General features: G+C 40.4%; 1 protein-coding gene across 1 annotated transcript; it reads right to left on the reverse strand.

The window, feature by feature from the left end:
• Positions 1-2525: 2525 nt before the first annotated feature.
• LOC140123961 (transmembrane protein 132D-like) lies at positions 2526-473391 on the reverse strand. The gene is made up of 9 exons (XM_072144372.1): positions 473024-473391; positions 337605-338484; positions 251932-252075; positions 138188-138371; positions 85710-85853; positions 25209-25414; positions 16453-16723; positions 15478-15669; positions 2526-11622 (listed from the first exon to the last, which is right to left on the reverse strand). Exons 1-9 carry the CDS (start codon positions 473103-473105, stop codon positions 10447-10449), a joined length of 3279 nt encoding a protein of 1092 aa, XP_072000473.1. The 5' UTR covers positions 473106-473391; the 3' UTR covers positions 2526-10446.
• Between the last annotated feature and the right edge of the window lie 103325 nt (positions 473392-576716).

The raw sequence follows: 576716 nt of genomic DNA on the forward strand, positions 1-576716 counted from the left end.
CAAAAGCCAATATAATGTATTAAAATAACTCAAGCTGCGTCTGTAAAGAATTTAGCCAATGAATAGAAATTCACTCGCCCAGGTTTCAAATATCAGATTTAAAGAAAAAAATAATAATAATAATTAAAAAAAAATAAATAAATAAAAAAAAATATATATATATATGTCCATATATGTTTTTTTAAATGCTAGATGGTAACATAATATAGTCTACTTATCCCCCCCCCCAATGTTCTAGTGCTACACCTCTCATACTGCTCTGTTATCTCTGTTGTGTTGAGGCCAGCATGTGACCATGGCAGCCAATCAGTGGCTGAGTGTTTAGAAGCTGTATACCGGGCAGCCATTTATCCAGTATATAGAATGCCACCACTCAGAGATAATTGGCATGCGGCCAATGGTCACAGCATGACAGCGATCAGGATAGGTGAGAGGAGCAGCACGGGAGCGCTGGGGGATAAAGATGTATCTATTATGATACTATCTAGCATTTGGGAGCCAAATGGAAAATGAATATTATCTGGACAACCCCTTTAACCCCTTAAGGACGCAGGGTATTTTCGCTGATTTCTCGCTCTCCATCTTCAAAAATCCATAACTTTTTCATTTTTCCGTGTACAGAGCTGTGTGAGGGCTTATTTTGTGCGTAACAAATTTTACTTTCCCATGATGTTATTTATTATTCCATGCCATGTAGTGGGAAGCCGCAAAAAAATTCCAAATGTGGAAAAATTGAAAAAAACTGCATGTGCGTCATGTTCTTGTGGGCTCAGTTTTTACGACTTTCACTCTGCGCTCCAAATAACATGCCTACTTTATTCTTTGGTTCGGTACGATCGCGGTGATACCAAATTTATATAGGTTTTATTGCGTTTTAATAAATTTTCAAAAATTAAACGAATGTGTACAAAAAAGAAAAATTTTTTTTGCCATCTTCTGACGCTAATAACTTTTTCATACTTTGGCGCACGGAAATGTGTGAGGGGTCATTTTTTGCGAAATGAGCCGACGTTCTCATTGCTACCATTTTGAGGACTGTGCGACATTTGGATCATTTTTTATTACATTTTTTATGTCATCTAAAAAGGTGTAAAAGTCGCATTTTGGACATTTGGGCGCCATTTGCCGTTCCGGAGGTCACCGCCGCCCGTAACCGTTTTTATATTTAGATAGATCGGGCATTTTGGGACGCGGCGATACCTAATGTGTCTGTGATTTTTACTATTTATTATATTTTTTATCAGTTCTAGGGAAAGGGGGGTGATTTGAACTTTTAATATTTTATTATTTTTTTACATTTTTTAAACTTTTTTTTTTCTCTTTTTTTCCACTGTTTCTTAGACCCTCTAGGGTACATTAACCCAAGATGGTCTGATCGCTCCTGCCATATACTGCAATACTACTGTATCGCAGTATATGGCATTTCTGCACACTATACATTACAATGAGCCACAGGCTCATTGTAATGCATGTGCAGAAGCCATGTATCCTCGGGTCAAACGAAGACCCGAGGCTACCATGGCAACCGATCGCCGCCCCCCGATGACGTTCGGGGGAGCGGCGATCGGAGGTAAGATGGCGGCGCCCACGCGCCGCCAAATTTAAAGTGCCGCCGGCGACTTTGCCGGCGGCAAAGAAGAGGTTAACACCCGCGATCGGTGCAAGCACCGACCGCGGGTGATAGCGATGGGTCTTTGCTGCGATATGCAGCAAAGCCCATCACTGTATGAAGAAGGCTCAGCCCGTGAGCCTTCTTCATACAACCTTCACAGCTCCGTGGCGGATATATCCGTCACGGAGCGTGAAGGGGTTAAAAACAGAAATATCTTCAGCAATGCTAAAGTCCAATATAAAATGGAGAATGCATAGAAAAAGTTTTGAGAATTTATTAGAATGCAACTCCCTGTCTGATGTATTTCAGGCATATTCTGGACATTGTATTCCTTAATTAATCTGATAAATATCAGAATATCTAAGTGTCTAAAGTCTAACTATTAATAAACTGTGGAATATAAATTGCAAATGTTCTCTGTTTCATAGGAAGTCTGTAAATAGGGAAAATGAGATTCATGTTGCCACTTTCCTCTAGAACACATACGTTATGAGGTTTTAAATGTGTTAATGACCCAACATTTCTGAAAAAAAAATTGTAATTTAACCATAACAAAGGAGTAATCAATGAGCAGACTACAACTGTTCTATTTGTGAACATTGATTCAGCTCAGGAATCGGATGTGTAACTTTATGTTGTACAAGCCAAGACATTTGTGCAACACAAAACTAATTCTGAACAATTCACATACAAATGTGGAAACATTTAGACAGAGGAACAGTAGTCCTGCAATATATTCTATTTCCAGATGTTTAGATTATGATACATTTCATCATAAAGCAGGTGAACCCTTTTCCTATTTTATTTCCTGACTTTCACTTCCAAATAACTTTAACTTTATTTGGAAGTGAAAGTTAGGAAATAAAATAGGAAAAGGGTTCACCTGCTTTATGATGAAATGTATCATAATCTGAACATCTGGAAATAGAATATATTACAGGACTACTGTTCCTCTGTCTAAATGTTTCTGAAACACATTATAAACTGCTGGACAAAAGTAATTAAATTACAGTACTTTTTTACTTTTGTGAAATCCAAAGAAGAACCCTTACTACTGACAGTGATGATAAAAAGAATCTAAGCACCCTCTCTGCTTAGGTTGCCAAGCAACAATCATCTGAGAACAATGAAGAAATAAAATAGAACAAAGTGAAATATTATAAACAAGAAACATAATCAGAAAAGAAGATATTATTATCAGACCAGGGTTACTATTAATGGAATTATACCGGCTTTTTATAATAATGTAACACAGAAAAAAAGTTATCAAATTACAGATGCAAAAATTTTACTTATATTATATAAGCAAAGCCACATGTTCTGGGCCATTCAACATTTTAGTACAACTAAGCGGTAATGTGGAAGAATGTGTAGACAAAAACAAAGACAAACTTCAAACCCACAGGGCGCAAGCCATATAGGACACAGATATATCACATAGTGGATACCCAATATAAAAATTGTAGTTTATTTCTACAGGTTTAAACTATACAGAAGGAAAACATCTTTGAGATGGTTTGAATGGCTCAAGTTTTGTCATAAAGACTCAAGCTCAAAAATGTTTCTGTTTTATAGTTTTATCTGATAAAATAAACTACAACATTTTAATTGGGCCCCCACTTTGCTGTATTTTCTACATTTTTTCTGGTACATAATATAGAATCTTTCGGAACCTATGGTGTCTTGCAGCACCTTTATAAACCAACTTTTTTAAGGGGTTGGCCACTATTTTACTTAAGTTGTCCCTGTGCCTTTACTGCCTTAATAATAATCCCTGAATGTTCATCAAGAGATTTAGCAGTCCTGCCGCTTACTTTAGCATTGTCCATGGGTCTGTATTTATATGTCTAAGCTCTGATGAATAGGAGGGGCTGCAGAAGGAGATTATGGGGCACATTTACTTACCCATTCCTTGGAGTTCACAGAAAGTGCATTGTCTGACGATAATGCACTCTGCCGCGATTCACTAAGATTGTGCGCCCGATGTCCTGCAAGTGTCACTTCCCTGCTAAGATCTGCCAGAGTTCACCTTCTTCTTCCCGATGCATGTAAATGCATTGTCTAGCAATATAATTTGAAATCCTGCACTCAGTCCGAATCAGCCAGATTGTCCGACGGCACGTCCCCTGATTTCTGTTGCATAAAAGCCAGCTCAGCTGCACCACAATCCGATTACTTGTGACACAATCCTAATGCAAACTTCTGTTAAATACTTGTCAAAACTGCGCAAATCCCAAAAACAACAAACAGTCCGAGGAAAGTGCATGTGCGGACCCTTAGTAAATAAGTCCATTTGACTCATCCTGTTTTCCCTTCTCCCCTCTCCCTCTGTCAGTGAGATGGACAGTGAGAGAAAGTGGCACAATGGGAGATGCCATCAGGAGGGACTGAAGGAGTGAGAAACAGGAAATTGTGTATATATGCAGAGGCCAGCATGGTGAGAACATGGAAAGGCTGGAGCTCTCAAAGGAGGCAAATGTATAGGTACATTTTCCATTTTCTAATGGAACCGAATTATTGAAAAGTGGCCAACGCCTTTAAACATAGTGGTGCACAGTGTTTTTCCTTTTAGATTTTGTGTTTTTAAAAAATTCGGTAATAATTAGATATTCAATCCCAGAACCCCTTAGCATTATGCAGTAGCACATGAGCTTTCTGTTTCTCGTTTGAAAGATACCTATACTATGTAATCTGTTGCCCTATAGTTTCTTCTAATGTGGCAGGCTTGTGTTGGCAATCCTTCTGCTCCAGAACTTCCTGCATGTGAATAGTTTAAGAAGTAAACCAGAAATTACATTGTTTACACTGATTCTATTGGAGACAACTAATGTCATTTTACTGCCACTGTTGGTGGGAGATAGTCAACCAGAATCCGTTTTCTCCAAAAAGTCTGTATCCATTTTCGTATACTAGCGCCTTTTAAAGAGATCCTTGATGTGCCGTGTACAAGGGGATATAAAAGAAAATCATTGAATAGGATATTACATTTACAACACATCACTGAAGGAGGCTGTACATGGGTTGGCGGTAATGTGCATGGATTATTATGGCTGTAAATCCTGTCTGACTTTATAGTCCAGGTCATGCAACCTGTGCTCGGCATTTGTACTCATAATCAAATTCATAATGTGCAATAACTATTGCCATCCTACTATGGTCGTCTTGATACAAAATTGTATTGAAATGCAGACAAACTACAACACAGGTTTTCAGAAATCTGATTTCTTTAGAGATAGGAAACAGTGTACCTCATTCATCAAACCGCTCTAACCAAATTAAACTGGGGAAAAGTGCATTAAAATGTATCCATATATGGTAGGCTTCTACTTCAACAAAATACAACTAATGTTACTTGTGGAAAACCAAATAAAGAACATTTTAGTAATTGTGTTAGATATAGAAAAACCCATTCAGATGTCCTGAAACAACTGTGGCACAGTCAGATACATGTCAGGCCTGTAATGGGCACCAGAAATAAGAGCAAAAAGCTAACATGCTGTACAGTATATGTATTCTATACTAACAATGGTGTCCAGCAAGGTTACCAGGAAAATGCTATTAAATATAGGATAGCTTATTGGCGTCGAATAAAAAAATGCACTTATGGCACGTCAGAGAAACCGATGTATATGCTTAATTTAAAACTAAAAACCAAAGGTAACAGTAGGTTGTGTAGTTTTAAGGTATTTATTATAGCTATTATTGTGTTTAACCTGCTTTTTTGATAAATTGACTATTCTGAATACGAATGTGACTGCATACAGGACGTAATCATGTCAGGCTTCAGGAACCCAATAAGGCCCAAACGTTGTTACTTCCCCCTACAGTTTTAGTACTGACTGTTACCTAATGTGTATTTATTTATTTATTTATTTAACTTGCAAAATAGGCAGTCTCCTTTATTACCTAACACTATCGACTTATCATGTGTGATTAAAGAGTTAAAGGAAGTGTGCAAGCTCCAAAATCGCCCTCCCACAAGTAAGACTAGCATTGTGTATGGGACTGTTTAGGATTTCAAGACAACCTCTCCTGTTTCCCTCTGAACTGACATTTTAGAGAATTAACAAAGATTTTATTTTTGTGCTAATTAGCTTTTGCGTGTGCAGCAATGTTTGCTAGAGCACTGTTAACTTTTCTTTTTTGCCCAAAACATTGCAATGCTCTTTACATAGCTATTAACATCCCTTAAAGGAAAAAATTCTATACTCTATAAGTTATACATTTGATATTCTATTTTGGCAAAACCGCTCTAAGGAGAACTCTTACTTACTGACCCTAGTCAATAGCCTCTCACTCAGCCAAACCAGTTTCCTACACTGTACTGAAGAGACCCAACCAGTGTGAAACAGTGCTGTCTACAGGTCCTTCAGGAATAGATATACTGGTTTGGCTTTAATCCCACATCATGTCATTAGGCTTCTTCAAAGTCATGCTTAATGGTAATGGTGCTGCTTTACAAGATAGCAAAAAGAGGCTTTGTTTTCCTTGGCCCATCCTGGAAATTGTATTTGCATCTTATAGAAAGAAGGCACTCAAAGGCGTAAACAGCTATGGCCCCACCCCTTGGTGCACCACAAAACTGATTTGTATAAAAATAAAAGCAGATTCTCTCTAAAATGAAGCTTGTGATGCATCTGTATACAGAGACCATGGCTATAAACTTTATAGTTGGGTGAAGGCCTGCAGCTATACAGCCAAACAGGCTATAATTCTCTTTATTTCTCTGAAGGAATGATTGATATTCTGAGATTTCTCCAAGATAATGCCAACCTAGTATATATTATAAAAAATTATTATATGTCACCATTTTCAAAATTCAGTCCATTTTCATTTAATGCATAGATTGGTAATACTGTTGCCCATTGTCTACTTTATTTCTTTAACAGTCATTGGAAAAGGGGCACTATCTTTCCCATGTCAATAGGCTCAGTTACCCTGTGTCTTGAACTATACAGACTCCTTGTGGAAATATGATTCTGCAGTCTATCATTCTGCAATCTTCTGGGCCTCCAACTTGTTTCTTACATTAGACCACAGTACACTATGGCAATACTATTTATTTTCTATCTATCCTCTATCTATATTACAGGGGAACAGGGTTGTAGTCTGTAGTCAGACCAGTCTCCAATATTTTAAACCCCATTCCATGTCAAAGAGGACTTGTCATGACTACTGTACAATCTGGGCTACAACTTTGTCTCATGTCAGTCCATTATAACCAATAAAACCATTACACTCGCTTTCCAATCAAGTCGTGCCGTAAAGCAGCTCTTAAAAGTTGTTAGTATGTGTACCACAATATTGGATGATATTTTCACCCTCCTATGACCTCATTGGGGTAGTGATCTGTCATAAGAAAAAAACATCAGGCCAAAAAATAAATAAAAAAAGTAAAAAATTCAAAAAAAGAAAATCCTATAATGCAAAAAAACAAAAAATCATAACGATCATAAATATGTTGCATCTTAAAATATCTGATCTATCAAAATATAAAAATGGTTATCATGATGAAAAAAAGAAAGAAAATATCGAAATGTCTGAATTATGCAGAATTTTTTTTTTTATACAAAATTGATCAAAAAGGTTGGAGATTACACAAACTGGTATGAGAATGAGTATGAGTTTATACAGCTCCATACTTCATCATATAAAAATTGTGGGAATATGGCATTCATATGGAATATGGATTTTTTATTTTTCAAAATTTTTCCTAGATGTGTTATTTGGACCACATAGTGGTAACCATAAAAACAGAGGGCCACATTTACTTAAACAACATCTACCACCAGGATTAACACCTATGGAGCTTGGAGCCTCTCAGGCTCATTTGCGTAGAAACCTTCATCCTGGTGGTAGATGCCCTTTAAAACAGTGCAAATTGCACTTTATGCAGTTTGCCTGTGTAGTGTGCAGTGGGCAATAGATTCCGGATTTCTGGCGCATGTTTATTATGAATCTGGTGCTTCCTGAACTGCTCCGACAAAGTGCACCAACGTTTATTTTGAGCACCTTAAACATAGGGAGTGCGACACACTTCTATCTGACTTTTCATGATAAATCTGGTGCATGTCTAACTGCACCAGAACCCCCCTTCAGTGCAGAATTTTATGTTGCATTGGGAATAGTGCAGCTGCGACACAATTGAGTGGGGTGCCATACATATGTGGCGTGGACACTTCTTAAAGTCTGACAAAAAACTAGCGCTGGGGCTTTAGAAAATCTGGCCAAGAGTCCATATGAAACACACCAGATCATGCCTACGATAGAGGTATATGTAAAGCCACAATAGAGGTCTATGGCACCCGATTATGGTGCAGTGAGAACACTTTGTTGTCTCATCGGACCTTGCCTGAGCCACGAGTCTCCCCATCCCTCCCCTCTTCTACATCCAGCCAAAATCTGTCCCGGGAGAACATGTACCTAAAAGTGATAATCTGCTCAGAATCCCAAAGTAATCATCTTCAGATGCAATTTTTTACTTATTTTTACAGGTCATGAATTACAAAGGACTCACTTTTAGAATTAGGATAATGCATTGTTTACTTCCATATTCTGCAGCTTGACCACTTATTGCATTCCTCCTCTTTATCATCTAAAATACCATTATGTAATGAAGTATCCTTTCTTTTAGCTACACACTGCTTGCATATAGAGTGCAAAAAGCACAAAACTAGTGCAAATATGTCATTAATAATGATATACAAGAATATAATTATTTATAAACAATTTAATATCGGATAGTAAATTCAAACTAGGCCTCATTTTAGATCTGATTATTATTATTTAATCTACCATACAAGTACCAAATAACATTACACATTGGCCCACATTTACTGAAAACAGTGTAGTCTGTGTAGAGTGCACCGACTTTATTTTTGGTGCACATTTAACATGGGGTGTGCAGCACACTTCTGTCGGACTTAGCATGATAAATGTGGTGCACGGCCAATGTTAATTATTCAAAATTCACATGTAAAAACTCTTGTAAAGTAGCACTGACTCCATATTAATATTTTATGAATAGCCGGCTTCATAATACTGTATAACTGTAGTTTAATATTTTTTTTAATATCATGTGCTTACTATATGTATATTTAATGCATTGGGGCCATATTGCCAATGGAAAATCATGGCAGTGTCAAAGTCTATGCCTGATCTTTAACTTTTTTCCACAGCTTCACTTTCAATTGGACGTGAAATATTGCAAAATGTGAATCACAATGAATGTGCCCTTTAGTAGAGCCATTTTCACAATTACACAAGGAATAAAAAATTATTTCTTTTCTCTACTAGGTTGGTATTTTTCCTTACATATTTCAATCGACTATCATTAGTCATATAATATATATATATTTTAAATAAAATACACATTTTTTGAGAAAAAATATTTGCTATCCATGGCCTCTCCTACCTCCCTCCCCTCGGAACTTCCCCCTCCCTCTGCCCACACAGTAGGGAAGGGGGAGTTTTCCTGAGAAGCTGCAGCACAGAGGTTCACTGGTGACACCCTCCAGAGGCCTTCTGGATCATTACCATAATTAAGTTGATTTTAAATGGAAGGAGGCCATGGATCCAGGCACTAATCACGATGCCTGGGTGAGTAAGTGTTCCTGGTTTATCATGCTTGATTTATTTGGTAGGTTTCTTTTAAAAGCATCACTTTCTTTGTGCTGTAAGTATATATTGATTTCAATAGAACATGTTCATGTAATGCATACTGTAGTAGTTCAGCCTGTGTGGTGCAATTAAAAGTCTTTCATTTAATCTAATATGTGAGTCCCACAATAGGAGCAACATCTAATGAAACTAGGGATGGAGAAACCATTACATACCTGTACATTAGGTCTTGGGAAATATATTCTATCTAATGCATAGTTCTTACTAACTTAGAACTGTTATCTTATTACAGGTTATATTTACATGTAATACATATGATCTTTATAAATTACATTTTTGGCCAAGACAAAAACACTTACTATATATCGTAAAAAAACAAAGAAAACTACTGATTCTTCCAGTATATGGCCACCAAAGACCAGCAACACCGACAGCAACACATTCTATGTAAACAGGTAATTCCACATCTGCATTAAGGACATAGGGATGATTTACTGGGGGGGGGGGGGGGATATAGTGGCATTTTGAATGCCAGTCAGTCTTAATATCCCCCCCCCCCAGCTGGTGTACAGTTTGCCATATATAATAAATATGGATAGAATAACTCTCCACCTGTTCAAGTCTGATTTGGCAGAGACTTCAGTTTTGGTTTTCTGGCAGAGACTAAAGTATAAACGATGGGCAAGGGCCTTCATGTCTCTGCTCAACCCACTCTTCAAAAAATCTTCAAAAGCAAAGGAGATGGGGCATTATACATCCATTCCGTGCCAGAAAATCGGCATAGTATTTCTACCCCACTCTATGAAGAATAGTGCAAAATAAAAGTGAAAAATCCCCTAAACCAACAAACAATTGCATCTTTCATTTTCAATTAAAAAAAAAACAGGATTCTGAATCTTATGGCTGGTTCTGAGTTGTGTTCTGCTTTGGTTGCCTGAATTATAATGTAAAAACAGGTTGCCCTTATAATCATATTCCACTATATGCACTTTGCATGGTGCATTATACACTATATATACAGCTTTGCATTTGGACCAGACTTAGCATTACATTGGTTGTGTTCTACCCTGTAAAAGTCTGCATAAAAAGATTTTTGTGCATTCACTGATTAGTTTATCTTGTATAGTAGGTGACATCCAGGGGAGAAATATATTGAATTTACAGCTAGCTTGTCCTGGGTAAGAACGGCTAAACACCATCACGAAGATTTCTCTTCACACATTTTCATGTAACCTTTCCATATAGTTTCTGAGTTCTTTGCAATCTCCCATGTCTAGGTCTTGGCAAACCCACTTAATGTCTTCTTCATTGTTCACTAAAAAGGGGTTAATATTAGGACAACCATCCTCAGAAGGGATGGTTGTAAAAGTAGTGAATTTTACACGTTTTCTTTTGGAGGTAGGAGAGGTTGCAGGCTCTCCCTTCTGTTCCTTCCCTTCATTGAAGGAAGTCTCTGCAGACCTATATGCCTGTCCATTTACAGTTTTTGAAGGATTTGTACTGATCAGATATTTACTTTCTGCAATATTTACTCCCCTGTCTACCGCTGTTATGTTTTCTTCTTGCTGCAAAGGAAAGTTGATGTTATTTTCTAATATTTCTGTTCGATTTGTAAGTCCAACCCAGTCGTGTGAATGTGTTACGGTCTCCTGTTCATCCACTGGGATCTGTTTGTGTCTATACTTCAGAGCAAATGTCACACAGTTTATAAGAAATACAAGTATGGCCAGGCAGAAGACTCCTAGTAAAGCATACATTCCAATTTCCAAGTCACTTAATCCTCTTGAATTTTGGACTAGATCATTTTCTTCAGTGTCACCATTATTATCCGGTAAATCAACCTGTGCAGGAAAACTTGTAAAATCCATAGGGATGTTTGGCAGATCAGAGTCATCATCTAAAAGGCTTTCTCTCTCCCTTGTCTTACTCAATTGGGCTCGGTCAGTAGTAGCTCTGTTCATATTCTGGATATCTCTCTCCATAGAAGGAGTACCAAAGTAAGTAATATCAGGTCTTGATCGTTCAAAAGGGATCTTCTGTCTTCTGCCAGTAGAACGGTTTTCAAAATGATCCCTGTTATTCACATTTCTGTTATTACTTCCATTGTTGTGCCCAAATTTAACACTTATGTGCCCAATGCCGACAGTAAGCACACTCTTGCGCTTAGACTTCTGACATAACTCGCTTATCATGAGTTCTACTTTGACCAGAGCACCTTGTCCTTCTGTGATGGCTGAAAAAACTGGCCATTTGGATTTAGAGTCTTGAGACACACGAAAGATCTTCTCATCCAATGATGTGACACTCATTGAAAAATCTTTTGGGTCATAGATATCCAGGGGAGCCACTGTACCATCGCTAAACTGGATCCAACAACTGATCTCTACTTCCTGTGTGCAAAGGCAGAAAACAGAAATTTCAGCAAACAACAGATAGAAGATAGAAAACATTATTTTCATAAAAAACATTTTATATCCTAATAAATTGTAAACTACTAGGAGGTGAAGGGCACAAATTTATTTCTCAGACATAAAAACACTAGTTTAAATTTCTTAGCAATAAAATGTGTTTTTTTTCTTACTGGTTCTAAAAAGACAATGAGTCCCTGGGGCGATATGGATTCGACTTTAACAGCGGAATAATAAAGTGACTGTCAGAAGACATTATTATATGCTGACTAAATTATTGCAGTTGTGTGTTTAAATGAAAAAGAATTGCATATTCTGAAAATGTATTCATTTAAAGTTTTCTCTGATTACTTGTATGGAATGTTCAAGTGCCATATGTAACCTTCAGAAAATTACCATTTCCAATTACAACTGTTCTGTTTCAGTTCCATAAACTATTTTAGATTCTATTTTTGAAATTTTGATAAAAATGGTTAATTCCTCAGAGATTTTTGGAACTGAGCTCACTTTATTGTTTCATAAAATACTTAAACAATGATTCATGTTTAGGCACATAAAATAACAAATGAAAACTATTTACAATTTATGAGACATAAAACATTTTCTTCCCTACATTTAGTTGAGTTTAGAATTTAAAATAAAGGTATTTTCTAGATTCTTCATGATGAAACTATATCCTTAATTTTCATTACGCCATACCATTCAGGCATTTAACAACCAATCCTCATGCCATGAAACAGCATCTTACATACATCTTATCCAGTGGGGTAGCAAAATGAAAATTGTCTACAGGTTAGACAGTGCCAAATTAGACTACAGATTCTTGTCATTAATTTACTTTCCAACACGACAAGTCCCATTTCTTACAAATCATAAACAATGTCTCAAACCTTTGAAAGATGTGGCTTTGTGTAAGTCTGTGGCACTGCTAGCACTTGCTACTATGTCTAGCCTCGGACCACAGGCTGTCAACAAAAAAATAAGTTAAAGCTACTGGGCCAAAATTTTGAGCCACCGATTTTTTGCTTTAAGCCCCAAATGCTTCTCATTTCTTAGTGTTGATTGTTGTAATAGGCAGGGCAGGGGAGAGATCTGACTGCAACCACAATCCCCTCCTCAGGACCCAATTCAATGTAAGGTTTTGGCAGAGTGAAGAGCAACAGACTCCCAACTTTGGGCTTTGGGCACTTATAAGGAGTTCAGGGAGACACTTAAATGATAAGTGGGTACTAATTATTGTAACAGGGCAGTGCGTATCAATTTCTAATTAGGGCCTAATAGCTATAAGGGGAGACACTCAGATGATAATGGGTCCTTATTATTAAAGTATGGTGTGTATTTGAATTGTATGTGCACCCTAATTTAAGGTTTTAAGGGGAGCAGAGAGGCATATAAATTATAAGAGTGTATACATTTTTATAAGAGGGCACTAAAATTTTATCCGAGGATGGGACAATAAAAGGATTAAGTAGAAATTACAAACTTAAAAAGGATGGATTAGGTTTATCAAACAGAACATTACTAGAAACATATAATGAAAGCTTATTTATGAAGTGGGCACTATTATAGGCAGAGAAATGGGCATTTCTATCCTTAAGTGTGGAATATTAATGGAATAATAATAATTATCCCCACAACTATTGGGCATGCCTGAGAGAATTTGTCATGGTGGTCTAAATAAAACTGAAAACACGAGAAAAGTGGTCACATCATATAATTTTGCCTTTTGTGCAGAAGTGGCTTTTAACACCGTATTGTCATTGTACAGTGTTATCATTGATCTTTGTATGGTGGTTTTCATTAGGTTTCATTATGGCAGTATTATTTAGTCATTTGGTTACAAAAATGAAAACTGACCATGGTGTTGTCACGGGTGCCCCCGGAGCTCCGCACTACTTACCATCCCTGGCTCCAGTGGCGGCCTCTCATACTCCCGTGGCTTGGCGTGAGCGTCCCCGTCTTCTAGGGCGCGTGCACGCCAGCTCGCAAAAATGTAAAATGCCAGCGTGCCAATAATTGGCGCTGGCCTGCTACAAGTGCCTGCCCATGCCTACAGTTTAAGCATTGGAAACAGGAAAATATGTAACTCATAAATAGCGATAAGCTGGCACTTTCAGCTTCAGGTTTGCTGAGTTCATCAGAATTCAATCCTGAAAGTTGGCTACCTGAACCTGAACACTAAAATCCACTGATAACATCCAAGATTGGTGCCTTTTAAACAATGCTGACAGAGCCACTGAAAGCATATACATATCGTCGGAGCATTTGCGACACCAAATTCCTTGCTCCCATGACAGTTGGGGAGAGTCAATCCTAGAAAAAATGCCAATACTGATCACAGGTGTTACCTGTGGAAGTTTTAGCCTGAACACAGACTTCTTGCTAAAGTCCGGATAAGGGTCTGCTCATTCCCTCTGGTTAACTTTGGAACCTTGGGCACTTCATTTATGTTATTTTGACAAATACCACCTACCAAAAACAGAATTGCATACTAAATACATGCATTCATGACAAAGAAGTTCTCTCTTTCAGCATAGCAGTACTCCCTGTTGTATTGTTAATATTGCAATTTTCAAGGAGCATGAGAACAAATTCAAGGTGTGGCGTGGCCTCTAAATTCCCCAAATCTCTACCTACTCTTGCATCTGTGATATTTATTATAAAGTTTATGTATTGTGGGACGTGCTCAGAAATCTAGTCCAATATGTGAAGACAGCATCATAAAGGTTTTCAATATGCAAAAACAGGAAATGTGTTGACTTCATGTTATGACGGGTCATAGCTGACCTGGTAGTACACATGAGACTCTTAACATACAGTAATGAGGGGGGTTCAATGTGATAGACCATTATATTATATAGAAATACAGAAAATTCCACCACACAGAGGATGTAAGAGATCTATATGATGAAACCTATAAGGCCATGCATGGATTAATGGATAGGTTATTGATGTTTGCCTTTACATCCTGAAGAGACATGAAATTGTGCTTATCTGGAGAACAGTATACTATCTGTCAATAGTTTAAATATGAATGTCCTTTGCATTTGACTACACCATATCATTTTCCTTAGATAACTATTGCATTTTAGGTATATGAGGCTTCTTAGTACTCCCATACCAAACAGCCCCCTCATGGTTTTTTATATAAGCCCTCCTCACACCCTAAGGATTCATTAGATGTAGCCACAACTCCTCCATTGATTCCTTATGTAAAGCCTTATGTGGGCCCCCCAGAAGCTCTGGGCCCCGGAAATTGCCCAGTGCTGGCGCAGGCCCTGATAAAACCAAACCAGCTATGGGTAATTTTATGTAATTCATAGTAAAGAATTTCTATCTATACTTTTCATTTATAAGTGTCCATATTCAGCAGTTCCATGAAAGAAAAAAAATATATGTCAATTTGCCATTTTTATCAACATTGAAATTAGAATTATTTATTTCAAGTAGTTTTGGTAAATGTTAACAGCACAGTATAGACATCTCTTTCAAATTCTTTTTCTTTCAAAGTTTTTCTAAATTTGTATGTAAACTGCAGGTTTCCTTCCAGCTGTGTGCTCTACAACATAATGTGCCCTGTGAGATTCACAGGTTGCGACAAACAGCAGATGTTCTGCAGTACATTGTGGTGGTGTTTTTTTCTCAACAATATTAATTTTTAGACTGAAAAAAAGGATTTTTTCACATGAAATTGAATTCTGTATTTTATCCTTACACATATTATGCACTATATAACCTAGAGGAATGTTTAGTTACAGAAACTCTTCCTACACGTTAAAGAGAAAAACTTAAATGTAAGCAATAAATAATAAAACTAATAAACCATAGATATAATACCTGTTTTGGAGAGCTAAAATGCTCCTGAGCTGTTGTGGTTGCATAGATCGCCCTGTTACTTCCAGGACTAAGTTGAAGAGAAAGCGACAAGCCAGTCACCACCTGGATTCCAAGGTCTGCAATAGTCACTTTATCATCTACAACCATCACAGTCTTCTCTGCCAGGATGGCATCAGAAAGTGGGGAAAGTATCTAAAATAAGAGGTAAGGTTAGCATTTTTTACAGTATCAAATGTAAAACCTAAAAGTCACTCAGAGTATTTTGGAACGATATCAGGTAGAAATCCATTTATAAGATGATAAATGTACAGTAACTCAAAATTAGAAGTCATTCACTAGTGAAAATCACATTTGCAAGCTTTACAGTATAAGTGATATAGGCTATCTGAATTAGACATGGACAAACGTAAAAAAGAATGCCTATGGAGACTAGACTGTCCATGAAGTGAAAAAATATTAATCAGGGTGCATATTAACCCCTTAAGGCTGCAGTCCTTTTTCTTTTTTGCATTTTCATTTTTCACTCACCACCTTCTGGAAACCATAACCTTTTTTATTTTTCCATTTACAGAGTTGTATATGGGGCCAAATGTACTTTCTAGTGCCAACATTTAATATTACATTCATTGTGTTGGGAAGCTGGAAAAAAAGTTCTAAAAGCTGTTCAAGTGAAAAAAACAAAACAAAAACACAAGTGTGCCAATTTCTTACAGGCTTTGAATTTAAGGCTTTCGACGTGAGGCCCAAATGGCACATCCCCTTTTATTTGGATCAGTATGATCAAGTAGATATCAAAATAATATAGTTGTTGTTAGGTTTTGATAAGTAAATCTTTTGAAACTTTTTTTTTTGCTATATTCTGGTCCCAAGGGGGCTGATACAATATCTATCTCATATTTATGTAATATTTAGAATATTCATTTTGGTCGAATTGCTTCAAGGATATTGTAGGCACAGCAAATGGTTAATTATTACCTGTAAAGTTGTCATACCAGCTTCTTGTCCAACCAGAATCTGTCCTTTAAGGCTCACAACTTTGGACTCATCCATTTGGATATATTCACTTATTATATCAGTGATGTCCACTTGCCAGTCAGGTCCAAGTAGATATACAGGTTGTCCAGGAGTTTCAGAGGACTCAGCAATGAACTGGGTAAGAACCCGTAGTATGGCATGTTGATACTGAAGGGCACAACCTCTTCCCTTTTTATCATCATCATCTTCATCATCACTGTCCCTAGCTGATCTATAAAAAAAAACATAATATCATTGTAAAGTTTACTTTGACATAATTTTCTAATTTTCTTTACTTGCTATAATTATTTTTTATAATAAGTGTATAATAACAATCTTTTTACAGAACTATGTTCATAGTTATGTGTGTAGGAGATGATTACAAAGTAAATATACCAGCAATAGTAACCTAGCTTGAAAATTAATCTAAGAACTTAAAATTTATAATTGCAAATATTTGGACATTGCTGAAAATACAGTTCATGGCTGTTTACACCTAAAACATATTTTATAATCACCAATAAACTATGTTACCTGAGATTTTATCTGATAAATAATGTCATCTCTGGTCCAAAAGTGTTAGGGCATGAGTGTTGCCCATTGAAATTTAATTTCGTATTTGCTGGGGCCCCGATCTTTCATAACCCTAGCAACGCCCCTGTTCTCAGGTACTGTACAAGAGACTTGCTAAACATTTTGCAGCTGGCATTGTCATTGAACAGGAAGGAACTGCTACCATAAGATGAAAATCTGGCAGCTCTGGTCTATATCTGGCAGATATACATTCTTGAGTCATTACATTCAAGTCACTAAAGCTGAAGCAAAATAACATCAATTATCTAACTAAAATGGCACCTGTCAAGGGGTGGGATAGTCCATACGTACAGTTTAAGCATTGGAAACGGGAAAATATGGAAGCATAAGGAACTCATTAAATAGGGATAAGTGGGCACTTTCAGCTTCAGGTTTGCTGAGTTTGACAGAATTCGATCCTGAAAGTTGGCTACCCGAACCTAAACAAATCCAATGATAACACCCACGATTGCTTCCTTTTAAACGCTGCTGTCAGTGCCACTGAATGCATTTACATAATGTCAGAGCATTTGCGACACTAAATTCTTTAGGATCCTTGCTCCTGTGATGGTTGGGGAGAGACAATCATGATTGCAGATTATTGCTGATATTAAGGCAGGTTCCTCTAATGTAGAGTAGTATAGCCTGTTTTAGGGCTAATTCGTTTGTGGCCCAAAACTTTTATACATTTTATTTCCCCTAATATGCAAATTTTCTAAAGAGGCTACTGGGGTGTGGAGCAGCCAGAGCTGAGGCTACACGGCCGCCAACTAATGCTTCTTCAGCGTGCAGCTCCTGGTAGCTGCGCACACTCAGCTACGCCGAGTTCCGGCTACTTTGGCCACAAACGAATTAGCCCTAAAAAGGGCTATATTACTCTACATTAGAAGAACCTGCCACCGGATCTACGTTAATAGGTAGATTGTGGTGGTAGGTTTCCTTGAATGAATTTATATGACATTAATATCAAATTGGTGGGGATACAACACCAAGACTGCATGCAGATCAGTTATTTCACATTTTGGTCCTGAAATCTGTAACAGAAGGGGCCCTCATCACTAAGATAATTCTAACTGCTTCTGTACCGGAATCAAGTAAAAAAAAAAAAATCCAGTAAATAACTATATTTCAAATACAATGTTATATTCAGTAATTGTGTTCCTGCTATCATCCTGTGGATTTTGTCTCACAAGTGCTCTATGTAATATATGCGGTTGGCACCAAATAGTCATGGGATACAAACAGAGAGACAGTGATGAGGGACAACGGGAGCACCAAAGAAGGTGCTTCAATAGAACAAATTGACCCATTTTCTGATGCAATGATCCAGTAAAAACTTCCATGTTTATTGACAAAAATTGTTAAAAACATGTACATAAATAGAACGTGATCATGGAAGACATAGGTCTGCAGGCAAAGCCTGAGAAGGTGAGGATACGTTTTTTAAGTTCTTATAACTATGTTCAGGAGAACTACGCAGTAGATTGCGTAAGGTAATGGTTTTCAATATTTCTTCTTCAGATTTGTAAAATGTGTTTTGCTATTTTAGTCAGCGGTTTTCCACTGCTAATGTTTCCTCTGAAAGCTTTATATAACTATAAAGTGGATGAGAGGGAGGACTCATAGCATGCTCTCCATCGACGATTATTCTTCATTAAAGATTTTTACCCAACTTTATACCAAATGGACCAAATGTTCTTATGATTCCTTTTTTTTAGTATCATCTTTATTTCTTATAAAGCTCTTGTAATTTCAAAGCTATAACATGATTGTTTACTTTGGCATTTTTAAGGCAGTTTTTGTATCTCTGACATAATGGAGGACATTTATCAGAACTGGTGTTTTGAACCCTGCACATGTCCTGTTAGGCCAAGGACTTTAGCAGGCTCTACATCTTTTTTGAAACCATGCATGTAAGTCATCATATATGTGAGAAAACTGGTGGTGAATGTTCCATATTACCAATTGCCTTACTCTACTACTGCTTGTAAACTACGTGTTACTATGTGTTATTATTGTGCAGGGGTAAAGGAGCCTCTTACTGAATGTATCTGTTCATAAAATAGTTTTATTTTGGGGCCCTACTTTTAGTTTTGCCCAGGGCCCCACTTTGTCTAAAACCGTCCCCGACGGTACAAAATGATTGATAAAATATACAAAAATAAACAAGATGATACAAGATGATGCTTGGTAATTTGTTGCCTGAACCATTTAAACAGTACACACACTTTGTATAATTATACTCAGGAGAACTATGCAGGAGAATTTCTGAGCTAATAGCTTCCAAATATTCTTCTTCAGATTTGTAAACTGTGTGTTTTGCTATTTTAATCAGCAGTTTTCCGATGCTTTTGTTCCTCTGACACATCTATATAACTATAATGTTAAGTGGATGACAGGGAGGACTCATTCTGGTTGTATAGCATGCTCTACAGAGAAGATTACTCTTCATAAAAGATTTTTTTTCACCACTTTATACCAAATAGACTTTTTTGTTTTTGCATCAGCTTTATTTCTTATAATACTCTTAAAAGTTAAAAGCTGCAATGGGATTGGTTACTTTGTGATAATGGGGAACATTTATAAATATTGTTTTTGTTTCAAGCTATCAAGAAACGATAACATGGCACACAATCAGAGAATGTGCATACAAATTAACAGAAGAAAACACAGTAAACAAAGTTAAACAGAATCACAGGATTTCTAGTTATTGGCAGAATGGCATGTAAGGCCCATGGGAGGAAGGGGTGGTGGCTGATATGAGAGTGCAATAGCACAGGGTAGGAAAGCAAGGGTTGCCAAATCTGTAAATGTAAATGTCATTTTAAGAAGCCTTATGCCAAAGCTTTTTTTTCAATTAAATATCAAGTTGATTTCAGAGGTCAAGTCTTCTTTAGAGGTGGTAAGAGAGGTCTTCCAGCTAAATTTCTGCAATAGCCAAGATCTAAAGGGGAGGCATGTCAATCAGTATATGTAGTAGGACACCCTTGGCTCCACAACCTTTCTAGCACAAATGGGACATTTCTGGATACATATGGCTAAGATAGTCATGGGTGAGATGCCCATGTAGAATAGTTTTAATAGATACCTCGATGTTTGAGCAGCCCTTGAGCGAACTATGGTTGAAAGTTAACCCCTAGGCGCACCAGGACGTTATAGTACGTCCCCGGGGCTAGATGCTTAGCGCACGGGGACGTTCTATAACGTCCTGCTTCTGGCACCGGCTCACGAACGGAGCCGGTACCAGAAACAGCGGCTGTCAGCTGTCTAGTACAGCTGACAGCCTGCGCTAACACCCGCGATCGGAGCCGGCTCCGATCGCGGGTGTTAACCCCTTACGCGCCGCGGTCAAACAAGGGTGTTTGCGCTGTGGATCGGATCCCCCGTGCCGCTTACCGGGGGATCCGATCCACTTCTGCCCCGGAGCTGCCCGGTCTCCATGGCAGCCAGACCCCTTCCGGGTCTGACTGTAAACTGTCTGAGCATGCGCAAGCTTGCTCAGACAGTTTACACTGCTCTACAATAAAATAGTATTGTAGAGCAGTGTATTGAACTTAAACCAGTGATCAGAGCATCAGTTCAAGTATGTATAAGTAAAAATATGCAAAAACACTGAACACTACACATTATAATAAATAAAAAATAAATACATAAAAATATAAGCCCCTAAAATGTCACTTTCCCATAAAAACACTTAATAAAGTATAAAAAACACAAAAACATAAAAAAACCCGCATATTTGGTATTGCCGCGTCCGTAACAATCTGTATAATAAAACAGAATCGTTACTGGACCCGCACGGTACACGCCGTAGAAAAAAAAATGCAAAAACGTTCCGAAAAAAGATAATTTTTAATTAATACCCTATAAAAAAATGCTCTAAAAAGTAATTTAAAAAATGTTATGCACTCCAAAATAAGCCCACTAAAAAGAACAACTCTTCTCGCAAAAAATAAGCCCCTAACTAGATTTGTCAGCCGAAAAATAAAAAAGTTATGCATATGAAAAGATGATGATGCTAAAATGAACAAGATTTTCTCCAAATTGGTTTTTATTCAGTACAATTGAATAAAATACACAAACCCCCCACATATTTGGTATCCCTGCGTCCGTAACAATCTGCATAATAAAACAGAATTGTTATTAGATCCGCAAAGTTAACCCCGTAAAAAACAAAACAAAAAAAAGCTCCAGAAAAAAGATCATTTTCAATTAATACCCTATAAAAATGCTCTAAAAAGGGATTTAAAAAATGTTATGCACTCTAAAATAAGACCACTAAAAAGAACAATCCTTCTCGCAAAAAATAAGCCCTTAAACAGATTTGTGAGGCGAAAAATAAAAAAGTTATGCATATGAAAGACGGTGATGCTAAAAGTAACAACATTTTTGCCAAATTACTTTTTATGCACTAAAAATGGGAAAAAAAAATAAAAAATCTATATAAATGAGGTCTTTTTGTAATCGTGGCGACCCATAGAATAAAAATAATATACTATTTTTATGGTATGGTAAACAGCCAAAAAAAAAACCCCATAAAAATCTTCCTGAAAAGTGATGATTTTCATTTCCTCCACCAACAAAGAGTTAATAAAATCTCACCAATTAGCCCATAGATTCCCCCAAATTACGTACCAGAAAAGTGCATCTCATGTGGCAAAAGAAATAAGCCCCTATAGGTCCACATTAAAAAAAGAAAAAAATTATAGCCTGTACAATGTGACATAGCAAATCTGATCTGGATGGCGCCTCCTTCCCTTCTATGCCCGGCCGTGCGCCCATACAGCAGGTTACCACCACATATGGGGTATCCGTGTACTCGGGAGAAATTGGGTAACAAACTTTGTGGAGCCTTTATTCATTTAATCCATTGTAAATGTTTAATTTTCCACCCAAAATGAGTGTATTGTGAAAAAATATTACAATTTGCAGACTGCACCTCCATTTTGTTTTAACCCCTATAAAACACGTAAAGCGTTAACAAACTTCTTAAAAGTGGTTTTTCATACGTTGAGGTGTGTAGTTTTCACAATGGGGTAATTTATGAGTCTCGCTATTATTTAGGCCTCTCAGTGTCAATTAGAAGTTGAGCAGGTCCATCTAAATACAGGTTTTGGTGATTTTACAAAAAATTTGAAAAATGATACCTAAATTCTGAGCCTCATAACATTCTAGTAAAATATGTGGAATCTTAAAAAACCATGCCAACATAAAGCAGACATTTGGGAAATGTAAGTTATGAATTTATTTGGGTGCTTTGACTATCTGCATCAAAAGTAGAGAATTTAGAATGTTGAAAATAAAGAATTTTTCCAAATTTTTTGCCAAATTTAGTTTTTTTTCATAACTAAACACAAAAAATATCATCCAAATTTTTAAACTAATTTGAAGTACAATGTGTCACGAGAAAACAATCTCAAAATCCCCTGGATATCTCATAGCGTTCCAAAACTATAACCTCTTATAGTGACACAGGTCAGATTTGAAGAATGGGGCCGCGTCCTTAAAGGAAACCTACCACTTCATAAGGTAGGTATGAGATACAAACACCGGGCACCAGCTCAGGGTGAGCTGGTGCCGGTGCTTAGTCTCGTTAGTGTTAAAACCGCGGTATCGCGGTTTTAACACTTTTGAAACTTTCTAGCAGGCACTGCTTCGGCGCTGCGCGCGACCGTGCGCGCGCAACGCCTGCGGCGTTTCCAATGTAGGCGCGCGCACGATCGTGTGCACGAAGCGCCGAAGCAGTGCCTGCTAGAAAGTTTCAAAAGTGTTAAAACCGCGATACCGCGGTTTTAACACTAACGAGACTAAGCACCGGCACCAGCTCACCCTGAGCTGGTGCCCGGTGTTTGTATCTCATACCTACCTTATGAAGTGGTAGGTTTCCTTTAAGGCCAAAATAGGCTGTGTCCCCTAGGGGTTAAAGCCTGCATAGATTTTGTTGAGAAAAAAGCAAACACACGGAAAAAAACATGGAAAAGCAATGTCTTGTTGACATGGAGGTCAGCATCAGAGAGGATTTCTAACTTTTCCCAAACAGTTAATTAGAGGCAGAGTACACCATGTGTAATGAGTGGAATGAGAAAGTCCATCAAAGGAAGAGTATCAGTCGTAGTTGTAGAACAGTGGAAAGAGAATCAGAACTTCTACAGTAGAAAGTGGATGCCAACCACCCCCTAAACATTCCTCAATGTGCATCCATGGGGTATGACATGTGGTACTATGTCAAGACAAAAGGATCAAAAGGTACCTTATATACTCGAGTATAAGCCTAGTTTTTCAGCACAAAAAATGTGCTGAAAAACCCAAACTCGGCTTATACTCGAGTCAAAAAAATAAATATATCTAAACTCACCTTTCCGGCAACCCCTGTATATCTTCTGTGCGATCTGTCCGGCAGGGTCTGGCAGGCTACATACACTGGGGCAGGGTCTGGCAGGCTATATACACTGGGGCAGGGTCTGGCAGGCTATATACACTGGGGCAGGGTCTGGCAGGCTATATACACTGGGGCAGGGTCTGGCAGGCTATATACACTGGGGCAGAGTCTGGCAGGCTATATACACTGGGGCAGGGTCTGGCAGGCTATATACACTGGGACAAGGGCTGGCTGGCTATATACACTGGGGCAGGGGCTGGCTAGCTATATACTGGGGAGGCTGTGACCAATGCATTTCCCACCCTCGGCTTATACTCGAGTCAATAGGTTTTCCCAGTATTTTGTGGTAAAATTTGGGGCCTCGGCTTATACTTGGGTCGGCTTATACTCGAGTATATATGGTAATTATTTTACACGCCATTTTACTCGCCTACATTTTTTTTCTTGACAAAGGGGTTTTTAGCGAAGCCACACAGTTTAAAAACAGATCATTAAATTTGTTTGCAACTGCAATGCTACCATCCCAACTTCCTGACATTAGCAATGTGTGGCATCCCTCTGAGTGGTGCAGGACAGCTAAATGATTTTGATTTTCTATCAATCCCAACTGAATGAATATGCCACATGGACTTTTTGTGGTTCTTATGGATTCATCATCAATTTGACAGTTATAGAATGGTTTACATAAAGCTCACATGCATTTATATTGCAAGTTATATTCAATACAGATGAACAGGGCAAATGAGCCTTTAGCTATATTCTTGGTCAAAAGCAACTATAGATGGTCTATATCTGCATATGTATGAGTGAGTTAAAGGAAACTTGTCATCAGGAGCCCTTTTTCTGGCTACCCCGTGTCCCCACAGAGAATAGTGTACACATTGTCAATGAGTGTTTATAGTAAAACTGTTTTTTTCCAAAAAAGAGATTAGTTAGATCAAAGTTTTCCTTTTTTTCGGAAAAAGCCAGTTTTACTATATACACTCTTTGGCAATATGTATACTATTCTCTGTGTGGACATGGGAGCTCTAGAAAAATGGCTCCCAATGAAATGTTCCCTTTATACTACATGAAACAACAATTAGCAAGAACACAACCCAATGTATTTTAATGGGCTCATACATATAGCTGTGCTTTCTATGTGAACAGTCTGTCCGAGCTTCAAAACTCAGAGCAGGTTGTATTTCTGTTTTTGTGTGTTTGTAGCTCAGGTCTCCTTTTCTACTGTCATGGGCACTGAAGTAAACCTCACATGTAGATGACACATGAACCAAAACAATGGACCTAAGGTATTGCACACCTGTTTATTTGAAGGAAGCCAAAGTCTGTGGATGTTGATATGTCAAAAATAGCATTTGTAATATAGTTACGGGCCTTTAGCTTCCATCATCTAATTGCTCCTAAATTGAAAGCTCATTTTACAAGTTTTATTAAAACATATCAAAGAATGTGTAACTCACAGAAAGATTCATAAAGCATAGATTTTTCTGCTCATTTTAATAAAGGCAGCGTTAATAGTTTCATGTTTGTGCTGAAATTAAATGAATAAATTTGACATTTACTGTTCAGCAGAATTATGACAACCATGTATAACAGAAGTTGTTCTTACATTAGGATATATTATTAAACCTTAGGTAACACAATCATTAATAAGAACCCACTTAGCAGTCATATGTTCAGGCTTACGTTGAGCCCTGGATACCATTGATTCTTCTAATTAATGACTCGTGCATATTGATGTTAAGCAGAATCCTGCTGCACATACCTCTTGTTTCCCATTATTGGAACCCTCCAACCTTTGATCTGATTTAACTCAGTGTCAGACACATCTATCAGCAGAGGAAGCCGTGGGACCCACACTGTCATTTCTAGTGAGGGCTTGAAATGTTGATAGGAGAAATTCACAATGGCATTAACCTTTCCTTTAATTTCCTTTCCATTTACAAAGACATAGTCACACCGGTCTGAAACCTGTGGAAGAAAAATGGAACAAGTTCATTGGCTTCTAAACCTTTTGGGAAATGAATTATTTTCTTTAAAGGGAATGCATCACCAGAGAGTGACCAATTTCGTTTTACAGTATGTTAAGAACATTTAAGGTTTTCATTTTTTATATTCACCATCTATATTCAATAAAAAAAGGTATTTTTTGCTACAGTCACTTTACATCAGTGTCAAGACAGGGATTACAATAAAAAGGACCTCTTTAAATTCCACCAATGACCTATCATGCTTCCACTATTGACTATAGGTGGTCATAGGTTACCCACTCTCTCTCTCTAGAATAGTCTCCTAAAGACCCAGTGATGTAACTAGAAACGGCTGTGTCCCATTGCAAGATTGGGACTGAGTCAACTCTATTTAAGTTTAACACCAAAGGTTCCATGCATATTGTTTTCCTATATGCCTGAAGCTTAAGGATGCTCATACACTACCAGAAGTGGTAAAATATGTGAAATATCACTTATTACCAATACACCCTATTTAACACCTTCCTGTACCACAATGGAACTGTAGGTTGTTGTGTGGCTAGGGATGGATGGAAAGGATTCAGATCCAAACTCTCTCCACAGAGGACAGGTCTCTGCTGTATTTTTCAGTTGCCATCACTGATCAGTTGCCATCACAGCTAAGGGCCTTCCCTGGCAGTTGTAATCTAGTATATTATATTAACGATGAAACCCCCTTTCCCTAAAGTACTGATATAAATAAGCAAATAAATCATATATTACACATCCTCATATCCCAAAATGCCTGAACAGAACAAATAGACTGTGGAAGAAGCTTTGCATACATCACTTCTGTGCATTCTTTCCTCAGTACCATTGTGAGACAACTAAACTGTACTGCCTGGGCACCCTATCACTTTGCCCACCAAAAAAGTCATATTTAACACATTTAAAAAGATAGAGGAAAGGAAAAATGTAGAGACTTAGGACTTTAATTTTATTTAATTTCTAAAGACATTGGGCCAGAAGTGTGTGTCCCTTTTCATACTGTTGCACTGTTTTGCAGCAGTTTTGCGTCTAAACACCAAAATAACCACATAGCAAAAATAATCATGTTTTTCTCATTTATCCTACCAATCCAGGTGTTTTGCTGCGCCTAATAATCATTTATCATTAGCAACTCGTTCATTTAGGCGCAAAAGCACTCCAGCCTGGAGGGGTTTGAAATTTGAGAATTTTCTTTCATGGGCAAACCACTTTAACAGTTTTTCTTTCTATGTGGTTTAAAAGTCATAAAATTATATGCAGCAGTCTTCTAAGGATATTGGCTTTAGCTGACAGTGATGTGTGTCCCTAGATATTAATATAAACATGCTAAATATATCTTAAAATAAGTAATTTAAAGGTTTAAATGGCATGTTATGTTGACCTTAGCTAGAACTTTCATGATATCTGTAAATCTCTTGGCTGAATGCCATCAAAAGAGTACAGTGAAATTTGGATTAGACACACATTTAGTATCATTGGTGTTAAATAAAAAATGTGTATGCAGTGAAAAATAACTTGTAAAAAAGAATAATTTACCGTAATTGTGATTAATGTACCAGCACTAGGAGCTTCCAAGGCAACTTGGCATGTCAAAGATTGGCTTTGGGTTCAGGACAATGACAAGAGTCCAGCTTGGCTCTTGTGATACTTGAATTGATATCAGTGAGAAGCATTAACTTAGAATTGGGAGTTCTTTGAGTTCTTTGAAAGCAGTTCAGCTTTACAAGCAAGTGGGCGGAGGGAGGATTTAGGTAAAAGGGGAAGTTTTCTCTTTCATTTCACTAGCACACAGCTTTACTGCCAATTTTGCTGGTTTCTGATTAGAAATGCGAGTCCAGCAAAGCTTGTAGTTTTAATTATAGGATTTTTTTTTCTTTTTCAGATCTCAAATATTCTAACATACAAATTCTAGGGCCAGTATTTTTTAAATTCATTAGAAAAGATTTTTTAGGACAACTAAACTTACTTTGGATGATACTCTCGGATCTATAAATGACAATAAAGGAATTAAAATATTATGAGTCCCCTGACATTCCTCTACTTGTCACTAAGCCAGATTCAAATGCCAGGGTCATGTACAACAGGTTGTGTACAGTTTTGGGCACCAGCAGAGAAGAGCAACCAAGATTATTAGGGGAATGGGGGGATTAGAATACAATGACAGATTACAAAATTTCGGATTATTCAGTTTAGAAAATAGACGGCTGAGGGGAGACCTTATTGCAAGGTACAAATACCTGAACGGACAGTACAAGGATCTCTCCAAAGATATTTTCATACCTAGGCCTGTGACCAGGACAAGGGGCATCCTCTACCCCTAGAGGAGAGGTGATTCCACCATGAACATAGACAAAGGTTCTTTACTGTGCGAGCAGTGAGACTATGGAACTCTCTGCCGCAGGAGGTTGTTATGGCGGACTCTATGTACATGTTAAAGAGAGGCCTGGATGACTTTCTGGAGAGAAAACATTTAACGGGTTATGGGGATAAAACATTTATTTAATTCTTAAAGGTTGGACTTGATGGACTTGTGTCTTTTTCCGGCCTTATCTACTATGATACAAGCACCTCACAGGTGATGATAGTGGGGGGGGGGAGAGGGGGATTCCTACACAAATCCATGACATAGATCAAAAAAACTAGTGTCCGCTACAGGCTTGGTTACCTCTAGAAATCCCGATCTCACTATAAACATCAAAGAAATATGTGGTATAATATGTGGTATAATCAAATAGAAAGTTTTAACAAGCAGCACGGAGTGCGGGGACAAGACGTCCGGTGCTCCGGGATAGAAAATTATGCATGCCCTCGCCACTTTCCTGCCGCCTCTCATGTGACATCACCTACCACTCCTATGCTCCCAGAATAGAGAGGGAGTTGCGGGGGCGTGCATAATTAGCAGCCCAGAGTACCGAACATCTTGTCCTCATGCTCTGTGCTGTTTTTTATAACTTTCTTTTCTAGGCAATCCCTAGCATAGTGGGAGAAAAGCGCCGGGATCGGAATAAAGAAGAGCGCAGGTGGTTAAATGGTTGATTTCCTTTAAAACTTCACTTTGCCTTATATAATGAGTGGTAGCAAGTAGAGCTGTCAGAGGTTGGTGACCCAGCAGGCTACCATTCTGAACCTAAGGGCTCATTCAGATGAATGTAATGGGGACCGATATATCTGGCTGCACCATTGTGGCTAGATATCAATCTCCATTGATGCCTATGTTGCCTGTTCATGGTGCGGTAAGCACACATTGGGCCAGATTTACTCACCCGGTCCATTCGCGATCCAGCGGCGCGTTCTCTGCGGTGGATTCGGGTCTTCTAGCGATTCACTAAGGCAGTTCTTCCGACGTCCACCAGGTGTTGCTACTGCGCTGAAGTCCACCGAGGCCCGCTGGAGTGCACGATCGTATACTTGGTGAAGGTAAGTGCGTGTCCCGCAACACTTTTTTTTTTAAATGCGGCGGTTTCTCCGAATCCATCGGGTTATCATTCGGTCACGTGCACGCCGGCGTCGATGCGCCACAATCCGATCACATGCGTCAAAAATCCGGGGCAATACAGGGAAAATCGGCGGAAATCGGAAATATTCGGGTAACACGTCGGGAAAACGCAAATCGGGCCCTTAATAAATGACCCCCATTGTCTCATTGCACCATTACGGTGCAGATTTATAGGACATGTGATATATTTCACTGTGTTATAATGTGGGCCTGCTCGCTTCTCTCTAGAGCAGAGATGGGTGAGAAGCCCTTACTCACTCCTGCACGCTGCTGATACACACCCGCGCGGGCTGCAACCTGCGTGAATGCATCATAAGTCCGTGATCCTGACAGACCATATCTTCTTTCATCAGGGATTCAGATAAAGAAATAACTAACAGTCTTTATTAAACTGACAAATGACATCTGAAACTTTTTCTTTTTAGTTAAACTTCATAATGACGATATATTTTTACAATTATTTTACAAATAACAGTAACTTAACAGATAACAATAACAAATACAGTAACTTAACAAAACTGTTTGCATGCCATATAGTTTCTTATATCAATGCATCTGTTCCCGTTGCTGCAGTAGTCAGCAGTGTACTCTGTGTTTGTGATCTATGATAAACAGATGTTGGTGGTATCGATACAACGTTTAGTCTCAAATTTAAGGATGCTCTCCATGTCGCAGCCAGCAGCGGGGCTTGCCCCCTGTCATTAATCAGGCCAAGCACATGCCCGGCCTTCTCATTAGTGAGAGCATGCTCTGGAGCTGATTAACAATCTTTACAGGAAGAAAATGTTTATCACTCAGTAAATCTTCTGGCAGCCTCACTGATAGATACTTAATAATTGTCTGCTAGTAAAATGTGCATTCATCTGCTGGGAGGACTTAGGATTTACTGGGCCTTCAGGGATGTCTGATTATATGAAAAAATCTTCACACTGTTCCTCTTGATAGCTTGTGTTCTAGAAGATTTTATGCCTGGCATTTTAATCTTAATGCATGGTATGTAGGACAGTAATCCGCTTCCATACAAGCTTTATCTATAATGTATATTTCAAATGGGGCCTCACAGTCCTGGCAGGCTTGCAAGATATTTGCCAGCAGGTTTTCGCATTTTGGGGCAAATGCTTCTTTTAGCTTTATACATTAGCATGTTACTTAGCGGGAATAACAGCTACATTAATAGATCTGCCTGTAACACATTAGTGCGGGAGAGCACAGGAATACATTTTACAAGCTAAAACCTTGCATGAATGAAAGAATAATGCAAAAACGAAGTATTGTTCCATCTAAGATGCATTTACATGATCATAGCTCTCCAAAATTTGTCAGCATAAAATTCAACCCATTTACACAGCACATCAAACAGACATGTTGATGGATTTTATTCTTTGCCTTTTCATAAAGGAATCACGTTATTCATACTTGTCAACTCTCTGTGAGAAAATTGCAGCAATTGTAAAAGTATTTAGCAGCCTGTGGATTTATAGGTTGATACATTCCTGCTTCTATAGGCTACAAAATAATGCATTTGTACGAACATAGCAGGATGTTGTTAAGGTATTTATAACCGGATCTGAAGCTTAGATAGGAAAGGCACCACTATGTTACTGTTTATATAATGCTTCCTTATTTTGTCCTTTTTCAAATTGCGGAAGAAGATGGGAAAGGAAAGAGGACAATGAGAGTTTGAAGATGACTCTGAAATTTTAAAACAATATAATTAAAATAACAGCCTGAAAACGAATCTATCCTGAATTTCTTTCATAATATATGATTCATAAATATAGTCTTTTGTCCCTGATGGTTTGCCCTTGAAAAAAGCTCTCAAATCTCAAAGGTTAGAATTACATGGTATATTTTTGTTAATGAAATCAAATTACATGATGGGGCTTATTTACTAAGGGTCACACGCTGCACTTTCGTCGGACTGTTTGTGGTTTTTGGGATTTGCGCAGCTTTGACAGGTATGTAACGGGTTTGCACTGTGATTGTGTCGCAAGCAATCGATTTGCACTGGCTTTCATGCGACAGAAATAGGAGGGGGCTGGTTCGTCGGACGATCCCACTGATTCGGACTGAGCGCAGAATTTAAGATTCAAATTGTGTTGCAAGACAAAAGGTGAACTGAGCGGGTAAGCGACACATGCAGGATGTTGGGCGAACAATCTTAGGAAATCACACCAGCCTGCATTATCGTCGGACACTCCACACTTTGTGAACTACATGGGACCAAATAAGTAAATGTGCCCCAATATGTTATTTTGCCTTTATGAGTATTTTGAAGAATTTTACCTTTGTGGGATCCTACTCATAATAGACCTGAATTTATCTAGGACTCTCTGTTTTGTTGTCTCTGCAAATTCCTCCAATTCCATACCTACCACATCTCTAGCCTTCTTTATAACATGGTCGAGACTTTCAATATCCCTTTTACACATTCCCGACCCAAAACAGACTATTCCAAAAAACAGACTGCCAGCTACTGCAGCGTCATGAAACATCTTTAGTAGTTTTCTACTTACATTAAAAAAAGCTTACATAAAAAAAACAATCACAACTGGTATTTTGCATAAAGTTTTTCAGTGTTAAACTTCCAGTCAAGGTGCTTGTCCAGGTAAACGCACAGGTATTTATAGTATGGTACTTGTGCTACAAACAAGTCTCTGAACTTTATAGGAGATGGTGTATGCAAATTTTTGCTACTACTGACCACTATTTCCTTTGTTTTGGTCACTTTTAGATATAGGCCAGGATTTTAAACTTATTTAGGAGTCCAAAGATAAAAACTGTGAAGGCCTCATACACATAAAAATAGAATAGGGCCAGGTGCTATCCAATCCCATCTACTTCTATGGGCTCACGTAGATTCCATGTCCCCTTGCTGATTACCCGAACTGCAAATTTTACAGAAGGTCTAAATTACTTCCTAGGTTTGTGGCTCAGGCAGTCCACTTTTATATTTGTCAGTCATCAGCATTGGTCCTGTGGGCATCAATTACAGATGGGCCGCAAACAAAGAACCACAAAGCCAGATCACGGAACAAACTGGTGACACAGGTTGAGACAGTGGGCCCTAAGACTAAACTCAGGCTGATGCTTCCTAATTCCTTGTCATGTCCTAAGCAGTAGGCAGACAACTGTTTGAAATTATCTTCATGTGTGAAAGCGCAAAGACAGAGACAAAGACAAGACAATACAGACAAGGATAGAGGACAATGCGCTACAAATATCGCTAGACATATGGGTAGTCAAAGATACAAGCTTTTACCAAACCTAACATGAATAGCGTAGTCCTAGTCCATGCGGTGATTGGATCAGTTCTGTAACACCAGACAGAGTGGCAATGAGATAGGGGAAAGTTTCTGTCAATATCAGTGGGTTAACTATTAGTGAACTGGAGCAGATTTGCAGGAGACAGATGACTGTGTTGGTTGCCAATCAATCACAGCTCCCAGTAAAAGAAATACACCAGTGTTCAGACTAACAAAAGGCAGAATAATACAAATGGACACTATCAGCATATACTCAGTCCCAAATGTAACATTCTCACTAATTTTTATAATGGGCTTCTGCATATTTTATACTTAAACAGGATCTGCTACCATTGCTGACTACATTTTGAAGTTCCTTTGCAAAGTGGGTGTTACCAATTGGGGAATGTAGGAGTACCTATGCATTGTCTAACGCTGATTAAATAATATAAGAATATGTAGAAACCCTCCACCAAATTCCCCCCAAGCTAAGTACACATAAATTACTTGTATTAATAAAGGAACAGCAAACAATGGGGAACATTTACCTCACAAAGTATGGAGTGTCCGACTGCACTCTGGTGCAATTCACTAAGATTGTGCACCCGATATCCTGCTTGTGTGGCTTCCCCGCTCAGGTCCGCCGGAGTCTGCATTGCCTTGCAAGACAATTTGAATCTTAAATCCTGCACTCAGTCTGAATCTCTAGGACCGTTGACGCCCCGCCTCCCGATTTCTGTCACATGAAAGTCAGCGCTGCTGTGCCTGAATCTGATTACGTGCAACACAACCCCCAGTTAAATACCTGTCACAGCCACGATCCGCGGACCCTTAGGAAATAAGCCAATGTGACAGGTCCTCTGTGAGATAAAATTACCTGAAAAATATTTCTTACAATAGAAGACTTTATCTGGCAATTGATAAGAATAATGTCTTATTTGAGAGTCATCTTACTCATGATCCTGTGTTATCACAGATGTGTTATATGGAATTCATTACACTGGACAAAATAACTATAAGAAAATGAGTTTTTTAAAGTGTCTGAAAGCTGCTCATAAAGTGCATTTACATGAGAAGTGATAACAATCCTTTAATTAGTGTACAATGTATTATTTGTATTTCATTGACCAGCTATACCACCATGATAATGACCAACTACAAGTAAAACCTGAAAATTGGAGGGGGGTGGGGCAAAGCAAATATTTAAAGGAGTTCTGGACTCTGCCCCCAGCAGCTCTGCCAGTTTCCTATTACCAGAGAGCAGTGCATTGTGGGAGTTCAAATGAAAGTCATACACTTTAAAGTAAGCTGTTAGGTCACCTGTCTGGTAGTGGAGCAAAGATAAACCACTGTCTGTTTCCATGGCAACTATTGGATTTTTGAAAGAAGCTACCCACATGAATGGAGATAACATCATCAAACAACTCAAAAACAGCCACAAAAACTGTAATATCAAATATTGGCAAAGTTCCCAAAACTTTTAATGTAGATTTAAACAGTAAAATGGAAATATGCTTTGGGTTGTCATAGAGGTCGCTCCTAAATTTATCACAGTAGAGTAGGTCTGAAAATAGATTGGAGGTATAGTCTTTAGTCACTCTCCACTAAAAAACCTGTGGAGTGAATAGAGGTGCTCCAAAGAAGAGCATAGTAAAGTGCACCACACTGATCTTAAAATTACTGTCTAATGGAATACATTAGTTATTTTAGCTTACACCCGACTAATTCATCATAAAATGTTTTTTAAAGTATTTTGTTTATTAGAAAGTCATGTTATGAAGGCCATAATCTGGGAGCAGGTCCATACCTCTTATCTAGTGAAAGTAGCATATACCAGCCATGAATCTCTTGCTTCTACTTCCCATGGAGAATATATTGATTATGAAAACATTTCTTCCCATTCATTTGAAGGAAATTTTAACCTGCAGCCATTGGCAGTGTCAATACATTACTCTCTAAATGAAATATGAAACTTGAGAGAACTTCCGGTACTTGGCAAACAGCCCCTGAAAGAAAAATCCTTCATCTGGGTGAAAAATAGATGTTTAGCACACTGTACACTTGTACACCTAATGTGACTAAGTGAACTCAGCTTAATGCTACTGAACAATATATTTAGCTTTAGAGAAGTTTGATCCACTTTTTGATTTGACATATGGTTTGTTTTCTGCCCCCTGCATAACAATGCAGAAGTGCCATCACAAAGATTGAAAAGGGAACACATAGGCTCCTGAATGACAGCAGACATTAAGACCCATCTGTGTGGTGTCCTAGTATAACCCATGCATACTGATGAGCTGTCTGCTATAGAAAGCTCCCCAATACCCCCTCCCTATATCATGGGCACTTGGTGGATTAATGATCTTGATTCATGTGTTTGGTAAGAGATCAGAGCAGCGAACTCAGCTTAGAACACTGTAATGACGGAAACTAGAGAATAATTTATAATTAATCCCTGTTGCAGTGCCAGCATCTTGTTGCACTTTAACCCTTTCAAGGGAAGCAACCTAAGAAGCCATTAACCTTACACTTCACATAAAGGGGCCATGTAAGGTTTCTGCAGTCTGTAGAATAAGATATCAAATTTGCTGACTGCCCTTAGCATCAGACATCCAACTGCTCAGTGTACTGTTGTGTTGGCCCGGAGTTTACATGGATTGAAGCCCTTGAGCTTTCGTCTGTACGGATTGCTGGATTACATTTAATAGACAAAGCAGATCCATAAAGCAGCTTATTTTCACTGAGACAGATGCAGACAAATAACGATGATTTGGATTAATAGAAGCAATAGTATCCCCTGCCAGAATACTAAGAACACTTTAGCTTGTGAGCCTCAAGAGGGCAGAACACTATGTTTTCGGATACAGAAACAATAACCGCTAAACTTTCTGTAGAGGTTTTTCTTTTTATTGAGAGAGAAATAAGGATGCAATGTTGCTTTCTGCCAAATGTATGCTTCAAATTGTATAAATTAATAAATTAATATTTTATATTTTATTAAGTTTTACTTTAAAGTCCAATGAAAACCATGAGAAGCCATGGAAGACCCAATTCACCAGGACTAATATTCGTTGCAAATCTGTGATTTACATTTCATCAGTTCATCAAGAAAAGTAAAAAATGAATAATTCTTATAGACTTTCATTGTATCACATCTCTAGAAAAAACGAATATTGCAAATAATCAGTATTTTATTTTTACATTTATTTTTAAAGATCAGGTTCGTTGACAATAACAACCAAATCTCAAACTCAGCTTTCATCAGTGACAGATGTGTTTTTGCTTGGAATTGTACTTGATCATATATACAGCAGTTATTGCCCGACAATACTGTTGTGATTTCAGGTTACGGTAAAACAATATTCTGCTGGACCTCCTTCAATAGCTGTAATAACAAAGCATGCACGCTTCACACGTTCTCTCAGTATGTGACAGAAGAAAGAAACTGCCATTCAGCTGGATACTTAGCTATATTTCCTTTTTTGTCATGTTTTTATTGAATACCTCTTCCAGAAACATTGACGGTAGTCATCTAAGGACATCTGTTTAAGTGTCCTATCCTCAACAAGTATCACTTTTGGGAATTGTGTTGCTAATAAATAGGCACAAACATATGCCTATATAACCATGATGCATATAGAGATGCTATAGGGCAGTGATGGCGAACTTTTTAGAGCCTGAGTGCCCAAACTTCAACCAAAAGCCACTTATTTATTGCAAAGGGCCAGCACAGCAATTTATTTCTCCTCATTCTTTGACAACTTTCAATCGTTCAGCCTCCTAAAGACACCAACGCAGTTGAAAGGAGGAGGGCAAATTCACCTATCATTGTAGGAAGGTTCTGTAGGAAGACTCTTTGAGTCCTGTTTGGTGAACTTCATGCTGGGGTGATGGTCCTGGTGCCCACAGAAAGGGCTCCGAGTGCCACCTCTGGCACCAGTGCCATAGGTTCGCCACCACTGCTATAGGGTATTTGTCAAGTCCTTTTGCCCTACTGAATGACTTGCAGTGTTTGCTGGGATACATTAACATCTTCACACAAATGTAAATGAGACAGAATGTACCGATGCTTGGAACGAGCTCTGGGTCTTTTGTGTTTTCCTAGCTCACCTCTTCCTCTTTACTTTCATCAATAAAGGCTTTAATAATTCTGCCTTTTCTTGTATCTTGGCACTGCTGGCACTGTCAAAACTAGTTGGAGGATGTTAGTTATTGGTAAGTTACAGTACTGAACAATTAAAGAAAATCTACTATTTGTTTTGATGTATTGTGAACCAAACATACCTTGAGAATGCCGTAGCTTCACTTATACAGAAACATATCTTGTTAAATCCCTGAACTGAGTAGTTTTTCTGATAAAACAATTATAAAATTATGAAAATGAGGCTCTGTCTTACCCTAATTATGCACTGCTCCAGAGAATGCTTTATTCACTGTGTTGTCCCTGACAGGCAGAAGTAATCAATTGCTGGGCCATCCCCTAGTTGCTGTATATAAGTCATCCAGCTCAGGTTGATTAGTCCTGTCTAGACAGTTCAGAAAGCTCTGTATAATGTGTTTATGAATGGCAGCAGCATGCAATCTAGCTTTCTCAAGGCCCTGAAACATATAATTGTTTTTTAAGCAAAACCATTCGAATCAGGGATTGAACAAGATATGTTCCTGCATTGGTGTCACTACAGCATTCTCAAGGTATGTTTGGTTCACGATGCATAAAAAGAAACGGTAGATTTCCTTAAAGATCCTAGTGGTAGTATCAGAATTATAATTTAACTGTCCTACCAAAAGGTCTAAATAAAATAGTATTGTAGAGCAATGTATTGAAGTAAAAATATGCAAAAACACTTAACACTACACATTATAATAAATAAAAAATAAATACATAAAAATATAAGCCCCTAAAATGTCACTTTCCCATAAAAACACTTAATAAAGTATAAAAAACATAAAAACACAAAAAAACCCTGCATATTTGGTATTGCTGCGTCCGTAACAATCTGCATAATAAAACAGAATTGTTACTGGACCGCATCTTAAACGCCGGTGGAAAAAAATGCAAAAAACTTTCTGAAAAAAGATAATTTTTAATTAATACCCGATAAAAAATGCTCTAAAAAGCGATTAAAAAAATTTTATGCACTAAAATAAGCCCACTAAAAAGAACAACTGTTCTCGCAAAAAATAAGCCCCTAACCAGATTTGTCAGCCAAAAAGTAAAAAAGTTATGCATATGACAAGATGGTGATGCTAAAATGAATAAGATTTTCTCCAAATTAGTTTTTATTCAGTACAATTGAATAAAATATACAAAACCCCCACATATTTGGTATCCCTGGGTCCGTAACAATCTGCATAATAAAACAGAATCGTTATTAGATCCGCAAAGTGAACCCCGCAAAAAACAACCTCAAAAAACTCTCTCTGAAAAAAAGATGATTTTTTTTATTAATGTCCTTTAAAAATGCTCTAAAAAGTGATTTTAAAAAGTTACCACTAAAATAAGACCACTAAAAAGAACAATCATTCTCGCAAAAAATAAGCCCTTAAACAGATTTGTGAGGTAAAAAATAAAAAAAGTTATGCATAATAAAGCCGGTGATGCTAAAATTAACAACAATTTTGCCAAATTACTTTTTATTCAGTAAAAATGGGAAAAAATAAAAAATATATGTAAATGAGTATTTTCGTAATTGTGGCGACCCATAGAATAAAAATAATATACTATTTTTATGGTATGGTTAACGGCCAAAATAAAAACACATAAAAGTTTTCCTAAAAATTGATGATTTTCATTTCCTCCACCAACAGGGAGTTAATTAAATCTCACCAATTAGCTATAGATGACCCAAAATTACCTACTAGAAAAGTGCATCTCATGTGGCAAAAGAAATAAGCCCCTATAGGTCCACAATAAAAAAGAAAAAAATTATAGCCTGTAGAATCTGATCTGCATGGCGCCTCTTTCCCTTCTATGCCCGGCCATGTGCCCATACAGCAGGCTACCACCACATATGGGATATCGGTGTACTCGGGAGAAATTGGGTATCAAACTTTGTGGAGCATTTTTTCATTTAATCCATAGTAAATGTTTAATTTTCCACCCAAAATGAGTGTATTGTGAAAAAATATTACAATTTGCAGACTGCACCTCCATTTTGTTTTAACCGCTTTAAAACACGTAAAGGGTTAACAAACTTCTTAAAAGTGGTTTTTCATACTTTGAGGGGTGTAGTTTCCACAATGGGATAATTTATGAGTCTAGCTATTATTTAGGCCTCTCAGTGTCAATTAGAAGTTGAGCAGGTCCATCTAAATACGGGTTTTGGTGATTTTACAAAAAATGTGAAAAATGATACCTAAATTCTGAGCCTCATAACATTCTAGTAAAATATGTGGAATCTTAAAAAACCATCCAACATTAAGCAGACACTTGGGAAATGTAAGTTATGAATTTATTTGGGCGCTATGACTATCTGCATCAAAAGTAGAGAATTTAGAATGTTGAAAATAAAGAATTTTTCCAAATTTTTGCCAAATTTTGTTTTTTTTCATAACTAAACGCAAAAGATTTCATCCAAATTTTTTAACTAATTTGAAGTACTATGTGTCACGAGAAAACAATCTCATAGCGTTCCCACGCTATAACCACTTATAATGACACAGGCCAGATTTGAAAAATGGGGCCGCGTCCTTTAGGCCAAAAGAGGCTGAGTCCCGTAGGGGTTAAATGAGGTCATGGATATGCATGTCCTTAAGGGGTCAAACATTATTTTCATCCTCAAAATGTTAATAAAGTTAAGGTAAAGCAAGGAATAAAAAACTTAACTGTTCTTGGGGCCTCCTCAAATGCCAAATCTGCTGTTGTCTGTTAATAGTTTTCCAATATTGACTATAGAGCAGCAGGAGTAAAAAGATTGTTTCTCTACTGACCCTGCCCTTAGTTCACAATCTCTCCTCTTATTGTCCAGTAAGGACTATTGCACACTGGCGTTGGTGCTCAGCTTTAGTAGCACATCAGTTGCGTTATACCTATTTGTCTCTGTGTCCACAAAGGTTTAACATTGCTTTGAAAACATCACACCTGGCTTTTCAGCCTCATCGGTGAAAAAAATGTTTCATCTGTTTTCTCTTTGCGGAACCATAGATTTGCCTTCCGTAGTCTGCATCCTTGAAAAAAATATAGAAACTAGAAATACTGCATATCACTTTAAAAGAGATCAGAACAGTCTTTCCAAAATACTTTTGTTTTGGAAATGATAAATGGGATAAATAATTTCATCTGACAGCTTTTGAACATGATGTCTGATTTATCGATACTCAGTTTACACTAATAAGGCTTTGTGGCTATATTTTTGTGACTTTGTGAGTTATTGCAGAATTGTACCTTTCATGTGGAGGAAGTGTGGACACTGCAAAAGTTCTAAAATACCCATTTTTAATAATGCTACAAAATTCATCTGTCAAGATTCTGATGTAAGGATTACAATTAATTTTGCACTTTCAACTCAAGACTACAAAATTTGTCTTTTTATTTTGATTTTAAAGTAATTTCAGTCAATGATTAAAATCCTGTGTAGAACTGTACTTACTCTAATAAAGTTGAACAATTATTGCATTTGATGAAATAATAAGTAATATAACAGCAGAAATAATAAAACCTGATAAGCTGGCACAATGCAAATATCTCTCAAGTTGATGTTGGCAGTATAGGACTTCCAGCTTCATCTATACCATTTTTTGTGAAAGAGACAGCTGGTTTTGACAAATGGGGGGATTAGAAAATCCTGAAAAAAAATCTCTACCACAACCCTATATCAACATTAGCAGCTGGTTATAGGTTCAAAAAAAATAGTAAACATTAACAAATAAAGTGGATGGTAGAAATATTGTAGATTAAGAAAGGGTTGATAGTACAACATTGTTAAGGGGACATGGGAGGCCCCAATGGCTTAGCCCTTTCTTTACAAGGTGGGTGTCACTACATTATGCCCCCATAATTAACATGTGAATATATATTTTTTAATTGATCTCTACAAAATATTTGTTCAATACACATGACTCCCACTTATCATGATACATAAGAGTCCTAGCAATTAGTTGTCCACTATCTAAAACGTAAGTCTCAACTGTGGGTAGGGGATAGTTAGTATTTGTGCCAAAATCCTCTAAACCTTAGAAGTCTGCCATTAAAAAAGTTATGTGGTCTGTTACTTAATATTGCTGCCTAATTTTTTAAATATGTACAGCGCTGAGTATTAACTGCCTTCCACCTGCACGCTATATGCATTACATGGGGTAAGAGGGGATAAAGAGAGCTTTGTTATGAATTAACAAAATTATTTGTTCTAAATTGCTATTTAAATTATTTTCCATGAATGGTAGAAAATCAAATGTATTTTATTTAACATTTATAAGCATTTTTTACTGGGATTAGATTGGGAAATATTCAACTTTAAAAATAGGACTTGTTATAAATGAGTTAAGGCTACACCAGAAAAGCATTTAAAAAACAGTGATCTATCAGAAGTTTTATAGCTAAGGGTCTGTGAGCATTTATGACAAAACTAAGTGAGTGTGGCGGTCTCTTCTCTTCCCAAGGCCAATTTTATTGAAGCATAAAAGAGGCTTGCAAAATACACATTCTCTGTCAGTGGGTGAGCAGTGAAGTACAGATCAGCTGTTTGAAGCAAGGTTATGAGTAGCCCCCTCTTGATTTATTATTCTGAATATGAAATATCACCAGCATGTGCATCACCATGCATACAATTTAAAAACAGCAGAAGTATAGAATTACAAACTAAAACTCAGCAAAACTGCTGTTCCACAAAACCTATGAATTATTGGTTGGTTTATTAAGGTGATACAAGAATGCTATTTAAAAAAAAGGGTTTTGCTTTGTAATTAATAAAGGTAAACATGAATCCTGTGCAGCAAATACATATGAATTGGCAGTTTCAGCATCCACAATCCGGGAGACCGAACAAGCAGTGCTGTTCCCTCCTCAAGAAAATGTTCCAAGATGCTTGATTGGCTGCTACAGCTCCTTAGCAGCCATGGGAATGTCCTCTGTAAGCATGCCTGTGATTGGGCGGGATGGACATGTGACACTCCATTATAAGAGGAGTTAAGGGCTTTCTCAAAAACCAGCAATTGCCCTTTTCAGTCCACAAAAGGTATATAGAGGAGGCTGTTGTTATAAGGAACAGGTGAACATTTAAAATCACTGCCCTCATTAGGGTACTCTGAAGATCTGCATTAGGCTGCTCATAGGCTTTTATAGCACAAGGATATTCTTACTGATTAGATAAGATTAGAGCGCAATACTTGAAAAAAACCTGACAGGAACCATAGCTGATTTAATGAGCCATCCGCAGTTTCACCGTAAAAAATACTCCATCATTGAGAAAGATTAACTTAAATGTCAGAACGCGTCCATGATGACGTCATCAGCTGCAACACCGCCGCATCATAATGCGTGCCCGCCGGCAGATCGCATGGAAGCGATCTGCCGGCTACAGAAGAAAGAAGAGAGAAGATGAGCCGCCGGGACCCGCGCCTAAGATCTGGAGCCTCATGCTGAAGATCGGGACCCGCACCAACGATCCGGACACCGGAGGGTGAGTATTACCTTTTTTTATTTTTTATGCGCTTGGCAGGGTGCTGGCTGTATACTACGTGGGGGCTAGCTGCATAAACATGGGGGCTGGCTGTATACAACATGGGGGCTGGCTGTATACAACATGGGGGCTGATTGTATACTATTTGGGGCTGGCTGTATACTATATGGGGGCTGGCTGTATACTACTTGGGGCTGGCTCTATGCTACATGTGAGCTGGCTAGCTGTATGCTACACCCTCGGCTTATACTCAATAGGTTTTCCCAGTTTTTCACTATTCTTTGAAAACATTATTTCAAAGCTACCAATTTGATTCCTAATTTTATAATATAATACTTCATACTTCTTTAACATAACCATGTCTTTACAAGATTTTACATTTAGTGATGCAGACAATGTGGCAGTGATAAACATCTGGCAACAAAATGATATGTCACAGTCATCTCCTCACATCACAAACCTTATGTTTTCTGGCATCTTTCTTGGTCCATGCTGGGACATTGAGGAAATGCTGAAATGCTGATTTTCTCTGTGTCTAACTCTTTTTGATTGCACCACACCCGTCTCCTCTGCAGCTCAACTTTGGAACAGCAATAGTTAACCTGCTAATATTGACATAACTTTGCCATAATCATCTGGGGTAGAGGTTTTGTCCACAGTTTATTCAGTATATATTCCAGTATTCTGACCATGGCTTCCATTTTTGACTATTCACCTGTATCTCTCATTCTGTACTGCATCACTATCTCTGTTGGGACCTGGACTGTAGATTCTTATGTGTTATTTTGTTTGGCCTGTTTTGTGTTTTCACTTTGGCGCAAAGAGGACACCCAGTTACTGGCCATTGATTGATTGACTGACATTGTGCTAGAAGGAGAAGGTAGAAGAGGCCAGAGGTCAGATAGCCAGAGACCCGGTCCTATTCCCATGATTAGTTTGGGAGAAGGAGAAACTGCAGCAACATTAAGTGATGTCACTTCAGATTCTGGATCTTTCTTCAGTCTGTGATCTGAGAGGAATTAAAAACAAGATGAAATATATAATCTATTGATCAAATTTAATTGTACAGCTGGACGAGGACCTTTTACTTTTTCATTGGTAAAAACAAATACAAAAAGATGTTCAGCTCACCTCGAAAGGAAAATAGTACTATCAAGAGTCGATGCTCAGAAGTCTGTACTGGGGCCAGAAGTATAATTAAAAATGGAAAAATATTCCAGCATTTAACCATAGTGAAATTCAATTAAAATTCCCTTTTATTGAAAAAGAAAAGGTTAGAAAACGTCCCTGCAATGTCCCTGAAAGCCAAACAGTGCTGTTCAATATGACAACTGAATGTTGACTTCCGTGAAACTTGAACAACTTGTTCATTTTGTAATTTTTAATGGTTACTTAGAAATGAAGATAAAGGTTTAGCGGCAATAATAAACAGAGTAGTGGCGTTTTATAAATAGCGCCAAAGTATTGTATTTTGTTAAGTTATTTTTTTTGTGTTGTCAAGTAATGTATATTCTACATGTTGCTATCAAAGAGATTAATTTTAGCGAGAATCTGTTTTCTCTGTTGGGTTCCACTGGAGTGTTTCTTTCTTCCAACCCTTGAAAAGTTGAATAAAATGTATTGAATTCCAAGTGCCTCCATTATTTTACAGCCACTTTAACAATAACATTTAAAGAATTGAATCTGACAAAGTATGGTTCCCAGCAGGGAAATGGTGAGGGCTGCTGGTCTAAGTAGACATCTAAAATATGCAAGCCACAAGCCCTGGGGATAAGCAATGCAGTTTAGTTTCTCACTTTGCAATAAGCAAAATTCCCTTATGTATTATTCAATCCCTGTAAAAAAGAGGGACAATATAAAAGGTTTATGAGACTAATGCTAAATATATACGGGGGTTATAATTTTTTTGAGTTTCCCAAGATTAAGTTGTTCATAATCTTTACAAAGTAATAAAAAACATAAAATATGAAACCTGAAACCTGACTTATTATTTTGCTGCCTGTACATTTGATCCAATTATATGGAAACAGAACAAATATTCTAGTATTGCAAATGTTACTGTTAAAGTACAATTACCACCAGGATCAAGGTTTGTAAACCAAGCACACATACAAGCTGTTGTGTGTCCCCTCTGGCAGGATAAGTGGAATATGCTGTATCCAGGTTTAAGTGATTCATAGTTAAGAAAATGTAATGTCAGCAAATAATGCCATTACATTGTCATGTTTCATTGCCATCAATATTTTCATGCATCTGTCTTAATATGCTCTGTGCTGGTGCATGGCATGCCAGAACTACTAAAACATGAAATCTGTGACAGATCCTGCTTGTAGAAGATTTCAGCCCCGCCTTATGCCTGTCATGTGCCCGCCCCATGTCCTGTCATGCCTGCAAAAGTGGGGTAATGCCAGGAAGGAAAGGCTTTGTAAGTGTCCCCCCAAAATGTTTAGAAAAGAGTAGGCAATGGTGCAAAAAATACTATTATTTACAATGTAAATGCTCCACCAGTGAATTTTGCTAGCCCTTCAGTTATGACTCTGCATATATCCTTAATGTAATTGCTAAAGTAAATCACTAGACCCTGGGATGATGAACACGCTCAACAAATGACTGCTGAGGCCAGTGATTATCATACATGTGCAATACACATTATAATCACTGCAGGACTGGTGTGAGGAAATCTGGAATTCTGGCATCGCTGTGGAATTGCTGGGGAGGTTTTTTTTTAACTCTACTATTATCATTGTCCTTAAACCTGGTTGTAAATTATGATATCAAAATCAAGAAAAAATATGTATGCCTATTAGAAAGCACTATTAAGCTTAAAAGGCAATTGCTCTACAGGGACAGAAAATGGGCCTGCATTTTTCTATAACCAGCTATTAATTAACTACAACTGCCATCAAGTTCTCACAACTACAATGATGGAGTATTTTGACTTTTATAGCAGCTAATAAATTAACCATAGAAAACTGCCTATGTTATTGCACTTTGTCAAGATTATCTTTTTCCATTAAAAAAAAAAAAACAGAAGAAAGAAAGAAATAGAAATGAAACAATAGCCATAGACTTTAGGCATGAGCTCGCTGCAGGCTCTCCTGACAACAAAAGCCTCAGAAACTGAAGAGAAAAAAAATAACAACTGTTCTATAAGAACAATCTGAGAAGGAAGTGTAACTGTAAATTATTAAACACCTTATTCTTTAGCTGCCAAAAAATGTCCCTCAGCCCTATCACATATGCCAGAATTTATTTTATGAATTTATTTTGTATTGAAAGAATGTTTCCTGCTCTTTTCATTGGTATCCTAGTGGGGGATAAAACAATTTGGAAATAATCAATGTGATGTCTCTTCTTATGAATACACAATTGTTGGCTTCTGGGTTCAGTTCTGGATACTTTTCATTAATGGGTATAATTTTCCATTTCAAGACCTAGTGCCAAAGAAAGCATAATAACATAGCCTGCTGTTCAAGGGCAATGCATGGAAGATGTTCAAGGTGATAACACAGTCTTCCTGAAAATATCTTGCTAACATACCATTTGACAAGTATGCTACTGTAGCTGGAAACACCATTTAGCTGTATGAATGCTTCGTCCATAATCAGCACAACAAATTCAATTTAAGATATCTGAGATTTTATGTTCATGTATAACGATGTAAACGTATTATTACGTGCTATGTAATGTTAAAAACTTGACAAATGAAAAAGAATTGGAAAAGGGAACACTCAAATGACACATCTTAGATCAGCATGAATGAAATATCCTCATTGAATACTTTGTTTGCACAATGTGCTGACAACAAAATCACAAAAAATCAAATCAAATGTATTAACCAATGGAGGCCTGGATTTGGAGTCACCCACAAAATTAAAGTGGAAAAGCACACTACAGGCTGATCCAACTTTGACGTAATGTCCATAAAACAAGACAAGTCCATAAACAAAGAGTTTCAGTATTGTGTGTGGCCTCCACATGCCTGTATGACCTCCATACAACTTCTCAGCATGCTCCTGATGAGGAGTCTCAAGGAGGAGCCTGATGAGGAGCCTGGATTAACCTCCATTTGTCTTGTTTTTGGACATTACATCAACGTTAGATCAGTTGTGTATTTTTCCACTTTAATTTTGTGGGTTTTTAATTTTGTGACTTCAAATCCAGGCCTCCATTTGTTCCATTGATGATTTTTTTGTGATTTTGCTGTCGACACATTCAACTTTGTACAGAACAAAGTATTCAAAGAGAATATTTTATTTATTCAGATCTAGGATGTGTCATTTGAGTGTTCCCTTTATTTTTTTAACAGTGTATATTTTACTGTGCAGTATTTGCATTATAGTATCTGTGTTTTCTAGAATATACCCTCTGTGAAAGGACCAGGGGAGAAGTGTTAAATTGTGTGTATGTTTCCCCTAGGTTTCTGTCCTACACTTTCTAGGAAGGCAAAACCTGGTCTTGCATGCGTTCATCAAGAGGTTGATGTAGAAGTTGATGAACGCATGCAAGTTGATATAAGAGTGTTGCTAGGAGTTCATCTAGCAACACAGAGTTCTCCATAATAGTGATGCCCTTTGCTTCTGATGTGGCAAATCTGGTCATTTCATAGAATCCTGCCCAGACACCCAGAAGAAACATCAGCATTAGAGATGAGCGAGCACTAAAATGCTCGGGTACTCGTTATTCAAGACGAACTTTTCCCGATGCTCGAGTGCTCGTCTCGAATAACGAGCCCCATTGAAGTCAATTGGAGACTCGAGCATTTTTCAAGGGGACCAAGGCTCTGCACAGGGAAGCTTGGCCAAACACCTGGGAACCTCAGAAAAGGATGGAAACACCACGGAAATGGACAGGAAACAACAGGGGCAGCATGCATGGATGCCTCTGAGGCTGCTTAATCGCACCATTATGCCAAAACTATGGGCAACAGCATGGCCATGACAGAGTGACAGAATGAAGCTAGATAGCATCTAAAACATCCAATAATTGACCATGACACTATAGGGGACGGCATGCAGAGGCAGCGGCAGCAGCGGCAGGCTAGAGAGTGGCATGGCGACATACCCTAAATGGACTCAGGCTTCAAACCAATGGGTGGCAGAGAGGAACCAAAGGAGGTGGGCAAGAAGCGCTCAAATAATATCGGTACATGATAAAAGTTTGCCAGTATATTTTGTGGATTACACAGCAGGGTGGCGACAAAGTTAACATGGAAGCCATGAAAACAACCCAAAATTCTGCCTGACACAGCTCGTTTGATAAGGGGACCATGTATGGAGGCAGTGAACTAGTAGTAGATTAAAGGTGCTGCAGTTAAAACTATGTTAGTTGGATCTTGTCATGGAGCTGGCGCTCCGCTGCCAGGCGAGCTTTCGCCAATCCAAGCCCGTGTCTCTAGGCTACTCCCCAAACAGCACTTCTAAGAACCTTTTGTATAAGATCAAGTGTAGTAGCGTTCTTATAAGTTTAGGATATGGCGGGTGAGGGGAATGTAAACAGATGTGCAAGAAGCGCTGAAATAATATCGGTAAATGATAAAAGTTTGCCAGTATATTTTGTGGATAACACAGCTGGGTGGCGACAAAGTTAACAACTTTGATGTGGAATCCATGAAAACAACCCAAATTTCTGCCTGACACACCTCGTTTGATAAAGGGACGATGTATGGAGGCAGCTATATGGACGACTTTTGGAGGTAGCAATGGAGACAACGTGTGGAGGCTGCTATGGAGACAATTTAATTTGGATAGTGCCTGTATGTGGCAGTCCAAAAAAGTTTTCAAACCAGAGGAGCAGGTAGGTGGCCCTCCAGAAAAATGAAATAGATTGAGTGCCTGTATGTGGCAGTCCAAAAAAGTTTTCAAACCAGAGGAGCAGGTAGGTGGCCCTCCAGAAAAATTGAATAGATTGAGTGCCTGTATGTGGCACTCCCAAAAATTGTTTAAAACAGAGGACCGGGTCTGTGGCCCTCCAGAAAAATTAAATGCATAAAGTACTATAGCTAGAGCCAGTGGGCCCTGTCAAAAAATAGCCAGTTTCCTCTGCTTTACTGTACAAAGAGGAGGAGAAGGAGGAAAATGAGGAGGAGGAGGAGTGGATAAATTATTCAGGTTGAGCTTCCTTCACCTGGTGGAGATTGGAAATTATGAGAAATCCAGGCTTTATTCATCTTAATAAGCGTCAGCCTGTCAGCGCTGTCAGTCGACAGGCGTGTACGCTTATCGGTGATGATGCCACCAGCTGCACTGAAAACCCGCTCGGACAAGACGCTAGCGGCAGGGCAGGCAAGAACCTCCAAGGCGTACAGCGCCAGTTCGTGCCACATGTCCAGCTTTGAAACCCAGTAGTTGTAGGGAGCTGTGTGATCATTTAGGACGATGGTATGGTCAGCTACGTACTCCCTCACCATCTTTCTGTAAAGATCAGCCCTACTCTGCCGAGACTGGGGACAGGTGACAGTGTCTTGCTGGGGTGACATAAAGCTGGCAAAAGCCTTGTAAAGCGTACCCTTGCCAGTGCTGGACAAGCTGCCTGCTCGCCTACTCTCCCTCGCTACTTGTCCCGCAGAACTACGCACTCTGCCGCTAGCGCTGTCAGAAGGGAAATACTGTTTCAGCTTGTGCACCAGGGCCTGCTGGTATTCATGCATTCTCACACTCCTTTCCTCTCCAGGGATGAGAGTGGAAAGATTTTGCTTGTACCGTGGGTCCAGGAGAGTGAACACCCAGTAATCGGTGCTGGAATAAATTCTTTGAACGCGAGGGTCACGGGATAGGCAGCCTAGCATGAAATCTGCCATATGCGCCAGAGTACCAACGCGTAAGAATTCACTCCCCTCACTGGCCTGACTGTCCATTTCCTCCTCCTCCAACTCCTCTTCTTCTGCCCATACACGCTGAACAGTGAAGGACTCAACAATGGTCCCCTCTTGTGTCTCGCCAACATTCTCCTCCTCTTCCTCCTCATCCTCCTCCACCTCCACCTCCTCCGATATGCGCTGAGAAACAGACCTAAGGGTGATTTGGCTATCAACAAGGGAATCTTCTTCCCCCGTCTCTTGTGACGAGCGCAAAGCTTCCGACTTCATGCTGATCAGAGAGTTTTTCAACAGGCCAAGCAGCGGGATGGTGAGGCTGATGATGGCGGCATCGCCACTGACCATCTGTGTTGACTCCTCAAAGTTACTCAGCACCTGACAGATATCAGACATCCACGTCCACTCCTCATTGTAGACTTGAGGAAGCTGACTGACCTGACTACCAGTTCTGGTGGAAGTTGACATCTGGCAGTCTACAATCGCTCGGCGCTGCTGGTAAACTCTGGATAACATGGTCAGTGTTGAATTCCACCTCGTGGGCACGTCGCACAACAGTCGGTGAGCGGGCAGTTGGAGGCGGCGCTGCGCTGCCCTGAGAGTGGCAGCATCTGTGCTGGACTTCCTGAAATGTGCACAGATGCGGCGCACCTTCGTGAGCAAATCAGACAGATTGGGGTATGTCTTGAGGAAACGCTGAACTATCAGATTTAACACATGGGCCAGGCATGGCACATGTGTCAGTCTGCCGAGTTGCAGAGCCGCCACCAGGTTACGGCCGTTGTCACACACAACCATGCCTGGCTTCAGGTTCAGCGGTGCCAGCCACAGATCAGTCTGCGCCGTGATGCCCTGTAATAGTTCTTGGGCGGTGTGCCTTTTATCGCCTAGGCTCAGCAGTTTGAGCACCGCCTGCTGTCGCTTAGCGACGGCACTGCTGCTGTGCCTAGAGCTACCGACTGATGGCGCCATGCCCACGGATGGTAGTTCGGAGGAGATGGAGGAGGGGTGGGAGGAGGAGGAGGCATAGTAGGCCTGAAACACCTGGACCGAGGTAGGCCCCGCAATCCTCGGCGTCGGCAGTATATGACCAGCCGCAGGGTCAGACTCGGTCCCAGCCTCCACCAAGTTAACCCAATGTGCCGTCAGCAATATATAGTGGCCCTGCCCGGCAGCACTCGTCCACGTGTCCGTGGTCAGGTGGACCTTGTCAGAAACGGCGTTGGTCAGGGCACGGATGATGTTGTCTGACACGTGCTGGTGCAGGGCTGGGACGGCACATCGGGAAAAGTAGTGGCGGCTGGGGACCGAATACCGAGGGGCGGCCGCCGCCATGAGGTTGCGAAAGGCCTCGGTCTCTACTAGCCTATAGGGCAGCATCTCCAGGCTAAGCAATCTGGAGATGTGGACATTAAGGGCTTGGGCGTGCGGGTGGGTTGCACTATATTTGCGTTTCCGCTCCAGCGTCTGGGGTATGGAGAGCTGAACGCTGGTGGATGCTGTGGAGGATCGTGGAGGCGACGATGGGGTTTTTGTGGCAGGGTCCTGGGCAGGGGGCTGACTATCAGCTGACACAGGGGAAGGAGCAGTGGTGTGCACGGCCGGAGGTGAACGGGCTTGTTGCCACTGAGTGGGGTGTTTAGCATTCATATGCCTGCGCATACTGGTGGTAGTTAAGCTATTAGTGGTGGAACCCCTGCTGATCCTGGTTTGGCAAATGTTGCACACCACAGTCCGTCGGTCATCCGGCGTTTCCTTAAAGAACCTCCAGACTTCTGAAAATCTAGCCCTCGCCGCAGGAGCCCTCGCCACGGGAGCTTCACTAGTTGACACATTTGGCGCTGATGCACCAGCTCTGGCCCTGCCTCTCCGTCTGGCCCCACCACTGCCTCTTCCAACCTGTTCTGGTCGAGGACTCTCCTCCGTCTCAGAAGTACTGTGTTCACCCGGCCTATCAACCCAGCTTGGGTCTGTCACCTCATCATCCTCCGATCCCTCAGTCTGCTCCCCCCTCGGACTTCCTGCCCTGACAACAACTTCCCCACTGTCTGACAACCGTGTCTCTTCATCGTCGGACACCTCTTTACACACTTCTTCCACTACGTCAAGAAGGTCATCATCACCCACAGACTGTGACTGGTGGAAAACATGGGCATCGGAAAATTGCTCAGCAGCAACCGGACAAGTGGTTTGTGACTGTGGGAAGGGTCCAGAAAACAGTTCCTCAGAGTATGCCGGTTCAAATGCCAAATTTTCCTGGGAGGGGGCAGACTGGGGGGGAGGAGGCTGAGGTGCAGGAGCTGGAGGAGTGCCGATTTCGGTGACATGGGTGGACTGCGTGGAAGACTGACTGGTGGACAAATTGCTCGAAGCATTGTCGGCAATCCACGACATCACCTGTTCGCACTGTTCTGGCCTCAACAGTGCTCTACCACGAGTCCCAGTAACTTCAGACATGAATCTAGGGAGTGTAGCTCTGCGGCGTTCCCCTGCTCCCTCATAAGCAGGTGGTGTCTCACCCCGCCCAGGACCACGGCCTCTGACCCCTGCAGTAGTTGGACGCCCACGTCCCCGCCCTCGTCCTCTACCCCTAGCCCTCGGGTTAAACATTTTGAAAATGAGAGTTATAACTTTAATTTTTTTTTAACTTTTTTTTGTGTTTTTTGTTTTTTTTTGTGTTTTTTAGTTTTTAAAACCAAACGATGCTATCCTATTGCTATGGCTATTTTCTAGCCAAGTATGAAAGCACACTGCTATGCCAGATGAGATGACGTTGAGTTATTAAAAAAATAAACGCAAAATAAAAAAGGAAATGGCAGACTGTGCCTAATTGAAATCCAACCCCTAATAAATTTTCCCACTTCGGTCTTTGCGATGGATATGTGCGTCACTAAGCGCAAAACACAGCGGTCACAAGTCTCACTACAAATTGCTCACAATTTGCTAGTAGATGCACTGCAGCAAGGACAGCCACCAGCAGATCAACCAGAAATCAAATATATATAACGCTACTGTAGGCGTAAGTAAGCCGTTTGGATTCTCCGATGGCTATTTTCTAGCCAAGTATGAAAGCACACTGCTATGCCAGATGAGATGACGCTGAGTTATTAAAAAAATAAACGTAAAATAAAAAAGGAAATGGCAGACTGTGCCTAATTGAAATCCAACCCCTAATAAATTTTCCCACTTCGGTCTTTGCGATGGATATGTGCGTCACTAAGCGCAAAACACAGTGGTCGCAAGTCTCACTACAAATTGCTCACAATTTGCTAGTAGATGCACTGCAGCAAGGACAGCCACCAGCAGATCAACCAGAAATCAAATATATATAACGCTACTGTCGGCGTAAGTAAGCCGTTTGGATTCTCTGATGGCTATTTTCTAGCCAAGTATGAAAGCACACTGCTATGCCAGATGAGATGACGCTGAGTTATTAAAAAAATAAACGTAAAATAAAAAAGGAAATGGCAGACTGTGCCTAATTGAAATCCAACCCCTAATAAATTTTCCCACTTCGGTCTTTGCGATGGATATGTGCGTCACTAAGCGCAAAACACAGTGGTCGCAAGTCTCACTACAAATTGCTCACAATTTGCTAGTAGATGCACTGCAGCAAGGACAGCCACCAGCAGATCAACCAGAAATCAAATATATATAACGCTACTGTAGGCGTAAGTAAGCCGTTTGGATTCTCCGATGGCTATTTTCTAGCCAAGTATGAAAGCACACTGCTATGCCAGATGAGATGACGCTGAGTTATTAAAAAAATAAACGTAAAATAAAAAAGGAAATGGCAGACTGTGCCTAATTGAAATCCAACCCCTAATAAATTTTCCCACTTCGGTCTTTGCGATGGATATGTGCGTCACTAAGCGCAAAACACAGTGGTCGCAAGTCTCACTACAAATTGCTCACAATTTGCTAGTAGATGCACTGCAGCAAGTACAGCCACCAGCAGATCAACCTGAAATCAAATATATATAACGCTACTGTAGGCGTAAGTAAGCCGTTTGGATTCTCCTATGGCTATTTTCTAGCCAAGTATGAAAGCACACTGCTATGCCAGATGAGATGACACTGAGTTATTAAAAAAATAAACGTAAAATAAAAAGTAAATGGCAGACTGTGCCTAATTAAAATCAAACCCCCAATAAATTTTCCCACTTTGGTGTTTGAGGTGGATATGTGTGTCACTAAGAGCTAAACACAACGGTAGCAAGTCCCCCTGCAAATTCCTCACAATATGGTACTAGCTGCACTACTAGTGCCAGCAAGCCCAGCCACAAGCAAACAAAAAAAAAAAAGTATAACGTTATTGTAGCCCTAAGAAGGGCTGTTGGGTTCTTGTTGAATCACTCCTGCCTAACACTATTCTAATAGAACACCCTAACGCTTTCCCTGACCAGCAGCAGCTCTCTCCCTAGCGGCATCCAGACACAGAATGATCCGAGCAGCGCGGGCAGCGGCTAGTCTATCCCAGGGTCACCTGATCTGGCCAGCCAACCACTGCTATCGACGTGTAAGGGTACCACGTCATGCTGGGTGGAGTGCAGAGTCTCCTGGCTTGTGATTGGCTCTGTTTCTGGCCACCAAAAAGCAAAACGGCGGGAGCTGCCATTTTCTCGAGCGGGCGAAGTATTCGTCCGAGCAACGAGCAGTTTCGAGTACGCTAATGCTCGAACGAGCATCAAGCTCGGACGAGTATGTTCGCTCATCTCTAATCAGCATCTAAGTAAAATATGAGAAGGTCACTTAGGTGCCCACATATTTCATAAACCTCAGATGAGGCCATCAGTTGGTTTTTCATTGGATGAGAATAAGATGTCTTAGATGGTCATGGTCATTTTTGACTCAGCGACCAAAGAAACCAAATCCTTCAAATGTGGTTTCTGTGGTCATTTATTCTATGACTATTTTGCCACCTAAAGTTGTTTGGTCTACTAATGAGCCTAATTTGTCATCTGTAACAATCAACATTTGGCTTCTAACAACACCCCTATAAATAAATTATTTGTATCTTCTTAATACCAGGTTATAGATGAATGTAACAATAATTCACTTGCTGTGAAATCTGTAGTCATAGCTATCAGACCACTGGTCCCTCCTAAAAGGTTAGGGGTACATTCATCACTCTTTGAATGGGTTGTTGCTGTAGTGTTCTGAGCTTGATATCCACTCCCAGGGCTACTCTGCTTGAGACTGTAACTGACAGCTTGCCTGAGTTATTTTTGTTGAGCTGGGTGTATGTTATTTGGAAAGCTTGGCCATGTTGTTTTCATGTGTCAGGCGTTTTTGAGTGATGGATGGAATCAACCAGTGTCTCGGGCAACATCCAAAAACTCCTCCTAAAGCTGCTTATCACTTCACTGTGCACTTCTTTGACTGTGCTATTTCCATGTATGATGACCTTTGCTACGTTCTTGACTATTCTTTGTCTAAAGATTCTGTACCTTGCCACCATTTTGCTTTGACTTGGTTATCCTGACTTTGTTTTTGTCTATTTCTCTGTTTGTTTGTTATGAGGGAATGTCGACTAGTTGCTGCTTGTGGGTTAGTGCAGGACCTGGATAGTAGGAAAAGACAGAGGCTGTGGGTTCTTTGTATTGTTAATGCTTGTATTCCTAAGTTCACTAAAAAGAATACTCACTTACCAGAATACAAATGTGTACAGCAAGAATCACCATCATTTTTTAGGTAAACATCAAAAATCTAAGACCAAGCTGTGTTTTTAGCCCCAGCTATTTTATGATTGAGAACCCAATGTGGATTGGAGAAGGAAAACAAATGTCATGCACTTTTGTTTCTTCTCAATAAAAGCAAAAAAAAATCTTTGTAACATGTTATCCAATAGTTAAAAAGACAAATAGGCAAATAAACCTTAATAGTTTATACATTTTATTGGTTTATTAAAAAGGTTGATGACAATTGCACGCTTTCTAGACTACTCAAGTCTCTTCATGAGGCATGGTATAGGAGAACATCTGAATAAAACACATTTTACATGTAAACCATGTATCGAGGTGGGCTCCCCAGGATACAGTGAAGTCACAGACAAGGAAGGCAACTAAAACTCAGATTACAAAAGATTTTGCTTAAAGGGATTGGCCACTCTTTAACATAAATTGCCAATGTGCCTTTACTACCTTAATAATACTCCCTGAATGCTCACCAATATATTTATCATCCCTGTGCACTTTGCATAGACATTTAAACAAAGATCCTATACTGATAAATAGGAGGGACATGCAGCAGGAGATGATGAATTCTGCTGCTCCCCTCCCACCTTTCTGTGTGTGTCAGTGAAACAAAAAAAGTCACTGAAGGCTGTCATGACAGATGGACTGAAGCAGTGAGAAATAGGAAGTTGTGTGGAGAAGCAAAGTGTGAGGCTGAAGCACTCATAGGAAGCAAAGACACAGGTAAGTGTACATGCAGAGACCTGTCTAATGGAACAGATTTATTGAAAAGTGGCTAACCCCTTTAAGTTCTTAACACTCGTGAAAAGGAAATGCCCCAAAACATATGTACATACACTTAGCCAGGAAGCTGAGAGCCTTGTGTAACACAGGGAGGTGCCCTCTGGTGTGCACTGAAAATACTTCACATTGCAGGCAGCACTAACCCACCATTGTGCCTTTTAATAGCCTTATCCACTGGAACAATTCTGTGAGTGTAATATAGGGACAAGGGCTATATAACACAAAAGCTTACAAACTTAACAAATGAACTCTATTCCCCAGAGTATAATAGTTTATGTACACATATACACCAGTTTCGGTAGCAAGGTGGCCTATGAACTTGGAGTGTAATGCTGTGTCTGCACATCGGGCCTCAGTTCTCTCACTGATATGGGTCTGTTGAGTACATGAACCTTCAGAAATAGCTGGAAGAGGGATTCATTCAGCAAACACGCAGCCTCGCTAGCGCTGCCACCTGTTCCCTCAGCAGGGTTCCTGATGGCAATCCTCTCCTTCAGATCCGGAATACTGATACACCTCAAAAGTCTTTGACCTAGTTCTCCTTGCAGATCTTTTGAACTCTCTTTTGACTGGCAATGCTCTCACATATAGATGACACTGGATGGCACCACACTCCTAAGATGACTACCACACACTACTCCTGGCTGAAGCTCCACCTCTGAACAACAGGGTCTCTACATCACTGCCAAAGGGGTTTTGTATTTTCTTGGCATCTTGTGGCCAAACAACAAAATGTCAGTCATTAACTAAACCATTGTATAAAAACAGGTGCATTCACAAAATGGCAGCTGTTTCACCATCTTACATATACACAAATGGACAAAGTAATGGTATGGCTAATGAGACAAATGATAGGGAAGAGAACAATCCATAAAGAATAGAAACGGTGTACAGTGTACTCTCTGGTTGCTGTAGTGGTGGACTCTGCTCAGCCGTTTCTCCAGCTGCTCTTTATAACATGGTAAAACATAGACTTATATTATAGTGTATGCGATATCTCTCTACCAGCTGCAGCTCCCTACACCACCATAGCAATGATGCTGACAGTCAGTGTCCTTCATAAAAAACATCAACAATGACCACACTTTAATATAATGAATTACTGGACTATAGGTAAAGGAAACAAAGAAGAAAAACTTTAAGAAAACATGGTGACTTATTGATGGCTTATATATTTAAAAGTCAATATATAATAGAAATAATCACCACATAAACACCAAATGTCTACAACCTGGTAAGAATGTTGATCAATTTCACATACTTGTAATGATGAAGCGGGATAATAAACTTATTGTAAGATATCTCATTAATCAGAATTACCAGGCGCTTCTTATTGAAATAAGGACTTTGAAAGCAGATAATGACAGTGTAAAGTAATGTAGCATGAAACATATTGCTATTCTATACACCTCTTGAAATGATCTGGAAGTTAAATGCATCATTATATTGCAAACACAATATGATCATTTAGACAGAAATGTGCCTGTCCGCTGTCTTTAGTATTTCAATTTGTGATTGTCTCAAAATGAGTAATGTCTAATGATGTTTTGGCAGGGGCAGATTAAGACTTCCATGGGCCATGGTCTTTATGAATATTATAACCCCTACAAGTCTGGAATCACTTCCTACATATGTTAATAGAATCAAGCTTCTTGGGGAATGGAGGTTGTGTTCCTTCCGCCTTGCAATCTGTGGTTTCTCTTGTGTACATGTGTATTGAGAGCATGAACACATGTACACGGATTTCGTGGATGAAGGTCTTTCTTAGTATAAAACTTGGTAGGTGGTTTGGGTGGCCATAGGCCCCCTAGAAGGGTTGGGCCCAGGCTACCATCCAAACTACCTATATTATAACCTCTACTGTGTTTCAGCTAGTAAACAACTTTTATCAAATACATGTTCCACTGGTATTGGAGATTAACAGAATTTTTGAGTCAGGCAACTATGGGATTACAAGTCTGTGCCAAAGGAAGGTGCCTTCACAGACTCACTAGCCCATAATGGCAAATGTGTTTGATACCAACCAAAACATCACACTTTATGTACTGCCACAATAACATTTTTTCATAATAAGCATTAATCAATGGATAGCATGGAAATACATTCATACACATGGGGTAGAACACTCAACCCAACCTCCAAAGGAGTTTAAATTAAGATTTTTTGACGTTTTAATACCTAATTGTGCTCATGGCAGAAGAACTACAGTACACAAACATGTGTTCTGTGTATAAATATATTGTTTGTAATAAGTAACAAAGAAAAAAATGTTCCTGTTAGCTGAAAATTTCTATGTAAAAACAAACAAACAAAAGTTCTGTCACCGTAATCAATAATTGATTTCCTATAGATGTAGAATAAGAGCAAGAAGAATCGAAACACAGGAACAAGAAGTATACTTTTGTCTTAGGCAGCAAGAGGAAATAAACAATGATTTATTTGTGGTATAAGAAGTCAAATGCTGATATGGTGCACCAACATTTGTGTTAAAAGATAAATTTAGGAAGTATACCATTCTCCTTTATAGAAAAACTAGCCATAGATCCCAGGTTTTGCTTGGGAAAGTAAATAACTGTTCTTAGCTATAGCAAAATAGAATCGGTTAACAAAAATATTTTATATCTATCTATGTATCTATCTCTCCCTGCATGCCTTTCACTCTTCCTGCTTATATCTCTGTCTCTCACTCTCTCCCTGCCTGTCTCTCACTTATTTACTCACTCTCCCTGCCTGTCTCTCATACCAAAGATCGCTGCCTCCAGGATTTAATCCAGTGTGCCTTTAACTTTGTAGCCCAGATGTTTTTTCAACTTGTGAGTCTTTTGGCTCATAAATTGTCCCATTCTTGCACCTAGTAAGCACCATAAAAAGTCACAAAAGTGAGACTAAACAGGCAACTCATTACATGTATCAGAAAGGGGAAAAACTTAACATATATTGCAATGATTAAGTAGGCCAGCTCCAGGACACTTGAATAAGTGGCAGCCGAAAAACTATGATACATGTGCCTTGTTGAATTTTACTCTTATTGTCTCATACAGCAGTCTAAACTGGGCTCTATTAGCTGCTTGACCTGATATTGGCCATACCCCTCACTCTGCACTCTTCCTTTGCTTTGCAGGAGTTAAAGGGGTATTCTCGTCTGGGCATTCACATTCAGTTTCATTAACCTGCCATAGATACACATTTCTTCAATTGGATGTTATTAAAAAAAATGTTCCTGTGTGAAGAAAATTTCTCATAAACATAGCATGTTGTCCCTTAGAAACAAGATTGCTTCCTCAGTTACGACCACCACGTAACTGAGGTGGCCGGACATGCGCTATTGAGTCCTGCCAGACCCCCTGGAATCAGCAATCATTACCACAGGATGCTGTGGTACATGTAGTGACTCCCGGACATTTCATATACAAAAACTTTTTGTTTCTTTGTGCGATCCCTCCAGCAGTGGTGGCTGTATCCAGGGACACAGTCTTGTTTCTAAGGGACCAAATGACTCTATTTATGGGAAATTATCCTCACACAGGAACATTTTTTTAAAATAACATCTAATTGAAGAAATGTTTATGTATGGCAGATTAATGAAACTGTATGTGAATGCCCAGACCAGAATACCCCTTTAATTCTGCATGTCTGTGATTGCTTTTTCTTTCCACCTGCGAATGGGCTCAGCCTCCCTATAAGTATTCAGCACAAGCTACACTCCCTTACTGGTCAAACTCCTGTCAAGCCTTGTTCACAACTCCTCTGCTCGTATATTTGATATCCTGGAATATGATCTCCTGCCTGTACTTCTTACTTCTCCATTGGATTGCGATTTTGTCATTGAATGTGCGGTTTGCGAGGGATAGTCTCCTTGTTGTCTACCCCCTACGTGGGGAAGGGGGGGGGGGGGTTGTTCGGGCAGGGAATAGGAAGGAACAGGGTTTAGTCTTCTGTCTGTCCCTAGGGCTTGCCTTACAAATGTGGTCTGATGCATCATGTGATTTTGCTATGCTGCTCCATTTTACTTTGCAAAAACAAAAGATTGTTTCTGCCAAATAAAAGAGTGAACCTTCTGACTAAATAAAGAGTGAACTCTCTGACCAGAGTTATTTATTAATTAAGAGAAATAATAGTACTGTCTATGTAAAACTGTGTATGTAGAACCCCTAAGCCAGTGATGGGCAACCTTTTGAGCTTGGTGTGTCAAAATTCGCCAAAAAACCGAGCATAACTCGGGTGGTGTGTCACCTTTAGAAAAAAACCTTTGTGATATTTTGAGTTTAAATAACAAATACGTATAGTTATTTAACTTACCTGCTTAGTGACTTCTTTGTTAATCTGTCAGTTGGTTTCTTTTGTTGGTCTTGCTGTTATTTAACTTGTGTGGGGTGCCATGAACTAAGATAAGTGAGGGGGAGGGGGAATTCTTCCAGTGATGGCGAACCTGTGGCAGTCTAGCAACAGCTAGTTTTAAGGACATTTGTGTCCTGAGAAGTGCCCCCCAAAGGAGTATACATCACAGCCCAGCCGGCAGAGCTCAACTCAATAAATTAACATACCTAACTGGCACAGGCTCCAACAACACCACGAACCTCCATTACTCCTCTTCAGGCCACTTCAGCTCCCGCGCAGGCACAGCAAAGGTTGCGTCTTTGCAAGCTGGGGCTGCTCTGTTTCCACACTCCACTCTTGCGTCATTGCGCGGCCTCCGCAGAGCAGGACGGGAGGACAGGAGCAGCAGCTGCGATCTCTCTGACTGAGATGCAGCCGCTTGCTGCAGACCACATCACCGACTGAGCGCCCGACCGGCCCCAGACAACGGACAACTGCACTAGAGCAATTTTTCTCCAGCAGCCGCATGTCACTGAAAATGGCTACGCGTGTCAGTGCTGACACGCGTGTCATAGGTTGGCCATCACTGCCCTAAGCAATAAAATAAACATATTTTTATAACTAACTAGATGTGCATTCTATGTCTAACATAATTTTTTTTAACTATCAAATGAATGTTTAAGCAAAAAAATGAATGAATATTTTACATTATTTTCAAGATTTTTTATTTAATTTTTTACTTTTTGGACAAAATACCTACCTTATGCTATACCATGTTACTATACCAATTCAGAAACATCAGAAAAAAAAACTCTCATTTTTACTGCAGTTCATTTAAAAAGAAAAATTAATGGTCCAATTTTCTCTTAAAAAATATGTAATGCCTTAACTTTTTATGGATTGGTATGATTAGTATAATACTAAATTATATAGTTATTTATGTTTTAATACTTATAAGGAATAACATTTATAGGTTTATAATCTGCTTAATATAACAGGTCTTTATTTTCTTCTAGATTAAATCATTCTTGGTTTGGTTCTGATATGTGACGTACTATTATGTGTGTGGAGCTGAACCCTCTCCATACAAGGTGGGTGTTTGCTGCACACCAGGGCCGATTCTAGGGTATTTGCTGCCTAAGAAAAATTTAAATGATGCCCCATCCCCCCAACACACACACCACCCCCAACACCGGTGCATCCCTGCATTTAGGATATGTTCAGCCCACTGAATTTCCAAATTTTTAAAAAGCATTTACAACCTGATTGCTGACAACATAACTTAAAGAGGACCTGTCAACCTGTCATTTAATTTTGTTGGTGCTTTATTTCTATCTATTTTTCTTCCTGTCAATGGCATTCCTTAGACAGTTGTGTAATGGAGAACTGCTGGAGTTTCACAATTAACCTTCTGTAAAAAAATTAATGCTTAGTTGTTATGTTGTGCTACAAAAAACAGAAAAAAGGTAAAATCCTACCCCTGTGTAACACATGCAAACAAGTATTTACAAATCTGTGTGGGAGGATTCAACCTCTACTATATAGTGCTCACTTAGAGATAAGGATATAAACACCCAAGTACTTATTGTGGGTCCTAGTGACATCAAGCCAGAAACTCCCCAATAATGGACCCCAAAAAAGTTCAGAAACAGGCTAGTCCAACCAAATAAATTTTAGGAAGAATACACTATATTAGGAATAATACACTAGCAGCTAATGTATAAAAGTGGTTGTCAGTGATTGAGTCCTTGCCTACAGTACGGGATGGCACCTCCTGTCACTACCAGCCTCTGCCACAGCCTCATACAGACCACAGGGTGTCGTGGATGCACACTGTATGCGGTATGCTAACATCAATCCCAAACAACACTTATTAGTGAATTAACTTTATAATTAGAGATCATCGTACCCTAACTGCAAAGTTTGTACCAAGTTTAGTGGGTTCAGCACCCACAGACAAGTGCTAATGTTCAGAATCTGGGTCAATGATAAGGGAAAAGCACCAAGCTGCTTAGCAACCACAGGCATTTCATCTGTAGGCATTCCTGTGATTAGCTGGGCTGCAAATGCCCGAATGGCATTACACATAGGAAAGGAATTTTCCATTTCATGACACTTGTATATATAGAGCAGGCTGAGGTTATAAGGGACAGGTGGGAATCTGAAATCATTGCATTTCAGCAATGTTGAGTTTGGGACATCATCATCATTCTTCAGATCTTCCTCCACCAAACCCTCACCAACCTCTTTGTCAGTTGTTGGGCATTTGGGAATGCTATGTCTCCATCTGGGGCAGAGTCAAGTGGATTATTTATGGAATCCTAGCTAGAATAGTTATCATAGAGGATTAGTGAGTGCACTCTTTGCGATGTAATTGACCAATGCCTTCACCTGGCCCCTTCATTCTGGGAATAGACACGTAGTACTTGATACTCCCTTGAAGAAGCCAATTATTTAAAATTTCTAGCTGTCCGTCATTGTCATTCTAGCTGCCACCTTTTCAACAAACAATGTGGATTTAATTCACTCAACACTACCAATTCTGTCTTGTAGTGCAGTGAAATTATTATTTTTATTTATAATTTCTTTCTTTATTATGTTATGTATTTTTTTAACTACTTTCTCTATCCCATTGTGGGCAGGGGAACTGCCCTGTTATTCCCACCTTTTTCAGCCCTCTACCCCTTACAAGCCCAATTTTTGGGTGTTAAAATTTGGCTGCCGATTTACTTCAATGGGGTTCATATTCTTATCAAGTTCTACCTGAAGTCTGAAACACTAACCAAATTTTGCAAAGAAATTTGGGCGAAACCCTTCGTGCCCAAATTTTGACCAACCTGCTCATCTTTTGTTATAATAAAACTGATATTCGGATGGTGGTTTTTAAATAAAGTTCATTGCCATCTGTTATTAGTTAGTGATTCCTGAAGTGACAGCAAGAATATAACATATTCCTTACTTTATTCAAAGTCTTTTGCTGCACTGAATGGTCTGTTATATAAGCAATTAACAATGAATGGCAAAAAAGAATAAAGTATTTTGGTCAGGTATTATTGTGGACCTACACAACTGTTTAGCACCTGACCTGGTCTGCTACGATGTTTGGGTAGGTAGTACATGTAAGATACAGTGGGGCTCATTTACTAAGGGTACAAATCACGCATTTTCGTTGGGTTTCCCGAATATTTCTGATTTGCGCCGAATTGCCCTGGGATTTTGGCGCACATGATCGGATTGTGGCGCATCGGCGCCGGCTTTCACACGACAGAAATCAGGGGGGGCGTGGCCATCAAAAAAACCAGACGAATTCGGAAAAACCAGAGAATTTTAAAATAAATTGTGTCGCAAGAATAGCACTCACATACACCGGGACAAAGAAGGTGAACTCGGCAAGCTCCGAATCAACGTCAGACAATGCACCGCGAAATTGCGACTGGACCCTGTAAGTAAATGACCCCCAGTACGTGTTACAAGTACAATGACCAAGGTTTACCAAATGAACTTTTGGTTGCATTCTTCCTGTACTGTATTTTGTAGACATTACAACCCTAGATAACTAAATAATTCTGACCTTGTTTTTAATTTTCTTTATATACCAGTTCTCATGCTGATACGCCATAAGCAACTGGACTGTAGCTATGCAGCCAGGTAAACTGCAACATAGTATATGCTGTATGTCAGAACACCTTTCTGTGCTTTGACCCAGTCATCTAGCCATCAAAATATGTACCAAATTAAAATTACACCTGGACTTGCCATTAATTCTAGCACATCAACTTCTAGAACAAACTATTAACTTAACCCGTCACTGGATGAACTGCTCTGGCTGTTGGATAAATAGTATTATAACGCATTGAATGACTATAGATCTTTTCCACTTAATTTAAATGCAATGGTCCTACAAAGAATCTGATGGACATCCCGAATATCTCCCACAGTGCTATAATGGATCTATAACCATTTTGTCTGACTTTATAATGCAAATGTAAAGGCTTTGGCTTCTCAGCATTGGGCTTTTTCTTGAAGACAGCAGCTGGTAAATGTGTTTTCTATATTTACTGTGACATTGCACCACGCAGAGCAGATGATTTTGACTTCTGCTGAGAATCTCTTAGCAAATTCTTTGTCCTGGAAAAGTCAGATTTCTGTGATGGCTGCTCAGACTAATCAAATCAATTTACTGAAAGCCAAGCCAGCATCCAGTAAATGGCTTGAACTCAAGGTAGAAGGCAGAGTAATTGCATTCACACAAAAACAGATATTCATTTACATTTTTTGAAAGATTCTTAGAGGAACAAAAGCTACTAAGCAATTATAGAAAAAAGTTAGGATGGACATTAACTAGATAAGATTGTTGAGCAGACCTGAGCTTAGTACCAAACTTTGCGGGTTTAGGCACCATAGTCCTGAATTCTATAAATGTTGTGGGCAAGGTAGCCAGCACCATTTAAATTGGGCCATTGCCATGTACAGGCACTGACCTGGGGGCGTCAGTGGGTGCTCTCATTTTGGCGACAATCTTTGCTCCCTGAAAGACTGCGAAGCTCTACAGTGCCCACAATTAATAATACTGTAGTAATGTAAATGGTATAAGTAGCAGAAGACAACAAGCACAGTATGTGTATTCTGCTTGGTTTTATTCAGGTTGTGCAGTTGACATGATTAATATTTGCCAACTGAATGCTGAGATTCAGTGTGGGAAAGTAAGGGCTCCTTTACATTGTATTGTGGGCCTTTTAAAGTGCACATTTGGGACTATTTCCTATGTAGATTTACAGGTCACATATAAATTGAAGTACAAACAGTTATTTCTGAGTTTTGGACCCTGCTAATGTGATGTTACATGTATTTGATAAATAAAATCAGAAGAAAATTACATATGGCAAGTCACTTTTTTTAGTGCAAAATATTCATAGAAATGCACCCTGGGATTTCATAGCATTGGAAATTGAAAATAAAGTCGATCTTCATTTACATATTTTTATTACATCTACATAAAGTTACAAAGGAATCATCCAGTTAGTTTGTGTTCAATTCCATGGACACATTCCCAAAAAGATTACTCTGTGTAATTTAATCTATACTGTGATTTGACTCTGCATTAATGTGTCAAGTTTAAGGCCCAGGAGAGCAAAAACTCCAGCAATTTAAAAGCAGCTTATTATAAAGAATGTTCCCTCCTACACATGCTAAGGATAGATATGAAATAGAATTGCTGGTGGACATATGCAGGACATAAAACAAATGCAGTATAAATTAATGGGCATTATTTCATTATAACCTTATAACCTATCCTGCAAAAAAGCTGGCTTAACACCTTTAAGAACACCTGTCATCAGGTCTCTAGTCACTAGTCCTGTCACCTCTACCTATCAGAGCTCACAAGGATTCATCACAGCCTTATCTAGTCAATTCATATCATTATGAAATGCATCATTATTATGTAAATGAGGCTGGGCACATGGAGAGAGAAAGTGATGTCACCCCTGTTACCCCTCCCCTCTCCTCCCCCTGCTCATGTCTGTAGCAAAGCATTGCTAGTGCTTGTGCTTTACCTGCTGCCATGCTGTCCTCCCATATACATGTGTGAGACACAGATATCAGCTGCACAAGTACCTGACATGTTCTGCTGTACACACGGCTGCATCCGGAAGCAGTTGAATAAACACAGAGGCTTCAAGGGGTGTGGACACCTGAGCCAGGAAGTATAGAGAGAAGCTAGCACCAGGAGTGTCATATAATTATACAGGCTCTCAGTCAAGCACTGGCATAAACTGGACAACTGAATATGATAATGACTCATTAGACCTCTCACAGGTCATTTGCATACAGTAATGGGCCTGATTGTTTAAGTTTACAGGCATGTAGAGGGACAATGACTGGATATTGACAATGCTTTCTGATGGCAGTTTATAAAAATGTATTTAGTTTTGGGAGTTTATTTTCCTGACAGGTTCTCTTTAAGGAGATACCAAACATGTACAGGTTTTCTTATGTTTTACTAATTAAGCAAATAAAAACTCTTTTATAATGAGACCATATTGTCACGGGTGGTCCCGCGACCCATATCGTGGGTTGCGGGCTCACCCGTGCTTCTCTGCCCCCGCCAGCGCGTCGCCAGCGGTGCTTACCTCTCCTGGCTCGCTCCTTTCCGCCATGCGCACGCGGCCCCAAATGCTAGGGCGCGTGCGCGGCCACTTCTCAAAATTTAAAGGGCCAGCACGCCATTAATTGGTGCTGGCCATTTTGCTAAATCTATTTAAGCCTGCAAGCCCCTGCCGGATCTTTGTGCCTAACGCCCTAGAGAAAGCTTTTCTGATGCCTTGTGCTCTTCCTGTGAATTCCCGTTGTGACCCTGGTTCCGTTTCTGACATCGCTCCTTTGCCGCCTGCCCTGACCTTTTGCTACCTCTCTGATACTGTGCTGCCTGTCCTGACCTCCTGCCTGTCCCCGACTACGAGATTGCCTGCCTTTTCTGTACCTTGACCTTGGCTGCCACTGCGGACAAGTCACGCCTGTGGAACGACCCGGTGGTACCACACCACAGCTTGTCTAACCCGCTTTGTGGTGGGCTCTGGTGAAAACTGGGTACCACTTAGACTCCGTTCCCAGGTAGTGGCTTGTGCCATCGTCCGCAGTGGTTCAGAGGATCCACAACCTCTAAGCCATATTCTGAGATCTTATGAGAGGATTATGAGAGCTTTCTTATTGAGGGAAAAGGTAACGGTTAGATTGGTACCATTATAGGGTACATCTGAATTTTTGATCGCTTTCCATTAAATTGTTTTTGAGGCATGTGAACAACCAAGAAGAAAGAGAATGGATGCGTATGTTGGATTGAATAGTCACTTTTTCATGGTCTTGGTCGGTGTTAGCTGGGGAGTACTGGGTCACATCATGACCCAGGAGAGTTTGATACACGGTTCATGTGTATTTTTTAAGTGGTTTTATATTTTTGGTGTCTTGTCTTTTTCTTGTTGATGTAATAAAATAATTCTCACTATTCAATCCAACATACGCATCCATTCTCTTTCTTCTTGGTTGTTCACATGTTGTGCTAGGATGTGGGGATATTTCTCCACATGTTGTATGTACATTGGCAGTGCCTGTCCGTTGTTTTAGTATAGTTCAGGATTGTTTTTGAGGCAGGAAGCACTAAAAATTTAATTTTTAATTCCTTTTTATTTTTGTTTTATACCCTTCACAATACGAGTATAATAATGTTACATGTACTTATTAAGGTCATGATGGACGTGGTGGCACTCTGATCCCTTTCTGTTAGCACCCAGGCTGTTGCCCCGGAATAGATTCATCAGACAGGACTAGAATATTCCTGCAGTTTTCAGTTCTACTGCTGCTCTCAATGCTATTTTAAGGTGACACATCCTTGACTGATTGGAAATGCAGGAAGAGTGAGAAGGTCCAGATTATCTTTTGAGGTCCCCTAGCTGACTCCATGATTCTTCTTGTACAGAGAGACCCTGGAGAGAAGCTACAATGATGTCTGAATTTGTCCTCCTGCTTTCAACTATATTGATGGCCTTATTGGGCCAATAATTGAATGTTGTGGAAGAACAAGATTGACCGTATTAATGATTTACCCACCAAAATGCACCCCGTTCCCCCTTCCAAAAAACAAAACACAGCACAATTTTGGGATAAAAAACTGGGGGTCGGCCACAGCTTTATTATTTACAATAACAAATAAGCGACCTGTGGGGGGGAACCCGGACCCTTTCCCTAAACTTCACCTCGCATGCCTGGCCCCGCCTCCGCGGGGGCATGTCCTAGTTGTTCCGTCAGGTGATTTAACTACCAGCAAAGAGGGTCAAGATTCCACCAAAGGCCAAGCTGTGACTACCAACAACAACATGAACAATGCAATAACAAACAGCAAAAATAACATATTAACCCCTTAACGCTCTGCGCCGTAGCTCTACGGCGCAGAGGTATAAGGCGTGTGTGAAGAGGGCTCATTGGCTGAGTCCTCTTCATACAAAGGTGGGGGTTTTTGCATTTTGCAGAAAACCCCCACCGCTAATAACAAGCACTGACCGCAGCTATTAACCCTCTCAACGCCGCCGGCAAAGTCGCCGCCGGCGTTTAAAAGACGGCGGCGCACGGCCGGCGCCATCTTTATTACGATCGCCGCGCCCCCGAACGTCATCGGGGGGCGGGGATCGGTTGTCATGGTAGCCTCGGGTCTTCTTTTGACACGAGGCTACATGGCTTCTGGAGATTCGTTACAATGAGCCAGTGGCTCATTGTAATGAATGACCTGCAAAAATGCCATATATTGCAATACAGAAGTATTGCAGTATATGGTAGGAGCGATCTGACCATCTAGGGTTAATGTACCCTAGATGGTCTAAGAAATAGTGGAAAAAAAAGAAAAAAAAAGTTTAAAAAATAAAAAAAATTAATAAAATATTAAAAATTTAAATCACCCCCCTTTCCCTAGAACTGATATAAAACATAATAAACAGTAAAAATCACAAACATATTAGGTATCGCCGCGTCCCAAAATGCCCGATCTATCAAAATATAAAAACGGTTACGGCCGGCGGTGACCTCCGAGACGGTAAATGGCGCCCAAATGTCTGGAATGCGACTTTTACACCTTTTTACATCACATAAAAAATTAAATAAAAAATGATCAAAATGTTGCACAGACCTCAAAATGGTAGCAATGAAAACGTCGGCTCATTTCGCAAAAAAATGACACCTCAAACAGCTCCGTGCGCCAAAGTATGAAAAAGTTATTAGCTTCAGAAGATGACAAAAGTTTTTTTTTCTTTTTTGTACACATTCGTTTAATTTTTGAAAATGTATTAAAACACAATAAAACCTGTATAAATTTGGTATCACCGCGATCGCACTGAACCAATGAATAAAGTAGGCGTGTTATTTGGAGCGAAGAGTGAAAAAATTCTGTAAGGTGCATAGGTATTAAGGGAGAGTACTTGCTAGATGGAGATAAATATAGTAGAGGTGTACTGACCTATTATTCTGGAGACAAGTGGCTGGTGAGATGGAAAGGAAAATGTATCACCTGTATCCTGTCCTGTCTAATGAGCGGATGGGGAGAGAAGCGACTGGTGAGGATCGTGACCAGATGGAAGAGGTAATAGGAAGCAGGGGTGAAGTCTGGACTTATGTGACTGGGTGTATGCTCGGGCGCATGTGTACTGATAAATGGAGCCCGGCCACTCTACTAGAAACCCCAGCAGGTAATGCAGAAACATCAGCAACAAGAAGACGGGTATAAAACAATCAGACTGCATAGCACAGCGGTAGATAACTGACTAGTAAGGCCAAAGTACTCCTGTTCAAATCTTGACACCTTCCTCTGCACCTGACCTGAACCAAGTGTGGATTTGTGCCAACAAAGTTGCAATTGCTTGCTACTTAAGTGATACATAAGTGAAAATCTGAAAAATACAGGCAGTCCCCGGGTTACATACAAGATAGGGTCTGTAGGTTTGTTCTTAAGTTGAGTTTGTATGTAAGTCGGAACTGTATATTTTATCATTGTAATCCCAGCCAGAACTTTTTGGTCTCTGTGACAATTGCATTTTAAAAATGTTGGGTTGTCATAAGAACCAGGATTAACACTAAAGCTTCATTACAGACACCTTTGATAACTGTTACAGCTGATCATTGTAGCCTGGGACTAAAGTACAATAAATTACCAATATCCAGAGGTCCGTTTGTAACTAGGGGTCATATGTAAGTCGAGTGTTCTTAAGTAGATATGGCACATTGCACAAGGTACAGACCAAGGAGTACTTGAGAAACAACAGTAGAAGTGGCAGTAAAAAGTTGCAAAAGCACAAAAAGTTGTAAAAAAAGAAAGAAAAAAACAAGCAAAAGTAAAGATACATATCCCCCTCTGTATCAATTCCTCACTGTTTTCTAGATCTCTGCTTGCTTTCCTGCTATAAAAAGATTCTTTGTTTAATCTGTCCATGGTCACACAGGTGCACAGCTCATTAGTATCAGAGAATATGCAGAGCTGTATGATATAACGAGCCGTGCACCTATGTGACCATGGTCAGATTTCTGTCCACTGGAAGTAAACAATGAAGCTTTCTATAACAGGACAGCAAGCAGAGATCTAGAAAACAGTGAGGAATTGATACAGAACATATATTGGAAAATTGTATACCTTTTCATTATACTAAGAAGTATTTGCTGGATTGGGACAACTAACTTTAGTTTTTAGAAAATGTTTTGGAAAAAGTTTAGGGCCCTTGGCTCATAATAAGTTTATCCATTAATATTAAAGTCAGGTTGATTAAAACGATGGTAAGTATTATATAAGTTGCCTGCCAGAAAACCTTTCATATTTGCTCAATATTGATTTTGAGGCAATAACTGTTTCAGGTCTACTTAGAGATGTTTCTTTTCTTCAATGACTGCTTCATGCGTTAAAATCCTCTATATATAGAATTTAAAAGCTGACAGGGCAGCAGTTCACATTTTATACTTTGAGGAGCTGTTATCTGTCTAAAACGTGAGGATACAACTCCAGATTTCTGAGTTTGGTAAATGGACTTCTGCAATTTTATATTTACCAATTCAATTATTTTAACACCTTGCCGACCGAGGACGAACTATATCGTCCTCGGGCGGCAAGGGTGTATGGAGAGAGCTCACGAGCTGAGCTCTCAACATACACAGCGGGTAACGGCTGTATAATACAGCCAACACCCGTCTGTAACCTGTTAAGTGCCGTGGTCGAACCCAACCGCGCTACCTAACTTACCTTTACATGGGCGCCGCCATCTTGGATGCCCAATCGCTGCCCCCTGGAACGTCATCGGAGGGCGGCGATCGGTTGCTATGGCAGCCTAGAGTCTCATTGAGACTCGTAGGTTTCCAGGTGAAATGATTTCTAATAGCCACCAGTGGGCAGGCTATTAAAAATCATTGTAAAATAGCTATATACTGCAATACAGTAGTGTTGCAGTATATAGTATTAGCAATCAGACCCTGCAGGGTTAAATTACCCTGGAGGATCTAAAATAATGATAAATTTAAAAAAATAAAAATAAAAAAAAAATATGAAAAAATAGTAAAAAAAGTAAAAGTTTAAATCACCCCCTTTCCCTAGAACTGATATAAATATAAATAAACAGTAAAAATCATTAACACATTAGGTATCATCGCGTCCCAAAATGTCTGATCTATCAAAATATATTTGCGATTTTTCCCAGGGTTTAACCCCGTAATGGAAATTGGCGCCCAAAGTCGAAAATGCCACTTTTTTGCCATTTTGAAAAAATATAAAAAATTCTATCAAAAGCCCATACCATCCTAAAAATGAAAGCATTAAAAACGTCATCATAAGTCGTAAAAAATGAAACCATCCACAGCTCCGTACACTGAAGTATGAAAAAGTTATTAGTGACAGAACATGGCAAAATGAAGATTTTTTTTTTTTGTACAGAAGGTTTAAATTTTTTAAAATTTATGAAAATATTATAAAACCTGTACAAATTTGGTATCCTCGGGATCGTACCGAACCAAAGAATAAAATAGACATGTGATTTGGGGTGCTCGGTGAAAGCTGTAAAATCCAAGCCCACAAGAAAACGGCGCAAATGCGTTTTTTCATCATTTTCACTTCATTCTGAATTTTTTCCCGCTTCCCAGTATACAGCATGGAATAATAAATACCATCACTATGAAGTTCAATTTGTTACACAGAAAACAAGCCCAAACAGAGCTCTTTACATGGAAAAATAAAAAAGTTACAGATTTTTGAAGGTCGGGAGTGAAAAATGAAAATGCAAAAACGAAAAAGGGCCACGTCCCTAAGGGGTTAAAGAAAAATTCAGTAAATACTGTCTTTTAAAATGACATCTGCTAAATTCGTAACAATTAACTTAAAACTTTCTAGAATATGTGCCCAGTTTATAATAGAAATCATTTAAAATAACCAGTAATAAGTAAAATTTGCCAGTAACCCAGCTCAATTAAAAATACCAGGAAAAAGAGGTGAGCTTTGAATTGAGAGAACCTATGTTATATCCTGGTATTGTTGAGGAATAAAATGCACTGTATATTCAGGTCATCTGAAAAGGCTTTGGTTGACCCCATTATGGCCTGACCTAATCTATGTACAAACCCTGTACTAGCATAAATTCCCTGTGCCTCAGAGCTTATACCCTTTTCTAGAATTTAATTTTATCTGTATCCTTCTGATACTCAAGAGCCATCCTAAGCCAGAGGTATGGATAGAGCAAAGCAGAAGGTTGTAGGACAGAACCTTGTGAATACCAACAGAGAGGGGGTGAGGTGAAGAGATGTTGAGGGAAAGACACAGAAGGTGTCAGTGAAAAGACATGAGGAGATCCAGGAAAGGACAAGGTCAGTAGTGCTAAGGGAGTTTGTAACAGGAGACAATGGTCAACAATGTTAGTTGCAGAGGATAAATCAAGACGGAGCAGGGCAGAGTATTGTCATTTTGCCTTGGCAACAAAGTACTCAGATTGTAGCTTGTCAAAGAGTGAATTAGAGGAAAGGTGTGAGCATAGTTCCATGTGGAAATGTTCAAAGAACTTTTAGGATAGGTGAGAGAAAACAAAATATGATCCCAAACAGGACTTTGGAAATCATCATGGGACCAAGACTGGAGATCATTAGCTGCACTAAATTTGCACTGGGTATTTTATGGGCTGAACAACTTAACTGAAAGAAAGAGGTTGTGCTTCAATACAAATTTATCCAATATCAACAGAATCACTAAGAATTTCCTTCCAGAGATCGGGAGACTAAAATTACTGTAAAATGTAAATGCTTAACCTTGGCTTTGTTGACTTCTATTGGACTTCCGTAACAGTATGATGATCATGCAGACCTGCATTCCATTCCATCCACTCTAGCTAATTGGCTAAGATCCCACTAGTCGGACCCCCAGCAGTCAGACATTTTTCTTTGGGTCAGTATAGAATAGTGTCCAGTGGCACAACCCCGTTAAAGGCAATGTGGATTCTTTTGGGAGCGGTCAGACTCCGACCAATCAGACATTTATCCTCTATTTATAGAAGAGGGTATATGTGTGCATTATGACACAGTTTCTCTAAAGACCCTGAGGTCTTTAGCAACAGAATGTGCAGTCACTTGCAATCCACATAATCCAATTAGTAATTTGCAATCCACAGTTGATTATTTCTGAGGTATTTTGGGGCAAAGAAGAAGCTAAAAAAATTAGCTTGATGGTTTTAAAGGGGTTGTCTTTATGTTGCAAAAAATTAGGAGCCGGGTGGGATGGGCTTTTTAAAAAAATAAACCTCCTCTGTCACTCCCAATGTTCTGTGCTGTGGTCGATCTGATCCATGCCCCTGTTTGCTTTTTCTCGGCGAGCTTCACGTTGGCGGCCCACACTCACCCGTCCCTATTTCTCAGCACTCATCAGGTGCTGGGATATGGTGACAAGTGAGCATAGCCAGCCACCTAAGACAGCTGGAAGCTCCCCTACCAAAGCTTCCGTGCCCATGTTTATTTATGGACATGTTTTTCACACAGACTGCGGTGCAGAACATCGGGTGTGACAGAGGAGGTGAGTACACGTTTATATTTTTTAAAAAGGCCCCTAATTTTTTGCAACTCTCAGACAGCCCCTTTAATATTAAATCTGATCAGTGTACTTTTCAAAGTATACAATATATAACTAATAGATGCTATTATAAAGTGTTCACCATTAGGCTATGGATACAAGAGAACAGAAAGTTGTGTGTGAACTATAGACAGTTATTGATTCTACAGTCATGGCCATAAGTTTTGAGAATTATACAAACGGTAATTTTTACAAAGTCTAGTGGATCAGGTTTTATAATGGCAATTTACATATACTCCAGAATGTTATAAAGAGTGATCAGCTTAACAGCAATTAATTGCAAAGTCAATATTTGCCTAGAAAATGAACTTTTCAACTTCATTGCAGGCCTGCCTTAATAGGAGCAGCTAACATTGTTTCAGTGATTGCTCCATTAACACAGGTGTGGGTGTTGATGAGGACAGCTTCAGGATCGGGCTATAAGCAGTGCAGAGCTTGCTCAGGAATGGCAGCAAGCAGGTGTGAGTGCATCTGCACGCACTGTGAGGCAGAAACTCTTGGAGCAAGGCCTGGTGTCATGGAGGGCAGCAAAGAAGCCACTTCTCTCCAGAAAAAAAACACCAGGGACAGACTGATATTCTACAAAAGGTACAGGGAGTGTACTGCTGAGGACTGGGGTAAAGTCCTTTTCTCTGCTGAATCCCCTTTCCAATTGTTTGGAACATCTGAAAAACAGCTTGTTCGGAGAGGCGATAACTAAATGACTCAGGGAACAAAGCATAGAGATTTTGGGTCCATGGCCTCGAAATTCCCCAGATCTTAATCCCATTGAGAACTTGTGGTCAATCATCAAGAGACGGGTGCACAAACAAAAACCAACAAATTGTGACAAAATACAAGCATTGATTGTGCAAGAATGGACTGCTATCAGTCAGGATTTGGTCTAGAAGTTGATTGAGAGCTGCCAGGGAGAATTGCAGAGGTCCTGAAGAAGAAGGGTCAACACTGCAAATATTGACTTGCTGCATTAACTCATTCTTACTGTCAATAAAAGCTTTTGTTACTCATTATATGATTGCACTTGTATTTCTGTATGTGATAAAAACATTCGACAAACACACATAAAAACCAGAGGGCAACAGATCATGTGAAAATATAATATTTGTGTAATTCTCAAAACAAATGGCCATGACTGAACTTTTATCTCTATGGGTAAATATAGTAAAGAAGATTTCTTTGTGAGTATCACAACCTTTCCTCTGTGTCACTATGAGATTTATTGTAAGTTTTAACCAATATGGAACAGCCGTAACAACTATTGTTGAGCGGACCCAGACTGCAAAGTCACTCAGAATTTTGGGTTTGGACCCAGATTCAGCCCAACCACCTTGCCACTTACACTTATGAGTGATAATACCAGCGATTGGTGCCAGCAACAATAGCAAGTGTTACTAATGGGAGTTTGGGTCCGGACTCAGACTTTAACAGAAATGTGAATAGAATTTGCAAGTTCAGGTTGGTTCACTCATCCCTAAAAACAACATATCAAGACTTTGTTGCAAGTCTACCGCAACTCCCAGTTTTTTTATTTATAATAACGGACATTTCATACTGGAAGTAAATGTTCGAATGGTACTAGCAATACATTTACAAGATATTACAGGTCTCCTCTGGATACCGAATCTAGTTGCTGAATAACTTTTCTCTCGCATCACCATTCGTAACTCTATTTTTGTATATAAAGAAAACAAAGGTGGCAATTTTACTTGTGAGGAATAGAAGTTCAAATTTCCATGACAAAGAGACATTTCCACAGCTAATTGAGCAGAAGCATAAGAATACTGAATCACTTCTCCAATTCTTTATTGCCCAACATAACTGCACCATCTGCCACTGCTCCTCTCTCTCTTAATAGTCTTGTAAAGTTAAAGCCTTGACAGTTTGTAACAGTGACAGTGACATTCTGTTACCTACATTGCTCTTAAGAGGCTGCATCAAGGTTTATTACCTTGGTCCCAAACCATTGTGAAACAATACATTATCTGGTAATGCAACTTTCAACAAGGCTTATATCCAACACATGTGTAGAGCTTTTTACTATTACAAGTGAAATAATTATAAAGATCTGCAAAAGATTTTCAAACTGAAATTGAAACATGCAAGTGAATTATTGAAGAATGCGCAAGAAAAAAAAATACGTTTGATATGTGAAATAAAGACATGGAGGAATAAAGATTTTTATGCTGAAACTTTTTGGTAAAAAAAATTGTGTTTATTTAAAAAAAAAAGACAATAGTTATCCTCACAAGTTGAAACAAGCCAGATTTTTTAAATGTCTCAAAAGTGATAACAATCTGACACCTGTATGTTGGTGGCTCACAAGGTTCAGTAGCATCTCATGGTAAAAATGTTAGACTTGATGTTCCCCAGGGATTTTCCACAGGCCTAGGCCATGTGATGTCACACAGGTGCACAGCTCATTAGCAGCACACAGCTTTGATTACCCTGTGTGGTATTATGAGCTGTGCACCTATGTGACATCACATGACCATGTACCGATGTTTATCTAAAAGTAGTAAACAATGAAGCTCCCTGTTGCATGACAGCATGAAGACAAAAAACAAGAGATCTAGAAAACTGTAAACAATTGATACAGAAAGTATATTGGAAAATTGAATAACTTTTCATTACAGAATGTGCTTAAAGTGGATAACCTCTTTAACAATGCAGGATTTGTGCACTTGGAGGTTGTCTCATGTTGGTGAACTGGCCAAAGTCCTTTTTTCTCCTGCAAAATGCCACAATATTTTTTCATATTTTTCAAAGAGCTTGTCTCCTCCCATAAAAATAGTACTTACTAGAGGTATCATTTAATTTTCTTTGCAATATACTTGAAATCTAAACTAAAATTGTAAATGCAGCGAAACCTCTGAACAAATACATTTGCCACACTTGTTATGTGCTCAGATTTTACATTTTTCATTATGCTACCACATTTTATTTTAAAGTTTAATGTTACATTTTAAAACCTGTGAAAAAAAAGTAAACAATAATTTTCCTTATTGCCACATTTCAACTCCCTTATAACTTTTATACTTTAGTGTACATAACTGCACAAGTTGTCAGTTCTTGCGGGACAAGCTGACGTTTATTGCAGTGTGATATGCTGTTTACTTGGTCACAAAGGGAGGTGGAAGAAATGTTCTGTTGCTAATGGCTCTAGGCTTGAAAAGTTAGACAATTCATGTTGTGCAAATATATACATGTCGATGCTCTTTAAAATCTTAAACATGCTTATCCATTAAAATCAGTCTTTCTTTAGTAAGTTTTTGGGAGATTTGTAGCTTTTTTTGTGAAAAAATAGAAGAGTCCAGTATATTGGATATTTCTTAAAGGGATGACAAGTTTATTTCCCTATTTAAAACATATTCTAAAGTAAAGAGTCGTTACAATGAAAAAAACTGATGGAACCAGGATTCATCATGTTTTTACTAGTTCTTTAGGCCTTAACGTGTTTAAACCCTATGCAGGCCGATAAAAATGCACTCATAAAATGGATGGGAGCCTCAGAGAGTGTTTTAGACCTTGAAGATATCAGTACGGATAATAACCTCACCCAATATATGCATTTATTTACAGCGAAACACATTTTCCAGAGGAACCTAAACGATCAGCACCTGTGATCAGTGCCAGCACCACTGGTTTTTAGCCGCGTTTATCTGCTGTGTAATATAATCACCAGCTCTGTTACATACAGGGCTCCAGTGGCTCTGTAATATACTATTACTGAACTTGTCATTAAGATGTTAGGCTTTTCTTTTTTTTCTCTTGTATTTGTGGCCATTTTTGAAATGCTTGCATATTTGCAGTAAAATTTGCAACTTTCCACCTTGAAAAGTTACCTGTGCATACATTTTTCAGTGTTGAGCCTAATATAAAAAATAAAATTTTAGCAAAAATAAAATCCAATCCTGAGCAGGTGTAAGTAAAAGTTTACAAGGGGTTGAAGAAAAATTTTAAAAAAACACCCCAAAACAACAGACACATATGCCTGATAAACTGTGCAACAGCCAAGGACAGTGCTGACACATCTCAGGGCAACCCTCCATTAAGTCCTGCCATAGGCTTATACAATGTGATATTAACCCCTTACTGACACTGACCTAATAGTCAGCCCGTGAGCCCTCTCCATAGCCGGTAAGTCTTTGCTGCATACTGCAGCAAACACTTACAGGTAACAACCATGATTGGTGCTAGCACCGATCGCGGGTGTTAACCCATCCATGGCCACTGGCAAAGCTCCAAGCTATTGCAAAAAGACACTGTCACCTGGGCGCCACTATCTTGGTGAAGATCATTGCTCCCTGTGACATCAATGAGGGGCAGAGATCAGTTGCCACTAAAGCCTTGGGTCTGTGGAAGGCCCAAGGCTGTCTTGTTTTAAGTGTTATTCCCACATTGTAATGAATGAGGAGGAAATTCCTAGTATACTGCCATACGGTAGTATGGCAGTATATTCTAGGATCAATCAGACAACCTAGGGTAAAATTTAATACAAAGTGATCAAAAGACCATGTAGTCCTAAAAATAGCATTGAAAACATCATCAAAAGTAAAAAATGACACAACCCTCACCTCCGTATACCAAAGTATGAAAAAGTTATTAGCACAAGAAGATGGCAAAATTAAAAAAAAAAAATTGTACTGGAGGTTATAATACTTGTAAATGTATGAAAACAATATAAATCCTATACACATTTATAATGGTACTCCTGTGATCGTACTAACCCAAAGAATAAAGTAGGGGTGACAGTGCGGCACTAACAGTGTTGATATAACAGAGCTGACTCTGTGTGTGTTATATGTGAGATTGCAGAGCTGACTTTGTGTGTGCTATAGATGAGATAGCGGAGCTGGAGTGTGTCATTGTATCTTATATCCATGTCATGACTGTGATATCTCATCTATCTTTTTCTATGTGTCAGATACTAGTAGAATGTTCAGAAGCTAAATAAAAGTGTAGATAAACCCGCACCCTGATAATCTAAACACATTGTCAGCACACGGCATCTCATAGCACAGAGGAATCATGAAGTATCTGCTTAGAGAGTCCCTGTCCACACTCTGGAATTTTACACTGGTCATAGAGTTATAGAAGCTAAAACAGCAACAAACAGTAAAATGTAGAGTAAGTGGGTTAAACATGAATTAAACATAAATAGGGAAAAGGGGTTTAAAATTTGAGAACTTCCTTTCATGACCAAACCCCTTTAGGGAGTTATGTTCCATTTCACAATTCAATAATAATTCCAGTATTATAATTGTTAAAAAAAACATTTGAAACTATTAGCTTTTTATTATATGCAGAATGAGAACAATTAATAAAACTTCCAAATGACATTGAACGTACATTAATATGAAAAGTACATCAGATTATATTACCTTTATAGCTACAATAACTGCCCCTTGACACTGGGTTATCTAGTCAATGTAGAAGATAATGTGTGTAATACAATAGCTGATAATACCATTTATGTTCATTTATTCACTTTTGTATATCTACTACATGTTACTAGTGCTAAATGTATCTGAACTTTGTATAAACTTTTATAATTTGTCCTCCAAGTGAAGACTAAAAGGTAGAAATCTCATGAATACAAACCACAAGATGTTCCGCATTTATAAATTCATCACTTTTTATCAATCCATATAAGCGGTAATCAGCCATTACGCATCCCAATCATCACTTCTTATTCTACACAGCACTTTTTTACAGGCTGCTGATCAGTTGGCATACTTTCTAATCACACTTTCCACTTTTACTTTACAGATCCTCTTATCCAAATGACAGGGCACTTCAAAAAAGTCACATCAGAACTCATTGGTCAATTATTGTATACAATTTGAAAAATTAACTTTCTACACTAATTTCAACATTGCATCTTTGAAATGATGGCTGGTTGTGGAAGCAAGAGCTGTCTTTCCAACTAGCTTCCGTCCATGACCACGACCACTGTAGTTTGCTCCTTCCCATCTTCTGCACCAATTGGCAGTTCTCTCAATAGGAAGTTGCCAGTGTTAAAGGAATTCTATTATCAAAATCAAGCATGATAAACCTGAAGCATGCCCTACACTGATTGCTTACTTTCTATTACTTGCTGCATGGTCACTTCTTAACACGGGGTTATTAAGACATAGCTGTGAGCAATGACTACAGTTTATATTACAAAAAAATGGACCAATTGTCGCGGCAGGGGGTTTATTACACAGAAGGACGCAAAGCTGCCATTGGCAGAGAAAATACCCATATCCGGACAAAAAAAATGTAATGTCTTGTTGTAAAACGTCACTTTTATTAAACGTCAAATTAAAAAAAATGTTTGTGGAAGCATTACTCCAGAACGCTTTAGAGAATTGAAGTCAAAAACACAGTAGAGTAGGCTCAATGGGTCAATGAGGAGTATTCACTCACTACTAATGTATCACATTAACATCATGCATGCGATCTGAGATCTCTTGGGCATAGTTGTGGCGTGATGAGCAAAGTAGTAGACTCCGCTGGATCTCCAGCATACGGGGTTGCTTTTAGGTAGCTTGGTCTAGGGTATTGTGACAGATATTCGCCTGTCCACAATCCTTATAAAAAGTAATACTACATAAATTCCAATAGACGCCTCACTAGCATTAATGTATGAAAGTTAGAAGACTGCTGACCCCCTATAGGTGTATGTGGATTAGTCATATAAAATGAAAGTTAGAAGACTGCTGACCCCCTATAGGTGTATGTGGGTTAGTCATTTAAAATGACCAGAGCCCTACACAGCAGGAGTCTGTGAATGAATAGCGTTCTGCTAGCCACACTATGCTGTCACTGAGAGATGCAAGCTAGCTGGTTGTATACTGTGGATTTGACTCAGAGCCTAACTGTACTGCTAATTAAAAGGAATTAATTTGCACTTAAGCCCCCCCGACATGTTTCACCAGCAAGCTGGCTTCATCAGGGGTAGGGCTATTAGTGTCAGCGGCGAGACAACGTCGAACATTTAAAGATGAAACTCCTCCCACTTACCATTCCAAAAGCCAATAAAGGAGAAAGAATCAGAAAGACCTCCCAGAAACAGGTAGCTGATAGGTCCAATTGGTGGTGACGCCCCAAGGGGGTGGCGAACATGGACTTGGTGATGACGTCCCGATCGATGTATCGGGTCAGCTGATAATTTGACGTTTAATAAAAGTGACGTTTTACAACAAAACATTACATTTTTTTGTCCGGATATGGGTATTTTCTCTGCCAATGGCAGCTTTGGGTCCCTCAATGACTACAGTGTCACAGGGGGTGTGGAAAAATCTGAGACATGCTCATAATTTATCATTGGTTCATGCTGACCTGACCCTCCCACTACAGCTCCCCCTCCTTAGATTGGCTTTTGTGGACACCCAGAGATTTTATATAATTTGTTATAGATTCAACAAGTAGTACTAAAACTATGTTCCTGCTTTAAACATTTAATATAAAACTTGAATTGTCTGTTAAATCCCAGCAGTTAAAACGAATAAATTGAAAAAAATTGTAGTTTAAAAAGAGGACATTTCACTACCTCTACAGGTCCAGTTCTTTTCATCCACTAATAGGGCTTTTTTGTCTGCAGACCATACAATTACTAAGCAATTAGTCACACTAGTTACAGAAACCAAATATTAAGGCTCTCTATTGACAGGAGTGTTGTGGCAGGGCGCTGAGTCAACTCCCACTCCTTGTTTGCTGCAGTGGAACATGGAAACTGAAAGCTCTCATCCTGTCCCACAGGCTGCCAGCATGTGGCTTGTTTGATGGTGAATACTGTGTATGTAATTTGTGATGACATGTGATGTCAACACGCATCCCCTATGCTGTAGCTTCTGTATCAGGGCACAAGGAGAGGCACAAGGTAAGTATGTTGTTTATATACCATTGGCTAATAGGGGCATCACTGTGACTACTGGCTTCTTGGGGTATTATTATGGCTACCAAGGGCATCCCTGTGACTGCTGGCTACTTGGGTCATCCCTGTGGCTGCTTGCTATCGGGCCCATTACTGTGGCTACTGGGGGCATCACTATGATTAATAGCTACTGGCTATATCACTGTGACTACTGGCTACTTGGGAAAGTAACTGGGGCTACTGGGGCAAACACTGTAACTATTGGCTACTGTGGGGCAAGCACTGCATCTGTTGGCTACTGGGGACAGACACTGTCACTAATAGCTGCCAGGGCCTTCTGGTGTGATTATTGACTACTGCGGGCATGGTGGTGTGACTACTGGCTACTGTGGATGGCTGTGAATATTGGCTACGGTGTGCGGGCCATGTGAGTTTAAGCTTCTGAGAGGGGGCACTCTGAACCACTTGAGGGCACTCTGAACCATTTTAAGGCACTGTGACTACATTAGATACATTGGGTAGGCACTTTGACTATATTGACTACTGTGTACACAGTCACACAGTATACACATGAAATAGACTCCTTTCAGATGTCATTGGATTTTCAGTAAGTGCTGACACACATAAGCTAATAATTCTGCACTCAATAATCAGTATTTTTTAAACTGAGTTTGGTTCTATTTTTATGAACTCAGCTGAGTTCCAGTAGTGTTTGTATCTACTGAGGTTTCTGGTGCTGTATTTATTTACTGAACTTGGTTCAGTTCTGCGGCTGTTTTTATGTACTGAACTTGGTTCTGGTGTTGTATTTACTGTAAGTATTGGACTTGGTTCTGGTGCTATGTATGTGTAGAACTTATTATGATGTTAGCTCTGGTGCATGTGATGTACTATTAAGGGATAGTGTATTAATATAAAATGCATTTTAAATATTAGAATTGTTGATTAGAGTAGGTATAATTTTTTTGCCCACCGTGTAGTGGGACGGACTTATCACTCCCAAAGCAGAGAGCTTATTGTTAAAAATTTGAATCCCAACCCTGCCCAGAACTAGAAATCTGACTGTAAGGAGCCTAAATTAATATGCAGCTGATATGTAACTTGGGAACCATGGAGAAACAGCAAATTGGCCAAGGACTGTCGAATGGTAGACATTTTCTCATTTGTTCATTGTGTTTCTGAAACCCTTGCCATGTCTGTAAAAGGCAGATAAATAAGGACAGAAAGTGAACCCTTTGCATACCTAGAGACATTTTTACTTGACAATACATCTCTATAAGGAGCTAACACTATCCATTAACTGTTTGTACAGTATTTAGAAGCTATTTCTTAGTTAGCAGCAGTCAGTGTATGCAGAGAGAAATCTGATTTCTACACAATGCAAAGTGCAGAAAGAAAGAGAAACATTTGGATAAAATGAACCCAGTGCAGATGGTACCATGATTTAAACGATTTGGCTGAAAAGTTTAGTTGCGTCTCAATTCATAAAGAATCCAAACAGTGGAAAAAGTGTCCAATCCTCTATAGCTATTTAGTAACAAAGCCAAACTGAGGAAGCCATCAGGAGACACTTATTCTTGTGCCTGGATTGTTTTAAAACTTGCATTTACGTGTATCTGTTTTAATGAGGGAGCCTTGTGATATAGGACATCCTTAAAATCAGCTGGGTTTACCATACGAATATGGTGTTCAGTACTTAGTAGGTCTAGGTTTTGAGAACTGTCTGACAAATTAACTAAGTTTAATGCAATCACTGGATTTTTTTTATAATGGAGAGGTTTATGTGCAAGTTGGTTGCTGTGAAAAACAAGGAAACTCTTCTTGTAAGATTGACTTCAGAAATGAGTTCTAGTGATGTAACATCATCAGAATTCTATTACAATTCAAGAATGCCTGTATACTATTGATTGTGTCAGACATAGTCTTAGTTATAAAGAAATCAAAATATGAGCAAGGCTGCAAAAAACAATATACACTAAAATCTAATATGGAAGTTATTTCTATCTCAATAGTGAGTTTGTGTAATGTTAATGATGCAATACAGACGGACCCCCTACATAAGGACACTCAACTTACAGACGACCCCTAGTTACAGATGAACCCCTCTGCCCCCTGTGACCTCTGGTAACCATTTACCAATAAATGTTGAAACTCCAATTTCACTGGGGCAAAACATTTTTTGTCTAGAACTAAAATTATAAAATATGTAGTTCGACATACAAATTCAACCTAAGAACAACCTATGGCACCTATCTTGTACATAACCTGGGGACTGCCTGTACTAGTAATAAATGTGTAAATCTATTATGTTTTTACACCTTTTTCCATTCTTGCTACTTTTTTTATCAATATGATAGCTATAACATTTGCTTCGGCTACTTTAAATGGTTGTGATGACCTCAAGATGTGTATGAATTTACAATAAAGAGACCACACATTATATTGTGATCTATGAGACCATATTATTGATCTATGAGGCCAGTTCTTGTACTTGTGCTCGTTCTGCCTATCTATTGAATAAGGAAACCTAGAACCAGAAGTACCTTGCCTCTCCCTTGGTGGGATGAAATGACTATATAAAATTATGTTGGATACAACTTTTACTGATGGTTTCAGTAGTCTGATTCATTTTGTTAAATATACTTTAGCACCCAGAAATACACATCCATATGTTTTATCACTAATTAGACAAGTGAAGTTATTGCATTGCCGCATGCTATACAAACAGAAAAATGTACTTTTGCTTAAAATAGGCACACATAAAAAGCAATGCCTGCTATGATAGAAGTGGAAATTGCAGTTAAGGACATAGACTGTTAAATGAACAAATATAAAATCCAAAGAGGAACTGCAATATGCATAAACTGTATACATACAGTGTATAGGATATGTAAGGCCTTCCCAACTACAACATACCACACCAAAACTACTAAAGGTGAAACAATGCCAATGTACAAGATTCATAAAAGTGCCCCAATCTTTATTATTTATTCAGATAAAAATGAGGCACAATAATAACAAGATTCAAGCGCCAATATAGATAATTAAATTATCCTACATAGGATACTGCCCACAGCAGGTGAAGGGCCCCCCTGTTACATGCTTGCCAATATAAATAAAGAATATAAATTATGATACTTTTATGAATCTTGTAAATTGGTGTTTTTTCCCTTTAGTAGTTTTAGCTTAGTATGTTAAATGAGAAAAGAAGCCTGAAATTTTTAAAGAAGCACCAAATCAAAAGGTATATCGCATCATGCTTTGTCATCAGTTAATTTCATAATTCTCCTTAACTTTAGATTGTGCCACCACAATTCCATTACAAAAAGAGAACAGGTAGGTAAATAGGATATATAAAATTAGTTGCTTTCAATTTGAAGAAAATTCAAATTTTAAGGACACCATCATATTTGCTGCTAGGTATCAATAGAAGCAATTTTTCAATGTTAAAAAAGAATTTCAATGTTAAAAAGAAATGTTCTCACTTGGTTACAAGAACAACTGGACAGCAATTCTACACAGCTACAGGGAACTAAATCAAGTCAAACAGTAGGGGTCTATCTCCAAGGCAACAATATTTAGAATATGACACAGTATAGGAGATTTATCAGCGTCTTTTTTCTTGTGCTACTTTTTGAAAATTGTTTGTCGCATTTAAAAGCTTTGTGCTTTTTGGAGTCATCTTATTGGACTAATTTTCAAAGGAAATTTGATATTTGTTTTTTGGAGCATGGCTTTAGTCGTTTTCTGGCCAAAAGGCACAAAGCTGGTAAATGCAATATATAAGTTTCAAAATATATTACAAGACAACAATTTTGCCATTGTCTCTCCACTACACATTTCTAACATAGAAACCAAGATGTGATAGCAGGCGTAAAGCAGAATCGATGAGCACAAATTATATATATATATATATATATATATATATATATATATATATATATATATATTGTGGGAGATTTGGCCCAGTAGAGACCGTGGTAGCGGGGTTTTGTGATGCAGTTCAAGACAGTGACACCAAGGTACAGTCCAAAACAGGTCTCGTCTGCGTTTATTGCAGCAGCAAAATAAAACAGCCTTTACATTCAGGCATTAAACAAACAAAATCCTACCCGTCAGGGTGCTAACTAAACAGAGTTTCTCTAACTCACCACTAGTACATAAAATAAGTCGCTGCTCCAGGCACAGAGGTCAGGGCTGTGTGCTCTCCAGCCTCCTTTCAGAGAGACAACACTTTCAGCTCTGCTCAGTGGCTTTATGCAGACTGATTAGGCTGCTCCCATCACCTGTGTCCAAGGTGCTGGACAACACAACCTCAGCACTCAGGCTTCGCATAGTATGAAAACCGAGGGGAAACATACCGCCCATCCACAGTCAACCCCTTCAGTGTCTCACAATATATATATATATATATATATATATATATATATATATATATATATATATATATATATACTTTTTTTTTTTTATTTTATACTGAAATGTATTTATTACTGAACACATGGTTTAAGTTCATTTGAATAAAAAGGTGCCCTTTGCGAGAACTGGCCCAGGCGCTGCCCAACAAAAAGGCAGAAATTCTAAAAGTTTTCCACACAAATTTAAAGGGAAATTACAGAGGAATATCACAATGCTATATCGAAAGTACATTATAAACATTAGTTGAAGGGTTTTAGTTGACATTCTGGAGAGTGGTTGTTCTCAAATCCTGTTTTCCACGAATAAAAGCAGGGAAACACACTCACTTTTGATGTAATGCAATTTTTTTTCCATAAACAGAACCATTTAGTAATATCTAGAGAAACAGATGACATACCTTAAGAACATCTTCATCAGAAGATTTACAATCCACAAGTTCAGATAAATCAGTTACTGAGCCACTACTGTCTACAGCAACAGTCTTGACAGGAACCGCTACTGTTTTTCCCGTAAGAATGGCAGTGTTGAGGATCTCTGCTTCCTGAAATACAAAGCCATGTTTTCACAATTAGTTTGTTAACATAACAGTTCACAATTAACTGTTATTAAGATAGTCAGGCAGAGAAACTATTATAGTTATTCCAAAATGATGACAGTTGTAAAGAACACCCAACACATTACTAGTTTAGATGATAAAAGGGACCAAATAGCACTTAAGCTATCATGCAGCATGTAATAAGATTGGCACATCTTCTAACTGCTCCTATGCCATTAATGCTGTCCAATCATTAGCACCAGAGAAGCAGTTCATGCTTTACAGTTTATGACATTTTATGTAAGTCTCACTTGTAAAACGCTTGAATAGAGTGAAAAACATCTATGATCATGATCTTCAAATATCCTATTCCTGCAACATAATGTCAGGTTAGGCGCCACCAAACTCTCCTCAACTTTAAAACATAAAAAGTAACAAAACTGGTCAGTACTGTTACAGGCATACTGTTATTAGAACATAATAAACCAAAGTAAAATATGAATAAAAATGTAATTCTTGAACTTCTCCCCTCCCTACACAATGACTTATTGACCTTTACTTATATGAAAAGTTTGCTCACCTATTTCTGTCATAGTTGTTAATCAGTATTCTTACTCCCAGAATACTGTTTGATATGACTTTAGTTGATGTCTATAAATCTACTGTGTATAGACTGCTGTTCATTGATAAAGTAGTGATTCAGGCAAACGACTGCAATCTCAAAATGATAAAATATGTTTGTTGGAATTAATCACTGGCTGCTGACATTTCATGGAGACATTACAGCTGTTTTTTATCCATTTGAGTATTTGTTAGATCTAATGCAGGAATGCAGGATCATTACCGTAATTCCAGACTACTATATTTCTGTACATTCTGCAAAAATTGATTTTAACTGGATTTGCTGTTTTGTTTATAGGGCAATATATTAAATTAGTAAGACAAGAATTTGTGACCTTAGGTCAAAACACTAAAGTCATCTGCCAACACAAGGCTTTTCGTTGGCAAATAAACTGGATGTATGTAACACTGTTTTTCTATATCATGCCTGGTTTAAAGCAGCACTGCCGTTCTCTAAGCCCCTCTCCACTACATACATTAATATTAATACTAGTTACTTCTGTGATCACGACTTTGATATTTGCTGGATGTATGGTTATTCAAAAACTGCAGTAAATGTGCAATACAATTCAACATAATGTAATGATTTGCTGCCAACATTCTTATTTGCAAAGGAAATAAAGGAAAACTTCATATTTGTAAACAATGTAAAAGCCTTTGGCTTGGAAGCCGTGCACTCTATCATTAAAGGGGTTTTTACACTTTCACTGAAAACCATTAAAAAGCCAGGAAATACGATTATTTTCTTTACAGCACCTCAACGCCAAGTGTAGGTGGAGGAGTGTGAAGGTGGGCTGATGCACAGACACTCACACCTGCCCCTGCACACTAGCAATAGCCTGCGTCTGTTCAGCCATTCACTGAAGAAATCAGGAGACTGAAACCTTCTGATATTTCCGGGGTACAGGAGGGGCAGGGGGAATATTATACGTAAGCCCACCCTGCAATAGGGTATGATAAATAACTCTCCTAAATCAATACAATGTGTGCACCCTATGCCCAAAACATTTGGCTGAATTGTACAAGCATGTGGTTTGTGTTTGAATTTCCTGTAATTATTGAATAAGAAAGCGGCACTCACCAAAAAGTCCTCTCTACAGCCATGTAGCAAAGAGGATAAAAGCTGCACACCAACAAACAGCTAGGTCCATTTTGAGCAGTCCTGCAATTTGTGAAACCATGAATGGGAATCTGTATGTCAACAGAAGTTAAAGTATCCACTCCAAGACACTATTGTTCTCAATATGGATGGCGCAAAGTGGCTCATTGACATTTGTTGAGGGTTTTGAATCAGCTACCTGGCTGTAATCGTATAAAGAAGACATTTTTGGTGAGTGACACTTTTCTGTTTCTTTCTGTGTGTGTGTGGAATAAACCAACATGATTGTGACACTGCATTGCTGTATTGGTGTGGATTTTATTTTGTGTGATTATCCACAAGAAATATTTTAAACATTGCTGTTACCTACAGACAAGCAGAATAGCGCAACATATTAGCTTAGTGCTATATAACTTTTTCCACCATCTGTGGACTATGTCAGTGAATTCAGAACATGGCTCTTAGGATAGTAGGAATGATCATATATCCTATTCTAGATCACCACTGCAACATGTACAGACTACAATGTTTTCAAAATGTGTCCTCTGTCTTTCAGGAGAACAAGATCAAGACGCTCACCCTCTAACCAAACTCAACATCAAAAAAGTCATATAAAAACCATGTAAATCTGTGCCTTGTGCCCTGCATCGAAAACATGGAATGTACATTCTTTTGGCAATTATTTTTATTATGAAATCTCTGAACTACTTTCTTAGAAGCAAAGTAACAGCTCAGAAAAAACTGTGTCAGCTATGCATCTCTAAAGTTGTCTGTGTGTGCGTGTCAGAAGTGCCATTTTGAACCATTATTTACAGTCATTTTTGTTCTGCATTATTTAGCAGCATAACAGCCTATAATTAGAGATTGCAGAGGTACTGGGATAGCCCATCCGGTTCAATCGCATAGTTTTAATAGTTGATTTTGGATAAAAAATATGAGAAGATCACCACAGTCACAGTCCTTTGATCCATAAGTAAGTGTCCCTGGTTTATCCATGCTGGATTTTCATGGTAGATTTCCTAAGTTGAATTTGTATGTAAGTCAGAACAGGTATTTTTTGCAATCGTATGTCCAGCCAAATTTTTTTGTATTTCGAAAAATTTTGGATTGTCAATAGAACATGGATAAACAATAAAGCTTTATTGCAGACACCGATGACACCTATGATAAAAGTTTAGTAAATTACTAGCATCCAGAGGTCCAGAGGTCACATTGTAAGTCAGTGTTCTTAAGTCAGGGACTGCCTGTATAAGGAAATTCATTGGACTGACTGTGTGGATACATGTATCATCTTTTTATTTGTACTAATTTAATTCTACGATTAGGAATACATAGTCATGTACTGCCTTTTAACCTGCATTTACACAAATGTATCCCATTAAGATGTTTTATGTGTATATGCTACATACTTGTAAAAGTATTGACACCAGTTTCTGCTAGAATACCCCTTCAGACATACAGTGGCAAGTAAAAGTAATAAGTGCTTTCTCTATTTTATAGCAATCATAATTACCAAGCAGATGTAACACAAATTACTTTCCCAAAAATGCTTTTTAAGCATCTGTTTCCCTTTAAAATTGAAGAGCTGCTATGTGTTTGTAAAAAGCACTTGGAGCTTTTAGAGCTGAGCCGCCTTGGCATAGAATAAGTGTAATGTGCCAAATGGCATTATAAATTTTAGTACAATTGTAAAAGTTGCCTGGTTTTATTTATTGACATTGCAGACAGTGTTGCAGACATTGGTTTTTTTATGCATGATTATTTTAAGATACACACTTGTTTTTAAAAAAAAAACAAAAACATATGGGCAATAACATTATGCCATTCAAAAGCACTGCACAATCTGGCCACCAAAAGCTCATTTTTTTACTTCATGGCTAGAGGTTTCTGGGAACATAGAAGGTGACAGTATCACCTTCACCTCAACTCCTATGCAGCAGACACGTGTGACATTTGTAGCTGCAAGGAACACAATCGTTCTAGGCTCTAACACAGGAACTTGTCAAGTGCTTTGTGTTTGTTGACCTCTACACCAAATAATGTGGCATCTACAGCAGGCTTCTCAGCAGCTGCCTTAAAGGATTAACATCACTTGTACCCTGTGGCAACTGCTCTATTCTAAGCAAACACGGCTGTACCTACAAAGGGCTAATATAAAAGCCATGTAGAAGATATGATTCTTTCTGCTGGGAGCGTAATTGCTCTTATTGCTGTTTGTAAGAACTAGTTGGGAAGCAACCATGCAGAGCGTGGTCAACATAGATGTATTAGAACGGTACAGTGATGCTTATGTGAACCACTATGACTGGGATCATACATATTGGTCTAGTCTACCGGCAGTATTTCTTTATTGTCAAAATACACTTCTCAATCATGTAGCGTTAGATCACATGTGGAAGTTAATGTCTGTGAAAAAAACCACCAATCTTCAAACCAAAAATAGGGCTGTCAATCAGGTTTTTTTTCTGTACAATAAATTGATCTGCTTTATTACTTAAAGAGGACCTGTCACACCCAAAAAGACCCCCTTCTATATTCATTCTAAAATGGCAGATATAGAAAGGGACTGGGGAGAGGATTATAGGGGGCATATTTGTTGGGGATGTTTTTGGGGTGACAGGTCCTCTTTGAAGGGGTATTCTCATCTGGGCATTCACATTCAGTTTCTTTGAATCTTCCAGATAGATACATTTCTCCAATTAGATGTTATTACATTTTTTTTTTACCAGAATAAGGATAATTTCTCAGAAATGTAGTGATATGGTCCCTTATAAACAAGACTGTGTCCTTGGATACGGCCACCTCTGGGTTTTGTAAATATATGGAGTTACTGCAGATCCTACAGCCATCCTGTGGTAATGATTGCTGAAACCAAGTGGTCAGGCCGGACACGATAGCACAGGTCTGGCCACTGCTGCCAAAATGTGAGGTGGTTGTATCAGAGGAAGCCATCTCGTTTCTAGGGGAAAACAAGGCTACATTTATGAGAAATTATCTTCACACAGGAACATTTTTTAAATAACATCCAATTGAAGAAATGTTTACATATTACAAATGAATTAAATTAAATTTGAATGCCCAGATGGGAATACCCCTTTAACTTTTCAAGGAGTTAAACTGACTATAGCCAGATGCTTTGTCTGAACTAACATAGCACAAGTTCATGACACATTCCTGATCCATGCAGTATTACGATTTAGATTATTTGCAAGAGTGATAATGGAAACATTACATTTTTTAACAATATTTCCCAAAATGGCCAACTAAACCGGACATGCCATTGCAAACTATTTTTGCATCTATGATGCATTATCGTGACTACTATGCCAGTACAGAATTGAATCTAGTTTTAGTCTGTGCATTAATCATAGTATTAAATGCTTCCTACAGTGGAGATCAAATTAGAGAACAATGTATGATCACTTGTTTTTTTTTAGAAATAATGTAATCTTCATTGATCAACATTTAATGAATATTTTGTTAGAGGTACACCATGCCACTAGAACAGTGTTTTGCTTAATTACGAAGTATATCAACATAAAATCTTTATTTTGTCAAATATTAGAGATGAGCGAGCACTAAAATGCTCGGGTGCTCGTTACTCGAGCCGAACATTTCCAGATGTTCGAGTGCTCGTTTCGAGTAACGAGCCCCATTGAAGTCAATGGGAGACCCGAGCATTTTTCAAAGGGACCATGGTTCGGGAATAAAATGTGTTATTTAATTGAAAAAGAATGTCTTCTGATAAGTTAGCAGATGTATGCAAACATCTGCAATCTATTCTTCACTGTTCCGTGCGTATATTATCTCCCGACAAGTTAGCAGATGTGAAGAACAGTGAAGAATAGAATAAAAACAGTGAACACAGGATGATTTAAGTGAAAAACGCAGTGAAGAATAGATTGCAGATGTTCGGCACATCTGCTTACTTGTCGGGAGATACGCTGTCTCCGTGCCCCGCTGTCTCCATGCCCCGCTGTCTCCGTGCCCCGCTGTCTCCGTGCCCCACTGTCTCCGTGCCCCGCTGTCTCTGTGCCCCGCTGTCTCCGTGCCCAGCTGTTTCCGTGCCCAGCTGTTTCCGTGCCCCGCTCTCTCCGTGCCCCGCTCTCTCCGTGCCCCGCTCTCTCCGTGCCCCGCTCTCTCCGTGCCCCGCTGTCTCTGTGCCCCGCTGTCTCCGTGCCCAGCTGTTTCCGTGCCCCGCTGTCTCCGTGCCCAGCTGTTTCCGTGCCCAGCTCTCTCCGTGCCCCGCTCTCTCCGTGCCCCGCTCTCTCCGTGCCCCGCTCTCTCCGTGCCCCGCTGTCTCTGTGCCCCGCTGTCTCTGTGCCTAGCTGTTTCCGTGCCCAGCTCTCTCCGTGCCCCGCTCTCTCCGTGCCCCGCTCTCTCCGTGCCCCGCTCTCTCCGTGCCCCACTCTCTCCGTGCCCCGCTCTCTCCGTGCCCCGCTGTCTCTGTGCCCCGCTGTCTGTGCCCCGCTGTCTCCGTGCCCCGATGTCTCCGTGCCCCGATGTCTCCGTGCTGCTCCGTGCCGCTACCTGATGTCTCCGTGCTGCCGCTGCCCCATGTCTCCGTGCTGCCGCTGCCCCATGTCTTCGTGCTGCCGCTGCCCCATGTCTTCGTGCTGCCGCTGCCCCATGTCTTCGTGCTGCTCCCCGGTGTCTCTGTGCTGCTCCCCGGTGTCTCTGTGCTGCTCCTCGTTGTCTCTGTCCTGCTCACCGTGTTCTGCAATGTCTTCTTCACACATATATATTGTTCTTCACATACTATTTTGTTCGCACGGTTCCGCGCGTATCTCCCGACAAGTAAGCAGATGTGCCGAACATCTGTAATCTATTCTTCACTGTGTTCTTTACTGTGTTTTTCACTTAAATGATCCTGTGTTCACTGTGTTCACTGTTTTTATTCTATTCTTCATTGTTCTTCACTGTGTTTTTTTAATTAAATGCTCGATCTCGAGCAGGGGAAATACTCGTCCGAGCAACGAGCCGTCTCGAGTACCTTAATGCTCGAACGAGCATCAAGCTCGGACGAGCATGTTCGCTCATCTCTATCAAATATGTGAGAAAGATTAGAACTTCATTTTCTTAGTGTTACACCAGTCACCAATCAGTAGGAAGAGCACAGGCATGTGCTGTGAATGTCTTCGGTAAATCTGCAGCCACACCACATCTCTAGTCTTTCACACTGCTATGGTAGGATTTTGGTTTCCTTTGGTACCCTTGTTCTTGTGGATGATGTGGGTCATGGTGGTGGATCCCCTAGATCAGGCATTTTGGGGCAGATATATCAAGAGTCTGAAGTGCAGAATATTTCTAGTTGCCCATGGCAACCAATCACAGCTCAGCTTTCATTTTACCAGTGCTCATGAATATTTTAAAGGGGAGCTGTGATTGGTTGCCATGAGCGACTAGAAATATTCTGACTTTCAGACACTTGATAAATCTACCCCTTTGTGTTTTGTGTTTGGGTCGTAAATGTAAATTAAGCAATATCAAATCAATACAAAAGATAACATATATTACCCTTTCAATTCAACAAAGAGATACTAAAAAGGTAATGTATAGGTGACAGGATATTGGGTAATTTACTAATATACAAGCAGTCCAGGGTTACATACAAGATAGGTTCTGTAGGTTTGTTCTTAAGTTGAGTTTGTATGTAAGTCGGAACTATATACTTTATTATTGTAACCCCAGTCAAAATTTTTTTGGTCTCTGTGACAACTGGATTTTAAAAATGTTGGGTTGTTATAAGAACCAGGATAAACAATAAAGCTTAATTACAGGCACCTGTGATAACTGTTATATCTGTTTATTGTGGCCTAGGACTAAAGTACAGTAAATTACTAAAATCCAGAGGTCCGTTTGTAACTAGGGGTCGTATGTTAGTCAGGTGTTCTTAAGTAGGGGACCGCCTGTACATCTATTAAATGTTCTTTCATGCAATTTAAAGTCAACACTCCTGGTTCAGTAATGCCTTTCACCTAATCTGTCATTCCTGTTCATAAAATGACAGGAGATGGGCGGTCATGTGATCTGTAACTGTTCATGACCAATCAGTGCATTCTTTACCTTCCAGGACCTTATGATAGCATTAAGTCTTTTTACGGTCACTCCCTCTAGTGGAGAAAAGGGCATCTTGGGACTCAATCCACTTCGCTCTCAAGGGGAGTGACAGTAATGATACTGAATAATTTCATGAGGTTCTGGAAACAACAGCATACACATGCCCGTTTAGGATCACATGACCCTCAATCTCAAGGACAGGAATGGCAGCTGATGAGGTCAAAGACATTTCTGAACCAGGGGTTTAATTGTTAGTTGGACTTTAAGAGGTGCAGAACTTTTAATCGATATATATTGGTTAGTTACCTTCTATCCTACCACTCATACAAAACATTTTAAGTGGCCAACTCCTTGAACTTTTAATTTGAAATGATGTTTGACATTGATGGTGTTATGCAGTAAATATTATAAAAAATGTCAAAGGGAATATGTACTTGATGTGTTCTGTGATACAGCATTTCAAGGAAAAACATGAAGTGCTTCACAAGGACTATGTGAATATGTCCATATATTTCAATGAAATTCTACTCTTGTTGAACTATATTTGATAGAAAATATATAGGGGAGAATAAACTTGCCTAATAGGGGAACATTGGAGCATTGGAATCCTCTCACAATGAGATCACTTAGCCTTAGGATCCTTGGATATATGAAAAAACTAATTGCTCTAAGAAGAATGCAAAGCATCCACATCTAGAACTTTAGGTTCAAAGAATCAACCCAAGGAACAGATGCTGTAAATGTCTCCCCCTACTGCTAAGCCTTTCTATAACTGTGGAACGTGCAATAATACAGAACCCCTGGATCAAAGAGCACACTTTGTTCTATTAACGGAAGCAATCCTTTTCTCAAACCATCAAAGCAACACACTGTTTTTCTTGGAATATGAATCTCTGACTTTTGACAGCAATCTTGTGAGCTTTTTTTTATTCCACAGTTCTTTAGGGTAAATTTAAAAGATGTAAAAAAAAAGATTTTGTTCTGATGCTGTCTAAACCTCCATCATTGTTAAGAAAAAAGATAAATGACATAAAGCAAATGATACTCTGCACAGATGGTCTACAGGATGTCTCTATGGATCAGCAGAGCGTTCAAAATAGAACCTGTTCTTACTGCGGAGGAAAGTCTTTGATGTATCGCATAGGTTCTTTTTCATTTCAAGCATATTGCCCTTCATTTTCATATATATCAAACGTAAGACGACTGTACATAGCTATAAGACTTGCATGTTTGATCAATACCTTGTCTTGTGTTGGATCATTATTTTGTCTTGTTTTGAAAGAATAGTATATGTAGATAGGTGCTAACAACAACGCTCCAAACATTATTTGAAACTCCTAAATTAAACAAGGTCAGGGAGTATGTTGTTGTTTTTTAAAATATTTTTATGCCTTATCCAAGTCTATTTGAAGATTAATCATGTAAAAAGGAACTTGCATTCTATTGTAAGAAGTTACATGTCTGGGTGGGGCTGTGAGTATTGTCAAAGTGTGTGTGTGGGGGGGGGGCAAAAACACACACATACATTTCTTTGTGGATGCCCACATATAAATATCTCATGACTTTTTCCCTAATTCTTAAAATTTCATAGAGTCATACTTTTCTCAATATATTTTTTATATAAAATATATTGCTTGTCTTTGGTAGCATTGACTAATTGAATATGGAATTTTTCTAGGGTCTTTAACAAGTCTCAAAGACACTTTCTTTTACACTGGTGAATTCTGAAAGCAGACTGTAACAGAAGAACCCACATGTCAACATGTGAATCTGTGGAATAGCCTGCCTCAGGAGCTGGTCACAGTAGGGGCAGCAGAGAGCTTCAAGAAGGGTCTAGATGACTTTTTCATCAAAATAACATTGTTGGTTATAATATCATATTATTTTTTTCCACTTACATGCCTTCCTTTACTTCCTGGGAAACAATGGACATAAGTCTTTTATCAACCATATTAACTATGTAACCTTGACATAGGGGTCCACAAAGGACTCCGTGGGTTAGTCCTGGATGTTGATAGACATGCAATTTTTTGCACACAACCTTGTTCTGCACTATTTTCTATGGTAAGTACATATGGACCCCCTAAGAGCTGTCAGTTTTCCTTTAGTGGGGTGTAGAAATGCCAGAGGAAAACTTAGAGGAAATCTACCATTGAAATCAAGCATGATAAAGCAGGGGCACTATCTTATAGATACAGGCAATGTGACGGTGGTAATCTTCTTATATTACTCTTATGTTGTAGATATATATTGTCTCAACACAGGTACTACTACTGTAACATTTTCACTGAGTCACCAAAGTATTAAAAAGTTGCTTCCTGACTGAAGTCTAACCTATTAAATATTACTTGTCTGAATAATCCTTTAGTCTCCGGGAATTGTTCTGATATCTCTGTTGTCCAAATACCAGTCTCCTAATGCAGCTCACACTACAGAGATCTAATATTATATTTGTATACTTACCTGAAATGTACTTGAGTAGCACATCACATGTGAGGTCATCTACTGTAAATGACAGCAATTTAATTAGGTGCTTAAGCTGATCAGACAGTATTACTGGAACCTTGACAAGGAACTTTAAAATGCTCCGGAGAAACACAGGCAAAATTAGAGCTTCTCTATTTAGAAATGGTAAGCCTATAAAGCAATAAACTCTGCAGAGACTAATAAAGGTATGCACTAACGGAGAGGCTGTGGAAGGCACACCTAGAGTCTGGGACACCTCCTCAGTCTGTGTTCACTTTGTATGCAGAGTCTTCATTTAGATTTCTGTACCCTGAAAACTCCTCATGGACCCAACTGATATGCTGAAATTATACTTTTATTGGAGAAAAGGTGTTATTATTTCTGGAAGTATATCTCCAGCATACACTGCAGTATGAATATAACCTAGTATGAACATGTTTTTCATGATCTTGTGTTCAAGATTCTCTTTACACTTTGCAAAGTTCCCACCTAACCGGCACAAGAAACCTCCAAATCATCTCATTCTGTCAACTACTGGTCGAGTTTTATCGCTCCTTAAATTAGGATTTATCTGTGCAAAATGCTTTTCTTTTTCAAATAATTTTAAACAATAAGTGTTCTTCAGCCAATCTATAATTTTGTCTTTCATTGACCAGTCACAGATTTGGCTTTTTATCTATACTGATACTGTGCCTAGCAGGTTAGCTTTCCTAAGTCAGCTCTTCAAAATGTAAGATCATAGTCATGCTTTGCAGGTACTGTTTCCCAATCTACCGACTTTGATGTCTTTATCCTCCTGCACAGTTGTGCTCGATGGCTTCCCACTTCTATGTCTATTCTGGCTAGAGTCTGTTTTCTCTGATCTGTGCTGTTTTGTCAGATGACGTGACATTTTTCTTTCTGGTCATTTTAAGACAAAAAGTAACAAAGCCGTTTCCAGTGAAATCTTCCTTGTCTTTTGTGGTAGATTAACTAATAACTATGCAAGGCAGACCCCCGCAGTGTGATTACCATTTTATGTTTTTAGTAGCTGTGCTCCTTTACTTTTGTTTGAATATGGAGTTTAACATTTATTTAAATGAAGCCCAAGCCTTTCTCTAGCTTTTCTCCTCAGCAGTACTTGCTGCTTTTTCTACTGCCTCTCACCGCACAGCGGCTCATCATCATCCTCTTCCACGCCTTGCAATCCGTGTCTGAAGAAGGTCTATTGTAAAGACCGAAACGTTACATGAATTTGTATTGTCATACTTTGTACACCAGTAATGTGTGTTTTTGCATCATCAAATGGAGTGCCAATTGTTTTATTATTATTATACTAGAATTGGTTAGTACTTTGGAATACTTTGGAACAAGTATTCTCCATTTTTTGAAGTTTTACATTTTTTGCTTTCTAGGCATATAATCATACCACCCAAATAACTGAACAAACATTATCCAAATAGATGGTTTATGTTGCCATGGTTTTTTAACATTTTAATTTTAAAAATCACAAAATCTTGCGTTTTGAAGGCCGTGTTTAGCTTCCAAATGACTTTGAGAGGCATAAATAATAGTAAAACATCATAAATGAATCAATTCTAAACAATACACTGTAAAGTTTGAAAAGCAATTTCTCCTGAGTGAATGTGAATACCCCATACGTGGTCGTAAACTGCTGAATGGGCTCACAAAAAGGCATTGAAAGGAAAGAGGACCATTTAGAGCAGATTTGCTTTGTCAAATTGTACAGACAATACATTTATTATTTTTTTGTGGATGTATAAGATTGCAGAATGTGATGTACCGTATATAATCAAGTTTAAGCCAAACATTTGTGTTGAAAAACCTTAAAGGGAACCTGTCACCACTATTTTCCCAAATACAGGTAGTGGCAGGTTCCTATAGAGCTCTAGTAACTATCTGACACCCTGCTTGTAGCTAAAAGTAGTTTCCCTCAGATCCCCATAAAATCAGAGTTATAATCTTGCCTGGTATCTATGCAGCTTTAGAGCGAGTCCAGGGGGGGGGGGGGGGCTAATGTCAAGTGACCAGGGTAACATCATCAAAGATCCTTAAGCTACTTAATATGAAAACTATACCCCATGTACATATCTGACCACATAAAACAATCACAGCAGCCTCCATGGACTTCTACTCCTCTCCATGCAGGCTGCTGTGATTTCATGTGATAAAATATGCTGTGATTTCATGACATATATACTTAGTGCACAGTTCCTAATGCTACAAAGCTATAGGACCTGTGATGATGTCACCCTGGTCACTTGACATTATTACAGCATACAGCAATAGGGATGGAGAAAAGCTGCTGGACTCAGCCCGAGGAGGCCACGTCCACCTGGATTCGCTGTAGCCATGCTTAGTTACCAGGTAAAACTATAAAGTTGAATATATGGGAATCTCAGGGGAATAATTTTTAGCTACAAGCAGGGTGTCAGATAGTTACTAGAGCTCTATAGGAACCTGTCACTATCTTTATTTGTGAAAATAGTGGTGATGGGTTCCCTTTAACTCGGTTTATACTCAAGTCTAAAAAAATAAAAGAACAAAAAAGACCTCTTCGGGTCCCCTCGCAATGTCAGTGGCTCACAAACAATGATGTCGGCAAGCGGCTGACATCATTTTGTGTGGTGGCCAAGCGAAGACCCGAAGAGGAGCGGAGCATCCGGAAGAGGTGCCAAAGAAGAGAAAATAACCCAAGGACCAAAGGCGGCATCGAAAGCAGAAGAGGACCTAGGGGGGACATCGGAAAGGTGAGTACAGTGTGAATTTTTTTTTTACTACAGGGGCTGGCAGGCTGTATACTACAGGGGCTGGCAGGCTATATATTACAGGGGGCTGGCAGGCTGTATACTGCAGGGGCTGACTGGTTATATACTAGGGGCTGGCAAGCTACATAGTACAGGGGCTGTCAGGCTGTGTACTACAGGGGCTAGCAGGCTGTATATACAGGGGCTAGCAGGCTGTATACTACAGGGGCTGGCAGGCTGTTTACTACAGGGGCTGGCAGGCTATATATTACAGGGGGCTGGCAGGCTGTATACTGCAGGGGCTGACTGGTTATATACTAGGGGCTGGCAAGCTACATAGTACAGGGGCTGTCAGGCTGTATACTACAGGGGCTAGCAGGCTGTATATACAGGGGCTAGCAGGCTGTATACTACAGGGGCTGTCAGGTTGCATACTACAGAGGCTAGCAGGCTCTATACACAGGGGCTAGCAGGCTCTATACTACAGGGGCTGTGACCAATGCATTTCCCCTGCTCGGCTTATACTTGGGTCAATAGATTTTCCCAGTTTTTGTGTTAAAATTGGGTACCTCTGCTTATATTCGGATCAGCTAATACTCAAGTATAAAAAAAGGTACCCCTTTAAAGAGGGACAGGGAAAAAGGGGGAATGGAAGCACTATGAATAACCGGATTGAGTCTGAATAATTGTAGTAAAACAAATACTTTATTGATGAATATTTAAGACATGATAATAAAAGCTAAATGAAAATCCTCAGACAGATGCTGAGGGAGAATGACAGTGCAGGGCGGCGACACAGATGAGAAAGTCGTCACCCTGGGCAGAAATAGGAGGAATTACAAATGAACAAAGCATGCAAATGTAATGGGTAAGGACAGATAGTACGTATAGTAAATGCAAAGGGTGTATAGTAGCACACAATTGCTTTCATGCATAGACATAGGTAATGCACACAAAAAGGTAGAGATAATGCCTTACCAATAAACAGGGGGTGAAATTGAGTGGACCTCCACTGTCCGGGATGACGATATGCCTCATGCGTATTAACTGGCACTTCAGCCATAAATACAAGTTGTGATAATGTTTTAGAATCCTTTTAAAGTTCTTTGTATGCATGTTTTAACGTTATCATTGTAACATTAATGTAATTGGGCCAAGTTTTCTATGTATATTTACACATGCATTTTCGCAACTCTTTGTAACACATGAACTTGCATCAACATTTATGGTATTCAACTTACCGATTGCCCGACACAGTATATATGGATATGCGGTTTTCTTGCAGTTTCACGCTGTTGCACAATACCGTTACACCGATCACGTGACTGGTCACTATGCGACGCGGCCCATCACCAACCGGCCCCGCCACCCCCAGACGAAGGCTCTGTTACTAGACGAAACGCACGTGGGGATATCGTCATCCCGGACAGTGGAGGTCCACTCAATTTCACCCCCTGTTTATTGGTAAGGCATTATCTCTACCTTTTTGTGCGCATTACCTATGTCTATGCATGAAAGCAATTGTGTGCTACTATACACCCTTTGCATTTACTATACGTACCATCTGTCCTTACCCATTACATTTGCATGCTTTGTTCATTTGTAATTCCTCCTATTTCTGCCCGGGGTGACGACTTTCTCATCTGTGTCGCCGCCCTGCACTGTCATTCCCCCTCAGCATCTGTCTGAGGATTTTCATTTAGCTTTTATTATCATGTCTTAAATATTCATTAATAAAGTATTTGTTTTACTACAATTATTCAGACTCAATCCGGTTATTCATAGTGCTTCCATTCCCCCTTTTTCCCTGTCCCTCTTCAAAGGGGTAGCTTTTGTTTTTGTTCATGCTTATGGGAAGCATTTCTTTGGTGTGTTACTCACCATACCGGTCCGATCTGCACACCATTACGTACCACGTGGATCTGGACTTACTTGGTGTATAGGTTTGATACCTTTACTCCTCTTTTCTCTCCCTTCCTGATTCTCCTGTTGTTTTTTTTTTTTTTTTTTTTAATACTCGAGTATATACGGTACTTTACAAATACTTCATTTTTGGCCATCTGTAGATAATTGATGAGCTTTTATTAAATCTTTCTGTTTGGAGGAAAAGAAAATAATCAATTCTTGCTACAGGATATTTAGCTTCTTTTTGGCTGTTAACGTCAAAAGTTGTTCTTGGAGGTATTGGCAATTTTGCGGGGTATTTTTTTACAGCGTTCATTGTGCCGCTCCAGTAATGCTTCAGATACCAAATATTTGTTTTTAGGTGTGCTTACATGTTTTTATACTTATTTAGTTATTTATAAATAAATGTGGTGTTTTAAGGACTTCTTTTTTTAATTTAAATTTATTTAGTATTATAAAAATGTTAAAAAATTTTTTTTCTTGCTTTCTCAGACTTGGGCTGAAAGCGTTTGATCACTTGTTTAACCCACTGCATTGCAATACCAATTTATTGCAATGTAATGTTGCTGACGCATTCTCATTCAGTTAGATTCGAATCCTGATGGAGGATCAGTTTGATGGGCCCCTTACATGCCCCTTTATTTCTTGTTTCTATCATATTTAATCATGTATTTTGCAGATTTATAAGCACTTAAATTTTCCACTTCCCATACTTCTCGCTGTTGGTTGTCTTTTCATTCTGTTCAACTGAGGGTGTCAGTATTTTTTATTATACTTTGTATTTATGCTTAACCGGTTAAGGACGCGGGCCCTTTACTGTTTTTTCATGTCCATTTTTCACTCCCCACCTTCAAAAATCTATAACTTTTTTATTTTTACACGTAAAGAGCTGTCTGATGGCTTGTTTTCTGCGTAACAAATTGCACTTCATAGTGATGGTATTAAATATTCCATGCCATGTACTCGGAAGCAGGAAAAAAATTCCAAATGCAGTGAAAATGGTGAAAAAACGCATTTGTGCCATTTTCTTGTGGGCTTGGATATTACGTCTTTCACTGAGTGCCCCAAAAGACATGTCTACTTTATTCTTTGGGTTGGTACGATTACGGGGATACCAAATTTGTATAGGTTTTATAATGTTTTCATACATTTACAAAAATTAAAACCTCCTGTTATTTATTTTTTTGATTTTGCCAACTTCTGGCGCTAATAACTTTTTTATACTTTGGTGTACGGAGCTGTGGGTGGTGTCATTTTTTGCGAAATTTGATAATATTTTCAATGATATCAATTTTAGGACTGTATGACCTTTTGATCACTTTTTATAGATTTTCTTATATTTTTCAAAATGGCAAAAAAGTGCCATTTTCGACTTTGGGCGCTATTTTCCGTTACGGGGTTAAACACATTGAAAAACCGTTATCATATTTTGATAGATCGGGCATTTTTGGACACGTCGATACCTAATGTGTTTATGATTTTTACTGTTTATTTATATTTATGTTAGTTCTAGGGAAAGGGGTGTGATTTGAAATTTTAGGTTTTTTTATAATAATTTTTTTTTTTAACTTTTTTTTTTAATTTTTACTATTTTTCAGACTCCTTAGGGTACTTTAACCCTAGGTTGTCTGATCGATCCTATCATATACTGCCATACTACAGTATGGCAGTATATGGGGATTTTCATCCTCATTCATTACAATGAGCACATTGTAATGAAGGGGTTAAAACGAAATAGCCTCGGGTCTCCGGAAGACCCAAGGCTACCATGGAGACGGATCGATGACGTCACGGGGAGCGCCGATCCCAGGTAAGATGGCGGCGCCCATGCACCGCTATCTTTTTGAGGCTGCCGGCTGCAGCCATCACTGTGAAAACACCCGCGATCGGTGCGGAATACACGGCGGGCGGTCGCGAACTGGTTAAAAGCTTATTTGAGGAATGGTTGCTTTGTATAGGCTTTTAAATGAGCCATTGTATTTTTGTGTAAACACCTCATTCAAAGTCAGACTTTGTCCTTTATAATTTTATAATAGTCATTTACAACATTCAAAATATGTTAGCAGGTAACACAAAAACAAGGACATACATCAGTGAAGCTTAATTTCTAAAGAACTGTATTGTGTACGGTACATCATTTTCAAGGATCTTTTACATATTAGAGCAGAACACATGTACTAGAATAACGAACAATGGCAAGCAACCATTTACCCCTACCAAATACAATACTACTTCAAGCACTATTATTTATTGATGCTTGTAAATGCCGGATGATTGGGGTGCTCACCTTTTTAGGAATGCTCATTTATCGTGTCTTAGCAGCTTTTGCATCTCCTGTTTGTCCCAATAGTTGTCAACTGGTAGGCATCAGATATAGGAGAAAAACAACATTCACAGATAGATATGGAGAATATTTGGGCTTATTTACTTACCCAGTCACTGGAATTCACAGAAAGTGCATTGTCCTTTGCAGCCTGCGGCTATTCACTAAGATCGAGTGCCTGAAATCATGCATGTATGGCTTCCTCGCTCATATCTGACAGAGTTCACCATCTTTTCAGTGGTGCATCTTAGGGCTAGGGCTTGTGACACAATTTAAAAGTTAAATACCGCGCTTAGTCCAAATCAGTTGGACTGACCAATGGCACGCGGCCTAATTTGTGTTACATAGAAGGCAGTGCTACAAAAGGGCCACATGCACCACAATCCCAGAGCGCACACTTCAAGCCGTTTTAGCCCCGAAAAAGGTGAACAGTCCGACAAAAGTGCAGCTCGACCCTAAGTAAATGAGCCCCATTGTGTTATTTGGAAAACCCATGTCTGGATTGAAGCTCTCCCGTTCTGGCAGGGTCATAGGTAGTGTGCCCACTGAACCACCGCAAGTGATGATGTAAGCCAATACCTGGGAGCTGAGTCTAAGTGGCACCCAGTAGCAAATAAGTGAAAAGTAACTTTATTGAAGCTTGGACACAAGACAAACATAAACAGGACAAAAGTATCATAAAATCATTTAAAAAGGAATGCACCCTAGTGCACCCATACATACAAGATCCACTGGAGCCCGACAACTGATAATGTCGGGTTTAACCAGACCTGGGCCTCACAAAAACCATCCCACTGAAAAGTGAATGTATAAACCAAGCATGTGGGAAAAAAAGATGTTGGCGAAATGACTGTCAGACAGTCCAGCCCGAGGATGTGTGGGAATAAGAGCACGAAAGTGCATGTGAATCCTCTGCGCTGGAGTGGCTGAAAGTGAATGGCGTGCCCACTAGACACCCGTCTAGCCTGCAATATTTACCAGGGATGTGAGGTGGAGATGTGGACCCAGGACAAGTCGCCCCACGCGTTCCTCCGCGTATCGCGGCTTCCTCAGGGGTGCCCTGCTGACAGAGTACCCAAGTATATATACCTGTGCCAGATGCTGTTAATGTACGGCTGGTGTGTGTCGGGGCTGCGTCAGAATCAGCGTCACCAGAAACGGGGAGGAGCCCGCCACGGCGCGGCGTCACTTCCGCTAACGCGGCTCGCCAACTGCGCACGCGCACCTCCCGTATCCAGGCAACGCCGAGGACGCAGATGGAGAAACAATGGTGAGTACGAACATGTTTATCTAAGTGAAGGGAGCAAGGTGGATTGCCATCGATGAGTGAGCATGATAGGTGAGAGTGTGTACATAAGATAAAATGCAATGCAAATGCTATTATACGTGTTCAAAAAAATAATAATTATTATTATTATAGATAATATAGATAATATCATATCATAGATAATATCATAGATAATATCATAGATAATATTATAGATAATAATAACATATAGATAATAATAATAATAATAATAATAATAATACAAACAATAATAATAATTATTAAAGTGCAAAAGTGCATATGTGATTCATACAAAGTGCAGCGTGCACATAAATAAAGAACCAAATTTATCTAATTTTAATTAGTTCTTTATTTATGTGCACGCTGCACTTTGTATGAATCACATATGCACTTTTGCACTTTAATAATTATTATTATTGTTTGTATTATTATTATTATTATTATCTATATGTTATTATTATCTATAATATTATCTATGATATTATCTATGATATGATATTATCTATATTATCTATAATAATTAGTATTATTTTTTTTTTGGACACGTATAATAGCATTTGCATTGCATTTTATCTTATGTACACACTCTCACCTATCATGCTCACTCATCGATGGCAATCCACCTTGCTCCCTTCACTTAGATAAACATGTTCGTACTCACCATTGTTTCTCCATCTGCGTCCTCGGCGTTGCCTGGATACGGGAGGTGCGCGTGCGCGGTTAGCCCCGACACACACCGGCCGTACATTAACAGCATCTGGCACAGGTATATATACTTGGGTACTCTGTCAGCAGGACACCCCTGAGGAAGCCGCGATACGCGGCGGAACGCGTGGGGCGACTTGTCCTGGGTCCACATCTCCACCTCACATCCCTGGTAAATATTGCAGGCTAGACGGGTGTCTAGTGGGCACGCCGTTCACTTTCAGCCACTCCAGCGCAGAGGATTCACATGCACTTTCGTGCTCTTATTCCCACACATCCTCGGGCTGGACTGTCTGACAGTCATTTCGCCAACATCTTTTTTTCCCACAGACGCATGCTTGGTTTATACATTCACTTTTCAGTGGGATGGTTTTTGTGAGGCCCAGGTCTGGTTAAACCCGACATTATCAGGTGTCGGGCTCCAGTGGATCTTGTATGTATGGGTGCACTAGGGTGCATTCCTTTTTAAATGATTTTATAATACTTTTGTCCTGTTTATGTTTGTCTTGTGTCCAAGCTTCAATAAAGTTACTTTTCACTTATTTGCTACTTTACACATGTTGTTTTGTTCTTATTTAATGTAGCCCATTTTTGCATGTGTGTAGCCCATTGATTGGGTGTTTTCTAACAGTACAGATCCCAATTCTGTATATATAAGTGGCACCCAGTATTCACTAGAGCATGTCACAAAGCGGGTTGTACTTGCTGCAGCAGGATACCACCAGGTTGCTCCACACCAGAGCATGGAGTCCCTCACTGGAGCGAGAGAGAGGGTGCGTGAGGCTGCGACCGGGCTCCAGAGGAACATGAAGGCACAGGGCAAAGTTGCGCCTGGGTTGCAGGAGCACCCTTGACAGTACACCCCCCCCCCCTTTGCCTCCCCCTCTTCTTGGCCTGAAGGAACCTTTGCAGAACACTGCGGTCTAGGATGTTGTCTTCGGGCTCCCAAGACCTCTCCTCTGGTCCTAGCCCTTCCATTTAATGAGAAAGAACCACTTCCCTCTACCAGACATATCCAGGGCCTCTTTTACCGTAAAGATATTGGTGGAATCAGCCAGGAGCAGGTACTTGTCAGAAGAAGCAATTCAGGATGACAGGCTTCAGAAGGGAGACGTGGAAGGAGTTCGGGATCCGCATGGTGGGGGAAGACGAAGCTTTTAAGCCACAGGATTAATGCGCTTCATTACCTCCATTGGACCCAGGAAACTAAGACTAAGTTTGTAGCTGGGAATCTTCAGCCCGACATACCTGGAAGACAGCCACACTGTATCACCAGAAGAGAAAACCAGAGGGGACCTGCATTCTTCGTCGGCCTGGGTTTTGGTTCAGGCAGATGCCTGAAATAGAGAATGATGAGTGTGTTCCCAGATGGACTTGGGTTGAGTTGGTTCAAAATCTTAAGGCACAGAAAGTGGAAGAGGTGGGCGTGGATGTTGTCCATAAACAATGAAGAAGGGAACGGAGTCCAAGGAGTCCAAATGGAATTGTAATGCACCAGCCGAATTTCAGGAGTTTGTCAATTATACTTTCAGAGACTTGCTTTATACCTGTGTTGTGGTCTACCTGGATGATATTCTGGTGTTCTCTATGGACCTTGATTCCCATCAGGCCCATGTACGACAAGCTTTCTCCAAGCTGAAGTCTACCTTTGGCTCTGCACCGTCCTCACTCTGCCTGATACAGACAAGCCGTTCCTGCTAGAGGTTGATGCCTCCTCAGTTGGTGATGGATCCGTTCTCACCCAGAAAGGGCCCAAAGATTGAACTCTTACTTGCGGCTTCTTCTCAAAAACCTTCTCAGTCACAGTGAAGAATTACTCCATAGATGATTGGGAGCTCCCGGCCATAAAGCTTGCTTTGGAAGAGTGGCGTTATCTTCTGGAAGGAGCTCATAATCCAGTCTGTATCTACATAAATCTCAAGAATCTCCTGTATCTCCAGACCCTTCAGCATTTCAATCCATTGGTCCTGTCTCGCTTTAACTTCCTAATTCATTTCCATCCAGCAGAGAAGACTGTCAAGTCTGATCTCGTGCCTCCAATATAATTTGGAATGAACCAGATCCTTAAAATATTGTTCTTCCTGATTGGCTGGTTGTTGCCGTTCCTGTGGATCTGTGGCAGCTTCCTCCTGGCAAGACTTATGTCCGACCTGTTCTCCGGAAGAGGATACTAGCTTGGGGACATTGCTTTTGTGTGGCTGGGCACCCTGACGTGCAGAGATCTGTCGCTCTCATATCTTGTTTCTACTCATGGCCAGGTCTGGTCGAGGATGTACTAGACTATGTGAGTTCCTGTTCCCATAACAAGTCGGCACATATCAAGCCAGCAGGTCTGCTCCTGCCACTGCCTATACCCAGTTGCCCGTGGACTCACGTAGCCATGAACTTTGTTACAGACCTTCCACCATTTTCCGGTAATTCCGTCATCTTTGTGGTAACAGACCAGCTCTCTAAAATGTCCCATTTCATTCCTCTGCCTGGTATACCATCATCTCCGCGTTTTGCCAGATTTTTCTTCCTCCACATCTTCCGCCTTAATGGACTCCCTCTGCACATTGTCACGGACCGGGGAGTCTTGATATATGAGGGACGCCCTCTCTTTTAGACATACGCATGAAAAAATCTTGAGCATACAAAACACAATAACTTAACCAACTAACAAATGGGAACATTAGGTAATGCGTAGTCTTGCTTCTCTCACAGGCTGCTGGAGCTAGGAAAGGTGAGTGCGGACAGGTTCCAGAGGCACACAGAGGCACACGGGTGTGTCTGCGACCCAAGACATATGTTTTGCAGGAGCACCAATGACAACTTCATATTTAACACTTCATCAAAATATATCATTTTCCAATATTACATCTATTGAGATTCCACAAGATGTATGACTCCTCTCAGTATCACTCTGTGTTTTTCACCCCTAGCGGCCACGAATGCAGTGAGGCTTAGCCTCTAGTGGTAAATGTTGTGTGAGTTGACCCACCAAACTACTCATGGCTTTTCTTCTGGTGTTCCTATTTCATGGGTAACTTAAGACTAATTAACTTAACTTAAGACTGATTAATTGAATTTAAAATGTTTGGTAGAAAATATTGGCATTTAATGAAGTAATCAATTTAATTAAGAATGTCATTCATATCTAGAATTAAAGGGAACCTGTCAGCATAAATTGACCTAATAATCCATACCTGAACACCTTCCAGATCATGTTTCTTTCATGACCTAGCATGGTGGCATCATGCACAAAATTAACTTAAAAGTGAGTTGTAAATTGGTTCTATAAAGTCAAGGGGATGGAGATTTTAACAATAAAGCCTGATGCATGATGTCAATCACAGAGGAGGGGGCATTCAGAGATCCCCAGATTGACTTCAGTGTTTACTTTTTACAACCAATTTACATCTCACTTCAAAGTTGATTTTCTGGATGATGCCTGCACACTGGACCATGAAAGAAACAAAAACTAGAAGGTGTTACGCTGTTTGACAATAAACTGGTAGTGGTTTATTAGACCAATTGCTGATGACAGGTTCTCTTTAAGATACACTGGCATATTTTGGGGGACAAAGAGTGGACATTTAGTGATGGAAAACATGTGTTACAAGACTTCTAACAGTAATTTCTGTTATAACTCCATAGAACAATAGATGTAAAGAGAATAAAGTACAAGCAGGTAAAGTAATTAGTCTTCAAGCACTCGAAGCTATGTGGAGAGTATACGAGCAGCCGCCCTCTTGGATAGTGGTGCTCCAGTTGCGCACAAGCACAATCTTAGCTTGCTCGATCCACCTGGCACTGATACTCACCTGATGTGCCTTTTTTTATTTAATGACTCCACTGATAGATCCAGGCAAGATGTCTGTGGTAATATTTTCAATAGTAATGAGCCAGAAGGGCTCTGGGGGTGGAGTTATCAGAGCACCTCTCTATGACAGCTTCACAAGCTGTTACACTGTGCAGGGACATTTCTCCCCCTCCACCCTGCTTCCTCAGCACTTCCCACCTCCCTCTGCCAGCTGTAATCTTACAGAGATGTGAAGTGCTCCTGCAGGTACAGCCCTTCGGGCTCATTAGTATAATTTTCAAAGCTGATTTTTTTGAAGGAGCCCATGGATTACATATATAAGAAGATTTCCACAGTATTACCACAGAATTCACAAAGTTGAACTCTCTTTCATTTGGATGCTTGAGCCGTGCCTGGGGCCTGTTCCCTGCAGTTGTGGAGGCTTGGAGTTGTAAAAACAACAGCTGATGTAGCCATATATCAAGTTTCTCTTGAGTTTTTACTAGAATAAACCATGGACTTGTGACAATGCACACCATTCTTTACTCCCCCAGTTACTACAAATATGTAAGTGTTCTGCATCAAAATGCAATAGCCAGAGGGGTAAAATACCTCTGGCTATTAGAACCTCCAAAATACCACATCAATATAAAGGGCTGTAGTCAATGTATGAAACAAGAATAATATAGAAAAATATCACTGACATCCTGGGAGGTTTCACGCGTCGCCAAACATGTGAGTCATTCTTCTCTCAGTAAGTAACTTAGGTTATATTAATGAAAGTTATTTGGATCTGATTGAGCGTGTGATCATGTTATGTTTTTGAAATGGTTTATTATTTCACATGAGCTTAGCTATGAGTAAGGCACTTTTAAGTGCCAGAAAATGTATTGGCAGATTAACCTCTCCAAACATTTTTTATGGGAATTTGATTATTTTCCAAATAGTTTTATCACTTTTCATGTTTTCTTCATGCCTTTATAAACTTCTGAGCATCTAAATCTGTGCTAAACACAAGATGATACTGAGAGACATCATACATTTGTTGGGTCACATTTCCTTTTGGCCTTAAAACTTTTGATTTTCCCACCAAACAAGTAAGGCATCCTCTGTCAGTGGAGTGTGGTTAAGGAGGGACCAATATTGTCCCTTGCTAAGTTGTTTGAATTGTTTAGCACCACACATCTCTTTCCTGAAACTTGGCTCTAGATCATCTATAGTTAACTAGCTGTGACTGACATTTTCTCACACTACTCCTATGTTTTCCTTGCCCTTGTCTTGTGATTTTGTCCTCATTTGCTCCCTTTGTTGTGACTTTGCTCTGGCAACTCTTTGTATCTTTTTGTACCTGTCTTGTCTCCCTGTTGTTAAAGCCCACTGTCTTTATCTACCTTCCTTGGTTTTTCATTTTATACTAAAATGAATAATTGTAGCTAGCTTGTCATCAAATATTTATTTATTTATCAACTATGTATTTTTCAATGTATTTTCAATACAATTTTTTTTCTAGTCATTTGCTCAATAGCTGCACCTGCAATCCTACATATTTCACATCCTTTGATCCATAGTGGTGCATTTACCTGAGCACAGTCAATGCCTGATGTAGATCAGAACTATATTGACAGGAATGTCACTTACTTTTGTACTGTCATTAAAATTATCTGACCTAATATCTACAAAGATTTCTGAAGTTACGTTCCTGAATGTAGCTGACTTTGCCCAAAATGTTTGCATACAGATAATTAAACAGATAATAACTGTACAGGCGGTCCCTTACTTAAGGACACCCAACTTACAGACAACCCATAGTAACAGACAGACCCCTCTGACCTCTGGTGACCTCTCTGGATACATTACTATAGTCCCAGGCTGCAATAATCAGCTGTAAGGTGTCTGTAATGAAGCTTTATTGATAATCCTTGGTCCCATTACTACAAAAAATGTTTCAACTCCAATTGTCACTGGGGTCAAATTTTTTTTGTCTGGATCTACAATTATAAAATATACAGTTTCGACTTACATACAAATTCAACTTAAGAACAAACCTCCAGACCCTATCTTGTACGTAACCCGGGGACTGCCTGTATATTGTATTGGAAATGTGTACAAGAGTATTCGTTTATCAAAGCAATGTCATATCATGATATGGTGTCCCAAACCAATATGCTATATGGGGCACATCTACTAAGAGTAGCGCAAACAGCACGAAAAGTGGGTTTGCCTGTGTATAATGCTGAGTGCGCCAGATTCATGAAGAACGTCCACCAGAAATCATGAATCTGGCGCTTCCCTACACACGCCTGACTTCTGTCTGACTTGGCATGATAAATCTGGTGCATGGTCGGGATGAGCTCCGGAACGCCCCCTAATTTGTGTTGCATGATGTCTAGTGCACTGTGTGCCACAAAGTGTTGCGTGCACCACAGTTGAGTTGCATGCATCAGAAATGTGTTGCGCGCACAAGAAATGATTCTCAGACACTTCCTAAATACCAGTGCAAGCAGTTTACACTAGAAAGAATGTGGAAAATCTGACAGAAAACTGGCGCAAGGTCCTTAGTAAATGTGCCCCTATATGTGTTTATGTGTGGCTACTTAGTGGTGGTTGTATCACGGTTTGTAAACCTTTTGCTAGGAATCCCAGCATCATAGGAAGTTTGTTTCTTGAGAATTTGAAGTCTTCACACAAATTAGTGTTAAATTAGAGGCAAATAAATCTGTATAAATGGAACATGGAAAAATAATTTTGATTGCAGTAATAACAAAAGATAAGACAGTTGAGCGATAGGAAATAACCCTAGTGTACACAAGCAATTATAAGGTCTAAAATAATAAAGGTACCATAGGGTTAAGAAGAAATAGAATAGTTATGCAATCTTGATAAGATGAGCACCACCATCTTTCTGAGGATCGTTGCTTTCTGAAGACCCGAGGCATCTTCTGGCTAACCCATTCATTACAATGTGCTATCAGCACATTGTAATGAATGAGGAGGAAAATCCCCATGTACTGCTATACAATAGTATGGCAGTATATGATAGGATCGTACAGACAACCTAGGGTTAAAGTACCCTTTGGGGTCTGAAAGTAAAAATAAAAAAAGCTTAAAAAATTATTATAATAAAAAACATAAAACCTCAAATTTCCCTAGAACTGATATAAATATAAATAAACAGTAAAAATCATAAACACATTAGGTATCGCCGCGTCTGAAAATGCCAGATCTATCAATATATAATAATGGTTTTTCACTGCATTTAACCTCGTAATGGAAAAACTCGCCCAAAGTCAAAAATGGCAAAAATGTTTTGCTTTTTTAAAAAAATTAAAAAATTCTATAAAAAGTGATCAAAAGATCATACAGTCCTAAAAATGACAACCTCATCAAAAGCCGCAAAAAAACGATACCTCCCAAAGCTCCGTACACCAAAGTATAAAAAAGTTATTAGCGCCAGAAGACAGCAAAATCCAAACAAATTTTTTTGTACAGGAGGTTTTAATTTTTGTAAATATATGAAAACATTATAAAACCTATACAAATTTGGTATCCCCGTAATCGTACCAACCCAAAGAATAAAGTAGACATGTTATTTGGGGCATACAGTGAAATCCGTAAAATACAAGCCCACTAGATTACGGCACAAAGTGGGTTTTTTACCAATTTCACTGCATTTGGAATTTTTTTCCCGCTTCCCAGTACATGGCATGGAATATTAAATACCACCAATTTGAAGTGCAATTTGTTATGCAGAAAATAAGCCATAACACAGCTCTGCATATCGAAAAATAAAGAAGTTATAGATTTTTGAAGGCGGGGAGTGAAAAATGAAAACGCAAAAACGAAAAAGGACTGCGGCGTTAAGGGGTTAAAAACTCAATTTTATTCCATCCGAGGTAAGACATCGTCAGATGCGTTCTTCTGAAGTGACCTACACATCTCAAACGAACATATCTAGTTCTTACTCATGGTCTTATAGAATGCAGTCAACCCTAGTTAGCAAACAGTGTGAGTGCAGCGGTGCGCAAACAGAAAGACATTGCTGCCGAATGAGATAAGGTTACAGTATCTGAACAGGTTAGTGTTTGAGATCTGTGAGCTTCAGGTAGGTGTCATTGTTGCCAAGCATAATCATTTGTGGTATACTTTTAATAACTTCTAGATAAAGGAAAGATGATGTCTCTAATACATACAAAAATAACAGATAGTGGAGAAGGTAATTAAGCCAAGCTTGTTGCCATGGATATGGTCCCTTTTTAAGGTAGCAGGTGAGCTCATATGATATGTTGCCCTAAATAAAATGCATTGACACTTTAGTGCTTGATTTTAGATGAAACCGTTTTCACTCTATATTCTATGTCTATACCAACACCCTTCCTTTTAAGAACAGCTTTAAAAAAATTGCAGTTTGTAGTGAATTATCAGATGACCTAAATCCCAGCCACCGAAATCTGTCTGATAGATAAACTCGGGCTTTGCTTGATACATTTATCAGAGCCCAGTACATTCTGCTCTGTTTACAAAATAAATGTTTCAAGTCTTTTTCCAGCATCCAGGAAATGTGATGTACAAATGAATTACAACACAATTACAAAGACGGCTAAAGCTAATTACAGACCGCTTATTGTTTGCAAACACAATAACAGATTTCTTGCCTCTTGCTTACCCTCCAAGCATTAAAATACACTGGCACATGATTTATACGGTTAATCAAAAGAAGTGAGAATGATCTGGATCAGCCAAAATGATTTATGCATTTTACCTCCTGCAAATTGCTTGGTTACATAGACTGCACATTGTAATATAGTAATAAGATGTGTCAACGGAAAAAAAACAAGGAATAAACTCTGGCAGATCCATGGCAGCAATATTTCCTACTATATATTAACTTTCTAGAATGGTAATGCTTATCATATGCTTATCATATGCTTGGAGGGAGACAATGTCAGTGGTGAGCTGACACGTCATCATGGGGGTAGGTGTAGGACTCACTAGAGCAGTGTATATTTATACAGCAGATAGGAGCTGCCATTTTACATTTCTACTCTGGGGCTCACTAGCTGGGAGCCAGGTCCAGTTTCACATACTTGATTTCAAGCACCATATAATGCATACATTTCTTACAAACTTATTTGGCATCTACAGTACTTTGTCTCTGTGCCCTGTTAGAAATAGCACTTTGTTGACAGGTTCCCTTTAATCATTGTGACGTTAACCCCTTAACGACTTTGGCCTTTTTTAGTTTTTTCAATTCCATTTTTCATTCACCAACTTCAAAAATCTATAACTTTTTTATTTTTCCACATAAAGAGCTGTGTTATGGCTTATTTTCTGGGTAACAAATTGAACTTCATAGTGACGGTATTTAATATTCCATGGCGTGTACTGGGAAACAGGAAAAAAATTCCAAATGCAGTGAAAATGGTGAAAAACCACATTTTCAACGTTTTCTTGTGGGCTTGGATTTTACAGCTTTCACTCTGCGTCCCAACTGACATGTCTACTTTATTCTTTGGGTCGGTACGATCATGTGGATACCAAATTTGTATAGGTTTTATAGTGTTTTCATACATTTAAAAAAATTTAAACCTCCTGTACAAAATATATATTTTTTTATTTTCCCATCTTCTGGTGCCAATAACTTTTTCATTCTTTGGTGTACGGAGCTGATCACTTTTTATTAATTTTTTTATATTTTTCAAAATGGCAAAAAAATGCCATTTTCGACTTTGGATGCTATTTTCCGTTACGGGGTTAAACGCAGTGAAAAACCGTTATTATATTTTGATAGATCAGACATTTTTGGACACGGCGATACCTAATGTGTTTATGATTTTTACTGTTTATTTATATTTATATCAGTTCTAGGGAAAGGGGGGTGATTTCAATTTTTAGGTTTTTTTATTATCCTTTTTTTTTTAAACTTTTTGTTGTTAATCCTGGTTCTTATGACAACCCAACATTTTTAAAATCAAATTGTCACAAAAAAAAATTGAGACCAAAAAATTTTGTCTGGAGCTACAATTATAAAATACATAGTTCCAACTTACATACAAATTCAACTTAAGAACAAACCTACAGAACCTATCCTGTACCTAACCCGGCGACTGCCTGTATATGAAAGTGAATCAGGGTACTTGAAATAAGGAGATGTAGAAAGAAAGGTGTTTGCCCATCTTTCCTATGCTGTTCAATAAGTGCAACAATCAGTTGCAGAGAGGATACAATGATTTTTCTAATAGGAAAAAGAATTTATAGATCAAACCTAACAATTTGTACTTACTCTTCTAAAAGCCATGGAACAAATGCATTAACTACTATCGACTCATCCTAGAACATTCCATCTACAACTTGTGTTTCAGCTTAGATAACCTCCAGGCAGACTAAATATTGACATAAAGATGAATTCTTTAAGAAAAAGAACTGGTTGTATCAAATAAAAAATAATTATGAGAAATACCAATGACCAATCTGTACACATTATACCATTTTCCTGATTCATATACATTTTACAATGTTTTGTACTCAGCAATCACAACCTTATGTTAGATCTCAAAAATAACAACAGAAGTAGCAATATCTGTATGGTAATAGCTGAGGTGACCATCAGCATTAGAGATACAGTTTGGCTATCGTTACCTTTGTTAGCAAAATGTTTAGTTTTCAACAGCTGTATTTGCAGGTTCTGCACAAGATAGGTTCTTTAGGTTTATTGTTAAATAATAATTAAATTGTATGTAAGTCAGAACTAGTATATTTTGTAAGTGTAACTACAAATAAAGTATTTTATTCGTCTATTTCACAATAGCTTTTTAATAATTTTGGGAACAAAGATTAACAATAAAGCTTCATTGCAGATACCAGCGTCACCAGGGGTCATAGCGGGCAAAGACGCCCATTTTTACCTAGAGGCTGTCTCTAATTAGGGCGTTCTTAAAGAGGACATGTCACCTCATTTATCGGCACTAGGAGCTGCTTACTAAAGTAAGCAGCTCCTAGTGCTTGAACAAACGCCGCAGTGTTAAAGTGATAGCGTAACCGGAAACCTCTGGTAACGCTATCTAACACTGCGGCAGGGTATAGTGTAGTTGTCGGACAGCTCACAAAGCTGTCCGACGTATTCATGAGGGGGCGGGGTTGCGGCGTGACTAGGGGCGGTGACAGCCGCCTAGCGCGGTAGTGAATGCCGGCCTATGGAGCAAGCGGGGCGGTGCAGGGTAGAGGCAACGCCTCGGACCGCCCCCTCATAAATACATCAGACAGCTTTGCCAGCTGTCCGATGATTATACTATACCCCGCCGCAGTGTTAGATAGCGTTACCGGAGGTTTCTGGTAACGCTATCACTCTAACACTGCGGCGTTTGATCAAGCACTAGGAGCTGCTTACTTTAGTAAATCCTTTGAAGATAAGGATGGCCTCAAATATGAGATCAATGAACACATTACCTGCTCTACGCCTGCAGTGGTCTATGCCCTTCAGTGCCCATGTGGCCTGAGCTATGTAGGGAAAACCATCCGTGAGAATCAGAATAAGGGAACATCTTAGTTCCATCAGAAATTATGATAAAACACAGGCAGAAGCCTTGAAGCAGAATAAACCTTTTCAACCGACCCCGATCGCTGAGCACTTCAAGAAAGTCCATAACTGTAATCCCAGAGGTTTGAGAGGATGGGCCATCACCCATGTTACCCTAGGGATCAGAAGGGGTGATCTGGACACTCTGCTCCTTCAAACGGAGAGCCGTTGGATATACAGGATGGGGAGCCTTAAACCCAATGGCCTTAATGATAATTTTGGCTTTGGCTGTTTTTTGTAAAATGCCTCTCTTTCTCCACTGATATTTAAACTGATCTGCTTGTGGTACCCCACAATAAAAGTACATTAAATATCCACTTCAAGAATTATGGGCCGATTTTCCTTGGCTCTGTTCATGGGAATAATGCTTATAACAAGGCTACTATACTGTTAAACACAGTACATTTGTACATGTCAGTACAAGTACAGGCAGTCCCCGGGTTACATACAAGATAGGGTCTGTAGGTTTGTTCTTTTATCATAGGTTTGTTCGTTTATCATTGTAATCCCAGCCAGAACTTTTTTGGTCTCTGTGACAATTTAAAATGTTGGGTTGTCATAAGAATCAATATTAACACTAAAGCTTCATTACAGACACCTCTGATAACTGTTACAGCTAATCACGTTAGCCTAGGACTAAAGTACAATAAATTACCAATATCCAGAGGTCCGTTTGTAACTAGGGGTCGTATGTAAATCAAGTGTTCTTAAGTAGGGGACCGCCTGTACACTAAAAGCAGCCATGTGTGTTTTTTATTTTTAGCTTTAACATAATTGATGCGAGGATATATTACCTCGTATCCCATATTTGTTAGAAGATATGCAGTCGTTACACAATCCAGAACATGAATAAAAACATTCTAACATTTACAAAGCTCCTTAAACTCTGGTTTCATTGTTTACTATTACCATACCAATGGTGACTTCCGATTGGACAATTAACCTATCAAAAAAAAAAAAAAAATGACATCATAAAAGATGGCCGAACCCGTCCGTCCCTGCCCCTAGAAGAAGCCAGGGTGACCTGCAAGCTGCTGGCGCACTGTGTCTAGACACATGCGGCGCAGCGCATCGATACCAGCAAGGAATCTGACACAGCGCGGCACTGTGTCTGTATTCACACATTGACTCATTGTGCTCTCAGGCGGCCTGCAGATTATTAGCACCTGCCGCTAGATGATGCAAACAATATACCACTGTCTCCTCTTCTCCTCTTATAAAACTTATTAAGGGGACGTGACATTGGACTACAGGAGGACTGTTCAAACTAAGGGGACCTCCTCCTGTATTACTGTCCCAGGCTTACAGTATATAGCCACGGGGACATTGATTAAGTGTGGTTTGTATTGCCGCACAGAACCTCATGGTGTATGTAGAGTCTTGGTTATTTTAATATGAGAACAAATAAAAGTTACATTTTAATGTGATACACTCACAACGTTTCCCTCTTCCGCAAAAACCCCCCTTTCATATACACCTTACTTTAGTAAGCAGCTCCTAGTGGCGATAAATGGGGTGACATGTCCTCTTTAAGTCAGGGACTGTCTGTATTAACACAAACAGAGTTAATATAACATTGTATTTAGGTGCTACCTTAAAGGCTCTGCAGTATTTATTTTATTAAATATATTATCTTAGTAGATTTCAATCCAAATTTTCCTTTATTTGACGGATCTATACATCATGGAACCATTAAGCATGTATGAAGAAGGCTGATAGGCTAAGCCCTCTAGAAACATACCAGCGTAATGCAGCAAATACTCACCGGTAACACTAGAGATGGGTGCAATTGTTAAAATTTGTTCCGTCCCGATTCACAGAATTTTTTTTAAAAAATTTGATTTGGTCCGAATAGAATCATGACAAATAACATTAAAAAACTGGTATTTCCAGGCTGCAGAGAGCCTGTAGGGTGTTGTAGAACGTTGTGCCATGCTAAAATATGCATAGGGAGCATGGTTTGGTCTTCAAACCATGCTGTACTTTAGTATGACTTGCATAAGCAAGCCGCCACTCTTAAAACTGATTCACTCTTCACTTCCATGTGCACCTACATAGGCCAACTTCCCCAAATAAGCGAAGCGGGAACGCAGCCTGACAAGGTAACGTCTGTGCCAGCTCGAAAGGACCGAGCTGAAGGCCAAAATCCCACTATAGCATCAAAGAGTGCACTCTTTTTACACTGACATCAGATGATTCCACTGACAGAGATGAGCGAGCATACTCGTCCGAGCTTGATGCTTGTTTGAGTATTAGGATACTCGAAGCGGCTCGTTGCTTGGACAAGTATTTTGCCTGCTCGAGAACGAGCTTTCACTTAAGGAAACACAGTGAAGAACAGTGAAGAACACAGTTAACACAGGATCATGTAAACACATTGCAGATGTTTACATACATCTGCTAACTTATCAGCAGACACGAGTGCAGAAAGGTGTTCTTCACAATGTTATGTGAAGAACAATATGTGTGAAGAACACATTGCAGATGTTTAACACGGGTCATTCTCCTTTTTGAAGTTCCACGAATATTCCATTGAATAAAAAAAATGAAGAAACAGGACTGACTTCCTTATTTCTCAATAAAATGACACATTTTATCGGTCCCCTTGGTCCCCTTGAAAAATGCTCGAGTCTCCCATTGACTTCAATGGGGTTCGTTATTCGAAACGAGCACTCGAGCATCGGGAAAAGTTTGACTTGAGTAACGAGCACTCAAGCATTTTAGTGCTCGCTCATCTCTAGTTTTGACCCTTGCAATTTAAATTTATACTAATTAATAAAATGAGTTTTAACACAAGAATTTACTTATGAACAATTTGAATGTGTAATATATTCTGTCTATGTGTACAAATGCTGGGGCCAACACTCAAAGTTTTTAGACATAAGGAATATTTAAGTGACATTTTCAGTAATTTACTTATGTTTAAAAGTTTGTGCAGTTGCTCCAAAGTATTTTTCCGTGTAAGCACTACATACCACAATTCTAAGTTTTAGTCTGTCGGATGATAAATACCTATTTAATTGCCAGTTGAAAAGTTTCCAACAAACAGATGAGTCAATTTTATTTTTGCTGATTAAAATATAAACTCGTTTATAAAATATCGTCTTTGTAATGTTGCCTGATACCAGCAGAACAGAGATAAGTGACCAAAAGGAGTGATTGCTTTGGGCAATTTTGATAAAATACTGCAGCATTTCATCTCCTAACCCGTCATCTCTCTGTCAGAAATGGCTTTTCTATCACATTTCCTTCTATTTATGGGAATAATTATCAAGTAATTAATAAAGATATAGTGCAAACTGGAATGACTTCATGAAGCACACGTTAAGGAAAACATATCTTTAGATCATTTCATAGGATAGCAAATGCATTAATGGAGCTGAATTAATTTGCTGGGTGCTAGAGTGCAAATTGGGCCAATAAAAGTGACACATTGACTTTTTGCAGAGGATGCTGCTCAGTTTATGAAGAATGGCCGTATAAATGAAAATTAGCCTCTAGACAATGTTAATTACTCTATATCCATTAGTAGGAGGGTAATTGAACAACTCATTTTAACTGTAAGGAAACCCCTGCTGGATTCATAAAGGAAAGTATTTTAGATAAAGCCCTAATTAAAATATAACAGGCAGCAAGCAGGAGGAAGAGAAAAGAATGGGAAATAGTAAAAGCACAGACAAAAGTTTCTAAATGTCACCCGGTGGAGCAATAACCAGTCTTATACTGTCTATACATAAACAGATTAATTCATGATGTATCCACTTTTCTTAAATTATCCCACAGAACTAGACTGCAAAGGTATCCCTGGGTGCTGAGACAAGTTACCGTACCAATTATGAAAGCAGCATTGCTTGAAAGCACCTCTAATTGATAAAACACATATGAAATTGCTGGCACTATTGCAAAACTATCTGTAAAAAGCCATGTAAATGGTGATAGACTACTCAACTAGGAGACTAAACAGACATGACACATTTATGACCTGGACACATGAAATCATGTTCCTATGATTTGTTTCTACGCTGAACATGCATGCAATGCATTCAGATAACCCTTTAATATAAATCCATATTTTAAATAAGTGGAGTTTTACAGTCATGCTGATTTGCATAATCTTTTCTGACATATTTCAAAAGGCACAGTTTGTCCAATAGAGAATAATGCACTATATGGAGTAATTCAATTATAAATTCTGTGCTAACAATGTGTGGTTAAGTTTGCGTCCCGCACGAACTGGCATATTGCCAGATTGGTGGCCATGCAGGCAATCCAGCAAATTGATGCCCATAGCTACTAGCCATGGCTTACTAATTACAGCTATGGCTAGTAGCTAGGGTCTATAATTTGCCAGACTTGCTGCTTGGCCACCAATCTGGCAATATGCAGATGTCATGCAGAATGCACCCAAACTCCTGAGGAAGCAATAGGCGAAACGCGTGTCGGGACGAGGAGCAGATGGCAGCCGCAGCAGTAAGGTAAGAACCATCTAAATACTCATCTAAGATAAGGACCTAGTAGTGGACAAACATGATACAGGTGTCATTATAAATTAAGATCAGGAATAGAAGACTATTACCAATACTAAGTTTTTATTATATCGTTGATGAGTTCCCCTTCTTTGTAAGGTGTTACTGCTTAGTTGGCATCTGCACCACATTTATTATTGATATGCATCACAGTTCTGCAGCATTGAACACAATGCACCAAATAAAAAATGGTGCCCACTTTTCAAGCAGTGCAGGGGGCGCCAGATTCATGAAGACATTCTAGACTGCCATTCTAGTACAGACTGCAATAGTTTTGATACAAGTGGACCATTTATTGGAGGTCTCCTATGTGGCACAATAAAAGGAAGTTCCTCAATGATCTATGTAGCTGAAGGAGAAGAATTACCCAGAAATCTACACTTTCTGGTTTGGGTTTAGCAAATCAATGTCATATGTGACGTTGGGAATCTTGGAATGGATTATTGGTTTGTTTGCTTTTTTATATATATTTATTGTATATGATTAAGTTCTTTCATTTACATAAATGAATAGTTTAAACAAAATGATTATGAAAAGAAAAAAAAAGAAATCTGCAACTTAAACTTATGAATTAGTTCCTTCTTTTCCTCACTAGTTTGGTTTTGTTTCCATTTTAAATCGCTTTATGATGAAAGAACTTACTTTTCAAAAAATTAAAACAGCTTTCTTTATGCATCAGTTATAGCCAGATCCATTTAAATGTACTCTGGTAGGAAAGAAGTAATACGTTTAGTTGTGGTTTTTGAACTGATTTGGAGACTATTACTGTTCAGAAAAAGATTGCACACATATTTTTCTGTGCAGTTTTGGGAGATCAAACAAGTTTTGAGAAAACTGTCCCAATTAGAAAGAATGGATTTTTTAATGTAAAGAAAATCTACCATCAAAAGCTGAGGGCACTTACTCATAGATCCAGGCACAGTGACGGTCGTAATAATCAGTGTGATCCATGGTCAGCTTCCTTCTAAAATAAACATAAAAAATTATGCTAATACACCTGAAGGGCTCTGGGGATTGCCCCAGAGTCCCTCAGTGCTGCAGATTCTCAGGCTGTTACATGAGCAGAACATGTCACCCAACCCCCTGCTCTCTCCCTACTCCCTCGGCCTGTGTAATTAAGCAGCAGCAGGAAGTGCAGGAGGAGTGGAGACCTGCTCTGCTCATTGTAACAGCCTGTGGAGATACAGCACTGAAAGGCTCTGGAAATACCTATCAAAGCCCTTCAGACTCATTAGTATAATTATTTTTTTTTAGGAAGGAGGCCATCCATAACAAATATAAGAAAATTACCACAATGACTGTGCCTGGATTTATGAGTAAGTCTCCCTGGTTTATGCATGCTTGATTTGGGGTTTCCCTTTCTATCATGGCACCATCAGTGTCTATATTCTGCTATCCCCTTTACTTTTTTTTATTTCCCAAATGGGATACTTTTCTATTCCTCATATCCCTTGTCAAATGCTAAGCTTCATAACAGCTCTTTCCCCGGTATTGTAGTTACCCCTATGTAATGTATTCTTCATTTTATTGTATATGTTCTTCTTTACATTTCCTTAATTGCATTTATTTTTTATTTCATTATTTTTTAATCAAGGTATCTATCTGGCTGTCATATTCTAATGTTACATGGAATTGCATGCAAATTTAACTGTATCTTGCCACTTACAATCAAGAAATTATTTTCTATTAAATTGAAGGAAGAGTGGCTATTAAGGCAAACATCAAGGTGAGCTCTCTATGCAGCATGAAAAAATAGAATCCTCTACAGTAGACAATTCTAATAATGCACATTAAAATTACTCATTTTAACAACTGAAGTGCTGTTCATCATTTTCAACAAAGGATACTGTGATCTTAAAATATAGAACAAATGTCCCTTCTAAAAGTGGCTCTATTGTGAGAAAAGTCACTTTAAGTTACACAATATAATAATAATCTTTACATATTTAGCGCCTTCATATTCTGTAGCAGTTTAGAAATCAATTGGGACATACATATAAAATAAGACAATACAGAGTAAAAACATTTTCATATGGAACAATAGGGTTTTGATGCCCCTTCTCTTAAGAGCTGACAATCTATGAGGATGAAGGGGGTGACACAAGAGGTATAATGGTCCCGCTCTTGTTTAATGGTCCAGCCCTTCATTATAAGGGAAAAGTATAAAATAATTTAATAAATACAAATTCTGCTGCTTGAACCAGCCTTCAGCTGCCATATTATATACATGCCCAATGTGAAAGTGACTGCAGAAAGCCCTGGAGCTTGGTATTTTGGTGTCTACCAAATAACAGCTGGGAGGAGGGCACAGGGTGGGTTAGTAAAAGAGAGTTGAAAGTTTCATGCAGTTAGTGAATGTGCTCACTAATGTGAATGTGCTTGCCGCCGAAGCCACTCTTCCACTTCCTGACATGCCCCATTTTTTCAAATCTGAGATGTGCCACTTTAAGTGTTTATAGCTTTGGAATGCTATAACATATCCAGATCATCCTGACACATTGTACTTCATGTTAGTTGAAAAAGTTTAAAGATATGTTTTCCGTTTCTTTATGAAAAAAACTATATTTGACGAAAATTCTAACAATTCTTGATTTTTGAAATTCCAAATTTTCTTCTTTTTGACATATAGCCATAACACCCAAATAACTTGACAACTAACATTTGCCAAATGTCTGCTTTATGTTGACATGGTTTTTTTATGTGTCCGCTAATTTTGGTAGAAACTTATGAGGCTTAGAGCATTCGGGGGGTGATTTTTCCCTTTTTCATAAAAAATGCTAAATCATACTTTTGAGGGACCTGAACAGCTTTCAAGTCACTTTGAGAGGCCTAAATAATAGTAAAACCCCATAAATGACACAATTTGAGAAACTACACACTCAACGTATGTAAAACTTATGAAGTTTGTCAACCCCTTAATTTTTTGCATGCAGTTTTGAAATTTACAGGTTTTTTGGCTAAATGAATGTATTTTTCCAAAATGTTACACATTATCAGTGCATAAAATGCCAAAATTCATACCCAATTTCTCCCAATTCTAACCAGGAGCGCCGTTCAGAGCAGATTTCCTTTATGGATCCCAGAACTAAACTAAAAAAATCTTCCATGCATTTATAAGTTATATCATATCAATATATGTGTGTTACAAGGCGAACATGCACAAATTAGTACAAAAGACACAAAACTGTGAAAAAGTGGCATAAAATTAAGGATACCCTGCCAATGAGGAATCACAATTAGGGATCAACATACTTGTTAAGGTTTGTCAGAACTTGAACCTTAAAATTGTGTTCAGCTTCTGTAACCCCACTGGTAAAATCCAAGATTAGTTCTGGTGCTAACCTTTAAATGCCACTAGCAGCCATTTTCCAGAAGATCATTGATCTCTGTGATGTCATTGCATGTAAATGTGGCAATAAAAGATTCAGTGTGTGGTGGGAAGGGGGAGTTCGAATTAGAATCTCAAACCGGAACTCTAACTTCTGGCTAAAGTTTGGAGTTTAGGTCCCCTTATCAATACTCACAATCCATATGGGAGGGTAGGAGGAAACACAAAGCAGCAGAGAAGTGGGGGAATTGCGTGGTATTAGCTGGGCAGCAGAGTTAAACATGGATTGGAGAGATGTTAAAGGATAACAGACAAATAATGAGGGTAAGAATTAGCAATTTAGTAAATGTGAGGTAGGATTTGATGTGGCAGTTGTTTCTGAGGATAAGCAGGAGGATGTAGTAAGGATGTGAGGCTTATGACAAATATATTCAACCTAATTAGCGATGCCTTTCTGCATTTGGATGAGCAAACAGGCCCTAATGATCCTTCTGGCACTGCCAGTGTACCAGCACGATCAGCAATAGGAGAGATGAATTTTTACTCAAAAAGATGTTTTTATTTTCTAAATTAGTAAAACACGCAAATCTGTATATATTTGGTTTCTCCTTAATGACAATAATCTACATCCTTTTTAAGCATGATTTTATACTTAAAAACAAGTGGTGAAGTAGCCATTTTATTCTGCTCCATACAGGAAAGAGCAGAGGCATTTTTATCATTATGTTGTTTTTACCCTGAAAAAGGAACCCACTACAACAAAAAATAATCCCTGAGATAAAAAAATGAAAAAGTTGGAAAAAGCATGGTTAAGCATGCAAAAACTAAAAAGAAAGTGCTCTATCCTGAATAACGTTATAGGATGTGACCTTGAAAGGGCATTCCCCTTTTTGCAATGTTATGTGGCATCATCATCAACATCATGTCGGTAATTATATGGATGATGTTACTACACAGCCACCATTGCTGAAATAGAGCATCTCTGATTTCTAAAAAAGCATATGAATTTCTAATAAATCCAAATAAAGTATCAGAATCAAATGTCACACAATGGCATTCCTGGTAAGCAACTGTGTTGATAACCATTGGCTAATTGCAGCCTTTCAGAAGTTACATTTTCATATTAATTTGAATTGGTTTGATGAGAAATCAGAGTATTTAATCTTATTCTAGAAATGTTAAAGAGATATTAGCAACTGGAGGTTGACATTTATATTTTTCATGTGAAATGTCCTGGAGTTACTGCATGACCCAAAGTAATGAACACTGAATCCAGCTGGTCTGGCAGGCATGAATTGTGCTTACGTGGTCCCCATTACCAGAGTTCAGCGCAGGGCGTATCGAAGGACAACTATCTTTTTTCTAGGGGACAACATGGCTGCATTTATGAAAAAGTCTCCTCACAGCAATATGGCAGAATAATTACATAAAATTAAATGTGTACAGTATGGCTAGATGAGAATACCCCTTTAAGGATTGCACTGGGGTAATATGATTAAGTTAAAAAATGGTAAATTAAAATAATTTCACCTTTTTCTGATTTTTTTCTGAGTTTTATATGACATTATAAAGCAGATATATTACCTGTAAAATCATTAATTCTTAAAAAATTGATTTCAATACAATAATGTAGACCGTAGAATAATGTATAATCCATATTCGGCTTAAGTTCTCCTTCCTATAAAAGGTAACTTGTCACAAACTGTGGGAAAATTTATTTTTATGTTTTTCCAACTGTTCATATGATGCCTGATATGCTAAAAGGTTTGCGCCTCTTAGAGTGCTCCTGGACTACAAGTTTGTCTAGCTGTGAATACAAACCTTGATGAATAACCCTCACTATCTGCACCAGGCATTTTATGGCTTGGAAGGAACTGAATAGATTGATATGTTGCTATGTGGAAAAAGACTTTATATCAGGTGCATTGATGTAAAATTCCAACCACAGGACATACTGTACAATAGATAATTGTCAACTGCAGACTTGGACTGCCAACTGGATTTCAAAGATTAAAGCAAAGTATTAAATGTTACAAAACCTTAAACTGCAAAACTACTGCCTATCAGTAACTAATAAATAATCCTGCTTTCTATAGTTCCATCAAATTCCGTAGCGCTTTACAGAATGAGAGGGACATACACAAATTAAGTAAGAGATTATAGAGTAAAAACATTGTCATATGGAACAAAAGGAGTGAGAGCCCTGCTCACAAGAGCTTTCCGTCTATGAGGATGAGGGGGTGACACAAGAAATATAAGAGCTTGTATAATGATTCAGCAATTTTTATATGGGGATGGAATTAAAAATAATTGAAATAATTAATAATGCTCCTAGAACTAGTCGTCAGCCATCATGTTTTATACAGACTTCAACATTGGGACAGCAGAGAAGCCAGATTGGTATCTAGTGTTTGCTGGATGGAAGGAGGATACAGGATGGGATAGTAAAAAAGAGACGAAGTTTCATGTCATAGGCTTGCCTTAAGAGATAAGAGATAAGAGAAGAGAACTCTTGATGTGTTAGTGGTTGATTATTAGTTTGATAGTCCAATAGTCCCAGGCAGGCTATTCTGTGAATCTGTGCAGCTTGTGAGAAGTCCTATCAATATATCAGGCTCCTATTCATATATTGTTCTTCACATACTATTGTGAAGAACACCTTTCTACACTAATGTCTTCTAAAGTTAGCAGATGTATGGAAACATCTGCAATGTGTTCACTGTGTTCTTCACTGTGTTCTTCACTGTGTTCTTCACTTAAATGATCCTTAATGATCCTTAAATGATCCTGTGTTCACTGTGTTCTTCACTGTGTTCTTCACAGTGAAAGCTAATGCTCGAATGAGCATCAAGCTTGGACGGGTATGCTCGCTCATCTCTAATTGCTAACCATTTGAAGGGAGAAAATGGGGAACATTTATTTACCTGTCCGACGAAGTTCACAGAAAGTGGATTGTCCAACGATAATGCACTGTGCTGCAATTCCCAAAAATTGTGTGCCCAATATATGATGTACTTCAGGCACAGATGAGTGGTTTTAGTTCCTATTTTATTCTTATGCAGTGCAAATCGGACAGGTTTAAGAAAACATAAATACCAGCTGCTCTCAAGCAGTCAAATACTGTGAGGAAGGGTAGACCAAGTTAGGATTGTGTGTAAAAGTATTTTAGAAATGTAATAGGGGGAGAGGGGGTTATGTGTAATTAATGTTTCAATTGTTTGTATGTGGTTTTATGTGTTTTTTATCTTTGTTAATATTTTTTGTTTGGATTGTGTATTGGGGATGTGACACTTTAAGTTCCCTTTGAGATAATTAAGTTATTATAGTCCGACGGAGTTCACCTTCTTCGTGGTGCATGTAAGTGCATTGTCTTGCGACACATTTTGAAAGTTAAATCCAGTGCTCAGTCTGAATCAGCCGGATCGTCCGACTGCACACCCTCCCAAATTGTGTCACATGGAAGCCAGCGGAGCTGCGTCAAAAAACGATAGTGTGCAACACAATCCCAGCACATACACCTGTTAAATACCTGTCCAAGCCATGCAATCTCCGAAAACAGTGAACAGTGAGACAAAAGTGTGATCTGCGACCTTTAGTAAATGAGCCCCAATATATTACCACTCTTTCTAGTTGACATCAAATTCCTCCAGCAAACATTCCTTTCATTTTAAGGTAGTGTGAAAAATGTAATCATATTGTCTTTTTATTTTACAGTATTTGAAATTCCAACATTTCTTTAGAATGCCTCAAAGCACGGCCTTGAGTATAATATTCTTTTTAGATAACTATAATTCTAAGTATTGTATCGCTCAATGGATAATACTCTGAAAAATTGTACCAATATCTAAATGGATCAAAACATTTTCACAATATACAATGAGAAACAATCACTATCTTTGGAATGACTCAATAAAAAAAAATTTTTAAATGAAAAAAAAATAATTGAGCAAAATGTTAAAACAAACACACATTTGTCAGGAAGTCCTATTATAAAATAGTGTATAATTATAATGTATATTTAATGGCCTAAAAGCTAAAGGGATTGTCTACGTTCAGCAAATAATTGACATTGTTGGACTAATAAAAAGATGTACAATTTTTTTAATAGAATTCCCTGCATGAGTTTCTGACAGTTTTCTAGATCTCTGCTTCCTGTCAGCCTATATAAAGCTTCTATGTTTACTTGCTGTGACTAGAAATCTGTCCATGATCTTGTGATGTCAGGCGTACAGCTCGTAACACACAGCTCTACGTAATTCCTATCTGTGACGGCTTTTTACACTTTTTTGTTTTCACATCAGTGGCTTATGGCCTCATTTGGGCTAATGGACACATACAAACTTGTTTTCTCTTCCTGGCTTCAGTGATTTCTCACTGATGCTTTACTCAACCACCAGCCAGATTTTTCTCTACCTCTGGAGAAGTAACCTCTCCTCCTCCAGCTACATGAGGCCCTGCCCCAACATGGTCTTATGTCATGTCAGTGAGGGAGGAAGGAGTGAGGGAGGGAATGTGTTGTGATTAAAGGGGGAAGGGTTAAAATGCTATATAAACATCACTAGACATGTTAAATACGTCATGGGGAATTGATTATTTATTTTTGATATGCCAATTTTAGAAATACAATAAGGTGGTGAATTGCTGCAAAACAAAACAAAATAATCTCCCAACTACCAACGTGCTTGATAGCTAGAAAGAAATATTAGTTCTGACATGGTTTGTTTGGTTTTTGCCAAATTTGAGTTGGATTTGATGAATCTGTATCCTTTTACAGCCTTAACTAGTATGATAATCTGATACTACGGTTATTATGGCCAAACATCTCTACTTTTTCTTTTTTGTACAAAATGCACAGTGGGGGATGTATTATTGCAGGTACCTAAAATTTCTGTCATTATGATGAATCTGATGTGCAAAATACAATAAAGTAGCTCCGAAAACACTCAAAACAACTGAGAAATATGACCTCCTACTGATAAATCATCCAAAATGTACCAGAACTGCATGCAGCCATACTTTTTAGGGAGACAACGCTTTGTATTGGCAACACTTCCAAAAAAGTCACACTTGTTTTTAAACTTTACTGTTTTGAAATTGAACATGAAACAACCTTAAAGAGGACCTGTCACCCAATTTATCTGCACTAGGAGCTGCTTACTAAAGTAAGCATCTCCTAGTGCTCGATCAAACGCCCCAGTGTTAGAGTGATAGCTTACCGGAAACCTCTAACACTGTGGCGGGGTACAGTGTAATTGTTGGACAGCTCGCAAATCTGTCTGACGTATTCATGAGGGGGCGGGATTGAGGCGTGGCAGTCACCGCCGGCCTATGGAGCGAGCGGGGCGGTCCGGGGAAGAGCTTTGCGAGCTGCCCGATGATTACATTGTACTCCGTTGCAGTGTTTGATAGCATTACCGGAGGTTTGCTATCACTGTAACACTGCGGCGTTTGTTCAAGCACTAGGAGCTGCTTACTTTAGTAAGCAGCTCCTGGTGCCGAAAATTGAGGTGACAGGTCCTCTTTAAGGTTACATTCACGCGAACGTATGGGGGACGTATATACGGCCGACTTATATATAGCGTATATACGTCCCCCATACACTTCTATGGCCTCACAGTGCCGTACAGTGGGCATTCATTGTGTGAATGTAACCTAAGGTTTATTCACCCAATAGACAGCACATGGCAACACTCTGTGCAATAATTTTTAGTGAATGAATAAACCTGGCCATTAAAAAGTAGAGCATCTCCTCAGCTCATCCATTTTAACTGATCATGTAGACTATTTTATGAGGATCAGTGACAAAAAGTGATTCAACATGGATTGAACTGGGCCATGAAACACTGTTGCAAACTTCTGTGTATCACACATGATAGCTTAATTGTGTGAATATAGCTAAACTGAGGCCTGTAATTCTGAGATAAACATCTTGGGTTTTTTTTTCAATTTCTCTGACTTTGGGTGAGATTGTCCTCTGAAGGTCTTATGACCTTCTTATGACCATTACTCATTTTCATTTCTCTGTAATAGTACTGTTTTGCAATTGTCCATCAATAGGGCTGGAGGTACATAGATCTGTTTAATACAGAATCATACTATATATTTATTCTATATTATACATAGTTTTAGTAGAAGTCATTTTACACAGACAGCAAATGGTGAAAATTGTGGGAAGAAAAATGCTTCCACAGAAAATGAACTCTACTGCTCCATCACTTGTGTGCATCTTAATAGGCTTGAATGGAGAAAATGAGAAGAAGAAGCATAATATTTATGTCCTTGGTGCCATTGGCAAAAGAACATCACTAGCTGAACCAAGCAGTATTGCTGTGATCAACACCCTAAGTGCAACACATCTGGGATACGCTAATTATGAACTTTAGTTCTGATAGAAAGCAAATTTCCATTACACAATGACAATAAACTAGCTGTAAAGCTGGAGGCCATGTCATTTGTTCCAGCAGGGCTCTTCTGCTGCTGTGTGAGCAATTTTGGATAACAATTTTGGACTCATCTATAGAATGAGATGAGAATATCTTTGCCATGGAGTGAAAATGATAAATTAAACAGCAGTAATCATATTATCTTTATGAAATGACCTATTTACTTTACACTATGCTGTGTTCTTTTATGGAAACCTTTACATTTAGTAGTTTTATCTTGGAACATGTTTGTTAGTGATGTAAGAAAATACAAAATTTGAAAAAAATAAATGTGCCAGTGTGCACATACAGGAGAAATAGTTCACCAATTCAGGCATTGATGCAATGGGTCCTTCCTACTTGTTCTCTTGGCTTCAGAAAAGGTGATGGAGATTTATCATACGGGTATCAAGCTGATATTCTGCTCGGGTAGCTGTGCCAGCATACAAATCTATGCTGCACCCTCCTTTAATCGCAGCAAAAAATTACCAAACTTAAAAGAAAAAAGAAACTCCTAAGATAAATATTCCACTTTCTGTTCTGTTTCCTAACTGTAGTGTTGAAGCGAACCTGTCACCACACTAACCCCCCCCCCCCAACCCCATTAACAGTACCTTCTTCTGTAATATGTATGTCATCTGGAGGTGTTTTTAGTATATTTCTTCTATTCCTTTGTAGAAAGCAGTCAGGCACCCCCACTTCCTGTAGTCAAGTAACCCCGTCTCCTGCAGTAAGGTAACCCCGACTCCTGCAGTCAAGTTGCTCCGCCCACTCCAGGCATCTGCCTCCTTGATGTCCAGATAGTCGGAAAATAACATCACAATTAGTAGGCAGTGCTGGGGTAGCAGATGCATGGAGTGGGCAGAGCAGCTCGGGTTCAGGAGGTGGGGTTACCTGACTGCATGTTACAAAAGAATAAAAGATGAATTTCCATTCATGCTGCAACCCAGAAATATGCTAAAAACACCTCCAGGGGAATGCTCATATTACGGTTAGTGAGGTTGGGGAGGCTTAGTAGGGTGAGAGCTTCTCTTTAAGTGTGGAAACATATCTGTTTAAGCTGAAAAATGAAATATTATAATGAACTACTGACCTGAGCAAATATGTCACTAAAATACCAATCGAAAGTAGCAACCAGAACTTTTAACACTTGTACCATTAAGATCATGCATAGCATGTGCACCTAATACCTAAATGCAACTACAGAGAGGATGTCTACTAACAGTTTGCTAATACACATTTGTGTGAGGCTGCAGGTTCTACAAATGGAATATCTCTAAATGCTAATTTCCACAGATTTTTATGGCCTAGGTATGTAACAAATAAAGGTTAATTCAGGAAGGAAGCCTAAATCACAACCTCATAGCAAGTACTGGTTATTCAATTAAAACATAGGTACTTCTAATTGGATCATGTATTAAAAAAAAAGTATAATTGCACATTAGATATTAGCATACGGGTCTGTTGATTTTATATCATAAAATACAGTTGAATACTGCATATAACTATTTAATATAGTTGATGCCATTAATTACAACTTCCTCCTGTGATAAAATTTCACTTTTATCACAGTAATGTACTCAACAGATGCTACTGAGGAAAGAGAAGATTTCTCATATTATAATTTTATGCATTGGGAGATGCCGAAAGTTTGACATAATTCTTTGAGCCTCCCCGATCTGTCATCAAGTACAAGGCATGATAAATTTCCCCCAAGGAATCTGCAGACAGTTACCCTTAAAATTTTACTTAAGCAATGATGCTCTCAATAGGAATTTATATTATGGCTTTTGAGGGTAGCAGACCAAATCTTTCTTGTCTGTCTAGGGCACCAAACTGTCTTCTCCTGGCCACTGAGTGCGACAGAGAGGGTCATTTATCTTTTTTCTGTTTGTTTTGCCTTGTTTTTGCCTGTCTTTTTTTCCATCTACTATTTTGGTCATTTATCAATCTCACTTTTTCCCTGTGTTAAATGGGTTTTCTTTCAGATTTCTTTTTGAGACATTTGTTACAAATGTCCCAAAAATGACGCAAAAAATGTCTCAAGTCATTTCTTTTCATTTTTAAAGTTTTCCTTAAGTATGGTTTCATCTGGAGTTTTTTATGTCAAAAAATGTCTCAAATTTCAGACAGTTTTAAATGATAAATTTCATTTAACACATCTGGAATAGAAGATAAATGTGTCTTACTGACAAAAAAATAAATCCAGCGGACATTTCAAAATGTTCCCAAAAAGGTGTAAAAATTGAAAAGCGCCATAAAAGTCTCACAGAAAAAAACTGAAATAAAAAGATAAATGATCCCCATGTAGCAATTTTTGCAGTGGAATATTGTATAGGTAATGGTGACTATGGGGCACATTTACTTACCCGGCCCATTCGCGATCCAGCGGCGCGTTCTCTGCACAGGATTCGGGTCCGGCTGGGATTTAAGATGGTAGTTCCTCCGCCGTCCACCAGGTGGCGCTGCAGCGCCGAAAATAATCTTAACGCCCCGGAATGCACCATCCCATAGAAGGTGAAGGTGAGCGCTCCCCAAGCGACACATTTTCGGTTTTTAAATGCGGCGGTTTTTCCGAATACGTCGGGTTTTCGTTCGGCCACGCCCCCCCCGATTTCTGTCGCGCGCATGCCGGCCCCGATGCGCCACAATCCGATCGCGTGCGCCAAAAACCCGGGGCAATTCATGTACAAGCGGCGCAAATCGGAAATATTCGGGTAACACGTCGGGAAAACGCGAATCGGGCCCTTAGTAAATGACCCCCTTTGAGTTAAAAAAACAATCATAAACAGTGACTGATAGATAAAGAATGTAACGGTTACATTTGATGTAGTACGTATATACTTGTGTGTAAGTCAAGTTTTTCAGCACAAAAATTGTGCTGAAAAACTTCACCTCAGCTTATACACAAGTCACCACGATGCTCCAGTCACCACGGCTCCTCTTTTTTCTTCTATCCGCTGTAACAGCTGACAGAGCTGCACCCATGCGCTCTGCCGGCCTGCACACACTATCATGTGGCAGAGCGTCATAGTGTGTGCCGGCCTGCAGAATGCATGGTGACGGGAGCATCACAGAGAAGACAGAAAAGGAGCTACGCTAGACAAAGGAGGCTGGCTGGCTACTATAGGGGGCTGGCGGCTACTATAGGGGGCCGGCTACTAAAAGGGGCTGGCTGGCTACTAAAGGGGGCTGGCTGTATACTACAGGGTGCTGGCTATATACTACAGAGGGCTGGATGTATACTACTGGGAGGCTGTGACCAATGCATTTCCTACCCTTGGCTTATTCTCGAGTTGACTTATACTCGAGTATATACGGTAGTTATTTTTGTAGAAAAAATTTTGTTAGATTTAATATAAATGTGAAAAGTGTCACTTGGAGATTGAAATTCAGTGTAATTAGTTAGGACTACAAAGGGCACATTTATCATACACTGATACTAAGAGAGTTTCCAACTTAAGTTTCTTTTATCCTCTGACATGTAGATCATACTCATATCCAAGTCAATGCAGACTACATCCTGTGGAGGGTCAGACAGATCAAAGTATCATGAATCTACTCCAACAATGAAAGGGATTACTAAGGGGTACTAAGTGTGGCAGCGTATGATGGTGCCCCCGACACCCACAGCATCTATCAGGAGCCCTCCTGATAGATCCACTGGGCAGCAGCACTGTGCTGTGCCACACTGGTAGGACATTTCTAAACCAGATCTGACCAGTTACAGCTCCTCTTGGGGTTGAGGGGGCATAATGGTGGAAATAGGCACCATTCTTGGCCGTGCACCAGCAATTGCGCCTATTTCAGGGCCTGAACACCAGATTTCAGGTGCATGAGTTCTCATAAATGTGGCCCCAGGAGATTGTTTTTGCAATGGTAAGAATTCAAATGCAATTAAAAACATCTCCATTTCCATCACTAAAATGGTAAAAGAGTACGCTACGTTTACAAATGTAATATGCTGTATCTAATTGCAGTTAATTTAAAGTTATAGGAAAATCTATCCAGGTGCTATTGTATGATTATTCATAATCTGTATAGCTTTAGGAAATTCACTGTATTTGTAGTGTTAGATGTTATTATTCCTGTTATTAGAAATTAGTGCTATAGTTGGTACATAAAGTGTTCAGACACCTTTACATTTTCCGCTGTATGTTTAATTGCAGCCAATTAGCTGTGACATTCATATTTAACTCACATGCTTTCCATTCCTTCTTACCCTCCTTGAGAAGGTTCTACTCCTTCATTGGAGTCCAGCTGTGCTTAATTAACTGATTGAACTTGATAAGGAAAGACTTATGTGCCTGTCTATATAAGACCTCACAGCCCACAGTGCAAGTCAGAGCTCATGAGGTCTAAGGAACTGCCCAAGGACCTGAGAGATAGAATTGTGGCAAGGCACAGAGCTGGTCAAGGTTACAAAACAATTTGTGCAGCACTCTATAATCCTTAAATGGAAGAAATTTGGGACGACCACTGTTCTTCCTTAATCTGGCCGTCCAGCCAAACTAAGCAATCGTGGGAGAAGAGCCTTGGTGAGAGAGGTAAAGAACAACTCCAAAATCATTGTGGCTGAGCTTAAGAGATGCAGTAGGGAGATGGGAGAAAGTTACACCAAATCAATTATCGCTGCAGCCGTTCACCAGTAGGGTTTTTATGATAGTGTGCTGGCGGAGGCCGTTCCTAAGTGTAAGTGCAAAAAAAAATCACATGAAGGACTCCCCGACTCTCAGAAATAAGATTCCCTGGTCTGAGGAGATGAATATTGAACTTTTTGGTGTTAATTCTGGTATGTGTGGAGAAAACCAGGAACTGCTCATCCCCAAATACAATCCCAAAAGTGACATATGGTGGTGGCAGCATCATACTATCAGAACAGAACAACTGATTGTAATTGAAGAAAAGATGAATGCGGAATGTTCAGAAATATCCTGGATAAAAACCTCTTCCAGAATGCTCTGGGCTGAAGGTTCACCTATCCTGATGTTCTTTTACAAATAATTCCTAAGATTCCTAAGATTTTTCATGGCATATATCAATTTTATTTGGTTCTGCTGAATTACTATCTATAAGTTTCAACTGCTTTGAATAGATTCTATGTCAGTGAAATGCATTTATACTGCCATGTCTTCATTCAGAATCAGATCTCATAAGGCAGTGTGAATATTGTCTTAGATGGGATATGACATATAGCAGCCTTTGGATACCAACCCTAAAGAACTAAGACATATTCAATAAACACTTTATTGCCACAACTTCATTCGCTACTTGAATTTATAAAATAATTGCTTCCACTCCATTCTGCTACTTTATTAGTTATGGCGACAATTGCGTAAATATATCCTACTACTATTTAGTTCTCAGAAATTCTATAGAATTTCTATAAATAGAAATATGACAATATTTATACTCCATAAGCAAATAGTTTTTCCTTTCTCTATTTCTTGTCGCTGAACGTAGACATTGCTAGCTGGGCTACAGCAATTTCTTATACAACGTTAATGTCAAGTACATTACTGAGAGTGGCATGTACTCTAGTTTGACTCGTCGTTTCTATTGACACTCTACAGGGAAAAGAAAGCAAACAGCAGGTTCCAGCTACTGGAATAGCGGATGTTACAGAAAATAACAGAAAGACTGAAGCAGGTAAAGCTTTTGTAACTTTGGACTTAATACTTGAAGAAGTATTTGAAAACTGAACAAGACATTTTATCTCCTGATGGGTTCACACTACTGGATACAAAGTTCTAACATAGTTCCATAGTTTGTTCGGTTAAAAAAGACCCATGGCTATCAAGTTCAACCAAGGAAGAAAGGAAAGGGATGAGGAAGGGAACACAATTCTATAAAAAATATAACCATCAATGTTGTTTTCTGCAGTGACCAGCTCCTGGGCTTGGCTATTCTACAGATTTATAGTTTGTACAGTAAAGATGCCTTGTCTTCTCTAAGGATTAAACCTTGCTTTCTCCGGATGGGGACAGTGCCCCCTTGTCTTCATATTTCCAAATTCTACAAGTGATCTATTGAAAGCATAGCACAACAGAACCTAGTAGCAGAAGCAACATTAAGCAGCATACTCTATAGCAAAGCTCAAATGGGGAAATTAAATTATAAAGAAGAAGGATGGAAACTTTTGCTACAAATGTAAAAAATCATTCTATAATAGTTAAACTGCTAAAATTCTTCTAAAATGAGATATTATTAGCTGTTACTTGTTTCTTAAAACTGAAAAAGATTCAGGTAGCTTTGTTCCTGATGTCTTAGTAAATACTCAAATTAAACTAAAATATCTTCATTGTTTCACTCCCCCCTTATTCCTAATGCAAAAGCATTATTTTATAAAAAATTGTCTGTAACTCGATGCAGGTGTATCCCTACACTTACCCTCCAGTGCTGATTATGTTCACCTTGACAATAGGGAATTTTGGGACGCAGCAATACCTAAAATATTTACGATTATATTTTTTTAAATTTATTTTTATATCAGTTCTAGCAAAAGGGGATGAGCCTTTAGTTTTTAAATTTTTTAAAACTGTTTTTAAATTACATTTTTCAATGTATTTTTAGACCCCCATACTTGAAGCATTATTCAGCAAACACCTGGTGAGTATGAAGAGGGCTCAGCCCTAGAGCCCTCTTCACACTCCCCCGCCAGCAACAGGACATTCAGGAACATCTAAATGCGGGAAGGGGTTAATGAAAATTACAAGTATTTACTATAATACGTCAGGAGAGCCAATAACTCTTTTTTTTTCAAAAGGGAAGCAACAACAACAAACTATAGCATGTATTTATTCAGGTTCAGTTTTATGGTGGTTCTAATACTTTTTCCAATCAATGTTTATTACACAGTAAAATCATTTATTTTATATATGTAGCAGAAAATCACAAAAATATATGAAATTTAAATTCCAATAAAAAAGGATTATTAAAAATGTTGATGAATTAACCTGATGAATGTATCTCAGGGACAGGTAGAAGAATCTATCATGCTACTGATGCATTTTTTTGCAGGTGCTGATTGATTGTAAATGCCTGTCCACTACCTCATTCATTATTATCAGTCTTCTTTCCCAAGTGTATGTTGTGCACTTATCTAAACATGAACCCATTAAATTGATCTATAATTTTGGTAGGAAATTACACATTAGGCTATTAAAAGAGTAATTCCTTATGCAGTCCATTGCCAACAAAATAAAATTCAAGATACTTGTGCTGACGTTTACAACACTTTATGCCCTTGTTCTGTCCTATTGATCTAAGTGCTTAACCATTACATCTCAAAATGCAGTCTCACATCCTTGGGACATTACCAGCATCTCCTACCATATCATTATACATTCCATACGCTGCTGAGATACAAATGATGAAAGAAAGAAATGAGAAGAGAACTGCACAATATTTTATGTCGCTTCTTATCTTTAATTAACCACAAACTTATATTACAAATAAAAAAGAATTTGTCAGCATTAAATGAAAACTTCACTTACCATTGCCAGAGGTATTAAAGCCACAAAATCCTTTTCATTGACATATACTTTGGAGATACCAAGATCTGATACGGCTTGTCCAAAGTATTCAACTTGCCAGGTGATTATCTGTACTCCCGATGGGTCTGTTGAACTGCCAATTTTAAAATCTATCTGGAAAATTTCATAGTGGCTTTCTACAACACTAAAAGAAAAAAATGGTATTGCTGTTATTAAATCTGAGTTCTTCCAGAGAAGATAATAATACATTTTAAATTCTTTCACCTATCAGTCAAGATTAATCAAGATGGCTTCTTCCCTATAGTGTAGCTGTAACTAGAGTGATCCAAGAAAAATTCCTCCAGCAGAAACATAATATCAGCATTGGCCACAGAAGAGAACACAAAATCTAAGCTCCACTTTTAGGAAATGTGTCAAAAGTTTAAATGTTGGGACAAAAGTGTCCATGCCTCAAAATGCACAATTTTTATAATAAATTTTACGTTAGGTATGGCATAAAATACATGATAATCTCCTACCCACAATGGGGGGCATTTATTAATTTGGGTGCAGGGTGGCACTGGAAATGTGCTATATTTTTTGGTGGGATCTATGTTTGTTTTTGCAAGGGATTAATGTGCACGAACCAAAAAGTTAAAATCTGACTCTTTATTAAAGAAGGTGAAATAGCAACTTTTAGCTGCCAAAAACTGCACTACAAAACAAGTCAGAAAAATAGTGATAGTCAGAAAACCACCAAAATAGGGGCACAACACTTCATCAATAAGGCACAAGAGGCTCCGCAAGGGGAAAAAAATTTCAGCCAGTTTTCTAATAAATAGGAGATAATAAATCCACCCATTGTGTTTTAAACAACTTGATTTGCATAATTCATAAGATTATTAAACATTTTAATTTGTCTAACATTTCATATCTGTCTGAGAGTTATAGGGTTGTTCACATTTTTAGAAAATCTTATTACTTGTATGATGACAAGTTATTCAATTTTCCAAAATAATTTCTATATCAATTCACCAACATTTTGTAGATTTCTGCTTGCTTTTATTCTATTGGAAATGTCATTGTTTACTTCAAGTGGTCCATGGCCATGTGATGTGACACAGGTGCATGTCTCGTAGCATCACAGTAGTGGTTTATAATATAGGAGGTTTGGCCACCCCAACCACCCACCAAATTGTATACTGAGAAAGACCTTCACCCATGAAATCCCCAAAAATCTGTTCTTGCTCTTAATACAGATGTATGCATGAGCCATTTCAGGACCTTAGGGAGGGAGGGACCAATGCCCAGTTACTGCCCACCGCTTAGAATGGTAAGTAGGCAGATGACAGCTTGGAGGGCTCAGTTAAGGGCTCATTGTCCTGTCTGTCTTCCCCTGTGGTCCAAGACCTCCCCTCCTCACATATACAGGTCTTCCATTTAGGATTAGATTTATTATTTGATAGTTGCTGCACTGCAAAAAATGTGCTGAAAAACCCTAACTCGGCTTATATTCGAGTCAAGAAAAAAAAACAAAAAGTGTACTCACCTTACGAAGAGCTCCTTCCCCCCCCCCCCCCCCGGCAGCTTGTCTTCCATACATTACAGCTCTGGAATCGGCCCTGCCCTCCCAGCCTTCCACCCCTGCTTGCCCCCCATTCTCTACACAGTCACACCCAAAGTTTTGTGTAGGACAAAAAAAATATGAAAAGTGACACCTTTCACATTATTTTGGATAGTAAATCAAAGTAACAATGATAACCTATTTTAAACTCTATTCAAGTAAATTATTAGCTCTACTTATTGTTAGATATGGATAAAGCATTTTCAATATATGTTTTTAGAACAGTTTTTATTAAGGTCATGTTTTATCTTGCAACAAAATGAGCAAACAGTCCTGGATTGCATAATGACAATGAGACGTATTATCAATGTACTGCTCACATTGTAAACCAGGGTTATGAGGCAAAAGGTGCAAAAATAGTAAATCCCAAGGCTCTACGGATTTGTGGTTTTGAAGCTCTTTCACTGAAAGATTCCAAAGATAGATTCACTTCCACATCAAATGCAGGGGCTTAATTTCTAAATATTCCCTAAACCAGGAGGGAACTGGATTGAATTTGTATCTAAATTTTCAACTTTTTAGTAGAACTTCACAGATCTTCCCATTGCATTTGGATCACTTGATAAATCTGGCCTAATTAGGAGAAAAATGCACTGGGTTGCAAATTTTGATGGAAATCAATAGTTGAAAACCTGGTGAAACTACATTGATAAATTTCCCCTTAGACTCTTATGCAGATATTTTAGATTACAGAATAAATTTCTGACCTACATTCAAAAACATATAACATTCTAGTGAGATTTTTTTTTTTTTTTAAAAAAGGATAAAGTAAATAACATTAAAACAACAAAACTTTAGAATGTGTGCCACTTTTGGATGTGTACCTTTTTAAATTTGTACGGTATATCATTGATATTTCAATTTGTGTTTTGTGGAGTGAAACAAACCTAGCAACAAAGAGGTTCCCCAGATTATGGAAATCATTTTAATTGCTCAATTATACAAGTCCTGAAAACCTTCCTATGTGTTTTAGAAATAACTATGGAGAATGATAAAACCGGCGCACTAGTCTTTGAAATTTGATCACAGCAATAGCGTGGGCAGTAAAGGAAATAAAATGATCTACCTTTATGTGGTAAGCTGAAAATTATATGTTACAATCTCAGAATCATTATAAAACGAATGCCTAAAGTGATTATTAGCTAAAACACAGGGGAGCCCTTTCTAAAGACCACATCGTTATTTAATAGTTCAAAGCTTTTACGCTAAAATAAATGCTTTTATAGATAAGTACTCTTATGGTATAGAAGAAATTGTCAATGAAATATAGTATGGAAAGAATAACTTTGACATTAACCAAACATTTTTTTAAAGGTTAACGTAAACAACATGTAACAATAAAATTCCAAAACAATGAACATAGGGTAGAATAAAATATGTTTCTCAAAAGCAGAATTTTTTGCTTCAATGGTAATTCATCAATCTCACTTTTTCCTTGTGTTTAATGGGGGTTTTTTTCAGATCCCTTTTTGAGACATTTGCGACATTTAGCACATCTGGAATTGCACCTAAAAATGTCTCAATAAAGACAGAAAAAAACAGGAAGAAAAATAAAGATAAATGACCCCCTAGGAGTGAATAACTCAGTATCAATAATTGAGGGATCAAATGAAGGCACATAAAGGAGGGATTTATCAAAGCTTGTACATCAGTTTTCTGCACAGCCAGGAATTGAGACTAGTTATCCTGTACGCTGCCTTCATGCCAAGTGTGCATTCTTTCTCCATGCCTGCTCACTAACTATTGCTAATTGTCTGACTGCCCGCCGAATGTATCAGGAGGATGAAGTTTCAACATATATCTTTTACAGCAAGTGATAAATCCCACATAGTGTCTCTTTCTCCCTAATATTGGTTAGAAGGTACACAATCGGGGGCATTTATATTTTAAAACTCAGAAAATACGAAAGAAGTGATGTGAGACATTTATACGAAATTTTGCGACATTTGTAAAAAAAAAACAAAAACATTTAACACAAGGAAAAAGTGAGAATGATAAATTACCAAAGAAGCAGATAGTTAAAAAAGACAGGCAAAAACTATGAGAAATCCTCTAATTTATGAGCAATTTAAAATTTGCACATTTTTTTAAACTTTCGATTATTTGCACTTCAACTCATTGTGCAGGACTTGAGTTATTTATCTTTTTATCTAGATGTTTTGCAGCATGTTAGTCTATAGGATTTTAGGATTGTATAGGATTTTTAGAAGTAGCAAAAAATATGCAAACGATTGCCCAGTCTCAACTGGTGAACTTGGCTGCCAGGCAAACATGTTATACTAATAAACAAAGGTCCATTTTAACAAAAGGAAAAATTACCTTAAGTAAATCAGAATAAGAAACAAGCTAAAATAGAAACGAGACTGACAGGAAATCTAGAAAGAGAAAAGATAAACCTCATCCAATGTGCTACCATTTAAATGAGTATTCCCATCTTAACTGTTTATCTATTGCCATGCTGAGGTGGTTGGAGTGGCAGAAACAGAACTCTGAATCCATAACTTCAATTCACCTTTACTGGAGTTACAGAAATAACACAGAGCAGCCAAGGTAACCTGTTTCTGCAACTCTCAGCATGACTCTTTCATGTGCATAAGGTTTTAAAAATGCTTTTTGTACCTTACCTTGTTGTTCAAAAAATGTAAAAAAAAAAAAAAAAAAGAAATACAACATGTGATATTAACCATTAGTAACCTAAACTTTAAATATATCACATTAAAAGGCCATAAAAATTACCAAACAATGGGGGTCATTTATCTTATCTCTGTTTTGGTTAGTTTTTGCCTGTCGTTTTTCTATCTGTTTCTTTTGTAATTTATCAATCTCACTTTTTCCCTGTTTTAAATGGGGGATCATTTAAAGATCTTTTTTTTGAGACATTTGTTACAAATGTTGCAAAAATGTCACACAAATGCTTCAGGTCACTTCTTTCCATTTTCTAAGTTTCCCTTAAGTATGGTTTAGTCTGGAGTTTTTTGTGCCAAAACATGTCGCAAATTTGAGACAATTTTAAATTATAAATGTCATTTGTGTCATTTAGCACATTTGGAATAGAAGATAAATGTGTTTAACTGATGAAAAACAAATGTCCGAAGGACATTTCAAAATGTCCCCAAAAAGGCGCAAAAATTGCAATGCACCAAAAATGTCTCAAAAACAAAGATAAATGACCCCCAATGAATTCTAGAAGTGTGTGTTTTTGTCACCTCCTGAAAATGTTATATGTTCTGGATATGGCCACAAAGGCCATGGAAAAACTAATGTTATTTTCAAAATAAGTGTTCTCATTTATAACATTAGCTGGATCCTACTGACCCACAGGAAATATGTCTCAGTATTTATGCTGTAACATGAGTTTTATCCCCCAATTTGAATTTCTTGATACATTTAGATACATTTAAATAGTTACTAAAAGTATTATCAAAAAATACAACCCCTCTCACAAATAATAAAAACTCAACCATCAATATTGAACCAACGGAGAAGATTTATCAGTGTCGGTCAGTGGTCCAGTTTATTGTGCCAAAATTTGCCCCATTTCTAAAGGCAAGCCCCTCTTTTGTACTAGTCATAAAAGTGTCAACAAATGGTTTAAAAGTCATGATATAAATGGCACAAGGTATTCAGGATGCCAATTAAGTTAGTATAGTATTCTGTCTCAAGTAGATTAATAACAATCCCCATTGTGTCCGAAGTGGCTTTGTTCTGAAGGGGCTACACATACTGTAGATGAACCTTTGATGAAAAGTTTTACATGTTTATGGGTAAAAGTCTTAAACTATAACTTAACTATGGTGTAAACATAAATAACTTCCCCTACAAATACAGTAGGGGCATTTATTATTTTTGGCTCTAGGTGTTATTTTTTTAGTACCCAATTTTATCTGTGTTTTTCACTGTTGTTTGATATTGTGTTGCACCGAAGGAGAACATATGAGCATCAGAAATGTCAAACCACATTCAAGAAGGTTTAGAAGTTGATAGACTTGCAGCACAAATTTTGAAGAATATTAAGACCAACAAAAAGCAAAAGTGTTGGTATTAAAGAAACCACCCAAAGTGAGCGACAAAAAAAAAAGGTTGTGAGTGTCGGAAAAGAAGCTTAAATTCTGGAACTGACAAACAATAAATATGATGCACATGGCTCAGCAACAAAAAAAAAATTCAGCTAAAAAACTGGAGCAAAGCCAATAAAAAATGCCAGTGTGTGTCATTTCCAGAAAGAACAAATACAATAATATGTATTGTATATGTATGTTTATGCAACTACTTGCATGAGTCTTCTATCCGTATTGGACATTAAAAACTCATTTTGTACTGTGCTATAACATCAAGAAACAAAAAAAAATTGACTCATGTGGTATTGTAACCTGTAATGACTCAAACTCTTAAAATAACAGGCAAAAAAATAAACGAAAAATGTATTTTTGAAAAAGTACCTCAGAGTAACAATGAAAAGTAAGACTGAAATGAACTGTAACATAAATGGTTTAAATATAGATGTCTGCCTACAGATACAGTGTGTGTCATAGCCAGAAATAAGAAATGCAATTCTGTATGAAGAGAATGTATCAGTACTGTATTATCTGCAAGGTATGTTCTCTTTACTGCTGCTTCTAGAGATAATTAATGGGTGACAAGAAGTGACAACTATGATAGTGATGTTCTGCTGCTGACTGCACACACTGTAATATTGGCATGTGTAATTGTAATTGCACAAATAAGAAAAGATGTTCTGATTTTGTTTAATTCCTAGGAAACATAACCATCCACTAATGATCTATACTCCAAATAGTTAAAAAAAACACAATAAAGCTACTTTTCCAGTCATTGCAAAGTTTTGCCTCTGTAAGGACACATAAGCATTCCTAAATATTAATAGTTGCCAGGCTGCTCGGGGTATTCACATTGAGCTTCCTGGAGTTTAGTCTAAGTATGTGCAGCAGTCACTTCAATGGCCCAACCTGACAGCAAGAACATATATGAACTGTAGAGGAGTAGTTAATAAATACCCCCATGACACCTATGAATTGAGTTCTGACTGGGGTTGGTGTATGGCTCTAGGAAATTCTCCTCTCCTACTTAGGAACACCTGAGAATGTAAATCATTGTGATTATTTTGCTTAACCTCGTGCCATTGATGCTCTTTTCCGTTTACGTGTTTCTGTTTATTTTCTCCGATCTTACCAAAAGACTTTTTATGTTTGCAGAGACATTTGCAGTCTTGAGTTCTGCATAACAATTTCTACTTTCTATTAGTACTATTTAATATTCCATGCAATTTACCAAGAACCTGGAGAAAAATTCCAAATTCAATGAAATACAAAAAATTGTGCGGATAGTTTCACACGCTAGCTAAACTGTAACTTGTCGTTTCAGACACTGTCAAAATTGTAACCTGTGTGATGAGTTTGCTGTCTGGGTGTTTTTAGCTTCTTTCAGCACCTCTCCACACCATACACCATGTACATCCTCACGCTATGGACCCCCTCATTATTAGGAAGCACACTAGGACCCCGCTCATTAATATATGAGTAGCCCTGTATGCTTCAATAAATGATATATAAAACAAAACCCTCATTAATTACCGGAAATGTGACACAGAAACACCCATTAATTAATATTTAACAGAGAACCATCTCGCCTTATTAAGTAATAACTAGCACAGCATCCCCCATTGATTAAAACGTAGTATAACAGTATCGATACTAACTAATATTTAGCACAGCAACCATGTCAATAATTAATATGTAGAATATTATTTTCCTTACTAGAATAAAGCTCAGTAACCTCCACTTAATTAATGCTGAGTTCAGCAGCACCCTTATAAATGATATCAGCAGCACCCTTTTAAATGATATCAGCAGCACCCTTATGAATGAATGCAGAGTTCCCAGTCCAACCCCTTATTACTCAATACTGAGTACTGGCTGTAATATAATGACACTACTCTCTTCCAAAAATTAAAATTTCAATCCATAAATGTAAAAATATAGGGCATATACTTTCCCATGGAATGTCCATTCTTCTTGACTATAATATTTGTATATTGCCCTGGGGTACAGCATTATATTTTAATGTTTTTTTTTTTTTTTTAAACAACAATAAAACAAATAAACAGAAGGTATTTCCAGTAGTTGTATAACTCTAACCTCCTGGCATTGGATGCTGGATTTATAGTAATTATAGTAATTATATTGCACTTTACAATAACAATTGTTTCAGCTGATTTGTCTCCTGGCTTTTTTCTGCGGATAATTAAAGACAGGTTATTTCCACATTCTACGGTAGTTTACTTCAAAGCATTTGAACTTCCTTTGTTAAAATGTAAGAGCAGGGGGTCCCACAGATAACTTCTGTGCATGGTCTTTTAGTCCATCAATCCTTTGTTAAGGTTTAAAAATTGTCAAAACTGTATCATATTTATATTAAAAAAAAGAATAATGGATCTAAAACTAACTGGAGTTCCTAGCAGTTTATCACTTTGCTGTACTTACATAATGATGTTTTAGTAGCTCAGGAATTCATCACAGCTGCATTTTTCTTCTAAAGTAGTGTTCTATTTTACCATCTTATGGCACACACTATAAGTCTGTTACACCAAATACCTTTTGTGCAAGTCGAGTCCTCCAGAATCTTGTACAATGCCTACCCAGTATAGTGGAATTGGGGATTTAGAATGCGATGTTATAAAAGCTGATATAGGTATAACACCTTACCAACATGTGACATATCTGTATGCTGGCACCAGTGATTGGTGCTGGCACCAATCATGTGTATTAACCCCAAAGGTGCCACCAAACATGATGGCAGCGCTTAAGTGATGGCACCGAAAGGGCAGTGCCATCGCTGATCCAACCAGTGTTCCCAGTGACATTATTGGATGGCGTCAGCCAGTTGCTGTGTCCTAACTGAAGGATTCGTGGCTGCCATTGTAGCACCAGTGAAAGATCCTGCAATTATACACTCACCGGCCACTTTATTAGGTACACCATGCTAGTAACGGGTTGGACACCCTTTTGCCTTCAGAACTGCCTCAATTATTCGTGGCATAGATTCAACAAGGTGCTGGAAGCATTCCTCAGAGATTTTGGTCCATATTGACATGATGGCATCACACAGTTGCTGCAGATTTGTCGGCTGCACATCCATGATGCGAATCTCCCGTTCCACTACATCCCAAAGATGCTCTATAGGATTGAGATCTGGTGACTGTGGAGGCCATTTGAGTACAGTGAACTCATTGTCATGTTCAAGAAACCAGTCTGAGATGATTCCAGCTTTATGATATGGCGCATTATCCTGCTGAAAGTTGCCATCAGATGTTGGGTACATTGTGGTCATAAAGGGATGGACATGGTCAGCAACAATACTCAGGTAGGCTGTGGCGTTGCAACGATGCTCAATTGGTACCAAGGGGTCCAAAGAGTGCCAAGAAAATATTCCCCACACCATGACACCACCACCACCAGCCTGAACCGTTGATACAAGGCAGGATGGATCCATGCTTTCATGTTGTTGACACCAAATTCTGACCCTACCATCCGAATGTCGCAGCAGAAATCGAGACTCATCAGACCAGGCAACGTTTTTCCAATCTTCTACTGTCCAATTTCGATGAGCTTGTGCAAATTGTAGCCTCAGTTTCCTGTTCTTAGCTGAAAGGAGTGGCACCCGGTGTGGTCTTCTGCTGCTGTAGCCCATCTGCCTCAAAGTTCGACGTACTGTGCATTCAGAGATGCTCTTCTGCCTACCTTGGTTGTAACGGGTGGCGATTTGAGTCACTGTTGCCTTTCTATCAGCTCGAACCAGTCTGCCCATTCTCATCTGACCTCTGGCATCAACAATGCATTTCCGCCCACAGAACTACCGCTCACTGGATATTTTTTCTTTTTCGGACCATTCTCTGTAAATCCTAGAGATGGTTGTGCGTGAAAATCCCAGTAGATCAGCAGTTTCTGAAATACTCAGACCAGCCCTTCTGGCACCAATAACCATGCCACGTTCAAAGGCACTCAAATCACCTTTCTTCCCCATACTGATGCTCGGTTTGAACTGCAGGAGATTGTCTTGACCATGTCTACATGCCTAAATGCACTGAGTTGCCGCCATGTGATTGGCTGATTAGAAATTAAGTGTTAACGAGCAGTTGGACAGGTGTACCTAATAAAGTGGCCGGTGAGTGTATTGCATAAGTGATCAGACCACAGTTCAAATACCTAGAGAGTCTAGAAATACAGTAAGAAAAAATGTTGTTGCTGCTGTTCACTTCCAGGCGTATATTTGTGCCAATTTTTGTGACAACAGTCGCAACAGTCGCAAAAAATAAAGAAAAACCCAAGCCAAAAATTAAATACATGTGCGAATGTATCATTAAAGAAAAAACATTTAGGGGGTCATTTATCTTTAGTCAGGACATTTATGCATGCATTTTTTCAGTTATTCCAGGTTTTGGGTCTACTTGTTTTATCTTAGAGGTTGATATATCAGACAGCTGAACCTGTGGGGCTTTTACAACTATTTATTCAAAAATCACAAACTCCTCTGCAATCCCTCATAATCCCTCGTTCCCCCGCTATCCCCCTTGCAATACACCATGACAGCTCTGGCAGGTTAAAGAACACCCAAGCTAACAGGTAGGATCCTGATTCCGTATAGGGTAGACCTTAATTCAATTATGGGTTTAATGTTATGCCACTTTATGTTATTTTACCACTGCTACTGCCAATTAATTATATCTATTTGCACATGAATGTATTTACTCCACCAATGTATTTATTTATTTTTTACTCATTATATGTTTATTTATTTATTGATCCAATCTATTCCTTTGGCATTGTGTACCTGAATCCCATATTTCTTATGTAGACTTATATATCAATGTACAATTTAACCACTTGTTTATAGTCACATGGGTTACTTAGTTTATAGAGCCTATACAGGACATGAATATTACTGACTCTGCCATTTTTTTTACATAGGTCAAATATAAAACCGGCTTGAGATTGTGATACCTTTTAGTGGCTAACTGAAATAGAATATGCTATTTGTACTAGGGTTAATTTTTATTTGCCTTATCAATGTGATATACCATGAATGAAATAGTTTCATTTACCATAGTGTATGTCTGTTGAAAAATTCATGACCTTTCAGTACTAACACATTATCATAGATTATTTTCACCGAAAGGTCAATGACCTGCAGTAGCTTCTACAGAAAGTTACCAGTCGTCATTGTAACTCTTTCCCTATCTTTTCTCTTAGTCTGTATAAAGTGATGACCAGTTGTCATTATATCCCCACCCTCCATTGTCACATTTACATCTAAGCATCCTTCTGTGTATTTAGCCTCTCCGTGTATAATCAGTTACAGATCTTAGGTCTGAAAGCCCTGTCAGCTAAAAGTGGGGTATAAGAACCACCAAAGCTTCTCACATAAAATGATGACTGAAGATCTCTATGCCCAAGTTGATCCTTTGAGCTAGGCCACACAACTTTCTCTTGAGGTGCAGTGGGTGGAGCTATCTTAAGAAGCTGTGGAAGGGACTCTCTAGGATCTAAACTAATCAACTGAAGCTAAGTATAAATAAACATTGTTTCCTATTTTTTAACTAATTGTGTTAAGGTTTTCATTGTTATATATAAGCAGTTTCTGTAAAGTAACCCACTTTTTTACACAATTGAAAGGTTTTCCAATCTCAAGAAGGTTATTTTATTAAAAGCAACAGGAATTCTTCAACTAGCTAAGGCGGTAAAAACTTTTTTCTAGATTTACAATATATGTGTGTCTTAAATGCACCACAAAATAACCTATGTAACCTTCACTTTAGTTCTTATTCACAGCAGTATTTAAAGCAGTATAGGGGACAACATTTTTCTGGTAAATCTTAACTATACTAAAAACAATATCAGATTTTTTGATGCCTGTTTTCCTGCTTGATAAATACTTCCCAAATATTTGAAATGGAAGGGAAAAAAAAGATGGAACCTTTTGATTTCTTACATAAATGCTATTCAAGGCCACATATCTGCAATTATAAAACTTTTCTTTTTTTATCTTTTTGTGTCAACTTTTTCATTTACAAACTTTTCTAGTGACTGTGTGACATTTTGTAAATATGTTTATCCTGGCATTTTAAATGTCTTACATAAAGAGCTTTGTAAAGAAAAATAGAAGAAAAATACATAATGTCTAAGGCATAACAGTGGAGATAAACTAAACAAAAAACAACATTTTTTGATCCTTCTTAGATACTTTTATGGCATGTATGAAAAGGGAGCGGTGAGGTATGTATATTTCTGGTGCATTAAATTCTGTCACTAAATTGTTCCCCTGCATAAGTAGTAACTTCATTATCTCATTTTATACTTAACCCCTTAACGCTCTGCACCGTAGCTCTAAGGCACAGAGGTATAAGGGATGTATGAAGAGGGCTCACGGGCTGAGTCCTCTTCATACAGAGGTGGGGGTTGTTGCATATTGCAGCAAACCCCCACCGCTAATAACCGCGGTCGGTGCTTGCACCGATGGCGCCTACTAACCCTTTCAACGCCGCCGGCAAAGTCGCCGGCGGCGTCTAAAAGACGGCGGGGCGCACAGGTGCCGCCATCTTTATTACGATCGCCATGCCCCCGAACGTCATCGGGGGGCGGCGATCGGTTGCCATGGTAGCCTCGGGTCTTCGTTTGACCCGAGACTATCTGGCATCTGCAGATTCGTTACAATGAGCCAGCGGCTCATTGTAATGAATGTGTTGCAAAAATACCATATTTTGCAATACAGAAGTATTGCAGTATACGGTAGGAGCGATCTGACTATCTAGGGTTAATGTACCCTAGATGGTCTAAAAAATAGTGAAAAAAAAAAGAAAAAAAAGTTTAAAAAATAAAAAAAAATTTATAAAATATTAAAAATTCAAATCACCCCCCTTTCCCTAGAACGGATATAAAACATAATAAACAGTAAAAATCACAAACAATTTAGGTATCGCCGCGTCCCAAAATGCCCGATCTATCAAAATATAAAAACGGTTACGGGCGGCGGTGACCTCCGAGGCGGGAAATGGCACCCAAGTGTCCGAAATGCGACTTTTACACCTTTTTACATAACATAAAAAATGAAATAAAAAATTATCAAAATGTCGCACAGACCTCAAAATGGTAGCAATGAAAATCTCGCCTCATTTCTCAAAAAATGACCCCTCACACATCTCCGTGCGCCAAAGTATGAAAAAGTTATTAGCGTCAGAAGATGGCAAAAATTTTTTTTTTCTTTTTTGTACACATTCGTTTAATTTTTGAAAATGTATTAAAAAACAATAAAACCTATAGAAATTTGGTATCACCGCGATCGCACCGAACCGAAAAATAAAGTAGGTGTGTTATTTGGAGAGAAGAGTGAAAGTCGTAAAAACTGAGCCCACAAGAACGTGCACGTGCAATTTTTTTTCAATTTTTCCACATTTGGAATTTTTTTCAGCTTCGCAGTACACGGCATGTTAAAATAAATAACATTACGGGAAAGTAAAATTTGTTACGCACAAAATAAGCCCTCACACAGGTCTGTACACGTAAAAATGAAAAAGTTATGGATTTTTGAAGTTGGAGAGCGAGAAATGAGCCGAAAAACCCTGCGTCCTTAAGGGGTTAAAGAAAAGCAGCTCAATGATTTGCTTAAAATGTAAAAAAAAAAAATTACAGTGTTATACTGGCCTTGAAATTGTCTCTGAGTTTAAGAAAAATGTGCTAATTTTCCACTCCCTGTAAATTGTAAAACTAAGATGTCACTAAGGTGCATATCTCATTAGTAGCACTGAGAGAAATCAGAGCTGTGTGTTATAATGACCTGTGCACCTGTGTAACATCACTTGGCAATGAACCCACACAAAGTAAACAATAAACCTCCCTATAGAATGACAGCAAGCAGAGATCTAGAAAACAATGAGGAAATTATAAAGTATAATGGGAAATGTTATAATTTTTCATTAAACAAACAATATCAACTATTTGCTTAAAGTTGACAATCCGTTTAGAATCTATGGTGTATGAAATTTAAATAATTGTTGCTGTCATTTATTTTTTGTGGACGGATACCCGCTACTTACTTTGGTCAATAATACTAATAATAGTTTTCCTGGTACTAAAGTGATGATGCAGTATACATCATACTTACAAAGTCCAATGCAGCTGATCACTGACCACAGCACTGATAACGGCATGTACTGTAAGCTGGGTGGTCGCTGAGGCCACTGTTCAGCTGCAATGGACCTTTGCCACTATTTTCTTTTGTGTGAATGAGGATTATAAAAGCAAATAATTGAAGGTAACAATATTAAACAAAGAGATTACTTTACTTTAATGGATTTCTCTTATTTTCTTTTGCTAAGGCTACATTCACACTAACATACGCTGTTCACCCCCTCCTCTCTCAATATAGAAACATAGGGCACACCGCTGTATTCCAGGGGAAAGATAGGACATGTTTTATCTTTCTCCCGGCTAAGGAACAGTACGGTGCTGCACAGTACTGCTCCCATACAGAGCGTGCGGCCATTGCCGTCTATGGGGGACGTATATCTTATGTATATACGTCGGCCATATATACATCCCTCATATGGCTGTGTAAATGCACCCTAAGTAGGTGAATAATTGAATGTACTGAAGTCTCTTGTATAACTTGTTACTTACCTTAGCTGAATGTTTATTTCTCCAATATGAGAAATCTGGGATCCACCAATGTGAATCTGACAAATTGCGCATATAATTAGCTATTACTAATTAATATTCACTTATTAGCATAGGCTATTTTTGACCACATAAAATGAATATAACAATATTTCTTTAGCTACAGAAAATATAATAATGGATATAATTTTGTTGCAAATGATCACCTGCTGGTTTATAGTCTAATTAAAAGCTTATGTCACATTCAGGCATCACGGTTCTGAGTAATATGCTGTCACACAGGAGGAAATATAATCTGCTAAACAGGAGGATTTTCTTAGCAAGATTTAGGCTTATATTGCTTTTCATGCATTTATCTGCAAATGCATTCTAGGAATGTTACTAAGCAGTTATTAGTGAGAGTGATAAAATCCTATTCCCATGTCCTCATGCAGTGTGTTGCATAGCCACAATTTCCCACTTACATAATACAGAAAACATAACTTTGGGTAGAATACTGAAGATATAATTTTTGAAGATGAGCTGATGGCCTTTCTGATATCTCATGTTGCCTTTTGTCTGTCCTTTCAAAAATGTATGAATGAAATTTTAATAGGTTACATGACTCTATGGTGCACAAGTGGTTTTCTAGCCCAAGCTGGGACTATGTTTATTTCTTCCACTGAAATCATTTACTAGACTATACCTTCTGAAATGTAACTAAACTTTCCACGAAATCTTATAAATGAATAGTGCAGGTAAAAATAGAGCACATTATTAAAGAAATATATTCCTCTGTCCTTCATTTTCCTCTGCCTTTCTTACTTATTCAAGCAGTTTGTGTAACTCAACTTTCTGTCTTGTTTCCACTAACTTAAATCTGTAAAGACGGTCCCTGGATATTCTAATCTCATCACAGAGCTCAATTATTAAGGAAATATAGAAAGAGTTAATCATTAGCCTCCTTATTTGTCTGAATGGGATTGTCCTCTAAAGGCTTTCTGATTCCTCACTGCAGGAAGAAGAGTGAAAGTTGCTTTACAAAATGAAGTATATTACAAATATTATTATTTTCATCTCCACTATTCATTTCTAAACTAAAAAATTATTAGCTTCAAAGGGTTAGTTATGCAGTAAAGACTTTTCTCATCAATATTGTATATCCCCCCTACCATCATTGGGACCCATATTGATCTGAATAGTGGTTGTCCTTGTTCCCCAATCTGAAAGGAACAATGGTCAAAGTGACTCATTCTCTTCAGTCACCTCTTTGGGACTGGCAGAACTGCAATCTCCAGCATTCTTTGTATTAAAATGGTACCCTTATTAATGGACCCTCCTAGGAAACAATTTTATTAAACACTATGCGGGTCATTTACTAAGGGCCCGATTCGCGTTTTTCCCGACGTGTAACCCGAATATTTCCGATTTGCGCCGATTTCCCCTGATTTCATCCGGGAATTTGGCGCACGCGATCGGATTGTGGCGCATCGGCGCTGGCATGCACGCGATGGAAATTGGGGGGTGTGGCTGAACAAAAACCCGACGGATTCGGAAAAACCACCGCCCAAGTTTTATTTTACTGTAGTATTCTTTTGGCCATATTCATAGTTGGAGTGGTTGGAGTAAGAAGTGGGACAGGGAGTCGAGGGGTAAAGCGGGTTGTGTATTCCCCCTCCCACTGTATTAAATATAGTATCTGCAAGAGTACAGCTTGAAATCTCCACCAGTTCTATACAATATATAGCTGATTGGTAGGTTATTGATGATTTTGATGTAGGATATAAAAAAGTGGTAAAGTGTAAAGTTCAAGAATCTGAGCGGGACTCTCTAAGCAGAAACTTCATAATTCCTCTGTGCTTTGAGATTCTGTGTGCTGCCAATGTGCTTAGATTATCAGGGTACAGGGTTTATCTACACTTTTATTTCGTTTCTGAACATTATACTGGTACCAGACTCATAGAAAAAGACAAATGAGACATTGATAAAAAACAATGACACTCTCAGCTCTGCTAACTCACCGAATCAATAAAACACAAAATCATCGTCAGTATATTTAAAAATCTTGTCTTTGTGGGAATACACCTTCAAGGAATTCCATAATTTAGACTAGTTTTGTGCAATTGATTGTACTAAGAAATATATACCGGTATCTATTTTCATATCCCAGATTAACTGCACTTCATCATATGTTAATAATATAGCAGTGGGAAGCCTTCCATCCCTGAAACATACACAAAGAATTATGTCAGTAAAGGTAAATATCTGTCAAATCCACAGATTTTGACAGTTTCTTTGGAAAAGATTCTTAGTGTGTTTTCCAATGAAAATTCAGAATGCATCGAAAAAAAAAGATCACTAATCACTGATTCATTCTTTATAGTGACCTCCAATTAGCCTATGGCGTTTGTCAATATGTAAGAACTTTATTTTTAAATTACAGTATCACATTGTGCTCACTATATCATATGTAGCTGACAGCATTACAAGATTGTGCCCTCAAGGAAATCTTATTCCACTGCTTTCCAGATGTCATAGTAAGCCTTACTATTACAGTGTGCACTTTAAACAACTCCTGGAACCCATTAAATAAATTACTTAAATTACAGTTGCTTCTGATCAAAAACTCAGAACCCACCGGCTTAGGTGTAAGCATGAATAAATGGCAGCGCGCACGCATTGCCGGTGGTGGCTGTGCTGTTAGCATGGAGGGCAAAACCAAACTCTGCACCTGCACTGACTAAAGTTGCGTTTCAGGTTTGCTCATCGCATCTTTGCAGCTTAAACAAAGCATAATCAAGTGTTCAGATGTAATAGGCACCAAGGCATTACATATCATTGATTGCCTAACAATTAGGCAGGGACAGAGGTACTGTATTTTTTGGACTATAAGAAGCACTTTTAAGCAAGAAAACATGATATAGAGCTGCACCCGATCTCCCAGAGAGGAGAGGCTCTGTACTGCTCTCTCCCTCCTACAGGTAGAGGACCTGTGGTGAAGTCAGATTCATGTGACTGATCACATGCTTCTTACATCACCACAAGTCTGATACTGCTGAGAATGGGGACATGCTGGGCTGGGACATGGTAGGAAGAAGGGGAAAAGGGGAAGTGTGTGTGTATAGCTGTGCTGTGTGTGTGTGCATCTGTATGAATGATGCTGAGCTGAGTGTGTAAATGTATGGATGATGCAGAGCTGTGTGTGTAACTGTATGGATGCTGCATAGCTGTGTGTATATCTGTATGAATGATGCAGAGCTGTGTTTGTATCTGTATGGATGATGCAGAGCTGTGTATCTGTATGGATGATGCAGAGCTGTGTGTATATCTGTATGAATAATACTGAGGTGTGTGTATCTGTATGATTGATGCTGTGCTGTGTGTGTATCTGTATGGATGATGCATAGCTGTGTGTATATCTGTATGAATGATGCAGGGATGTGTGTGTAAATGTATAGATGTAGCAGGGCTGTCTGTGTATCTGTATGGATGATGCAGAGCTGTGTACGTAACTGTATGGATGGAGCAGGCTGTGTGTGCTGTGCTTTAGTGCAGCCAACGGATATTTTAATTGGTGTAAAATATATTTTTTCTTGGAAGCCTAAATCTGGGATGTGTCCTATAGTAAGAAACTTATTATAGTCCGAAAAATACGGTACTACATAAACTCAGGGCCTGCACCTCTTTCTCTGCCTTGACACTATGATTAAGGGGAATGACCTATGTGAAACCAATAAGTTCAAATGAACACATTTTGTTTTATGATTTTAACCAGCCCATGCGCTGAAATTGATTATTTGTAGGATCAATTGTATAGTGAGTGCTTTCTATTTGTGTATCTACTGTAAAATACACTTAAATTATGAGTGACATAAGTAGATTCATCTTGCAAAGCAGTATGCACAAAGCTTCAGATTTTAATTAAACAAGACAGAGTACCTGATTTACTTACGTCTTTGCCCACTGTGTGCAAGAGTTCAGACTGCACTAATAATAACATGGTTGGAAAACTGTCCAGATACCTCTTAATTATCTTTTAGCAGCTTTTTTGATCAATTAAAATAAAAGATATCTATGTAAAACCCAGGAAAAAACTGCTGCCAGCATAAACTGGGTGATTACTTTTGGCAAACATTTCAGACACACGACTGTATCATTATAACTTCATTATGAGATGAATTTGCAGAGCAAAGTCATTTTGAAGGTAACCATGAGTTTTGAGTAGATAGCACAAATAATTTCCATGAATTGTATGGGACTTACATCCAGAATAAAGCAATGTTGCTCGCATAAGGTTTCAAATGTTTGGCTGAAACAGCAAAACCAAGCACATAATTTAATTAGTGGTAACTGCAATCTGCCCCTGAAAATGATTGTATAAAAGAACCACAGGCAAATTTGGAAAATGCAAACAGTTTATTTATATTCATTTTTAGGAAACATAATCTGTACGTAAGTTAAGAAAAGCTATGATTCTCATGACACATCATCATAAGACATGAGAGTTAGAGCATGAGAATATAACTTGTATAGATCATACTCACTTACAATTAGCATCATTAGAAGTAGCGTTTGTTACTCTACAGGCAAACATAAAACACTGGAAACCCTAAGCACATGCAAGGTAGAACGTGTTGAAAACCTGTAGTTCAATGTTTCATCTCTTGCTAACCATTAAATGCAAGTGTACCTCAACCACCACCCTGACAAGCAGAGGTTTGACTTTGAAATAATTTTCCTTAAAATTAACATTCACTGATGTTTCTCTCTAATCTTTTGCTTTATGTTAAGAAGACGGAACAAATTATGTTCTGCTCATAAAAGGATACACTAGTTTATGCCCCAGTAAAAGAATATAAATAGCAGAGCTCTGTTTTTTCAAAGGAACTTCAAATTGAGCCGTTCATTCATTTTTATTTAATTTTACCTTCTAACTTTTTGATTTATGTGTTTTTATTGAAAGAACAGGGGGGAGTTTTGCCGCATGAGTTAATGAATTTGGATGTTTTTGAATTTTCCTATTCTGGAAGGCTGGTTAAAGGGACTCTGTGACTAGATTTTACCCCATTACCTGAGTCCCTCAGGATTGCCATTGAGAATAAATGTTGATAGATTGCACTATATATATATAAATATATTTTGTGTGTGGACTTGAAGAAACCTATTTTAATATAAACCAATTCAAAGATATATTTTAAACAGTACAAAAAATAACCTTGAAATATGATGTCCTGTTTGATGTTATATGGGATGTAATAGATTAATGAACTCCAATGGTCCTTATCAAGAAGTTTTAGGTCCCATAGGGTACTTAAAGGGAACCTGTGAGCAAAAATTGACCTAAAAATCCACTATCAGTATTTTGTCAAACAGTTGACCACCTTCCAGATCACGTTTCTTTCATGACCCAGTATGATAGAATCATTGAGGAAATATACTTTGAAGTGAGATGAAAATTGGTTGTATAAAGTCAAGGAGGCTGGGATTTTAACTGTGAAGTTAAGCTCTCTCCTCCTAAGAAAGTTCCCTTCACTGTAAATGATGGTCCTTGTTCCAAAGACATCCCTACCCTGATCTCCTGAAGTCCGATGCATGATGTCAATCACAGAGGAGGAGGCGTTCAGAGATCCCCACCTTGACTACATTGTTAAACACTCCTCTTCATTGACCTTACACAACCAATTTATATCTCACTTCAAAGATGTTTTTCTGGATGACCACACACCACACAGGACCATGAAAGAAACAATAACTATAAGATGCTGCACTGCTTGACAATATTCTGGTTGTGGTTTGTACGGTCAATTGCTGATGACAGGTATCATGCATTATGAGCCAAACATACCTTGAGAATGTTGTAGCTACACTGTTGTAGAATCATATCTTGTTTAATCCTAGTGCTAAGTGGTTTTGCTGAAAAAAACAATTATAAAATTCAGGACCTTAGAAAAGCTGGATCCACATTACACACTAGCTTTCCGAACAGCCAGGAAAGGACTAATCAACCTCAGCTGTTTCACCCATACACAGCAGCTAGGGAGGGTGCAGCAATTGATTATTCTGCCTTGCAGAGAGAACAGTGATTGCATCATTCTCTGGTGCAGTGCATAACTAATGTGAAAGGAAAAGCAAGCCCAGGCAGACAAGCGACAGAGCTTCATAATCATAATTCTTTAATAGTTTTTTCAGCAAAACCACTCAGCATAGTACTAAACAAGATCTGATTCTGCATCAGTGTAGCTGCAGCATTCTCAAGGTATGTTTGGTTCATGATGCATCAAATCAAATGGTAGGTTTCCTTTAAACTCTGTTTGTGAACCCTCTCCATAGGCCACTTCACCACTGGCTAGCGTATATATACTTATACTGTCATGAAAAGGCTCATCTATAGTGTGAATACAATGATTTACAGTATGAATTAAATCAAACAACAGCATGATGGGGGGGCGTGTCCTGCCATGCTAGGAGCTGCACGCACATAAAGTGAGCTCCGCTCCAGGCCAACGGAAAAGGGACGTCCAGCACCCAAATTAATGGGGAAACCGGACAGAAAGAGACCCCCAGAGAAGAAGGGACCTACCCGGAGCGCGGAGATACCGATCTCCAACTTCTTTACCCCGCTACAAGCCCGCTCTCCATCAACGGGCAGCGCTTCCCGCCGCCTCGGATCGCGGGCGCCGCCATCTTGCAGGGCACACCACGCGGCTGCTGTCTCGTCCCCGAGGCAGACAGGAGAGCAGGGGGATAAGGAGAACCGTGGACGGAGGGCGCGGACCGGGTCCAGGACCACAGGTACAGGCACCCTGCACCCCCGAAACTCCCTGGCAAGTAGCCAAACCTCAACACCAGTCCTCCCAGAGGAACCCAGGGATAGGGAGCAGACCTGCTCTGCTGATAGAGCCAATATGGCGCCCCCACTCAAACAGAGAGAAGCGCTAGCCCCACTGACTACACCCAAGGGAAAGGGGACAGATGAAAACAGAGAGGGGAATATCCCTAGCCCTCCCTCCAAGAGATCCCTATTCACACAGGACTCTCAACCTGATCCTCAAAACACCCCGTCTATCAATGGGACTAGCAGACCTGACCTTCCACATCCAGAGGAAGCTGCTAACACACTTAGAGCTTATCCAGAACTACAGGCACTCTTAGCTCTTTTACCATCCAAAAGAGATATGGACGTTCTAGCTACAGATCTTATGGGTGCATGGCGCCAAGATTTACAGCAAGTACACACTGAGATTTCCACATTAAAAGAGAGATTGAATGATCTTGAAGCCTTTAAGTCTGAAATGTCATCTACTATACAAATTGTCCAGAAGAGGGCGACAGAACACTCTATGTACCAACAGCAGTTGTCAATGCAGATCGATGATCTGGAAAACAGGAATAGGCGAAATAATATAAGGGTCAGGGGACTCCCCAAAGCCACACAGACGCCTGAACTAATACCAACTCTAACGGGTATCTTCAATATCCTATTGGGTCGACCAGTGGAGACACCCATAGAAATGGACCGTGCCCATAGAGCTTTACGTGCCAGGAGCTCTGACCCAGCCCGCCCTAGAGATGTAATATGTAGAATTCATCATTACGCTACCAAAGAAATGATAATGCAGAAGGCCAGAGCCAAAGGGGATTTGGATTTCGATGGAGCCACAATTACGTTGTTCCCCGACCTCTCCCGCCGAAACCTTCGCCAGAGAGCCATCCTTCGACCACTGTTATCCCTCCTACAAGAAAGGAACATTTCTTATCGTTGGGGCTTCCCATTTGCCCTTCATGCAAGAGCTGGAAGCAAGTCAGTGACTCTCTCTCGCTACGAAGATCTACAAGAATTTCTCCACTCACTAGATCTACCAGATGTCCGCATCCCGGACTGGAACGACCCACCGCTTTTTCAATCAGAACGTACGACCATCACCTCCAACCGGGGCCCCGACACATCTTCCATTAGCGGCACCCCACGTCCACAACGAAGAAGGTTTCGTGGAAACCCGCAACCAGATGGAGAACAGGAGGGCTGACAGATGACATCTGTTATCAGACTGAGTATAATTTGATTTAAAGCATTAGACATGTGTTTTGCTTATCATTTATAGATATCCTGGCAAGCCAGACAAATGGTTCTCATATGCCCTGGCGCGCGACCACATGACCCTGTTTCAGATGTAATGGTGGACGCTTGAGCCCTGTTGCTCACTACTCCACCATGTTGAGGGGTCATGAGCTTGCCTACCACGAAATATCCTGGTCTCCCTATGCACCGCATTAACAGCTCTACTGCTTTCGAATCCTCCCTGGGACGGGGTCATTCGTCAGCAGTCAGAGATCGGGATGTCTGTTAACTGACAAACGTTTTCAAATTGTAAATATTCTGTGTTAACATTCTTGAAATAGGCTTTGTTACAGCCAGATGGAGAACAGGAGGGCTGACAGATGACATCTGTTACCAGATCGAGTTTAATTCGATTTAAAGCATTAGACATGCGTCTTGCTTAACATCCATAGATATCTCGACAAGCCAGACAAATGTTTTTCATATGTCCTGGTGCGTGACCACATGATCCTGTTTCAGATATAATGGTGGTTGCTTGAGCCCTGTGGTTCATTACACCACCACATTGAGGGGTCATGAGCTTGCCTACCACGAAATATTCCTGATCTCCCTATGCACTGCATGGACAGTACTACTGCTTTCGAATCCTCCCTGTAACAGGCTCATTCGCCAGCAGTCATGACTGTTAACTGACAAATGCCTTCAGATTGTATATATTCTATGTTACCATTCTTGAAATAAGTTTAGTTATATACTCCTACATAACTATCTAAGCTAGAAAAATGTCCTATCCAGGACTTCAAGCACAATCACATAATCCCCTCACTACTCCTTAGAACGAGCGATTGTTCTTTAATCCTCCATATTGAGGATTCACAAGATTGCCTATTGCTAATTCCCCCGGTTCCCCTTTGCACTAATTACTCTTAAAAAAGTCCCGTAAATAAAACAATCCTACACATATACAGAAATACCGTTTGCCCGGTAGCGACGTCACGTTCCATCTGACACTAGACTCCTACATACACCTCGAGCATCTTTACCCGAGGTGGTGCCTATAGCCATATTTAGTTGAAGTTCCCACAGTTCCCCCAATAGGTTCAGCTGTGATACGGTATCACAGTTGGTACTTGCCTACAGGCATAATTTGTCATAGAAGAGACCTAAACAAGGACTCTTAACGTTTCTTCACAAGTCCATTTCCCCAAGGTCAGCGCAAGCCTTTTCTCCCCTCTTTTCCTCCTCCTATCTTTCCTGAACGTTACCCCTACCCCATCCACACCCCAGGTCAGGTCCGAGTCTTGACACATCAAAAAAAAAAAAAAAGGGAATTTACTTTGGTGTAACTTAACCAATATGTCTCAACTAAAGATTGTATCATATAATGCCAAAGGTTTAAACATTCCTGAAAAACGTTCCCAGACACTGTACTCCTTTCATAAACAAAGAGCGCATGTACTTTGCCTACAAGAGACGCACTTTAAAACTGGTCATGAACCCAAGATAAACAATAGATATTATCCCACGGTGTACCATAGTACAAACCCACAAAGTAAGTCAAAAGGAACATCCATTTTCATACATAAAGACGCTCAATGTGAAGTCCTGGAGGTGGAGAAAGACGAGAGAGGTAGATACATCTTCATTAGATGCAACATCCAGGGATCTATCTTTACCGTTGCAAATGTGTACGCTCCTAACACTGGTCAAACAAGCTTTCTAACAGGTGTTCTCTCCCGTCTAACCTCCTTCACTAGGGGATCCTTGATACTCTGCGGAGACCTTAATATGGTGATGAACCCTCTTATTGACTCTTCTGCGGGCAAATCCTCAGTACCATACAATAAGATCAACAGGTTTAGAAAGGACCTACATTCACTACAGCTCTGTGATGCATGGAGGATTCAGCACCCAGAAGTTAGAGACTACTCTTTCTTCTCTCCAGTGCACAACACATACAGCAGACTTGACCACATTCTCATTCAGCACAATCTCCTCTCAGTAGTAATTGACACAAGGATTGAAACAATGTTTATGTCAGATCATGCACCAGTCTCATGCACACTCTCAATATCTCCATCCCAGCGTAGGCCTTTCAATTGGAGATTGAATGAAACTCTTCTCCATGACTCCCTTTGTATAACTGAAATGAAGGACTATATCCAAAGCTATAGATTAAACCACTCTAGCGACTCCACTTCTGAAACAATTAAATGGGAAATGTTAAAAACCAACTTGAGAAGGATCCTCATGAAACATGGATCTAGACTGAAAAAAGAGGCTGGTTTCAAATTGCAATCCCTCTTCACAAAACTTCAAAACTTAGAGGCGCAGCACAAACAGACCCTCCAGGAATCTACCCTTAGACAACTGACCCAAACCCGGCAGGAAATTAATGCCCATCTAGAAGCCAAACAACAGAGACTCAAACTTCTATGCTCCCGTTCACTATACGAGTGGGGAAATAAGCCAGGCAGACTGTTAGCCAGGGCACTTAGAGATAGGAAAACCTCGACCTACATCCCCTCAATAAAAAACGCAATGGGTAAAACTGTCCACAAAACTGAGGATATAGCAGAGGCATTTACTAAATACTACCGTTCTCTATATAACCTCCCTCTACCCTCTCATTCCTTCCCCCCTCCGCAGCCCCAGCACTCACTCTCACAATACATACAGGAGACGGCGTTACCTATGCTTAAAGACAGTGACAAAATATTACTAGAGTCCCCTTTCACACCTGAAGAAATCCAGGAAACCATCAAGGCCCTCCCTGCAGGTAAAAGTCCTGGACCGGATGGCTACACGGCCGCTTTCTATAAATCTTTACTCCAGGATTTATCTCCTTCACTTACGGAGGTTTTTAACTCCATTTCAGCTGAAAGCCATTTTCATCACTCATTTTTACATGCCCACATAACTGTCATACCTAAAGAAGGGAAAGACCCCCAGCTCTGTCCTAGTTACAGACCTTTTTCACTCATTAACTCAGACGCCAAAATTTTCGCCAAATTGATAGCAGTTAGAATGGCTCGTGTGGTGGGCCCCCTTGTCCATCTCGATCAGGTCGGCTTCATCTCAACCAGAGAAGCGAGGGATAACACCCTCAAGACTTTTTCCCTAATACAGCATGCCTCGCAAGTATCCATGCCCTTCTTAGCGCTTTCCCTGGACGCCGAGAAGGCCTTTGATCGGGTGGACTGGGGGTTCCTCTGGGCAACCCTAAAGCAAATAGGGCTAGGACCACGCATGCTTTCCCGTATTCAAGCCCTCTATAAGGCACCTCAAGCCAACATAAGGATCAATGGAACCCTGTCGCCCTCTTTTACAATCAGTAATGGTACTAGGCAAGGGTGTCCCCTATCCCCACTACTCTATGCCCTAGTCATAGAACACTTACTAGTAGCAATCAGAAAACGTACAGACATTAAAGGAATACAAGTAGGCCCCATTGAATACAAATGTTCGGCCTTTGCGGATGATGTTCTCCTTTACTTAACAGACCCACAAACTTCCCTGCCGCCCCTAATGGAGACGCTCAACACATTTGGGCACTTTAGCAATCACAAAATAAATATGTCTAAAAGCGTAGCTATGGGAGTGCATCTGGGAGCTAAAATTGCCCAAACCCTCGCGGCTAATTACCCATTCACCTGGAAGACAGACGCCATTACTTACTTAGGAATTCGTATCCCTGCTGACCTAAGCAAGACATTTCAACTAAACTATACACCCCTACTAGAAAAACTTAAAGTAGACCTTACCAAATGGACCAGCAAAAAGATATCATGGTTGGGAAGGGTAGGATGTATAAAAATGACAATATTACCCAAACTACTCTACCTATTCCAAACCATCCCCCTCTCCATCCCGAAAGTATTTTTCAATAAACTCAACAGCCTCTTAAGCCGATTCTTGTGGGCACAGTCCCGACCCAGAGTTGCCAGACAGACTTTGATACGCAGAAAACTACAAGGTGGCCTGGGCTTGCCCGACTACAAGGGCTACTTCTTGGCAGCTACAGCGGCCAGAATTCTGGACTGGTTCCACCATGGCAAAAACAAACTCTGGGTGAGCTTAGAAGACCATCTATCACCTGTTCCCTTATCTGCCATACCTTGGCTAACCACGTTTAACACACACAATCATTCCTTACAAGCCCTTCCTTATACAGCGTCCCAAGTATTGAAGACGTTAAAAAGATTCACGGAGCAGACGACACTATTTACACCTGACGGCCCCCTTACCCCAGTGACAGGGAACCCGGACTTTCCCCCTGGAATCTCCAAAGATTTCTTGCGCCCTCTAAGAACATCAGTCCCACTTCGCTTTCAAAACCTCCTGGACTCTGAGTCACTTAAATCTCTAGAAACTATATCACCACAGATAGATCTCACCCCACGATTACAATGGGAGTACAAACAAGTAGATCACTTCTACCGTAGTATTAAAAACAAGACAAACTTGCACCGAAGCATAACACCTTTCGAGACCCTATGCACATCTAATACAGAGACTCCACATGCCATATCTGTGATATACAACCTCCTATTAGACAAGTGGGGTTCCTCTAGCCCACCCTTTATTGCGAACTGGGAAGGCGAATGCAGCAAGACATACACTACGGATGAGTGGCTCAAGGCATATGAGCTGTGCCACAAACTCTCTATTTCAAGTAAGGCGCAAGAAACCAACTACAAAGTGCTCTCAAGATGGTACTGGGTCCCCAGTAAATTACACAAGATATACCCATCCTGCCCAGATAGATGCTGGCGATGTCTCTCAGCCCCAGGTACCATGACTCATATATGGTGGGGGTGTCCTAAAATGCAACCTTTCTGGAAATTAGTGCGCAAACTAATCTTGGACCTGACAAATATTAACCTAGAAAACGAACCGGCAGTTCTCTTACTGTCAATTCTCCCTATCTCGGCGACTAAGGCTAAGAGATCACTTATGGGTTACATGCTAATAGCAGCACGTGCTCTCATTCCAAGATTATGGAAATCTACAAGTACCCCACGTGTATCTGATTGGTTTGGGGAAATTTCCCTACTACATAGTCTGGAAGAGGCCACAGCGGTATCTCACAACAAAGCCGCAGACCACTCATTAATATGGGCCCCATGGCTGACGTTCAAACACTCCCCCGAGTTTTTGACATACTCGTGACTCGTGCCTGACCTGCTCCTTTCCCTCCTTCTCCTCATATCCTATACCTCCCCTCCTTTCCCTTACCCTCCTACACACAGACCTATAGGTTTGCATTTATTTTACACTGACCAGTCCACATTTTCACCATATGTTTGAACTTTGTAGTAAATGTGTTTTAAATATGTTATCTACCCAGCACTGTTGCATGGGTACAAATAGACACGCTCAAACGATAACCTGCTTCAAGAATAATCTTTCGTTTTATTACATCTACCAGGCGATCTAATGTCAACAAATCCGATGAACCTGCATATGTAAAAAGATGTAATTATTCATGTTCAGAAATATACTGTGAACTCAACATATTATTTGATGGACCTGCGTGTCCTATACTATGTTAACTCTGTTTCTTTTTGGATTATAATAAAAAAGAATGATACAAAAAAAAACAACAGCATGATAAAAATTAAATAGACAATTGTTATTGAAAAACCAATACCAACATTATGTAAAGATATTAGGTACATTAATTAAACTGTCTGTGCCAGTTGTTTTGCCGTAGTTTGCACATAAATACATGTACAAAGTGCTTGCACATGCATTTATTAAGTGTTTGTGCCAGTTCTGTGTGATTTTTTAATAATTTTTACTGTTTTGACCAAATATTGTACACATATAGGGCCGGCTTGTAGGAATTGAGTTGTGGAATTGAGGGTAGCAGTTACATTTAGTCTTTCTGCATTTTAATATTTTTAACTCTGAAAACATTTAAACTTTTCTTTGTATCAATAAAGTCTGACTCTTAAAACATAAGTTTTAATTAGATATCCTTGGTCAGAGGTATAGATGCTGAAGAGTACGGGTCCCAGGGCAGAACCTTGAGGGATGCCAACATAGAGGGGAAAAGGTGAAGAGGTAGTATGAGCGTGATAGACTCTGAAAGTCCGGTTGGATAGGTGTAAGGAGACGGCCAGTTTAATGATGCCAAGAGAACATAGCATGTGCAGAAGGAGAGATTGGTCAACTGTGTCAAAGGCAGAGGACAGATCAAGAAGGAGAAGAACACAGTAGTGACGTTTTGCCATGGCTAACAGAAGGTCATTAGAGACTTCTGTCAGGGCAGTCTCAGTGGAGTGATTGGGCTGAAAACTAGATTGTAGTTTGTCAAGGAGCAAATCGGACAAAAGGTAGAAACATAGTTCCAGATGGACATGTTGTTCCAGGAGTTTTAAAGCAAATGGAAGTAGACAAAAAGGGTGATAGTTCAGCGTAGAAGATGGGTCCAGTGATGGCTTCTTTAGGATGTGTGTGACAGTTGCATTTTTATTCTCCGTTCTTCAGTACAGTGAACCTGTCACCAGATTTTGCTCCAGAATTTTCAAATAAAGTAGTAGCCTGAACTTTACGTTTGTTCTATTAACACCTTTTAGTGAAATCAGCTCATGGCGATAGCACTTTTTCTATGCAATGGAATTGCATTAGGCAACATTATTCGAATGACACCAAGAATCAAGATTCAAATACAGTATCTACTCTCTTTACATCCTAAGCCTTCTATACCTTAGCTGTTATTCAACAAATGTGAACCATTGAAAAACTTGAGTTTCACAATCCCTTAAAAAATGGATGAAAACTTTACACATACCGTATTTTTCGGCCTATAAGGCGCACCGGACTATAAGGCGCACCTCTAATAAATGCCTGCTAAGACATCTAGGATCAAATGCAGTACCTAAAAATGACCTGTGCACAGTTCAAGCCAGCTACACTTCCCGGGAAACTTGTCTTCAGCGTGTCAGAGAGCTCCGATCTCAGAGGTATGGCTGCTGGGGGTTAATGCAGGGTGATGCAGCAGGGGTTAAGCTGTCTCCCTCTGCCCCTTCTCCTTCCCTCATCAGCCAGGGTGTTATTCCTGTGGGTTTCCCTGTGGCTCCTTCTCTTTTCCCTGTTACAGGGCTGTCAGTTATGGGGGATTGTTTACCGAAGATGATGATGATTGCCTCGTGGTCGGCACTATGGCAGCTCCGATCTCTCCGTGCTAGGGGAGGACAGGATGGGCACAATGTTAGTTGCGGTGCCAGGGCACTTCAGGAGCTAAGGACCCTGTATACCGTTTGGGAAGGTGCAGGAAATTTCTGGGGATGGAGCACATCTTGTCTGTAGTACATTTCTGTATAAGTTCATATATAAGGCGCACTGGCCTAAAAATACGGTACTCTTAAAACCTCTTTTCTAATATGAACACAAATGCAGAAACAATACCTAGTGAAAATATAAACTCTGTAATGTCTAAATGGGGTTATATAGTATAATGTGACTTCAATATAATACCTTTCATTTCTTTCCACTAATGATGTTTACAATTCATTTAATGATTTTTTTTAAACTTTATCAACAAAAAACCCCAACAGAAAATTGAAAAGTTGTATTTATTCCATAACAATTTACAAATTGCAGAATATGGTATAATGGTACATTCTGCAGTCAACACAGTTGAATTAAGTCAACTCACAGCAAGCAAGTAGAAAGTGCTCAATTAATAAACAATGTGACAAATGATGAATGTGAGGAAAACATGCGCTAATAATCAGCTCGGTCTCTATGTGCTGTAGAATTAAAAAAATGAAATTTCATGTTGACATTGGTCGTTTTTTCCTGGGAACTCATTTCCTCTGAGACACTAAGCAGAAATCATGATGGATTGTACTTCTGTATTATCTATCTAACAAAGTTTACTGAATACCTAAGCGACCTTATTGAATTTTACCTGGAAATGATGCAGACTGGGAATCACTTTCAAGTTTCAGTACCCAGGTCAGCAGCCATGCAAGACTTTGAAGCAACCTTGATTAATTTCAACCCCGTATTAGACCATCGTGTACCATATAAAATAGCAATTACTATATTTCAACCATAAGTTCCTAACATTCAATTTCATACTGTCCCAGCAATATGATCCTGGGGCGCCATTCAATAGTTACGGCAGCCATGGGTCTGTAACTCAGTGACCTTCTACTGTGACCCATAATAGGAAAACACCACAGGAGCACAATACCAAAAATCAAGACATTAGATGTTCAAAGCTCTTCAAGAGAATAAAAAAATCTGTTTAATAAAGTATTTTAAAAACTCATGAATTAATGCAAAACAAAACTTATTCCTATATTAAATTATTAATAGATATCATCCTGACTAGGTTCACCACATCTGAAAAGCTCTACCAGAAAAATCATCTACATTGTAAATGCTGTAAATAAACATAATGCCAAAATTGCTAGGTTTTTGGTCATCAACCACATACAAAATGAAATGAAGCAATAAAATGTCTTATTCACATCAGAACAGGATAATTAAAATATATTATTGAGCACAAATGATAAAGTTAACAGGTTATCTTTAACATAGTTAACTCCTTAGCGACCTGGCCCTTTTTAGCTCTTTCACTCCTATTTTTCACATCTTTCTGAAGCAACATTGCTGGCGGCGAGCGACGCCATAGTACCTATGATCGGGTGTTGCCGGTAAGTCTTTCCTGCAATATGCAGCAAAGACTTACCGGCTATGGAGGGCACAGCCTGTGAGCCTTCTCCAAGCACCAGGACCCGACGCATGCCGTACTACTACGGCGCTCGTCGGTAAGGGGATAAAATGGTTTCAAATAAAACCTGAAATGTGGTAAAATATATTTTTTTCTCTTCAATTGCAACCAACAAATTATTTTATTGAGTTTCCCATACATTACAGTACATGAACCATTACAGGACATCTACCATCAGATTACCTAATGATAAATGACTTTTACATACCTCCCAGTCCTGTCCCCATGTGTCCCAAGCTTCATTACTTATATCTTTGCATGGCTGCATTTCTGTAAAAATTAAGTTTAGAAGACAAGCAAGTTACCCTGTGGTGCTCTGCAGAGCACCATTGGACTCCACCATAATATAATGCCAACTGCGTTCAGAGAGCCGGTGAGATTTGAAAAGAAAGCCGATAACATCACCAGCTACCAGAACATGGCTGGCATTACATTACAGTGCAATGCAGAGCACTACAGGCTAATTTGCTTATCTTCTAAACATATTTTACAGAAATGAGGGCATGCAAAGATATAAGAAATGAATCTTGGGACACATGGGGACTGGACAGAGAGGTACATAATAGTGATCTACCATCAGGTGATCTGATGGTAGATGTCCTGTAAATAATGATATTAAAGAGAACCTGTCATGCAAAATAACCCCCCTAAACTAAATATATTTTCATAAACTGCCATTAGAGAGCATTGTCCCTCTACATGTCTGTAGACCTAAGCAATGAGGTCCTAAAGCTGTATGCAAATGACCTGTGAAATGTCCAATGAAGCATTAGCATATTCAAGCTGTCCACTCTATTCATGAGTGGGAGGCACAGCCACACTCCCAGTGCATGACTGACATGCTGTATACTGATGTGAGGCTGTATAATGATGTGAGGCTGTATAATGATGTGCTTCCTGGTGCTGGTGGCCACGCCCCCTGCAGCCTGTGTGTGCATGTGTGTGTGTATAGGAGAGATACAGCAGCTTCAGGATGCAGCCATGTTACAGCAGAACATGTCAGATTCATGTGTAGCTGATGTCTGTGTCTCTCACCTGATATTAGGAGGATGCAGCATGTCAGCAGATGCAGCACAGATACCAGCAATACTTTACTATACATTACACACAGACATGAGCAAGGGGAGGAGAGGGGAGGGGTAACAGGGGTGACATCACTGCCTCTGACCATGTGAGCAGCCTCATTTACATAATAAAGAATAGATGATTTTACAATGATTAATATATGAAATAACTAGATAAAGGCTGGGATGGGATCCTTGTGAGCTGCTCCAACAGGTAGTAGTGACAGGACTAGTGACACAGACCTGATGACAGGTGTCCTTTAAAAAGTAAAACTTATCCTGGATAAAAGACCCTTTGGCCAACAATGACAGAAACAAAGTTACAGCTCTTGAAAGAAAAGAATGTAAAAAATAAAGTGGAAAACTACATTTGTTGGTATCCAACCAAAGGTATTGAATGTTAATCCTTTGTCAACCTGTACTATATATAATCTACTTACTGCTACAATAACATAGCACTTTGACCATTGAGCGTCCCACATCATAGTGGTGAATTTATAAAGAAAACTATTCTCTGGTGATTAGATGATTGCTGAAGATGTGGCTCTTGCAACATGTGACAATCTCTATTTATGGCTGCCATACCTTGACATGCTGACTAAGCTAAATTTACTTAAGAATAATTCCTTTATTTATAAAGCCCACACATATTGGGCAGCACTGCACAGAGCTTTCCAAATGAGTCCCTGTCCCCACAGGGCTCACATTCTAATCAACCCACCAGTATGTTTTGAAGTGTGGGAGGAAACCGGAGGACCGGGAGGAAACCCACATAAACATGGGGAGAACATACAAACTCTTTATGGATGTGGACCTCGATGGAACTTGAAATATAACTTATGGTTTAAAATACTAATATTCTTATATGGTAAAGGGACACCTCATGGTTCCCCTCAGCTTCTTGGTTCCGGTTGAGACAGCACCCTCTGCACCCCCTGATATTAAACCCCTGCCTTTTAATATGCCATCATAACTAAATCAGTGGTTCTAAAACTATTTGCTTATCTGATCCCTATTTTAATGGACAAACTGCAGAATCTTTAACCATATGCATTACATATACATTGGTGTGTTTACAGCCCTAGGACCTGGTACCATAAATATATGCTAATAGTTTAGGTTAAGAGAATGTGACAATTAGTACTTTATAATCTCATGCCTGATTTCTAGTAAGAAAATGTGTACCACTATGCAAAATCCATTAATCATCACCGATTTAGTAGCAGGACAGGATATGTAGATCAGTGAGTATCTATTCCTATTGAACAACAGGCTGCATTCATCTGTTGAATGTTACTCTATAAATGTCATTAAGGGATTATGTTTCCTTTACAGGATTTTCACTACCTGCCTTATATGTGTGCAAACAGAGTTAATGGAGCCTTATAAAGAAAAAAAAAACTGTTAGCGAAGGTAATTGACATTAATTATTGTGGATTTGATATAAGATTAGTTGTTGAGGGACTGACCTCCCATCAAGTAGTGATAGAAGAAGGAAATATATGCAGCAAAGAAAATAGGTTCATTACTTTCCATCCTACACAGATCCTTTCACATATGAATACAGTATGCCAGCTTCCTACATGCTTGGCAAAAGCTGACGATGACGAGTATATGGCCTTCTCCATGAGTTATTATTATTGAGAAATAGCAGTTATTTCTGCAGTCTTTCTGCGAGATCTTTAACACACATACATCTGCAATGAAATCTGCATTAATTGATTCAAGCTATCTGTCTGCTTAGAATGCTATTAACCTTACTATCCGAAGGGCTAGAACTGTAGGCCACCAAGCAATAAAATGTAACATTTTCATTATGCAATATATAATTTAAAATTGGATCTTTCAACATTTAAAGGAAGGTTAAAACCTGACAAAATATGCATTTATTAAAAAAAATAGATAAATTCATTAAAATTTGAATGTTTCATTTAGCGTTGACGTCTTAAATGTTATACTAGACAGAAGCCAAAAATTGATTTTTCTTTTTAAAGCTAGAAGTTCTAGAAACTAGAGTCCTTAAATAATGTAACGGTTAAGTAAGCTATTGGTAGCTCAGTATAGTAGGTGCTGTTACATAGTGTGGGCTTCCAGGTCATTTTCACTATAATGTGCAGTCTACCAGGACAATAGATGTAATACTCCCTTGGTCTAGAAGGTTAATTTCATCAACAATTGAAAAATTCCCTCGAGTGTGAGTAGTCCTGGGTTTCTTACTGGATTAGAGATTTATTTATTATCTATTTGATTATAAGAACTTAAAAGGAATGCAACTTGCACGAATCCTAATTGGTCTTGTGTCCAGAGGATGCTGTACTAGAAACTTTAAACAAAAACTTTTGTTTAGGACATAGCAGGTTCTAAACAGATTTGTTGAAGCATTTAAATTGACCATTAGAAGTTTAATCGGGTGTGGTCTGCAAAATTTTTATAATAGCAAAATTGTAAAATTTTAGTGGAAGAATTGAGGGTGGATTATGTGCAAAGTATTCTAAGTAATTTTTTTCTAAAGTCTACATTGTTATAATTTGCACCAAATGTAAGTTCCTAAACATCACCATTGCAAACTATTTCGTCTTTTGTGCCTATTGTACTAATAGGAATGTATTAAAAATCACCGACCCTTTATGCAGTTTTTTCATGGACGGTTATTTACATCTCAGCTCCCCTATTGATTCCTTAGTCATTGGGGGTCATTTATCTTAGGGTTGTATATTTGCCACTTTGTAGGGGTCATTTGAATATTTGCACCAATATTTGGATTTTTCTACTTGCTGAGCAAAGTTAGTTGCACGAGAATTAGATGTGGACATTTTAAGAAGTTATAATTTTGTTGCAAATCATGGTAGCCTGAAGCAATGTTGGTGAAAATAGACTCCAGTGGTAAGCAGGCATAGGCTTAAGTTTAGAAATGGGTTGCAGAATAGTTTATGGTGCAAAAACCATCAGACGCACATACCTGACACGTATAAATATCCTATTTAACATAAATGACCCCTATTTAACTTCTTTTCTCTTCTAATGCATGAGCCTCAACTATAAGCTCCAGCAATCCTGCAGCTGAGCCAAGCCAACTCCTCTCTCATCTCACAGCAGACAGCTCAGTCTAATTCAGCTCAATCTTGATGTCTCTCTAAGCCATGCTGCTTCATGTTTACCACTAACTCACTGCTCAGTATCAGTAGATAAAAGATACAATATATTAAAAATCGCCTTGCATTATTAATTGTTTTGTGAATGGAGAAGGGAGGGGATGTAGAGTGATCATCCATGTGAGATAGGGAGCCCGTGCAAGGGAAGGTACCACAGCCAGAATCTAAAATTTGAAAAAGTGTTATAAATGCGTTATAAGAGACCCTATGAAAAATAAAACAGATACATTTATTTATATTCCTGATTTTTCGGAAATCAATAGAACTGACTTTCCCCTTAACCCTACCGTCAAAGACATATACATTGTCCTTGTGGAAAAAACTGAAACAGCAGCATTTCAAAGTTTTGTTAATATATTATCGACTAGCTTAACCTCATTTCGGTGATCCAATTGCCATGCTATATATTCCTACTTTTGTCTCTTAAAATAATAATCACATATCAACATAATACATAAAAGGAAAAATATTGAATATGTCTTATGTGCTTTGTTTTAAAATGGTAAAAATCTATCATAAAATTCAGTAAAACATACAATAATTTAAATAACACTATAAAAAAAGATGACTATCCATTCAATTTTTCAAGTTTTAGCTACAACATACTGTTGGTAATATAAGAAGGAGTGGAAAAACAGCCCCAGGTCCAAAAATTACATTCACAATATGTTTTGCAAGGGTTAGTTAATAGACCAATATTGTTCATTATTTTTTATTACATGTACATTAGTGAAAGTGTCACCTCATATTCCAATTTAATGGAGACAGAAATGCAAAGAAGGCCATTCACGCCAGCTTGTTATTGTGATGCATCTGAACAGCTTAATATTCAGCTGTCACCTACACAGTACAAAATAAATCTATTAGTATGTCTTGTACTAAGTAATCAATGTTCTATTTATAGTGTGATAGCTCTAAGAGATCTCTCATAATTTTCCAGCTACATGGCTACACAAATGCTGGAATATAAAATAAAAATTCTTTTAGGTTTCCACATTTAAAGTATGGAAATAGTAAAATATTTTAACCCCTTAATGCCAAAGCCCTTTTTCATTTTTTTTTTGTTTCATTTTTCACTCCCCACCTTCAAAAATCTATAACTTTTTATTTTTTCATGTACAGAGCTGTGTGACAGCTTATTTTCTGTGTAACAAATTGCACTTCATAATGACGGTATTTAATATCCCATGCCCTGTACTGGGAAGAGGGAAAGAAATTCCAAATGCAGTAAAACACATTTGCACAGTTTTCGTGTTTTACAGCTTTCACTCTACACCCTAAATGACATGTCTCTTTATTATTTGGGTTATCAAATTTGTATAGGATTTATAATGTTTTCATACATTTACAAGAATGAAAACCTCCTGTAAAATTTTTTTTAAATTTTGCCTTCTTCTGGCGCTAATAATGTTTTCATATTTCAGTGTGCAGAGCTGTGGGTGGTGTTATTTTTGTGCGACTTTGATGCAGTTTTCAATACTACCATTTCTAGGACTGTATTGCCTTTTGATCACTTTTGATTGAATTTTTAATATTTTTCAAAATGGCAAAAAAGTGCTATTTTCGACTTTGTTTACAATTTTCCGTTACAGGGTTAAAGGCTTTGGAAAACCGTAATCATATTTTGATAGATTGGCCATATTTCTATGCATGATACTTAATGTGTTTATGTTTTTATTTCTAGGGAAAAGGGGGTTGATTTTAATTTTATTTTTTTAATAACATTTATTTGTACTTTTTCTTTCTTATACTATTTTTCAGACCCCCGAGGGTACTTTAACTCTAGGTTGTCTGATTTATCCTACCATATACTGCCATAATACTGTATGGCAGTATATGGGGATTTTTCTCCTCACTCATTACAATATGCAAATCACTCGGTTAAATCCATACAGACATAATAATATCAAACCGATTATTTGAAAAAAACAAACTGGTTTAAAATTAACTATGACGACACAAAGAGGAAAAATAGGTGGAATAGAGGTCCAATATTCCGTTTTGGTCTAGTGAAAACAATCTAAATGTTTTTTTTCCTCTGCAACCACGTCCTTCGGAAAGATTACAAATGCATAAGATAGTCAATGAAAACAGTACCTTTCCATTTCATAGATCCTGTACCAGTAGGGGTAAAAAAGCTCTCTGCGTGATCCCTCGGTGTAGTGTTGTAGTGGATAGATCCAGTTGTTAGACTCACAGCTTTCGGCGTGTAGCTGTGCAGGTCTCTGGTTTTCCGACTTGAAAACTCCACTGCTTCACTTTCGTTCCGCTTTGCTCCACAAGATACCGATATGGGAAGAACGCAAGAGATAGTGCAGCAGAGTTTTCTTACTGTTAAAAATCTTTCTTTAATAGTTATACTCACAAACTTTTTACTGAAAACAGGCCTTATATAAAAACTTAATTAGATAATTAATTATATAATTACATAATTAATCCATATATCATAATATCTGCCCATATTAAAGATTAAAAATGCATTACAAAAATAATAAAAGTTTGAGAAAATTAAAAACTCGAATAGGAGAACACTTTAGAAACATTAACAAAGGTAAAATGGATCACTCCCTATCTGCACATTTTGCCAAATGTCATGATAAGAACCCTAGAGGTACTCCTTTCCTCATTTTAGAACAAATATCTCCACATTGGAGAGGAGAGTATATAGGGAAAAAGATTAGTCAGCGAGAATCCTTCTGGATCTTCCAATTAAAAATGCTACTTCCACTTGGTCTGAATGCAGATTTTGAAATTAAATGTTTTTTTACTAAATTTCTATTACTTTTTAATGAGTACATGCAAGATGGAGAGTTGATATTAAATCAAAGTAGATGTTATTATGTATATGTAATTCTAGATGCCTCTTACAGATGTTTATGTTATTGTCTTTTATTATTTTGTAATGCATTTTTAATCTTCAATATGGGCAGATATTATGATGTATGGATTACTTATTTATTTATTTGATGTATTAAGTAATTACTTACCTTATGGAGCTATAAAAAGCAACAATGTATGCATGTCAGCCAGCACCGGAAGAAGCCGTCAGAGGCAAAACTCGGAGTCGGGCGAGTAACGCCGAACGTGCATAAGTTTTTATATAAGGCCTGTTTTAAATAAAAAGTTTGTGAGTATAACTATTAAAGAAAGATTTTCAACAGTAAGAAAACCCTACTTCACTCTTGTGTTCTGTGAATTTCCCCACTGTGGGACTAATAAAGGATTATCTTATCTTATCTTCCCATATCGGTGTCTTGTGGTGCAAAGCAGATCGAAAGTGGAGCAGTAGAGTTTCCAAGTCGGAAGACCGGAGACCTGCACAGCTACAAAACGAAAGGATCTATCCCCTACAATACTACACCGAGGGATCACGCAGAGAGCCCCTACTGGTACAGGATCTATGAAATGAAAAGGTACTGTTTTCATTGACTATCTTATGCATTTGTAATCTTTCCGAAGGACGGGGATGCGGAAGACATAATACTATGTCATGTGTTGGTAAGGGGTTAAAGATCCTGGGGGACATTTATTTTCAGTAAGGACATTTGTGTGTATGTGTCTTTTTAAAATTCTGCCATGTTTTGGACTTGTTCAATCTATCTTAGAGGGCAATACACTTGGCTAAGATAACTGACCACCAATGTATTTTATTAGGATTTGACATATATATTTATAGGATTGATTACAGGAGTCACCGCGTAATCACAACCAGACTTGGAACTAGCTGTCAGACTGGGTAAGTGGTGGCAATCTAGACCTGCAACATCCCTGTGGGCTATGCTCTGCAGAAAATAAAACCACCCTGACAACCCACTATCATGGACCTAACTAATGGACCTTGAAAGATCCTACAAGGTGATACAGAAGACTTACTTTATCTGGCAGCTGCTGGACGGTGTAGTGGACAGATAACATGAGTTCAAAGATAGTGATAGTGTTCACTCTTGTACACAGAAAAGTGTTGAGCCAGAAACAAAAAACAAGCCTGGGACAGGGAAAACAGGGTAACACCAGGAAATACTCTACACTGAGGGTCAAACAACAAATACAGACAGATAAGACTGACAAAACCGGGTCAAAACCAAGATGGTCGCGAAGGTTCAGAATTGTATAGCAATAGAATGGTCTGTAAATGTAGTAGAAGTCAAATACAAAGCAATAGCACTAGATACCAAAGAGAACACTGAAATAACCGGCACCTTCTGGAGGGACTGGGCAGAATATAATGGGAGAAATGGACACTGCATCCTGCACGGACTGGTCCAGCCATTCATCACTCTTACCACAACTGCAGACAAAACGAGCTCAAATGCGCAAACAGCTTTTCCTAAGGAAAAATCCAGAAAGAGAGTTGTTTTCAAGCACAGAAGCTTAAAGTCTGATCCCAGTAAGAGCAATTTGTGAGCTGTTGTCGTTTCAAGAGAATTAACCTTGATTTCTTCTGCTGTGCTCAAGTTATAGCTCGGAAAAAAAGGTTTTGGATGTATAGTACCTGGAACATTGATAAATATGGAGGTATTGGGGGTGTTAAGCATCATTATACAAAAGTGATAAAAGTAAAGATGCTCTTCTCATAGGCCAGTGAAGTCTACATGCCCAAACATTGATTGATAGTGTGTACTGTCTATGTTCAAAGGTAACTTGTAGCAAGGTAATACAAGTGTACAAGGCCTTGGGTGAGCTATATATAAACAGGTCCTCATAGAATGAGATTGCTCAGGGCCCCAGGATGAGTTGGATGTATAATCTTTAGCAAATGTGATATGTGGCAATTTTCAAACAGTGGTCATCTGACCTCTATTAGCTTCAGAGATGAGGGCTCCCAAGCTGAAAGCCACATCTTGGAATCAAGTTTGGCAGCTTTGTCTTTATTTCTAGTTTTAACCCATCTTTAGTACCTGATCTTTGTAGTACCTTCCATAAGGTCATTCTCTCTAATCTTACAGTGACACTCATTCCACACTGAAGCCTGTTCATCCATCAAAATAAAAAATTACAAAAGTAAGTGTTTATAAGCTGAAAACAAGCTGAAAAATACTAAGAATAGAAATAAAAGAGCATGCAGTATGTGCAAATACATCATATTAACTTTAATATCAGGAATATACAGTATGGACATCTACTATATAGCTAAAAGCCTTGTATTAAAATAAAAAAGCTATTTGTCGAACAATAAAATCAAACATCTCCAAGGAAATTGTCTGAAGTGCATCTGAAAAGGTAAATTATAGTTTGAAAATAAATGTTTGTGATAAATATCTATGAAAAAATTATTAGTTAAAATAAAACTAAAAAGGTTATGAAAAAAACATCTCACTTTAGTAGATCAAAGAATAACAGTTTTACTGTCATGTTATGAGTTAGGGCAGACCTGGACATTGTACGGCCTAAGGCTACATTCACCGTAGGCATACATTCACCGTAGCCAGGCATACATCGGCGCTGCGGAGAGGAGCAGGGGATGAGCGCAGCTCACCCCCGCCCCTCTCCATAGGAATATACAGCGCACATGTCCTATCTTTCTACAGGCTACGGAGCGGTATGGTGTCACATGTGTGCTGCACTGTACCGCACCAGTACAGGGCCGTGAGCAGATAGAAGTGTATGGGGGGCATATATATGCCGTATATATATATGCGTCCCACATACATTCGTGTGAATGTAGCCTTAGGTTCACATCCGGCCACTGTAATGTTTTTTTTTTATTTAGGGATAGGTTATATACTGAATACAGTATATAGGTATTGAATAGTAAAATATATTAGTCTGACCCTCTAAAACTATTCCAAATTCTGACGTAATTTTGTGATACACTTGAAACGCAGTTACAGACACCTATTTATATAATCCAGTTATCATGCAAAAACTTGTATCAAACTATATTCCCTTTTATGGAAGTTTTTAAATTCTTCAAGTGGTGATGAAGCAATGTCTTTTTTTCTTTTTATAGCAATTTTTCTGTATGCTGTTTTGGCACTACAAAGGTAGATCAGTAAACAGATGGTACCATCATGATTTTCTCTGCAAAATAAATCTTAAGACACATGGATAGACATTTAAAAAACTTCCAAGATTTATTTGATTCTCATTTTGATTAATCAATGGTGCAAAATTGTCCTAATAATTTATGCATGGCAGTCTGAGGTATCCTAGGAACATATTCAATTGATTTTAGGAACTTAAATGTTAATGCAGTATCAAGAAGTGTCAAAGTAACATAAACATAAATAGCTATAACTAAATGGTTGATAATTTGTGGCAGCAATCATCTTCTATATTGACTGTTTCTTAGTGCACCAATCTTAATAATTTTCCACTTCACGCTGGATTTACAACGAGGCTCCCACCCGTATGTTTACCCCTTCCCGACACACGCTGTACTAGGCCCGAGCCTTCTACATAGCTGGTAAGTCTTTGCTGCATATTGCAACAAAGGCTTACCGGTAACACCCTCCATCAGTGCTAGCACCGATCGCGGGTGCTTTCATGTCGATCGCCACCGGCAATGCTGCCGGTGGCTTCAAAAAGATGGCGGCGCATGGCCATCTTGACGCGGATCTTCGCTCCACGATGACGTCACGGGGAGCGGCGATGACAGCTTCAGGTTGCCATGACAGCTTCAGGTCTCCCGAAGGCCTGAAGCTGTCTTGTTGTAACCCATTCATTACAATGTGCTATCAGCACATTGTAATGAATGAGGAATAAAATCCCCATATACTGCCATATTACAATATGGCATTATATGGTGGGATCGATCAGACAACCTAGGGTTAAAGTATCCTAGGGAGTCTGAAAAATAGTAAAGGTAAAAATAAAAAAAAGTAAAAAAAAAATTATAATAAAAAAACCTCCCCAAATCACCCCCCTTTCCCTAAAACTGATAAAAATATTAATAAACAGTAAAAATCATAAACACATTAGGTATTGCCGCATCTGAAATATAATAACGTTTTTTCACTGCGTTTAACCCCGTAATGGAAAATAGCATCCAAAGTCAAAAATGACATTTTTTTGCCATTTTGAAAAATATAAAAAAATGTATAAAAAGTGATCAAAAGGTCGCACAGTCCTAAAAATTATAGCAATGAAAACGCCATCAAAATTCGCAAAAAATGACACACCCCACAGCTCCATACTCTGTACTGCCGTCTTTTTGAAGCTTTTGATTGCTCTGCCGGCAATGATGGACAGGTTAACACCCAGCATTATGCAGCAACACTTATGGGCTATGGAGAGGGCTCAGCCCGTGAGACCTCTCAATTCACCCGCAGCCGACGCGTGATGTATTATGTCGGTCAGGGGTTAAACGTGTTGGTAGATTTCCTTTATTTCAGCAGCTAAGCGGTGTCTGATGTGAACAAAGAGTATGTGGCTTGCTAACGATGTAAAAAATGTTTTAAAATTTCATTTAACATATAAAAAGCAATACTAACTTCAAAACAACGATTTCGAAACCATTTAACAGTTGTTCCATGCTATGCAATGTACTAAAATCCATAGATTCATTATCGCATCCAATCCAGAAAACTACTTCATTAACTTTTACCTGAAGAACTCTTTGTAATATTCCCTTCAGGAAAAAATTTAAAGTATTTACAGCCAAAATAATATTTTATACAAGCGACAATATTTCTCCATTACTTAAATGTTCCCTGCCTGTGCTGTACACTGCAGAGATTGCAATTCCTTCTAGTAATGGCAAGTAATATAATCAACATCTTTTCCTAGCTACAGTCTTAAAATTAATTAAAGCAGCGGTTTTCTAAAGCTCAGACTTAGACAAGAATTCATTCAAGTTCTTATACTGAAAAGCAGTCATAGTAATGTTTTTGCTGCTGTAGAAAATTGGATTGTGTGAAAGTTATGGATGTATTAATAATAGAATTGCCAGAGGCTTGTCTAGGCCGTAAGAATCCCTAAAAGTATCCTTCTAATTATTTAACAAATATAATAGCCTCCAGTATCCTAACAGAAGTCCAAGGACTTTTTGTCTTCTAGGCATCTTTTATTTGCTAGAGTTGTAGACAGTACACTGTGTTGTCACATTCTGAAGGTCCCTTTGGAAACAAAAAATGCAAACTGCTTTTATATTAATTAATGGTGATCCTTGGCAGATTAGATATTCAGTCATGTAAATGCAATGAATTAATAAATCTGACTTTGTTAGGTAGTACTAAGATAGCAAGAGATGAATAGATACAAAACAAAGACAAGGGTGCTAAGCCATATGTTTCTTGGTCTGAATCATAAGTATCTTAGTCCACAGAGAAGGCAATTCATAAATAAAATGAAAAAAATGGAGAAGTTTATTCTCCAGCTAGTTATAGCAAATATAATTCTAATTTATTATATATGCATAAACTTTACTAGATATGTAAATTTCCACATTGAGTAACCTCTTGAGGACACAGTCCATTTCAGTGTGGCATTTTCATTTTTCATTCCAAAAGCCATGTCTTTTTTTCATTTACAGAGCCACATGAGGGCTGGTGTGGGACAAAATGGGGCACATTTACTAAGGGTCCGGACAGCGCATTTTCATCGGGTTTCCCGACTTTTTACCGTTTTGCCCTGAATTGCCACAGGTTTTTGGCACACGTGATAAGATTGTGGTGCATCAGTGCCGGCTAGCATGTAACACAAATCGGGGGCATGGACGTCGGACAACCCGACTGATTCGGACAAACCAGGGAATTTAAATTCGAAATTGTGTCGCAAGATCAGCACTCACATGCACCGGGAAGAAGAAGATGAACTCCGGCGGACCTCAGTGGGGGCAACGGGCACACGAGCTATGTGAAGATCGGAATCCTCGTCGGACAGCGCACAGCGGGGATCGCGACGGAACGGGTAAGTAAATGTGCCACAGTGTACTTTTTAATGACATCATTTAATATTCTGTGTAGTGTACTGGAAATCTGGAAAAAAATTAAAAATGTTTTGTATTTAGAGATTAGGAGATGCTTGTGTTGCGGTTTCCGGTTTGGCCACACAACCAGGCCTGGCCAGGCCTGGCTGACTTACCCGGGCAAATGCCAGGGCCCCGGGGTGCTGGAGGGGCCCACTTGAGCGTCGAAAATTTTTACCATTGTATCATCGGTAGTGCAGCATAGAGGCAGAATCCAAAACTCACATTTCCTTGTTCCCCCGAAATGGCGCTCCACACTGCACACCAAAGCTCTGAAGCCAGCGCACATCATGATGTCATCAGATCACGTGTGCAGGCTCCAGAGCTAGCGCATACAATGGGCACATGCTGAAGAAAGAAGGTAGCCGCTGCTCCATGGGAGCAAGGAAAGGTGAGAGTTTTTTTCTTTCCCAGAGGGGGGGGGGCAGTGTGGCTACAGGGGGAGGGGCAATGTGACTTATGGGAGGGTGGGGGGGACAGTGTGCCTTATGGGTGGGGGGGCCGTGTGGCTAATGGGGGGGAGCAGTGTGTCTTATGGGTGGGGGGGGGCAGTGTGGCCATGTAGGGGGCAACATTGTGGCTATGCAGAGATGGGACAGTTTGTAGGGGGGAACAGTATGACTACCCAGGAGGTGGGCAGCGTGGCTTATGGAATGTGGCTTATGGGGGGACAGTGTGGCACGTAGGGGGAGGCAGTGTGGCTTATGGGTAGTTTGACAGTGTGACTATATAGGCGGGACAGTGTGGCTATATATGGGGGGGACAATGTGGTGATGTAGGAGGGACAGTGTGGCTAATGGAATGTGGCTTTTAGAGGGACAGTGTGGGTACGTAGGGGAGATAGTGTGGATATGTAGGCGGGAAAGTGTGGTTATTGCAGGTTGGGTGTACTACAGTCTTTCTACTGGGGGGAGGCCCACTAAGGGACCCCCTTAGGCTCTGTTGCCGGCCCTGCACATAACCCATACATATTGCCGGATTGGTGGCTGAATAGCCAGTCCAGAAAATGTATGCCTCTAGTGACTCGCTATATATTTTATTGGCCATGGGTCTCTTCCTATGATTCGCTAAGGGTTTCCCAGTGGACAATCATGGTCATGGCTAGTTAATAGGGGAATAAATTTGCGGTAATATGTCCAGTTCACGTAGGTGAAACTGCACCATGAACCCAAGTGTAAACATCAGGCCTGCCCATTGCTACCTGTATTTAATGAAATAACAAATTTGTACCATGTTCTGGCTGACTCTTTACCGCTTTAATTATGCAGTCCAGATTATACATTTGCTTTATTTAGTCCAGTCCAGTCGAGTCACAGAAATAACAAATGTACATAGTTTTGCAATATATAAGAATTCACCCTTTTATGGACTAGCCATAGTACACAATTTTCCTCAAGCAGTTAAGACTGTCCAAAGAAAGTTCACAGGCTTAGCAGCCGCATCCATATAGGGCAAGTATCTGCTGTATTATTGATGCAGTTGTGGCAGTTAACCTGTTATTTAATGTGGTCAAAGCCGATCATTTCACATCAGCTTCACATGGGCACAGCCATATTGCTGGCAATTGAAAACCCCTACTACATCTGATTGGTTGCCATGGCAGTTGGGAGGCAACTTGGAGGCACAAGTGGATGCCAATTAACATGTTTATCCCAACCTGTGGGAGTCAGGTTGTAATATAAGAGCTGTATATTCACAATATACTGAAACACACTTGCATTGCCAAATACTGCATGAGCGATCAATCCCCTAGTGTTTAACCCCTTAAGGACGGAGGGTTTTTCGCCTCATTTCTCGCTCTCCAACTTCAAAAATCCCTAACTTTTTCATTTTTCCGTGTACAGACCTGTGTGAGGGCTTATTTTGTGCGTAACGAATTTTACTTTCCCGCAATGTTATTTATTTTAACATGCCGTGTACTGCGAAGCTGAAAAAAAATTCCAAATGTGGAAAAATTGAAAAAAAACCGCACGTGCGTCACGTTCTTGTGGGCTCAGTTTTTACGACTTTCACTCTTCGCTCCAAATAACATGCCTACTTTATTCTTTGGTTCGGTGCGATCGCGGTGATACCAAATTTATATAGGTTTTATTGTGTTTTAATACATTTTCAAAAATTAAACGAATGTGTACAAAAAAGAAAAAAATTTTTTTGCCATCTTCTGACGCTAATAACTTTTTCATACTTTGGCGCACGGAGATGTGTGAGGGGTCATTTTTTGCGAAATGAGGCGACGTTTTCATTGCTACCATTTTGAGGTCTGTGCGACATTTTGATCATTTTTTATTTCATTTTTTATGTTATGTAAAAAGGTGTAAAAGTCGCATTTCGGACATTTGGGCGCCATTTCCCGCCTCGGAGGTCACCGCCGGCCGTAACCGTTTTTATATTTTGATAGATCGGGCATTTTGGGACGCGGCGATACCTAATATGTTTGTGATTTTTACTGTTTGTTATGTTTTATATCCGTTCTAGGGAAAGGGGGGTGATTTGAACTTTTAATATTTTATTGATTTTTTTTATTTTTTAAACTTTTTTTTTTCTTTTTTTTTCCACTATCTTTTAGACCATCTAGGGTACATTAACCCTAGATGGTCAGATCGCTGCTACCATATACTGCAATACTACAGTATTGCAATATATGGCATTTTTGCAGCACATTCATTACAATGAGCCACTGGCTCATTGTAACGAATATGCAGCTGCCAGATAGCCTCGTGTCAAAAGAAGACCCGAGGCTACCATGGCAACCGATCGCCGCCCCCCGATGACGTTCGGGGGCGTGGCGATCGAAAAAAAGATGGCGGCGCCCGCGCGCCGCCGTCTTTTAAACGCCGCCGGCGACTTTGCCGGCGGCGTTTAGGGGGTTAATAGCCGCGATCGGTGCAGGTACCGACCGCGGTTATTAGCGGTGGGGGTTTTGTGCAAAATGCAAAAACCCCCACCTCTGTATGAAGAGGACTCAGCCCGTGAGCCCTCTTCATACATCCCTTATACCTCTGCGCCGTAGAGCTACGGCGCAGAGCGTTAAGGGGTTAAACACCGTAGGGAACCTAGTAATATAGTAAATTAAAAAAATGATTAAGAAATTTAATAAGTATTAAAAAAGAAAAATTCTAATCTCCCCCTTTTCCTAAATAACATATAAAAATAAATAAAATCATAAAAATCATAAACATGTCTGGTACCGCCGCATCCCAAAAAGTACACATTTATCAGAATATATAAAATGGTTATTCCCATTAGTACCCAAATTTCTGAATTGCAACTTTTTCACTATTTTACTACATATTAAATTTAAAATAAACAGTGATCAAAAAGTCATCCAGTTCCCAAAACATCATCTTGCCTCTCAAACAATTATCCTTAGACAGCTGCGTACACCAATGTATGAAAAAGTATTTGGCCCCAGAATAGGGCAAAATGAAGAATAATTTTTTCTAAAATCTATTAAAATGTAATAAGACCAATATAAATTTGTTATCGTGATCGTAATGATAGAAGGAATAAAAGAGAGGTGTCATTTGGAGTGGACAGTAAAAGCCAGGAAAATGGCTCAAATATGTTTTTTTATAGACAGAATATGAAATACAGTCACTTTGAAGGAAAATGTATTAAAGGTGTATAACCATTTATAACCATAAAAGGGTATAACCATTGCTATTGTTTAAATAATAAAATCTTATACAAATTTCCAATATATTTTCTGTATCAATTTCTCACGGTTTTCTAGATCTCTGCTTCCTGTTATTCTATTGAAAACTTCTATGTTTACTCCAGTGGACAGAAATCTGACCAAGGTCACACAGGTGCACAGCCTCCACAAGTCTACCCTACATGTGACTAATACACATGTAGCACACTTTTATAGAGACCGGCTTAAAGGGAACCTGTCATCAGGAAGGTAATTTTTACATGATGACAGGTTTCAATAGCTTATGGCAAGTTTATTTAAAAAATACTTTTATTGTGCATATGAATATTTATACAGCTTTTCAACTGTTTCCTTTACATTATCTTGCTCTGTGCCAGAAGCATCTGGTGAGTCCAGTGGCAGGGGACAGTTGACATGAGAATTGCTTGTGGCAGTGAGTTGACATAAGCAGTGGGAGGTTGAAGCCGAGAGGTTGGCTGAGAGGGCTAGCATTCAGTGAGGATGACGGGAGGAAATAATTAAAAATCACTGGTATTATTCAGGTATTTATTTGAAATGAACATGCCAGAGGCTATTAAAACCTGTCATTATTAGAGATGAGCGAACATACTCGTCCGAGCTTGATGCTCGATCGAGCATTAGTGTACTCGTAACTGCTCGTTGCTCGGACGAGTATTTCGCCCGCTCGAGAAAATGGCAGCTCTCGCCGTTTTGCTTTTTGGCGGCCAGAAACAGAGCCAATCACAAGCCAGGAGACTCTGCACTCCACCCAGCATGACGTGGTACCCTTACACGTAGATAGCAGTGGTTGGCTGGCCAGATCAGGTGACCCTGGGATAGACTAGCCGCTGCCCGCGCTGCTCGGATCATTCTCTGTCTGGATGCCGCTAGGGAGAGAGCTGCTGCTGGTCAGGGAAAGCGTTAGGCTGTTCTATTAGCTTACTGTTAGGCAGGAGTGATTCTCCAACAAGAACCCAACAGCCCTTCTTAGGGCTACAATAACGTTATACATTTTTTTTTTTTTTATTTGCAGCTAGTACCATATTGTGAGGAATTAGCAGGGAAACTTGCTACCGTTGTGTTTAGCTCTTAGTGACACACATATCCACCTCAAACACCAAAGTGGGAAAATTTATTAGGGGTTTGATTTCAATTAGGCACAGTCTGCCAGTTTCTTTTTATTTTAGGTTTATTTTTTTAATAACTCAGTGTCATCTCATCTAGCATAGTAGTGTGCATTCATACTTGGCTAGAAAATAGCCATAGGAGAATCCAAACGTCTTACTTACGCCTACAGTAGCGTTATATATATTTGATTTCTGGTTGATCTGCTGGTGGCTGTAGTTGCTGCAGTGCATCTACTAGCAAATTGTGAGCAATTTGTAGTGAGACTTGCGACCACTGTGTTTTGCGCTTAGTGACGCACATATCCATCGCAAAGACAGAAGTGGGAAAATTTATTAGGGCCCGGGGTTGTATTTCAATTAGGCACAGTCTGCCATTTCCTTTTTTATTTTACGTTTATTTTTTTCATTACTCAGCGTCATCTCATCTGGCATAGTAGTGTGCTTTAATACTTGGCTAGAAAATAGCCATAGGAGAATCCAAACGTCTTACTGACGCCTACAGTAGCGTTATATATATTTGATTTCTGGTTGATCTGCTGGTGGCTGTAGTTGCTGCAGTGCATCTACTAGCAAATTGTGAGCAATTTGTAGTGAGACTTGCGACCACTGTGTTTTGCGCTTAGTGACGCACATATCCATCGCAAAGACCGAAGTGGGAAAATTTATTAGGGCCCGGGGTTGTATTTCAATTAGGCACAGTCTGCCATTTCCTTTTTTATTTTACCTTTATTTTTTTCATTACTCAGCGTCATCTCATCTGGCATAGTAGTGTGCTTTAATACTTGGCTAGAAAATAGCCATAGGAGAATCCAAACGTCTTACTTACGCCTACAGTAGAGTTATATATATTTGATTTCTGGTTGATCTGCTGGTGGCTGTAGTTGCTGCAGTGCATCTACTAGCAAATTGTGAGCAATTTGTAGTGAGACTTGCGACCACTGTGTTTTGCGCTTAGTGACGCACATATCCATCGCAAAGACCGAAGTGGGAAAATTTATTAGGGCCCGGGGTTGTATTTCAATTAGGCACAGTCTGCCATTTCCTTTTTTATTTTACCTTTATTTTTTTCATTACTCAGCGTCATCTCATCTGGCATAGTAGTGTGCTTTAATACTTGGCTAGAAAATAGCCATAGGAGAATCCAAACGTCTTACTTACGCCTACAGTAGCGTTATATATATTTGATTTCTGGTTGATCTGCTGGTGGCTGTAGTTGCTGCAGTGCATCTACTAGCAAATTGTGAGCAATTTGTAGTGAGACTTGCGACCACTGTGTTTTGCGCTTAGTGACGCACATATCCATCGCAAAGACCGAAGTGGGAAAATTTATTAGGGCCCAGGGTTGTATTTCAATTAGGCACAGTCTGCCATTTCCTTTTTTATTTTACCTTTATTTTTTTCATTACTCAGCGTCATCTCATCTGGCATAGCAGTGTGCTTTCATACTTGGCTAGAAAATAGCCATAGGAGAATCCAAACGTCTTACTTACGCCTACAGTAGCGTTATATATATTTGATTTCTGGTTGATCTGCTGGTGGCTGTCCTTGCTGCAGTGCATCTACTAGCAAATTGTGAGCAATTTGTAGTGAGACTTGCGACCACTGTGTTTTGCGCTTAGTGACGCACATATCCATCGCAAAGACCGAAGTGGGAAAATTTATTAGGGCCCGGGGTTGTATTTCAATTAGGCACAGTCTGCCATTTCCTTTTTTATTTTACCTTTATTTTTTTCATTACTCAGCGTCATCTCATCTGGCATAGCAGTGTGCTTTCATACTTGGCTAGAAAATAGCCATAGCAATAGGATAGCATCGTTTGGTTTTAAAAACTAAAAAACACAAAAAAACAAAAAAAAACAAAAAAAAGTTTAAAAAAAAAAAAAAAAAGTTATAACTCTCATTTTCAAAATGTTTAACCCGAGGGCTAGGGGTAGAGGACGAGGGCGGGGACGTGGGCGTCCAACTACTGCAGGGGTCAGAGGCCGTGGTCCTGGGCGGGGTGAGACACCACCTGCTGATGAGGGAGCAGGGGAACGCCGCAGAGCTACACTCCCTAGGTTCATGTCTGAAGTTACTGGGACTCGTGGTAGAGCACTGTTGAGGCCAGAACAGTGCGAACAGGTGATGTCGTGGATTGCCGACAATGCTTCGAGCAATTTGTCCCCCAGTCAGTCTTCCACGCAGTCCACCCATGTCACCGAAATCGGCACTCCTCCAGCTCCTGCACCTCAGCCTCCTCCCCCCCAGTCTGCCCCCTCCCAGCAAAATTTGCCATTTGAACCGGCATACTCTGAGGAACTGTTTTCTGGACCCTTCCCACAGTCACAAACCACTTGTCCGGTTGCTGATGAGCAATTTTCCGATGCCCAGGTTTTCCACCAGTCGCAGTCTGTGGGTGATGATGACCTTGTTGACGTACTGGAAGAAGTGTGTAAAGAGGTGTCCGACGATGAGGAGACACGGTTGTCAGACAGTGGGGAAGTTGTTGTCAGGGCAGGAAGTCCGAGGGGGGAGCAGACTGAGGGATCGGAGGATGATGAGGTGACAGACCCAAGCTGGGTTGAGAGGCCGGGTGAACACAGTGCTTCTGAGACGGAGGAGAGTCCTCGACCAGAACAGGTTGGAAGAGGCAGTGGTGGGGCCAGATGGAGAGGCAGGGCCAGAGCTGGTGCATCAGCGCCAAATGTGTCAACTAGTGAAGCTCCCGTGGCGAGGGCTCCTGCGGCGAGGGCTAGATTTTCAGAAGTCTGGAGGTTCTTTAAGGAAACACCGGATGACCGACGGACTGTGGTGTGCCACATTTGCCAAACCAGGATCAGCAGGGGTTCCACCACTAATAGCTTAACTACCACCAGTATGCGCAGGCATATGAATACTAAACACCCCACTCAGTGGCAACAAGCGCGTTCACCTCCGGCCGTGCACACCACTGCTCCTTCCCCTGTGTCAGCTGATAGTCAGCCCCCTGCCCAGGACCCTGCCACAAAAACCCCATCGTCGCCTCCACGATCCTCCACAGCATCCACCAGCGTTCAGCTCTCCATACCCCAGACGCTGGAGCGGAAACGCAAATATAGTGCAACCCACCCGCACGCCCAAGCCCTTAATGTGCACATCTCCAGATTGCTAAGCCTGGAGATGCTGCCCTATAGGCTAGTAGAGACCGAGGCCTTTCGCAGCCTCATGGCGGCGGCCGCCCCTCGGTATTCGGTCCCCAGCCGCCACTACTTTTCCCGATGTGCCGTCCCAGCCCTGCACCAGCACGTGTCAGACAACATAATCCGTGCCCTGACCAACGCCGTTTCTGACAAGGTCCACCTGACCACGGACACGTGGACGAGTGCTGCCGGGCAGGGCCACTATATATCGCTGACGGCACATTGGGTTAACTTGGTGGAGGCTGGGACCGAGTCTGACCCTGCGGCTGGTCATATACTGCCGACGCCGAGGATTGCGGGGCCTACCTCGGTCCAGGTGTTTCAGGCCTACTATGCCTCCTCCTCCTCCCACCCCTCCTCCACCTCCTCCTCCGAACGACCATCCGTGGGCATGGCGCCATCAGTCGGTAGCTCTAGGCACAGCAGCAGTGCCGTCGCTAAGCAACAGCAGGCGGTGCTCAAACTGCTGAGCCTAGGCGATAAAAGGCACACCGCCCAAGAACTATTACAGGGCATCACGGCGCAGACTGATCTGTGGCTGGCACCGCTGAACCTGAAGCCAGGCATGGTTGTGTGTGACAACGGCCGTAACCTGGTGGCGGCTCTGCAACTCGGCAGACTGACACATGGGCCAGGCATGATAGTTCAGCGTTTCCTCAAGACATACCCCAATCTGTCTGATTTGCTCACGAAGGTGCGCCGCATCTGTGCGCATTTCAGGAAGTCCAGCACAGATGCTGCCACTCTCAGGGCAGCGCAGCGCCGCCTCCAACTGCCCGCTCACCGACTGTTGTGCGACGTGCCCACGAGGTGGAATTCAACACTGACCATGTTATCCAGAGTTTACCAGCAGCGCCGAGCGATTGTAGACTGCCAGATGTCAACTTCCACCAGAACTGGTAGTCAGGTCAGTCAGCTTCCTCAAGTCTACAATGAGGAGTGGACATGGATGTCTGATATCTGTCAGGTGCTGAGTAACTTTGAGGAGTCAACACAGATGGTCAGTGGCGATGCCGCCATCATCAGCCTCACCATCCCGCTGCTTGGCCTGTTGAAAAACTCTCTGGTCAGCATGAAGTCGGAAGCTTTGCGCTCCTCACAAGAGACGGGGGAAGAAGATTCCCTTGTTGATAGCCAAAGCACCCTTAGGTCTGTTTCTCAGCGCATATCGGAGGAGGTGGAGGTGGAGGAGGATGAAGAGGAGGAGAATGTTGGCGAGACACAAGAGGGGACCATTGTTTAGTCCTTCACTGTTGAGCGTGTATGGGCAGAAGAAGAGGAATTGGAGGAGTTGGAGGAGGAGGAAATGGACAGTCAGGCCAGTGAGGGGAGCGAATTCTTACGCGTTGGTACTCTGGCGCATATGGCAGATTTCATGCTAGGCTGCCTATCCCGTGACCCTAGCGTTCAAAGAATTTATTCCAGCACCGATTACTGGGTGTTCACTCTCCTGGACCCACGGTACAAGCAAAATCTTTCCACTCTCATCCCTGGAGAGGAAAGGAGTGTGAGAATGCATGAATACCAGCAGGCCCTGGTGCACAAGCTGAAACAGTATTTCCCTTCTGACAGCGCTAGCGGCAGAGTGCGTAGTTCTGCGGGACAAGTAGCGAGGGAGAGTAGGCGAGCAGGCAGCTTGTCCAGCACTGGCAAGGGTACGCTTTACAAGGCTTTTGCCAGCTTTATGTCACCCCAGCAAGACACTGTCACCTGTCCCCAGTCTCGGCAGAGTAGGGCTGATCTTTACAGAAAGATGGTGAGGGAGTACGTAGCTGACCATACCATCGTCCTAAATGATCACACAGCTCCCTACAACTACTGGGTTTCAAAGCTGGACATGTGGCACGAACTGGCGCTGTACGCCTTGGAGGTTCTTGCCTGCCCTGCCGCTAGCGTCTTGTCCGAGCGGGTTTTCAGTGCAGCTGGTGGCATCATCACCGATAAGCGTACACGCCTGTCGACTGACAGCGCTGACAGGCTGACGCTTATCAAGATGAATAAAGCATGGATTTCTCCTAATTTCCAATCTCCAGCAGGTGAAGGAAGCTCAACCTGAATAATTTATCCACTCCTCCTCCTCCTCCTCATTTTCCTCCTTCTCCTGCTCTTTGTACAGTAAAGCAGAGGAAACTGGCTATTTTTTGACAGGGCCCACTGGCTCTAGCTATAGTACTTTATGCATTTAATTTTTCTGGAGGGCCACCGACCCGGTCCTCTGTTTTAAACAATTTTTGGGAGTGCCACATACAGGCACTCAATCTATTCAATTTTTCTGGAGCTCCACCTACCTGCTCCTCTGGTTTGAACAATTTTTTGGACTGCCACATACAGGCACTCAATCTATTCCATTTTTCTGGAGGGCCACCTACCTGCTCCTCTGGTTTGAAAACTTTTTTGGACTGCCACATACAGGCACTCAATCTATTCAATTTTTCTGGAGGGCCACCTACCTGCTCCTCTGGTTTAAAAACTTTTTTGGACTGCCACATACAGGCACTCAATCTATTCCATTTTTCTGGAGGGCCACCTACCTGCTCCTCTGGTTTAAAAACTTTTTTGGACTGCCACATACAGGCACTCAATCTATTCCATTTTTCTGGAGGGCCACCTACCTGCTCCTCTGGTTTAAAAACTTTTTTGGACTGCCACATACAGGCACTCAATCTATTCCATTTTTCTGGAGGGCCACCTACCTGCTCCTCTGGTTTGAAAAATTTTTTGGACTGCCACATACAGGCACTATCCAAATTGAATTGTCTCCATAGCAGCCTCCACACGTTGTCTCCATTGCTACCTCCAAAAGTCGTCCATATAGCTGCCTCCATACATCGTCCCTTTATCAAACGAGGTTTGTCAGGCCGAAATTTGGGTTGTTTTCATGGATTCCACATCAAAGTTGTTAACTTTGTCGCCACCCTGCTGTGTTATCCACAAAATACACTGGCAAACTTTTACCATTTACGGATATTATTTCAGCGCTTCTTGCGCATCTGTTTACATTCCCCTCACCCGCCATATCCCAAACTTATAAGAACGCTACTACACTTGATCTTATACAAAAGGTTCTTAGAAGTGCTGTTTGGGGAGTAGCCTAGAGACAGGGGCTTGGATTGGCGAAAGCTCGCCTGGCAGCGGAGCGCCAGCTCCATGCCAAGAACCAACTAACAGTTTTAACTGCAGCACCTTTAATCTACTACTAGTTCACTGCCTCCATACATGCCCGCCTTATCAAACGTGCTGTGTCAGGCAGAATTTTGGGTTGTTTTCATGGCTTCCACAACAAACTTGTTAACTTTGTCGCCACCCTGCTGTGTAATTCACAAAATATACTGGCAAACTTTTACCATTTACGGATATTATTTCAGCGCTTCTTGCGCATCTGTTTACATTCCCCTCACCCGCCATATCCCAAACTTATAAGAACGCTACTACACTTAACTTGGTGCAGGCTGGGACCGAGTCTGACCCTGGGGCTGGTCATATACTGCCGACGCAGAGGATTGCGGGGCCTACCTCGGTCCAGGTCTCAAAGGCCTACTATACCTCCAAATCCTCCCACCCCTCCTACACCTCCTCCTCCTCCGAATTACCATCCGTGGGCATGGCGCCATCAGTCGGTAGCTCTAGGCACAACAGCAGTGCCGTCGCTAAGCGACAGCAGGCGGTGCTCAAACTGCTGAGCCTAGGTGATAAAAGGCACACCGCCCAAGAGCTATTGCAGGGCATTCCACATCAAACTTGTTAACTTTGTCGCCACCCTGCTGTGTAAGCCACAAAATATACTGGAAAACTTTTTTCATTTACGGATATTATTTCAGCGCTTCTTGCGCAGATGTTTACATTCCCCCCATATCCCAAACGTATAAGAACGCTACTACACTTGATCTTATCCGAAAGGTTCTTAGAAGTGCTGTTTGGGGAGTAGCCTAGAGACAGGGGCTTGGATTGGCGAAAGCTCGCCTGGCAGCGGAGCGCCAGCTCCATGCCAAGAAACAACTAACATAGTTTTAACTGCAGCACCTTTAATCTACTACTAGTTCACTGCCTCCATACATCGTCCCCTTATCAAACGAGCTGTGTCAGGCAGAATTTTGGATTGTTTTCATGGCTTCCATGTTAACTTTGTCGCCACCCTGCTGTGTAATCCACAAAATATACTGGCAAACTTTTATCATGTACCGATATTATTTGAGCGCTTCTTGCTCACCTCCTTTGGTTCCTCTCTTCTACCCATTGGTTTGAAGCCTGAGTCCATTTAGGGTATGTCGCCATGCCACTCTCTAGCCTTCCGCTGCTGCCGCTGCCTCTGCATGCCGTCCCCTATAGTGTCAGGGTCAATTATTGGATGTTTTAGATGCTATCTAGCTTCATTCTGTCACTCTGTCATGGCCATGCTGTTGCCCATAATTTTGGCATAATGGTGCATTTAAGCAGCCTCAGAGGCATCCATGCATGCTGCCCCTGCTGTTTCCTGTCCATTTCCGTGGTGTTTCCATCCTTTTCTGAGGTTCCCAGGTGTTTGGCCAAGCTTCCCTGTGCAGAGCCTTGGTCCCCTTGAAAAATGCTCGAGTCTCCCATTGACTTCAATGGGGCTCGTTACTCAAAACGAGCACTCGAGCATCGGGAAAAGTTCGTCTCGAATAACGAGTACCCGAGCATTTTAGTGCTCGCTCATCTCTAGTCATTATGTAAAAATTACCTTCCTGATGAAAGGTTCCCTTTAAACTGGACATGATAACTCATTCTGTTCCGTTAAGTAATACAGGAGACATCTTCTTTTGTGTGCTAACTTAATAGGTTAATGCACCAAGGGTCAAGGATTACATCTGTATTTAATAAAAATCTTTTAAACAAAGTAGAAGCGTGCATACTAGAGAGACTGTCACACCACATTTAACAAGCTTAGGAAAAGCAATGAATAAATGCAGCTTGATTAATTTAAAGTAATGACAAGAATTATTCCAAAAGCTGTCAGCCAATTGTTCCTTAGACTTCATATTTGATTGTGCTCTACATGCACTGTAAAAAAAACTATACGTAGGAATCGCTGTGGTTTCTTGTCTATTGAAAAAGTAACATTCAATACCATTAACTTTAAGATATTTAAAGAAAACCTGACATAAGCAATTGGCCTAACAAATCACTACCAGTATATTGTCAACCAGCATAATACCTTCTAGTTTGTATTTTTTCACGGTTCAGTGACGGCAAACAGTGATCTAAAAACCATGAGGAGTTGATGCAGTACATTGGATAATTGTATAATTTTTCATTATTCAAACAATCATCTTAATTTGCTTAAATGGGGATACCCCTTTAAGTACTACAAGGATATGTAATTTTAAACTTCAATAAAAACAAAGGTGTTTTATAGAGTGCTGTGATTCCCTATTTATATGCAACGGGATACCCCTGGAGGTACAACAGGATTTCCTGCTGCACCTTTGGGACTTTGGGATTTATACAGTACTGCTAAACCTCAGAATACTGCAGAGGTGAGCTGTATATTTTTTTTAGATGCTTCCAATGTTATGTCTTCTCTCCATGTCCCCAAATGATATTTTTCCTCCTGTTACTGTGTCAAATCCTGTCCTGTCAAGGTAATTTAAATCTTTCATGTCTGCTATTCTTTTCTAGTTCTCACATCAGTTTTCTGATGATGTTTGTTTGAATATTTTCTTCTGTGGACTGTTGACCTTTTGCAAGTTTTCAGGATTATTTTTACCTGCTAAATTGGATTTTCCCATAATATTCATTCAAATCCACTGAATGTTTCTTGACTTTGATAATGCCCTGTCTGTTCTGCCTCTGGACTGTCCCTGGCCATTATATTGCCACTGAAGACTTTACACTGTTGGAGGGGGGATTATTCACTGCTTTTACTTTTGTATTCTAAATATATATTTTGTGTTAAACTTGATGGATATATTTCAGGAGACTGGAGCCTTTTGATATATCAGATGCTTGAGTAGCAAGCGCTGGCGCAGAGAGCATAGGGCTTTATAAATCTGCCCCTTTCACTTTATAAACTATGACAGAATCCCTTTGTAAACTAATTTCTAGATATACCGTACCACAATAAATGCTAGTGTTATAGTATACATAGAGAGGAAAATGAAGGGCAATCACCCATTGATGTCTTTTTAAAGGTCCTTTTTATTTTTTTACTTACAAACAGAGAACAATTAGATGTAGGGAGGATAATAAGGGTATCCTATTGTGGCAATTGCCATTTTACACCTAATGCAGTTCTTATGGCCTCATCCTTATCATCATAATCATCATTATTGTGGCCTTGTCTTAAATGCTCCTCTTTGGTGAACGCCCAAGTATTTAAAGAACGTTATTGGTAAATAAGTATGTCAATCAGAACTAAGTAGCTTACTGATTGGTGCTTATGGTTCTACAAGAAACCTTTTTTCAAAAGACAAAGTGACTGCGATGAATACGAAGAGCTGATCAAGGCGCCGGCATGGCGGCCATGCCATGTTGGCCTCACACACCCCTTGGCCTTCTCATACGCCAGCCACAAATTGGTGCTGGGCTGCATGTGATTGCATTGTGTGTAAAGAAAAAACATTAAACAATCATTTTATATTGTGTATTAAACCAATATAAATGGATCTGGATAGCTGAAAAAGTTATAATGATTTGTGCTATTTAACGTTAATTATTAAAGTTACATCAGGACTCTGTTTTTATGTCAGAAAACTGGCATACAAGGTGCAATAAATAAGCCCACTGGCCCACATGGTTTTTTTAAACTAAATATTGCTCATTATGATCTCCTATCGATGTCATCTCAATCAAGGTCTTTGCCTCTAAGGGATATGCTACTGTAATAAAAGATTATTTCCTGGCATAGTCAACAGCATGTATTTGTTCTTGGGTACATAGAAGTAGCACAGCTTTAGGTTGAAATATATGAATTCCTAATTTTTACTTTTTCAAGATTTGTGCATTCAATCTATGCATTAAAGGGATCGCCCACTTCCAGAAAATACTTGAGATGGTTTGTGTAGTAAAAAGTTTTATCGTTTTCCAATATACTTTCTGAATCAATTCCTCACTGTTTTATAGATTTTGCATTCAACAGGAAACATCAGGGTTTACTTCTTGTGGATAATAATTTGTCCATGCCCATGTCACAGAAGGTAATACTTGTTGACATTATAGAAAGTAATCAGAGATGTGTGTTCTAACGAGCTGTGCGTCTGTTTGACATCACATGACCATGGACTTTTTATATTCGCAGGAAGTAAACAATGAAGCTTCAGCAAGTAGAAATCTAGAAGCAATTGATATAAAAAGTACCATATATACTCGTGTATAAGCCAAGTTTTTCAGCACAAAAAATGTGCTGAAAAACATAATCTCGGCTTATACACGAGTCAATAATAATAAAAAAAATAATAATACTCACCCTCCGGCTCTCGGATTCTCGGCGCGGGCTCACGGTCCTCGGCGGCGGCTCCTGGTCCTCAGCGGCAGCTCCCGATCCTCTGCGGCGGCCCCGCTTCTCTCTTCTATCTTCACTTGCCGGCAGTCGCGTCTATGCGATCTGCCGGGGGGCGCACAATATGATGCAGCGGTGTCGCCGCTGATGACGTCATCAGCGGCAACACCGCTGCATCGCAGTGTGCGTCCGCCGGCAGGTCGCGTGCACCCGACTGCCGGCTAGTGAAGAAAGAAAAGAGAAGCCGCCGCTGAGGACCAGGAGCCGCCGCCGCTGCCGAGGACCAGGAGCCGCCAAGGACCAGGAGCCGCCGAGGACCGTGAGCCGCCGCCGCGGAGGGTGAGTATTAAGTTTCTTTTTTTATTATTCGCTAGGCATACTGAGGGCAGGCTGTATACTTTTTGGGGCAGGCTGTATACTTTTTGGGGCAGGCTGTATAATACATGGGGGCAGGCTGTATACTTCATGGGGGTAGGCTGATTGTATACTACTTGGGACAGGCTGTATGCTACAGGGGCAGGCTGGTTGTATACTACAGGGGGCTAGCTGGCTGTATACTACACCCTCGGCTTATACTCGAGTCAATAAGTTTTCCCAGTTTTTGGTGGTAAAATTAGGGGTCTCGGCTTATACTCGAGTATATACGGTATATTGGAAAATTATATGACTTTTCATTCAATAAACAAAATCCATTATTTGCAGAAAGAGGACAACCCCTTTAATAATAAAAGACCATAAGAATAGACAATGAGGAATGAGATTAAAAACATCTAGATCAGGGGTCAGGAACCTTTTTGCCTGAGAGAGCCGTTAACACACATATTTGAAAATATAATTCTGTGAGAGCCATACAATATGCACATGGCCCCCCAGTAGATAGGTAGCAACAGGACTTCCCCTCTCGTAGATATGTAGTCCCAGTATATGGCCCCCAGTAAATAGGTATTCACAGCACATGCTTCCAGTGGATAGGTAACCCCAGTACATGCACCTAGTAGATAGGTAACAACAACACATGAGCCCCAGTAATAGGTAGCCACAGCACATGCCCCCAGTAAATAGGCAGCCCCAGCACATGTCCCCAGTAGATAGGTAGTCCCAGCACATGCCCCCCAGTACATATGTAGCCACAGCACATGCACCCAAATAGACAGCTAGCCCCAGCACATGCCCCCAAGTGGATAGGCTGCCACAGCACATGCCTCTCAATATATTGATAATCACGGCACATGCCCCCCCCCAGCAGATAAGTAGCCCCAGCACATGCCCCCAGTAGAAAGGTAGCCCCAGCACATGCCCCCAGTAGAAAGGTAGCCCCAGCACATGCCCTCAGTAGATAGGTAGCCACAGCACATGCACCCAGTAGATAGGTAGCCACAGCACATGCACCCAGTAGATAGGTAGCCACAGCACATGCACCCAGTAGATAGGTAGCCACAGCACATGCACCCAGTAGATAGGTAGCCACAGCACATGCACCCAGTAGATAGGTAGCCACAGCACATGCACCCAGTAGATAGGTAGCCACAGCACATGCACCCAGTAGACAGGTAGCCCCATCACATGCCCCCAGGCCCCAGTAGATAGGTAGTCACAGCAAAACAAAAAAGGGAATATTCACCTACCTGCTCTCCCTTCAACGGCTTCTCATCACTCCCGCGCTCTTCTCTGTGACCCAGGCACTGCTGCCATCGTTGCTTTGGTGCCTGGGTCATAGAGAGGAATGGATGCTGCTCTACTCTATGACACAGGACCGTTCACCTTAAAGGGGTATTCTTGTCTGGGCATTCACATTCTGTTTTATTAATCTGCCATATATAAACATTTCTTCAATTAGATGTTATTAAAAAAAAGTTAATTTCTCATAAATGTAGTCATATGGTTCCTTAGAAACAAAACTATATCCTTGGATACGGCCACCTCTGCTGGAGGTATTGCACAAAGACACAAAGGATGTTTGTATATGAAATGTCCAGGAGTTATTGTATGTCCTACAGCCGTCCTGTGGTAATGATCGTTGAATCCAGGTGCTCAGGCAGGACTCAATAGCACATGTCTGGCCACCTCTGCCAAAATGAGAGGTGGTCGTATCCGAGGAAGCTATCTCGTTTCTAAGGGACAACATTGCTTTATGATAAAATTATCTTCACACAGAAGATAAAAACATTTTTTTTTAACATCCAATTGAAGAAATGTTTACATATGGCAAATGAATTAAATTATATGTAAATGCCCAGATGGGAATACCCCTTTAAGCAATGGTGTAGCGATGGTACCTTGGTCACACAAAGGATGCAGGTAGCGGTAACATCCCTCCCTGCATCTAGTGATCATCGCCGTGTGTGCCTTTATATGTACACACTGTCCATGGCTATTAATCAATGATTTGTCTGAGAGCCAGATGCAGCCATAAAAAGAGCCACATATGGCTCCCGAGCCATAGGTTCCCTACCCCTGATCTAGATTAATATTTACAGTTTTCCATAGGAAGGGAAACACGCCTGTCTCACGGAAACGTTTGTATATAGTCTCTTACTATAATTCATAAGAGATTAAGAAAGTTGCATTGGAGTGACCTGTTTATATTTAATGTAAATAAATATGCTGCCCATTTAAAATTATATTAATAAAAACCTCTAAAAGTATTAAAGCATCTGCAGTGTTCTCATATCTGTTGAAAGCCTGGTGGCACAAAAAAAAATCACAGTTTATTTCTCAATTAAAAGCCTCACTTTGCTGAAATGAATGTTTTCCTGACTGTTCTGCTGATTTTAAAGCAATTAAAGTAAACATTCATTTTGACGAATAAATTAACATTTTTGAGCCCTGGTGTTTTAAAAGGGTTTTCATCTTTCAAACAGTTTTAAAAGCCAAACCTATAATTTAATTTAAAGAACGACTATTGTTTTAATAAAAGGCAAATATGTGACATTCCTTTAGGATGTTAGTAATTCCAGTGCAACAAATGCATAAAATTACAATTTCACTGGTTATACTTGAAGAAAAGTATTTAAATCAACAATAAAAATCCCTACATAAAGAGAACTGCAAGCAAATGATCTTAAAGAGAAACTGCCATGCAAATTAACTCACCCAAAATAAATACTTAATTAAAAACTTATGAATAAAAAGCATAACCCATATCCCTAAATGGTTCCTTTCAATGGCTGGAATTAAAAAAAAAAACAGTTTGTAAACTTATATGCAAATCACCTGATGTGACTCCAATGCCACTAAGTGGGTCCAGTGAAGCGTTGCATTTGTAAAGTGCATCTCATGTCGCAAAAAATAAGCCCTTATATGTCCAAATTGCCAAAAAAATAAAGATTGTATAGCCAATAAAAAGTGACAATGCATAATCTGCTCTGAATGGCGCAGCTTCCCTTCGATGCCCTGGCGTGTGCCCATACAGAGGGTTACCACCACATATGGGGAATTGTTGTACGCGGGAGGGATTGGGTATCACATTTTGTGGAGCGTTTTTGCATTTTATCCACTGAGAATTTGTACATTTTATGAAAGACACATTTATTCAGCCAAAAAAATATATAATTTTGAAGTTGCATCTGATTTTGTTTTAACCCCTGTAAAACAATTAAAGGGTTAACAAACTTCATAAAGTTGTTTTACGTTCAAAGTTACTTCAAACCTGAGCAGGTCCCTCAACAGCAGTATTTTGCTTTTTTTATGAAAATGTGCCGGCACCGATCGCGGGTGTTTTACCGCTGATTGCCGCCGGCAAAGGTTCTGGCGGCTCCAAAAAGCGCGGGCGCCGCCATCTTTCCGTGGATCGTCACTCCCCGTGACGTCATCGGGGAACGGCGATCCGTCGCCATGGTAGCTTCAGGTCTCACGAAGACCCGAAGCTACTTCGGGTTAACCCATTCATTACCATGTGCTTTCAGCACATGGTAATGTATGAGTAGTAAAATCCCCATATACTGCCATACTGTAGTATGGCAGTATATGATAGGATCATACAGATACCCTAGGGTTAAAGTACCCTAGGGAGTCTGAAAAATAGTAAAAATAAAAATTAAAAAAAAGTTCAAATTAAAAAATTATAATAAAAAAACCTAAAAATTCAAATCACCCCCCTTTCCCTAGAATAGTAAAATTGTAAAAATCATAAACACATTAGGTATTGCCGCGTCCGAAAAAACCCAATCTATCAAATGGTTTTTCACTGCGTTTAACCCCGTAATGGAAAATTGCGCCCAAAGTCGAAAATGGCACTTTTTTGCCATTTAAAAAAATTTTTTAAATTCTATAAAAAGTGATCAAAAGGTCATACAGTCCTAAAAATGATAACATTGTAAACGTCATAAAATCCGCAAAAGACAACACCACCCACAGCTCCATAAACTAAAGTAAGAAAAAGTTATTAGCCCCAGAAGATGGCAAAATCCCCCCCAAAAAATGTGTACAGGAGGTTTTAATTTTTTTAAATGTATGAAAACATTATAAAACCTATACAAATTTGGTATCCCCATAATCGTACCGACCCAAAGAATAAAGTAGGCATGTCATTTGGGGTGCACAATGAAATCCGTAAAATCCAAGCCCACAAGAATACGGCACAAATGCGTTTTTTTTACCAATTTCACTGCATTTGGAATTTTTTTCCCGCTTCCCGGTACACGGCATGGAATATTAAATACCACCATTTTGAAGTGTAATTTGTTACGCAGAAAACAAGCCATCACACAGCTCTGTACATGGAAAAATAAAAAAGTTACAGATTTTTGAATGTGGGGAGTGAAAAATGAAAACGCAAAATCGAAAAAGGGCCGCGGCGGGAAGGGGTTAACTAACATGAAGTACAAAGTGTCACTAGAAAATTTCAAATTCACTTGGATATGTTAAAGCATTCCAAAGTTATAACCACTTAAAGTGACACAGGGCAGATTTGAAAAAAAGGGCTGTGTCAGGAAGGTGAAACGTGGTTTTGGCGTTAAGGGGTTAAAGCAGGAAAGAGAGGATAATAGAAGTCACAGTAAGTGAAGAAATGCATTTTCTCTGATAAGATATCTTACAAAGGATCCTGTACTCGCTTGCACTATAGATTGAATGCAAATTTTGTTACAAAAAATAGTGACCATAGTGCTTCCATTAAGTTATTTTGTATTAGTATAATAATGTGTTTTTGATATTAAAACTGTTTGTTTATAGAATGTTAGTATAAAGTAGTACCAAAAATATGCATTTAATGTAATGAAAATTGTTATTTAAATAAATAATTGTTGTTAAAAAAAAGTAAACCATACACAGAACTTCATTATAAAGATAAATGTAATCTTACTGTGGCTGATAGCTGGCTCAGTGAATATAGCTATCATTTCCTGCATACAGCTGCAATGAAGAATATAAGCGGAATAAGCGGGTCATTGTAAGTCCTCGGGAAAAAACTACATTACAAAATCCAACCAATAAATTATAAATGGAACAAAACAGTAATACAATGACGTCTAGATCTCCAGAGCATTTTCTGGATTAGCCTCAGCAGAAATTTAAACTGCTATTGGCAGAATTTCAACAAGTCCCAAACCTTCTTTTTCTATGCAGTTTATCTCAGAATTTCAGGCAGTTACAGTGGTCAGGCACTTCTCCCCTAAACTATTAGGATGTGAAAATTAGGATATAACTGTGTATAGTTCAGCTCCACAAAACAATGCGGCACAGGGTAATGTATAGCAGATGGAAGGTTATTTACAAGGTGTCATTTCATTCACTATCTCACCAAGGCAATCTCTTCAAGCATGTTGCACAGAAAAGGTCAGCCACAAAACACAAGCGGCAATTGCTTTGCTTACAGCCACTGTGGTTAGGAAGATTGAATCATTAATTACATTCTGCTCCCAAACAAAACCTACAGCTGTAGAAATATAGCAGACAAGATGGGATGAAGGATTTAGAATAATTTAACATATTGTAGGTTTCCCAAACTAAGATTAGCAATAAGAACATTGAAAAACCGGGTGTACATTAAAAAAAAAAAACTGAATGAGGAATTGGGATCGTTAACTGTGCAAATATGCCATTATTTTTATTTCACAGTTCATTACTAGATCATGATGGAAACACCATTTTGTTTATCAGTGTAAACATGTTAATGGGGAAACAAATCCAAGGCAGGCTTACCGGCCCTATCATCGTAATTCTTCTGCAACTGCTTGCAAAGTCTCATTCATCTCATATACATTAATAGAAGTAAACTAAATGACTGTCTGTCTAAATGTATGTTTAACCCACTAGGTTCAGAATTTTTTTCTGGATATATACAGACGAGTTATAGAGATATTGGTATAAATGGGATATATCAGTTATGTTACTATATGTTGCAATCAGGCTGATTCTTTCTTAATTTTTTTTATAGCCTTAATATAATCTTCCAAAAACACTGCACAGTAGCCTGTTTCTCTACTGTAGATGTTTCTTCTCGCAGTCACTACAGGCGGCTATCTCCTTAAAGAGGACCTGTCACCTAAATTTTTGGCACTAGGAGCTGCTTACTAAAGTAAGCAGCTCCTAGTGCTTGATCAAACGCCGCCGTGTTAGAAGGATAGCGTTACTGGAAACCTCCGGTAACGCTATCAAACACTGCGGCGGGGTACAATGTAATCATGGGACCGATGTGTTAATAAGGGGGGCGGTCCGAGGCACTGTCTCTTCCCCGGACCGCCCAGCTCGCTCCATAGGCTGGCAGGGACTGCCGCGCGCTATCCACACCCACACCCCGCCCCCTCATGAATAAGTCGGACAGCTTTGCGAGCTGTCCGACAATTACACTGTACCTGGCCGCAGTGTTTGATAGCGTTACCGGAGGTTTCCGTTAATGCTATCACTATAACATTGCGGCGTTTGATCAAGCACTGGAGCACTAAAGTAAGCAGCTCCTAGTGCCGATAAATTGGGTGACAGGTCTTCTTTAAAAAAGAAGACACTGTATTGGCAGATAGAGAGAAATCTATTCAGTAGATACATTTCACCATGTACCAGCACATTTGGATAATGATTAGCCATACTTCTATTAACCGGTTCGCGACCGCCCGCCGTGTATTCACGGCGGCGGTCGCGTCGCGCTGCATGGAGAGGGCTCACGGGCTGAGCCCTCTCCATAGCCGGTAAGTCTTTGCTGCATATTGCAGCAAAGGCTTACCGGTAACATCCGCGATCGGTGCTAGCACCGATCGCGGGTGTTTTTGCAGCGTGGGCTGCCGGCAAAGCTGCTGGCAGCCTCAAACAGTAGCGGCGCATGGGCGCCGCCATCTTACCTGGGATCGCCGCTCCCCGTGATGTCATCCGGGGGGCGGCGATCCGTCTCCATGGTAGCCTCGGGTCTTCCGAAGACCCGTGGCTATTTTGTTTTAACCCCTTCATTACAATGTGCTGATAGCACATTGTAATGAATGAGGAAGAGAATCCCCATATACTGCCATACTGTAGTATGGCAGTATATGATAGGATCGATCAGACAACCTAGGGTTAAAGTACCCTAGGGAGTCTGAAAAATAGTATAAATAAAAATAAAAAAAAGTTAAAAAAAAAAAATTATAATAAAAAAACCTAAAATTTCAAATCACCCCCCTTTCCCTAGAACTGACATAAATATAAATAAACAGTAAAAATCATAAACACATCAGGTATCAACGCGTCCGAAAATGCCCGATCTATCAAAATATGATAACGGTTTTTCAATGCGTTTAACCCCGTAACGGAACAAAGCGCCCAAAGTCGAAAATGGCACTTTTTTGCCATTTTGAAAAATCTAAAAAAATCTATAAAAAGTGATCAAAAGGTCGTACAGTCCTAAAAATGATATCATTGAAAATATTATCAAATTTGGCAAAAAATGACACCACCCACAGCTCCGTACACCAAAGTATAAAAAGGTTATTAGCACCAGAAGTTGGCAAAATCAAAAAAATTATTTTTGTACAGGAGGTTTTAATTTTTGTAAATGTATGAAAACATTATAAAACCTATACAAATTTGGTATCCCCTTAATCGTACCGACCCAAAGAATAAAGTAGACATGTCATTTGGGGCGCTCAGTGAAAGACGTAATATCCAAGCCCACAAGAATATGGCGCAAATGCGTTTTTTCACCATTTTCATTGCATTTGGAATTTTTTTCCCGCTTCCGAGTACATGGCATGGAATATTTAATACCATCATTATGAAGTGCAATTTGTTACGCAGAAAACAAGCCATCAGACAGCTCTTTACGTGTAAAAATAAAAAAGTTATAGATTTTTGAAGGTGGGGAATGAAAAATGGACATGAAAAAACAGGAAAGGGCCCGGTCCTTAACCGGTTAAAGCTCTTAGGGAAACCCCTCATTCTCATTTTTTCTTTTTATTAAAAATATAATTAATTCAATTGTAGTTGATTTTTAAAAATGTATACAAGGCAATATGTTATAAATCTGATATTGCCATAACCAGGAAAACCTATTAAATACAGACGGTCCCCGGATTACATACAGGATTATTTTTGGTCTCTGTGACAATTGGATTTTAAAACTTTTGGGTTTCCATAAGAACCAAGATTAACAATAAAGCTTAAATGCAGACTCCTTTGATAACTTTTACAGCTGGTGTTTGTAACCTAGGGCTAAAGTACAATTACCAACATACAGAGGTTCGTTTGTAACTAGGGGTCATATGTAAGTTGGGTGTTCTTAAGTCATGGACTGCCTGTACCGTAAACAGAATATTTGCCAAAAAGAAAAGGTCATATAAAGTAAAGGCCATCTTCTAAACACTAACTGCATGTATAACCCCTTATAAGTTTTCTTTTAGTGCAAAGTATTATTTTGGTATTAAAAATTATTATATTACACAAATGATCAACATCAAATTCCAAACCCTGTACTGGTAACAATTGAAGCAGTGGGTTACAGTTTGGGTCCACTGGTTATGTAAAGAGTTTAACATCACTGTCCTAGGCTTTTCAAAGGAGTTGAGGAATAAGTAATTACACCAGTAAACAGACAGTCATTACAGCTGTAGTCCAGTTTCTCTCAAATACATTGGAGGACCTGCCTGGTGGACCTATATTATAGCTGATTATCCTGATGTCTAATGACTTGAAGTGACAGGCTCATTGAGATATACGAAGCTTTTACTCTGGATCATTCCAAAATGCACCAAAAACTGAAAACTCATTTATGCAATAAATTAACAAAATTCTAATCCTTTTATTCTAGCATAAAGTATAAATATATGGAAATTGTTTGTGACTCTGGGATGCATAACAATCTGTGTATGTAGGATTAAGCTGTTTAAAACTGGGGCATGCTACTGTTAAAAAATCTCATTATGATTTATCACACTTCAAACATAAGAGGCTTGTTTCTTGTTTGAGTCTTTTGTTCCTTAGGGTCTGTCTCCCGCAAGACACCTCACGAGCATTATGATTAGGCCAACAGGACATCCAAAATTTAAAATGTCCTGGTTTAAACACAACAAAGAAAACATTGTAATAAAAAGGGAATATTAACCAGAATATATCCACTTGAGAGAGACAATCCACAAGGTTCCAAGTCTATAAGATATGAAACATTCAAAGTAGATTATAGTCACATTAACCTGCTAAAATATCATTTTAATGCATCGTGTCCATGGTCTTTAAGGTAAAATGTTAATTTTGTGTCAAAATCTTCTGTAAGATTTCATGGGTCCCTGTAGGACTATTATGTGTAACCATTCTGCCTAATTTCCAAAATTTGAAATGTCATCTTATTTTGAAATGAATGAATTATGTATTTCCTGAGATATTTCCTTTACACCATGTCTAAACAACAAACACTTTCAAGATTAGTGGATTTGGACTTATTTCTTTCTGGTATCAAACTGAATATGACATTTGGGGGGAGTTTTGAGAGGTCGTATCAGTCGTCTAATATCTTCTTATTAGATGTACAGAGGATAATTTCCACAAGATGCTATATTTGCAGTACCCACTGAGCTTTTTTATGCTTTAAATTGCTTTAAATGTGTTATCATTTTGTTTAAGATTCCTTAAATGGGTTCAGTGAACCCAAGACCATATTAAGGTTAGAAGAGAATTATAGGCTCTTTCAACTGATCCAAATACAAATGCATAAGCAAAACTTAAAATGTATTTAAAACTTAGAACATAATGACCCACTCCCTACACTAAAATGTATTCATTAAATTAAAACTAGAGGCCTGTCAGCAGGTTAATGACATGGCATCTAGGGCTATAATAGTCCAAGGCAAAGAGTAGAGAGAAAGCTATGGGTCAGGAATTAGGAATTTTGCAAATAGATGTCCAGTAATACTTGCATGCACAGTAACAAGAATGCACAAGTGGCAGTGCATTGCTCTGCTCCTACTCCACCTGATCGGCTGCTGTTTTTTATAAAGGACATTTGAATAAAGATTATGGACTTATAATTGGTGAATGTCACAGTCTTTATGCTTCATACACCATGCCTTTCTATGGAGCGGGTAGGGCTGAGAAGCACATTAAGGTGCGTTAACTAATTTAGTTAATACCGAAAAGGGGCAATATTACCTAACATTAAAGAATGACTTTTCAGGTCTGTTCAACCTATTTGACCAGTGCTACATTTGTATAGAGTAAATATATTGTACAAGTATGCATGCTTGGAATAGCCATGCAGACAATATACCATTGTATACCATGCTTTCTTATCTTAGAGCTCACAACTGCCACTGGGAAAACAATGCAAGGTAAATAATAACAGTGCATCAAGAGTTATGTTAAGCTTCATTTTTCTTTTTGTATTTAGCGTTGGACTGGCCCACCGAATTACCAGAGAAACAAATGGTCATATGACCGGTAGGTCACTGGTCATTCACGGCAGAGGCCTAGCCTTTGCTCTGAGTCATGGTCTGTTTGACAGCACTCATGTGCAACACCCTCGCCGATGCAATGGCGAGGTAGTGCTTGCGAATACGTCCCACCTGTAGGTAACACCACATTACACTACATGGTCCTTATGGGATCAAGGGGAAATTGCAGTGGTTAATCCTGCCTGGCAAGGCAGAGGTTAAGTATTTTGTATAATGCAAGATGCTATTGACCAATGTCTGTGTTACATCCTGTCACTGTGCACTGAGAGGTAATTGGAGGAGCAGCCACCACCTGACCAAAGGGAGGTAATAAAACCCCCTAGCCCAGAATGTTCTAGAGGAGACTCTCCCCAGAGGAGAAAGAGAGAAATCTCTCGCAGGAGAGAGACCGGTCCTTTAGTCAGGCCCTCTGGGTCTGCAGGACACAAGCAGAGAGTAGTTAGCTGAGCAGTAGCTCAGAATCTCTAGCACACCAGACCAGTGCAGGAAGAGCCTAGCCCCTGCCTGAAGTGGAGCAATAAGACTAGAGTTAGTGTAGTGAGGAAAGGGGTATCATCCTACCTTCAAGGGTGATACCTGAAGAGATCCAGGACCGAGCTGAAGCCTCCTCTAAGGACCCAGCTGCCTCCCAGCCTGCTCTATACATCCAGGCTGGTGAACTACATCCTGTGGCTCCCTCCAAATACCTCTCCAGTGCTCCACCTGTTAAAGACACGTTTTCCGCAGTTCCTGCCGGTTGCAATAAACGAACTGTAAGTTGTTTTCTTCAACCTCTGTCTCCGTCTGGTCCCTGCTACTACAACTACCCTCATCACCGGCACCCTGTCCATCACCCAGAGACTCACACTCGGGACATTAAGGGGTTGCCCCAGGGAGATCCGCTATAGCAGCCGCTCCCTCATCTTTTCTTGCCAACACCACCCTGCTGGAGACCTGCCAGGCTGTAGGACAGCCCTCCGGTTCCCCCGTACCAAGCACCGTGACAATAGCGTGCTTAGGCCGCAACCGCCAGCCACTCCGGTACCGCGGGCCCCGGCTGTCTCCAGGCCTCACCTCAAGGGCTAGGCCCCGGTGGGGGATGTTGCAAGTGGCGTCACGAACAGGATATTTACTTCTGTGCCTTATTACGGCATTAAAGACTTTCCTTTATTAAAAAGACTGTGCTGCCTAACCCTGCTGCCATCCGGGTTTAGGCCTAAGGACTTGTGCGTTTCTGGAATGAACCGTGTTATACTGCTGCCACGTGCGGTCGAGCGCCGCTCCCGCACTCCAGAGGTTAATCCTGGCAAGAACTGTACCAGCTCTGCTACATCCGGCGCTGCCGCGCCCGAAGATTTTTACCTCAGGAACTGTGGCGCAGCAAATAATTCAAGCCCGCCAAAACCTTCACTGGCGGGAAACCCAGATGACGCATCAAGCTCCACCCACGCGCGAAGGGCGCGAACCCCGCCTCCTGTGGCGCAGGAAAAATTAGAGCCTGCCACAGCTCTTGGCGGGAAGGACTTGGACTCCTCCCACTGGCTCGAGGCGGACTTCCTGCCCTGCCTCAGAGAAGCGCCAGAACTGGAGTGGACTTTGGACAGAGAGGACAACGCCATGTGGGGTCCTCCGCCTTTCCCTCCTGTGGAGCGTCCGGAGTTTTATGAGGTCTTAGAGACTATGGTGGTGGTCTCTGCGCAGCCTGTCCGAAGACCCTCCGCTGGACATCGGCTGCACCGAGGAGTGACTCGGGCCTTCGTCACCAGGACATGCTACCAAACGGTGACGCAGTATCAAATTCCACCCGGGCGGTTCCTCGTCCCCATCCCGGCTACCATCCCGGTACCGCGGGTCCACGTGGAGGCGCCACGTGGGGAGGCCCCGACTCCTGCTGAGCCAACGCCTGGTCCTAGTGTTGCCGCTCCACCTGCTCCGAGGCCTACTACTCCTGCTGCGCGGCCTGCTAGCCCCGATGTGGTGGTTCCTGACCCTCCGGTGGTTCCTGCTCCTGTTCCGGCACCTACCTGTCGCCCAAGGAGATCCGAGCCTGCACCGGAGCCACGAGCCCCAGCACCGGCACCTCCTCAGCCTCAAGGCCGAGGTGAGGCCGCCCGCCGGCGACTCCGAGACGCTGTCTCGGACCAGCGACGCAGAGAGAAGGAGGCCCAGCGGTACATGGCCGGCCGATCTACAGCTGGAGCTTGGGTCGAGAAGAATCGCACCGCCGGCATGGTCCGGTTCTTCGACAAGCGGAAGGGCTATGGCTTCGCTACCCAGGACTACACCGGACGGGAAGTATTTATACCCCGCCGGTCCGTCAAGAGGCCTGATCTGCCGGAGAGCCTGCACAACCTCAAGCCAGGCGAGTGTATCGAGTTCTCCCTGCAGGAAGGACCCCGAGGACCCTGGGCGGCTGGTGTGATCCGGATCCCCGACTCCGATGAGGACCGTTACTTCCCGCAGGATGACTGGTATGAGGACGACGAGTGGCCGGAGTCTCCGAACACCTCTTCTTCCTCGGCTGCAAGTCCCCGGGCGGTGACCCACGTGAATGCCCCATCCACAGTAATTGTGAGTACGGGTCCCATTGCCATCCATGGGCCGGGCATGATACAGGGCGCCACCCCCACCGGCTCCCCTGCCGGGAGCATTGCCAGGTCCCGCGGCTCTTCTGTGGGAGAAGACATCCCGGCTAGTGAACCTTGTCCGGAGGTTCCATCTAGGCCCGCATCTCCCCTTGCCGGTTACCAATGGGGTGATGACCCGGCCCCGGAAGAACCGGTGCTGGAAGGAGCCGCGGCGCGGCCGCTGGACTCCGTTTATTTTTTCCTGGACCCCTCTGTGGTCCCTGGCTCAGTTGAGCCCCCGGCTGGAACAGCCGACACCCCGGGCGACAGCGCTCCTCCCCCTGAAGGTCCGGAGGATGTTGCTGCACCTGCAGTACCCACTACTGCCACCGGGTGTCCCCAGCCGGCACCTACTCCCGTTGAGGATGTACAGGATTCCCTGCAGGAGCTGGATCCTGTCTTTGCTGAACCCAGCGATACTGACTAATCCCTGAAGGGCTGTCGCCCTCTCCAGGTACTATGTCCATTGTAAATATTGTATTTATCTCCATTTTCCCCAAAGAGCCAGAGACTGTCCTGAGACTCTTACCCTTATTTATCTCAGTCAAGAGATTATACACTGTCATGTGCTATGATAGCACCCTTCCTCTGCCACAGCAGAGATTTCTTCAAAGGACTCTGTCCCTCTCCAAATAGAGGAGACCCTTTGTTTCTTCATTGCACTTTTCCCCACATCAAGGGCTGTACCCAGAAGATGGACTTTGTCAGTAGAGACCTTCTGAGAGACTTTTGCCAACCTCCAGGAAAAGTTGCAATGTAATTTATTATCATTTTGCACTTAATGCCTTCCTTTTTAGGTATGGACATTATGCATGCACTTTTATGCCTTTCCTTTTTAGGTAAAGAGACATTTGCTACCGTGCTACTCTGAGTAGCCTATCTATCTGTAACGTTATGTTATAAGATGTGTACCCATTGGGCTGCTAAGCCAATGTGAGTTTACAAAAATATTTGCACACTGTCAATATATGCCAGAAGTATGCATTAACCCTTTCATAGGCTTTTCAGGTTGTAGTGTGGCTGTGTCGGACCGTCTTTTATGTAAAACACTGACCGCTACCTGATCCCTCAAACCGAGGTTTGCACATGGGGGTAGTCCGTAAACTGCGGGTCTTTAGGGGACCGGGGGTGTTACACAGCTAGCACCTGGATGCCACTCATACATGGGTAAGGTTGTCAGTCAGGAGGTACTCGTGTCGCATATGCTCATGCAATGCAGATAGACACCATATAATTGCCGCCAGGGAAGAAGCGTTGATCAAACAAATATACAGGCCTTGGTGCAAGGAGTGGATTACAGGACATGACACCACACCTTTCCTACTGTACAGTTCGGTTTAATGGCGTCAGCGACCAACTGTCATACAGTTCTTACATATTTTTGTCTTAGTCCGACACCAACCCAGGTGCCTGTCTCCAGGACCATGGGCGGTTTGTCCCTACACCTCACATAGCCTGCACTTCCCAGAAGTGCCTTAGCCCCCTCTGTGCCCCAAAACATCTGTAGTCGAGCCGAGGGCGGCTCTTTCAATTGCCCCCGGGGTATGCAACACCCTCGCCGATGCAATGGCGAGGTAGTGCTTGCGAATACGTCCCACCTGTAGGTAACACCACATTACACTACATGGTCCTTATGGGATCAAGGGGAAATTGCAGTGGTTAATCCTGCCTGGCAAGGCAGAGGTTAAGTATTTTGTATAATGCAAGATGCTATTGACCAATGTCTGTGTTACATCCTGTCACTGTGCACTGAGAGGTAATTGGAGGAGCAGCCACCACCTGACCAAAGGGAGGTAATAAAACCCCCTAGCCCAGAATGTTCTAGAGGAGACTCTCCCCAGAGGAGAAAGAGAGAAATCTCTCGCAGGAGAGAGACCGGTCCTTTAGTCAGGCCCTCTGGGTCTGCAGGACACAAGCAGAGAGTAGTTAGCTGAGCAGTAGCTCAGAATCTCTAGCACACCAGACCAGTGCAGGAAGAGCCTAGCCCCTGCCTGAAGTGGAGCAATAAGACTAGAGTTAGTGTAGTGAGGAAAGGGGTATCATCCTACCTTCAAGGGTGATACCTGAAGAGATCCAGGACCGAGCTGAAGCCTCCTCTAAGGACCCAGCTGCCTCCCAGCCTGCTCTATACATCCAGGCTGGTGAACTACATCCTGTGGCTCCCTCCAAATACCTCTCCAGTACTCCACCTGTTAAAGACACGTTTTCCGCAGTTCCTGCCGGTTGCAATAAACGAACTGTAAGTTGTTTTCTTCAACCTCTGTCTCCGTCTGGTCCCTGCTACTACAACTACCCTCATCACCGGCACCCTGTCCATCACCCAGAGACTCACACTCGGGACATTAAGGGGTTGCCCCAGGGAGATCCGCTATAGCAGCCGCTCCCTCATCTTTTCTTGCCAACACCACCCTGCTGGAGACCTGCCAGGCTGTAGGACAGCCCTCCGGTTCCCCCGTACCAAGCACCGTGACAATAGCGTGCTTAGGCCGCAACCGCCAGCCACTCCGGTACCGCGGGCCCCGGCTGTCTCCAGGCCTCACCTCAAGGGCTAGGCCCCGGTGGGGGATGTTGCACATGCATCACTGTTTTCCAACTCTGAGTATCAGCACTGATACAGCAGTGTATTCTGGCACCAGCACTAATGCTGTCACTTGTGCCTGCTCGCAAAGTTACAGAAACTCAAAGAGGAGGCCTAGAAATACTGTAGACAGTAACTGGAGCAGTAAATAGAGGTAAATATTATCTTCTCTTTTCTTGTCTACTATGGGGGCTCTGTGTTGTATTGACTTCTGTGGGGGCCCTGTACTATATTGACTTTTATGGGGGGCCTGTACTTTATCTGATCACTATTTATTTCATTTTTAAGTCCATCCCTCACTTTAACAGGTTTGCTCTGTCTTTATATAGTTAGCTTGGTTCTTGTGCTGTATTTATGTACCACAGATAAGCCTTAGGTGTTGTTTTTTGTGCTAAAACACTGTCTTAGATTGTGATTGGTACACAACAGGGGCAATCTGTAAGTTATACCAAAAGTGGTAAAAAATCTGGCATATTTTCTGCCACTAAAAGGAGTTGCAAAGTACAAGTAGACAGTCTTATACTATGTCAGATTTATCTGGTACAGCTGAGACTGTTTGTCTAACTGTGCAATGGTGTTAGATGATTTACCTTATTGAATTTTTATTATACTGTGCAACATTATTTGCATATTTTACAGTTTAATTAGATGTAGTCTGGTATTCTAAGTGAAGGTGGGCCCAAAAAAGCCCATGTACTAGAACCAATAAAGTGTACATTTTAATACATCATATGTGATTATATGCTGTAAGAAATAATTAGACAGATCTTAATAAAAAAAAAATCATATATTTTGACTAGCTTCCATCCAGATCAGATGGAGTTTCCCATGGCAAAAAACAGACAAGTCCCAATACCTACAATTTCAGAAATGCAAAAGGATAACGTATGGATTTGCACTCTTGAAATTCCTCAAAAATACCTCAAAAGGATTTTGAAACAACTCCTTCAGTTTCCAAAGTAAATAAGACACAATACAGACTGGTCTGTTTATATTCTAAGCACCCATCCAACTTTAGCCTTCAACCAAAATCTGGAATGTGCAATCTTGGAATAAATAAATACAATACATAGTGCAGACCAATAGGCAACACAATTATTATTCAATACTTTTATTCCAAATACTTAAAAAAATTGTAAAACAAAGCAAGCATTTTGATAAACAGTTCAAAACAGAACCATAAATGGCCTGACCCAGCATTATACCAACATGTGTTCCAGATTTTGGGGGAAAATTTAAGACAGATGGTTGCTAAGAATATATGGGGTTATGAACAGACCAACAGAAAGGGGCTTATTTATTAAGGGTTCGTGGATCACTCTTTTGAAAAATTTTCGAATTTTTTGCCGTTTGCGCCGCTGTGACAGGTATTTAACTGGGGATTGTGTCGCGCGCGATCGGATTGAGGCGCAGCTGGGCTGGCTTTCATGCAACAGAAATCTGGGGGCGTGCCATCGGATGATCCAACTGATTCGAACTGAGTGCGGGATTTAAGATTCAAATTGTGTTGCACGACAATGCTCTTATATGCACCAGAAAGAAGAAGGTGAACTCCGGTGGACCTAAGCAGGGAAGCGACACATGCACGATATCGGGCGCACAATCTTAGTGAATTGCGGCAGAGTGCATTCCGGTCGGACAATGTACTTTTGAGGATAGCGACAGGAGAGATAAGTAAATGTGCCCCATAGTGTGTCTTGTTTGCTTTGGTGTTTTAAGCTATTCTTTTAAAGTATTTGCCTGATACTGATATTCCAAGGGTGCAGATCTGTTGTTTGCTTTATCAATTTACATTTGACATATCTTAGTATTGACTTCTAATAACTTTGAAACTAACTTTAATTAAAAAAAAAGAAGTTTTGGTATCCGTGTTTTGCAATTAATGTAATCTCAGTTAATGGCAGGAAAATGTGATGTGTTTTCAACACTATAGGCAAAGATCATATTCAGTGACATCACAAGGCTGAACATATGGGGACACTGCAGGTAATAAGAGCTCTGGACTTAACAGCAAGAAATATAACATCCTGAGGGTGAAAGAGGAAAATACTGTCACAAATATTTCATTGCAGCATCTGCATTAAAATACATTGATCCATATGTCACCAAATGAACAGAGACATCACTGATTCACATAAAAATGACACAAACCCCAACTATAGTATTTTTTACATTATTATAGTCTTCATAAATGAGAGTTAGAAGTTTAACAAATGAGCACAGGTCAAAGTGAGTCTATTAAAATATTGTGGCCAATGAATTGTAGGGACAATCCTTTAAGGAAGTACAATAACTGTGAACGACGTTGATTTAACCCACCTTGGGCGTTAAACTATTCGTAAGTAAACATTGAAATCTAAAATGTGACTGGTGATGGCTTTTGCAAAGAGTTTAGCCTCTGGACATTTAATGCATAAGCCTCACTGTCATGAACAGATCTATGGATGATAAAGCAATTGCAAAATCGATGCACTTATGAATGACTTGATAAAGTCTAATGCGAGCTAATTGCTGCCGCCACAGACTGTTATAAATGTGATGCCTATGGCAGCGAATAATGGTGAGAGCACACAGACAAATGACAAACAGAACATCTTGTTTCCACATGGCTGAATGTGAAGCCCACTCTGCACTCTCCCTGACAGTAGATAAGGCAATTTTGTAATAAAAGCCTGAGCTCCGATCTATTCTTTGGAGATCTAACAGTGAAAGAAATCGAAAGTCGCTTCTTGTTATGAGCCAGGTCTGGTCTGATAGAAGCCAGAGATATAAAGTCCAAATCATTTATGTTTGTAAGACCAACGAAAGGTCACTAAGAAATGAGGGTCCAAAAGGTTAAAGCTGTTACGAGCAAGTTAACCTATTCATTGTTCTAGGCCATTTGTGTGCCATCTTTGCAGTAACATACCCATAACTGCATATAATGTTACATCTAATATGTACATTCATAGAGCACTAGCAGCAGAAATCTATAAAGCTGCAAGTCATTAATAATACAGTGGAGATCGTTAGAATTTCAGTCACCATTTTTTCATATTTTTAGAATACGTATAATTGGTTATTCCATATATTATATCTGTGTTTAAAAAGGACTAATAACAGGTAAAGTTTATTAATTCATTTTTTGGCTCTAGTGAATAAAATGTATCTATTTTTAATATCAAATATAAAGAAACCAAAAAAAAAGTTGCTAATTTTTTATGCAAATTAGGAATATGGTTATTGGAATGGTGACAATAACTTTAAAATTGCAGTATATATAAGGTTGAAGGACACTGTTTCACTATTGTCAATTCAAATTATAAAGTATAAATTACACAATCTGCTCAGTTATTTCTGCCGCACATCAAATTGGACGTGATAAGCTTCAAATCAACTTTATATGGTTTTGTCTTATGTTGGACCTTTGAATCCTACTGTTATGTTAGAGATTTGATCCAAAAAAGGGTTTACTAGTAGTCTAGGAGAAAAGCCTGAACTTGGACAGAACTCCAAGGGTTGGACTAAGGTCTGTTTCAATTGTAGGCTAGCATTACCTGATTCTTTGCCTGTACTATTGACTATACTTTTGCCTTCTGATTTTGTATTTCGCCATGTGTGTATAGTTTGTTTTCATTAATCTTAAACTTTACACCGATCTAGATTAGGGACTGTCACCCAGTTGTTGCTTGTGGCTTCTCGCAAGATTGGCAAGTTAGAAGGAAGCTGTGAGAGAAATCAGGGCGGACTCTTCATCCCTGTCATAACACGAGTGGTCTTAGAAGGACATTTAGAGTACATCCATTTCTTCATGCAACATTTGATAAATTTGTGCAAATTACAGCTCTGATACGCAGTTCTTGTTCATCAGTCATCTTAGACATAGTTATAGTAGTAAGAACCTGTTAATGTATTTTTAAAAAACTTTTCCCTACTAAAATCCTTAGTGTAATATGTAGCTTGTTTATTAGAAATTTGGTATTACTTCCCTGCAAAAGCATTGGTCCCTTGTACCATATCTTTCACATATGCAGATTGTTCTTTAATGGGCTTTTGTAAGTTGAAATCACATTTAATTGTTGTGGTATTATTACTTAGTATTACTTAGTGGCTTTCTGGCCAATTACTTCCTGAATGTTGCCCATGCATATAAATACACTTTCACTCCAATTTATTAATGTTATGTAAAGCAAGGGCACCTACAGAATATGGAAATTTGCTATTTAGATGATAGACTGTATATTATAAGCAGAAATGTAAACATTATGTGCTATAAATCTGATGCTAATGCATTCCTCAAATGGCTTAAAAATCTTATTGTGGATAAAAATATAGTCCTGATTTTCCATAAAGAGACCGTGAAAAGAAATGGATATCCAAAAACGACTCTTATATTTTTAACCTCTTTTGCTGTGACATATTAAAGTAGTTTTCCATTAAAAGCCAAGGAAGGCATATATTATGGAATTGCTATCTTTCTAGTGTCGACTTAGAAAAAAATTGCTGGATTTTTTGTGCCATATCTCAGACATCTAAATTGCAGCAATTTCTACTTGTGTGGTCATTACCTGTTTGAAAGATTTTCTTCCAGCAGTAATGGGGCAATTCAAGTCACCTTAGAAACATCCCTGGATCAACATGTAGTTATTGCCAGCCATTAAAGTTAAGAGCATTTGTAGCTGGTGATGATGCCAGCTCTCTCCAACAAAGTTAATGACACTTAGGTCACTCTTTAGGGTTTGGATGGTATTGGACTACTGCTCTCATTATTCATGGTTTAGTAGCAGCATCTGGATGTCAAGATGAGCAGAAAAAAGCAGATTCATTAGAAGGAAACAATAGAGATGGACAAATATGTAAAAAATTTGATAAGCCGAGTTCGCCAAATTTTCCATCAAAATTTGTTTTGACTCAAATCAAATCTAGTCGAATCACGTTAAAAACCAGGTATTTCCTGGCTGCAGAGAGCCTGTAGGGCAGTGATGGCAAACCTTTTAGTGCCCGAGTGCCCAAACTTCAACTAAAAGCCACTTATTTATTGCAAAGTGCCAGCACAGCAACTTAAGCAGTAATTTATTTCTCCTTATTCTTTGAAAACTTTAAATCATGCAGCCTCCTAAAGACCCCAACGCAGTTGAAAGGAGGAGGGCAAATTTGCCTATCATTGTAGGAAGATTCTTTGAGTACTGTCTGGTGAACTTCGGCCTGGGTGCCCACAGAGAGGGCTCCGAGTGCCGCCTCTGGCACCAGTGCAATATGTTCGCCACCACTGCTGTAGGGTGTTGTATAACGTTGTGCCATGCTCAAATATGCATAGGGAGCGCGGTTTGGTCTTCAAATCATGCTGTGTTTTAGTATGACACGCACATGACAGCCGCAGCTCTTAGAATCGCTTCACTCTTCAATTCCATTGGCACTTACAGGGGCAAAGTTGACCAAATAAGTGAAGCAGGAACGCCTGATAAGGTAACATCTGTGCCACCTGGAAAGGACTGAGCTGAGGGCCAAAATCCCACTATAACATCAAAGAGTGCACTCTTTTTACACTGACATCAGATGATTCCATAGATTACAACAAAACCTGTGCTGTTAAATGCTGATACATGTAGAAACCCCCCAAAAGAGTGGAAAAGGTGTCGGCAGTAATTTTGCGCTTCTTTTCATCTGTCAGTGTCCGCTTTCAATCGGTCAATAATCCATCAGTATTGCTAAAGCCAAAAATAAACAGGAGTTGATCCAAAACAGAGATGACCAGTAAATGGGATATTTGCATGTCCTCTGTCTTCTGTATCCACTCCTCCTTTTGGCTATCAATCCTGAATCCTGAAATGAAGGGGAAAACCAAACAAAGTGGCAACATTATAGAGTGGTGAAAACAGCATTATGGAAATCACAGGGTGTTCCAGGGAGACAATTGTCAGTTTGCAGCAGCATGAGTAGGCCGCAGAGTGGCACAATGACAAATTCTGGAGGTGGCAGCCACATAGTAGGCCACAGTGTGGCACAATGACTGAGTGTGGAGGTGGCGGCAGCAGTATCATGAGGTCAGAGAGTGGCACAATGACAAATTCTGGAGGTGGCAGCAACATAGTAGGCCGCAGTGTGGCAAAATGACAGAGTGTAGATGTGGTGGTAGCAGTAACGGCAGGAGGTCAGAGAGTGGCACAATGACAAATTCTGGATGTGGCAGCAACATGGTAGGCCACAGAGTGGCACACTGACAAATTGTGGAGGTGGAAACAATATGGTAGGCCACAAAGCAGCACAATGACAAAGTGTGGAGGTAGCAGCAGCAGCAGGAGGTCAGAGAGTGGCACAATGACAGTGTGTGTAGGTGGGCGGCAGCAATAGTTGCAGCATGACAACAGAGAGTGGCACAATGAAAAATTCTGGTGGTGGCAGCAACATGGTAGGCCACAGTGTGGCACAATGACAGAGTGTGGAGGTGCCAGCAGCAGCAGGAGGTCAGAAAGTGGCACAATGATAGAGTTTGGAGGTGGGGGACAATTTACCAGTCCCTGGTAAAGATGGTGGGAGTCAGATAGAGCAACTGGCAGCAGATGTGTGGCATCAGGTGGGTGGCAGCATCAGAATAGTGGCTGAGGCAGGTAGTTCAAATCAGGACTCATTTTTGATCTGATGCATTGGTGTCTTGAACTCCTTGCCGATCCATGCCTGATTAATCTTGACATAGGTCAGTCTCTCCACATTATGGGTGGACAAGCAGGTTCTCCTTGGGGTAACGATGGCACTCGTCACACTGAACACCCGCTCTGATGCCACACTACTGGCCGGGCAGGACAGCTTCTCTACTGCAAACTCCGCAAGTTGCGGCCACGCATCAAGCTTGGCTGCCTAGTAGTCCATGGGATGCTCTACCTGGGGTGATATAGTGCTGTCCAAGTAGGCCACCACCTGTTGGTGCAGGGTCTGCTCCATGTCCTGCTAGTGCTGATGGCGGCTACCCTCCTCACTAGGCGGGCGAAGGAAGCTGCTCATTAAGGATTCCAGACTTAAGCTGCTGCTGATGGAGCTGCTACTGCTCCTAACCCCCCCCCCCAACAGAGCCGAGGAATGATAATGGTGCATATAGGCAGCAGACATCTATCTGCACAGTATTTCTCTATAGTATGCCAGTTGTTCCTATTTCTTTTTTCTCCTCTTCTGTCACTAAAAAAACACTATCTTGCCATCTTCCGGCGCCAATAACTTTTTCATACTTTGAGCTGTTGGTGGTATCATTTTTTACGACCTGTGATAGCGTTTTCATTGCTATAATTTTTAGGATTGTGTGATCTTTTGAACACTTTTTATTGATATTTTTCAAAAAGGTGCCATTTTCGACGTTGGGTGCTATTTGCCACTAAGGGGTTAAACACAGTGAAAAACTGTTTTTATACTTTGATAGATCGGGCATCTTTGGACGCGGCGATACCTAATGTGTTTATGATTTTTACTGTTTATTAATATTTATACAGTTCTAGGGAAATGGGGTGATTTGAATTTTTAGGTTTTTTTATTATAATCTTTTTTAAACTTTTTTTATTTTTACTTTTTACTATTTTTCAGACTCCCTAGGGTACTTTAACCCTAGGTTGTCTGATCCTATCATATACTGTCATACTACAGTATGGCAGTATATGGGGATTTTCCTCCTCATAAATTACAATGTATAATGAATGGGTTAAAACGCTTACTGGATATAAAGTAATAAATAATTTAAGGGAGGTATGAGTTTTTGGGGATAGTGGGGCCCAGGCCTCGCTATGGTCACGGAATTTCTAGAAACGCCCAAAAGATGAAACCTCTCTAGTAGATTAGGTGAGATAGTATCCCTAAGTGATGTGATCCTACTAGAGCGCTTTTTGGCGCTGCCTACCTATTTTGAGTTAACTAAGGCTAAGAGAGGTAAAAGGGTTTGTGGTTTTTTTTATATTTTTTTTCTCTTTTTTCACCCCCCCCTTCATTGGCCTCCCCCTCTTATTTACAGAAACTACCTCGATTTATCTGCTGGACTCCTTTTTGAATTTAATAAAGACCCTGTGTGGACATGGACCAGTTACACGTAGTATCTTTAAACGCGAAGAGCCTAAACATACCTGAAAAAAGAATCTCACTGTTACGCCTACTTAAAAAACAAAAAGTCTCTATAGAATTTATACAGGAAACACATTTTCGGACTGATAAAATCCCTAGGCTCTTTGATCGGAATTTTCCATCTGTATTACATAGCTCCTCCCCAGATTCTAAAACAAAAGGTACTTCTATTATCTTTGCTAAAAACACCCCGTGGGAACTGTTAGACAGAAAGGTAGATGAAGATGGGCGGTTCATCTTTGTTAAAGGCAAAATTGCCTCTGCCTTGTATACACTAGGGTCAATATATCTACCAAACAAGGGCCAAGCCAATGCCCTTGAAAGGATTCTCCAAGAAATGGAAGAATTTATTGAAGGAACACTTATTTTGGGGGTGATATGAACCTGGTCTTAGACCCAAATTTAGATACGTCTAGCGGTAACTCACCAATTTCCCAGGGAACAATAAGATCGGTACAAAGGATGTTACATGCTTTTCAATTGATGGATACGTGGAGATTTCTCCATCCAATTGAAAAAGATTATACCTTTTTTTCGCATGCTCATAACGTATATTCTAGAATTGATTATATCTTTATGTCCCACGCCGCACTAACACATCTTTATTTATCCAATCTCTTTTTCGGATCATGCCCTGATCTCTATCTCCTTGCCCCCCCCCCTCTCATGCGAGGAGATGGGACTGGAAATTAAAAGAAAGTTTATTGGAAGATAATACAATAATCCAGGAAATCTCAGTAAAAATAAATAATTTTTTTGAACAAAACGATATGCCCAATATCTCTAAACAGTGGCTATGGGAGGCACACAAAAATCATATTAGGGGCATGTTAGTGGAAATAGGATCACAAATTAAGAAAAAACATAATGCTCAGGTTGAAGGCCTATTAAAACAAGTACAACAGATAGAGAAAGCACATAAAAGGACAACTCAACAGAACTTGTCATCTGTGTCAACTTAGAGAACAATACAAATAATTGATTTTTAATAAAGCAAAGGCAATATTACAGAAGTGTCGGCGACACTTTTATGAGTTTGGAAATAAGCTGGGGAAGACTTTAGCTAGAGCCCTGAGAGAGCAGCGAAGTAGGACATATATTTCAAAGAAAATACTCATAATCAGCCGGTTACACTACCCTCTCAAATTTTGGAAGTTTTCCATAAATACTACTCTGATTTGTACAATATTAAGGAGAGTGAAAACACCGGGGTCTCAAAGACAGCAATACAAAAATACCTGGAAGAGTTGGGGATGCCTAGGATCCCAAGAGGGGCAATGGAGGAATTAGATAGACCCATAACAGCACAGGAATTCCAGGATGCCATTTTAACAACAACACCAGGAAAAGCCCCGGGCCCCGACGGGTTCACAATAAAATACTATAAGGTCTTTTCAACACAGCTTCAGGCTAGATTTTTGGAGACAGTTAATACAATACAAGCAAATGAGCCGCTCCCACCTGGGCTTTTGAGAGCACATATTTCTGTGATTCAAAAGGAGGGTAAAGACCCTAATTTCTGTGCGAGTTACAGACCAATCTCGCTCTTGAATTCTGACTTGAAGCTGTCTGCTTAGATTTTGGCATCCCGTATTGCTGCATCTGGCGAAGGTGGTGCATCGAGATCAAATTGGATTTATGCCCACCCGAGAGTCAAGAGATGGGACAACCAGGGCAATCAATGTGATTCATGAGATCCGGAGAAGGAACACCCCTGCTGTACTTCTATCTGCTGATGCAGAAAAAGCATTTGATAGAATACAATGGGAGTTTATTAAGAGCTCCCTGAGCTATGGAGCTATGTGGGTTTGGGAACAGGAATGCAAACCTGCATTGGAGCACTATATGGTAATCCAACGGCTGTGGTTAAAATTAAATGGCAAAACATCTAATTATTTTACCATATCAAATGGAACCAGGCAGGGGTGACCTCTGTCCCCTCTTATTTTTGCCCTGGTTATGGAACCCCTCTTGTGTACCATCAGGGCAAATGTGGACATAAAGTGTATTGAAATCGGTCAGAGGATCCATAAAGTGGTCGCTTATGCGGACGATTTGTTATTTTTTATGGCCAGACCAAACATTTCTTTACCTAACCTAATGGCAGAATTACAAAATTATTCTAAACTATCCTTGTATAAAATCAACCTGAATAAATCTGAGATATTAAATATCTCTATTCCCAGTAGAGAGGCAGCCATTTTGAAGGAGAAATTCCCCTTTAAATGGAAAATGGACGAGATTAGATATTTAGGAATTGCTCTAACGGACAATTTAAACAGACTATTTAGGAAAAACGTTTTGCCTCTATTAAGACGGGTGGAGAGGGACCTGGAGAAGTGGGGCAAGGGGACTTTTTCCTGGCTGGGCAGGTGCTCTATAATAAAAATGAATTTACTACCAAGAATTCTGTACCTTCTACAGGCAATCCCAATCACTATCCCAAATTCCTTTTTTTCCAAAATGACCTCATGTATTTTCGATTTTATTTGGAAAGGGAAAAAAGCTAGAATCTCAAGAGAGATTCTATACTGGCCAAAACATAGAGGAGGTTTGGGAGTTCCTAATATACTAAAATATTACATAGCTGCACACCTTTCAAGAGTAATAGACTGGCATAGGCATAGAGATCTAAAACTATGGGTAGAAATGGAGGAGAGTGTCTCTCCGATCTCTCTTACATGTGCCCTGTGGATTCCATATCCTTCTCTACCTGATTTCAAGCACCCAACTATATCCCCCACTTTAAAGATCTGTAATAAATACCTACAGAGCAGTTCAAGGAGTGGGCACAGTATGGGAGTATAAACACTAGGGATTATATAAAGGAGAAAGAGAATGAATGGTGGACGCTGGTGGATTTAATTGCACAGGAGATCCCTGGGCATTTGGGATATTGGAGGGCAATCCAATACATAATTTCCTGAAAACTCTACTACCAGCCAGCTCCTTTTGCCGAGAATTAACCCCTTTTGAGGAAAGATGCTTGGGCGTAGGTCATATTGCACACTCGCTCTCAGTAATATATACTCAGTTAAGAGATGAAGAGAGTAGAGGTAGACTAAATCTTATAGAGAAGTGGGAAAGAGATCTCAGACTTAATATAACAGAACAACAAGAAAATCAGATTTATAGCCTGATACATCGTTCTTCAATTGCCTCTAATATTCAAGAGTTAGGGTTTAAAATACTATCAAGGTGTTATAGAGTCCCAGTCATATTAACCCCTTAAGGACGCAGCCTGTTTGCAGGTTAAGGCTCGCAACTTTTTTTTGAAATTTGACCAGTGTCTCTTCCTGTGGTAATAACTTTTGAACACTGTTACTTATCAAAGCGATTCTGAGACTGTTTTTTCCCCACATGTTGTACTTCATTTTAGTGGTAAATTTTGGCTGATACGTTTTGCGTTTATTTACAAAAAAAAGAAAAAAATGATGAATTTTTAGAAAAATTTGCCATTTTCGAAATTCAAAATCACCGCGTTTTCAGGCAGATAGATTTACCACCTAAATAACTTGCAGAATAACATTTCCCATTTGTCTACTTTACATTTTCATAATTTTTGAAATGTTTGGATAATTTATTTTGACGTCACGCGGCCTACAAATCGAATAGCGATTTTCCGTATTTTCGGAATTGACTATTTTGGGGATAAATACTGTTTGAAATCAAATTTTACATATTTAGCAACAAAACCCCCTATATAACCAACCCATTTTCAAATCTGCACCCCTCAAGCTATCAGAAACAGCATTTACAAAGATTGTTAACCCCTTGAGATCTTCATAGTAATTGAATCAAAATGGCGGTGAAATTTAGAATGGTCAAATTTTGTCGGTTATACGTTCATTTAGCCCTAAAATTTACACATTTCCAAAAGATAAAAAGAGAAAACTCACCATAAAATTTGTTCCACAATTTCTCCTGAGTGCAGCGACCCCCCACACGTGGACATTACTTGTGTTATGGGGGCACAGCGAGGCACAGAAGGGAAGGAGCACCCTGCAGCTGCCAGGATTTTACTTTTCTGGTTGCCCCCTTTTGAAGGCTATAAAATTTTCGCTTTTCCGTTATTGGGGTCATGTGATGGCATTTTTTTTGCGGGACGAGATGCTTTTTCCAGTGTTACCATTTTGGGGCTGGTATCACCTATTGTTGAAAATTTTGGAACTTTTTTTGAGGTCATGAGTAGAAAAGCATCAATTCTGTACTGGATTTTTTACTTTTTTTTTTTTTCGTGTTCACCGTATAGCCTAATAATCATGTTATCTTTATTCTATGGGTCGATACGATTACGGGGATACCAGACATGAATATTTTTTCTTATGTTTTACTAAATTTGCCAAATAAAACCCTAATGTGGGGAAAAATCTATAATTTTTGCATCGCCGTCTTCCAAGTGGCATAACATTGTTACGTTTTTGGCTACAGAGCTGGTTGATGGCTTGTTTTTTGCGGGACATGTTGTTCTTTACAACAATATCATTCTGGAGTACATATGTTTTGTTGATCACTTTTTATTGCATTTTTAGTGGGATATAATAGGTAAAAATCATAATTTTTGGCGGGTTTTTGGCGTTTTTTTTTTAACGGCGTTCATCATATGGGTTCAATAGTTATTCAGTTTTATTCTATGGATTGTTACGGACGCGGTGATACTATATATGTGGGGTTTGTGTTATGATTTAGACATTTTTGAGCGTTATATGTCTCTTTATATGTTTTGGGGCTTATGGGCATTTTTAGTGATTTATAAAGTAATTTTTTATTGAAAAACATTATTTTGTACATTTTTTACATGATCCACCATGGGATATGAACAAGCAATCATCTGATTGCTTGTTCTTGATAATACTCTGCAATACTAATGTATTGCAGGGTATTATCAGTGCCAGCCTATGCAGATGCATAGGCTGACACTTTGCCTTTAAGATGACGTCACAGACGCCATCTTAAAGGTAAACCCTCCAGGCTTTTCTGGGGTCCCGATCGGACCCCAGAGGAGCCAAAACAGCGATCGCCCCCCCCCGAAAACGGTGCGGGGGGGCCGATCGTGGGGTAAAGACCCCCAGAAGGCAGGTTAAATGCCGCGGTCGCGTTGACCGCGGCATTTAACGGGTTAAACACCCGCGATCGGAGCCCACTCCGACCGCGGGTGTTAGCTGGGGATGTCAGCGGTAAATTACCGCTGAAATCCCGCGGCTAACGATGCCGGTTCGGCTGCTATACAGCGCTGAACCGGCATCGGCTCTGCGCAGTAGCTGTACTGCGCTGAGCGCTAATCGCGGGACTCAGCGCAGTACAGCTACGGCGCAGAGCGCTAAGGTGTTAAATAAAATGCATTCATCAATCTCACCAATGTGTTAGAGATGTGAGGGGGAGATATCTTTTACATATTTTTTGGGAATGCCCTGGTATTCGTCCTTTCTGGGAACAGGTTGGACGGGTAGCCAGACAATTAGGTGAACATGAAATAGAACTGGATTCATCTCTTTGCTTACTACATCTGCCCAAAACTTCACCAGAGAAATATAGATCCTCAATTGTAGCTTCCTTGATTAATGCCGCAAGGGCTTGTATAACATCAAATTGGAGAAATAAAAGTATGCCATCATATAAGGAATGGATACAGAGAGTTGAAGAGATTAGGAGGATGGAGGAGTTATACCAAAGGAAAATCTGTAAAACATCTTATGATATGGGGAAAATGGATGGAGTATCAGAATACAGCAGACTATGAGAGACTATTTGAAGGATGATGCTCTTTAGGAGATGGGGGAGTCATTGGTTGGGGCTGGGGGCGTGGGTGGGAGAGAGGGGATCTCCCTCTCCGTTTTCTCCCTTTTTTTTCTTTCCTCCCCAACCCCCTCTTTTTCTTTTTTCCTTTTCTGTTTTGTTTTGTTCTGTTTAGTTTTGTTTTGTCTTGTCTTGAGTCAGTTTTGTGTCTAGATAGGTCTTAGACCTTAGTTCGGTAAAAGGGAGAATAAAGGTCACTGTAATTTTCATGGAAAATAATTGCATCTTTTTGTGGGATGGTAAGGGGTGGGTGGTAGATTAAATATTTATGCATATGGATTGTGTTTGTGATTGAATAGCATATGTGTATATTTTCAAAAATGTATAAATAAAGAATTAAAAAAACAAACAAACGAAGTCTTCTGAAGACCCGAGGCTGATATGGCGATGAATCACCGCTCCTCGATGATGTCACGGGGAGCGACAATCCGCGGCAAGATTGTGCCAATCTTTTTGATCATCAGGAAAGCACCCGCGATCGGTGCTAGCACCACTCGCGGGTGTTACTGGTAAACCTTTGCTACAATGGAGAGGGACCCGCGAGCCCTCTCCATAAACCAGGACCCGGCTTGCGCCGTACTAGTACGCAGCAAGTCAAGAAGGGGTTAAAGGGCCTAAGCAAATGGCAGGTGTCATGCATGAGCTGCCAGTGGCTGACATCAAAGTTACACAGGGGAGTACTCCTGTCTGCTTGCATCATCAAAAAATCATTAATGGCTTTTCTCTGTTCATACAGGCAGTCTAGCATATGGAAGCTGGAACGGGTGGAACCAGCACATATCAGACTATGTTTGGGGAAGCCGTTCTCGAGGAGGGTGTGCTTGATTTTGTAAGAACGGATGAAGTTCATTCAGTTTCCTGGCCATTTTTAGAATGTCTTGGAGATGGGTGAAAGACTTTAGGAACCTTTTGACAACCAGATTGAAATTAAGACAAATCTGAGAAAAAGAGGGGAAATGTATCTAAGTGGCTAATATTACACAATTGAAAATAGAAAAATAGTACTTTTTATTAAAGATGAAATATCACACTGAACAGACATTTAAAAAACACTTAAAAGGCACATAAAGTATGTGCAGTGACCATTGCATGAACAGTTAAAGAATGTCTGCAGTTCATGCACTGTGACTACCTACCCCCATAGCGGCGGAACGCGTGTGGAGTTGGGCTCCTATCCCCCCTACTGGATCTGGTGATATCCTACCTTTATATTCTTTTGGATTATTCTGATAATGCTTGCTGCTGGTTCTGTCTTTGAGGCATAGAACACTTTTTCTTTTCATACTCATGTCATACAACTTTCACATGATTTGCATCATACAGCACGCACAGCTCACCAGTACCAATAGACATATTAGGGGGTAAGTAGTCACAGTGCATGAACTGCAGACGTTCTTTAACTGTTCATGCAATGGTCACTGCACGTACTTTATGTGCCTTTTAAGTGTTTTTAAATGTCTGTTCAGTGTGATATTTCATCTTTAATAAAAAGTACTATTTTTCTATTTACAATCTTAGATTGTGTATTATTAGCCACTTAGATACATTTCCCCTCTTTTTCTCAGATTTGTCTTAATTTCAATACAGGGATTTGTGGCTAGAATAGTCTACATTCATACTATAAACAACCAGATTGAACACGTGCGCCATGCAGGGTGCATGGACAATCCCTCTTTGGTGCAGCGCGGACACCATGTCCCTCCCATTTACTGTCACCATAGTTCCGATTTGCAGTTGTCGCAGAGAAAACCACATATTGAATTCTTCTTGCATGACGCGGAAGAGTTCCTCCCCTCTGTGACTTCATTCACCCAGGCGAATCAGGTGTAGAGCTTTGTGACACCGCTGTGCCCTGCACATGTGGTATGGTGGAGCAGAACTTAGACTTGTGGAGGCTGAGGTGGTGGTGGAGAAGGAGGAGACGGACATTGGCGCAGGAGCAGCAGTTTGACAACATGGAGGAGAAAGTGGCATCTCCTCTTCAAGTTGTTGGTGTGGCGGGGCGGGAAGCACATTTACCTAGTGGGTCGTAAAGGACATGTCCTGGCCCTGACAGTAGTTATAGCTCCACACGAACTGCTCTACACCACCTTCTGCTCTACATATTTGTGAAGGAGTGGTACTGCCTTTTTGGAAAAGAAATTTCAGATTGGAACTCTCCACCTTGGTTAAGCCATTAGTTCTCTGAAGGGTGCAGAGTCCACGACTTGGAAAGGGAGGGACTGCAGTAACAACATCTTGGACAGGAGCACAGCCAGCTTCTGCACCTTAGGAAGGCTGAACACATACAGTTGTCTCTTTGTAATTGCGTCATTCAACTACTGCTGGCGCCATGTGTAGCGAGGAGCAGGAGCATCTGGACCAGGAGATGATGTCAAAGACAAACAGCTCCTTTTGGCAGAGGTGCTGGAGCCTTCGCTGGCTGAAATGGCATGTGTGCTACTAGGTGCTGCTGCTGTTTCTGTGGCAGCAGGATGGACCACCACATCTGTTCCACGTTTCTCCCAGGCCATTGGATGGTGACGTTGCATGTGTTGATGCAGGGCCGTGGTGCCAATGTTAGCTCCTGGCCATGCTTCACTTTCTGCCTGCAGATTCTACATATACACACATTCGGCTCCTCTGGTATCTTAACAAAAAACTGCCACACCACCGAGTAGGTGATTTTACTGCCAACACTCAGCACTGAATGACTACTAACGCGCTGAGCCTAGACCGTCTAGTAGATCTCTGGCTGAGGGAAATGAACAGGACAGAGGCTGGTTGAGGACAGGTGAGGGCCGTTGACCTGCTCCTGAGCCATGCCAACTAAGGGTTGTATCTGACGAACCCACGGACTCTTGGCTGGGGTTGTTAGATGTCATTTGAGAGGAAGTGGATCACCTAGTCGAAAACCTTTGAGTTGTTGATCAACACACTGCTGCTAGATGACGCAGGCAGTTCTGGCCTCACAGAGTCACCCCTGCTGCAACATACTATGCTGTGACCTTTGCCTGCTCCACCTGCCCCCGCTCTGTCTCACATATTAGTTAATCAACTATATTGATTTGACACAGATTTCTTTAATACTTTTATTAATTACCTCATAGAGCATTTAAACAATAACATTTTGATATCTGCAGATGATATTTAATATTAATATTAGTAATTAATATAGAAGATAATAGTATGAAAATACAAAGCGATTTGTGGAATCAAGTAGCTTGGGCAAAGTAACAGCTAATAGTTTAATGTAGATAAATGTGAATTAATGGACTTGGGTCAAGGAAACAAAAACTACAATTATGTTCACCACTGTGAATCACTTGGTAAAGCAGCTGTACAAAAAATCTTTGGGGTGTTGGTAAACAATAGACTTTTTAGTGCCTGTCAGCTGCTACAATGGCAAATAACATTACAGGATGTATCAAAAAAGTCATATATTCTCATAAGGACACAGTTTTGCCATTATACAAATAGCTGGTCAGACAAACCATGGAATATTGTGTACAATTTTGGGCACCAGTGTATATAATCAATATATCCAAGCTGGAAATGGTGCAGAAGAGAGCAACAAAGCTTATAAATGGTATTAGTGGACTAGAATAAAATGACTGATTACTAAGCTTGTGGCTATTATGATTAAAAAAAAACTGCTAAGCGGAGACCTCATTATATTGTACAAATAGTTACTGAGCAGTACAGAGAACTTTTCATGTATTGCAAGATTATGCTCAACAACCTCCTTACCTCAGTAAGAGCATTGAAGATGGGTTTAGGCTGTGTGTTCCAGAATGACATTGACCCAAAACACACATCCAGGGCAACTATAGTGCGGCTTCATAAGAAGCATTTCAAGGTCATGGAGTGACCTAAGCCAGTCTCCAGACCTGAACCCAATCAAAAAGGAGCAGAATTGTTGCCCTGACAAATGAATGATCAGGAGAAGATCTGTATAGTGGAGTGAGCCAAAATCTCTGCTGCAATGTTCAAACATGGTGAAAAGCTACAGGAAACATCTGACATCTGGAATTGAAAACAAATGCTTCTATACCAAATATTAAGTTTGGTTTTACTATTCTATCAGATCCTTATTCTATACAATGAACTGCTAATTCATTTGATTAAACTGCTAGTTCACATAATTAAAAACCATACAATGTGGTTTTCTGGATTTTATTTTATTTTTTAGTTTATGTCTCAGAGTTTACCTATGATAAAAGTACCTCTCTATTCTTTGTAGGTGGGAAAACTTGTAAAATAGGCTGTGTATAAAATAATTCATTTTTCTGGTGTTTACTAAAATATTCTACTTAACTAAAATGTTTTTATTTAATAGATAATGATCTATGAATTATGCATTTCCTATTATCTTATGTCATAGACTATTATCTCCATAATTATGCATTTTTAGATGAATATTATCAATGTAATTATAATGAAATGGCATCTGAAATGACATCAGTGATTAGTGTATCTATAAATGCTCAACCAACATGTTTAGCTGCAGGAACAGTGTCAACCAGAGCTCAGAACAAAGGGCCAAACCAATGCACATACAGTTATAAATATGCCTTTTATTTCGTTAAAACAAATATTTGAACATAAATTGCAAATCAAGGATAGATATAGCACCATAAAGTTAGCCATAAAGTAAACACTAAGATGTATTTCTAGAAAAACAAAAATCCTTCTGAATCTTGAGGACAAAATATTCTATAGAAGCTTATAAATGTAGATTCACTGAGCAATAAAGTTACTACCAGCTGATCCCACCAAAATTGAGAAGTAACTGAACAGAGAAAAAAAACTGTGCTACAGAGTATGGAGCTGTCTTCCCTGTCCTGGAATCATAGGATGGTACAATTTAATTTTGTTCATCAATTATATTATTCTCCCAAGGGTCTATTTAAAATGAAACTTAAAGCTGATTCTAGATTTCTAGATGTCAGAGATGTCTCCTGTAAAATGCGGACTTTCCCCATGTCACTTTTGGATGTCAAAAATTAAATAACTACTGGAGTAAGATATTTGATTATATAGAAGCCACCTTTAAGGTAAGAATGACCTATTCCATCCAGGCTGCACTTCTCAGCCTTTATGATATAAGAAAAGGAGAGGGGGGGGGAGCTTGTTGTTTATAAAGTCCTTTTCTTAGCCAGGCTGATTATAGCACGCAAGTGGGGTAGTCCGGAGGCCCTGTCCTGGGAAGAATTTTTGGCAGAAGTGCAGAGATGTAAAAACTTTGAGAAACTGATGGAGGGCAGGGGTGGGGGGTGGTTCCAAAGAAATGGAAAACAATTTGGTGTGTTGGTTCTGTTTAAGTGGTAGGATTAAATAGGGTTCTCGTCTGTTATATTTTTTATGCGTACAGGGAGTCCCCGGGTTATGTAAAAGATAGGGTCCGGAGGTTTGTTCTTAAGTTGAATTTGTATGTCGAAACTGTATATTTTATAATTGTAGATCCAGACAAAAAATTTTTTGGCCCCAGTGACAATTGGAGTTTAAACATTTTTTGCTGTAATGGGACCAAGGATTATCAATAAATCTTCATTACAGACACCTTACACCTGATTATTGCAATCTGGGACTATAGTAAAGCATTCAGAAAGCTTCCCCAGAGGTCAGAGGGGTCTGTCTGTAACTATGGGTTGTCTGTAAGTTGGGTGTCCTTAAGTAGGGGACCGCCTGTATTTATGTTTCTTTGTTTTTTTCTCCTTCTCTCTCTGCAGTCTTGCTCTTTTCACTCCCACCCCTTCCGTAAGGGTGGGTTGGGGAGTGGAGGAGATTGGGGGAGGGGGGTTCCAGGTGTATTATATTTGTATATTGGGATTGTATCTAAGTATTTCAGATATTTATATACTCTTTTGTAAGGAATTAGTATTGATTTTTGTATAAATATGTTTTTTTTTTATTTGATGAAATTAATAAAGCTTACCATCAGATGTAGATCTGACGGAAGATTGCTACTGCCTGCATCTGCTCTAATCTGTAATTTAATAATCCTGGAACCTAATTTAATTTATCAAAAACTTTATTTTTGCAATATAAAAATTAGAGCCTTAGCAGTGCCGCCTCCTGATGTGTCCTCGGAGCACTCCTCTTCATCCTCACACTTGCGCACAAGCACCAGAAGCGCCACCAGCTTGTATGGAGCTTCTGCACAAGTGCAGAAGCTTTGGCTCTCATGCCGGTATTCATAGTAGCTCCTGTACAATGACAAGTACAGGAAACTGTGTCTGGACCTACTGAAGGACAAAACTGGGTACGAAGAGTTGAAGGGTAACCCCACAAGGGAGTATAGGAGGGAGTTAGATCAAATACTCAAAGAGGGGTGTATAAAAAACCTCATCTCTGAATTAGAGTATAAATTTCTCCTACCTGACCACACCACCTTAGCCCCGTTTTATGCCCTGCCGAAAGTCCATAATGGGTTCAGTCCCCTCAAAGGTAGGCCAATTGTATCGGGGGTCAATTCGTTATCCCAAAACGTGGGAGTCTATATAGATGAAATCTTGAGACCCTTTGTCTTGTCATTACCCTCTTATATTAAAGACACCACGGACCTACTTAAACACATTGAGGGTGTACAGGTGGACATGGACGTGCATCTGGGGAGTATAGACGTAGAGGCCCTATACTCCTCTATCCCACATGATAAGGGGATACACAACTTATTACCTTTAAAAACACAACCCATCTTGGCATAGCATTTCCTTTTCTGTTACTAGTCTTAAAATTGTCTGAAATGATCTAAAACACTTGATAAATGTGACATAGACAGTATTTGGTGGAGCGTATGGCTGACATTTGCAGTTCTTGACCAGAGACTGACCACAAAGTTATTTGTAGCTATAAGCTGCAATCATTGGGGAATTCTTGCAGAGAGGGTACGATTACTTTTACTGATTCTCACTGTGGTCAAAAGATGTGAATCCAGAGCAATGTCATTCTCTAGCTCTGAAAACTTGATTAATAAATAGGCTTTCTGAAGTGGATAATCCCATAAAAGGTCCGTTTTTTTTTGGAAATTGGTAGACTAGCTATTTGTTGGTCTATTTGTGGTCTTAATAAAATGAAAGTCCAGGTAAAGTATTGGAAAGAAAAAGCTGCACCCAAATTATGATACAAGTCATGAGTTTTGGAAAAAGAGGAAATGTGTGCTACCCACACATAATAAATTGGTTGAAGGCGGCACACCAGCTAAAACAAAACAGGCAAAGCTGCATAATAAATGTACCCCAATGTATTTGGATGATTTACTGTAGTAGAAGCCAATAAGTCATCTCCAGTATATAGTAAATAGAGTATAGAGTATTGGGTTAAGTTAAGCTTTGCTATTTCATAACCATGGGAACTGAAAAAGGAATAGTCTGTCAAAAAAGATAATCAGTGAATGCTTTAATGCGAAATGGAAAATTACTGATAATTTCACTACAGATGACACCCATTAATGTGCCAATGCTTTATCTTCTGTTAAAGGTATAAAAGGTATTTAGAAAAAAAGGATCAAAGAATAGTGTATGAACTATTGATATGTTGTTAGGGTACAGTTTCTATCAGCAACCTTTTTTTTCAGTAAACAAACATAAAATAATACAATAAGTGTACCAACCTTGCCAACCTTGACTTAATAACATGAAAGCAGCACAGATTTACTTTTTCTGATGCACCTTGTATACAGAGGCCAGTAGTGATGCAGGACGGCAACTGCACATCTGCTACAGCAGGAGTTTCAAGTTGTAGCAGGAGTCATCTGATGGGGCTTAAAGGGAGCAGCTTAATAGGAGTGATAAAGAAGCTGGGTATGAAGTTGATCAAGGGTCTATATAGCAGCAATTCACTTTGTACAAACAACACTGTGGTATGGAGCCTGAGGGATTCCCTGGATACTCGCTAAATGTAGGCTGATTTCCTGATTGTAGTCCCAGAATAGTCAGAATAAGCAGCTGAATACAGTGTTGAGAATGGGACAGGTACACGACCAGTAGCACAAAAATTTAAATAAATAAACAGAAGCTGGAGCCAGAAATGTGGACAATGGGGTTGAGTAGGACAGAAACAGCAGAGGAATTATTCTCCTAATATAATATTATTGATGTATGTCCTCTATTTGCATTATCCCAAAAGGGAAATTGTAGTTACAAAAACATAATCATAAAACAATAGGACAACACTTATTTACATATTAATAAAAAATAATATAAACTATTTCTAAAAGTCATGAATAAAACAACATGCTAGGATGCACTTCATCGCCTAGATCTAAAACGAGGAAATTCTTGGTTATATAGGGTTATGGCAGTTGGAAGAAAAGACCTGCAATAATGTTCCCTACACACCTTCACATGGACAAATCTATCACTAAAAATATTCTGTTGCTGGACAATCTCCTGATGTAATGGATAAAATTTATTGCCCCAAATACACTTGAAAGTAGCTAAAATTCTTTACTCAACAACTAGTAAATATAAATATATATATATATATATATATATATATATACATATATATATAAAGTCCACAGCAGCACAATGTCCAAAGTTTATTCCAAAACTGGCGACGTTTTTGTGTGTTAGGCTTGAGAAAGGTGGTAACACACCCAAACGTCGCCAGTTTTGGAATAAACTCTTCTTCACTTTTACATGCTTCGATTTGGACTTCATTTTTTGGAATATATATATATATATATATATATATATACACTCACCGGCCACTTTATTAGGTACACCAAGCTAGTAACGGGTTGGACCCCCTTTTGCCTTCAGAACTGCCTCAATTCTTCGTGGCATAGATTCAACAAGGTGCTGGAAGCATTCCTCAGAGATTTTGGTCCATATTGACATGATGGCATCACACAGTTGCCGTAGATTTGTCGGCTGCACATCCATGATGCGAATCTCCCGTTCCACCACATCCCAAAGATGCTCTATTGGATTGAGATCTGGTGACTGTGGAGACCATTTGAGTACAGTGAACTCATTGTCATGTTCAAGAAACCAGTCTGAGATGATTCCAGCTTTATGACATGGCGCATTATCCTGCTGAAAGTAGCCATCAGATGTTGGGTACATTGTGGTCATAAAGGGATGGACATGGTCAGCAACAATACTCAGGTAGGCTGTGGCGTTGCAACGATGCTCAATTGATACCAAGGGGCCCAAAGAGTGCCAAGAAAATATTCCCCACACCATGACACCACCACCACCAGCCTGGACCGTTGATACAAGGCAGGATGGATCCATGCTTTCATGTTGTTGACGCCAGATTCTGACCCTACCATCCGAATGTCGCAGAAGAAATCGAGACTCATCAGACCAGGCAACATTTTTCCAATCTTCTACTGTCCAATTTCGATGAGCTTGTGCAAATTGTAGCCTCAGTTTCCTGTTCTTATCTGAAAGGAGTGGCACCCGGTGTGGTCTTCTGCTGCTGTAGCCCAACTGCCTCAAAGTTCGACATACTGTGCGTTCAGGGATGCTCTTCTGCTTACCTTGGTTGTAATGGGTGGCGATTTGAGTCACTGTTGCCTTTCTATCAGCTCGAACCAGTCTGCCCATTCTCCTCTGACCTCTGTCATCAACAAGGCATTTCCGCCCACAGAACTGCCGCTCACTGGATGTTTTTTCTTTTTCGGACCATTCTCTGTAAACCCTAGAGATGGTTGTGTGTGAAAATCCCAGTAGATCAGCAGTTTCTGAAATACTCAGACCAGCCCTTCTCCCACCAACAACCATGCCACGTTCAAAGGCACTCAAATCACCTTTCTTCCCCATACTGATGCTCGGTTTGAACTGCAGGAGATTGCCTTGACCATGTCTACATGCCTAAATGCACTGAGTTGCCGCCATGTGATTGGCTGATTAGAAATTAAGTGTTAACGAGCAGTTGGACAGGTGTACCTAATAAAGTGGCCGGTGAGTGTATATATATACATATACACTCACCAGCCACTTTATTAGGTGCACCATGCTAGTAACGGGTTGGACCCCCTTTTGCCTTCAGAACTGCCTCAATTCTTCGTGGCATAGATTCAACAAGGTGCTGGAAGCATTCCTCAGAGATTTTGGTCTATATTGACATGATGGCATCACACAGTTGCCGCAGATTTGTCGGCTGCACATCCATGATGCGAATCTCCCGTTCCACCACATCCCAAAGATGCTCTATTGGATTGAGATCTGGTGACGGTGGAGGCCATTTGAGTACAGTGAACTCATTGTCATGTTCAAGAAACCAGTCTGAGATGATTCCAGCTTTATGACATGGCGCATTATCCTGCTGAAAGTAGCCATCAGATGTTGGGTACATTGTGGTCATAAAGGGATGGACATGTCAGCAACAATACTCAGGTAGGCTGTGGCGTTGCAACGATGCTCAATTGGTACCAAGGGGTCCAAAGAGTGCCTAGAAAATATTCCCCACACCATGACACCACCACCACCAGCCTGAACCGTTGATACAAGGCAGGATGTTTTTTCTTTTTCGGACCATTCTCTGTAAACCCTAGAGATGGTTGTGCGTGAAAATCCCAGTAGATCAGCAGTTTCTGAAATACTCAGACCAGCCCTTCTGGCACCAACAACCATGCCACGTTCAAAGGCACTCAAATCACCTTTCTTCCCCCTACTGATGCTCGGTTTGAACTGCAGGAGATTGTCTTGACCATGTCTACATGCCTAAATGCACTGAGTTTCCGCCATGTGATTGGCTGATTAGAAATTAAGTGTTAACAAGCAGTTGGACAGGTGTACCTAATAAAGTGGCCGGTGAGTGTATATATATATATATATATATATATATATATATATAAATATATCATATATACTGGAGTATAAGCCGACCGAAGTATACGCCGAGACGCCTCATTTTACAACAAAAACCTGTTAAAACCTGTATTTTTTTAACTCAAGTATAAGCCAAGATTTGGTTTTCAGCACAATTTTTTGTGTAGAAAAACTAGGCTTTTACTCGAATATATAAACACCCAGAGTTGTATATAATATATACCCATATATTTGCACCCAGAGTTGGATTAACACTGTACAAATATTGGTTGGACTTGATGGACTTGTGCCTATTTTGAAGATTACTAGCCGTATAACGGACTAGAAGTTGGCATTGAACATAGTCAATAGTTGATATAAGGAGAGTTTCTCAGGAACAAACTGTAGCAATAAAACCAGGATAATAATCTAGAATACCTCCATCTGTTGACTGTGGAAAAAACAGCTATGTGTATATACAATGTGCACACAGTGATGACACCACTAAGAATTTAAACAGCTCTGTAAAGGGAAAAATAAAAAAAGTTATGGCTTTTGAAATGTAGAGTAGGAAGTAATAAATGGAAATGCAAAACCAGAAAAGGGTTGCATTCACTAGGGATCAATGTCCTTACTAGCCAGATGAGCAGCCCAACATAATGAGAAGTAGATGGGAACCTATCACCAGATTTTCAATAATAAACTTAATGATAGGTTTCCATAGCACTCTGCTAGCTAAACAAAGGGGGTCATTTACTAAGGGCCCGATTCGCGTTTTCCCGATGTGTTACCTGAATATTTCCGATTTGCGACGATTTTCTCTGTATTGCCCCGGGATTTTGGTGCACGCGATCGGATTGTGGCGCATGCACGCAACAGAAATCAGGGTGCGTGGCCGAACGAAAACCCGACGGATTCGGAAAAACCGCCGCATTTAAAAAAAATAATTTCGCTGGACTCGCGCTTACCTTCACCCACAATGACTCGGTGAACTCCAGTGCATTCCGATGCTCTTCAGCGCAGCAGCAACACCTGGTGGACGTCAGAGGAACTACCTGGCCGGACCCGAATCCACCACAGAGAACGCGCCGCTGGATCGCGAATGGACCGGGTAAGTAAATCTGCCCCAATGCATTTGTTTTATCCCCTGAAAATAAACTTTGTAAGCCTACCTGGCACTCTGCCAGAAGAATCAGTATGGTCACAGGGGCGTGTGTTATTCATGCATGTCACTAAGTGACATGTGTCTGGCAATTTCCTCATTCCTCCATCCTTCAGCTGATGTCATATTCTTCTCTACTCTGACAAATGGAAGGGGGATAAGATGCCCGAGACAAGGGCTGAGTCACTTAGCAACAGGCATGAATAACAAATACCGCTTGTGACTCATTTCTGCTTCAGGGTACCAGATAGGCTTACAAAGTTCCTTTTCTTGGGTTACAAAGTGTGCATTTCTTAGCTAAAAACAGTGTGGACAATAGTTAGCATAGTGCTATGGGTACCTGCCATTAGGTTTATTAGTGAAAATCTGGAATAGGTTCTCTTTATAGGAACAAGATTTGAAAAGAGTGGAATGAGTGGAAGCAAAGCAACAAAATAAAAGTGTAAAGATGATTTAAACTATACCAGGAAAAACATATTCAAAATGAAAATATGTTAATTGCATTACAATGAGTTTTCCAAGTGAAAAATGCATTTAGATGGCTGTGTTTATGTATCTTATTTTCAGTAGAGAGTCCCGTGAGTGCCTCCTCACTGCAGAAAATTACAATTTTCACACTAAGTTAGTTTTATTAATAATATTTTCTGATCCATGTTAAACCATCAAGAAGGGAATCTCAAATTGCTTAACAAATTTACCTTTAGCATTCATGTGATGAATTTTAGTTTAAGAGTAATTAAACAATATGCAAATGGTCCATAAATAACTTGAAAAATAATAAACTGGAAGCACATGATTCTGGGAAGTAATCATACATACATATATATTCTCTGCATATTTATTCCATAAGATAATGTAGCTTTCAAAAATATGATGGAATGTGTTGAGATAAAATATGATTTTATGACAGTGGTATCAAAATGTATTGCCAATATTAAGCATAAAGTACAGACCGAATGTTTGGAATTGTAGATTCACACTGAAGGCATCAAATGTATGAATTAACATATGTGAAATTTTACACTTAACAAAAAATTGTGAAACAACTGAAAATATGTCTTATATTCTAGGTTCTTCAAAGTAGCCACCTTCTGCTTTGATTACTGCTTTGCGCACTGTTGCCATTCTCTTGATGAGCTTCAAGAGGTAGCCACCAGAAGAGGTTTTCACATCAGAGGTGTGCCCTATCAGGTTTAGTAAGTGGGATTTCTTGCACCATAAATGATGTTGGGTTCATAAGTTGTGTTGTGAAAAAGACAGGTGGATAAACATCTTATTGAATAGACTATAAGAATTTGTATTATGACTAGAAAAAAAGCAGCTTAGTAAAGAAAAATGAGTGCTAATCACTGACATGAAGGTCAGTCAGTCCGAAAAATTGGGAAAACTTTGAAAGTGCCACCAAGTGCAGTTGCAAAAACAATCAAGTGCTACAAAGAAACTGTCTCACATGAGGACCTCCCCAGGAAATGAAGACCAAGAGTCACCTCTGCTGCAGAGGATAAGTTCATCCGAGTTATAAGCCTCAGAAATCGCAGGTTAACAGCAGCTCAGATTTGAGACTAGGTCACTGTCGCACAAAGTTCTTTCAGCAGACACATCTACAACAACTGTTAAGAGATGACTGTGTGCAGCCTTCATGGTAAAATAGCTGCTAGGAAACCACTGCTCAGGACAGGCAACAAGCACAAGAGACCTGTTTGGGATAAAGAACATAAGGAATGGACATTAGACCAAATTTGGTCTGATGAGTCCAAATTTGAGATCTTCCAACCACTGTGTCTTTGTGCAAAGCAATAAAAAGGTGTACGAATGGATTCTGCATGCCTGGCTCCCACTGAGAAGCATGGAGGAGGAGGTGTGATGGTGTGGGAGTGCTTTGCTGGTGACACTGTTGGGAATTTATTCAAAATTGAAATTGAACTGAACCAGCATGGTTACCACAGCATATTGCAGTGGCATGCTATTCCATCCGGTTTGTGTTTAGTTAGACCATCATTTATTTTTCAGCAGGACAATGAACCCAAAGACACCTCCAGACTGTGCAAGGGCTATTAGAACAAAAAGGAGAGTGATGGGATGAACTATATCAGAATGAGTTGCACTGCATAGCAGTGTATTAAGGCAATGGGCAATTCCCTATGTCTTTATGCTTTGTGAAAATAATTCTATTACTATGACAAAATGGGCATGAATCACGAGACAAATCTAAAACACTTACAGTAGTGCATGTACAGATCTAAATAAGAGTTAATTTACGGCCATTGATAATGATCACAAAAGATACCATCCACCCATGGTTGAATGTAAGAAATGTAAGTACATATCACACACGATACCATTTTTTTAAATTCATAGGTTAATAGAAGTTAATAAACACTGGGGCACATCACATCTTTTTTTTTTTTACCGAAAAATATGTTAGCAGCTTTGGCTAATACAGGCCAATGCAATGTAGTAGTATAAATACAAATACAATTTTACATTTAACTATGTGGGCCAGTATTTTAGGTGGTAGAAGATAGATTGGAGAATGCTACAGATAGTTAATAATATAAGATTATTCTGCCTATGAGTAAGCATTGCTCTTATGTGTGCTATAAGAGTTTCTTGCTTGGTAAGGGATCTGACTTGTTATTGTTTTCAATGCTTATTCTTCATTATTTTATAGCATTAATTTATAGCACCTATTGTTTTGTACCATTTGAGCAGGTTCACTTCCAATTTTTAATGGAACAATGTACCATTTGTGAACAATTATAACCAGACAGACCTATTTATAACTAGTAAAATACAAAGTCAATAATGCTAATGATTTGGCTGACACATACTAATGAATTTCATAGATTAATCAGACTTGGAGCATAGTGCACATAAGTGTAAGTCATTGCCAGTGACATTTCGCTGGTGGGCAATCCACTTTAACAGCTAAATGCCTATCCTTAAACAGATGGTACTGAATAAATCTATAATAGGCAGACATTGAAACAGCAAATTCCTTGATATTTAACTAAAACAAGATTTTTTAAATAGATTTTTTTGTAATGCAAACGGCTAGAAAATAGAAATTCCAATAATTGTAACTAGAGATGAGCGAACACTAAAATGCTCGGGTACTCGTTATTCGAGACGAACTTTTCCCGATGCTCGAGTGCTCGTCTCGAATAACGAACCCCATTGAAGTCAATGGGAGACTCGAGCATTTTTCAAGGGGACCAAGGCTCTGCACAGGGAAGCTTGGCCAAACACCTGGGAACCTCAGAAAAGGATGGAAACACCACGGAAATGGACAGGAAACAGCAGGGGCAGCATGCATGGATGCCTCTGAGGCTGCATAATCGCACCATTATGCCAAAATTATGGGCAACAGCATGGCCATGACAGAGTGACAGAATGAAGCTAGATAGCATCTAAAACATCCAATAATTGACCCTGACACTATAGGGGACGGCATGCAGAGGCAGCGGCAGCAGGCTAGAGAGTGGCATGGCGACATACCCTAAATGGACTCAGGCTTCAAACCAATGGGTGGCAGAGAGGAACCAAAGGAGGTGAGCAAGAAGCGCTCAAATAATATCGGTACATGATAAAAGTTTGCCAGTATATTTTGTGGATTACACAGCAGGGTGGCGACAAAGTTAACATGGAAGCCATGAAAACAACCCAAAATTCTGCCTGACACAGCTCGTTTGATAAGGGGACCATGTATGGAGGCAGTGAACTAGTAGTAGATTAAAGGTGCTGCAGTTAAAACTATGTTAGTTGGATCTTGGCATGGAGCTGGCGCTCCGCTGCCAGGCGAGCTTTCGCCAATCCAAGCCCCTGTCTCTAGGCTACTCCCCAAACAGCACTTCTAAGAACCTTTTGTATAAGATCAAGTGTAGTAGCGTTCTTATAAGTTTAGGATATGCCGGGTGAGGGGAATGTAAACAGATGCGCAAGAAGCGCTGAAATAATATCCCTAAATGGTAAAAGTTTGCAAGTATATTTTGGGGATTACACAGCAGGGTGGCGACAAAGTTAACAACTTTGATGTGGAATGCCCTGTAATAGCTCTTGGGCGGTGTGCCTTTTATCGCCTAGGCTCAGCAGTTTCAGCACCGCCTGCTGTCGCTTAGCGACGGCACTGCTGCTGTGCCTAGAGCTACCGACTGATGGCGCCATGCCCACGGATGGTAATTCGGAGGAGGAGGAGGTGGAGGAGGGGTGGGAGGAGGTATAGTAGGCCTTTGAGACCTGGACCGAGGTAGGCCCCGCAATTCTCTGCGTCGGCAGTATATGACCAGCCCCAGGGTCAGACTCGGTCCCAGCCTGCACCAAGTTAAGTGTAGTAGCGTTCTTATAAGTTTGGGATATGGCGGGTGAGGGGAATGTAAACAGATGCGCAAGAAGCGCATGATGCGCATGGAGCTGGCATTCCGCTGCCAGGCGAGCTTTCGCCAATCCAAGCCCCTGTCTCTAGGCTACTCCCCAAACAGCACTTCTAAGAACCTTTTGTATAAGATCAAGTGTAGTAGCGTTCTTATAAGTTTAGGATATGCCGGGTGAGGGGAATGTAAACAGATGCGCAAGAAGCGCTGAAATAATATCCCTAAATGGTAAAAGTTTGCCAGTATATTTTGGGGATTACACAGCAGGGTGGTGACAAAGTTAACAACTTTGATGTGGAATCCATGAAAACAACCCAAATTTCTGCCTGACACACCTCGTTTGATAAAGGGACGATGTATGGAGGCAGCTATATGGACGACTTTTGGAGGTAGCAATGGAGACAACGTGTGGAGGCTGCTATGGAGACAATTTAATTTGGATAGTGCCTGTATGTGGCAGTCCAAAAAAGTTTTCAAACCAGAGGAGCAGGTAGGTGGCCCTCCAGAAAAATGGAATAGATTGAGTGCCTGTATGTGGCAGTCCAAAAAAGTTTTCAAACCAGAGGAGCAGGTAGGTGGCCCTCCAGAAAAATGGAATAGATTGAGTGCCTGTATGTGGCACTCACAAAAATTGTTTCAAACAGAGGACCGGGTAGGTGGCCCTCCAGAAAAATTAAATGCATGAAGTACTATAGCAAGAGCCAGTGGGCCCTGTCAAAAAATAGCCATTTTCCTCTGCTTTACTGTACAAAGAGGAGGAGAAGGAGGAAAATGAGGAGGAGGAGGAGGAGTGGATCAATTATTCAGGTTGAGCTTCCTTCACCTGGTGGAGATTGGAAATTCTGAGAAATCCAGCCTTTATTCATTTTAATAAGCGTCAGCCTGTCAGCGCTGTCAGTCGACAGGCGTGTACGCTTATCGGTGATGATGCCACCAGCTGCACTGAAAACCCGCTCGGACAAGACGCTAGCGGCAGGGCAGGCAAGAACCTCCAAGGCGTACAGCGCCAGTTCGTGCCACATGTCCAGCTTTGAAACCCAGTAGTTGTAGGGAGCTGTGTGATCATTTAGGACGATGGTATGGTCAGCTACGTACTCCCTCACCATCTTTCTGTAAAGATCAGCCCTACTCTGCCGAGACTGGGGACAGGTGACAGTGTCTTGCTGGGGTGACATAAAGCTGGCAAAAGCCTTGTAAAGCGTACCCTTGCCAGTGCTGGACAAGCTGCCTGCTCGCCTACTCTCCCTCGCTACTTGTCCCGCAGAACTACGCACTCTGCCGCTAGCGCTGTCAGAAGGGAAATACTGTTTCAGCTTGTGCACCAGGGCCTGCTGGTATTCATGCATTCTCACACTCCTTTCCTCTCCAGGGATGAGAGTGGGAAGATTTTGCTTGTACCGTGGGTCCAGGAGAGTGAACACCCAGTAATCGGTGCTGGAATAAATTCTTTGAACGCGAGGGTCACGGGATAGGCAGCCTAGCATGAAATCTGCCATATGCGCCAGAGTACCAACGCGTAAGAATTCACTCCCCTCACTGGCCTGACTGTCCATTTCCTCCTCCTCCAACTCCTCCAACTCCTCTTCTTCTGCCCATACACGCTGAACAGTGAAGGACTGAACAATGGTCCCCTCTTCTGTCTCGCCAACATTCTCCTCCTCTTCCTCCTCATCCTCCTCCACCTCCACCTCCTCCGATATGCGCTGAGAAACAGACCTCAGGGTGCTTTGGCTATCAACAAGGGAATATTCTTCCCCCGTCTCTTGTGACGAGCGCAAAGCTTCCGACTTCATGCTGACCAGAGAGTTTTTCAACAGGCCAAGCAGCGGGATGGTGAGGCTGATGATGGCGGCATCGCCACTGACCATCTGTGTTGACTCCTCAAAGTTACTCAGCACCTGACAGATATCAGACATCCACGTCCACTCCTCATTGTAGACTTGAGGAAGCTGACTGACCTGACTACCAGTTCTGGTGGAAGTTGACATCTGGCAGTCTACAATCGCTCTGCGCTGCTGGTAAACTCTGGATAACATGGTCAGTGTTGAATTCCACCTCGTGGGCACGTCGCACAACAGTCGGTGAGCGGGCAGTTGGAGGCGGCGCTGCGCTGCCCTGAGAGTGGCAGCATCTGGGCTGGACTTCCTGAAATGCGCACAGATGCGGCGCACCTTCGTGAGCAAATCAGACAGATTGGGGTATGTCTTGAGGAAACGCTGCACTATCAGATTTAACACATGGGCCAGGCATGGCACATGTGTCAGTCTGCCGAGTTGCAGAGCCGCCACCAGGTTACGGCCGTTGTCACACACAACCATTCCTGGCTTGAGGTTCAGCGGTGCCAGCCACAGATCAGTCTGCGCCGTGATGCCCTGTAATAGCTCTTGGGCGGTGTGCCTTTTGTCGCCTAGGCTCAGCAGTTTGAGCACCGCCTGCTGTCGCTTAGCGACGGCACTGCTGCTGTGCCTAGAGCTACCGACTGATGGCGCCGTGCCCACGGATGGTAGTTCGGAGGAGGAGGTGGAGGAGGGGTGGGAGGAGGAGGAGGCATAGTAGGCCTGAAACACCTGGACCGAGGTAGGCCCCGCAATCCTCGGCGTCGGCAGTATATGAGCAGCCCCAGGGTCAGACTCGGTCCCAGCCTCCACCAAGTTAACCCAATGTGCCGTCAGCGATATATAGTGGCCCTGCCCGGCAGCACTCGTCCACGTGTCCGTGGTCAGGTGGACCTTGTCAGAAACGGCGTTGGTCAGGGCACGGATGATGTTGTCTGACACGTGCTGGTGCAGGGCTGGGACGGCACATCGGGAAAAGTAGTGGCGGCTGGGGACCGAATACCGAGGGGCGGCCGCCGCCATGAGGTTGCGAAAGGCCTCGGTCTCTACTAGCCTATAGGGCAGCATCTCCAGGCTAAGCAATCTGGAGATGTGCACATTAAGGGCTTGGGCGTGCGGGTGGGTTGCACTATATTTGCGTTTCCGCTCCAGCGTCTGGGGTATGGAGAGCTGAACGCTGGTGGATGCTGTGGAGGATCGTGGAGGCGACGATGGGGTTTTTGTGCCAGGGTCCTGGGCAGGGGGCTGACTAGCAGCTGACACAGGGGAAGGAGCAGTGGTGTGCACGGCCGGAGGTGAACGGGCTTGTTGCCACTGAGTGGGGTGCTTAGCATTCATATGCCTGCGCATACTGGTGGTAGTTAAGCTAGTAGTGGTGGAACCCCTGCTGAGCCTGGTTTGGCAAATGTTGCACACCACAGTCCGTCGGTCATCCGGTGTTTCCTTAAAGAACCTCCACACTTCTGAAGATCTAGCCCTCGCCGCAAGAGCCCTCACCACGGGAGCTTCACTAGTTGACAGTGGCGCTGATGCACCAGCTCTGGCCCTGCCTCTCCGTCTGGCCCCACCACTGCCTCTTCCAACCTGTTCAGGTCGAGGACTCTCCTCCGTCTCAGAAGCACTGTGTTCACCCGGCCTCTCAACCCAGCTTGGGTCTGTCACCTCATCATCCTCCGATCCCTCAGTCTGCTCCCCCCTCGGACTTCCTGCCCTGACAACAACTTCCCCACTGTCTGACAACCGTGTCTCCTCATCGTCGGACACCTCTTTACACACTTCCACTACGTCAAGAAGGTCATCATCACCCACAGACTGTGACTGGTGGAAAACCTGGGCATCGGAAAATTGCTCAGCAGCAACCGGACAAGTGGTTTGTGACTGTGGGAAGGGTCCAGAAAACAGTTCCTCAGAGTATGCCGGTTCAAATGCCAAACTTTCCTGGGAGGGGGCAGACTGGGGGGGAGGAGGCTGAGGTGCAGGAGCTGGAGGAGTGGCGATTTCGGTGACATGGGTGGACTGCGTGGAAGACTGACTGGTGGTGGACAAATTGCTCGAAGCATTGTCAGCAATCCACGACATCACCTGTTCGCACTGTTCTGGCCTCAACAGTGCTCTACCACGAGTCCCAGTAACTTCAGACATGAACCTAGGGAGTGTAGCTCTGCGGCGTTCCCCTGCTCCCTCATCAGCAGGTGGTGTCTCACCCCGCCCAGGACCACGGCCTCTGACCCCTGCAGTAGTTGGACGCCCACGTCCCCGCCCTCGTCCTCTACCCCTAGCCCTCGGGTTAAACATTTTTAAAATGAGAGTTATAACTTTATTTTTTTTTTTACTTTTTTTTGTTTTTTTTTGTGTTTTTTTTTTTTTTTTTGTGTTTTTTGTTTTTTTTTGAGTTTTTAAAACCAAACAATGCTATCCTATTGCTATGGCTATTTTCTAGCCAAGTATCAAAGGAAGCACAGTACTATGCCAGATGAGATGACACTGAGTTATTGCCTAATAGAAATCCAACCCCTACTGAATTTTGCCACTTCGGCCTTTGCTATGGATATGTGCGCCACTAAGCGCAGAACACAGCGGTCGCAAGTCCCACTACAAATTGCTCAGAATTGGCAAGTACATGCACTGCAGAAACTACAGCCACCAGCAGATCAACCAGAAATCAAATATATAGAACGCTACTGTAGGCTTCAAGATCAAGAAGCTGTTTGTATTCTCCTATGGCTATTTTCTAGCCAAGTATCAAAGGAAGCACAGTACTATGCCGGATGAGATGACACTGAGTTATTGCCTAATAGAAATCCAACCCCTACTGAATTTTGCCACTTCAGCCTTTGCTATGGATATGTGCGCCACTAAGCGCAGAACACAGCGGTCGCAAGTCCCACTACAAATTGCTCAGAATTGGCAAGTACATGCACTGCAGAAACTACAGCCACCAGCAGATCAACCAGAAATCAAATATATAGAACGCTACTGTAGGCTTCAAGATCAAGAAGCTGTTTGTATTCTCCTATGGCTATTTTCTAGCCAAGTATCAAAGGAAGCACAGTACTATGCCGGATGAGATGACACTGAGTTATTGCCTAATAGAAATCCAACCCCTACTGAATTTTGCCACTTCAGCCTTTGCTATGGATATGTGCGCCACTAAGCGCAGAACACAGCGGTCGCAAGTCTCACTACAAATTGCTCAGAATTGGCAAGTACATGCACTGCAGAAACTACAGCCACCAGCAGATCAACCAGAAATCAAATATATAGAACGCTACTGTAGGCTTCAAGAAGCTGTTTGTATTCTCCTATGGCTATTTTCTAGCCAAGTATCAAAGGAAGCACAGTACTATGCCAGATGAGATGACACTGAGTTATTGCCTAATAGAAATCCAACCCCTACTGAATTTTGCCACTTCAGCCTTTGCTATGGATATGTGCGCCACTAAGCGCAGAACACAGCGGTCGCAAGTCTCACTACAAATTGCTCAGAATTGGCAAGTACATGCACTGCAGAAACTACAGCCACCAGCAGATCAACCAGAAATCAAATATATAGAACGCTACTGTAGGCTTCAAGAAGCTGTTTGTATTCTCCTATGGCTATTTTCTAGCCAAGTATCAAAGGAAGCACAGTACTATGCCAGATGAGATGACACTGAGTTATTGCCTAATAGAAATCCAACCCCTACTGAATTTTGCCACTTCAGCCTTTGCTATGGATATGTGCGCCACTAAGCGCAGAACACAGCGGTCGCAAGTCTCACTACAAATTGCTCAGAATTGGCAAGTACATGCACTGCAGAAACTACAGCCACCAGCAGATCAACCAGAAATCAAATATATAGAACGCTACTGTAGGCTTCAAGAAGCTGTTTGTATTCTCCTATGGCTATTTTCTAGCCAAGTATCAAAGGAAGCACAGTACTATGCCAGATGAGATGACACTGAGTTATTGCCTAATAGAAATCCAACCCCTACTGAATTTTGCCACTTCAGCCTTTGCTATGGATATGTGCGCCACTAAGCGCAGAACACAGCGGTCGCAAGTCTCACTACAAATTGCTCAGAATTGGCAAGTACATGCACTGCAGAAACTACAGCCACCAGCAGATCAACCAGAAATCAAATATATAGAACGCTACTGTAGGCTTCAAGAAGCTGTTTGTATTCTCCTATGGCTATTTTCTAGCCAAGTATCAAAGGAAGCACAGTACTATGCCAGATGAGATGACACTGAGTTATTGCCTAATAGAAATCCAACCCCTACTGAATTTTGCCACTTCAGCCTTTGCTATGGATATGTGCGCCACTAAGCGCAGAACACAGCGGTCGCAAGTCTCACTACAAATTGCTCAGAATTGGCAAGTACATGCACTGCAGAAACTACAGCCACCAGCAGATCAACCAGAAATCAAATATATAGAACGCTACTGTAGGCTTCAAGAAGCTGTTTGTATTCTCCTATGGCTATTTTCTAGCCAAGTATCAAAGGAAGCACAGTACTATGCCAGATGAGATGACACTGAGTTATTGCCTAATAGAAATCCAACCCCTACTGAATTTTCCCACTTCGGTCTTTGCTATGGATATGTGTGCCACTAAGAGCTAAACACAACGGTAGCAAGTCCCCCTGCTAATTCCTCACAAAATGGTAAAATATGCAAATTAAAATAAAAAAAGTAGAACGTTATTGTAGCCCTAAGAAGGGCTGTTGGGTTCTTTGAGAATCACTCCTGTCTAACAGTAAGCTAATAGAACACCCTAACGCTTTCCCTGAGCAGCAGCAGCTCTCTCCCTAGCGGCATCCAGAGACAGAATGATCCGAGCAGCGCGGCCAGCGGCTAGTCTATCCCAGGGTCACCTGATCTGGCCAGCCAACCACTGCTATCGACGTGTAAGGGTACCACGTCATGCTGGGTGGAGTGCAGAGTCTCCTGGCTTGTGATTGGCTCTGTTTCTGGCCGCCAAAAAGCAAAACGGCGGGAGCTGCCATTTTCTCGAGCGGGCGAAGTATTCGTCCGAGTAACGAGCAGTTTCGAGTACCCTAATGCTCGACCGAGCATCAAGCTCGGACGAGCATGTTCGCTCATCTCTAATTGTAACCCTTCACCCATAGACAGACAGAGCAAGGACACGAAGCCTATGTCAGAGCAGCGCTGTATAGAAGAGGACCTGCCAGGGGAAGGGGGCCGTCAGAAGGTGAGTACAGTGAGGCCTGACAGCCCCCTGTAGTATATGGCCTGCAGCCCCCTGTAGAATATGGCCTGCCAACCCCCTGTAGTATATACCCTGCCAGCCCCCTGTAGTATATATCCAGCCAGCCCACTGTTGAATATAGCCTGCCAGCCCCCTGTAGTATATAGCCTGCCTGCCCCCTCTAGTATATAGCCTACCAGCCCCTTGCAGTACATATCCAGCTTTCAAAAAAGCTAAACGGCATGTGGAGTGGAAATCAAGCACTGGACATCACCCTGAATACACAACTTTGAAGCATAATTGGGGAATGCTTTTCTTTAGCAGATACTGGGAAGAAATACAGGTCAATTCTGCGGGTAACATGTAAGAGGCTGAAAAACAATGGGGAGTAGGTTTCAGGATGACAACAACCCTAAACATACAACAAAAGCTATGGTGGAAGCATATAATTGTGATAAATCTGCACACATGATCGTAGTTTAAATCTATACATATCATTTTAGTTTACACTTCAAAATGACTTGATACTTCTTATATATTTTACATAGAAATAGATGACTTTAGAATTCTTTCTTTTCTTAATTAATTGTATTTATTTCATCAACATAAAAATAAAGAGGTTATTATGGGCTGTATGCCTATCCCCAGAATTGATTACTTGAATATGTTATGTCTCTGTTTTTTTGATTCTTTTATCTTGCTCTATCATATAAAATATCAATAAATTACATTTAATCTTGTTGCAGGAAAATTTACTAAAGAGGAAAATATTAAGGGTTATTAATACTTTTCTAACCCGCAATATTTATTTATATATTTTCTGGGGGGCAGTCTTATCAGTAGCTGGCTGCTATATGGGTATGTGTAGTCATAAAAAGTAAAATCAAACTTTAAAGGCTTTCCCTTTCAGTAATACATTAATAACTTAATAAGGTTTTACCTTGTTTCAGCAAGATGAAATTTTCTCTGACAGTCAATGATAACAGGTGATAATTTGCCTGGAAAATCCATATTCTCCTTCACATCCCATAAATGTGAACTTCCCCTCATGCCGAATAAATATACACCTTCTGTGACTTTCGCCCTAAAATACAGGAATACACACATATTCAAGGGAATGGAGGCAAAGGCGTAGGACCCAACAAGAAGCATACAAATACATGATAAACTTAAAGATCTCTGTTTATACCTCCACTTGTTAGTATCTTGGAGTCCTCAACTCCAGACTTGTGACTAATGAGTGGAGTGATCTGCTACTTATCCTATGTGCAAAATTTCAGTTAAATTAAGTACTTTTTCAAGAAAACATAGTACATGTGTTAAAAAGGATATTTTTGCTCTTCCACCAGGATGAAGGATGACCATTAGGCTCATTTGCATAATTTGAAACCCTTTTTTTAAAAAAACAAGGGCATAAGAAGTTTAAAGAAGAGCAAATTGTGACACAGGGGGCACACATTTGCATGTCAGTGTGCTTGGTTTACAATCATTGATCTTGGTCGTATATGTCCTTTAAAACTAACCAAACACTGACCATGTGAAAGTGGTATTACAAGGTTTAGTGAGCAGCTTCAGGCCAGGAGGCGGGCTAATGGATCAGCATCACTCATAAATAGATGCTGCTAGTGGACTACAGTAATATACAATGCAATCCTTTTTATTTTTTTCTTCTAGGTTCTGTAAAAGTGTGTCATACCCTGCTCCATTGCCAAACTGCAGTAGAACAGAAATACTTGCAACTTCATTTGTTTTTTGGGCTTTGATGAGTAGCAGAACTCCCTGTTATTTCCACATAGTAAGTCAAAGGTGTACTAGTGAAATAAAAATTCTGAATGTGTATGTTTGTTACTTTTTAGTCTCGGTCTGTTGGTAGCAGTACAACACTAGAAGATTATGTTGCTTTTCAGGTTGGAAGAGAAAGAACATTCCAAGTCCTGAGAGAAATTGTATAACTAATCAGGAAAAGGAAATGATTTGAACTACTCCCAATAGAACCTGAAGTAAAAAAAGTTTTTGAAAATACAACACATGGCAAAGACAAGAAGATTTTTGAGGGTTTGTTTGATGAGACCAATGTTTTTTTTAAAAAAAGGGGGGTAATACATTGCAATCACTTTAACCAAAAGGATGATTAAAAAAAAACAAGTTAAATTAAAGCTTGGTACTTTCTATCGAATAATTGTGTAAATACATCAGTAACGTCATCTATAGCCTCCAATATCAATTGTAAAAATAAATAAATTGGAATAAAAATAAATTAGAGCTTACATAGATGTCTATATCTAACGATCATTAAATTTATTATGGTAAATTAATCGTCAGGTTTTGCCCTGAATTTGCCCTGGGTTTTTGGCGCACGCGATCGGATTGTGGCGCATCAGCGCCGGCTTGCATGCGACACAAATCGGGGGCGTGGATGTCGGACAAGCCGACTGATTTGGACAAACCGCAGAATTGAAAAACCAAATTGTGTCACAAGATCGGCACTCACATGCACCAGGAAGAAGAAGGTGAACTCAAGCGGACCTCAGCGGGGGAAGCGACATATGCAGGAAATTGGACACATGATCTTAGTGAATGGTGGCAGATCCAAATCCTCGGACATTCCAGATCGGCGGTATCAATGGGACAGTCAAGTAAATGTGCCTCATATACTTACCTCCCTTGGCACTGCTGATGTCCCTTCCTGCCATCTGTCCCTGCTGTGCTCCTGTTTGTTTACAGCGGCAACACAGTTGGCTTGGCAAATCCACCCGTCCTATATCCCTGGCTGTAGTTTGTTGGAGCAAAGCTATCATGCCCTGTAAACAAACAGGAACACAGCAGGGACGCTTGGCGGTGCGGGACACCAGCAGTGCCAGGGGAGTTAAGTATAGGTCTATTTTTTACAGCCCTCCAGGAAAGTCAGACAACCCTTTTAATGTACTGTATTATTGTGGTTACATTAGTTTTATGTCTTCCAATTCCACTCTACTTTTCAATTCAGACAACTTACTCCAGATCTATTGCGTGAAAGCAGATGACATTGACAGATTTATACTTTTCAAGATATAACAAATTTGAAATTAACATCTCGTGATCGCAGTTATCAAGGTGTGTCAGCCACTATTATAAATCTGATGTGCAAAAGATCACCTAAAAAACATTTAAAAGTTACATAAGATAGTTTTAAAAAACTGGATTAATGGGGTACACTATAAAAATTAAATATGAAAATTCAAAAAGAAATCTGCCAATTAAAAAAATGAACAGCACATCTATTCATACCAGTTCACTAGTTTAACAGTGTACCAGGTTAATGAAACTTAGAACTGTTTCTGGTGATCCTTTTATATTATTTCCACATCCATGAAAATTTTTATTTGATGTAAGGTGTGTCCACATGTTCAGTTTTTCAGATGCAGTTTTTCATGCCCAAACCAGGAGCAGAGTAAAAATAGAGGAGCAGCAGTTCTTAATGATAAGTTCTCACCCATTATGATCAACACCGATTTTTGGCTTTTAAAATTAAAACTGCATCTGAAAAACTGAAAGTGTGGCTGCACCCTAAACAACATTATAAATTATAGTTCAGCCACCAGGAGGGACCATGGAGGTGAGTAAATGTTTATTTTTTTAAGCAGCTCCCTCCAGGCCATATATCATTTTTTTAATTTTCACCACACCTGTTTCCTGTTGACTTTGTTGTGTATTGCAGACGGTTAAGCTGCTGTGATGTACAGATGCCTCCTATACCCACATTCATTCTCTATTGGTCTGGAGGAAACCAGTTCAATCACCTTCTTGACCGTGACTCTGATATTTCATAAGAGGTTTGTCTGGCCTATTTCTCGTGCTTGCTATAAGTCTTCTTTGGAGCCTGCTACCATTTTCTAAAGTGCTGATGATTTCATGCATTATAAACCAAACATACCTTGAGAATGCTGTAGCTACACTGATGCAAAAATATAAAATATATGAGTGGTTTTGCTGAAAAAAAACACTTTTAAAATTCAGGATAATGAGTCTGCCTCACTCCTTTGCCTGGCTCAGTGCTTCTCCTCTTACACTGCTAATGTAATCACAGACAGGTAGAAGAAATTATTCGCTGCACCATCCCCCAGCGGCCGAGTATGAGTGATCCAGCTCAGGTTGATTAGTCCTGTCTGGTCAGTGCAGATAGCTTGTGTAATGTAATTATGTACTGCATGAAACATGATACAGCTTTCCCAAGGTCCTGAATTTCATAATTGTTTTTTCAGCAAAACCACTCAACTCAGGGATTAACCCCCTGTGTGATGGCTTACTTTCTGCATAACAAATTACACTTCAAAATGGTGGTATTTAATATTCCATGCTGTGTACTGGGAAGCGGCAAAAAAATTCCAAAGGTAGTGAAATTGGTAAAAAAAACACATTTGTGCCGTATGGGCTTGTGGGCTTAGATTTTACTCATTTCCCTGTATGCCCCAAATGACAGGTCTACTTTATTCCTTGGGTCGGTTAGATTACGGGGACACCATATTTGTATAGGTTTTATAATGTTTTCATACATTTAGAAACTTAGAACAAAAAAATATTTTGAATATTTTGAATTTTTCATTTTTTTTTAAATGGCAAAAATTACTTTGGGCACCATTTTCCGTTACGGGGTTAAACAAAGTGAAAAAACGTTATCGTATTTTTATAGATCGGGCATTTTTAGACGTGGTGATACCTAATGTGTTTATGATTTTTACTGTTTATTTACATTTCTATCAGTTCTAGGGAAAGGGCGTGATTTGAGTTTTTAGGTTTTTTTATTATAGATTTTTTTTAACTTTTTTATTTTTAATATTTTTTAGATTCCCTAGGGTACTTTAACCCTAGTTTGTCTGTACGATACTATCATATACTGCCCTAATACTGTATGGCAGTATATGTGGATTTTACTGCCCATTCTTTACAATGTGCTGATTGTGCACATTGTAATGAATGGGTTAACCCAAAGTAGCCTCGCGTCTTCGGAAGACCCGAGGCTACCATGGCAACAGATCGCCACTCCCCGATGACGTCACGGGTAGCGACGATCCTCGGAAAGATAGTGGCGCATGGGCATAAAGCCGCGGCAAAGCGATCGTCGGAAAGCAATATGCAGCAAAGACTTACCGGCTACGGAGAGGGCTCAGCCCGTGAGCCCTCTCCATGCTCCCGCACCCGGCATGTGACATAATACTACATCACATAATGCGTGAAATCAAATGGTAGATTTCCTTTAACCTATTGCCTGTCTTCTGACTATCTTGATTCTGTACTCCATTGCCCTCTTGGTTTTCACTCATATCTGTTAATTTGTGTTTGTTTTATCCTGTTTTTGGCTCCAGGTTTTTACAGGAAGGGAATGTTGACTAGCTGTGACATACTTCTTAAGGTAGGATGGACAATTCTGTAGGGACAGCTGGGGGGCTCACTGTACATGTTTGTACCTTGCCATTTGTATGCTCCCTTAAAGTAGCAATACAGGAGGTTATTTTTCACTATACTGAAATAAACCTTCATGCTCAGCTAAATAAAGCATGACTGTCAGTTAAATGTGGTAATGTATATTAATTTCCTGCTATCTAATAATAAAACACTTTATCTCTGATATCATAAAATAATTATTTATAGTTAATGATTTCACCAACTTTTATTAATAGAATAATGGAAATACTACAAAATCTAGTTCCTTGCAATTAGGTTTTGTCTAATAAAAATTAAAAAAGTTCAATAGCATATTTGCACAAAAAATAATGACTTCCTGAGCTTTAAAACCTTCAAATATTATATTTCTATAACTCTTAATTTAATGATCATTTTAGGAGTGATATTTAACTATTATTTTGTCACTTATGATTCTTAAAAGACTTAATTCTGCAGATGTAAAATGTATAATGAGAAACTTCTTAAGCTGAAATAGAATAATATTCTACTATATATAAATAGACATTTTGTGCAGGCATATGCTTGTGCAATTTCCAGTCTATGGAAATATTGTCAGAATACAGACTACAGTATAGCAGTATATGGGGATTTAACTCCTCATGCATTACAATGTGCTGATAGCACATTGTAATGCATGGGTTAACCCGAAGTATCCTCGGTTACTATGGTGATGGATCACCGCTCCCCGATGACGTCACAGGGAGCGACGATCCTCGGAAAGATGGCGGGGCCCATGCACATAAGTTGTTCAATCTAGCCACAGCTCCCAGTTCTTATGCTGTTGCTTTTTCTCCAATATACGGCATATACATAAGCAGATCCTTCTGATAAAAATATGTCTTTGTTCAGACTATTGTCACCACGATATGGTGAGAATATTTCTGGAAGGAATATGCAGGCACATGGTGTAGTATGTTCATAAATGTTTAAAATTTATTGCACTCATCATACTCACAAAAATACTTAAAAAATGCGCATATCTCAAACAGTTGCAGGACCCTAGCTCACATGCATCCCCGACCCAGGGTGTCGGCGTCCAGGCTTCTTCCGGGGCATTGCAGGAATCAATTCTGAGCTTTGAGGTACGCATGTAAATACGGGAACGTCAAATCAGCCACAGGCGCTATTCATAACAACCTCTATGTTTTTAAGCATTCTGGATTATAAAAGCTACTTTGGACAAAAGTTGCAAAACTAGTCCAAAAGATGAGAGAAACTTGAGGGACAAGAAAGAATAAATAATAATTACTGTACACAGCTCTCAAAATAGTAACATTACAACGTTTAGCTTGTCTAACAGAAATTACACCCTTAAGCAAGCGTACAGCGCAATTACATAGTTAGCACATTTGAAATATATTTTTCAGTTTTTATTTTTTCAAGGAAGCGGAGTCTGACAAACCCGGGTCAAAACCAAGATGGCGGCAAAGGTACAGAATCGTATAACAAATAGAAAGGTCATTAAGTGTAGCAGAGGTCAAATAACACAGAATAGCAAACAAAATAGCAATAGCGCTAGAGGACACAGGAGACTGAATCACCAGCAAGGTCTGATGGGTGTAGGCAGGTATATAAGGCAGTTCCTGGACACCTCTCCAGCAGAAGCTGTACATCAGGCAAAGAGCAGGGTGTGGCTCAATCAATCCAAGCATACAACCCTAAGCCACAGATCACAAACAATAAACAAACAAATTTACACCACCTACTCTGCCAACTGCAGATGGAGAGACATTTCGGCAAGGACGTTACACTGCCACTGATTTTAGATTCAGTGTAAAAACCTTTATTTAGTTACTAAGATTTTTACGGAAGACACTTTTCACATTCTCAACATTCTCAACAATGTCTGTTTCTTTTTGAAGATGTGTTAAATAATTCAATCTAACAGACTTGATTGTACAAGGGGGCTGCAAATAGATAGTATGGAAAGACCACTTGAGTTCTAATTAACATGTTCCAATTATAATCTACTGTAATAATGAAAACGAGGAAAAAGATTTACTCTACTGTCAATACTGTTTTCAATTGTGGCTGGTAAAACCACAACATGCTTTAAATGACACGTGACTTTAAATGTATTGACTTATATAGATCATATAGATTGTGAGCCCTCACATGCAGGGTTCTCCTCCCACTTGTCTCCCAATCACTGTAGTTTTGTTTTTGTTTTGTTTGTTTGTTTTGTTTGTTTTTGTACTTGCATTTGTTCTTGTCTTAATGTAATGTATGTGAACCCCTTACTGATTGTACAGCATTATGGAATTAATAAATAAATAATAATTGACTTGTTTGAGTGAAACTCTCAAGATTATTTGCAGACCCACATCTACTGTTGTAGTTTTTAAATTCGTTTTGATCCAACTAAATATATTATTGCTCGTGAGTGGTCAGTTTTTAAATTCGTGTATGACATTGTAAGTTGTTCTAGTGTTATTTATGGTCTTAATCTTTTTTAATAGGAGATAAAGACCAAAAGTAATCATTTAAGTGCAGAAAATACTTTTGTAGCTGAAGGAGTCTCAGCTCTCTGGAACATGTGGGCAGCTTTATAAAGCTCTCTGAAAGTCAGAATGTTTCTAGTTCCCCATGACAACCAATCACAGTTCCGCTTTAATATATTCATGAGCACTGGTAAAATAAAAGCTGAGTTGTGATTCGTTGCCACGGGCAACTAGAAATATTCTGACTTTCAGACAGCTTGCTAAATCTGCCCCCATGGAGTTGGGAAGAAGGTTAACATCTAACAGCATATTAGAAGGCTCCATGTGCCAGTTATCATCTTGGTTAATACAATTTATTAGCCTTCATATGAAAGTAAGACAATGAATGATGAAAAAGCAGACAACGATATAAACTTAAAGGTAATTAATTTTATTGATGTTTAATAATGATTTTTATTTTGTTTGTATAGGTTCCAACAAGCAGAGGATCATTTCAGATTTCTTCTACAATGACTTGCATTTATTTAATCAATTGGTAAAAGAAAGTTCTTATTCGCATCTGGGCATTGACCTTTAATTTAATTAATCTGCCATATAAATACATTTAATCAATTGGATGTTATTAAAAAAAATGTACTGGCATGAAGATAATTTCCCATAAATGCAGCCATGTTGTTGTCCTTGGATATGACCACTGCTGCTAGAGTGATTGCATACAGAAACAAATTGTTCATGTATATGGGAAAGTACTGCCTGTCCAACAGTAGTCCTATAGTAGTGAAGTTTGAATCAAGGTAGTCAGACAGGGCTCAACAGCGCATGCCTGGCAACTGTTGCCAGGGTGGGTCGGTGGTGATATCCAAGTACAACTATCTTGTTTCTAATGGACAATATGGCCACATTTTTACAATTGCATTTTTAAAATAACATACTATTAAAGAAATGTACATATATATGGAAGATAAATTGAATGAAATTTAACTCTTTAGGTTAGGAAGAGAGCAGGCACCGAGAAGACTTGGGAAGCCGCAGGCTGAGTCGGCTCTAGGAAAACTGGAGCGGCCTCAGGGGAGGCCGGTGGAGACTGTGGAGCGGCCTCAGGAGAGGCGCTCTGGGAAGCTGCAGAGTCTCTGGAGCAGCTCTGGGAAGCTGCAGAGTCTCTGGAGCAGCTCTGGGAAGCTGCAGAGTCTCTGGAGCAGCTCTGGGAAGCTGCAGCGTATATGGAGCAGCTCTGGGAACTTCAGAGTCTTTGGAGCAGCTCTGGGAAGCTGCAGAGTCTCTGGAGCCGCTCTGGGAAGCTGCAGAGTCTCTGTAGCAGCTCTGGGAAGCTGCAGAGTCTCTGGAGCAGCTCTGGGAAACTGCAGAGACTCTGGAGCAGCTCTGGGAAGCTGCAGAGTCTCTGAGCAGCTCTAGGAAGATGCAGAGTCTCTGGAGCAGCTGCGGGAAGCTGCGGAGACACTGGAGCAGCTCCGGGAAGCTGCGGAGACACTGGAGCAGCTGCATGAAGCTGCAGAGGCTTGTGCACCGCTGGAGCAGCTGCGGAGGCTTGAGCGCCGCTGGAGAAGCTCTGTGAAGCTGCAGAGTATTGGGTGCCGCTGGAGCATCTCTGGGAAGCTGCGGAGGCTTGGGCATCACTGGAGCAGCTATGGGTAGCTGCGGAGGCTTGGGCGCCGTTGGAGAAGCTCTGGGAAGCTATGGAGGCTTGGGCGCGGCTGGAGCAGCTCTGGGAAGCTGCAGAGGAGACACTGGGGACATCGGGACCAAGCAGGACAGGTGAGGTATCTGAACTTGAGGTGGTTCAAACCTGGACTGGATTTTTGCCAGGAACTTGGTATGGGTAACCATGTCAGGGTCACCACTATCCCACAGAGGAGTAGCCCAGTCAAGCGCCTCTCCAGTGAGCAAAGAAAAAACACATGCCAACTTAGTGCGTTCAGGGGTGGACTGGGAGGACGTCAGTTTGATGTACAACGAGCATTGGACAACAAAACTTCTGCAAAAATTGGGGTTGCCATCAAATTTGTTTGGCATCAAAAAATATGATCCAGAGTTTGCTGCCGAAAAACATGGCTGGGTGACAGAAGCAACAGAAGGAGTCTGCTGGGAGGCAGGGTGGCAGCGAGTTCTTTTTGCGCAGTAATCTCTTGGGACTGCTGGGCAATAGTGCTGGGAAGGTCACCCAGAAGCTGGTATGGATCCTTGACACTGTCCATGGCTTTTGCAGAGATCATGACCTTGGCAGAGTCCAGGGCCGGATCTTATTGTCACAGTCTATGGGAATAGTCCCTTAGGAATAAAGTCTTGTTGACTCCCTGGTCCACCACGGGAGAAAAAGATGGTCCTCGCCAGAGCCCGCCGCAAAGCGGGATGGACTTGCTGCAGCTGGGAGCCACCAGGTCGCTTCACGGGTGCGGCTAGGCCACGGTGGCAGCCAAGGTAAGGACACGGGGCAGGCAGGACCACAGGACCTCGGATGGCAGGACCACAGGACCTCGGATGGCAGGACCTCAGATGGCAGGACCTCAGATGGCAGGACCACCAGACCTCGGATGGCAGAACCACAGGACTTCGGCTGGCAGGACCACAAAACCTCGGATGGTAAGACCTCAGAAGGCAACTGGATTACCGGACCGCTACAGGACACCAGGACCGCCACAGGATAACAGGATTGCCACAGGATAACAGAACCACCACAGGACACTGGAAACACCACAGAACATGGGAACACCACGGAACACGGGAACACCATGGAACACGGGAATCACTGAACACACGGAGGTGTTTCAAAATGCTTGGGAACACGGAGGGCTTTCTCTTCAGTAACAGGACATGAAGATCCAGCCGGGGATGCTGGGAGTCGCCAGGCTATATATCCAGTGCTAATAAGGAGGACGCTGGTCCTTTAAGGAGAAGTCAGTGGCGGGAGCGCACGACTGCAGGGAAGAAACATGCGGCCTACACGCTGGGAGCCAGAGTGCAGGCCGGAGCCAGGAGAGGTAAGTGAGGGCTGGGGGAGCGGGGACCGCGGCAGCAGGCATGGGAGCACCCTCAATCAGTGCCAAGGACCGTGGGTGTAACGTGACACTTGGTCCCCTTGAAAAATGCTCGAGTCTCCCATTGACTTCAATGGGGTTCGTTATTCGAAACGAGCACTCGAGCATAGGAAAAAGTTTGACTCGAGTAACGAGCACTCAAGCATTTTAGTGCTTGCTCATCTCTACTCCCTACTATTACTAAAGGTAATTGGAATATTAAAAGCCTTTCATTCTATGATATTGAATATGTTTAAATAAAACCATTGAGACTTTAATATATGGCTGTTAGATTGAGCTTGATGCTTTCTACCTGTTTGTGTAATGTATTTTATGGCCCTGAAATTCATTCAAAAAGTCTTAAAGGGTTTGTACACTTTAAGCACATTCTAGCATATAATTGATAATGTTTGTGTAATGAAACATTAAAAAATTTTCCAACACACTTTCTGTATTAATTCTTTATGGGTTCCGAGATCTCTGCTTGTTCATAAACACTAGCCCATATTTGTGTTATCTCACACAGGGGCATGGGTATGACACACAGTGTACTCAAAGCTGTTTGTTCCGAGCTGTGCCATGCTCATGTGTGAGATCACATGACATGAATCAGTATTTATCTACAGGAAGTAAACATAGAAGCTTCCTCTAGGAAGACAGCAAGCAGAGACCAATAATCTGTGAGGAATTGATACAAAAAGTACCTTATATACTCGAGTATAAGCCTAGTTTTTCAGCACAAAAAATGTGCTGAAAACCCTAAACCCGGCTTATACTCGAGTCAAAACAATAAATATATCTAAACTCACCTTTCCGGCGACCCCTGTATATCTTCTGTGCAATCTGTCCGGCAACGGCGGCAGGCTATATACACTAGGGCAGGGTCTGGCAGGCTATATACACTCGGGCAGGGTCTGGCAGGCTATATACACTGGGGCAGGGTCTGGCTGGCTATATACACTGGGGCAGGGTCTGGTTGGCTATATACACTGGGGCAGGGGCTGGCTATATACACTGGGGCAGGGTCTGACAGGCTATATACACTGGGGCAGGGGCTGGCAGGCTATATACTGGGGAGGCTGTGACCAGTGCATTTCCCACCCTCAGCTTATACTCGAGTCAATAGGTTTTCCCAGTATTTAGTGGTAAAATTAGGGGCCTCGGCTTATACTCGGGTCGGCTTATACTCGAGTATATACAGTATATTGGAAAATGTAACTTTTAATTACACAAACAATATTAATTATTTGCTGAAATTAAACCCCTTTAAGACTCTCACTTTTTTAACTTATTGTCACATTGTACCCTTCAAAAATAAATAAGTTATATTAAAATGGTAACAAATCCATAAAAAAGACCATTTAATTTTGCATGGACATAAGTTTTCAGACCCTGTGGTATGACATTTGCAATTCAGGAGTGAAGGCCTTAGTAGAAGAGGTAACTTATAACACGTCATCTAAACTAAACTAAACTTCCAGGAGATAATCCATTAATACAGCACTCTTCTGATCTAGGTTTAATGAGTTCCAAGAAAAGAGCTTTCTCTCACAAAACACACATGATAGTCCATGTGAAATTTGCTAATGGCACCTAAACATCTCTAAGACAGTAAGAAACAAGATTCTGTGGTTGGGTAAATCCAAGATAAAACTTTTAAGCCTCAATTTTTCAATGAAACACTAGAAAAAAGAGAATTCTCTTCACTTGTCCATTACCATCACTACTGATTGTTGCAGAATTAAGCTGTGGGTTTTTTTTTCACTTGTGACTGGTATAGGAAGTCTAATTAGGGGTAAAGTAAAGCTGAATAGAGCAAAGTACAGAGATTAGAAACTCAGACTGAGCCAAAGGTTAACCTTCCAACCTCTGGAAAGACCTTAAAATGAATGTTAAAGGAAACCTGTTACCACGGACCTTATTTTCACTGAAGACATGTTTGCAAAAGCCCATTACTGCTGCATTGCAAATATGACTTTCTGCTTTCGCTAAGCATTTACAATATCATTGTGTGTTATAACTTACCTTGTACCCTGATAAAATCTTCTGTGAAGTCCCAGGGGTTGGGCTTTGGTTTGGATGCATTTCAAAAATTAAATTGTGACTTGTCTGTGCTGCTCACTCCTCAGCTCTCAGCCATCATCGTTGTGCTCCTGTACAGCTCCTCCCTACTGCTCCTTCACAGAGGTCACAGAAGGGTGAGCTGACATCAGTGGGGGAGGGAGGAGCTGTACAGGAGCACAAAGGTGGGGGCTGAGAGCTGAGGAGTCTGTAGCACAGACAACTCACATGTTTGTTGTTTTAAATGCATCCAAGGTAAGCTATAACACACAATTATATTGTAAAGAAAATGCTTAGAGAAAGCAGAAAGGCATATTTACAATGCAGGTGTGATGGGCTTCTGCAACCTTTCTTTAGTGAAAATGAGGTCCTTGGTGACAGGTTCCTTTTAACTCATTTTTCCAATCACTTAATATAGGATCTAAATAGAAAAACATCAGAAAATCCAAAAATCCAAATACGCAAACCTAACAAGACTGGAAGTTGTAATAACTGGAAAAGATGCTTTAAGTAAGTGAATAGTAAAGCATCACAATACTTTTGTTATTGGAATATGTTAGTCTTTCCTTTTTTATAAATTAGAAAAGGTTTCTGACATTTTGTGTTTACCATTATGGAGTACAGAATGGTGTTGGAGGGGACTCATTTTTTTATAAATGGAATTTATACAGACTCCAATTATATAGTATGATCTGGCTATCAACAGGCTCTTCATAATAAATAAGATGTTTAATTCAGGTCCCAATACACCAACCTTGGTACCCACGACACAGATTTTAGGATCGATAGGTATCCAACTATGAATAATTGTAGTTTTTCAACCACTTTTCTCAATTATCCATGTAGTTTTGGACATTTCCACAACATGTGGGCCAATTATGCATGAAATACATCATGATTTTTACATTTCTCATTTTTCTTTGATTTAAAGCAATTTTTTGTGTATAATATACTATGTGAGACAAAAAATAGTTGAGATATAACACAAGACATATTATTAGTCACTTCTTGAATCATGCTCAGGGAGTCTTCCCACTCATTTATTAATATATCTTCAAACATCTTTTCCCATTTTTTATAACATTGCTTGGCTGCACAGTTACTAACAGGCTTATTCAGTAGTTGATATACTTTTGCTGTAAAACCACGTTTACCGGCTTGTTGGGTTATCATCCTAAGCAAAGAATATTTCTCCTTTTTAAACTTCTGTTCCCTATGGGTCCCACTGAAGTCATAACTCAGCAGCAAAAAACAATCTTTAGCCCTCTGGCCAGATTCCAGGCATAATTCCGGTAAATATTTAAAGCCTCTTTCCTCCATAATCTGGTGAATAAATAATATACCCATATTCTTCTAGGCCAACAAATTAAGACCATTTACTAAACCTTCATATAGGTATCTCACCAATAAACCCTTTCCATACTATAATTCATTTCACTTGGTCTCATAACCATTGCATAGTGGTGAAAATAGAAAATGTATTCTTAAACTCTACTCTCGAAACATGCTATATTTTTAAAATCCCCAAATACTGTAACCCATGAAAAATCCATTATGGCCTCTAACAATATAGCCCCCCATTTATTTAGGTGTTTGTGTCGGTTTTCTGCCTGACTTTACACTAGTAAGATCGTGCAAGCTGCTTGCACATAAATTTATAAAGTGTCTACAACAGTTTTGTTTTGTGGCTGCACTGTGTCCAACAAAACTGAAAAAATCTGCACCAAAAGGGGCGTGTTAGTGCTTAGGTGCAACGTCCATCATAATTCTGTCTCCAGCATGGACAAAGCGCATCCAAAAGAAATAATGTATTGTGTCGGAGCAGTGCAGGGGGTGACAGATTCAGTTTTGTGTGATACATTTGATGAATCTGTCGCACATAATGAAGTTTGCACTTTTTTATAAATGTGGGCCAAAGTGTACTAAAGTTATATTACATTCTACTATATTTTGAATTTGTGTTGATAAAATATATCTTCAGAAATTTGGAAGCGCCATCTAAATAAAATTTCTTATTAGTGGCTCCAAATTTTTTGAGCAGTGGACCAATATTCAGCTTTCTATCAATTAAAATACCCAAAAGTTTAAGATTACCTACCACCAGAAGCTGTCCAACATTTACATTTGCAACATTTAGATAGTTTTATATTTAACATCCCAATTTTCATTTTCTTGAAATTAATTGGCTGCAGAAATCTATTTATATATCTTCAACTTCAAGTGCGCTATTCTCTAGATTTGTGGATGAGAGTCTGGAGCCACAAAGAATTTCTGACAAGGCAATAAAACATAGGAAGAACAAATAAAGCTTTTAGGTTATCTTGTACAATTGTAAAACATAGAAAGTAGGATGAGTCAGTGCTAAAGGGTATCTTAATTACCTAACATTTGCTTTAAACCAATCTGGCTGCTATTCAGGAGCACTAACATTTTATAGCTTTAACATTGATCAGAAGAATGTTTGAGACCCGCAGTTTTATATATATATATATATATATATATATATATATATATACTCACCGGCCACTTTATTAGGTACACCTGTCCAACTGCTCGTTAACACTTAATTTCTAATCAGCCAATCACATGGCGGCAACTCACTGCATTTAGGCATGTAGACATGGTCAAGACAATCTCCTGCAGTTCAAACCGAGCATCAGTATGGGGAGGAAAGGTGATTTGAGTGCCTTTGAATGTGGCATGGTTATTGGTGCCAAAAGGGCTGGTCTGAGTATTTCAGAAACTGCTGATCTACTGGGATTTTCACGCACAACCATCTCTAGGGTTTACAGAGATTGGTCTGAAAAAGAAAAAAACATCCAGTGAGCGTCAGTTCTGTGGGCAGAAATGCCTTGTTGATGCCAGAGGTCAGAGGAGAATGGGCAGACTGGTTTGAGCTGATAGAAAGGCAACAGTGACTCAAATCGCCACCTGTTACAACCAAGGTAGGCAGAAGAGCATCCCTGAACGCACAGTACGTCGAACTTTGAGGCAGATGGGCTACAGCAGCAGAAGACCACACCGGGTGCCACTCCTTTCAGCTAAGAACAGGAAACTGAGGCTACAATTTGCACAAGCTCATCAAAATTGAACAGTAGAAGATTGGAAAAACGTTGCCTGGTCTGATGAGTCTCGATTTCTGCTGCGACATTCGGATGGTAGGGTCAGAATTTGGCGTCAACAACATGAAAGCATGGATCCATCCTGCCTTGTCTCAACGGTTCAGGCTGCTGGTGGTGGTGTCATGGTGTGGGGAATATTTTCTTGGCACTCTATGGGCTCCTTGGTACCAATTGAGCATCGTTGCAACGCCACAGCCTACCTGAGTATTGTTGCTGACCATGTCCATCCCTTTATGACCACAATGTACCCAACATCTGATGGCTACTTTCAGCAGCATAATGCGCCATGTCATAAAGCTGGAATCATCTCAGACTGGTTTCTTGAACATGACAATGAGTTCACTGTACTCAAATGGCCTCCACAGTCACCAGATCTCAATCCAATAGAGCATCTTTGGGATGTGGTGGAACGGGAGATTCGCATCATGGATGTGCAGCCGACAAATCTGCGGCAACTGTGTGATGCCATCATGTCAATATGGACCAAAATCTCTGAAGAATACTTACAGCACCTTGTTGAATCTATGCCACGAAGAATTGAGGCAGTTCTGAAGGCAAAAAGGGGTCCAACCCGTTACTAGCATGGTGTACCTAATAAAGTGGCCAGTGAGTGTATATCAATCATCAGCCATGACTACCTTAAATGGGAATACCACTTTAAAGAGGACCTGTCATTTGTGAAAATTTAAGTTTTAATGCCCCCCTTTTCCCATACATAACATTAATGCCTTGTTTGCCCACAAAGTATAATATCCTTCTTACTGGCCCCCAAGCTATATAATTCTCCCTAGTAGTCCCCATCTAGTATAATGCTCCGATTTCAGTAGTAGCTCCGCCATATAATTCCCACTTTCCTGATGCCCCACTTATCATGCCTCTTTCTTGCAGCTGTTCACCTTACTATTCCCCCTATTGTGCTGCCTTCTATCTCATATAATGCCTCCTTTCCGGTACCCCTGCCACATTATAATGCCCCTTTTCTTGCAGCTGTTCACCTTACTATTCCCCCTATAGTGCTGCCTCCTAACTCGTATGATGCCTCCTTTCTGGTAGCCCTGCCACATTATAATGCCCCCTTTCGTGAAGCAGCCTCCACTTATAACCATTCAGCCTCCATTCCTCTGTGGTGTGAAGAAAACAAAAGTTACCCACTGCAGCAGTCTTTTCCTTTACTCCGCCAACGTTGGCTGTGGCCCGGGACCAGGTGTACCAGGGCCCAGCCTTAGAGCCCCCCTCAGGAATATATTATGTGACAAGCATGGCGTAGCACCTGCACTGATTTAGCACTGGCTAACATAAAAAAGTGAGTATACTCATTTAGTTTGCACAAAAATGGACAGTCCCCATGTTATGCCAGTCATAATATTAGGTGTTAGATCTGTACCTTTATTATTTTTTCCATTATGTCATTTTTGAGAAAGTTATATGATATAAGTACTTCATTCAGTATTTGCACTCCATCATTGTAACCTGAACTGAGTATAGATGTATATGGAAAGTTCTCTGTTTTCCTTCACACTACAGACTGTGTTATCATGTCTGGTTAAGGGATTAAAAGACATCTACCACCAGAATGTATGTATTTACACTGTACATAAATAAGCCTGAGGGGCTCCAGACTCCATTACTGCCCTCAATATAATTTACATACAGTCCTTCACCCTGGAGGTAGATGCCTTTTAAGCCAGTCATGTTAACTAGAGCTGCATTTGTATATAGTGGATCAGCAGCAAAACTTTAATTTTTTTAATAATAGGCACTATGTCCATGGTGTGGGTGGTAAAAATTAAAAGTTCAGTGCCACGGCTAGTGAAGATTCTAGGGGTTGTCTGGTTTTAATTTTTTTTAGATAAAATTATTTTTAGATAATTAGGTAATTATTAGCAAAGGAAATAACAATTTTCTAAAAAATAAAACATCTATTTAATTTTCTGTTCACATATTTTTTTATCTGGTTAATAATGCCTGTTATAATAGCAAAATTGTAAATTCTATAAATCAGGCGTGAACAACCTTTATTGGTCCGAGGGGCTAATTCAAGATGCACCAAAAACCAAAGTTGTGAGCCTCTGCTATAAATCATTCTTGTGAAATTCATAGGCTAAATAGCACTAAATATGTGACTCTTAATCTAATTCTTGGCGGTCACATGGCAACAGTAAGCAATACAATTTCAAGCTTTCAAGGCTACTTAGGCCTGTTAAGTTACCATGACTACATAGGTTACTATGCCTAATAAGGAGACCAATGTAGTCTTAAAAGCTTTCAGTTCTCCTCACCCTTCTTAGCTCACCTTTCAAAGGTACAAATATGGGACTACTCTCAATTTTATATTTCTGCAGAAAGTGTTTAGTAAATTTACTTAGACGTCATAACATTTCAATTTGCCCCTGAGTAATTTTTTTAATAATAATAAAGATGTATTCCCATTTATGAAAATAAACATAATTGTTTACATTATAAAATTTTATAATATACTTTATGCATCAACTAAAATAAAAAGCACTGAATGTTTACTTCCAGTGAACAAAAATATGTCCATGGTCACACAAGTGAATGGCTTGGCTTAATAAAATAAAACAGGTGTTGAGTGTAAAAGCTGAATACTAATGAATCTGTATATGTACTTATACTGGGGACTGTATATGGGAGACATTTATAGTGAGGTCTTTAACCCCTTCCCGCCGCAGTCCTTTTTCGTTTTTTGCATTTTCATTTTTCACTCCCCACCTTAAAAAATATATAACTTTTAGATTTTTCCATGTACAGAGCTGTGTTATGGCTTATTTTCTGCGTAAGAAATTATACTTCAAAATGGTGGTATTTAATATTCCATGCCGTGTACTGGGAAGAGGGAAAAAAATTCCAAATTCAGTGAATTTGGTAAAAAAACGCATTTGTGCCATTTTTGTGGGCTTGGATTTTATGGATGCCTCAAACGACATGTCTACTTTTTCTTTGGGTCGGTGCAATCACTAGGGATACCAAATTTGTATAGGTTTTATAATGTTTTCATACATTTACAAAAATTTAAAACTCCTGTACAAAAAAAAAACATTTTGGATTTTGCCATCTTCTGGCTCTAATAACTCTTTGGTATACAGAGCTTTGGGGGGTGTCGTTTTTAGCGGCTTTTGATGATGTTTACAATGTTTTTAAGATTGCACAACCTTTTGGTCACTTTTTATAGAATTTTTTTTTTTAAATGGCAAAAAAGTGCCATTTTTTACTATTTTCTGTTACGGGGTTATACGCAGTGAAAAAAGTTATTATATTTTGATAGATCGGGCATTTTTGGACCCGTCGATACCTAATGTGTTTATTATTTTTACTGTTTATTTATATTTATATCAGTTCTAGGGAAAGGATGGTGATTAAAGTTTTTAGGTTTTTTAATTATAATTTTTTTTTTACTTTTTTTTATTTTTACTATTTTTCAGACTCCCTAGGGTACTTTAAGTCTAGGTTGTCTGTACGATCCTAACATATACTGCCATACTACAGTTTGGAAGTATATGGGGATTTTCTTCCTCATTCATTACAATGTGCTTATAGCACATTGTAATGAATAGGTAAACACAAAGCAGCTTCGGGTCTTCAGAAGATCGCCACGGGAGCGACGATCAGTGTCGGCGGCAATCAGCGGGAAAACACCTGTGAGCCTACTACATGCACCCGGCATGTGACGTATCAAATATAAAATACGCGTTTGGAAAACTCCTTAATCATGACCTAATTGGGCATGTGAGCAGGTGTGCATAAATCCTAGCTACCTGCAATCACATGACCTGTTAAATTTACATAGAAGACATATACATATAAAATCTGATACAAATAATGTTGTTCATATAAAAATTGGATAACAAAGGCTATGGAATAGCAAAGGAAGGGAGATGTTTATAGCAGAGAGGGTTAGAGGATATTTGATAAAGTTTCGATTTGATATATCATATCTTGCCTTTTATTTAATCCTTGCGGCACTCTTGTGGCTAGGGAAAAAATCCAAAAACTCTCTCTGTTTAACAACTTGCGCCTATGAATTAAAAATCCTGTATAGGGAAGGACAGAAACAAAAGATCCCCCTAGACCCAGTAGTACTGGTAGAAATGGATGGTCAAAATAAAGGATGTAGCTATAAAGGTAGTAACTTCGCTCCTGGTACTATATAAAGGTACAAAGTGCAGTGCTGCAAGCGGTGGATTCCCACAAGCAGAAATAGCAAAAATGTATAAAAAGGTTTAACTACATTACCGATAGGAGCCAGACCTGGGAGGAAGGAGATCACAGATTCCCCAAACATATCACCCGTCAAGCGGCTTCCTCACGGGATACCATGCGAGTCAAGCTCACTTGCTTAAATGTGTGTGTCTGCTCTGACAGGGCACAGACGCCGAACAAAATCTGCCAACTTCCGGTCACGTGATGGGTGTCAACCTGATTGTGATGCGTTCCAAAGACGGAACTAAGCCTCCGGGTGGGGTAACTTTGACACCACTAAAAGAATGCCCAGAATACTATGCAAATCACATGACGCCGTACGAAGATGACACACTGGTTACAGATATACAAGTATACTTGAAATAAATTGATAAACTTAATACAACAATCTAAATTAATAAACTTAATGGAACGATCTAAGCGGCGTAAGGTAATACAATATATGCCAGCTGAAATTACAATCTAGGTCCAGACCAGTGTATTATGAAAAAGATATATTTAAAAGACTGCCATCAATGCAAAAACATGACTCAGGCGCCGATACAAGTGTGAAACATGATGTCATATACAAATCAGGCGACGAAAGGGATAGTGGACTGACGAACATAGCACAGTACATCCTAATTTGTGATTTAACATCAGGTGCAAAAATAATAAATCAGAAGGACGACAGGTAAGATGCGAAGAACGATATGTATATAATCATCAACGTAATGAAGTAAACATGTTGCCAAAACTAATAAAGGATATATTAGGGGTGACACTATATTGACTCAGTAGCCTTTTTTACATTAATAATAATCATAAAAAATGCAAAACACATGTTGATATCTACTTACTAAATATAAATATCTGTATATAATTGGGTGTGCTAACGCTATTTGTTATCATACAATGGGGCAGTCTAATTGCAAGTTCTATGTGGGGATATTATCAATTGTTAATGTTGTATGCATTTTCTGATCAGGGTGTGGGTAAAAAAAAAAGTTAAAAAAATTTAAAAAAATGTACAAATAAAAAAAATTAAATAAAAAGTAATACAAGTTCCATAAATGCCCCTTAATTGAACAGACCCCAACATCAAAAATGTGAACACAACAAACAAACAGTGCATATAAGATATTGGCACGTCCGAAACGACCTGTACAATAATAGATATTACTAAAATTACCATTCTGGAAAATATATGCAAATTCTCAGGGAGCAGGGGTCAAATCTCATCTCTTTATAGTCAGCTTGCCTCGTCTACAACAAAACTTTCTTATATGACAAAATGGGAAGATAGGTTTATGGGGAAAAAGGGAGAAAAGAAAACAGAGACGGTAGCGCTACCTAGCACAAGGTAATCCTTTTTACGAGATGGTTTTTTAGGAAACATAAAACTAACCTTCAGGTGTTGTGCTGATCATCATGCACAACTCTGGTTTTTGCTTATAATAGGTGTTTTTCAAATGTGGTACCTTGCAGGGAGTGTCTAAAAAAAAGAACTTTAAAAATCCCTATAAATATGAATAGCCCTCTCAAATAATGAAATCTTATATTTTCTTGAAAATCTGGAAAACATGATCTATTTGTAAGCCTCCTAACATCCTAATAAAATGACATAAAAATTTACATCAATACAAAGCAGATATATGGATAATGTTTGTTAGCAACCAGTGCAAGAGGTTAGACTAACCATATGATGAGCATGACATTTAGAAATCAGAAAATCATTACTCTTTAATTACCAACTTAAAGGGTTCTAAAGTTATTGCCACATCTGTATATGGCAGATTTAAAAAATGGGCCGGATCCATAGGCAGCAAAAAGGCTAGAATTGGCCCTGCCAGTGAAAATTGAATGCAATTTGTTTTTCAAAAAACAAGCCCTCATATAGCTTTGTAAAATGAAAGATAAAAATAATTATGTCTATTACCAGGCCAGGAGTAAATAACAGAAACAGAAATGGCCTGCAACATTAAAAGGTTATTCAAACAGTAGCTTTGTGTATGTTGTAAGTGGCAGGAGTACTGTGAGAATTACATGTATGCTCCAGGACAGTAGCTGGACTTCATACATTATAATCTTGGTTTATTATAGTCCTGTTGTGTGGAGGTAAGCCCATTTGAAGTGTATCAAAAATTCATGTAAACTGTTAGTATAGGCCTTTTCCAATGATTTTAATTAATAATAAAAACAAGATGTTTCCAGCTCTTATTCATGAATATTTACAATAGTTTACAAATTGAATCATTGACCATGGCAAAGAAAGTGTTTGCAATATACTGATAAACCTTAGTATACCTGATTACACATTGTCAAGAGAAAGTTGAAATGTTTAGCAGTTACTAATTCTCATAACATATTTTTGTCTAATGTTTTGGTTTAAAGGAAAGCTACCACATGAAATTCAACTTGTAAGCTTCAAATACTGAGCACCAGCTCAGGGTGAGCTGGTGCCGGAGCATATTTTCGTTATTCTCCTAAACTGCTGTATTGCGGCTTAAACACTTAAGTAATCTTTAAATGTAAAGTCGGTTCGCATTATCGTGGTACGCGCTCGACGCACCATGCGCGCGACCGTGCGCGTGTGACATCACTGGCTCTCCGCCACTTCCTATTTAGGCGCTCGTCGCACGGTCCCGCGCATGGAGTGCCGAGCGCGTACCACGATGTGGCGAAACGGCTTCACATATAAAGATTACCCAATTCACCTAGGTGAGTCTACTACACAAGTACAAAATAGGTGAATGAAACTATTAAATCTTAACTTTTATCATAACCAAAGATAAAAAAATATATATATTTTGGTTCTAAAATTATAGTCCCCAAGGGAGCATTTCTTAGTCAGCCGTCCGGAAAGTGATAATTCAGAGAAGTGCGTGTATGGTAAAGGACGCTGTTAGTTTAGTTTAGATACTACTCAATCATACATACATATCAATATGGTTGGTCACATACTACCGTTCTCAATAAAAGCTTGATAGATAGTCTCCAAGGTTGTGTTTCCTCAGTTTCAGAACTACAGATATTGACCATCGATAAGACCATGTGCAAGAAAATCATGAAGAGTAGCCTCCAAAGGACAGTAAAAGTTAAGTATGAGTGTCATGTAGATGCATTAGATAGTTGGGGAAGGGGTGCACTTTAATAGTCCTGGGTGCACAACAATGTCCCTAATTGTCCCTAACCGTATGGGTAAGGGTCCTGAATAAGCCCTAATGCCTCAACAACAAGGGACCGCAACCCTAACCAGCTGGCATCCCATCTGGAAACTAGCCCTCTACTCGGCCTTCAGACCCTACACTTAAGAAGGACGAGGTGAAGTGGATGAGTTCGTATATTCATGTCCTCTACTTGTATTGAAAAACGTTTGTATTTCATAGAAATATGTATCCCAGCACCGTAGTAAAAGGTTATGTGCATCAGTGTTGAGATACAACTGTGGTCATGACCCAACATGGGATGTTTCGCCTGAACATTGCAGGCTCATCAGGGGTGCAATAGACCTATTATAAAAACCAAAACCAGTCTCCCCCTCGTGAGGGTGTATCAACAAGATCTATTCCTATAAAGCTAAGTCCCCCAATGTCCCCGCCATGTGTGTCATTCATATGTCTGGATAATGGTTTATCCCGTCCGTTCCGGATATCTCTGAGGTGGTCACCAATCCGTTGTCTGAATTCCCTGAAGGTTTTGCCTATATATTCTTTGCCGCAGGGGCAAGTCGTCTGGTAGATGACCCCCTTAGATAAACAATTGATAAACCTCTTAATCGTGTACTTGATACCCGTGACATTACTGGTAAATGAAAGGGCACATTCCATCACCTTACAGGCCACGCAGCCACTGCACCTAAAGCAACCTTTAATCTCTCGGTTCAACCAAGATGTTGGTGCTACGGGTCTGGTGTAGTGGCTGTGCACCACTCGATCTCGAATGTTATGACCCCGTCTGTATGTAACACTCAGTTATAAATGATAACCGTTATAAATGATCTACAAGATCTGGGAAATTTAAATATTTGTATAGGACAGGATGATCGCGCTCTTGAATTTCCAGTAAGAATCGTTTGTTCTATCCTATCCATTCCAAAACATCCATCCTAGACTGTTTTCAGTTACTTGTTCAGAAAGAATTGGTTGAGCTATATACAAACATAAATTGTGACACTTCTTCATACTTGACAAATATCAGGCCATTTTTTCCCTTAAAAAGAAAGAATTTTTTTATAATTCACATGGCAGATAAAGGGGGTACAGTTGTTGTCCTATACACCCCCCCCCCTTTATGTCAAGTTATATGAAATTTTGTTACCATCTGATTCCACATGAATATGTCAGACTGAATCTCACAAGCATTTTCAAATAAGAACTAGAATGTTTGTTGCATGATGGTCTATCCTTGAATATAATAGATACCAAACAATAGGAGTACCTGAATGTCAAGCATCCAGTCATTTCCCATTTTTCATTCATTACCTAAAGTTCACAAAAAAAAAATTTCCTCCACTAATGCAACCCATTGTGCCGGCATCAGTTCTTTTAATTAAGAATTTGGGGAATGGCTGGATGCTTGGCTTCAACCTGTGGTATGCAGGTGCTTTAGGTTTCTAAAGGAAAATAAGCATGTATTATCTTGTTTAATAAAACAAAAATTGAAGCAGGATTCCATCTGGATTGCTAGTGGCATTGAATCACTGTATATATGCATCCCCACAAATTGGCCTTAACAGCTATTTCATATTATTTAAATAGATATACCAACTATTCTAGGGATACAAAAAAACATCTTTTGATGGATCTTCAACATCTATTACATTTACATTTTTTAAAATTTAATGACAAGTTTTACGTACAACATAGAGGAACAGCAATGATGGCAAAGTTATATTTTTTGTTCTGACAACCCCTACTACTCAACTACTCAAGAATCTTTTTAAAAATCATTAACCATGAAAACATCTCAAGGGAAAACAAAATACAATGTTTATTGTCTCAATGACAACTTACAGCATGCACTAAGTAACATGCCAGGTTCAGAAGAAAGGCCCTGTGCATGCCCACTCGGGGGTAGCTTTGTTCTATCCTATGTAAATAAAGCATTAAACATGCTGATGATGAGTCTTGAGGGCGGTGAGGCAACTTTTACTGTGAGGGAAAAGATTGATCTATGGAACCTAGCCATATAAACACAACAAAGCAACTTTTAGTAACCAAACAATCCCTTTAAGTTATTTTAGGCCCAAGCCCTAAATACATTATAAAATATGAATACGTTTTAAGATATTATTAATCTTACAAAAATAGCAATTTTTAAAATTATTAAACAGGAAATGTGGTTCTAAGGATGAAATTCCTGTAAAAAATGCTATTTTTTAAAATAAATATTAAGCCATGTTGCAACTTTTCTACAAAAAATACAATTTCAGATCCCAAGGTATAATTTACAGCTCCACTATAAAAAGGTAATTCTTATGTTATGCTTTGTTTCTAGGTTTTATAAACTACCAACAAATGTCCCTAATCTTTAAAAATCTTTAGAAAATCAAAATGTACATTAGAGGCCTAATTTGGCCTTATAGACAGCATTAATAGAAAAGGCAGAGGCTGTAAGATGTAATGAAAAGAATAAGCACATCATTAAAAGTTCTTCATTTCTGAACATAAGGAGTAGAAGCCCTCCTATATTAGAAATGTATTTTCCATGTATGCTGTATACTAGACTTAGATTACAATTCCAAAATATGGACAGTATTCGGCTCATGAGCCTTTGCTATATTGACCGCCCTTGGATGGGCTTGAAGTTTTAAATTAACATGAAAATAACAGCCAAAGCATTTGAACCAAGCTTAGAAAATACATATATTACTAGGATAATACTTAGTACAGTACCACAGTGGCTACATTACCAAAACCAAGTTTGCTGAATACACATGGTATCAGAACTAAGCCTTTTACTTATAATAAAAACCAATTTGATTTGTACTTACTAATAGGAAAAACCTATATAACATACAGTATATAGCTACACACATTTACCAATAATACATACACACACAGGTGGATTAATCAGAGCTCTGATGGGTCTGATGAGCAAAAATGCCGCAATTAGGGCTGTGTAATGTTTCTGATGCAAAACCCATGTAACACCCATTATAACACCCATAAATCCCACGCACAGTAGTACACTTACAGACACACAACAGCTTTCAGAAATGCTATTTCTAACACACAATGCAGCATTTACCTACACAGTGTTCCTCTCAGATATGTTGACATTTGCAAATCACATGTCTTTTTTCACCTGGTAAAAAATGGACATTCAGTAAAATCACACTTGAACTGAAGTTCTAGAGAACTCATTTTAATTAATGGGGGTCTTGTAGCACCATGATGGATCCTAATTTCTTCCCTGCCCCCTACCTCCTTCCTCTCTGTGTGGTGTGTTGAGCACCTGCATTGATGTCCATTGTAGTAGTAGCACAGTAATGGATGCAGCTACAGGACATCTGTGCTGTACAGGATTTAGAATACTTCAGAAGCTGTGGGCACACATGGGTCCCCAAAAGCCTAATATTATAATCCGCCATTGCTTTGTCATAATGTGTGTTTCATTATTTTGGCACAGCTAAAAACAAAAGTTAATATATACAGTATTTAAACATAAAGTAGCTCTGATATGCATTTAGAAAAGATCTTCTAGTGCCAGATGTTCAAACTAGCCCTAAAGCAATCAAGCATCATAATCAATATTCCTACATAAATATTACTCTCTGCAACTTTTAAATGGGTCAGTTATGACCTTCACATATTTTAGATGTGTATGCTCCAGTACTGTTGTGTTTTTATGAAGATTTGGTCCCAGATTTTGGAGCTCAGTTCAACTATAAAGTAAAACATAACTTCTAATTCTGATCATTAAAACATCAATAGGTCACAGATAAATAAAATATAGTCCAGGTAACCATGTACTGTACTATGTCCAGCAGCCATACCTCACGTACAATAAAAAAAAAATCAAACTTTTTAAAACTTCACTGGTATAAGAGTAAAGCAGAAAGATTTCCACATCTTTCAATCATATCGGCCCCCTTAGGCAACCAATACAGTTGGAAGAAGGAGAGCAAATTCAGAATCTCATTGTAGCTTCTCTCCAGGGTCTCTTTGTAGAGGAAAAATGGTTGGTCCAGAAGGAGGACCTTCAAAGATATTGCAGTTCTGTCAACACATTCTCCCTTTTCCTGCAGTTCCTAACAGCCAATGAAATGTTGCTTTAAAATAGCACTGAGAGCAGCATCTCTTAAGTTGCCTGAGACTTGGTGGATTTGGGGTGATGGACTGAGTGCCCACAGAAATGGCTATGAGTGCCACGTCTGGCACCCGTGCCATAGGTTCGCCCCCATTGGTATAGTTTGTCAAATCAAAGGTTCAGTCAGTGTGCCTGCATACAGTAGAAATGTGATACAAATACCACACATATAGTATAAAGCCCAATAAGGCACACTGACCAACTCTGTAGATGAGATATATAGAAATAGAGAAAGGGAAAAAGAAGCTAGAGCTATCTAACCAAAAATAATCAGCTGTTTTGAATCCCTAAAAAGAAGATTGCTTTGCAAATGTTTGTTGTTTTTGGTGTTTTTGATTACAATCATGAACGCATACATATGGTATCAATAAATCATTGTTTGCTTCATTCTGCTTCCAGAGATAATAGTCTTCTAGTTTATGTGGTTCTTGATCTAATTCCAGTTCTGTAGGGCATCAATTATGTATTACTTACATAATTGCAGTGATTTTTGAAAAACAGTATTTAGCTGCTAACGGAACATTCTATTCCATTCCATTCTATTCTATTGAATGCCATATACAAACCTAAGCTACATGTCAATATTGTTCTTGTCAAAGTCTAAGGATTTTAAGTTTCAAAAGTAGGCTAGAAAATATCAACTTCCATAGTCCTCCATTTGGAAGCATGACACCAAGGCTATAAAGTACCCACTTCCATAGTACTCCATTTGGAAGCATGACACCAAGGCTATAAAGTACCCACTTCCAGAGTACTTCATTTGAAAGCATGATACCTTGGCTAGAAAGTATAAACTTCCATGGTCATCTATTTGGAGTTATGACACCTAGGCTATAAAGTTTCAACTTCCAGAGTACTCCATTTTGAAGCATGATACCTAGGCTATAAAGTATCAACATCCAGGGTCATCTATTTGGAATCATAACACTCAGGCTAGAAAACATCAACTTCCAGAATACTCAATTTGGAAGTATGACACCTAGGCTATGAAGTATCAAGTTCCATAGTCCTCCATTTGGAAGCACAACATCTAGGCTAGACAGCATCTTCTTTCAGGGTCCTCCATTTGAAAGCCTGACACCTAGGCTACAAAGTATCAACTTCCAGAATCCTCCTCCGTTTGTAAGCATGACACCTAGGCTATGAAGTTTCAACTTCCAGAGTACTCCATTTTGAAGCATGATACCTAGGCTATAAAGTATCAACTTCCAGGGACATCAATTTGGAATCATGACACCTAGACTGGAAAACATCAACTTCCAGAACACTCAATTTGGAAGCATGATACCTAGGCTGTGAATTATCAAGTTCCATAGTCCTCCATTTTGAAGCATGATACCTAGGCTATAAAGTATCAACTTCCAGGGTCATCTATTTGGAATCATGACACCTAGACTGGAAAACATCAACTTCCAGAATACTCAATTTGGAAGCATGATACCTAGGCTGTGAATTATCAAGTTCCATAGTCCTCCATTTGGAAGCGTGACACCTAGGCTAGAAAGTATCATTTTCTAGAGTACCCCATTTGGAACCATGACACCTAGGCTACAAAGTATAAACTTCCAGAATCCTCCATTTGGAAGCATGACACCTAGGCTATGAAGTATTAACTTCCAAAGTACTTCATTTGGAAGTATGACACCTAGGCTACAAAGTATCAACTTCCAGGGTCCACTATTTGGAAGCATGATATCTAGGCTCTAATCGGGACCTGTAAATAGAAAAAAAGGTTTCTTCAACCAACATCTCATGCATATTCAATATTAATTTATTGAAGTCACATGCAATTTACGTAGAGAAAGAAGGATAGGAACCCCTTTCCATATACTCTTTTTTGTGGCAAGAAAGCTATGATGCTTTGATTGATTAGGTATACAGTATTTCAAACACAAGGCTGCTGGAAGCCAATATAACAAGAAATTATATTTAAGGAAAGGCAAGTTGTTACAATGAAAATTGAATTAAGTCTGTAATTTGCAGCATTTTACATAACTTCCTAACACTTTTGACAGTACTATATACATTTTACATGAAAATAAAAGGAGCAGAAGTTGCGAATGATAAGAGGATCAGAAAAATTAAATAATGGAACGGAAATATTTAATATGTTAAAGGGGTATTCCCATTTGGGCATTCCCATTTAATTCAATTCATTTGCCACATGTAAACATTTCTTCAATTGGATGTTATTAAAAAAAATGTTCCTGTGTTCAGATAATTTCTCATAAATGTAGCCATGTTGTCCCTTAGAAACCAGGTAGCTTCCTTGGTTACGTCCACCCCACACTCTGGCAGGGCTTCAGCATTCATTACCACAGGATAGCTGAAGGATGTGAATGAACGTTAAGAACTTAAAGGTGTATTCACTTCTTTTTTTACTATTGGCCCTATGGGTATTATGGACATAACAAGCAGACTATACTTACCTCCCTCCAGTGCTCCAATCTACCACTGTAGTCAGCCTCTGTTGTATTACAACAAGAATTATTTCTCACTGTCCCACAACTTGAAATTTCTCTAGACATGATGACATTGTAAGGAAATTACTGCTTTAGTTTTCCATCACATGCTGATCACCGTTATATAAACCATTACAATATATGCGGCACTATATTGTTCTCCAGAGATCGTATGATATTGGAAAGAATAAAACAAATATTTCATTAATTAATTTTAGTGTTTGACATTAGTCAAGAATGCTGAATGAATGTTCAATAAATCCATTGCATTTCTTTCAGCATGTAAGCTAAAATCCGTTAATTAACCATGGCAATGGATTAGTCTTCCGATACACAACTTCAGCCTCAGTATTGTAAGTAAAAATCATTTATACGTTAGTTTTCAATCCCGCAGTCTACAGGAGGTCAATTATGGTCTTCTAAAGACTAAAAGCGTTTTTTTGTGTGTTGATATTTAATAGTAATTATTACCTGTTGAGAAGGGTTCTGAAAACAACAGCATTTAAAGCAATATATTATAAATTCAATATGACATGAGCTAAACCCGACAAATATCTGTCATTAAAAAAGGATTAATTTTTCATATTAAGAAATGTTCAAGAAATTTCCCACATGGCAAAAGAACAAACAGAAGGTAAGATATCTCCACTGATTTGTTGCTATTTTTTTCTTGCAGTCAATGGTGAGGATTTATGTGTTCAATACTAATCTTCCTCATACCAGCTAATCATGTGAATGCGGTCTAGCGGCTGGAGGCAGTGAACATGAAATCTGAGAAGTACAGATGACAGACCGCTGTAATGCATAAACAAAACCAACAATACAGAACAAAAAGGATGATGATTTCAAAGGTAGAAGAGCAGATCAAAATAAGGCAGTAATTTGTAAAATAAGGCATCAAGTTAATCTCATAGAATTCCAGAAACTATTAAATACTTAATTTTGTTGAATTAATAACTCATTTTCAATCTGTAGGATTAGGTAGACATGCTGTGATTAGAATAGCATAAATATGAGGTATGTGAGGATTAACAGAACAATTATAACAAAGGTTAAAATGCTTTAAACTGTTGTTTATTATGCTGTTTTCAATGTTTAATATATTTATTAATTTACCTCTGACCACCAACTGACTAAAGACGTCAGATGGCATGGGGCCCGAATCTGCAGCGACATCTTTTGACGTAGCTGCTGTTTCTCCAGCTCCCATGCTGATGTCAGGAGCAGAACCGGGTCTCCGGCTGTCACACACAGCCTTAAACCCTGGGGAGAAGGTAAAAGCGGTTTATTATGGTCCTACTTCTGCCTTCATCTTTCTTTACTGAAGGGTTAAGCAGAGCTGGTGCATGGAGCCATTTTCTCTGTAACTTGGATGCAAAAAATATAAAAATATTTTTAAAAAACTATGTAAAACTGTCCCCCAGGGGTCTATTATGACCTCATGTGGGACATATACAGTAAAAACATACAAAAAAATATTATTAAATATTTAGAAATACCCATTAATATTTCCAAATAACATTTAAAAATCCTCTCTGTACTATTATTATTATTATTTATACCATAACACCATCACACACAATGTATTTAAAATGGTCATTGTTACTTGATTTGAAAATTTTAAAAAAATGTTTATGTATATACATACATTACAAAAAATATTTTTTTCTCTCTATATTTTTTTGTAAGTTTAACCCCCAAAAACCCTAAAAATTAAATGTCCCTTAACATTTTCACATTTTTATGTGAAATTAAGGTACTGCTCAAAAAAAGAATTTATGGCCCTTTGGCCCATATATGCAAAAATTCACTAAAATTGTCTAATGGGAAAACTGAATTTAGGCAGGACAAAACAAGATTAACAAGCTTTAACCCCTTAACGCCGCAGCGTTTTTGCGTTTTCCTTTTTCACTCTGTACCTTCAAAAATCTGTAACTTTTTTATTTTTTCCATGTACAGAGCTGTGTGACGGCTTATTTTCTGTATAACAAATTACACTTCAAAATGTTGGTATTTAATATTCCATGCCGTGTACTGGGAAGCGGGAAAAAATTCCAAATGCAGTTAAATTGGTAAAAAAACGCTGTATTCTTGCCGTATTCTTGAGGGCTACGGATTTCACTGTACGCCTCAAATGACATGTCTACTTTATTCTTTGGGTAGTTACAATTATGGGTATAACAAACTTATATAGGTTTTATAATGTTTTCATACATTTAAAAAAATTAAAACCTCCTGTAGTCAGATCATGACTAAGGCAGCCCTCCCGAAACGCGTTGATCTATGTTGCAGCTATGTGTGACCGCATGATTCCCAAATTTGTTTCTACTTATTCTTTGGGTAGTTACGATTACGGGTATAACAAATTTATATAGGTTTTATAATGCTTTCATACATTTAAAAAAATGAAAACCTCCTGTACAAAATTTTTTGGGGGGATTTTGCCATCTTCTAGCGCTAATAAGTTTTATATACTTTGGTCTATGGAGCTGTGGGTGGTGTCATTTTTTGAGGATTTTGATGACGTTTACAATGTTATCATTTTTAGGACTTTAGGACTGATTTTTACTGTTTATTTATATTTATATCAGTTCTAGGGAAAGGGGGTGATTTGAGTTTTTAGGTTTTTTTAATATATATTTTTTTAAACTTTTTTAAACTTTTTATTTTTACTATATTTAAGACTCCCTAGGGTACATTAACCCAAGGTTGTCTGTAAGATCCTATCATATACTGCCATACTACAGTATGGCAGTATATGGGGATTTTATTCCTCATTCATTACAATTTGGTGATAGCACATTGTAATGCATGGGTTAACCCGAAACATCCTACTATGGCGACGGATCGCCGCTCCCCGATGACGGGGAGCGACAATCCTCGGAAAGATGGCGGCGCCCATCCTGAAAACACCTGCAATCGGTGCTGGCAATATGCAGTAAGGACTTACCGGCTATGGAGAGGGCTCGGCCAGCAAGCCCTCTCCATGCACCGGGACCCGGCAGGTGAAGGCATACTACGTCACATGTCAGTAAGGGGTTAAACACCAGCCCCCCAAAAGCCCTGCCTGCTTGTCTCACCATATCAAGGTCTGTTTGTCTCAGCATATCCTAGGTCAGTGATGGCAAACCTTATAGAGACTATGTGCCCAAACTGCAAACCAAAGTCCATGTAATTATCGCAAAGTACCAACACGGCTATTTAGGCTACTCTATAAGGGACATATAATACTGTTGCATGATTACCATTACCAGTAAAACAAGATTAATACCACTGATAATAAACAGAGCACTATAGAAAGACCAACATCATCAATTATATCACTAGGCAGGAGAAAATACAGTGATTGCCGTATACAGTAAGAAATATTACCACCATGCAGTGAGAAATATTACCACCATGCAGTGAGGAATAATACCACCATACAGTTAGGAATATTACCGCCATACAGTGAGACATATTACCATCATACTGTTAGGAATACTACCACCATAAAGTATGAAATATTTCCGCGATACAGGCAGGAATATTACTGGCATACAGTGAGGAGTATTTCCACTATACAAGGAGGAATATTACCACCATACAATGAGGAATATTCCTGCCATACAGTGAGAAATATTACTGTCATACAGTGAGGAATATTACCGCCATACAGTGAGGAATACTTCCGCCACACAGTGAGGAATATTACCTGCATACAGTAAGGAATACTACTGCCATACAGTGAATAATTTTCTGCTATATCCTGATTAGTCTTACACCAATAAATTGACAGTAATCCTGAGCAGTTGTGGGGTGCTATGATGCTTTAGGTGCTCATGGAACAAACACGGGCACTGACCTGCTGCTGTGTCTCTAAAGCAGCACTAGTGGAAACAGAGCAGGTTAGATGCCTGGACGAAAATTCACTGGTCAATAAAGAGAAGGCAGGGGAGATAGGGCACCTGTCCACAGAGAGAGCTCTATGTGCCTTTTATGGCTTGCGTTCCATAGGTTTGGCACCACTGTCCTAGGTGATATAAGACAACCACAAAGACAGTCCTTTCCTACACTAAAGTGGGAACACAAAACAGGACAAATAAATACCACAAAAGTAGTCAAACAAGCCAGGTCACAACAGAGAGATTGATGCAGTAAAAAATTAGATATGCAAAAGAATAGCTGAGAAACAGTTAGGGGTCACATACACAGAAAATCAAGGCAAATAGCAGTAGCAAAAGCAAAGACACAAATGCCAGAAGACTGATAATTACCCAGCACCCTCTTATGGAACTGGGCAAAATAAGAAGGGAGAAATGACTGCTGCCCCAGCAGCAGGCTGGTTCAGCTGTCCATCACCCAAGCCACAGCTGCACAAACTGAACTCAAACTTACACCCAGCTTTAGCCAAGGAAAATGCTGCTGTGGCTGTTTTCCCCCTCTCTCCAGGACTCACCAAAGGTTGCTGGCAGGGAACATATTGATATGATTCTTGTCACCAGCTAAATAATTACATTCCTTGTAACAAGATTGCTTTAAGTAGGTTTGCTTTAAATAAAAAGTAGATAGTAACTGACAAATAAAATAAAGCAACATTGTATAACTTGGGAATCCTAGTCACATTAAGGGAACCTGTCATAAGGAAAAGGCACAATTAATCTTACTCACCCCCCCCCCCCCCTTCCATACACATATAATGTGCCTTTGTTGAAAAGTGAAAGACAGGCATTTCAGATTAAATATGCCTCCTTCCGGCAGTAAATTTTTTCTTTTTCTGACGTTTTTCTTTTTCTGATGTTGGATCCATCCACAACCACTTGGCCTTGCCCATTGTTGGGTACATGAAATGGTGAGAAGAACTGACTAACTGCTAAATTCACCAGTGAGAGGGACAACATTTTGGTAAGAAAAGGGAGAAGACTTTCTATCTGCTCAGGTCAAGATTTGAGGAGACACAGAGCTCAGTCAAAAGAAGGAGACATTGTTTACTGGCAGCCTAGGGAAAACTTGACTCTTCTCTTTAGAAGATGACTCATGTCTACTCATTTGCATATCAGATAAACAGCTGTAATTAAGCTACAGTGCCCTTTAATTCCCAATTATGTTGGGCTTCTTTGCTGCAAGCTAAGGGAGTTTGTTCTTCTGAAGGGAAAAGTTGATTCATATATTATTCTGATTGGAGTCAAAAAAGGAATACCCCCCCCTAAATTTGTAGCCATCCTATAGGGTTTTTCCTTTCTCTGGTTCAACACTGCAGAAAAATAAGTTTTTATAAAGTTCTTCCCCTGCTGCTCTATAAAAATGAAGCTCAAAACCACATTTGGACATTTGTACCCCTTGGTAAGGGTTCATTCACCTTTAGACATGCTTTTTAAACACACTCAAAACCATTTTGTCATGTTGACAGACTTTAGGAGAGGGCAAATTATCAGATTAAGAGAAGCAAGTTGATAATTTCCATGAACATCCCACGATCTAGACTCTTCTGACCTAACTTTTGTGGGGTTTTGGAAACAGTCATTACATTAGGGAAGGCACATACACAGACTCTGAAGAGTCAAGGCACCTCCTTGAGAGAGAAAATTGTTGCAGCTCCTACAGTTTTGCTGTTCACTATCCAGATACAGGTGACACTTTCATATCAATGCATTCATTTTGCCATGGGCTGTATAATGTTGTATAAAAGTTGCATTTGAATTAGTATAATAATCAGTTTGAAGCACTTCACCATTATTTGTATGTTAATTTCATTAGGCAATCAAATTTATGCTAATACAAATAAATCCATTATCAGGACACGCTTGCAAAACCCTCAAGCAGCAACAATTGGCATCACACCCACTAGGACATTACATTCAGTTAAATAATTCCTGAATGAGAAGTGCAAATCCATGCTTCCCTTTAAAGTTGCCCTTGCACTGCTCATCTCGGGATATGTCAAGATTATTTGTGGCTTCCAAAATCATAACTTGAAGAGAACCAATCAGAAGAGGCCAATCAGAAATTGGCCTAAAAAACACTACTAATATTTTGTTAGCTGAGCGGCAGGGAGAGCTTGACTTCAGTGTTTAGCTTTCCACCTCCCTGACTTTATACAACCTATTAACATCTTACTTCAAAGTTGGTTTTCTGGATGATGCCACCAAGTTGGGCCATGAAAGAAACAAAAACTAGAAGGTTGCTTCCTGACAATATACAAGTAGTGGTTTATTAGATCAATTGTAATAAACACAGAGAAAAAGGATGGTGCTACAAAGGACCTAAATAACACAACTTCATCTTAATTAATACATGAAAGTACACATTACACACAACATTTAGAATCAATTTAACGTACACAAGTGCTACAAAGAACAAAGGACAAATGCACAAATCATATGTATAAGCATATGTGGAAATCCACTCATCAATGCATGCTCACAAAAACCTACTGGCTCCCCTAAAATGAATAGCATATGTACCAATGAGAATAAAGTACAAGTGCTATAAATCCCTTCCTGCACCATCAAGGTATGAAAGGTCAAAGAGTTACCAAGTGACGGGCCCAGCACCTAAGCAGCAAAATTGTGTTGTGTGTTTGTGTTCTTAGATCAATTGCTCATGACAGGTTCCCTTTACGATTCTGTACTATAGCCTGTCTATATATAGAAAACATTGGATTCTGTTGCTAAAGTAAGATGTTCATGTGACAATCTGGTATTGCAGCTAACATTGTATAGCGAGTATTTCAGGGCATTCTAGCTCCAGGTTGCAGGTACAAAAACACTACAACCCCGCATGTGAACAGGAAGCATTAATTAATTGGCCAGAGATGGTGGAATAAAAGGGGACTATGCCTTACCCATCCATAATTTTCTCTTAAATGTATGAGTGTAAATCAGTATCTTTATCATGATTATATTGAAGAACAAAACGATAGTGAAGCTGGGTTAGAATGATGATAAATCTATGCCTTATCTTGCATCATGGTATGTCCATTTCTTCACACTGTTCATAATTATTTTGTGAATTCATGCCAGACACTACCTAAACGCTTTTGAGATGACTTGATGAAATTTACATGGCAGGAAGCCAGGTTTTAATTCCAACAATCAAGCTTATAACATACTCTTCAAAGATTAAATTGTTGCTTCCCAGGAGTGTTGTGCTAGATAACTGTGCCCGGCCCTTAGTTCATGTGCTGGCAAAGTCATAGGAGGAGTCCAACAGTGAAACAGCTTGTTTCCATTTCTCTCTGTGAATTATCGATTACCGAGGATGAGAAAGAGAGAGGCAGAGCAATCACTCACAAACTCCTGGCTTTTTAGCTGTAATCGCTGTTAAAAGAACAGCACACAACATCAACAGTGGCTTTAATATATCTTTACTTCTGCAGCTTCCAGATAAGCATCATTCTTTACCGTCCTCTGAAAGGTTTTCATTTAATAGGGCAAGGGTAAATGATCCCGTTGGGATGATATAATGTCACATCCAAGAAAAAGACACTTCAAAGTCCAATCTGACAGTCAGCAGCCACATGCTACAGGTTTATATTATTCACTCTTTGTGTCTGGTGTCCTCAAGTACTGATTTAGTAGTCTCTTGGGCTACAGTCCTTTTTAAAACTGTGTTTAATACGTATAAAATAGTCTACATCTGCCTTAAAAACATCATTTTTTGTGACTGAATAGTCCTTCTTTTCCCAATGCTGCACTGAGAAGTGGGTAGGCACATAATGGTGAATAATGTCATCATCCTGAGCTGGAAGAGACACTAAAGCCACCCTCTCCCAGTAATGTATCTTATAAATGTGTCAGGAGGCTTCACGATAATTGTTTTTGACCTCTTCCACTGTTTTGGACCGTTGACAATGGATGTAACTGGGCCTCTTCTTCTTTTATGTTATCTAGGTAATGTTACTTTTATTAACTGTATACAGAATGTAGAGTAAACTACTGTAACTGTTGCATACACCATACTGTATGTTATATATAAAATGCTGGTAAAACATTGCAAATAGCTGGGGCAGAAACAATTAATAAAGAGGTGCTGTTCTGTACATTCTACATACAAGGGGCTAGCCCAAGAAAGAAAGTTCTTAAATTGTAATTGCCTAGTGATGTTTACACATTAGAGATCATTTTAACCCCTTACTTTGCAATTTTACTTTTCTCCCTGCAGTGCTCTCTTCCTCCTGCCCCCCCAGTAGTACAAGAAAAACTATTCATCCTAGAGGAATTTTCTGACTATAGTCAGGAGTTTATGTTCCTATCCAGGTACAACCAAAATATACACATCAGGACTGATAGTATTGTACTAGTATCTGACACACAGAAAGAGAGATGAGACATGAGATGCATATGACATTCTCAGCTCTGTTACATCCCAACCCCAACATACTGTCAGATTTGCTGTGCCTACCTCTCCCTCCCCTGGATAAAGACCTTATCTGCCTGTAGCTTGTAGCTTTACTCTCCTCATGCTGTTGCTGCTGTTTGATGGAAGAAAGTCACTGTGTGAGCTCATCCTGGAATGGAATGCAAGGGTGTGGGCTGGAGAGCAGAGAGCATCTCAGTGTACCATCAGACAGAAGAACAATATGTCTTCCAGACACAAAATCAGAAGATCAACAGTTGGATCCCGGGGCAACCAAAATAGTGTATACTAAGACCGATAGAGACAAGATGAAGTTATATCTGTGAAATACTGTATTCTTTAAATCACATTGAAGTAGAGAATGTTATTTTGTTATCCTGAGTATATTTTACTTCATTGCAATACCCCTTTATATTGTATAGGCCATTTTTAGTTGAGCCAAGATAACATGACATGCTGCTAGGGGCACTCTCAGTGTTTTTACATAGTTCTACTGTATAAAAAGGATCATAAAAATGTCTTATTTTGGAAGCTTAATATTGGTAGCAAAAGCAAAGTACTATTTTATTTACCTTGCATGATGACACAAGAAGGTGTAGCCAAGGAAAAGCTATACCAGAGAGAGGTGGTTCAGGAGAGACACAAACCTTGAAGACTTGTGAGCACCCAAGATGTGCTGACTCTGAGATTACAAAATGTCTGGTACTCTATGCCTGACAGGATGGAGCTTGAAGTAAACTAGAGAAAGTAACCATGTTCTATGAAATGGATGAGCCATGTCTATAAAGTTAAATGTTGTATGTTGTCAATTACTATTCTTAAAGGGTTTGTCCACTTTAAGCAAATCATAGATATTGTTTGTGTAAAAAAAGTGAAATAATCTTCCATATTCTTCCTCACAGCTTTATAGATCTCAGCTTTCTGTCATTCTATAAGAAGCTTCACTGTTTACTTTGTGTGGATAAAGCGCTGTCTTGGGAAGGATGAGGACCCTCACTTGTAGGGCATAAAAATACAATTCACAACATTTGTTTCCAATATAAGATTGTATACAAGTGATAGCTTTATATGTACAAAATTATAAATTGAATGGCATAGTAGATGCAGTGAATGCTTGTGTACAATTGCCTTCTATGTTCTGATATAATAGTACAGCATAGTAATTCTATAGGAATATGCCCCCAGCCATGGGTGGTATGTTATGGAGCCATGTAGTTTGGATTGGTTGTTTGAATGTAATGCCCTTAGTCCCACAGCTGGTGATACTGGCAGCTATTACTGTCTTGGAGCGCTGTATGGTCATTAAACCTCGACAGAAGCAGCAAGGGAAAAAAGTCACAATGAAAAATGAAATACTCTATTCTGTATGGTATAAAACATTTTCCATGTGTATCTGTTGGAGTTCTATCTGCAAAAGGCCATTGTGAGTATTCTCTTTGATTCTCTCAGAGACAACATGGGTTGACACAACAGAAGTTATGAAATAAAGCAGCAGCTACAAAGTACACAGGGTGCACACTAGAGCCATTCTTCAGTTACTACCCTACCCTTGTACATACCTTATTTTATTTTTATCCAATCTTCAATATATATATATATATATATATATATATATTAGTTTTTTTTTTTAGTTTTCCACTACATAGGGAACAAATTAATTTTAAATGGCATCACTGAATTTACAATTAAAAAAAACTACAACAACGTTAAACCTGGATACATTTTCCTATGTTTTTCAACAAACAAAAAGTGTTATATTGTTTTCACACCCAAAACATTACCAGATTCCAGTTTTGGAATAAGCCAAGTGGCTTATTAGGAGGAGATCTAGGGGGCTTGTTATTTGTTTTGCTTATTATTTAGTTAAGAATCTGTGATCACTTTTTATCACCTTTTACTATTCATGGTGTGCCGGAATAAGGTGGCTTATAAATATAGATTTAGAAGCTCATTTTTTCTTGTTCTATGATGTAAGATATATACTAGCAGGTCAAATAATTGTTTGCTAATTTGTGTAAATTGAACTGATAAAATAAAAGGATCATTACATAATAATTATCCTGCAAAAAGACTTTTCAAAACCTAAATATGAAACTATAATGTATGCAGTTTTCAGCCATTGAAAACACTGTGTACAGTGCAAGCTTTTGGACCTAATATATAAAATCCAGTAAAATATTTGTGGCCTTACTGTAACTCTGGACAATTTCTATTTTTTTATATGATTGCATATGTACGGTGAAATATGATGGTATTGTGAATGTATAATTTCAATTCAAGCAGCTCTTGCTTATTATACTAAACCAACAGTTTGATATAATATTGTTGTAAGCAGAATGCAATTAGCTGAAAAAGGAAAATGACACTATACAATAAAAAACAAAACTGTTATTAATGGCCTGTGACAGATGACCAATGCTTTTATTACTATGGTTCTAAAGAGAAAGCTTCAGCTAAAAAATGGCATTTCGTTCGGAAACCTCTTTGGACATTTACCATGCTGGGATAATTTAAGAAGGACGCAGTCAATTTTCTATTCTATGTCTGTGAAAGTCTAACATTATCACAGCACACAATTTTTTTAGATTGGACATGGTAAAAGCTAACTGCTTTGGTCATAATTATATTGCTGTAATGGCATATAAAATAAGATTTCTAAACAGCAAGGTACATGTGGCAGACAGTTCTCGATAATAAAGTGTAATGTGTTTTTTCAACCACTACTACAACCTATAAGGTATTGTTATATATTGTTATATAACCTGTGCTTTTCATGACAATCCCATTACAGTCTCATTTTATGGCTCATTTTATGCGCAATAACACTCAAGCCTTTTATCTATATATGCATTGTTAGGTTCATAAGAATTCAGTTTTTTTATTTTAAATTGTACATTAAACACATCAGGCTTCATAGACTAAAGAGTAACTCCAATTTCATAATTATTTTCACCAAATTGTCATATGCGTCTCCCCCTTTCAAACAAACAGAATGATGCCCCTGTTGTATTTTTTGTCCATTTCTTTCCAGAGTTATGGCATTTTCTATTCAGAAGCGACTTGTCACAAATGTTCCTCAGCAACATTAAAGTGGGTGGAGACTAATCTATTCCTCTGCCTTTGCTCTAAGTTCAGTCATAAGCTGCCATCACTTCCCATGATGCTTTGTGTTCTCACACAAAGTTATTCCAGTGAAAAGTAACTGAGAAATAACTGATGTATTTTAACAAATCAAGTGAAATTCTTACAAGTAAATACAGCATAGTGTGGATATTTGGGATCTGTACAGTGAAGCTAGACTGGCAGCTTTCATCACATGGCGGAACAATGAGCATGGAATAAGTAGTTAAATCCAACATTGTCATAGTTACATGAAGTGTAGTCTCTGGTTTGTGAACACAAAGGATTAACCACTTAATGCTGCTGCTGCTTTGTAGATAGTGTCTAAAGTGCAGAAGGTGGGGGAAAGAGGCTACAGAGGAGTATTTGAAACAGCTTGTGTGTGATGGAATAGTCAGTCCACAGCATGTGAAATCTGCTGCAGATTTTCTATGTAGATGTCAGCTCTCTTCAACAAAGTTCTACAGCCACATTCTCCTGTGGATACACAGAGGATTTCACTGTTCCTATTGAAACAGGAGAAATTTGCGGCAGATCAAAGGAGCAAATGTGCATGAAATGCAACCATACATGTTTTTTTCCATACAATAGCCATCCCCAAAGCATATGATAGCTTTCACATATCAGCTACTGTACAATGAACAATGCTACAGAAGAAGCAAAATTTTCCTAATACCCTCCTGGAAAACATACTGGCATATTTCTCATGATTTACATTGCACATTTAGGTTCCAGGTCACCTGTGCCTCAACTGATGCAACATAATTGATGTCAAAAAATGGTGTAAATTATAGCCCAAATCTACCCCAAAGTGTTTATGATCTTTTTCTGTAAGGAATTTAGGCACAATTACGGTACTACAGAATAAGTTTGCCTGCACATGATCCAAATTGTGCACATGAAAATCTGAAGCTTAAAGGGGTATTCCCATTTTAGCAAATTATTGTTATTGTTTTTATGATTAAGAGCTATACAATTTTCCAATATACTTTCTGCATCAATTAATCATGGATTTTTAGACCTCTGCTTGCTGTCATTCTATGGAAAGCTTCTATTTCTTCTATTAGTGGACAGAAATCTGACCATGGTCACACAGGTGTACAGCCCGTAATATCACAGACAGTAATCAGAGCTGTGTGTTATAATGAGCCGTGCACCTGAGTGACTATTGTCAGATTTCTGTCCACTAGTAGTAAACATAGAAGCTTTCCATAGTATGACAGCAATCAGAGATCTATAAAACTTTAAGGAAATTATACAGAAAGTATATTGGAAAATTGTATAACTTTTTAGCATAAAAAGAATGATATTAATTTGCTGTAATGGGAATACCCCTCTAATACAGCACCTGTATAGTGGATTCACACAACCAGTGTAAAAGACTTGGAGTGAAATATAGTTCCCATTGCATTAATCTTTCCTGTTCACAAAGCATCAATTATTATCCTTATGTGTAATTATAAAGATAAATAAAAGGTGAGGTTTAACATAGCAAGACAGGTAAACATCTGCAAAGAGTTTGTATGTTCTCTCTGTGTTTGCGTGGGTTTCCTTCAGGTCCTCTGGTTTCCTCCCACACTCCAAAACATACCGTTAGGTTGTTTACATTGTGAGCCCCATGGGGACAGGGACCAATTTGTCGAGCTCTGTGCAGCGCTTATCTGTAGGCGCTATATAAATAAAGAATTACTATTATTATAGATTTCAATCATATAATTATTCATGCTCACATTAACCTAGGAAACCTGTCATCACAAAGGACATTTTTTTAGTGATGGCAGGTTCCAGTAGTGCACTCCTTAAAGGGGTATTCCCATCTGTGCCTGCACATTTAATTTAATTCATTTGCCATTCATTTGTAAACATTTCTTCAAATGGATGTTATTAAAAATGTTCTTGTGTGAAGATAATTTCTCATAAATTTAGCCGTTAGAAACGTGGTCCCTTCGAAAAACGAGATAGCTTCCTCAGATACGACTACCTCACATTTTGGCAGAGGTGGCCAGACATCTTACATCTGCTATCATATCCGGCCAGACCACCTGGCTTCAGTGATCATTACCACAGGACGCTGTGGGACATGCTGTAACTCCCGGACATTTCATATACAAAAAACTTTTGTTTCTTTGTGCGATCCCTCCAGCAGAGGTGGCTGTATCCAAGGACACAGTCTAGTTTCTAAGGGACCATATGATTTATGAAAAATTATCTTCACATGGGTAATTTTTTTAATAACATCTAATTGAAGAAATGTTTAGCCGTTAGAAACGTGGTCCCTTAGAAACTAGATAGCTTCCTCAGATACGACCACCTCACATTTTGGCAGAGGTGGCCAGACATCTTACATCTGCTATCATATCCGGCCAGACCACCTGGCTTCAGTGATCATTACCACAGGACGCTGTGGGACATGCTGTAACTCCCGGACATTTCATATACAAAAACCTTTTGTTTCTTTGTGCGATCCCTCCAGCAGAGGTGGCTGTATCCAAGGACACAGTCTAGTTTTTAAGGGACCATATGATTTATGAGAAATTATCTTCACATGGGTAATTTTTTTAATAACATCTAATTGAAGAAATGTTTGTGAAACTGAATGTAAGTCCCCAGACAAGAATACCCCTTTAACAACAATCTGGTTTTGCTTTTCGCTTTTCATTCCACAGAAAACACACTGGGGCAGATTTATCAAGCTGTAATTGGTTGCCAGGGGCAACTTGAAATATTCTGACTTTCAGACAGCTTGATAAATCTGTCCCAGTGTCACGCAATCCTGAAAGTGGAGTCAAGTGGAGTCATTGTGAACACTTGAGAAACAGCAGTTTTTACTTTTTATTTACTTTTTCATGCTTAATGTGCCCCTTGATAAATTCCTTGAGTGATGCAGTCCCTAAAACACAGTCATTTCCGGAGGATTTAATTTCACTAGCAAAAGGAATGAAAATCTTGGGTGCCATGATGCATTTGCAAAGTCCCTAAAAAGTCCCTGAGATACAAGTCCCCGTGAAAACTCCAAGAGAGACACATAGGGGCAGATTTACTTACCCAGGCCATTCGTGATCCAGCAGCGCGTTCTCTGTGGAGGATTCGGGTTCTGCCGGGATTCACTAAGTTAGTTCCTCCGACGTCCATCAATTGTCGCGCTGAAGTTCATCGGAGTGCACTGAAGGTCACTGTCCTATCGTGGGTGCAGGTACATCCTATCGTCAGGTTTTCGTACAGCCACGCCCCCAATTTCCATCACATGCATGCCGGCGCCGATGCGCCACAATCCGATCACGTGCGCCAAAATCCCGGGGCAATTCAGGGAAAATCGGCGCAAATCGGAAATTTTCGGATAACCCGTCGGAAAAACGCAATTCGGGCCCTTAGTAAATGACCCCCATAGTTTGCACATAGTTCTTCCATTCATTTATTTTTTCAGAAATGAAGAGGGACTATGAAAAGAGAGTGCATGATGTGTGCAAAGTACATCTGGTGCATCATTTTTTTATGCCGTTAACTGTACAGTTTCAGTAAAAATTTCCTTTTACTATTCAGGTTGTTATGGAAGCAGTGATATCCAATATCTGGTGTTTTGTGCTGATTTTACTTTATTATGTGTGTTTTATGTTATTATGAATTTTTAGATTGGAACATACATTTTATTGTGCTATTTTTTTTTTTATTACTTGTAACAATTTTTTCCCATTTTTTCAGTTAATTTTTGTCCCTGTATGGGATATTAGTACTGCAATACTGTAGAAATGTAATATACTGCAGTGTGTTGTTATAGCATTGATATAGGGCAGTGATGGCGAACCTTTTAGAGACTGAGTGCCCAAACTACAACGGAGACCCACTTATTTATCACAAAGTGCCAACACAGAAATGTAATTTGGGATTTATACTCCCTGCTCTGTCACAGTTTTCATTGATACCAGCACCTGAGGACACCAATAAAGCAGAAAATAGTCCCAGGTAGAGCTGTCACTTTAAAATACCTCTGTGCACAGCAAGTCCTGGGCTGTCTGGGACTGCAGGAAGATACCTGGAGTCATCTCTGGTGATGACCTGAGTGCCCACAGAAAGGGCTCTGAGTGCCACCTCCGGCACCAGTGCCATAGGTTAGCCATCACTGATATAGGGAGTAACTGCTGGTAGCCCTGAGGTCCTTCATTGGACAATAGGTCTCCCATGGAGATGATTGACACCCCCTGAACCTCAATTGGGATAATGTTGGGGGAAAGGTTGCACAGCCCTATTAATGCGGCAGCATTCATCTGCTATGTGCGATTTGCTCTCATAAAGATTAATAATAAGACTGTTCAAAAAGCTTTATCCACCCAAAAGTTAAATGAACACTACAGGTGTCATTGCAAAAAAAAAAAAAATAGCTCTCACACGCTCAATTAAAAAAAAAAATTAAAGGTTATGGCTCTTGGAAGAGGACAATGCAACAAGTCCCCCAAAAGTTTTTCCATTGTGCAATAGTATCTGTATAAACACCCTGTAAACACCTTCAAAGCAGGTCATGTTGTAAGGGATTAAAAACTGAAGTGGTTGGAAAAAGTAAGCAACAGTTTATTAAAAAGAAATTACCTTTAAATTGCCCCAAACACTATTTTGTAGCTAGATTTTTAGAGAAAGCACTCAATAAATGTCACCTACTGTGATTTTGAACATTTTTAACATACAGGCGGTCCCCTACTTAAGAACACTTGACTTACATTCGACCCCTAGTTACAAACGGACCACTGGATATTGGTAATTTATTGTACTTTAGTCCTAGGCTACAATAATCAGCTGTAACAGTTATCACAGGTGTCTGTAATGAAGCTTAAGTGTTAATATTGATTCTTATGACAACCCAACATTGTTAAAATCCAATTGTCACAGAGACCAAAAAAGTTATGGCTGGGGTTACAATGATAAAATATACAGTTCTGACTTACATACAAATTCAACTTAAGAACAAACCTACAGACCCTATCTTGTATGTAACCCGGGGATTGTCTGTATTTTGAATATTTTTTGCCTAAACAGATTCAAATAAATGGAAATATAAACATATCAACTATAATTCTCCTTCCTGCTGTATCTACTAAATATTACTGACACGTTCTGCATGGCAATAACATTTACAAAACATTACAGTACTTGCTAACCTGTTTGACATTAATGGGCATACACCTGCAGCAGGTAATTCATGTCATGTCCAAAATGCCTACCGAATGAATATTAGTGCTGTGATGTGGATTCTAACAGGAGAAGGTACATGCTTTCTTGGCCAAAAGCTGGGAAATCAAGCAAAGATAACCATCATTTTAAGATATACATATTAACATCACAAGCAGTGATGTAAGCAAGGCTGAAAATGTTAATCACAGCTTAACAGGTGACAATTCCAGTGCAGAGCTTGGGCACCAAAAGCTGCATGTGGGCAAAACATGTATATGATTATGCCCCTGCAAAGCACTCTTATTGGTTGTAGGGTCATTTTGGATCCAACAAACTCAATTTAATTTCTCTTTACCCCCATGTTCAGAATTTGTACCTAGATCATAAAGAAAAAGTAACTGAAGAACAATACAATGCAAACAATAATACCATATTTTTCGGACTATAAGGTGCACCTTCATTAAATGCCTGCTTAAACGTCCCACGAGAGAAAATTCTCACATCCCCTAGTGATGTTCAAACAATAAAAATCATTTTAACCCTTTACTTTACAATTTTACACAGTGTTATTGCTGTTTTAGCTCCTATCACTCCCTGCTCAATGCAAAATCTCAGGGTGTGGGCGGGGTCTCTTTAAGCAGACACATTATGACTCATCTAGTTTTGTGGGGTGACAATGTGGTTAGATTATCAGGGTACAAGTTGCATATACACTTTCATCTGGCTTCTGACGTTCTAACACACTGACACATAGAAAGAGAGATGAGACAGATCAGAGATGCATGAGATGATTACACAGAGGCTAATAGACCATTAAACTGTTACACTGTGAGCTCTGCTACATCTGACAGACATGTGCCTGCCTCCCCCATCCCGCGGATCACGTATCTCCTTGTAGCTTGTAGTTTGCAGCCTCTCACTGCTCACCATGTGCTGGCAGGATGTGAATCAGTGACAGTCTCTGAGCTCTGTGCAGGGGGCGTGGATACAGCCACACAGCATAAACAGACAGAAATCTCATCTGCTCAATCTCATCCAAAATGGCGCCCGACCTTAAGTTAGAATTTACTGGGGCAACTGAAATTGTGTACAGCAAGACTGAGACAGGTTGGACTTATATCTGGGAAATTCTGTATTTTGTGTGTGTGTGTATTTTGTGTGTGTGTATGCATATATATATATATATATATATATATATATCACAATGACACCAGGAAAGGTCAGTACAGGCCCCACAAGATTATCCAGCAGGGGCTGTCACCTGAGGCAAATATGAAAGGGAAGCTAAGGCCCCCAGTACAGGAATGTACTAGGCCTATATAAATGGAACTGTGTACAAGTGATATACCACAGGAGTCCTTGCATCATAGTGATATATGATGCAAGGAGATCCAGTGATTTTCTATAGTTGGAGCATGTTCCTGTGCAGGGGGCCTTACTGTGAGGAGAGGAGGGGCATCTTGATGGCTCAGTGGTTAGCACTATAGAATTGCAGCACTAGGGTTCTGGGTTCAAGTCACAATCAGGTCAACATCTGCAAAGAGTTTGTACGTTCTCTCCATGTTTGCCTGGGTTTCCTCCCACACTCTAAAACATACTGGTAGGTTGTTTAGATTGTGAGCCCCATGGAGACAGGGACTGATTTGGCAATCTCTATGCAGCGCTGCGTAATCTGTAGGCGCTATATAAATAAAGGATTTATTATTAGGAGGGGCTTACAGAGTGTGCAAATATCAGAGGACAGGCTGTGAGGAGAGTGGGGCATCTTTTTACAATTCGCCTCAGGCAGCAGATATGCTTGGATCACCCCTGAGAGATGATTACCCTTATTGCTTTTCTACAATACATTGTACAGTATTTAAGCTAAAATCACTATTGTCAGTGTACTTTGCAACCAGCTGTGCAAGTAATCTATATATGATGAGCAGCTTAGTTCACTATATGTCACAGAAAGCCTTCGCAATGTAGATAGGAAAACCTTTCCAGACATTCTTTACTTCCTAAGGCTACATTCACAAGAATGTATGGCCTCACGCCATATGTACGCTGTATATACCTATGGAGAGTGGTGGGGGTGAGCAGCGCTCATCCCCTGCACCTCTCCCCGGTGCCAATGTATTGTGTGAATGCAGCCTTAGCAAGAAAGAAACACACTGTAATGTAGTCAGTACTGGAGTATATAGTTTGGCTTTTGTTGCACTCTATATTTGCTAGTATTAAATGGACAATGATCAGCACTATACGAGGCTGTTATTTAGACTTGTTAGGCCCAAAGGGTACTATAGTTTGAATGCTTTTATATCCTTATTACATGAAACAAGTTATTGATTAGTTACATCTAATGCATCATACTGTTTCACAAGTGCCTTCTGCGGAAAATAAAAAACCACCATTTTATCCTTTATGTGCTGTGATTCTTTGTTATGTTTTAATTGTCGGTTTGGTGGCAGGTGAATATACCAAAAATCATGTGCTACTTTATTAGACATGAAAAAGTTATGGTACAAACATCTAAATCAGGAGAGACATTTCTGGCACAGAATATTCACTTTGTTTCCCAGGCATCAGACAAGCTTGAGTGTTTTGTCACCATGACACATCATTTTCAGACTCCAAGGAGGGGAAGACATGTGTTTATGGGGAACTGGTTATCTAGTGTAAAAACTCTCAAACGTGATTCATAGGGGAGTAGTGGGAACTGTTCCTTTTCTCTGTACTTCAAGTGGAAAATACTTAAATAGAAGCTGAGAACATAATTAAAGGGGAAATGTGATGTTAAATGCCCTTATGTTTCACTATAACCTGCTATAGAAAGGGTTCCCTTTAACATCCCTTTATTTTCTACTTGGTACTAAGGAGCAATTAGTATAATGATGGCAAAAGTTATCTTATTTGGTTTTCTTTACCACTACAGTGTCAATACATGTCCATAGAGTCCATCTTATTAATAATGTTGGAAGAATAAACTTGATAAAAGGGGTTGTCCACTTTAAGTACATTCTAGCAAATATTTGATATTGCATGTGTAAGGAAAAGTTATACAATTTTCCAATATACTTTCTGTATCAATTCTTCATGGTTTTCTAGATTTCTGCCTGCTGTCTTCTTGCTGTAATGCAACAAGAAGCTTCATCGTTTACTTCCAATAGATAAACACTGGTCCACTTTCATTGCACAAACAATATCAATGATTTTGCTGGAGAGTCCTTTAAAATGTAAAGAAAAGACATATATTACTGCAGTAATCGCTTCTGAAATGACACTCCCACCACTATCTCTAAACTTCACTCATCTCAGGCAACACATTACTATCTATTTCAGGCATTTACATGTTAGAGAAGGAGAAGGGAGCAGTATAGTTGCAACAAGATGCTTTCTACTAACCTGTGTTGCTGTGCCTAACATCCTTACCATATATATACATACTGTACAGTAGGAACCCATAATGTATTAAAATTTATTAAGAGCAGGCACATTTACGTTCCCGGTCCTGTCGCGATCCCCGCTGTGCGTTGTCCGACGATAATGCTTTCTGCTGCGATTCACAAAGATTGTGCGCCAGATATTCTGCATTCATCGCTTCCCCGCTCAGGTCCCCTGGTGTATGTAAGTGCATTGTCTTGCGACACAATTGTCCGATGGCCCGCTCCCCGATTTCTGTCGCACGAAAGTCAGCGCGATTGCGGCAAATCCCAAAAATGTCTAAAATCCAACGAAAGTGCGATCCGCGGGACCCCTAGTAAATTAGCCTCATTGTGATGTTACTTCTACTGCATGATACTGCAGATAAATTCTACGCCGGCAGGACATAGTGCAGATTACATTTTGCTACGGACAGGCCCATTCCATCCCCCCTTTGTTCTCATTCTTGATTTTCTTATAAGTTGTTCTTTGTTCTTCCTCCCTTGATGATAAAGCATGTTTTAATCTGAAATCTCTGCAAAATTTTGACGTGTCAGAAAGACAATCAGAAGTTTACTGAGTTATCAGCTTACAAAGAAGAAAAGAGTCACAGCAGTTAGGTCTCTTGCCATCTCTATCCAAAAATTACAGATGCTGCATAGGGTAAAGCTGCTAGAACTAATGAATGCCTTTCATCTTTTATTCATTTTACTGTATTATTAACCCGATGCAGTTTTTTCTTGCCAATTTAAATACAGCTTTGAATCTCTATTTCAAATGATTTTATTTTCCCTTTTTCTAAATATTTAAAAGAATATTACAATATTATATCTTATATGTAGAATTAAAAGATGTAAACATTTTAATATTTGAAACACTCTTTGACTAAACTGAATTTATTATGCCCTAAGGGTATTTTCTTAGATATACCCATGACAATTTTTTGTCTTTTAATTTAATAGAGTATTGTAATACTAAAGCTAAAATGTAGCTTTCTTTTGGCTGGAGTTACAGTTTCTAAGTGCCCTCACTTGATTTTTTCATCCAGTTGCATTCACTTTATCACTTGGTTGAGGATTCAAGTATAAATCTGTGACATCTCCCACTATTAGATGAAAGCGTGATGGATGGTATGAGCTACACCTGCAAACAAGACTCCTCACTGGTTGTCAGTGCCAATCACACCAACCATCTGTCTTCCATTTACCCAGCATAAACTTGACAGTCCTCTCCCTCATTGTTTCATTTTCTTATCACAGAGAAGCATCTAATGTTTTCTCCATGGAGGACACAGGGTTATGAAAAAACTCATTCATTGATACAAAGATTATTCTTTTTTTTCAATTTTCCATACTAACAGAAAAACTCTTTAGACTTTATTTTTTAGAAACCTAGACTTTCTAGATAGATGTCCAAATATTTCTAATTTCTAAGTCTATGTGTAATTAGTACATGTGTATACAGTAAATAGATATATACACATATAATAATATGCATAGAATATTTGAATATATAAAAAAAAGAAAGAGGGTCTTCATTATCATGGATAACAAATAACCATCACATCAGCAAAGCAGCAAAGTAGAACAGGGATATGACAAAAGAATATTGGTAACAAAGTATCCAAAGTGACAAGCAATCTTTATTGGTCCAAAAAACTACAGAAAAAGGTTGTTTTTTCGTGTTGTTTTTGTATTAATAAAATTTTTGTATGTCTGTGGATAGTTTGTTAACCATTTTCCCTTTTCTACTTTGTTATTTCATTATTTATTTCCACAAGGAGAACCAACGGTCTTGGCACAATCCACTTATTTTCACAGGTCCCCACATACGTCATTAACGGAGATACAAACACAGTCGCCAGGTGAATCGCCAACATAAAAGTTCTCAGGGGTGTTGCTCAATAATATATGTGCATCAAAAGAGAAAGAAGGCGGCACTCACCGATGTGCAGGACTTCTTTATTTGAATATGGTGCAGTACAAGAGAAAAGCGGGGCCAGGTGACGGCCCGTTTTGCGCTTTCTAGTGCTTTCTCAAGCCGTCAACATCATCTGTCTGTGGCGTGCGCAATATATGCGTCGCGGCCGGCAGGTGGTGTCAAGAAAACAGTGTACACAAAGCCTGGTAACGGGCAGGTAATTTGCTGATACATTAAAAACATAGCAAGTGAAAATTTAAAAACAAACTCTGAGTGTATAAGATCTTTTTATTGGGGAATCCACTACAAATGGTTGCGCAAATCACAAAATATTTTTCGGTACCTATAACCTACACAAGGAGAGGGAGGTAAAACTTAAAATTATGACACCTAATGTAAACGTGAGAACAATGATGAAATATAATAATTAAGAACAGAAACACTTAGGTCGTTCCTGTCATTCATACCTAACGGACCCATAGCATCAAACGTTATAATGTGCTTACTCTCACGTTGCAATAAAACCTGATCCCTATCTCCTCCTAGGGGATCTGCTGCCACCCTTTTGATACTCATAATTGTGGGACAACGTCTAAATTCAGTGCAGGGTCTTGTTGTAGTGATCTCCCTAAGCTGAGGGTCTTGTTTTAGGTTACCCCAATTTTTATGGATGGCATCCCGGATAATCTTCTCACAGGGACTGAATTTGAATGAAAATGCAAATCTTTTTTTTTATTATTGTTGTTATTATAATTAAGTTTAGCAATGTCTCTCTGAGATTTTTTCTTACCATGATCTTTTCGCCATAGTAATTCCTCTTGAGATAAAGCCATGACCTTACCAATGCGCTTCCTGAAATAACTCAACTCCCCAGCCTGAATTTTAACCCCTTAAGGACGCAGCCATTTTGTAGCTTAAGGCTCATCTGCCATGAGGCGAGATGAAAATCTCGCTTCAGGCGGCAGAATGCGGGTCCCTGTAAAGGGCGGCGAAATTCGCCGCTCTAAAGTGGGCGATTTGGCCGTCCATTAACGCCCGAATCGCCCACCAGCTAAATAAATCGCGCCTGTCTCTTTAAGACACAGGCGCGATTTATATGCGGAGCGACGCAGCGCCTTTCCGGCAGCTGCGTCGCTCCGTTCTAAGCAGTGACACAGGCAGCACGACCTCACGCCGCCTGTGTCACTGTGCGGAGCCGGGGCTCACAGGAGAGCCGCGTGAACACCGGAGCCGCGCCGAGGGAGCAGCTGCCTGCAGGTGAGTATGATTTTTATTATTTTTCATGTATTTAATTAATTGTGGCTAATAATTAATACTGCGGGGGGGGGGCTATATATATCATATGGGGCCAGAATTATTTTAAACTGGGGGGGGGGAGGGATCATGGAATGCTATTTTATTTGGGGCTATAATTATTTCTTTATTACTGGGGGGGATGCAATATATATTTATATTATTTGGGGCTATACCGTAATTATTTTATACTGGGGGGAATGCTATATATATATTATTTGGGGCTATGATTGTTTAATACTAGGGGGATGCTATAGATATTATATGGGGCCAGAATTATTTTATACTAGGGGTGGGGGGGTTCTGTATATTTTATTTGGGGATTTGGGGCTATAATTATTTTATACTGGGGGGGGCGCTATATATATTATTTGGGGCTATAATTATTTTATACTGGGGGGATGCTATAGATATTATTTGGGGCTATACTTATTTTATACTGGGGGGGATGCTATAGATATTATTTGGGGCTATAATTATTTTATACTGGGGGGGATGCTATAGATATTATTTGGGGCTATAATTATTTTATACTGGGGGGATGCTATATATATATTATTTGGGGCTATAATTATTTTATACTGGGGGGGATGCTATAGATATTATTTGGGGCTATAATTATTTTATACTGGGGGGGGATTCAGTATATATTATATGGGGCCAGAATCATTTTATACTGGGGGGTGCTGTATATATTATATATCACTATATCACTAAGCTGGGGGGATGTATATGGGATACAGTATATTACTAAGCTGGGGGGGGGGCTGTATATCGGGTACAGTATATTACTAAGCTGCGGGGGCTATATATGGGATACAGTATATTACTAAGCTGTGGGGCTGTATATGGGATACAGTATATTACTAAGCTGGGGGGGCTGTATATCGGGTACAGTATATTACTTAGCTGCAGGGGCTGTATATGGGATACAGTATATTATATGTATATAGATTTTATCCCTATATAATGAAGGGATGTGTTATATGTGGGGTAGCGTGCGGTCAGTTGTGTTGTGAGGGGTATATATTATTTAGGAGCACAGTGTTGTTATCCAGGAGACTTCATACTGTAAGTGACTGTGGTATTTTTAGGGACGCCGGGTGGAGATGCTGCACGGACAGGGCCGGATTAAGGTTGGTGGGGGCCCCTGGGCGCAAAATCTGGTGGAGGCCCCCACTGAATGCAGCGTGCATACACGTCCTCCTGCTTCCTTTCCACTATCCCAGCAGTAACACAGCTACATACAGCCGCCTCGCCCCCAGTAACACAGCTACATACAGCCGCCTCATCCCCAGTAACACAGCTACATACATCCGCCTCATCCCCAGTAACACAGCTACATACAGCCGCCTCGCCCCCAGTAACACCGCTACATACAGCCGCCTCGCCCCCAGTAACACCAATACATACAGCCGCCTCGCCCCCAGTAACACCGCTACATACAGCCGCCTCGCCCCCAGTAACAACGCTACATACAGCCGCCTCGCCCCCAGTAACACCGCTACATACAGCCGCCTCGCCCCCAGTAACACCGCTACATACAGCCGCCTCGCCCCCAGTAACACAGCTACATACAGCCGCCTCGCCCCCAATAACACAGCTACATACAGCCGCCTCGTCCCCAGTAACACAGCTACATACAGCCGCCTCGCCCCCAGTAACACCGCTACATACAGCCGCCTCGCCCCCAATAAGACAGCTACATACAGCCGCCTCGTCCCCAATAACACAGCTACATACAGCCGCCTCGCCCCCAGTAACACAGCTACATACAGCCGCCTCGCCCCCAGTAACACAGCTACACACAACTACATACAGCCGCCTCACCCCCAGTAACACAGCTACACACAGCCGCCTCACCCCCAGTAACACAGCCGCCTCACCCCCAGTAACACAGCTACACACAGCCGCCTCACCCCCAGTAACACAGCTACATACAGCCGCCTCGCCCCCGGTAACACAGCTACATACAGCTGCCTCGCCCCCAGTAACACAGCTACATACAGCCGCCTCACCCCAGTAACACAGCTACACACAGCCGCCTCATCCCCAGTAACACAGCTACATACAGCCGCCTCGCTCCCAGTAACACAGCTACATACAGCTGCCTCATCCCCAGTAACACAGCTACATACAGCCGCCTCATCCCCAGTAACACCGCTACATACAGCCGCCTCATCCCCAGTAACACCGCTACATACAGCCGCCTCACCCCCAGTAACACAGCTACATACAGCCGCCTCATCCTCAGTAACACAGCTACATACAGCCGCCTCATCCCCAGTAACACCGCTACATACAGCCGCCTCATCCCCAGTAACACAGCTACATACAGCCGCCTCACCCCCAGTAACACAGCTACATACAGTCGCCTGGCCCCCAGTAACAGCTACATACAGCCGCCTCATCCCCAGTAACAGCTACATACAGCCGCCTCATCCCCAGGAACACAGCTACATACAGCCGCCTCGCCCCAGTAACACAGCTACATACAGCCACCTCATCCCCAGTAACACAGCTACATACAGCCGCCTCATCCCTAGTAACACAGCTACATACAGCCGCCTCATCCCCAGTAACACAGCTACATACAGCCACCTCATCCCCAGTAACACAGCTACATACAGCCACCTCATCCCCAGTAACACCGCTACATACAGCCGCCTCACCCCCAGTAACACAGCTACATACAGCCGCCTCATCCCTAGTAACACAGCTACATACAGCCGCCTCATCCCTAGTAACACAGCTACATACAGCCGCCTCATCCCCAGTAACACAGCTACATACAGCCGCCTCATCCCTAGTAACACAGCTACATACAGCCACCTCATCCCCAGTAACACCGCTACATACAGCCGCCTCACCCCAGTAACACAGCTACATACAGCCACCTCGTCCCCAATAACACATCTTTATATCCACCTTCACACATTTATGTACCCATATACATTTATACACTAATAGGCTATATTCACACTACCGTTGCCCGCCCGTACCGTAGCGGGCAACGGCAGTGCACGGGGAGAGGTGGAGGAGGTGAGCGCAGCTCACCCCCGCCCCTCTCCATAGGAAGTTATGGCGCACGGCGCCGTACTACGGGTAAAGATAGGACAGGTCCTATCTTTTTCCCGGGTACGGAGCGGTACGGTGCCGCACGTGTGCTCCCATAGGGCGCCGTGCACCCACTGCCGTCTATGGAGGACCTATATCGGCCATATATGTGTTCCATATGGTAGTGTGAATGTAGCCATACACAGAGTATACACAAACTCAAAGTATATACACACATACAGTATATATACACATCACACATACGGCATACACATTATATACAATAAATATATATATATTTACACATACAGTATACACTGACCATATATACACATACATGCAGTATAAAAACACCATATACATACAGAATATACACACATACAGCAAATACACAAACACTCAGTATATACAGCATTTTCACACACATACGGGAAATACACACACAAATTCAGTATACAGAGCATATACATACATACCACATACACGGCATATAAACATAAATCATATATATTTACAATTTAAATGTGCACATATATAGGCTTATACAAATATATGCATGTATAAATACAGTATATACATATATAGACAGTAGATGCATATATACACAGTATATACAGATATAGACAGTAGATGCATATATACACATATACACAGTATATACAGATATAGACAGTAGATGCATATATACACATATACACAGTATATACATACAGTATATATACTGTATATGCATATATACATCATATATACACATATACACACAGTATATACACTGTATATGCATATATACATCATATATACACACAGATAAAGTAATGTATACTTACCCTTTTAGGGTGACCAGTCGTCGTGGGTGTTCGGTAGGGTGCTTGTTCGGCGTGCGGGTCAGTTGGCTGCTGGTTCGGAGGGGGGGGGTGTACGGACGGGGGGAGGGGTGGAGGACCGCTGCTTGTTCCATCAGAGGGTGGGGGGGGACAGGACGGCTGCTGGTTCGAGGGGGGGGATCGCCGCAACGGAGAACGGCTGCTGGTTCCGGCGAGGGGGCTGGGGAGTGGGATGAGCGCAGGACTGCTGTTTGTTTGCGCGTGGGAGGGGGGGGCGGGGTTTGGCTGGGAGCGGAGCGGGCGGGGAGCGGAGGAGGGCTGCTCATTCCAGCGGGCGGGCGGTGGCGTGGCCTACGTGAGCAGAGGACGGCTGTTTGTGCGGGCGGGGGGGCAGGGTGCTGGGAGCGGAGAACAACTGCTTGTCCGGGGGAGGGGGGGCTCGCGGAGGACGGCTGCTTGCTCGGGTAGGGAAGGAGGGAGCGCGAGCAGGATTGCGAGCGGGCAGGAAGGTCTGGCCATGCGGCAGGATGGGCGTGCAGGTAGGCGGGAAGCTGAAGGGTGGGCGGAGAGGCGGTAACTTGTGCCGGGAGGCGGACGGGCAGGCCGGCCATGAAGAGGGATATGCGGGGAGGCGGTCAGCTGTGCCGGCGTCTGACGGACGGCTCAGGGAGGTGGAGCTCGAGGAGTCAGGGCCAGGAGGGGGCGCGATCTGGTGGGGGCCCCCTGGGGGGGCAAGATGGTGGGGGCCCCGGGGCTCTAGCCCCGTGAGCCCCGCCTATAATCCGGCCCTGTGCACGGAGCTGAAGATATCTGCCCGTGAATTCAGCAGTGATACGTCATGGATTGGAGAACCCGGAATAAAGTTCTACTGATGGAAGAGATTGTCATCTATAAGGTACTAGATGCCACTAATGCCTCTCAGATCCTGTAGTCAGTCACACATTGTCAGGGAGCTGTCTGTAGGGTTGTTAATTGTTAGTAAAGTTTAAGGATTTACTTAACAGGGAGTGGGGGGGTCAGCATTTTAATATTCGCCTCAGGCAGCAAATATGCTAGAATCGGCCCTGTATGCGTGGATAGTTTCTTTACATGTGATCTCATTAGACTTTATTTAAAAACTTTAGAGATGATTGGGATATCATCCATTACCCAATGAATTTTAATTATTACTTCCACATAAAGCTATAGATCACAATGAATTTACAATGATATGTATATTTGCACCTTAACACTTCTATATTGAATTAATGACACTTTTTACTATGTATTATGTATAATGAACTTTTTATTTTATGGAAGGGAGAGAGAGCTCTGATGTGGGTTGATCCCATTGTAATCATGTAACTTCCTCCATGGGAGTTCCATCATGTGACCTGTTCCCCATGTAATTATGTGACCTCTTCCATGTGATTTCTGTTATTTATCCTAATTTACCTTCATATACCAACACATGGTTACAAATATTCAGCTTGAAAAAGGCTTGAGATAAGCTGAAATGTTGCTCTGATGTTGGAATAAGTTCATGCATACTTATTCATGGTAACTCTGATGTCCTGCTTTTTCTTGGATGTTATTTGTGAAGGACCTGAAAGAACTTTTCAGCATGCACCTACCAAACAACGGGTTTTCTATGCACATGATTTTTCTTTTTGTATACATACACTCCAAAATACCAGTATATATAGGTGGGCGGCACAGTGAAAAAGGGGTTCAACCCGATGGGTGCAGGCTACGGCAGGTCTGATCCAAGACCGCTATATTCCAATATCCAACCAAAGAAGCAGCAGCACTCCACGTCAGAGTTCAAAGGTATTTAATCACCAAGTGAAAGGAAAGCGACGTTTCAGCTAACTCAATGTAGCTATTTTCAAGCAGTGATCACAGTGTTACAAGGCGGGTTTAAATCCCCCGCAGGATGTGACGTCAGTGATGACGATTATCTCGTTAACAATATGACATACATACAAAATTGTGTAGAGTACAGAACATATTTCATAATTACATAATATATCCGCAGTGCTGTGACAATATCGTGCATTGTTTGTGACATAAAAAAAGAAAGGAAGAAGACACGCAACACCGCAGCGTTCCAGCTCCCATAGACTCAATAGATAATCTGCGCATGTCCGGGCGTTGCTAGGTAACCTCTCAAGCTTTGCCTGTGGGGACTATTGAGAAAAAAATAAAAATAAAAATAAAAATAAAAGGAAGAAGCACCTTGGAGTCTACCTTGTCCACTCAAATGAAGTCAACCAAGTTTTGGGATCGTTTGGTGAGGAGTGACATCGGTCCCACTACAATTAAGCCAAACCTTTCTACTACACTTAAACCTGGCTGTTTTCCGTGTATGAATTGTGAGAACTGTCAATACAAGACAAAAGGTGATAGATTTGTGCACCCAAACACCAAAAAAGAATACGTGATTGTACATCATGTTACATGTAGATCAGATTATGTGATTTACATCCTGACCTGTCCATGCCCAAAAATTTACGTGGGGGAAACTACGACCGAATGCAGGTTCAGACTGAATAACCATCGCTCTACCATCAATACAGCCAAAATCGACTTACCTGTCCCAAGACATTTTATTGAATGTGGTCACAATGTCCGCCAGCTAAAATTTTCTATTATTGATTATGTCCCACCATTGAGGAGGGGGGGCGACAGACAAAAAATTCTGAAACGACGTGAAACCATGTGGATACATCGACTTAATTCCCTCCATCCTTATGGCCTTAATATTGAATTTAATGTAAACACTTTATTGTGAGTTTACTCCTGACAGTAGCCATTTATACGACACCTCTTACTTCTGAGTTAGGACGAATTTAAATGTTACAACAAAAAGATATATACTGTTTTTTCAATTTTGATTATTTATACAATGTTTCTATCATTTACAGATTATACTCTCTACGACAAGAGCCACCCACCACCTGACAGCATTTTTTCCACTCCCTGCATCATTATTTTATTTTTTTTTTTTTTTCAACGTGCTTATCTTTGAAGACACCATACCGATTGTTGCACATCCCTCTGGAGGGTATTCAGAAGGTCCGTGATAACCCTATTGGCACCGAGGGCCCCGTTCGCTAGGTGTCATATTGGAAGTGATCGATCCCGATGGACATTGGGAGCACGTTTCACCATACAGCTTATTGACACCTGAACGGTTACGTCCTGGAGACGCTAGTCCCTCTGGTCCCGAGGGTCCAATCACAAGTGGACACACTTACCTGTTTCCCTCTTTGGGCGCACATCGGTCGAGGTCCCTGTCACTCCTTTCCCTCTTCCAAGATGGCCGCTGCCACACCGGCACGATATTCACGCGAGAGGTGAGACTCCGTTTGTGGATGCGTAACTGTATATGATCGTTGAACCTTGACAGGCGCGTCCGGAGCAACTCCTCATCCGAACGTATAGGCACGGCCTTACTTGGTTGACTTCATTTGAGTGGACAAGGTAGACTCCAAGGTGCTTCTTCCTTTTATTTTTATTTTTATTTTTTTCTCAATAGTCCCCACAGGCAAAGCTTGAGAGGTTACCTAGCAACGCCCGGACATGCGCAGATTATCTATTGAGTCTATGGGAGCTGGAACGCTGCGGTGTTGCGTGTCTTCTTCCTTTCTTTTTTTATGTCACAAACAATGCACGATATTGTCACAGCACTGCGGATATATTATGTAATTATGAAATATGTTCTGTACTCTACACAATTTTGTATGTATGTCATATTGTTAACGAGATAATCGTCATCACTGACGTCACATCCTGCGGGGGATTTAAACCCGCCTTGTAACACTGTGATCACTGCTTGAAAATAGCTACATTGAGTTAGCTGAAACGTCGCTTTCCTTTCACTTGGTGATTAAATACCTTTGAACTCTGACGTGGAGTGCTGCTGCTTCTTTGGTTGGATACACTCCAAAATACTGTGCACAACTATATTTGTAGCACTGGCGACAGGTTCCGCCTCTGATAGCATTCCCTGTTGCAGGCTTACCTTCAGCCGCCATGTCTGGCCATGCTCCAGCTCACCTAGGGCGTAGGCGTGCCTGTCTCTCCTTTGTAAATGAGCAGGGCTTTTCCCAGCTAGGCTTCCTTTATAGATCGAACAATTCTAAAATATTTTTTTTTACGTGGCATTTTGAGTATGAAGGTGTTTTCATATCCACTGAAGGTAGATTGAGTAGATTGCCATACTAAATATTATTAATTTGAGTATCTTTTGACCAAAAAATGTTAAATATACTTTATATTCATATGTAAGCTTTCTATTTTCATATGAATGCTATGCGCTAATTCCACTCTACATTTATAGACTTAAAATGAAAAAAATCTGCTCTTGTTTTGATCACTTCTAATTTCATATTCATGTGTTTGCTAACTCTTTAATATAAAATGAAAATAATATTCTTTCTTATGATGTATACATTGTCTGCAGTAATGCTGCATGTCACTCAACTCAGGTCTGAATGATCTGGAAGTACTTCAAATACAAGTTTTATAATCTGTTTTACACAGGCGGCAGCAGAAATTTAATTTGTGTTTTATTTGCAGGCTTTCAGAGGAAAATGAGAGAAGAATTTTGTCTGAAGCCTAGAAAAGACTTGTTTGATATGGAAACAGAATTATAATCTCTCTTTATTTAACAACAGAACGTCTAATTCCCTTAAATTGCATATAATCAGACAGACATTTATTTTAATGCCACAATCTTGGTGGTAACTAGTATCATTAGAATATTGTATCAGTGGCCAATGGACCTGCTGAGGATACTGTCCCGGTTGAAGTAAAAAAAAAAATGACAAGGTCATGTGACTGCCAACACTTTGGGACTAAGTGTTTATAAAGTGAAGTTGGAAACAGGGGCCAAAGGGAAACAATTGAGTTTATTCTCGTTTTAGTATCCCAAGCCCATGGAATTTCTAAGAATCTTGGTAAGGCCCTTCAAGTTAAAGAAGTTGTGTCCCAAAAAATAATCAAATTTTACAATACAAAAACAGTGGGTTTTTCGATTATCAATTTTTGTCTCACAACATGAAAATAGTGGTGATCAAGGTATTTCTGGGGCAGAGGCTTTTAACAAAAATGTGCCCGCACAAAATTGGCACATGGCAAATGTGTTCAAAAACTAAAACCTTAGACCTTTAGGGAATATTTAGGGAAATATATTTTTTCCCGGATGGGATAAGATAGGGCTTCCTGAAAGTCATGCTTGTAAGTCTTGACACGCCTACACGGTGGTCTTAATTGGGAATGTAAGGGTTCTCCTTTGCCAATAAATTACTAACTTTAGCTTCTTGTCTTATTTACCTAAGAGTATTCATATCTATATACATTTACAACCAATCCATTCTGGCAAGCGGATATAGATGTGATCAGAATAAGGGGAAGAGACATGGAAGTAAACATAATCTGCAACAATCTCTGAAGAAAAAGTCCAGGAACAGATAGTCAAAGCTTTGCATACACACACTTAAAGTAAACTGTGAAGACCAGTGGCAGGAGAATGGTATAATGGTATATTTTACTCCCACAAACACAAGTTTCTTAAATATACTTATAATAACAAAATAACACATTTTCTAATTCACTGTTATTAACAAAAATACAGCTTGTTTCTATCAGTCCTGGTGTATGAAATTTCAGTTGCCCCTGATTTCCGACCCTGTATCTTCTGACTTTAGGGTCTGCAGCCATATTTTCTTAGGCTGTGGAACTGAGCTTTTCTCTGCTCCCTGCAGTGGATCCACCTGTTCATTCCAGGAGGAGTTCTCACTGATACACACTGACTTACGGCCAGCAAACAACAGCAGCAGCGAGAGAAGAGCAAAAAGCTACAGGCAGATAAGTTCTTTATACGGGGAGAGAAGGGATGCACATCAGATTTGATAGTGTGTCAGATACTAGTACAATGTTCAGAAGATAATTGAAAGTGTATATAAAACTTGTACCCTGATAAATTTAACCACATTGCTAGCACTACAGTAATCATGAAGTGTCTTCTAAGAGAGTCCCCGGCCACTGGGATTTTATACTGTCCATCACTGAGTGATAGGAGCTAAAACAGCAATAACACTGAGTAAGATTGTAAAGTAAGGGGTTAAAAATTATCTTTATTGTGCTAACATCACTAGGGGATTGAAATTTGAGAATTTCTTTTGTGGGCAAACCTCTTTGATAAAAATGTTCCAGGAAGATTAGAAATATGAATAATGAACACATGGATCCGCCCTAGTTCACTGCATGTGATTTTCAAATTTTCAAATACATGTTAAAGAAGCCGGTCACCAGTATTGACATCCAGTCCATCCTTGAAAGAGCAGGAGTAGTGGTACAGAATGATATACGTTTTTTTTTAGCAACCTTCAGTATTCTTTGACATTGGAGATGCTGTTCACCATCATGTCTTTGTGTAACCCTTCCTAAACATGCCATTAGTTGCATTTAATTCCTTGAGCTTTCTGACCTTACTCCAACCAAATAAGCTGAATAGAAAGGTGATACAGAATTGCTGAAACATTTGTATGAAATTAATATTTTTGTATGTACGGTATTGTAATATGAGTTACAGCCTTTAACTAAACAGTAATTACTTCCTAATGTTTTCTTAACCTGCAGGTATAATAATACTGTCAGCATGACTTCCATATTGAGACACACCTCTGTGTTGCTCAATGAATATAAGAATGAGAATCATTTCAAAGATGATGAGTCTTTAATCTAACATCATAGAAGTATAAAGCTGTGTTGTATCATTAGCTAGCAGCTGTTTTATTATAGTGGCTCTTTTTTACTTGCTGCTATTATATTAAGTCAGTGCATTTACAGATATAGGATATATTATGCAGCTTTCTTGTAATATTTTTCTTTTAATTCAGTCAATACAGTAAATAAAATGTATATATATCAAAGATATAACCTAAACACTAATGTTTTAGCTCCCATTTTTCTTCACCTAAAATACAGTCATTTTCAATGTACACAAAAGGCCCTTTTCTCTCAAATATTGTTCACAAATGTGTCTAAATCATTTTGGAGGAAATCCATTCCTCTCCCATAGGTGTTATATCAAGATTAGACAGCATTTTGCACAGGTGTGCCTTAGTCTGGCCAAAATAAAAGGAGTTTTATCACACAGTACAATGCAGCAGATGTCACAAGTTTTGAGGATTTTGAGCATGCACCAGAGCTGCTGCCTATTAAATGAACATGCATTTGTCTACTTTAAGGTGTAGAGAGCTGTTTCAATGAATTTGGCAATATATCCAACCAACCCCACAAACACAGACCATGACTAATCATACTAGATCAGGACCTCCACTGCTGCCATCTTCCTCAGCAAGACAATATTTTTTTAAAAAGTTGGATAAAAGTCGCAAATTCTTCTGCAGCCCCTTCTAAAACTTTTCCTATGGCTGACATTACAATTGTGCGCTGGCCGGGCCATGCACAAAAAGCTGTTGCGGACCTGGAGCCGGCACCCGTGCACATTAAGACAGAACAGAAGCTGCCCGGGGTGTCAGAAAGGTGAGTACTCCATTTATTTTTTATGTACCTGAGTATAAGCCGATTGGGGAGTTTTCAGCACAAAAATTGTGCTGAAAAACTCCGTTTATATTCAAGTATATACTGCACCCTGTAATATCTCAGTTTGTTTGTATATGTACCTCATGATCTGCAAAGCACTACAGATATGATGGAGCTATGTAAATAAAGAATTATTATTATTTTTAATAAATATGTATCATTTAATAAAATTATTACTGCATAGAGCTGTATATGGATGTTTTGTAAAATGAATAGGTTATATGAGTAATTACGGTAGATGCCATTATTATGAAATAATAGCTTCAAAATTAGTTGTAAAAACTTTTCCTGATAAGCCATTTCAATAATAATAAGGTTGAAAGCTAGGATTGAGCTAGACTCTATATCATGTGGATATGTCTTTTTTTCTCAATATTACATTAGCGAGTTTACTCTGTAGCCTGTTTTCTTGTTTTATATTGTGTTTTATAAAAGCATTGTAGGAAATTGTTACAAATGGAGGAATTTATATTAAAGCAATATTAATAACTTCAGGGCACAACTGAGCAAGGCTAGTTATATATTTAATATCTTTCTAACCTCAGCAAATATTACATTAAATTGGATTTGAAAAGAGTTGGAAACAAAGAGGTAAGCAAAACAACGGTAACAAATGTTATATATAAAAATTAAGTTTATCTGGTTCAATATACTCCTGTCATCAAAAGATTCCACATATATTAAAAATGTGTATGAAGAAACTAACATTAAGATGCATTTTATTTTCCTAATAGTCATCCCACTTTCCATTAGCAATTGTAATGGCAGTAAGCCCCCTCTCTAACCCACTCTACACTATAGTTTTATGGCTTCTTTCCTAACACTAATGATTGGCTTACTAACTCCATCTTTTTGTATTAAGTATTCTATAACATGACATTTAACCCTTTGCCGACCTTAGACGAAAATATATGTCCATGTCGGCATGTTGTATGTGCACCTGTCACCGCTGCTAACTATCAGTGGTGACAGCAGTGTGGAAGCCTGGCTGTATGCGACAGTCGTGCTCCCGCATTATAAAGCTGGGATCACGATAACTCTTTATGTGCCAAGGTCAAACATGACCGCAGCGTCAATAGGGCTTCTATAAATGCCCCTGTCAGGGTCACGTTCCGTCCCACACCCCCACAGGATCTGTCATTGTGCATAAATACAAATAATTTTTTTTTTTTTTAAAAGTCCCCTAAATGCCCCATAAATGGCCAAACCCCTACATATAAAAACTGCACATATAACATGTTGCCACGTCCATAACAACCCATGCAATAAAATAAACTCAATACTAAGCCCATACAATGAACACCGTAAAATAATGATTCAAAAACATGCCAAAAAATAAGATTTTGCACATCCAAGCAAACTAAAAAAATCAATAAAAAGTGATCAAAAAGTCACATTTATGCCCCAATGATTCCAAGAAAAAATATTTTGAGCAAAAAATAAATTCTAATACAGCTCAATCAACAAAAAAAAGCAAGTATTTTTTTTTCTCCATTTGCGTTTTTATTCAGCAAAATTATTCAAAAATAAAAAAGCTATTTTAATGGGATATCACGATAATATAATCGTGACAACTGTAATGGTAACAGTTTGTGGGAATACAGCTGAATGTGAGAGCTGGGATTGCAATAGTCGTGATCCCTGCTGCAGGCGAAGCAGTCAAACATGACCGCAGCATCTGTAGGGCTTTCTCACCTACAACCACACCCTGTGCGCCAGGTTTGGAGGGTACTGATAGCCTCCATGGCAACCCCAGGGTCTGATGAAGGACCCCCAAACTGAATTTAGCTGCTGAGTGACAGATCCTATTTATGACCAAATCTGTCACTGTGCATATCAGCCTATGCATCCGAATAGGCTGACTACTCTAATACATGACATACATCAGTATTGCAGTGTATTAATTTGAACAAGTAATCAGACGATCGCTTGTTAAAGTCAAAGGGTGGGACAGTAAAATACCTGATAAAAAAGTGATACAATTTCAACAAATAAAAAATAAAATAAAAAATGATAAAAGTCCTTTAAATGTTCTATATATTATAAAACTCCCACCTAAAAATCACCATATAAACCGCACATATATTGTATTGCCGCATCCATAACAAGCCTTGAAATAAAATAAAATCATCACCAAACCTGTATACCCTAATGCTATAAAAAATAAAAAATACATGCCAAGCATTAGGATTTTTTTTAAGCATCCAACCAAACAAAAAAGCAATAAAAAATTATCAAAATGTCACATTTATACCAAAATGATATACAAAAAGTAGAGATCATTCTGCAAAAAGTAAGCCCAAACACAGCTCAATCAACAAAAAAAAATGTTATGCCACTTAAAAGCAAGTAATTTTTCTATTTATATGCATTTTTATTCAGCAAAATTATTAAAACATAAAAAAGCTATATAAATAAGATATTGCCATAATTGTACTGACTAGAGATGAGCGAGCACTAAAATGCTCGGGTACTCGTTATTCGAGACGAACTTTTCCCGATGCTCGAGTGCTAGAGGTATAGTAGGCCTTTTTTAGACCTGGACCGAGGTAGGCCCCGCAATCCTCTGCGTCGGCAGTATATGACCAGCCCCAGGGTCAGACTCGGTCCCAGCCTGCACCAAGTTAAGTGTAGTAGCGTTCTTATAAGTTTGGGATATGGCGGGTGAAGGGAATGTAAACAGATGCGCAAGAAGCGCATGATGCGCATGGAGCTGGCGCTCCGCTGCCAGGCGAGCTTTCGCCAATCCAAGCCCCTGTCTCTAGGCTACTCCCCAAACAGCACTTCTAAGAACCTTTTGTATAAGATCAAGTGTAGTAGCGTTCTTATAAGTTTGGGATATGGCGGTGAGGGGAATGTAAACAGATGCGCAAGAAGCGCATGATGCGCATGGAGCTGGCGCTCCGCTGCCAGGCGAGCTTTCGCCAATCCAAGCCCCTGTCTCTAGGCTACTCCCCAAACAGCACTCCTAAGAACCTTTTGTATAAGATCAAGTGTAGTAGCGTTCTTATAAGTTTGGGATATGGCGGGTGAGGGGAATGTAAACAGATGCGCAAGAAGCGCATGATGCGCATGGAGCTGGCGCTCCGCTGCCAGGCGAGCTTTCGCCAATCCAAGCCCCTGTCTCTAGGCCACTCCCCAAACAGCACTTCTAAGAACCTTTTGTATAAGATCAAGTGTAGTAGCGTTCTTATAAGTTTGGGATATGGCGGGTGAGGGGAATGTAAACAGATGCGCAAGAAGCGCATGATGCGCATGGAGCTGGCGCTCCGCTGCCAGGCGAGCTTTCGCCAATCCAAGCCCCTGTCTCTAGGCTACTCCCCAAACAGCACTTCTAAGAACCTTTTGTATAAGATCAAGTGTAGTAGCGTTCTTATAAGTTTAGGATATGGCGGGTGAGGGGAATGTAAACAGATGCGCAAGAAGCGCATGATGCGCATGGAGCTGGCGCTCCGCTGCCAGGCGAGCTTTCGCCAATCCAAGCCCCTGTCTCTAGGCTACTCCCCAAACAGCACTTCTAAGAACCTTTTGTATAAGATCAAGTGTAGTAGCGTTCTTATAAGTTTAGGATATGGAGGGTGAGGGGAATGTAAACAGATGCGCAAGAAGCGCTGAAATAATATCCGTAAATGGTAAAAGTTTGCCAGTGTATTTTGTGGATAACACAGCAGGGTGGCGACAAGGTTAACAACTTTGATGTGGAATCCATGAAAACAACCCAAATTTCGGCCTGACACACCTCGTTTGATAAAGGGACGATGTATGGAGGCAGCTATATAAACGACTTTTGGAGGTAGCAATGGAGACAACGTGTGGAGGCTGCTATGGAGACAATTCAATTTGGATAGTGCCTGTATGTGGCAGTCCAAAAAAGTTTTCAAACCAGAGGAGCAGGTAGGTGGCCCTCCAGAAAAATGGAATAGATTGAGTGCCTGTATGTGGCAGTCCAAAAAAGTTTTCAAACCAGAGGAGCAGGTAGGTGGCCCTCCAGAAAAATGGAATAGATTGAGTGCCTGTATGTGGCAGTCCAAAAAAGTTTTCAAACCAGAGGAGCAGGTAGGTGGCCCTCCAGAAAAATGGAATAGATTGAGTGCCTGTATGTGGCAGTCCAAAAAATTGTTTAAAACAGAGGACCGGGTCGGTGGCCCTCCAGAAAAATTAAATGCATAAAGTACTATAGGTAGAGCCAGTGGGCCCTGTCAAAAAATAGCCAGTTTCCTCTGCTTTACTGTACAAAGAGCAGGAGAAGGAGGAAAATGAGGAGGAGGAGGAGGAGTGGATAAATTATTCAGGTTGAGCTTCCTTCACCTGCTGGAGATTGGAAATTAGGAGAAATCCATGCTTTATTCATCTTGATAAGCGTCAGCCTGTCAGCGCTGTCAGTCGACAGGCGTGTACGCTTATCGGTGATGATGCCACCAGCTGCACTGAAAACCCGCTCGGACAAGACGCTAGCGGCAGGGCAGGCAAGAACCTCCAAGGCGTACAGCGCCAGTTCGTGCCACATGTCCAGCTTTGAAACCCAGTAGTTGTAGGGAGCTGTGTGATCATTTAGGACGATGGTATGGTCAGCTACGTACTCCCTCACCATCTTTCTGTAAAGATCAGCCCTACTCTGCCGAGACTGGGGACAGGTGACAGTGTCTTGCTGGGGTGACATAAAGCTGGCAAAAGCCTTGTAAAGCGTACCCTTGCCAGTGCTGGACAAGCTGCCTGCTCGCCTACTCTCCCTCGCTACTTGTCCCGCAGCACTACGCACTCTGCCGCTAGCGCTGTCAGAAGGGAAATACTGTTTCAGCTTGTGCACCAGGGCCTGCTGGTATTCATGCATTCTCACACTCCTTTCCTCTCCAGGGATGAGAGTGGAAAGATTTTGCTTGTACCGTGGGTCCAGGAGAGTGAACACCCAGTAATCGGTGCTGGAATAAATTCTTTGAACGCGAGGGTCACGGGATAGGCAGCCTAGCATGAAATCTGCCATATGTGCCAGAGTACCAACGCGTAAGAATTCGCTCCCCTCTTCTGCCCATACACGCTCCACAGTGAAGGACTCAACAATGGTCCCCTCTTGTGTCTCGCCAACATTCTCCTCCTCTTCCTCCTCCACCTCCACCTCCTCCGATATGCGCTGAGAAACAGACCTAAGGGTGCTTTGGCTATCAACAAGGGAATCTTCTTCCCCCGTCTCTTGTGAGGAGTGCAAAGCTTCCGACTTCATGCTGACCAGAGAGTTTTTCAACAGGCCAAGCAGCGGGATGGTGAGGCTGATGATGGCGGCATCGCCACTGACCATCTGTGTTGACTCCTCAAAGTTACTCAGCACCTGACAGATATCAGACATCCACGTCCACTCCTCATTGTAGACTTGAGGAAGCTGACTGACCTGACTACCAGTTCTGGTGGAAGTTGACATCTGGCAGTCTACAATCGCTCGGCGCTGCTGGTAAACTCTGGATAACATGGTCAGTGTTGAATTCCACCTCGTGGGCACGTCGCACAACAGTCGGTGAGCGGGCAGTTGGAGGCGGCGCTGCGCTGCCCTGAGAGTGGCAGCATCTGTGCTGGACTTCCTGAAATGCGCACAGATGCGGCGCACCTTCGTGAGCAAATCAGACAGATTGGGGTATGTCTTGAGGAAACGCTGAACTATCAGATTTAACACATGGGCCAGGCATGGCACATGTGTCAGTCTGCCGAGTTGCAGAGCCGCCACCAGGTTACGGCCGTTGTCACACACAACCATGCCTGGCTTCAGGTTCAGCGGTGCCAGCCACAGATCAGTCTGCGCCGTGATGCCCTGTAATAGTTCTTGGGCGGTGTGCCTTTTATCGCCTAGGCTCAGCAGTTTGAGCACCGCCTGCTGTCGCTTAGCGACGGCACTGCTGCTGTGCCTAGAGCTACCGACTGATGGCGCCATGCCCACGGATGGTCGTTCGGAGGAGGAGGTGGAGGAGGGGTGGGAGGAGGAGGAGGCATAGTAGGCCTCAAACACCTGGACCGAGGTAGGCCCCGCAATCCTCGGCGTCGGCAGTATATGACCAGCCGCAGGGTCACACTCGGTCCCAGCCTCCACCAAGTTAACCCAATGTGCCGTCAGAGATATATAGTGGCCCTGCCCGGCAGCACTCGTCCACGTGTCCGTGGTCAGGTGGACCTTGTCAGAAACGGCGTTGGTCAGGGCACGGATTATGTTGTCTGACACGTGCTGGTGCAGGGCTGGGACGGCACATCGGGAAAAGTAGTGGCGGCTGGGGACCGAATACCGAGGGGCGGCCGCCGCCATGAGGCTGCGAAAGGCCTCGGTCTCTACTAGCCTATAGGGCAGCATCTCCAGGCTTAGCAATCTGGAGATGTGCACATTAAGGGCTTGGGCGTGCGGGTGGGTTGCACTATATTTGCGTTTCCGCTCCAGCGTCTGGGGTATGGAGAGCTGAACGCTGGTGGATGCTGTGGAGGATCGTGGAGGCGACGATGGGGTTTTTGTGGCAGGGTCCTGGGCAGGGGGCTGACTATCAGCTGACACAGGGGAAGGAGCAGTGGTGTGCACGGCCGGAGGTGAACGCGCTTGTTGCCACTGAGTGGGGTGTTTAGCATTCATATGCCTGCGCATACTGGTGGTAGTTAAGCTAGTAGTGGTGGAACCCCTGCTGATCCTGGTTTGGCAAATGTGGCACACCACAGTCCGTCGGTCATCCGGTGTTTCCTTAAAGAACCTCCAGACTTCTGAAAATCTAGCCCTCGCCGCAGGAGCCCTTGCCACGGGAGCTTCACTAGTTGACACATTTGGCGCTGATGCACCAGCTCTGGCCCTGCCTCTCCGTCTGGCCCCACCACTGCCTCTTCCAACCTGTTCTGGTCGAGGACTCTCCTCCGTCTCAGAAGCACTGTGTTCACCCGGCCTCTCAACCCAGCTTGGGTCTGTCACCTCATCATCCTCCGATCCCTCAGTCTGCTCCCCCCTCTGACTTCCTGCCCTGACAACAACTTCCCCACTGTCTGACAACCGTGTCTCCTCATCGTCGGACACCTCTTTACACACTTCTTCCAGTACGTCAACAAGGTCATCATCACCCACAGACTGCGACTGGTGGAAAACCTGGGCATCGGAAAATTGCTCATCAGCAACCGGACAAGTGGTTTGTGACTGTGGGAATGGTCCAGAAAACAGTTCCTCAGAGTATGCCGGTTCAAATGGCAAATTTTGCTGGGAGGGGGCAGACTGGGGGGGAGGAGGCTGAGGTGCAGGAGCTGGAGGAGTGCCGATTTCGGTGACATGGGTGGACTGCGTAGAAGACTGACTGGTGGACAAATTGCTCGAAGCATTGTCGGCAATCCACGACATCACCTGTTCGCACTGTTCTGGCCTCAACAGTGCTCTACCACGATTCCCAGTAACTTCAGACATGAACCTAGGGAGTGTAGCTCTGCGGCGTTCCCCTGCTCCCTCATAAGCAGGTGGTGTCTCACCCCGCCCAGGACCACGGCCTCTGACCCCTGCAGTAGTTGGACGCCCACGTCCCCGCCCTCGTCCTCTACCCCTAGTCCTCGGGTTAAACATTTTGAAAATGAGAGTTATAACTTGAATTTTTTTTTTAACTTTTTTTTTTTTTTTTGTTTTTTTTTGTGTTTTTTAGTTTTTAAAACCAAACGATGCTATCCTATTGCTATGGCTATTTTATAGCCAAGTATGAAAGCACACTGCTATGCCAGATGAGATGACGCTGAGTTATGAAAAAAATAAACGTAAAATAAAAAAGGAAATGGCAGACTGTGCCTAATTGAAATACAACCCCGGGCCCTAATAAATTTTCCCACTTCGGTCTTTGCGATGGATATGTGCGTCACTAAAACACAGTGGTCGCAAGTCTGACTCCAAATTGCTCACAATTTACTAGTAGATGCACTGCAACAACTACAGCCACCAGCAGATCAACCAGAAATCAAATATATATAACGCTACTGTAGGCTTAATTAAGCCGTTTGTATTCTCCTATGGCTATTTTCTAGCCAAGTATTACAGCACACTACTATGCCAGATGAGATGACGCTGAGTTATGAAAAAAATAAACGTAAAATAAAAAAGGAAATGGCAGACTGTGCCTAATTGAAATACAACCCCGGGCCCTAATAAATTTTCCCACTTCGGTCTTTGCGATGGATATGTGCGTCACTAAAACACAGTGGTCGCAAGTCTGACTCCAAATTGCTCACAATTTACTAGTAGATGCACTGCAACAACTACAGCCACCAGCAGATCAACCAGAAATCAAATATATATAACGCTACTGTAGGCGTAATTAAGCCGTTTGTATTCTCCTATGGCTATTTTCTAGCCAAGTATTACAGCACACTACTATGCCAGATGAGATGACGCTGAGTTATGAAAAAAATAAACGTAAAATAAAAAAGGAAATGGCAGACTGTGCCTAATTGAAATACAACCCCGGGCCCTAATAAATTTTCCCACTTCGGTCTTTGCGATGGATATGTGCGTCACTAAAACACAGTGGTCGCAAGTCTGACTCCAAATTGCTCACAATTTACTAGTAGATGCACTGCAACAACTACAGCCACCAGCAGATCAACCAGAAAACAAATATATATAACGCTACTGTAGGCGTAATTAAGCCGTTTGTATTCTCCTATGGCTATTTTCTAGCCAAGTATTATAGCACACTACTATGCCAGATGAGATGACACTGAGTTATTAAAACAATAAACGTAAAATAAAAAGAAACTGGCAGACTGTGCCTAATTCTACTCAAACCCCTAATAAATTTTCCCACTTTGGTGTTTGAGGTGGATATGTGTGTCACTAAGAGCTAAACACAACGGTAGCAAGTCCCCCTGCTAATTCCTCACAATATGGTACTAGCTGCAAATAAAAAAAAAAAAAAATTATAACGTTATTGTAGCCCTAAGAAGGGCTGTTGGGTTCTTTTAGAATCACTCCTGCCTAACAGTAAGCTAATAGAACACCCTAACGCTTTCCCTTACCAGCAGCAGCTCTCTCCCTAGCGGCATCCAGACAGAGAATGATCCGAGCAGCGCGGGCAGCGGCTAGTCTATCCCAGGGTCACCTGATCTGGCCAGCCATCCACTGCTATCTACGTGTAAGGGTACCACGTCATGCTGGGTGGAGTGCAGAGTCTCCTGGCTTGTGATTGGCTCTGTTTCTGGCCGCCAAAAAGCAAAACGGCGGGAGCTGCCATTTTCTCGAGCGGGCGAAATACTCGTCCGAGCAACGAGCAGTTACGAGTACACTAATGCTCGATCGAGCATCAAGCTCGGACGAGTATGTTCGCTCATCTCTAGTACTGACCCATAGAACCTAAATAACATGATACCCATGCCATATGGCAGTGGTGGCGAACCTATGGCACTGGTGACAGAGGCTGCACTCGGAGCCCTCTCTGTGGGCACTCAGGCCATCAACCCAGCATGAAGTTCACCAGACAGGACTCAAAGAATCTTCCTACAGAACCTCCCTACAATGATAGGTGAATTAGCCCTTTTTTTTTACTAAGTAACTGTTGTATATTCCTGACGTCATAGTCTGTCTGCCAAACCGGAGATGGGATGCCGGGAGAAGAGGATGTTGGGGTTAGCGCTGAAGGGTAAGTACTATGTTTATTTTTTTAAGGGGGCTCTCTGCTAGACATTTTATTAATAGGGGCTCTCTGCTGGACATTACATTAATGAGGCACTCTGCTGGATATTAAATTAGTGGGGCACTCTGCTGGACATTATATTAACCCTTTCGTGACTAAGCTATTTTAGGGCTGTAGGACCATGCCTGATTTTTTAAATTTGTCATGTGTCATTATAGGAGGTTATACCCTTGTAACGCTTTAACATATCCAGGGTATTTTGAGATTTTTTTCTCATCACACATTGTACTTCAAATTAGTAGAAACATTTTGATGATATATTTTGTGTTTAGTTTTGAAAATAAATGGAGATTTTGGAAGTTCTAAATTTAGCACCCAAGTAACTTTATAACTAACATTTCCCAAATATCTGATTTATATTGGCAAGGCTTTTTATGGATCCTTTATGCATCATGGGCTCAGATCAGCATGATTTAACTCTACGTCAATGTGCACAAACTACCCGCATCCTATGATGTAGAGTTACGTCAAGGTGTGGGAAGGGGTTAATGGGGGAAACTTGCTGGATATTTTATCAATTAGAGGGGCTGCTGTGGACATTTTTCGTCATGAGGTGAGACTACTGAACATTTTGTTAGAGAGTAGCAGCTGCATTTTCTACCCTAGGCTTATTCTCAAGTCAATATGATTTCCCAGTTTTTCATGGTAAAATTAGAGGCCTTGGCTTATACTTGAGTCTGCTTATACTCAAGTATATACAGTATTATAAAGAAAATCTCATTTGTTTTACTATCGCCATCCTTGTGGAGGCATAGCGTTAGTACTTCTCAGTTGACAGAGCTGGCTCAGGGCTTATTTCTTGTGTGATAAGTTTTCCCTTGAGTCATGGATGGTACCAATTTGGTACACATAACTTTGATCACTTTTTAGTGAAAGGATTTAATGAAAAATTTACATTTTTGGCAAGGTTTTTTTTACAGCGTTTACAGAGCAAGTCTAATAATGTTTCTGATTTATTGTACAGTTTGTCACAGATGCAACAATACCAAAAATGTGTTTTTTTGTGATTTTATGTTTTTTGTATTGTATTAAATGAGTATGGGAAATATTGGTGTTGGGGGCAGTTTTATGTTATTTAATTATTTATTTTTATTAGAAAACCTTTATTTTTATTTATTTAATTATTTACAAGTTAGTTTGAACACGTGATCCTCTGATTGCTTGTTAGAGCTCATATTGAGCTAGCATATACAAACATAACATATACAAATGTATTGCACTGTATTGTATAATGATGTGTATATTAGTAGATTACAGGTGGTCCTGTCTTGAGGTAGGCCACAGCTTCCAAGGGATATTGCTCAGTCCTGGGGAACATGTTGGACTCCGGGATTGTCATCGCAGTTGTCATCAGGACCTCCAGGGAAAGTAGTGCCGGGGGCTTGTGATCCACATGGGAAGCCTTTTACATGCCACGTTCATGCCTGGCGGCAGAGTGTAAGGGGTTAACACCCACGAGCGGAGGAATTTCAAGTCAGGGGTGTTACAGGTGTGTGTCAGCTGGAAAATACAGCTGACACCTGCATCCTCTGGCGCTGGCTCACAAGTAGAGCCGGTGTCAGAGGCTGCATGCGTCAGCTGTATTTTGGACGTAAAGCTGGACGTAATAGTGCAACATTGGTGGGCAAGTCAGTGCCACCCGTGAAGGATCTGACTTCTAGGGAAAGTGGTGCTGAGGGCTTCCGATCCACATCAGGCGCCTTTTGCATGCCACGGTCATGCTTGAGTGTAAGGGGTTAACACCTGTGATTGGAGGAATTTCCGGTCATGGGTGTTACGGGTGTGTTTCAGCTGGAAAACACAGCTGACACCTGCAGCCTCTGGCACCGACTCTGCTTGTGAGCCAGTGCCAGAAGCTGGACGTAATAGTACGACATGGGTCAGAAAGTCACTGCCACCCGTGCTGTACTATTATATCAAATGTTGTAAACTTGTTAATTTGAAACAGGTGGTAGGCCTGAGTCTTAACCAAAGGCTCCACACACACTAACATATTGTTGAGGGATGAATAGCGAACTATTTGTCTAGTTCATTTATCTTTTTTCTCCTCCTGCTGGCCAGCAAACCTTTGTCTATATCCACTATTATATTTATTGTGAAAAACCTGAGCAGATGGTGTGCTGGTGTGTTATATAGTCTGAACCTGATAGATGCCTGTTGATGCAAGGGACGCAGAGCTACATCCATGCTATATGTGTTTGTATTTCTTATGATTTGGTTACTTGTGTAGATTGTAAGCTCCTCTTTAGTTTAACCGGTTAAGGATCGGGCCCTTTCCTGTTTTTCCATGTCCATTTTTCACTCCACACCTTTAAAAATCTATAACTTTTTTATTTTTACACGTAAAGAGCTGTGTGATGGCTTTTCCTTGTAATGAATTGCACTTCATAGTGATGGTATTAAACGGCTTTTCTGCGTAATGAATTGCACTTCATAGTGATGGTATTAAATATTCCATTCCATGTACTCGGAAGCGAGAAAAAAAAAATTCCAAATGCAGTGAAAACGCATTCGCGCCATTTTCTTGTGGGCTTGGATATTACGGCTTTCACTGAGCGCCCCAAATGACATGTCTACTTTATTCTTAGGGTTGGTACCATTACGGGGATACCAAATTTGTATAGGTTTTAAAATGTTTTCATACATTTACAAAAATTAAAACCTCCTGCACAAATTGTTTTTTTTTTATTTTGCCATCTTCTGGCGCTAATACCTTTTTTATACTTTGGTGTACAGAGCTGTGGGTGGTGTCATTTTTTGCAAAATTTGATAATATTTTCAATGATATCATTTTTAGGACTGTATGACTTTTTGATAACTTTTTTAATATTTTTTTAATATTTTTTCAAAATGGCAAAAAAAGTGCCATTTTCAACTTTGGGCACTATTTTCCGTTACGGGGTTAAACACATTGAAAAACCGTTAATATATTTTGATAGATCGGCCATTTTCGGACGCGTCAATACCTAATGTGTTTATGATTTTTACTGTTTATTTATATTTATGTCAGTTCTAGGGAAAGGGGGGGTGATTTAGAATTTTTAGTTTTTTTTATTATAATTTTTTTAAAACTTTTTTTATTTTTATTTTTACTATATTTTATACTCCCTAGTGTACTTTAACCCTAGGTTGTCTGATCGATCCTATCATATGGCAGTATATGGGGATTTTCCTCCTCATTCATTACAATGTGCTATCAGCACATTGTAATGAAGGGGTTAAAACGAAATAGCCTCGGGACTTCTTAAGACCCGAGGCAACCATGGAGACGGATTGACGTCATTGGGGAGCGAAGATCCGAGGCAAGATGGCGCTGTGATAACACCCGCGATCGGTGCTAGCAATATGCAGCAATGCAGCAATGCAGCAATATGCAGCAAAGACTTACCGGCTATGGAGAGGGCTCAGCCCGTGAGCCCTCTCCATGCAGCGGGACCCCACCGCCGCCGTGAATACAAGGAGGGCGGTCGTGAACCAGTTAAAAGGAAGACAGACCCTTTTTGGATGCTTTATAAATTAGTGTAGAATGTATCTTATTTGTGGTGAAATTGCAACCCAAATCTGTTCCCTTTAAGAGTCTAGACGTCTGGGAATAGTTGGCTTTTTAATGAAACCTGTTTGTACATAGTGGCTTACTTCTTTTGACCTTAAGCTTGAGTGAAGACCTTTTTTAATGGCCAGAAGAACCCACATCTTAACATGCTCATATGCTTGCCTGGCTATAGCTGGATGAGCATATGGAAGGCGTGCTGAAGAGGAGAAGTGATGAGCGCTGTTCACCCCTCCCCTTTCCATAGGAAATGAGGCCGCAAGGCCATTCTTATCACCAAAGTTACAGCAGGCTCCATATATACACGTTCCTCAAATGGTCAAGTGCATGGGGTCTTCATTTGTTTTCCTAGGCAAGTGGGTATATTTCCAAAACTGCCATATGCTTCATGTTTGGAAAAGGCTGAGATGAAGAATACTGGAATTTTTTCTGTAATGTGTAACAGCAAAAAGAATAAATTCAGTGATGAGTATGTCAAGCTTAAATAAAAAGCTTGTCTCATTTAAAACAGTAAGGAAGTAAGAGTTCTACTTCTGTAGAATTTGCCAATTAAGGCCACCACATCATGTCATTAGGCTTCTTGTAAGTCATACCTTTCAAAGTAGCAAAAAGAGGCATTGTTTTCCTTTTCCCACCCTTGAAAATATGTTTGCATATTTAATACAGTAATCTGTTTCACAGCAGTAGAAAGTGCTATGATGATAGTTGTTTAGTATGGAGGGAAACATATAAATTAAATGTGTGATGTACTGGGAAATTTGCATCTCACATCTCCGAAAGCCCTGAATATATCCCTCTGTACGGATGTACAAAGAATGCTGAGTCTCTTCTGGGAGAGAGTTCTTTGTTAGTGTATCTCAAAAGACAAATTAGTAGAAGCATAAGCAGACTTCAAGTCCACATATGATAATAAAAACCCACGTTGTAATGGTTTGTTTAAAAATTATATAGCAATATGCAAATGATTCTCCCTCTTGTCCTATTTAACTTACAATGTTGTAATTATATACATATTCACTGCTTATGTTTACTGACAAATCACATCATTTACATTCCATACTCAATTCTACCGGAGGAGCAAGTAAGATATTTATAATACTCCAATGTGTATATTACTTAGTAAAAGCAGTTAAAAAAACATAAACATGAACAGCAATGGAAATGTAAGAGATATGATTTTACTCTGAGGCTGCAAATAAACCTTAGACATTTTAATATGTTTTTCCTTCCGTACCTAAGGGACACTCCTGTAATTTCTTCTTAGATAAGGGTTTTGCTTTCCTCTTATCATCCAACCTGTCCAGTTTTTTGTTTATTTTCTATAAAGCTTATTTAAAATTGTGTTTGTTAAATAGAGAACATATCCATAATAAGGATGCACTTGACCTTAAAATCCATTGGCTAATCAAATTCTATTCTGCTATTAGCAAAGCTTAATTCTAAGGGCTTTTTTTTCACATTGTGATTACCAGGACATCAATATCCCGTGCTGGTTTCTTTAATAGCGTGTCATTATTGAAGGCTGTGCTTTTGACCTTTTTTTATTCTCAGTTCTTGTTCATGTCAATGTTAATAGCAGTAAGTGTTTATTTCTTCACATCCCTCTATACTTCTAGAAAAATGTAACATATAGAGAAGTAACTTATAGAGAATAAACCTTTTTACTACTAACATACCTTAACTAGAAGTAAAATGACCTTATAAGCCTTATAAATGACAAAATGAAAACATTTAGTAATCATAGCACATTACAGTAGATCAGAGGCTTTTAACTCCCAGAAGTTTAGCATTGTGCTTAGTTGACATGTCAAGTTCACTATGTCCGGTGGTATAGATTCCATCTGTTCAAGTTCTTTTTTCCAGCTCAGTGGAGCAAATACAGTGGTGAAAGCATTTTTGCCAGCAGCCGTTGGCTATGGATTACAACATCTAATGCCAAGTCCTGCTGCACCTTAGGGCATCCAAAGTTCCATGGCTCACACTGGGCAAAACAGCTGAATTAGCTATTTCGATATATGAAGATCTTTATTGGGTTCATTTGCAAAAGAATACAAAAAAATATGTTGACTAAGCGGCAGGTGTCATTTAGTATGTTACAGGAGCTTCTCACTACTGTTGACCGTGGACCCATGTTCTTTATTCCCCTCTCTTTATCATATTAATTTTATAGAAATTATTTGCTTCATTTTGATAAGGTATTTATAATAGGTTAATAAAATGGGACAAATACTCATAGCTGAGATAAGCACTTGAGGTCAAAATACCTCATTAGCCCTTCAAACATCTTTTTGTCTCTTCAATATTTGAAATTGATTAAAAAATAATTATATTTTCTCTAAAAATTGTAAACAATTATGCTGCTGTGTTTTTTTCACCATTTTGATTTTTAAAGGTCATTTGTCTTCCACACTAATGACACAATCATCAATGCTGAGGAAATGGGAATATGATGGAAAATAGAAGTATATTCTAATTTCTCAGGTTTCAAAGATATTTACTGGTAGAAAAATAGAGACAACATGGCATAATTACCTATGATTTAAAACATTTTACCAATTTAACATACTGTTTCCTCTGATACAGACTCTTTTTTTAACTCAATCAATTTAAGGGCATCTATTAGATCTTCTGACTTTTAATAAATACTTGTTGGTTGTATTTATTACAACAATATTACATGCATTGACAGGTTCTAAATGTACTTCATTCTTTTTCAACTCCATAATACATAAATATGACATCACATAATAAGTGGGAAAATATGCAAAGTTTTCCAGGATGAGATAAGGAAATCCAAGCCTCCAATAGCTACCATTGATGCTCCACTAGGGGGATTCTGGGAAAATATGCAAAGTTTTTCAGGATGGGATAAGGAAAACCATACCTCTTTTAGCTACCTTGTAAATGCTGTCTACAGTTGGGAGTCTGTTCCTTCTGGAATATATATACCGGTTTGGTTTTAATCTGGCATCATGTCATAAGGCTTCCTAAAGATCATGCTTGATGTCAAGGGAGATGCCTTACAAGGTAGCTAAAAGAGGCACGCCTTCTTTATCCCATCCTAAAAAACTTTGCATATTTTCCCTGAATCCCTCTAGTGGAGCATCAATGTCTATAAGACTCTACACACCTACATGATCGCCTTAATGATGGCCTCCGTAAGGTGACTCTTACTTCTCGAACACAGAATGAATGGCAGATTTTCCCAAGATCCCTACTATTAACAAAATACTCTCTTATCTTTCTAAAACAGGTTAAAACTATCAAAAATAATAATAATCAGAATATGCCAAGTTAATGGACATGCAGCATTTACCCAGGCTACGTTCATATGTCATTTGAGCCCTCTATTCTATGAATATGTTGGGTGAATTCCTGATGTGTCCTTACAGTGGTGGACTAGAAAGTATCTCACTTTATGCTCCTATGTGATTATGGCCTCCGCTGAGTGTATATGTTTGTGTTTTCTACTGGATGCTATGCAAACTGTGAATATGGAGTATATGTTCAGCATATACACCAGGAGTTTTCCTGGTGCAAATGCTGAATGTATCGATGAATGTGAATGTGGCCTTAGTAGTTCCATCCAGCCCTGATTCTGAACCCACCAAAGGCCCTACCGGCTTGCCTCATATACCGTAGGTGGTACAGGACATCTAAAAGTCAATTCCTCCCTACAAAAAAGTGCAAAAGACAGACATAAATGAGGAGTGCAAAGATTATCAATCAGCACGGGTTAACTACCGCAAGACTAAAGCTAAGATACAGGAAGAGACAGGTGTGGTGATTATCAATCAACACAGCATAAAACGTAAAACCTGTGTTCAAACTACAGGAGTACAAGAATGAACAGACTAAAAATCAGTTCCTTCTCTGTCGCTCACCATGAACTGAGAATGTTGCCAACACAAATGTTATAATTACATTACAAAATTGACCAAGTGGTAAAAAGGCATGTATTACAAGTATCATTCATAGGGGTGGAAGAGTTAAAAATCTTTAAAATAGTAAGGCATTAAATGTGACAAGCTTGTACACATTATATCACTCACACTAGGGACACCAATTTAATCTTTTTTCTTTGACTCCACTAATGTTATGTTGTACTTAATTCATGTAAAAGTGAAACAATGCCACAAATTGATGAGAGAATTAAGTCAAGCAAAATTCCACAATCATGTGTATAGATTTATTTTTGACAAAATATGAAAAAATCTGTCACAACTCTAATATAATATACAGTAATTGGGAAATTGGAGCAACCAGAAAGCTTGCGATTCAATTGAAAAGGTGGGACATTCATATCTCAAATAATATTAAAAATAATATTACTGATTGGAATAACTCCCATCACAAGGCCAGTCTTATACACTTTATTAAACACCAACATGGGCCCAAATGCATTGTGAATGAAGATGTAAAGGTAAACAACCCTTTGGGTCAAACCGTTCTAAAAAGACATAAACTCTGGAAATACAAAATGCATTTTCATGTTGGAGAGCAAGCAATATATTCTCTTTCTAGTGCTATCCTATTAAAGATTTTCCACTAGAACCAGCAGTACACAAAAACAAATCCCACTGACTCAGTCCAAAGAACAAGTAAAGAGCATATAATCATAACAGACCAAAAGATGGCATCCAGCAGTTCCAATTTACACATGATTTACTCTTGATTCAATAAAAATACACACATGAAAAATAAAACAAAAGAGAGCAACAACATTGCACTGCAGCTTATGATTATATATTGTGTTATAGTGAGGTGGTGGTGTTTAGCTTTCAGGATTGCATTTGCATGAGGGTTCAGAACTTTACTCAGTTTGTGTTTCTTGGAAACTTATAATAATAATCAATAACTAATAATATCTGAGCCAGTGCATGTAATTTAAACTTAACCATAAGAAAGAAAATACAGAGACATGCCTTGTGACCGAGGCAATGAATACTTTATTAATGTCATATCACCACAACACGAAAAACAAAGAATAAAAACTTTAAAAGTGTGAACAAAGTCACACAGTAATTTCTTTCTTATGGTTCAGTTTGTATTTATTTACTTAACTTTGTGAGTGGGCTGAGTCTATATACAGAATTTGCAAAAGCCGAAGACTTATTATAGATGCATAATCATTGACTAAGTGTCCTGAGACGATTTATGGCGTGCACTATGATGAAAAAACAGTGTGCGATTACATTGTTTGAAGGAGGTACATATATTTCTATGGCAACAACCACATACAATTCGATCAAGGATAAGATGTATACAGAATACATAGAAGGGAAAAGAAATCTTCTAAAGAATAATAACAAGTAAGAAAAATAATATCATCTGGGCAACTGCATCAATAATTTTAATAGCTGATGAAAAAGTTTTTAGAGATTTGATGTATTTTCATATCCATTGCAATTTAAAGAACCTAACCCTTTGGCTGGCTCCACCGGAACTCCTATATAAGAGTGTATGTGGTAGGCCGGCCATTTCCATTTGCATTTGCGTTCCACCCACCACACTTTCTACCCACTCTGTGCCTTGACACATAGTGGTGAGGCAGGGAGATTCATATGGTTTCTCCACCAGTAAACTGTGGGAGAAGCCATATTTAATCCCCCAATACATTTCTACCACTTTGTACTCTAGTTCAAACAATTTTTAATGTTTATATTGCATAGAAATACAGTTTTTCAAATGTATCGTGCAATATGAAAATTTCATATAACTTTTAGGTTACATTCTCACGGACGTATGAAAACGGCCATATCCATTCAGTACCGTTTTTCTAGGGGTTACATACGGCCACATTCATTTCAATGTGTCCAACCATTTATATTGCCGTTTTTGACACCATAGTGTACCCTACCGTATACTAGCCGTATAAAAATATAGAGCATGTCCTATTTTCTCCCGTATTTCAGTTCTGTATGCCATATTACGGCATATACGCCCAATAAATACGGGACTGGAGAAATCATACGGTGGTGTGAATGTAGCCTTACTTAGTGTTTTGGCACATAAGGAGACTTGATGAAATAACCTAGTTCACAAAACCCTTCATGTTTCTCTTAGCTTAGGCTCATTGCCAAAGTTTATCATAGTAATCTTTTTCTCAGTGTACTTTATAATCATTTTGCCATTTATTTAAAATAATATTAGCCCTCCATTCACCAGGCTCCTTGGGCGTCTGATAGACACTTTATACCGAAAACAGTAGTAGTAAACAGTAGCCAATCTGAAAAGACATAGCTATAGGGAAGAGTAAGACAGGAGAATTCTGGACCAATGATCAGACAGCAGCATCATTTAGAGCCACTCCATTGTTAGCTGAGTTCAGCTTCCATAGGGTAGCCAAATGGTCATTGACCATAAGAAGCCACCAGTTCAGTATTTAAATAAAACCAAAGACAGCTGATTGGGAACAAAAAGGCTGAACCATTTCCATGTATTATATTCAAATTTAGGGGTGAAGCGTGTCTCAACTGATAGAAATTGGTAACTTTTCCTAATGATGTTATATAAACTGATTTTGCATCTTATGATAGTTCTTCAGGTGATTGTATTTGTTTTTGATGATTTGACTAAAAGTCATTACTCACTCTCAAATTTGTAAGATACAGCAAATGTTATATTTATTTTTTTTCCCAGCCGATCATCCATTCGAGTTAGGTCTTTTTAGTAGCCTCCATCTAATTTTTACTTGTGCTTTCTCTTGAGATTTCTCAAAGTTAAAAGTTTAGTTTTCTACGCAGATTTAAAAAAAAAAAACATGTCAACTTTTGCTGCCAAAAGTGATTGTAAGGATGTTCATCGTTTTTAATTTTTTTGCAGCACACAGATAATCTGAGGGGGATTGCAAAGACACTGCAGCATATAGGTAACAAAGTTGTTTTACATCCCAAGGGCTATTGATGTGTGGGGGAAACCACTTTACAGTTACTCCTTAAATTAATAAACAATGACCCTGAGTAATTTTTTACTATATTCTATGGTAAAAGCACACAATTCAAGTTTTCTTTTTCCAATGACTTTGTATAGAAAACCACACACATTTAACTTCTTGTATTTGTTGTTGTATAGGATGCCTTTGCTTTTGACCTCTATCAGTGATAGCAATTATCTTTCTGTACTATTTTTCAGGAAAATAATGCTCAATGTGTTTGTGCACAAGCAAACCATTACAAAAATTTTAAGTCATACCACAAATGCATTATTCTTTTAGCGATTATTAGGCTGCTAGCTAGCATACTGTAGAGCATTTAACAGTGTGTGGCTATCACTTTACCAATGGGCAATTATAATAAGCGCTCTGCTTGCTGACTGAGGCATGTAAGTGGTTGTTTTTCTGTGTTGTGTTACATAACATTGTGGCTTTTCTACTTACTGTTGAAAAACTAACCTTGTATCACTAATTAATGCATTTTTTACAGATAATAAGCCATTTTCAGCTTAGTTATTTATAGCATGGTGCTGTGTTTCACCCATGGCTTACTTGTTGCTACTATAAATAAGCAAAAATTTTAAATATTGATAGTTTTAAAAGTAGTATGTATATATAGTCATGTATATATGATTTTGTTGTGATTTTATTCTCTATATAGCAGTTAGGTATCTAAATAAAATGTGCATAATTTCTGTTTTTTGGAGATCAATATTATGGTTTTCATAATGATCTATTGTGAAATTTATATTTTAATTTTTTTTTCTGTAGTTGCAAAAAACATATTACATTTAACACATTAAACAGTTTTTCATCTACAATATTTTCATTATAGTCAATGTTGGTAATTAGCAGGTATCTTAAGAGTTTTAAAGGAAATCTAACACTTTATTAAAGTAGCAAACATCTACAGTAGTCACCTGTCCTCCTCCTCATCTTGATCCCGGTGGTGGTCTTCACTAATCACTAATTTTCACTTAATCTAGTATCACCTAGAAAAGAGACTTCTAAAAAACAGATTGTAGCGCATGGATGAGATGTCCAAGCACTTCGAGCTGCTAATTATACACGCCCCTTGCTTGATGCAGTATGGGCGTGGGAGATGCGAGGGGGATGCATAATTAGTGGCCCGGAGCACTGCACATCTCGGCCCTGAACTCCACCCCGTGTCAATATTAGTAAAGACAAGAGCCGGGTTCGAGATGAAGAGGAGAACAGGTGAGTGTGTGTAGGTGTTTGTTACTTTGGTAAAGTGTTAGATTTCCTATAATACTTTCTTAGAACCTCTAGTGCATGTCAGAGTTATCATAGTGGCAAAGTCTAATTAAAAAGTACTTCCCTAAATATCAGGGTTTAAATTCCCAATCATAAATCAGATTTTGCTGCATACAGTTCTAAACTATTTTTCACATCAAAAGAGAACTGGTGTGGATTTTTCCCAAACTTTTGACTTTTCAAAAAGTTATATTTCATGTTTCTGGCTTGCACTCCTGCAATGCTGTGATAAATCTAGAATTGGCTGATTTATCACAGCAGATTAATTTAGGAGCAAATCCTCTCCTGTCCCTCAGATTGTTTTGGATCACCTGGTTACAGTCTATCTCATGCTCTTAAACAGTTGAATGCTGAATACATTTGCACCTTTATGCTGAAGAACAAAAGAAACACACTTTCTTACCTTAATTTAAATTTGGGTTGTGTAAAATTTTTAGCCAAAAAGACAAAATATGATAAAATATCCCCTGTCCTTACACTGTGAAATAAGGAACGAATAATTATGTTTCCATCAATTACTACTTCAATGGATGAGTTGCTTCTTGGTGTTTGGTAAAGGTAAACACTTCCAATTCTCTGCAATGGTGGGCCGGCATCATCAAAAAAAATATAAGATGATGGGTTTTTCCTTGTGAGCTCCTTGACACAATTTCCTCTCTCATCACTTTGTTGAATAGAAAAATACAATTCCACTGGACTACCATCAGTGTTCTCCATCATCTTTTTATGTCCAGCAATCACTGTTGGTGGATCAAACCAGCTTGAGAGTAGTTCAAGCTCGGCAACACAAGATCCCAGATCACCTGTCAGCTTGCATGTTGCTTTAACTTCCCTTGTTTCTCGAAAGGCAAAAACTTTAACACAAGGAAGTCTCTCTGTAGTGCTATAGTCATCCCAATCTCTTCCCACAATGTAGAAAAGAACTTGAACTTTAGGTTTTAAGCGATAAATTTTGTTTTTGAGAATATATGACTTAATTTTCCAATTAAAAGTGAATTTATCTGCAGATCCAAAATGGCTGGCAGTTAAAAGTAAATCCTGTGGCACTTCTTGTTCAATAGAAAATGGTCCATAGGTGGCATTCATCACTGGTTGTTTCTTGGCCTTATAAATGAAAAATGATTCAATTCGAGATTGCAGACTGGAATTCCTCATAATGTCTTGGTTTGCTTCTTTAAGGAAAAAGGAAAGCTCACTCTGATGAATAGTGTAACTCACTGGTAGATAGGTCGGAAGCAAAGAAAATCTTTGTATGCTCTCTAAAATCCCACGGCTTTCTGTCACTGTTGAAAAAGCATAAATAATTCACAATGAAGTTGAAAAATTGCAACAATGGATTTTTTACTCAAGAAATAAAGAAACTCTACCTTAATAATATTTCATGGTACAGAACACTATAAAGGAGAAATACTAGGCATTGACTATATGAGATTGTGTAAGGAGAAACAATTCAACTTGGGTTAAAATACTATTATAATTATAATTATGTTGCCATATCACTCAAAGAAAAAGACAAAGAAAGGCAGAAACAAGCTAGTAAAGACATGATGATATGAAGGCAACTATGCATCTTCAAAGATAAACATACAGTACTTGAATAAGAAAAAATTGAATTGGAAGCATAATTAAAGGTATAAAATTATAAAATGTAAAATGATCTGATGCAGATTTTAGAGTAATGGTCGATAGCAGTTCAGTGAAAAGTCATGCCCACAATTTACTCTTAAAAGCCAAAATGTTTACTCAACATAAAAAAACAAAATGGCATCTGTGAAAACAATACATGGAGCAGTTAAACCTCCAATTTATTATTCCAGAATTAGCATAAAAATAACTGTTCCTTTCTGTTTTACTTTTACTGTGTTGAAATTATCTTTCACTTTAGCATTTCTACAAAGCCCTAAGTGTTATACAGAAACCATCAACCGTAATGAACGGCCAAATGGATATCACTGATTAATACGGAACTTCCAATGTACAAACTCACTTACACTGCTAGAGGTGCTCCGGATCGTTTTTCCTAGATCTGGGATGTGTGGGGGACTGCTCAGACTGCTTCAGGTGAGGAGGAGGGATAGCTCAGTGTGTGTGAGGTGTGAATGGGAGAGTGAATGAGTTTCTCCGCCTTTGGGAGAGTGATGCCTTCTGTGACGCAATATACGGGTTTGGTTACTGACCGATATTTGTCTCCAATATTGATTTCTTTGTACTGCTAACCCTAACCTTATGTTTGTGCCTTATACTTCCCTGAGGCTGATGTTGCCTTTTGTGCATTGTTCTAATTTTGAAAAATGAAAGATAAAATCTTTAAAAAAAACCTGTAATGAACGTCTATCTATTTTATACTTTATATATTTGCTTTTCAATGTTGAATACTTTACTACTAAAACAGAAAAAAGAAAGCATGAAGCAGAGCTGGATGTATGAATGCAGATGTCTCCGGCACATAACAGGTGCAAGATCCCCACTGCTCCTTATCAGTCCCTCCATCCCAGTTTGTGATTCTACAGAACTTTCTCTATCTGTCTCTGCTATTCATGCTGCAGCCCTTCCCCTACATTGTAATCAGCAGTACCACTTCTGTGCAGATAAGCTATTAACTCTTAGTGCTCACACACCACAGCCATAGACTTGATATACTAATAATTTCTTCCACAAATTACATGTTCCCTTCCAGGCTAGTGACCATATATATCCTGTATGTGTACTGTGCAGTGTTCAGTGGATTTACTTGTGGGATTATTTACTGCAAAATTATTTTGAGAACACAAGGCATCATGGGATCTATGGGCAAGCTAACTGGCCTCAGCTTGAGGCCTTAGACTGACAGATATTAGTCTCTGCCCAGTTCACCTCTGGTCAGAAAGATTTTTGTCAAATGCTTTCAGAACAGAAAATGCTATAACTTTGGAAAGAAAAGGACGAGCAGCACAACGTAGCATCATTCTGTTTGTTTTCAAAGCGGGAAATATAATATTTTGTCAAAATCACTACAACTTGACAGTTGCGCTTTAACTTCTCAAATTCCAGCCATATCAAACACTAAGATACATCTGATCAGCAGAAAAGCAGAAAAAAAGCAGGTTTACCTTAACTATGAAGGTCTGTTCTATGTGTATATACTGATATAACATTAACATAGTCCCATATTTTCACTAAAGTTAAAATCCACACAGCTACCTTTAAAAACAGAATTATTCAGTGGAAATGACCTGCAATACTAAAACATTTAGCTGCAAATAACACTTACATTCAGGAAATCCCAGCAGAAAGGCCTCTATCAATAACAAGCCTTAGAGATCCTTGATATGAGATAGGGTTATCAAAGCTATACAATCCTTTAACTGTATGAAGCAGTAGACATAAAGCTTTTTTCAGTAAATCATTAGTCTAGTGTGTGTACATTTGAGTCTATTATGTGACTTCTGATCTCCACGTTCTTGGTGATGGGTATCCTTTGTGAGATGGAGGAAATTAAATTGAAGTTCCTTGTAGTCAATTTTACTATGGATTTATTAAGTTTGCTTAGTTGGAGAACATTTAAACTTTCTTAGCTTATCCTTAATATAACAAAGACCCATTTTTTCAAAAGCGCCAATGAGTTGACTTGGTTCAAGTGATCAAACATTGATAATCACATAAAACACCATCCTAAAGATGGGCCATCAATATGTATATAGCATAAAACTGATTTTAAATTAATATAACAAAACAGCTATGCATATCTTGATAAATTGTAAATTTAATTCTACAGTTTTAGCAGATTGTCATTAGAAAAATCAAAGGATGTTGTTGTATTATTGTGTGCAGTATATTTCTTTATAATTTATGCTAAAGTCACTGTCAATATCAAGTCTGGGTTTTTTTAAATGCAGCATACAAATAAAAATGGACCTGAAAATATCATTGTATAGATATTTGACATTTGTTGTTTATTGGTAAAAAGCATTTTCTTATCAGGGGACCTCTTAAACCCCTTTCAAGTTGACAGAAAAATACCTGTGATATACTTCCAATCTTTAAACAGCTTTCACTGACAGTATCTTAGGATAAAAGCAAATTGACAAAGTATAATATTGTAAAAAGTGAAATATCTAGCCATCTACCGCATCTATCTATCTATTTATCTATCTATCTGAATGTTTTATAATTATTGGTACAGGATAGTATACAGGGAAAAAAAATGATTTCTAAGATATAAATCTAAGTCATAACTCAAGTCATGTTTTTTAATATTTATCTATCTAACCACTTAACACATTACATCATGACTGTGTGTTATGGATTGTATTACATAAAAGCATTAAGATATATAGTGTGAGAGATAAATTCCTCTACAGACCCCATTTTGGACCAAGCGGATGCCATTTTAGTCTTAGCCAATTCTTGTCATGATTCAAACTTCATTTTGTGTGAACTATTTAGAAATTAGAATGTCCTCACTGTTTACTTTATCTTTCTGAAGATTCTCTGTTTGAAGGCCATGTTGTAACTTATAAAAAGCTAACACAAGGACAATTGACATAAACATTCTGTTTATATGAGAACAAAGCCTCTGGAGAAATGGTACAACGTTCATCAACATTTTGGAAGAATGTCTTAAAGGAGATGTTCTGGTATATTCAATATGGCCTATAGAATTGCAGTATTTCATCCTATTTTCACGACCCTATGCAGATGATTTGATGTGTGTTATATATGCGTCTGTGTGCTCATAAAGATTGTGATTCTGCATTTTCTAGGAGACTGGTGTGTCTTGGTTTCTGCTCTGATCCCGGTACCGGCAGTCATTTTTGGCTAAAAGGGTTAAACGAAAGTCACTTTACAACTGCAGGGCAGTTTAAACACTAGATACTTTTACATCAGTAACAGCTCTATGGACCCTCAACATGTCTCTGGCATTTCTAAATAATCAGAAAAGCTATTTGATGTTAAGCGTCAAAAACACCAAATTGCACCCTATAGAAGGAAATACCTCAGCATGTCGCAAAAGGCATAGGAAACAATTTCTCCATGCATTTTATTCATATTATCCCATCATGCTAACAACCTATATTGCACTGTATCTACACTCTTACCATATATGAACTTTTCTCCAGGATGTTTCATGTGCATAGCTTGAAACACTTGACTGATTCAATCAAAAGCCAAATAAAAGAGTTTCAGGCCATTTGGTAAGCATGAAATTATTGAATTCAACCTAATTTCTAATTTTAGAAGACGGGAGTTCTATTTCTGTTCAAATGCAATTTTCTAATTTAAATTGTATAAGTTTTTAAAGACTTTGACAGCTACCTCTTCTTCTCGTTGTTTGCATGTACTGCATTTCATTCATGTTCTGTTGTCAAACTTGTATCAGGTATAACTAACTATATTCTGCCTTAACTGGTTTTGATGTTCTACCTGTAGAGCATACTAAAGATATTTAGTTTTAAATATTGTTATCGGGATGGCATTAACATGGACAACTTTTTTTGATAAAGTGAGAAAGTACACTGTCTTCAAAAAGATTTTTTATGTATTTGGACAGTTATGCTTATGGTTTTATGCATATACAGACATAAAAAAACTTGTTCCTTACAAGCTAACAGCATTCTGAACTGAACAACAAGAAACATATAACTTATTTAAAGTATTTTATAGAAATTAAGCCAACTCCCTTCCTCAGGAATGAAAGAAAAGTTGGCTGTGTGTGGCTAAGTGAAGTGAATTCCTGATGGTGAATGAGAAAGCTGATTTCTCTTCAGCGAGTCACACACAGTCAACATCTCTCTAAACCTCCTCATCCCCAACCCTCAGGAATTTTCTTCAGTGAGTCACACTCACAGCTAACTTCTTTGTAATTCCTAAGGAAGGGGGTAATGAGGTAGCTGAGCTGACTCGGCTAACAAGAAAGCATGCCCTGTGTCAATCAGGAAGCTAGAGCAATGAATGAGCTGAAACATAAATATGTATAGATGGTAAGTCAGCTTTCCAAATGGAGTGTGGAAATTTACAAGTTTTAATAGGAATAATAAAGGTATGGTTGTACTTATGTATGATATGTTGTTTTGTTCATTACCATCATATATTCCTGCTTCACGTTTCTCTTTAATTTACTATATTGTATATACATTATAAAGATAAATGGAAATAAGATAATTTGTTGTAAATAATTGAATACAACAAAAACTAGACTATATAAAATGGTATTACAATCGCTATTTTGTAAACCTGTATTCACACCTTCTATTCCAATATGGCTGGGGTGGGTCTCTCTTACATGACAGGAGAATGAAACATCCTATTTAGCAGCAAATCAAAGTTCGTTTTTTTTTTTTTAAATGCAATGAATACAAGTATATGAACATCATGAACATCATATAATGCTTACACAAAAAGAAAATGAGACTCTTTCATTGTAATTTAGAAGGAAAAATATAAACTAATTCTAATTCAATCTCAGTATAAACAATGTTAAAGTGTTCAAAATTAAGTTTCTTTATACGTACATTTTGACAGTCTTTTCTCAATTTATAACAACCAACATATTCTATACTTTTATATGGGAGGAAAATTTAAGACAACTCACTTTTAAAGAATTTCTCAAAGAATATTTATAGAATTATATTTAAATACTTTAAAGCACTTTATAAAGTTTACTTATAGACTATGAAGGCAAGATTTAATTAGCACAAAAAGTTATTAATTTCTTCAGAAGCTCATTATTGTAATGTTATAAGCAGTTACAACTAACATAGTCTTCAACTGTCATAAGTTGATTCTCTACATTGTAGATACAAAAGTAAAACAAAGACCAGCAGTATATGTAAGATTCACAAGTATTTTCGAACTGTACGTAAACTCATGGGCTCTATTTTTACTGCTTTCATTGTGTGCTCCAAGTGCACTAGCAGTAATTCTATTTTTAGTTAGAAAGTTGCACAAATAGTCATGTGCGACTTTTAAGCAGTGAAAAGTTGCAAAAAAATTCAATGTGGCCTTTCTGAGACTTTTTTTATGCCAAAAAAGCCCAGCAAAACCAATGATACATGACCCACTATGTTTCTATTAAATCTTACCTAAGGTACAATTTAGAATAGAAATTGAGAATTTGCAGGTCAGTGGACAGGTTGTTGCCTAGCATGGTGCTAAAAGTCAATGTGACTTGTAGGATGCAGTGTGTCTTTAACCCCTTACCGCGTCACTACTACGTCACATGCTGGGTGCGGGTGCATGGAGAGGGCCCACGGGCTGAGGGCCCAAGCCCTGATTGTAATGAATGAGGAGTAAAATCCTCATTTACTGCCATACTGTAGTATGGCAGTATATTTTAGGATCGTAGAGACAACCTAGGGTTAAAGTTCCCTAGGGAGTCTGAAAATAATAAAAATAAAAATAAAAAAAGTTTTAAAAAAATGATAATAAATAAACCTACAAACTGAAATTACCCCCCTTTCCCCAGAAGTGATATAAATATAAATAAACAGTAAAAATCATACACACCTTAGGTTTTGCCCGTCCGAAAATTCCCAATCTATCAATATGTAATAATGTTTTTTCACTGTGTTTAACCCCGTAACGGAAAATCGTGCTCAAAATCGAAAATGGCACTTTTTAAAAAATTCTAAAAATGTGATCAAAAGGTCGTACAGACCTAAAAATGATAACATTGTAAACGTCATCAAAATCTGCAAAAAATGACACCTCCCAAAGCTCCGTGCACCAAACTATAAAAAAGTTATTAGCGCCAGAAGACGGAAATATCCCCCAAAAATGTTTTGTACTGTATGAAAACATTATTAAACCTATACAAATTTGGTATCCCTGTAATTGTACCGACCCAAAGAATAAAGAAGACATGTCATTTGGGGCATACAGTGAAATCTGTAAAAATCCAAACCCACAAGAATACGGCATAAATGTGTTTTTTTACCAATTTCACTGCATTTGGAATTTTTTTCCTGCTTCCCAGCACACAGCATGGAATATTAAATACCACCTTTTTAAAGTGTAAAACAGAAAATAAGCCCTCACACAGCTCTGTACATGGAAAAATAAAAAAGTTATAGATTCTTGGAGGTGGGGAGTGAAAAATTAAAACGCAAAAATGAAAAAGGGCTGTGGGGGTTAAAAAGGATCAGTGAGCTACTGGGTCAAACTGAAACAGAAAATTGTATTAGTATTGTAGGTAAACTACCCTGAATCATAAGCATTTGGTATTTCGGGTTTTTCATTTATTATTTCACTGTGAGTTTAGGCATGAGGTCCAAAGCCCTCTGTGCCTAGATATCGGTAAATAATTTCTGGGATGGTCGCATTGCAGGATCTAATGCATGTTTATGGACATGCATTAGACATTTGGACATTAGACATTTGGACAAATGGACATTTTTAAAATTGGTATGAGGTTGCAGCTACAATAAAATTTTGTCATACTAGTAAAGCCTATAAGGGTAATGTATTAGAATACTGTGTTAATGTATTTATATTATGACAGGGTCTGCAGAATGTAACCACAAGGGATGAAGTGCCATATTAATAGTCTCTATTTGGATAACATCTTCCAAAGATTGACAATGCAAAAGGAAAGAAGCTGTCACAGTTGGAGAAATACGAGTTTCCTCGGGTCACTGTGCTAAGAAACTACAGCTGAATGACAAGGAAGTCAAGAAATGAGACTTTAAACAAAGTATCATTTTAAAACCCCAGCGTATAATTGGTTTTGAATATTCAGGAGAGATTATCTTACAGATGCATACATATGAAAGATATAATCGTTTAAATGAATATCATTATTAAAAAAAAAAAGCCAAACTTTATTTTGATGAATTCTAAACAACCAAATGTTTCAAACAATTCCTCTAAGCGCATGTATTTTGCCGGAAATCCAATATGGGAATAACATTTTCTATATTAAGTTTGTAATTTATGACTCACAGAATTTACTCTGTGATGGCATTTATTTATGGTTTCAAAACTAAAATGTAAAATTGCATTTAATCCTTATTCAGCTATGCATTACAGCAATGTGCTGTGAAAACATAGTAAAAAAATTGGAAAATGATGGGAGGGAGAACTTATGCATCCTTTCAAATTAATTTCTTTAGCTGGCCATCTCATCAAGGTTGCTATACCTACTAGCAAAATTCTGTCTAAGTCGGCTCATTCAGTCATAGGTTTAGAAGCAGTGTCAGTCAAGGCTCAAATTTCAATACCTTAGTGATGTTTACACAATAAAGATAATTTCTTTATTCAGTTTTATTGCTGTTTTAGCTCCTATCACTCCCTCGACAGCTCAGTTTAACTTCCAGAGTAGTGGTGGGGACTTTCTAAGTCAGTGATGGGCAACCTTTTGAGCTTGGTGTGTCAAAATTCGCCAAAAAACCGAGCAAAACTCGGGTGCTGTGTCACCTTTAGAAAAAAACCTAATTTTGTAATAACATGTCCAGCAGCGGCCTCCCCTTATTAATAACATATCCTGCAGCGGCCTCCCCTTATTAATAACATGTCCAGCAGCGGCCTCCCCTTATTAATAACATGTCCAGCAGCGGCCTCCCCTTATTAATAACATGTCCTGCAGCGGCTTCCCCTTATTAATAACCTGTCCAGCAGCGGCCTCCCCTTATTAATAACATGTCTAGCAGTGGCCTCCCCTTATTAATAACATGTCTAGCAGCGGCCTCCCCTTATTAATAACATGTCCTGCAGCGGCCTCCCTTTACTATTAAAATGCCCCTAGCAGCCTTCCTTCCCTAATAAAATGCCCCAGCGGCCTCCCTTTATTACTAAAATACCCCTAGAGGCCACCCCTTACTACTAAATTACCCTTAGTGGCCTCCCTTTACTACTAAAATACCCCTAGCGGCCTCCTTTTACTACTAAAATACCCCTAGCCGCCTCCCTTTACTACAGAAAATACCCCTAGCCGCCTCCCTTTAAATATAATATAATAATAAACTTATATACTTACCCAGTAATGTCTTCTACCCTGTAGCTTTACTGCAGGCAGCTCGGCACCTCCAGGTTGCACCGCGCGCCTCGGGTCACGTGACTGAAGTGACCTGATGTCAGGTCGCCTCAGTCACGTGACGAGAAGTGCACATTGCAGCCTGGAGGAGCCGGAGGAGTTGCAGATGGTGGGTGGACTAACGCGGTGCCGGACAGGTAAGCAGGGGGCAGAAACACAGGGACGGGGGCGGGACATATACACAGGGACAGCACATTACACAGGGACAGCACATTATACAGGGAGGGGGGGCGGACCAAAAATGTCACCAAAAATGGCTACGCCTGTCATAGGTTCGCCATCACTGTTCTAAGTAGACACATTATGATCCCTCTAGTGATGTAAGATGTTGTGTTTTGAAAATGTGGATAGATTATCTGGGTACATGTTTATATACACTTTCCTTTAGCTTCCCAACATTCACTAGTATCTGACACATAGAAAAAGTGAAATGAGACATCATAGATGAGAGATGATGAGACTCATGAGATGCATATAACACATGACATTTTCAGCTCTACTACAATAGCCATAACATACACTGTCAGCTCTGTTGTGCCCCCTCCCCTGAAGTCTGTATATATGGGTATGAGCTCGTCTTGGAATGCAAGGGGAGGGGTTAATCCATAGAGGAGCTCACTGCAGCGTCACATGTCAGATGAGAGAACAATATGTCCTTCCCCACCCCAGACTTCTAATTTAGGGTCAGATCCCATGGGCAACTGAAATTGTATACCACAGGTTGGATTTACAACACTACGTCAGTGAATCGCTGGAAGACCCGAATCCTCCACAGAGAACGCGCCGCTGGCCCGCGACAGGACCGGGTAAGTAAATCTGCCCCAATATGTGTGAAGAACACATTGCAGATGTTTAACACGGGTCATTCTCCTTTTTGAAGTTCCCCGAATATTCCATTGAATAAAAAAAACGAAGAAACAGGCCTGACTTCCTTATTTCTCAATAAAATGACACATTTTATTGCAGAGCCTTGTTCCCCTTTAAAAATGCTGGGGTCTCCCATTGACTTCAAAGGGGTTCGTTATTCAATACGAGCAACCGAGCATCGGGAAAAGTTCGACTCGAGTAACGAGCACTCAGGCATTTTAGCGCTCGCTCATCTCTAGTAGATATTAATTACTGTAATCTTTTTCAACTTGGGTTGGCATCAGCATATGAACCAGATTCATTAACCAGTTCGTGACCGCCCGCCGTGTATTCACGGCAGCGGTCGGGTCGCACTGCATGGAGAGGGCTCACGGGCTGAGCCCTCTCCATAGCTGGTAAGTCTTTGCTGCATATTGAAAATGGTACTTTTTTGCCATTTTGAAAAATATAAAAAAATCTATAAAAAGTGATTAAAAGGTCGTACAGTCCTAAAAATGATATCATTGAAAATATTATCAAATTTTGCAAAAAATGATACCACCCACAGCTCCGTACACCAAAGTATAAAAAAAGTTATTAGCACCAGAAGTTGGCAAAATCAAAAAAATAATTTTTGTACAGGAGGTTTTAATTTTTGTAAATGTATGAAAACATTCTAAAACCTATACAAACTTGGTATCCCCTACATTGTACCGACCCAAAGAATAAAGTAGACATGTCATTTGGGGGCGCTCAGTGAAAGACGTAATATCCAAGCCCACAAGAAAATGGCACAAATGCGTTTTTTCACCATTTCCATTGCATTTGGAATTTTTTTCCCGCTTCCGAGTACATGGCATGGAATATTTAATACCATCACTATGAAGTGCAATTTGTTACACAAAAAACAAGCCATGACACAGCTCTTTACGTGTAAAAATAAAAAAGTTATAGATGGACATGAAAAAACAGGAAAGGGCCCGGTTCTTAACCGGTTAAACAATTTACATATGTATGTCCCAAAAACATGTGAAGGATGGGAGGTTTATTAATTTGCTTACTTCATGTTTTTATACACCCAATATAATAAAAATGGGGCCTCTGTCTTACAAAGTGTGACCTTAGATAGATTTCATCTATACACTCAGCCAATGTTTTGGTGGAGGTTAAAGTAAATTTAGCAGACCAGGGTGTCTCCACCCTAGCCTGGCTTGTTCCCCCTCCCACCATGCCGTTTTTTGTTTTCAAAGAAATGTGTTCAAAAACTCACAATAAAATTAAGCATGACAATGAAGAAATGAATAACATCAAATAAATCAAATCAAATCAAAACATTTATAAAATAGATATATTATAAAGTATTAAAGATATGAAATGTACAACATTTATGCACCAAGGAGCCTGGGACATGAGACAGATATCAGTTGGACAAAATGAATGGATTAAGCATTAAGGACACCTGACTTACAGACGAACCCTTGTTACAGAAGGACCTCTCTGCCCACTGTGACCTCTGCTGAAGCTCTCTGTATGCTTTATTTTGCAATGAAGTTTTATTGATAATCATTGGTCCCAAGACAGCACAAACTTTTGAAATTCCAATTTTCACAAGCACAATTTTTTTTTTGTATGGAGTAACAATAATAAAATATACCTGTTCCTACTTACGTACAAATTTAAGTTAAGTACAAACCTAAATAACCTATCTTGTATGTAACCCAGGGACTTCCTGTAATACCGTATGTTTTTTGAAATGTTGCTCTTCTGATGATTTGATATATTGTACATTGAGGGGTCCATTGGATATTACATTGGAGATTTGTTAATGATTTGTAGTAATTAACGTATTGTTTATCATTGCTTATTATGTTTAAGTTATAATGTAAAATAGACTAATTCTGATGTGTAAATATTTACAAAATTACGATACGAAGTAACTAAGCGAGAGTTATCTACAAACTTAATTATGTTTTTAATAAGAAAACTAACCAATTATATAAATAATGCCTAGAAATATATTCTGTACTTTGATTTCCTTTGCCTTTTCCCTTAAATTAATTCACTGTGCAGGTTGTAAAGTCTAAAGGATTCTGGATAATATTCTGCACATTGAAACATTAATTCAAATTTCCAGCTTTGAAAGGACTCCACAAAATAATCATATTAAAATCTTTAGATAAAAGAACTAAACATGTGGCATATTGCAAAATATTGTTTATTTCTCCTTGAATTCATAATTACATTTGCCTGAAATAGTTTTGAGTTTCTTTTGAGCCTAATGTTTTAATGTGTCTTAGAGTGGGCTTCTGATTCATAAACCAACAAAAAACATTTAAAACTAATATGACAACACAATATAACATTTAACAACAAATATTTAAAAATATGAGTGACCACTCATTGAAACAGGACATGCATTGTTAGAATGTGTAGCTAAATTAACAAATAGACACCACAAGATACAGAGAATTAGACTCCAATCAAAATCAGTTTTTAAACATGTTCAGCATTTTTGCCATGAAAGCTCCCAACGTGTTCTGCTAAATGTGTCCATTGACTCAAGTGTCCACGGTACAGTCATTATACGTCAGCAGAAAACAGGATCCAATATGGGAAAGCAGAGTAAACTTGGCTAATTCAACTTTATTGTTGTAGAAAAAGATACAGAGGCCAGTTTATGGCATGCATCACTACCCTCCATTAACCCCTTAACGACCAGGCCCCTTTTCACTCCCCACCTTCAAAAATCCATAACCTTTTTATTTTTTCACGTTGAGTTTTCTGTGCAACAAATTGCACTTCATAGTGACAGTATTTAATATTCACTGGGAAGCAGCAAAAAATTCCAAATGCAGTGAAATTGGTGAAAAAATGAATTAGTGCCATTTTCTTGTGGGCTTAAGGCTTTTATTGTGTGCCCAAGACGACAGGTCTACTTTATTTTTTGGGTCGGTATGATCATGGTGATACCAAATTTGCATAGGTTTTATAATGTTTTCATACATTTACAAAAAGTAAAAACCTACTGTACAAAAAATTCTTCATTTTGCCATCTTCTGGCAGTAATGTGTGGTGTCATTTTTGTAACTTTTGATGATGCTTTCAATGTTACCATTTTAAGGACTAAACAGATTTTTTATAGAATTTTTAATAGCAAATTGGGACAGAGGATACCTAATATGTTTATGATTTTTAGTGCTTACTGTTTTTAAGTTTTTTTTAAGTTAATTTTTAAAACGTTTTTATTTCTACTATTTCTCAGACCTCTTAGGGTACTTTAACTCTAGGTTGTCTGATTGATTCTACAGTATGGCAGTATATGGGGATTTTACACATCTATTATAGGGGTCCCCAAACTTTTTACATAGGGGGCCGTTCACAGTCCCCCTCAGACCGTTGGAGGGCCGGACTAAAGTTTAAAAATAAATAGCGGTACATGTGATCGCATTTGTAATACACTGGGCCCCCCTCAATTAATTATTTAATATACTGTGCCCCCTCGTGAACTATTTTATATATTGGCCCAATTAATTAATTGGGCAAATTAATTATTAAATATACTGGGACTCCTCTCCATTAATTATTGAATATGCCTCCCCCCATTAATTACTAGACTGCACCTCATATTTAATTATTTCCTATACCCCCACTATTAATTATTTCCTATGCTACATCTCCCCCATTAATTATTTCCTATGCTGCCCCCACCATTAATTATTTCCTATGCTGCCCCCACCATTAATAATTTCCTATGCTGCCCCTCATAATTAATAATTTCCTATGCTGCCCCTCATAATTAATTATTTCCTATGCTGCCCCCACCATTAATTATTTCCTATACTGCCCCTCATAATTATTTCCTATGCTGCCCCCACCATTAATTGTTTCCTATGCTGCCCCTCATAATTAATTATTTCCTACACTGCGCCTCATAATTAATTATTTCCTATACTGCCCCTCATAATTAATTATTTCCTATGCTGCCCCTCATAATTAATTATCTCCTAAGCTGCCACAATCTTTTTACTGCCCTTTTGATAAAAAATAAAAACCCTGTACTCACCTAAGTCTCCTGCCACGCGCCTTCTATCTTCTTGTCGCGTCCAGGCAGGAAGGGGTGCGCGGCCGTGCGGCCTAGTTCATCGAGCGATGTGCGCTGGGGTTGTCTTCCAGCCACATCGCTCAAGTAATAGTGCTTGAGCGGGCGTTTCCGGCCGCACCGAGCACTATACAGTGACGGGCAGGAGCTTCCTGTCCGGACGGAGGCTCCTGCCTGACTGTCGAAGGACATGGGGGACGTGGGGGACGTGGGGGCGCACCAAAAATCAGACAGCTTCGGGTATTTGTATGACAAGGGTTATCATAGTAACCGATAGTAACCGATCCCCTTATTGTTAAAAGTAAACAGTAATGCATAAATGCGGGCACCTAAAATGTACAGCATGTGGGTAGGTGTGTGTCTCGGACTCTTTTTCCTCATGAGTTACTCAAGAAAATTACAAAATCCCCTTGTACTTAAATTGCAATACATCATTTGTAGTATATATCATCAAATGCACAATGTGCAATAAACAGTACGTAGGATGCACCACTAATCCCCTTAAAGTTTGCATAAGAAAACACTTATCAGACATAAAAAACAGTAACTTAACTAATTTCTCTGCTGTCTCGAGACACTTTCGTGATTTTCACAATGGTAATAGTAGCCATTTTTCGTGGCAAGGAATAGAGAAGGTTAAAAGACCTGATAGAGGGGGAGACCATAGAAAAAAGCTAATGAGTAGATAAACTTATTGGGGGATATTTATCATACGCTGGCGCTCGTGCGCCAGCGTATGATAGCCCCGCCACTGCAAATTCGCAGCCCTATACATGAAGAGGCTTCTGCCTCTTCATGTATCGGGCTGCCAGTCGCGCAGCGTTTTTCCTACGCCAGGCCCTGAAAAGTCGCCGGCAGCAGCGAGTGCGCAGTAACGCCCCGGGCCGGCCCACTCCAGTTCGGCCGTGCCCCCTGCTCAGCCGGCCGCGCCCCCCCTTCACGCCCCTTCATGCCCCACTGGCGTGAAGGTGGCGGATTGTGAAAAATAATCGCAAAAGCTAGCAATAAGCTAGCATTTGCGATTATTTTAGGGCCTCTGCGCCACTGGCGGTGCGCAGAGGTCCTGATAAATATCCCCCATTGGATGTTCGTTCTGAAGACAACACAGCCAATGGGTATGAACTTACGACAGGATCTGATCCTATGCTATGATTAAGGTGTCCATTTGTTACAATAGTTTCTCTTCAAACTTTCATTATCTTTATTATTGTTCGCAGAGCTATATAATTTGAACTGCAATTGTTTTTTCTTTTTGCTTCGTGTTTGCTTTGGAATTATCACAAATGTTTAAATCCATATATCTATTTATACTTACTAGGAACGACTCACCAATGTAGATTTCCAGAATCATCTTGCCCTATATGATATTATGTTCTTATCTCATATTAAGAATTTTAATCACATCGCGCTCGGGAGGGGGGTGTGTCCATGTCCGGTCATGTGATTGATATCACGTGCCTGTGAAGTCACACGCCCATCCAGGGCGCGATCTTTAAATTGCTCTCCCACAGTATGGAGTGCACAAAACCATGACTAAGCTCTAAATGAGTGAAACGCGTTGGTTATAGCCTGATGGTCCACTCACCTATGTACTGTGCCATGTTCAAGTTTTTACCTGAATTACAATAAAAAGGATTTTTTTAACTTTAAAATCTCCTGGAGCGCTGGTACCTTCTTTTGCTTGGTAACCGATCCCCTTGATGACTTCGCAGGGGGCAACAATCAAATCCAATACGCGGTGCCCTTGGTCGGCCGGGATTTAAATGTATCCTGAAGCTTTGCTGGAGGCATTTACAGGGTTAGGTGCCAGTACTGACTGGGGGTGTTACCAGTGGATGTTTGCGGCAATATGCAGCAAACCCCCAACTTGTATGGAGAGGGCTCAGCCCGTGAATCCTTTCCATACACCCGCAAAAAAAAGGAGACCTTGTATGTGCCCTAGTGATATAGCATTCATTATTATCTTGAGGGCACATATAACCTCTGAAATGATTTTGTGATTTTCTTTTAAGTATGAACTGTTTGCATCTAGGGATTTTCAAAAAAGGACCCAACTGTTTTATTATTCCATGATTTTATGATTAAAATAAGTCTAAAACATGGTATTCAGAATCCTACATTGTGAGTGGATAATAGATATATTATGGTTATTTCAACAATACATAGATACTTGAATGATTAAATCTCATGGACATGCATAATCTGACCTTAGGGTGAATTTTGGACTGATTTGCTGATTTGGTATATAAAACCATGGATAGATTGTCTAACCATCTTGAATGCTTTACACCTGTGGAAGATCTTTCTCACTTTTTACCCATATACTAGAGATGAGTGAAGAGATTCAGAGGAAGTGGAATTTTATAACAATTTCCTAAAAGCTATGTTTTTGAAAAATTCTTATAAAATTAAGTTTTCCCAAAATGGAGACTAACATTAAGCTGGACAAGGAAATTAAAACACTGGGAACACTATGTCATATGTCAGGGTGTACAGATAGCCCATCAGAAGTTACCCAATCTCTGTGATGTTATAGGCCGTCACAACCACTATAAATGTGTGATCTCTATCATTTGGTTTATCACTAATTATAAGAAGAGACACTGTGTGCAGGGACAGAGCAGACTATAGGAATAGTAGAGGGATACGTAGGGATAGTCCAACATAAAGAAAGTAGCACCGGCACAGTGATTTGTTCTCTTACCTGCCCAAGTGATATGTGTTTCTTTTAGGGGAGAAATTGGAAATAGTGCCTGGTCTATGGAACAAATGGTTTGGCAAGCCAAAAAAGGATATAGGTGGGAAATCTCTACTTGGTAGGCTATTTTTCAAATTTTACAAGAGGGGGCTAACTTGCCCTAAGGCACTTTAACCAAGGAGTAAAACTTAACCTTTATTAGAATTAGATTAATAAATGATGAACAAAAAAGTGACTTAAAAACACAGAGTTGCTTCAATACCACGTGTGAGCATATCCCAGTGCTGGTTTACCGGGTTCACCAGACTGGGTGTCATGAATGCCACATAAGTATTGTTGGGGCATTTGCTGCAGTTGTGGGTGATGAAAATGGAGTGTCAGGTGAGAGTCCAATGTCAGTTGTATGTATTTCGGCTACGTGGGTATATGAAACAAGGAGGGTGCAGTCCGCACCTCCTTGTCAGATCAATAGGCTTTCTTTTCAACGGGGTATGTCCCAATATTCATTGTTTCAAATATAAAGTTTGGAGAGCAATAGATAGGTCATCCCCAATTAGCCCATCAAAAGATAAGGCAGCCTTATCAGTGTCCGTACTTGGTATACTGTTGTTTTTTGTCACCCTATAATCACTGAATATCTATTGACCCAGTCATCTCATACACCTGACAGATTCATTCACTCCACATACAACTAGCATTGATCCTGTTCTGCCTCCTATGTAAATTTTGTGTGAAATTAATCACTGGGTTGAAGCACCCTGCTAGTTTAAAATTTGCTACCAAAGCCCCCCAACATGTTTCGCCGAATTCACGGCTTCATCAGGGGTAACGGGCTCAGCTGATGGTTTGGCAATGCACTGCTGTAACTGAAGCATCCAATGCAACTGAGAGCAAAAACAGGACGGCACTCTTCACTGAAGATAAAATTGTCCTCCTTCATTGAAACAATGGGGGCACAAGTAAATGGTGATCTAGCATCCACCTTGATCACCGTATGTTTCAATAAAGGAGGACAATTTTAACTTCAGTTGTTAGTGCCGCCCTGCTTTTGCTCTCCATTGCATTGTTAAGGTAGGGATAGTTTTGTGTCTGATAGCACTGGGTGAGATCTATTACTCTGTGGCTCAAGACAGGCTGTTCATTTCTGCTGCAGATGTTGCACAAGGTAAAGGTTCTTTTTTTTAATAAAATAAACATCACAGTATGTAATTATAAGGCAATTTATACTCACCATATTTGTCTGACCCCTATACTGTAGGAAGACCATGGCCGTTGATGCCACTATGAGGTTTCTATATTGCAACCTCAAGGTTAAACACAATTGATTACTACATTATGTTGATAGTATAGTACTGTGTACTGCAATGTTGCAGACAGTACTACACAACTGGCACCAGTCACTCCCTGGGGTGATTCGGAGAAAATTTTAATTGCATCAGATTCCCCATTTAAATGATTTTATCTGTATTAATCATGTCATCTTAGTGGTGTTGGGGGCAGTACATTCCGTCATCCACTTATTCACTCACTCTCTCTTTTTAGATTTTTTTATGCATGATTGTGTTAAAATATTGCTACCAGGTTGTGGGCAGAACTCAATGATGACCCATTGACATTGTGTCAATGGTGTTGATTGCCATTTTGGGGTACGTATATTTCATACATAGTTGTGTACAAATGTCCCAGCTGTAGACAAGTACACGCACCTATGTTGAAGGTACTCTAGTATTTAGTATTAGCAGTCATTAGCAAAATACTTGTACATGACTTCAACAACGGCTGCTTACCAAATATTAACTGAATGAATGGTTAAATAAATAACCTTTTAAATAAAATAAATTTGTATACATATGAACCCATTTTAAGGGTTTTCAGATAGATCTGATACTTATTTTGGGCCAAAATAATTTTTTTTTTTTAGACATTTATATATTTTTTTATTTAAGGAGAAGATGTGAGCTATGATTTTTAAAATAACTGGAAAATCAAAGCAAGTTGTTAATTATTGTGTTGGTTTGTATAGTTTGTATGGTTTGCACAGTACACATTTTGACTGGTCCGAATAAAACAACAACGAATTTAGTTCTTGATTGAATTAAACAACAACTTACTGACTTACTAAAAGTCAGAGTGTGTGAAATTGATACAAGAAATGAATGTTATATGAAAATAAAATAATATTAAAACAGATTTAAAAAATAGTTTTTGGTGATAGAGTCCCCTGTTCAATTAGGATATTCATGAACAAAACAAATTCGTCGAATTTACATTTTTAAGAACAAAGTAAGTGAAATCTTATCTGCAATCAACCTCTCATCACATTTTGAATTAAGTTGCTAAATTAACCAGAATTTATAACTGCAAATTGAAACACCCATGTATATTTATCGATTTAATACCTATTATTCATCTCTGCTGCATCTGAAATTTAAACTGGAACAGAATTTTGTGCTGTGATATTGTTTTATACTGTAGGTTCCATTTCATATTGTATGTTTATTCTTTCCTTTAGATAGACAGTACATTGTGTTCTTCAGTGAAAAAGAAAGTGTTCCATTGATCTTCTACTAACAATACGAGCCGGCACCTAGGCAATTTATTTTAATACTAGCGCAAAGGTGAGATCAGGACGCCAGGCTTTTTAGAAATTGTTGTAAATGAATTTGAATTTGATTTCATGCAAAATTTGTTTAATTCTAAAATTCTGAATTATGTTGAATTCAGTTCACTTTTAAATTACTCTAAATGATATACAATATAAATTGCTCATTTCATTTAACGCCTTAAGGACAGAGGCTTTTTTCAGCTTAAGGAGTCACATTTTTCAAATCTGACATGCATCAATTTATTTGTTAATAACTTTTAAATGCCTTAACATATCCAAGTGATTTTGAGACTTTTTTTGTTACATATTTTACTTTATTATAGTTGTAAATTTTGGAAAAATTAGCATTTTTTAATGTTTGAAATATTCTGCCTTGCAGGCAAATAGTCGAGCCATCCAAATTAATTACTAAACAATATTTACCATATATTTCCCTTTATGTTGGTATAATTTTTTTAAACATCCTTTCATTATTTTCGGATGTTAAAAGGTTAACAAATTTAATAGTACATTTACAAATCTTCAGGAACATTTACATATAAAGTTTCAAAAAGAGTTGAATAGGCTTTTTATACCAGAACCCTTCCTAAATCCCCCTATTTTTGCAAACTACCCCCATAAATTATGCAAAACAACGTTTAGGTTGTATGTCAACCTTTTATATGCTTTGTAGTAAAACATTGGAAGCAAGCATCAGTTAAGAGCTGCCAGAAGGGTTTCCCTGTGCAGGGAAGGCTGTGAGATCTTGGGTGTAATGACCATGATTGCTTTTTATATTTCTTTATTTACTCACTTGGTAAGAGGGGGAGTATCCTCTCTGGTTTATCAGCAACAATGGCATGCCAATACTTTTATCTATGACTAACGATCTGGATGGATAAGAAACGTGTCAGATGTGGTTCTGAAATGCTCGTGGCTTTCACTGTGACTAAGAAATAAAAGGATTATCAGTTTCACAGAAAGATAGAAGTGCTGCCCATTTTATTGTGAAACTGGTGAAAGTGGATCTGGCAGGAGACCCGAACATCTAATTTTGCATTGTTCCTACCATTGAAAACTACATAGTCCATACCCAGAGTATAAAGAGTTGTTTTGATGCATAATTGGAGCCTCCATAATACTATGCAGAGTGATTTAATTTTACAGTCCATCAATGTATATATTTTAGAGAGTGTTAGTTTCTTTTGGGAGATTTGTATTCAAAGAGGATATATTAAAAAAATTCTAAATCATGTGGTTGATGTTGTGCTTTTTATTTATTTGGTGCTTGTTTACTAAAATGTCACCAACCCTTCAAACAAAATGAACGTGGAAATAACATAGTTTTCTATTTTTATGTGAATACTGAAACAAAAAGTCACCGCCCCCTTGGTTAGTATAAGCTCATTAGCATTCAATCTTTTAACCGATAAATTAAAAATAACAAAGATCAAATTGATCAGGGACACAGTGACATTCAAAAGGGCTACATATGTCATTCAGCATTTTGTAATTGGGGATAAATTCTTTTTAAAAGTGACTATTGGGTTGTATATGACAACATTCTTTTCACAGTATTAAACTGGAAAGGATTTCTATTTTCCCCTCATGACTCTAAAGAACATGGAAATGCTTTCCTTTCAGGTCCCTTTTCAGCACTTAGCAAGTGATAATGGACAACATCACGCTCAATAAGATAACTCTACTATTATCTTACATTGTCACTACAGTTGTAGGAAATCTATTAGTTATAGGTTCTCTTTTAACTTTTTTAATTTACACAGCCCAATTTCCATTTGCTTTGACTTTTTTGACCTTCTTGTGTTTGACCTTGTTTTGGAGTTATTTGGGGTTTGGGGGGGGATTTGCAGCTAGGTTGCTTACACGGCTTGTGGGGATGTGTATGTAATTACATTTGACTTCTTTGGCATCATGCATTTATTTATTTTCCCTTGTAGTAGAAATGAGACAATCCACTTTACTTGATAACAGGATAGTCTGGATGTCAGGACCTATATTTAGCCCCTTGGTTCATATATCAATGGATTAACACAGACTACATGGAGCTTTCTATAGTGAAGAGTTCTTTTATTATGCTACAGAGACTATTTGTATTCTGTTCTAAAGGTGTAATCAATATACTGTATTATTTCCCTGTTGGATGAAAAGGTATAGATAAAAGATAAACTGTCCCCAATTTGGCTTTTTGTAAGGGATAACAAGTGGCATCTTGATAGTATAACCATTAACCTCTTTTATTCACTGTGCAACAAAACCCGTTCTTCCGTCCAGCTTTTACGTCGTAAAAACATTGAGCAAAACCTCTTTATATACACTGCATTATTGGTCAAAAAAGAACTGTTGGAAACTTCCCATTGCCACATGCAGCTTGATTATAATTTTTAGCTGCTCAGAAACTGTTTCTATAAGATGTATTCTCATGCCAAAATATGGCAAGAAAAAGAAAATGTCACACTGACTTAAGATGGCTGAATAAAACATGAAGGCTTATAAGTCAATGGGGGTTATTTATCTTAGGATTTTATTTTTTTCTCTTATATAAGCAACTTCTTTTGGTGCATTTGCATATTTTCACCAAAACTTGTGACTTTTCCATCTGCCCAGAAAAGCTAGCTGGCATTTTTTTTAAAAAACTGCCATACAGCTACACACTGCACATGCTCCTTGTAGGCATGCACAAGTAAAAAATGTAAGCAGCTATATCACCTGAACCATGGCACCTAGAAAAAGAGTTCTAGTGTCAAATTAAAGAGGAGATTCCCCCAAAGGTGTTAATGGAGCCTGGAGCCCATCAGGCTCATTTGCATACAGTCTTTTATCCAGGTGGTAGATGTCCTTTAAGTTATTTATTGAGATGTTTCTAGGTGCCCCAGAATCTGAGATATTAACTGAAGAAGGTGCTAAAATGATTGCTATATACAATTATCCATTCTTAACTTTAACTGAATTGCTCCGGTTCAGTGGCAGATATAGATGAATATAACACCAGAGCCATGTTTCTAGGTCCAATGATTCAGAATATGCATTTGACGTATGTCCACTCCAGTCTTTCAGCTGAAAGTAGCATAGAAAAGTAGTATCAGTGAGACAGAGCTGACAGTTTGGAGAAGTAGATGCACGCTCAGCATCAGAAGATGAACCTGGGGAAGTTATGCTGTAAATATCGATAAAACATTTTGGTAAAGGTTTATTAAATGCTAACACTTCTTAAAAATTTTACAGGGAAAAATTCACATTTTTAATAATCTGCTCATTTTTTTAAAGATAAAATAATTTAATGATAAAACTATCCTACCAAGTTAAAGTCTCACATGTCATGAAAAAACACCAAGTAAAAGTTTTTTTGATCTGAAAAGCTATTCCAAATAAATTTTCAATTACAGAAGAGCAGAATAGAACTACTAAAATCAACCTGGACATTCAGGTACCAAAGATCCCTTGGTAATGAAAGGGTTGAAGAAAGTATCACTACAAATTAAAGAGGCTTCTGTGGGTGTGTTATTATCCGGGACAAATTGCACTTTTTATTGTAACTTTAATATTCCACACAATGCAATGGTATGCTAAAAAAAAAATCCTAATGCTGTGAAATTGAAGCGCAAATGCAAATGTTACAAGTCCAAGCACCACATGGTTAGTCCTGTCTTCATTGTTCCTGCTCTCCTCCTCAGGTCTCCCATCACCAATTGGAGGAAGAAGAGAAATCTCTCCAGGAACTTAAAGGGCCAGCGTCCTCCTCATTGGTACTGGCTACTTGAAGGCTCCTATATAGCCCGGTGGCTCCCAGAATTCCCTGCCGGATCTTCAAGTTCTTCCACTGAAGTGAAAGCCTCCTGAGTGTTTCCAGATGCCTCTGTGTTTCCCGTGTTCCTGTGGTATTCCCATGGTCCTGTGTTTCTGTGGCGTTCCTGTGTTCTGGTGGCCATCCAGAGGTCCTGCCATCCCGAGGTCCTGCCTTCCCGAGGTCCTGCCTTCCATGTGTCCCTACCTTGGCTGCCACCACGGGCCTAGTCACACTTGTGGAGCGACCTGGTGGCTCCCTGCCCCAACAAGACCATCCCACTTTGCGGCTTTCTCTGGCAAAGACCAGGGGTCCACTTAGACTCTGCTCCCGGGTCCCGGCTAGTACCATCATCCCCCGCGGTAGTCCAGGGAGTCCACTGACTTTAGCCTCAAGAGACTCTTACCACACCTCCGTGCGTGACATCTGTTGGACCAGAGCAGTGCTTCCCTGTGCCTCCAAGGAGATTTAAACCCACAGGCAATCACGAGTTTAGCTGTAGTAACTTTCCACAGTAGCTTGCTGTTTTATTTTCTTCCGCTGTGGTATTATAGTTTGCAGCTGCATCAAAATCTAAAAGTTGCTATTGTAAAATAGTTTGTCATTCTATCAAAATCTGAAAGGGGCTATTGCTGTAAAGTTTGCTGTTCCACTAAAATCTTAAAGGTACCACTGCATTATGGTTTTCTCTAGTGCCTGTGCAATGACATCTAGGTTGTCTAGATAATCACTCCAATGCTTCAAGGATTTTGTGGCAACCTTAATTCCACCACTAGAGCTTGAGGCAAAAATGAGGAAGTTCAGGTGCGAATGTTGGGGAAGTTTCTCAACAAATGATATGTTTTTTTAATATTAAATCTTGTATTACATTAATAGGAGTTATGTACAGTGGCATGATGTATTTCATTTCTGGTCGGGAAAATTGGACATGTGGTGTTATCACAGAGGATCCAACTATCTCAAGCAAATGTGGACATTTTCACATTCATTAAGAGGAAGCAGACATGGATACCACACATCTTGGCTATGCCAGCGCCTCATAAGTTAGTAGAGACCTAGTGAAATACTACAGTACCTGAAATTTGACTTGAAATTGCCAAATTCTACAGTAGCTGGATTTTAACCTCAGTGAGAGGAAGGATTTGTGGTTTTCCATTGCTTCTTCTCCTGCTATAAGAAAAACATGGTATGAACAACCAGAGGGCCTTCTCTGTATATAACCGGGTCTGCACATTCAGAGCACTTTTAACCGCTGTAACATTAACTTAAATTTAATTTGTGTTATCATTTTAGTACTTTCCCTAGTTCATTGTGGGCAGCCTCAAGCACTTACTACCCCCATTTTACATCCATTATTGGTTCGGGGCCTAATTTACTTCAATGGAGTTTGTGTTTGAGTCAAAGCTGCTGCTGAAGTTTGGGTAGTAGACCAAAGTTTTTTCCCAGTATTCAGTTGAACACATCGAACCTTGAATTTTGCTCAACCTGCTCATCACTAATCAGCATCACTACTGTGTCAAGAATAGAGAAAACGTTCTTTGCTGTAGCCGGAGCTCCCAATGCTTCTTCTTATGACTATTTTCTTACACTGTTCACTCTCCTTAAACCAATACACAGCACTAGTTAGACAGATCCTTCTGATAAAAACATGTCACTGTTCAGACCGACACCATCGTGTTATTCACCAGCCTTCTTCAATTGTCCTTATAGGGCAATATTGCTAGAAGGAATATATGGTGTAGTATGTTCAAACAAATTTAAAATTTATTGTGTTTCTCATACTCACAAAAGATCAAGGTTACAAATGCGCATATCTCAATGAATAATGGGACGCCAGCTAACAAGTCCGCCCGACCCAGGATTTCGCCTCCAAGCGTTCTTCGGGGACGTAGTTAGCGTCTACAGGTTTGTCCCTCATTTTATAGATAATCTTATCATCCCCACATTAAAACAACAATCTAGTACCATCATATAAATATAAAGATAAAAATATAAAACATTACATAATTACATTACAGCCTAGTGATACATTTTTGATCCAACTCATTCTTATAGTTAATCTAACATTTTATTTTTCCATGATGTCACAACTCCAATATATATATATAGCCTGCTATATGACAAATCCTCAAACACAAATTCACCATTTCTAGTTATTATAACTTCTTTAGCAGCACATTAACTATCGTACCATTCCTCCCCTTTTTTTACGTCACCAACATCACAGCACCACCATTCAAGTTCTCTCCGACATTCACTGAAAATCCCAATATGGTGATCTTCCACGCGTTTCAAAGAGAAAAAGGACCCGCTTCCTCCCAATTCATACTACCCGCTTACACAGCGCACATCACACCAAGTGAAGTTTTTAGTTGTCTGGTTCCAACAGATCGAGTGGTAAGTATAAGTAAATTATCTAATGTGGTCCATACTATAGATTTTGTTCTTAATTTTTTATTTTTATCATCAGTGTAAATTTCTCTCTTAGTTTTTAAAGTTATTCACGTGTCATCTACTAAAGTTATTAAAATGTGTCGTTTCACTATTTCATTTACAGTGCTCATACCTATGTGATTATATTCTATTAATATAACAATACTTCCCTATATGCCAATTTCCCTATATTTATGTTAAGAAGTCACCATATCCCAAATATTCTTATATTATCTAATTTAAATGATCCTAATACATTTTTGATCCTACTACATTATTACGACTAATACATTATTATACCCTTATAATTCTACTATATACCATTTAATCTTATTTTTGTCTACTACTAATGGACCTAATACAGTATAGATCATAATATATTCTTATTGTACCCTTCTAATTCTACTTTATACCATTCAATTCTAATACCCTCAAAACAATATATTATATTTATATATTCTTCTTTGTGTATCATTGTACTCCAAATTAGTGTTATCCCTTATTCACCTATTATAGTATGGAGTCGACTAACACTCTTTCAGTAAACATTTAAGTTCAAAGTCAATATTTAAACCCCTCAGAGTTAGAGTATCCAATCAGTGGATCCAATATCCCTCTCTTCTACTTCATTTAATAGTTATTTGCTCCACTCTCCAAGGAGGTTTTGTTTTCTCAATCCCACAAAAAATTGTTCCAATTGGATCCGAATTGTGGAATTTTTTAAAGTGTGCTGAGACACTGTGACTCATAAATCTCGTTTTACTTTTTCTGCCAGTTCTTCCTACATACCCCATATTACAGGGGTAAATTATCAAGTATACTATATTAGTAGTATTGCAATTCATATCACAATTAACTGAAATTTTATACCCATTAACTTCTATATTTGTCATAGGGCGCTGTGTCTCCCTACACGTCTTGCATTTAGTACAATGCGTAAATTTACTTTCTTTAACTATATTGTTAGGTTATCCCTTAGACTTCACATAACTACTAGTGAGTAAATCTCTCAATAAGGGGGCTTTCCAGAAGATGGTAGTAGGTTTATCCATAAGTTTAGCCCCTATTGTGGGGTCCCCTCTTAATATATGGCAATAAGTTATAAACAGAGGATTAATAGCTCCACTATCTACATTCTGTTTGACTTCTCTCTGTTTCTTTATATAGATTTCTTTAAATCTATCCTTAATGATTTCTATCTGATTTTTTTATATCCTGTTTATTAGTACAATTTCTTTCAATTATTTTCATTTGGCATCTAGGGATATTATTGATCCATGGTCTGTGGTGACAACTGTCGAATTGTATGAAACTATTAACATCTACTTGTTTAAAGTCGTTTCTACTTTTAATAGAGCTCCCTTCCCGAAATAATTCTAGATCTAAAAAATTAATCGTATCATAGCTTTAGTAAATCGTAAATTATATTCATTGATGTTAATATATTTCTTAAATTCTTCTAATTCATACTGTTCTCCCTTCCAAATAATAATACAGTCATCAATAAATCATTTTAACAGTATAATATTTTTTTAAATCTCTTTGTATCACTAAAAATGTATTCTTCTTCCCATTTTTCCATGTACAGGTTGGCGAACGACGGCGCAAATTTAGCTCCCATCGCCGTTCCGCCAACCTGTACATAGAATTGGTCATTAAACCAAAAGTAGTTAGACTCCAGGCATCAAACCAAAAGTAGTTAGACTCCAGGCACCAAAAGTAGTTAGATTCCAGGCATCAAACCAAAAGTAGTTAGACTCCAGGCATCAAACTCTGTGGACCGGTCTTGTGCCATAAGTAGCTCCATGTGGGCGCATTGTGCACCACCCATAATTGATTTCTGCATCACTACTGTGTACTGCAACATTTTGGGGGAGATTTATCATTAGTGCTATGTAGCTTCTTGGCCTATAATTTTTAGCAAAAATGTCATTTTTGCATTTTTTTTAGCGAGAAGAAGATACCACTCTAAAGTCACGCAATGGCAGAAAAAATACACCACAGAGTGTGCAACACCACACCTATCAACTGAGAATTTTCAAAAGAACACAATTTTTATTGCAAAACTACACCACAAAGGAGGTGGGTAATTGCACAATTTTAAAGTTTTTGCTCAATTTTGAAGTTTTTACACAATTTTATGTTTGAGGTATCTGACAATTTCCTGTTCAAAAACATCGCAAAAAGGCAGAAATTGAGCAGATGTTAAACATACGTGTGACTGTTGCAGTCTATTCGCATAGAGCACACACAGCAGAAGGCATTTACCACTGCACATAAACCGGACTATAAATCCGAATGTTGGAAACCTGCCAGTCTAACACATAGACATCTGTGCAAAATCACGCCTAATGATAAATCTCCCCCTTTGTCTTTATCTTGTGATGTATAATTTGGTGTGAGGCTCAACAACAGTCGGCTGTTTGGAATTATGTTTATTTTCCTTTATGGTCTAGTTCTGGATATTAAACAATCTAGTAGCAGCAATGTTAAGAAAACTCTTTGCATTAATCTTTTACATTATGCTTTTGAGTATAGTAACATGCTTTATTTATATTTCTTGGGCAGTAATCTACAATGACTTTCCCGCTAGACCAGGGGTAGGGAACCTACGGCTCGGGAGCCAGATATGGCTCTTTTGTTGGCTGCATCTGGCTCTCAGACAGGTCTTTAATAAATAGTGATGGCTGCTGTGTGTCTCTTGGGCCCCTTCTATACTTGCGTTTTTCACGCACGTGTTCTACGCATGCTTTTGACGCGCAGAACTTGCATTGCACTCTGACCCATTGTAATCAATGGGCTTTTTCAGACTTGCATTTTTATTCACGCACACACACGCGTGTTTTTTAAACGCACGTTTAAATCTCTGCATTCTTTACTTTTGCAAGTCACACGCGTGAAAGACGCACCATATGGAAATGCATCAAAAACACATTGCACTCTGAGACACATGCAAGTGCAATGCGTTTTTCATGCATCAATTGCCATATAAAAGATAGAGCTCAGCTCTGAGTGCTTTAAATTGCATTGAAAACGCGGATGAAAAACTGAGACCCTGAACAAATTTTGACGGAAAACTGATTGCACTCTGATGCAAAATGTCAGTTTTTCACTGACCAAACCCTGATTGCTCCCTGATCAGACTGACGTGATCTGCAAAGCAAGTGTGGAGGGGGCCTTAGACTGATCAATGTGGCTAACCATCTACTGGGAGGCATGTGGTGGGTGTTAGGATTTGGAATAGTGAACCCCCTGGACCACCACGGACGATGATGTAAGCAAACACCTGGGACCGGAATGTAAGTGGCACCTGGTCTTCACCAGAGCCCGTCGCAAAGCAGGATGGTCTTGCTGCAACGTGGTACCACCAGGTCATTCCACAGGCGTGACTTGTCCACGGTGGCAGCCAAGGTCGAGGTGCAGGATCACTAGGCAGTCTCGTGGTCAGGAACAGGCAGACGGTCAAGGCAGGAGGCAGTGATGCAAGGTCGGGGATGGATCAAGAAGTCAGGGCTGGCAGTGAAGGAGCAGAATCAGGAACAGATCTGGGGTAACAACAGGAGGTCAACACTTGGGAAGGAAACACTGTGGAAAGCTGCCTCATAGGCATGAAGCACTAAGATCTGGCGGGGAATGCTGGGAGCCGCCGGTCTTTATAGGAACCCGGGAAGTGGGTAGCTCCAATCAGCGGCGCGCTGGCCCTTAAAACAAACGAGTGCCAGCCAGGACGGGAGTGGGAACATGATGAGGTGAGTGAGCTCAGAAAGGGGCGCTGCCACAGAGAGGGGCACGGTGTGCCTGCAATCCGACGTAGATTGCAGGGGCACCCGTGACACTGGGACTACCTATCTACTTGGGGGCATGGGCATATTGTATGGCTCTTACGGAATAATATTTTAAAATATGTGGCGTTCATGGCTCTCTCAGCCAAAAAGGTTCCTGACCCCTGCGCTAGACCAAATAAACAAACAACAGCATCCAAAATGCCGACCCTACTTTTCATGCTCACCACTACCTACAACTACAAAAAATAAAGATCTAAATGTTTACTAACTTTTTAAAACTCTACTCATCCTTAAGCCATCAGTACTTTTAAGTACTGTCATGGCTCTAAACATGCAGCAAAATCTCAGCTGACAGCAATTATATTTTTTTCTAAAAAATGGTGCTTTGATCTGCACACAGCAGTTAGGATGATTGAATATGTCTTTGACATCCCCAGATGTGGTTTAGTTTAGTAAGATTAAGGCAAAAAGAAAAGGAGAAGGCTTTTTCCATTAGAAAGATTCTTATTTATCCATTTGAGTCAACAGGATCATTTTGCAGGTAAGGCACAAAAATAGCACATTATGTTATTAGGCAATTACACTTGTAGAAGAGATGTGATTTCTGTACGATTGAATTTATCTTTGCTACTAGACAGCAGGCTATTGCTGCTTTGAATTGTAGTGAATGCTAATTTAAATGCATTTAGATACATTTTTGAAATTAACTTTGCTCCAGCAAAACATAAGAATGCTTAACAGTATGAGGTACTATGCTTGGTAGTTCCAAATACAATAGATAAAAAGCATTTTGGTTATTTTTTGCGATATACAAGGCTGCATGAGCAACTTACAATATCTGAACTTGGTGAGTCATAAGAGGTTCAGTAGTGACATCAGTCATGCAACCCATACATCCCGCTGAGCCTATGAATGCAGAGATCAAAGGTGATGGACAGCACATCACAGAATCTGAGCACTGGAGAGAGGTCAGTTTAGCGTATTTATTATTTCTTAGCTCCTTGGGACCTTTCTGAATAACAAATTATATTTTTTATATATTCAATACAGAATATAATAAACAAATTACAATAAAAATGTCAATCAAGCGTCTTTTGCATGTTACACGGCTCAGTACTTTTTGAGCTGGACCTATTCAAAAAGTCCACAAACATATATCAAATAGTGAAATTTAAAAATAATAAAATCTATGGCCAGTTTTATTTCAATCGGGTGGATTTTCCTGAGAGGAATAAATGGTAGCACTTGAGAATGTACGTCTTCTAGTCTGAATGGGGACTTGTTCCTTTTTAATGGATCTTTGAGTTTTGGAAGAATTGAATTGGATTTCACAAGGAAAAGATCGATATTGAGTACCGGTATACCAAAGAGCTCTGGTCAGAGATTTTAGAATTTAAAAATTTAATTATTTGAGAATATAATAAACATGGGATTGGCAGAGTAAGGGGATTATGAGAAAAAGGCAGACGTTAAATAAAACAAGCCTTAAAACAGGAACGTATTCTAGAGTTTTACATTCATATAAATGTTATGCAAGTAAGGCAATATGTTATTATCCCAAACATTCTGAAAAAAGGAGTCTAACCATCGACAATAGACACATTTCCAACAAACAGATGTGACTACAAGTATTAAACTAACAAAAGAGTTTTACTGTTTGGCACCAATACAGAAGTATTATGTAGTGTTACTGACGATGTTCAAAGCAGAGGTTGTTTTTAGCGGCCCTTGTTCACATGTGTCTCCACGTGATAATAAATAGAGTCCATCCAGAAACTCCTCCCAATAGATCATGTATGGCAGTATATACTACCATTTGTTGAAGTGAATTGAATTGCACCCCTCCCCCCAAAACATTAAACCGCTCAAGTAAAATTTTCATGACTTTTCTAAGTTGCATGTCATAGTAAAAACTATGTACTATGTCCATAAAAAGCTTTCAAGTCATTAAAGGGCTGTCATTGAAGAAAGTTATTATTCAGTCGGGTTAGAAAAGATCTCAAATTCATTAGATATTCAATGGAAGAGTGAAGAAGTGAGTAAAATTTGGTAGCAATTCAAGGAATTAGAATAGAGAAGGGTGGAACCAGCAACCAAACAGGCATAAAAAATAAGTGTAATAAAACTTTAACTTATTTCATCTTCATTAAAAATGTTAAAAAAGGTACCATGATAGTGAATGGTCTATAGCAAATGGTGCCTTAACATTTTTAATGAAGATGAAATAAATGGAAGTTTTATTGCATTTATTTTATCATGCCTTCTGGATTCAGCCTCCTGTATACTGATTCTACTGATTTGGCTCAGTTTGTCCGAGCACCAGTACCCAACAAATGACTACTAAGGGCAGGTGAGGTGAAATTGGAAACCACCCAAAACAATATAAATTGATGCAGAGATAAAAATAAATAATCAGTATATGAGCTAAAGTGCTGGCAAGTTTATTTAGTGTATCCCCTATTTATTAAATCTGATGGCTAGGGTGGCAATACAAACCTTTTCTTACAAAGAAAAATATCAGGGTGCAGCAATGCTTCACCTAAATCAATATCAAGATTGCAAACATCATATTGGAAAATGTATTGGAAGTACAACAAGGTAAGATGGGTACAATTTAATAACAATATGGACAATGGGAGGTGGAAGGTCAGAGGGAAAAGAGGGAAGGGGGGGGGGGGGTAAGGAATGCCTTAATCTGCTAGTGTTGGCGCATAAACTCCATCGACGGCCCCCAAGTCAAGGCATGTTTCATGCTGGATCAGTTAATCTCCACTGTCAATTCTTCCATCTGTTGTAGTAATAGAATTTTTGCAAAGCACAAATTAGGGTATGGGTGGATTTTCATAGCTTTCGGAATCAGTGACCTTGCTGCTATTAAAAGAAAGCCCATCAACAAACATTTTGCCTTGGGCATAGATACAGGGATCAAAGATAGAACAGTTGGGCAGGGTCGTTGTCTAGTTGTTGGCCTGTCAGTTTTCTGATCAGATTAACTACTCGGGACCAGAATGGTTGTAATAGGCGGCATTCCCATAAATAATACATTTAAACAACATTGTGCATTACCCATAGAGCACCATAATCTGTTTATCATATTATTAGGCTTTTTGTTTATAATATGATAAACTGAATAATGTATTATGATAATTAATGATTTTCAATTAGCTCAGAGAGATATGTATAATAATACATTTAGGGGAGTGCCATATATACATATTAAAATTGATTTAGGGTATACTAAAATGATTTAAGGTACTGTAGGCATATTTGATTTGGTGGGATGGTTCATATTATTTATTTAGAAGCAACATATATTTATGAGCAATTATATATCCCATGGGCACAGTAAGGTCAAATGTGATTGTTAAAAGGGGTTTTCTTTTATTTAGATGCACAGTGTGGGCTTTAATACAGGGGAAGCTATACTGTGTTTGACTTTTATTTTCTGGAACACAGTGTGGCAATGTGCTGCAAAAGGGTGGTAATGTGCTTAATGTTTGTTCGGGTGTGGGTGCTTTTTTTGTGATCCATCTAGTAATCTTAGGGGAAATTATCTGGTTGGGGACCAGGAGCAAATGGCTGCATAGAGACAGCTGAAACGTTGCATCTGCCCACTGGCGAAATAAAACATTGAATATTTCACGGAGTGCAGCTTCCCTGTCTTGAATTTTGGTTATTCCTGGGATTTGGAGTCGGATCCTTGTGAAGCCTGCACTCACCATGAATTTCAATTCGTTTTTCAATGTGCTGCTCCCCCTACTCCTTCTCTTTAAGGGGACCAGGAGCAGGTGGACCCAAGCTGAACTCTTATTCCAAGGTCCAGAAGCCTTTGGAGTTCCGTATTTAAGGACAAATTCCAATGTACTTTGTTATCTAGAGACTTTATATGTAATACTGATAAAGTTCAAGCCTTAGAATTATGCTTATGAACTTCCAGGCATATACTATTATGTTTAGTTTTTTGTCCTGTGTTTACTTCTATGTCCTGTTGAGGTACAGATATTGGTCATATATTCATATATTCTCATTTCCTTCTTGAAGATAAGAAAAAGCAAAAAAGAAAATAGTACTACGTAGTCCTGCAATCTATCAGTCTGTTTTGAATTGATTTTGAATATTCAATGAAGAATTCTGACATGTACCGTATAAACTGGAGTATAAGCAGACCCGAGTATAAGCCGAGACCCCTAATTTTACCACCAAAAACTGGGAAAACCTATTGACTCAAGTATAAGCCGAGGGTGGGAAATGCATTCATCACAGACCCCCCCAGTATATAGCCAGCAAGCTCCCAGTAGTATTTAACCAGCCTGCCCCTAATAGTATACAGCCAGCCCAGCCTGCCCCCAGTAGTATACAGCCAGCCCAGCCTGCCCACAGTAGTATATAGCTAGCCCAGCCTGCCCCCAGTAGTATACAGTCAGCCCAGCCTGACCCCTGTAGTATACAACCAGCCAGCCTGCCCCCAGTAGTACTCAGCCAGCCCAGCCTGCCTCCAGTAGTATACAACTAGCACACAGCCTGCCCCCTGTAGTATACAGCCAGCCAGTCTGCCCCCAGTAGTACTCAGCCAGCCCAGCCTGCTTCCAGTAGTACACAGCCAGCCCAGCCTGCCCCCTGTAGTACACAGCCAGCCCAGCCTGCCCCATGTAGTATACAGCCAGCCCAGCCTGCCCCCAGTAGTATACAGCCAGTCCAGCATTACAAAAAAAACAACCTATATACTATACTATATACAGCCCCGATGTGCAGCGCTGCTCCCCCGATGTCAACGCAGGTCCTCTTCTGTCTTCGGTAGCAAGCCCCCAGTAGTATATAACCAGCCTGCCCCTAATAGTATTCAGCCAGCCCCCAGTAGTACTCAGCCAGCCTAGCCTTCCCCCAGTAGTATACAGCCAGCCCAGCCTGCCCCCAGTAGTATACAGCCAGCCCAGCCTGCCCCCAATAGTATACAACCAGAACAGCCTGCCCCCAGTAGTATACAGCCAGACCAGCCTGCCCAAGTAGTATACAGCCAGCCCAGCCTGCCTCCAGTAGTATACAGCCAGCCCAGCCTGCCTCCAGTAGTATACAGCCAGCCCAGCCTGCCTCCTGTAGTATACAGCCAGCCCAGCCTGACCCCAGTAGTATACAGCCAGACCAGCATTACAAAAAAAAAAACCTATATACTCACCCTTCGGTGGCCCCGATGCGCAACGCTGCTCCCCCGATGTCAGCGCGGGTCCTTCTCTGTCTTCGGTAACACCCTGCAGGGTGCGGCCCAGCCCTTCCCGGCCGGCAGGCGCATAGTATGACGCGGGGCCACCGGAGGGTGAGGATATACTTTTTTTTTTTTAAGTGCTGGGCTGGGTTGACTCGTGTATAAACCGAGTTGAGGATTTTCGGCAAATTTTTTGTGCTGAAAATCTCGGCTTATACACAAGTATATATGGTAGATTAAAACTGCAATGGCTGGCATACTGTCTGTCTCTTGATGCGTTTACATATTTAAAATACATCCTGTATTGTATATGATCCTCAGTGATTTGTTATATGTGCTTAAAATAAAATTAATATTTCATCTTAAAAACCCCAAGACTTGTAGACATCAGGCAATATAGACAATCTTCATATACAACAGCTGATTACTGAATAAATTATTAGGAATCTTTGGAGGTTGGGTTGTCTAGGATACATATGAAATGAACTTGATTAGCAAAAATGTGCAGCAGATGGGTCAGTGGTGATTATGTGAAGATCACTTTACACTTCAGATGTACCCAGAAAACCACTGCTGGACATTCATCATTTCTGATGTCTCACTAATGGTCCCCGCAATACAATAATGCTGGTAATCAATGGACGCAGCACAGAATAAGAGCAATCAAGGAAATGATAATTGTGAAACTTTTGCCTCAGGATGCAGTAATTAAGGTTAAATCTGAATAAACTTTGACTTGCATGAATAAATAATAACACAAATTTATATCGCCATGCAAAATGCGGCCATTAAGTTTGCTGCATACCAGTATCTGTTACTTCTTGATAGGTATCATTACTGAATTTAATAATATATTTCAAGATAAAATCTAGATTTGTCATCTACAAGGCTACATTACTAAAAAGTTTAGGTCCTTTGTAATGATGTAGCCTTCACTGCTTTCTTAAGACCTATTTATAGAAAAAAAATGGGCATATCATACAAAACTCAAACATCCGAATAGCATGTGCACTTACTTATACAGATCTATTCTATAGATTAAAGTTGCCACATCCTTACTGCTATGTGTAAAGAATCCAATAGAAAAATATTAGAAAGAAAGTAATCGCGTAACTGCCCTTCAGTAGTAAGATATAAATTATTTCAAGGGAAAATGGATTAAAAGGGGTTGGCCACATCTCAATAAATCTCTTCTTTGCCTCCTTTGAAAACTTCAACCTTTTGCTTGTAATGAATCTGTCCAGGAATGGTGCAACCACAACCGGACTTGGCGGTAGCTGTCAGACTGGTAAGTGGTGGCAAACTCATCCTGCAATGTCCCTGTGGGCTATGGCCATGCCTGCAGCAGATAAGCCACCTTGACCTGATCAGGAACTAACGGTCCCGGAGTGACCCTTACAAGGTGATGGAGAGGACCTACTTTGTCTGGCAGCTGCTGGATGGTGGAGCAGACAGGTAACAGGAATTTGGATATAGAAAGAAATAAGGGTTATCCATAATGCTTAGCCATAATGCACTTTTTTTATGGAAAAGATTTTAATGTTTGAAGAATAACGTTAGGAAACTTTTCAAACAGTGCTGGATGACCCTCATTTCTTTCTCAGATTATTGGTGGGTGCTCTGGAGTCTGGACAGCAATCATCCTTGCATAGTGATGGCATTGACTTCTCACATGGTCATGGCCACATGATGTGGAGGAGGGGGTAATCTGTAATGGTGACTCACACCTTGGATGTTAATTTGGATATAGTCCAGTGTTCACACTGGTACACAGAAAACCAACACAAGTCAGAGACAGGGAAAACAGGGTAACACCAGGAGATGCATGACACTGAGGGACAAACAACAGATACAGACAGACAAGCGAAGTCGGACAAAACTGGGTCAAAACCAAGAAGATGACAAAGGTACAGAATCGTATAACAATAGAATGGTCAGTAGGCAAAGCAGGAGTCAAATACACAAGATATAACCCAAAGATTGCAAGAGCACAAAATAGATCAGACGGAATAACCAGCACCCTCTGAAGGAACTGGGCAGAACATAAAGGGAGCAATGGTCTCCACCACCAGTACTGACTGGTTTAGCCATCCATGACTCAAACCACAGCTGCAGATAGAATGAACTCAAACACACACCCAAACACCTGATCCCATTCACAGCAATGTGCGCGTTCTGACATTGCTTTTCTTTTTTTTATTATTGAACTTTAACTAATATCAAAAATAAAATTAACGATTAACACCATAACAATATTTATAACAACAGCAATAACAACAACTCCTTCTTACCTTCATTTGATAAAGTTTTATTAAATCCAAACTCAGTTTATGAAAACATTAGAATTTGAATGCCTATTCACTTGTCCAGATCATTTAGTAATTGAATACATCCTCTCTGCCTGTTCTTACACTGTTAAATTAATTTACAATTCATGCATGCGATTGCAAAACATTAAATGATATCTATGCAGTGATGTCGACTGACAAGTTAATTAATAAACAAACATTTACGGCGTGGTTTTTAAAAAAAGCCAAAAAAACTGAATCTTTCACAGATGATATGAGCAAATCATTTTTACTTAATATGTTTTTATCGATCACATAAGCAATTAAATAAGAAAGTTCAGTGAAGTGCAAAAGGAAGAATTGCAGCTGTTTTTAACAAGGCTTCCAGATATAGATTTAAACAGCTTGTAGAGTAATTTAGAATATTAACTATTTCTGCTACCTTAATTGTCATAGGAGATGTAAAAATCAAAGCATTTACATGCATCGGGAAGAAGAAGGTGAACTCCGGTGGACCTGATCGGGGAAGCGACACATGCAGGAAATCGGGCTCACAATCTTCTTGAATCACGGCAGATGTGCATTCCAGTCAGACACTCCGGATCAAGGAACGCGCATGGACAGGTAAGTAAATGTTCCCCTTTGTGTTCAATTCTCCACATTTTGGACACTACAAGCTATGACTAAAGATAAAAAGATATATCCTAATGAGAAAGTGGATTTACCTGTACAAAAATAAGTATGAACTGCACTGCTGTATGTCAAAATTGTCTTAAAATTTTGGTGAATTTTATGCAAAGCACAGAACTAAATGTGCAACTAAACGAAGTGACTTTGACATGGCTGTGAGGTGGCTGAGACACGGCTATGATGCGGCGGGCCACATGAATTAAGTAATTGTGACCATAATGAAATTATTATTTAGTAACAGTTTAATGTTAACAATACATGAAATTATTGCTAAATAATATTTCCTTTAAGAACTATGGTTGCAATTAATTGACGTGGTTGAATGAAACGCAGCCGCATCTCATCCACAGCGTTTAGTTGCACCCTTATATTCTACCAAAGCATTGTTGCAGCCTAATTAATAACCTTATTTAATATGGTATTGATTTGTAAAATGCCACATAATTTGATGGCGCTACAATGGAAACAATATTAGGGGATAGTTTGAGGAAATGCAAACAGTACTAGGTGTTGACAAAGCCTTAAAATTCCTCAGGAAGGGATTTAACCCTCCATTTTTGACCTGACTTCCTCTACATTTAAGAGCACAGCTGAATTTCCAGCACTTAAGGAGGAAAGTGAGGAGCAGAGCAGAAGGTGTATTAGTACAAAGATTGTTTTGTCTTGTCTTGGCCTTTGTGTTTTAAACATTGGTGCAGGATGGTGTCTACTAGTTTACCTTAACCACATAAGATACAGTCAGGTAAGTAGGCAAAAACTAGGGAGGGCCTCACTGTCTCAATCTGTGCCTTTAGTCTGTTTCCAGAACCTGCATTGCATTGTAGTTGCCCAATATGATAGACGAGTAAAATAGATGGATTAGATTTATCATGGAGTTGTGAAAGTCTACTTCAGTAAATGAAAACCTAACGGCTCCCACACAGGCAAATATATTCAATTGTATTTACCTCATGGCAGTTTTTGCCATGACCACTAGGATGAGCTGACTACCAGGGCATTCTTTTTTTATTGGTCATTGGTGCGTCACCCACTGCTGCAAGTACACTTTCTCTGTGGAAATTTGTTGATGGGATTTGAAGTTAATGGACAAGAAATCTCAATGTCATGTTGGATTTTAGTGGTTTTTAGGTGATTTTGAAGCTAGTCGCTGCTGGTACAAATGATCCGGATTTTTACGATGATTTAGCTAGGTACTTTGGAGTAGCTTGTTAAATACTAACTTGTTAACTATTACTATGTTCATAAATAAGCTTTGGTGCTATGGCAGGTCAGTTTTTTGTCTAAAGTGCTAAAACTGCTGCGAAAAAATTTACATTTTGATAAATGAGACAGAAAAATACAGACTAATAAAAAAAAAACATGGCAAAAATTGCTCTAAAAATCCCCTGATGATACATCAGACCCAATGGGGCAGATTTACTTACCCGGTCCATTCGCGATCAAGGGGCACGTTCTCTACGGTGGATTCGGGTTCGGACGGGATTCATTAAGGTAGTTCCTCCGCCGTCCACCAGGTGGCACTGCTGCGCTAAAAGCATCGGAACGCACTGGAGTTCACCGAGCCGGGCTGAGTGAAGGTAAATGCAGCGGTTTTTCCGAATCCGTTGGGTTTTAGTTTGGCCACGCCCCCGATTTCCGTTGCGTGCATGCCAGCGCCAATGCGCCACAATCCGATCGCGTGCGCCAAAATCCCTGGGCAATTCAGGGGAAATCGGCGCAAATCGGAAATATTCGGGTAACACGTCGGGAAACTCCGAATCGGGCCCTTAGTAAATGACCTCCATTGTCTTTAGGGGAAATATATTTAATTAACCCCTTACCGACATGTGACGTAATAGTACGTCACATGTCGGGTCCCGGTACATGGAGAGGGCTCACGGGATCGCCGGTACATGGAGAGGGCTGACGTCATCGGGGAGCGGCGATCCGTCGCCATGGTAACTTCGGGTCTCACGAAGACCCGCAGCTACTTCGGGTTAACCCATTCATTACCATGTGCTGTCAGCTGTCAGCTGTCAGCACATGGTAATGTATGAGTAGTAAAATCCCCATATACTGCCATACTGTAGTATGGCAGTATATGATAGGATCGTACAGACACCCTAGGGTTAAAGTACCCTAGGGAGTCTGAAAAATAGTAAAAATGAAAATAAAAAAAAGTTAAAATAAAAAAATTATAATAAAAAAACCTAAAAATTCAAATCACCCCCCTTTCCCTAGAATTGATATAAATATAAATAAACAGTAAAAATCATAAACACAGTAGGTATTGCCGCATCCGAAAATGCCCGATCTATCAAAATATGATAACGGTTTTTCACTGCGTTTAACCCCGTAATGGAAAATCGCACCCAAAGTCGAAAATGGCACTTTTTTGCCATTTAAAATTTTTTTTTTAATTCTATAAAAAGTTATCAAAAGGTCATACAGTCCTAAAAATGATAACATTGTAGACGTCATCAAAATACGCAAAAGAAGACACCACCCACAGCTCCATACACCAAAGTATGAAAAAGTTATTAGCCCCAGAAATGGCAAAATCCCCCCAAAAAATTTTGTGCAGCAGGTTTTAATTTTTTTAAATGTATGAAAACATTATAAAACCTATACAAATTTGGTATCCCCGTAATCATACCGACCCAAAGAATAATGTAGACATGTCATTTGGGGTGCACAGTGAAATCCGTAAAATCCAAGCCCACAAGAATACGGCACAAATGCGGCTCTTTTACCAATTTCACTGCATTTGGAATTTTTTTCCCGCTTCCCGGTACACGGCATGAAATATTAAATACCACCATTTTGAAGTGTCATTTGTTACGCAGAAAATAAGCCATCACACAGCTCTGTACATGGAAAAATAAAAAAGTTACAGATTTTTGAATGTGGGGAGTGAAAAATGAAAACGCAAAATCGAAAAAGGGCCACGGCGGGAAGGGGTTAAAGAGGCAATACAGTACTATTAATGGCCACTAAGATATGTATGTACTGTTGCAGTACTTTTGTGGAGCACTGTAGTTCCTTCAATTTTCTTCCTTTGATTTTTTGGGGTTCCAGGAGATGGCCATCACCAATCTAATCTTGTTGGCTTATTCTAAGTACATTTTATGCTAGTAGGTGTACTTACTATCCAGTACTGAACAATTAATAATATACGCAATTGTCTATATTTCTGCATTTTATTTTTAAATTGAGCTTTGTTTACAGGCCCAAATCTCTTTTTCATCTGAACATGTATTAATGTAATTAATGAAATGTCTAAGTACTAGGTCACAAATGCTCTGCATGCTGCCTGCTCTACATGACCCGAGTTACAGACGGATCTATTTTCCACAATTACTTGTGATGCTGTACTTTAATCCCAGGCTGCAATGATTACCTGTAAAGTGTCCATAATGAAGTTTTAATGATAATCCTTGTTCCCTTGAAAATTCAATTATCACTGGGACTAAAATGTTTTTTTCTGGAGTTACAATTATAAAATATACCTGTTTTGACTTACATACAAATCAAATTTAAGACTATACCTAAAAAACCTATCTTGTACGTAACCCTGGGACTGCTTGTGTTGGCTTAAGTGTAAAGTTTAGTGTAAAGTGTTCACAGTGAAATTCTTCCAATATCAATTCCCAGTGGATTCACCCGATTTGGCCAATAATGGTACGCTGCAGTCCGTTCCGTTTCAATATTTTTCTTTTTTATTTAAACAAAGTATAAAAAACATATACAAAATAAAAGTCAAAACATGTTTCGAATCCGTACCGGATTCTTCCTCAGTTGCATTACAGGGTATATGTTGGCGGCTTGTATATAAAGGAATAAAATTTGTTGGGTTAGTTTAAAGTGTAGAGTTCTTCTCATGGAATTCTACCTATTACACTTTGGAAATTTCTGAATTCTACCATTTTTACCAAAAAGCACAGGCTCCCACGTGCACAATGTTTTCTCTATACCATTTCATGTAACCTTGTGCTATTTGCAGCAAGCTGTGCTAATAAGATGTAAAGATTTTGATGTGTTGTAACATGCATCCCAAAAAGAAGAAAAAAAAACAGTTCTTCTAAAGATTTTCTTTTTGTTCTATTTTTCAAATGAACACATTCCAACTCTAAGAGTTTACATAAGAGTTTTTATTTTTGTTCCATCACCTTAAAGTAATTACAACTTCACTTGTATAAAACTTTATTTACTTTACTTAGGTTTTGTTACAGATGGCAATCCAATGTCTGACTATGAGTCTATAAAACAAACTTTTTTATGAGTGGATGCAATTAGAAGCTTTAAAAGATTATGTCCGTAGGAAATATCTGAATATACAAAAAGGTTTTCCATCAGTTTCTCTGAAGAACCTCATCTCTGGAGTGTCATGTTGTTGTTCAGTTTAATCTGCATAAAACCCTGTAATTTTCACAGTATGTTTTATGTAGCTTAAAATAATAAAACCAATTTGCGGTTTAGGGTTCTATTATTATTGTGGTGTATGCATTATGTGCATGTAACTAGCTCTATTATTAAATTTCTGCTCCTTGAAAGCTTGTCGCTTTATATTGAGTTCCAAATCAGTTGAGATTTCTAATGGATGTAGGAATAACAGATACATTAAAAAGCACAAAAGAAAGACAAATAAGATGGCTTGACTTTGAAAAATGTTTATTTCTACAATGTATCAGTATTTTTAGCTTTATTTTAATCTTTTTTTTATATTTACATATCTTTGCCAAGTTCTGTGGAAAAGTAAATGAACACTTGGCTATAATGCCTCCACCTATAAGGTGGAAAGAACTCAATTTGTTTGTTGCAAACGATAGGGACTATTTTTTGTGTATGTTTAATATGGCCACGGATTATCATTTTATGAATATATCCCACAAGAGCATCATATGACTGTACAGTCTCACACAGCTCATAAGGAAGCTCTCAATCCAGCATCTGCCCCTCGTTTGGGACTTACCATACATTACTGGCAGTGTTCCAGGCAAGGTAAAATAAAATATTGTAATCTACTGAAATGATTCAGAAAGCTTTTTTAAATCAACATAGCATATGGCAATCGGAACCTTCACCAGCTAAAAATGACATGCATGGTGACAGGTTACCTTTAAGTACAATTGAGGAGAAATAATTCCTCCTGTTAAGTTGGGCCTGTGCTTGGTATTCTGACATGTTTGATTGGGGTGAAGGATGGAACTTTTTTAAGAAAAAAAGTCACAAATGTTCAAAAGAAGACTAGGCGAGGTTTTTGCATTTGTGCACTAAAAAAATCTAGATAAATATATACCGTATATACTCGAGTATAAGCCGAGACCCCTAATTTTACCACAAAAAAATGGGAAAACCCATTGACTCGAGTATAAGCCGAGGGTGTAGTATACAGCCAGCTAGCCCCCTGTAGTATACAACCAGCCAGCCCCTGTAGTATACAGCCTGTCCCAAGTAGTATACAATCAGTCTGCCCCCATGAAGTATACAGCCTGCCCCCATGAAGTATACAGCCTGCCCCCATGAAGTATACAGCCTACCCCCAAAAAGTATACAGCCTTCCCCCAAAAAGTATACAGCCTTCCCCCAAAAAGTATACAGCCTGCCCCAAAAAGTATACAGCCTGCCCCAAAAAGTATACAGCCTGCCCTCAGTATGCCTAGCGAATAATAAAAAAATAAACTTAATACTCACCCTCCGACGATACTCACCTTTGATGCTTAGTGGCGGCTCCTGGTCCTCGGCATGGGCTCCTGGTCCTCGGCGGCGGCTCCCGGTCCTCGGCGGCGGCGGTGTCCTCGGCGGCGATGCGGCGGTGTCGCCGCTGATGATGTCATCAGTGGCGACAGCGCTACATCATATTGTGCGCCCGCCGGCAAGTCGCATAGACGCGACTGCCGGCACGTGAACATAGAAGAGAGAAGCCGCCGCAGAGGATCGGGAGCTGCCGTCGAGGACCAGGAGCCGCCGCCGAGGACCGGGAGCCGCCGCCGAGGACCGGGAGCCGAGAAGGTGAGTATTAAATTTTTTTTTTATTATTATTGACTCGTGTATAAGCAGAGATGAGGTTTTTCAGCACATTTTTTGTGCTAAAAAACTCGGCTTATACACGAGTATATACGGTACTGAAAAGTCACAAAAATGTGCATATTTCCCATAGCTTCAAGACTTACAACTTTTTTAATGTTACAGAAAAAATAAGATAGATCTACCTTTAGTCTACCTTTAGTCTATTTAAGTTCCTCATGGCAACCTGCTTTCATTTTAGAAAGTACAGTGGGAATATTAAAGCCCCTACTGCTTTTCTATTACAGTCTGCCTACAGCCATTCCTGAATGACAGCTATGGGTGCTTCTTAAAGCCTCTCAGTTGCCCATGTTCACCGCTGATTAGATGCTGCAGTCAAATTTTCTTCCTTTGCACTGCGCACGCGTAGGAATTCAGAGGACACAGTGGCCAGATTTGATGAGGCAGAAGGCAGGGCTTTATGCGGGTCTATGAAGATAAGGAGTCGTAGTTAGCTAACAATGTAGCCATGAAGAAAGAGTAACTCCTTGACTGCTGGGATGATAGCCCCACCCCCCGGACTGGACGCCCAACATGGATATAGGTCCATTTTTTGGGCTGCACACAGCATTGGAAAGTTATAAAGACATGGCCAGCAACTTTGAAAACTGACGTATAAGGTACTTTTTATGGTTTACAAGCGCGGGGGCTGGTGACAGGTTCTCTTTAATGACCAGAGACATTTTTTGTGAATGCAGGTTTAGTGGTTTAAGGGACATAACTTAATTTTTGTGTGCTACTTTTACATTTTTTGCAACTTTTTTCATGATATATAGAGCTAGTTAAATGTGTTATTTTATTAAAATTAAAATTTGCTAAATAATAAATGTATTCCCTATGGTGGAGTAATTTTATAAAATATGGAAAGTCTCATAAAAACGATGTGACAACAGCAAGGTTTTTCTTAGTTTTTTTAAAAATATGAATATACAATATATTTCTTTATATTCATATGTATATATTGGGCCACATTTATCACTTTTGTGCACCTAAGTGTAGTAGTTGCGCCTAAATTCTGGCGCACTGTTTTGCCAGAATTATCACAAGCTACAACCATCTGTGATAAGTTCATTTTCTGCCTCTTATTAATCACTTTACTTTAACACAGTTTAGGCACAATTTTGGCGCAGTTTTGGCATAATGTTAGATACGGTCACTTACATGTAATCCAGCTACAAGCTCCTCCCTGCTTCTCCCACATCTCAGAAAGAAGATAACACTCACAGCACCACCCAGGTGTGTGACACCCAGCACCCTGTGATCTCCTCAGCATTGGATTCTCCTGGAGGGGTTTCCCCAGTGCTGGTCTCCTGCTGCACCCCTGTAATTCTGCGCAGTATCCCCCTGAGACACCAGTGTAATCATCCTGCTACACGAGGAAAACATGTCTGTACTATTTGCAAAATTCTGCAAACTTCTCTCTGAGCTCAAAATTCTGCAGAATGTTTTGTAAATAGAAGGTGATGAACTGTAAACAGAGTCTGCAGCTCCTGCCTGCAGAGCATCTAATGTTTGTTTTATCTGTACTAGTGTCTGGCTGAGCTCTGCTGCTGGGGATGAGCTGTTCTGCAAAGGGGCTCAGTGTCACTTCTCAGTTTACGCCACCTTCAGAATGAAGTGTTTTTGCGCCCGTTTTTGCTAATGATGAATATCATTAAGCGCAGCAAAACATATGGATTGGTAAGATAACTGAGGGAAAGCTGGTTATTTTAGCTGCGCGGCTAGTTTGCCGTTTAATTGCAAAAATGATGCAAAAAACAGTGCGCCAGTACAAAAAGGCGCAAAAATAACAGAAAAAACAAGTGCTACATGTGGCCTATTGCGTGTTTTATTGTTTGTGTGTTATTTGTCCTTCATGAGGTCATAAAGGACCTAAAGAGGAATTTTCAGTGTGGTTTACTTTAATTTTTCTTTGCTTTTCTTTTTTTTCACAATTTACTACTGTAACTTGGGCATCTATATGACCCCCTGTGAGCGCAGATATTTCGGGCAGAGCTGTATTGGGTCTAATTAGACACATTGGGGCAGATTTACTTATCCGGTCCAGTCGCGATCCAGCGGCGCTGATTCGGGTTCTGCCAGGATTCACTAAGGTCGTGCGCCCAATGTCCACTAGGTGTTGCTGCTGCGCTGAAGTCGGCCGGAACTCACCTCCTCCGTCTCGGTGCATGTGAGTGCTATTTTTGCGACACAAACTTTCTTTTAAGTCCCGCGGTTTTCCGAATCCGTTGGGTTTTCCGATGGCCACGCCCCCGGTTTCTGTCGCGTGAAAGCCAGCGCCGATGCGCCACAATCCGATCACGTGCGCCAAAATCCTGGGCAATTCAGCGCAACTCGGAATAATTCGGGAAACCCGACGGAAAAAACGCGATTCGGACCCTTAGTAAATGTGCCCCAATAGCTCTGGTTAACCCTTTCAAACCTAGGTGCCTTGGGTCTATAGAAGCAGAGGCACTGCTCTTTACTCAACCTCCACTATATAGTGAGGAAATGAGAATGCAGAAGTAGTAATAAAATTATGCGTCCTTCTCCCTATGGTCTATAGCTGTCTCTGCATCTAAAGTCAGTGGGAGATTGGGGGCGAGTTAATAAAACAGAATGCAAAGTATTGATTTATGATATATAACATACAGATGGTATTTAGAAAAAACATGAAGATTATAATTTGTATTTAGAATTTTAATAAATGTGTTTTAACTATTAAACATTCAATAAATCATAAAAAGTGCTGATTATTTCTCAGTGTAATGTATCCTTCACCTTTGCCTTTAAATATATTACATGTCATTGTTTCAAACTCCATCAAAGTAGTCCATTCCTGAGTCCTTATTTAATGCCACGTTTTCATCTCCTACTTAATTGGCTTCTTTGCAGGAGCCCTGATGCTGACAAGATAACATAAAAGGAAGGTATTCAAAGGCTTTGGATGTAAAGCTATAGGAAAACTAAGGCAAGGTCACATACATGAAACATTTACATGAAGACGGTATTCTACCATTCTTTATATAACGCTTTCTGTATTATCATAAAATTTTGTAAAAGAAGAGTTAAATACAAAAACACCATCTACTGTCTTTTTTCAAATACTGATAAAAAATTACTAGTAAGTATTAGAAAGGATTTATTTATATTGTATTTATCTATCTAGATTTATTAGATCATTTTCTGAAACATAAAAGTTCATATATAGTTCAAAAGACATATTTTCTTCATTAGGGCTTTTAAAAGCTTCTATAAATGTAATGTTTAAACATTTCCTTATAATAAATAAAGTGCATAGCTAATATATAAAGCTGAGTGTATGTGTGTGTATGTGTGTATTTCTGCTAAAGGAATCTGCACTGTCGTGTTTACAATCACCAAATTCTGCATAGCCGCTCTATGCGACTCAGGCAACGTCATGGACTAAGTTTTGAGTCAAGATTTTTACCCTGAGCTTTCCAAAATCCACTTATTAACTACCATATACAGGAGCCATTGTCTGCTGCTGCTATGATTGGTTGCTATTTTTCCACACATCATTCATATGTGCTTTGAGCTTTGATTAGTTATTATAGGAAATTAGTATAAGAGGCTTATGTGTGAGGTAATATGGATAGGGATACAGAGGTACAGGGAGATCTATCAGAAATGTCTGAGGTAAATCTGTTCCAGTTGCCAATGGAAAGAGTTTGCTGTAATTTTATAAACAGGTGTGGGAAAATTAACCTTGAGCTCTGACTGGTTGCCAGGGGCAACTAGAACAGTTCTGCTATCAGAAACTTCAGAAATATCTCCCCATAGACAAAGTGACAAAGACAGATAGCTAGAGACAAATACAGAAACAGTCAAAGACAGTCATGGTCACAGACAGGAGATGACAGAGAAAACCACAGACAGAGACAGTCGGATACAGTCAGACATAGTCGGACACAGACAGATAGTCAAAAACAAAAATGGTCAGAGGCAGTCGAAGACAGAAACAGGCAGAGACAGACAGAGATAGTCGGGAGACAGAAACAGAGACTTTTGGAGACAGTCAGAAAAAGAGTCATTCGGAAATAGAGAAAGTCAGAGACAGGCAGACACAGAGAGAGTCAGAGACAGAAACCTTATCTTAAGACAGAGATGGTCAGAGACAGAAACACAGAGACAGTCAGAGACAGAGAGACACATAGACAGTGAGAGAGACAGTCAGAGAGAGCAAGATAAATATAAAATATTTTTGGTTAACCCATTCTATTTTGTTTTAGCTAAGAGCAGTTATTTACTTTCCCAGGCAATGTCAGGAGCCACAGATAGTACTATATGTGCTGTGATTGGTTTGATAAACTCAAGCCTAAAGAAAACATATTACATAAAAATCTTAACTGTTCATGTACATTCAAAATCCTAATTTATGGCATTATTTACCTCTTTTTCCATATCAATATTCTTTAAATATATTTTCACCCTTTTTACACCTACCACAGACTTTAAATGATTTTCTTTTGTATTATTTTCAGATTTTCTTTCTATTCTATATTCAAATTGTGTATTATATTTTAAGTTTTCTTTTCCTTCTGGTCTCTTACGGCATCATCCAGATTGAGACAAAATATACCAGATTTATGCCTTAATATATAAGTTGCTTTATTTTCTCCACAACTATACAATTATTAGATTTGTCTAACTATATGTCAAAGTTTCTGCAAAAAAACCTCTCAAAGGATCACAAAGTAACAAGAAAGAAAAAGTCAATAACAGGCACAGGAATAATACAAAGGTATAAATGGAGAGAACAGAAACCACCAAGAGACTAAATGGAGTAGCACTCTAGCTCCCATTGGAGTGTATGGACTCACAGAGAAGCTGATGACCTGTCAAATAGTCTCCTGTAAAACATCACACACAAGTAAGATGCTCAGCTAGGAGAACTAAAATCTAGACTGTAGTAGGCCTTCTTGCACCTGTTAGAAAACCCTATTAAACATTCTCTCACATTTTTCGTATCCCTCATCTACACAACATTATTATTATTCCTTTTTGGGATTGTGGATGTAGTAGGAATAACTTGAAATATTTTATAGTATTTATTATCTTTTTTATATACAGTGGGTAAAGAAGGTATTCAGACTTCTTTAAATGTTTCACTCTTTGTATCATTGTGGCCAATTGGCAAAATCAAAAAAGTCCTTTTTTCCTCATTAATGTACACTCTGCACCCCATCTTGACAAAACAAAAAGAAATGTAGATATTTCTGCTAATTTATTAAACATTAAAAAACTGAATCCACAATGAACAAACGATGTCCGCGCTTTCGGGGATGATGCAGATAAAATCAAGTTCCTTTATTATGTGCAATTAAAATCCAGAATTGGCAGATAGCATAGGTGTAAAGGTCCAAGTATGATGACCAACGCGTTTCGCCCTCTCTCAGGGCTTAATCATGGTCTGTAATCATGGTCCATGGTTAACCATGGTTACAGAGCATGATTAAGCCCTGAGAGAGGGCGAAACGCGTTGGTCATCATACTTGGACCTTTACACCTATGCTATCTGCCAATTCTGGATTTTAATTGCACATAATAAAGGAACTTGATTTTATCTGCATCATCCCCGAAAGCGCGGACATCGTTTGTTCATTGTGGATTTCGTGCCTGTGGTCCGTGGGGCTTCTATGGATGTTTCTCGCGCTGGGGGCTAATTGCGATAGAAGGTGAGCAGGAACTATTCCTCTTTTTTTCTCTACATTAAAAAACTGAAGTATTGCATGTTCATAAGTATTCTGACCCTTTGCTCAGTATTGAGTAGAAACACCTTTTGAGCTAGTACAGCCATGAGACAAGGTTTTCACACCTGGATTTGGGGATAGTTTGCCAGTCTTCTTACTGATACTCTCCACTTTGCTCAGGTTGGATGGTGAATGTTGGTGGACGTTGTTTTCAAGTCTCTCCAGAGATCCTCAAAGCCTCTGCTTTATTATTTTAGTTGTGTGCTTAGGGTCTTGTTGAAAGGTTAATCCTTCGGCCCAGTCTGATGTCTAGAGCATTCTGGAAGAGGTTTTCATCCAGGATATCTCTGTACTTTTCCGCATTCGTCTTTCTTTCAATTGCAGTCTGCAGCTGAAATAAACCCCCATAGCATGATGCTGCCACCACCATGTTTCACTGTATTGTATTTGGCAGGAGATGAGCAGTGCCTGCTTTTCTCCACACATAACGCTTAGAATTAGCACCAAAAAGTTCAATCTTCATCTCATCAGACCAGATAATTTTATTTCTTATAGTCTCTCAAGTCTTTCATGTGTGTTTTTTGAAAACTGAGTGCAGCTTTCATAAGTCTTGCCGTGAGGAGAGGCTTCTATTGGCACACTCTGCAATAAAGTCCTGACTGATGGGGCTTGACTTTGATGTTTGACTTTGTATAACTTTCTTTTTCTGTTGAAAAAACACATTTGTGCCAAATGTGGGCTTGGTTTTTATGGATTTTTATAGCCCCTAATGACACATCTCCTTTATTTTATACATTTTTTCCTAAATTAAAAGTTTTTTATGTTTTCATACATTTACAAAAATTAAAACCTCCTGTACAAAAATAATTCTTCATTTTCATCTTCTTGTGCTTTTTAATAATTTAGTGTAAGGAGCTGTTTTTAGTGCCATTATTTGTGAGGTAAGATGACATTTTCAATGCTACCATTTTGAGGACTGCACATCCTTCTGATCACTTTTTACTAAACTTTTTATATGTTGCAAAATGGTGAAAAGTGGTATTTTTGACTTTGGAAGCTATTATGCATTACAGGTCTTACAAAGACCCAAGGCGGTCATGGAGACAGATGACGTCATGGGGAGCGATGATCAAAGCCAAGATGGTGGTACCCATGTGCTCATTGCTGCGGTGATTGCAGGGTTCATACCCCACAGTTTTACTATTGGGTGTTTGCTGCAATATGCAACGAACTCTCACGGGGTATAGAGAGGGCTCAGCCCTCAGATCAGCCGACGTGTGACATAACTCTATGTCAGACGTCGTTAGGGTCTAAATACTTATGACCATGTGATATTTTAGTTTTCCATGTTTATTGAATTAGCAAAAATATATACATTTCTATTTTTCTGTCAAGATGGGGTGCAGAGTGTACATTAATGAGCAAAAATAGTACTTTTTTGATCTTACCAATTGGCTGCAATGAAACTAAGAGTAAAAAATTTAAAGAGGTCTGAATACTTTCTGTACCCACTGTAATAAGCTTTTAAATTTTCTATTATCTTTTAATAAGCTAATTGCAATTCCTTAATATAGAAGAGAAATAAAAGGCTGTAATTGTTGGGGTTCAAAATACTGAGAGTTTGACTTTTGCTATCCTCCCAATGTTCTTCGTGAAGGGCATTTAGAATGTTGGTGCATACCTTGTGGAGGTGTGTATTCATATTGATGGCTATTTTAAACTATCATATTATTATAGCAGATAAGGTTGACGGAAGGGCAGATTTCACATATCAAACCTTTTGCCTACTTTGATCCCAAGAAAGGCAAAAAAAAAGTTCCTTTCCAACTTTAAATATGATTGTTAAATATCCCTGCATCACCTCCTGATCTATCATAGACTAGCTATCAATGTATATTTCCAGCTGCAGGTATTGTGCATGCACCTAGAGCCCAGATTGACACTTTGTCACTGGGTCATCGGCTTTAGTGCACACATGTGTCATAGATAGTCAACTCTGTCTGTTACTTCTTTATGATATTACATTTAGGTTATAGAAGGACACTTACAAATATTAGCTTTATGAGTTTCATAATACCTGCTTTATTTTACTTTATAAATAAAAGTTAAGTATTATACAGGGTTGACCTCTATGCTATAATAGATTTGGGCAATAAGGGCAATTTTACAGCATTTGTATCATGGCAACACTAGGACCTTTGCATAAACAATCCTCTAGGCATTGAAAATGTCCTCTTTTTGCAGGTCAAAAAGAGCATTAGAAAGGTTTATGGCACCCTAAATGTAATGCCCCCCCCCTAACCCCTATAATCAGTTGGCAGCATGTTGCAGAAAAACAAGCTGAAATTAAAAATGAAATTATTATTTCTGTTCTTCTACTGTTTCTGAGAAATTCCCATTTCAATCCCTATGCTAATGAGGCAGTTGATATACCAAGGTTGTTTCCTTACTGTCCAGAGCACTGCTCTTCTTGTCTGGACCATTACCCTTTCCATCTGATAATCAGCAGATTTGTATTGTGAGATGCATGGGGCAATAATGAAAGAAGTGGGTTGTGATCAAGGTGGGAATACCGATGCTCCTGCCCCACATCTGTGCCTGTTCAGTTGCTATGGTGCAATTCTACACCAGGCTGGAACAGCGTAACATAAATCTCTGATGCCAGAGAAATTTCACTAACAGCAAGGATATAGGCTCAGAGAACAGACTTATATAGTTTAGACAGTAGTTATGGCAATTACACCACATTTATCAATTGAATCTGGATGTGGTAGATTTATGTGGTTTGATTTATTTAGTGTAACTCTTTAGTGTGCAAATTAATCCCAATCCTCTCCCGGCCTAGGAAATACATAGCAATCAGTTTCTGAAAATGTGCAAATTTTTCAAATATCCTACAGATTCACATGCACTCTTCATTCATAAAACAGAAGGCATAAACATGACTGACCATGTGCTTATATGACCAGGTTTACTAAGGCAATATTACAAATAGGTTTTGATAGAACAATCCCTGGTAATCCAACATTTACCATATTAAAAGACTGCATGGTGTTGGATAGCTTGAAAACTGCAGTGTTTAGGTAATGAGCCTTATAATTGACTTTTGATGAGTTTAATTTTATCCTGTACACTCTGAATCAAATAATAAATGTGAAAAACTGAAGAGATTGGCTGTATTCATTCATTCATTTGTTCCGTGTTGATGGGAAAGTATGAATAATACTTTTTATATTTTGCTGATACAAAAGAAGTGCAATGTGCAGAAAAGTAATTGAGAAATGAGCTTTGTCAAATAAAATGTTCAATCCTAGTATTACTCTACAGTATGTATTCAAAAAGTTGAAATTAAAAGTTGAAAGTACAGGAAATCCTCATGTGATCTTCAAGGCAAAATCTATAAAGGGTTTCTTGCCACCTTGTGTAATTTTTAGTACTGGTGGCTTTTAATTTGGAACATGGACTTTTAGGCACCTTCTGATATCCAAGCCACCAACTATATGCAATTCAATTGCTAATATTAAGCCATAACCTGCTGGCATTTAACAAAACAGCACGAACATGCTGGTCCAGCAGATTATACAGGACCTGTCAAAGCCCCTTTCTGATTAGCAGCAGAGAGCTGCTGGATAAGCCCTGACCAGAGCGAACTGTTTTCCATCACACACCAGTGAAGTCATACCTTTGTTATGACTTTGCTTTGAGCAGCTCAGTCCTAACTGGGTTGAGTTGAAATACTGAGCACAACCCCTGTTCCATACAAGGTGGTGTGATGTTAAAAAGTTAGAGATCTCAGTGATTATCTGAGCACTGTTGTCTTTTCATATATTTACATAACCCTGAAAGGCCATTAAACAAAATAATACCATATAAATATCACTCATCAAAGAATTCTGAGGTCCATCTGCACAATTGTCATAGATAATAGGTAATGATTATCGCATAATTACTTTTTGTGTCATGCATTATATTATAAACTTTAACTGAAACCCCTAAATTTTAAATATTTGTTTCTTTATTGTGTATCTGTAACACAAATGTAACCTATAGGTAATCACGCTTTAACATTTGCTGTGTACACATCTGTGAATATGCAAGCAACATAATTTTTAAGTCAAATGGCAGATTTTGATATGTCTTAAGTTCATGCAGTTAGCGAGTGTGATAGACTTGCCTAGACTGATGGGTTTTAACAGCATGATGCAGCTTGGGAGAAGTCCTGGAGGCGTGAGTGAGAGGTTTCAATTAAAGAAGGGGAATTATCTAAGATCACTGGCAGATTAAAGAGCAGGGGTTGGGTGACTGAGATTGGTCCTTAATATCAAGTTAGAGGAGGTTCTAACAACAGTTTATCCATGCTCTCAAAATTAAAGGAAACCTACCACTTGTAGTGGCAGGTTTCCGATGGCAATACCGGGCACCAGCTCAGGGTGAGCTGGTGCCGGAGCTTATTTTAGTTATCGCGGTTTAAAACACTTTTTAAACATTATAGCCGGTGCTGGCAGGTACGCGCTCGGCGCTTACCGTGCACGCGGCTACATAGGAAGTGAATGAGAGCCGCGTGCACGGTAAGCGCCGAGCGCGTACCTGCCTGCGCCGGCTATAACGTTTAAAAAGTGTTTTAAACCGCGATACCGCGGTTTAAAACACTAACTAAAATAAGCTCCGGCACCAGCTCACCCTGAGCTGGTGCCCGGTATTTCCATCGGAAACCTGCCACTACAAGTGGTAGGTTTCCTTTAAGCAGCTTTTCACAACAGCTCCCACTTGTAACACTCATATATTTATAACTAGTATAATTGCTTTTCTAAATTAGGATCTAGTGGCAATCTCCTCATCATCATAGGTCTTGCATTTGATAGGGTTAGCACCAAATTTAAGTGGGCAGTCAATGTTTGTAGCTGATCATCCCAATGCAAATTACTTTGTTTTATAAATAAAGTAGCCAGAATTTCAAATAAAAATGATTTGAGCCAAAAGATACTTGTATTTTTTTGTCTACCATATTTATAAAAGGGTCTATTATTTAAATTCACTAATTCTGAGTGCAATCTCAAGGTACTTCAAACTAAAATTCATATATATCTCAATGGTATGACTTGCATGGGTTTTAATCATCTGGTCCAGTCTAATTCAAATCATAGAATCAAAACACAACTTGTGCTTCATGCCTCAGCAACCAAGACTAAATGAAGTGAGCAAAAACAAAGAAAAGAATGAATTACACTAGGCTGCTGCCTCATTACTATTACTTCAAGCAATCTATTCTTTTAATGCAATACTTGTTGATAATATTTCCCTAATAGGCACAAGTAAAACAATGAGGCTTATAAAAACATGTCCCACATATAATGATGATTTCAGGTGACTTACTTGGCTGTGGTTGTGTGAATAAAGGCTTATTATTGAAAGAGAGATATAATTACGCTAAATCAAATTTGCTTCATTTATTTTGTAGGAAGCTGACAGATGGAGAACTCAATTTATAGAAGTGGCATTCCAAAAGTAAAAGGGTTAAGGTCAGTCACATGAAACAAAACACACATATGGTACCAGCAGAATCCAATGAGGAGCAGGTGTATGGATATCAAGTATTGCAATGTCCAAAGAATTGAAATATTCCATTCAACATCAATCAACAAATCTAAAATAGTTCATTTATTTGTAAATAGAATAATTTTAAGCCCACAATTTAATTTATGTGTGCAAAAAGTTATGGAATGTTGTGTTCATTTTGTATCATCAATATAATTTTATCATTTATAATTTTTTTATTTTAATCTGAAGTTGAATATCTATATAACACGGAACTGTATATTTTATAATTGTAGCTCCAGCCAAATTTTTTTTGGTCTCTGTGACAACTAGATTTTAAAAATGTGGACTTGTCATTAATAACCAGGATTAACAATCAAGCTTAATTACAAACACATTTAATAACTATTACAGCAGTTTTTTGTAGCCCAACTTCAAAGCCTAAGCCTGAATTGATCGGGTCCCCAGGACAAAAATGGTCATCTATCATGGTTGGGCAAAAAGCTACTGGAAAAAAATTGTGGTTGTGACAATCTTTAGGAAATTTCCAATAATTGTCAGGTAATATTTGCAAGTTGCTGCATCCAAAGTATGGATTTTGATAAACATTGGTCTCTGCCTCAAAGAACAGGGCACTGTGGATGTTTTTTAAAAAAAATATTAAATTAATAATATTAATGTGCTAAACTGAATGCTGAATTTTAAAATTACTATCATTAACATATTTTTTATTATCAGTAGGAATTGAAATGAAACACATATACATCTATGTTAATTGGAAATTATATATATCAAGCTTTCATTACCATATTTAATCCCCTTCCCATAAGCAAAGGCAACATTGTATGAAGAATAATTATGGTAATGCTAAAAGCAAGCAGAGCAAGCAGAATGCTTGTAGAATACAAATGTACTCTTACGATACTCTTGGTAATATTTAAACACCAAAAAACAATTATATAAGATTCAAAACTCAAAAAAAAATTTCTTTTAAACTAAACAAGTTCATAAAACATGACTAGAGGGAAATTGAAGGAAGAGACTCCAAATAATCTTTAGACTCCGTTTAAACAAATTCCTGAGTGAAAATGAAGTAAATAAAACCATTGCATCAGGGTAGGAAATGAAAAAAATTGTACATGTCAAAGAATAATCAAACAAATTCTTGAAATGGACTAAATGGTTTAATGTGACCCTACAGCACCACACTATCGTGTCTGTCTGTGTATATACAGTATAACTGCAGCTTCACACCATCATGTCTGTCTGTGTATATACAGTATAACTACAGCAGCACACCATCATGTCTGTCTGTGTATATACAGTATAACTACAGCATCACACCATCATGTCTGCCTGTGTATATACAGTATAACTACAGCATCACACCATCATGTCTGCCTGTGTATATACAGTATAACTACAGGATCACACCATCATGTCTGCCTGTATCCATACAGTATAACTACAGCATCACACCATCATGTCTGTCTATGCCTATACAGTATAACTACAGCATCACACCATCCTGTCTGTCTGTGTATATACAGTATAACTACAGCAGCACACCATCATGTCTGTCTGTGTATATACAGTATAACTACAGCATCACACCATCATGTCTGCCTGTGTATATACAGTATAACTGCAGCATCACACCATCATGTCTGTCTGTGTATATACAGTATAACTACAGCATCACACCATCATGTCTGTCTGTGTATACACAGTATAACTACAGCATCACACCATCCTGTCTGTCTGTGTATATACAGTATAACTACAGCAGCACACCATCATGTCTGTCTGTGTATATACACTATAACTACAGCATCACACCATCATGTGTGTCTGTGTATATACAGTATAACTGCAGCAACACACCATCATGTCTGTCTGTGTATATACAGTATAACTACAGCTTCACACCATCATGTCTGTATGTATATACAGTATAACTACAGCATCACACCATCATGTCTATCTGTGTATATACAGTATAACTGCAGCATCACACCATCATGTCTGTCTGTGTATATACAGTATAACTACAGCATCACACCATCATGTCTGCCTGTATCCATACAGTATAACTACAGCATCACACCATCATGTCTGTCTATGCCTATACAGTATAACTACAGCATCACACCATCCTGTCTGTCTGTGTATATACAGTATAACTACAGCATCACACCATCATGTCTGTCTATGCCTATACAGTATAACTACAGCATCACACCATCCTGTCTGTCTGTGTATATACAGTATAACTACAGCAGCACACCATCATGTCTGTCTGTGTATATACAGTATAACTGCAGCATCACACCATCCTGTCTGTCTGTGTATATACAGTATAACTACAGCATCACACCATCATGTCTGTCTGTGTCTATACAGTATAACTACAGCATCACACCATCATGTCTGTCTATGTCTATACAGTATAACTACAGCATCACATCATCATGTCTGTCTGTGTATATACAGTATAACTACAGCATCACACCATCATGTCTGTCTGTGTATATACAGTATAACTACAGCATCACACCATCATGTCTGTCTGTGTCTATACAGTATAACTACAGCATCACACCATCATGTCTGTCTGTGTATATACAGTATAACTGCAGCATCACACCATCATGTCTGTCTGTGTATACACAGTATAACTACAGCATCACACCATCATGTCTGTCTATGTCTATACAGTATAACTACAGCATCACACCATCATGTCTGTCTGTGTATATACAGTATAACTACAGCATCACACCATCATGTCTGCCTGTATCCATACAGTATAACTACAGCATCACACCATCATGTCTGTCTATGCCTATACAGTATAACTACAGCATCACACCATCCTGTCTGTCTGTGTATATACAGTATAACTACAGCATCACACCATCATGTCTGTCTATGCCTATACAGTATAACTACAGCATCACACCATCCTGTCTGTCTGTGTATATACAGTATAACTACAGCATCACACCATCATGTCTGTCTGTGTATATACAGTATAACTACAGCATCACACCATCATGTCTGCCTGTATCCATACAGTATAACTACAGCATCACACCATCATGTCTGTCTATGCCTATACAGTATAACTACAGCATCACACCATCCTGTCTGTCTGTGTATATACAGTATAACTACAGCATCACACCATCATGTCTGTCTATGCCTATACAGTATAACTACAGCATCACACCATCCTGTCTGTCTGTGTATATACAGTATAACTACAGCAGCACACCATCATGTCTGTCTGTGTATATACAGTATAACTGCAGCATCACACCATCCTGTCTGTCTGTGTATATACAGTATAACTACAGCATCACACCATCATGTCTGTCTGTGTCTATACAGTATAACTACAGCATCACACCATCATGTCTGTCTATGTCTATACAGTATAACTACAGCATAACACCATCATGTCTGTCTGTGTATATACAGTATAACTACAGCATCACACCATCATGTCTGTCTGTGTATATACAGTATAACTACAGCATCACACCATCATGTCTGTCTGTGTCTATACAGTATAACTACAGCATCACACCATCATGTCTGTCTGTGTATATACAGTATAACTGCAGCATCACACCATCATGTCTGTCTGTGTATACACAGTATAACTACAGCATCACACCATCATGTCTGTCTATGTCTATACAGTATAACTACAGCATCACACCATCATGTCTGTCTGTGTATATACAGTATAACTACAGCATCACACCATCATGTCTGCCTGTATCCATACAGTATAACTACAGCATCACACCATCATGTCTGTCTATGCCTATACAGTATAACTACAGCATCACACCATCCTGTCTGTCTGTGTATATACAGTATAACTACAGCATCACACCATCATGTCTGTCTATGCCTATACAGTATAACTACAGCATCACACCATCCTGTCTGTCTGTGTATATACAGTATAACTACAGCAGCACACCATCATGTCTGTCTGTGTATATACAGTATAACTACAGCATCACAACATCATGTCTGTCTGTGTATATACAGTATAACTACAGTATCACACCATCATGTCTGACTGTGTATATACAGTATAACTACAGCATCACACCATCATGTCTGTCTGTGTATATACAGTATAACTACAGCATCACAACATCATGTCTGTCTGTGTATATACAGTATAACTACAGCATCACACCATCATGTCTGTCTGTGTATATACAGTATAACTACAGCTTCACACCACCATTTCTGTCTGTGTATATACAGTATAACTACAGCTTCTCACCATCATGTCTGTCTGTGTATATACAGTATAACTGCAGCTTCTCACCATCATGTCTGTCTGTGTATATAGAGTATAACTGCAGCTTCTCACCATCATGTCTGTCTGTGTATATACAGTATAACTGCAGCAACACACCATCATGTCTGTCTGTGTCTATACACATACCTCCCAACCGTCCCGGTTTCGGCGGGACTTTCACGGTTTTTCAGCTCTGTCCCGCCGCCCCGGGAGGTTAAGAGGTTGTCACGCTTTCCTCTGCATTGTCCCGGGCCAAGAGACTTTGTCCCGTCTCCTGGTCCCGGGACACACTGACTGCAGAGACAGAGGAGGCAGCGCGGAGGCTGTGAAGTCATAGCTCACAGCAGTGCACGGCCCCTCCTTCTCCTCCCCCGGGCCGCCCCCCCCCCTCCCCCTGTGTGAGCTGCCATGGGATGTCTAAGGAGGAATCAACAGGGGGGGAAGTGTCACCTGGAGATCGTGAGCTCCCAGCACCGCAGAGCATGGCACAGCACGGCCCCTCCTCCTCACCCCCCCCTGTGTGAGCTGCCACGATCTCTGAGGAGGAATCTTCAGGAGGGTCTGCTGCTGTGTGACCCGGAGACCCTCTGCTCCTGAAGCTGTGGAGGTGGAGGGGGCAGCCTGTGTGATGTGTCCCCCCTCCAGAGGCTACAGACATCGATTAGGAGAATCTGCACAGCAGGGATGAGGTAGGACACAGCCTGACCCCCACACTGACCTGTAGCTGTGTGTGCTGGGTGACAGGACACATCTATCAGGGCTTGTATGGCAGCTTTGTGACATACAAGCCCTGAAATAATCGCAATGTCTTGTGAACCGCCAGACATTGCGATTATTTTGCCCTTCTCCACACCAAGAGGGATATAGCCGTCAGTGAGCTATTAACCCCTAGGCGCACCTGGACGTTATACCACGTCCCTGTGGCTAGATGCTTAGCACACCGGGACGTAGTATAGCGTCCCGCTTCTGGCACCGGCTCACGAACAGAGCTGGCACCAGAAGCTGCGGCTGGCAGCTGTCTATCACAGCTGACACCGCGCTGTAACACCCGCGATCGGAGCTGACGGTCATGCATGATCACGGTGTGCAAGGCTGTTCCTCTTCTGGGCAGCCCCGAGCACAATCTCCCTGGAAGACAGTTTACACTGCTCTACAATGAAGAAGTATTGTAGAGCAGTGTATTGGACTGAGCATCGCTGGTTCAAGTTCAAGTATGGAAAAGTAAAAACACTAAAGTTTACACATTAGAATAAATAAAAAATAAATACATGAAATTATAAGCCCCTAAAATGTCACTTTCCCATAAAAACACTTAATAAAGTATAAAACACACAAAAACACAACCCCCACACACATACACATACCGTATATTCCGGCGTATAAGACGACCTGGTGTATAAGACGACCCCCCCACTTTCCTGTTTAAAATATAGAGTTTAAGATATATTCGCCGTATAAGACTACCCCTTTTCCAACGCATACAAAACACCGGTAAAAATTAAAAAAAAAAACAGATTTGAATTTAACATGGTCCTTTTTTAATTTAAATTCTTATGACATGCAGGTATATAGCAGGAAAACTGTCGCTCATAAACATAAGGCATACAACAACAACATTACCATTACAGCACAGCCCCCAGTAGTATACAGCCTGCCCCCGGTAGTATACAGCACTGCCCCCAGTAGTATACAGCACTGCCCCCAGTAGTATACAGCATAGCCCCCAGTAGTATACAGCACTGCCCCCAGTAGTATACAGCACTGCCCCCAGTAGTATACAGCACTGCCCCCAGTAGTATACAGCCCAGCCCCCAGTAGTATACAGCACAGCCCCCAGTAGTATACAGCACAGCCCCCAGTAGTATACAGCACTGCCCCTAGTAGTATACAGCACAGCCCCCAGTAGTATACAGCACAGCCCCCAGTAGTATACAGCACTGCCCCCAGTAGTATACAGCACAGCCCCCAGTAGTATACAGCACAGCCCCTAGTAGTATACAGCACAGCCCCTAGTAGTATACAGCACAGCCCCCAGAAGTATACAGCACAGCCCCCAGTAGTATACAGCACAGCCCCCAGTAGTATACAGCCCAGCCCCTAGTAGTATACAGCACAGCCCCCAGTAGAATACAGCACAGCCCCTAGTAGTATACAGCACAGCCCCCAGAAGTATACAGCACAGCCCCCAGTAGTATACAGCACAGCCCCCAGTAGTATACAGCCCAGCCCCTAGTAGTATACAGCACAGCCCCCAGTAGAATACAGCACAGCCCCCAGTAGTATACAGCCCTGCCCCCAGTAGTATACAGCACAGCCCCCAGTAGTATACAGCACAGCCAAGCATTAAAAAAAAAAAATAAATTTATATACTCACCCATGTGCTGCGCTGCTCCCCCGATGTCTGCGCGGCTCGTCTTCAGGCTTCCGCGCCGTCTTCTTTCTTCTGCCGGGCGCGCCGCTGCTGACGTCATACTAGGCGCAGCCCCCGGGAAAAACATGTCGGCGCCCGGCATAAGAAAGAAGACGGCGCGGAACACTGAAGAAGAGCCGCGCAGACATTGGGGCCACCGGATGGTGAGTATGCGCCCCGATGTCTTTTTGAGGCTGCCGGCAGCCATCGCTGTGAAAACACCCACGATCGGTGCTAGCACCGATCACGGGTGTTACCGGTAAGTCTTTGCTGCAATATGCAGCAAAGACTTACCGGCTATGGAGAGGGCTCAGCAAATCTGCTCTGGATGGCGCCTCCTTCCCTCCTATGCCCGGCCGTGTGCCCATACAGCAGGTTACCACCACATATGGGATATCAGTACACTCGGGAGAAATTGGGCATCAAACTTTGTGGAGCTTTTTTCATTTAATCCATTGTAAATGTTTGATTTTCCACCCAAAATGAGTGTATTGTGAAAAAATATTACAATTCTGAAGGGGTTAAACCCTTTCAGACATTCGATGTAGTACACAGGCGGCAAGAACGTAGTACTACATCCCGCTTTTGTCAGCAGCTGCTGAACGGAGCCGGTGCCAGATCACTAACGCCCGCGATCGGAGATACCTACGATGTGTTGGCGGTAACCCCTGAGGCCGCGGTTACACGTTCTGCTAGCGTCGCGTTCATAACGCACCGCTAACGCACAGGGGGACCTCCGCCCGTTCGCATATGCGTTTCCCGGGAAACTGATGCAATCGATAACCCGATGGCATGCGTGTCTCTGGAAATGCATATGCAATCGGGCCGAGGCAAAACACAACGCTAGCGGAACCAGTGACCGCTGCCTTACACGCCGCGGTGCAGGGGGAAGGGGGTGTCGCTCCGATGGTTGCATGCTCCTCTCCACCGTGTCTGAAATTGATCAAAATATAATAACGGTTATTCGCAGAGTTAAAACCCAAAAAATAGCAGAAAATATCGCCCAAAGCGAAAAATGACACTTTTTTGCCATTTGCAAAATATAAAAGATGTAATAAAAAGCTGTCCTAAAAGTGTTAACATTGAACATGTTATCTGATCTCGCAAGAAATGACACCAAACACAGCTCTGTACACTGAAGTATGAAAAAGTTATTAGCATCAGAAGATGGCAATATGAAGAGGAGGTTTTAATTTTTGTAAAAGTATAAAATCATTATAAAACCTATAATTTTGGTATCCTTGGGGACAGGAGGAGGAAACTGGAGGAGGCTGGGGTACAGGAGGAGAAGGCTGGGGGAAAGGAGGCTGGGGGGACACGATTATGCTGGAGGAGGCTGGGGGACAGGAGGAGAAGGCTGGGGGACAGGAGGATGGAGGACAGGATGATGCTGGAGGAGGCTGGGGGACAGGGGGCTGGAGGACAGGATGGTGCTAGAGGAGGCTGGGGTACAGGAGGAGGCTGGAGGACAGGATGATTCTGGAGGAGGCTGGGGTACAGGAGGAGGAGGCTGGGGGACAGGAGGACAGGATGATGCTAGAGGAGGCTGGGGTACAGGAGGAGGAGGCTGGAGGACAGGATGATGCTGGAGGAAGCTGGGGTACAGGAGGAGAAGGCTGGAGGACAGGAGGAGGCTGGAGGACAGGATGATGCTAGAGGAGGCTGGGGGACAGGAGGCTGGAGGACAGGATGATGCTAGAGGAGGCTGGAGGACAGGATGATGCTAGAGGAGGCTGGGGGACAGGAGGAGGAGGCTGGGGGACAGGAGGCTGGAGGACAGGATGATGCTGGAGGAGGCTGGGGGACAGGAGGCTGGAGGACAGGATGATGCTAGAGGAGGCTGGGGGACAGGAGGCTGGAGGACAGGATGATGCTAGAGGAGGCTGGGGGACAGGAGGCTGGAGGACAGGATGATGCTGGAGGAAGTTGGGGTACAGGAGGAGGAGGATAGAGAACAGGATAATGCTGGAGGAGGCTGGGGGACAGGAGGAGGAGGCTGGGGGACAGGAGGCTGGAGGACAGGATGATGCTGGAGGATGCTGGAGGACAGGAGGAGGAGGCTGGAGGACAAAGGGGCTACAGGAGGAGGTTGGAGGACAGGGGGCCACAGGAGGAGGATGGAGGACAGGAGGAGGAGGAGGCTGGAGGACAAGGGGCTACAGGAGGAGGTTGGAGGACAGGGGGCCACAGGAGGAGGATGGAGGACAGGAGGCTACAGGAGGAGGATAGAGGACAGGAGGCCACAGGAGGAGGATAGAGGACAGGAGGCTACAGGAGGAGGATGGAGGACAAGAGGATACAGGAGGCTGGAGGACAGGAGGCTACAGGAGGAGGATAGAGGACAGGAGGCTACAGGAGGAGGATAGAGGACAGGAGGCTACAGGAGGAGGGTAGAGGACAGGAGGCTACAGGAGGAGGATGGAGGACAGGAGGAGGGTGGAGGACAGGAGGAGGCTGGAGGACAGGGGACTACAGGAGGAGGCTGGAGGCCAGGAGACTACAGGAGGAGGCTGGAGGACAGGGGACTACAGGAGGAGGCTGGAGGCCAGGAGACTACAGGAGGAGGCTGGAGGACAGGAGGCTACAGGAGGAGGCTGGAGGACAGGAGGCTACAGGAGGAGGCTGGAGGACAGGAGGTTACATGAGGAGGCTGGAGGACAGGAGACTACAGGAGGAGGATAGAGGACAAGAGGCCACAGAATGAGGAGGATAGAGGACAGGAGAAGGATATAGGGAAGGGGGCTACAGGAGGAGGATGGAGGACAGAAGGGAACAAAATGAGGAGGATAGAGAACTGGGACCACACCATGTGAGAAGGGGTAGGTGTAAGAGTTCAGATAGTATTATGTGTAAGTTTGGGGAGATAAATAAAAGTGCAAAACCAAATGTAAAGGCAGAATACAATTTAAGAGGGGTTTTATATGGTTTACATGTTGCAGAGTTGCATTAGGGGATATTATATTGGTCCACGGGAAGGGGGGTGGCAAATTAAGGGGTGTTGTACCATGGGGGCACCATCAAGGTAGATATTATACTATGCCTGTGGGTGGGACAGTGGGCGTGGTTTAGAAAAAGGGGGAGGGGCTTTGTGTCCCTCTTTCTCTTGCCCAAAAGTTGGGAGGTATGTATACAGTATAACTACGGCTTCACACCATCATGTCTGTGTCTATACAGTATAACTACAGCTTCACACCATCATGTCTGTCTGTGTATATACAGTATAACTACAGCATGACACCATCATGTCTGTCTGTGTATACACAGTATAACTACAGCATCACACCATCATGTCTGTCTGTGTATATACAGTATAACTACAGCATGACACCATCATGTCTGTCTGTGCATACACAGTATAACTACAGCATCACACCATCATGTCTGTCTGTGTATATACAGTATAACTGCAGCATGACACCATCATGTCTGTCTGTGTATATACAGTATAACTGCAGCAACACACCATCCTGTCTGTCTGTGTATACACAGTATAACTACAGCAGCACACCATCATGTCTGTCTGTGTATACACAGTATAACTACAGCATCACACCATCATGTCTGTCTGTGTCTATACAGTATAACTACAGCAGCACATCATCATGTCTGTCTGTGTATATACAGTATAACTACAGCAGCACACCATCATGTCTGTCTGTGTATACACAGTATAACTACAGCATCACACCATCATGTCTGTCTGTGTCTATACAGTATAACTACGGCTTCACACCATCATGTCTGTCTGTGTATATACAGTATAACTGCAGCATCACACCATCATGTCTGTCTGTGTATACACAGTATAACTACAGCATCACACCATTATGTCTGTCTGTGTATATACAGTATAACTGCAGCATGACACCATCATGTCTGTCTGTGTATACACAGTATAACTACAGCATCACACCATCATGTCTGTCTGTGTATATACACAGTTTCTCTTAATCAGGTCTGTCTTTTAGTATATATACAATGTATGTACCATATTCTACATGTCCATAACCTGTAGCTCATCATGTTTATCAGTGTAAATACAGTATAAGGCTACATGCACACTGTCGTGTGCCCGCCGCACCGTAGCACGGCGGGCACACGGCAGCGTGGGGAGAGGAGGAGGAGGTGAGCGCTGCTCACCCCCGCCCCTCTCCATAGGAACATATGGGCCACGGCGCCGTAATACGGGAAAAGATAGGACATGTCCTATCCCTTCCCAGGCCACGGAGCGGTACGGTGCAGCACGTGTGCCGTACCATGCTGTGAGCCCATAGAAGTGTATGGGGGACGTATATCGGCCGTACATACGTCGGCCGTATATACGTCCCCCATACATGTGTTTGAATATATCCTAACTACAGCTTCTCATCATCATATCTTTTACTGTATATACAATGTATATACCATATACAATGGGGCTCATTTACTAAGGGTCCGCGGACCGCACAAACGTCGGATGTTCCGCCTATTTTGGATTTGCACCGCATTTAAAAGGGTATTATAGCACGTGATCGGATTTTGTGCAATCACGCCAGCTTTCATGCAACACAAATCAGGGGGTGGGCCATCGGATGATCTGATGGATTCGGACAAACCGTGGGATTTAACTTAAAAATTGTGTAGCAAGACAAGCACTTACATACACTGGGAGGAAGATGGTGTACTCCGGCGGACCTGATCGGGGAAGCGACACATTCAGCAAGTCGGGCGCACAATGCAAGTGAATCACGGCATAGTGTATTGTCATCTGACAATGTACTTTTGGGATCTACTCCGGACCGGGTAAGTAAATGTGCATCTAGCTCATGCTTGTCAGTGTATATACACTTTCACTTCAGCATCTCATCATGCCTGTTATTGTATATACTGAATGGTATTACTACTGCATCTCATTATCTCTGTTATATCTGTACATATAAAGCATTACAACAGCTATTCTTCATCATCTTTGTCACTGTACATGCAGTACTACTAAAACGTCTTTCTACAATTCGTTCATACAATATAACTAGAGCATCACATTTCAGCAGGTCCACGTAGCCTAATTATTATTTTTTTTTTTCACATATTTAAATTTATTAAGATTTTTATAACAGTAAAAGAATCAGAGGGGAAGGGAAGGGAGGTAAAACAATGTGAAAGGAATCATGGATACCAAGTAGTATCCAATATGGGGAGGTTTACAAATTAGAGTAACAACAAATTTCAGTTTGAAGAGAAGATACAAAGCAACAATAAAAACAATAATACCATAAGTTGTCGCACAGTGTTATTGTAGTTATCCAGAATATCCTTATTTGCCTAACGCTCTTAATCAGTTACCTAGAGTAATTTCCAGATTAAATGGGGAACCAGAAAAGAGAAGTAGAGAATCAGGGAGAGTGGGAAGGAGAGGATAGAAAGAAAAAGAGAGAGAAATAAGGGGAAAGAAGGTTGAAAGATTGAGGAAGGAATGGGAGGAGGAAAAAGGGCCGTGCCTCCCCTCTACCTGGTGTTCAGTGCTCCATAATTTCACCATCTTGTGGCCGTACCGGGACTGTACTAGTCTATTCCAAATAGCGAGGAGATGTCACAAAGGTCATAGCCTAATTATTTTATCTGACTTTTAATGTGTATCATTGCAGATTTTCTTACCACTTATGTTTTTCATCAAAACGATGTTGGTATATAAAAAAATAAATAAAAAATAGCCATATACCTATAATAAAATAAAAAATCGGAAGCGCTCTGATTTAAAAAAAATGGAATGGAAATGTCCAATAGTCCCTCAAAAATAACTTTTTACAGCTCTGTAAACTGATCTGGAGAGTGCACACCATTGGTTACAATCCAGTACCACTGCTTTATGGGGCTTTAAGGGCTCTTTAAAATGTGTTTATTATACAATCACTGAATTTGTAAATTTGTGATACCATATTTGTTGTATATTCTGTGGAACTTGTAACACTGTCAGGCAACTGAATGATAAGATTTTTTTTATTTTACAGCTATAACTGTTTTACCAGCCTGCAAATGGAAGTATCAAAGTGGCACAGTGGCATAACTAAAGAACTGACAAAAAAAATAAAACGTAATAGAGTGAAAACACATATGCCATTGACTCATGCTTTATCATTACAAAGACTTTACTATGAAACATGGGTAGATGATCCTTTTGTTGTTTTGAACTAATTACAGTAAAGTACAATATCACTGTAATCACAAAGGTGTAAATTACAAATCAGATTGGAATGCTCAGCAAAGAATTATGAACACCTTAGATTAAATTAAGGGGTTGTGGAAGGGTCAGGGCAAGAGAAGAGGGGATTGAACACCCTCCTATAAAGCAATACTTGAGAAGTGCCTTGTCACAGATAAAAACGAGTCACAAAAAGAAACAAAAACTAACGGTAACAATAAGTAGGAGATGAAATAGTCTCATATATTATTTTTATCAGGGATTGCTAGGGGTGTAAATGGTCTGGGGCACGGGCCCCTACGCCTATGTATTTTATTAATGTCCACTACTGTACATAACCTCCCCTCACACGTGCTTGTACCATAAACAACCATACTTTTCATTTACAGCTACAGAAAACATAGGCAAATTAATTTGCTTCAAATTAATTTGCTTCAAGTGTACACTTAATACCTGTGCACTCTACTAATTCCTCTTCAATGTCACCTGCACTGAATAATGCCTCCTCTATGTCCCTGCACTTATAGTGGCCCCTTTTTAATCATGCCCACTAAAAGAAACCCCCACCTGATAATAGGTATACTCGTGTAGAAGCCGAGTTTTTAGCACACCTCAGCTTATACACGAGTCAATAAAAAAAATAAACTTACATACTCACCTTCCGGCATCCCTGATGCTCGTCACAGCTTCCCGATGCTCGTCACGGGTCCTCTTTTGTCTTCTCTCCACTGTAACAGCCTGGCAGAGCCGTGGCCATGTGATAAATAATCATTTGATAAATAACATTTACTGAAAGTCTGGTTTATATTGGTAAAATTATTTATGCATCCTCTCATTTTTTTGGGATGTTAGAAATGTTTAGAACTTTAGATTTGATTATTTACCTTTTGCATGAAAATTGACAAGACTCCCGTTTTGAGGGACCAGTTCAGAGGCCTACATAATAATAAAACCCCATAAAACCCCATAATTATTATCATAGAAACTGTGGGCAAAAGAAAGGGCATTGAAGGGAACGAACATTGTTCAAAGCAGATTTGCTTTATCTCATTGTATAGGCTATGAATTTTTTCTTTTGGTTAGTGTGGACATAATAGGGTTACTTTTTTGTAGGATGTAGGAATCATTTTGGAGTGTCTACCAATTTTTATTATTTTTTTATTTTATTACCTTTTTTTTTGTCTCTGTTTGCCATTGTTTTGGCGCAGATGTAGTACAAATGCTGTTTTGCAACTAAACTGGTATTCACGGCGGCGGTCGTGTCCCGCTGCATGGAGAGGGCTCACGGGCTGAGCCCTCTCCATAGCCGGTAAGTCTTTGCTGCATATTGCTAGCACCGATCGCAGGTGTTATCGGAGCGATCGCTGCCGGCAAAGCTGGCCGATAAATGAAAAAATATCATATAAAAAAATCATATTGACAGTGCTCGTTGAAGACTTATTTTTTGTGAGAATACTTGTTCTTTTCAGTTGTGTCATTTTTGGGCACATACCTTTTAATCACTTTTTAGAACAATTTTTGTAAAGGGATTAGAGAAAAAGTCACCTTTTTCAGCAAGTTTTTCAGGTTTTTTTAAAAAATAGAATTCACTGCATGGGTCCAATAGTGTTCCATATTTATTGTACAGATTGTTTTTGTGTTTTTTATACTTCATTAGGGATGTACACTATTTTTCGGGCTATAAGGCACACCGGAGTATAAGGTGCACCATTAATAAATACCTGCTAAAACGTCTAGGTTCATATGTAAGGCGCACTAGATTATAAGGCGCACCTGATTATAAGGCGCCTTATAAGGAATGACCAGCAGGTGGCAGACCTAAGCACAGTTCAAGACAGCTTTTGTCTGTCAGGATGGTTCATATATAAGGCGCACTGGACTATAAAGTGCACCTTTGATTTCTGAGAAAATCAAAGGGTTTTTTGTGTGCCTTATAGTACGAAAAATATGGTATATGGAATAGTGGTGTTTCAGGAACATATACTTTATTTATTTTAATTTATTATAAAATTGCTGTAATATACAGCTGACATCCAGAGCATCTGGCACCGGGTCCGCTTGTGAGCTGATACCAGAAGTATGACATAATAGTATTGCACGGTCAGCAAGTGATTGCCATATTTTGCTTTGGGTAACTAGGGAATATTTCTAAAGATAGAAGAATGTTTTTTGAGGTGATGAGATTAATATGTCTCCAAAAGGGGGGGGGGGGGGCGAGAGGACAAGTACAGAAAAGGTGAAAGTGTGAAAAACCTGGCAATTACATCTCTCTCTCTCTCTCTCTCTCTTGGGTAAAACTACCCCTGTAACATTTAAGAAATAAGATAATCCTTAATTAGTCCCACAGTGGGGAAATTCACAGCATTACAGCGGCAGAGAGAGTACAAAGAGTGCAGTACAAACAATGACAAAACAGTAATATTAGGGGTAAATGAACAAAAAGAAAAAAAAAGAAGGCAAGCAATGATCGGCAGTTTTGGTATTCAGTCTGTGGATGGAACCTGCAGGGACTGGTTAGGTGGGGGGCACAGGTTACTTCTGTTTGGGCCTTGTAGGATTGAACAGCCTGAACGCAGCGGGGAGGAATGACTTCCGATACCACTCCCTTTCACACTTGGGGTGAAGCAGTTGGTCACTGAAGGTGCTCCCCAATGCCCCCACAGACAGGGGCATGAGATGGGAGCTATTCTCCAGAATAAGTTTCAACTTACACAGTGTCCTCCTCGCAGCTACCACCTGCATTGTGTCAAGAGGACCCCCCTGGACACAGGTGTCTTTCCCAACCAATTTGTCCAGTCTGCTCCTCTTAATCACGTCCTCTCTTTGTTGTCTCTTTTAAAGAATAATTAAAATAAATCTAATTATTTTAATCTTTATTCATAACCGAGATCCTCTATACTTCTTATCATTTTTGTGGCTCTTCATAGTACCCTCTCCAGCTCCAGGGCATCCCTTTTATGGACTGGTGCCCTGAACTGAGCCCCAAATTCCAGATGAGGACGGACCAATGACTTGCAGTGGTAATATAACATACTTAACTTGAGAGTCCATATCATTTAATTTCACAAAGTGCTTACATTTGTAAGTGTTTTGTATAAGTTGCATGCAAGTGTTATAATAATTGTTTGGCTCATTGTATAATCTATTATGTGGATAATATCTGAAAAACAATTTCAACATCAGTTATCTGAATTCACATGACATTGAGCACAATGTTTGTCCATTTGGGCTCTAGACATTTGGCATATCATTAATATGTCAAGATGAATAAAAATAACACATTGCTGTTAAATTGTGCACCAGTGTTTTATTAGATTGACTTGTTTCGAGGATCACTGCTTTTGTTTTTACAAATTCAGCTTCTGTTTCAAGCACTTTGGAGCAAACTTTATTGCATCCACCTGGTGTCTATTCAAAGAGCGTCTGCAAATGATAAATTCATGTGAAGGGTTTATGCAAAATAAATAACTCATTCCTTACATTACCATTCTAATTACCATTGTGTTTGTTTAGGCTGCATTCCCGCTAGCTCGAGAACACAATTTAGAAAATTGCTGTTTACTGTACATAGAAGAGTTTTACACTCATGTTACAGCAAAATTATTATTTTACACATTCTGTTGTTAGCATGAACTAATGACCAAATGTAAAGATCACACTGATCACACAAATAAGTCAATAAAAATCCTCACAAAAAGGCTTTATACTATTTAACATTGTTTGTATCAAAATCTTGTCACTCAATGTTGCATGTTGCAACTACTGCAGAAGTGTTCCAACTGATCAATTCAAACATCTACACAAAGGGACCACAACGTAACATAGCATCAGGAAGCTTTTGTGGCAGCAGCTGTGTTTGCATGAACATTCAGAAAATGAAAAATGCCAAAAAACTGTAAAATGTTTTTGTAAAATTAACATCACATATGCATTGTCTGTAGGTAACCACAGTATCTTTTCATTTTAGATTCAATGTATTTTAATTGTAGTTAAAATAAGTAAATGGACAAATAGACTACAGCACCACAATTGCTAGAAAAACAAGACTATTATGGACAATTATCCCAAATTGCTCACAGACAGTAAGCACATTGATTGAGAAAAGGCAAGAATTACAAAGCCTAAACAACCAACATATTGTGATTGAAGACCTCATGATTTCTCTACCAACTTATGTTGAAAACTGACTGCAAGTAGTAATGACTAAGTAACAGAAATCTTTAAAGTCTACACCTTACAACAAACTTTCCAGAAGTCAGTTGTCTACTGCAAGTACAACTGGAATAACACTGTTTCTGAGCATTCTGTGTCCTGTAATATTCCCTTCATAACATTTTTCCTTTATATTCTCTATTTCTATATGTGCAGTCCTCTCAGTGCTAATAGCAAGCCCCTCCTGCCCCCAACTGCTTACTACCCCCTCAGTGAACGTCTTTCATAATTGCTGACAATACAAAACCCAGCAGGAATTTAAAAGTGAAACATATTTTAGGAATAAAACGGGAGAATAATGACATCAAAAATAATGCAAGAAAGAAGTACATTGCCCTGGTGAGATATATGATAATTCCCCTGTAGTTATACTACTCACTGACTATTCAACCCTCATGGTACTATTTTCATTTTTGTGTTTTTGTTTTTTACTCTCTTCTATACAATAATGCTCCGGCGTCTGCTGCACCATAGCGTGTGCTGATGGTGGCGCACAGATTAGAATGTCAGATTGTGGCTGACATCATGATGTGCACAACTGACAGCGCGCCAACACGGAGCCAATGTTGGAACATCAATGTATAGAGGAGGACCTGCCGGAGCGGCGGTGATGTTTAATTTAATGCATTGATGATGTTTAATTTAATTTATATTCCAGGCTCCTTAGGGTACCTTCCACCATGTGCCATGAAAGGCCTAGCAGGCTCTATCGGCGCCTTCCAATGACATCACGCCTGATATACTTAATGGCAGAACACTATGCAGTGTGACCTACCATTAAAGTTCCTCACTTAAATTTACATAATTGCATGATGTAATCAGCAGGGAAAGAGAGTTAAAGAAAAAGATTTACATTTCTCAGTAGGCATCAAGCAAGTCAACTAAACTATATTGGGGCAAATTTATAAAGTGTCTGAAAGTCAAAATATTCCTGGTTGCCCATGGCAACTAATTACAGCTCATCTTTCTTTTTACCAGTGTTCATGAATATTTTAAAGCTGAGCTGTTATTGGTTGCCATGGGCAACTAGGAATATTCTGACTTTCAGACAGCTTGATAAATCTGCCCCATTGTATGATTTATATTGAAGTTTTGCTGAAACTGCAGAGGAAATTACACTGGTAAAAATTGTTCCAAATAATATAGATCACTGCTGACAATATTGTAACCTGAAAGCCAATCTAATGCATATCCAGTGGGAATTTTCCGATATACAAATATTGGCATTAGAGGAAATCAGAATCACTGATGGTTGATCACTAACACTTACATGTACGTCTCATTATTTGCAGTCTGGTAGTGTCTTTGTTATATTCTGGGACGCCTGCAGTTTGCTAAAAAAAAAATTTTTTAAATACGGATAGATGTGGCTCTGGGGGCGTTAACAGGTTACAATCTGTAGCCGTAGTGCTAACCAACCGGCTGGGCATGGAAATCGGAAAAAAGGAAAAAAAAAACTAAAAACTTATTTATTGTTGTAATAGGGATAATTTTTGGACCAACCTCTTCCAATACTTCTGTGTGAATGAAACATAAAAATCCTATATTAACTATAGAAAAATTAAAACAGTTCAGCTGCACCAGTTAGGAAAAAAATTGGGTGCTCAACCTTCAGGTTTGTTAAATTAAAACAGTTCAGCTGCACCAGTTAAGAAAATAATCGGGTGCTCAACCTTCAGGTTTGTTAAATCAAAAAATCAAATCAAAAAATGGAGGCACTCCAAGTTCTTGTGAAAAAGGAATTCTTTTATTCCAAAAGTGCTACGTTTCAGCTCCCATATCTGGAGCCTTTCTCAAGCCAAATGAATGTGATACATATAAACTTTTTATAAGGAAGTGGCATCATCTCAAACATGTGCATAAATACAGTTAATTCAGTGTATATCAATAGCAAACATTATTTCATAGTACAAAACAAGTGCAGTTAATTGCATATAAGTGAAAATACCTAGAGAACTCGACACCCCTATCCCTCTCAGATTCACTGCATTAGCGTTCCTGCTTTGACATTACATTGCATATATTGCATGTTTAGAAGAAGTTCCCTTACTAAAGATGGGGAGGATCCTCACCTCACATACAGAGGGCTATGACTAATATGACAGGATGTGGGTGTGCAATCTAATCACACACGGAGTAGTGACACATGCACACTGGGCAAGCAGGAACGCTAATGCAGTGAGTCTGAGAGGGATAGGGGTGTTGAGTTCTCTAGGTATTTTCACTTATATGCAATTAACTGCACTTGTTTTGTACTATGAAATAATGTTTGCTATTGATATACACTGAATTAACTGTATTTATGCACATGTTTGAGATGATGTCACTTCCTTATAAAAGTTTGTATGTATCACATTCATTTGGCTTGAGAAAGGCCCCAGATATGGGAGCTGAAACGTAGCACTTTTGGAATGAAAGAATTCCTTTTTCACAAGAACTTGCAGTGCCACCATTTTTTGATTTTTATATATTAACTATTGATATATACTGCATTGAGTTGGTTTAAAGGAGCAGAACTTTATGGGAAGTTATTACTCACACCAGAAATATTGATCAAATCGGTCATATGGTACCAAAAAATAATTCTTGAGAATGTCAATCATTTCTTTTATTCTCTAGATTAGTATGTGTAGGAGAGAATAAGGTGCCCTACGGTAATGTACAGTACAACATGCAATCTATGTTTGTAAATGTGGGGATTGCTTGTTCATGCCGCCTTAAGTGTCGATAATTGTAAACACTTTCTATAGCATGCGATAGGACAGGAAATGTATTATGATATTAAACATAACAACATTAAGGATTTGATGTAGTTTTTGTTATAGCACTAAAATTACTAAGGTTATCATAACTAGTTATATTCATTCACATATTTAATGTCTTTATGGTGTTATTATTTATTGTTATTTATTTGGCATTTCTTACATGTAAATGTTTTCCTGAAAGCCTGTAAATAGATATTGAGCCAGACTCAGTATAACAGACAAACGTACAGATTCATTGTCACACTGCAGTGTGTTGAGCACAATGAAAAAAGACATTACGGTTTGGCGGGTCCACAAATGTGTGCAGCATTTAAATGACTTTACTTTGTGTTGTGCTTTTTTAATCTGCTCTCCATTTGTCCTGATATCAAATGCCATAAGATTTAGATACTTGAACACTTAGCTACTCCAGCATTTAATTCCTTGCCAGTCTTCTTTGGTAACCAGGAAGATCTAACCTTAAATTAAATGTGTCCAAGGACCCACATAGATTCTTCATTTATCCTTCTTACAGGGTTTTCGTGGGACAGTAAAAACAATCGAGTTTTATACATTAAGAAAAAGGAAATAAGCAAGTCCTTCATCAATCAGACAGGCTCCCAGCCACAGCAATATTTTCTGCCACCACTCATGCATGCACCTGAATTTCCCAGTGACCTCCCTTACAGCAATGATGATGGAACAGCTATAGAAAATATGTGCTCAATCATTCCTCCTTGTCTGTGGACAGACCTTTTTATAAAGCACAAACAACACAAATCTTTAGTTACAGCAACAACCTGAAATTGAAGTAACCTTAAAAATTCATATTTCCCATCCAATTATAAATTCTAAAATACAATCTGGCTTGTATGACAATAAACCCCTGTATACATTTTTTGCAGTTTTTTTTACATATTGAGATAAGGATAAGATTGGAAAAAACAGTCTAGGAAGAAAAACTGCTGGAAATTTACTGGAGGATTTTCAGGATTCGGGGTTCTTCTGGCTGAAAGATCGTTTGGTTGTACTCCATAAAGACTGAACTGTAATGGCTTGGAGTTTGTGTAGAGTGGGATAAATCCAATAGTGCTGCCACAGAAATTGGGCAGGAAAAACTCCTTTAATGGATGACTATGTGGATAAGACAAAGCAAATTCTGCATAGATAAATGTGCAGACCATGGGGCACACTTACTTAGGCCCGTCCGCCAGTTTTCTGGCAGACATTGCATATTGTTTTAGGTGCAAACTGCTTGCACAGGTATTTAAGAAGTTTCTGCTCCACCTTTGTGGCACACGCAACCGTTTTGTGTCATGGCTGAACTATTCCTCTTGCGACACAAATTTCTGCACTAAGGATGCATTCTGGTGCGCGCCAGATTTAACATGCAAAGTCTGACAGAAGTCTGTTGCAAGTCCTATGTTAAAGGCACACCAAAAAAAAAGTGGTGTACTCTGTTGGGGCAGTGCAGGGGGCGCAAAATTCATGAAGAATGTGCATCTGAATCTGGTGCCCTCTGCACTTTACACAGGCAAACTGCACGTAGTACAGACTGCATTATTCTTAGTAAATGTGCCCCATGTATTTTCAATTTTAAAAGAGTCTAAGAAAGTGAGATAGTATTTCCTGCTGCTCTTTTATTTCTTAATGATTGACAAAACCAGTAAATATCATTCTGTGCAGATATAAAAATGAAAAGAGTGACCATAGCAACAAAGCCAATTTCACTTTAGGACTGCAAGACGTAATAAGGGTAAGCTTCCTAAATACTTTCCTGTCTGGGTAAAGGGCTATCTATTATATTCTGTATGTAATTTGAAAAGTTTTGATACATTCATGAATGGAAATGACATGTCTCAAAGGATTTCCAAAGATATCAGAAGATTTAATTGACTGCTTTCCAACCATAGTTTTATTCTAATGTGTTGTGACGTCTCCATTGTAACCTGCTACTCAGTATTTGATGGTTGAAAAGCATAGTGCATATGTATAGAGGTCAGACCTTAATTTCTTTACAACATGGACCATAACACTATGAATGGGGAGGGCTCAATGGTTAAACTTGATACAGCAGATACCTACCATTTAATGCCATGATTAATGCTGCCACCTTTAACTGCCACAGATAAAAAAAAGTCTTAACATTTATGACTACCGTATATTCCGGCGTATAAGACGACCTGGTGTATAAGACGACCTGGCGTATAAGACGACCCCCCTACTTTCCTGTTTAAAATATAGAGTTTAAGATATATTCGCCGTATAAGACTACCCCTTTTCCAACACATACAAAACACCGGTAAAAATGTAAAAAAAAACAGATTTGAATTTAACATGGTCCTTTTTTTAATGTAAATTCTTATGACTTGCAGGTGTATATAGCAGGAAAACTGTCGCTCATAAACATAAGGCATACAACAACATTACCATTACAGCACAGCCCCCAGTAGTATACAGCACAGCCCCCAGTAGTATACAGCACAGCCCCCAGTAGTATACAGCCCAGCCCAGCATTAAAAAAAAAAAAACTTATATACTCACCCTCCGGTGGCCCCGATGTGCTGCGGTGCTCCCCCGATGTCCGCGCCCATCGGGGCCAATGGAGGGTGAGTATGCGCCCCGATGTCTTTTAGAGGCTGCCGGCAGCTTTTTGAGGCTGCCGGTAGCCATCGCTGTGAAAACACCCGCGATCGGTGCTACCGGTAAGCCTTTGCTGCAATATGCAACCCGTGAGCCCTCTCCATGCACCGGGACCCGACCGCCGCCGTATAAGACGATTACCGGCGTATAAGACGACCCCAGAGAAGATTTTTCTGTCTTCAAAAGTCGTCTTATACGCCGGAATATACGGTAAGCAGTCCAGATAACAGATTCCCTTTATTCTATAGTTCATTATGTTCCTGGAAACCAAATTTATATAGTTTTCTTATGTCTAAATAACTCAAAAGAATATTCTGATGCCCATAACTTTGTTATACTTCCATCTTAGGAACTGTTCTACCTTTACATCACTTTTATAGAAATTTTTAGGATTGCAAAATGGTGAAAAAAACATTGGTCTGCACATTTCAAAGGTGTACCACATATTAACTTTAAAATTTTGATAGATTGGGCATTTATTTTTATATGCATTCTAGGTACAAAAGGGTGATTTTAATCTTTTCTTTTTAAAATTTTTTTATTTTTTTTACAGTTTTTTTCCTTTTTTAATGCACTACTTTTTTAGGTCCCCTAGGGTGTCTGACCCCTTGGGGCTCTGATTGCTCATGCAATATACTGTAATTCTACTGTATATTTACAGCCTGCCTTAGGAAAACTTATTCCTAAGTTTATGGGCAGTCATAGGAGGAGAGGCTCCAGCTGTCATGGAAACCTATCAACGACCCTTGGTAATTTTGTGGGGGTTGCTGATTGGCAGCAAAATGGCCACACCTGTGTGAAGCCACTTTTTATGTAAAATAGTTAGGTTTCACAAATCGCAGGCAGTTAGCTACCGGTATCTGATGTATGATACAGCCTAAACTTATTGAGAATGTACAGGTTCTGTGGGCAATTATAGTGATTAAAGGTGATCAAAAAGGTCCTACAAGTGCCAAAATTATATCACTGAAAGTCCAGCTTGCTAACAAAAAACACACTTTACAAAGCTTCATATAACAAAAATTACAGGTGACACAATTTTGAGAAACCAATTTTTTTCAGATTGGAATCTAAGATTTAATTTTCAACAGTTCACCAGTTAATACTATTAATTATTCAATCCAATTAGTCTACAAAACCACAATATTTCTAAGCCCGAAAAACGCCTCATTCTTTTTCTCCCCTATCCCCTCCAGGTCCTTAACCTTTGAGGCATACCTTCTTTATTGATTCTCTCTCAACTTTCTCTCAATTAGCCTATTTCTCAGACCTTTGACAGTTTATGTATTCCAAAAGAAATAGGTATTCAGGATAGAACAGACCCATGCTTATACAGTAGTTTTCAGAAAATAGTAGTGATGGCAGCATAGAGAAGCAAAAACTATCTTTGTTACAAATCTCTAACAAAGTTCTAACAAATCTCCTAGTAGACACAAGTTTGGTTATTAAACTAACCTTATGTGTATATATATTTGTTCAGTATATTTATCAACTTGTTTATCAAGCATTTCAATCTATCGTAGACAATTTCCTGATGGACTGATTATTTTTATAATTTAATAAGTCATTATGAGACACAGTGATACCTATTTTGTTTATTATTTTGTTTATTTACAACATTATATACCCTCCCTGCTGAGACCTGGACTTCTGACCTCCCTATTGTGTTGTTTGTTTGTCCTGTTTTAAGTTTCCACTTTAGCATAGGGAGAGACGTTCTTATAGTTGTCCCATATCTATATCACCTAGAATACACAGTGGCAAGCAGGCGCATAAACCTTTCAACATTTTTATCTTTGTATCCATCAGGGAGACCAATTACCTAAAAGATTTATCTGCGTGATCTATCTTTTAACTTAATATCTCTTGCTCTAATTTCTCACATCTTTCCAATCAGTAAGCAGAAGCAGTCAATGTTTAAAGCTCTTGATTTACCTGATTTACTTAATCAAATTAGAAAGTGTACAACATTTCATAATAACCAACTACTACTAGGGCAGGCTAATATCTGCACCACCCCTGGAAATACATGATATTTTGTTACAGCCAAAAACACTGTTGCTAAGCAAGTTCACAGAATTCAGAGGCAAGCAACTGCTTCTATGCAATGATCATGTGTTTTTACTAAGTTTTACTAAGACAAACAATAGCCACCACAATTTAAGGCATCCAGTGTTTGTATTACTACCAGCAACAACCTCTCCTCTCCCTCTCACGACCCGACATCCTGCATGTTTATCATGTGCAGATTACCCCTGGCCTTAATCATTCACAAACCGTTTCTCTTGGCTAGATAGAGTCACATGCACTCCATAGGCTCATGCGCTTGCAGGCAGATTTGCATATTCAATAACGATCATTATCTCAGCAAAACTGATTTGCAGCCACACAAGTATATTTCTGCTCCTATTAAAGTTCCCTATATGGCTCTAATATTTGTTTGGGAGACATGTAGACCTAATTTCTGTCATCATCTTCATTTGATGTACAGGCAGTCCCCGTGTTATGTACAGGATAGGCTCTTTAGATTTGTTCTTAAGCTAATTTTGTATGTAAGTTGGAACTGTATATTTTATAATTGTATCTCCAGACAAATTTTTTTTTGTTCCATTGACAATTGGATTTCCTAATTTTTTGCTGTCATGAGAAGAAAGATTATCAGTAAAGGTTCACTACAGACACCTTACAGCTGATCATCACAGTCTAGGACTAAAGAAAAACTTCACCAGAAGTCACAGTGGACAAAGACGTCTGTCTGTAACTAGGGGTCATATGTAAGTCGGGTGTCTTTAAGTTGGGAACCACCTGTACTCAATAATACTTAGATGTTCTACACTGTTTTATGATCTTATTCTTTGTCTAGCTCTTTAAGACATTCCACAAATTTTGTTCCCTAATTATTAGAAGTAAAGCTTTGTTAATCCTTATAAAACCTCCAATTATTAAGCTGAAATTATACATTAAAATTATCAAAATTACATGGTCTTAACACTGTCAACTTGCTTAATGATATCATTTTTGAAGTCACATAATGTACAATAATACATTTTAACATAAGCCGTGATATTTTAATAATGCCAAAAATCATATGCTAATTCTTCTGGCTTGTGTCCAAATTCTGATAATTAGCTAGTTCTTCCCAGTGCAGAAAATAGGTTTGATGAGCAGGCATCATTTTTGCTAGATAACACATCAGCGGTTAAGTAACCTTTCCTGAAAATAAATCATTAACCTTTGGAAAGGCCCCTCCCCAGTATACGGGCTAAAAAATTAAATATGTATATACTTCCACTGTAGTAATTAACCAATTAAAATGTGTGTTTTCAGGCACCGATTGGGACCTTTCCCTAGCTTGAAATAAAAGTTAATAATAAATATATGTTAATATATTCTTGAAAAAATAGGGTGAAATTCATTAGCAGCTTCTTAGGTAAAGTTGTGTTCTTATATGATTTCTGGAAATAAAAAATGTCTAATTTTATAGTTAATGTGACAGAATACAAATAAACAACACAGACAATCTGTCATGGTGACATACAGAGTCTAGATTACTTGGCAGTTAACAGATTTCTTAAGTGGCCTGTCAAATGTAAAATGGCTGTTATGTAGTATAAGTAACTACATTAAGGAGCGGGTTAGCTCCTGCATCTGTGCAAAGGTTGTGAAGCCATAAATGTGTCATTGCTAAAGTTCCAGGCAACACTTCAATTTGTCTTCTTCATAAGAAATGGCCTTTCACGAGGGCAAAAATGTTGAGATCAGAAGAAGATGCATTTGTTAGAAAATAACATAGCTGCAATATGTTTTAGTAAACGCATGGTACCATACAAAACTGTGCAGACTGTATCAGGTACATGGGTCTTTTTATACACTGCATCAAGACTTAACATACAGAGCATCTCATGGTATATGTGTCAAACATTAAGCCAAGACTGAAAAGGGTCTTTGTCTCCCTGAATTAGGGAGTTAATAGTTTTTGTGTCGGTATATGTGATTTTTGTATAAAAACACCGGAGATGACGCCAAACACCATGCCCCGGAAGAAGCCTGAATAGGCGAAACCTGGGTCGGGCGAGGTGTTTTAGGCGTCTTATGCTTTTACTATATATACTACCTTCTGATGTAGGATCGGGAACACACCGCGGACACGACGACCTGGTGGTACCCTCCCGCAGCAAGTCCATCCCGCTTTGTGGCAGGCTCTGGTGAAGACCAGGTGCCACTTAAACTCCGGTCTCAGGTGTCGGCTAGTACCACCTGTCGCAGTGGTCCAGTAGATCTATACATCCTGAATCCTGACATTGTTATACACTTCTTGTCAGCTGTAATTTTGCTCCATCCTCACATCCACAACAGGATTCGACATGTAGTTAAAATGCCCATTAATTAAGAGTAGACAGCCACGTATATATATATATATATATATATATATATATATATATATGAGCACACATACTTTTTCTGTAGTCTCCAGGACAGAAAAACAAACCTACATTCTTTATTTCAGAAGCATATAATTGAAAATCTATGCTTTTATGTACCATATATACTCGAGTATAAGCCGACCCGATTTAAAAAAACGGTAAAACCTGTTGACTCGAGTATAAGCCGAGGGTGTAGTATAGAGCCAGCCAGCCCCCTGTAGTATACAGCCAGCCCCATGTAGTATACAGCCAGCCCCAAGTAGTATACAGCCAGCCCGAATAGTATACAGCCAACCTCCATGTAGTATACAGCCAACCTCCATGTAGTATAGAGCCAGCCCCCATGTAGTATACAGCCAGCCCCCATGTAGTATACAGCAAGCCCCCATGTAGTGTTCTGCCAGCCCCCATGTATTATACAGCATATATGAGCACACATACTATTTTTCTGTAGTCTCCAGGACAAAAAAACAAACCTACATGCTTTATTTCAGAAGCATAGAATTGAAAATGTATGTTTTTATGTACTGTATATACTCAGGTATAAGCCGACCCAAGTATAAGCCGAGACCCCTAATTTTACCACCAAAAACAGGTAAAACCTATTCACTCGAGTATAAGCCGAGTGTGTAGTATAGAGCCAACCAGCCCATGTAGTATACAGCCAGCCCCTGTAGTATACAGCCAGCCCCCGGTAGTATACAGCCAGCTCCCTGTAGTATACAGCCCGCCCCAAGGAGTATACAGCCTGCTCCATGTAGTATACAACCATCCCCCATGTAGTATACAGCCAGTCCCCATGTAGCCAGCCCCATATAGTATACAGCCAGCCCCCATGTAGTATACACCAGTGGTAATTGTTTCTATAAAGGACTTTTTCTTATCCTGCACGTCCGACATACAATAACGTGGAAATGAATCGGAACGAACGTGCAGCAGCGGTCTTCTCCAATGCTACTACCTTATCTACACAGACTAATCAGATTTACCAAGAAAATGAAAAAAAGCTGGAGAAGCTATCTGAACCAAGATTTGGTGGGATCACACTACTCTAAAAGCCTATATAGAGAAAGATATGATCCCTAGAGGATTACGCTTAAAGAAGATCCCATCTAACATCTACTCAAATTCGTTTGTTGAAGATTGGAACGCCATATTGTCGGAATGCTCAGTCAAACTTATGAAACTGATTGTAGTGAATGAAGAGCAGAAACTCACAGAACTACAAGCTGAGATTACCGACACTAGGGCTTATCTTGAAACTAACATGCCCAAAGACACCTTTGAAAAATTAATCAAAAAAATTGATGAAGATATATCCATCTTGGAAGAAAAAATAGCCATTACCAAAAAGAACAAACTTCAACGCGATCAATTTGATTACGACAACCAACAGGTCTATGAGTGGGGCAGGTGGGAGAGATCTACACATCCCCCACGTTCCATTCTTAAAAAGACCCATAGAGGAAGACACCGCTCCCGTTCCAAATCCACCAACTCTAAAGTGAGCTTCATCTCTTCAGATCCTGACTCGCCAGGTGGAACATCTCTTGAGTCTGAGAATGTGCAACTTGCCAGTACCCCAAAGAAGAACTCTTACTACAAAAAAAGCAAAAACAGAAATCCAAAAAACGACGCGGGGGGCGTAAACACCGTCCCAAAAACGGACGGCATCCCCACGAGACAACTACGCAGCCAACAACAACAACAAAAGAACTAGATGTAGTGAACCTCTCTTCACGTTCTCTTACAGCCGCACAAATCGAACTTTTATCTGTTGGACTCAATTTTGTCCCCAATCGAGATTTTGACGTCTACAATACTTTAATGGATGTCAACAAGTTTGTTCGAGACTTAACCATCAAACGCCATTTCTTCACGGAAAAAGATCCAGAACTTCAAGAGCCGGTCGCCTCCGATCCAGAGGGTAATGTCTTTAAGCAACTTAACTTTCTTGAACAGTTTACCTTGTGTAATCTTATGTCTCTGGACACACTTAATGTACAACAAACGCGTACTGTTAATGCTAATGACTTTAGAGTAAAAAATTCTAATTTTTACCCCCTGGTTTCACGAACAGATAATATGGACCTCTTTCAGGAAAGGATAGAGAGGGACCTTAAAAGCTTGAGAAATAGCATCCAAAAACAGACACACAATCTGACACATTCTTTAAATGAAGCTCTATATGAGATTAAAAGTTGGGATGATATTGTTTTCAGAATGTCCGACAAAGGCGGATCTGTTGTCTTGCTGGACAAAAGTATTTACAATGAACAAATAATAATGCTTTTAAAAGATCACTATACATACAGAAAATTGTCCAGCAATCCAACAGACTGCTTTCAAGGGATGCTATTTAAATTATTGCAAGAGGGAGTTTCTTTGGGTGTCATAACTCAGACACTCATGGATAAAATCTATATCTCGGATCCTGTTGTTCCTATCATACACGCCCTCCCCAAAATACACAAAGGGCAAACACCCCCTCCCATGCGCCCTATAATATCGGGCATTGGCTCCATGTTGGAAAACCTCAGTGGATGGCTCGACTCACTTTTACAGCCACTTGTTTGTCGGGTCCCAGGTTTCCTGCAAGACTCAAAAGATGTACTTTTTTCCTTATCCAAACTTAGATGGGAATCCAATTTTCAATGGCTTACCTGTGATGTGACGTCATTGTACACGTCAATACCACATCAGATAGCCATTGTTGCTCTGCAATTTCATCTTAACAATTACAGTGCCTACACCCCCAACTTAAAGGAGTACATCATCGAAGTTTGTTTATTTCTCATGACACACAATTACTTTATGTACGATGGTGTCTTTTATCTCCAGGTCAGAGGTGTGAGCATGGGGGCCAAATTTTCACCATCTTTAGCCAACCTCACCATGTCTTGGTGGGAGGAGCAATACATCTATTCCCACAATAACCCCTATCTTGTCAGCATCGAGTGGTATGGCAGATACATCGACGATATTCTCATTGTCTGGAAGGGCCCAGCGTCTGCCATACCACTCTTTGTTAATTATCTAAATAACAATTCTGTCAACTTAAAATTTACATCTTCAACACATCCAGTTGAGATGACGTTTTTGGATTTGAAATTTTTCAGCGCTCCTGATAAGCACGTCAGCTCCCAAACCTACAGTAAACCCACTTCTGGGAACACGATTTTACACGCTAAGTCACAGCACCCACGACACATCATCAAGAGCATTCCGGTGGGTGAACTAGTCAGAGCTAGACGCAACTGCAATAGTGAAGATACTTACCTTCAGGAGGTTAAAGACATCCATAATCGTTTAAGTAACAGGGGTTACCCAGGTTGGACATTGGAACGAGCTAAAAATATTGTATCTAAAAGAAACAGGCAGTCTCTCATTTGTTTTTCCTCTAATCCTAAACACAAGAAGGCTACAGTAGCTAAACCTACCCTGGTTCTACAATATAGCCCACAGTTTAACGACATTTCCCGGATAGTGCAAAAGTACCTACCTTTACTTAAATCAGATCCAATACTTGAAAAGGTTTTGGACGGGGGATGCAGGATAGTTCCCCTGTCGGGGCTTAACCCTTGGCAATTTCCTTTCCCCTTCAGTTTTTCAAAACACTAAACACACAAAACCCACCTGGCTTTCTCATCCTGGCTTCCACAGATGTGGAGCCACACGCTGTACCACCTGCAAATTTGTCCAGAAAAGCACCTCCTTTTCCAGTAGTGACGGCAGTAAGGTGTTCCAAATCAAAAGCTACATTAACTGTAACTCCTTTAATGTAGTTTATGTGGTGCATTGCATTGAATGTAATTTAATGTATGTTGGCCAAACATCTCGCAAACTTAAAATCAGATTTATGGAACACCTTAATGATATTAAAAATCCAGAGAATCGCAACCTATCTGGCACCTCAAAACATTTCTTACATGCTCATGATGCCAAAACCAATTCTCTCCGCATTTATGCCATTGAAAGAATTCATAAACCATTACGGGGCGGCAATATTGGCGCATTACTTCGCAATCGCGAAGCGTTTTGGATTTTTAATTTGGAATCCCGGCACCCCTTTGGTCTTAATTTAAAAAAAGAATTATTGTACCATTATGTGTCCTAAAGTGCATCTATGCCAATTCTGGCTTTATTTTATTATACCATTCCACCTTCACATAAATCTGTTAAATGCATCCTGCTGTTTCTTGGAGATTACTTAATGTCACTCTTACCTTTTTCTGGCTGTCAACTTCTTGTTTATAGTCCTTTATCAGATTTTAACATGCAATGTTTTTTCATGTTTTTATACTTCCAGACTCTGTGGCTACCTTTTCCTTTTGGGTCATCAGAAAGACGCCGTTCAATAGCTCCACGATCGCTGGTTTTTCTCCAATACCAATGACAACCATGTACGCATGTATTTAACAAACCGTTACCGCGATCATCTTTCTATGCCTCTTTTTCGTCTTTCTTGATCCCCCAACAGGATATACCACTGTGTATATTCTATTTTTTAGCATTCATTTTGGATTTACACAGTTTTCGCTATGTTTTTCTGTACTGTGATATAATGTAATTGCGGTATTTGAAACAATGTTAATACTATTTACCACCTGTATCTGCAATTGTAACTGTGTCCTCCCCGTCTCCACCTCCGGATGGAATTCCGGAAATACGTCATCCATTGCATCATTAGGGGAGTGTCCAATACCTGCATATTTGTATAAAAGCTTGTCTTCAGTCTGTTCACATTAGCCATGACTAAGGACGGCTAGCCCGTCCGAAACGCATCGGCGTTCATTCCCTGCTGTGGATTTTAAACATATGCTTCAATAAAGAATTTTTCAGTGTCCCGGAACTGGCTGGATACTCCATTTTCTCTTCTATGATACTTCGCCCATACGAAGGGGCAATCCGTGCCGTATAAGAACACTTATGCTGGAAGGTGAGCTGATTCCTCAATCATATTCCCAGTAAACAGCCAGCCCCATATAGTATACATAGTTTACAGCCAGCCCCCACATAGTATACAGCCAGCCCCCACATAGTATACAGCCAGCCCCCACGTAGTATAAAGCCAGCCCCCACGTAGTATACATCCCGCCCCATATAGAACATAGCCAGCCCCCATGTAGTATACAGCCAGTCTCCATGTAGTATACAGCCAGCCCCCATGTAGTATACAGCCAGCCCCCATGTAGTATACAGCTAGCCCCCTGCCAAGCGCATAAAAACAAACTTAATACTCACCCCCGATGCTAGGCACGGCTCCCAATCCTCGGTGTGGTTCTGGCAGTGCTGCATCATAGTGTGCGCCTGGAGAAGAAAGAAGAGGAGCCACTGAGACCCGCGACAAGGATCGTGAGCCGCACCAAGGATCCTGGCTCCGGAGGGGGATTATTAGGTTTTTTTTTAATTTAATTGACTCATGTATAAGCCGAGGTGAGGTTTTTCTGCACATTTTTGTATATACAGTATATACACACTTATACTGCGGGAGTATACATCAAAAAAATGTCTGCACTGAAATTCTGTAGCAGCCCATCTTCTCCCATCATCACATGGGATGATGTTTCTCTCGTCAGGTGTAATTTGACCAGCCCAACTATAGCTGGGAGATGGCAATGTATAATATCAAAGACGACAACCCTCTAACGTTCCAAGCCTGATACCATCATACTGTAATTTTAATTGGTTACAAGCTCTATGTGTTTTGCATTGTTTACATGCAAAACAAGTGGTGCTAGTTACTGATCACCTGCATTTTAGAGGCTACACCGATGCAATTGGCACAAGCCCTTCTCCATTTCGATTTAATTGTGTTTCAAAACACATTGCAATTGGAACTTGTGACCTCAACCACAGATGTATTTTATTTTCCTCTAAATAAATATGTCTTCATAAATTAATTATTTTGTATTAAGATCTTAACCCCTTCAGGACCGTTCCACGTAAGTTCCAAGGGCTGTATCTCCTGAACCCTATATATGAATTGTGTATGGATGTTTCACAGAACCGGAGATATCCACTTTGTACCTTATATACTCGAGTATAAGCCTAGTTTTTCAGCACAAAAAATGTGCTGAAAAAACCCAAACTCGGCTTATACTCGAGTAAAAAAAATATATATATCTAAACTCACCTTTCCGGTGACCCCTGTATATCTTCTGTGCGATCTGTCCGGTAGCGGCGGCAGGCATATAGCATATAGCCTGCCGCCGCTGCCAGAAAGATCGCACAGAAGATATATAGGGGTCACCGGAAAGGTGAGTTTAGATATATTTATCTGGGGCAGGGTCTGGCAGGCTATATACACTGGGGCAGGGTCTGGCAGGCTATATACACTGGGGCAGGGTCTGGCAGGCTATATACACTGGGGCAGGGTCTGGCAGACTATATACACTGGGGCAGGGTCTGGCAGGCTATATACACTGGGGCAGGGTCTGGCAGGCTATATACACTGGGGCAGGGTCTGGCAGGCTATATACACTGGGGCAGGGTCTGGCAGGCTATATACACTGGGGCAGGGTCTGGCAGGCTATATACACTGGGGCAGGGTCTGGCAGGCTATATACACTGGGGCAGGGTCTGGCAGGCTATATACACTGGGGCAGGGTCTGGCTGGCTATATACTGTGGAGGCTGTGACCAATGCATTTCCCACCCTCGGCTTATACTCGAGTCAATAGGTTTTCCCAGTATTTTGTGGTAAAATTAGGGGCCTCGGCTTATACTCGGGTCGGCTTATACTCAAGTATATACGGTACTAAAAAAGGAGATTTTTATGTACAGCTTTCTATTTCTGATTGTAACTTAATCTCCAGTAGGCATCCATACACAATCCATATATCTTATTAAAGAAAGACTCTTCTACTTAATATTTTTATTAAGTTACATTAAATTACAGAATTTTGTTTTTAGGTGAAAGCATTATGGATATTATTATATATATATATATATACATACATATACCGTATATATATATATATATATATATATATATATATATATATACATATACCGGTACATATAGACATGTGCCCCCTCAAGCCAGTCAGATGAAAGCAGAATATAGAAGGAGCTACGGGAAACACTTTCACTTTTCATTATTGCAGAAGTACATGCACCCTCCACATCTGTAGCTAAACCTGGGAAATGGAATAATGCTGTATAACATAGTTTGGTAAAAGTTACTACTTTTTAAAAAGCACTTTGATTGGAAATATTACAAAAATCTTATATTTTCACATTTATAGTCAATTATTAGCAAATTTTAAAGATATAATTATTATAACTATGGTATCATGATAAAGTCTCACATGTCTTTAAAAAAACAAAGTTAAAGTGCATAGCAGAACGGCAAAAATGTAACTGGTATTTTTGGCATCAATGACCGTAGGTGCTGAAAGGGTTAATTTAGGGACATCAGGATATATATTGATGATATTGGTTTTAAGTTCAGATCCTCATGCTTTCTTGCTGATAGCTAAGAGATGTATTATTAACCACTGGATAAAGCCATTAGTAACAGTTATTCAGAAGTAACAGTTATACCGAGATATCTAATAAGGCTAGATACACTAGAAACATTGTGACACAAAGAAAAGTAGACCAAGGGGGTTTTTAGGAAATAGAAGAATTTTGTCATTCGTATGACCAGATTGGAAATTGTGGAGTTGGTGCGTCCGTTTAGGTTAACAACATGGTACAATACTGGAGGCCTGCAGGGCTCTTTTGGAGCTCTCCAACTCAAGTCATTGAGATCACCATTACAGAATAAATGAGGTTTTAACCAACTGTATTTGACATACATCCCCAGGGAATGGGACAATGTGTTAATCTCAATCTCAATGCCCCCATAAAGTACCTACTCTATGCTCTTGAATATCTACTGATGAAAATTACCACAAAAGTGACTCTTTGCATTGTCAAGGTATAATGTCACGGATAACACCCTATATTTCTAACTTGTTTTAACTTGTCTTCTATTGTTATTATGTTATATTCTGAAAAACGAATAAAATGTTTGTTTTTTAAAAAAGAGCAGAATGTATCAATAAAAGCAGCAAGACAAAAAATGATTCCTTGTCTATTGAGGACAATTTTTGCCAACAGCTGGTGGAGATGTTGAACGTCCTAGAGCAGGATATTCTGATTAGCCTCATTTGGCACAGTATTTAGCTTTTAATCAAAGTAATGCAAAATCGGAGTTCTTAATGCTCCTTTAATTTACCAGTTTTCAAATGATTCTCTGTTTTTTTTTAACACATTATTGATTAAAAAGAAGGCACAGTGACTAAGCCATTCACTTTACAAATGTCTCTAAATAAAAGCACATGAGACAGATCTATCAGACTTTACTACAATAATGCTTGAAAGGACACTAGACAGTCTATTATGGATTACAACCGCACAATTGAAATTGTTGTACTAACCATGTCCAAGTGCCCTCATGGCAAATTACTAGAGGAAAACTATTATTAAACTACAATACTGAATAGAGGGCTTTTCATTGATTCAATATTTTATCATCAAGAGATTTTATTTGTCTCTGAAAAGAATACACAAGCTGTATGCAGAGAAATGTTGCCCAGATATGATTATAGCTTTGTCATAAATAAAGCAATGTGCATTCTGCATAGAGAAATCACTCACTGAATTAAAGCTAACATGATAAGCTAACAATGTAATACTCCATCATGAATGAGGGGCATGTTTCATTCTTTGTGATGAAAAACAATGCAATGTGCATGTTCTACTAAACCCCTAATTGTGTAATTTTATGTAATATGTGTAAATACTGGTGAATTTTGAAAAGTTATAAAACATAATGAACAGACTTTAAATAGGAATGGAATTCTGTATGTATGAATCAACCAATACAGATACATAAAACAATAGTTATTTACAATATTACAATGAGTAGCTTGTCATTTTAAAGATATAAGCATCTTTTTACACACACTTAATATCTTATCTAGAACTGCAGTTTCTAGGTAAGAATTAAAATGTATATTTTGATATTTAACTGTACCTCTGTTTGCCAGATCTGAAAGGGTCACTTTGAAACAAAAAGGTAATCAGACAAAGATACACCACATACCATGGCTGACATAAGGGGCACATTAACTAAGAACAGAGCAGTCTGTACTATGTGCAGCTTGCCTGTGTATAGTGCAGAGTGCACCAGATTCAAGTTTTATGGCCAACGTTCTTCATAAATCTGGCTCCCCCTGCACTGCCCAACATAGGGTGCACTGCTTTTTCTTTTGGTGCACCTTTTACATAGGGCGTGCAACACAATTCTGTCGGACTTTGCATGTTAAATCTGAGCGCCAAAACGTCCCCTTTAGTGCAGAAATTTGTGTCACATGATGCCTAGTGCAGCTACGCCACAAAAGGGTTGTGTGTGACACAAATGTGGCGCAGACACTTCTTAAATACAAGTGCAACCAGTTTGCACTTAAAAGAATGTGCAAAGTCCAACAGGAAACTGGCGCATGGCCCTTAGCCATTCCCCAATATTTCTTGCAGATATATATTGGCTGTTAATATTAATACTTCCACCGCACATTGGCAGGTGGTAAGACGTGTATGGAGCGGGACTGATGGCTGGCACTGGCTATGGAATTACTGGTGGCGTTTAAGCTGCTGTAGTATTTAAATGGCAGCGGTACATACACAATTCTTTCTTGGGAAAGATCATTGGATTGACCGATATATTGCTATATAATTACACTAGTATTGCAGTATAAGGTATAAACAATCCCACAAGGGTTAAAGTAACCCAGGGGACCCTAAAAACTGTAAAATAACATTTTACAAATGAAATAAAAAAAAAATATATATATATATATAATGTAAAAAGTTTAAACCAACTCCCTTTCCCTAGATCAGAAGTAAAAAAAAAAATAAACCTGATCATACATATGTTAGGTATCACCATGTTCAAAATGTCCCATTCTATCAGTTATTCCCATTGGTGCTGTAACAGAAAATTACGTTCAAATGTCCAGATAAACACTTTTCATCCATTTTGCAAAACTAAAAAAATAATAAATGGAGATCAACAGGCTATACACTCACCAAAATTGAAAACGTCAGCTAGTCTTGCAAAAAATCATATTTAACACAGTTCAGTAAACTGTATGAAAAAAATATTGAGATCAGAATATGGCAAAAAGAATATATTTTTGTGCAAAGTTTACATTTTTTAACCTTTTTTGTTTTTTCATTTCCATTTTTCACTCCCCACCTTCAAAAAATGTATAACTTTTGCACTTCATATTGATTGTATTATTTATTCAATGCCGTGTACTGGGAAGTGGGGAAAAAAAAATCCAAATGCAGTGAAAAAGGTGAAAAAATGCATTTGTGCCGTTTTCTTGTGGACTTGGATTTTACGCTTTCACTGAGTGCCCCGCATGACATGTCTGTTTTATTATTTGGAATGGTGCGATCACAGGGATAACAAATTTGTATAGGTTTTATAATTATATTAAAACCTCCTGTACAGATTTTTTTTATTTTGCCATTTTCTGGTGCTAATACATTTTTTATACTTTTGTGTATGGAGCTGTGGATAGTGTCATTTTTTGCGACTTTTGATGACATTTTCAATGATACCATTTTTAGGACTGTACAACCTTTCGATCAATTTTTATAGAATTTTTAATATTTTTCAAAATGGCAAAAAAGTGGCATTTTCACCTTTGGGCGGTATTTTCCATTAATGGAGTTAAGCACCAGTGAATTAAACACCAGTGAAAAACTGTTATAATATTTTGATAGATCAGGTATTTTCTGACACGGCGATACTTAATGTGTTTATGATTTTTACTGTTTATTTATATTTATATGACTTCTAGGGAAAGGCGGGTGATTTTAATTTTATTTTTTAATATCAATTTTTTTAACCTTTTTTTTATTTTTACTATTTTTCAGACACTCTATGGTACTTTTACCCAAGGTTGTCTGATTGATCCTACCATATACTGCCATACTACAGTACTATGGACCCAGTCCATGAGGACTCACAAACTATATGGAGGCACAAGTTGAGGGAGCAGAGCAGTTCAGTTATTGAGTATTGTAGGTGATTCTGAACAGGTGGGTTTTTTAGATAACGTTTGAAGGATTGGAAGGTAGGGGACAGTCTGACACATTTTGGTAGAGAGTTCCAGAGTATAGGTGATACACAGAAGAAATCCTGGATACAGTTGTGAGAAGAGAGGGTGGCAATGGAGTGAATCAGAAGGTCCTGTGGGGAACAGAGATTATGTGTGGGACAGTATGTTATCACAGAGAGCATTCCAAAAGTTTAGTTGTAAATATGTTTTTTTAAAAATCTTTTTCTCTCTGTTCTTTACCGTTATGGCGTCTGATGGTGTTTTTCTGATTCCCTTCACAAAAGGTATAATCTTAAATAATATAAGTATTTCTGGTTTGCATATGTCTTTAGGTATAACATTAGGTTAATATTATTTATTCTCAAGCTTTATCAAATAAGACTTTCCTGATAAAGACTGACCTGATAATGTCTAATAGCATTTGCTAAAATTGGAAATCTGTCTTATACCTAAAATCAAAAAAACCCTTTCTGTACTCTGTGGATTCTAATACATATTTGCTTCCAGCTGTAAGAATTTGAATTGCAAATAATTCCTCACCTAGACTTCATTTTTGGTAGCAAGGTTTCAGCAGATTCAAAATGCATTTGTGTTGCATGCTAACTCTTATGGTATCGCTGAGCATCAGATTTATTCAAATACTTATACGATGTGGTACGACTTTATTAATCCAAGAAATTACTTGGACATTGCTGAACATACTGCAAATATTACATGTAAATATTTAAATATGAGCTGTCCCCAAGTGAAGGACACCCGACTTACAGATGATTCCTTGTTATAGACCGACCTATGCATGCTGGTAATGTACTGTACCTCAGTACCAGGTTTTAACCCCTTCAGGATGCAGCCAGTTTAAAGCTTAAAGGGAAACTGTCATCAAAATCTGACCTAATAAACTATTACCAGAATGGTGTCAAACACTTGAACAGCTTCTAGATCCTGTTTCTTTCATGGCCACAAATGGGGGGGGGTGGGCGGAGATCGGGCGATCTGACGTATTCGGACAAACCGCGGGATTTAACTTTAAAATTGTGTCAAAAGCCAAGCACTTTACTTGCACCAGGAAGAAGAAGACGAACTCTGGTGGACTTGAGCAGGGATCGACACATGCAGGATATCGGGCGCACGCTTGTAGTGAATCCACTGCACAATCCATTAGGTCAAAATCTGACCTTATAAACTATTACCAGTATGGTGTCAAACACTTGAACAGCTTCTAGATCCTGTTTCTTTCATAGCCAAGTGTGGTGATGTCATCCAGAAAATCAACTTTGAAGTGAGATGTAAATTGGGTGTATACAGTCAAGGAAGTGGAGACATTAACAATAAAGTCAATCTTTTCCTCATCTTTTAATGCCTCCTTCCCTGTAATTGACATAATGGGGCTTAATTATTAAGGGTCCCGCGGCCACATTTCCAATGGGTTTTCTGACTTTTCGGGGATCGCGCCGCCGGGACAGAGATTTAGAAGGGCCTTGTCTCGTACGAGATAGGATTTTTGCACAATCGCGCTGGCTTTCATGCGTCACAAATTGGGGGGGGCGGCGGTCGGATGATCTGATGGATTCGGACAAACCGCAGGATTTAACTTTAAAATTGTGTCACAAGCCAAGCACTTTATTAGCAACAGGAAGAAGAAGGTGAACTCTGGCGGACCTGAGCAGGGAGCGACACATGCAGGATATCGGGCGCACGCTTGTAGTCGGACATTCCGGATTGGGGATCGCAACGTGGACAGGTGAGTAAATGTGCCCTAATGTGCCAGACTTGAGGAGATCTGGTTAGTGATGTCCCTGGATGGATAAGCATCAGTTACAACGAAGGTGCTGTTCTGAGATGAGGAGAGCTTGACTTCAGTGTTAAACTCTCCACCTTCTTGACTTTTTACAACCAATTTACACCACACATCAAAGTTGATATTCTGGATGATGCAACCACACTGGGCCATTAAACAAACATGATCTAGAAGCTGTTCAGCTACTTTGCCATATACAGGTAGTGGTTTACTAGAAACATTTCTGATGACAGGTTCCCTTTAAGATTCAGTCCCATTATTTGTAATCTGACGTGTTTTATAACTTTTGAACACTGTAACTTTTGAACACTGTAACTTTTCAGTAAAGTTATTTTGAGAATGTTTTTTCCACACATGTACTTCACATTAGTGGCAAATTTTTCCTGATATTTTATTCTGATGTCTCCTGGCTTACAAATCAAACATGGATTTTCAGTATTTTCAAGCAGATTTTAGAATTGACTTTTTTGGGAATCATTATTAATTTTAATGAGATTTGCAATGTATAATATTAGAAACCACCTAGATATCACTCCTTTTTGAAATGCACCCACTCAAACTATCAGAGACAGCTTTTAGGAAGTTGTAGTAATTAAAACAAAATGGAGGTGAAATTTAGAATCGTCCACTTTTGTCAGTAATATGTGCCATTAGCATTAAATTTAACACATTCTGAGCCACCCCACATGTGAACGTCACTTTGTGTATTGGCGCACAGCGAGGCACAATAGGGAATGGTGGACCATGCATCAGCCAGATTTTCCCTTTAGAATTTAGTGTGTTTTAGTTGCTTCATTGGTGCACTTTTGTGAGCTATAAAATATTAGTTTTGCGGCTGAGATGCATCTTTTAGTTTTACTAATTTTGTAGAATAAAACCTAATGTGATGCAAAAAAAATCCAATAAATTTTGTTCCACTTTACAATTGTATCCTACTTGTTGTTGATTCTTCACCAAAAAATTACAATTTTATATCTTCAAGTTTGAAGTCTATAATTTGGCAATATAAAATATAATTCTTATATGCAAATTAAACTTAAGAACAAACCTACAGAATCTTGTACGTAACCTAGGGAATTGAGAGTGTACCATTGCAAGCATTGGTTGATTTATATAGCAAACAAATATTTACTGTGTGTGATCACAAGTCTGATGTTGTGGTATTATGGTTTTATTCATGGTGCGTGAGATATGTACTGTATGTATGTATTGCGCTACAACCATCATTGTCTCTTGAGTCACTTGTCTCGTGATTATTGTAATGCTCTAAAATCACCCTTCACTAAACTCTCCCTGCTACAATTAATTCTACATACAGCAGGCAGACTCATATTGTATTCTAATCATTAGAACAATGGGGGACATTTATAAGGGGGTACAAGCTCTGAAATAATTATTCCTAGTGCACCATCATAAATAATGATTATCTCCCCCTAGGCACCACCTCCTTTGCAAGTGGGAGTGGAGAGGCCTGAAGAGGAGTAGCACCCGGAAGTGGAGAGGTTATAGTCTGTGCCTGTTCGGCAGGGTCCGTTGTAGAATTGTATACCAGTGCAGCCAGCCGCTTGTTTAACCATTTAAGGAATGCCAATTCTTGTGCCAATAAAACTGTCTTCAGTTCTCAACTACAGGAGTTCCTGTCCTGTCTACATCTGTCTACTATGCTATGCTAGACAAAGAAATCACACGGGTCGCAGTAGGCATTACTTCTTTCCTTAGCCTTCCCACCTAATGTACCCCTGCTATTTTTAATAATTTTTAAATAAAAAGTATTTTTTATCTAAGAAGAGGACGCTGGATTTTATTTTTTATTTTTATGCTACCACCCTACATATGCCCTGCAGTTTCCCAAGACTAACATTTTGCATAATCCAGAACTCCCAATACTATTTCTCATGCTCCACCTATTCCCTACAATGTGTATGTCAGACAATCTGGTTCTCTCCACATTTCCACAATTTCAAGCTTGACTGAAAAACATATACATTTTAGACAGGTATGTTGCTATCCCTAATTTAACTTCCTTAGTTTAGTCTCCTTCTTCCATTATCATTCAGAACCTGAGCCTTTCATGCAACACTAAGCCCTAAACTTCATTCCTGTGTTTACACAGATACTGGCTGGAGAATGGCTCGGGCAGATTCATGTGCTTTTACAAAAGCTGATTGGACTATTGTACAAAATAGTCCAATCTCCTATTGGATTCCAATATTTGCTATTATCTGCTTTTTAACACAGTGGCTTAGTGATTAGTATTACAGCCTTGCAGCACTAGGGACCTGGGTTCAAGTCCCATCCAGGTCAACATCTGAGTTTGTATGTTCTCTCCATGTTTGCCTGGGTTTCCTCCCATACTTCAAAACATTCTGATAGGTTGATTAGATTGTGAGCCCCATTGGGGACAGGGACCAATTTGGCAATCTCTATGCAGCGCTGCGTAATCTGTGTGTGCTTTACAAATAAAGGAATTATTATTTATTATTTATGATTATATTGCTGGTGTTCTGTAAATAAAGATTATTACTATTATAATTTTTTAAAGATATTTTCCAATTAAGTTTCCTTATTTGATTTCGTACTTTCTCATACAAGTACACCAAAAAAAAAGTTCTTAGAATAATTTAAGAACTTCTGCCAGAAGCAATTGTTGTCCACTGAGTTTTACAAGGCACTGTCTGTCAGGACATTTACTACAGTAATTAACAGTAAAGTGGCTTTAGAGAAATGTGACACATTTTGGGACAAGTAATGATGACTAATGGAATGCACAAAGCTGCTCGCTGTTCCATTTATCCTCTGTGTCTAGCCTTTCAATTCACCTGAAACTGCAGCTTCAATCTGTACCATCTTTGATCTTTTAACCTTTCCATTTCCGATAGGTTACGACTAATTCATGGGAACGGCTGCTGCCTGCAGGATGTACCTTTCTCTAACGTCCTATGGCTCCACATTGACAGACTGATAAGAATTCAGAATGAGACTGCACGAAGCTCTTTTCAGACAACAAAATTATTTATCTGAATTCCATCAGAAGAGGGCATCCGCAGTCAAACACAGAGCATAAGGCCTAATAGCATTTTAAAAACTGCTAGTCCCCATGCAAGGACCAATCACCCTTGCTGTAATAAAACATTTACTGTTGTCAGCAGACATAAGTCTTCTGCAGTGCCTTAGTTAAAACTGTGTGATTATATCCGATTTTTCCAACATAAAGCTGTTTAACTGCTGGCAGTACTGGTCAAATAATACATTCTTAGGCTACAACCACATGAACGAATGGGGGGGGCGCGTATATATGTCTGATGTATATACAGCGTATATATGTATCCCATACAATGCAATGGCCTCACGGCGCTGTACAGGAGCAGTACGGTGCCGTTCTGTAGCCTGTAGAAAGATATGACATGTCCTATCTTTTGACGTAATACAGCACCGGGCTCTATGTTAAAGGACACCTGTCATCAAATCTGTGTCACTTGTCCTGTCACTACTACCTGTTGGAGCAGCTCACAAGGATCCCATCCCAGCATTTATCTAGTCAATTCATATATTAATCATTGCAAAATCATCTTATCTTTATGTAAATGAGGCTGGTCACATGGTAAGAGGCAGTGATGTCACCCGTTTGGTGCCAAACTTAATTCTTTTAGTGTTTTGCTATTTTTAGTCAACCAGTTGTCAAATCTACTTTCTCATATTCTCATGGCCACCATCCTAGGGGGAAACTTTGAACTGCAGTCCTAGGCCGAGCCACTAGATGGGGCCCGAGCTGCAGTCAGACTCCCGACCTTCAATGGCAAATGATGCTGTGTGTGTCCTTAGTGTGACATAGGAACCGTTGTCGCCATCGTTGCTAAGGCAGCGGCACCTAAGTCATAGAGAGGAGCTAGGAGCAAAAAGAACCAGCTGCAGGCAGTGCAGGAAGGTGAGTATTATTATTTTTTATTCTATTGATTGTTTTGCATATATACACTGGTTATGTACGGTGGCTTTGTACTATATACTGGGAGCATGTGTCCCCACTTATTATCTATTATGGGGCATGGTCTTTGGCTACCTATATAATGGGGGTCATGTGCTGTGGCTAACTATCTACTGGGGGGTATGTGCCGTAGCTACCTATCTATTGGGAGGCATGTGTTGAGTTGCTTTTCAACTGTGCGGCATGTGCTGAGGCTAGCTATGTACTGGGGGCATGTGCTGTGGCTACTTATATAAGGGGAAGGCATATGCTGTGGCTACCAATTTACCGGGGGGCACATGCTGTGGCTACCTATGTACTAGGGACACATGTTGTGACTACCTATTAACTGGATGGCACCTGCTGTGGCTACCTATTTACTGGGGAGCACATTCTGTAGCTACCTAGTTACTGGGGGTTTATACTGTAGATATCTATTTACTTAGGGACACGTGCCGTGGCTACCCATCTACTGGGGGGCATGTGCTTTCACATATCACATGAGAATAGCAGTGGGAGGGCTGGTGATGTCACCGCCTCTCTTAGCATAGTGTAGGTGGAGCCAGTTCACTGAGGGGAATGCACAAATTACTTATTGTGGAGCCAAGAGGCGCTCAATAGATTGCCTCAACCTCTAGAGTATAGAGCTTTTATTTATTTCTACAAAATCCAGCACTTCTAAAAGAAAGAATAAGACGATTTCTGCTGATGGTGATGGAACGGGGAGGTGAGTTGAAGCAACTCCCATCAGGTAATCTGATGGTAGGTGTACTTTAAGTCACGGCATGCACCCTTTATGTACCTGTCAGCCTAAATGAAATAAAGAAACGTTTCCACAAAGAAGCCGGTGAATGCCGCGTTTTCTTACTACAATACTATGTGATACTTTAAGTCTCTTGTTCTCTGGTTCCACTATTAGTCACAGTCATGAAATGCCTGTTTGTCAAAGCCTCCAGGGAAATTGTACTCAGAAACTGATAGAAAAGTTATGTATTAATAAAAGACAAGGATAGCAGCATAATTTGAGCTAACTAGAAATTTTCAGTGAAATCCTTTGTCTTCTGATTTATCTTCCTTATACTGCTTTTAGTTCCTACCTACAGCATTCTCAATAACTTGGGATAAAAAAAATCCATCTGGTTGCTATGGGGCTCTATCCTACACAGAAAAAGATAGGTTGTCCGTCTGCCCTGACACACAGAACCCTACTGTGGATTCCTATTCCCAGTAAATTCATATTCACAGCTTGAAAATTAAAATTAGCATATTAAAATCAAAGCAGCCTCCATGCATCGGCAAATCTGGTAGAGAATTGTGAAAGTGAATTTTCACAAATTCTAAAGTTGTTGTCTACCACCTTGACTTGTATAGCGTCTAGATTTATCCTAATAAATATCTATAGGTTTAAGACAGCACATCCAGAAGAATTGGGTAAATGGATTTCTTGAGCAGAATTCATCTCAATTATTTGAAAATTCCAACTACAAAATACTGAACCAAATTCATACATCTTCCAAATGACTCAGCCTTAAAGGGAACCTACCACCTATAAAGGTAGATAGGGTGGTAGGTGGACCTATAGGACGTGAGGATAGCCCTTTTAAGGGCTAATCCTCACATCCCTGCAATCTTTAGCAAACTTTTATTCAGTATATAAGTAAATTTCCATATGTGGCTACTGGAGCGTGGAGTAGCCGGAGCTGAGGCCACACGTGGCGGCTACTCCACGCCCCGGTAGCCTTTTTGTTCCGCCTACCAAAATTTTCGGCGCGAAGCTCGTCGTAGCTGCGCACCCTCGTCTGATGATCCTGCCTTCTGCACATGTGAAGTGGCTCTGGGTTAGGATCAATGGCCTGTTCTGAAGGAAGAATCATCGCACAAGGGCGCACAGCTATGGCGAGCTAGAATCCTCACATGTATCTACTGTATAGTTGTATGAAATGGAATATGGGACTCTCCCTATGAAAGTGTTACCGACATCACCTGTACAAAATGTAGCTTCATGATAAATGGTGTGACCATGGGTGAACTACCAAGTTGTGCTCCATACAATCATTCCCACCTTTCTCTGTTATGCTGAGTTCATAACAGTTTGGAGTGCTTCAATGTTTTACCTAGGACTAATGCAGGTTATGATCCTATGGTGGGGCACCAATACATTCAGCAAAAGAAATAAAGAAAAATGTGCCTTGATGGTGCCGCACTTCAAGAACAGAAATTTTTTATAATAAATGTTAACTTTTAACTAATACAACCCTGATTTTTTTATCCTGCATTTGGGGGGTTAATTTTTCTTATCTCCTTTTCTAGGTAGGCAGATTGAATTTAGCTCATGAATAGCTTAGGACTCATTAGCTTTTACTGGTATGTCTGGTAAGTAAGTGCATATCTTTAGGCAAAAACTACAATTTGTTCCACATGTACATGTTCCATAATTTCTTACATAACATTCATTGTGTACTTTTGTATGGTTTTGTACAAGTCTCATTTAGATAATTGGGACAACTGCTGAAATGTTTGCAACAAATGTGTCACATGGGACCTTATTCCAAGCACGTTCAAGGTGACTACAGACCATTGGCAATTATATTTCTTACAATAAAAGGTGATTTCTCACTGCATAATCTTTTGGTCTTATTTGCAGTAGAATTTTTGTTAATTTCAGAGAAGTGCAGCTTGAGCATTTTCTTCACAGAAGACTGAATACAATGTGCCTAGTAATTATATACCCTGTACACAGATACATATTCGTAATATTCTGATAAAAAAAATGATTCTTGCTTGATGATACAGCAAAAGTACAGATAAGAAGCTCAGTGGAGATTGTATAAGAGGTTTACCAAAAGCTTTTGTGTTAGAGAGATGTGCATTATCCACTTCTACTAATCATAATGTGAATTGGGATCCTTTTTATCCAACAATTCTCAAAGAATTCACAACTAGAAATCAAAAGTCTGGAAATTCTCTAATTCACTGTTATTTACAAAAATGCAGCATTTCAGAGATGTAAGTCCAACCTGTTTCTATCAGTCTTGCTGTATAAAAATTCAGCCGCTCCTAGACACGACCCTGTAACTTCTGACTTAAGGATGGGTGCCATCTTGGATGAGATTGTGGAGCTGCATGGAGCTCACAAACTCTCACTGATTCACATCCTGACAGCACATGGTGAGAAGAGAGAGGCTGCAAACTACAAGCTAAAAGGTGATAAGTGATTCGGGCAGGCACATATCTGTGAGATGTAGCAGAGCTCACAGTGTAACAGTGTAATGTAATCAGCCTCTGTGTGATTATCTCATGCATCTCTGATCTGTCTCATCTCTCTTTCTATGTGTCAGAGTCTTAGTACAATGTCAGAAGCCAGATGAAAGTACATATACACATTGTACCCTGATAATCTAACCACATTGTCACCCCACAGAACCAGATGAATAATAATGTGTCTGCTTAGAGGCCCCGCCCACACCTTGGGATTTTGCAATGAGCAGCCAAGGGAGAGATAGAAGCTAAAACAGCAATAAAACTGAGTAAAGTAAAAAGATGTGTTAACATCAGTAGGGGATAGAAATGTGAGAATTTTTTTTTCGGGGGAAAACTCCTTAAAGGAAGTTACTTGATTTCCAATAGAATAGGTAGACTTAAAGCGCTATTACGAATGTTCAAAAGCTCCATGGAAACTGATCCCAAATTATTATTTTATAAATTCCCCTTGTGAGGTGGCAAGCTTATCATCCAACCAGCAACTTTACTGTCACGGGTGCTCCCGGGATCCCTGTCTCGGATCGCGGTAGCACCTGTGCCGCCTTAGAGTCTGGTGGCCGGCTTCTCTCACCTCCCCCGATTCCAGCGGCGTCCTCCACAGCTCCCGCGGCTCCGCGAGTACGTCCCCGTCGTTGCAAAGATTTAAAGGGCCAGCGCGCCAATAATTGCCGCTGCTCTGTTTTAAATTCCAGCCCCTTCCTTTTGTTCTTGCCGGATCTTCAAACTTCCCTGAAGAGAAAGCTCCTGTTATTCCTGCGTTCCTGTGATTCCTGTGTTCCTGTGATTCTTGCGTTCCTGTGATTCCTGCGTCCCTGTGTGCCAGTCCGTTCCTGCGTTCCTGTGTGCCAGCCCATCCCTGTGGTCCTGCTTTTCTGTGTGCCAGCTCCTGCGATTCCTGACTTGAGTCCTGTGTGTCTTCCTGGGCTATTCTCCTGCCGTCCCTCTGGGTACAGACTGTCTCCTGTGTTACTACCTTGGCAGCCACCGCGGGCTAGTCGCACCTGTGGAACGACCTGGTGGTTACTCGCCGCAGCTAGTCCATCCCGCTTTGCGGCGGGCTCTGGTGAACACCGGGTTCCACTTAGACTCCGGTCCCAGGTCGGCTAGTACCACCTCCCGCGGTGGTCCAGAGGGTCCACAGACTCCCAGTCGTGACAGTAAGATCCGGCCATGGATCCCGCCAAGGAGCCACATCAGATACTGGCTGAACTTTCCAGTGTTGTTGCCCGGCAGTCGCAGCAGATTGTTGCCCAAGGACAACTTTTAGGCCAAGTCGCTTCCACTCTACAACAGCTGCTTGACTCCAGGCCTCAGCATCAAGATCCGGTGACTACTCCTGCAGCAGTTTCTTCAACTACTCCTGCGACTTAGCCTGTCAACCCGGTCTGTTCCCCAGCACCAGAGCCTAGGATGAGTCTCTCTATGCCTAACAAATATGATGGCGATCCCAAACAGTGCAGAGGATTCATCACCTTGTGCTCACTGCATATTGAACTAATGTCATCTCAGTTGGTCAGCGAATGTTCCAAGGTGGCCTTCATCATCAGCCTCCTCACTGGGAAGGCCCTGGCCTGGGCTACTCCTCTGTGGGACAGGAACGATCCAGTTATGGCCACCCTTACCAACTTCCTGGCAGAGTTCCGGTCCGTGTTTCAGGAGCCAGCACGAGCCTCATCTGCGGAAACAGCATTACTGAACCTAGGCCAAGGAAACTCCACCGTGGGTGAATACGCTGTCCAGTTCCGCACCTTGGCGTTGGAACGAGGTGGCCTTATGTGCAATATTTAAGAAAGGCCTGTCCTCACGGGTTAAGGATGCTTTGGCTGCCCATGATCTTCCGACTACTCTGAGTGGTCTTATCACCTTGGCCAGCCGGATTGATGTGCGGTTCCTGGAAAGAGCTGAAGAATTGCGGCACGAGCGACCTCTAAACCGGCTCCCACGTCTGCCATGGTTGGCTCCGGTTTTCCAGAATCCATCCCAGCCTCCCATTACTCAGTCTGCTGGTGAACCTATGCAGGTTGATAGAGCTAGACTTACACCTTGGGAACAATCCATACGTTTCCAAGAACGCCTTTGTCTATACTGTGCCAGTCCCAAGCACCTCATCAGGACTTGTCCAGTGCGTCCCCAACGTCCGGGAAACGGCAGCACTTAGGGCTTTTGGGAGAGGCGTCCCTAAGTGTGAATTCAGCTTCTCCAGGTTTGATTATTCCGGTGCTTCTCAGTATTGGCACCGGTGCTCCCGTGCAGGTTTCAGCATTCCTGGATTCCAGTTTGGCGGGGAACTTTGTGGATGCCGCTCTCGTGTCCCGGCATCACATTCCGGTGGTTCCCCTCAAATCTCCTCTCGGACAGCTCCTTTCCGATCCGGTCCGGTACTGCATGGGACCTATCCGACTTTAGGTTTGAGCCTTACATCAGGAAGATTTGGTCTTCTATGTCCTGCCTCGCTCCACATCAGCTCTTCTTCTGGGTCTTCCCTGGCTCCAGCTACATGCCCCGATTCTCAATTGGAAGACTGGTGAGATTCTGCGTTGGAGTCCTGAATGCCAATCCCGATGTATGGTGGCTCCACTTCCGGTCTTATCCTCTTCTGTGTCTTCCAACTCTCTGTAGGGTCTACCAGCTTGTTACCGGGACTTTTCCGATGTTTTTTCTAAGAAGCAAGCGGAGACCTTGCCACCACATCACCCCTATGATTGCCCAGTGGATCTCCTGCCTGGCACTACCCCTCCCAGAGGTCGAGTCTATCCACTTTCAGTTCCAGAGACGGCTGCCATGTCTGAATACATCAAGGAGAACCTGCAGAGGGGATTCATACGCAAGTCCTCCTCTACGGCTGGTGCAGCTCCTTACGGCTGAACAAGATCACAGTTAAAAATCGCTACCCTCTGCCGTTGATTACGGAACTTTTTGATCACCTACGCAGTTCCGGGGTGTTCTCCAAGCTGCAGAAGACAGCGTATAATACCCGTGACGGGCGTTTTGAATACTTAGTAATGCCCTTTGGACTGTGTAACGCTCCTGCTGTTTTTCAAGAATTTGTGAACAACATTTTCCGGGATCTTCTCTATCCGCGTGTTGTGGTGTACCTGGATGACATTTTGGTATAGTCTCCAGACCTTGAATCCCATCAGAGACACGTACGTCAAGTTCTTGGTCGACTTTGTGCCAACCATCTGTACACCAAACTGGAGAAATGCCAGTTTCACCAGCACAGACTTCCATTCCTGGGTTACATAATTTCCAATAGAGTCCTTCAGATGGACCCCGCAAAACTGTCTGCTGTTCTTCAATGGCCAAGCCCAGAAAGTCTCCGAGCCATACAAAGATTCCTGGGGTTAGCGAATTATTATCGACAGTTCATTCCCCACTTCTCCACTGTTGTGGCTCCCATCGTGGCACTCACTAAGAAGGGTGCCAATCCATGTGCCTGGTCTCCTACTGCTGAAAAGGCCTTCTCCAAGTTGAAGTCCGCATTTGCCTCGGCATCAGTCCTCTCTAGGCTTGATACCAACAAGCCTTTTTATCTTGAGGTGGATGCATCCTCCGTAGGAGCTGGAGCAGTGCTCTCCCAGAAAGGGCCTAAGGGCCAAACTTCTACATGCGGCTTCTTTTCCAAGACCTTTTCCCCAGCTGAAAGAAATTATTGGAGACAGGGAGCTGTTAGCCATCAAGCTTGCCCTAGAAGAATGGCGCTATCTTCTGGAAGGTGCTCTCCATCCTGTGAGTGTGTACACTGATCACAAAAACTTGTTATACCTCCAGACAGCCCAGCGTCTGAATCCCAGGCAAGCCCAGTGGTCTTTGTTCTTTTCCCGTTTCGACCTGCTGATCCATTTTCGTCCGGCGGACAAGAATGTCAAGGCTGATGCCCTGTCCCGGGTTTCGGGTGTTGTCGGCGAAGAACCAGCTCCTCGATACATAATTTCTCTGGACCAGCTTGTTGTTGCAGCTCCAGGGGATCTTCGGCAGCTACCTCCCGGCAAGACGTATGTTAGACCGGCTCTCTGGAAGAGGATTTTATCTTAGGGACATTCTTCCCGTGTGGCTGGGCATTCTGGGGTGCAACGCACCGTGGCCCTCATCTCCCGCTACTACTGGTGGCCAGACCTGGTCCAAGATGTTCGTGAGTTTGTTGTATCCTGCTGCTCCTGTACCCGCAACAAAGCCTCCCATCTTAAACCAGCTGGACTGTTACTGCCGTTTCCGATACCCAGTCGTCCATACAAAAAATATGGTGGTAAGTTGTTCCAGATTAAATCAAATCAAAAGACGAGGGGGCACTGTCTCCGTTTGGAGAAACCAAGGTTTAATCACCAGAGGCGACAGGGCTTCTTTACTATGAGAACTGTGAATCTGTGGAATAGCCTGCCTCAGGCGCTGGTCACAGCAGGGACAGCGGAGAGCTTCAAGAAGGGTCTAGATGCCTTTTTACACCTAAATAACATTGATTGTTATGTTATATAGAATTGTTTCCCCTAAATCCCTTCCTCATCCAATCCCTACCCTTCCTCGGTTGAACTTGATGGACAAGTGTCTTTTTTCAACCGTATAAACTATGAAATACTATGAAAAACTATGAAATACTATGGTCCCCTGTGGCAATGGACTTTGTCACCGATCTTAATAAATACCAAACAAAGACAACCCAATCCTCAATGTAGAACTCCTATTACTGATATTACTGTCACCGATCTGCCTGTCTCCTCGGGCAGTACTGTCATCTGGTTGGTGACGGACTGGTTTTCAAAGATGTCCCATTTTATTCCCCTTCCATGTCTTCCGTCTTCTCCACAGCTTGCCAGTCTATTCTTCAAACACATCTTCCGACTGCATGGTCTTCCGCTACACATCATGTCCGATTGAGGAGTCCAGTTTGTATCAAAATTCTGGCATTCCTTATGTAATCAACTGCAGGTCAACCTTGATTTTTCCTCTGCCTACCATCCGCAGTCTAATGGTCAAGTGGAGAGGGTGAACCAGACTTTGGGCTGCTACCTCCGTCACTTCGTTTCAGCCCGTCAAGACAACTGGGCTGACCTTCTACCTTGGGTGGAGTTCTCCCGCTTTGCGGCGGGCTCTGGTGAACACCGGGTTCCACTTAGACTCCAGTCCCAGGTCGGCTAGTACCACCTCCCGCGGTGGTCCAGGGGGTCCACAGACTCCCAGTCGTGACATTTACATTGTAATAATAACAGTTCACCTGATTGGTCACACACTTGTAGCTTCCTTCTCAGGTAGATATTTACCAGCTTCATTACCATTTCCAGACACTTGAAGTCTCCCTAGGTTCGATGCAGGGGGGTGTTGATTTCACAACATTACATTTGCACTGCATTAGCGGGGGTGTTGCATGTGTGTGTATATGTATATATGCATGCCTGGTAAAGGAATATGCACTGTTGCATCTACAATCACATTTTGCATAGCTACTGCCTGTGACTGATGGAATGTCATAGACTAGGTTTTGAGTAAAAAATATTCATCCCGTTCTTCCAAAAATACACTTACTAACCACCATTTATACCACAATTGTCTGCTAGGCTGCTGTGTAAGTAAGCAGCCATTCACAGCTCAGCTTCTATTTTGATACTGATCATTAATATGAGCTCTTAACTTTGAATGGTTACTACAGGCATTGATTGTAAGATGGTGTAATAGATAGATAGATAGATAGATAGGCATATACATAGACAAACAGATTAGTTTGGGTGGCTCTGTAGATAAAATCATTAGGGGCATTTTATGAATTAGGATGGTGTTCTATGTAAATGAATAATAATGAGATGGCACAAAATATTAATGAGGTTACATTCACATGCTGCATTTGTATTGTGATTTGCATGCATTTCAAAAACATTAGTCAAAGCGTATATGCAAATGTGCATATGTGTTTTGTAAGTCGCAAAATGTGTTTTGCATTATTAATCATTATTGGCAATGTTAAAAGGCAAAACGCATGGCTTCAACAGTGATATGTCATGGCTGGGAAAAGTTGAGATGAAGTCCTCCTGACGGAGCAAATTGACACCTGTAAGTCAATGTAACTTCTGCCTGTGTCACTGACTAACCTTCCGAGCCTGCTTTTTGAGATGGTGGCTTAAAACTCTTTGGGAATGTTATTAATTGTTAGTAATGTTGCCAGTATATATCAGGTAGTAAATGCTTTCCAAAGATTTCCCTGTAAATTCAGTGGGGGGCGAATATAGCAGGGGATCAGGAGCAGGCTGCTTTAACTATGTAAAATCTGATAACAATAGTAGTCTTCATCCGCCACAGAGTGCCAGCAATTAAATTCATTGCCAAACTGTCCCTTTAATTTTAGTTTAATTTTTGAAATATGAACATATGAGTCATAAAAAGAAGCATGTTATTATTTCTCAGACTGACAATGGGTTTCTGAAGCAATAGTTTTAAATAAATAATTCTGCAGAACAGACTTAACAAAAAGCCATTTTTTGACTAGTAGATAAATATAGCTTCTTGTGAGCACAGATAAATGTACAAGATAATGTTTGATAAATGACCTGCAATGCATTTCATTTTCACAAAACTGGTTCCATTGTGTGGTGTACTTCTAACTGAGAAATCCATTAAAATGCCTTGAATACTGCACAGGTTAATGAATCAAATACACAGCGTGATGTGATAGGATCTAAAGCAACAATGATATACAGTCTATACTGTTTTAGTGTATCTGTCAAAAAAAAAATTAACATCATGAAACAAAACTACACTTACAGGAAGAAAGAAGCTCTAATATACAAAGAGCCTAAGTGTGAATGGACAAAAGGATCACCTAGAAGGGCAAATAGAATGTAAATCCCATCTCAGCAGAATAAAGGCACAGTCAAATGATAATCTATAAAACACTGCAGAAGCTTTTTCCACAAGAAAAAAAAAATCAATCAGTAGAGATGAATACATCGAACAATATACAGAAATTAGTAAACACTTCATAGTGTTCAAGCAAGAGACAGAGATGGATAAAACAATTACAATTTATTTTCAAGTGTTTAGAAAGCTCACCAATGCTTTACTGAAAAGTATTTAAAAAAAGATTGCTGCATACATTTGTAATACAGAGTGTAATCTGGAATATTGAGCGCTATCTTTATAATAACAAAATGTACGCCATCAATGCTAAGATCTGGAGCCAAACAAAAAAATGTTATAAATTTATGGATAGTTGAAAAATAACGTGTAGGATAAAAAAAATCTCTAGATAAATGGTTATCAATGTGGTGCTATTGGGCAGCTACGACTGATCAAAAGCTCTACTAAATTGCTTTACAATTCGTTATTATAATTAACCCCTTCCCACTAATGGACTTTGCTCCCCATTTTCCAAATTTCATAAATTTAAAATTTTGAAGTGAACGGAGCTGACTGAGGGCTAACTTTCTACGTAACAAAATGTTCTTCCTAGTGGCGGCATTTTATATTCCATGTCATGCAATGGAAAGCTGGAAAAAAAGCTGAAAAAAATACATTTTTGCCATTTTCTAATTCATATATCAATATTTCATGCTGAAAGGAAAAAAGCCACATAGATTAATAAAATAATGTGGCATACTTAAATAATTAATATGATATTAAGCACCTTATGTATAAATACTTGGAATGTTGACATATTTTTCCATCTGAATCTGTTGGCATAAATACACTAGCAGCAAGGAGGATGAGATTGTAATAAACCTCATCTATATATCATAGACAGCAGCAGATTAAGACAGCCCTGGGCTGTATAAATATTATAGCCTCTACAATCTGGAATCACTTCCTACATATAGTACTTCAAGCTTCTTGGGGAATGGAGGATATCTCCCTTCTGTCTGCTTTTAACCCGTGGTTTAACCCCTTAACGCTGAAGCCACGGCCCATTTTTTAAAATCTGACATGTGTCTATTTAAGTCGTTATAACTTTGGAACACTTTAACATATCCAGTTGATTTTGAGATTGTTTTTTCGTGACACATTGTACTTCATGTTGGTCAAGAAATTTTATCAATATGTTTGGTATTTATTTATGAAATAAATGGAAATTTGCCAAAAATTTTGAAAAAAACTATGTTTTCAAAATTCAAAATTTTCTACTTTTTGGAAAGTTAGTCATATCACTAAAATAACTTGATAACTAACATTTTCCATATGTCTGCTTTAACTTGGCATCATTTTTCAAACATCTTTTCCTTTTTTTTAGGATGTTAGGAGGCTTATAACTTTAGGTGCAATTTTTCTGATTTTCACGAAAATCATCAAAACCTACTTTTGGAGGGTCAGTTTAGTTAGAAGTGACTTTATAAGGCCTACATGATAGAAAACCCCCACAAATGACACCATTTTAGAAACTACACCCCTCAAAATATTCAAAACAACCTTTGGGAATTTTGTTAACCCTTTGAGCGTTTCATGAGGGTGAAAGATAAATGAAAGTGAAATTACAGAAATGTAATTTTATCTTACAATAGATTCATTGAACACTAAAATTTGCACCTTCACAATGGGTTAAAAAGGAAAATGCATTTTACCATGTTTAAGGAAATTCCTCCTGAGCATGCCAATGCCCATTTTGTCACTGTACCCTTCTGTACGGGCACAGGGGGGCACTTGGAATGGAAAGAGCGTTGTTTCGTTTTTGCAGGGCAAATATGGCTGAAAAAGTTTTCATGTGTCAGGATGCATTTGGAGAGCCATAATGGTACCAAAACAGAGGAAAGCCCCAACAAGAGACACCATTCTGGAAATTACACCCCTTGGAGAGTTTAGCAAGGTGTAATTTGTGTATTTGCCCAAACAGGTGTTTGATTCAATTAGGCCCCAAAAGGGAAAAAAGGTGAAAATGTTCTCAAAAAAGTCACTTTTACCCCAAATTTTTGTAAGCCACAAGGGATAAAAGATGAAACAACTCCCATAAATGTGTAAAACTATTTCTCCTAAGCACAGAACTGCACCACTTTTGCATATAAAGTGTTGTATGGGTACACAGTGGGGCTCAGAAGGGAAGGAGGAGCTTTGGCCTTTTAGAAGCCAGATTTGACAATCATCCATTACATGTGTCAGGATGCATTTGGAGAGCCCTAGTGGTACCAAAACAGAGGGAAACCCCAACAAGTGTCACTATTTTGGAAAGTGCACCCTTTGGAGAATTTAGCAAGGTGTAATATGTGTATTTTCCCCCACAGGTGTTTGCTTCAATTAGGTCCCTAAAAGGAAAAAGATGGACATTTTCCCAAAAAAGTCACTTTTACGGCTAATTTTTGTATCCCATAAGGCATTAAAGATGAAACAACCCCAAAAAATGTGTACTAGCATTTCTCCCGAGTATAAAATTGCCCCACACATGCAAATAAAATATTGTATGGGTACGCAGTGAAGCTCAGAAGGGAAAGAGGGGCATTGGCCTTTTAAAGGCCAAATTTGACAAACATCCTTTACATGTGTGAGGATGCATTTAGAGAGCCGTAGCGGTACCAAAACAGAGGGGAACCCCAACAAGTGTCACCATTTTGGAAAGCACACCCCTTAGAGAATTTAGTAAGGTGTAATATGAGTATTTGTACATATAGGTGTTTGATTTAATTAGGGCTTAAATAGGACAAAGGTGAACATTTTCTTATAAAGGTCATTGTACCCCTAATTTTTTGTAGCCACAAGGGATAAAAAAAAATGTAATAACCCCCCAAAATGTGTAAACCTATTTCGCTTGAGTGTAGAAGTACCCCACATGTGTATATAAAATGTTGTATGGGCGCACAGTAAAAGGAAAGGGGGAGGTTTGCCTTTTAGAAGCCAAATTTGACAGAAATGTTTGACATGCATTTGGAGAGCCCTAGTGGTATAAAACAGATAAGAATCCAAAAAGTGATCCTAATTTTTGAACACACACCCCTTAGAGAATTTTGCAATGTGCAATATATGTATTTGCCCCTACAGGTGAATGATCCAATTAGGCCCTAAACATTAAAAAGGTGAAAATTTTCCTATAAATGTCACTTTACCCCTAATTTATGTAAGCCACAAGGGATAATATATTAAATAACCCCGAAAAAGGTGTAAAACTATTTCTCCTGAGTGTAGAAGTACCCCACATGTGCATATAAAATGCTTTATGGGCGCACAGTAGAGGAAAAGAGGGGTGTTTGTCTTTTAGAGGCCAAATTTGCAAGAAATCCTTCACATGTGTCAGGATACATTTGGAGAGCCGTAGTGGTACCAAAACAGAGGAAAACCCGAAAAGTGACCCTAATTGTTGAATGTACACCCCTTGGGGAATTTAGCAAGGTGTAATATGTGGTGTAGTGTAATACACGTGGTGAAATGAGCATTTGAACATACAGGTGGTTTCCAAATACGATGTGCGATGGAGTCCAAGATGGAAATTGCAATTATTTCTGGAACGTTCAGTGCCCGTTATGTGGCGCCCCTTATGAAATAATGTGGAGGGGTATAGGGAGCAACGTGACTTACCAGTTGTTACAATTATTCATTTTACTGAATTCACAACAGGTTGGGCGTGAATTTTGAATGTGTTGCGTATAAGGAGGTAGAATAGACCAGGGGACCATCTAAACTTTTGTCACACTTGGAGTTGTCGCAGGTCTCTTAGTAGTATATAGTGTCCATCCTTAGTATATAGTGTCCATCCTTAGTATATAGTGTCCATCCTAACTCCTCTTTTGGAACAGACTCTTTATTGAGTCCTACCATTAGAAGCAGCAGAATTCACCGGGAAAATGCTGTCCTGGCAAAACACAGGAACATCTAAACCAGAGGTACAGGGGCCCCGTCCTTCTTGTCCCAATATTAGTTTCCTAATATCTTCCTCTTGAAAACGGAGAAATGATACGGCAGGACCTGCACATTGGAACAGCTCGTAAGAGTTGTACAGCGTAATCTGTACAATGTACACGGCCAGCGCTTTTGTACCATATCTTCGTTTTAGTAGGGAAATTATCGCCAAGTGTTGCTCTTATTCACCCTAGCGATGCCCATTGTGACGAATATTGCAGCTTTTAGCTGGACCAAATCGACCAGCCAATAGCAGCAAACATGGACAGAGGGTGGCAACAAAACCCCTCTGAACCACAAGGCACAATTGGTGGCTGTCAGGAACAGCCGCCACTCTGCCCCGATCACCGTGTCTACAGACATGGTGACCGGTATTACTGACGTCATAAGTAAATTCGCTGCTATTGGCTCGTCTGAATTGATGAGCCAATAGCAGCGATAATAAACTGGGGGTGTGTGGGGGGGACATAACCCTTCTGGTCCATGGGGCAGGATGGATGGCTGTTAGGATCAGCTGCCATCTTGCCCCGATCACTGTGTCTGAACCGTGTTGGCAAGTCACTACCCGCCGCACCGTTCTATTACAACGCGCGTTGGGAATAGGCTATACAATCTTTATTTTTTAAGCAATTTAGACAAATAAGGTCTTATTTTTTGCGAGACGAGATGCACTGTAAAAAAAACTTTATTTTAGAGGGTGTTTAGCTTATTGAAGCAATTTTATTAACTTTTTTCGTGTGGAGGAAAATAAAATCATCAATTCTTGTTTTGGATTTTTAGCATTTTTGAGGGGGGGGTTCGCTGTAGCATAACAATAATATATTATCTTTATTCTACGGATCACTACGATTACGGTGATACCTCATTTATATAGTTTTATTTATATTTGTCCAATTTTATTGAAGGAAAACTAGAATAGAAAAAATTGAATTTGTTTTAGTATTGCCATCTTTATAGCGGCATAACTATAGTATTTTTTGGTTGACGGAGCTGGTTGTGAGCTTATTTTTTGCGTGACAAGTTGTTCTTTTCAGTGGTATCATTTTGGCGCTTGTAACTTTTTCGGATCACTTTTTAGAACATTTTTTGTAAAGCAATTTGATAAAAAGTTTAAATTTTTGGCAAGTTTTTGGGGTTTTTTTTTTACCACGTTCACCGAGCGGGTCCAATTATGATTAGGATTTATTGTACAGATTGTTACGGACGCGGCGATACCAAATAAGTGGGGTTTTTTTGTGATTTAGTGTATTTTATACTTTATTACTTGTGTAAAGGGAAATGTGGTGTTTGGGGGGACTTTCACTTTCTTTTATTATTTATTTTTATTTTTAAAAACCTTTATTTATTGTTTTAACTTTTTTTTACAGGTAATGACATCTAAGCTTGAACAAGTGATCTTCTGATCACTTGTTCAAGCTATTTTACAGGTTACACAGTGCAATACAGAAGTATTGCACTGTGTAATGTAAGACACTGAGCATGCTGCGCATGCCCAGTGTCTTACAGCCGGGTCCTGCCAGAAGGCAGGACCCGGCTTCCGGATGAAGATCTCGCAGCCCCGGGCACCGGCAGTCCCGGGGCTGCGATCGGAGCAGCGGACCCCCCCGGTAAGCGCCGCGGGGGGGTCCGATTCCCTTCACCTTGCATTTAAATGCCTCTGACACGCCGCGGTCAGCGCGACCGCGGCGTGTTAGGGGTTAACACCCGCGATCGGAGAAATCTCCGATCGCGGGTGTTAGAGGCAGGTGTCGGCTATAATATATAGCCGACACCCGCAGCTTCTGGCGCCGGCTCCGTTCAGGAGCCGGCGCCAGAAGCATGACGTAATAATACTGCATTTTGCGGGAACGCACCTCCCGCCATGCAGTATTATTACGTCAAATGTCGGGAAGGGGTTAAGGACCTTAGGAGAACTTTTAAAGAATCCTGAAATTACTCTCATGTACATGTGTATTTAGAGCAGGAACATATATACAAGGATTTCATTGACGAAGGTCCTTCTAAGTATAAAATTTGGTGGGTGGTTTGGGTGGCCATGGACCCCCTAGAAGTTGTGAGCCTCGGGCTACTGCCCAAACCCCCTATATTATAATCCACCACTGATCATAGATAACAGATGTACATGGTAACTGATCATAGAATTTGAGGCAAATTCTGCATGAGAATTTTTCATCACATGTGGGTAAACACCTGTACAAATAGGTTCCAATGTTGTTTTTTCTGTGTTCTTTACGGAGTCATGGAAGCTAGTTACTATTTACTAAATGATTTGTTTTATAGTTATAGAAATCAACTATGTTCCATGTGTCCTATTTTCATGTTAATCCTAAAACCCATGGAGAGATTTTTCTCCTATCATATCAGTGGTTAATTCCCTAAATGAAAACATAGGAGCTTGGTTGCATAGTCTCCTCAAACCCCAGGTTATATTAGAGACAGTGGGATGGGTCTCAATGGGGCACATTTACTTACGTGGTCCTATCGCGATCCCCGCTGTGTGTTGTCCGATGATAATGCTTTCTGACATGATTCACAGAGCTCGTGCGCCGGATATCCTCCATCCTCCCGGTGTATTTGAGTGCATGTCTTGAGACACAATTTTTAAGTTAAATCCGCGCGATTGCGTCAAAATCCGATCGTGTGCAACACAACTGCCTGCTAAATACCTGTCCCAGGGGCCGCGATCCCCGAAAACATTAAAAAAACCCGACAGAAATGCGATCCGTGGACCCTTAGTAAATACGCCCCAATGTATTGAAAAAAATTCAGTGGTAAGCTCTGCACCAAAGGGTAACATGAAATGTTTTGTCGCTATATACTTGTATCCCGCTTGACAAACCCGTAAATGCAGTTGCTCACCATCTTGTAAAACAGTAATTTTTCTAATGTTTTAAAAGAGTATATACTTAAGGTCTTGACTTTTTCTGCCACCCTTGCTAATTTGATGGTGGGAGGAAACCTACATTAAATTGCTAATTAATGAGATATCAGACTTTGTGAGATATATCTACAAAAATGATCATAATTTACATTTCACATACAAAATCGCAGACCAAGAAGAATTATTTTTTGCATATAATGCTGAATGTGTGATTACTGCTCTGTACTGTAGAAGTATTGCACGCAACACTAGATGCCACTGCCACTCATCTTATTTATACCATATGTTATTTCCCTTTAGGAGATTACGTTACAGCCAAACACACATCTATTTTTATGATTCAGAAGCTAGCGTTATTGATGAAAGACTTAAAGCACCTTAAAGCACCTTTAATATCTGCCGTTGTTAAAAACGTATGCAGTTTTACACAAGGTTGCCTTTTTGTTGATAAATAAATACTCTTCCTACCATATTCTCTCCAAATTTACACACATCCTTTTGTAAAAAAAAAATTGTATGGTCAAATATAAAAGGAAACGGTTAGATTTATTTGTAAAATATTTGTAAAAACACACTACATCTTTTTCCATTCCAATAACATATCCTTTCAAAACATACATTTCATTGCAATAGGCAGGATGTACACAAATAATTAAAATTAGCCTTTATTAATGTAATCTAAAAAGGTTAATGGCTTAACCCATAGAAAATGGTATATCCAAGTGATTAATCTCTAGCAAATTCACATAGGAGCCACAGAGATTATAACATTGAGATTATTACGTTGAAATGTTATAGCATTATAGCATAGGGCAGGAACAAAGGTTACACAAAGGCAACTAATTTTTGGGCCTGGGGGGAGTGTGGAGTCATTAATTGTGATCGATAGGTGTTGGAAAGAGGGAAAAATTGTGTTCCGTTTGGTCATGTTAAAGGAAATCTGCCATCAAAATGAAGCATTTTAAACCAGAGACACTTACTCATAGATCCAGACACTGTGACTGTGGTAATCTTATATTTGTTATCTATGGCCTCCTTCCTTCAAATGTCAACTTTTTAAATTATTCTAATGAGCCTGAGGGGCTACACTAGCCCCTCTGTGATCTAGCTTTACAGACTGTTACAGATTGTTAATTTTAGAATGAAGGTGGCCTTGGATAACGAATGTTACACAGTCACAGTGCCTGGATAAAGGAATCTCTGGTTTATCATGCTTGATTTTGATGGTAGATTTCAATTTAAGGTTTAAAAACTGTAGATTTTGATGGAGGATTTGGCTGATTTATATATGTCATATATCTTTCCAACTATGGTGTTGGTATCTCTCACGTGTATACTCACACTTGAGTTAATGATATATCTTGCACCACCAGGAATGATTAAATAAGTCACTGATGTTCTTGGGTTCGACAAAGAGAGCAGAAATTCCCTCTAACAACCTGCTAAGGAGGACAAAATGTACAAAAGATCATTAGTGAAACTACTGAAAAATGACCAGTGTTTTGTTCCAAACTACTAGATATTTTTGAGTGAATAATAGTTTTTCAATTTTGTTTTGCATTTCAAAGGCTTCTTTTGTCTTAAATAAGAATAAAATATCAGACTTTAAGTAATATGTTATCAAAAGCAATAAGTGCTCAGTACTGTTGATGAGAAGGGGATGGATGATGCAAGAAGCTTCTAACCCTTAGTGGGGAAGGGAGTGCTCACCAGGTGGCTTGCTCAACTTTCCAGCGATGTACAGCACTTATAAATTGTACAGAAACCATCAGGGCCCCACCTACAATCCATTGAACTGATGCCACTGTCATGGGTGTCCCGGCGATCCATGTCACAGATCGCGGGCACACCCGTGCCCCTCTCCATGGCGCTGCCCCGGCCCCCATTCCAAACTTACCTCTCCACGATCCTGCTCTTTTCCCGGCTACACTGCGCGCCGGTACTCCAAAATTTAAAGGGCGAGCGCACCAATGATTGGTGCTGGCCACTTCTGGGGTTGCTATATATTCCGGCGGTTCCCATCACTCCCCGCCGGATCTTCAAGCCATTTCCTGAAGTGAAAACTCCTCTGTGTTCCTGCGTTCCCATACCTGCTTCTGTGTTCCTGTATTCCGTTCCTGCATTCGTGTTCCCATGTTCCAGTCCATTCCTGTGTTCCTGTTCCCGTGCTCCTGTTCCTTGTTGCTGTGTTTCCATTCCCATCTGCCTGGACCTCCCGTGTTGACCTCGGATTGGACTTTGACCTTGCATCTCTACCGCCTGCCCTGACCCTGTGCCTAAATATGGCTGCCACCACGGGCTAGTCGCACCTGTGGAACGACCTGGTGGCACCCCGCCGCAGCAAGCCCACCCTGCTTTGTGGCAGGCTCGGGTGAAGACCAAGTGCCACTTAGATTCCGGTCCAAGGTGTCGGCTGGTACCACCTCCTGCAGTGGTCCAGAGGGTCCACTGATCCTGAATCCTGACAGCAAGCAACTATTTTGTCAATAATATGAAATGCAAATCACGAACTAGAAAACAAAATTTCCTTTAAGCTTGGCAAATCTCACTTTCATGGTAAAGAAAGTATTAAAGGGGTATTCCGCAAATATGAACTTCTGATGAAACCCATAATGCCATAAATAAATGAGTATGACAAAACTTTATGCCATTAATCACAATCGCTTAAGTAGTTTGCTTTTCTAATTCACAAAATTATTTGGGCTTTCTAAAGTAAATGGAGTTCTCAAAGTGGCCACCGCAGGATACTACAACTCCCATGATCCCTCAGTTCTCAGTAACAGTGCCTCCCTCTCATGCTTTGTTCCCATTGATGATCTAACAGACTGTCATACCATATTAATGATGCATGTGTAACTGCCATCACTGCACATTGCCTCACTGAAATTGGTCTCACCAAAACACTAGCCATACTGTACACCCTGCAAGCAACCAACAACAGGCAACCATAGTGATGATCACATGACCTGCTCAGACAGGTGCAGGACATGTGATGTGGACATGTGGCCAGTGGCCATCTTCTGTCCTGTGTCTCCTTCACAGAGATAAAATCAATGGACTGATTAACCGGCCAGTAGTATTTTAATTCTTCATTACATTGTATGTCCACAACATTTTTCCACTAAGGGGAGCAACATTTCAAATAACAGCTAATTGCATATTAGCTAATATTTTAATGACCCATTTGAATATGAAGTATGCCTATTCCTGGAATATCCCTTTATATCCAGATCAATCACTAAATCATCACATAATAATACTTTTCAATGCATTCACAAATACTATTTGTCTCAATCGCTTTCAAAACAATGTATAAGAAAAACAACTCCCTAGAATAGGCAATGTAAAACATCGGCAGCTAAATAGAAATGTCATAATCTCCTAAATTATTTGCTACATGTTCATTTATTAAAAGACCAAGTAAATCATTGTTACATTTGTGGGTAAACCTCTAGCTAGCAGGTGCGTCAAGCAGACAGCAGATATCTATCTCCCCAGAGTAATCATATTAGATGTACATGGCCGTGCTTGGTGAGTGATTTTAAGCTAATTGCATTTGATGGAATTCGTTTAACTTTACTCAATCCTTTCTTTATTCAATAACAATATTTTGTATTCAATAAAGATGCATTAATTATTATCCAAGGTACACTTCTGACTTTGTTGTTGCTGGCACAGTTTAACTTAGAAGTATAAGTACCTTTACACACATGGAAACTGATTTTTATTGTGCGCTGAGAGGGCAGCAGTCACTCATGAAAAGATATATTTCCTTGCAGGGAAACCATTATCCTATAAGATACTCTGTTGCTATTATGTACATATAGATATACCAGGATATAAATACAAGGTTGTCAATAATGTAACTTTTTTGCTATTAGCTTCAGCTTAACAAACAACATATCCGTGTGAGGTCACACTATTATGTGAGCAATGACTTAACTCCTAGATTTTAGGTTTTATAGTACATTTTTCTGCACTGGTGCAATACCTGAAATTGCCTGTGTGATCAGTTTTTACATGCTGTGTTTGGGGGAATTTATAATAAGGGTAATCTAGCATCACCGTGCTGCAGATTCACAGGCTGTTACAGTGTGCAAGGATCACTCAACCACCGCCCCCCTCCCCACACTGTGTTCTGGAACTTCCTGTGCTGCAGTGAGATTACATCAGGCAGATCGAGGAAGAAATGGCTGAGGCAGCAGGGGGGGGGGGGGTTGAGACAGTCTACGTGCCTGTGAATTTGCAGCACAGAGGGGCTCTTGGAATTGCCCCGGTTGTCATTTGACTCAGGCTTACAGGCTTGCAATAAGTTCACTATTAGGGGCCATTCAAAGTTCTGAGGAAATAAAATGATAAAATGTAGAACTATTTATTTGGGGTAAAATACTAAAGCCTTGAGGAAGCCTAGGAAGACTCAGTATACACCTATGATGGTGGAGGAGTTTGGGAGTTGTGTCACCATAGCAAATGGCTGTAATTGGGTCCAATGCATTGTGACAAGTACTTTCACCATTTACACTTATTACAAAATAGGCAGGCTTACTGAGATAACTCCTTTTGTCCTGGTTGCTGGTGCCCCCTGGTGGTAGCTGTGTCCCGTCCTGAGCAACAGCTGATCTGGCAGAGTCTGCGCACAAACATTCCCCCACCTGCTCTGCACTACAGATCACTCCACTGGCTCACAGCTCCTCTCCACACTGAGAGATCAGCTGACACACTGCAGCCAATAGGAAGTGAGACAGGGGGCAGAGAGCTCAGCCGTCTACACCAGTGAATGAGGTGATTTCCACTGCTCCACAGTTGCTTCCAGCAGCACAGAGGAGTCCTCCCCTAACATGGATCATAGCAATGTAGCAGCCCTCCCTCCACCATTAGTCAGGTCACACAGGAGCCTACAGCAGCAGATACAAGGTAAATGCAGCCAGACATGGCTATCTGCTGCACAGAGGAGTCCTCCCCTAACATGGATCATAGCAATGTAGCAGCCCTCTCCTCCCTCCACCATTAGTCAGGTCACACAGGAGCCTACAGCAGCAGATACAAGGTAACTGCAGCCAGACATGACTATCTGCTGCACAGAGGAGTCCTCCCCTAACATGGATCATAGCAATGTAGTAGCCCTTACTCCTTCCACCATTAGTCAGGTCACACAGGAGGCTGCAGCAGCAGATACAAGGTAACTGCAGCCAGACATGGCTATCTGCTGCACAGAGGAGTCCTCCCCTAACATGGATCATAGCAATGTAGCAGCCCTTACTCCTTCCACCATTAGTCAGGTCACACAGGAGCCTACAGCAGCAGATACAAGGTAAATGCAGCCAGACATGACTATCTGCTGCACAGAGGAGTCCTCCCCTAACATGGATCATAGCAATGTAGCAGCCCTCTCCTCCCTCCACCATTAGTCAGGTCACACAGGAGCCTACAGCAGCAGATACAAGGTAACTGCAGCCAGACATGACTATCTGCTGCACAGAGGAGTCCTCCCCTAACATGGATCATAGCAATGTAGTAGCCCTTACTCCTTCCACCATTAGTCAGGTCACACAGGAGGCTGCAGCAGCAGATACAAGGTAACTGCAGCCAGACATGGCTATCTGCTGCACAGAGGAGTCCTCCCCTAACATGGATCATAGCAATGTAGCAGCCCTTACTCCTTCCACCATTAGTCAGGTCACACAGGAGCCTACAGCAGCAGATACAAGGTAAATGCAGCCAGACATGACTATCTGCTGCACAGAGGAGTCCTCCCCTAACATGGATCATAGCAATGTAGCAGCCCTCTCCTCCCTCCACCATTAGTCAGGTCACACAGGAGCCTACAGCAGCAGATACAAGGTAACTGCAGCCAGACATGACTATCTGCTGCACAGAGGAGTCCTCCCCTAACATGGATCATAGCAATGTAGTAGCCCTTACTCCTTCCACCATTAGTCAGGTCACACAGGAGGCTGCAGCAGCAGATACAAGGTAACTGCAGCCAGACATGGCTATCTGCTGCACAGAGGAGTCCTCCCCTAACATGGATCATAGCAATGTAGCAGCCCTTACTCCTTCCACCATTAGTCAGGTCACACAGGAGCCTACAGCAGCAGATACAAGGTAAATGCAGCCAGACATGACTATCTGCTGCACAGAGGAGTCCTCTCCTCACATGGATCATAGCAATATACCAGCCATTCCTCCCTCCACCATTAGTCAGGTCACACAGGAGGCTGCAGAGATAACACAAGTAACAGGCTGAGCTCTGACCTCTCCTGATGCAGTCCTCCTCCTGTACTCTCCACCATTCACTGTCCCTCCATGCTACCCTGCTCTTCTGCAAAGGGGCCCCTGTCCCTGACTAGCAGGGAAGTAGCTAAAGATCAGTAACATGTGAGAAGCCGTCACCTATTTATCTATCCAAGTCCTGTTATCTATCTATCACTTGTCATCTTTCTATCCATCTCATATCTATCTGTCTCATAAATATCTATCTAGTGATTTAGTTGCAATTCCTTACAAAATACACAGAAAGAGATGCAATCAACATACAAAAATACAAAAGTTTCTTAGTAAAAGTCATAAAAACAACTGAAAAGGTCCATATTAATGCACCGAATTTTGTACAATCAATACATACAAGTAGAGCAAAACAATGTATTCTCACAGCATCATGGTCGGTCAGGCGGACAGTAAAGTGTAAATATGTCGGAGGTCTAGAAAAATGCAGGGACGGCAAACTCCATGCGTATCCTCACTTCGAAGTGACTTCCTCAGGGGTAAGTGGCACTTTGGAGTGACGATACATGTGGGGTTTGCCTCCCCTGCACCCACCTAGACTTCCGCCATGCATGTCAGCCTGACCGACCATGATGCTGTGAGAATACATAGTACATGTGTCCTGTGTAGTGTGCAGGGGGCGCCAGATTCAGGATTTTTGGCGCACGTTCTTCATGAATCTGGTGCCCCCTGCACTGCTTTGGCAGACTGCACCAACTTTTTTTGGTGCACTTTTAACATGGGGCGTATGACACATTTCTATTGGATCAGTAAATGCAGGGACTATTTGAGCACAGCAGGTGGAAGGAGACTCTGAAGGCTGATCACTAGGCCCCTCCCACATCTGCTTCTTTGTGGAGCAGAATAGAGGCTGAACAAGCATCATAATAACAAATAGAAAGGTATCTTTAATTCCAGGTAACCATTACAAATAGATTTTTGAAATATTTGAAACCTCTTTGACAGCTTTTTGCAGTCAATTGTTTCGTGGCATAACCCCTTTAAAGATTGATTTTATGGGACGCACCCACAGGAATGTACTTGCTCAAAACATTTAACCACCCAAACCAGATTTTACACCATGTATGAAACCCTTTCCTCTAGTAGCTTAAATAGCCAAACACTTTTCAATAAAACTAGCAATAGTCAGATTACTAAGAAGCTATATACAGAGGGGAGAAGACTGGGAGCAGTGAGACACAGGAGCACAGAATTGCTGTAAAATGAAGACTAAAAGTCATAGAAGTACCTGAAACAGTGTTAGTCCTCTGCACACACACTGTACAATTCATACATGAAGGGGCTCCTTTTAATGGGGTATTCCCACGAACACAAATTTCCTAAATGTACTTAGGATAACAAAAAAACACATTCTCTAATTCATTATTATTAACAAAAATGCAGCATTTCACAGCTATAAGTCCAACCTGTCTCTATCAGTCCTGGTGTACACAATTTCAGTTGCCCCTAGGCATGACCCTGTAACTCGGAAGCTATCTTGCTTTTCTGTCTGACAGCCCTGGAGCTGAGATTTCTGTCTCGCTCTGTTCTCTGCCTCTAGCCCCGCTCACCTGCAGTCCAGGAGGGAGCTCACACTGATACACAGACACTGAGTTCCTGCCGGCAGCAGCTTGAGGAGTGTATACATACAGGCAGATAAGTTCTTTATTTGTGGTGGGGGAGACAGGCACAGCAGATCTATGTATTGTTGAAGAGCAGAGATGTAGCAGACCTAAATGTGTCATTGTGCATAATATGTATCACTTGGATCTCATCATACATCATTTATCTTATCTCTCTTTCTATGTGTCAAATGCTAGTACAATGTTCAAAAGCTAAATGAAAGTGTATATAAAACTACACCCTGATAATCTAACCACATTTTCAGCTCACAGCGTGCCTTTGTTGAGGACTGCAGGACAAGAAGTGGACAGGGAGAGACTTCCTGTCTGCTCAGGTTAAGATATGAAAAGCTACTGAGCTGTCAATCAAAAGAAGAAGATGTAGTTCACTGGCAGCCTGGTGAAACATGACTCTTCTATTCAGAATTTGTCAGAAAAATGGCTTTAATAAGGGTACAGTGCCTCAGTGGCAGATAGTTTTAGGTGATATGGGGAGGACTTTTAACCTCTTACAAGCAGGGATTACTGGTGTGAGGGGTAAAATTCATTAAATGCAGCAATTCCTTCAGTACTTTCAAACTCGATCATTATATATTGCTGGTTACAAAACTATCTATTTCAAAGTCCATACATAGGTATTATGGCCCTCCTACATCATCTTGCCTTAGTTCATTAACAAGTTTGACAAAGTGCAAGAGCAGTGAAGGATAATCTAGATGTGTAGGGGGTGGATCTCTCTTCTTTCCCTGTCTTCCATTTATGCTTTTATTACACATAAGAAGAAGAAAAGATTGTTCCATGGTGCAGTTTACCTTCAGCTAGTAAGATGATAGGATATGATGCTGTAAACATTAGGAATCAATGGTAGTCAGCTGGAATGTGTTTCTGCTGGACATAACACTGCCGTCATCAATACAACAGGAGAGAGACAATTAACAGAGTGCTTCTTGGTGCGGTGGAGCAGTTGTTTCACCTGATATCCAACCTGATCAGTGTAAAAATAATAATAAATTAAAATGTTCATGTATGAATTCACACGCTGCTCAGGTTGAGGTTTCGGTGTAACAGTAACACAACCTTATTTGTATGGACTACGCATTTTAAGAATGGAAATTTAGACATTTTGGGAACTTTTGAAATGCAGGCATTTGCAGCTTCTCCTGATATTTTTTCCTTCTCGTAACTGAGCAAAAACATATGGAGTAATACAATATGATACTGGATATGATCATAGAGAGCCATTTGGACCTGTGGCAATGCATTATGGCTGATTAAGTATTGTTCCATTTACCAGGATGTGTAAGTTTCTGGAACCAATTAAAAGTTTTCACAAACTGCGCTAACAAGCAAATCCTAGCTTCAGATGTGTAGATCGTCTAATATTCTTTTTTATAAATGGGAATATAGTGATCCACTGTGAGATTGTGCAGTAATACTACACACATGTAACTGAACACAAGCAAATATTTTAGAAAGGTGGAACAACTTGCCATAAGCCACACATATCCCTGAGCCATGTTCATGCATAGCACGCATGGAAACATTAAAGTGGAAAAAAGGGTCACAAGGGACTCAGAGGCCTGATGTAAAAGTTACATCCCTGGATGGGCATTTTATTGTTGTGTTGACAATAGGTGTTCTAAAATGATGTGGTAGAGATAACTTTATATAGCCACCAGTAAGAACTACCTAAGGGAACAGTTGGAACAGGATTCTGTCTTTGTGACCCATACCATAAATCGAAGAGGTTTTATACCATTAGAAAAACGTATTTTTCTCCGGAAAATGCATTCTGCTGATGGGATGTGTCAGCTTAGTTCAATTAAAGTGAACTGTGCTGGGCAACAACACCAGACAAGAGAAGAGCTGTTTCCTCTATGCCAGCCATTATTTTTCTAATGTCCTTTAACATGCTTATTAATGCCTTTAGATTTAGAGGCTCCACTTCTAAGTGTAATTTATTGCTTTTTTTTTATATAATATTGGCAAAGATCCAGTTCAACACTTCCTGAAAGTGTGAAGGATAATATATTTTACGAAAAATGAAAATGTAAATAAATTCACGGTACACAGTTCACTGCAGCCACAATCACGTGTTTCACTGATCTGCTCATTTACACATGAAAAATGTGTATAGGAAAGTGATCTGACCAGAGATACTAATAATGACTCAAAAGGGCCCTTGAGAGGGTAATGCTGTTAGTACAGCCACAACCTCTGTAATTCCCTAACACTGTCTCATCGAAATCCATAGAAAATCATTACCTTCACGGTGCTCTTTATAGGTTTACAAAGCAAGTCGAAACTGAAGGTCTTCTTCTAACATACAATAATTGTTCAATGGAAAATGCAGTACCTCCAAAGATTTTCACTTCGGGGGAGATGTATGGGAAAACCTTGTGATTACATTTTTACTACATAAGTCCAAAGTATCTAGTAAATACATCTTTTTGTGATATTTTCTTTGAATAATTGGTTCACCTATGTATCTATTGTTTTTTGCAATTATAACAGTCCCACCCACTGCAAGGAAGAGCAAGGATTTTACTGACTACCATTGCTTCCTACCCCAACGTCAAAACACTTGAAGTTACTCTGTATTCAAAGCATGGATTCTATGTAAAGGAACCAGATAGTAGACCTGTATGGAAAGTATCGTACTCTGTTTGATTTCTGAAAAAGCCTGGAAGAGAAGAGAATGTCCCATTATATCTTCTGCAATCGGAGTCTAACATGGGTTTGCTCTCAAAGGAAATGGGCTAAAAAGAATAGATCTGTGATTCAGTCACACATCACTCAGCAAGGAGGAAGAACAGATCTTGTTAGTTTTTAGGCTGAACATTCTTTTACCGAATGGTTAAACACATCTACCAATCCCAAACTTAAACGCATACATGCTCAGGTAGTAGAGAGAGGTAGACATTAATAATCACTTCTGGCACTGGATTACCGTATATACTCGTGTATAAGCCGAGTTCTTCAGCACAAAAAATGTGCTGAAAAACGTCCCCTCGGCTTATACACGAGTCTATATAAAAAAAAATTACCCACTTACCGATGTCCCTGTTGTCAGCGCGTCCCGTCTTCTTTCTTCTCCGCGGCTCTTCTTCTTTCTTCTATCTTCCGTCATGGACGCGGCCATGTTTTCTTAGTGGCCGCGCATACTATGACGTCAGCAGCGGCCGCGTCATAGTATGCGCCTGCTAGAAGAAGAGATGGCCGCGTCCATGCCGGTAGATAGAAGAAAGAAGAAGTGCCGCGGAGAAGAAAGAAGACGGGGCACGCTGACATCGGGGACATTGGTAAGTCGCGCCGACATCGGGGAGCCGCGCTGACATCGGAGGGTGAGTATATAAGTTTATTTTTTTAAGGGCCGTGGGGGCAGGCTGGCTGTATACTACTAGGGGCTTCTGTATACTACTGTGGGCTGCCGTATACTACTGTGGGCTGCTGTATACTACTGTGGGCTGCTGTATACTACTGTGGGCTGCTGTATACTACTGTGGGCTGCTGTATACTACTAGGGGCTGCTGTATACTACTGTGGGCTGCTGTATACTACTGTGGGCTGCTGTATACTACTAGGGGCTGCTGTATACTACATGGGGGCTGGCAGGCTGTATACTACTGGGGGCTGGCAGGCTGTATACTACTGGGGGCTGGCAGGCTGTATACTACTGGGGGGGTTTGACCAATGCATTTCCCACCCTCGGCTTATACTCGAGTCAGTAGTTTTTTCCAGTTTTTGGTGGTAAAATTAGGGGTCTCGGCTTATACTCGGGTCGGCTTATACTCGAGTATATACGGTATTTTCCTTGAGAACAAAGACTTAAGCATTATGAAATGGAAATGAAGACACCAATGTTAAACACACAATTGATAGGATAATCCAAAAAATATGTATTGTGTATCACCACATTTAGCTAAAGCCTCTGATTTGCTATAAGCTTTTGACTGTATATTTCTGGTGAATTCGTAAGAGCATGCTATTATTTGGGATCCATTGTAACTACAAAACTAATTTTGCACTTGTATAATACTGAACAATGGCGGAACACAGTCCAACTATTACAGGACACTTTATGATGAAGACACTTTGGATACCAGTTGCATTTGCCAAGCACTGTCAGCTTTATAAAATAAAGTTAAACCTTTGGATGTAGAGTGTAATACAATTTTCTTTTCCCACTTGTCAGTTGTAATTAAAGCTGTGACATTACAAAGTGATTACTGACCCTTAGCTGGTTTTTCTGTTCTATATCTTCACTTATGGGATATAGGATACACAAATGAGATAAGAATATATGATTAAAGATCCAACAGCAATTGTTTTGTATTGAATTTTATCTTTTTTTAAGATTTTTTCTAGTAACTTCATCAGTAGCCACTCGGTGTCATTAACATCATTTTAAAGTTGATTTTAGAAGTAAGGAGGCCATGAACAACAAGTATAAGAAGATTATTACAGTCACAGTGCTTGGATCTATGAGTAAGTGCCCTTGGCTTATCATGCCTGATTTGATGGTAGATTTACTTCAATCTCTTAATTACCCAGAATAGATGTAACCATTTTTTATTGATTAGGATTTGAATCTGTTTAAACAAGACACTCAATTTGCTAATACTATTTTCTAAAGGAAGAGGACCAACATGATGCATTTAAATTGCTCTTGTTTGCCCACAAGTAGCGCTTTAAAGCCAGTAGTATTATCAATAATTTAGTAGGGCCTGTATTCTGTATTTTCAACAGTACTGATGATGGTGTCATATTGATCATCGCTGGATCACATAAAAAATGTTTTCTGCTGGTCAAATAATTAATAGAATCCAACCATTAGATCTGACTGTACTAGCATGTAGGAGTTATCTCTACAAATGTGGTATAAATGCACATCATATTAAGACAGATGCAACCGAGATTTTTCCAAAATACATTTCTGATGGAAAAAAGTATATCATCTAAGTGATCACATAGAGCAGTGGTGGCGAACCTATGGCACAGGTGCCAGAAGAGCCCTTTCTGTGGGCACTCAGGCCATTGTCCCAATTTTACCAAACAGGACCAAATCCACCAAATCTTCCTGCAGTCCCAAGCAACTTAAAAGATACTGATCTCAGAGCTATTTTAAAGTGACAATTCATTGGCTGTTTAAATTGCCGGAAAAGTGAGAAGGTGTTGACAGAACTGCATTGTCTTTGTAGGTCATCCTGCTGGACCCACCATTCTTCCTGGAGAGAAGCTACAATGATGGTCTGAATTTTCCCACCTTCTTTCAACTCAATTGGTGGCCTCAGGGGGCCGATACAATTGAATGATGTTGAAGAACAGGTAGCAATAAGTTACTGCTTGAAATGACATGTTGGCACTTCATGGTACATAAGCAGATTTTGGCTGAAAAAAAAACCCCATATACAATGTGCCATATGGTAAACTTGCATTAATGTTCCCATGTTCGACTACTAAACAAATGACATCTATTCATAACACATATATTCATGTAACTAAAGATTTCTGAGAATGTTGCAAGGGATAGAGACGCACCAGCATTGTTTCCAAAATGTAAAATATTTGCTACGGACAATTTGAAAGAATATTTTATTAGGAAGAAGCATCATACTGGTCACAGTTTGTTGGAGAATAGTCTGTACATTGTTTAGGTCTGCATATTGCCCTCATTAAAAGCTTCTTGCCCACAACATTAATTTGCATGTAAATAAAAACTGTTTTTTTTTCCTGAAACAACAAACAATGCATTAAAAAGGCAGGAAACGGATAACAAGTTAGATTTCTGTCTCATTCAGAAAAATGGACATCACAAAGCCAGGCTATAATCAGTTCATTCCTCTGTTTTTAGGATTCAGATTCAACAAGGCCACAATAGTAAAGTACTGAAAAATTTGGTGTCTTACTAAAGCTTTTTGTTATAATCAAAAAATCTAAATAAAAAATAATAAAAAGCAAACAAGCCCTGGTGTAGGCACTCTCTTATTCACCTGACTGGGGTTTCTCTTTCTGCAGCTTTTCCCAGGGCAGGTAGCTAGAGTAAGGGGAACATTAATTGGATTCAGGCCAAGTTCACACTTTGGGGGAGATTTATCATTAGGCAGGATTTTTAGCAGTTGTCTATGTGTTAGACTGGCAGGTTTCCAACAGTCGGATTTATAGTTCGGTGTATGTGCAGTGTTAAATGCCTTCCCATTAGCTGTATGTGGTCTATGCGAATAGACTGCACCAGACACACGTATATTTAACATCTGCTCAATTTCTGCCTTTTTGCAATGTTTTTCCACAGTACATTCTCTGATACCTCAAACCTCAAGTTGTGTTTGCGCAAAAATTTTCTACAAATATATGCCAAGAAGCTACATAGGACTAATGATAAATCTCCCCCTTTGAGTTTCAGTTGCTTTTTAAACAAAGCAGGGAGGAGCTAGACTAGAACATATATATGCATTTCCACTTAACCCCTAGGTGTCCCCGTGGCAAGATGATAAGCGCACGGGAACTTACTTAAACGTCCTGCTTCTGTCTATCACATCTGACAGCCAGCGCTAACATCCGCGATCGGAGCCGACACCGATCTCGGGTGTTAACCCCTTACACGCCGCGGTAAAGCATGACCGGGGCGTGTAAGGGTGTTCCTGCTATGGATCGGATCCCCCGTGCCGCTTACCGGAGGATCCGATCTTCTTCTGGGCAGCTCCGAGGACTGCCATGTGCCCCAGAGCTGCCCGCACTCCCTGGCAGTCAGACCCCTTCCGGGTCTGACTGTAAACTGTCTGAGCATGCGCCTGCATAAAAAGTTATGCATATAAATAGATAGTGATGCTAAAATGAACAAGATTTTCTCCAAATTAGTTTTTATTCAGTACAATTGAATAAAATACACAAACCCCCCACATATTTGGTATCCCTGCATCTGTAACAATCTGCATGATAAAACAGAATCATTATTAGATCCGCAAAGTGAACCCCATAAAGAAAAAAAAAAAAGCTCCAAAAAAAGATAATTTTTAATTAATACCCTATAAAAAATGCTCTAAAAAGTGATTTAAAAAATGTTATGCACTCTAAAATAAGACCACTAAAAAGAACAACCCTTCCCCCAAAAAATAAGCCTTTAAACAGATTTGTGAGGCGAAAAATAAAAAAGTTATGCATATGAAAGATGGTGATGCTAAAATTAACAGCATTTTTGCCAAATTACTTTTTATTCAGTAAAAATGGGAAAAAATAAAAAAATCTATATAAATGAGGTATTTCCGTAAGCGTGGCGACCCATAGAATAAAAATAATATACTATTTTTATGGTATGGTTAACGGCCAAAGAAAAAAAAAATAAACATTTTCCTAAAAATCTATGATTTTCATTTCCTCCACTAACAAAGCTATAGATGCCCCAAAATTACCTACCAGAAAAGTGCATCTCATGTGACAAAAGAAATAAGCCCCTATAGGTCCTCATTAAAAAAAGAAAAAAATTATAGCCTGTACAATGTGACATAGCAAATCTGATCTGGATGGCGCCTCCTTCCCTTCTATGCCCGGCCGTGCGCCCATACAGCAGGTTACCACCACATATAGAGTATCCGTGTACTCGGGAGAGATTGGGTAACAAACTTTGTGAAGCCTTTTTTCATTTAATCAGAATGTTTCATTTTCCACCCAAAATGAATGTATTGTGAAAAAATATTACAATTTGCAGTCTGCACCTCCATTTTGTTTTAACCCCTATAAAACACGTAAAGGGTTAACAAACTTCTTAAAAGTGGTTTTTCATACGTTGAGGGGTGTAGTTTCCATAATGGGGTAATTTATAAGTCTCGCTATTATTTAGGCCTCTCAGTGTCAATTAGAAGTTGAGCAGGTCCATCTAAATACGGGTTTTGGTGATTTTACAAAAAATGTGAAAAATGATACCTAAATTCTGAGCCTCATAACATTCTAGTAAAATATGTGGAATCTTAAAAAACCATCCAACATAAAGCAGACATTTGGGAAATGTAAGTTATGAATTTATTTGGGTGCTATGACTATCTGCATCAAAAGTAGAGAATTTAGAACGTTGAAAATAAAGAATTTTTCCAAATTTTTGCAAAATGTAGTTTTTTTCTCATAACTAAACGCAAAAGATTTCATCCAAATTTTTAAACTAATTGGAGGAGACTCGCTCATGCTATGGACCGCAAAGCAACCGCTATGTCTGCTATACATATATTTAATGGCAATATATCAAATATTTCAATGTTTTTTACTGAATTCAACAGGCTGCTTGTGTAATGGTAGAACATGGCAGGCCTAGACCAGGCAGAGCTATTCCTCTCAACAACCATTAGTCCATGTGAAATACAACTACTATAATTCCAAGTACCTTTGGTAACATTGCTTTTTTTTAATTACATTTTACCTGAGCAAAACAGATTGCCTAAATTCTTCTGAGAAGATTATTAAGTTGTGAATTTGGCTCACCGGTGCTCGCAGCCTGCTCTACGTCCCAAAAAAACCAAAGTGGGGAAATGGCGGGAGGGGGAGAACTGGTGTAGAAAGCATAATGAATATCCCCCTATATATTCACTAATTATTGTAACAGGAGTGTAAAGAGCTTATTAACGTAAAAAAGCTTGAAAATTACCATTGGTGTTTTTAGTTTTCTTCAGAACTTAATGACCATGGATTACATGATTGAACAAAATGGGGGAAATTCATTAAAACTGCCGTATTTTAGTTCTTAAAGTCGCCCCACACACACAGATACTCAACACTGTAATCCATTAAGTGGCTCCGGCCTCTTAGTAAATAAGGGGGAAAGGCAAACTCTGCCAGTTCAGACCTGTAGTCTAGGTTTTTTGCTATAGTCTCAGCTGTTTTTCATGCCCCCCACAGCCCTCTGTTGGCCCTACTCCCCACCCGCTTTCTGCCCGAAGCTAGAAAACTGGTGGAGAGTGGGAGATTGATACGTCTTTTTCCCAAAAAAATGGCGGGGATGCCATAATGAATCTCTCACAATATCCTCTTTCAAGTAGTGTATATACCCTATAAATCTTGGCTAGTACCACCTACAATGAACTGTGTCATAGGACTTTTCATAGTGTAAACCAGAGACCTATTTGGCAATCCCTCAATTTACGCCCAGGGTAACTGTGAAGTATCTGACCCACTGAAACTATAGAGGCACAAGATGCAAATTTCACACTGATCTAGGTACATTGCAAGCCCTGATATCTGGTGAACCATCCAGTATCACTAGAGTGTTATTCAACCCCTTAAACCCCCACCAAAGGATCACAAACAAATTTATCCAAACAGATTCAAAGAAAAAGTTCCTTTTTACATTCTACATTCATTTGCAAAAGACTCTTAGGTCTTATTGGTCATTTTACCCAAAACACAGAAAATAAATGTATCCCCATTGGCTGTAGTGTGGATCACAGGGACTACTGATGGGAGATCCATAATTACATTTGTCCTCATAATTACAGTATATCTTAACTATCTCCAATTCTGAAAAGAGAACATTCTAAACACATACAACTATAGGCGTTAATGATATTTGCAGATCTGTTTTTAAAGCTGCGGATTTCAGGTTTAGCTCCTTGAGAGTTAACTATTTCATAAAGCCATAATCTACAGTTCAGATTAAATGTTATAAAATTGTACCTTGGGAAAAAGTAACAGATTTTGGCAAGAAACTTTCAGCAGATGAGAATGTAAAGGATACTATCACAGGAAGATTAATATTGTTCGAGATCTACTCAAGTCAACCCTGAGGCAAGAAGCAGCATTTCGCTTTATGCTATAATGTATGTAACAGCATCATCCATATACAGCTACTTTCTTATGATATTGGCTTATATATTGCTATTATTATATAAAATATATAAAATACATTCTGTTAATCAGAATGACTGATAATAACCTCAGAAACATGAGGAGCTTAATGTTTTACAATAACTGGCTGTGAATTTCCTATGTGCTGTAATGCAAATATTACCTGTGCTGATTGTTGCTATGGGCAGAGTTCTTTCCTTGGAGAATTTTTCAGATCAGAGGAAAATAACTGTGCATGTATTTATTAGAGGATGAATGGAAAGAAGCGTGGAAACATTCACCTAATCTCTGGCGAATCTTTCTGACTATGATCAGATTGAGAACTCTATATTGTGATCATTGATGATGGTGTATGGCTGCTGGCACACAGAAATTGTGATATTTTGTTTACTGGGTAAGTTGATAGCAAATGACCTGATGCTTTTTCTATGGGTAATTCATCACTGACACATGCACATAACAGTCTCTTTTTCTAGTTCAAGCTCTGTTTGTCAAAAGCTGTGCTGAGGTTATACAGAATGACAACCAGTACATAAACCGAGGGGGCTATTAGTGGAAATCGGAAATTCAAGCTGAATGGAGCAAAAGTGCACCTGAAATCCTGAAGATGTCATATAGACGAGAGCTGCCCAGAAATATATTTCCCATAGCAGATGATTGATCAGAGTACTGTATACACCACTGTCCCTGGACCTGGCTTGGAGGTCTCATGCACGGTCTGCTCTCAATATGCTTATATTTGCTGCCAAATTCTATACTTACTGTTATTAAGTCAACATGAGAAATGCAAAGCTCCCAAATCCCTTTGTTTACATCATTTACAATAATAATAATAATAATAATAATCCTGGAACTGATTGTAAAGCCATGTGCATCCTTTAAGAGGCTCCAGTTTCATAGACAGTAATGTCTCACCACTACCAATGCTATTAATTCAAGTCGTCTCTGCAGCCATAATCTATCCGCAAAGTTCGAAAAGAAATTAAACTCTTAAACAGTGGCGTAAAGGGAGAGGAAGGGACATCATGACAAGATGATAAAAAACGTATTTACAGTGAAATAGATTGGATGAGGACACAAGGATTGATTGATGGATGGATGGATAGATAGATAGATAGATAGATAGATAGATAGATAGATAGATAGATAGATAGATAGATAGATTTCATGAATACTGTATACAGTGTAGTTGCAAAGCTGGACATACAAATAGGTAGATAGATAGTTTTGATAAAAAGAGACTTATATATGGGGAGCCTGCTACATGGTAGATATATAGGTAGATAATAAGATATAGTCTTGATGGATAGTATCATTTGATATAGAAACAGATACTATATATGGGGATCTGGATGGATAGATAGATACATAGATATGAGATAGATAGATAGATAGATAGATAGACAGATAGATTATCTGACACATAATGATATATATAGACATGGAGAATGAATAGGTGGATCCATAATATTACACTAGATAGATAGGGAGATCAGCACATGTTCCCTGTATTGCAGTAACTAGTGACTTGTAGCAGAGAGGCTATGCTGTAAGTTGTCCTTTCCCTGGGATGTGACAATGTCTGGACTTGATGTGTACACAGTGATGACAAAGTGATGGCACGGTCCCTCAGCCCTTACCTTTAGATAAAGCTGCTGCTGCCAGGCTGATGAGGAGGACAGATGAAAGCTGCAACATATTCCTTCCAGCAGATCTCTGCATCCTTGGATCCGGGCTCAAGTTGCTGCTCCTGACACTTGAAGTAAATCAGCCCCAGAAATGATTGGGAGCCATGTCACCAGAGGTCTGCCCTGTCCCCCTGCAGACTACACCATCCTCCCTGGCAGCACTGGTGGCACACGCTGAAAGTTTCCTCAGCCGGATCTGCCCACTGCAGGGGCGTCACTTGGACGGTGACACCGGGGCGGTCCCCCGGGCAGCTGGCGATTACTGTCCTCACCCACCGGTGCCCCCGTCTTCTGCTCCGCTCCTGCTGCCTACGTTTATAAAACCCCATATAATCCATCATGACGTCTAGCCTGGCCCCTTAATCCCTCCATTAACCCCCGCTGTGCTGGAGGCTCGGCAGAATTATTATAATGACCGGAACAGAGAAGGAAGCTCCAATATGTTCCGATGTGACCACCCCTGTCCCCAGCAGAGCTTGCACTCTAATTATTAATACTGAGTGTCTTGCTGATAGTTTCGCATACAGCATTGCATTAACCTCTTCATTGCTGCTGATAATAAATTTCTATTATAATATTAGCATCACAGGAAACATGTACAAAACGAAATCTGACACAAAAGTGTCCACAAAATGACAAAACCTAATGTGTTATATAGGACTTCAAGTGTAGGTCCACCATGGACAATATCTAAGGAACATTTCTCTTCTGGAGAGGAGGGGATTGCAGACCCCAGCCCCCCAGGTATCTCCAGCCCCTAACCCCGTGGTAAGAGGGCAGCTGGTAACATCTCTCCTATACCATCATCTGAGAAGGATCAGGATATTAATAATCAAATCTAAATAACATTATTAGAGGGACATTTCTTGTTCCCACTGGACATTTTTCAATGGTTTTGGGGTTTACAGTATTAATCACATAACTATGGAGTAGGCCATTACCAGGTGATAGTGGCAGTGCACCTCCTGGTGCCATTTTGTGTGTCTACCAGATGCTTGGTTATTACCAATTTATTTTATTAGTTAGACCACGGTTCTGACTAAAGTGCCTTAATCGGCATTCTCCAGAAGTAGAACATTTACTTCCGGACCCAAACTAACTAAATTAATGTGGAGGTGCTCTGCTAAATGCAAATTTATGAGGAACGGGTCTGTCCTTACGGTGATTGAAAGAGGGTCTTCTGGTGATAAAAATTCATTAAACAGGGTTGTGTATAAATGGGGAATTGCTGTTGCTCCATATTAATGAGGGGAAGAGGAGGTGCTCGTTTTACATATGAATTTATGGGGGATGTTGTACTTATGGGGACTTCTTGTGTTTAAGGAAATCTACCACAAAATTCAAACATGATAAACCAGGGGCACTTACCCATATGCACCATGAATGTGGTATTGCTCTTATATTTAATATCCATGGCATCTTTCCTTCTATAATCATCTTTTAAAATTATGCCAATGATCCAGAAGGGCTACCCTAGCCCCTCTATGATCTAGCTTTATAGGCTGTTACAATGTCTCACCCTTCCCCTGGCTTCCTTAGAACTTGCGCAATGAGTACTTCCTGCAGGGGGGAGGGTGAGACAGTGTAACCGTCTGTAAAGCCAAATCACAGAGGGGCTAGGTATAATAAATATAAGAAGATTACCATAGTCACGGTGCCTGGATCTATGAGTAAGTGTCCCTGGGTTATGGTGGTAGATTTCCATTAAATATGAATTAATGAGGGATGCTGTGCTATATATGAGAAAATGGGAGGCTGCTGGTGCTGCTTATTAAATCATTAGGGGGTGTCGTTGCTGCATAAAACATCATGGTCATTGCTGCATAAAACATCATGATGGGTGCTGTATAGAAATGTATTAGGGGCTTGCAAATCAATTAATAAGCGGACTAATGTATATAATGTCACTCTATATAACATAATTTATTGGAGGCGGGCACCTTTATATAATTTATATGTGCAGTATATTCACTGCTATTATATGTTTATGTGTGTGGCGAATGCAAATAAACAGCCCTTAGCAAAACATAATGGGGCCCATTTACTAAGAGCCCTGCAGCCGCATTTTCGTCGGATTTCCTGACTTTTCGGGATTTGCCCCAGGGATTGTGTCGCGATCAGATCTTGTTGCAATCACGCTGGCTTTTACACGACACAAATCGGGGGACGATCCGACGGATCTGGACTAAGCGCCAGATTTAACATTCAAATTTGTGTTGCAAGCCAAGCACTAACATGCACCACGCAGAAGAAGGTGACCTCTGGCGGACCTGAACGGGGAGCCGCCCATGTAGGATATCAGGCGCAGGATCTACGTGGATCGCGGCAGATGTGCATTCCAACAGACATTCCGGATCAGGATCGTGACGTAAGTAAATGTCCCCTAATCTCTCTGTTGAGAAGGGAAATCCAGTATTCAAAGCTGTAATGTAATGTAATGTCCACGAAGGCTTAATGTCTCTTAGAACTTATCTCCGTCTGTTTGTTCATATGGCTTAGGTTCAGTCCATACCTGCATTTGGCAAATTCCGTTTTCAGAAAAAAATAGCACAGCCAGCTGCATCTTATTTCACCTTATACTTGAAGTCTAATTGAAGTCAATGGAGAACGAGAGGTAAATGTGAAATAGCATAAGCTTTGATCAATCATTTTTAAACTGGACAACCCCTTTAAAATTAGCTACAGAAATATCAGTAAAGTCGCAGCCAAATTAAAAAAAATAATAAAAACAACAAGGTGATGATTAGAGAGGTGATTTAGATGAATTGGAAAACTATGGTTTGTCACAAACGCGTATATATTGGCAATTCGTTTAAACAAAACTTTCCAAAGGCTGAATGTGAAAATGAAAAGCCAATTCGTGTTGAGGGTCAATCACCAGCTACCTATAAGGGCAAGTCTTAGACAAGAACAATGAATCTTAATTCCAAGGCCACCAAACTTAGCCAGCCTGCTTAGTAAACAGTTGTGTTCCCTCCCTTCGCCAAGGTGTTTAACCCCTTTAGGACTTAGCCCTTTTTTGTTTTTTGCGTTTCTGTTTTTCACTCCCCTCATTCCTAAAGCAATAACTTTTTTGTTTTTACGTTTACAGAGATGTGTTGGGGCTTGTTATCTACTTTTTTGTGCCATTTAATATTGCATGCAATGTACTTGAAAGCTGGAGTAAAAATTCCAAGTGCAGTGAAATTGACAAAAAAAAAACACATTTGTGGCATTTTATTGTGGGTTCTGTTTTTACAGGTTTTATTCTGCACTCCAAATGACACTTTGGTGCACATTTACGTACTAGTCCTGTTGCGTCCGCCGATCCAGAATATCCAACGAGAATTCGGAGCTTTCTTCTGATTTGTGTCGCATGAAAGCCGTCGCCGATGCACCAAAATCCGATAGCGTGTGCCGGAAGTATTCGGGAAACCCGGCGGAAATGTGTCCGATGTACCCTTAGTAAATGTGCCCCTTTCTCTTTATTCTTTGGCTTGCTATGATCATACGGATACCAAATTTATATAGGTTTTAATGGATTTTAACCCCTTAAGGACGGAGGGTTTTCCGGCTCATTTCTCGCTCTCCAACTTCAAAAATCCATAACTTTTTCATTTTTCCGTGTACAGACCTGTGTGAGGGCTTATTTTGTGCGTAACAAATTTTACTTTCCCGTAATGTTATTTATTTTAACATGCCGTGTACTGCGAAGCTGAAAAAAAATTCCAAATGTGGAAAAATTGAAAAAAAACCGCACGTGCGTCACGTTCTTGTGGGCTCAGTTTTTACGACTTTCACTCTTCGCTCCAAATAATACGCCTACTTTATTCTTTGGTTCGGTGCGATCGCGGTGATACCAAATTTATATAGGTTTTATTGTGTTTTAATACATTTTAAAAAATTAAACGAATGTGTACAAAAAAGAAAAAAAATTTTTTGCCATCTTCTGACGCTAATAACTTTTTCATACTTTGGCGCACGGAGCTGGGGGAGGGGTCATTTTTTGCGAAATGAGGCGACGTTTTCATTGCTACCATTTTGAGGTCTGTGCGACATTTTGATCATTTTTTATTTCATTTTTTATGTTATGTAAAAAGGTGTAAAAGTCGCATTTCGGACATTTGGGCGCCATTTCCCGCCTCGGAGGTCACCGCCGGCCGTAACCGTTTTTATATTTTGATAGATCGGGCATTTTGGGACGCGGCGATACCTAATATGTTTGTGATTTTTACTGTTTATTATGTTTTATATCCGTTCTAGGGAAAGGGGGGTGATTTGAACTTTTAATATTTTATTAATTTTTTTTATTTTTTAAACTTTTTTTTTAATTTTTTTTTTCACTATCTTTTAGACCATCTAGGGTACATTAACCCTAGATAGTCAGATCGCTCCTACCATATACTGCAATACTTCTGTATTGCAATATATGGCATTTTTGCAGCACATTCATTACAATGAGCCACTGGCTCATTGTAACGAATCTGCAGCTGCCAGATAGCCTCGTGTCAAAAGAAGACACGAGGCTACCATAGCAACCGATCGCCGCCCCCCGATGACGTTCGGGGGCGTGGCGATCGAAAAAAAGATGGCGGCGCCCACGCGCCGCCGTCTTTTAAACGCCGCCCGCGACTTTGCGGGCGGCGTTTAGAGGGTTAATAGCCGCGATCGGTGCAAGCACCGACCGCGGTTATTAGCGGTGGGGGTTTTGTGCAATATGCAAAAACCCCCACCTCTGTATGAAGAGGACTCAGCCCGTGAGCCCTCTTCATACAGCCCTTATACCTCTGCGCCGTAGAGCTACGGCGCAGAGCGTTAAGGGGTTAAACATTTTAGATCTTTTGTAAATAAAAAATTTGCCATTTTTCCAAATTCTGAGGCCAATAACTTTTTCACATTTTGGGGCATGGACCTATGTAAGGTGTTATTTTTTGCGGTATATGCTGGGGTATTCATTTATATCAATTTGGGACCTATATGACCGTTTAATACTTTTTAATTCAAGTATTCTTAGAGAAATGGGGAAAAAGTGGCGATTCGAACATTTAGGTGCTCTTTTCCGTTATGGTGTTCATGGCCGGGAATAATCTTTTTTATATGTTGATAAAATGGGCATTTTGGGATACGGCAATACCTATCAGGATTATGATTTTTACTGTTTATTTATTTTTATATGTGACCTAGGGATAGGGGGGTTGATTTACAATTTTTTAAAAAATTAAACCATTATTTCGGACCCTCCAGGTATTCCAGAGGCCAAAGTCACCAGGGTGGCAAATTATGCAGTGATAAGTAATGGTCAGGAGACGTTGTCATGATTGTCATGACGAGTCTAGCATTCTAGACTGAAACAGCACCTCCTAGCAGTCGGCATCCCTTTCCCAGCAGTCTACACTTCAGCAAGCAAAAGCTATGCTTCTTTCCCTTCAACCACTATTCACAATACTCCTCCACCTACTCCTACTACTCACAAGCATTTGCACACCAAACAGTTTTCAGCCCCCCATCCAATGGCACAAAAGCTTAAAAGCTCACATGCAGTTAGTCCTCTGTGTACTCATTCTGAATTTCAAACTACAAGACATACTGGGGCACATTTACTAAGGATCAGTCGGACGCATTTCCGACGGGTTTCATGAATTTTTCCGATTTGCCCTGAATTGGCCTGGGTGTTTGGCGCACACGATCGGATTGTGGCGCATCAGTGCCAGCTTGCATGTGACACAAATCGGGGGGAGGGGGGACGTGGCTGTCGGACAACCTGAGTGATTCGGACAAACCGCAGAATTTAAAAATGAAATTATGTCGCAAGATCAGCACTCACATGCGGGAAGAAGAAGGTGAACTCTGGCGGACCTCAGCGGGGGGAGGCGACACATGCAGGAAATTGGACACACAATCTTAGTGAATCGCGGCAGCTCTGAATCCTCGTCGGACATTCCGGATCGCTGGTAAGTACTGAGTGCCCCATTGAGAATGTCCAGAAAACTTTTCATGCATTTTAGCAACTCATTTCATGACAAACTCATCTCATGGTATTCACATGAAATGTGTCCACCAGGACAACTCCAGACCAGCTATTTGAGCATTAGAAGCCAGCTACAGATTTCTTAATGATGTAGGTGGACAGGGCAACTCCCATGTGTAATTTAGATGTCAATCATTGGCAGCTGATGCGTAAGTCTACTGCTTCCCTCTGCCAGGACTATGGGATGTTTCATGACATGGCAGGATCAGGATGAGGACAACTTGGGACAACATGCAACTTGGACAACATGCAAATGAGCATTTTATTGACCCAATCAACTGTCAGAAAGCTGGATAAGGAACAGGTGGAGGTAGCGGGAAATGGCAAATACCAGACAGAGGCAAGGTTTGTTTGTTGCCTTTTTGCCTAGTGACAGCTGTATAACTACTATTCAACAGAGGGATAGCTACTGGCTCAACACCATGTTGAACCCTCTTTACCACAGTAAAATGGGGGCCTTTTTTACACCTCAAAAGCATGATGAGAAAATAATTATCAATTCTTCCCTTATAGGCAGTTTTGGCTGCCTATGTTCACCAGTGTCCCTCCACTTGTGTTCTACTGAGAAGACTTCTGGGGAAGGCGTTCATGGTGCAGGGTGTGGCAGTTGTAGCATTGGCCCCATCAGCAACTGCATCAGCAATTGTGCCTAATACATGCCTTGTATTACTAAAATCTGTGGAGATGAATCCAGCAGGATTCCAGGTGGATTTCAACACAAACATGCCTAATGCCACAGATTAATTCAAACTTCATCTACAAATAGGCTGTTATTTTTTATGTTATTTCTGCCACCATTCTGATGCCATTCTGCTCCTGCTTTGATGATGAAGACTGCCACCAATTTATCATGTTGCTGCTGCTGACTACCATTGCACCATGGCCACTGTAACAACACTGTTACTGTATAAAACAGCGTCTTCAAACTCTGCTATACGGTTCTAGATAGCACAGTCCTAAAACTTAGAACACTTGTCTTCTGACATAAGATTCGTTATGGGTGTATACTTCCTTTGTAGCTTAAAATAGCCCTTCTACACTTCTGCTGAATGGTTCTGCGGCCTAGATGTCCCAGTCCTAAAAACTACAAAAATTGTCTGCTGACATGTTGAGATTCCTTATGGATGTATACATTTTTGGGGGCTTAAAATAGTCTTTCTGCTCTTCTGCTGTATGGTTCTGTGGCCCAGATGGAACAGTCCTGCAGGTTCTGCAACTTGGATCATCATAGCATTTGAACTAATTTTATTTAAAAAGTTGATTAAATGTTGATATTCCAAAATGTTATAAAATGTAACAAGCATGCTGACAGCCTTAAAGTTCAGCTTGTCTGTCTAAACCAGAGGAAGACTCTGGACCTTTTTGATAAATTTGTGGGGGTTTTAGCTTTAATAACTAAACCGATCGAACATCAGAAGAAGGTAGCACTGCAGCTCAGAGGAGCTGCACATCTATGATAAAAAGTTGAATATATCCGAGAACAAGAAAGGGATAAACCTTTGCTCTAGTTCCCGTTTTGGGTGTCAACTTTATGGCTGTCAACTTTATTCTCAGAATCACCTACTCTTTTCAAATGAGTTTACAAATTCAACTTTTTATGGGTAGAAATATATTTCTGTCTTGCATGTGATTCCTCCATTAAATGTATTCTTTTCTAAATAAAGACTTCAAATTTAATACAATTTAATACATTTAATAGCATTTAAAAATCATACTAATACTAAAATATATAATTTTCGATAACCTTTAATTTAAAAATATAGACACGTTATATGATTGTCTCTTGATAAAACTCTTTACTAGAACATCTAAATATGTGTCATAATAACTATTCTAATTATGAAAATAAAAGATGCGGCCGTGCGACTATTGCCTACTCCGTTTTCTGTGACTATTAGCTACTGAGGTCTCCTTTACTATCTGCTAACGGTGTGACTGTTGATCACTGGGGCTATGTGACAATTGGCTTCCAGGGGCTATATGACTATTAGCTACTTGAAGCTCTGTTGCACCACAGGAAAGGTCTTAGATCAGCATTTTGCAGCAACGTTAATTGATGGAAATGCCCATACCCTTTACTGGTGCTTAAAATTAGCCCTTTAATTACTCACTTTGAGACAAATAAATTTGGATCAAACTTTTGTAAAGGTCTTAAATACTTTAATTATTTTACAATTATTGAAAGTAAAAAACAAAAAAGTCAGCTCACTCACATAGGTTGTATATTTGACAAGTACTTCCATGAAAGAAGGTGCATGGATTGAAGACGCTGTGCCGATCAGCAGGTAGAATCCACAAAACATAAGAAAAAGGGGTTTAATCCAGCACTCCAAAATGTTCAGTAAAACTTTGTATTTATTTTATCATGATTAAAAAATTATGCTTCAATTTTTAATTATAATGAAATAAATATGAAGTTTTACTGAACATTTTGGAGTGCTGGATTAAACCCCTTTTTGACTGCACAATTATTGCCAATAATAATTTGCTATTAAAAAGTTTTAGTAAACTGTAATCTGTTTCTGTTCTTTATAATACATTGCTTGAAAGTGAGACCATTGTATTAATTTTAGTCAAGTTAAAATACTTAAAGAGAGTCATTCAGCTCATGGACAATATAGCAGTCAATAAGGGGCTGTGAGACAAGGTCCCCAGGTAAGCAATGTGGAAGATGTGCAGTGTAATAGATCAGTACAGTGTTAGAGAGGATAAGAATTTTGCTGTGACAGATTTGGTCTAGTGTTGGTCTAGAACAGTGGTTCTCAACCTTTGTAATGCTGTGACCCCGCAATACAGTTCCTCATGTTGTTGTGACCCCAAACCATGTACAAGAATATGACTACTATAATACTGCCCCTATGTGCAAGAATATAACTACTATAATACTGCCCCTATGTACAGGAATATAACAATTATAATACCACCCCCTATGTACAAGAATACAACTACTATAATACTGCCCTCTATGTACAAGAATATAGCTACTATAATAGTGTCCCCAATGTACAAGAATATGACTACTATAATACTGCCCCCTATATACAAGAATATAACCACTATAATACTGCCCCCTATGTAGAAGAATATAAATACTATAATACTGTCCCCTATGTGCAAGAATATAACTACTACAATATTGACCCCTATTTACAAGAATATAACTACTATAATACTGCCACCATTCGACCTCCACTGGGTTGCGACCCAGAATTTTTTCTTTTAGATTATGAGATTACAAGATTATCTTCACCATCCCACCCAGTAAAAAGTTATTGACAAAATATAGGGCTCAACAAATATCCATATGAAGCTACCAATCAATTTACACTAAAGATAAGCAGACCTGACATTCGGGTATGACCATCCGACCCAGATTGGCGGCCAAACAGCAATTGATGCTCCTAGCATCTAGCCATGGCAATGATTGGCCATGGGGACACCCCAATACATGTTTCAGCATCCATGCTTTTCTCAAGGGGGGTGGTATTCAGTGAAGGATATTTTGCTATTTTCAATCCCCAAAACAGTCATCGTATTAAAAATGGCATGGAAGAATGTGTACTACAAATGTAACAGGTGCATGCATACACATTTACCTTATGAATGTGTCTTCAACTGAGTTTTTCTATTTATGAGTCCAACAGAGAGTGTGCTTGTGCCCCCTCAGCCGCATTCCAGGATCATGTGACACTATTGTCATGTGCCCATGGTATGTCGCCACAGGTGCTACTTCTGCTTTGTGTGTGTGACAGTGGTACCACATGAGCCTTTGAAAACTGGGTGATTAGTTTAGCGCACTACACTGTAGCTGGTTTAATGTAATTGGTTCGGGAATAGACTATAGCGCTACTCACTTGGCTGAATACCACCCCTCCTTGAGAAGACACTAAAATGCATGTTAAGGTGGCAACTAATTGGACAGCTTAATATGGGTATCTGTTAAGCTAAAGATTTTTACTGAGTGGGTTGGTGAAACTTTTTTTAAACTGTTGCACTTTATCTTTAAAAAACAAAAATGCTTATGTTTTGCCAGGGCTTTGAAATGAGCTATTATCCATATACAGAGACCCGAATCCTTGACGGACAACGCATGGCGGGGATCGCGATGGGACGGGTGAGTAAATGTGCCCCATTATTTGCTGTATTACATGATGTATAGAATGGTTTTATTTATATGTGCAAGGCCCAGTTCAACACTCTGTCAGTGCCCCTCCAAATTTTGCTGTTTGTCTGTTGGCTAAATGATCTATAAACTGGAATGCTTATAAATGTGTGTAGTCCTTCTCCTCCTCCTTTTTACATACCGTATATATCGGTGTATAAGACGACTTTTGAAGACTGAAAAATCTTCAGTCTGGTCTGGGGTCGTCTTATACGCCGATAATGTTTCTTCTCACCTTTTCCGCGATCCACCGAAGCTCCGCTGCTACGCTCCGGCCGCCGGTGACAGCTACGTGGGTGCCGGCGTCGCAGAGAATATGATGTCGGCACGCGGCTGCCGTCATATTCTGTGAGCCGCCAGCGCTCAATGAGCTGTCACCGCCGGCCGGAGTGTAGCAGCGGAGCTTCGGTGGATCGCGGGAAAGGTGAGAAGCTGTTTTATTATTAGTGTGCCAAGCAGGCTGGCTATATAGAGGGGGAGGCGGCAGGATGCAAACTGGGGGGGCCGGCATTCTGCACAATTGGGGGCCGCCAGGCTGTATAATAGCTGGCTGTATACTGGGGGTACAGGCTGGCAGTATACTAGGGGGGGGCAGTTTGGCTATATACAGGGGGGCTGGCTGTATACTGGGGGTACAGGCTGGCAATATACAGGGGGAGCTGGCTGTTGGAAAAGGGGTAGTCTTATACGGCGAATATATCTTAAACTCTATATTTTTAACAGGAAAGAAGGGGGGTCGTCTTATACACCAGGTCGTCTTATATGCCGGAATATACGGTACTATTTGTACTGTATGCTATGATCTATGGAGAGACATGTTTTCTAACTCCCAAGTGCTTTTTTTGGAGGTTATTTACTAGTATTAGGTACTAGTAGGTAAAAAAAAGCTTATAAATTATGTCCTTAATGACCTAAAGAATAGGGTCATATACATTTTGTGAAGTAATGAATCCTGTAAAAAGAAAACCCTGAAACTATGGATTTGTCAAATTTTTAAACATTGTTTTGACAGTTTATAAAACCTTTTATAGAACATTAAAAAAATACAACACATCCAGCAGAAAACAAGCCATCGTGTAGCTATGTTACGAGAAATATAAAAAGTTAGGGCTACGAGGAAAGAAAATAAGCCAAAATAAAAAAGAGATGGCGTTGAAAATAATAAATACTGTATGCACATTGAAAAGATGAACACAGAAACAGATTTCAACCTAATGCCAGTTTTTCGTGAGCATAATTATGTTTGAATTCTGTTTGCCAAGGTAAATATGATTCATCTCTATCTATTGTAATGTGGATAAAGAAGAACATACACCAACAGTTTGTCATCTCAGTTATAAGTTCTTTTGTTGAACTTTCTATCTATAAGTCCATTAAATGTACTAGAGACAAACTATGGGGGGGGGGGGTTATCAAGAGCTGGCCCATTTTAGTTTACAAAAGCATGAAAAGTAGCATTTAATAATGAGATTGCTTTCACATTGTTTCTAAGGTCCATCGTTATCATGTGCATCAGGAAAACTTCCAATGCAAATATTAAATGGATCCATTCACCTAATAGAGACTAAAAATAGCCTCTGCCTAGGTGGTATCCATTAGTTATTTCTATTCTTTCATTAAACAAAAAATTACAGAACACTTTGCTATTCCATGTATTGGTACCAGTAAAAGAAATATTCCAATAGCGAGATAAAACACAAAGATGGCAATCCTTACCAATGAGCAAAGTTTTTTTTTATTACAGCAAAGCAGGCAAAGGATGCAGGACGCCAGCATGCGACTCCACGATTCTTCAACCTGTGACCGGGTAGGTACAGTAGGTACAGTATGTAGCTGCAGCGGCTTACAGCAAGTTATCTATGGGTGTGAGAGTGAGACAGACAGACTGACAGACATACAGAGAGAACAGAGTCATCCCCCCATGGGAGATGGTGGGGGTAGGGAGTAGGGACAGAGACACAGGTGACACGTTGTTGCTTAGTGCTCCATCCACCTTCCCCCCCCCAGAGCATTCAAATAAACTTTATTATATATAGTGAAATCCTGGGACTGCCCCTCACAATCTACATAAACATGTGACTTATGACATAAGAGAGCACATGATGCCATATATGTCCTTTACATAAAGCTGATGATAAAGCTAGAATGTGTAACTAAATATAAAAATAGTCTTTAGTGATGGGGGAAGTCTTGCAGAGTCCAGCTACAGCTGTCATTCACAAACTTGTACCATGTCTATTCTTGTCAGAGGTCAACGACCTAAGACAGCCAGCACAAGGCAATAATTGTGTTCACATAAACTTAATACATTATTATTTTATTTGCATTCACAAGTACAATGATTGCCAATGATAATATACTATTAAAAAGTGAACTCTCATCTGTTTCTATTCTTTATAACACATTGCTTGAAAGTGAGACCATTATATTAATTTTAGTCAAGTTAAAATACTTGAAAAGAGTTATTCAGCACATGGACAATACCCCTGATACCTCTGAGGAAGATGCTTTAGGCGACGATACACGTGGGGAGCCTCCCACCCCAGCCAGAGAATAGTGTTTGTTGAGTATTGGTGCTAAGGTGTTACCTGCGGCAGATTCGGGTGCTGGGCTTGGCATTTGGCAGTTGATTGGCGCTCCCCATCCTGGTCCATTACAGCTGTACGAATTTTCACTTTGTATGTTACAGCAAGGGAAACAATGCACATGCACTTTATCATGGGTAACCTGAGTTTACATACTACGAACATTAGCAGAGCCAGCCTGTCTTTGTAAAGCATTTATTTATTAGATTTACAATTAATGTGTCTTGATTACATCAGAGATTTGGGCTATTGATACTTTTTAGAATTGGGTGCTTACACGTGCAAATTGTTACCTACTTTACCTTTCTAACACTAGCGGTCAGGTTGGTGGATGGACTCAAGACAATGTACTCACTTCATCCTAGGTTTTTTGTGGTACTTGAATACTTTAATGTCATGTGCATACATATCTCTAAGCATTTGTAAAGATTTTTTGTGTTATTTTGGTCCATAGTAGCAACTCATTTTCTTATGACTTTCAATAAAATTAATTTTAGTCGTGTCATTTTTAAAAGACTATTGAAGTGAGTTAAAATGGACAATATAGCAGTCAATAAGTGGCAATTCAATATAAAATATAAAATAGATCAGTACAGAGTTATGGAAGATAAGTCTTTTGCTGTGCCAGTGTAGCATTGTGTTAATAAATCTGGTATGAAGAAGCGCAGAGTGCGTGCAACAGCCCGTCTGTGTGGCATGTCGACCTCCGAACCTATGCCTGTTTTGCTGTGCTACCTTGAAAACTGGTGAGTGCCATCTGAGTCTTTTATCTCGCTTTTGGAGGATTTTCTGGCACTTTACTATTGATGGAGAGAGCAACCTGAGCAAGGTCCTATTATTTCCAGCACCCTCAATAATATACAGTCAGCTACTAGGCCTTGACATTGTTCCTGCACCACAATTAATTGGGTAGTGCCGATAATTGTGACTTTTTTTGATGTCGTAAAAGAAATATATATTTGATTTCTTCTATGGGTTCATTACATTTAAGTACCAGATTATGCATATTAAACCTCAAACTCCAAATTGCAGTGGCAGTCATTTGGGATAGTAATTTTTAAAAAATATATATTTTTTAATTTGATTTAAACTATAGTTGAGAGGTAGATATACAACAAACAAAAATAAGTATATAGTATTATATACTGTTATCACCTATGCAGAGGTATATCAGTAGCTAATGCTGTACACAAATATACTTTACAAAGCTTGGTGATATTAATTAGTAATTAGTTTATTAATATTAATTAGTATTAATGTAGTTTGAGAAGTCAACAAAGTTGGCCCAAAAGTATCCTCGTATATATCATTTCTCAAGTAATACAGTAGAAAACAAGGTAACTAGAGCAACAAATAACATAACACTATTACACAGAGCATTATTTTAATACCATTTTGGTAGGTTTGCAGGAAGGGGGAAGGAAAGGGTGCAACATTTATAATTATAGAGAGGATGCAGGAGTTATGATTAGAGATGAGCGAGCACTAAAATGCTCGGGTGCTCGTTATTCGAGACTAACTCGAGTGCTCGTCTCGAATAACGAACCCCATTGAAGTCAATGGGAGACTCGAGCATTTTTCAAGGGGACCAAGGGTCTGCACAGGAAGCTTGGCCAAACACCTGGAAACCTCAGAAGATGATGTAAACACCACAGAAATGGACAGCAAACAGCAGGGGCAGCATGCATGGATGCCTCTGAGGCTGCTTAAGCTCGTTTGATAAGGGGACGAAATGTGGAGGCAGCCATGGAGATGACTTCCATGATTAAGAGTGACAGTATGGGGCATCCATATTGCTGCTATGATTGCAACTTCAGGTCTCCAGCATGGCGGCGACAGATGGGCCGAGTTCCATTATGTTGCCTGACACAGCTCGTTTGATAAGGGGATGATGTGCTGTATATCCTCTCGTGCTCCAGCGTCTGGGGTATAGAGAGTTGAAAGTTGCACATGGAGACATTGGTGGACGCTGTGGAGGATCGTGGAGGCAAAATGGACAGGAAACAGCAGGGGTAGTATGCATGGATGCCTCTGAGGCTGCCTAATCTTGGGATGGAGCTGGCGGTCCGCTGCCAGGCAAGATTTCACCTGTCCAAGCCCCTGTCTCTCGGCTCCTCCCCACCCAAAATGGGCCTTGGGGCCAGAAGCGTTTACTTTGAAAAAATTATAATTTTCAAAGCAGGCGGGGTCGTTTGAATATTTCACCTAGGAATAATGGAATAGCATAGCGGTTCTATTTTTAATAGTTTTTTCGTAAATGGTTCCATGATTAAGAGCGACAGTATGGGGCATCCATATTGCGCTGCTATGATTGCAACTTCAGGTCTCCAGCATTTCGACGACAGATGGGCCGAGTTCCATTATGTATCTGGGGAAACACCCGAAAATTCTGCCTGACACAGCTCGTTTGATAAGGGGATGATGTGCTGTATATCCTCTCGTGCTCCAGCGTCTGGGGTATAGAGAGTTGAAAGTTGCGCATGGAGACATTGGTGGACGCTGTAGAGGATCGTGGAGGCAAAGTGGACAGGAAACCGCAGGAGCAGTATGCATGGATGCCTCTGAGGCTGCCAAATCTTGGGATGGAGCTGGCGGTCTGCTGCCAAGCGAGCTTTCACTTGTCCAAGCCCCTGTCTCTCGGCTCCTCCCCACCCAAAATGGGCCTGGGGGCCAGACGCGTTTACTTTGAAAAAATTATAATTTTCAAAGCAGGCGGGGTCGTTTGAATATTTCACCTAGGAATAATGGAATAGCATAGCGGTTCTATTTTTAATAGTTTTTTCGTAAATGGTTCCATGATTAAGAGCGACAGTATGGGGCATCCACATTGCGCTGCTATGATTGCAACTTCAGGTCTCCAGCATGGCGGCGACAGATGGGCCGAGATCCATTATGTATCTGGTGAAACACCCGAAAATTCTGCCTGACACAGCTCGTTTGATAAGGGGTATGATGTGCTGTATATCCTCTCGTGCTCCAGCGTCTGGGTTATAGAGAGTTGAAAGTTGCGCATGGAGACATTGGTGGACACTGTGGAGGATCGTGGAGGCAAAAAGGACAGGAAACAGCAGGGGCAGTATGCATGGATGCCTCTGAGGCTGCCTAATCTTGGGATGGAGCTGGCGGTCCGCTGCCAGGCGAGCTTTCACCTGTCCAAGCCCCTGTCTCTCGGTTCCTCCCCACCCAAAATGGGCCTGGGGGCCAGAAGCGTTTACTTTGAAAAAATTATAATTTTTAAAGCAGGCGGGGTCGTTTGAATATTTCACCTAGGAATAATGGAATAGCATAGCGGTTCTATTTTTAATAGTTTTTTCGTAAATGGTTCCATGATTAAGAGCGACAGTATGGGGCATCCATATTGCGCTGCTATGATTGCAACTTCAGGTCTCCAGGATGGCGGTGACAGATGGGCCGAGTTCCATTATGTATCTGGTGAAACACCCGAAAATTCTGCCTGACACAGCTCGTTTGATAAGGGGACGATGTATGGAGGCAGTAAGGTAGTAGTAGTAGATTAAAGGTGCTGCAGTTAAAACTATGTTAGTTGGATCTTGGGATGGAGCTGGCCGTCCGCTGCCAGGCGAGCTTTCGCCTGTCCAAGCCCCTGTCTCTCGGCTCCTCCCCAAACAGCACTTCTAAGAACCTTTTGTATAAGATCAAGTATAGTAGTGTTCTTATAAATTTGGGTTATGGCGGGTGAGGGGAATGTAAACAGATGCGCAAGAAGCGCTGAAATAATATCGGTAAATGATAAAAGTTTGCCAGTATATTTTGTGGATAACACAGCAGGGTGGCGACAAAGTTAACAAGTTTGATGTGGAAGCCATGAAAACAACCCAAAATTCTGCCTGACACAGCTCGTTTGCTAAGGGGATGATGTATCGAGGCAGCTATATGGACGACTTTGGGAGGCAGCTATGGAGATGATGTGTGGAGGTAGCAATGGAGACAACGTGTGGAGGCAGCTATAAAGACGACGTGTGGAGGCTGCTATGGAGACAATTAAATTTGTATAGTGACTGTATGTGGCAGTCCAAAAAAGTTTTCAAACCAGAGGAGCAGGTAGGTGGTCCTCCAGAAAAATTAAATAGATTGAGTGCCTGTATGTGGCACAAAAATTGTTTAAAACAGAGGACCGGGTAGTTGGCCCTCCAGAAAAATTAAATATATAGAGTACTATAGCTAGAGCCAGTTGGCCCTGGCAAAAAATAGCCAGTTTCCTCTGCTTTAGTGTACAAAGAGGAGGAGAAGGAGAAAAATGAGGAGGAGGAGTGCATACATTATTCAGGTTGAGCTTCTTTCACCTGGTGGAGAATGGAAATGCTGAGAAATCCAGGCTTTATTCATCTTGATAAGCGTCAGCCTGCCAGCGCTGTCAGTCGACAGGCGTGTACGCTTATCATTGATGATGCCACCAGCTGCACTGAAAACCCGCTCAGACAACACGCTAGCGGCAGGGCAGGCAAGAACCTCCAAGGCGTGCAGCACCAGTTCGTGCCACATGTCCAGCTTTGAAACCCAGTAGTTGTAAGGAGCTGTGTGATCATTTAGGATGATGGTACGGTCCGCTACGTACTCCCACATCATCTTTCTGTAAAGATCAGCCCTACTCTGCCGAGACTGGGGAAAGGCGACAGTGTCTTGATGTGGTGACATAAAACTGGCAAAGGCCTTGTAAAGCGTACCCCTGCCAGTGCTGGACAAGCTGCCTGCTGGCCTACTATCCCTCGCTACTTATCTCGCAGAAGTACGCCCTCTGCCGCTAGCGCTGTCAGAAGGGAAATACTGTTTCAGCTTGTGCACCAGGGCCTTGTACTGTACTGCGGGTCCAGGAGAGTGAATACCCAGTAATCGGTGCTGGAATAAATTCTTTGAACGCGAGGGTCACGGGATAGGCAGCCTAGCATGATATCTGCCATATGCGCCAGAGTCCCAACTCGCAAGAATTCACTCCCCTCACTGGCCCGACTGTCCATTTCCTCCTCCTCCAACTCCTCTTCTTCTGCCCATACATGCTGAACAGTGAAGGTCTGAGCAATGCTCCCTCTTCTGTCTCGCCAACATTCTCCTCCTCTTCCTCCTCTTCCTCCTCCACCTCCTCTGATATGCGCTGAGAAACAGACCTGAGGGTGCTTTGGCTATCAACAAGGGAATCTTCTTCCCCCGTCTCTTGTGACGAGCGCAAAGCTTCTGACTTTATGCTGGCCAGAGAGTTTTTCAACAGGCCAAGAAGCAGGATGGTGAGGCTGATGATGGCGGCATCGCCACTGACCATCTGTGTTGACTCCTCAAAGTTACTCAGCACCTGACAGATCAGACATCTACGTCCACTCCTCATTGTAGACTTGAGGAAGCTGACTGACCTGACTACCAGTTCTGGTGGAAGTTGACATCTGGCAGTCTACAATCGCCCTGCGCTGCTGGTAAACTCTGGATAACATGGTTAATGTTGAATTCCACCTCGTGGGCACGTCGCACAACAGTCGGTGAACGGGCAGTTGGAGGCGGCGCTGCGCTGCCCTGAGAGTGGCAGCATCTGTGCTGGACTTCCTGAAATGTGCACAGATGCGGCGCACCTTCGTGAGCAAATCAGACAGATTGGGGTATGTCTTGAGGAACCGCTGAACTATGAGATTTAACACATGGGCCAGGCATGGCACATGTGTCAGTCTGCCGAGATGCAGAGCCGCCACCAAGTTACGGCCGTTGTCACACACAACCATGCCTGGCTTCAGGTTTAGCGGTGCCAGCCACAGATCAGTCTGCGCCGTGATGCCCTGTAATAGCTCTTGGGCGGTGTGCCTTTTATCGCCTAGGCTCAGCAGTTTACGCACCGCCTGCTGTCGCTTAGCGACAGCACTGCTGCTGTGCCTAGAGCTACCGACTGGTGGTGCCATGCCCACGGATGGTAATTCGGAGGAGGAGGTGGAGGAGGGGTGGGAGGAGAAGGCATAGTAGGCCTGAGAGACCTGGACCGAGGTAGGCCCCGCAATCCTTGGCGTCGACGGTATATGACCAGCCGCAGGGTAAGTGCGGTCCCAGCCTCCACTAAGTTAACCCCATGTGCCGTCAGCGATATATAGTGGCCCTGCCCGGCAGCACTCATCCACGTGTCCGTGGTCAGGTGGACCTTGTCAGAAACGGCGTTTGTCAGGGCACGGATGATGTTGTCTGACACGTGCTGGTGCAGGGCTGGGACGGCACATCGGGAAAAGTAGTGGCGGCTGGGTACCGAATACCGAGGGGCGGCCGCCGCCATGAGGTTGCGAAAGGCCTCGGTCTCTACCAGCATATAGGGCAGCATCTCCAGGCTAAGTAGTTTGGAGATGTGGATGTTGAGGGCTTGGGCATGTGGGTGGGTTGCACTGTACTTCCTCTTGCGCTCCAGCATCTGGGGTATGGAGAGCTGAACGCTGTGCATGGAGACATTGGTGGATGCTGTGGAGGATCGTGGCGGTGAAGGTGTGGTTTTCGCACGGGAGGTGTTTGGGCCGTGGTCCTGGGCAGGGGGCTGACTAGCAGAGGCAGCAGATGACACAGGAGAAGGAGCAGTGGTGTGCCCGGCCGGAGGTGAACGGCCTTGGTTCCATTGAGTGGGGTGTTTAGCATTCATATGCCTGCGCATACTGGTGTTGGTTAAGCTAGTAGTGGTGGAACCCCTGCTGATCCTGGTGTGGCACAGGTTGCACACCACAGTCCGTCAGTCATCCGGTGTTTCTTTAAAGAACCTCCAGACTTCCGAAAATCTAGCCCTCGTCACGGGAGCTTCACTACGTGAAACATTTGGCGCTGATGCACCAGCTCTGGCCCTGCCTCTCCGTCTGGCCCCTGCACTGCCTTTTCCAACCTGTTCTCGTCGAGGACTCTCCTCCGTCTCAGAAGCACTGTGTTCACCCGGCCTATCAACCCAGCTTGGGTCTGTCACCTCATCATCCTCCGATCCCTCAGTCTGCTCCCACCTCGGACTTCCTGCCCTGACAACAACTTCACCAGTGTCTGACAACCGTGTCTCCTCATCGTCCGACACCTCTTTACACATTTTTTCCACTACGTCAACAATGTCATTATCACCCACAGACTGCGACCGGTGGAAAACCTGGGCATCGGAAAAGAGCTCAGTAGCAACCGGACAAGTGGTTTGTGACTCTGGGAAGGGTCCAGAAAACAGTTCCTCAGAGTATGCCGGTTCAAATGTCAAATTTTCCTGGGAGGGGCAGACTGGGGGGAAGGAGGCTGAGGTGGAGGAGTGCTAATTTTGGTGACATGGGTGGACTGCGTGAAAGATTGACTGGTGGACAAATGGCTAGAAGCATTGTCCGCAATCCACAACATCACCTGTTCGAATCCCAGTAACTTGAGACATGAACCTAGGGAGGGTAGCTCTGCGGCGTTCCCCTGCTCCCTCATCAGGAGGTGGTGTCTCACCCCGCCCAGGACCACGGCCTCTGACCCCTGCAGTAGTTGGACGCCCACGTCCACGCCCTCGTCCTCTACCCCTAGCCCTCGGGTTCAACATTTTCAAAATTAAAGTGTAAACTGTAAGGCAAACTGTAATTTTTTTTTTTAATTTTATTTGTGTTTTTTTTGTGTTTTTTTTTTACAAAACGATGCTATACTGTTGCTATGGCTAGTTTCTAACCTACACTGACAGCACACAACTGGATTTTGTGTTGTGCCTGATGACTTTGAGTTATAAAGAAAAAAAAGTAAAAAAAAAAATCAGCAGACTATGCCTAATTCAATCAAACCCCTAATAAATTGTCCCGCTTAGGTGTTTGAGATGTGTGTGTCACTAAGAGCTAAATAGAACATTCCCAAGTCTCTCTGCAAATTCCTCACAATATGGTACTAGTCATGTTGGGTGGAGTACAGAGTCTCCTGGCTTGTGATTGGCTCTGTTTCTGGCCGCCAAAAAGCAAAACGGTGGGAGATGCCATTTTCTCGAGCGGGCAAAGTATTCGTCCGAGCAACGAGCAGTTACGAGTACGCTAATGCTCAAACGAGCATCAAGCTCGGACGAGTGTGTTCGCTCATCTCTAGTTATGAAGTTCCTTGGAGTCTGCACTCTAGTTTTATGGCATGTCTGGATGATGGGAGCCAATGGTCTTGGGGGCTCTGGGATTTAAGGAAGCTACAAGAGAGCGCCATCTCATAGGAGAAAGTCACATTGACGTAATCTATAAATTAGGATAGGGTTGGGATTGTAGGTGATTTCAAAGATCTGGCTAGGAGAAGTTTAGCTATTGTAAACCATTTACATGTTAGCATCTTCCTTTCTTGTAGGATGGAAGAAAGATCCAAGCTTTTTTGGTTGATTTATTTATGGTAATGTGAGTCATTTCTGAGATTAGGTTGAAAATATTGGACTAGTATTATTTCAACAGTGGGTAGCTCCAGAAGATGTGTATTAAAGTGCCTCTCTTCCCACATCCTCTCCAGCATTTACATGTTTTGTTTTTGTAAATATGACAATCAAAGTGTAGTACCATTGCAAAAACAGTTTGCAAGTTAATTCAATTTGTGAATAACCTTTTAGGCATTTATGAATGAGTACAAAGGAAGTAGTCTGTTCTTCTTGTGATATGAGGCAACCAATTTCCTCTTCCCAGTTCCTGAGTGGGTATATTTTCTCGAAGTTTAGGCATCCAGCGATTTCATTGTAAAATGCTTTTAAGGGTTTAGAATGTCGAGTATTTAAGTTAAATACTTTTAAGTTACATTTTGGTCTGTTCGAAATGAAAAGTAGGAAAACTAAAGTAATTTTAATTAAAAATGTTTTAAGACATTGTAAGACTGAAAGCAGGGATCTAGAAAAAACAGAAGAAATTGATTAATCTCTGGCGGCAGGCAAGATTGGCAGCCCTCTCGGCTCTGCTATATCTTAGGTAAAAAAGGCTCTGTCTTTTCTACTACGGTAGATTCTAAATCAGAAGTCCATCTCTAAGAAAGAACCCAGAACCAAGGCAAAACATTGGGGTAGATTTACTTACCCGGCCCATTCGCGATCCAGCGGCGCGTTCTCTGCGCTGGATTCGGGTCCGGCCGGGATTTATGATGGTAGTTCCTCCGCCATCCACCAGGTGGCGCTGCTGCGCTGAAGTCCACTGGAATGCCTCGAAATACACCGGCCTATCCTGGATGAAGGTGAGTGAAATTTTCGCGACACAATTTTTTTTTTAAATGCGGCGGTTTTTCCGAATCCGTCGGGTTTTGGCTCGGCCACTCCCCCCCCCGATTTCCGTCGCGCGAATGCAGGCGCCGATGCGCCACAATCCGATCGCGTGCGCCAAAATCCCAGGGAAATTCAGGTACAATCGGCGCAAATCGGAAATATTCGGGTAACACGTCGGGAAAACGTGAATCGGGCCCTTAGTAAATGACCCCCATTAACTTTTGGTGTCTGCCTCTGGTATGTTCTAGACGGGCAGGCAATCAGACAGCCTGCTTACCACCAGGTGATGTAAAACAATAAACACAGCAATTGGACATTTAAATAATTAAATTAGCAAACATTGCTCAATAAATACCAGTATTGATTGCACTAATGTTATACCAATGATCTGCTCAGACAGGAGTTAAACTACAAAAGATTTTCCTTGCATTATAACCAGAAGCAGGGCACGCAGCATTAACTTTAATAGGACTACCTGGCAGAAATGAGTAATAACTCCTTATTTGGGACATTACATAAGCAATACTATTTATGTGTTAAAACAGGTCATACCTTTGAAATCAGTCAATAGCAAAAAATCTCAGTGTACTCTTAGCCTAAATCTACAGTAATTAAGACAAATACAGAAACTAGATAATGGCAAGTTAAAAAAAATATTCCTTAAATATACAAAAAGATTCAAATACAATGAACAGAGATGTACTTTCCGTGCCTGACTTATTCTCCTTATGCCTTAAAAAAAATCTACCATGGGGTAAATTCCATACTTTTGGAAACATTCAGGCCTGCACCTCGTTTTTTCACAAATTCTTGGATGCAGCTGTTGACAATATATAGCTTAATTCTCAAATATGCAAATTAATTTAATAGGCTACTGGAGGCATGGAGTAGCCTCAGACAGCTTCGGGGTGAAGGTTACTTCTTGCCCTCAGTAGCCACTGCAGACCCACAGTCTCCGGACTGTTCTTCTGGCGCATGTCCGGCAGCAATTGAGCTCTGCGCAAGCGCAGTAGCTCCTGTTCCCCTGATGGCAAAAGCACAGTTGCTCCCATTCATCTGCCAGTGGTGCAGTAGAGCTATTTCGTTTTCCAACCTAAACTTACTATCAGTGCACTTGCAGCGTTATTTGCATCAGCAAAGTTTTCAGCACTTTTACATGATTTTTTTAAATTCACATCTACAGATAGATGTCAAATGACAAACTCCCTTGTCTAATATGGGGCTTTTGTTCCTATATTGTAATAAGGGGCTCAGTACCTATATTAACCTGTTTGTGTCACTCTGGCACAACAGTGCAGTGATGGGTATCACCACTGTTTGGATATAGCTGCATTGACAGTGCACGCCTACTACAGCAGGCATAGGTTGACACCTTGTTTTTAGTATACAAGCAGCGTATATTTTGGGAAAGCTCCTGATGTCTATTTGCGGACTGTACCCATAGACATATACTGGCAGATGGAGGCATAGTTGTTTCCTCTGTCTGCTCAGTATACTATGTATCCTGTGAAAAAGAAAGGATGGAAAGAAGGGGAAAGTACATCTTTCCATCCTGCTTGCTCCATAATACACTCAGCAGAGGCAACAGAAGTCTATAGGGAGCGGATGGAACAACCCCCAGCCTCTGCTCAGCAGATATCTTTCTCAGCAAGAGGAAGGACTCTGGTGCTGTTACCTTATAAGGACAGTGACATCATTTGCAAAACACCCCTAACATTGGCAGCACCCAATCTCTGACTTTTGCTCTTGTTCACTCCTCCCCCCAAATTCAGGGGAGAGGAGGAGTCACCAAGCAAGATAATAACCCACTGTTTAAGCTTATATGCCATATGTGCCATATTTTGTACGGACATGTCAGGAATCCGGCCAAAGTGTCCTTATAATTTATAGCAAAAAAGAGATGTGAACCCAGCATTAGACAGTAGTGGCCATGCACTGTCTTCATGATATCACTACTGAGCCCCTGTGACAGAAGGTTGTGACAGAAGGTTCCTTGATGGACCAGAGAGTTGTGGACTGTTAAGTATCAGTTTTTTAAATATTAAATATGTTAATATATGCTGTGTGAGCCCTTTTATTAGGAATTTATGAAACGCTCAGAATATGTTGCTTGGAATGTTGAGTCCTGGATGAATTAACCGTATTAAATGAGATATATTCTGTTGCTAGTGCATTTTCAGATAAGGCTCACTTCTATTTAGTGACAATGTAATAATATCACGAACTACACAAAACACTTTTCCATTCCAAGAGAGTTAGAATTACAATTCACACATTGGCATTTTTAAATGCCAGCATTGTGTATGGGTTGTCAGCAGCAAACACCGGCATAGGTATCTTTAACAGTTGAAAATCTTGCCACTGTTAAAATACATGTTCATTTGCAGATGAAATTTGCAGAGCGAAGTAACCTTTTGTGCAGCTTGGAAGAAATTATATATGTGTAGTTTAATTGCTGCCACTTCAACCAGGTTCAAAGCTTTTACTTTCCCGAAAAGACAGAAGACCTTATCAGCTTCCTCATAGTTTATTTGAGAATACAAAGGAATCAGCTTCTACGATCCACTACAGTTTATTCCCCGTATATGGTGACATTTAGTAGTAACCTGATTTCAGTTAGGTTTAATAATAGCAGAAGCTTTGGAGAACATTTTATATCATCTTAAGATTTGCAAATATGTATAAAGCTAGCAATTCTCACTAACTTGAATTTTGTATGAGGTATAGTATTAGAACCAAAAGCATCCTCTTCCATCCTTTTTGTTGTTTTATTTATTTTTTGGTAGCTCAAAGTTGGGTTCCGGGACCATAGCTATGCCAAATCAGATATTTCTGCCAGATTCTAGCTATGCTGAGCATTGTCAATGTCTCCTTTAATGACAAATAAACTTAGATTTATAGACTGTTATAATATTTCTAGGCTCCACTGTTGTGTCTGTGTCACCTGTTGAAACTTCATTTATCTTTTCTTTTTTTCATATATTTGCTTTTTTTGATGAATTTGCATATTTGCACCAACATTCTCAACTTTTCCACTTTCCTAGCATAGCTAGCCATTCCAGGATTTTTCAGTATTGCACTCAATATATGCTTAAAACCCATATGTGGGCACATGAAAAAGTCACAATTTTGATTCAAATTATGTTTAAAAGTTGCTATTTATTATGAGTCATGCTCAGAAGCCTGAATGTGGGTGTAAGTACTGAGTTTGCTTCATATTCCAAGTTATGTGCTGATAAAGGGGATGTTAAGAATAGTTCTATTCCTAGATGTCTAGGCTTCCCAATTGGACAGAAGAACAAGAGTTAATAATCATCAGTTAATAATCATTATTGGGAACCTGATGTGGATGAGGGGTGTACTCCTGAGGAGACTAATTCCAGGATGTTCTTTGAGTGGCTGAAATCTACATTTTTTGAAGCCCTTGCAGCGTTCTCTTTTTCTCGTCCTGCTAAGCAGAAAAGATCAGCTGCTACTATTAGATCTATATCACCAGCACCACCATCATCTCAGGAGGAACAGTCCAGGTCTAAGGGGGAGAGTAGTTCAGAGGATGTGGCTGCTGAAACAGAGAAATCAACAGATGATTTAGCCATAAAAGAAGCTTTATATTATTTTCCTTAGAACAAAGCCAAATACCTTGATGAAATCTTCCTGGAAGATGCCAGACAAGAAAGACAAAGTTGGTTCAATATTCAAGTCTACATATAAATTGCTGCCTGAATGTACAGCCGTTTGGGAGTCCCAAAAATAGATCTACCCCTTGCCAAAATGGCCATTAATTCTGTGTTCCCAACTGAAGAGTCTTAAAGACCTAAGTGGGAGGAAAATGGATTCTTACATTAAGTGGTCTTCCATCTATATGGTGAATATCTACAAAACCACATTAGTGTCTGTTCCATTGACCAGGCTCTTAGAATCTGGTGGAGCCAACTATGCTATGACCTCAAGATGGGGTCAAGAGGGAAGAAATTCTAGAGTGATTACCTCAAGACAGTAGCAGAATTTCTATGAGACGCACATAATTGCATTCACCAACCTAGCAACAGCTAATTCCATTATACATGCTCTTTGGATTAAACTGTGGTCGGGGGATGTTCCGGCTATGTCTAATTTCTGGAAGGTTTCTTTTCAGTCAACCAAGTTGTTTGGTCCACAATTGGAAGAGATTCTGAAGACGATAAATGATGACAAATTAATGTTTGGTCCACAATTGGAAGAGATACTGAAGACACTAAATGATGACAAAGGAATGTCCTTCCTTAGGCCTTTGAGAAGGCTTAATTTTATATCCTTTCGAAAAGACACCAAAGATCTCCCCAGTTCAAGAAACCTTTTAAGTCAGAAAAAAAAGGGGAAATTTCATAGGTTGCTGCAAGCGGAAGAAATCCTCTCGTGCAAGACTATCTCACTTTGCTCAGGAATGGCTGCTAACATCTTCAGACGCCTGGGTTTCTGCAGTCCTACAAAGAATATTTGCCCTAGAATTAAAGTCCATGCCTCCAGACCAGTTTTATATAAAACACCATCCAACTCTGTGGTTCCAGCTCTGTTACACAAATTTGTATCCAAAAAAGTATTAGAAGCTGTTCATTCATCCCAAAAAGGTTTAGGGGTTTACCTCAGAGTTTTTCCAGTGCCCAAACCCGGAAACAAGTGGGAGATTGGTGATAGACTTAACTTTCCTAAACCAGTTTATAGCTAAAAGAAGGTTCAAGATGGAATCTATGAGGTCTATAATTGACATCCCGAAAACAGCCACGTGCCCATTTTAATAAACCCCAGGAAGTTCCTGAGCATAGCCATTCAGCAAGAAAAGATGACACATCTTTTTTCCATGTCTTTTTCTGTCTGCTTTTTGGTAATTTATTAATATCACTTTTTCCTTGGATTAAATGTTTTTTTTTTTGTTTCCGATCTCTTTTTGAGACATTTGTTACAAATGTCTCAAAAATGTTGCACAAATGTCTGAAGTCACTTCTTTCCATTTTGTAAGTTTTCCTTAAGTGTGGTTTTGTCCGGAGTTTTTTGCGCCATTTCAAAATGTCCCCAAAAGGTGCAAAAATTGCAATGCACCAAAAATTGTGTCAAAAAAGAAAGAAAAAACTGGAATAAAAATGACACCCAGGGAGTCATCTGATGAAGAATCTGAAAAAATCAGTTTGCAAATCCATGTCTGTGCTGGGTATTCTCAACTAATGGCCCTAGTCATTGGACAAGATAATTATTCTTCATCCATCTGTTATTCAAGAGATAAAGTGGTGGTTCAAGAATCCGTTCATGGGCAGGTTAATTTGTCCAGCCTTCGCTATTGTGCTCTCAACATATGCATCCAACTGGGAGCTCATGTGAAAACTGTCTGGGTTCAGAGGAAGTGGACCAGTTCAGAGAAGATGCTTCTATCCAATCTCAAAAAGATAAGATCTGCCTAAAGATCTTCTTCAAGGTCAAGATGTCGTAGTCCAATCAGACAACATGGCGATGGTATTCTACCTCAAAAAACAGAAGCCCATCCTTGTCCAAAAAAATGTGTTCTTGTCATGAGATGGGTAGAAGCCACAGTTTGCAACCTACAGTTGACACTGTGCACAGTAGACACTGGAACATTCAGGTCTTTGGACATGGACTTTTAGCCTTGAGATTGCTCATGCTTCCTCACAATTTTGATTCTCAAATCCTCAGACAGTTCTTCGGTCTTCTTTCTTTTCTCCATGCTCAATGGAGGTTGAGTCAACTTTAATACATTTCAACTGGCTGCAAGTGTGATTTAGTTATTGCCACTACCTGTTAGGTGCCACAGGTAAGTTACACGTGCTGTTAATTACACAAATTAAAGAAGCATAACATGATCACAGTGCCAATACTTTTGTCCACCTCCTTTTTATGTTTGGTGTGAAATTATATCCAATTTTCTTTTGATTATTCTTTTTGTGGTTTTCCATTGAAGAAAAATTCAATGAAAATAATAATACCAAATAATTTCTTATTGCAGTCATTTTTTGGAAAAAACTTAGTATTATCTGATAGAATTGCAGGGGTCCCAATATTTTTGGCCACCACGGTATGTGTAGTACACATCAAGGGCACTTTGAACATTAGGGCCGACTCACTAAGCTGCAATCTTGTGAAGCCTTCAGAGTGGTCCATCGACAAAGAAGTCTTCAACCTTGTGACCCAGAAGCTAAGTACCCCTGAAATGGAACTCATGGCTTCCAGGAACAATGCACAACCTCCATTGTTTTGCTACCTGAACAGGAAAGAAGATCCATTTAGAGTTGATGCCCTCTTGGGAGGGATGTTTTTCCACCGATTTTGCTCACGTCAAGAATCCTACAGAAAATCTGAGGTGAGTGGTTATTGCTATAATTCCATTTTGGCTCAGATGGGTTTGGTTTCCTCGTCTGTTAGCCCTGTCAAAAGTAATACTGGAGACTCTATCTCAGAGAAGATCTTCTTCAGAACTGTTTATGTCACCAGGCCTCAGGTCAGAGCCCCTTTGGAATTTATCCCTTATTTTATTCCTAGAAGCTTTTGAACTTATCCAGGAGATCTCTCTCATCATATATCCTGGAAAACTGTCTTCTTGGATGTCATATCTTCAGCAAGTAGAATCAGCGAAATACGGGCATTGTCCATTAAGGATGTTTATTTTTAGAATTCTGGAGTATTCCCTAGTTTTAAAAACTGTGCTTGGCTTCTTGGTTAAGGAGCTGGCTACTTAACTCTCAGCTGTCTGGGTCTGAATAGACTACCCCTGGTTTTTACCAATAAAAATTCTAAATCTACCTATTGGATTGGTGCTTTTCATCAATTTCTCATTTATGAACAAGTCAACCCTGGCAATGTGAATCAAGAATACCATCTTTTTATGTGATCAATTGGAAGGCCTTCCATTGCCTTTGAACATCAATGCTCACTCAACCAGTTCTACTGCAGCTTCATGGGTGGACACAGCCGAGGTAACCTTGGATCAGATTTGTAAAGCTGATGTATCATCTGATTCTTCTACTTATATCAAGCATTATCGCTTGGATGTAAGCTCTGGGGTAGTGTGAGCCTTTGGTACGGCTGCCTTATCCTACACCCACCCTTTTGTTTTATGTTGCTTTTCAAATCCCTTCATGTGCTGCGGAAGTATGACCAGGAATATGTAAAATTAGCTCAATACAATTTGTTCCCTGTATTCCGAAGGCAGCACAAATAACCCCATAAATACATTTTGTTATTACTGCATAAAAACGCGTCTGTTTACTATCAGGGGGAACTATTTAGGAGAGTCAGCCTGCCAGTAATAATTGATAATCAACTCTTGTTCTTCTGTCTAATAGAAAAAGCCTAGACTTTCATGTGCTACCTTCAGACTACAGGAAACAATAATTTCGGAGAGAAAATTTTCCGGATTATCACAAAGAGTTACTCTCAAGGTGTTAGAGTACAAGCTGTAATGATTTTTCATTACCTTCAACTTGAATTCCTTAGTATGTAAACTTACAGAACGACTTCATTAGGAATACAGAAAAATTTTAAAGAACTGAATAACTGTTCATTAGCTTTATCTAACAAGATATATTTAACAAAACCTCTCAAATCTCCAAGGATCAGTTTTAAAAGCTTGAACTGGAATTCTTTTGCAGGTTCAGTCAAGATATTTTATAACATAGATCACATTTATTTCCTATGAAGAGCAAAAATGTTAAAATACATAATTTTGCTTTGAATAATTATAATCTATGTGATTTATTGTTTTGTTTATCTGAAGCACTGTGGCAAACTGCCTTCAAATCGCTTTATTGCTTTACCATTGTGAGCTATTTCCAGTTCTTTGCAATTATATTTGTAATATGTGACAACTCGCATAACTCAAACTTCTTGACATACTGTAAGCAGGCAGCTCTTGTAAGAACAGTTTGATTCAGTTAAATGTATTATTTTAACCCCCTAAAATCGTGAGACATATAGTTACGTCACATGTCAGCTGTGGGTATTTGTAGAGGGCTCATGGGCTGTGCCCTCTCCGTACCCGGTGAGTGTTTGTTTCATATTACAGCTAATACCCACTGGTAACACCCGTGTGTTAACCCTGCGATTGCCTCTGGCAAAGCTGCCGGCATCAGGGAGCAATGATATACAGGGCGCAATATATACAAAATGTAATAAAAAGTGATCAAAAGGCCATACTGTATATCAAAATAGTAGCATCAAAAAGTCATCTCAGGTCACAAAAAATGACACCACACAAAATGAAGATTTTCTTTTTGTACAGGAAGATCAAATTTTTGTAAATGCATGAAAACATGAAAACTATATAATAATATAATAAAGAATAAAGGAGACATGTCATTACAGTGAAAGTACACGTCATGGAATATTAAATACCGTCAGTGTTAAGTGCAATATGTTATGCAGAAAACAAGCCCTCATACAGCTCTTTACGTGAAAAAATAAAAACATTTATAGATTTTTGAAGGTGAGGAGTAAAAAAATAAAAACCCAAACAAGAAAAAGGCTGTACCAACTCTAACTGTGCCATTAAAGTGATGTATCCTTGGGGTAGATAGAAGATAGATCACTCCAGGATATCACAAGTCATGATTTATAATTTTGGAAACTTCACCCAAGATCTAAATTTGCTATATCTTCTTCAAGAAAAATCCACTTAAAGAGAAAGTGTCTTCAGGATTTAAAATTTTCAACTAATGACAGATTCCCATAGCCTTTTTAATACTTATTCCCAATCTGCTTTTATATTAATATTACTACTTCCAATCACTTTCAAAAGTTGATAAAAGTATAATGGCCAGCAATACTACAGCAAGATAATATTGACTCCATGACTTGCAAAAGAATGAAATGTTCGAAACGTGTTGCAAAACTGTGTGCTTTTAGTAACTCCCATTAAATTTTAAAATTAAAATGTTCATGTGCCAACGTATGATAGCCCCACCACGGCACTTTCGCAGCGCGGTACATCTAGAGGCTCCGTCCTCTCAATGTATTGGGCAGGGCCCTGCGCAGCATTTTTACTATGACTGGCCTGTGAAAACCCGATGGCTGCAGTAAGTTTGCAGGGATAGTTATGCACCCCCCCTCATGCCCCTTCATGTCCCACTGACGTGAATGTGGCAGATTGGGCTAAATAATCGCAAGTGCTAGCAATAAGCTAGCATTTGTGTTTATTTCAGGGCTTCTACTTCACTGACATAGCTAAGAGGCCATGATAAATATTTTCCACTGTGATTTTGGTGAATAATTATTTTTAAGCTATTCCCGCACTCTGACGTAACTGTACATAATAAGGTATGGGTACCTGCTGTACCATGATATACAGTTAGGTCAAGATGCTCGCCCAAACTCGAAGGCTGATCATGATCATGACTATTGCGATTCCGGCTGTCTAACCCTATAGACGCTGCGGTCATGGAGACCGCAGTGTCTAAATGGAATTACAGGGATGGTCGGGACCTTCTGTGCCGATTGTTTCTATGGCAGCTCTGAGGTCCCATCCAGGAATGCCTTTATAGCAGCCTGTTAGGATTGTGCTGAATGCATAGGCTGACCAAATTTAACATGCAAAATCCAACAGAATTGTGTAGCACGGCCCATGTTACAGGTACACAAAATAAAAAGTGGTGCTCTCTGTCAGAGCAGTGCAGGGAGTGCCGGATTCATAAAGAACAGGCACCTAAAATCCTGAATCTGGCGCACTCTGCACACCACACAGGCAAACTGCACATTGTACAAATAAATGTAGTTGTTGTTTGGGTGCTATGACTATCTGCCTGAAAAGCAGAAAATGTAGAACTTTGAAAATAAAGAATTTTTAAATTTTTTTTGCCAATTTTCAAGATTTTTTGACTGTAGTTGAAGTTGTGTGATGAGAACACAATCTCAAAACACCATGGGTATGTTACATTGTTACAAATTTAGGCTACAATCACATGAACATATGGGGGGCGTATATACAGCCGATGTATATACAACGTATATATGCCCCCCATACACGGCAATGTGGGAGCGGTATGGTGCAGCATGCGTGCGACATGGTACCGTTACGTATCCGGTAGAAAGATAGAACATGTTGTATCATTCTCCGGAAAACAGCGGCATATATTACTATGGGGAGGGGCAGGGGTGAGCGGCGCTCGTTACATCCTCCTCTCCCTGGCACTGATGTATGCCCGCCGTACTACGGTACGGCAGGCATACATCATGTGAATGTAGACTTAAAGTGAAACAGGTCCAAGTCTGGTCCAAATCTGCTCTAACGCCCTAAAATAGCTCAGTACTGAAGCCAGTCCTTAATGGAATATCTATAAAGATTTGAGTATTTTTAATAAAAAGATGCTGGCCTCCCATCCTCCCTTTACCCTTTTTTGTTGCTACAAACTCGGTGATCAACTGATGATCAACCTATGAGGAGACTATGCTTCCAGGCACAGCATGTTCGAGATGGGCATAGGTAGGCGTATAAGCTACTTGCTTTGTTGTATTTATGCTACAAGGGAGCTAGGTTTACTTTTATTAATATTTAATAGTGAGTGGAAACAGTAATGTTAGTTATAAAAGATTGTGAGGACTCTTTTAGGAAGGAGGGAAAATATTAAATTCATGGGTATATCAAAAGCATATTTCATGAAATGTTAGGAGAAATGTAAAGGTTTGACAGTAGAAACAATAGATAGGACAACTCAATGGGAAGAAATGGGATTATATTATGAGGAGTTTTGTATATTATATCACATAGAATCACACAATACTCCATTATTCATAGGGTAAACATAACACCTGAATCTATGCAAGGGATTTGATATAGGTGGGATAATAAGTGTGGTAAGTAGGAGGAAGGGAAATTGGTATGTTTTATATGGAGGTGATAAGAGTCATTGACAGTAAATATAAGATGATACTAAGTGAAAATCCATGGGCATATTAAATATGTATCTTAGATTATGTGTAATGTACTGTAAATAAAATAAAGACAAAAGGGGTTATTTATCTTTGGTTTTCCTGGGCTTTTTTGGCTTAAAAAGAAAAGTAGTCAAATTGAGGGTTTATGAGACTTTTCACTGACAAAAAGTCTCACAGGACTATATACCCTCTTCATTAATCTGGGCTACACATAGAAATACTGCTAGTCCAACAATATGCAAAGCCAGATTCATGACTTGAGACTTTTGCAGAAAGTCTCATAAAAAGTGTCTCAGTCTTACTCCAGTCCCCTGCTGGTACATGTGCTGAGAATTTGTATGCATTTTGAGATTTTGTTGAGACTTTTTGAAAAATAAAATCCCAGACAGAAAATAGACCATAAAAACATTTAATAAAGGGCCACAGACACTTTAATGAATCTGATGGGCAGTGAAGCTCCAAAAATAGACATAGAACTGTCCTAAGGAGCTGGTCTAATGATAGATAACCCCCCAAAAATTACTGGGAAACAATCTGGGGGGTGACCCTACCACTGCTCTTTCACAACCCAATACATCATGAGGCTTCAGGCTCTTGATGTAACCGGTGGGGTTCTGCACGGCGTTTATTTGTACACCAAGCAGAAATAAACGCAGCCGATGAATTTTCACATGTGAAAATACATCGGCTGCAGCGAGTGCACAGGTGTTAGTGATGCCCAGCGCCGGCCCACTCTCGGCCGACATCACACCCCACTAGCGTAAAGGTGGTGGATTGGGGTAAATAATCTGATGTGGCGCAGAGGCCATGATAAATATTCCCCCATTGATTCTATGATGGTAAAATGGCTGAAATGGTGAGTACCAGCACTTGTGTGAATAATCCCTTATGTTCATTGTGTCTTCTGTCCAAGCAGTGTGTGCTTTTCACTGTAGTTATTTCTGACACAGCTGTTTGATAGTCTTGTCATTATCATTCTGAACTGAAACAAACGCCACTTGGTCCTAGTTTACTCATAGATTCAGACACCATTACTGTAGTAATCTTTTTATATTTGCTATCCATGACCTAATTTCATATGATAAATCCTTCCACTCTTTTTATTGATTCTATTACAAATAGATGTTGCAGGTTTTTTTTTCCTGCTTCATTGTTTAGTAATTTAGATTCATAGTAACATCAAACTTCTAGAATTCATTGCTGTTTCACTTTGTTGAATTGCAATTTAGGCATGGGAAATTTCCATTATACAACAATTATGTTTGGTTTGTTGGCGGTACAAATAAATCTTATATTTTATCCTATTACTCTATTTCTGTAATCCGGTGTAAAGCAACAACCAAAGTTTTCCTTTAGTCATGGAAAAATGCCATGTGGCGTCATATTTCAAGTGCAAATTTGATCACAAACTGCTTGTAATTTTACTAATAAAAAGTACAGCTCAAGAGAAGTGTGGTTCTACGTGCCACCAATAAAATGGTCATACAAATGTAATAAATGGTCATACAAATCACTGCTCTCCCATGCAGTTCTATGGAATATCTGCAGCACATCCCTGTTTACACACGGCAAGGAACTGCCAATATCCCCATATCTTTTATGTTAGCCAATGATCAGCCAACAAACAACAATCAGCAGCACAATTTAGTTTAATAGAGATGGTTGTTAAGAAAAGGTATCTCTCTCCCCTCTGTCTCTCTCTCTCTCTCTCTCTCTCTCTCTCATAAAATACATCCACCTACTTATGTCACAAACTAACTACTCCCATCCACTCTATCTCTCTCTCATAAAATACATCCACTTACCTATGTCACAAAGTATCTACTCCCATCCTCTCTCTCTCATAAAATACATCCACCTACTTATGTCACAAAGTAACTACTCCTATCCTCTCTCTCTCTCATTAAATATATCCACTTACTTATGTCACAAAGTAACTACTCCCATCCTTGCTGAGATATCTGGTGCTGATATCTCATGGCATTTAGACAAGACAGAATAACTCAAAGTCGAAGGACTGAAAATTTACAATTATATTATCATTTATTAGCCATTAGCATGCACATTAGGGATGTTGGCAGCTTGAGAACATTAATTTTACATATTGGGGATTAATCTGCTACAAGAGAACAAAAACTTACAATGCTATTTCTTTTTCTATATACAGTATTTGTATGAAATGCCCTTACAATAAAAGGATTGTGTCATGGGTGCTCCTGCGACCCATGTCCCGGGTCGCAGGCGCACCGGTGCCCCTCTCTGTTCCCCGAAAGCATGGGGGCTCTCTGACTTACCTTGCTACATTCCAGCAATGACTCGGGCGCATGCCGGCATCTGGGGATGTAAAGTGCCAGCTCATCGATGACTGGCACTGGTCGTCTGCCCATTCTGTTAAATGTCCGGCCCCTTCCTGTGTCACATGTCGGGTCTTTGTGCGCTATGCCACTGAGGAAGCTGAGTCCTTCTGACTGTGTGATTTCCGTTGTAACCCTTAGATACTGTACATCCCGATTCTGATCCTGGGCTGCCTGTCTCGACCTTATGACTACACCTTGGCCACCACCACGGATAAAGTCACGCCTGTGGAGTGACCTGATGGTACTACCGCGCAGCAATTCCAACCCGCTTTGCGGCGGGCTATGGTGCAAATCAGGTACCAATTAGACTCCACTCCTAGGTGTTGGCTTATATCATCGTCCGCGGTGGTCGAGTTGCTCCACTAACCCTGACAAATTGGAATTGAGGTCAGAACATTTTAGATGTATTAGGGGATGCAGGATATCTGCACTTTAAAGCTTGTCCATCAGCTGTAGATTTGTAGCAGTGCACACATAACAGATATATCTTGCTGTTTGATGTTAGTCCCTTTTTTACATTGATATATAAAAGATGCTTCTACAGGGTCAATGCCTCTAGACTTTGTGGCAGGTCTAATCAGAATTTCTGGCTTCTGATTATACCTAGTACAGCAGTAATAAAGTCACAGTACAGCATCTGCCTCCACAGGAGGTTATTTCCCCTTCTAACTGGGGATCATACAAATTCCCCAGCTGCAGTGGAAAACTTGTAAAAAATATATATATTTATTAGAAATAAATATGGTAGCGCACAAGAAATGAAGTAAAGCACTAAAAATCATCAAGGGGTTAAGGTAGAACCCAGAAGGAGCCTTAAAACTGGAAAAGAGGAAGTGTGGGCAGCTCAAAGTTTAAAAAGTTACCATTTTCATTTAATATAATACATTTACATTATATTCTAAATTTTAAATAGGGATGAGCAAACCCAGGGGGTCTGGGTTCATGGACATAGCCTAGTCCCGAATCACGGAAGTTATCACTTATATGCCGTGGGCAAAGCTGCCAGTGTCATGTTACGCGCCACCATTTTGTCTGGGATCTTGTAGCTCCACGTAACATCATGGAAAAGACAAGAAATTCCAAAAAATGTCGATGTGCTCAATCAATTACATGGCGCTGGCACCTTTGCCTGTGCCAGTACTGATCGTGGATATTCTTACTGAAATTCATGTTCGTGTCTGGAGATCCAAACCCGCAATATTCAGCACAGACCTGAATATTGTGGTGCGGGACCTCTCATCTCTAATTTTAAGGAAGTCTAGTACATATAATAACTTAAAAACCAAAGACTGTCTGCTATGAAGAAAACATAACTTTTGTTCCAACTTGCGCTGTCTCAATAAGTGAAAATAATGCTGCAAATGTAAATTACTGTAAAATTGAAGTCCAGTGACAAATTTACTTACATGAAGGTCATAGTCTAACCTAGAACTGTACATAATCCAGATAGTGATATATTGTCATGTCATGAGAATGGTAAGGGAGAATATCATCATACATGTAGTTTATTTGAAGACTATAATATTATTATAAAAGAAAAAGCAAAGTATCAAACCTATTTCACCTTTTTATTGACAGTATTATACTTATAAAAATGTGTCTAGATCTGGTGATATAATGTAAGAAGGAGGAGATTTTCAAAGATATAGACTGTAGCCCATAGCATATCGCATCCGCCCAGACTAAACTTACATAAACTTACAGACTTATAAAAGACATGTTTAAGTACATTACAAAGATTATCTTCACCTGTGTTCGTATTAACTATTTAATGGATAAGTTGTTTTAATGCAAAAATATTAATACAATAGTGTAGCAAACAAAGTGCTGCTAACAAACCATCGCTTACTGCTCTACCATATGCATCACTGTGTGATATAACCTAGGAAAGCAGATTGTTTTTTGTATTCTGCTCTTTTGCTCCATGTTATGCATTTTCTGTGTAGTACTCTGACACGAAGTACTATTCGTATATTGAACCTTGAAAACTGGCCGAGTGTTTCATTGGCTTGCTGTATATATTCTAACTTTGTAATATACTTACCTCCGATGCACAATCACGACCCGTCAAACTTTCTTTGGGGTTTTGTTGTGCTGCGGATGTCGTATCCTTTGTGACACCTCCCCCCTTCCTTCAGTGTACCATTGACATGTTTTGTTTATATGTTGCTATGATACCAGGTCCGGCGCCCGCAATTAAAGTGCAGGTGCGGACGCCGGTAAACCAGGCAACATTAAGCTCTAGTACAGCGCGAAACGGACCGTCGCCCGTGGTTAGTCTCCCACAGTCTTGTTCCCTCCCGCAACGATGTATTTTAAAGTGTTGGAATAAAGAATCTACTTTTATTGGTGAGTGCCAGCTCTTTTCTTTCTATGTGAATTATTTATGAAATATGTCTCATCTGTAATTTGACAATTATAAGAATCTGAGTTTATACCTTTATCCTTTTGAAGAGATATACAGAGAAGGCAGAGTATTTTATATTAGGTTGATACAGTGTCTGTCATAAAAAGGACTATGTTCTGTTTGATGACATAATTTAGGTTTTCCTGTCCATGTCTATACAGCCAACAATCCCATTCTACTGGAAACTCTATACCAGTGGTGGCGAACCTATGGCACGGGTGCCAGAGGTGGCACTCAGAGCCATTTATGTAGGCACTCAGGTTGTCACCCCAGGACAGGAACAAATCCACCAAGTCTTCCTGCAGTCCCAGGCAACTTAAGAGATGCTGCTCTCAGTACTATTTTTAAAGTGACACTTCATTGGATGTTTGGAACTAGTGGAAAAGTGAGAAGGTGTGGCCAAGGCTGCATTATCTATGGAGGTGATCCTGCTGGACCCTTCATTCTTACTCTACAGAGAGACCTTGGAGAGAAGCTACAATAAGAATCTGAATTTGCCCTCTTTCTTTCAACTGTATTGGTGGCCTCAGGGGCTGATATGATTGAAAGATGTGGAAGAACAGGTAGCAATAGATTACTGCTTAAAATGCCATGTATGCACTACACAGTAAATAAGTGGATTTTAGTTGTAGCTTGGGCACTTAGTCTCCATAAGGTTTGCCATCACTGCTCTATACTCTTTACCTCCATAACATATTCTATAGCATAATCTTAAGCACATAATTGAAAATAATATCATATAAAGGGGCTTTAAAAATCTATAATACACTCATGTGCATCTCAAGCACTTTCCTTCCTGATAACTTCACAATTGTTATAATATTTTATTAACTTAACAATGACACTTTTATTATTAGATTTGCTTCATTAACTCTATGTAATTGGAACTTCAGCGTGTATACATGATAACTTAAGAGATCATTGAGCACGTAATGTTGTGATACAGAATTAAGGAAGCCTTATGCTTATAATGTTGTTGTATTTCACATTTAACATATAACGTTTAATTAAACAACACCAATTAAATAAAACTTTCTAATGACAGATGATATGTCAGATTTAGATACAGTAGACTACTTAACTTATCAGCACATGAGCCTTCAAACATGTATAGACGTTATGGGACTGTCTACTTATCTTTTGTTTTATGTCTCATTAAAGTCCAGCAAAAAATTCTTCTAAAGAAGTGCTGCTGGATAGTTCTGATGCTTTTTTGGTATGTATGATGAGTTAATTGCTCAGAAAAAAGTGAGAAAGAGACATTGAGGTGCAGTAGGTACACTATATACCATTCCTGCCCTTTTATATAGGGGCAAGACAACATTTCACTACACCCCTAAAACTACCACAGTCATTTACAATATATTATAACAATAGTGTGCCCCTGAGTAATGCTTACAGCTCACATCACAACTCATCACACTGTGCCCCCCCACAAATAGATTTCATTGCTCCCTCCAATTAATTATATTAGATTTTGGCCCTAATGAAATATTTTATTTTATTTCACATTATATATCACATTAATTATAATATACACAATTATGAATTGTAATAGACATTGTGCCCCCATAATACATTAAACTACCTCAATGACATATAGAGTACATATACACATAATTCAGCATAATCCAGTTTCACACTGTAATCCAGTGGCCTTTTTTGGAGAGGAGGAGAGTGGTGCCCTATTCTTAGTTCTGTGACCGAGGACCACGCGGCAGAAAAACCCTGTAGATGCTGGCACCCTCCACCTGTTTGAAGGGGTGTAATTTGGAGAGGCTGGGCCACATAGCAGACTTGTGAGTGGGGCCCCCCATACCCTCAGAGATGATACACATTTGTATACTTACAAATTTACACACATAAACACATTTATGCTCTTATGTACACACATTTATTCACTGATAAATATGCTGTACAATGTGGCGCAGCTGCTTTATGTTTCATGTGACACAAATTTCTGCACTGAAGGGGGTATACCGGTGCTCATTCGGACTGTGCACCAGAATTAACATGAAAAGTTGGACAGAAACGTGTTGCACACCCTTTACACCAAAAAATGTTCTAAGTAAATGAGCCCCTATGTATATGTGGCACATCCTCCATTCTTTAGTGTTTCAGGTCAGATGCCTGGGCTCCCTGACACTGCGGGTCCCACAGTGGCTGCGTTGGCTTCTACTGCTGTAGTTACCCCCCTGCCTGCTTGTCAAATGATATTGTTGTATTAGAGATACAACTTCCATAAATGTTTGTGAATTGCTGTAGTACATTGCAGTTGATGGAGGATGACTTGTTTGGCCATGCTTGCCAGATGCGAATCAATGGAGGTAAATGTAAAATTACACATCTAGGTATTTAACTAATTTGCAAAAAAAACATATATGCTAGAGCAATAAAACAGAATGAATTTCTTGCAGTGTGATTGTGGCTCGATCAGCTATTTCTAAGTTCTGCAACAAAAGGGATGGATTCATTAGTTTGGGACATAACATTGTAACTTGACAAAGCGCCAATGTGTCTTCATTTAGATTGTGCGGTTCAGGCCTAGACACAAATTCATAGAAAGAATTCCCTAAAAGCAAAAAGGGTGAGCCACAAAATAAAATCTTATGGAGTTATGAGGAAAGATTCAACCTTTCAGGACTTATTATTATTATTTTTCTGTTTAAAGAGATATGTGAGGGCTTGTTATATGTGGGAATATTTTTACTTTTTAGTAGCTCCATTTAATATTCCATACAATGTACTAGAAAGATGAAAAAAACCAAGTGCAGTAAAATTCACCAAAAAAACTCACATTTTCTTGTTGGCTCTGCTTTCACTGCTTTATATGTGAGCTCCAAATGACACCTCCCCGTACAAGCACAGGGATACCAAATTTATACAGGTTTTGTTTACTTTTAGTAGATTTTAAAAATAAAATTAAATCTTTTGTACGAAAAAATTAGCCAATTTGCCAAATTCTGAGGCCAATACATTTTTTTTATATTCTGGTGTATGAACCTTTGTAAGGTGTAACTCTTTGCGGGATGCGAAATTAAAATGTAAAATTGACCATAAAAAACAGCATCATTTTATTGGGGGTTCTGTTTTCACACCTTTGATTCTGCGCTCCAAACAACATCTCCTCTTTGGGTCGATATGATCACTGCAATCAAAAATTTATAAAGGTTTTATTATGTTTTGATGGAATTTAAAACATTTTAATCTTTTGTAGAAAAAACTTTTGTGTACAGACCTGTGTAAAGTGGCATATTTTTTCAAGATGAGCTGGCATTTTCTTTTATGTAAATTTGTAATGGATATTAACCATATTAAAATTTATTGAATGCTAAAACAGCGATTTAGACATTTCGAAACTATTTTCCACTATGATGTTCATGGGATGGCATAATCGTTTTTATATTTTGATGGATTGGATATTTTGGGATGCGTTGATATCTAACTTGTTTATGATTTTCTTTTTATATGTGTTTTAGGGAAAGGGGGTGATTTAAATATTTACATTATTTTATTTTTTTCTTAATATTATTTGAGACCTCTTAAGTACTTTAACCCTAGAGGGTCTAATCACTCATACAATATACTGTAATACTACTGTACAATCTGTATGAGACTCCAAGTTGTCATGACAAACCATTGACCCCTCCAATGATGTCATGGCGGTGATGATCAGCATTCAGAGACGGTGGTGCCCACCGACAGGTTCGCCCCAGGTTTGATAATTGCACTTAACAGGTTAACTACTGCGATTGGTGCCACCACAGTCATACATATTAACACAGCTGACACCAGCCTTGTATGGAGAGAGCTCAGCTCGTGCCTACCACACTATCACATACTATAAACCTTTAGTTTAGTGTCAACTTGATTTAATGTTTTTTTACTTAATCTTTTATCTTCATAATTCTTTGAAGAACCCAATTAATTCCAAAGAATAAAGTTGACATTTTCCATGCCTGCATAACCTTTTACCTGATCATCTTCTTGTGTTTCTGGTTGATGCTAAAATTGATTATAAATGAATTAGTCAGCACTGACATCTTTTTCAGCAATGCAGAGAGTGAAATTTTTAGATGTGTCAAGACTTCCTGTATCTTGAATGCAGTTAAAGGAGATGGGCACTTATTGAAAGCTTTAACAGGGTAAGATCCTAATTAAGTCAACCACATTATATTCAGTCTCTTAAAGCTTCCCATATCAAAATGGAAATCGCGGGTCAAAAGAGCACGAAGCAGAAGGAATTTCCTGTGACGTCCTGTTTATTGCTTGTTTCTGGTGAATGAAGAGGACCATGAAGACGCTCTTGAGTTGAGTACACTCTACAGTTGCAACATTGTCAATTCTTTTGAACACACTGGGGCAGATTTACTTACCCGGTCCATTCACGATCCAGCAGCGCGTTCTCTGTGAGGATTCGGGTCCGTCCAGAATTCACAAAGATAGTTCCTCCGACGTCCACCAGGTGTCGCTGCTGCGCTGAAGTTCATCGGAATGCACTGGAGTTCACCGTCCTATCGTGTGTGCGGGAAAGCGCGTGTCAAGCGACACTTTTTTTTTTAATGCGGCGGTTTTTCCGAATCCGTCAAGTTTTCATACGGCCACGCCCCCCGATTTCCGTTGTGCGCATGCCGGCGCCGATGCACCACAATCTGATCGTGTGTGCCAAAATCCTGGGGCAATTCAGGGAAAACCGACCTAAATCAGAAATTTTCGGATAACCCATCGGCAAAACACGATTCGGACCCTAAGTAAATGACGCCCATTATGCAGTCTATCAGGAAATAGTCAGCCAAAAGGAAAGTTAATGTAGATGCAAGCCATATTGAAATATAGCAAAGTATAGGAATAGCATACAAAATACAAGAAATCTTCTAAAGTAAACGTAAATATAATAATATGCCATATATTATGATTGGAAAATAATATTTCATTTGAAACATGTTTTAAACCAAAAATCAAGGTCTTACATTAAAGTAAAATCTGTGGATTATCTTCGGTTTCTACAGCAATGACTAGTTAAATACATTCATAATCTCTTTTGTGATTTGCATTGCCATTTTATGGACACTGTATAATGCCGTTCAGTTGCAGGTGGTGCTGAATGAACAGCTCCTTTGTGAGGGCTGTGGATATGCTGAATGAACATAGTTTCTTCCACTTGGATACACACATTTTGTAAACCTTACTTCTCTCTCTCTCTATATATGTATATAAATATATTCACATATATAAACAAAGTCTAGAGTAGCACTACTGAAACTATATATATAGGTGTAAGCCAACAGAGTCTTGGCAAAATGACTCTTTGTAATATATTCCAAAAAAATCAATATATCCCGACATGCGCACTGGCTACAAGGGGACGCCGAGCATGTTGTGTATGTATAGGCTCTCACAGGATAAACGTGGGTGATGTAAATTAACTATTTTATACACCTGATGTATTTTTAACTATTTAATTGCTATTTATAATGTACTGTATAAAAGCATTTGTATAGTATAATATTATCACATTAATATGCATGTAATGGTATATGAATTATATATTATTTTATTATTGTACTGTAAAAATTTATGAAATATACTTATGGAATTGATTAATTGGCCACACTGAGGTCACTTCCTTTATATACTTGTATGTAACACTTGACAAAGACTTTGATAGAGGCTGAAATGTTGCGGTGTGGTATGAATAAATTCACTTGAATTTTCACTTTCTAATTGAGGAGTGCTGCAGTTTTTTGGAATATATATATATATATATATATATATATATATATATATATATATCTTGATGCCTTTACACATAAAGTAAAAAATGCAGGCATCTGATTTCAACGGCTTCTATTGTGTAAAATATTACAATAATATCGCAATTATTAGATGTACAGTATGGTGAGGAAGGCTTTATTTAAACATAGTCCGTAGACCATAGTGTTTTACTGACCTCTAGTGCTATAGTGTATAACTAAAACATTGTCAAACTACCTGTGTTGCATTGTTGATGAAAAAGAACCTTGACATTAAGAATTAAGTCCATTATCTTGGAAACTTTGACAACATTGAACTGTCCTGGTTTGGGAGAATAGTCACAGTAATAATGTGCATTGTACCATCTATCCTAAACCTCTTTCACAACCTATCTATCCAAGATATTCTGGTCTTACATTTTGAAACACAAGAAACCTTGCATCCAGGCCAACATTCTGTTCCAGTCAATTAATAAACATGGGCTGAGCTGCCCTTCTATAGTAAAATACTATAAAGTGGGTATACTGGACCAAAGAAATCTTTTTGGAACTCATGTAATGATAAACACTGGATCAGCATAGAAAATAACCAGGTTCTATCTAAAGATATCATGCGGCGTATCAATTTTTAAACCTCCCGTAAAACCCCCTTATGCTACAATAACTGCAATGTCAGATATTTTGGTTATTCTATCCAAAAAGCAAATGCTAAGTATCTTTCGTTAAGATTTACCAATCAACAGTCTAACAGCTGGTATATGTAACTTGAGCTGCTCGTTCATATGGCTACCAAACACCACAGGAAACAGATTGCCAAGTACAGTGGAAAGACTTGTTACAATATTACCAAATCAAAGCAGCCTTCAAGAAAGCTAAATTTGATTTTAATAACGGGGACACAACCATAAAGAAGTTAAGCCCTAATACCTTCTACTACTAGTACACAAACAGTTGGACGCCATCCAGCTACACCTAGATAGATGGTCTGCAAAGTTAGACACCCCAATAAGTTAAAAACAATGGCTATCAGCGTTTAGCGTACACTCAAAGGTATCTAGGTGCATTAACCACCTGGAAAACTCCATTAAGATAAAATATAGTTGGTACTATATGCCACACATTACAAATGTATCAATATAGCACTCAGGTCTACTGGCGATGCCGGAGTAATGATGGCGATATGATACATATTTTGTGGAAATGTAATCATAAACAAGTTTCGGGAAGCAAATAACGCTTTACTTACTGAAATGTGTCTTTTCCCAATAAGCCTCTCAGCTCCCCAAGCATTGTTTTTCATAGACATGGAAGGCTTGTCATGCACTCACTTTGATCACCCACATTCTGATTATGGCCAAAATCAAAATCGCTAAACACTGGAAAAAACCATCCCTACCGCCATTAGCAGACGCAATAAGCCCAATAAATGAAAACTTCCTGTATGAAAAAAACTATTGCCTATTGCTTACACAAAGTACCCAACTTTCTAAACACAATGGGGCAGATTTATCAAGCAGTCTGAAAGTCAGAATATTTCCAGTTGCACATAGCAACCAATCACAGCTCAGCTTTCATTTCACCAGTGCTCATGAATATTTTAAAGGGGAGCTGTGATTGGTTGCCATGGGCAATTGGAAATATTCAGACTTTCAGACTGCTTGATAAATCTGCCCCAGTATCTGGGATATATTACTTAGCTCATCATCCTATTCTATTACTGTCTAACCATATGATATTCTGTATCATCATCATATGCAACTAACTAGGTTATCTTGTTAATTGTTAACAGTCGCTGGAATGACAGGGCTTGAGACTGACAGTCACTGGAATAAAATGGCCCTAGACCGACAGTCACTGGAAGAGATTATCAGAGACAGTCACTGAAAGAGACTGCCAGAGACAGAACGTCATATACTAGGTTTTGAGCTGAGATTTTCACCCTGTGCTTTCCAAAATCCACTAATTAGCCAACATATGCAGGAGCCATTCTCTGTTGTTACTGGTGTGACAGTTGGAAACTGAACCTTGATTGGTTGCTATTCTGCCACAAGTCATTAATATGAGCTCTGAGCTTTCATAGGTTACTACAGGCAATGAGTATAATACAACTTGTGTGGCAAGAAGTGAAGTAATATGTTAGGTAATATGAAGTAATATGATAACCACCATATACAGGAGCCATTGTCTGCTGTGGCAATAAGCAACTAATCATTGGTTACTATAGGTAGTGATTATAATACAGCTTATGTGTGAGGTAAGAAGTGAAGTAATATATCAGGTAATATGAGGTAGTATGATAACCAACATATACAGGAGCCATTGTCTGCTGTGGCAATAAGCAAACAATCATTGGTTACTACAGGCAATGATTAGAATACAGCTTAGGATCACCTGTGACCTGGTGGCACCCTGCCACAGCAAGACCATCCAGCTCTAGTGAAGACCAGGTGCCATTTAGACTCCGGTCCCAGGTGTCAGCTAGTACCTACACCTCCCGCGATGGTCCAGAGGGTCCACAGACTCTTCCTTCCAGTACACCCAAGTACCCTCCATGACCATGACAGTCGTCCCTACGAACTGTGCCAGTATTGTGACAAGCAATAAGCAACTAATCATAACTCAGCTTCTATTTTGCCACACGTCATTAATATGAGCTCTGAGCTTTGATAGGTTACTATAGGCAATGAATATAATTCAGCCATAATACTGCGTTCACATGTTGCGTTTATTTGTGCTAACACATGCATTTTCAAATGCATTACAATATCTGAGAAAAGGAGATTTAATTGCATGGTTTCCAACATTGCATTTACAAAATGCACATGTAAACACAATGTTAACGTATACACTAACAAAGTGTTAACACATGTACGTGTTAACAAAATATTAACATTTGTGTTAACATTGTGTCAACATACACATTTTGTAAACACAATGTTGACAGCAATATAATTAGGCTCTCCTCTTCTCAGCTGCTGTGATGCGTTTTAAAACGCATGCATTAACGCAAACAATGTGTGAATGCAGTCTTAGATTTGAGGTAAGATGTGAAGTTAAATGTGTGTGAGGTAATATGATAACCACCATATACTAGGAGCCATTGTCTGCTGTGGCAATAAGTAACCAATCACAGCCCAACTTCTATTTTGCCAAAGGTCATTAATATGAGCTCTGAGGTTTGATTGGTTACTATAGGCAATGAGTATACAGTTTATGTGTGAGATGGGATGGACAGGGATAGAGACAGTCAGGTACAGAGAGACAGACAGGGAGAGTGAGTGACAGAGAGACAGACAGGGAGAGACAGGGAGTGTGAGTGACAGATAGACAGGCGGGGAGAATGAGTGACAGGGAGAGTCAGTGTCAGAGAGAGATAGGGAGAATGAGCGACAGAGAGGCAGACAGGGAGAGTGAGTGACAGAGAGACAGTCAGGGAGATTGAGTGACATAGAAACAGACGGGGAGAATAACTGAGAGACAGAGACAGAAGGGAGAGTGCATGAGTGACTGAGACAGCCAGTTAGTAAGTGAGAGACAGACAGGGAAAGTAACTTAAATACAGAGAGACAAGCAGTAAAAGTACATGAGTGACTAAGGGAGAGACAGGCAGGTAGGTAGAGTGAGGGACAGAGATACAGCCAGTGAGTGTGAGTTAGAGACAGACAGGGCGAGTAACAGAGAGGCAGAGAGGGTGAGTGGGTGACAGACGAGGGGAGATAGATACACAAAATAGATATATACAGTAATATTTTTTGTTAACCAATTCTATTTTATCATAGCTAATAGCAGTTATTTACTATCCCTGGCAATGCAGGGATCTACAGATATATATATATATATATATACATATACATATATACCAGATAACAAATCTTATCAGTGGAATAATTTTAATTACGTATAGTATGTATTTTATTGTTAAAAAAACAATCCATTATTACAGATTATATCAGCCACTACTAAATATAATATATACATAAATTATTGTCACTTGGACACAGGCTCCGACTGCCAAAAGGGGAGTATTTGGTCAATAACAAAAATTCATCTTAGTACTTTTTTATATATCCTTTGTTGGCAATGACAAAGTTTTTTTCTGTAAGTCTTCCCACACTGTTGCTGCTATGTTCCCATTCTTCGTTGCTGATCTCCCCTACAGCAGTGATGTTTTGGGGCAGTCACTGGGAAACAGACTTTCAACTACCTCCAAAGGTTTTCTATGGGGTTGAGATCTGGAGACTGGCTAGGCCTCTCCAGGAACTTAAAAATGGTTTTCACAAAAAATATTCTTTAATTGCCATGATGATATGCTTGGACTCATTGTCATGCTTAAGGACCAAGCCATGTTTCATCTTCAATGTCCTTCAGCAAGCATCTTGCTGAAGGTGTACAGACATGCGTAGATGAAGCAGAGCCAGATGCATGGTCTCCGCATTCATTTGCTACTCTATCCCGCCGCTAGGCATAGAATAGGGTAAAGGAGTCGCTACATACTTTGCGTAGCTCCTGGAGTTGCTGACAGTGGGTGGATCATCAATTGATGACGTCCGCAGTGGGGACGTGTCAGGTAGCGTCAATTTGCTGGGTGATGGGCAGCATTATGAATTCAAAAACGACACACGGAGGAGCGGTTTCCTGAGGGGGGTGGGGGTGGGGGGGGAATGCTCCTCTTCAGCCTTTCCCAGGGGACCAATAGACTGGTCACAGAGCACATGGCATTGATAGGTAATATATAACTTATATTTTTTTCTGTAAATATTTTATTTAAACAAAAACTGTTTGGCAGTGTATGTACAATGCTCTATGGGGACTAGAGGGTACTAAAAATGGATCTCCTGGTGCCAGGTTCCCTTTAAAAATCAGACAACGGGGCACATTTACTAAGGGCCTTGCGCAAGTTTTCTGTCTGACTATGCACATTCTTTCTAGTGCTTGCACAGGTATTTAAGAAGTGTCTGCACCACAAATGTGTCACATGTGACAGTTTTCTGGAACAACTGCGCTAGGCACCCTGCAACTTAAATTACAGGGCGTTCCAGTGCTCACTCGGTCCGTGCGCCAGTTTTTACATGCAAAGTCTGTCGCACACCTATGTTAAAGGTGCACCACAAAAAAGTTGGTGGACTCTGTCGGGCAGCGTCGGATTCATGATTTCTGGCGCGCGTTTTTAATGAATCTGGCACATTATAAGCAGGCAGAGCACTTTTAGTGCATTTTCCTACATTCTTAGTAAATGTGCCCCAATGTGATTTTCTGGATTTGTTTTCACATTTCGTCTCCTATAGTTGAGGTCATAGTTAAGAACTTGCACAATTGGTTGCTGACTAAATACTTTTTTTCCCAACTGTAGGTACCCTGATGAGCCCTGTGTTAGGGGTAAGGGATCGGCCTTAGCTTGGTCAGTGACTATTCATTACTGATGGCACAATGCATTCACTTAACACAGATAAGCTGTTTACATTATCTTAATCAGCCCAGTGATTTATGTAATAAACTGGTAGTTTATTTAATATACTATTCAGTTTCAGATTGTATACATTAAATACAATCAGAAACTTAGATGATATCTAAGAGCACAAAAACTGCTAGTATCCATCATTAACCAATCCTGCCTTACTGAGGCTACAGGGCCTCCATCAACCAACGTCTTTCAGCATTTGTTGCTTTCTGCTTACATTATATACAGTATTCCTGGCTTACAGCTTTGAACAAGTACCAGTGAAGGCCAGTCAGCATGCTACAGAGGCAAAAGTTAGGAAACATGTTACTTCTGAGAAACAAGTTTGTCAGGTACTTGTATATTTGTAGAGAGTAGATTCCTAGAACACATTTCACTATTTGGACCAAAGCCTAAGTTGTCTCTAAAGGAGTTAAGGTTCACATTTAGAAGGGTTTCAGTTTTAGCTCTTTGTTTTACTGTCTTCTTTATGATTTACCTTTTTCCTAATTATCCTGTGATATATATTTTAAAAGTTTTTGCTTTTTAAATGTTATGAATATTATTCTTATAAAAATTCCCATCTTTGGCTAAATTGGCCTAATTTTAACTATGGCTATTATGTTAAATTAAGAACTCACTTTTATGCTGACGGTTTTATTTATACTATTATGGGTACTATGCAACTTTTTGATCACTTTTTATTACATTTTTAAAGTTATGTAAAACAGTGTTAAGTTCACTTTTTGGACATTTGGGCTCCAATTTCCGTTATGTGGTTCACTTCCGGCAATAACCGTTTTTATATTTGATAAATGGGGCATTTTGGGTGCGGTGATACCTAACATTGTTGTGATTTTTAACTTTTTTTTTTTTACTATTTATTAGACCCTCTAGTGTACTTTAACCCTAGATGGTCTGATAATTCCTTCCATATACTGCCATACTACTGTATGACAGTATATGGTGGTTACTGGCTTATTGTAACAAATCTTCAGAAACCATGCACCCTCGGGTCTAATGAAGGCCCTAGGCTGTCATGGCAACTGATCGCCCACCCGATGACATGAGGGGGAGCAGTGATCTCAACAAAGATAGCGGCGCAAATTCTGCGGGTATCTTTGCTGGAGGCAATCAAGGGGTTAACGACAAGGTTTATTAAACTTCATATTAGGGAGGAGGCAGGCTGAAGAAATCTACCAGCAGACCACCCATATTTACTTTACTAAAATCCAAAAAAGTTCTACATGCTGACAAAACGACTATATTTGTCTTAACCCTATGTACAGTAATAAATTGATAAGTGCATCCTTACATCAGATGGGCTAAAATTGGTTTTAGCTGATCTGATATTAGTGCAATAAAGCACTTTTGGGCAACCTCAATTTTTTTTATAACAGTATTCCATAAAATTGGATCCATTCTAACAAACTTAAGGAGTAGATATGCACAAAAACACCACAAAATAAAGGACCACAGAAATGCAACACTTAGCAAACACCTGGTCGCTGCGCCTTTTCAACATTTAGTCTATCCACAGGGGTCTAAAAGGAGAGTTGGGCCCCATAGCAGACTTCTGCATGGAGGCCTGCTTCCCTTTAAACATAAAAATATTTTATATTTATAAACTCACACACTTTTATCATATATACATACAGTATATACACATCATGTACATACACATACAGTATAGACACATCATTTATCACACACATAAAGCACAGAAACTCCATCTCCTAAATTAAAATGATTAAACAATCTGTTTATTTCATTTGGCATACATTTATTACTTTGACTTGGTTTTCTTGGCTTCTTTACACTCTTTTGATAAATCACGACTTCCAACCATTTCTCATTTAAAAGTAGCAGCAGGTAGAGCCCTACAGACAGGAAAGCCAAATAAAGAAGTCACAGCAAATAAGACCTTACATACAGGTACATCTAATAGAGAAGAAGCAGCAAATAGCACTTTGCAGGCATGTAAGAAGGTAGCAGCAATTAGTAAATTATAGTCCGATATGCCAAGAAGAAAAAGTAGCAGCAAGCATACAGTCCAGTATTCCTACACACAAGAAAAGTTGCAGCATGTAGCTTAATACAATTTCATATGCCCAATAAGGAGGTGGAGCAGCAGGTATAATTCAGTTCAGAAAATTGAAAGTAGCAGCATGTACACCAGTTAGGGAAGTTACAGCAATTTTCAATGGGGATTGTATACCTGTAGTGTTGGTGAGTTCAATAGTGACCCCTTTTGTGCCATCAAGCTAGTGCAGTTAAGAGTTCAGACAGAGTTTCAATAAGATATCCCATTCATACAGGAACACAACCATATTGAGCTACTTTAGGGCTTGCCAATCTAGTAGATTTTGACACCTTCATCAAACAATGCCAGATGCTATCCTACTAGACCACTGCAGGTTAGAACACCGCTCCTCCACAGACATCCGGCCAACACTATTCTTCCCTGCTTCACAGGCCACTGCTCACCTCTTTCCCTCATCTTTCAGATGCCCAGACAACCCCCCCCCCCCCCCACACACACACACAACAAGGACATAGAAGACTTAAACAGCGGACAGAGACATGCAGCTGATCACCCGGTCAACAGGACGTTGTGGCGTTATAATCAATGTAATGTTGATGTGTTATAGTCATCTGTAAAGCACTGAAGAATATCATGGTGGTATATAACTAAAAATGTATTATTATCATCTATTTATTTTATTTTTTTTTTTTTCTTTCTTTTTTGCTTTATTGGGTTTACACATAAAAAATACACAGCCTTCAGCAATAAAGTGTTCTATACAAAGCCTCTTGCATATTTATACACGGTAGCGCTAACCATAGCTTCTATACGAAATAACTTAACAGCTTAACCGATGCATTTGTTGGAACCCCTATTTATTCCCCTTTTCCCACAAACCCCCCCCCTCGCTGGAAGTGTTCGGGCCCCCAAAAAAACAAAAAAAAACAAAACTCTATCTCTTCCAATGTTCCCAGATATCTTTCAGACTACTGCCATTTCTGAAACGTTTTTCAAAAGCGCATTCATATTCACTAATGCGGTCAACTGTGTTTTCCCATTCCTTTACCACTGGAGCTTTTCCTTCTTTCCAGTGCCTGACCAGTAACACCCTTGCCAGCAATAGGGACTTCAAGACTAACTCTCGTTTCGACTTTGTACCTATCCCCTCTGGGATTAAACCCAATAGACCCAGGGTTACAATACGAGGGAGGGTGCACCCAGTCCGAATCTCGAGTGTCTTAAAGATCTTGCCCCAAAATTCTCCGATCTCAGGGCATTCCCATAAGACATGAAGGATGTCTGCATCAACCTTATTACATCTGAAACACTTGGAATTATCCCTAATCCCTATCTTACGCATTAACAGCGGTGAAAAATACGTTCTGTATAAAATATTCAATTGTACACATCTGTGATTTACATTAATCGTGCTCCTAACCACATTTTTATAAATTTCTTCCCACTGTTCAATAGTGATCTCCCCCACCTGTCTTATCCATTTACCTTGACTAATGTGTCCCATATCCTTATCAATATATTTTCGAAAAAAGTGATATAATTTTGCTAAGCTTTTTGGGCGGCTCCCCCATTCTAGCATAACTATCAAAGTGTTACACCCCTCAACTTTTAACCTTACCCTATTTTTTTCCTTACTATGTGCGTGTGAAAATTTATAATATCTAAATCGATCTTTATCCCTCAAAATTCCAGCTTCTACCCAAGATCTAAAAGTGGGGAGTTCCCCATACATACCCAAGTGCTCCAGAGAAGCAATACCTCTTTTTTCCCAGAACAGGTAATCCTCAATCTTAGCTAGCTCCGGGAGATTAACATTCCCCCATAAGGGAGTAAAGGTCAGACCCCCTTCAATTCCAAACAACCTCCTTACCTCTCTCCATGTATTCGCCAAGAGTCTAGCCAATGGGGTTTTCCCAATCTCCCAGCATTTTAGTTGTCCCGCCTCCAATAATGCAAATAGAGAGTTATAGCGTCGGTTAATTCTAGTGGAGAGGGTTTGAAACAACCTACCCCCTTTGTTTTCGATTATAAATTGCAACTGAGCTGCAAGAAAATAGTGGAAGAAAGATGGAAGAGACAACCCTCCCTTACTTTTATCCCTCATTAGTACTTCTTGTTTAATACGAACCCTTTTCCTCCCCCATAATAATTTATTTATGATTGCCCGCATCAGGGTAAACCATTTTTTATCGATCCAGCAAGGACAATTACTTAATACAAAGAGAATTTGCGGTAGTAAAATACATTTAATTAACATCACCCTCTCCGCTCGGTTTAACGGAAGAGAGCTCCATGTATTTACTTTTGTCTTCACTTTAGTCAACAGAGGGACCACATTCAGTGTCAAGTAATCGCTCACCCTGGAGCTGATTTTTAACCCCAAATATTCCATAGAATCCGCTATCTTCAGCTCTAGGTTTCCCAGTTGGCTCAAGGAATCCTCATCTAGAGGCATCAGGATAGATTTCTGTACATTTATCTCAAACCCTGAATATCTTCCGAACTCATTGATCACTTTTAGAGCTTTCGGAACAGACATTGCTGAATCTTCTAAACAGAGAAGGATATCATCCGCGTACAGCATGATCTTATCCCTCTGTCCACCATATCCTGCCCCCATGATCTCCTCACTTGCCCTGATCCTTATAGCAAGCGGCTCAATAAAAAGGGCGAATAATAAAGGGGACAGGGGGCATCCCTGTCTCGTACCTCTTGTTAAAGAGAAGAAAGAGGAGTAATCTCCATTTACTCTGATGCATGCCCGCGGGGCCACGTAGAATAATCTAACCCAATGCAGAAACTTTCTGCCCAGACCAAATCTATTCAACACCTCCCAGAGGAAGTCCCACTCCACCCTGTCGAACGCCTTAGAGGCGTCTAACGACAAGATGGAGCGGGCCCCCCCCAGGCCCAGCTGCAGACTCGCAAACAATCTTCTAATGTTTGTACTAATGTGACGTCCTGCCACGAAGCCACATTGATCTTTATGTACAATTTCAGGTACCACCGTTTTTAATCTATTCGCTAGGACTTTAGCTAATAGTTTGGCGTCCGCGTTTAAGAGTGATATCGGGCGATATTATTCCCTCTCTAAATGATCTTTATTCTTTTTATGTATCAAAACTATTCCTGCCTCATACCAGGACTCCGGTAGTTTACCTCGCTCCTGTGCATCCTCCCAAACTTTGGCCAGCAGCGGAATTAAGATTGATCCGAATCTCGCATAGATTTCCAGTGGTAACCCGTCTAGCCCCGGAGCAGCATTGCGTCTAGCGGAGCTTACTGTATCTTCGAGTTCCTTAACCGAAATAGGTTGGGATATCAAATTGCTCTTTTCTTCTTCTAGTATCGGAATACTAATCCCTTCTAGGTATTTTTTGATATTATCTGACGTGGCCTCTAAATCTGATGAATAGACCGACAGAAAAAACCTCATAAATTCATTTTTAATCTCGCTTTGGCTAAGCACAATCTCCCCCGCACTATTCCTAATTGCTTTTATTCTGTTTAATTCCTGGTCACAGCAAATAAGACCTTACATACAGGTACATCTAATAGAGAAGAAGCAGCAAATAGCACTTTGCAGGCATGTAAGAAGGTAGCAGCAATTAGTAAATTATAGTCCGATATGCCAAGAAGAAAAAGTAGCAGCAAGCATACAGTCCAGTATTCCTACACACAAGAAAAGTTGCAGCATGTAGCTTAATACAATTTCATATGCCCAATAAGGAGGTGGAGCAGCAGGTAAAATTCAGTTCAGAAAATTGAAAGTAGCAGCATGTACACCAGTTAGGGAAGTTACAGCAATTTTCAATGGGGATTGTATACCTGTAGTGTTGGTGAGTTCAATAGTGACCCCTTTTGTGCCATCAAGCTAGTGCAGTTAAGAGTTCAGACAGAGTTTCAATAAGATATCCCATTCATACAGGAACACAACCATATTGAGCTACTTTAGGGCTTGCCAATCTAGTAGATTTTGACACCTTCATCAAACAATGCCAGATGCTATCCTACTAGACCACTGCAGGTTAGAACACCGCTCCTCCACAGACATCCGGCCAACACTATTCTTCCCTGCTTCAAAGGCCACTGTTCACCTCTTTCCCTCATCTTTCAGATGCCCAGACAAACACCCCCCCCACACACACACAACAAGGACATAGAAGACTTAAACAGCGGACAGAGACATGCAGCTGATCACCCGGTCAACAGGACGTTGTGGCGTTATAATCAATGTAATGTTGATGTGTTATAGTCATCTGTAAAGCACTGAAGAATATCATGGTGGTCTATAACTAAAAATGTATTATTATCATCTATAATATTAAATCTAATCTGACCAACTTTACTTACCTTCACAGCGCATTTTCTTAGCCTTCATTACGGCTTGTGCAAGATTTGAGTGTGCGTTGTCCTTGGTCACGAGAGATCTTTGTTTCCAGTTCATCAGGTTCTTAGCACTCGCCTGTGTTCTTATGACCATTACAGAGGCACTGTAAAATCAGGTAGATATGCTATGGTGGATAAGCAGTCTGAGGTTAAGTAGGTATGAAATGGATTGTCAGGTTTTTTTTACTATCAAAAGTATTAAAGAATGGAGAAAGGTGAACAATGGTTATTGGTTTCTAGCTGCTGTAAGGGTTTGGAAGATAAAAACATTTCCACTTGAAGTACCTGTGTTGTTATTGGGAACATATACAACATATATACAGCATCTATACCTGTACCGTCGTAACACTGCTATATGTAGTTTCTTGCTGGCTAATATTTTTATACAGTGCTACATTAGCTATCAAGCTTGAGTTTCTTTACAGGAGGTTTGAAAGGAAACAAGTAGCTAATATTATGTTGTGGGAAATTGTAGCCTTTACTAGATGCAATGTGCTCTGTTATATAACAAAATACTACTTCAAAGTAGTAAAAGCATTTAAGAAAGCTCCACATGGATCACAAGCAAATACAAAAAAAACACTGAAACCTCCTATGAAATACCAGAGTAATGATCTAATCCACCTATATTAGTTGCCCCAGTTTGTTTTACTTATTAATTGACCAACATTGTTCATGCTTTTCAGTGTATTAAATCTATAAGAGTCCCATCCAGTTGTCTGTCAGCGTTTCCTAAAGCAACCTGAAGGTTCTTTGATAAGTTAATCTATCATGCTCAATATCATGACACATTCAAGATGTTTAATCTTAATTGGGAAGATGTTTGCAACTGCATAATTATTTCCTATTGATTACAACTAATTCGATTTTCATATTAGGGAAGTAAATCACTGGAACTGGTGCATTTAAATTAAGATCCAACTTTTACTCTTCAATACAAGTTTTGGAGGGTAAAATGACTGATAAAGACAGAATATTTCTGTTTCATTTACTAACTAACTAGTTTGACGGGCTCCAGTGATGTAATCGGTCAGCATGTGGTACTTTACTGTCAAACTTTAGTTTGACATTAAAGGGGGTTTAAAAGTCTATTAAAGTCTTAACTCTTCATCAATAGCTGGTGTGTCGGTGTATGATAGCCCCGATACTCCCCCAATGTAGACACTTAGGTGGGTGGTTTTCATGTCTGGAAAGGAACACCCAACATCAGCCCACTCCTCCAATGCCCGCACCTCCTTCATGCCCCTTTGGCGTGGAGGTGGTGAAAAGGGGAAAGTAATCACAAGTGCTAGCAACATGCTAGCTTTTGTGATTATTTCAGGGTTTCTGCACCACTTTTGCAGCATAAAAGTCCTGATAAATACCACCCAAAAACTCCATTTGTTGTTGTCAAGCCAGGATAATATAGATCAGTAATCATTCATTTAAATAGAAACTAAACTTCAGTAACTCAGTTAAGCTACTACATTAAGAACAGATCTGTTTACTTCCTGTTCAATTCTCTCTTTATCAGCTTCTCAGAACAGCTGAAAGCCCATTAAGATTTTTCTCCTTATTTTAGCTGCTGTGGTGTGTTTATATACTTTAGGCAAAAACAAGTGAACATAGAAATTTAAAAAAAAATGTTCATGACTCTACAGATGGTGGCCACAGTTATGTCTTCTTACATGCATTGTGGCCATGTGCCATCACATGCTTGTGGATTGGTTTTTATCCACTGAAAGTTAGCAATGAATGACAGCAAGTAGAGATCTAGAAAACCTTGAAAATGTACAGCTTTACTTATCTCAAAAAAGTTTAATCCATTGTTTGAGAGAATAGAGGTGACTAGGACAGACACCTTTCCACTGTTTGAAGGGATCTGTAACCCGTTGATTGCTTTACAAGGTTTCCCCACCCTTAAGAGTGCTCTATCCCTTTCCCCTTAAAGAGAACCCATCACGCAAAATAACCCCCCTAAACTAAATATATTTTCATACACTTCCATTAGAGAGCATTGCCTCTATCCCTTCATTGTCCCTCTACATGCCTGTAAACCTAAGCAATAAGGTCCTAACGCTGTATGCAAATGACCTGTGAAATGTCCAATGAAGCATTAGCATATTCAAGCTGTCCACTCTATTCATGAGTGGGAGGCACAGCCACACCCCCAGTGCATGACTGACAGCCTGTATAATGATGTGAGGCTGTATAATGATGTGCTTCCTGCTGCTGGTGGCCGGTGCAGCCTGTGTGTGCATGTGTGTGTGTTTAGGAGAGATACAACAGCTCCAGGCAGCCATGTTACAGCAGAACATGTCAGATTCATGTGTAGCTGATGTCTGTGTCTCTGTATATTAGGAGGATGCAGCATGTCAGCAGATGCAGCACACACTAGCCATACTTTACTATACATTACACACAGACATGAGCAGGGGGAGGGGTAACAGGGGTGACATCACTGCCTCTGACCATGTGACCAGCCTCATTTACATGATAAAAAATAGATGATTTTACAATGAATAATGTATGAAATAACTAGATAAAGGCTGGGATGGGATCCTTGTGAGCTGCTCCAACAGGTAGTAGTGACAGGACAAGTGACACAGACCTGATGACAGGTGTCCTTTAATGGTCCATTATGCATCACCATGGCTCCAGCACTTCTTCACATATAGGGGCTTATTTATTAAGTGTCCCGAAGCCGCATTTCCATCAGATTTTCCCACTTTTCGGGGATTGGCACAGGTATATAGAAGCGCATTGTGTCACACGCGTTCGGATTGTGTCACAAGCACACCGGCTTTCATGCGACACAAAAGGGGGGGTGGCAGGGGGGGCCATCGGATGATCTGACGGATTCAGACATACAACAGGATTTAACTTTAAATGTGTATTGCAAGATCAAGCACTTACATGCACCGGGAAGAAAGTGAATTCCGGCGGACGTGGTGAAGAAGCAACACATGCAGGAAATCGGGCGCACGATCTACATGAATCGTGGTAGAGTTTATTCTCACCAGACACTCCAGATCAGGGATCACGCAGGGACCAGCTAAGTAAATGTGCCCCATAGTCTTGTTCTATCCACTATCTATTCTACACTATACAGATCTTGTGATCTTGTTACCTGTATGCTTTTCTCCTCCCCCTGTGTCTATGTTTTATTGTTTTGAACGGTAGAGAAGCTTGCTATGTACAAAAAAAAATCTGTTTTCATTGCTAATCCCCCTGCATGGAGTACTCTTTGCGCCTTGACCTATTTTACAGAATTTTCCTATGTTAAACAATAAACAATAAAACCCTGTTGAAACTAAAAATGTTCACTCCATGTTGGATCTGCATTAGTTTGAAATTGTTGAGGTTCGGGGGGCGTGGTCTGGATGCCGAGCGAGACAGTCGCACGCTAAACCGGCTCCGCTGACAGCTCCAACATCAGCGACGTTACACAGCACAGACCCGACCATCCGTAGCCCAGACAGCACGGAGAAGTCCGGAGGGATGACTAAGAGGCGGAAAAACATCTCCCGTCCCCGCAAATTAACAGACTTTTATAAAAGAGCGGGCACGGAGCAAAGCCAAGATGGCGCCGAACACACAGACACGCGAGCTGAACGCGCACAACAGGCTCTGAGAGAGGAAGAGAGTGGTGCAAGCTCATCCATCAGCCGAAGATCGTGCTCAGCGCCGTCCACTCCAAACTCTGTAAGCCGCCAGGACTTAAGGTGCAGAGGTGAGAGATCCCCGGAGGGGAGCGTAATCAAACAGGCAGAGCCTATGAGACGTAGTAACTCGGCAACATGGCCGCCACTAACTCACTCACAGAGCCAGAGCCCAGCCAAACAAAGGCCGAGACTTTCTGCAGAAAGTATCGGGGATTTGATAGATAATGGGCTAACAAATGATACAGAACAGTCAGACCCATTTGAGCTCCTTCCCGCCACAGACAAAGGGTTAACAGAAGCGACTATGAAACACATGATGACAGTACGGCGCCGATCATTCCAAGGGGACATATCTACTATGCTCAAACCAGTGAAAGCAGAGATACATGCTATGGATGATCGAATACACCACGTAGAGCAAAAAATGGGGGAATTGGTCCCCTCGCACAACGAATTGATTGATGCACACTACGTTTTAGAGGAAGAGGTTAAAAATATGCAAGTAAAGCTTGCGGATATAGAAGACAGATCAAGACGTAATAACGTGAAATTCAGAGGGATTCTGGAAATAGTAACTCAAGGAGAGCTGACCAAATACCTACAAAGATTGATCAAAGCTTTACTCCCAGAATGCAACGAGCAAGAATTAATCATAGACAGAGCACATCGCTTACCAAGACCGAGACACCTAGAGGAGACAGTGCCAAGAGATGTTTTAGCGAGGATACATTTCTACACAATTAAAGAAAGACTAATGGACACATCCAGAAAGAAAGGAGCTCTTCCAGCCCCATATGAAGGCATTTCAATCTACGCGGATCTATCGGCGACGACTCTACGTCTGAGGAGACAACTCATTCCAATCACCTCCAAGCTAAGAGAGAAACAAATTCCATACAAGTGGGGTTTCCCAATGAAGTTGATAGTGGCGAGAAATGGCACTACTACTCTGATAAGAAGTCCGGAGGAAGGCCTGCAGGTATTAAAGAGATGGGGGATTCCTATCTCAGAAATTCAGCCACGAGACAACCAAGGCCCCAGCAGAATGGAAAAAGAATGGCAAACCGTCGGGTCCAAGGGCAACCATCATAGATGAGAGCTAAGGCGAATAGCCGGTAATATTGAAGGGTATACCCACAGGACTGGTATCCTTTATCTGAACTGGTATTTCACCCCCACAGGGCAGTGTATTAGACACACTGCAATGTTTTCTTTATTGGCAGCTATGGCTGCAACAAAAAGGTTTAATGTTTGGTTTAGTGTTATTGTTCTTATTGTCACAGGTTCATTCCATAATAACCAAAGGATCTGGTCCACGAGTATCCTGGAGGGCGAAAGGAGAGAGAAAGAGGGTGAGATCAGGCTATATATTTAATATTGATCAAAATGAGTGTAAAATTACTTTCCATTAATGCTAAAGGATTAAATAATCCTTATAAGAGATCACAGGTGTGGCAAGACGCATGCTCAGCATCATGTGACGTCTTATATGTACAGGAGACACATTTGAAAGAAGTGGATGCACCACGAATGAGCCACCCAGCCTACCCAAATGTGTATCAAGCACACTATAAAACAAAAAGTAGAGGCGTGCTTTTGGCGATTAGGAGCACCTGTGCTTTCCAGGAGACTAAAGTGATACGAGATCCAATGGGCCGTTATGTATTACTGATATGTGAGATTAATAATGAAACTTATACCTTAGGTACGATATATGCACCTAATAAGAGACAAATTCATTTCGCTAGGAAAATATTCAGACTGGTTAAAAAACACGCTCAGGGCAATATCATATTGGGAGGAGATTTTAACATTACCCCTGACCCAGCAATAGATTGCTCGGCAAGCAGCAATAGACACCAAAAGGGACTGGGAGAAGAATTTTGGCGGAATGACCTATATGATGTGTGGAGGGCTCAACACAATACAGAGAGGGACTATACCTTCCATTCACTAGTGCATAACACGTACACTAGGATAGATTTATTTTTGGTTAACAGACCACTACTCAATCGCATAGGGTCGTCTACTATCGAAATGATCACATGGTCAGATCATGCGGCAATTAAAATGGAAATATCCGACATATATGATCAATCTCCAACTTATATTTGGAGATGTAATGAATATATTCTTCAACAACCTAAATATAAGGAAATTCTGTTGAGAGACATAAAGTAATATTTCCGTTTTAACCCCCATTCAGTAACTGACCCATCACTTTTATGGAACGCACATAAAGTATTTATAAGAGGCATCTTCATCCAACTGGGAATTAGAGATAAAAAGCAACGCCTAGTAGAGATAACAGAAGTAATGGACAAGATACAACATATAGAAGTATCAAACAAAACAAACCCCTCTAGAACAAACTTAGAAGCGTTAAACCAACTAAGGGAAAAACTTAGACTACTGCTGATCCATACGTATGAGAAAAGGCTACTTAAAACAGGGGCTAGATTTTATTCACAAGGAGATAAGGCGGGGAAGATCCTAGCTAACCGCTTCAAAAACAGACAATTAAGGGCTAAAATCCCATTTCTATACAACGCAGATAAGTCTGGCAAACTTATTACACCGGTCAGCATAGCAAATAGATTTAAAGAATACTATGCCTCCCTATATAATCTAAGTAGTGATCCCTTTACATATCAACCTTCCATAAAGGAAATTGATGACTTCTTGGAAAGCCTCGAAATGAAAAGTCTTTCTCAGACCCAGCTTAAAAATCTTAACCAACCTATAACCATAGAAGAGGTATCTAAGGCTATTAAAACGCTTCCATCACATAAAGCCCCGGGACCAGATGGAATCATAGGGGAGTACTACAAAACACATACAGAGGAACTGGTCCCATACTTAATGAATATGTTAAACCAGGCTATGGTGAAGGGTAACATGCCAGAAGAAAATCAAGAAGCCCTTATAATTACACTACCTAAACCCGGAAAGCCAGCTGATACACCGCAAAATTTTAGGCCAATTTCGTTATTAAACGTAGACACGAAAATATATGCCAAAGTATTGGCGACAAGAATAATGGAGATTTTGCCAGAACTTATTAGCACTAACCAAGTTGGATTTGTAAAAAGCCGACAAGCATCAGATAACACTAGAAAGGTAGTGGACTTACTCCACTACATAGACTCCAAAAAAATGGAGGCGATCATGCTAGCGTTGGATGCCGAGAAGGCGTTCGACCGAATCCATTGGTTGTATGCCTTCTCGGCCCTGGAAAAAATGGGTTTTCAGGGGGAAATACTACAAGCGATTCGAGCACTATACTCGGCACCATCGGCAAAAGTGTACTCCAATAATACCTTATCGGACCCTTTCCAAATAACCAACGGAACCCGCCAAGGGTGCCCCTTGTCTCCGCTAATATTTATTTTATCATTAGAACCTCTTACATGCGCATTACTAAATAAAGAGGGGATAAGAGGCATAAAAATAGGACCAACTGAACATATCATCTCGCTTTACGCTGATGATATAATTCTCACATTGTCAGACCCAGAGGACTCCGTAGAAATTGCCATGGAGGTAATAAGGAATTTTGGGAATGTATCATACTATAAACTGAATACAACTAAAACTCAGGCTATGCCCATAAATATCAAACCAGAAACTACTTCATTTTTGCAAGCCAAATACCCATTTGACTGGTGCTCATTGAGCATACAATATTTAGGGGTGCAAATACCAAAAACAGCTTCTAAATTATACTCTTTAAACTATGAAGCTCTTATAGCTACATTGAGGAAAGAAATCAATAATATGGAACACAGGGAAGTCTCTTGGATGGGAAGAGTAGCAGCCTTCAAAATGCTACTGCTACCCAGACTGCTTTATCTATACCGTACTTTGCCAATAGAGTTGCCAGAGAAATTTTTCGCTAAAGTAAACCAATTGCTCAATTTATATATATGGAAACGTAATAAGCCGAGATTAGCGCAGAAACAACTTATCAAACATAAATCGTCAGGAGGGTTGGGTGTGCCAAACCTAAAGGGATACTATCAAGCCTCAGTTCTACAACAAGCCTCCCAGTGGCTTAACACTAAAAATAAGCTCCCTTGGATGGAAATAGAGGAAAAGATAGCCTCTATCTCTTCTTTAGACTCTCTACTGAAATCCAGCCTATATGGGCCATTAATACATAAACACATGTTGCCGCTAACCCACAATCTCATAAAAGTGTGGATATCGGGACATTCCAAAATAAATACACACATGAGAGAGGTACGAATAGCTGAATTGCAATTGAACATGGTTGAGAACATCACAGCGGATTTAAGTTTGAAAAAATGGACAGATGCGGGAATTAAACAAATATCGCAAATAATGATAGGGGGTAAGGTACTCCCTTATACCTGTATTAGAGAGAAGTTCCAGGTTCCCAGCTCTGAAATTTTCACGTATCTGCGACTAAAACATTTTATTGAAGAGAAAATAAAAACTCCGCAATATCATGACACACAGCTAAAGAGATTAGTGTACTCCAAGAGGAAAGGACTAAGTCTGATATATAGGCACCTAACTGAATGTATGCAATTCGAGAAAAACTATGCATTAAAACAATGGGAGAGGGACCTTAATAGAACAATACTACAAAATAAAATACAATAAAAGTAATGCTAAGATGGTACTACACACCAGACCGCATACACAAGGCATACCCTACATCCTCACCCATGTGTTGGAGAGAGTGCGGGGCAAGAGGCAACTTAAGTCACATTCTGTGGGAATGTCCAATAATAGAACCCATATGGCGCAAAGTGTATGAGCTGTTAGGTAATTTGATAGGACCTGTCCCTAACAAAGGTCCAGCGCAAGCCTTACTACACCTGGATATGACTGGCATACCTCCAAAACAGAAAACACTAATAGTAAAGATATGCACAATAACTCGGATAGTAATAGCTAGATATTGGAAGTCTCCCACTTGCCCCACAATAAAAGAAGTAGAGGGGGAGATCTCCAAGGTATATAACTTTGAAAAAGCACTAGCGTACGGTTTTTTGAAGCACCAACCAATTGAAAAAATCTGGCAACCATGGCAGGAATACTGCACACCTTTGTAACTTTAATCCTAAAACACTCTTATTCTTAAAACACCCTTATGACAACTTTAGAAAATGCCTGACAGGAGGATTGAATTCTGGATAATATGTAATACTAGCAAAACCGGAATAAGGAAAAGGAGCAACTGAAACCTGTGACAAATGTTATTCAATTTGTTGTTTTTTTTGTTCTTCTTGTTATATGGTTTTTGATGATAGAGCAACTAATAGAAGAAAGCAAGAGGGAATACAGCTACTGTAGACCTTAATAGATAACCAAACTGTATAATGGAAAATGTATTAAGAAAGGGATAAATATTGCAACAAAATCAAGGCTGTATACATGTACCTATGCATTCGTAAAGTATTTGAAGCGCTTGTTATTGTAATTTTGAAAAAATGTTCAATAAAAAGTATTATACGGAAATTGTTGAGGTTCCCAGGCAGGTACCATAACATTTGTCCCTTTTACTGTAGCAAAGTTGAAATTTTGATTTTAGTTTGTTCATAAATTCTATAGGTCAAGTACTTCAATGTATAATTTGCCTAATCAGTAATGGATGTGTCCAAGTAATTTAGTGGGACTAAAGTAAAATGTAAATAAGTTTGTAAAAATTTCAAAGAAATAAACATTACAAATTCAACTTACAAAGTCAAAGAAGAATATAAAAAAATGGGGAGGATTCTACATGATTTCATTAAAAAAGAATAAATGAGCGACTTCATGTTGTTCCCCCATTTTCATTAGCCAGCAAAATACAATCAAGCAGGAGACTAGGGTTGAAAGACAACGTTTTTTTGGTTTTACCAGCCCAATAATGTCAAACATTGGCTGCCTCCATAAGAGACAATCTTTACATGGTCAGATGCTGGTTTGTATCCAACTATTCCTCCACCATTGGTGATGGTAGGCACTTGGATTGGAATGATTATTGGTTGAATAATTAGATTTTTTTTAACTAGTAAAAAGTAAAACATTAACCCCTTAACGCTCTGCGCCGTAGCTCTATGGCGCAGAGGTATAGCGAATGTATGAAGAGGGCTCACGGGCTGAGTCCTCTTCATACAGAGGTGGGGGCTGTTGCATATTGCAGCAAACCCCCACCGCTAATAAACCGGCCATTAACCCTTTGATTGCCGCCGGCAAAGTCGCCGGCAGCATTTAAAAGACGGCGGCACACAGGCGCCGCCATCTTTATTCCGATCACGCGCCCCCAAACGTCATCGGGGGGGCGGCGATCAGTTGCCATGGTAGCCTCGGGTCTTTGTTTGACCTGAGGCTTAATGGCTTCTGCAGATTCGTTACAATGAGCCAGTGGCTTATTGTAATGAATGAGCTGCAAAAATGCCATATATTGCAATACAGAAGTATTGCAGTATATGGTAGGAACGATCTGACTATCTAGGGTTAATGTACCCTAGATGGTCTAAGATATAGTGAAAAAAAAAAGTTTAAAAAAAGTTTTTAAAAAAAGTATTAAAAAAATTAATAAAATATTAAAAATTCTAATCACCCCCCTTTCGCTAGAACTGATATAAAACATAATAAACAGTAAAAATCATAGACACATTAGGTATTGCCATCCTAAAATGCCCGATCTATCAAAATATAAAAACGGTTACGGACGGCAGTCACCTCCGAGACGGGAAATGGCACCCAAATGTCCAAAATGCGACTTTTACACCTTTTTACATCACATAAAAAATGGAATAAAAAATGATCAAAATGTCGCACAGACTTCAAAATCATAGCAATGAAAACTTCGCCTCATTTTGGAAAAAATGACATCTCACACAGCTCTGTGCGCCAAAGTATGAAAAAGTTATTAGCTTCAGAAGATGGCAAAAAATGTTTTTCTTATTTGTACACATTTGCTTAATTTTTGAAAATGTATTAAAACACAATAAAACCTATAGAAATTTGGTATCGCCGCGATCGCACCGAACCAAAGAATAAAGCTGAGGTGTTATTTGGAGTGCACAGTCAAAGTCATAAAAACTGAGCCCACAAGAACGTGACGCACGTGCATTTTTTTTTCAATTTTTCCACATTTGGATTTTTTTTTCAGATTTGCAGTACATGGCATGTTAAAATAAATAACATTACAGAAAAGTAAAATTTGTTATGCACAAAATAAGCCCTCACACAGGTCTGTACACCTAAAAATGAAAAAAGTTATGGATTTATGAAAGTGGAGAGCGAGAAATGAGCGAAAAAAAACCCTGCGTCCTTAAGGGGTTAAAACAAAAGAAAACTGTATTCTCTTTAAAAACAACCTACAGTATTTAAAAAAAAAACCCTTGCAGAATTTTGATGTTACAAATTGTTATAATAGAAACTGTAGCCTTAAATGTATTTTGCCTAAAGTAGACACTTGTTTAGAAAAACTATTGACTAATTTGAGATGTTTCACAGTATTTTAGCATTAGCTGAGAATGTTTAATGTTTTATTCCATAGAGATACCTTCATAAACATTTATTTTACTTTGATAGAGAAAGAAATGCCAGCTTTTATAGTCCCTAAGATCTAAAAACTGAGTTACTGTCATTTTGTATTGGTTAAATAATCTTCTTTGTTGTTCTCTTAAAATAAATATCCTGATTTGTGGTAAGGGCGAGATTACATAAATTGGGAAACGTCACCGAAACATGTACTTCCGGGAATATCTGATGTAAGTTTACATAATGCATTGTCAGCCTACTAACCTAAAAGATATAAGTCATACAGTATTAAATTGTGTACTTCCTCATGTTATTGGATTCAGTTTATAGAGGTTTCCCTTCTTATCATTCATTCATCTTTTATCCATGTGTCAGCGGTATTAATCTCCTTTTGCTTATGCCAGACAAGAAATAATCCTGCTCGGCATATTAACTGTTTGGTAGACTGCAAAGCAATAAATTCCAAATAAATACCAAATTTGTTTAATTTTTATAATGTTTTCATACAAACAAAAACGCCCTGTACATTTTTTTTATTTTTATTTTGCCATCTTCTAGCGCTAATAACTTTTTCATAATTCGGTGTACAGAGTTGTCAGTGGTCTAATTTTTTTGCAACTCTTGATGCCATTTTCAATGCTCCAATTTTTAGGACTGTACAACCTTTAGATCACTTTTGAGATTTTTTAAATATTTTTCAAAATGGCACTATTACACAGGGGGTAGGAGCAGTTGCTCTATGGATCAGGTACTAATTATGTTATCTCATAAGGCCAAGTTGATCTTCCCATAACACATGGCTGGCAAAGAGAGGGCACTCCAATCCATAATTTATGACAATAGTGTTTTCTTCATTTTAAATTTTGTAGTAAAAAATTTTATGTCCAGAGTCCCTTGTGTAGCTGGGCAATTTAATGAGGAATGAAGTGAAGATAGTAGGAAAGGTTGCTTGGGAAACTAAAAACATTAAAAATGATTGGGCATCCTGGAGGGTGAGTAGGGTATATTTTGGGTAAATTGTAAAAAGATGGTTTTGTGGTTTGTGTTATAGAAAGAAAACCTTTTACTTTTTTAGTCAGAAATAGAGATGAGCGAACACTAAAATGCTCGGGTACTCGTTATTCGAGACGAACTTTTCCCGATGCTCGAGTGCTCGTCTCGAATAACGAACCCCATTGAAGTCAATGGGAGACTCGAGCATTTTTCAAGGGGACCAAGGCTCTGCACAGGGAAGCTTGGCCAAACACCTGGGAACCTCAGAAAAGGATGGAAACACCACGGAAATGGACAGGAAACAGCAGGGGCAGCATGCATGGATGCCTCTGAGGCTGCTTAATCGCACCATTATGCCGAAATTATGGGCAACAGCATGGCCATGACAGAGTGACAGAATGAAGCTAGATAGCATGTAAAACATCCAATAATTGACCCTGACACTATAGGGGACGGCATGCAGAGGCAGAGGCAGCGGCAGCAGGCTAGAGAGTGGCATGGCGACATACCCTAATTGGACTCAGGCTTCAAACCAATGGGTGTCAGAGAGGAACCAAAGGAGGTGAGCAAGAAGCGCTCAAATAATATCGGTACATGATAAAAGTTTGCCAGTATATTTTGTGGATTACACAGCAGGGTGGCGACAAAGTTAACATGGAAGCCATGAAAACAACCCAAAATTCTGCCTGACACAGCTCGTTTGATAAGGGGACCATGTATGCTTACAGTTCATGCCAGTCGCTGCACTGGCTGCCAGTCTCCTTTCGAATACAGTTTAAAATAATAATAACCCTCATCCATAAAGCTCTGTATAATGCTGCACCCCCCTACCTCTCCTCTCTTATCTCAGTCTATCGCCCAACCCGTGCTCTTAGATCCGCCAGTGATCTTAGATTAACCTCTACCCTAGTGCGGACCTCCCACTCGCGTCTCCAAGACTTCTCTAGAGCTGCACCAATTCTATGGAATGCTCTGCCCTGGACTATCAGACTAATACCTAACCTCCAAAGTTTCAAACATGCTCTTAAAACCCATTTCTTTAGGCAAGCCTATAACACTCATTAACTGCATGAAGTTTTAACTCTTCTACTAACCCGTCCTGTGTCGTCCTCCCATCTGTTATCCAGCAACCAACAGGCACCAGACTTCTCTGCAGTCCCATTCACCCTGGACCTGGTATATAAGATGACGGCTGAGTGGTTCAAGCGACAGCAATTCCATTTATTATATTTTTTTCTATTCCCTAAGAAGAATGGCTTGACCATTAAATATTCTTTTACCTCGTGTTACCCCATCATCTTCATAAACCGTAAGCTCTGGCGAGCAGGGACCTCACTCCTGTTGTTCCATACAAATGTTGTGCTCTGTTACATTACATTTGTATTTGTTTCCTATGATTTGTAAAGCGCTACAGAATATGATGACGCTATATAAATAAAGATTATTATTATTATTATTATGGAGGCAGTGAACTAGTAGTAGATTAAAGGTGCTGCAACTATGTTAGTTGGATCTTGGGATGGAGCTGGCGCTCTGCAGCCAGGCGAGCTTTTGCCAATCCAAGCCCCTGTCTCTAGGCTACTCCCCAAACAGCACTTCTAAGAACCTTTTGTATAAGATCAAGTGTAGTAGCGTTCTTATAAGTTTAGGATATGGCGGGTGAGGGGAATGTAAACAGATGCGCAAGAAGCGCTGAAATAATATCCCTAAATGGTAAAAGTTTGCAAGTATATTTTGTGGATTACACAGCAGGGTGGCGACAAAGTTAACAACTTTGATGTGGAATGCCCTGTAATAGCTCTTGGGCGGTGTGCCTTTTATCGCCTAGGCTCAGCAGTTTCAGCACCGCCTGCTGTCGCTTAGCGACGGCACTGCTGCTGTGCCTAGAGCTACCGACTGATGGCGCCATGCCCACGGATGGTAATTCGGAGGAGGAGGAGGTGGAGGAGGGGTGGGAGGAGGTATAGTAGGCCTTTGAGACCTGGACCGAGGTAGGCCCCGCAATTCTCTGCGTCGGCAGTATATGACCAGCCCCAGGGTCAGACTCGGTCCCAGCCTGCACCAAGTTAAGTGTAGTAGCGTTCTTATAAGTTTGGGATATGGCGGGTGAGGGGAATGTAAACAGATGCGCAAGAAGCGCATGATGCGCATGGAGCTGGCGCTCCGCTGCCAGGCGAGCTTTCGCCAATTCAAGCCCCTGTCTCTAGGCTACTCCCCAAACAGCACTTCTAAGAACCTTTTGTATAAGATCAAGTGTAGTAGCGTTCTTATAAGTTTAGGATATGCCGGGTGAGGGGAATGTAAACAGATGCGCAAGAAGCGCATGATGCGCATGGAGCTGGCGCTCCGCTGCCAGGCGAGCTTTCGCCAATTCAAGCCCCTGTCTCTAGGCTACTCCCCAAACAGCACTTCTAAGAACCTTTTGTATAAGATCAAGTGTAGTAGCGTTCTTATAAGTTTAGGATATGCCGGGTGAGGGGAATGTAAACAGATGCGCAAGAAGCGCATGATGCGCATGGAGCTGGCGCTCCGCTGCCAGGCGAGCTTTCGCCAATTCAAGCCCCTGTCTCTAGGCTACTCCCCAAACAGCACTTCTAAGAACCTTTTGTATAAGATCAAGTGTAGTAGCGTTCTTATAAGTTTAGGATATGCCGGGTGAGGGGAATGTAAACAGATGCGCAAGAAGCGCTGAAATAATATCCCTAAATGGTAAAAGTTTGCCAGTATATTTTGTGGATAACACAGCAGGGTGGCGACAAAGTTAACAACTTTGATGTGGAATCCATGAAAACAACCCAAATTTCTGCCTGACACACCTCGTTTGATAAAGGGACGATGTATGGAGGCAGCTATATGGACGACTTTTGGAGGTAGCAATGGAGACAACGTGTGGAGGCTGCTATGGAGACAATTTAATTTGGATAGTGCCTGTATGTGGCAGTCCCAAACATTTTTCAAACCAGAGGAGCAGGTAGGTGGCCCTCCAGTAAAATGGAATAGATTGAGTGCCTGTATGTGGCAGTCCCAAAAATGTTTCAAACCAGAGGAGCAGGTAGGTGGCCCTGCAGTAAAATGGAATAGATTGAGTGCCTGTATGTGGCAGTCCCAAAAATTTTTCAAACCAGAGGAGCAGGTAGGTGGCCCTCCAGTAAAATGGAATAGATTGAGTGCCTGTATGTGGCAGTCCCAAAAATGTTTCAAACCAGAGGAGCAGGTAGGTGGCCCTGCAGTAAAATGGAATAGATTGAGTGCCTGTATGTGGCACTCACAAAAATTGTTTCAAACAGAGGACCGGGTAGGTGGCCCTCCAGAAAAATTAAATGCATGAAGTACTATAGCAAGAGCCAGTGGGCCCTGTCAAAAAATAGCCATTTTCCTCTGCTTTACTGTACAAAGAGGAGGAGAAGGAGGAAAATGAGGAGGAGGAGGAGTGGATCAATTATTCAGGTTGAGCTTCCTTCACCTGGTGGAGATTGGAAATTCTGAGAAATCCAGCCTTTATTCATTTTAATAAGCGTCAGCCTGTCAGCGCTGTCAGTCGACAGGCGTGTACGCTTATCGGTGATGATGCCACCAGCTGCACTGAAAACCCGCTCGGACAAGACGCTAGCGGCAGGGCAGGCAAGAACCTCCAAGGCGTACAGCGCCAGTTCGTGCCACATGTCCAGCTTTGAAACCCAGTAGTTGTAGGGAGCTGTGTGATCATTTAGGACGATGGTATGGTCAGCTACGTACTCCCTCACCATCTTTCTGTAAAGATCAGCCCTACTCTGCCGAGACTGGGGACAGGTGACAGTGTCTTGCTGGGGTGACATAAAGCTGGCAAAAGCCTTGTAAAGCGTACCCTTGCCAGTGCTGGACAAGCTGCCTGCTCGCCTACTCTCCCTCGCTACTTGTCCCGCAGAACTACGCACTCTGCCGCTAGCGCTGTCAGAAGGGAAATACTGTTTCAGCTTGTGCACCAGGGCCTGCTGGTATTCATGCATTCTCACACTCCTTTCCTCTGCAGGGATGAGAGTGGAAAGATTTTGCTTGTACCGTGGGTCCAGGAGAGTGAACACCCAGTAATCGGTGCTGGAATAAATTCTTTGAACGCGAGGGTCACGGGATAGGCAGCCTAGCATGAAATCTGCCATATGCGCCAGAGTACCAACGCGTAAGAATTCACTCCCCTCACTGGCCTGACTGTCCATTTCCTCCTCCTCCAACTCCTCCAACTCCTCTTCTTCTGCCCATACACGCTGAACAGTAAAGGACTCAACAATGGTCCCCTCTTGTGTCTCACCAACATTCTCCTCCTCTTCCTCCTCATCCTCCTCCACCTCCACCTCCTCCGATATGCGCTGAGAAACAGACCTGAGGGTGCTTTGGCTATCAACAAGGGAATATTCTTCCCCTGTCTCTTGTGACGAGCGCAAAGCTTCCGACTTCATGCTGACCAGAGAGTTTTTCAACAGGCCAAGCAGCGGGATGGTGAGGCTGATGATGGCGGCATCGCCACTGACCATCTGTGTTGACTCCTCAAAGTTACTCAGCACCTGACAGATATCAGACATCCACGTCCACTCCTCATTGTAGACTTGAGGAAGCTGACTGACCTGACTACCAGTTCTGGTGGAAGTTGACATCTGGCAGTCTACAATCGCTCTGCGCTGCTGGTAAACTCTGGATAACATGGTCAGTGTTGAATTCCACCTCGTGGGCACGTCGCACAACAGTCGGTGAGCGGGCAGTTGGAGGCGGCGCTGCGCTGCCCTGAGAGTGGCAGCATCTGGGCTGGACTTCCTGAAATGCGCACAGATGCGGCGCACCTTCGTGAGCAAATCAGACAGATTGGGGTATGTCTTGAGGAAACGCTGAACTATCAGATTTAACACATGGGCCAGGCATGGCACATGTGTCAGTCTGCCGAGTTGCAGAGCCGCCACCAGGTTACGGCCGTTGTCACACACAACCATTCCCGGCTTGAGGTTCAGCGGTGCCAGCCACAGATCAGTCTGCGCCGTGATGCCCTGTAATAGCTCTTGGGCGGTGTGCCTTTTGTCGCCTAGGCTCAGCAGTTTGAGCACCGCCTGCTGTCGCTTAGCGACGGCACTGCTGCTGTGCCTAGAGCTACCGACTGATGGCGCCGTGCCCACGGATGGTAGTTCGGAGGAGGAGGTGGAGGAGGGGTGGGAGGAGGAGGAGGCATAGTAGGCCTGAAACACCTGGACCGAGGTAGGCCCCGCAATCCTCGGCGTCGGCAGTATATGAGCAGCCCCAGTGTCAGACTCGGTCCCAGCCTCCACCAAGTTAACCCAATGTGCCGTCAGCGATATATAGTGGCCCTGCCCGGCAGCACTCGTCCACGTGTCCGTGGTCAGGTGGACCTTGTCAGAAACGGCGTTGGTCAGGGCACGGATGATGTTGTCTGACACGTGCTGGTGCAGGGCTGGGACGGCACATCGGGAAAAGTAGTGGCGGCTGGGGACCGAATACCGAGGGGCGGCCGCCGCCATGAGGTTGCGAAAGGCCTCGGTCTCTACTAGCCTATAGGGCAGCATCTCCAGGCTAAGCAATCTGGAGATGTGCACATTAAGGGCTTGGGCGTGCGGGTGGGTTGCACTATATTTGCGTTTCCGCTCCAGCGTCTGGGGTATGGAGAGCTGAACGCTGGTGGATGCTGTGGAGGATCGTGGAGGCGACGATGGGGTTTTTGTGGCAGGGTCCTGGGCAGGGGGCTGACTAGCAGCTGACACAGGGGAAGGAGCAGTGGTGTGCACGGCCGGAGGTGAACGGGCTTGTTGCCACTGAGTGGGGTGTTTAGCATTCATATGCCTGCGCATACTGGTGGTAGTTAAGCTAGTAGTGGTGGAACCCCTGCTGAGCCTGGTTTGGCAAATGTTGCACACCACAGTCCGTCGGTCATCCGGTGTTTCCTTAAAGAACCTCCAGACTTCTGAAGATCTAGCCCTCGCCGCAGGAGCCCTCGCCACGGGAGCTTCACTAGTTGACACATTTGGCGCTGATGCACCAGCTCTGGCCCTGCCTCTCCGTCTGGCCCCACCACTGCCTCTTCCAACCTGTTCTGGTCGAGGACTCTCCTCCGTCTCAGAAGCACTGTGTTCACCCGGCCTCTCAACCCAGCTTGGGTCTGTCACCTCATCATCCTCCGATCCCTCAGTCTGCTCCCCCCTCGGACTTCCTGCCCTGACAACAACTTCCCCACTGTCTGACAACCGTGTCTCCTCATCGTCGGACACCTCTTTACACACTTCCACTACGTCAAGAAGGTCATCATCACCCACAGACTGTGACTGTTGGAAAACCTGGGCATCGGAAAATTGCTCAGCAGCAACCGGACAAGTGGTTTGTGACTGTGGGAAGGGTCCAGAAAACAGTTCCTCAGAGTATGCCGGTTCAAATGCCAAATTTTCCTGGGAGGGGGCAGACTGGGGGGGAGGAGGCTGAGGTGCAGGAGCTGGAGGAGTGGCGATTTCGGTGACATGGGTGGACTGCGTGGAAGACTGACTGGTGGTGGACAAATTGCTCGAAGCATTGTCAGCAATCCACGACATCACCTGTTCGCACTGTTCTGGCCTCAACAGTGCTCTACCACGAGTCCCAGTAACTTCAGACATGAACCTAGGGAGTGTAGCTCTGCGGCGTTCCCCTGCTCCCTCATCAGCAGGTGGTGTCTCACCCCGCCCAGGACCACGGCCTCTGACCCCTGCAGTAGTTGGACGCCCACGTCCCCGCCCTCGTCCTCTACCCCTAGCCCTCGGGTTAAACATTTTTAAAATGAGAGTTATAACTTTATTTTTTTTTTTACTTTTTTTTGTTTTTTTTTGTGTTTTTTTTTTTTTTTGTGTTTTTTGTTTTTTTTTGAGTTTTTAAAACCAAACAATGCTATCCTATTGCTATGGCTATTTTCTAGCCAAGTATCAAAGCACACTACTATGCCAGATGAGATGACACTGAGTTAGTGCCTAATTGAAATCCAACCCCTACTAAATTTTCCCACTTCGGTCTTTGCTATGGATATGTGCGTCACTAAGCGCAGAACACAGCGGTCGCAAGTCTCACTACAAATTGCTCAGAATTGGCTAGTACATGCACTGCAGAAAGTACAGCCACCAGCAGATCAACCAGAAATCAAATATATAGAACGCTACTGTATGCGTAAGTAAGCTCTTTGTATTCTCCTATGGCTATTTTCTAGCCAAGTATCAAAGCACACTACTATGCCAGATGAGATGACACTGAGTTAGTGCCTAATTGAAATCCAACCCCTACTAAATTTTCCCACTTCGGTCTTTGCTATGGATATGTGCGTCACTAAGCGCAGAACACAGCGGTCGCAAGTCTCACTACAAATTGCTCAGAATTGGCTAGTACATGCACTGCAGAAAGTACAGCCACCAGCAGATCAACCAGAAATCAAATATATAGAACGCTACTGTATGCGTAAGTAAGCTCTTTGTATTCTCCTATGGCTATTTTCTAGCCAAGTATCAAAGCACACTACTATGCCAGATGAGATGACACTGAGTTAGTGCCTAATTGAAATCCAACCCCTACTAAATTTTCCCACTTCGGTCTTTGCTATGGATATGTGCGTCACTAAGCGCAGAACACAGCGGTCGCAAGTCTCACTACAAATTGCTCAGAATTGGCTAGTACATGCACTGCAGAAAGTACAGCCACCAGCAGATCAACCAGAAATCAAATATATAGAACGCTACTGTATGCGTAAGTAAGCTCTTTGTATTCTCCTATGGCTATTTTCTAGCCAAGTATCAAAGCACACTACTATGCCAGATGAGATGACACTGAGTTAGTGCCTAATTGAAATCCAACCCCTACTAAATTTTCCCACTTCGGTCTTTGCTATGGATATGTGCGTCACTAAGCGCAGAACACAGCGGTCGCAAGTCTCACTACAAATTGCTCAGAATTGGCTAGTACATGCACTGCAGAAAGTACAGCCACCAGCAGATCAACCAGAAATCAAATATATAGAACGCTACTGTATGCGTAAGTAAGCTCTTTGTATTCTCCTATGGCTATTTTCTAGCCAAGTATCAAAGCACACTACTATGCCAGATGAGATGACACTGAGTTAGTGCCTAATTGAAATCCAACCCCTACTAAATTTTCCCACTTCGGTCTTTGCTATGGATATGTGTGCCACTAAGAGCTAAACACAACGGTAGCAAGTCCCCCTGCTAATTCCTCACAAAATGGTACTAGATGCAAATTAAAATAAAAAAAGTAGAACGTTATTGTAGCCCTAAGAAGGGCTGTTGGGTTCTTTGAGAATCACTCCTGCCTAACAGTAAGCTAATAGAACACCCTAACGCTTTCCCTGACCAGCAGCAGCTCTCTCCCTAGCGGCATCCAGACACAGAATGATCCGAGCAGCGCGGGCAGCGGCTAGTCTATCCCAGGGTCACCTGATCTGGCCAGCCAACCACTGCTATCGACGTGTAAGGGTACCACGTCATGCTGGGTGGAGTGCAGAGTCTCCTGGCTTGTGATTGGCTCTGTTTCTGGCCGCCAAAAAGCAAAACGGCGGGAGCTGCCATTTTCTCGAGCGGGCGAAGTATTCGTCCGAGCAACGAGCAGTTTCGAGTACCCTAATGCTCGACCGAGCATCAAGCTCGGACGAGCATGTTCGCTCATCTCTAGTCAGAAAGTTTTTTCCATATACTCATTTTATTAGATTGTTGAATTGCTTGACAATTTGTGGAAATGAATCATTATCTATTCTTGTATAGTAGCTATTATCCAACAATATCCTATCTTCCTCTTTTTTGTAGTCCAGAACATCCTTTGTCTGCCGGCCTTATGATTTTGCTTTTGGTTTTTCAAAGCTTTTCTTTTGTTGGGGAATAAATTACTTTTAGTGCTTTATAATTATTTGTTATTTTGTTGTTATTTTTATTTTTATTTTCGTTCTTTGGATTTACTTTTTCTTTTAGTTCTTTTGCCACAAGTTCATGAAAAGTTCTGATAAAATTACGTTAACTTTTTGTTGGATAAAATATTGATGGTGATTTTACTTCTTCACGTCCATAATTATCAGTAATTTTCTGTTGTTTTTTGGAGGTAAAATTTTGTTTGAGTTCAGAATGTCTTTTTCTGCGAGCTTACGTGTAAACTTGTTTAAATCCAGAAATTCAAATAGTTCTAATTTATAATCTGGACAAAAAAAGCCCTCTCCAATAAGATTAATTCAAAAGTGTTTAGTTTGTATGAGGATAAAGTGAATATTTTCATTGTTTGTTTTAGATAGAAAAAACTCTCCATGTTTATTCTCTTTTTGGTTATTTTTCCCCTTTTTGCCTTCTCCAGTACCCCATCAGTTTTTTTTTTTTTTGTGGGTTTGTAAAAAAATATTGTGATTTTTACAGTGGTTTAATTTTTATTTGGGATTTTGGGGTTGGGGTTAAAAAAGAAGAATCTACTTTTAGTTGAAAGTATTGATTTATATTGGTTTTATGAATGGGAGTGAACAATTTGGGGTATTATCTGAATTTTCTATAATAATGGATTGTGCTCCTGAAAGAAAATTTTCTCTTAATGTAGAGTGGAAGGTAATGAATCCAGAGCAATCTTTTTTTTTTGGTGAGGAAGGCTGAAAAGTGATGCCTGATAAATTGGAAAATTCTTCTTGTTCAATGGATTCTGTATTCAGATTATTCTCTGATTATTTTAATTCTTTCATATAGTGTGCATAGTATTGAGAGGAGGATTGTAATATCTGATGGGGTTATCGTAATGGTAGGTGGTGGAAAAATATACAGAGAGGGGGGATATGGCTGGAAGTTGAGGTTGAGACTGTGAAATCTTGTTGTAAGTCTTTTCTCTTAGGGACTTTGCCTTAGTGCCCAAATCTACTGGTAGAAGTTGCATGAATTGTTTGAATTGTTTGTTTGATCTTTATTAGATAATTTATTGTTAACAAAATAGCGGCTACATTAATTTTTCTTTAATCACTTAGCTTTTGATTTACAATGAAACCTACAGGACTAACACCTTATGATTGCCAACCACTAGATTACCCTTCACTTCTGCAACTAAGAATTGACATATCTCCCCAAACTAGTGACAATACCAGTGTTTTTGGACTGTAAAGTTGTCTTTTTTAACTTTTAAATCCTTTATTTATCAAAAGACAATACAATTATTGGAAAGAACAATGTCACTAATGAAGACGAAAACATCCACATTAGAGATGAGCGAACATACTCGTCCGAGCTTGATGCTCGATCGAGCATTAGCGTACTCGTAACTGCTCGTTGCTCGGACAAGTATTTCGCCCGCTCGAGAAAATGGCAGCTCCCGCCGTTTTGCTTTTTGGCGGCCAGAAACAGAGCCAATCACAAGCCAGGAGACTCTGCACTCCACCCAGCATGACGTGGTACCCTTACACGTCGATAGCAGTGGTTGGCTGGCCAGATCAGGTGACCCTGGGATAGACTAGCCACTGCCCGCGCGGCTCGGATCATTCTCTGTCTGGATGCCGCTAGGGAGAGAGCTGCTGCTGGTCAGGGAAAGCGTTAGGGTGTTCTATTAGCTTACTGTTAGGCAGGAGTGATTCTACAACAGCCCTTCTTAGGGCTACAATAACGTTATCCTTTTTTTTTTTATTTGCTTGTGGCTGGGCTTGCTGGCACTAGTAGTGCAGCTAGTACCATATTGTGAGGAATTAGCAGGGGGACTTGCTACCGTTGTGTTTAGCTCTTAGTGACACACATATCCACCTCAAACACCAAAGTGGGAAAATTTATTAGGGGTTTGATTTCAATTAGGCACAGTCTGCCAGTTTCTTTTTATTTTACGTTTATTTTTTTAATAACTCAGTGTCATCTCACCTTGCATAGTAGTGTGCTTTAATACTTGGCTAGAAAATAGCCATAGGAGAATCCAAACGGCTTACTTACGCCTACAGTAGCATTATATATATTTGATTTCTGGTTGATCTGCTGGTGGCTGTAGTTGCTGCAGTGCATCTACTAGCAAATTGTGAGCAATTTGGAGTGAAACTTGCGACCACTGTGTTTTGCGCTTAGTGACGCACATATCCATCGCAAAGACCGAAGTGGGAAAATTTATTAGGGCCCGGGGTTGGATTTCAATTAGGCACAGTCTGCCATTTCCTTTTTTATTTTACGTTTATTTTTTTCATAACTCAGCGTCATCTCATCTGGCATAGTAGTGTGCTTTAATACTTGGCTAGAAAATAGCCATAGGAGAATCCAAACGGCTTACTTACGCCTACAGTAGCGTTATATATATTTGATTTCTGGTTGATCTGCTGGTGGCTGTAGTTGCTGCAGTGCATCTACTAGCAAATTGTCAGCAATTTGGAGTGAGACTTGCGACCACTGTGTTTTGCGCTTAGTGACGCACATATCCATCGCAAAGACCGAAGTAGGAAAATTTATTAGGGCCCGGGGTTGGATTTCAATTAGGCACAGTCTGCCATTTCCTTTTTTATTTTACGTTTATTTTTTTCATAACTCAGCGTCATCTCATCTGGCATAGTAGTGTGCTTTAATACTTGGCTAGAAAATAGCCATAGGAGAATCCAAACGGCTTACTTACGCCTACAGTAGCGTTATATATATTTGATTTCTGGTTGATCTGCTGGTGGCTGTAGTTGTTGCAGTGCATCTACTAGCAAATTGTGAGCAATTTGGAGTGAGACTTGCGACCACTGTGTTTTGCGCTTAGTGACGCACATATCCATCGCAAAGACCGAAGTGGGAAAATTTATTAGGGCCCGGGGTTGGATTTCAATTAGGCACAGTCTGCCATTTCCTTTTTTATTTTACGTTTATTTTTTTCATAACTCAGCGTCATCTCATCTGGCATAGTAGTGTGCTTTAATACTTGGCTAGAAAATAGCCATAGGAGAATCCAAACGGCTTACTTACGCCTACAGTAGCGTTATATATATTTGATTTCTGGTTGATCTGCTGGTGGCTGTAGTTGCTGCAGTGCATCTACTAGCAAATTGTCAGCAATTTGGAGTGAGACTTGTGACCACTGTGTTTTGCGCTTAGTGACGCACATATCCATCGCAAAGACCGAAGTGGGAAAATTTATTAGGGCCCGGGGTTTGATTTCAATTAGGCACAGTCTGCCATTTCCTTTTTTATTTTACGTTTATTTTTTTCATAACTCAGCGTCATCTCATCTGGCATAGTAGTGTGCTTTAATACTTGGCTAGAAAATAGCCATAGGAGAATCCAAACGGCTTACTTACGCCTACAGTAGCGTTATATATATTTGATTTCTGGTTGATCTGCTGGTGGCTGTAGTTGCTGCAGTGCATCTACTAGCAAATTGTCAGCAATTTGGAGTGAGACTTGCGACCACTGTGTTTTGCGCTTAGTGACGCACATATCCATCGCAAAGACCGAAGTAGGAAAATTTATTAGGGCCCAGGGTTGGATTTCAATTAGGCACAGTCTGCCATTTCCTTTTTTATTTTACGTTTATTTTTTTCATAACTCAGCGTCATCTCATCTGGCATAGTAGTGCGCTTTAATACTTGGCTAGAAAATAGCCATAGGAGAATCCAAACGGCTTACTTACGCCTACAGTAGCGTTATATATATTTGATTTCTGGTTGATCTGCTGGTGGCTGTAGTTGCTGCAGTGCATCTACTAGCAAATTGTCAGCAATTTGGAGTGAGACTTGCGACCACTGTGTTTTGCGCTTAGTGACGCACATATCCATCGCAAAGACCGAAGTGGGAAAATTTATTAGGGCCCGGGGTTGGATTTCAATTAGGCACAGTCTGCCATTTCCTTTTTTATTTTACGTTTATTTTTTTCATAACTCAGCGTCATCTCATCTGGCATAGTAGTGTGCTTTAATACTTGGCTAGAAAATAGCCATAGGAGAATCCAAACGGCTTACTTACGCCTACAGTAGCGTTATATATATTTGATTTCTGGTTGATCTGCTGGTGGCTGTAGTTGTTGCAGTGCATCTACTAGCAAATTGTGAGCAATTTGGAGTGAGACTTGCGACCACTGTGTTTTGCGCTTAGTGCCGCACATATCCATCGCAAAGACCGAAGTGGGAAAATTTATTAGGGCCCGGGGTTGGATTTCAATTAGGCACAGTCTGCCATTTCCTTTTTTATTTTACGTTTATTTTTTTCATAACTCAGCGTCATCTCATCTGGCATAGCAGTGTGCTTTCATACTTGGCTAGAAAATAGCCATAGCAATAGGATAGCATCGTTTGGTTTTAAAAACTAAAAAACACACAAAAAAAAAAAAAACACAAAAAAAGGTAAAAAAAAAATGAAAGTTATAACTCTCATTTTCAAAATGTTTAACCCGAGGGCTAGGGGTAGAGGACGAGGGCGGGGACGTGGGCGTCCAACTACTGCAGGGGTCAGAGGCCATGGTCCTGGGCGGGGTGAGACACCACCTGCTGATGAGGGAGCAGGGGAACGCCGCAGAGCTACACTCCCTAGGTTCATGTCTGAAGTTACTGGGACTCGTGGTAGAGCACTGTTGAGGCCAGAACAGTGCGAACAGGTGATGTCGTGGATTGCCGACAATGCTTCGAGCAATTTGTCCACCAGTCAGTCTTCCACGCAGTCCACCCATGTCACCGAAATCGGCACTCCTCCAGCTCCTGCACCTCAGCCTCCTCCCCCCCAGTCTGCCCCCTCCCAGCAAAATTTGCCATTTGAACCGGCATACTCTGAGGAACTGTTTTCTGGACCCTTCCCACAGTCACAAACCACTTGTCCGGTTGCTGATGAGCAATTTTCCGATGCCCAGGTTTTCCACCAGTCGCAGTCTGTGGGTGATGATGACCTTCTTGACGTAGTGGAAGAAGTGTGTAAAGAGGTGTCCGACGATGAGGAGACACGGTTGTCAGACAGTGGGGAAGTTGTTGTCAGGGCAGGAAGTCCGAGGGGGGAGCAGACTGAGGGATCGGAGGATGATGAGGTGACAGACCCAAGCTGGGTTGAGAGGCCGGGTGAACACAGTGCTTCTGAGACGGAGGAGAGTCCTCGACCAGAACAGGTTGGAAGAGGCAGTGGTGGGGCCAGACGGAGAGGCAGGGCCAGAGCTGGTGCATCAGTGCCAAATGTGTCAACTAGTGAAGCTCCCGTGGCGAGGGCTCCTGCGGCGAGGGCTAGATTTTAAGAAGTCTGGAGGTTCTTTAAGGAAACACCGGATGACCGACGGACTGTGGTGTGCCACATTTGCCAAACCAGGATCAGCAGGGGTTCCACCACTACTAGCTTAACTACCACCAGTATGCGCAGGCATATGAATGCTAAACACCCCACTCAGTGGCAACAAGCGCGTTCACCTCCGGCCGTGCACACCACTGCTCCTTCCCCTGTGTCAGCTGATAGTCAGCCCCCTGCCCAGGACCCTGCCACAAAAACCCCATCGTCGCCTCCACGATCCTCCACAGCATCCACCAGCGTTCAGCTCTCCATACCCCAGACGCTGGAGCGGAAACGCAAATATAGTGCAACCCACCCGCACGCTCAAGCCCTTAATGTGCACATCTCCAGATTGCTAAGCCTGGAGATGCTGCCCTATAGGCTAGTAGAGACCGAGGCCTTTCGCAGCCTCATGGCGGCGGCCACCCCTCGGTATTCGGTCCCCAGCCGCCACTACTTTTCCCGATGTGCCGTCCCAGCCCTGCACCAGCACGTGTCAGACAACATAATCCGTGCCCTGACCAACGCCGTTTCTGACAAGGTCCACCTGACCACGGACACATGGACGAGTGCTGCCGGGCAGGGCCACTATATATCGCTGACGGCACATTGGGTTAACTTGGTGGAGGCTGGGACCGAGTCTGACCCTGCGGCTGGTCATATACTGCCGACGCCGAGGATTGCGGGGCCTACCTCGGTCCAGGTGTTTCAGGCCTCCTCCTCCCACCCCTCCTCCACCTCCTCCTCCGAACGACCATCCGTGGGCATGGCGCCATCAGTCGGTAGCTCTAGGCACAGCAGCAGTGCCGTCGCTAAGCGACAGCAGGCGGTGCTCAAACTGCTGAGCCTAGGCGATAAAAGGCACACCGCCCAAGAACTATTACAGGGCATCACGGCGCAGACTGATCTGTGGCTGGCACCGCTGAACCTGAAGCCAGACATGGTTGTGTGTGACAACGGCCGTAACCTGGTGGCGGCTCTGCAACTCGGCAGACTGACACATGTGCCATGCCTGGCCCATGTGTTAAATCTGATAGTTCAGCGTTTCCTCAAGACATACCCCAATCTGTCTGATTTGCTCACGAAGGTGCGCCGCATCTGTGCGCATTTCAGGAAGTCCAGCACAGATGCTGCCACTCTCAGGGCAGCGCAGCGCCACCTCCAACTGCCCGCTCACCGACTGTTGTGCGACGTGCCCACGAGGTGGAATTCAACACTGACCATGTTATCCAGAGTTTACCAGCAGCGCCGAGCGATTGTAGACTGCCAGATGTCAACTTCCACCAGAACTGGTAGTCAGGTCAGTCAGCTTCCTCAAGTCTACAATGAGGAGTGGACGTGGATGTCTGATATCTGTCAGGTGCTGAGTAACTTTGAGGAGTCAACACAGATGGTCAGTGGCGATGCCGCCATCATCAGCCTCACCATCCCGCTGCTTGGCCTGTTGAAAAACTCTCTGGTCAGCATGAAGTCGGAAGCTTTGCGCTCCTCACAAGAGACGGGGGAAGAAGATTCCCTTGTTGATAGCCAAAGCACCCTTAGGTCTGTTTCTCAGCGCATATCGGAGGAGGTGGAGGAGGATGAGGAGGAAGAGGAGGAGAATGTTGGCGAGACACAAGAGGGGACCATTGTTGAGTCCTTCACTGTTGAGCGTGTATGGGCAGAAGAAGAGGAGTTGGAGGAGTTGGAGGAGGAGGAAATGGACAGTCAGGCCAGTGAGGGGAGTGAATTCTTACGCGTTGGTACTCTGGCGCATATGGCAGATTTCATGCTAGGCTGCCTATCCCGTGACCCTCGCGTTCAAAGAATTTATTCCAGCACCGATTACTGGGTGTTCACTCTCCTGGACCCACGGTACAAGCAAAATCTTTCCACTCTCATCCCTGGAGAGGAAAGGAGTGTGAGAATGCATGAATACCAGCAGGCCCTGGTGCACAAGCTGAAACAGTATTTCCCTTCTGACAGCGCTAGCGGCAGAGTGCGTAGTTCTGCGGGACAAGTAGCGAGGGAGAGTAGGCGAGCAGGCAGCTTGTCCAGCACTGGCAAGGGTACGCTTTACAAGGCTTTTGCCAGCTTTATGTCACCCCAGCAAAACACTGTCACCTGTCCCCAGTCTCGGCAGAGTAGGGCTGATCTTTACAGAAAGATGGTGAGGGAGTACGTAGCTGACCATACCATCGTCCTAAATGATCACACAGCTCCCTACAACTACTGGGTTTCAAAGCTGGACATGTGGCACGAACTGGCGCTGTACGCCTTGGAGGTTCTTGCCTGCCCTGCTGCTAGTGTCTTGTCCGAGCGGGTTTTCAGTGCAGCTGGTGGCATCATCACCGATAAGCGTACACGCCTGTCGACTGACAGCGCTGACAGGCTGACGCTTATCAAGATGAATAAAGCCTGGATTTCTCCTAATTTCCAATCTCCACCAGGTGAAGGAAGCTCAACCTGAATAATTTATCCACTCCTCCTCCTCCTCATTTTCCTCCTTCTCCTCCTCTTTGTACAGTAAAGCAGAGGAAACTGGCTATTTTTTTACAGGGCCCACTGGCTCTAGCTATAGTACTTTATGCATTTAATTTTTATGGAGGGCCACCGACCCGGTCCTCTGTTTTAAACAATTTTTGGGAGTGCCACATACAGGCACTCAATCTATTCAATTTTTCTGGAGGGCCACCTACCTGCTCCTCTGGTTTGAAAACTTTTTTGGACTGCCACATACAGGCACTCAATCTATTCCATTTTTATGGAGGGCCACCTACCTGCTCCTCTGGTTTGAAAACTTTTTTGGACTGCCACATACAGGCACTCAATCTATTCCATTTTTATGGAGGGCCACCTACCTGCTCCTCTGGTTTGAAAACTTTTTTGGACTGCCACATACAGGCACTCAATCTATTCCATTTTTATGGAGGGCCACCTACCTGCTCCTCTGGTTTGAAAACTTTTTTGGACTGCCACATACAGGCACTCAATCTATTCCATTTTTATGGAGGGCCACCTACCTGCTCCTCTGGTTTGAAAACTTTTTTGGACTGCCACATACAGGCACTATCCAAATTGAATTGTCTCCATAGCAGCCTCCACACTTTGTCTCCATTGCTACCTCCAAAAGTCGTCCATATAGCTGCCTCCATACATCGTCCCTTTATCAAACGAGGTGTGTCAGGCCGAAATTTGGGTTGTTTTCATGGATTCCACATCAAAGTTGTTAACTTTGTCGCCATCCTGCTGTGTTATCCACAAAATACACTGGCAAACTTTTACCATTTACGGATATTATTTCAGCGCTTCTTGCGCATCTGTTTACATTCCCCTCACCCGCCATATCCTAAACTTATAAGAACGCTACTACACTTGATCTTATACAAAAGGTTCTTAGAAGTGCTGTTTGGGGAGTAGCCTAGAGACAGGGGCTTGGATTGGCGAAAGCTCGCCTGGCAGCGGAGCGCCAGCTCCATGCCAAGAACCAACTAACATAGTTTTAACTGCAGCACCTTTAATCTACTACTAGTTCACTGCCTCCATACATGGCCGCCTTATCAAACGTGCTGTGTCAGGCAGAATTTTGGGTTGTTTTCATGGCTTCCACAACAAACTTGTTAACTTTGTCGCCACCCTGCTGTGTAATCCTCAAAATATACTGGCAAATTTTTACCATTTACGGATATTATTTCAGCGCTTCTTGCGCATCTGTTTACATTCCCCTCACCCGCCATATTCCAAACTTATAAGAACGCTACTACACTTAACTTGGTGCAGGCTGGGACCGAGTCTGACCCTGGGGCTGGTCATATACTGCCGACGCAGAGGATTGTGGGGCCTACCTCGGTCCAGGTGTTTCAGGCCTACTATGCCTCCTCCTCCTCCCACCCCTCCTCCACCTCCTCCTCCTCCTCCGAATTACCATCCGTGGGCATGGCGCCATCAGTCGGTAGCTCTAGGCACAGCAGCAGTGCCGTCGCTAAGCGACAGCAGGCGGTGCTCAAACTGCTGAGCCTAGGTGATAAAAGGCACACCGCCCAAGAGCTTTTACAGGGCATTCTGCATCAAACTTGTTAACTTTGTCGCCACCCTGCTGTGTAAGCCACAAAATATACTGGAAAACTTTTTTCATTTACGGATATTATTTCAGCGCTTCTTGCGCAGATGTTTACATTCCCCTCACCCGCCATATCCCAAACTTATAAGAACGCTACTACACTTGATCTTATACAAAAGGTTCTTAGAAGTGCTGTTTGGGGAGTAGCCTAGAGACAGGGGCTTGGATTGGCAAAAGCTCGCCTGGCAGCGGAGCGCCAGCTCCATGCCAAGATCCAACTAACATAGTTTTAACTGCAGCACCTTTAATCTACTACTAGTTCACTGCCTCCATACATGGTCCCCTTATCAAACGAGCTGTGTCAGGCAGAATTTTGGATTGTTTTCATGGCTTCCATGTTAACTTTGTCGCCACCCTGCTGTGTAATCCACAAAATATACTGGCAAACTTTTATCATGTACCGATATTATTTGAGCGCTTCTTGCTCACCTCCTTTGGTTCCTCTCTGCCACCCATTGGTTTGAAGCCTGAGTCCATTTAGGGTATGTTGCCATGCCACTCTCTAGCCTGCCGCTGCTGCCTCTGCATGCCGTCCCCTATAGTGTCAGGGTCAATTATTGGATGTTTTAGATGCTATCTAGCCTTATTCGGTCTCTCTGTCATGGCCATGCTGTTGCCCATAATTTTGGCATAATGGTGCGATTAAGCAGCCTCAGAGGCATCCATGCATGCTGCCCCTGCTGTTTCCTGTCCATTTCCGTGGTGTTTCCATCCTTTTCTGAGGTTCCCAGGTGTTTGGCCAAGCTTCCCTGTGCAGAGCCTTGGTCCCCTTGAAAAATGCTTGAGTCTCCCATTGACTTCAATGGGGCTCGTTACTCGAAACGAGCACTCGAGCATCGGGAAAAGTTTGTCTCGAATAACGAGTACCCGAGCATTTTAGTGCTCGCTCATCTCTAATCCACATCAATAGATACATATAGCAAAACATCTATTTACTAATATAATCAGGAAATATTTACCGGTTTTGTTTGCAGATACTAAATTAAGGAGTATTTTACAACCAGGGTGCCTATTTGTGTCCCGCAGGGCCTGCACAGTGGGCATTGTGGTCTCAACATCAAATTTTTCCTCAAGCATCTAGCCATATGGATACATGGTTGAGTATAAAAGGATCCTATGCTTGCGGGGGTAACAGGTGTAATGTTTGCTGTTTTATGACCAACACAAAAGCCTTTTCCCCCATACATGATAACAGGACAAACAATATTAAAACATTTATCAACTGCAACACTACCTATGTTGTCTATCTGGCACAATGTAGAGTATGTTGGAAGCACTGTACGTCCACTTAAGAGAAGAATTGCGGAGCACATCACCGATGGCTCCAAACATTTAGATAGGAACATTTCCAATTTATCGAAACATTTTTTCAATATACATAAAGGGGATTTCTCTTCATTTCTCACAGGCATTGAAAGGGTTACCACCCCGGTTAGAGGTGGAAACAAAACACATAAATTACGGATTTGGATTCTGAAATTAGATACTAGAATGACACAGGGTCTTAATGGTAAAATGGACACAAGGTTTCTGAATTAAATTTAACAATTTTTTCATTCTTTCATTTTTTGATCCTCATGTATGTAAAACAATGTTCACACCTATACACTTTTTAATGTAACATGCATCATATGAACACATGGTGTTGTTATAACTAAGCATTAGCTATAGTTATCTTTGAATAATTACTCATTTTTTCTTTTTCTTTTTGTTCATTGTTACACTTATAGGATTGTATAGTCTGTTATATATTATTGCTACCTTTACAATTGAACGGACTCTGCTGCTAAAATGTGCTTTAACACGCATGAGCCAATTAGGGGCGTGCCGCTACACCTGTCTCTGTCTCTCTCCCTCCCCCGTTTTTTCCTTTATTAAGTGGTGTGTTGGTAACCACGTAGAGATCAGGACTAAATATTACAGTCCAAAACGTGTAGATCTGGTGGATATGGTCGTGCAACATGTGACCTCGTATTTTTTAACGTTATGTAATAAAGAATTTTTCAATTTTATCAAGACACAGTGAGTGCCGGAGTACCTATTTTTCCTTTGCCCACAAGTTTGTCTTGGCTGGCTGACAGCACAGCCCGTGCAACGGGAGCTGCATAAAGCACGCTGGGAACCTTCATGTGAGTGAGTGGATTCGTCTGCCTTTTTCCTTTTCTTTTGAGCAAAACATCTATACAAAGACTACAATATAGCAAGACTGTAAAACTGTCTAATTCATCCCATGTTATCTGCCGGCAGGCACATAGTATGACGCGGCCGCTGCCGACATCATACTATGTGCCTGCTGGCTGTGAGATAACAGAAGAAAGAAGAGGAGCCGGGAAGCCAGAAGAGGAGCAGCGATGACATTGGGGGAGCAGGGTGGACATCAGGGCAGCAGCGCTGCCGCCGGAGGGTGAGTATGTAAGCTTTTTTTTTGTTTTTTAAGTGCTGGGCTGGCTGTATACTTTGGGGGCAGGCTGGGCTGGCTGTATGCTACTGGGGCAGGCTGGGCTGGCTGTATACTACTGGGCACAGTATGGGCTGGCTGTATACTACTGGGGCAGAATGGGCTGGCTGTATACTACGGGGGGCAGGGTGGGCTGGCTGTATACTACAGGGGCAGGCTGCGCTGGCTGTATACTTCAGGGGGCAGATTGGGCTGGTTGTATACTGCTGGGGCAGGCTGGGCTGGCTGTATACTATTGGGGAAGGCTGGGCTGGCTGTATACTTCAGGGGGCAGAATGGGCTGGCTGTATACTTCAGGGGGCAGAATGGGCTGGCTGTATACTACAGGGAGCAGAATGGGCTGTCTGTATATTACAAGGGGCAGGCTGGGCTGGTTGTATACTGCAGGGGGCAGAATGGGCTGGCTGTATACTACAGGGGGCAGAATGGGATGGCTGTATACTACTGGGGGCAGAATGGGCTGGCTGTATACTACTGGGGGCAGAATGGGCTGGTTGTATACTACTGAGGGCAGGCTGGGATGGCTGTATACTACAGGGGCAGGCTGGTCTGGCTGTATACAGCAGAGGGCAGAATGGGCTGGCTGTATACTACAGGGGGAAAAATGGGCTGCCTGTATACTACAGGGGGCAGAATGGGCTGGCTGTATACTACAGAGGGCAGGCTGGCTGTATACTACTGGGGACTTGCTGGCTATATACTGGGGGGGCTGTGACCAATGCATTTCCCACCCTTGGATTATACTCGAGTCAATAGGTTTTCCCAGTTTTTTGTGGTAAAATTGGGGGTCTCAGCTTATACTCAAGTATATATGGTAGCTAATATCACAATTATCAGAAACATGACATTTTAAATGATGTTCTTATGCAGTTTCATAAAATTTGTACGAAATATTTTTTACGGATGGAAAGCATCTGGAAATATTGTCTCCATAATGATTGTTTTGTTAAGAATGATTCATTGTAATGATTGTTAATAGAGATGAGCGAGCACTAAAATGCTCGGGTACTCATTATTCGAGACGAACTTTTCCCGATGCTCGAGTGCTCGTCTCGAATAACGAGCCCCATTGAAGTCAATGGGAGACTCGAGCATTTTTCAAGGGGACCAAGGCTCTGCACAGGGAAGCTTGGCCAAACACCTGAGAACCTCAGAAAAGGATGGAAACCCCCACGGAAATGGACAGGAAACAGCAGGGGCAGCATGCATTAATGCCTCTGAGGCTGCTTAATCGTACCATTATGCCAAAATTATGGGCAACAGCATGGCCATGACAGAGTGACCGAATGAGGCTAGATAGCATCTAAAACATGCAATAATTGACCCTGAGACTATAGGGGACGGCATGCAGAGGCAGCGGCAGCAGTGGCAGGCTAGAGAGTGTCATGGCGACATACCCTAAATGGACTCAGGCTTCACCAAAGGAGGTGAGCAAGAAGCGCTGAAATGATTTCCTATGTGAACAAAAGGTTGACGGTATATTTAGTCGATAACAGAGCATGGTGGCAAAATAGTGACCAAGTTCCATAACGTATCTGGTGAAACACCCGAAAAATTAGCCTGACATAGCTCTTTTGATAAGGGGACGACATGTGGAGGCAGCCATGGAGACGACTTCCATGATTAAGAGAGACAGTATGGGGCATTCATATTGTGCTGCTATGATTGCAACTTCAGGTCACCAGCATGGCGGCGACAGATGGGCCGAGTTCCACTATGTATCTGGTGAAACACCTGAAAATTCTGCCTGACACAGCTCGTTTGATAAGGGGATGATGTGCTGCATATCCTCTCGTGCTCCAGTGTCTGGGGTATAGAGAGTTGAAAGTTGCGCATGGAGACATTGGTGGACGCTGTGGAGGATCGTGGAGGCAAAATGGACAGGAAACAGCAGGGGCAGCATGCATGGATGCCTCTGAGGTTGCCTAATCTTGGGATGGACCTGGCGGTCCACTGCCAGGCGAGCTTTCACCTGTCCAAGCCCCTGTCTCACGGCTCCTCCACACCCAAAATGGGCTTGGGGGCCAGAAGCGTTTACTTTGAAAAAATTATAATTTTCAAAGCAGGCGGGGTCGTTTGAATATTTCACCTAGGAATAATGGAATAGCATAGTGGTTCTATTTTTAATTGTTTTTTAGGAAATAGTTCCATGATTAAGAGCGACAGTATGGGGCATCCATATTGCGCTGCTATGATTGCAACTTCAGGTCTCCAGCATGGCGACGACTGATGCGCCGAGTTCCACTATGTATCTGGTGAAATACCTGAAAATTCTGCCTGACACAGCTCGTTTGATAAGGGGATGATGTGCTGCATATCCTCTCGTGCTGCAGTGTCTGGGGTATAGAGAGTTGAAAGTTGCGCATGGAGACATTGGTGGACGCTGTGGAGGATCGTGGAGGCAAAATGGACAGGAAACAGCAGGAAGCATGCATGAATGCCTCTGAGGATGCCAAATCTTTGGATGGAGCTGGCGGCCTGCTGCCAGGCGAGCTTTCGCCTGTCCAAGCCCCTGTCTCTCGGATCCTCCCCACCCAAAATGGGCCTGGGGGCCAGAAGCGTTTACTTTGAAAAAATTATAATTTTCAAAGCAGGCCGGGTCGTTTGAATATTTCACCTAGGAATAATGGAATAGCATAGTGGTTCTATTTTTAATTGTTTTTTTGGAAATGGTTCCATGATTAAGAGCGACAGTATGGGGCATCCATATTGCGCTGCTATGATTGCAACTTCAGGTCTCCAGCATGGCGGCGACAGATGGGCTGAGTTCCACTATGTATCTGGTGAAACACCTGATTGCAACTTCAGGTCTCCAGCATGGCGGCGACAGTTTGGCCGAGTTCCACTATGTATCTGGTGAAACACCTGAAAATTCTGCCTGACACAGCTCGTTTGATAAGGGGACGATGTATGGAGGCAGTGAAGTAGTAGTAGATTAAAGCTGCTGCAGTTAAAACTATGTTAGTTGGATCTTGGGATGGAGCTGGCGCTCCGCTGCAAGACGAGCTTTCGCCAATCCAAGACCCTGTCTCTCGGCTACTCCCCAAACAGCACTTCTAAGAACCTTTTGTATAAGATCAAGTGTAGTAGTGTTCTTATAAGTTTGGGTTATGGCGGGTGAGGGGAATGTAAATTGATGCGCAAGAAGCGCTGAAATAATATTGGTAAATGATAAAAGTTTGCCAGTATATTTTGTGGATTACACAGCAGGGTGGCAACAAAGTTAACAATGTTTGATGTGGAAGCCATGAAAACAACCTAAAATTCTGCCTGACACAGCTCGTTTGATAAGGGGACGATGTATGGAGGCAGCTATATGGACGACTTTTGGAGACAGCTATGGCGATGACGTGTGGAGGTAGCAATGGAGACGTGTGGAGGCAGCTAAAAAGATGACATGTGGAGGCTGCTATGGAGAGAATTTAATTTGGATAGTGCCTGTATGTGGCAGTCCAAAAAAGTTTTCAAACCAGAGGAGCAGGTAGGTGGTCCTCCAGAAAAATTAAATAAATTGAGTGCCTGTATGTGGCAGTCCAAAAAAGTTTTCAAAGCAGAGGAGCAGGTAGGTGGTCCTCCAGAAAAATTAAATAGATTGAGTGCCTGTATGTGGCACTCACAAAAATTGTTTCAAACAGAGGACCGGGTAGGTGGCCCTCCAGAAAAATTAAATACATAGAGTACTATAGCTAGAGCCAGTTGGCCCTGGCAAAAAATAGCCAGTTTCCTCTGCTTTAGTGTACAAAGAGGAGGAGAAGGAGGACAATGAGGAGGAGGAGTGCATACATTATTCAGGTTGAGCTTCTTTCACCCGGTGGAGAATGAAAATCCTGAGAAATCCAGGCTTTATTCATCTTGATAAGTGTCAGCCTGTCAGCGCTGTCAGTCGACAGGCGTGTACGCTTATCGGTGATGATGCCACCAGCTGCACTGAAAACCCGCTCGGACAACACGCTAGCGGCAGGGCAGGCAAGAACCTCCAAGGCGTACAGCGCCAGTTCGTGCCACATGTCCAGCTTTGAAACCCAGTAGTTGTAGGGAGCTGTGTTATCATTTAGGACGATGGTATGGTCAGCTACGTACTCCCACACCATCTTTCTGTAAAGATCAGCCCTACTCTGCTGAGACTGGGGACAGGTGACAGTGTCTTGCTGGGGTGACATAAAACTGGCAAAGGCCTTGTAAAGCGTACCCCTGCCAGTGCTGGACAAGCTGCCTGCTCGCCTACTCTCCCTCGCTACTTGTCCCGCACAAGTACGCTGTCTGCCGCTAGCGCTGTCAGAAGGGAAATACTGTTTCAGCTTGTGCACCAGGGCCTGCTGGTATTCATGCATTCTCACACTCCTTTCCTCTCCAGAGATGAGAGTGGAAAGATTTTGCTTGTACCGTGTACCGGGTTAAACATTTTCAAAATTAAAGTGTAAAAATTGTTTTTTTTAAAATAAACCAATGCTATCCTATTGCTATGGCTAGTTTCTAACCTACACTGACAGCACACAACTGGATTTTGTGCTGTGCCTGATGACTTTGAGTTATAAAAGTAAATAAACATAAAAAAAAAAAATAAATCAGCAGGCTGTGCCTAATTCAAATCAAACCCCTAATAAATTGTCCCACTTCGGTGTTTGAGGTGGATATGTGTGTCACTAAGAGCTAATCACAACGGTCGCAAGTCTCCCTGCAAATTCCTCACAATATGGTACTAGCTGCACTACTAGTGGCAGCAAGCCCAGCCACAAGCAAACCAAAAAAAAGTAAAATTTAACGCTATTGTAGACCTAAGTAAGCCGTTGGGGTTCTCCTATGGCTATTTTCTAGCCTACACTGAAAGCACACTGCTTTACCAGATTACTTTGAGTTATAAAAAGAAATAAACGTAAAAAAAAAAAATAAATCAGAAGACTGTGCCTAATTCAAATCAAACCCCTAATAAATTGTCCCACTTCGGTGTTTGAGGTGGATATGTGTTTCACTAAGAGCTAAACACAACGGTCGCAAGTCTCCCTGCAAATTACTCACAATATGGTACTAGCTGCACTACTAGTGACAGCAAGCCCAGCCACAAGCAAACCAAAAAAAAGTAAAATATAACATTATTGTAGCCCTAAGAAGGGCTGTTGGGTTCTTGTAGAATCACTCCTGCCTAACACTATTCTAATAGAACACCCTAACGCTTTCCCTGACCAGCAGCAGCTCTCTCCCTAGCGGCATCCAGACAAAGAATGATCCGAGCAGTGCGGGCAGGGGCTAGTCTTTTCCAGGGTCACCTGATCTGGCCAGCCAACCACTGCTATCGACGTGTAAGGGTACCACGTCATGCTGGGTGGAGTGCAGAGTCTCCTGGCTTGTGATTGGCTCTGTTTCTGGCCGCCAAAGATCACAACGGCGGGAGATGCCATTTTCTCGAGCTGGCGAAATACTCGGACGAGTATGTTCGCTCATCTCTAATTGTTAAGAATGGTTAGCACCATGAAAATTGGGGATTCAAGCAGCTGGATTGCATACAGTGAAAAAATGTAATACTTATGTCTAATTTCAGAATCCTGGTGGTAGCAAGGATCCCAAGCTGTCTGAAACCTATTATTTTATATGTGAACAACGAGTCGAACTGAGCCTGCACAACCAAAAAAGATAAGAGCATAACTAATAGAGATGAGCGAGCACTAAAATGCTCGGGTACTCGTTATTCGAGACGAACTTTTCCCGATGCTCGAGTGCTCGTCTCGAATAACGAGCCCCATTGAAGTCAATGGGAGACTCGAGCATTTTTCAAGGGGACCAAGGCTCTGCACAGGGAAGCTTGGCCAAACACCTGGGAACCTCAGAAAAGGATGGAAACACCACGGAAATGGACAGGAAACAGCAGGGGCAGCATGCATGGATGCCTCTGAGGCTGCTTAATCGCACCATTATGCCAAAATTATGGGCAACAGCATGGCCATGACAGAGTGACAGAATGAAGCTAGATAGCATCTAAAACATCCAATAATTGACCCTGAGACTATAGGGGACGGCATGCAGAGGCAGCGGCAGCAGTGGCAGGCTAGAGAGTGTCATGGGGACATACCCTAAATGGACTCAGGCTTCACCAAAGGAGGTGAGCAAGAAGCGCTGAAATGATTTCCTATGTGAACAAAAGGTTGACGGTATATTTAGTCGATAACAGAGCAGCGGCAGCAGCGGCAGGCTAGAGAGTGGCATGGCGACATACCCTAAATGGACTCAGGCTTCAAACCAATGGGTGGCAGAGAGGAACCAAAGGAGGTGAGCAAGAAGCGCTCAAATAATATCGGTACATGATAAAAGTTCGCCAGTATATTTTGTGGATTACACAGCAAGGTGGCGACAAAGTTAACATGGAAGCCATGAAAACAACCCAAAATTCTGCCTGACACAGCTCGTTTGATAAGGGGACCATGTATGGAGGCAGTGAACTAGTAGTAGATTAAAGGTGCTGCAGTTAAAACTATGTTAGTTGGATCTTGGCATGGAGCTGGCGCTCCGCTGCCAGGCGAGCTTTCGCCAATCCAAGTCCCTGTCTCTAGGCTACTCCCCAAACAGCACTTCTAAGAACCTTTTGTATAAGATCAAGTGTAGTAGCGTTCTTATAAGTTTAGGATATGGCAGGTGAGGGGAATGTAAACAGATGCGCAAGAAGCGCTGAAATAATATTGGTAAATGATAAAAGTTTGCCAGTATATTTTGTGGATTACACAGCAGGGTGGCGACAAAGTTAACAAGTTTGTTGTGGAAGCCATGAAAAAAACCCAAAATTCTGCCTGACACAGCTCGTTTGATAAGGGGACCATGTATGCCTACAGTTCATGCCAGTCTCCTTTCGAATACAGTTTAAAATAATAACCCTCATCCATAAAGCTCTGTATAATGCTGCACCCCCCTACCTCTCCTCTCTTTTCTCAGTCTATCGCCCAACCCGTGCTCTTAGATCCTCCAGTGATCTTAGATTAACCTCTACCCTAGTGCGGACCTCCCACTCGCGTCTCCAAAACTTCTCTAGAGCTGCACCAATTCTATGGAATGCTCTGCCCCGGACTATCAGACTAATACCTAACCTCCAAAGTTTCAAACGTGCTCTTAAAACCCATTTCTTTAGGCAAGCCTATAACACTCATTAACTGCATGAAGTTTTAACTCTTCTACTAACCCGTCCTGTGTCGTCCTCCCATCTGTTATCCAGCAACCAACAGGCACCAGACTTCTCTGCAGTCCCATTCACCCTGGACCTGGTATATAAGATGACGGCTGAGTGGTTCAAGCGACAGCAATTCCATTTATTATATTTTGTTCTATTCCCTAAGAAGAATGGCTTGACCATTAAATATTCTTTTACCTCGTGTTACCCCATCATCTTCATAAACCGTAAGCTCTGGCGAGCAGGGACCTCACTCCTGTTGTTCCATACAAATGTTGTGCTCTGTTACATTACATTTGTATTTGTTTCCTATGATTTGTAAAGCGCTACGGAATATGATGGCGCTATATAAATAAAGATTATTATTATTATTATTATGGAGGCAGTGAACTAGTAGTAGATTAAAGGTGCTGCAGTTAAAACTATGTTAGTTGGATCTTGGGATGGAGCTGGTGCTCCGCTTCCAGGCGAGCTTTCGCCAATCCAAGCCCCTGTCTCTAGGCTACTCCCCAAACAGCACTTCTAAGAACCTTTTGTATAAGATCAAGTGTAGTAGCGTTCTTATAAGTTTGGGATATGGCGGGTGAGGGGAATGTAAACAGATGCACAAGAAGCGCTGAAATAATATCCGTAAATGATAAAAGTTTGCCAGTATATTTTGTGGATTACACAGCAGGGCGTCGGCAGTATATGACCAGCCGCAGGGTCAGACTCGGTCCCAGCCTCCACCAAGTTAACCCAATGTGCCGTCAGCGATACATAGTGGCCCTGCCCGGCAGCACTCGTCCACGTGTCCGTGATCAGGTGGATCTTGTCAGAAACGGCGTTGGTCAGGGCACGGATGATGTTGTCTGACACGTGCTGGTGCAGGGCTGGGACGGCACATCGGGAAAAGTAGTGGCGGCTGGGGACCGAATACCGAGGGGCGGCCGCCGCCATGAGGTTGCAATAGGCCTCGGTCTCTACTAGCCTATAGGGCAGCATCTCCAGGCTAAGCAATCTGGAGATGTGGACATTAAGGGCTTGGGCGTGCGGGTGGGTTGCACTATATTTCCGTTTCCGCTCCAGCGTCTGGGGTATGGAGAGCTGAACGCTGGTGGATGCTGTGGAGGATCGTGGAGGTGACGATGGGGTTTTTGTGCCAGGGTCCTGGGCAGGGGGCTGACTATCAGCTGACACAGGGGAAGGAGCAGTGGTGTGCACGGCCGGAGGTGAACGGGCTTGGTGCCACTGAGTGGGGTGTTTAGCATTCATATGCCTGGTGGTAGTTAAGCTAGTAGTGGTGGAACCCCTGCTGATCCTGGTTTGGCAAAGGTTGCACACCACAGTCCGTCGGTCATCCGGTGTTTCCTTAAAGAACCTCCAGACTTCTGAAAATCTAGCCCTCGCCGCGGGAGCCCTCGCCACGGGAGCTTCACTACGTGACACATTTGGCGCTGATGCACTTGCTCTGGCCCTGCCTCTCCGTCTGGCCCCACCACTGCCTTTTCCAACCTGTTCTGGTCGAGGACTCTCCTCCGTCTCTGAAGCACTGTGTTCACCCGGCCTCTCAACCCAGCTTGGGTCTGTCACCTCATCATCCTCCGATCCCTCAGTCTGCTCCCCCCTCGGACTTCCTGCCCTGACAACAACTTCACCACTGTCTGACAACCGTGTCTCCTCATCGTCGGACACCTCTTTACACACTTCTTCCACTATGTCAAGAAGGTCATCATCACCCACAGACTGCGACTGGTGGAAAACCTGGGCATCGGAAAATTGCTCAGCAGCAACCGGACAAGTGGTTTGTGACTGTGGGAAGGGTCCAGAAAACAGTTCCTCAGAGTATGCCGGTTCAAATGGCAAATTTTGCTGGGAGGGGGCAGACTGGGGGGGAGGAGGCTGAGGTGCAGGAGCTGGAGGAGTGCCGATTTCGGTGACATGGGTGGACTGCGTGGAAGACTGACTGGTGGACAAATTGCTCGAAGCATTGTCGGCAATCCACGACATCACCTGTTCGCACTGTTCTGGCCTCAACAGTGCTCTACCACGAGTCCCAGTAACTTCAGACATGAACCTAGGGAGTGTAGCTCTGCGGCGTTCCCCTGCTCCCTCATCAGCAGGTGGTGTCTCACCCCGCCCAGGACCACGGCCTCTGACCCCTGCAGTAGTTGGACGCCCACGTCCCCGCCCTCGTCCTCTACCCCTAGCCCTCGGGTTAAACATTTTGAAAATGAAAGTTATAAATTTAATTTTTTTTTAACTTTTTTTTGTGTTTTTTTGTGTTTTTTTTTGTGTTTTTTAGTTTTTAAAACCAAACGATGCTATCCTATTGCTATGGCTATTTTCTAGCCAAGTATGAAAGCACACTGCTATGCCAGATGAGATGACGCTGAGTTATGAAAAAATAAACGTAAAATAAAAAGGAAATGGCAGACTGTGCCTAATTGAAATCCAACCCCTAATAAATTTTCCCACTTCGGTCTTTGCGATGGATATGTGCGTCACTAAGCGCTAAACACAGCGGTCGCAAGTCTCACTACAAATTCCTCACAATTTGCTAGTAGATGCACTGCAGCAAGGACAGCCACCAGCAGATCAACCAGAAATAAAATATATATAACGCTATTGTAGGCGTAAGTAAGCCGTTTGGATTCTCCTTTGGCTATTTTCTAGCCAAGTATGAAAGCACACTGATGAGATGACGCTGAGTTATGAAAAAATAAACGTAAAATAAAAAGAAACTGGCAGACTGTGCCTAATTGAAATCCAACCCCTAATAAATTTTCCCACTTCGGTCTTTGCGATGGATATGTGCGTCACTAAGCGCTAAACACAGCGGTCGCAAGTCTCACTACAAATTCCTCACAATTTGCTAGTAGATGCACTGCAGCAAGGACAGCCACCAGCAGATCAACCAGAAATAAAATATATATAACGCTATTGTAGGCGTAAGTAAGCCGTTTGGATTCTCCTTTGGCTATTTTCTAGCCAAGTATGAAAGCACACTGATGAGATGACGCTGAGTTATGAAAAAATAAACGTAAAATAAAAAGAAACTGGCAGACTGTGCCTAATTGAAATCCAACCCCTAATAAATTTTCCCACTTCGGTCTTTGCGATGGATATGTGCGTCACTAAGCGCTAAACACAAAGGTCGCAAGTCTCACTACAAATTCCTCACAATTTGCTAGTAGATGCACTGCAGCAAGGACAGCCACCAGCAGATCAACCAGAAATAAAATATATAACGCTATTGTAGGCGTAAGTAAGCCGTTTGGATTCTCCTATGGCTATTTTCCAGCCAAGTATGAAAGCACACTGCTATGCCAGATGAGATGACGCTGAGTTATGAAAAAATAAACGTAAAATAAAAAGTAAATGGCAGACTGTGCCTAATTGAAATCAAACCCCTAATAAATTTTCCCACTTTGGTGTTTGAGGTGGATATGTGTGTCACTAAGAGCTAAACACAACGGTAGCAAGTCCCCCTGCAAATTCCTCACAATATGGTACTAGCTGCAAATAAAAAAAAAAAAAGTATAACGTTATTGTAGCCCTAAGAAGGGCTGTTGGGTTCTTGTAGAATCACTCCTGCCTAACAGTAAGCTAATAGAACACCCTAACGCTTTCCCTGACCAGCAGCAGCTCTCTCCCTAGCGGCATCCAGACACAGAATGATCCGAGCAGCGCGGGCAGCGGCTAGTCTATCCCAGGGTCACCTGATCTGGCCAGCCAACCACTGCTATCGACGTGTAAGGGTACCACGTCATGCTGGGTGGAGTGCAGAGTCTCCTGGCTTGTGATTGGCTCTGTTTCTGGCCGCCAAAAAGCAAAACGGCGGGAGCTGCCATTTTCTCGAGCGGGCGAAGTATTCGTCCGAGCAACGAGCAGTTTCGAGTACGCTAATGCTCGAACGAGCATCAAGCTCGGACGAGTATGTTCGCTCATCTCTAATAACTAACCATTCCTGTTCTCATAAACAGTAAGAAATCTACACATAGGGGCACATTCACTTACCTGGCTAACGGAGTACACCCAAAGTGCATTGTACGACAACAATGCACTGTGCTGCGATTTACAAAGATTGTGCACCCGATTGCCTGCATCTGTCGCTTCCCTGCTGCTTCCTGGTGTATGTAAGTGATTGGATGCGATACAATTTGAATATTAAATCCCATGCTCAGTCAGAATCAGTCGGATTGTCCGACGGCCCGCCATCGCTTTCTGTCGCATGAAAGCAGGCGTAGCTGCGCCAAAATCCAATTGCGTGCGACACTATCCCCTTCCAAATAGCCGTCACAGCGGCCCAAATCCAGAAAATTTCCAAAATCCGACAAAAGTGCGATCCACGGAACACCTATGGTGTATTGTTTCTCCTTTTAATTTTTTAATAAATATTTAATTTCTAAGCTAATCATTATGCAGTACCAATGAGGGCAATGAGTAGAAAAGTGCAGGGTAACATAGACAACACATGATTTGTATTGAGACAATTGTTTTCAATTTTCTTACTTGGGTAATATATGAAAAATCTGAAAATAGCACTCTAAACTTGGGAAAGAAAACATGGCAAGGAAATAGCCTAATTGTTCAATTCACTTTCTAACTTTCAACTAATAGATTCTTTATGATTTGTGAAGTCTATTCTATGAGGTCATGCTGATCTCTCAATTAGTATTTCAATGTCTTTTTTGTTGTACTAAATACTAAACTAAATGCAAAACTAAATATTATAACAGACCAATATGTTGTGTCTATAAGTAATACACGTGAGAGTAGAACAAACCTGCAAAATAGATAGCAACATTAATCATTTCCTAAGAAGTGAATGTTTATTGATACAGGCAGTACAAGATACGGTCCTTGGGTTTATTCTTACGTTGAATTTTTATGTAAGTCAGAACTGTACATTTTATAATTGTAGCACCAGACAAAATGTTATTTTTGTCCCAGTGACAATTCGATTTTCTAAGGGTCGGGTGTCCTTAAGTAGGGGACTGCCTGTATTTCTATTTCGACATAACATCTACAGCATGGCAAAAATGAGAATTACGTTCCAAAGCAAAGCAGTAGAAATGTTTCTACAAATAGATTTTTTTCTAGTACGAAAGATTTCTTCAATAGGCATAGTCATTTTAGTTTCTAAAGAATTATAAAGTGTAGTATGTGGGAGTAAAATCTCAAACAGGTGAACAAATAAAATCTGTCTCAATTTGAGCCTCCACAATTTACACTTAAGTGAAATTCTAAGTAATTCTGTGCATTAAAGGAATTTTTCCACACAGCTTCTATCCTTGCCTTCTAACCTACTCCTTGCTAGAGGCTCTCTGCTTTGGCTTACATACGAGCAGAGGTCGCACTAACATTTTTCCCAAAGGGTAAAAATACTCCTCTTACTATTTTTGAGGAGTATTTTTAGTCGAGGAGGAGTATGAAAATTTCGGTAATACATATAACTAAATAATATATAATAGCCGTATATAATGTTAATAGACGCTATTTATAAAAAAAAAAAAAAAAAAAATCATCTGTCTGCTCACCACGCACAATACACACACACTCACTCCCTCCCTCGCACAGCGCACACACAGCGCTGGGCGCACACGCACACAGCGCTGGGCGCACACGCACACAGCGCTGGGCGCACACGCACACAGCGCTGGGCGCACACGCACACAGCGCTGGGCGCACACGCACACAGCGCTGGGCGCACACGCACACAGCGCTGGGCGCACACGCACACAGCGCTGGGCGCACACGCACACAGCGCTGGGCGCACACACGCACACGGCGCACACGCGCTGGGCGCACACACGCGCTGGACACACACACACACACACACACGGCGCACACACACACACACACGGCGCACACACACACACACGGCGCACACACACACACGGCGCACGGCACACACACACACACACGGCGCACGGCACACACGGCGCACGGCACACACGGCGCACGGCACACACGGCGCACGGCACACACGGCGCACGGCACACACGGCGCACGGCACACACGGCGCACGGCACACACGGCACACACGGCGCACGGCACACACGGCGCACGGCACACACGGCGCACGGCACACACGGCGCACGGCACACACGGCGCACGGCACACACGGCGCACGGCACACACGGCGCACGGCACACACAGCGCACGGCACACACAGCGCATGGCACACACTCAAACCACACAGCGCATGGCACACACTCAAACCACACAGCGCATGGCACACACTCAAACCACACAGCGCATGGCACACACTCAAACCACACAGCGCATGGCACACACTCAAACCACACAGCGCATGGCACACACTCAAACCACACAGCGCATGGCACACACTCACCACACACACACACAGCGCTGAGCACACACTCACCACACACACAGCGCATGGCACACACTCACACCACACAGCGCATGGCACACACTCACACCACACACAGCGCATGGCACACACTCACCACACACACACACAGCGCATGGCACACACTCACCACACACACACACAGCGCATGGCACACACTCACCACACACACACACAGCGCATGGCACACACTCACCACACACACACACAGCGCATGGCACACACTCACCACACACACACACAGCGCATGGCACACACTCACCACACACACACACAGCGCATGGCACACACTCACCACACACACACACAGCGCATGGCACACACTCACCACACACACACACAGCGCATGGCACACACTCACACCACACACACACAGCGCATGGCACACACTCACACCACACAGCGCATGGCACACACTCACACCACACAGCGCATGGCACACACTCACACCACACAGCGCATGGCACACACTCACACCACACAGCGCATGGCACACACTCACACCACACAGCGCATGGCACACACTCACACCACACAGCGCATGGCACACACTCACCACACACACAGCGCATGGCACACACTCACCACACACACAGCGCATGGCACACACTCACCACACACACAGCGCATGGCACACACTCACCACACACACAGCGCATGGCACACACTCACCACACACACAGCGCTGAGCACACACTCACCACACACACAGCACATGGCACACACTCACCACACACACAGCGCATGGCACACACTCACACCACACAGCGCATGGCACACACTCACACCACACAGCGCATGGCACACACTCACAGCGCATGGCACACACTCACCACACACACAGCGCATGGCACACACTCACCACACACACACACAGCGCTGAGCACACACTCACACCACACAGCGCATGGCACACACACACCACACAGCGCATTACACACACTCACACAGCATTCACTCACTCACTCGCACAGCACACACTCACAGCACATGGCAGACACACGCAGCACACACTCACCCAGCGCATACACAGAGTGCAGTGTACCCCCGGCCGCGGCTCACACTCACCCGGCACTTCTCTCAGGTCCCGCCGGGATCACATGACCGCTGGCCGCTGCTGCAGGCATTGAGACCTGGAGCAGCAGCATCGCGGGGTCGGCCCTCACATCTCCACATCCTGCTGAGCGGCCCGGCGCGCGCTGCGATCGCTCTTGTCATTCCCCTCCTATACAGTGCGCGCCGGGCCGCTCAGCCTGCGCGCTACACGGAATAATTGCCAAGCGTATCTTTACGCATGGCAATTATTTTGGGGGGTAATGGCGCCTCATCACGCGTCTATGACGCGTGGTGAGGCGTTAATGCGACCTCTGCATACGAGAGTTTGATAGAATTACAATGCCGGACATGCTATTAGTTTCTGATTTGTTGAGTTTGACACATGGCCCAGCAGCTGTTTCAAAAAATGTCCCAGAACTTATTTTTTTTTCAGGTACAATTATACATCTTTATTGGTGCTTTATAAAAGCTGTGATATGAACAAATACTGACAAATGTCATGCTTATCAAACGCTAGTCATAAAATGGGAATAATAATAATGGATAAAAATAATAATGTAAATAATTTTACCTGAAGAAAGACATTGCTGGAGGATTTCTTCTTTTCCGTGCTGTGCAATGCCTCTTTGGCGAGCTTTTTGCAATAAGTATTTCTCATTCATCTTCATTATATTTTATCTCCCAGCTGAAGTTGGTCAGTGTGTTTTTGTTGTAAGTAGCTGATAAGCTGTTTGGTCACCAGAGCCTAAGACTACAAGGCCAGAAGCAGTTGGCAATGATAACCATAAGCCAAAACAGCACCCGTGTCTCCTATTTTCTTCTATGTGGTAGGATTCTCAAAGGTGGGTTTGACTTCCTTATTTCATAGTAAGTTTAATAAATTAAAGATGGTCAGTACTCCAAGGGTCTTAAAAGCAAAGCTCCATCATTATTTAGCCAATAATCAGTAAAAGCACAGC

Source organism: Engystomops pustulosus, chromosome 1 (assembly GCF_040894005.1).
Source record: "Engystomops pustulosus chromosome 1, aEngPut4.maternal, whole genome shotgun sequence".
Taxonomy (NCBI): Eukaryota; Metazoa; Chordata; class Amphibia; order Anura; family Leptodactylidae; genus Engystomops; species Engystomops pustulosus.

Excerpts from the sequence above, each read along its gene's own strand:
- LOC140123961 (XM_072144372.1), bottom strand. The coding sequence starts at position 473,105 with ATGCAGAGATCTGCTGGAAGGAATATGTTGCAGCTTTCATCTGTCCTC. Across the intron at positions 25,415-85,709 it reads CTGATGAAGATGTTCTTAAG|GTTTCAGACCGGTGTGACTA; the intron begins GTATGTCATCTG and ends TTTCTTCCACAG. Across the intron at positions 11,623-15,477 it reads ATTTTAGCTCTCCAAAACAG|GAAGTAGAGATCAGTTGTTG; the intron begins GTATTATATCTA and ends CTTTGCACACAG.